At 44.0% G+C, this 576716-nt stretch overlaps 3 protein-coding genes, 2 long non-coding RNA genes and 1 other non-coding gene across 18 annotated transcripts in view; 2 read left to right on the top strand and 4 right to left on the bottom strand.

The window, feature by feature from the left end:
* Positions 1 to 37584: 37584 nt before the first annotated feature.
* Positions 37585 to 106868, bottom strand: Smad2 (SMAD family member 2). Of its 5 annotated transcripts, XM_070029198.1 has the most exons (12): positions 105709 to 105840; positions 83385 to 83670; positions 65286 to 65375; positions 64077 to 64270; positions 63047 to 63181; positions 59218 to 59292; positions 50984 to 51037; positions 49647 to 49859; positions 47343 to 47480; positions 47013 to 47157; positions 45397 to 45558; positions 37585 to 43543 (listed from the first exon to the last, which is right to left on the bottom strand). In XM_070029198.1, the coding sequence occupies exons 2-11, from the start codon at positions 83618 to 83620 to the stop codon at positions 45435 to 45437; spliced, it is 1404 nt and encodes a 467-aa protein (XP_069885299.1). In that variant the 5' UTR covers positions 83621 to 83670; positions 105709 to 105840; the 3' UTR covers positions 37585 to 43543; positions 45397 to 45434. The 5 variants fall into 5 exon arrangements, with proteins under 5 accessions (XP_069885299.1, XP_069885298.1, XP_069885296.1 ...); XM_070029197.1 differs by lacking the exon at positions 105709 to 105840 and adding an exon at positions 106761 to 106868 and having other exon boundaries at positions 37585 to 45558; XM_070029195.1 differs by lacking the exon at positions 105709 to 105840 and adding an exon at positions 106112 to 106321 and having other exon boundaries at positions 37585 to 45558.
* Positions 106869 to 117278: 10410 nt separating this feature from the next.
* Positions 117279 to 138956, bottom strand: LOC138831569 (uncharacterized). The gene is made up of 8 exons (XR_011373376.1): positions 138893 to 138956; positions 136909 to 137020; positions 135811 to 135953; positions 133747 to 133960; positions 128993 to 129143; positions 119345 to 119437; positions 118042 to 118189; positions 117279 to 117479 (listed from the first exon to the last, which is right to left on the bottom strand). It is a non-coding gene; the product is annotated as an uncharacterized lncRNA (long non-coding RNA).
* A 39452-nt stretch (positions 138957 to 178408) lies between these two features.
* Positions 178409 to 461986, bottom strand: Zbtb7c (zinc finger and BTB domain containing 7C). 6 transcript variants are annotated; one of them, XM_070029190.1, is made up of 6 exons: positions 461862 to 461986; positions 402451 to 402666; positions 308138 to 308299; positions 302302 to 302363; positions 186241 to 187458; positions 178409 to 180901 (listed from the first exon to the last, which is right to left on the bottom strand). In XM_070029190.1, the coding sequence occupies exons 5-6, from the start codon at positions 187440 to 187442 to the stop codon at positions 180250 to 180252; spliced, it is 1854 nt and encodes a 617-aa protein (XP_069885291.1). In that variant the 5' UTR covers positions 187443 to 187458; positions 302302 to 302363; positions 308138 to 308299; positions 402451 to 402666; positions 461862 to 461986; the 3' UTR covers positions 178409 to 180249. The 6 variants fall into 6 exon arrangements, with proteins under 6 accessions (XP_069885291.1, XP_069885292.1, XP_069885294.1 ...); XM_070029191.1 differs by lacking the exon at positions 461862 to 461986 and adding an exon at positions 425770 to 425802; XM_070029193.1 differs by lacking the exon at positions 308138 to 308299.
* LOC138832750 (U6 spliceosomal RNA) lies at positions 455286 to 455392 on the top strand. Its single transcript, XR_011373679.1, has one exon. It is a non-coding gene; the product is annotated as a U6 spliceosomal RNA (small nuclear RNA).
* A 70829-nt stretch (positions 461987 to 532815) lies between the features above and the next one.
* LOC138831568 (uncharacterized) lies at positions 532816 to 537043 on the bottom strand. Its single transcript, XR_011373375.1, has 3 exons — positions 536906 to 537043; positions 535067 to 535193; positions 532816 to 534348 (listed from the first exon to the last, which is right to left on the bottom strand). It is a non-coding gene; the product is annotated as an uncharacterized lncRNA (long non-coding RNA).
* A 131-nt stretch (positions 537044 to 537174) lies between these two features.
* The window catches only part of Ctif (cap binding complex dependent translation initiation factor), a 231771-nt gene continuing 192229 nt past the window's right edge, over positions 537175 to 576716 (top strand). The window contains exons 1-2 of one of the 4 annotated variants that reach the window (XM_070029184.1): positions 537175 to 537436; positions 575750 to 575955. In XM_070029184.1, the coding sequence (XP_069885285.1) occupies positions 575776 to 575955 (180 nt within the window). In that variant the 5' untranslated portion in view covers positions 537175 to 537436; positions 575750 to 575775. Of the gene's footprint in view, positions 537437 to 538207; positions 538409 to 575749; positions 575956 to 576716 lie in introns of those variants that run through there. The other 3 variants (XM_070029186.1, XM_070029187.1, XM_070029185.1) reach the window with 3 other exon arrangements.

The following is a 576716-nucleotide window of genomic DNA, read 5'->3' as shown; positions in this document are numbered from 1 at the left end:
TGCCACACAACCTGAGTTCAGTAAATGCTAAATTCAGAAGCCATAAAATCACAAAGCAGTGAATTTCTAATCATGGCATATCAGGTAGTATATGCATTGCCAGTGAACATCACCAGTATCAAGTATATGGTGGATGCTGGTAATCAGACAGGGACCTTCTTCCTGAGTCTCCTTCTTGGTTTCTACAAGCATTGGAGCTATCCCACACTGGGAAACAACACAGAATGCAATCGCTATCCTGTGATTAGATTGGTTGGTTGTCTAAGAATACCTGGTGAGTATAGTATAAGCCCCAATGAGACCACACCATGCACGCCATGGTCCCCAGTGGTTCCCACACATGGTGGTGTCCAGCTCAGTCAAGCGGAGAGTTTTAATTTCTGACGTTACCCCCAAATATGTGCCCCTCTCAAGTTACAGGACTGCCTCACTTGGAACGGGAAGGAGAAAAAAGAAAAGAAAGGGACTCCCGCCCATGTGTGGCCAACATTTGACATTGCTCTGTGCGAGGTAGAGACAAAGGCCCCACCCTATCACTGTCTCCACACAGAGTTCACTGGCAGGCAGACACAAAAGCCCGATAAATTCTTCATGACTCTCTGAAAGGCTGGCTCCTGCAGCGCCCCGCCTATCTTTGGCCACAAATGAATGAAGGAGATGGACATTGTTTTCCCAAGGAACCTGCTGCCTTTCTGGAGTCTGTGAACAGCCCCAGTATCTCCCCAGTCTCCTGCTGTGAGGCTACAGATCTTGCAGGTTGGCTTAAACTGGGAGCCCCATCGCAGGACAAAAGCAAGGTCACCCCAGTATCTCCTCAAGGAAAGGCCTTGGAGCACCCCTGCTTCCTCTCCATCTTCCCAGAAAGCCCTTGGCCCAGACGCGCCGCACCACCGCGCCCTCTGCTGGCGGACCCCAAACTGTGCGGGCTGCAGAGTTCCCACCTGCTCCTGCAACAGCCCAAGTCCAAGTCCAAACCACTGCCCCCTGCCCTCAGCTCCCTTCCTCTTCCCAGAAGTCCTCAGAAGGGAAGGGCAGCATGGGTCTGAGACAAGTCCCCAGAGATGAGTGAAATAGGAGGGAGACAGGCCAAGGCCTGGGGGAGGGGCTGGGGTTTGAGTTAATGAGCTATGTATTTTCTTCTCCCTATAATCCACGGTGTTTGATGCAGCAGCCAATTTAACTTAGCAGTGGGATAATTTGTCATGGGGTTGTTAGGATACTGAGGCAGGGTGGAATGAAGTGTGGGTAGGGCAGGGCCAAACAAAACAAGGGGCTATCCAAAAAGACTTCCTAGAAATCATCCCAGAGTAGGCCTGCTTCCCAGCCAAGGCCTACCAGGAATGATGAGCTAGGGCCAGAAACTCCTCCCCAGCAGAGCCAGCACAGCACCCGGGAAGAAGCAATAGAAGAGATTCCTGCTTTTCCTGGGGGATAGAGATATGGGGCTTTCCAGAGCCCAGGACCTGGTACAACTACAAATTGGGTATTTATGACCTACAAATTCTTGGCTGGATTGGATTGGCTGTATCCATAGACCAGTGAGTGAACTCTCCACAGACCTCCATGCATCCCAGAATGTAGCCAAATTAGGACAGTGCTGCCTGCTCCCCTAAGATTCAGGAATCAGACTACCTCAGAGTCACATGGTCCTGGCCACTCATTGTACCAATAATCTGAGCAGCTGTAGGCTCTGGTGTATTCAGACAGCTATCCCAGGTCCTGCCTGGGATAATGGACAATTGTTTACAATACTGCCTTTCCCACCCTCAAGATTGCTCTAGTGTGGGAAATAAGTATGGTAATTCTACAAAAGAGGACACTAAGACTGAGTTTCAGTCTGTGTCCACAACTAGTCCATAGTCCATGTGTTCAGGGTCCCTCAGTGCCTCTGGGTTTTGCTTTCTGCTAAGTTAAGCTAATGCTAAGCACCCTTGTATCTACTAGAAGCTCCTCCTCAGGGAAGCCCTCCCTGATCACACAGCCTTCAGGGACTGGTACCCATCTGAGTCCTGCACATGTGGTTCACCCCAGGATTGCATGTAGCATTGACCTTGTTTCTCTATCAGACTGTGGCTAGGCCAGGAAGGCGCATGCAATGGGAGGAGGATAGCCAGATGGAAGAGGCCAGGTGGGGCCTGCGGTCAGCAACTGCTTCTGTCCTCCTCTAGACCCAGAAGCAATGGCTGAACCCCAGCAGAATCCTGTTATTCCACAAGGAGATGAGCCGCACAGCTGGATGGGACTACAATCCAGATGTTGCTGACCATTTGCCTCCTTTAGTCCTGGACAGGGAGTAAGGCTTGGCCCTTATACCAAGAGCACAAGAGATGCTTTTGCTATATGCTGTGGCCCTAACCTCTTCTCCACCAAGGGCTGCTGACTCATTCTGTGGCCCATCTGCTGTCAGGCCCCTATGACTTGCCAGGCTTTCTGAAAGCAGCACCAGGCACTAGCTGAGGTGGTAGATTCTCTCTCCAACTTCTCTCCTCAGGAGGTGTTGTATTTCCCCCTTTCCACTTCCCAGTATCCTTTCTAAATGGACAAGATCCTAGGGAGAACCCAGAGCCAGCTAGTGGCTAGTGCAGTCCACTCCCTGTGACATAGCACCACCTAGTGGCGATCTTCAGTATGACATGGTGAAATTATGGGGCAAAGGAAAGTCTTTAGTATCAGCCACACACAAGGTATTAGGCCAGACCATCAGGGTGAGAAGATTACACAAACTAAACCTTAAGACATGACCTCTGTACTCAAAAATACTTGCTTTCCTGCAGCAATAAAGCTGCATCTAACAGTGCAGTGGATGCAGGATGGCAGGAAGTGTATGGACACAAACCTCTAAGTCAAGCCATCCAGGCTGTAGATCCCAACTCGGCTACTTCCATTATTGATCTCCTGTAAGTCCTATTTTGTAACACAGGGATAATTAAAGTATCTCTCTCACAGGGATATTGTGAAGATGAACTGAAGTATTAAGAACACGTGGCACCATGATCTGCAGACACTGTTTAAAACCATGTTGTTGAGCCAGACAAAGGTGGCTCTTGTAAGATCTGCCCAGGGCCATGCAGGTCCTGTGCAGATGCCTCCCTACTTCTTGGCTAAGTTTCTGCCCAGTATCTGTTACCTGGGTAACAGGCACACCTGGAAGCAATCACCTCCCCCTCTAATGTCACAGCCTTGGCCACCCCCCTCCCCCATTCCTCCCATCAGACCAGAGAAGGGTCCCAGACCCTGAGGTCATATCTGGATTCAGAGTGGCCACACCTTTCCCCAACCTGGCCACACCTCTTCCTGTCCCTGACCTAGTTAAGTCCTGACCTGGGGGTGAGTTGCCCCTTTTGGCCTTGTCTCTCCACCCATCGAGAACAACAGTTCAGTAAATAAGCTTCTTTTCCTGCCTGTATAGCGTGTAGTGTTCTCTTCATCGGCTACCTAATGAAACCCACCTATTACCTCACAGCTCCCACCTATAACCCTCACTATTCAGAAGGCTGAGATCTGAGAATCATGGATGGAAGCCAGCCCAATTAACCACCAAAAAGCCAGAAGTAGAAATGTGCCTTTAGGGATTAGAGCACCAATACTGAGCAAAAAAAATAGCTAAAGATTAGCTCCCAGTTCAAGACCTAGTACGGACACACATACACACAAAAAAAGCATATTGTTGTTGATGTTGAAATGACAAAATGATGGACCAAGGCCAAGTGTTCAGGAAACGGTCAGTCCCACATGAACAGAAATGATCACTGAGGACATACAGAAGAGAAAGAATTGATTGGGCCCTGTGGGAAGTGCAAGCTCTGTGACCACCAGCGTGTCATCAGCCCTCTTTAGGCCTCATCTGTAAATGGGAGTGAAACAAAAGCACTTAAAGGCAGGGGCCTCAGCAATAAGGATTCACTGGCGCCTATACTCTGCCAGACTTAAAGAATTCCAAGATGAAAAGACGTGGCTATTTTCAAAATAATCTGACTCGCATCACAGAGAGGAGAGGCTACAGGCATCTTTTGGATCCCCTCCCTACCCTCACACCAAACCTAGAAGGTGGGGGGGAGAAACCACTGACTAGTCTTGTGTCCCAGGAGACAAAATCTCGGAGGGGGGGTGGCTATAACAAAAGTAGAGTGAGGCACTGAGTTCCATCCACAATACTATAAAGAACAAAAATAAACAACAAGCAAACAAAGAGTCCTTCTGAATCCCAACCATCCAAAAGGTCCACGTGTTCTGTTTGAAACAGATCATGATGAAGTCAAGGGCCTAATAAGTCTTCACAGGCTGCTCTTCCACGAGACCCCCTGACCTTGCTCCCTCCCTTCCCCACTGCTGTCCAGAACCCAGAGTTTTGGAATGTAAGGTTCAAGGGAGCAGTCGTCTGGTTTTCAGTGGGGCCAGCACACTGGTCAGTACCTGGGAAAGAGTAAAATTCCAGACTAAGTGCTGATTGAAGGCTGGAGATGGCTCAGTAGGAGTGGTCATAGCAAGACCCTGTGTACCAAAATTTTAAACATTTAATGAGCAAATGAATGAATTAGTTTGTAAGAACTGATCAGTTGTAGGACCCCTCCTCTGAGGTCTGGCAGCATTACCCATAAGATCTTTCAAAACTCTCCTTAGCCCCTACCTAGATTAGGAGATGACTCTCAGAACCTGCTGCTCACCACCAGCCCAAAGCTGTGCATTTTTAACATGCTCAACAGATCATTTCCTCTGTGTTCTTTTTCAGTCTTCCAGTTTAGATGGCACGCCCTCTAGTGACAGGAGCTCTCTCTCATTTGTTGAATTCACACATCAGGGACTAGCAACCATGACAGCACTATTGTTGAATTACCATGCTAAATTTATTGTTCAGGGATTTTCAGGCATGAGAAGCTGTGTCAAATGACAATGAAGTTGGAGAATCACAGAGTCAGGGCAATGTTTCCCTCATGTTTTGAGTTCCTCATAAAATTAGGGACTAAACTGAGATAGTAAATATCTAACAACTTTAGAATATTCGGTAGAAGCTCACAGCATAAAATGAAATACTGGATTTCTATGCATTAGATTGAAACATCAACAGTCCAAGTTCCATGTGGTAGGGAACACACTCACCAGTAATTACATGGGTGGAGGAAACAGGCAGGTCTTTATTACCTAGTAAAATAAGATTTTGAATTTCAGGAAAGAACCAGCAAAAAAAAATTAACTTGTAAAGTGTATATTTTAGAACTGAAAAGGTATAATAGCTCAAATTAGGAATTTAATGGATATATTTAACATGATTAGACAAACATAGAAACTATTAATAAAAAGAAAACAAAAGTCACAAAAATTCAGAATGAGTCAGGTGCCAATGGCTCACACCTGTAATCCCAGCTACTCAGGAAGCTGAGATCTGAGGGTTGTTTCAAAGCTAGCCAGGGCAAAACAGTCCATGAGACTTATCTCTAATAAACTACCCATCCTTCCCCCAAAAAAGCCAGAAGTGAAGCTGTGGCTCAAGTGGCAGAGTGTCAGCCTTGAACAAAAGCAGCTCAGGAACAGTGCTCAGGTCCTGAGTTCAAGCCCCAGGGCTGGCACACACATACAGAGAGGGGGGAGGGGAAAGAGAGAAAGAGAGAGAACGCCTCAATGAATCATGGAAAAGTAGAGACTAGCAAGCACATAAGGATATGAAAGAATACACTAAGTCAAACACATGTGCAGTTAGAATCCCAGAGAAGAGAGAATGGAGTATAAACAATCTTTGAAGAAGAAAAAAGAAATGTTTAAGACATTCCCCAGATTAATGATGCCACACTCCTGGCAGCCTGGCTTGCCCTCAGAAGCATCTTGTGGATCTTGCACCCAATGGACAAAACTTTCTTAGCTCTCTTTGTACATGCAGTGCCAACACTTACTGAACGATGAGCTCATGGCATTATACTCCGCTGTGGGAACTGAGGCCTTCCTTTGGGTTGTCCCAAAGCAGACACCTTTCAGTCTCCCGAAGGACAGGGGCAGCCTGGCTGGGTGGTTGCATCTGATTCTCTCTGTGTTCTGTCTCTAGCCCTTATAGGTAAGTCTGGTCCTAGGGACCCACTATGTAACAAGGAGAATAGAAGGACTAGAACACAGATACCCTGGGACTCCATCCATCAGGCCATGCTGACCCAAGTACAGGCCCTGGAGCCAGATAGTCCAAGCTGGGACTGCTATGGTTAGGAAGCAAGGAGGTAGAGCAAGGTAGAAGAAAGCCTGTCAGTGGGATGTGAGGTTTTAGGCAGGACTTGTCCCCTTTCTGGACTTCATTTGTGACCCCAAATTGACTCTCGAAATGGAGGTAGGGCACAGGAGTTGGCTCCAGGAAAGCCTTCTGAGCTGCACATAGCTCTGCCTTGCTTCTCAAGTCTGTCCAAGTTTTCTCAGTTCTTCTAACTCCACTTCAGCTAGAAACTCCTCCATCCTCACTCAAGGCCTCTCTTAACCTGACTGCATCTGGACCAGCCTGGGTTTTTCCATTCTGAACTCCCAGGAGGCCACTGGAGAGAACGTTTCAGAGGAAGCTGAGAACATGAGTAGAGAGCAGGAATCTAACCAGCACCTGGGAGAGAAGGCAGCTGCACCCAGATTCCATCCCCTTCCCCAGGACTTGTCCATAAAGAAATGGCCCAACGGCTGGGCGCCAGTGGCTCACGTCTGTAATCCTAGCTACTCAGGAGGCTGAGATCTGAGGATCGCGGTTCAAAGACAGCCTGGGCAGAAAGTCCGTGAGACTCTTATCTCCAATAAACCACTAGAAAACTGGAAGTGGCGCTGTGGCTCAAGCGGTAGAGCGCTCCCCTTGAGCTGAAGAATGCAGGGACAGCGCCCAGGCCCAGAGTTCAAGCCACATGACGGACAAAAAGAAACAAAAAGACATGGCCCAACGTTATCCTTCATCCCCCCCACCCCACTTCCCACCCCCAAAGGATGCTATGCAGGTCACTACCACCAGCTGTCCCCAAGGAGTCAGTCACCACCTGCATCTCCACTCCTCTGGTTAGAACAGAATGCCCACAGCAGGGATTGTCCAGGCCAGACCCCTAAACCTTTTGGAGGTTCCAGAGCCCTTCGGGAATCCTATGAAAACTCTTGACCCTCTTCCCAGAAATATGCCCAAGCACGTAACACTTAGCATTGTCCTCGAGCCTCAGAGCTCTTGGGGACGTAAACACATGGGTGAATGGCCTAGAATTTCTTGTCACTTAGCCCAGGAAGCCTGCCCTCCCCTTACCATCTGGATGTTCACTGAGGCCCAGCATGTCTGTGCCCTCTCTGTGGGCAGACCACACCTAACCATCGGGGAGAGATGAGTAAATTGCTTCCCCAGAGAACCAGAAAGGAAGTTTCACATTATTTAAGAAGGAAAAGCTTATAAAATTGGAGAGTGACTTTGTGGTTAGGGGGGAAGATTGTCTGGGAGCTCCAAGTTTGGAATTTTTTTGAAAGAATTAATAGTGCTTGCTCCTTTCCCAATCACAGCCCACCACCACAAGTCAGGGTGCAGAGGAGAGAGGAGGAGGAAAAGAAGGGCTTAGAAGATGCACAGGCTGCTCCTTTCTTGCATTCTAGAGTCACGGGGAACCTATGTATTTAAGAGAAGCAGGGTTGATGCTCAGGAGACACAGTGCTACACCAGTGTGACTGGATTACCCCCCAAAGAGATGATTGAGTCATTAAAGTAATAATAAAATAACACGTGAATGCTGAAGAACTATGAGATAGCATCGATCAGCATGGCCTAAGGGTCAATACATCAGCAAATGCAAGTACTATCACATGCCAGCACAGGGGCACTGGAATTGTGCTACCAATGAAGGCCTGTCCTGTCCTCAGAGACCTCCAGCCATGCAGGGAAGCCAGAAACAGAGCTACCGCTGGGCCAGAATAGTGGGAAAGAGTCCTTCCAGTCTGATGTCAATGACGGCATCACAGGGGGAGTAAGTCCTTAAAGGAGGGTAAAGGATCACATCACAACATGGCATGCAAGCCAGAGTCAACAAGACAGAATGCAGAACATGATGTGGAGACATCATCAGCCACCTTTGGCTAGCTTCCCATCATGGAGCTTTGATTTCATCTTTCTTGCTTCTCCCTTTCCCAATCCCCGCTGTCTTCATGAATCTGTGTCCTCATCTTCCTTCCGGTCATCAGTGCCCTACATCAATGTGTGTTTCAAGGTCCTCGGGCCTAGAACACTGAGGACACTTGTTCCCTTGTCCCATCTACCCTGTAAGGTTCCATGTGCATTTCTTGTGTGCAGGCTCTGGTTCAAGCAAAATGAGAGTTTCTGGAGACAGGGGTAAAAGGAAATCAATGTGCGCCCGCATCTGCACAGGTGAAGAGAATGTCTTAGAATTAGATCTCTGTCCCAAAGTATTCCTTGACTCCCACCCTCCTCGGTTTATGCTCTTTCAGAATAGACACAAGGAGCTCAGACATGGCTCTATCAGCTGAGATCAGACCTGGCTAGTGACAGCCATAGCCAAAGTGATGAGAGCAGGGACACAAGGAAGAATGGCCACTGATCAGTCTACCACAAGGCTACTGCAGGAGTATGTGAGGGATGCTCTTCCCAGCTTACTCATGTGGCTGCTGGCAGGGTTCATTTTCCTGAGATCTAATGAGCTCTGTTTCAGCTTCTTGTCACATGGGTCTCTGTCCAATATGGCAGCCCACTTCATGAAAGCCCAGAGCTCAATAGAGTGAAAACAATAGAAAGACTGAAGACCTAGTCTGTTATAAACTAACTACAGAAAGGAACTTCCATCACTTTTGCCACATCCTGCTCGTTAAAAGCAAATCACCAAGTGCAGCCTATTCATAGGGAGGGGTTTATATATAACAGCAAAAATCTCAGGAACCTACTAGAAGCTGCCTCTACACTGAGCAAAATAAGTGCTCTGTTGTTTTCATCAATTCCATGTGCAGACACTTTGGGGTAGAGCAGTAGAAAACTGGAAAACACCCAAAGACATAGAGCGGGGGGGAGGGGGAAGAGAAGCTAGGTATGAAAGTAACATTTGTTGAAGATTTACTAAGTGTGGGGTCCTTTCACAGATAGCAAAACTGAGGCTTAGAGGAATTGAATACTCACTGTCACCACTATGAGGCAGAATGAGGATGCAAAATAATTCTATCAACTCCAGGGCCCATGACCTCTTCACTTGTCCATTCTACTGCCTGTCCCTTGGAGAGAAACAAAAACCCTAGATCTATTAAATAGTGTTTTACAAATGACTTTTTTCCTCTCAATGTCTAAATTTAACCAGCAGAGACTATTTCCAGGGGCACTCCCCACCCACACCCTTTCCATTCCCAGTTACAAAGGACTTTCCTCTGAATGCAAATTCTGTATTTTATGAGGCTGGCAGGACCAGTTCACCATGCTTAGCTGGATTTTCCTCCATAAAAACTAGCTTTCGGGAATACTATCGCTTGCCCATGGTGAGGACATAGATTCCAGGAAGTTGGTTTCAATTGCGTAAAAAAAAAAAAAAGCTAAAAAAAGCTCATGAGGCAGACTTCTGCTGGCAAATAGGAGATTGTAAAACTCAATTGCCTGCTGCTGTGTCTCTGGCCTACCACCCCTGGAGAGGTAGTTCTGGCTGAATATTAAAAAAACCTTAGTACAATCAGGTGCCTGTTATTCACACCTATAATCCTAGCTACACAGGAAGCTGAGATCTGAGGATCAAGGTTCTAAGCCAGCCCACGGAGGAAAGACCTCAAGACTTTTATCTCCAATTAATTACCATAACACCCCACCCCCAAAAAAAGGCTGGCATAGAACTGTGGCTCAAGTGGTACAGCACATTAGTAAAAAAGCTCAGGGACAGTGCCCAGGCCCTGAGTTCAATCTCCAGAACTGGTACACACACACACACACACACACACACACACACACACACACACACACACACACACACACACACACACACACACACACACACACACACACACACACACACACACACACACACACACACACACACACACACACACACACACACACACACACACACACACACCAGCCTTAGTGCTGGAAGCCCAAGTCTCAGGATTCAGAAAGAAGGGGGGTCCAGGATAGGATGGGATGCTGATTGTTCTTAACCATAAGATATATATAGATATAGATATATGCATATATATATATATACATGCATATATGCATATGTATATGTCACCCATATAATTGAGCTAAAAATCACTCAAAAGCTGATCTCAGATTAGAGGTTTCTTAGTGGAAGGGGAATTAAGGCATGATCTAGCACAGAGCTGGTAATAGCTGTGCCACCTCTGGTACGAATTTCACTCTGCACTAAGCATCCAAGGTAAGCTGGGGCACCCAGTGGGGACAGAAAGAGAGACAGAAAGCACCCTGCTTGCCTGTGGGGTTGCAGACAATTCAAGGCTAAAATCCTACATCCTGAGGGGCAGAATAGTATTCCAAAAGATGGGTTAGATTAAAAGATAAGTATTAAAAGATAAGTGATCAATGCAGTATGATCTACCATTTTATTATTTGTTGTCTATCGGGCCCTCTGATTTCTTGGTGGTGGTGGTGTTCCTATATTCCCATTTTCCTTCTTTCTTTGGACTAGCTAGCATATTTTACAATTCATATATATGCAAAAATATTGTGCTTTATTAGGGAAATTGTTTGCCATGGGGATACTGGTTAGGTTCTGAAACTACATATACACCAGAGTCTAAGTAAATATATTGTAGGTAATGAGTCTGATTTCTTTGTGTTAGAAAAGGAAATCAGAAGAGAGGAAGGGTAGAATGGCCCCAATTGTGCTATGTATGTTAATATTAGAGAGATAAGTGTCTCTCTAACAGGTATCAGTGTAACTCATGTATCATCACTATTATATAGATAATAGATTAGATATATAATGAAGATAAAGATAGATATATAGATGATAGATATAGAAGATAGAGTAGATTATATAGATGCAAAGATAATATACATAGATAAGAGAGATAGTAAAAATTGGTGGATAGATGGTGGATTAAATAGATTTACATGAGTTCATATGCATTCATCCTAGCAATGTCTACTGAGAGTACTTATAACCAATGACATCCCAGTCTTAATGTGTACATTCATAGACCTTTTTTTTCTAATTATTGTCCTCTAATAAAAAAAACAGAACTTCTTGGAGAAATGGCTGAGAGGAGAAAGTACATGATGAATTTAGAGTTCCAGGTGTTACCAAAATGTAAGAAAAAATTTGAGGGAATGTCAAAGGCTATGTACCACTCCAAAATGTTCCCAATGGAATTGCGTGGAATTGCACCTCAAATAAAGTAAATACACACTAGTTCACACTGATGCAAATGAATGATTAGATAAATAAGTGGGGCATATGAGATAATTCTTCCTTTGTTTGAATTCCAACTGATAATGGAAGAAGAATGAGGGACATAGAAGATCAGTTAGGGATCAGAGAATTTCTCTTACTGGACCTTAACAATAAATACTATCATTAATAGGCCACAGGAATAACAAGAAAAACTTCCAGAATACATTACTCAAAATATTTATTACCATGGGGCAGTAATCAATATTTGGGGGGGGGGGGTCCGGTCGTGGGCCTGAACACTGTCCCTCAGCTCTTCAGCTCAAGGCTAGTGCTCTACCACTTGAACCACAGCACCACTTCTGGCTTTTTTTTCTGCTTATGTGGTGCTGAGGAATCAAATCCAGGGCCGCATGCATGCAAGGCATGAGCCAGTTCCCAGCCCAGTAATCAATATTATGGTCACAAAGTTTCTGATATACCTTTCTCTAAGGAGAAAGATTTTACTGTCTCCTTGAATATTGGCTGGATCTGGGACTCCTTTGTAACAAGTAAGAGTAAAAAAAAGTAATTAAAAATAAACAGTAACTTTATACTGAAGAAAACAGACATGTACCATTGAAACCAAGAGATCAAGGTTACCGTCACCCATAATAAGACATATTGATGACACATGCTCACTGATGAGAATGGCACACCATTTCTCTGATCTCCCCCTCTCTCAAAGCCTAGAACTTCAAGTCTAATCATCTGAAAGTGGCACATAAACTCAATTAAGGAACTTTCAACTGAATATCAATTAGATCTCCTGAAGAAGTTACAGAAGTCAAGGGAAAACTAAGACACTGTCCAGGTTTATAAGTGATGAAAGTAAATGTAAAAATCTGTGCAAAGTATTCTTCTGGGTTGTATACTGGAACAGAAAAAAGATGTTAGTACAATAACCTGGGCAATCCAACTGAACCGTTTAGTTTTAACAAACTAGGCACAGTGGCTCACTCCTTCAACCCTTGCTACTAATGAGGCAGAGACCAGGAAGATCATGGTTCAAAGCCAGCCCAGGCAAATAGTTCAACAGATCCCATCTTAATCAATAAAAGGCTGGGTATATGTTATTTGGGAGGCAGAGACTGAGATTTGAAGCCAACCTAAGCATAAAAGTTCACAACTCCATCTCAACCAATGGCTGGACACTGTGGCATGCACCTGTTTCCCAAGCTACATGAAAAGGGCAGTGCTGGGCATAAAGCATATGTCTGTCATTCCAGAAACAAAAAGAAGTACAAATAGAAGGATCATGGTCCAGTCTTTGGTTCAGGCATGAAGTGAAAGCTTATGTCAAAATAACCAATGGCTCAAAACTGGGCACCGTGGCAACTATTGTCCCAGGTACATGGGTAGAGTAAGTGGGAGGATCACATTCCTGGCCAGCCAGAGCATAACATGAGACCCTATTAGAAAATCAATGAAAGCAAAAATGACTTGGAGTGTGGCCCAAATGTTCAAATGTCTTTTGCAAATGCAAGGTCCTCAGTTCAAAGTACTGCCACATATATAACCAATGTTGGATTAAGCTCTTACTTTGAGTCATCACTCCATGGAAATGTAAGTTATTAAAATTAAAAGAAGTTTGATGGTATACAGAAAATCTGTGTCCTTTCTTAGAAATGCTAATGTAAATATTCATCATCTTAAACTAAAAAGTTTTAAAGTTGCTGTTGCTTAAAATCCCATCAAGAGTAGATGAGAAAAAAATCACATAATACATTAAAGACAACAGCAACAAAAAAACCTCTTGTGTCCATATCTTAGGGTTCATTTCACATCTATCATCTTATATGATCATATGTATGTAGCTTTTGAGCTCTTCTGCTCAGCTGATAAGATTATCCTAGAAATATACTAATTATTGCAAATAAGGAAACCATGGGACCTCTGTTGTCACTATATTTGATTCTGGCACCATGTATCTTCTATATATATTTATCTAATTTGGGGAGGGGAAGGGGAATAACAAAATACTGAAACAAGGACACAGGATGACCCATTGCAACAATGATACTCACAAGACACTATGTTGGAAACAAACTTTACAACTTTGGCTGGGTGTGGGAAAGGAGTGAGGGGGGGAGGGAAGGAATAGTAGGAGAAAAACAAAGGAGGGGGTCAAAATGCTTGACAAGAAATGTACTCATTACCTTACTCATATCATTGTAACCCCTCTGTACAGCATCTTTAGAATAAAATAATTTTTAAACAGTAGATGAGAATGTCCTCTCATCTATGTCCTCTTTTATCCTCACCAACACTAAGATTAGATTCGATTTTTTTAACTGTTAGATTTAATTTTTTAACCCAAGGTCTATGGGATGCTGACAAAATGCTCTGCCCCTAACCTTTTCGCTTTTAAGATAGGGCCTCCATAACTTTGCCAAGACTGTCCTTGAACCCATAATCCTCCTCCTTCTGCCTCCAAAGCAGCTGGATTACAGGTGTGTGCCTCCACACTTAGCCATTAGACTTTTCATCTTGGCCAGTTTGACAGATAAAATAATGTCTGGCTATTTGGATTCCTAGTTCATCCATTGTGGGAGAACCTGAGCATCTTTTCATACTCATTTCATCCATTTGCATTTGTTGTGAGCTTCCAATTCAACATTATCCTTTGTTTCTACAGCATCTCTATGTGATAAGTACTATGATTTCCATTTTACAGTTGAGAACATTTGAGGCCCAGTATGGTCAGGAAACGAACAGCTATACCTTTCCATTAGTATGTATACTAGTTAGCTTGAACACAGATTCTCTCAACTATAGTCCATGCCAAGAGTAAGTCAAGACTTTTATTGTGCAATGCCCTCCTCTGCTTCCCACTGCCTCCTGGGATGTAGAGTAATCAATGGCTCCCCAGGTTGGCCCTGTGGTTTAGATGAATAATGAGAAAGCATGAAAGAAGTAATCAGACTTACCAAAGCCATTCCAGGGCCAAGAGAAAACTAGAACTTAGAACTCATGTCTATTGAGTCCCAGCCCAGTGTTCTTTCTACCAATGCATGTGACCTCCTATGGCACAACCAAAGTAGTCCAGGATCTGTCCTCACAGGCTCAATGGTAGAGATTTATTAGCTGTGATATGTTTGCCATCCTATTTTCCTAGTCTGGTAGCCAATAAAATTGAAGCAAATCAATAAGGCTTATTATATTTATTTTGTTTTTCTACAATAAAAGTTTTCTGTATTCACTCAAATGTTGGACACCAAGTTTTAACCAAGACCTTCATTATAGGTATATATGAATATATGTAAAAAAGTAGCTTCTTTTCTTCTAGTCATGTGACATTCTCCCTCTTGAGATTACAATTCAAGATTGCCTGACAAGATCCACCTTTAACTCATCTTTAGCGCTCTGAATTTCCATGATGAGCCTGGCATTTATATTTGCCTTTGTCTTGAATGTGGAAGACATTCCTCCTATCATGTGAAACTTCTTGAGCATCAGGATAGAGTTATTCTACTCAAAGGACTTAGTAAAAAGCTTTCAACACTGATTCGTTGGTGTATTCAGACATAGAAGTTTAATAAGAACCACTACTTAATGCATATTTAATGTGTGCCAGACACTGTTCAGCACCTTATGTACAATTTGTCACTCAGTACTTGCATTAGCATCACCTACTCCATTTTAAAGATGAATTGTTAAGCACAGATAAATGTACAGTAATTTGCCCAAGGTCACACAACTTGTAATTGGAGGAGGCAGGAAGTCTGGCTTCAGAGCCCATGCTCTTTAAAATTTCTGGTTGGCCTCTGGGAACCTATATTGAGTTATTGCTTTGAGGAATTAGGAAGTCTCATTCCAAGAATACTTTGAATTATCCTAAACAAGTACCATAAATATTGGAGGAAGAAATACCTCACTAATTCTTTTTGAAGCAACACAGTCTCCAGTGGTAGTCATCTTCCAGCCTCCTCCTCCATGTGGCTGTTATGTTTCCGACATAACCTGTGCTCTTAGTCATTCAATATCTCTTAAATCGGCTCAATTGTTTTTGCTTAAGCAAATCATTTTAAAAGGAAAGTGACCTCATGCCACTATTGTAAATGGAAAAGCAGTATCATTTACTTTAAGTAAATGGTAACCTAAAAATAAATAACATAGAAACAAAACCATGTCAATAAATTATAGTTAGATTCTGTTGCCTGCCAAAAGGCGTAAGTCCAGATCTTTCTTTGCCAAAAACAAGAGAGATTTAGCCTTAAGAGAGGTGTCCATAATAGACCGTTGAAGATAATCAGAAGAGTTGCAAGAGCAGAGAGAGGGGGGAGGAAGGAAGGAAGGAAGGAAGGAAGGAAGGAAGGAAGGGAGGAAGGGAGGGAGGGAGGGAGAGAGGGAGGGAGGGAGGGAGGGAGGGAGGGGGAATGAAAGAAGAAAAGAAAGCGGATTACTTTGTAATTTCAGATTAAGGGCAGAAAAGGAACAGAGGTGTAAACACAAAAGTTTAGTAGTGGTTAGACCAGGCTGGTCTGACAACTGACAGTATGAAGAAGCGCCTTCTATCTTGGGGTTACCTTTACTTTCATCCTCATCAGCTACAACTTAGGCAAATATTACAAGGAATACAAGAAAATGTATGCTGGGCAGCCACATCCCTAGCTTAAAAAATTACATTAAATTAAAAAGGAATTCCATTACCACTGGAGGGAAATGAGCAAAAGCAATCTCTGAGATTTTATGTTCATATCCCATACCTATGTGCCACCAGGATCTACCTGCTGGGCATAGCTTATGCCTTCCCAAGCCTGAATGTCTAGCAGAACTCCTTCTCTTGCTTCAAAAGCAGTGTTGGCCCCACAGCTGCTCTGGAAACTGCTCCTTCTGACCTGCAAGAAGCATTTACCTTGCTCACCACATCTGTATTTTGTTCTTCAGCCCTCACAAGCTGAGTTGCCATCTGAGTTCCTGACTTCCATGCCTTACAACTAGGTGTGGTAAGGCACAGTATGGTCACAGAGATCAACAATGTTTGAAGAGCCAGTCAGACACAGGTAGAATTGGCCCATAACAGTTCATTCTCTCTCCTTTCTCTCATTTTCATTGTTGACCTGGACACTGTAACACTAGAGACACAGGTCCTGGCCAGGAGCTGAAAACCAAGGCTAGGCTTCCTGCTGTAATAACTGTCCCTGATGCTCTAGAGAAAGTATATCCCATAAACACAGACACACAAAAGTTGGTCTCAACATGGAGGTACAAAAAAAAAATGGCTGGCAAGTTGGAGATGGGAACTTCCCAACCCAGCAATCTTTAATTACCTTTTGCAATGGGAAGGAGTCATGTAACCAGGAAAGGGAGAAAAGTCACGGGCTATCATAGCACCGACAGCCTCAGGGATGAGTCATAGATGTTGATGTTACCATCCATCTGGATCACTGAAACTGAGGGTGGGGACATCTTAGTAGAGAGCAATGGTCACCACTCCTAGAACAAGAGGGAGGCTGGGGTGACTTGGCCCAGCCATTTAATATTTTGGAAACCCCAAATCCTTTTAAAATACACTTCCTCTCTAAGAGCCCTTTGCCAACTAAATTGTACAAGTTAAGAATCGGTATATGTTTCCTGTTTTTTACCTGATACATAGATCTGCAAGTCAGAGGCCCTGGTGAGCCTGTGCTGAGCTGACTGGTACATGACACACCCAAAGTAGATGGCGATCCAACCCTAGGCCTTATCCCACCTCTGAGGTCTCCCTCTGGTCTCTTCAGTTCACAGCTGGGCAAACTGGGCCTGCAAGGGGAAATGGCTTGACCACTTGGATATGGATAGAGAGCTGTCTTCTGGCAGTTGGTCTCTGTCCCACTGTTCACACACTTCCCATTGCCCAACTTTCAAACTCCAACCAACAGTTCTGACACCACAATGAGAGAGCCAATTTGGCACTGTCTCAGAGAGGAGGGGGAAATAACTCCCAGGGAAAGGACTTTAAAAATCATTCACACCCACAATTGTAAGGCAGAAGGGACTCCAGCATCAGATGGCCAAGGCCATGCCAAAATGCCATAGGTACCGTAAATTAAGCAGCCAAACGTGTCTGACTTGTTATAATTGCCCAGTAAGCTGACAGCGTGTCTGGAGGCTGCAGGCCACAGCGTGAGTCTGGCTTGTTACATGATCTCTGATGAGTGATAAGGGAAAGTATTGTTTTCCCCAAACTGGATCTGGATCAAGTTCAGGGGCTGACCACCCAGAAAGCACTTAAGACATGTCACAATTTGTAGAATACTACTTCTAGCAGTATTCTTTGCCGGTAATCTTTGAGGTTTGCTAGTAATCTCAGCATCCTTGGCTGATAAAGACTCATCACTCCATCCTTGCCTCCATCTTCACATGGCCTCACCCCCTGTATGTGTCTGCTTAGTTTAAGCTCCAGTCATATTGGCTGTGGGCCATAAAATGACCTCATCTTAACTAATTATATTTACAGTGGCCCCATTGCTGGATAATACCTTATATTTATGGTACTAGGGATTAGGATTTCAACCAATAAATTTTGGGAGAACACAGTTCATCCTGTAATAGTCCCATCTCTGCCATGTCCGCTTGGCCTGTAGGCCATGAACGGCCTAACACAGACAAGCAGGCTGGGTGGGAGAGAGGGTGTGTAGTCTCTTGGGAATCTGAGGGCCACGGAAAGGTGACTGTGACATCTTCAAGAAGCAAGCCAAGAGGTATGAGGAATCTGTCATTGTCTGTGATATCTCAGCAGAGAGCTGAGTTATCAGTGTGCCCCTGCAATATCTGGCATAAAGGGACATTCCTGGGGTGAAGGGTTTGGCGTAGAGATAGAGTATTTGCCTGTCATTGGTGAGACCCTGGGTATTGTCACCAGCACTGGAAACCAGGCACATTCCCTGGAAGCCTTTGCACAGTGGTTCAGTGATCCACAACTGACTAGAAGAGGCTTCTGTTTCTTTCCTTTCCTGTGGAACAGTCAGTAGCAAATTAGCTTTAGCCCTTAGAGACCTGGGCAGGGAATTTTGTCTGAGTAAACTGCTTTGGACTCAGTCTTTTCTACTTCCACCCCCATGTGGTTTGGGCTGGAGGAGAGAAGTTGCCACTCCCTGCTCTGCTGTGTGCAAACAGGACCTTGTCCCTGCCAAGTGGCCTAGCTCTAGATAGGCTAAGAACGGCAGGTCTTCTGAGCTGTCTCCAAATTCATAGGCCACTCTTTCTCCAGCCTGTCTCTTCCCATCCTGTGGACCAGAACTGGAAGAACATGACCAGGGCAAGCACTTAGGGGGCAGAGTCAGCACTTGGACCATGCCAGCCTGGCTCAAAAGCACCATATTCCTCTGTGTCAGGCTGAAGCTGGTCAAGCTGACCCAGATCAAAGGCTGGGGTGTGTGGTGCCGTGTTGGGAAAGGGCTCTGAGAAAAGGCTAGGCCATGGGAGGATGGAATTTTCCACTGTTGCACTATAGCACTTTCAAAAGAAGTATCAGGAAGAAGGTGATTGGTGTTGAGACTGGCTCCTGGGACAGATGAACCATCGGGATAGGAGAAAACTCCTGGGTAGGGGGCTGTCCATAATCTATGTAACTTTTCTCATTATTTCATTTGGTTAATTAGAAAGCATATCAAACACCCACTAAGTTTCATTTGCTTTAGATTTTTTTTTCCATTTTAAGAGATAAAATGGTGACTTGTGCCTATCATCCTAGTTTCTCAGGAATGAAGGTACAGAGAACTGTGGTTCAAAGCCAGTCTGGGCACAAAAGTCTACTAGATTCCATCTCTCACCAGAAAAGCCTGAACTGGAAGCACAACTCAATAGGTAGTCAAGCAAACAAGCCAAACAAGTGCTGAGCCCTGAGTTCAAACCCTGGTACTAAAAACAAAACATCAGAATTGCAGCCTCTCCGAATATTATTCCTGCCATCATTTCCATTCTCCTCAGAAATGTGGGGTTTTTGATTCCCCTGAAGATCAGGTTTGGCATCACCATGTGTCTCATGTGAGCTCGCTTGCCCTGCTGCCAGGTTCGCTTGCAGCAGGAAGGCCTTCTCCACAGGCAGCCATATGGACCAACAATTTCAGTATATTGTTTGCCTCTATAACAGAATATCCCAGATCAGGTCATTTAAAGGAACAGCAATTGATTTGTAAGCCAGGTGGTTCATACCTGTAATCATAGCTATTCAGGAGGCTAGGATTTGAGGATCATAGCTCAAAGTCGGTTTGGGCAAGAAAGTCCTTGAGACTCTTATCTCTAATTGACCAGGAAAAATGTGGAAATGGAACTGTGGCTCAAGTGGTAAAACACCAGACTTAAGCAAAAAACTAAGGGAGAATACTTTGGTCCTGAGTTTAAGTCCCAATACCAGCATACATACATACATACATACACACACACAAATTATCCTTATAATAAACTAAAAATATGAACTCAAAAACCAGATATCAGTTTTATTGCTTCATTTCCACCTTGACTGTTTATAAAAATTAATCTTAGTTGGGCATTGTAGCTAGCACCTCTAATCCCAACAGCAGTCAAGAAATAAGAAGATTAGGAGTTCAAAGACAGCCTGGGCTACATAGAACTTTTTTTAAAAAATCCAAAGAAAGAAAGAAAGAGGGAGGAAGGGAGGGAGGGACAAAGAAAGAGAAAGAGGAGGAGCAGAAGGAGAAGGGGGAGGAGGAAGAGGAGAAGGAAAGAAGAAGGGCAGGAAGGAGGGAGGAAAGGAGGGAAGAAATGAATGAAAGGAGAGAGCAAGGGAAGGAAATGAAGAGAAAAAGACAATGAAAGAAAAAAGAATAGAAGAATGAAAAAAGGATGCAAGGAAGGAAGAATGGAAGGAAGGAAGGAAGGAAGGAAGGAAGGAAGGAAGGAAGGAAGGAAGGAAGGAAGGAAAGACGAGTGAGTAGGTAAGGTGAGGGGGAAAAGGAAAGGAAATTAATCTTGATTCAGTATGTTTCATTACCTCCCTCTTCAAAGCAGACATGCCTCCTGTTTGGCTGTCCTTCTGCAAACTGACCTTGTCCAGAGAAACACAGGTTACAACATGAAACAGAAACAACTCTATCCTGCATAGAGCCTGCTCTCTTGAAGCCATGTCTACATCTAATCTAAGCTTTGCACCAGGCTGCTGTTCCAAAAGGCTGACACAAAAGAATGGTGTTTTAAATAATACTTTCCTTTTAAATTCCTATTTAATAGATGAACCAGGAAGATGTGGTCTGAAAAGACTAGCCAGCTTGTGACAGGCAGAGTTTCAACTGAATCTTCATCTAGGAGACCAGGGTTGGGGTCCCCAGTCCAGAAGCTGGGCAGAGGGGGTCCAGAAAAAGTGCATGATTCCGTTCATTTGAGGTACACAGTGGTTCCTTGTGTGCCCTCTTCTGGCAGTGGGTATTGTTAGTGGGTACATCTGGGTATGAACAGGAAGAATCTTCCTCCCACAGACAGTGGCCTCTGTCAGGGCAGCAAGCTGTGAAAAGCACCATCAGTGCCAGAGAACACCAGGGGCCTGCCAAGCCAGGTCAACGCTTACACATGTGTCAGGCCAGAACAGAACTTGGCATTGATTGAGTCACAAGCCAAGGGCCAAAACACACACACAAAAAAACAACCAGTGAGACCCTCACCCCCAAACAGCCAGCCTCTCACTCCAGCAGATAGATGGTGGTCAGCCAGGATGATTCGGCTTTCCCTAGGGAGCAGTTATTGGAGGAAATGGCAGAGTGCATGGGAGGAGCTTTGTATGGGTGAACCTCAGGAAGCTCCTAGTCTCCAGGAAGGAAAAACAGAGCTAGGATGGAAATCACAACAGTTGGTCACAGAACCGTCTCTAGGGCATGTGGGCCCCTAGTGAGCAACATACCAGGAAACTCAGTAAAGCATAGGGATGTGTGGTTGCTAGATGGAGAGCCACTGTGGCCTTAACTGAGACCCCATGGAGGGACCAAGATGGAACTGAGCCTGGTAGATCTCCCTGCTTCTAAAAGTACTAACTGGCCTGAGCTGGTGGCTGTCACATTCCTAGCTGGGTAGAGTCTATATGAGTAGAATAATTTGAATATTGCAGCCTCAAGCCACCTTTTTTTTTTTTTTTTCCTTTTTCAGTCCTGGGGATTAAACCTGGGGCATTGAGTTTTCTAGCCAGGCATACCGCCTACTGCAGGAGCCAAGCACTCAGTTCTTTCACTTTTTTAGTTTTTCAAATTCTTCTGCTCACGTTGCCTGAGCTGACCCTTGGGCCTCAATCCTCCTACTTCTGCCTCCTTTGTAGCTGAGATTACAGGCATATATTGCCACACCTTTAACATTTGTAAGGAGTTAAATTGTAGATTTCTTATTAAAAAAAGAGACTGGGGGCTGGGAAGGTGGCTCAGTGGTAGAGCGCATGCCTTGCATGCAAGAGGCCCTAGGTTCGATTCCTCAGCACCACATAAGCAAAAAGAAAAAAGCCGGAAGTGGCACTGTGGCTCAAGTGGTAGAGCACTAGCCTTGAGCTGAAGAGCTGAGGGACAGCGCCCAGGCCCAGAGTTCAGGCCCCATGACTGGACCCAAAACAAACAAACAAACAAAAAAAGAGATTGATGCTGTCTTTGGGGAAATCACACGTGGGGTAAGGATGGAAAGAAGGAAAGCATATAAGCATTCAAGACCATGTGCTTCTTGCCAGATCCCTTCAAAGCTGCCTCCTCACAAATAAGGCTCATCAAACACTTGGACCTCTTAGCAGTGGCATGGGACAGAAACAACAATAAGGCAGAACTCCCAGGTAGTCTGCTTGTGGCTAGAGAAAGGAGTCACAGGATATACTTACAGACTTCCTCCATGAGTCCTTCAGCACTTGGGTACTTAGCATCTCTGCTCCAAGCACCATAATGGAGCTAAGGACTTAGCGGTAGACAGGATGTTGTCCCTCCCTTTCCATAAATGGCTGATGCTGAGACCCCCATCTTCTGCTGGCTTAGAACTGAACTAAACCTGCTCCCTCAACTCCATCTCAAGGCCCAGGCTGTGCCTCTACACAACCAGGACCCCAAACTTAGCCTTTAATCCAAACCAGTCCAGCTTCCGTGGTTGGAGGAGTATTAAGGTTTCTCTCCATGGTTCAACAGGGCTTGGTAGAGAAGGGAGAACAGGGCTGGGTCTCCTCCCTAGCTTTTGTGGGGCCCCAGCTTTTTAACCCTTTCCACCCCCTCCTTAAGAGGAGGGCACCAAAAAAACATAGGTACTATGGTTTCCTTTGTCTGCAATAACTAGTATATGTCTAGGACAAGCAGGAAAGGTCAAAAGCTATGTACATATGACCATATACAATGATGCTAAGCAAAATGAGCCCCAAGATAGGGACATGAGGTTTTATCTTTGTTGCTGTTGGTTTTAATATACTTACAATGTACTATGTGATTTTTTTTTGTTTATTTTGTATGTTCTTCCCCCATGGTATAACCCCTGTATTTGACTCTAGTGCCCTACATCTTGTATATACATTTTTCTAATTTGGGGAGGGGAAGGGAAATAACAAAATGCTGAAATAAGGATACAGGTTGACCCATTGTAACAATAAGGTATACAAGACACTATATTGAAAGTGAACTTTACAACTTTTTGGGGGGGAGGGAGGAGTTGGGGAGATGGGGTGGGAAGAGATGGTAGGGGAAAAACAAAGGAGGGGGTAACAATGCTCAATAGGAAATATACTCATTACCTTACTCATGTAACTGTAACCCCACTGTACAGTATCTTTACAATAAAATTATATTAAAATAATAAAAATAGAGGAGGGCACACTCACCCCAACACAGGGGCCTCCCCCTTCAAAACCTACCAAGAGCCAACATTATGCCCTGTGCAGAGGGGCACAAACTGTTCACAATTCAACGACTGCATAGAAGTCCATGCATCACTCTTTCAGGGGTAAGAAAGCCATATTACATCCCAGAGCCCTGTGCTGGTTGTGCCAGTCACCTTTTGGAGCAAAAGCATAAAATACATTATGTATGACTTCATATTCCATTTTGATATATTTAGATAATTTTTTCAGAAAGGAAAATCAACAAAAATCTCTCTAAGATTTCATGCTCCCCCCAAGATCTTTCATATTATTGTCAGTATCCTGGCCCTTCCTTTGGGGAGAGGAGAAGCAGGAGCTCGCCCGCCAGCTCTGGGAAGGGGCTGTAAGCAGTTCTTGGGGCACCCCTGCCAGCCTCACCGTGGGATGTCAGATTGATTAACTTCATCATGGTCCTGAGCTCCCTAATGTTTTTCTTTGAAATGTCTCAGCTCTAAACGATCGTGACCCAAGGCAATTTACAGTTACTTCCATTTTTTTTAATGAAGTCTGATTTAATAGTCGGAATGGTTAATGGCCTCGTCTGTCACACATAATAAAACAGAGCCTAATTGTGTTTTAAAAAGGCCCTTTTGGTATGAACAGAAGCAACAACTTGATTGAATTGTGAGAGGGCTTCGGAGTGTGCTAAGATGGCTTCCCAAGAGTGTTGTTCCTGTATGTTGCTGTTCCACTCTCTCCTCTCCCTCCGTGGCCCTTTCTTTCTAAGGGAATTTCATAACTCCCTAACGAGTTCAAACTCTGGCTGGCTGCCGGCTTCCCCGGAGTGCCCCATCCCAGGCTCCCAGGCTTCACAACCCTTTCTTATAATTATAGCCCTCCAGGCCCTCCCACAGCAGCAAAAAAGGCTTATACCCATTTCGTATCTGGGAAAGCTGAGGCTGGCTGGACCCCAAGTCCTTGGGGTGGTGAGTCAGGCTCTCAGGAGGTGCTGTTGCCAACTAACAAACACTGAAACCAGATGTCCTGCAAGCCCTCCTCCCATGAAGCAGGAGAGGGCCCATGAACCAGGCCAGGCATCAATGCATCCTGCCCTCTCAGACATCCTGTGGTTACCCACTGAATTAAAGTTAAGGAGAGACTGAGGCAAAGAGAGGTCATTACCCAAGAGCCCAGAGCTCAAAAAATAACTGAGGTTTCATTTGGGCCATTGAGCAATTAGCGTCTGTAGAGTAGGAAATACAATGCTCTTGTAGGAGAGCTGGGAACCCACAGAAACACTGCAGGACTGCCCTCCCTCTGCCATGGCCAGCCTGTACCTGGAGTCCCGGTGCTTTCCACATGAAGCCAGCCTGGAGCCTTGGCAAAGCCACCTGTTAGCAGGAGCATAGGGGGCTCTGGACTGTGCTTCCCCTCTGGCAAGTACTCCGGCTGGAACCAACTGAATAGCCCACTCTCCTTGGGATGATGGATAGAGAATGGGACTCTGGACTTGAGATCATGAGGCACCAATCAATCATCTTCCCAAATGGGTGTTCTCTTCTCTGAGGGCCAGCATCATTAGATCATGTTATCTTGGGGGACTGGTCCACTCCTCCATGCCTCCTGGTTTGGATGTTCCTGACTTGACTTTAGCCAGAGTCAGCCTAAAATTCAGAAGAAAGACAGACCCAGGCCAGGGATGGCCTAGCCAGAAAGGGCTGGGGAATATTTCCAGTGAATTTAACACCCATCATCAGCTTTACAGTCTAGCTTCAAGTAACATTCTACATTTGCTTAGTATTCTCAATACCTTCCACTCCTGCCAGCCAGAGATAGTCCTTCTTACTGTCATTGAGGAGAGAGGCAACAACAAGGATCGTTCTTAATTCTCTTTCATGAACTCTCTTACCTTCGTGGTACCTGAATGCATGTTCTCAGCCCATCCCAAGACCATTGCGCTGTTCATTAAAACCACTGCCTGTGATTGTCATCCATCTCCTTCACATCCTCCACTTCCCCTTCTCTGCTGAATCTTCTTCCTGAGAAACAAACATGCTGCCTCATATCTCATCTCTAAAAGCCCTCACAAGGTACCACTGCCTTCCTGCTACCGTCTCATTTCTCATCTTTTCATAACAAAACTCTTCCAAAAATGTTCTCTTCCTGCTGTCAAAATTTCTCAACTTCCTTTCTTTATTAGTCTAGGCCCTTTAGGAGTTTTGTCTACCAGACACAGAAATCAGTCTAGTCATCAATGGCCTCCCCATTGTTAATCTAATGGTCCTTCAGATTTTGTCTTTCTTATCCACTAGTAGCCTTTGAGAAGCCATCATTCCATCTTCCTGAAAGATAGCCTCAGGGGCCCTCTGTTCTCAAGTGTCATTGGCCATTCTCAATCTTCTTACTAGGTTCAACTTGGCCTTCCAAACCATTTTACTTTAGAGAACCAAAGACTTCATAGTTAGATCTCCTTTGTAGTCATGTTCACTTCCTCTGTTGTATGTCAGTACATAGCACAGCACCACATGTGGACTCTCAACTTACATCTTTCAGTTCTATCACCTTCTCTGCAATTCAGATTTTTTTGTCCAGATGTTGAATCAACAGTTCCACTTGGACAAATGAAACTTGATTTTAGCAAGGTATGGTGACACACAACTGCAATCCTAGTCCTGGAGCCCAAGTTGGTGAGACTATTTCAACAAAACCAAGAGTTGGGGGGGGGTGGAGGACAGGGGGAATGGCTCAGTGGTAGCATACTTGCCTAGCATGAGCAAGGCCCTGTTCAATCTCCAGTACCTCAAAAGTGAATCCATCAACTTTTAATTTTTAACCTCTAAACCTACTCCTCTACTCCTAGTCCCTTAGGTTCTGATTAAGTTATTGGCAACCCCATACTTCAATTCCCACTAAAAACCTTGAATTTCAAATTTATCAGGAAACATCCCTATTTGCCTCATCTTCAAAATCTATCACAAATATGACTGCTGTGTTTCACTTCCCTGGTACAAAACCATGACAGTCTTTCACCGGTACTATGATTGCAAGAGCTCTTCAACTGAGCCCCTGATTCTGCCCTTTGCTTCCTCCAGGACACAGGGAAACTGTAACATTAATTTTAAATCAAGATACTCCTCAAAACCCTCCAAAGGCTGCCAATGAAGACTAAAACCCAACACACTTACCATGGTCTACAAAAGCCTGTGTCATCTGGTTGATTTCAACTATTTCTCTGTCTTCTGCTATGTCTCATTTGCTGCACCTGAGACAATGTAGCATTTCCCAAATTCATCAAGCATCTCCTTCCTTGGTCTAGAATATTCTTCTCCTAGATACATACCCACATGGCTGGATTCTACAGGCCTTTTTTCAGAGAGACCTTCCTTAACTATTTCTACAAAACATTATCTTCACAATATCTGCCATGTTTTTACTCCAGCTTTTACACTTTGCCAAGCTTGGCTTATTTTCATATCATTCATCATTATGTACTCATTTTTTCTTTCCCTCTCCAAAATAGATGGAAATATCAAATGAAGTATTTTTGCATTTTCCATTGATGTAACTCCAGCCCCTAGAGCAGTGCCTAACACAAAGTGGACAACTAATAAATATGTGTTGAATGAATAAATGAATGGATGGGGGTAGTAGATCACAGAGTCAGAAAATAACTCAATCCTTTACAACAGGAGAACTAGGGTACTTTGTTTTGTGACACATTAACCTGTCTGGCTATTTAGGCTGTTTCAAATCAGATTCTTGTTCTTTTCTGCCAAGAACATCCTAACTGAATTTCTACCATTTCATTGATGGGTAGAGACAAAGAACACACATGTGCCCGGTGTCAGTGGCTCATGCCTGTAATCCTAGCTACTCAGGAGGCTGAGATCTGAGGATCACAGTTCAAAGCCAGCCTGGGCAGGAAAGTCCATGAGACTTTTATCTCCAATAAACCACTAGAAAACCGGAAGTGGTGCTGTGGCTCAAGTGGTAGAGCGCTCGCCTTAAGCTGAAGAGCTGAGGGACAGCACCCAAGCCCAGAGTTCAAACCCCATGACCAACAACAACAACAAGAACAAACACGTGCCCAAGAAGCATCTTACCAGGAAGTCCTACCTGGCAGCATGACGCCAGGAAGGTACTACTTCAGGTGCGGCTTGCAAGACTCTCTCAAGTTCACATGTAATATGGTGGGGCAAGATTTTGGGCTTCACCAGAATTTTGGCTATACATTACCACACTCAATGGTCTCCCAGGGCTCTGGGTCCCTAGGGAAGGAATTTGGAAAGGAAAAGGCTACAATGGAATGCTAGTTTTGTCTCCTTGGTCCCCTAGGAGCAGTATCCTCTATCCTGGTTCATTCTATTGCAAACACCAGGTAAATAAGTGTCAGCTTCCCTCCCGAGAAAGATGGGGATGAAACCTGATCATAGCAGCCATTATTGTGAGCCACACATTTCACCACTGATCCCTCACATCAATTGCTCTTTTCTTCCATTGTTGCATTTCTCCAGCATTTCCTTTCATCGGGCTTCTTTCTCCCCTATCACTCTACCAAGTACAGTCCTGTCATGATTACCAGGAACCCCCAACAATGATTTCTTTTAGTCTTATCAGCATCAGATGTATTTGGCAAGTTGGCCATTTGCTTCCTCAGAACACTGCACTCACTGCTTGTCCTCCTACCTCAATGGCAGGTCAGGCTCACAGGCTGATTTCTCTCATCTGCCCAAGCTCATGCTACCAGGCTGCCAGGAAGCTCAGGCCTGACTTGTTCTCTCTACCCATAACCACCTCCTTGGAGAGCTTACTCATCCCAATTCCAGTATGCTTCATCCCTTTCTTCAAGTCATCATTGGGCATATGTATCATTGGCAACAAGGTCTCTAAGCTTTTGTGTATCCGAAAATGTCTTTACTTAGAAAATTTAAAGAAACTATTTATTCAAACAGTGCTTCCTAACCTGGGCTGCAATTCTCCTACTCGTACTTCCCAACATTACTGGCAATGATAGGTGTTCACCATTGAACTTAGCCATTGAATGAGATGTACTATTTTCCTCCTGAGTTCGTCTCTAACAGACTCTCAATCTGCACCTCCTGAATAGGTAGGATGACACACTGAGCTACTGCACTCAGCTGATTTGCCTCTCAACAACTACATTCTTTTACTCTCCTCTTCCTCTTAGATAGAAAGCCTTGACCTAGATCAATAATGCATTGGTTAAAGAGGGCACATGGCAAAGAAGCACTCACATTTAGGAGTAGTACATGCTGACACAAACTTCATGGAAGGCAATTCTTAGTATCTTAATGTTGTAAATGTTATTTGGGCCAGCAATTCCACCACTCACTTGTATATGTGGATAAGTACAACATTACTCATAGTAACATTATTTACAATAGTGAAATACTAGGTCCCACTAGTGGGGAGTGGGGGGAACTGTTGGATAGGCTACAGCATATCCATATGGTGGGATATCATGCAGCTGGAAAAAGAAAGAAAATGGAATAATTTCCAAAAAATAATCATGAAAAAGTTAAGGTCCAAAACAGTGGATCTAATTGTTTGTGTGGTCATGAACTACATCTTGTTAAGATATAAAGTGCCCGAGGTAGACACTGTGAAGAAGCCCACATCACAAACTCTCCTTTCCAGCCCACCGAGTATGTGTGTATGCTACATCCAGGCACACCATCAGGCACACCATCACTGCCCCTCCAGACACCCATACCTTTGGCTGGCCACACACTTCTAACATTCAAGCCAAGGAGTCCATAAGCTGATCTTGTTCTGCTCTACAAATATTTGCATAAGCATCAGAGATTTGGGAAACACTGACAAGAACAACTGATTGTAGGGATTATGCCTGAAAAATAGGCTATAATGTGGTTTAAAAAAAAATTCTGGGACAGGAAAAATACTGACTTCAACATCCCTCTTCTGCTCTGTACCTGGAATATTGCAGAGATACCAGACTCTTGGTGCTCATGTTAAGACTTTCTACCCTAGGAACTTTCCTGTGAACACTCAGATATGTGCCTGTAATAATCACATTTTGACCCAGGTGATACCACAGAGAATTGAGGAAAGCAGAGTGAACAGGCTGAGTGCCAGCAAGAAAGAAGTCCCAGATCTAAAGGCAAAATGACTCCCCATATGCATAGGTCCTATGAACTTTTTTGCTGTGCTGAGCTGGAACATCAATCCTCCTAATCTCTCTGCCTCATGTATGTAGGTGGAATAGGTGCGTGCCACTGTGCCCAGCTATTAGTTGAGTCTTGTAAAATGTTTGCATAGTCTAGCCCTGAATAGGAATCCTCCTGATCTCAGCCTCCCAAGTAGCTAGAATTATAGGCATTAGCCACTTGTGCCCAGCCTTCACCAAGCCTTTCTAAGCTCAAAAATTTCTGGACAACTCTATGGAAATAATCTTTGAACTAAAACACAAAAAAATACAGTCTCATTGCTTCAGCTCTACTTTTATTTCCAACACCAAGAAGTACCTAATTTCTAATCAATTGAGTGATGTGTGACTCTTTCCAACTATCTGTCTGCTGGCCTAATAAAGAACTATAGGTGCCCATAGCAGTGCTCCAATGCTATTCTCAATAACCATCACTGGACAAACACAGTGCTCTGTTGCATCTTTGGGAGGATGGAAGTAAATTGTGCTACCATGGAAACAGGCAGTCTCTAGACTTGGGGGTGAAACCTACAGCAATCTAGTATTGCTAGTTTCTTCCTCTCCCATCCTCTGTGTTTTGTTTCTTCACATCTATGGCAGAGATTGATTGGTGGTCAAAGAATGTCCATTTTCCAGGCCCGAAGCAAGCAGGGGGAAGCCAGAGGTGGGTAACATTCTCCAATCCCTCCAATCTAGAAACTGTGTCAGGGAGAAGAAAATATGCAGGGGGATTGGAAAGTAGTCTAGAAGGGCTGTGTATGTTCAGAACCACCTCTCAGCCCCCATCCTACCCAACTCAGTGCCTGGGAACCCAGAATCAGAAAGACAATTAACCACTCTTGGGCCTGTGCCAGGTCTCCCAGACTCCTCTTCCCTCCAGGTCAGAACTAGAGTACAGGGTAGTGATTCCAATCTTTTAAGAGCTTTGTTGGATGATAGCCAATGTTCAGCCCTGTCTATCTGTAATTCTCTTTAAATCTTCCAGGATTTCCTCATTATTGAGTACCCCCTAACCCCTCTCCTTGATTGATGATTAAGTTTGTAGGGAGATGCCAATTTTTTCCACCGTTTACATACCTATTACTTGGGTGGAGACTTCTTTTTTAAAATTCCCCAAGCGAAAAGAACTAACTAGCTTCTTCCTTTTGACTCATGGTCTGAGACATACTTGGATATGGAGCTGAGTGAACTTGCTGAGTATGATTTAATGCGTAATAGAGCTCTATTCCATTTTGCCAACTTATCCCAAAGAGGGCTAATGTAGTCTGTTAAATGCTGGTAATTAGAACGTTGAAACACATAGCTTTTCAGACATTTAGTCAGAAGACTTCTGCCAGCCTAGCTGCCCAGATCAGCTGACTTGAGGCACAATCACAGAGAAGCCCTGGAAAACCTCACAGCCCAGGTAGACAGGGCCTTGAAATTGCTTCCCATCCTAGAAAGAAATTAGCCGAGGTAAAAATCCTAAGAACCAAGCAAATTCCAACTTATCCACACGTAAGAATAAACTAGGTGTTCAATCAAGTAAATTTCCCTGCTCACAATCTCCTGGGTTTTTCCCTGCCCCTCTTCCCTCCCCTACTCTCACCTTTTGCTCCTTTGACCTTCCCTTTCCAGCTCCCCATTCCTCCTTCACTCTGGCTGAGCTTAATTAAGGTCCTCTCAATAAGGAAGGGATTTCTCTTATAGCTTGTTGGTGCTTAAGAAAAAAAGACTGACTGGCCAACTAACACATTTTAACTTAGAAATGTAAAGAAAATATCAGCAAGCGGTGTTGACTGTGCCCTCATAATCTTGCACTGTCTTCTGAATCCAGCATTATCTTCCTTATACCATGAGATGTAAATCATGGTTTCTTATGCCAGAACAACTTCTATGCTCATCTTTCTCTAAAGATGATACTTACTGGCCTATAGGGTTCTGTTGGAGTGAGCACTATTATACCCCAAGGAGTGGAGGGCCAAACATACTGTGACACCAAGACAAGACTACAGTAAATACAGTTTTAACTGAGACCAATCTGATCTTCAGCCCCCAGTACCAAATATTCAATAAAGGAGACAAGAGCAACTTACTATCCATTTGGCTTCAGGGACAGGGTGAAAACTTCAATATATATGGCCTTATGAACTCAAGGTCAATATTGCTTTTAAAGAAGTTACTGGGTACTGGGTACTGGGCTGGACATGGTGGCGCATGCCTATACTCATAGTGTTTCAAAGGCTGAGGCAGGAGGATCAAGAGTCTAGGGGCATTCTTGTCTACATCTGGACTTATTGCAGGGGTGGAGGGTGGAGGGAGGTTGGTGGCTATTTTTCTTTTAAAAAATCTATCCTAAAATCTACAACAGTATATCATTGATCCCTATACATACATACACTAGACTGGGTAGGATGGTCCCCAACTTCAAGTCTCTCTCAAGCCCCACTTCTGCTTCAAACACAGATTTCAAAGCTTATCAGAACTTTTAGCCACAAAAGAAAAAATGACACCCACTGATAAACATGAAATCTAATGGATGAGGGAAAGGAAGCATAGAAAACATTTCAAGGAAATGAAAAAAAAAATAAATGAACTCAGGGAAAGGAAAGCATCCCAAAGAAGTCATCATCCAGGCCAAGTCTTCTGACCATCTGTCAGTAGACCAAAAATCATTTATTGCAGGCCTACTATATACAAGACACCAATGGAGATGTTGCAGCAAACACAAGATATAACATGTGTGTGTGTATGTATATATATGTGTGTGTGTACGTATATGTATATGTGTATGTATGTATACACACACACACACAAATTGGCTAGCTGGGTAAGGCGGGGTGGTACATGCCTGCAATCTCAGTGCTTGGGAGGTTCGGATCTCAAAAACTCAAGGCCAATCTAGGCTTTGTAGCAAGACTTGGGTTCAGACTTCAGTATTATCAGCAACAGAAAAGTTTGAGGAATTTGATTAGCACCATTTAAACCCCTCCTAAAGACCTCCACATTAAGAAAACCACTTTGTAACACAGCCATTATACTGTTTCTTCCATATGTCCATCACTGTCTCCTCAAGTCCCCCCTGGATTCTTCCTGCATACTTCCCACCAACATCTAGCATTGCTGCCAACTATTGCTATAGGTAGGGGGACATTTTCAGTAGTGGAGGTTTTGGAAGAATTCCACATTGAGACTGAGTTTTAACTAGGTCTTGGGGAGCACTGAAATACAAAGCAAGGCCAGAATGCTTTGCAAAGAAAGCATCAGGACTCAGCAAAGCAGTTAAGAGGTCTTAGTTCAAAAATCCTGAATTATGACAGGATGAAGGCTCTTTCATCGTACACAAGCAGTGAGGAGTGAGGACAGAAGGCAGACAGGATTGGCATGAACTGGTCCTCATATCATTTGGTGATGAAGGCCAGAAGGAAATGAATTTTCTAGCTATCTTCTGAAGGGGGGTAAATTATAAGCAGCTAACTGCAAGGTAAAAAAGACCATAACGTATTTTTGCATGTTCACTGGAATGTGACTGTTAAAAGGAGCCAGGAGCCTGGCAAGATGAATGTGGGGACAGGAGTGTCATTTAAACATAAATCAAAGATGCAAACCCTGTCCTGAGTGACTCGGCACCCTCTGATAAAGGAGTGGTGGACACATTAAGGTCCAAGGCCATCAAGCACCTGGAGGTTCCTAGCAAAGGGAACTCTTACCTCCCTGATAGCAGAAACTTCACATTCTACACAGTTTTTTGATACTGGTAATATAGAAACAGAACATAAATGTGGTCTGAGTGAACATATTCCTTGGTAGGTCAAATTCTTGCTATGAATGCATAAAGCATTTCATACTTCTGAAGTGGCTAGCAAGGTGACAGCATTTTCATGTTTGGGAAATACCAGAAAGGTTTTGGATACAGCATCAATAAATGTCAATGTTTATCATAAAGAGGTTTCTCTGAAGGAATGATGCCTTCTATCTCGGCTACAAGGTGTGAGCTTTTCTAGTCAGGCAAAGGCTAGGCTTAGATCAGGAGCGTGAACTCCCAGTCATGTGACAACAGCCACAAACAACCGCAATGATGGGACTTTTTCAGAAAATACACTGCTTGGGTTTTAACACCCCATCATGGGTTATGTTAAAACAGGCATCTACTTAATGCTCTCTGAATTAAAAACACTTTGAATCAGTCTTAGGTTGGGACGTCATTATTTATTTCTTCCCCTCTTCCTCATTGCTGGCAGTAATAGTAAGGATAGTAAGTAACTCATCAGTGCAAAGCTGACAGGGCCTGGCAGATTGTCACCTCTGGAAACTGTACAGCTTTCTACTGTGGAGCTGGCTGAGTAGCTTCCTTCTGAGAGCACTGCTCAGCATGGAGCTCGCAGAAAGGGACCCGTGAGATTGGGCTTGGATGTGGTTCTGCCACTGCCATGAAAACATTGGGTCTGTCTGGTGGAAAAGCATAGGAAAGAAGTAGAATCCCTCTAGGCAACTCTTCTGGTACACCAGGCAAGACTATGACTGTCCTAGACACTCAGTTTCATCACCAACCCACCTCATAAATGACATGGCTGTTGTTACACAATAAGTACTGGGTCACTGGGAGTTTGTAGCTATTATGCATTACTTCAGTGATGATTACTGTTCCAATAGGTTTTCACTTATTTGACACTTCTGAGTTTTACATCTATTTTCAACTTTCCTGAGAATTTGTTAGTAAAGACCGTGTTACCATCTTCTAGTATTTTGGACAGTGTGGATTCAGCCATATTAACACTGAGCCTCAGTTGTATTATATACGCTCACTGAAGAGATTGCCTTCCATCCTCAACTACATTGAAAATTAACCTCCCCATTTGGGGTAATTTGTGTTAATGAGGAACTTGAAGGGAGACTAATAAAATGATATACCCAAAGTCATATAAATTAATACAGTAAGGGTAGGGATGCTCCCAAACTTCTAATTCTATTTTCCATTATTTCCATATTTAACCAAGGCTTAAAACTAACAGAATGGCCAGGTGCCAGTGGCTTATGACTATAATCCTAATTACTCAAGAGTCTGAGATCTTAGGATCAAGGTTCAAAGCCAGCCAGTCAGGAAAATATGGCCCTTATCTCCAATATACTGAAAGGCCAAAAGTGAAGCTGTGGCTCAAGTGGTTAAGAGCTATCTTTGAGCAAAAGAAGCTCAAGGACAGCACCCAGGCCCAAAGTTCAAGCCCCAGGGATCGGGGGGGAGGGGGGAGAGGAGAGAGGAGAGAGGAGAGGAAAGGGGAGAGAAGAGGGAGGAGAGAGAAGAGAGGGGAGAGGGAGAGGGAGAGGGTGGGGGACAGGGACAGGGAGAGAGAGAGCAAGAGCGAGCTAGCACTATTCTCTCAAAATCACTTAAGGCTAAGTATGTATGTTCAAAGAAGGCAACTGGGTTTTTATCTCTTACAGCACTGTTTCTTCAAGCATTCAATCCTCCAGTCTTAAATTGACTTCGGGACACTGCTATTGGCTATGGAGAAATTGCCTGGCAATCAAAGAGACTAAATCATACCAATAGAACCTCTGCGATTTCCCAGTTTAGTCTCAAAGAACTATGTTCAATATTCCTCTATACTAACTACACACTAGAGATTAGTGTGGGTGGTGACATTCTTAGAATAATGATAGATAAAAATCAGAAAGTAAGTGAATAAACAAATTATGTGCCCATTTTCAGAAGTAACTTTCAAAGAAAAAAGATAAGCTGGAGTTTTAGGTCTCTCTTCCTGTATAATTTTAAGTTCTTTAAAAAATAAAAACAACAAACTAAGAATTGTAAGATATGGTAGTTTTCTAAGGGTTTAATAACAGAGGGTAAGTAGTAGAAAGAAAAAAGTAGAACATAGAGAATGAAGTTGGTATTTTGGCAAATAAATATTGCATCTTATATATATATATAGAAACCCTCTGAGCACTAAAATATAGTACTTGACTTTACCAGCATATATGAGTTTTAAAATATTGGGATACTAGAATGATAAAGAGCAAGCAAACCTGTTAAAATTAAACTTTTAATTTTTATCAGTGGTTTTCATTTTAGAATTGAAAAAAAATTGTTACCTTTTACTTTCCTTATGAATATAGCTTGTAGCAGAAAATTCTCCCTTTAACAACTTCAGAGCTGAGTGAGAAACCACAGGGCTTTGCAGGCCACTAATTCTGTTACAGATGAAAGCATCCAATTATCTCTACAAAATTCAGTTCCTTAGAAAATGTGCTCATGATTGACTAAGTATGCTTTTAAAATGAGGAGATACCACAGTCTATTATTCCAGATCTTGATTTAAAAGTTGGACTGAACTAGCCACAGTTCATGGGTAAAACAAAGACAGTCATCTATTTTTTTTTCAATATAAAAGGGCAACCTAAATATTTTTACAAAATACTTTCATTTCAGATGATTAAACTAGGCTTGTTTTAATCTTCATTTTCCCCACTGCAGCCCAAACATACTTTTAAATTGCAAAAAGCATTTACAAGTAAGTAGGTGAGCTTTGTGCATTGAAGTGTTACTTATTCTACATCGTATGATCAACATCTATCTACCAGTTACAACATAGACAAGATCTCACATGAAAAAATTCTTAAGATTGCAATCAGAGTACATGAATTTCCAGCTGAAATTCCACATGAGTGGCCATGACTGAAAATCACAACTGAGTTTGGGCCTCTGATGATTTACACACACACACACACACACCCTCTGGGAAACACACACACACACACACACACACACACACACACACACACACACACACACACACACACACACACACACACACACACACACACACACACACACACACACACACACACACACACCCTCTGGGAAACTTTCAGCCTTGTAAGCTAATATGGTTTTATTACACACACATATGCGCACACACACACACACACACACACGCACATACACACACACACACACAAAACCAGTGTAAATGCGGCTATACCTTCATACCCACCCCACGCAGCCCATCCTTAGCTGGCATACTTACCACCATGCTGCCAACCGACTGTTCAGTAGTATGTCTCTCATTGTAGACTATGAAATCCAAGCTTTACAACTCCTGGTGGATTTTCCTTCCCAGTTACCTAAGCTGTTTGCCTGCTTTTTGGCACAGGGTCTTGCTATGTAGCTCAGGTTGACCTCAAACTTGGGATCTTCCCACCTCTGCTTCTGCTGGAATTACAAATGTGCACCACCACACTTGACAAGGCTCCATTATTGTATAGGCTTCCCATCTGTTTATGGGCTGTAGATTTTTCTTTCCTCCACAAATGATAGCAGCTTGGTATCATTGTCCAGTTTTCATACACATTGATCTCCCAAGCAAGAGGGGTTTCAAGATCTCATTTTGACCTACTTCAGAAGTCATCTCCAGCTCCGCAAGTTGAATGCAAACTTGAACACTGCACTTACCCTGTATTAAGTCCATGTTCTTCCTGGACCACATGGTTCAGAAGCACCTGTCCCTGTGGGACCACCTATCTTCCCTAATTTCAAAATTTTCAAAGTAATACTATTACTATATAGCAGTAAGGAAATATTAGTGTTCGCCAAAGTAATCTACTGAAAACAGTTCATTAAACTTGGAAAATTATGGGGGCTGGGAAGGTGGCTCAATGTAGAATGCTTGCCTTGCATGAGGCCCTGGGTTTGATTCCTCAGCACCACATAAGCAGAAAAAGACAGAAATGGTGCTGTGGCTCAAGTGGTAGAGTGCTAGCCTTGAGCTGAAGAGCTAAGGGGCAGTGCCAAGGCCCAGAGTTCAGGCCCCATGACCGACCCCCCCCCAAAAAAAACTTAGCAAATTATTTTCACATTCCCATCTACTCAATCACCAATAAGGGCATGTAGCTTTAGACACATTCTCTAGTGTCACTTCCTAGAAAGCATACTTATTCTGTGGCTGAATTGCCCTTGGATCTGTTACTGGCTTAATATTCTTACCTTCTACTAAGAATTCAACAGTTGGGCACAGATGCGCACACCTATAATCCTAGCTACTTACAAGTCTGAGATCTGGGGATAGAGATTTTAAAGCAGCCCGGGAGATGGGGGGGGGGGGGGGGGAGGAACCCAGGAAAAAAGCTGGAACTAAAGGTATAGCTCAAGTGGTAGGTGGCTCAAGTGGTAAGCAAAAAGCCCAGGGAGAACATGAGGCCTTAAGGCCTTTTTGTTTTGTATCCTTGTAATTTAGGCAGTGGACACACACACAAAAATATAATCCCCTCTGAAAAACAAGATCAGTAAACCCAAACCATTACAATAAGAAGCAGTCCCATAATAACGTGGTAAACAACTCAAATGGCTTTTTTTTAATGCTAGGAAAATTGTTCACCTTTCAATGGCGACAATACTGTTAACACAGGTAGAGAGCAAACAAGGTAAAAAATGAAAGCACATACAGATGCACACAAATATATATATAAAATTGACCAGAAATCACAGGACATTTACGCCATGTTTTCTTAAGTAGAACTATTTTTTTAATACTTTAAATAGACTAAAATATTTGGTGTGGGCAGGGGAAGGAAATCAGTATTTCACAAGTTTAACTTGAAAACCAGCTGTAATAAAGCCTCAGCTCATTGTTTAATGACAAAAAAGGAACCACATCATTCTTCTGACTGTTATAGGAAGAAGGCTTACAAAGAACACATCATCACAGTGCAGAGGATGCAGCCCCTGAAGACTACCAGTAGGGAATAAGAACAGTCTGCATCCACCATGTTGCATCACAACATCGATGCCTTCTTAGGAAACCCTTGGCTCCTGAGCTTGGTGTTCTAGCTAGTAAGCACCTTCAGGATGGGAGGACGTAAGACTTGAGAGCAAACAGTGCAGCCTGTGTCAGGACACACAATCTTTCACCTGTGATTGGCTGGTGCATGAGATCATTTCAATACAACAGTCAACAAAAAGAAATATAATACTGTATTCTGTCCTTTTGAGCAGGACAGACCGGGATATTTATAAAGGTCAGGACCTCAAAAGCTATGTTTCTCTTATGAGAGAAATCCACAACCACACTGTTTTTGTTTATTGTGAAGTTTCACACCTGATACACTTACAGATTGTGAAGAGCCTAGCTATCTAGTTGTCTTTTCTCATTAAAAATGCAGTGCCATTTCCTAGGTTGCTAAGTGTGAAGTCTCATTACAATGTAGGTGTTTTGGATCACTGCCTGTTACAATCTCAAGTCCTATCCATAGTAGTAAGAGAAAAGCTATCTCAGCATCTAACATATTGACAGCCATGGAGCAGCAAGCATAGCCAACAACTATGACAACACCAGGGAGAGTAAATCATGAGGACACCAAAGGGGGACAATTATTAATGGGGGGGGGCCTAGGGCTTCCCTGGCTCTGGCCCCAAGGGAAATTCCTTAGTTCCCAGCATGCCAGAATAGTTGGTTATCCTAAGAACACCACTCAACCCTCCCTCATAATCAACAGAAATGTCCAAGAGCATAAGGCCGTTTTTAAGGATATCAGCCCCCAAATTCTTTTAGCCCACTAACTGATGGCTAGTTCCTCCAAACTTGCTAAAAGGCTAGAAGTCCAGAAATACCCTAAAGGTGTTAGCTTTAAAAAAAAAAAAATTGTGAGTAACCAAGCAAATTCAGTGGGTAGTAACAACAAAGTCCACTACTGAAACCTGTTTGCAGATAATCTTCCAAAAGTCCACCTGGCTTTGTCTAGTCACATAGTATTTCACTTATACCTTTGAGATTTTTCAGAGCTAGACAAATAATCAAGTTTTGTATGTCTTTCTATAATCCTTTTTAAGGTTAAAAAAACACACACAACAAAACAACCCACCAGCTACTGCCAACATCTTTGCTTATATAGTTAAAAAGATGGCCAACTGGAGATATTTACAAATAGCCCAAATCATGGTACTTTCCACAGTATTCTACCAGAAGGGCTGACCTTGGGGAAGAATGGCAAAAATACTCTGATATGCACATTTTTATTTTGCCTACAATGTTATGATCTAGTTCAACAACTGAAGAACTACTTTCATCTTAATCTCTACGAATTTTCTTGTTTTATCCCCTTGTATAAAATGTTTAGTGTCACACCATCACTATCACTAATAAGAAGTCACAAATATTTATGCTTCAAAAGTCAGGGTCATAAAAGCAAAACTGAAGCCTGAGGTAAAGCTGGTCTCTAAGAAATACCCAATCTGAGTTGTGCATTTTGCTAAGAAATACTTTTTAATTAAATATTCATGCACACCATCTAATCGCTATAATGTGGTAATTATTTTTTCCTGATTTAACCTGTTTATATCAGTTACACAAACCAACAATGACTATCTTCCTAAGGTAAGGACATATATTCACCAGCAATGTTCCCTCTCCTTTCTCTGCACAATTCTTTTCAGCTTGAACAATCTGAGAATGTGACTAATAACAGTGGCATATCTATTTTCTTATGGACTTACTGAGGAAAGGAAATTTTCAGTGGAAAAAGAGACTTTAGTAAGCTTCTATTTCCACAGACAAATGTTAAGAACCAACTTTATGCTACAGCATTGTAAAGGGCAGAACTTAATATAGAACTAGAAATATGGCAAGTTACCTAGTGACTAACACTGTAAAATAGCCAAAAAAATTTAAGCCACAGGGAAAAGGAAGAAGAGTTGATTCTGATTTAGCTATCTTTATAATTCAAAATGTTCACTTTATCCTTAAGTGAACACATTATGGATTTTATTTTTCAATAAATGTCTTTAATTAGAAAGACCATCCATTTAAAAAGAGCAAACTGGAAATTTTGGGCAAGAGATTTAAAAAAAAAATTAGGAAGGCAGAATTAAATTAAAAAATAAATACCTCAAATTCCTCTAGGTGAAATTACAAACCCTCTCATCTGTATCGTAAGATATTGTATCTCAAAAGATAATGTGTATCAAGCAGTAGTGAAACTTTTATTCTACTCTGGGCCTCCTGTGGCAGCAAACCAATTGATACTGACATCACCTTAGTTTAAAATACTCTAGTTAAGTCCCCTGTGAGTCAGGGAGGACCAAAGGAACCTTGGGAAACTCAATGCTGTTGGGCATAGCTAAAGTCAAGCTGGAAACCACCTTCTTTCAGGCTATCATTAGCTTCTGGTGGTACTTCCCAAGTATCTTAAGCAACCTTAGGAAGAAGAGAGGGGAACTAAAGTGAGGAGTAATCTAACAATAATCAACCCTAAGTTAATACATTCAGAAACCATTAAATGTTTAGTAATTTGGAGAAGGAGTAGACAGAAGAGCTTTATCTGTTGTGGATAAATCAACTTAGGATTCTTGTCAAGCTGCCTGAAAATGGCCAACTAACTGAATAGCCAAATTAAAACTGGCAGAATTAAAAGAAAAAAATTACACTGATGGTTGTGATGAAAGGAAAATATCTGAAAGCAAGTTAGGAAGATCTGAGATTTAAACAACAGAATCATTCATGACTGTTACAATGACCCTTCTGTCCATTTTTCTGCATGTATATGTATTTATAAACTCATATACAGTTTTTGTCCCGCTAAAAAATGTGAATTCTATTACATATAAAGTTAGCTGTAAAATCCAAGTTAAAAACAGTTCCTACATGAACACATGTATGAGCTCAGTTCTTATCATAAAGGCTATCAATGAGACTACCTAATATAGTTCAATTTCCTAGCTGTGAGGTACAAAACACAGGAATTCCACTCCAAGAGAGATTGCCTGAAAGAACAAAATACTCACAAAAACTTGCAAGGGTAGAAAAGGAACTCAATAGTAGGATTCTGACTGGTTGGAGACCATATTCATTACCATGATGTTTGTACTAAATACAAAAATCAAGTAAGCCCCAGGGTGGGATAGGGCTAACACTGGCTTTAAATATCAGCAAAGTCCATTATAAAGGTAACTAAAAGTCTGCTAGTTTGCTACTTGCTGGTCACAAAGACAGTTAACCAGCTATTTTTAAGAGGTAAGTGAAATCTGAGTATTGACCTTCCTGGTAAAGAAATGAGGACTTGGCATACAAAAAAAAAAAAAAATCTTCCTTTAAACAGTCAAGTTCTGAGGGAAAAAAAACAAAACATTTTGATGTACACACATAAAATATGGCTGGCAGGGGAAAATGTAATCAGCAAGTACCACTTGGATACATGTTGTCAGAAGGGAAGGAGCAAAAAATTCTGTTGAGGAATATAAAAAAAGATTCAACTAAGTAAAGCACATGAAAGACAATGGGCATCTAAACATCAATGCCTTAGATCAGAGTTATAAAAAAGATCCCTGGTTGCTCATGTCCAGATAGAGATAGATACTTGTGAAGATGGCATGGTGTAGGGGCAAATGGGGAAATAAGAATGTCCTGTTTTTAAAGCAAAGACCATATATAAAGACAGATTTTCCAGTACAGTGAAGATCGTCTTGTGTTGCTTTAAATCCCACTATCAACATCCCAATCCAAACTAAGAGGGGCCCTAATAAAGAATAATTGCTGCAAGTATTTTGTAAATTTAAAAAGGATAGATTTTAAGGGTAAACATGGGCAGCTTTTAGAAGAGGTAGAGAAACCAACTGGGCATATACTTTCTTTTATTTGTTTCAACTAGCAAGAGACTAGACTGATTTTCTGCATCTTCAAAGTCTTAGTCTTGATGAAACCAACAAAGGCACAAATCAAGTAAATTAAAATAATTTTAACAAAAGGAAAAATCTGACAATGTTTATAAGGCAGATGAATGAAACAAACTGCATATGGTTTAAAGTAAAAAATACAACTAGATATTAAATAAGCTGCAAATATACTCAGAATATAAAGTACTAGGGTGGAATAAGATTTAGCTTTCCAGAAAAACTGGGCAACATGTCCTGAGGGCAGAGTATATGCTCACAGGACTAAGATATGCTTGAGGGCCATAGTAGACAACAGGCATCATTGTGTCCACTGGTTGAGTGAATGTGTACCATAGTGTATAGTCTGTGTAAATCAGATCTTATCAAGAAAACTTTAATATGGTGAAATTAGCACAAAAGACTGGCACTAAATCCTGTTAGATGTTTCTACTCTAATTCTAAAGAATTTACAAAACATATTTTTAAAAGGCAATAAAACTTTTTTCAGAAGAAATGTTATGTGGAACTCCACCAGCTACCAAGTCCTACTAGGCCAGCTCCATAGTGCCTCTGTGGAGCCATTGGGAAGACACCTCCTAAATCACCTTAGAAATGGTACACCAGCATGGCCATTCAGTTCTGGGGTACTACATGAAGGACATCACAGGGCTATGAAGGGTAAATCCCAAATCATGTTGCTAACTTCAATCAAGACAAAAATCAACAGAGAGGAGACACTATCATTGGGAATAAAAACTATTCCTAGAAAATGAAAAGGGGGAAAAAAAAACAACAAAAATTAGGCCACAGTAGAAAAAATATAATACAAAAACCAGTATCTCATTAAAAGAGCAAATATGATCATTAAACATATTCACACAAACATAATCACCACTATGATGAAATCAACTGCTCAATACAACAGGTGTTTTCAATATCAGTACAAGTTCTCAAGTACATCAAAACTTCCAGTGAAGGACAGATCCTCCACTGAGACGGCCAGCAGGCTTGAAGGTGGTAATACCTGGGAAATAACTCACACCCTGTCAGTGGAAGTAACAATCAGTGAGAAACAAGAAGTCTGGAAGTAAGCAGCAGGTCACAAGTTGGTGAAAATTTGCGCAAGAAAGGGTTTTTTAATTAAGTGGTATTGGCCTGGTGCAAATAGGAAATTTTTCTAGCAAAGGTTTCAGGCAGAGAATTTATTAATAAGAATGACATGAAACAGCGTATCACAAAATAAGGCCACCTTCAACATAATAAACTGTAGCACTATTCTGATCTTCAAGTTTGGTTTTGTGTAGAGGTTTCTGTATAAAGCATGACCACTTAATAGTGAATTACTTTTAGCATGAGCCTTTGTGTTTGATGCTGTCCCCTTCACCAGGAGTGCTAATCTCCCTTGGTTCTTCACATGATTTGCTCCTTCTAGACCAGGTGTTAGCTCAAGCATCACTTCCTCAGAGGCCTTCTCAATGTCCTACCTGAAGCATCATGTTAGCTGCTAGTCTCTAGACAGAACCCTGTTTATCTCCTTCATAGACACATAAGACGATTACAGGTTTGATCAATGTTGTCTTGGCAAAGGCAGGAGCTGAGCTGTCTTGTTCACCTTCTTCTAAAGGCTAAGAAAGTTCCTAGCACAAAACAGGTGAACAATAAATATTCATTGAATGAATAAAAAATTACTATACCAAATTCACATGAACACATACATATACACACAAATATATGAAAATGGAAAAGTATACAATAGGAAACAACCAAATGCTGAAAAAAAAGTATCAAAAATGAAACCTGTACATACAGGTAAATATGGTTTCAAAGAACAAGTACCAAAAGTATCTATCTCCAAAAGTATGAAAATTCACGAAAACGAGATCAGGAGTGGTTATTCTACTGAGATGTAAACAAGAAGAAATGTTTACACTGTCATGAGTCAACATTAGACATAATTATTTGCAACACTGGTCTATCAACAGAGCTGCTGGAATCTTCTCACTGCAGTGCATGAAGCCAACCTCATACCTAGGAAGAGTTAGGAACAGGTCAGACTGCAGGGAAGTAAATGCTAAAAAAAAACTTACTTGCTTTTCTCCCAGTTTTTAAAATTCTAAATTCTTAATTATGCAAAACAGCATCCTATTTATAAACTGAATACAACATACTTTAAAAACAGATGGCCCTTATCTGCTGATCATACCTCAGCATAACTTTTCTAGGGATTTTTATGGAATTACATTATAAAAGGTCCATTTCATAATACAATCTGGTAACTGAGTCAAATGAAGCTCCTCAAATCAGAGAGCAGGTCTACTACTGAAGTATTTTTAAATACCTTTTAAAAAAGGGTACTTTATTACTAGATTGGCTTTTTAAAAAGGATAAATATACTGAAGTAATCCTAGCATATCCCTGAAAACAATTACACTGTCACTTGTGTATTTTTTATGAAGTGGAAGGTTAAATCAGTAGACTGATAGGCTATACAAGTCAGTTATTATCTGGTTGCAAGTCAAGGGGACTTAGTCCATACGAACTTTTACTGGTCCCAGAGTTAACTGGTGCCAGGGGCTATTAGCGCAACTATTACTGATGATGATGTCACGCTGCACTGTTTTGGTATCAGAACAAAAGTGGGATGAAGAAAAGAGGCTTGGGAAAAGTTGTCAGCAAGGTATCTCTATAGTAAGATTTACCAGTAAATAAACAAACACAGAAAGAACGAATGTTAAGCCCTACTGAACACATTAAGGTCAAGGATTTCAAAAGTTAATCCACTTTTCTTCCCCCCAAGAGTTTATTTTTTGGTAAAAGGCAGAAAAATTAGTTTTTCTACAAGGAAAATCTGCTTCTAAATGATAATTTGAAAATCTTGATATATATATTATATATTAAAAAAGACACAAAAATAACGGATAAGTGAGAATAACAGAGTAGGTACTGTAACTTTATAAAGGCTTGTCTAAGGTCAAGAAGCAACACACGCATACACACACACACACACGCATGCATACACACACACACACACACACACACACACACACACACACACACACACACACACACACACACACACACACACACACACACACACACACACACACACACACACACACACACACACACACACACACACACACACACCCCTCATTTAAGCAAACTAAAAAAATGTATATAAACAGCACAATACTGCGATACTGGGTCATGATCCATTACCTGTACACATTAACTACTACTGTATTATAAACCTTTGGGACACTCAGTCTTAGGCCCAACAAGATATCCTTAGTCTTTAAATCTTCTTTTTCCCCTTTTTGGGAGGGCATTTCTAGACACTAATTTTCCCATCTAATATTCAAACATAGGAAAGGATTCCACAAGGTGCTTTAATTGATGAGACCTCAAGTGCTGTTTTCTCTCTGGATTTTTTGGATAGCAAAGAGTCCATGGGGACCAAACACAAATACTATGACAGAAGAGTTGTTACATTAAGTCTTTTGATGGAACTTGATTGATGATGAAGCTTTACGACATGCTCGAGCAACGCACTGAAGGGGATCCCATCTGAGTTAATACTTTGTCCAACCACTGTAGAGGTCCATTCAAATGAAGTTCAATCCAGCAAGGAGTACTTGTTACTGTCTGTCTTCTGTTTGAATAAATATAAGAAAAAAAAAGTTAGCAAACGGTATGTAACAAAATGTTATATCATTTGAACAATTCTTAATTTTGTACATCTGGGTTATTATTTTGAAAAATGGCTCATCTTCAAAATCAAAATACTCCAATGAACTGTTTTAAGAAATTTAAAACACATTCTTTTCCTCTTAAATTAAGATTAGTTTATTGACATTGTTACTTAACCATTACTTAAAATGGGACATTTCTGAGGGAAAATGTAAGTTCTATCAGGCTAAGAGGAGAGAAGTACACAGGAAGTACTATCGCAAGTAAAGTGAGAAATAGTCACGCTACTCAACCAGCCACAGATTAATAAGATACTTAGTATCAAACAGAGTTTAAATGGAACAGGGTTCAAATTTAGAGTATATCAAAATCAAATTGAATTTTGACCCAAGCTAAAATTTTACCACAGAAGACTTGAGAGTTGAACTTCCCCTAATAGAGCTAAAGAATAAACATCTTCTTTAGCAATATCACTCAGTCTTTTGATTAAAAACAAACAAACCAACAAAATACCCCTAGTACTTCAACAAACTGACAACTCCTTGGGAATTACCAAGTTTTCTGACATCCTGTCCCTCTCATGAACTTGTTTGAGTTATTTGTTACACAGACAAGTCAATAATGGTGCTTCTGCATCTTCTACATAACAACCTTCCAAACATAAGAAAAGTCTGTTATCAGCTCTTCATTTCCAAATGAATGATATGTGCCTAATATAATTTGAAACGGTATTTCTAAAAATGTGTTCTGTAGGATGATATAAGTACCCCACTATATCTTTCAGATTATGAAAATGCTCAAGTTAACTTCTAAGTGCTGATATTTAAATTTCTATGTCTGAAATTTTTTCTATTATACCTGTACATACAGTACTACAAGAGCCACAGTGTGAAGCTCACTTGACTTTGGGTAATGAATACAAGATGAGACCACAAATAAGGAGGTTATTTGCTCAAATGGCCTTTCATCATGTTTGTCCAATCTTAGTTTTTCAATTTTTATTCTCTAAACAAAGCTGCGGTTTAACTGTCAGGATTACAACTTTCCACCCCATCCATTCCTACCTATAAAATCCTTTACATCTTTTAAAAAGTAGTTGATGTCTCATCACTACAAAGAAGCCTTCTCTGAGTTCTAAGTGAAAAAATTTTCCTTCTGTAAACTAACATAACCCTTTAAATATACTGGTATTATGTTAAAATGTATGCCTACATGCTTGAATCATATCATCTCTAATGCCAGCACTGGAATTTACAACAGTTTTGAATTCAGGTCTCCAACTTTTCCTTTATTATTATACATAGAGATCAGCTAACTCCAGATCTTCAATGAAAAGAGATTATAAATGAACGCTAGAAGAATAGAATACAAATAATTATATTGTAGAAACTAATGAACTGAATATATATTTCATACCTGTATTCTGCTCCCCAACCTTTTACAAAACTCATTCTTATGGTGCACATTCTAGTTAACTGATATACAGCTTCAAAACCCTGATTAACAGACTGAGCCAGAAGAGCAGCAAATTCCTGGTTATTAAAGATCTTCAGGTTACAACCTAGGAAAAAAAATAACAAATGAAACTGTGTGAACAGCATCATTATTAAGAAACAATTTAAAAGGAATATACGTTTTATTTACAATATGAGCATGCAAATCATCTCCTGGTTCCTAAAATTATTAGCAACTAGAACAGCTAAGTAAGTTGATGTGATATGTTTATTTATACTGTTGAGTCCGTACCTGGTGGAATTTTACACACTGTTGCAGGGTGCCAGCCGTATCTCTGATTGCAATTGGGGCTTTGCACAAAGATTGCACTATCACTTAGGCACTCAGCAAAAACTTCCCCACCTATGTAATATAAGCGCACTCCTCTTCCTAAAATGAAATAATACTATGTTAGTCTTAGAACACTTTATTATTTCAGTGTGACTATGGAAATCTTGAGAGATTCTAAAATGATCTGAAGTATTTCTATGACTTTTTACACAGCCAAGCTTTAAAAGTAATATATGCTAACGAATTTTTAACTGTAAAAAAGTACAATGACAATGGGAACATTTCAAACAAATTGTATTTAAAAACTTTAAAAACTGAGCTAATTTTGAGAGAATGACTATGTTTGGACAAGTGTATTTTCACTGAGGCAGAATTCCTTAAAGATTACATGAAGGTTACAAAAAAATATCAAGAGGCTATGTATCACAGAGGCAATCAAATCTCTAGATCTATAAGCAAAATTAAGCAAGAAAAAAAATGGAATGAGGTATCTTAGTATTCCTTTCAGAATCTGACAAATCAAAAGATGCAAAAGAATTACTTTATGACAGAATGTAAGAGTTGTCCTGGTGTCTCAGTACCTTCTCTGTCAAGAGAATTTTTCAGATGGGTTAAGAAGTTTTCAGCTGTAATTATGTTAGCAAATAACCTGACCTTAAGAAAAGGAGCTTATCTTTTTGCAGCGAAAGAAGACAATCAACAAGCCAGATTTACAGATAAATGCAGAGCCTGGTACTCTCTTCTCTTAAGTCTTGAATATTTATACAACAATCAACCAGATATCATGAAAATATCAAAGAAAAAACAGATTCTTCAGGTTCTATTTTCTGATCAAAATCACATGATAAACAAGAAACCAAAAGTATAAAGGCAATCTAAAATTACTGCTACCTGAAACATTGTTAAAATAAGTGAGGACAGAGGATTATCTGCTGATTTTTTTATGCAAAACCCCAGTTAAAATACAAAAGAGAAAATAACTGAGCTGAGGTGTGGCTCAAGTGGTAGAGCATTTGTCTAGCATGAAAGGTCCTCAATCCTCATTACATGGAAAGTAAGGAGAAAAGAAAATACTATGTGGGTAAAGTACTGGGACAGTCAGAGGCCTTCTTTACCTGCAGTGACACCTGGGTACTTTAGTAAGATGATTCAAATTTAGATATCAACCAAGATTTGGGAATTCTACACAAATACAACTAAGTATACTCTTTCATTTTACAGTATCAAAATTACTCTTTTTTAAGCAGCATTATACAAATCATTCCTTGGTAGGTATTATTTCTCACAGAACATAATGGCAAATCCTTAACAGAAGCAAACTTGGTACTCAGAATGATGTTCAATTATTAAGAGAGTCAAATTTTTTACCTCATTGTTTAAAAAATACTACATATCCATCCCAAAGGATTTTGACATATGTGGATTATATTTAGAGAAACTTATCATATAACAAATTCAATAAACCTACCATTTATTAATATAAACAATATTTATGAAAAATAACTCATTCCCAGCATAACAAGAAGCGACAATAGTCCAGTCACTTCCAAATTTCTTTACTTCAAAGTTCTTTTGAGGGGCTGGGAAGGTGGCTCAGTGGTAGAGCATTTGCCTTGCATGCATGAGGCCCTAGGTTCGATTCCTTCGCACCACATAAGCAAAAAGAAAAAAGCCGGAAGTGGTGCTATGGCCCAAGTGGTAGAGCGCTAGCCTTGAGCTGAAGAGCTGAGGGACAGCGCCCAGGTCCAGAGTTCAGGCCCCACTACCGGACCCCACCGCCAAAAAAAAAAATTCTTTTGAATTTATGTATCAGTAGCACATTTAACCTAAATATTCACTGACCACTTGGAAGAAAATCAGGATTTTCTTAAAAATGGCAAGTAGTATCTTGATATCATTAGGTAAACATTCTGACCTCATCAACTTGCTTGACAGGTTCTAGGAATTCCAGCGATCCATAACCCACATTATTCTGAGCCCCTCTGAACGGTATTCTCAGATTAATTGAGAGCAGGTTTGATTTAATATAAATTTACTTGAATATATACTTATTGAAGGAATTCTCACTATGAAGTGTGCCAAATAAATGTTAAGTCAAAGCAAAGTGCTTGAAGACTGAAGAATCTCCAGAATTTATCAAAGGCAGTAAAGCCTATATACTTAACTACAATAGCATTTAAATAATGGAAGGTTCAATATTTTATAAACAAGCCCACATAATAAGTTTACCGTACTGGTTTTTCACACCAGGAAAAGAAAACGTACCTATATGTCTTCTTGTCATTTCTACTGTAGCATTTCGATTAACGTTGGAAAGTAAACCTAAGCAGAACCTCTCTGAATTTGATGGATCTGTAAAGCCATCTACAGTGAGTGAGGGCTGTGATGCATGGAAAGTCTCTCCAACCCTCTGGTTTAATTCATAATAGGCTATTGAACACCAAAATGCAGGTTCTGAATAGGTAACTGGCTGCAAATCTGGAAAAGAAAACAAGTAAAAGAGAGATGTGTGAACAATTTAAGACAAAAATAGAATAGTATCGTCTTCATATGTTCTATTCCAGAAGACATGGGCATCAGTTCAGGAAGTAGATGGAACTCTCTCAGTTTCCACACATAGTATATTTTTAAATTTCCCCCATCTCATGAAGTGTCATTTTATACTGGATTATTTATCAGTAGTTTTAATCAAGTTCTTGCCCAAATATAAAACCATAGGTAGTAAGTCAACTTGCCATACCAAGTACATTTTAAAAATACATAATGGAGGTTAATTTTGGTAGGATAAAATATAAAGCTGGAACAAAGATTAGTAAGCCTAAGATAAAAAGCATATAAAAGATGACCTTTGCCATTTGTCTATTTTGACTTGGTAAGTTATTCTAGTTATTAAAAAAAGTAGAAAATAAATTCCTGCATATATAAAAATTAAAGTAATAAAACAGAAAGGATATACAAGTGAAAACAATATGGAAATAAGCTTATTTCATGGGAAAATAAGAACCACATATATTTTAATTCTGTACCTTTAACTAAAATTATGAAGAATATCAAGAAAAGAAAAAAACTAAAACTTTTCTATTTCATGGAGTTCCAAGCATATAAAAGATGAGGAGAAATTATGGAACACCAAGTAAAATGAGGTTAAAAATAAATGACACAAGTTAATATACATAAACACTAACACACACACATTCACTCATCCAAATTCTCTCTTCTATCATACATTTATGTATTTTTATGCTATATATATATATGTATATACATATGAGCACTCACACACTCATGCACACACACACACACACCTCTTACACTAATGGTTACAGGAAGACATTAAATATACCAATAAAATATTTCCATATTAGGAATATTTTCATAAAGAACATATATTCAATGAATAGAACGATTATGTTTCCTACTTACAGGTGTCAGTAGAAAACTTTTAGTATAATATTTGAACAGTCTTTTTAAAAGCAATGATTTAAACCTTTTGCCTATTTTTGCTTATTCACTGGTATGGTTTTCTCATACATATGAAAAATAATTTTTAGAGTGGACTTTTCCTTAAGTAGGCACTGTGAAAACAGTGGTCTCGAACTTACCAAGGCTATGATTAACAGGAGATAGGGTAGTAGGAGACAGTTCAGCTGGAGAGCCTAAAACAAAGGGAGAAAACTTGAAACTAGACACTGAACAATTTTCTGAATTTCTAATTAAGTAATCATAAAATGTTCATAGCTGGATGCAATTCAACAATAAAACACAAATAATTTAAATTCTAAGAATTCAAATAGGGTTCTATTTTATTTTATGTTTAATTTTGGAAGCTTCCCCATACAAAGGTGTATGAACAGTCTTGGCTTTTCACCATCCAATTCCCCATCCCAAAGAAATCCATCCATTATTGACAGCTCTTTATGTATCATTCCAAAATCATTGTAGGAGCCACATAAGCAAAAATATTGGTACTACTTCTCTTAGAACCTGTTTGTGTTTCCATTATTACCTGCTGGTCTATCATCCAATTGTAGCTTAACAAAACATCAGGGTACATTATAATTCCATTATGATAAATACTCAGGCTTTTAATCTTTTTCTTTAAGAAACAACACTGTAAGGACTAATCTTATATGTTTTGAAAGATACTCTTATAAGAGAATCTGCCAGACTGAAAAGTCTGTATGTGGTTAATTGATAGATTTTGGTAAAATTATCATTCACAGAGACTGCATTACTTTACGTTCCCAGTAACATAAAAAATGGTGAGGAGATGCTTAGGCTTTTACTGCTGACAGATGAAAATATAGTTTCGATAAGTATACTTTCAATTATCATTTCTCATAAATGACACAAACTACTTCCTTCTACTGTATTTCGTTTTGTGAACAACATGTTCTTTACTCATTTTTCTCCTATATTAATCATTCTTTTTACTTATTTGTAGAAGGCTCTTTATGTTTAAGAGATAATCAGTCTCTTTGTGGTAGACTGCAAATATCTGGTTGATCTATGACTCAATTCTGATTCTGACAATGTAACATTTATTGAATTTCATATTACCATTTAATGAAAGAGTACTAATAGTGGATCTTCTTGTCTTCTTTAAGGGAGGCAATATTTTTAGCATTTTACCTCTAAGCATAACTGGCCTTGAAGCTGAGAGATAAAATTACTTATTCATAACTTCTATATTGGCAATCTGAAGCAATACAAATGAGTATTGTTATGCTAGTGTTATGTTTATAAGGCTGTATGATCAATGTTAAAATAACTTAAAAGCCTTGTCTTTGTCTATGCTCTATAAGTTCAAGTTATATTTTAACAGTACACTTCAAAAGTTTAGTAGAATTAACAATTCCCTAGGGTTTTCTCTAAGATATTATTTCTCAGATGAAAGATAGGTTTATTTCTTCTAGTCAGATTTATCAAATCACATTTTCTCAGAAAATCACCTGATTTTTATTTCTATTTTAAGTAATCCAGATCACTCAAATCAAGAAAATAAAAGGGCATAAATACTCAAAATAAGAAAAAGGACCAACGAAAGAGAGACAACAGAACAAAACAATCTTTAAGACTACTTTACTCAATTCCATGCAACTATATTCTACAGCACAGGTTGTAAATGTTAAATAATTTACTAGGATTATAAATATATATTTAGTGTACCTTTATCATTCTTTACATATTTAGGGGAAATCATCTGAAAGAGCATAATTTACATATAGCTCCCAACTTCCCACATACACGCTGGAACACATGTAGAGGAAGGGAGGTCAGACTACTTCATGGACCACATACCTACAACCACTACATAAAATGGCAGGTAGCAAAGATTAAAGGGCAGCTCCAAGATAAACAGACAAATGAGAAACAGAACAGATGACGAATACTTTTGAACACAAAATGATCTTCTTTAATACAATTAAGCTAGTTACTCATTTGAAAAATCTGTTGGCAAGTGGCAACTGGTACAACTAAGAAAAGGTCAAATATATTTAGACCAACTAACTCAAATTCACCACTGTTTGCTGAAGCAGACAAAAAATAAACAAAGCTACTGATAGAAAAGGAAATTGCCCAGTTATACTTATCTATTAACTACTTCCATACATATATGCATGCATACACACACATACATACGTGCATGCATGAGTATCTATACACAGACACCTGATGCTGGTACTAAGGCTTGAACTCTGGGCCTCAAGTTCTTACTTTTCACTCAAGGCTGTCACTCTACCATTTGAGCCATACTTCTACTTCTAGCTTTTTTACTCTATATCAAAGATATTTTTATAAACAAGTGCTGAAGTACCCTCTAAAAGTGTGTTTCATTTCATTAGTTTCTTGATATAACTACATGCTGACACCTGCAACTTAACAAGTTTAAATGTGGTAACTGTTTATCCATTTTGTTTCTCTTGTTTTGGTCCAATTATATTCCTTCTGTCCATTTTTTCTATTAACTATCTTCTTCCTCTTGTTTTTAAGTTTTTAAATTTAGAACTCAGGTCTTAGAATTGTCGCACATTTATAAAATATTTTCTATTAAAAAATGTTTGGTGCATCTTTCAGGTGATGTTAAAACATTATTATTTTATTTTTATTATTATTATTATTATTTTAGGTTCATGGCAAAATTGAGAGGAATATATGTAAAGGTCCCATATACTGCCCCTTCTCTACAATCTCAACTCAGCATCAGCATTCTCAGACTATAATAGTATATTTGTTACCATCAATGAACTCACATTGACACATCATTATCATCTAAAGTTCACAGTCTCATTCTCATTAGGCTTTATACTTTATATTTTCTATCGGTTTTAACAAATGTATAGCATGTACACATCATTTGTAGAATCAAGAATAATTCCAATGACCTAAAAAAGCTACCCTAATCAATCTTCCCTTCTCTTTAGCCTTAACCTTTAATGGTCTCTGGTTTTACTTTTCCTAGAATGTCATACAGTTGGGACTTTGCAGAAGAAAGCATTTGTAGACTGGTCTCTTTCACTTAGCAATTTCACATCTTCCATGTCTTTTAATAGTATAATAGCTCATTTCTTCTCACTAAATATTATATTGTCTTGATGTACCACAATTTATTTATTTACTAATTAAGAATATTTTGCTTATATTCACATATTTTAGAATCATGAATGAAGCTGCTATGATCAGACTATGATCACGTTTTTATGTAAACATTTAAGTTTTCAATTCATCTGGGTAAATATCAAGAAACAAGCCAGGACTGTATGTTGAAAGAATGGCTAGTTCTGTAAGGTACCACTATACTGTCTTCCACAGACAGTATAGTGTACAAAGTTAAAACAAAGACAGGATTGGATTTGCTAAAAAAGACACCAATTCAAAACTTTATGGTTATGAGAATTAAGAAGTCCCAACACAGAGCTAGTCCTCATCAATCCATTCTAATTCATGTGATTAGCTGAGTACATGATAACACAGGAAAGGGGGTGGGTGTCAAGCTAAGATAAGAAACTATGAGCAGAAGGGAGCCTTACTACATTGTTGGTGGGAGTGTAAACTTGTTCAACCACTTTGGAAAGCAGTATGGAGGTTCCTCAAAAGATTCCACATAGAGCTCCCCCCTATGACCCAGCAATCCCACTTTCAGGCATTTACCCAAATGATCACAAACAAGACCATACCAAAGCTACCCACACATCTATGTTTACTGCAGCGTTATTTACCATAGTTAAGATATGGAACCAACTCAGATGCCCCTCAGTAGATGAATGGATCAAGAGAATGTGGTATATATACACAATGGAATTCTATGCCTCCATCAGAAAGAACGACATTGCCCCATTTGTTAGGAAATGGAAAGGCTTGGAAAAAATTATATTAAGTGAAGTAAGCCAGGTCCAAAGAAACATAGGTCCCATGGTTTCCCTTATTTGCAATAACTAGTATATGTCTGAGTTAAGCAGAAAAGGTCAGATAAGTTGATGTTAGGGGAATGAATGCCAAGATAAGTATTTAAGTATTTGTTTTTCTTTCATGCAAGTGTTTCTAACATTTTTTTTTTTTTTTGTTGGTCATGGGACTTGAACTCTGGGCCTGGGCGCTGTCCCTCAGCTCTTCAGTTCAAGGCGAGCGCTCTACCACTTGAGCTACAGCGCCACTTCCATGTTTCTAACATATTTATAAGATGATTTCTATGTTGCTTTGTATGTTCCTCCCCCACGGTATAACCCCTGCTTTCACTGTATTTGATGTTGGTATAATTTGTGGAGGGGAAGGGCAAAAACAAATCATTTAACTAGGGATACAGGTAGACCCATTGCAACAATGAGATGTACAAGTTATTGTACAAGTTGTTGTACAAGTTGTTATGTCGAAAAACTAAGTTCACAACTTTGGCGGTGGGGGGGGGGATCAGGTGGGGGGAGGAGAGGGAAGTATGGGAAGGGGAAACAAAGAGGAGGAAACAATGCTTGATAAGAAATGTACTCATTATCTTGCCCATGTAATTGTAACTCCTCTGTATGGTATTCTCACAATAAAAAATAAATACATAAATAACAACAACAAAAAAGAAATAGCAGAAAAAAAAAGAAACTATGAGATAGCCTATAGTCTTGTCTCAGGCATCTGAAAATTCTGCTGAGAAAGAGGAAGGTACCTGAAACTTTAGATAATCTGGTATTAATTAAAGCCCAAATCATCTAGACTCTTCATTCCAGAGGAGAGATAAGTTCAAGTTAGTACCCAGAAAGAGAAAGAGTGTCTAAATTACTCTGGTATAATTTTATATAAAATACCAAGTATTCAATTACAAAATGAGACACATACAAAGTAGGAAAATGTAATCTATAATTAAAATAATAAAACAGAAGCAGAGCTATGTATTAGCCAGATACTGGGATTATCAGATAACATCTGTAACATGGGAACTGTAAAACTGAAAAATATCTATATGAAGATTCAATTGTCTTAATAGCAAGACAAAAGCCAAATCCACAAATATATTATCACTTCTCTGTCAAATTATCATTAGACAAAGAAGTCAAACTAAAACAATGGAACAGGTAAAGTCTCTTCAACAAATGGTGCTGGAATAAATTAATGTTTCCAGAAAAGGAATGGAAAACAGGAAAAAAAGTAAAACTGGTCAATATAAAGTATTTTTTTAATCCTTTAAAAATGCCTTTAAAAGTATAATGTGTGATAACAGCAAAGACAATGGGTATATATGATTGGAATTAGACAGCTGTAAAGTTTTTAAACTTCTCATGAAATTATAAATATTACAACTTAAGTAACTTTCATATAAAAGGTGCAAAAGATAATGTAAGTTTTACAATATCTAGGAGATATTATAAGAAATATTATCTAAAAAGAAATAATGCCAAAGAGCAAATATAAGAACAAAAATAAATGACTAAGCCGGGTGGGTGCTAGTGGCTCCTGCCTACAGTCCTAGTTACTTAGGAGGTTGAGATCTGAGGATGGCAGTTCAAAGCCAGCTCATGCATAAAAGGCAGTGAAACTCTTATCTTCAATTAACAACCAGAAAACCAGAAGTGGATCTGTGGTACAGCTTAAAGCGGTACAGTGCTAGCCTTGAGCAAAAGAGCTCAGAGAGCCCAGGCCCTGAGTTCAGGCCACACGACCAAAAAATAATTTTTTGACTATGGCAGGAAAATAAAATAGAAGCATCAAAAACAGATAAAGCAATTGAAGACATGTAGCAAAATGGTAACCTAAACCCAGTATCAATAATCTCTTTTTATATATATGGAAATGGAAGTACAAACATTAATTGTACGTTTTATTTCAATAAAAGATAAAGACAGTACAAAATGATGTCCATAATAGACATATCTTGAACATAAAGATATTAAAGATAGAATGAACATAAAAGGATGAAAAGTATACTGTGAAAGCACTGAGATAAGAAAAACATGGGCATGTTAATAAGAGATGGGGATCAATCAGTGAAGGATACACAGTATCCAGTGGGAGTATGGTTCAAGTGCCAGCCTTGAGTGAAAAAGCTAAGGGAGAGTGCCCTTGTCCTGAGTTCAAGCCTCAGGATGAGTACCAAAAAAGAAAAACAACATAAAACTTGATGGGACTAAAAGCAAAAACAAAAAACACAAGAATTAGAGTACTCTTCTCTATAATTGACAAATAGATTTTTTTAATCAGAAAAGATTTAAACAGCAATCATTCTGATCTTAATGACATTTAGAAAATAGTATAATGAAATATAGTATTAATTATATAACAAAATAATTTAATTAATATTAATTAAAAGTAAAATAAGATTCTTTTTCAACTATCTATAAAACTCTTGCTAAAAAATACACATGTTAAGGAATAAAATAATTATTAAGATAATTTCAATGGATTGAAGTTATTTATTGTATATTTAGGACCACAAAATATACAACTAGAAATCAACTAAGTATTTAGAAAATTCTCACAATATTTTATTTTTCTTTAAAAATACCAACTTCTAAATAAATAATAGGCCAAAGATATCACAAGAGGAGTTAGAAAGTAGTTAATAGTGACAAAAAGCCATGTTTAAAAATGTGTAGTATAGGGGGGAGGGAGGAGTTGTGGAGGTAGGAAGGGAAGGGATAATAAGAGAAAAAAACAAAGTAGGGGGTAACAATGCTCAATAGGAAATGTACTCATTACCTTACTCATGTAACTGTAACCCTCTGTACAGTATTCTTTACAACATTTTTTAAAATGTGTAGTCTAGAGCCAAAATAAGGGTTAGAAGAAAACTTGTAACTTTTTTCTTTTTGGTCGGTCATGAGACTTGAACTCTGGGCCTGGGTGCTGTCCCTCAGCATTTCAGCTCAAGGTTAGCACTCTACCACTTGAGCCACAGTGCCACTTCTAGTTTTGTAAGTGGTTTATCGGAGATAAGAGTCTCAGGACTTTCCTGACAGGGCTAGCTTTGAACCACGATCCTGAGATCTCAGTCTCCTGAGTAGCTAGGATTACAGGAATGAGCCATTGATGCCCAAAGAAAACTTGTATCTTTTAAATGCCTATATTAGGAAAGAAATCAATGATCTGAATGTACACAAGAGATAAGAAAGGGGATTAATTGCAAATTAATTGAAAATGTTGTAGAATAGACGCAAATGAAGGAGAGATAAAGTCAACAGAAAAAAGTTAACAAAATAAAAGTTGGTTCTTTGAAATCATTAACGAATAAATCTTTTGCAAGACATTAACAAGACAAGAGTCAAAAGATAATTTTAAAGACTTTAAATATTAACAGAATTTAAAGTTATGTGGATTATAACTACAGAGTGTTAGCATAAGACATATTTACTTACTTTAAAGATGCACTGAATAGCTAGCTGCTCTCCATCTCCTATTCTCAAATACCTCTAAAAACATAGACTACTTATGGCCTTTTATCAAAGAGCCTTTTGTGTATATGTGCTGGCAATGGGGCTTGCCTCAGAACTTCACCTGACTTTTATCACTCAAAATTGGCACTACACCACTTGAGCTATACTGCCATTGCAGCTTTTGTTAATTCAAGGTAATAGTCTTAGGGATTTGTCTGCCCGGGCTGGCATTTAATCTCAATCCTCAGACCACAGCCTCATGACTAGGGTAGGATATAGTCAGAGCCACTGGCACGCAACTCAGAGGGATATTCATGTATCTTTTTGGGTATGGGGTAACTAAAAATTTAAATAGAAGCATAGGATATATAAAAGAAATAAAACCATGTATTTCCACATTTATATTTACTATAAATTGAAAGAAATTTTTTAATTTTTATTATTTTTAAGTAGTTGTAAAAAGGAGTTGCCTTTTAACAGTTTATGAATACAATGTATCTTGATTGGTGTCATAAGAAAAAATTCTATTATTTTCAAAGTAGTTAATACATGCAGATTTTTTCATAGCAACATTATCTCCCTTTAATAGTTACTATCAAAATGGGAGATTCTCTTTTTTGGTATGTTTCTCAACTTCTCTAAATTTGGGAGCGATATCCAAGTTTCAGTTAATATAAGAAATGTAAAGTGGACCCTAGGCATCTTCAAAAGATTGGCCCAAAACTCCTTGTGGACAATAAAAGTTTACAGCTACTTTCCTCATATAAAATGACACAGAAAATACCATGTCAATAGTTGTTATACTGTATTATTTAGGAAATAATGACCAGAAAAAGTCTTGTATGTTTGGTACAGATGCAAAATTTTCCTTAAATATTTTCAATCTGTGGTTGGTTGAATCCACATGTGGGACTTGTAGATACAGAGAGCTGAAGAGTTATTATTCAGAAATTTTGGTCTTTTTTTTTTTTTTTTTTTACCTGTATCCATACTTTGGTTCAACTGCTGATCACTTGTTTCTCCATCTTCACTAATATATCCAGGTGGTGGTGTTTCTATAAAAGTTTAGAACAAATTAAGTAGTTATTTTGATTTGATTTTACCTTTTCTCATAGCTACCAAATATAACCAATAAATAATCCCCAAATAAAAGATAAAAACATTATTATAAAAAAAGATTGAACTAAAGATTTATGACTCAAGTTCTGATCAAAATCTTCCAGGTACATCTTTAAAACCTAATCGCAATACAATTCAACTCCCTTTCTGTGTGTCTGTGTGTCTGTGTGTGAACTGGGTATTGTCCCTTCATTTTTTCACTCAAGGCTGGCACTCTGCCACTTGAACCACAGCTCTATTTCCAGCTTTTTTGGTGGTTAATTGGAGATAAGAATCTCATGGACTTTCCTACAGGGCTGGCTTCAAATAATAATCCTCAGATCTCAGCCTCCTGAGTAGCTAGGATTACAGGAGTGAGCCACTATCACCCAAACTCAATTGGCATATTTTGTTAAATACAAGTTTTATAGTACAACTTATGATAAAATGGTTCAGGACTGACATGTCAATTTTTCATTATTTCTAACTAGTAACTTCTAAAATTTTGAAGTAGAAAATTCATGCATGAATTACTGTCCTATATAGGCAAAATACTCCTTAAAAATAAACATTAAGACTCAAATGTATAATTTTCAATACTTTTTAAACAAAATATTCAAGTGGTATCTGAATAGGCAAGTATACTTCATAGAAAATAAAAATATTTGCACAATTTCATCATTTGTGATTTTAAGAAGAAAACAATAAGTTCAAAAGATTTTTCAACAGCTTTATATTGAAAGTTTTAAGCAATAAAGGTAATATATACACAAAGCTAAGAAAATACTTCCTTGGAGTTTTCAATCATGGAAGAATGCTTGTTCATGGAAGGTAATTTAAAAAGATGTGAGAAAAGGGAGAAGAAATTTTATTTTATTTATTTATCTTTAAGTAGTTGTACAAAGGAGTTGCCATTTAAGTTACAAATTCTTTAATAACTATACATTCTTGCAGTTATTAAAAGGGAGAAAGGAAGGCATGGTTAAAAGTCTCCTTCACTATCCCTACAATGTATCTTAAATTATTTAACCATAAATTTTAAATACCAAACTTTCCATTTAAAAGCCAACACCTCAGATCTTTTTGTCTGTTTCTTTAACAGGGTCTCATTACAAAGCCCAAACTGGCTATAAACTTGTGATCCTTCTGCCTCAGTCTTCCAAGTGTTGGGATTACAGGCGTGTTCCATACTCAGTGTCCTAAACTCATCATACTGAAAAAAATCTTAATTATCTTCATATAGCTAAACCGTAAATGGCAAAAATATAACTAAAAGATATATGTTATTTTAAAAGTTAAAGTTAACAGAGTTAGAGCTAACCTTTGCCAGGTTAATCAGTGTCTTAGAGATATAAGGCATTTCTTCCACCAAGGTAAGGTGAAAGAAATAAGACATTTTAGCTTACTGTATTTCATTTTCCTCCAGTTATGTTTGTACATATCAATAAGCTATTTGTATTTTTGAGAAAATGCTAAAATTTCTTTTGAAGAGAACTAATAAAGTGAACTGTGACTAGGGACCAAACTAGGTATGTGCCAAGTATGCACAAGACCCTGCGTCTGATTCCTACCTAGCACCACACACAAAAAGGTGAACTCTTTGGTTTTGTTTATGCTTGGCAGTGGATAAAGCCTCACTGTCAAAAGAGCCAGTCAGAAGAATTCAATTATGATTTTCTACTTTATGCAATATTAACTTCTATACAAGTTAGGGTAAAAAAAATACTAACCCAAACACCTTCACAAGTTAGGCCACTACACATTTAGATGTGTGTCCTTGTAAAAAGTTATAAAGTATGTGTCTCATGAGACTGTGCTTATACCCTAGTTTATTACTACTGTATGTCATTTCCACGTTAAAGACTTAAACTGGGCTGGGAAGGTATCTCAGTGGTAGAGTGCTTGCCTTGCATGCATGAGGCCCTGGATTCGAGTCCTCAGCACCACATAAGCAAAAAGAAAAAAGCCGGAAGTGGTGCTGTGGCTCAAGTGGTTCAGGCCCCACGACCGGACCCCCCCCCCAAAAAAAAAGACTTAAACTATCTCCTTTCCTCCTAATATGAGCACAAACATACATGCACATAGATACACATATACAAAAAAAAAATCCACCATAACCAGGTTTATGAAAGACAAGATTGAATTTTTCTACTTGGGAAATGTCTCATTCTTTAGTATTGCACCCCATCCCTCTTCTTCCTTGCTAACTTCTTAAAATGTTCCTATGTAACAACACTGTAAAAAGTAACCTTATCACTTCCTATCTGTAAAACTAGATGCAGTATGTTAAATGACAACTCCTTTGTACAACTACTTAAAGATAATTAAATAAATAAATATAAAAATACTTCTCCCTTTTCTTACACCTTTTTAAATTATTTTCAATAGGGGCTGGGAAGGTGGCTCAGTGGTAGAGCGTTTGCCTTGCATGCCTGAGGCCCTGGGTTTGATTCCTCAGCACCACATAAGCAAAAAAAAAAAAAAGCCAGAAGTGGCGCTGTGGCTCAAGTAGTAGAGCTGAAGAGCTGAGGGACAGCGCCCAGGCCCAGAGTTCAGGCCCCATAACTGGACCAAAAAAAAAAAGTGTCTTCAATGAGCAAGCGGTCTTCCATGATAGAAAACTCCAAGGAAGTATTTTCTTAATGTACATGAAACTCTTAGGTTCCTGACAGGTTTTCAGTTGTAAAAAAATTAAAGTCTGGTTGGAATAAAGAAACATAAATGGAGGAAGTGGAGGTATATCTCCAGTGGTAGACAGCCTGCAATCTGGAGACTTGAGTTCAACACATTTCCCATCACCAAAAGAGGAAAAAAAACCTATGACCAAAAATCCAGCATATAGCTGAGTCCTCATTCTAATATCATATCCTTAGTTTCTACATGGGGAGAAAATAAGCAAGGGGAAACATACAGGAAAAATAACATAAGATTACTGTTCCCTTAGAAAAAAAACTAATGACAAAGGAGGAGGCAACAATGTTTGATAAGAAATGTACTCATTATCTTGCTCATGTAATTGTAATCCCTCTGTACGGTATTTTCACAATAAAAAAAAACAAACACAAAAAAACCTAATGACTAAAATGACAAATACTGTATTGTGAAATTTACTGGATCACATAAAACAGGAGAATGGAATTTTTAGAGCCATGCGATAGGACTTATTCATATTTCATCTGGAGTTTAGACTAAAGTCCACAAGAAACCTAACTAAAAATAAGAGGTTTTCTGATTTTTAATATAATTACAGTGTTGTTTCATTTACGGAGTTAAAACACTGTATCTCCTAGAGAAATGTTACACTGAAATATTAGATTATCTAATAATAATTATTTAGGAAGCATTCTTTCAGTTACATTTGTTTCAGAAATACAATTTTCCTGAACCAATTATTTGTTACATTCTGCATTTCTCTGTTTCAAACAACTAAGACAAACTTTCACTACAGTCCTTTCTGCTTCTCACAGCACTTAGATTAAACCCACTAAAAAAGAAAATGAATATAAAGTAAAAGCTTTTTTCTAAACCAAAATTTTTTAAATGTACTAAGCTTAGACACTTCAAAATTAATCATCCAACAAATCAAGATTTTTCTATTCAAAATCTAGAAGCATTTTGAAAAAAGCAAAACCATGATTTACTAACATTCTACTGTTAATGACAAAATTGTTATCTGTTAAGTTTTAGGCAAGTTTCAGAAGGCAAAAATACCTGGGATGTAATTACTCTGTGGCTCAATTCCCGCTGGGAAATTAGTGTTTTCTGGAATGGAGTGGGTGTAATCATCCAGAGGTGGTAGTTCTGTTAGAATCTCAGTATGCCGGGGCACTAACACCGGAGGCAAAACTGCAAGAGTTAAAGAAACCCATTAGAGGCAAAAAGGAAAGAAAGGAGTGGAGGGACCTTAATGAAAGTTTTCATAAGGAAAGAGAAGGCAACAGATTAATTTTTTAAAGTTATTAGAGCTCACCTATTTAGTATTATAGTAGTTCCTAAGAAAGGATAAATTCAATCCTGGCTTTGATTTATGTAGTCTACCACCTGAATGTTCTACTATCAGAGTTCATAGAACCTAGAGGATTTTCTAAAAATATATAGTTGTATTTTTTTAAGGTTCCAACCACACTCTAAATGAAAATCTTGCAATGAGCTTGAATAAACTACATATACACAAATATCATAAAAATACTCTTGAAACTGCATTGAAGAGCAAGTGCTTAGCTGGGAGCTAGTGGCTCACATCTGTAATCCTAGCTATTCAAAAGGCTGTAATCTGAGGATTGTAGTTCAAAGCCAACCCAGGTAGGGAATTCTTTGAGACTCTTTTCTCCAATTAAGCATAAAATGTTTTGAGCAAAAATGCTCAAGGATGGCATGCAGACCTCAAGTTCAAGCTCCAGGACCAAAACAACAACAAAACAAACAAAAAAAAACAGAAAAAGAGCAAGTGCAGCAGAGGTACAGAGCACTGTCAGTTTACTCTAAGAAGACAGTAGCCTATAATTTCCTGACAAAGTATCTTTATGAACAATATAGTATTCTATCCAAGAACCAGACCTCACTTTTTCTCTAAGTTTTTCCATAATTTTTAAAAGAAAGCATTTACAACTACTATCAATTAATACACTCAATTTAAGATAGTTTATTAGAATTTTATGCTAATATTTCCCTGGATTCACAAGAGTACCAAAAAATATTTAAGTTCAAGCATTTAATTTAAAAATCTCTGTAGTCTTCCTACCTGGTGTCTCAACTCTCTGGTAATGATAAGGATTTACACAAACTTCATCCTTTTTCAGATTAAAAGCATATTCGCAGTTTTCAACTGCCTTGAGTTCATGATGACTGTGAAGATCAGGCCAGCGCCATAATCGGCAGTATATAACATGTGGCAACCCTTTTCGATGAGAAACCTGAAGCCGACCATCAAGAGATCTATTGGGAAGCAAGGAGAAAAAGAAAGAAAGAAACTTTAAAAAAGAAAAAAGAAAAAAAAATATGTAGTCAAAAGGGCTAAGTAGACTGAGACATAAAGAAAGGAATGACAGCCACTGAGTTAGTTTTGGTGAAAACCAGAAAGAAAAGTGTACTCTTTAACCAATCTGATCAAGTGAGCAGCAGCACTAGCAGATGTTTCCTATCAATACTCTGAGTAAATGACTCACATGCCAATAAAAGGCTCATCACTTGGGAAAAATTCATCTTTTCAAAAGAATATCACATGACTGTACTTGAAAAACATTTTGTCAATATCTATCCTTAATAAGCCAAACTCTTTAAAAGGGCATTAATTCTGTAGATAGTTGAATAGTCAAAAAAAGAAAGTTGAGTGAGGAATGATAAATATCAACAATGATGGGTAGTAACTTACTCAAACTAATGTAACTCATCATTCAGTTGTGATTTTGGTAACAGAGGTATACTTATATATAGCTCACACATAAATGCAGATGGCGATGAATATGATGAGATGAAATGGACAAATACCAATATGCTTAAATGAGGTGATTTTTTAAAAAGATAACAAAAAAACAAGTTAGCCTATTGTTAATTGTGATATAAGGGTTTCAGTAAATAACTATGTATTAGTACAAAGATGATATTTAAATGACAACAAAAAATTTAGCAATAACCGGTCATGTGTCTACTCAAAATATTAGACCAGCAACAGATTAATCTAATCTTGAACTACAATGAGTATATAGTTATCAAAGTTCTTATTCTTTAGGGGATAGAATAATTTTTTAAAAGATTCAAAATTAAAATTGCATTGATCAAAACATCGGCTGAAACATTTAATACTGGCAAGCAGATATTTTGAATGCTATGCCTTATTTTACATTAAGGAAACATATTAGGCAAAATTATAGTAAGCAACCCAATAGAGGTCTTCCAAAACACCCCCCCTCCCACAAGATCTCTAGGATTCCATAGAGGGCAGAATATTCACCTGGTTTGTTCAGAGAAGCTGTAAAGGCCTGTTGTATCCCACTGATCTATCGTATTTGTTGTACTCAGTCCCCAAATTTCAGAGCAAGTGCTGTGCATAAATTGAAAAACAAAAAATTGATGTGAACATGGAAGCATGGTTATTCAAAATACCATGATGTAAAACATGGAGAATGTACAGAATACTTCCTTCACCCAGAAAATATACGTTGTTTCACTTTTCACAGGCATTTAGTGCTGGTTACTATATTTTCTATATGAAGGAAGCCAATAAAATGAAACATGTGACTCCAGATAAGTTATGATTATGTTTTTAAAATGTGAACACCAATGCTCTCTAGCTTAAGTGAAATCATACCTGTAATGTCCTTTCCCATTTCCTCTACTCAAAACAAGATCTAACACCCATGCCTTCAGCCATTCAAAGAATGTTCCTGTTTTATCACTCAGTTAAAAAAAAATTTAGCTATTAATTTGTATCTGAAACCAGATGTCAATTGGATACTTTTAACATAAGAAAAAATCCAATTGAAACAAATATAAACACTGTTAAGATTTTCACATTATTTGGCTGTGATAGTTATATATTCAGTTTCACTAAAAATTACTATTATTCTATTTAAAGGACACATGATTGTGAAGTTACTCCAATATAGCACACCTTAAAATTTCTCTTCCACATTTCTTCCCAGAACATAGGCATCCCAGAGATAAATTCTATTTTCCCTGCCACTACTTCAATTCAAAGTAACTTCTGGTCTGTGGAAGAAAGGAAGAGTTTAAAAGGAATTTTTGGAATGGGACTTTTGTTTATTTGACAGCCATGGATCCTAGCTGTAAGGTAGTTTATGAAACTCAATTTCCTTTCTCACATACTACAAAGTCATCAAAATTTCAAAAGGGAAGATGGACTATTTCAAAACAACTTTTGAAAATAGACACTTGATTACACTCCAAATTCACACATAGCTGGTAAGCTAACTAGACCAGTTATTACAAGGGGGAATGGTTGAAGTACTGACTTTCTGAGTCTAGGCAGAACAGTCCCCCTGTACACAATCCTTATATAGCTGCCTTTCTGCAGGAAACTGTTGTCATGTCCTGCTTTGGGGGCATAGTTATTACACAATTGAAAAAAAATTTAAAAACCATGTTGAGAAATTTTTCTGCACTGCCTTAAAATGTTTTAGATCCTTTTGCTTTTTAGTGTACAAACTAAAGCTACTAGAATAAGACAAAAAAAGAGAGGATAATTTAGACTTATTCTTTTCCCTCAAAAGCATGCTGATTTTAAAATCACAACCTAAATGGTTTCTTTAATTAAAAGATACTTATCAAATATTCACTAGAATATATGGAATAAATAGTTTAAGTCAGAAAATAATTACCTGGATTTTAGAACATTTTGTGATTCAATTTAAAAAAGGGATAGTACTTAGATAATCATTTTGTTTTTGGAAATAACTCAAGGAAAATGATTAAACACAGTGTTGGTCAGAGGGCATTTTGTGCTTATGACATTTAAAAGAACATTTCACTCAAGTTACTCTAGGACTAACATGAAAACCAGAACTTACAACAGAGCATGACGCACTTAAGTTATACTCTGTTTAAGCCTTGAAATTAATCAATAATCAGTAGTTTTTAATCTAAAAGCAAACAGACCCTCACATCTTAACTCAGTCATTTTCTGACTACTATTAGCACATAGTACTTAACCCTTTACCTGTTTATTTAGACTATCCACTTTACTAACCCTTTACTTCTTTATCAGACTATCCTTACAAAAGTTCTTTTAAAATATTAAATGCTTCTAAAAATATCTGCTTGTGTATTTTATAATATAATTTTAACAAAGTATACAAAACAACGAGAATCGATACAACTGCAAATGTGCAAAATTATACAGGAAACATTTTAAACATAACTCAATGCAAAGGTATAGTAAGTAACATACATGTCTCTAAACAAAAAGACAGTATCATGGATACATTTGTACCAAATTTATGTACTTGATGCAATCTCAATAAAAAGATCCAGACAAAATTACTCTAATGTAGCACACCACAAATGAAAAGCTGCAATTAGTGAAAGAAAATGCAAACTGGATAGCAAGAGTATTATTTAAGGAGCCTCAACTACATTAACTTTCTTCTAGATAATAAAAAATTCTGAACCAAATGTAATAAAAGTCTTTGAACACAGTAGAGACAAGCCAGAAGTAAATAAGAAGTAAAGGGACATAAATCTGTAGAAGGGGAGAACTGCATTAGAGAACTGTTTCCATATTTTCATACTTAAGAAACTCCCTAGAGTGAGCTAGGTAAGGCAACAGTAACTTAAAAAAACTAGTTAACTGTAAATAGTCAATCAGAGGGGAAAAAAAGACCAAAAACAAAAACATCAAACTATGCCTATGACCTGTGCCCAAATCCCTTTTGAGACCTTCATGACAAAGTGGACAGACTGGGGGTTGAATGAAACCAGCAAACTAGCACGTGGAGGACTAAAATAATATATTTCAGCTCCAGCCTATGAATGGATTTTGATGCTACTGAAAACTACCTGCTGGAACACAACTAACACTGCCGAGGCAAGTAACATGAAGAAACAGTTAAATATTATACCTAGTCAGAACTGAACAATCAACAGAAACAGATCCCAAGATGAACTAGCAGACAAGAATATTAAGCTATTTTAAATAAGTTCATGAACTTAATGAACCAGTTGAGTAATGAAAACTATTAAAATGTAGCAAGTAGAAATACTAGAGCTGAAAATCACAAATGCAGAAATAAAATTCATGAGGATGGAGAAGACAAGTCATTACATCTAAAAATTCACAAAAATTACCTTATCAGAAAACCTGAAATAAACACTGATCAACAAAACAAATACTCAGTAATACTCAGTTTCATAAAAACAAGAATAGACAAGGAAAAAATATTCAAGATAATAGGGGGGGAAAAAGAGTATAGGGGAACATTGGGGGCTGATAGCTTATACCTATAATCCTAGCTGCTCAGGAAGCTGAGGTCTGAAGATGATGGTTCAAAGCCAGCCCAGGTAGGAAAATCCATGATACTCTTATCTCCAATTAACCATCAAACAGCAGGAAATGGAGCTGTGGCTCAAGTGGTACAATGCTAGGTAGCCTTGAGCAAAATAACTAAGGGACAGCACTAGAACAGGGACAGGCCTAGAACAATCCAGACCCCTCTCTGGTTCCTGTCAGTAAAAGCTCAAGACTGCCAAGAGAACTTCCACTTGTTCTACAGATGCCTGATTATAGATATTAACACAAGATATCTTAGACCTGCACATTTATTAACCTTGCCAAAGTCTTTATACAACCTAAGTATAATGATAAACTATATGTCTTTCCCACATGATTATGGTCCATTTGTTTACAATCTTTTACCAACATGCTATTATTAAGATAATTTTATAGTAATTGATAAACTAATTTTATTTTATTTGGGGGGGGAGGGTCAGTTGTGGGGCCTGAACTCTGGGCCTAGGTGCTGCCCTCAGCATTTCAGCTCAAGAATAGAGCTCTACCACTTGAGCCACAGTACCACTTCCAGCTTTATCTGCTTATTTGGTGCTGAGGAATCGAACCCAGGGCATCATACATCCAAGGCAAGCACTCTACCACTGAGCCACCTTCCCAGCCCGATAAGCTAATTTTAAAAGCATGGAAATTCAAAGGAGATATATACATACAAAAAAGAAAATTATGGACACTTTGATGAACTTCAGAAGTAGTCCGATAAGTAGTAGAGTGCTTGATTCTTGATCAAAAGAAGCTGAACACTAAATACTGAATGATTCTATGTGAAATCTTACAAGACACAAGATAGACTGAAATGAAAAATATTCAGTGATTGCCTACATAACCACTGAGAAATAAAATGAAGGAACTTTGTGGGTAAATGTAATGTTCTAGATGAAACACTGTTATACATATTTGTAAATATAATTCAATTGAATATATAATTGGAGAATACCATCATATGAAAATGAAATAACAAAAGACAAAAAGAAAAATGGCCATAAACAACTCAAAGAGGTAAAAAACCAGAGGAGAATGGAGAAAACATAAGCAATCTAACATAGGAATAAAGACAGCTCTCCATAAATTGGTATGGAAAGACCTCTAAAATATCTTTAGTGAAAAAAACAAACAAGCACACATCTACAGTAAGTTACACATAACTAGTATGTTTAAAGAAAAAAAAAACTCTGTTTGCTATATATGTATAATCACATAATCACACACATATAAGCCACACACACAATGAACAATAAGCAGTGAATGCCTTTTACCAGAATTACACAAATGAAACCAAGAAAATGTTGCCACAGAAATACAATGTTACCTTGACATTTATGATATGAACAAACATTATGATTATTTTCCAAAATGAGAAAGAAATATGAGCATTTAAATAACTCAAACATCAGAGGACTAATGTGGTACATTTCAAGGTGGATATATATTGCTGGCTTAAAAACCTAAGTTCTTTGTGGCACACTTTTGTAGAATGGTGACTTAAATTAACTGCTTGTATAAGAGCTAAAGTATTTTTGTGAGAAATGCAAACATTACTGAAAAACACAAAACAGATTAATGTTGGCATCTAGTTACCAATATGCTTTTATTTCCTAGCTACAAATAAGCTTATTATCATGTTACTAAAAATACTGTGACTGTTTTTATTAAAACATCCCTAGATAGGCACTACAATTGCAGTAAGTTATGAGGCTAAGATCTGTAGAACTGTGGTTAGACTATAAGCTAGACTTTAATCTCCAAAACAACCAGGGGAAAAGAGACAAACAAAACAAAAACCTAACATTTTGGGGGAATGTTGGTGGTGCATAACTATAATCCCAGCAGTGGGAAGGCTGAGGCAGGAGCCTAGACTACAAAGCAAGTGGCTCAAAAAGCCTAGGAAGAAAACCAACAAAACTAATATTTTTTAATGATAAAAGAATGGGTCTAGCCAGGTGGTAGTGGCTTATGCCTGTAATCCTAGCTAGTCAGGAGGCTGAGATCTGAGGATCACGGTTCAAAGCTAGCCTAGGCAGGAAAATCCATGAGACTTTTATCTCCAATAAACCACCAGAAAACTGGAAGTGGTACTGTGACTCAAATGGTAGTTGTATGCCTTGAGCTGACGAGCTGAGGGACAGCACCCAGGCCCAGAGTTCAAGCCCCACAACTGACCAAAAAAAAAAAAAAAAAAAATAGGTCTTTTCTTTGCTTCAGAATCCAATTCCTCTCCTCCCCCTACCCCCACCATTTTCTTTACAAGATGTAGTCAATCTTAGGGGTTTGGGTTTTTTTAATTTATTTTTTAATTTTATTGTCAAGGTGATATACAGTGGGGTTACGTAAGTAAGGTAATGAGTACATTTCTGGTTGAACTTTTTATCCCCTCCCTCATTTTTCTCCCACTTTCCCTCTCCCCCAAACTCCACGCTACTGTTGTACAGATCATTTCCAACATATTGTCTAAGAAACTTAGTTTAAGCTTTATTTTTTAAATTGCTTTATTTTTATTTAACAGTTTGGGGGAGGGACTTGAACTCAGGAGTTGGGCACTGTCTCTGAGCTATTTTTGCTCAAGGTTAGTTCTATCACTTGAACCACAGTTCCACTTTCAACTTTTTTGATAGTTCTGATAGTTTTGGTAATTTAATGGAGACAGACTTTCCTGCCTGGGCTGATTTTGAACCATGATCCTCAGCCTCCTGAGTAGCTAAGATTGTAAGCATAAGCCACTAGTACTAGGCAGTTTATTTTACTGTATTTTTAAATAAAAAGAATGAAGAAGTGTTAAAGAACAGTAGTAAGAAATTTATTTCAAAAAGCTGAATCATCCTAGCAAGTGTAAAGCCCTAAGTTCAAACCCAAAATAGGATGGGTGTGTGGAAAAGGGGGAAAAAGTTGCATCACCAATAGCCAGTTGTTCTTACATTCTTTCATAATTAAGGTATAATTTGGCAATTATTAAACCTGGAAACAGCTTATTTAAAATACAAAGGCATTAGCAGCCTTAAACCTGTGTAGAACTTTTCCAATTTAAACTGTTAACAATGAAATGTTGAAGTAATTACAATACAAACTCAGCTATAAAATCAACTATAAAATGTACATCCTAACATGTCAGGGTTTCATTCCAAGTTCCAGAACAGAAAAGAACAGGACTATGAGGGTCCTGAGCTCTGGAGGGACCTTTCAGAGGAGAACACTGCACTATACCATGCTTCTCGGTTAATTACATAATAAGAACATCCTCAAAAGAAAATTTTTAAAAATTAGTAATGTTGGATCTTGTTAACCAAGATCATAATAAAAAGAACAAATCAATGTTCTGAGATGTCAGTCATGGCTTAATTCCAATGTTTTCAATTCTCATAATTACTAAGAATTTTAACAACCCATTCTATTATCAAAGTCTACACAATGCCCTGTAAAGGTGATCTGTAATAAGTACTGAGCAAACATCTTTGGATAAGACCTCAGGAAAACATCCCAACTACCTCAAAGTATTTACTCCAACATTTTGGATAGTTCAGCAAATACACATCCCATCCTCATGTGTGTTTTACAAAAACTTCCAAATATTTATTGAAGGAGACCAATAGATAAAATCACCCAGCTACATTCTACAATTAAAATTTAGTTGCTGACCTGTATGTCCACCCATCTATCTACTCTTTTTTCTATCCATCAATGTGCCTATTTTTTTGATACATTAAAAATTATGTAGTAGGGCTGGTGGTATAGCCTAGTGGTAGAACACATGCCTAACTATGGAAGAGCCTGGATTCTGATCTTAAGTACTACAAAGATTGAAAGACAGATAGAAAGATAAATACATAGATACATGCATACAAAGATTGATAAGACACAAAGATAGAACTAAAGACATTATAAATAGTTCAAACCTAGATACTTCAACAATAAATACATATATAACTAAAATTCATTGTTCACTTGAGGTAAAATTCAGTGTGAAATATAAACTTTGATAGTATTTATTATTTTTTAATTTTATCAAATGCATAAAGTTGTCTGCCCTATACAGACATCACTAATGCCCCTTCCTGCCCTTCATTTCCAAACCCCAAAAGTAACCACTAATCTGATATTTTTCATAGCATAAATTTAGTGTCTTATAGAATGTTATCTAAATTGAATTTCCCTACTAGGTGGTCTTAACATTTTGTTGAATAAAAAAACCATACAAGTTTTATTTATTCAGGCCACTTACTATTTGTTTTTAACCCAGTATCACACTGGAAGTCTTGAAATTATGTAATATATGCCCTTTAAATAATATTGCTGAGTTCTTTTTCAACCTACAAACGTAATTTATCTGTCAGTTAAACATCTAATTTAAGTTAAACATCTAAGATAGGTTGTCTTGGTGTTCTCATGAGAAAGAGTTGTATTTTCTTTGTGGTTCATATGCTGAATAACTTAGAATTATCTAACAATGCTAGGTTCTTTTGAAATTTTATAGTAAATTTAAATATTGTTTTAGTAGGCAACTAACTTGGTTGGACTGCAAACTAGTCTTTGAGCAATCCAAGTTACTTTTTTTTACCTTTAGCTGGACTGCCCTAAGCCTGTCCCTCCACCATGTAAGTTTGGGGGCAACCAGAACTTTCAGTACAATTTATAAATAGCATTTGGAGCTTCTCCTTTTGCAGCTCTCTCCTTGTAGGGATTCTCCACCAACTCCACTAGCAGTGGTTGTCCCAAAGTCTGACCGCTGGTCCTTCAGACAAGAAGACAGTAGGGTTTATATTGCAATTTTAACCACGCCTCCACAGTTTGCATGAATCAAAGCAAAATTCATCCACGCCATTCCCTTCTTTCATCACCTCCACTTTTAATTATTCTTACTCTTGGTTTTTCTAGAACCTTATGCTCTTCTGGTAAAAAATATACCTACCTTTACAAACTCCCTTCTCATTTATCTCGCCTAATTTCTCTCAGCAAAGCTTTAAAAATTCATATAAAGATCTTATGACTTTTAAGAAAAGCATGCAGTTTTAGCTTTACTGATACCATGATCATAATATTGTATTGTTAACTGACTTCTATTTTCTTCCTAACATTTATTTTTTTTAAAATGGTATTAAACTTTAGACAATGAACATGAAAGTCCTTGCTGAGTTTAGTCATTTGCTCTAGTGGGTCTATTTATAGATTCCTCAGGATTTCCTACATAAAAAATCATATCACCCCCAAATGGAAGGCATTTTGATCTGTTCAGTTATACCTCCATGTTTCTGTTTTATTTTCTTAATTCACTGTAATAGCTAGGTCCTCTACTAATATAATGAAAGGAACACAGAAGATCTAGTGGCTATTGACCTAATGTATAGCAACTGGTCATAGGGAAAACATGGTGTTCTAAGTTTAGTCTTAGCTATTTGGTATTTTTAGATGTTCTTTTTTCATTAAATATTTACTTTATTGTAAAGATACTGTACAGAGGGGTTTCAGTTACATGAGCAAGGTATTGAGTCCATTTCCTATCAAGCATTGTTACTCTGTTACCCCTGCCTTTGTTTTTCCCCTACCATCCCTCTTACCACCCATCCAACCCCCCGCCCCCACTCCGCACCTCCCCCCCCTCTGCAAAGTTGTAAGTTCATTTTCAACATAATGTTTTATACATCTCATTGTTACAATGGGTCATCCTGTCTCTTCAGCTGAAATAAGGAAATAGCAAAATGCTAGATGTTCTTAATCAGATCAAGAAAGCCTCTACATTTCTCATCTACTAGGAGTGTTTTTCATGAATACATTATAAATTTTGTCAAATGGCTTTTGACTGAGTGATCATATTATTTTCCCTCTGTTAATAGTTAATTACATAGATCAATTTTTGAAAGTTAGAAACTAATTTTACATTGTTGGGATAAACCCTTCTCGATCATGATGTCCTCCTTTTTATACAACACTATGCAGTACATTTCAATACTTTTTCATTCATGTTTGTAACAAATACTACTCTACAAATGCTCTTCCTTTAGTCACTATTGTCAGGGACTTTGGTTTGTATAATCTTAGAAGCAGAAGGATCAGATGGTAACTGAAAAAACTTTCCCAGTATTTCTCATTTCTACCTTCACATGTATGTCAAAAATACCTCCTGAGATCCTGCTAGATGTTTCTCCTGCCTTTGAAAATAACAAAGTATTTCTGTGAACATAAAATATTCTGTGCCAATGCAGATATTTAAATGTCAAGTCTAAAAATGTTTGCTGGAATATTTCAAGTCCTTCTAAAAATAGAAAATTTTATTTAAAAAAACAAAATATTAAAAACAGCTCAGACAATTAGTTTAATATTGCAGCATATCGACTTTCTATATTTATTTATACCTACAGTTTTGAACAATGAAAAACTGGCATCTTACTTGTTGAGCTGAACCCCTTTGAATAGCTACTTTAAAAAAAAACCTCCTGACAAAAAGAAATCCTAATTAAAAAAATAAACACATGACATGTAATCTTTTAAATATAAAGTATAAAATCTGGACTATATATCAAATGTAAAATGAGAATGGCTGTAAATAATAGGCTGCTGGGAGAGTCCAATTTAAGTCATACATTTTCATAATACTTGAATTTGGTTTTAAAGTATTTTTAGAGTTGGAGGTATGCTCAGTTGGTAGAGCACCAGCCAATGAACAAAGCACTAGGTACTAAGTTTGAGTACTGGTCTCACAACCAAAAAAGAAGAAAAAGAAATATGTTTTAAATGTAACTATTTTGTAAAATTAGCATCCCACAAAATAAATATCAATTCAAATTTACATACCACTCTGAAGCTGACAAAGTGCTTTCACGTATTTAATGTGAAATTTTTAGGTAATGTCAGGTTAAATGTAAAATGTTTAGGTATTGTGGACCAACTAACTTAATAGATATACTTGTTGATAAAAATAACATGAACCATCATATAAAATCTATTTAAAAAAACTTATTGGTTATGTCCTTTGCTATACAGAAACTTTTTAGTTGATGCAGTCCCAAGTCTTTCTTTGACTTGCTGTGCTTCTGGACTTTAATCAGAAATTTCTTACCTGTGCCAAGGAGTCCTATTGTTTCTCCTACTCCTGTAATAGTTTCGTTGTTTCAAGTCTTACATTAAGGTCTCTGATGCATTTTGAACTGATGCTGGTGCAAGGTTATAGATAAAAATCCAGTTTGAAGTCAGGCACTTGTGGCTCACACCTGTAATCCTAGCTACTCAGGAGGCTGAGATCTGGGCCAGCCTGGGCAGGAAAGTTCATGAAACTTATCTCCAATTAACCACCAGAAAACCGGAAGTGGCTCTGGACTCTCAAGTGGTAGAGTACCAGTCTTGAGCTGAAGAGCTGAGGGACAGCACCCAGGCCCAGAGTTCAAGCCCCACAACCAAAAAAAAAAAAAAAATTAAAATCCAGTTTCAGTTTTCTGCCTATGGATATCAAGTTTTCCCAGTACCATTTATCAAAGAGGCTTTCTACCAGCCTGTTTTTGGCTCCCTTATCAAATATTAGATGGCTATAGGCCTGTGAGTCTATTTTCTGGATCTTCTATTCTGTTCCATTTGTCATTCAAACTGTTTTTTGTGCCAGTACCAAGCTGTTTTCATTATTACAGCACTGTAGCCAAGTTTAAAGTTGGGTATTGTTATACCTCCAGCACTATCTTTTCTGCTCAGTATTGTTTTTGTGATTCAGGGCCTTTTGTGGTTCCCTATAAATTTCTGAATTACTTATCTTGTTGTTTATATTGTTGAGTTTTTGACAGGTATTGCACTGAATTTGTAAATTGCTTTGGGCAGTACTGCCAGTTTCACAATATTAATTCTGCCAATCGAGGAGCATGGAATGTCTTTCTAGTTCCTTAAAAGACAGCCTACTGAATGGAAGATCTTTTCCAGCTATACATCAGACAATGGCCTAATGTCCAGAATATAGAGAGCTTAAAAAATTAAATCCTCAAAGAACCAACAACCAATTCAATTACTTTTCAGAAGAAGTAAAAATAGCCAATAAACACATGAAGAAATGTTCAACCTTGAAATTCCATCTCAGCCCAATTAGAATGGCCATTATCAAGAAAACAAACAATAACCGATGCTGGTTAGGATGTGGCCATTAGGGTACCCCAAAACACTCATACAAGCATGTACAGAAGTCTCTCAAAAAATGAAACATGGAACCACCCTACAATCCAGCAATTCTACTCTTTGGTATTTATCTAAAAATTACAAATCAGGCTACAGTAAAACCATCAGTACAACCATGTTCACTGCAGTACTGTTCACCATAATCAAGGTATGGAACCTGCCCAGATGTCTCTTAACGGATGAATGGATCAAGAACATGTCATATTTATACATAATGGATTTTACTCATCCATTAGAAAGAACAATATTGTATCATTTGTAAAGAAATGGAAAGATCTGGAAAAAAATTATGTTAAGTGAAGTAAGTTACACCCAGAGAAACAAAAGATGCAAGATTTGGGGGTCTCTTAACTTCCACTTTAATATTCTGTTACCTTCTATTTCTAGGTAAAATCTAAGGAGGTCACAACTGGCCAATGCTGCTTTTCAAACAAATAGAAGGAAAAGATGAAAAAAATGACAAAAAATAATGGACAGCTATCAAAGTAATGAGATCTAGATAAACTAAAATCCAAAGAAACATTTTCCTGATGAACTGATAACTGCCAATTCCTCCTTTGGGATCATCTATACATTCTAGGTACAGGCTAAGGATTAGGACTGGCCTGGGAAAGAAACCATACTGAGAAAAGGAACACAGTAGAACTGATGAAAATCAAAAGTCTATCCCCTTCAGTATTTTAATAATGAGGCTAAAAGACCACTGAAACTATGAAAAGGGGGAAGCATATTTCCTACATTGTTTGATGTACTGGGTGGCAGCCCTCAAAGTTTTCAATCAAAATCCTTGTCTGTAGAAGAGGTATAAGCTCTAAGTATCAGTGTTACATTAATTAATGAATTAAAATATAACTCAGTCCCAAAACAATCTGATCCTTAATAAATTAATTTTCTCAGTATCTCTGACATAGGTAGATCAAATCCTCTTAATGAAATATTACTTTTCAGTGACCATCTTCTTTGCAAATTTTATGTGAAGTATATTTTTAAAAATTCAGGAAAATAGACAAGAGATGGAAATTTTCAACAGAAATATGGAACATACATTTTTTTAAAAAACTTAAAACTGTATAGTTTCTGAAATTAAGAACTTATTATCTAGATTTAATAGTAGATTGGATATAGCACAAAAACAACAATACTCAAAAGACAGATCAATGAGAAAGTATTTGAGAAGGATGGGAGAAGAAAAAACAGCAAAAGAGACATGCTAATTTTGGTATGAGCACAAGAAAAATTGAAAATAACATTGGAGGATATCATAAGTTGATATTTTACTATTAGGTTATATTTGTAAAGTCCACTTGTAGTACTATTTTCAGGCACCTTAAATGCAAGTGCATTTACTTAACATTATCAATGGCGACCATATAGGCCTGGAAATACTACTACAAGATGGGAAGGAAAAAGAGAAAAACAGTTTAGTTAAATGCTGTCCTGAAAACTTATGATCCTCCTAAATGTAGTTATAGTCACATAGGAATGGTGTGGACAAGCTGGAATGAATCTAGGTAAAGCTGAAAACAGATCAAGCAAGTATACTGAACAAAGGAAAACAGCTGTAACTATTATTTTAGCTAGGTTGAGTCTCTTTCCTAAATACATTAATGGTATAAAATAGTAAAATATGACCAGGCTTCAGTGGCTCTCATATGTAATTCTAGCTACTCGGGGACTGAGATCTGAGGATTGAGGTGCAAAGCCAGTGTAGGCAGGAAAGTCTGTGAGACTCTTAACTCCAATTAATCACCAAAAAGCCACAAGTGGCCTATAACTCAAATGGTAGAACATTAGCCTTGAGCAAAAAAGCTCAGGGACAGACCTTGAGTTCAAACCCCAGAAAACAGCATACATGTGCGCGCGCACACACACACACACTCACACACACACACACACACACCACATATTGAGATGGAAAAGTTGCATGAAACTTTGTATTATTTAGCACACCACAGCTTAAGAAATTAAGTTGTGCCCTTTGTGTCTGTGTTTACAATGGTAGGAAGGAAGCAGTACTGATATATATCTCTACAGCTTCCAAACTTTCAGACAGCAAGAATAATTAGGTGAGGGGAGCGGGAAGGACATAAAGCCCAGACTCTTTCTGCCTAACTTCAATGGAGAGCATCCTAGAAGATTAGTGGCATTGAGAGTACAGCGAAGGAAACTACTAAATCAACCAACCAGATAGTGTAGCTATAAACACATGTTATTATTAAAATTCTAGCATGTTTCCTCATCAAGTAAATTTATGTGTATTTCTAGGTTTGTTAAAGAGTATTTTATTAAGATATTACATTGCTTTGCACTCTTAAGTGAAACGAGCTCACATTAATATATATGGCATGAATTTATCCCTAACTCACCTTCTTCATAGCCACTTGCTCTTTTATACTACATAAATAAGAGTTCACTGAAGTCAGACTAAATTTATCACGTTTAATAAGATTTAATAGTTAAGAAATGACTTGACATATAATTTTTCTCTACTATTGAAACGTTAATCAACAAAAGTCATAGTTACTAAATTAGAAAGAATGCCAACAGACTGGGAGATCCTTTACCAGCAATACATCTGACAAAGAATAAATATCCAAAATATACAAGGAGCTCAAGATATTAACTCCTCTTCAAACTAATAAACCAGTCACTAAATAGGCAAAGGAGACAAGAAAAGACTTCCCCGAAGAAGAGGTAAGAATGGCAAAGAAACATAAGGAAATGCTCCACATCCCTGGCCATAAAGGAAATGCAAATCAAAACAACTCTGAGATTCCATCTCATCCCAGTTTGATTGGCCAACATCATGAATTTGAACAACAAAAATGATGGCAGGAATGTGAGAAAAAAAGGAACCTTATTACACTGTTGGTGAGAAAGTATAACCACTCTGAACAGCAGTCTGGAACATAAGATAGATCTTCCCTATGACCCAGCCACATCACACTTGGGCATCTACCCAAAACCTCACAAGCCAGGATATCATAAAGACACTTGCACACCTATGTTCACTGCTACATTATTCACAATACCCAAGTTATGGAAACAGCCCAGATGCCCTACAATAGAAGAATGGAATTTTATACAGCCATTAGAAAGAAAAGTATTATATCATTTGTATGGACCTAGAACAAATCATGTTAAGCAAGGTAGGTCAAGCTCAGACAAATGGTGCATGTTTTTCTCATATGCAGAGGCTAGATATAAAATACACTGGGACATGATAAATTATACAGGACTCTAGACATTCACACACAATGAAACCAAAGGAGGATACTCTTTGGGGAGGAACACAAAAGTGTCTCTGTCTATCTGATCATATTATATAATATATACCTAAACGAGCTCCAGAAAATGGAAACAAGAGATTGTTCATTTATCTGTCTTGGGGAGCGAGAGCAAAATACAGGGAGCACAGAAATGGAGGGACGAAAGGTAAAAAGTGCAGCAGTGGTACAAAGTAGACACTATGCTAAAAATGAACTACACAACTTGTGGGCAAAGACAAAAGGAAAACATTGGGAGTGAGCAAAAGGAAGGGGCAACTTTTTGGGCACTGCCCAAAAAGAAATGTACTCATTTACCTGATTTATGAAACAGTAATCCCTGTGTAAACAACTTTATAATAACAGTTTTTTAAGTTATTTTTTAAATGACATCAAACTATACTGTCAAGACACAACCTACTACTTTTTTTTTCTTTTTTTTTTTGTCAGTCATAGGGCCTGAATTCTGGGCCTGGGTGCTGTCTCTTCAGCTCAAGACTACAGCTCTACCACTGGAGCCATAGCGCCACTTTTGGTTTTGTTTGGTTTTTTTCCTGCTTATGTGGCGCTCAGGATTCAAACCTAGGGCCTCATGCATGTGATGCAAGCACTCTACCACTGAGCTACCTTCCCAGCCTGACCTACTATTTTTGTTTGTTTTATTGTGCTAGTCCTGGGGCTTAGAGCGTGTGCACTGTCCTTGAGCTTTTGTGCTTGAGGCTAATACTTAAGCACAGATCAAGTGATAGAGCCAGCCTACCCAGGCTGGCTTTGAACTATGATCCTCACATCTAGGTCTCATAAATAGGATTAAAGGCATGAGCCATCAGCACCTGACTCAAACCTATATTTTTAAAAAGCATGCTAAATTACATAAATAAGCCCTCCACCAAGCTTCAAAGACCTTTTAGTGAAAACTAAGGTAAGAACTGCTTCATTTTCATTATTCTTATAAAAAAGAAAAAAATAATAATGAAAAAGCTCTAGATTATGAAGACAAATCTCTATAACAGTCTGTAAGAAGAATGAATACAAAGGCAAAGAGATGTAACTGAAGTAACCTCCACATTGTAAAGCTACCCTTGGATCACTTCCAACAATCAGGTCAAAGCCACTATCTGCTGTATTACTAGAAGTGCTCCAACCTGCTTCTCCATGAAACACCTCACTAAATGGCAACAGGTCCTTGACTGATTTGGTACAGACCATGCTCCTTTTTGGCTGTGTTCTCTTTGATGTGTTGACTAACCAATGACTAGAACCCTGACTTCATTCTCGCTAAACATATATATACCCCACACGCCCACACCCACACCCTCATTCACTATTCCCCCAGTATATGCCTCCAACAAATGGGTCATAGTAAAATGCACATTTTAATCCTTAAAAATTGATTTTTTTTAAATCCTCATTTGCAGCCAGGCACCAATGGCTCACACCTTTCATCCTAGCACTCAGGAGGATGAGATCTGAGGATCTGGTTTGAAGCCAGCCAGAGCAGGAAAGCCTGTGAGACTCTTATTTCCAATAAACTACTCAGAAAAAGCTGGATGTAGCACTGTGGATCAAGTGGTAGAGTGCTAGCTTGAGCACAGAGAGGCTCAGGGATAGCACCCAGACCCTAAGTTTTAGCCCCAGGACCAGGAAAAAAAGTCTAATTTGCTTCCTATTTTACTTAGACCAATGTTCAAATTCCAGTAGCTCCTTATCATGCCCTAAATGAGTGTTCTTCTAAGTTTTATAGTCTTCTTCCTCTTATATTCCCCAACAGAAGTGACTTCTACTTCAGACTTTACACTGCCTCTTTCCTCTGCCCAGAAGATAGTCAGTTGACTAGCAACTGCACCTCAGACTCAGCTGAAGCAAAAACTCCAAGCCAAAGTAGCTTCTTTGTCCCTCAGGCATTCTCTATCATATAGCTGCACTGTTGTCTCTGCAGTCATTACTATCACAAATTACATTCATTTGTTCACTTATTTAGTGTGTACCTTATCTACTATTTCCTAGAGGACAGAAACTGTACGTATCACCAAGGATATTCCCCCCAGGAACTCAGTATCCCAAGTGCTTTCCATATAACAGGCATGCAATAAGCATTTGTAAAACAAAAGAATAAACCAAGAAAAGTGATGCATGTAAGATACACATAAAAATCTGGGCACTGGTGGCTCACGCCTGTAATCCTAGCTACTCAGGAGGCTGAGATCTGAGGATCACAGTTCAAAGTCAGCCCAGGCAGGAAAGTCCGTGAGACTCTTATCTCCAGTAAACCACTAGAAAACAGGAAGTGGCGCTGTGGCTCAAGCGGTAGAGCATTCGCCTTGAGCTGAAGAGCACAAGGACAGCACCCAAGCCCAGAGTTCAAGCCCCATGACTGACAATTTTTTTTTTAATTTTTAAAAGATACAAATAAAATAATAAAAAAAAAAAGATACAGTCTACCCAACAAAAGAGGAAATAGTCTGGTGTAACTGGAATCCATTACCTCTAAGCATAAGGAGTGTTTCTCATAACTCACAGGAAATAAGTCAAGTAGAACAGTTTCACATGCTTTATGTTAGCATACATAAGACATTGCAAACAATTGTTTCAGGGAATTCCATATTTGACAATCAAATTTGTAATGTACAAAATACTGAACTTATTTTAAAACCAATTGTCAAAGCACTTCTGACAGTGGTACTAATCTGCAAATGATTAAATTTGCACTCAAAATTTCAAGCTCTTAAGTAAAAAAATCCTTCCAATATAAAAGGTCAGTCTTTAAAGAAGTTCTGATAACTTCATATAACATTTAAGAAGCACATACTGTTCTTAGAAATAATGCTGTTCAAGCAAAAACCATGTAAAATACAGTAAGAAATCAGCAGCCTCCTGTATAAAAATACAACAATGAAATCTACTGAAATTGTCTTAAGAAGGGGGGAAAAGGGAAAAAGGGTGAAGCTGATTAAGATACACTACAAATGTATATAGAAATACCACAATGAAACCTCCCTTGTATCACTAATGTATGCTAATAAAAAAATTAAATTTTAAACTACTTACTAACTGAAGTTTTAACCAAGGAAAAATGGCCAGTCACTACTTGTGGGTAATAAGAATTCTGAATGTTTTATTTAAACACCACTCAACCACAGAAATTAAAACAACACACAATTTGTTGTTGTTGCTGCTGCTGTTGGTCATGGGGTCTAAATGTTGGGCCTGGGCACTGTCCCTCAGCTCTTCAGCTCAAGGCTAGTGTTCTACCACTTGAACCACAGCGCCACTTCCAGCTTTTTTTTCTGCTTATGTAGTGCTGAAGAATCGAACCCAGGGCTTCATGCATGCAAGGCAAGCGCTCTACCATTGAGCCACCTTCCCAGCCCCAACAACACACAAATTTAAGCAACGAAGACAAACCTTACATTTTACTCAAACCTTACTGCTCAAGAAAATGATTTGCAAAATAAACAAGAACTAGTAAAACAGAATTAGTATGGCAGGATAAACATAATCATATTTTAGTTATCACTCACAGTTGCTGTGAAAGTAACAAAAACTCACTAACTTTCCTTCAAGTTCTTATGAGTAATTTTCCAAAGTACAGTCATCAAACTTTAGGTCTAGCCACACTTACCTTGGTATGGTAACACATTTAGTATTACAATTTTGAGTGGTGATGGCTTTCTCAAGCTCATCTAATCGTCCTGTTTTCTTTAGCTTCTTCACCAGACTTTTCACTGCTTTCTCACACCACTTCTCTTCCTGTCCATTCTGCTCTCCTCCACCTGCTCCCCCAGAGCCACCAGCTGATTTCTTCCACCCCAGCAACCTCTTCACCACTGGAGGGGTGAACGGCAAGATGGACGACATGCTCGTAACCAAAGCAGCAATCCACACTGAAACCACCTCGTGAATCTACCCTAGAAAAGACATTGAAAGGTTAAACACTAGCTTTAATATCAAATGTGATTGCAACATATTCCTAAAAGCACACGATAAAACAAGAAGCTCAGACTGTTACTTCCATCATAGACTTCCTAAAATTATCCATGAAAATGACTTTACTATTTAAACAAATTGTGAAAAGGAAACACTTTTTTCATCTATTATTATGAACACTTGGTGGATCCTGAAGTCCTAAGAATTTTATTTTTTCTGTTTCTCTGATAGCTTCTGCCTTCATTTACCTTTCTAGCAGTGCTATGTCAGACAACATATTCTGTCACTAACACTCTGAACTGTGAGCAACCTCTCTGCTACTGCTATTCCCCATCCATTCTTAGTCCCGCCAGAACCGAGGCTTTTCTTTCCTTTGCCTTCATTTTGGTAAGGTATGAGGGGAAAGAAAATACATATATTTAATCTGCTATGTTTAATGAAGGTCCCAGAACGTCCTAAGGATGCCTATAGTCTATTTATTAGAATGGGGGGGAAGGGGAGCCCAAAGGAGATCCCCTAAACTAAGTTAATTACTAATTAAATTATTAATAAAATAGTTTTCCCAAAAAATGCAAGAAAACTACATTTTGTATGGAGAGGTTTTGTGTGTGCATGTCAGTTCTGAGGCCTGAGTACTGAGCTTTGGTGCTCAAAGCTAACACTCTACCACTTGAGACATAGCTCCACTTCTGGCTTTTTAATTGGAGATCATAATCTCACGGACTTTCCTGAACAGGCTTTGAACCATGATCCTCAGACCTCAACCTCATAAGCAGCTAGGATTACAGGTGTGAGCCACCAACACACAGCAAGAATCTGCATTTTGAAGAGAAGAAATGGGGTATAGGCGAGGGAAATCAACCCAAGAGACTAGACATTTCAGTTGAAAAATGCTGAGAGGTTGGATAGTAGAAATAAAAGAAAAATTTCCACTCAGATATCCCTGTATGTTAAACTGTCAAGACTGGGGAAGAACAGAACTGCAGAAACCTTGGGCAAGTATCAGTATCAGAAAGATACCTCATTTATCACAAAAACCTTAGGCAGGATTAGAGAGCAAAATGACTTGGCAATGACCTAGTACTGATAGCTGGGCTACAGAAAAATCTCCCATGGTTCAGAAAGCTGGTGACCAAAAAGAGGGGGGTACAGGAGCAGGAGAAAGGACAAGTTTTGCTCTGATTCTCAAGACACTTTAACTAAATCAAATAAATGTTCCAAGAAAGTCCAGAATTAGGTCAACTACACTGTTACTTAGCCCCACATTCTATCAAATTAATATTAAAAAATGGGCTACTTTCTAAAAGTATTCACTTCAAGCTCTACCGTTTATACAAATGTAAGCATTCAATCAAAAAATCAGAAGATATCACTAGTAGTAAATAGTCAAAGATCAAAGATAATTCCAATCAAAGAGGGTCTAGATGTTGGATTAATCAGACTTTAAAATAACTATACTAAAAATACTAAAGGACAAGATGGCAGAGACAGATAGCATGCATAATGAATTAAGAGAATTTCATAATAAACATTAAAGCCATAAAAATATCACAAGGAAATGTTAGAAACGAAAAATACAGTACCATATAGATGTCATTAGTTTTAGTATCACAGAAATAGGCAGTGAACGTGAACACCAAACTAAAGTACCCAAATGGAAGCACAAATTCTGTGGGAAAAATTCATAATACCCAGGATTAAATGTCAATTGGGCCCATTTAAGTGTATATTCTTCTCTATTTGTGCTTATCAAAATTCTAACAAATGCACTGTATTTGTGAAACTGAGCAAGGTATGGTAATTCTGGTTCAGTGGAAGGGGGGGTCCTGAAAAGGAATAAGTATGAGTTCATAAAGAAACCCTGTCTTAACCAAAAGAAAAAAATCAGTAAGACAATGCTAAAATTCAGACACAAAAAAGTCTAGAATAATTAAGTCAATCTTGAAAAATAGAAGGAAATTAGAAGACCTACATAACCTTATAATACCAAGACTTACTAATAGCAAGGTGTAATGGCATATACCTATAAACTCAGGATTCAGGACAGTGAAGCAGAATTTCAAGTTTCAGAAAACAGCCTGGGTCACAGAGCAAGACTGTCTCTAAAGAAAATTATGAAAGAAATAAGCAGGTTCACAACTAAGAGTACAAAAGAGACATAAGAAAAAAATACTTATAGGAACAGAACCTACTGTCACATCTGAAACACAGTACTTATCCCTTGTGCTAGAGTCTAGGACAGAATGTTGGCCTTGATTCACTGACAGGGGCAATAGTGCCACCATTAGTACCTATGTAGGAAATGTGCCCCACCTGGATCCTTGAGAGATATGATTGTCAGGCTTCTTTCCTCATGACTATTAGGGAGACTGTGTTTTCCTAGGTGGATTGTAAATCCTTGTAGGGCTACTATCAAGTCTGGGGAAAGGAAAGATTCCTAACAAGCCCCTCATACTAAGGACAAATTCTTCAGCAGAGGAGCTAAGAAGATTAAGGTTCTTGGGAGTGTCTTGACTGTATCTATGAAAAGAAAAGTAAGTCTAGAAATAGAACCACATAGACACAGTCATCTCATTTTCCACTAAGGCATCGTCAGTCTACTTTCCAATAATATGGAAAATAAATAATAAACCTCATACCATATTACTATCTCATATGATTCTGAATGGGAAAATCGAAATCTTAAGCTGTTGGAGAGATATACAGAATATTTTCATGAATTTAAAACATAAAGCTCTAGCCATGAAGCAAATCTACATAAATCATCAAAATGAAAAATGTTTATTAAAAGACACAACTGAAAAATGGTAAGGCAAAGAACAGACTGGGGAAAAAATATAATGCATACATCTGACAAAGGACTACTGACTAAAATACACAAAGAACTCCTGCAAATCAACTGATACTAATGATCTCTTAGTGTATTCCTTTGTCCTCTTTTATAAAATTGCTATAACTGGGCCTTTTCTAGTTAACAAAAAACTGAGTTTTGTTTTCAGGACAAAATCTGACAGCACAAATGGTATCTGATACTTATTTGAGGCAATAACAGTATGGTTGCTTTAATAGAGCTATAAACTTACTAAAAATGAAATATTAAGCATAATCTTAATACAAAATTCTTTGGATCCTAAAAAGATCTTTTTTTTTTCTTGGTCAGTCACGGGGCCGGACCTCTTGCTCTTCAGCTCAAGACTAGTGTCCGACCACTTGAGCCACAGCACCACTTCCAGCTTTTTCTGCTTATGTGGTATTGAGGAATCGAACCTACGGCCTCATGCATACAAGGCAAGCACTCTACCACTGAGCTACCTTCCCAGCCCTAAAAAGATCATTCTTAAAATTGGTATTCCAATTGAATATACTAAGGCTTTAGCATAATTATCACGATCTAAATAATAATCACAGTCACTTCTTTAAGAAAGGGGTACAAAAACAGAAACAAAAACAAAAACACTGTGTTCTGAAGCTCAATTCAGGAGACCCCCCCCCCAAAAGTCTCCTAAGAGAAGCAATACCACAGTATACCAAGTTTCAGAATTTGACCACAGACCCCCATTAAGTGACATATGAAGTCCTTCTCAAATATCCCTGTCAACATGAGAGCCCTGCAAGTTTAGACACCAAAAATGTAAAATGAATGGACAGGGTTATGCAACTTTTTTTAGTAATGCAGCACAAATGATGGGAAAGTGACATTTGCTCAGTTAAGAGAATTGTAAGGCAATTAATAGGAACAACTAGAACCTGTCAGGAACCCCATTAAACTGTCTTCAATGGTGGCCTCTGAAATAAAACACCTAAATAAGCATGATAGTATACAAAGCTTCAACTGAGCAAAATAAAGTAAATATACAAAACACCATCAAACACATTATAATCTGCCAACTAGAAGCTAGGGACTAACAGGCAGCAAAATTATACTGGATACCTTTGGCCTCTGCTAAATTTCTACTCTGTACCACCAAGAATGTGCTAAAGAAGCCAGCTATATAATGCCATGTGACAGTCTTATCCTAGTAGAGAACATGATTAATTTAACCTTTGGAAGGGAGAGGTAACACAGAAATAAATCACAGCAGGACTGAAGTCAGAATGGAGAGACAGCATACAGGCAAAATTCAGCCTATTTTCTAAAGACAGGAAAATTTCAAGCAGCTACAAAAATACTTAGCTTACCACCAGAATATGTAGTATGGGAAACATAGTGGTTGTAAAGAAGGGGACATTTAGCCCAGTTCTGATTACAAACCTGAAGACAGAGTTAATGATCATGACAGGGTAATTCAGCTTGTTCAGAGACAGTTCACATGTTATTGACTAATTAGATGTGGGTATCTTAGGAAAAAGGAAACTTCCTAAAGTATCCAATGCAGCTACCTGCTGTATACTGACCACTATGTGAAACATGGAACAGCGGACTTGAAAGATAAAGACTACAGTGTTAGTTTTATACATACTGTTATGTAAGTATGTTGAGTTATACATACTGTTACGTAAGTATCTTGACTATGGAATGGACACAGTCAAGAGGCTGAAATGAAATACAGTAGATTCAGCAGAGTATTTATCAAGCTAGACAAAAACAAACATATCCTGAGAACAAGCAGAGGAGACAACCTCCAAGCTTGCTTCCTGAGAACTGTCCCAGTCTGCTGTGTGTATGTGTGTGTGTGTGTGTATATATATAATAATATATATACACATACATATATACGTATATATATATATATACATATATATCCTTGTGTGAAAATCTTTCTAAGTATCCATTTAAAAGTAACTATTTTTTATTGAATTATTCCATTCACAAAATTTTAGCCTAAACATGGATAAAATTTAAACTTCTGTACAATGAGCAAAAACAAGAGATGGTCAGTACCAGGAAGAATTGTGAGTAGCTTATCTGTTACACTTTTCTTAAAAGATATGTTTCTCAGGAGCCCAGATACATTCTTCGAGATCTAAAAATTCTATAAAATCTTTTTAACAGAAATAAAAACATCACCCATTTTAGGTCCTCTGAATGACCACATGACCTGGTACAGCCATGTGATTTCAGTGTCCCATGTCTTACCACATCAGTAATGATTAATGTGGAACTGGGTTAACAGTTACCTCCCTTAACCTTTCCTATCTGGAGAATCATGGTCACCTAATATCTAATTATCTGGACAATTTTTAAATTTCACAAAATAGTATTTGTCAGTAATGCTGATAATGCATTTCAGATAGTTGAACATTTATTTTAAATAACAAGTATTACATTTAGTCAGAATCTGAAATGAAAACTGAGTATAGATTGACAAAAAAAAAAGAGATGGCAACAGGTTCCTAATTAACACATGGAATTAAAAATCCTAGATTTATAAACAATTTGTTATCAAAATACAAATGAGTCATTTGGGGAACATACATGTTTCCTTCAATAGTCTGAAAGCAAACTCTTTAATAGCTTTTTTTCAACATTTGAAAGTACTGGAAACTAAGTTTAGATGCCAATTAGTTCTAACTCCAGCAATTAAGTGGTATTTATTGGATGCAGGTTTTAAAAGCACAAAGTCTTTAACTTTATAGCTAAGTAAGAAAACTTGCGAAATGGTATCTTACTAAAATTGGGATTCTAAGATTACTCATTGGAAAGTTTCAATTAAGTTGGATTATCCTGGATTTCTAGTAAATGAAGTCTTCAAGTTATTAATAATTCTATAACAATCGGACAAATAGTGTTCTTTGATGCTGTATACAACTAGAGCTTATATTCTGTACAGTCTTCAATTGTGCTGTACGTCCCTCTTATTCTTACTCTGACATAAATGTGTTGACTGTATGTGTATTACAAAAAACCTCTCCAAATGGTTGTTTCATTTTGTAATGTTGTCTTCTAGAATGTACAAACATATTTCAATTTAAAATATTTTGTAACAAAACTGCTTCTTTTTAAAGGCATCTCATTCTGCCTCCTAACCTAGAACATTTAGTGTACGTGATTACAGGACCCTCAAAACGATATGGAGCAGGTATTAGATTGACAAACCAAAGAGAATTCCGTCTATTCTTATTTTTTATATGTAGGTTTCTAATATATCAGAAATTTGCTTTTACAGGATAAGATGGTGGTTTAGCTTATTTTATCAGCAGTTTATTAAAGTTTGTTTTAATAATCCTTAATGCTACTTCTGTCATATACTGAATCCCTATTAAACAAAGATCTTAGTGTGTGAGCTTTCTCTCCTGTTCACATTCATATGTTTGTACTTAACAACAATATCACAGTTTTAATTACGAATGTTCTCTTGATATTTCCCAAGCTGAGCACCTCTCCTAGTATTTTCTTTTGTTAAATTACACACACACAACCCTACAGGAGTTTGACTGGATGTGCAATAAATTTATATTAATTTGTGGAGAACTAACACATTTGTGAGAACCAATGTCCTCATTAGGAACATGTGACGTTTCATTTATTTTGGACTCAAAATAAATAAAACTTGTGCAGCTCACACAATCTTACTGATTAACTTATTCCTCCAGGCATCTTGGTTTTTGTTGAAAATGGAATGCTATTTTCAAAAACTAAAATTGCCAGGCACTGGTGGCTCCTGCCTATGATCCTAGCTACTCAGGAGGATGATATGTGAAGACAACCGTTCAAAGCCAACCAGGGCAGATAAATCCAGTAGACTTTTAACTCCAATTGAACAGGAAAAAGGCTAGACTTGAGGCATGGTTCAAATGGCACTGAATGAAAAAGTTAAGTGAGAGCATGAGGTACTTAGTTCAAGTCCCAATACAGATCAATAAATAGAGAAAAGAAGGAGAAGGGGAGGGAAGGGGAAGAGAAGAGGAGGAAGGGAGAAAAATAGAAGGGGAGAGGGAGGAGGGGAGAGAGAGGTAGAAGATGGGAGGGGCAGGGAGAGGCAGGAGGGGAGGGAGGTTGGCAGTATTTATAGTTTTAAGGGTAGAGTGTGTATTTAGCATGCATCAATAAATCAATAGTGCCAGGTGCCAGTGGCTAACACCTGAAATCCTAGCTATTCAATTCAGGAAACTGAGATCTGAGAATGGAAGTTTAAAGCCAATGCTATCAGGGAATCAGTGAAATTCTTATGAAGAGTACCCAGGCCCTGAGTTCAAGCCCCAGGACCAGCACAAAAAAAAGGAGTATCATCAGAACCAAGAGACAAGCTGTGGAATGGGAGGAAAATCTTCATGCCATTCAAAAGATAAGAGTTCAAAAAAATTAAACAGTAATAATCCAACTAATCAATATTGCAAACTGAACACAGTTCTCAGAATATAAATAGCTAATAGAAACATGAAGAAATGTTCAACACCTTTAGCCATAAAAATCAAAACCACACCAAGATTCTATCTCACCTCAGCTGGAATGGCATCCATCAAAAATTAACAAATGCTGACAGAGATTCTGGGGAGAGTAGGAGAAGAGGGGAGAAGGAGAATGTAAACTAGTCCAACAGCTATGGAAAGCAGTATGGAAGTTCTCTGAAAAAACTAAAAACAGACCTTCCTTATAATCCTGCCATACTTCTACTGAGAACATACTTGAGAGGAAAACTGATATTTCAGAAAGGTACTTCATACCTGTTTATTTTTATTATCAGCCAAAGTAACTAGCAGATGAATAAAAATGATGTAGCATACACTTACTGTGGAATATTATACAGCCAGAAATAAAATGTTATTTGTACAAAGATAGGACATCCAATTTTTAGGCTGACCCAGGTAACAGGCCCACCCTGGGGGCAGTGGGAGGTGCTCCAGACACTGAGTCCGCCCTTGTAGCCATTCCCTTTCCTTCCTTTGCCCCTCCTCTCCCCCTTTCCCTTCCACTGCATCTCTTGCACTCCCTCACCCAACATCTTGTGCAGGCTGGCGGCATACTCTCCCCACAATAAACTCTTTTCTGCCTGAACCACGTAATGGTCTCCTTTCATTGAACCTTACAAAACTGAGCAAGACAAGCTTCACCAGATATCGTATGTTTTCATTCATATATAGAACCTAGAGCTCAAAAAATATTTTTTCATGGACATGTACATATATCTGACTGGGGTGAGATAGATACATAGCGTGGTTTTTTTTATTACATTCATGGCTAAGGATGTTGATGACAGATATATTTATATTTACCTGTTTAATTATATATATATATATATATATATATGGATAAGCACAGAACATGAGTCTAAGGGATTAGGAGAAGGAAAAAAGAAGAGAAAAAGAAAAAAAAGGATGGATTATTTTGAAAAACATCGCCAAATATATAAAAACCACAGAAGAGGTGAGAGTGAGGAAAGAGAAATAGGCTCAGCTGGAGGGTATTAGTAGGAGGGTCTCAGGCTAGTAAGTAAATGGGGACAAGTAGAGTTGAAGTAAATTGAATGTATGAAAACAGAACAACGAAACCTGTTGAAATTGTTTGGGGATGGAGGGTAGGGGAAGGGAGATTGATTAAAATGTGTGATTAAATGTAACTGAAGTCACTAATTAAACAGAACATCTTTGTCCTCCCATCCAGCTGTCAAGTGGTAACATTTAAGTGTTTAGTAAATATAAGAAACACAGCATGGTAAGTGTAATTGTTCTGTGCATACCTTTCTAATCCTATTTCATACCTGCTTGCTTCTGATTTTTACTATGATCACTTAAGTTTTGCTTCCTAGTATACCAAATAATAGTTTTGTATACTTTACAAATATATGAGCATTTAATACCATTCATTTCAATTGCTTTCATCCCTCAGCATTGTAACTACTAATGCCAATACATATATAAATCTGAACTCTTACTTCACTCTTTCAGTTGACATATAGCATACCAGGTATGGCTTTATTACAGCTCACTGTCCATTCTCCTCTTGATAACTACTTAGATTACCAGTTTACCATTCTTACATGAATAGTCATGAATAGTCTGGTATGTTGGGTTTTTTTTTCTTTTTTAACACCATGAAAGCTGTTCTGGTGCAGAAACTTTCAAACTTCTTAACCAAAAGAACCCTATAGTGAGAAAGACATTTTACACTGCAACTGAATGTACACACACAGAGACATTTCTCCATATGTTGCACTCTATTTCTCTAAATGAAAGAACTATTAGTAAGGATGAAGTCAATGTAGTGGATCCTGGGATATATCAATGAAGATAATAAAAAACAGACTTTAATTCTGCTTTTGTCACTATTTTCCACTATGGATCATCAAAAAACATTGTTAAGGAAGCCAAAACTTTACCACATATACTATATTAAAGGACAGAAATAGTACAGACTAAAAGCTCATATACAACTTTACTGACAGTACTAATTGTCTGTCAGTCTCCCTAGAGAACTATAAGCTCCTATTTTATCCACACATCAACACCTCACATGACCTAGTTCCTCTAATTTTGGCAAACAGGATGGGTACAATATAAGATGTTGTGATATTTATAATCCTGTAACAAAGGAAAAAAAGAGTATTTTCACTATTAGCAACTTTTCAGGATTCTATTCCCAAGAACCACTGCTCACATTCGCCATCCTTTTCCTTAACTCATAGCAACGATTTATTCAGTCTGGAATTCCTTTTTTCTTTAGTATTGGGGTCTGAACTCCGAACCTCGTGCTTGCAGTTACTCCACCAGTCCTGGATACTAATCACTGTCAAATATACATGTTGTGTGTATCTTCAGTCAGACAGTGACTTTTTATGGCCTCAAAAAAAAAAAAAAAAAAGAACCTCGGGGAAGGGAGGGAGGGAGGGGATGGTAGGGGGAAAACAATGGAGGGGGTAACAATGTTCAAGAGGAAGTGTACTCATTACCTCACTCATGTAACTGTAACCCTCTGCATAGTATCTTTAGAATAAAAAAATGTTAAAAAAAAAAACAACAAATAAATACCTCAATATTTTTGGGGGGGGAGGTGCCAGTTGTGGGGCTTGAACTCAGGGCCAGGGTGCTATCCCTAAGCTTTTTCACTCAAGGATAGTGTTCTACCATTTTGATCCACAGCTCTACATCTGGTTCTCTGGTGGTTAGTTGGAGATGAATCTAATGGACTTTCCTGCCCAGCCTGGCTTCAAACCATGATCCTCAAATCTAAGCCTCTTAAGTAGCTTGGATTACAGATATAAACCACCAGTGCCCAGCTTAGTATTTCACTTAATGTGATCAGATTTGCCAACTACATTAAGTATTATTTTATATACAAACTTGTATCATCTTAATAATCCACATGCTGTGATTTAAAATTCAAACCTAACATTTTAGTTTTCATTTTCAGTTTTCTAATCTATTGAGAACATTTGTTTTTAATGTGGGGGGCAGTACTGAAGTTTGAACTAAGGGACTCATAGTTAAGGTAGAGGCTCCATCTCAAATATATTCCTCCAGTCCCCTTTTGCATTCATTATTGAGATAAGGTGCTTTTAACCCAGGCCCATGCCTGAGCTGCAATCCACCTACTTTAAAAACTTCCCACTGTAGCCAGGATGACATGTGGGCACGATTACACCCAGCTATGGGAACTTTATTGCCTGAATTGGCCTGGGAACTTCAAGTTTCTGATCTTAGCCTCTTGAGAAGATGAGATTAGTTATGAACCACCATGCCTAGCTTACTTGAAACTTACTTCATGTATAATGTGAGTTATGGATCTCCCTCACCTCAATATAGATATCTAAGTATATCAGCATTGCTCACTGTAACTCCTCCCTGACAATTTATAATGCTACTTGCCTTCCTGTGTTCTTCTGTTTCCTTCCATTAATCTATATCTAAAGCAAATACCGATTGTGTCTTAACCAGTAAAGTAATATACTGTCTTGATATCTGACAAAGTAAATTCCCTTTCACCTGCTGGGATTTTAATTGGAATGAGACTGAATTTATAAATAAATGGAGGAAAACAGGCATCTTTATGATATTCTATATTCCCATAAACACAAGATTTTCTTCTTACAATTTGAATTATATGAGTCTTAAAATCTTCCCCATTAAGTCCCAAACATGTTTTTGTTTTCTCCTAGGTATTTTGTACTTTGTGATTCCATTTTAAATGCCACGTTTTAAATTTAAACTTTGTGTGATGCTGACATACAAATGCATTGACTTTCATACATCAACCCTTAAAGTAACTTTATTGAGGCATAACTTACATACAATAAAATGCACAGATGTTAAGTATGCAGTATGATGAATTCTAACAAGCATTTGTATTATATAACCACCATTCCAAGACAGCCAATTTCATCAAGAGCACCGAGAAGGTGCTTTTGTATACCTTCTCAGTCAATTCACCTCTTCTGTCCCATGCACCTCTTTTAATCTCTAAAACCAAGTTTTAGCTTACCTATTCTAGAAATTTGTATGAACAGGATTACTCTTCTGATTTAATGGTAAAAGACACTACAGAATTCTGTGAACTATATACACAAAATAAAATATTTTCTGATATCACTGAAGCATCCACTTCCAGGAGAAAGACCCCCCTCAAACATCTCTACAAAGGAAATAGAAAAACTTCAGTTTTAAATGGACTTAAACATCACAAGGAGGTAAAGCAGCATAAATTTAGAAATACTTATCCAGGTTAGATGTTAGATATAGAATGGTGGGAATTTTTATACAGGCAATAAGTTACTCTAATTTGTAATTTAGATGATACACAATGAAATATCTTGTCACCCATCCCTTGCCACCCAGTTGCCTTTCCAAAATCAGGTACTGTTAACTAATTTTTGTGTTGTCCAAATATAAGCAACTTTGCATATATTTATTACCTTTTAAGAAAATACATTTTGTAGACTGTTCCAAGTCAATACAAAATGAGTTTTTTCTAGTACTCTTTGTATTTCACCATAACTCGATTGGCAGATGTTTAGGTTATTTTTAGTCTGTGATACTTACTTCTATGCAATTACCGCCATGTCCAGCTACTGGGTACTCTCTGGTATAATCCCCCAAAGCCACTTTTTTACTACTTGGGTGCTTATGTTCTGTGTCTGTCTCTTATACATACATAAAAGAAAACTTGTCAACTATTTCCTCCAACACTTCCATGTGTTTGAAGTAGGATGAATGGGCTTAATTAATCTCTGTCTGTTCTAGCATGCTGTCTGTATCACTTTAAGAAATTTAAGCTAGTTATTGTGGTGCATACCTATAATCTGGCACTTGAGAAGCAGAGGGCAGTTAGTACCTGAGTTGCAGGTCAGCATAGGCTATGCACTAAGACCTTTCTCCCCACCCCCTCAAAAGAAAAGAAAAGAAAGGGGGGAGGGGAGGGAGAAAAAGGGGCAGACAAACGTAAGACATAAAGGAAAAGAAAGTAGTCAATAATGGCAAACACTAATGAAAGTAGGATCATCACTGAGGAAAGACCACTAAATATGGCAGTACATCTGAAGAGCAATAGGAAAAGGAATATGTTAAAAGACTGGCAAGTGCCTGCCTAATAAGTGTGAGTTCAAACAATATCACTGAATGGGGTAGAGGCCAAGACTGGCTAAATATAAATAAATACAAGTTGTAGTCTACAACAGAGGAAGTAACTGAATACAGAAAGCAAAGAGGTTGCTCTTTTAAGGGGTATGGAGGGGAAAGAAATTTCAATTATGTTTAAGTTGCAGACAAAAACAAAGTACTCTTCAATATATGTATGATTTTTATTTCAAAAGAAATTTGGAGTTCAATATTTCAACATCAAATACTTCAAATATGATAGCTACAACTTCAGAGGACACCTATAGTATCAATTCTAAAATAACTGTATTAGGTTATTGGCATCTATGTTCAAATCACACAAAGTACAAAAATGTAGCATCAATGATAATCTGTAATTGTGCCAACCGTATTGGTCAAAGAAATCATAAGTAGGACCTGTTGCAACAATGAGAAGTACAAAATGTCATGTCAAAACCAGCTTTACAATGTCGGTGTGGGGGGGGGAGGGGGGTATAATTGGGTGGGGGGAAGGGGGAGGCTGGGAAGGGAGGTGAAGGGTAAACAAAGGAGGAGGCTGCAATGCTTGGTAAGAAATGTATGCATTATCCTGCCCATGTAATTGTAGCCCCTCTGTACAGTATGTTCTCAAATAAAATTAAATTAAATTAAAAAAAAGAAAAAAAAAGAAATCATAAGTAACTAGAAAAGAGTTTAAAACAAAACACATAAAAATTGTTTTAAAAAGCTAGGCATCACCACATGCTGGTGGCTTATGCCTGTAATCCTAGCTAATCCAGAGATTGAGATCTGAGAATCAAGGTTTGAAGCCAGCAAGGGCAGGAAAGCATGTGAGTCTCCAATTAACCAGCAAAAAGCCAGAAGTAGTAGAACCTTGGCGGGAGAGGGGAAAGGAAGGGAGAAGGATATCAAGGTGTGTGAAGAAAGGGGACAGTGACCAGGGGCATGCATGTAGGCACACATAAAATGTGTAAAAAGCAGAATAGTCAATTTCCACTGTAACTAGATCACCCTAAAAATCTAGGAAGGAAAGGCAGTGGCAACTATAAAACAAGCTGGCCCCCAAAACAAAAAGAAAACACACATATGGGCAATTTTATGTACTGTCAAAGCCTAATGTGAGACTAGATTTAGCCCTAGAAACAAGTTGTTAGTTGATTGAAAGTCTACTTCCTCTAGAAAATTCTGTAGAGACTACCTGTTCTACAACCAAGTTATATATACTACTTTCACCTTTAATGATCTGTGTAGAACCCAATGCTCTATAATCAGCTTGTAAACATACAACTTACACACTGGTTTATCATTCAAAGATGATAATTAAACACCATCACAAGACTATACAGGCCCACACAACTCAGCAGGAGTATCAAGTACTCTACTGGCCCTTTGACTCTCCCAAGTCAGTTTGCCTCTTTCCTGAAGCACTACCTAGCATTCAACTCAATCAGTCCTCAGGCATACACATTCCTTACCTAAGTCTAAAGTAGCCCTGTCCAAAAGAATTTTCTACGATGATAAAAAGGTCCTTTACCTAGTAGTACAATAGTCACATATGGCTATCTAAATTTAGATTAAAATTTAATTAAAATTAAATAAATGTAATATTCTAAGCCAAGTACCAGTAGCAAGTGCCTATAATCCCAAGTAGTTTTGATTGAGGATCATAATTGGAAGCCAGACTGAACAAAAAAGTCCTTGAAAGACAGGCATGCCTGTAATCCTAGCTACTGGGGGGGGGGGGGGGGGGAGGGGGAGGCTGAGATCTGAGGATTGCAGTTCAAAGCCAGCTGGGCAGGAAAGTCCCTGAGACTCTTATCTCCAATTAACCACCAGTAAACCAGAAGTGGTGCTGTGGCTAAAAATCACTAATCTTGAATGAAAAAGCTCAGTGCCCAGGCCCTGAGTTCAAGCTCCACAACCAACAAAGAAAAAAGGAAAAAAAAAAAAAAAAAAGTCCTGGAGATTTCATCTCCAATTAACTACCAAAAACTGGAGTGGAGGCATAACTCATGTAGAGCACTGGTCACCAGCAAGAAAACTGAGCAAGAGGAGCAAGACTGCAAGGCTCTGAGTTCAAGCCCCAGAATCAGAGGGGAAAAAAACAGTTCCTTAGTTACAATAGCTGAATTTCAAGAGCTAAATAGTTGCATGTGGCTGGCAGCTACCTAATAAAGAAATACAAAACAGACTTTTGTAAGACCTAATGCTCCCCCCCCCCCCCCCCAGTGCTGGGAGTTAGAATGAAGAAAACTGGTCAGCCAGGACTTCCTCAACAGCCCATTCCCCCTCCACAAAAACAGCATTGTTTTTTATCTTTTTACATTTTGCAATTCTCCATATTTCTCTCTTTTTAGGAGAGAGAGAGAGAGAGAGTGTGTGTGTGTGTGTGTGTGTGTGTGTGTGTGTGTCTCTCTCTCTCTCTCTCTCTCTCTCTCTCTCTCTCTCTCTCTCTCTCTCTCTCTCTCTCTCTCTCAAGTGGGAAACTACTTACAGCAGGAATGGACAAGGCACAAATCTCAAGCAAAAGCTGGATCCTCCTGGTAACTAAAACATATTCTAAAAAAAAGCTTAACTGACTAGCCAATGTGAATTATACAACCTAACTACCTATCTGCACAGTACTTAAGAAGTTTGTCTAAATGTAGAAAATATGCATATATAGCCACTAATAACATATATGTCATCAACACAAAAATTTCACTAACTCATTCAAGTTAAAGAAGAAGGTTCAGGCCTAGCTCTTCTATACCATAATTTATAAGGAGTGTATGTACATCAGACTTTCCAGTCCATGTCTTAGAATAAAAGATGTGATTAAGATGGAATGCTTTCTTAGTACTTTTTAGAGCTTCTGGAAAGCACTGACACAGCATATGAAATGCAATACACTTTTAAACAGATAAATTATGAAATCACAGACTCACTGTGCTACTCTCTCAGATTAAGTCTTTGTTCTTGGTGCAGTGGTGTACACTGAGAGGTAGAGCAGGAAGACCAGGAGTTTGGCCCAGCCTAGGCTATACAATGAGACTATTTAAAACACAAAGAACACAGGCACTGATGGCTCGTGCTTGTAATCCTAGCTACTCAGGAGGCTGAGATCTGAGGATTGCGGTTCAAAAGCCAGCCAGGGCAAGAAAGTCTGTGAGACTCTTATCTAACAATAAACCACCAGAAAACCTGAAGTGGCGTTGTGACTCAAGCGGTAGAGTGCTCGCCTTGAGCTGAAGAGCGTAGGGACAGAGCCCAAGCCCAGAGTTCAAGCCCCACGACCAACCAAAAAAAAAAAAAAAAAAGAGAGAGAGAGAGAGAGAGAGAGAGAGAGAGAGAACTGGAAACCAGACACTGGTGGCTCCTGCCTGTAATCTACTGAGGAGGCAGAGTTCTGAGGATCACTCTTGGAAGCCAGCTTGAGCAGGAAAGTCAGAGAAGATCTTATCTTGTTAACCAGCAAAAGGCTGAAAGTGGAGCAGTGGCCTTGCAGTCTTGCTCTTCTTGCTCAGTTTTCTTGCTGGTAACCAGTGCTCTACATGAGTTATGCCTCTACTCCAGTGGTAGAGTGCTAGCCTTGAGCACAAAAGCTCAGGGGCAGTACCCTGGCTCAGAGTTCAAGCACTAATACCTGCACCCTCAAAAAAAAAAAAACCCAGAAACAAAAACAACTGAAAACAAAAATAGTCTTTGACTTAAGAGACTCCAATAATCTGCATATAGACTTTCAGTGGTTCAGCTAAGATTATTGTTCCTTACTAAATCAACACATTAAACCTGAAACAACCCCTCAACATAAGATTGGGTACTACAGATTCAGACATGAAAAAATCTTCAAATTTAAACTAGACAAAAATTTATATTCACTATACATTCCTCTATATCCTTAAGGCCAACATATTCTCAGTTTTGAAATATTATTCATCGAGAAGAATTACCAACAATTTCACAACTTCACAACTTTTAATGAGAATGAATAACCTTACAACTAGTTTCTTACAAGTACAAACATAAAGATCATCTAAATTACCAAATACCTGCCTAACAATGTGGCTCAGTTACAACCAAGCAAAATTGAGCTACAAATCACTCACACTCTAGGTCCTAGACTGGAGGACATAAGGCAAGTAGGTAAGTGATGGAATCGGCCTAATATTTTTAGCTATCTGGCCAAACTAGAAGCAGTCTAAACCCACACTGGCAAAGTTATATTCTCTATACATCCGAATTGCTGAAATTAAGCCAAAAGCTTAATTCAGTACTGAATATGTCCTAACTGAATACATCACAATTACATCATTCTGGAGAAATACTCAAAACTGATTAGTGACAAGCGGTAAGTCCCGGGACATTTTTTAAATGAAAAAAGCTGAGTTACTTTTGTACAACTTTTAACAATAAAAAACTTTTTTTAAATAACCAAGGCTTCTTATTACAAGATCAACAACACTTATTTTATGGATTTAGATAGAAAGTACTACACAGTTGAAATAAGGGAATCGTGTATGTATGTCAGTGTGAGTGTATGTATGTATGTATGTGTGCACGTATAAAGTAGTAACACGCAGACCTCACACTTAAAGAGGAACGAAATCCTTACCACAGAGGCTGGCCAACTATACACAACTACTCCATGTGTAAATTTTTAGGATACTATGTGTTAAAGCCTGACTGAAAAGTTTTCTGTGACACTCCTGTAAATTGGGGGTTAGGGCGAGTTTACTCTGGGGGTGGGGGGACGGAAGCAAGGCACAGGGTGGTATACCTCTAAAATAATCTTTCTTGATTACTGAACGTTAGTCTGAAATCAGGGGTCTCGGAGAAGGAAAAAAAAAGTGTTAAGTATCTTGGTCATAGTAGGTGATAGATCATTCATGAAGTCCTTTGGTAAGGCACAATGTTCTACCCCTTTAAGAACATTTGCTAATCATCCTGAATAACCATCTAAAGTATATTATGTAGATTACTTCACTCTTAAAAAGGTTTTCCCAAACATGATTTAAGCTAATTGATGAGCATTCATTACTAGGCTTTCAGGTCTGGTCCTGCACAGAATGGCCCCAGACATGCTACATGAATATTTGTTTTTGTGTCTTGTATATTATTTCTATTATCCTTGCCAGACTGTTATCTATTTTTTCTTACAATAGACAGTAGACTAACAGTTCCCCATTCTCCAAACTAGTCCCTACCACATCCTTGTAAACCTCCCACACGACTCAATCTACAGTTTTCTTATCTACTAGGGTTAGAAGCCAGATAATTTAGCTGGTTAAACACATTTTGAATAAATGCCAACAGGTTCTGAGAATCTCAAAGGCTCTCATGCTTTAAGATATAGGCTGGGAGCTGGGAAGGTGGCTCAGTGGTAGAGCGCTTGCCTTGCATGCTTGAGGCCCTGGGTTTGATTCCTCAGCACCACATAAGCAAAAAGAAAAAAAGCCAGAAGTGGTGCTATGGCTCAAGTGGTAGAGCGCTAGCCTTGAGCTGAGGGACAGCGCCCAGGCCCAGAGTTCAAGCCCCACGACCAGACCCAAAAAGAAAAAAAAATTTTTTTTAAGTTATATGCTGGAACAATTTGGCTTCCCTAGACTTTTGCTGCTTAAGTGTCTTTTTCTCAAATACATTTTGTAACAAGTCAAGGATAGTAGTGCAAGCAAATCATTTAGATTAGGGAAAGCTCAAATAATTAATATCTAAAACTAGAAAACAGCAAGAAAAAAAGATTATTTGGGAAGACCTTAAGTGCCTCAATGAAGTTGTAGGTATTTTAATCAAGACCACTTAATCCTTATAATACCCTCAAAAGTTAAAGATTATGTTTTACATTTTCAGTTAAAATTTAAAAAAAAAAAAAAAGCTTTGGAAGTAATTTACCCAAAAGTATAACTGAGAAGCCAAATATTAGCTTAGGACTCTGTTTCCAAACTCCAAAGCTTTTCTATTTTCTACTACATGGAATTGCTACCCAATCTATATTGGTTTAACATTTTTACATGTCATTCTGATCCTTTCACTGAAACCTAATTCAAGTTTGCGTTCTTCTTCTTACTGCTTTTTGCAACTAAAGGGCAATGGTTAATGAAATTGAAGCCAAAAAAAGCTTAACTCTTCAAGTGTACATCTGTTCAATAACATGTTTCTGGAACACTGTCCATTATCTTCCATTTGTATAGACTGCAAAAACCAGTGACAGATCCACAACCCTTTCTGCTCCACAGAGAAAGCACTGACTGTTCCCAATGACTCTATCATACCTTCTTCAGTGCTGTCCTATATACACTGATACAAAGTAATACAAGTATACTGCAGGAACTGACTCAGTAATGAATTTATTACGTTTATGCTCCCTCATTTCTACATCGTCATAACTAATTTTCTTATTCTAAGTACTAGGGAAATAAAGTTGCCGCATGCCTAATTCCATAAAAAAAATGGCTGTACTTGCTCACTATTACCTTTACTGCCTGGTACTAGGGCTGATACACAGTAAAAGCTGTTGTTTGTTGAATAAATATATACAACTGCTCAAAAAATACAAGTTATGTGATGAAAAAATTTACAACTTCTCCTGAACTACTTTTGAGTTATTTACATTTCACATTTTCTGACATAACTTTGCAGGACTTACTAGAAAACATCTTCCTTGTTACAGAAATTAAGGCCCTAAAATGGCTCTTGTACTCATATCAAAAGACAAAGAATCTAAGTACCAGTGGCTCATGCCTGCATTCCTAGTTGGGAGGCTGCTAACAAGAAGACTGAGGAATGAGGCCAGAAAGAAAAGTTCAAGAAACACCCCCTACACACACACCAATAGTTAGGCGCAGTGGCACATACCTGTCATTCTAGCTATGTGGGGAAGCTGGGACCATAGTTCCACACCAGCCAGGCTGGCTCAAGTCTGTAATTCTAGCTACTTGGGAGGCTGGTAACAGGAAGAATGAAAATTGAAAGCCAACCTGACAGAAAAATTCAAGAGACTCTCTCTCAACCAACAGCTAGTTGCAGTGGTACATGCCTGTCATCCTAGATTTGTAGGAGTCTGAGATAGGGTCCATAGTTCCAGGCCAGCCAGGCAGAAAAGTGGTAAGATGTACGCTAGCTATGCTCAACATAAGAAGCAGGGTGGAAGAAGTTGAGTATGGTACTGCAAACCTGTCATTCCAGCTACAGTGAAAAGTGGAAAAAATAAAAGAATCATGGTCTAGGCACACACCAAGGGAGGAAACAAGACAATCAAAAATAATGAGTGCAGGAAGTGGCTCTGTAGCTCAAGTGGTAGAGCGCTCGCCTTGAGCTGAAGAGCTGAGGGACAGCGCCCAGGCCCAGAGTTCAAGCCCCACGACCGACGGAAAAAAAAAAAATAATGAGTGCAAAAAAGGGATAGAGATGTGGCTCAGCAGAAGCACAAGGCTCCAAGTTCAAACCCCAGTACTAAATAATAAATCTAAAAAGTTATGCCCTTCTTCACCTTCTAAAAGATGCTTGCCTCAAGAACATGAGTAAATCTCCAATCTGACAGTTTACTATATACAGCTTACATATGCTTTAGAAAAGCACCCTACCTATACAAGAAAGTTGTTCCAAACGAGCACTAAACCAGCTGAATCAAAATCAAAATAAGAAAACATTTTAGACCTAAAGTAAAAATTGACAATACTGACAATATGCAAAACCCAAAAGGTACGTGGCAAGCAATTTAGCAGCTATTTATTTTTAACATTCACATATTTTGCCCCCAAAGGTGTAGTGAAATTATGGCAACATTTTCTTAATATTTGTAACATGAAAATGAAAAGTGGACCTCCTATTCTCAGGAAGCAGAAACATTTCAACATTATAAAAGAAAAATATTGTATACCCAAACCATCCCCAGTATTCCTACAAAGAGTTAAAACACATACAAGCCTGATAGGCTGCAAGGCAACAGGAAATTGTCATGCACAGTTTCTTACAAAACTTTATTTCTGGAGCCTTGCAGACTGAGTAGAGATTTAGAAATCAAATTTTGTTGAACACCTACAAAGTGAAATAACTTAAGGTGTAGCTATAAAATCTAAAGAACCTTTTCTAACAAAAGAACAGAAGTGGATGTTTCCAATGGCATCAGAGTAATTAAACTTGGCCAATAAGCTTCCTTAAATTTACCTTCACTAGATTTTAACATTAAACACTTAGGCATTCACTTTAGAAATGCACAAAGACTGTACTATAATTACTGCTAAGACAGTGAAAGCTAAAACTAAGTTATTTTAAAAATTATTGTTATGTTGAATTTAACATTTGCTAAAAGATCTTCTTGCAGAGGAAGAAGTTAAATAAGAAAGTTTTCCTAATTAAAATCAAATTATGACATTTTATGAAGACCATTCTACGTTTTTCCAACTCTGTTACATTTGCTCTACTAACATGCATTAAAACTTCAACTTTCATGTAACTTTGAATTATCATTTCTCTGTAAGAGGGAAACTTTTCAGTAAATGTATTTTCAGCATATCAGTAAATGTAAATGCATTATCAGATAAGGCTCAAGGAAAGCATACTTAAATGATGGCGGTTCAGTTCACCTGAAGTCAGAGAAAATAAAAAAGGAACTTTGGAAATTCATTCACATTTCAGGAGACCAATTTGGAAAGATAAAACTACGCTATGTGCGCCTGTAGTAGTTTTATATGTGTCGTTTTAAGTTTAAAGCAACCTCGAATTAGTATATTCCAAATGTTACAAGACCTGACTTTAATGGAAAATGCTACTTCCAAATTCGTCTTACCTGGAGTTTTTTGTTTTTGTTTAATAGAAGTCTGACAACTAACAGGTACCGTTTACCTTTCAGGACAAATCGAAGAAATAACAATATAATCACTATAATCTACCTACTATTTTCTTTTGTTGAGGATCAGAAAGAAGCCATAATCAAACAAGGGTAAGTCAAAGACAAAAGTACCTGACCCAAAGAGAGTTTCCCTGAAAGAACTCCTCAATCTTGGAACAATTTTGAAACCCAAGTTGGGGATACCTGAAATCAATTAGAATTAGCATGCGCCCTAAAGGGGTATGACCAAAGGTAGCAGGCTGCACCTACAGCAGAACTTTCCCAAGTGTGTGGAGGACGATCCCAGCAGAGCATCAGTCGTGAGCGTGCTCCAATGAAGACGCCCAGACAATTCAGATCCCGCGACCGTGGCAGTTAACAAAGGGTACGGACCAAAATAAACAACAACAACACAACAACAAAAGCAGAAAAGTGGAAGCAAAGTATCTCACGCTCCGAACTCTGCTGCCCCAACAACTCCTCGAACAAGAGAACCTGTCCTTCGGCTTCGGAAATCAGTTCTCCGAACTACACTGAGGGTGCTAGCGAGCGCCGGGGAAGGGAGGCGGGCCGGGCTGGGCCGGGGACTCGGGGACCGCAGCCCCGCTCTCCGACGCCCACCCCGGCCCGCGCGCCCACGGCCCCGCCACACCCCAGCCCCCACCCGCCGTGGCCATGTGACACGCCGGCCCGGCCGCACAAACACACCCCTGCCCGAGGCCCGCGGGCGCCGAGGCTTTACCTGCACCGAGGCGCCAGGTCCGGCCCCGACAGATCCGGGGGACCGGGACCTTTTGTTCCTTCCCCTGCCAAATGGATGGAGGGGGCTGGGAGAAGAGGAGGGGAATGGGCGATCCCAGGCGGAACTGAAAACACTCCGGGCCGCCGAGCCCCCGCCCCGCCCCGCCCCGCCCCCAGCCCCGTGCCTGGCAGCCACCCCGCCGCGCGGAGCCGAGCCCAGCGGAGCTCAGGGAGAAGGGGAGGGGGCCCGGCCGCCGCCCGCCGAGGAGGGGGTGGGGACGCCGCCGCCCCTCCTCCCCTCGGGCGCGCGCCCGCCGCCCGCCCAGCCCCGCGCGCCGCGCCCTCACCACCGGCCCACCTCCACTTCCGCCCTCCGCCCCGGCCGCGGGCCGCAGCGCACCCACCTCCGGGCGGCTCGCTCGGCGCTCGCGAGCTGCAGGCTGGCGAGCTGCTTCTCCGCCGCCGCGGCCGCGCGGTAGACCCGCCTCCCACCCCGGGCCGCGAGCCCCGCCGATTCGCCGGCGCAGCCCCGGGGCTGGCACCCTGCCTCACGCTGATTGGCGCCCCCAGCCGCCCGTTAGGGCGCGAGGCACGCCGGCCGAACGCCGCGCGGGGTGCGCACGGAAGACGGAGCGAGTGGAGGAGGGAAGGAAGGAGGCTGAGCACCGCGGGAAGGGCCAGCCGCGGAGCGGAGCCCTGGGAGGCGCGGGCTACAGCCTCCCCACCTCCCAGTACCTTCAGCCCGCCCCACCTCCGGCCGGACCGGCAGCACTCGCAGCCAATGAGCGCTCGGGGAGCTCGGGGTGCGAGCCGCGCGTCGGGGGCCTGGAATCGGAAGGGAGACGTCGCTCGCTGATTGGTCCCGCCTCCCCCGTCCAGCGTGAGGCGAGGCGCGGCCGGGCGGGGTAGGATGCCGGGGGTTTCGCTAGAGTTTGTCTTCGGCACGTTCCCACGGGGCTCGCGGAGAGGCGAAAGAGGCCTGCGGCCTACCGCGCTAAACATACCACGTCCCATCCACAGACTTTTTCCCCGCTCCCGGTCCCCAGCCAGCACCTCTTAAGGGAGAACTGCCGTCTGGTCCGCCTTTTGTCAGGAGGCCGAGAATGGACACGTGCTTGTGTCCCCTGGGACAGAGCCTCGGGGCGGCCCCGAGGACCTGACACGACTGGAGCCGAAAGGGCTTGGAAGAAGCTCGAGTGGTGGGCCGAAGATGGGCGCGCCCTTATGCAAATGAGTGGGCGGGGCTTTGTGCTGGAGGGCCGGGGGGGTGGGACCAGGTGGTACACACACACACACACACACACACACACACACACACACACACACACACACACACACACCACACACACACACACACACACACACACACAGTATCCTATGTAATCGTTTAGTCGGTGAGGGAGTTGTGAAGTGTTTTTCTTCCACCTGAGTCTTGCTTCATCTAAAGTAAAAAGCATACTGATCTTGCTCCTCGTGCTTTGTAAAAGGTGAGCGCCTGGCAGTGAGCTCCTTAACTGCTGGTTTTATCTTTCCTAACGCTTTTTTTTTTTCTCCACTGTTGAGTTTGTTTCATGATCCTAACTTGGCAAGTTTGCTCTACTGGAAGCAGCGAAGCTATCCAAGGGTGTGTAACTACTGCCTTCCGTGGTAACCTTGTTTTCGTTTTTTACTTAACATGGATGAAATATTGAGCTCAAATAATCACATCCAGTACTAACCACCACTATGTTACGCAGGGAGAACCGTGAAAATACGGTTAAAAAGAAACTTAGGTTCCACAGAGGCTGCGGCAGAAACAAGTCTAGAACACAGTTTTCCAATACTCATACTTGTGTAATTCTCATAGATTTAGTAGGAGATTCAGGGAAATGATCACTAGCAATCAGGAAGTGCCAAATGATTATTTCCAGCACCAAGAGTTTTTTAAATAAATACACTCTGGGAGTGTGGCCATCCCAAAGGAGGGTACCTTTATATAGACCATGAGAGATATTTGGCCATTCCCTAAGTCTTACAGGTTTTCTAGATGTACTTTAAAAATCTTCATTACCACTACCTCTCCTCAAGTGTAGCAGTAATGATCTCATGGGAAAGTTCTGATGATGAGAGTGAACCTTGAACATAGGCATAGGCCAGTTGTAGTTTAGAGAACAGCTTTGTTCCAAATGTATGACCTCTGGCAAAATGGAGCTTACTTGCAATAATACCTTCTTAATTTGTGATGAAGTAAAATAATAAATGTCAGTAAATAGCAAAGGGCTTAGAAATTACGGGAAGTTCATTGGCCATTAACTTTCCTCTTCTGTTTTGTAAAGGCATGCCTTTTTAGAAGAAGTTGTGAGCTAGTAGGGATATACTTTAGTGGCAGAATATTTATGTAGCATGTTTGGTGCTAGATACCTAGCACCAAACCCAGTGTTTTAGCCCCTAGGCCCAAAACTCCAGGAGTTCCACATGTCAAGTTAGGCTTTTGGCCCCCACACACCAAATCAAGCGACTCATAGTTAAGGACAGAGAAAGGTGTAGCACAAGATAGCACTTGGGGCTATCTTGAGCCATCTTCCAGTAACAGATGTTTGCCTTAGGCAGAATTGAGGTAACAGTAAGAGGTTTGCATACTTAAACAGTTCTGGTGAAAATCATATTTGGTGGTCAGAGGTGTTCAAGTGGTCTGACAAGTGTGTTGTCTCACTACTGGTCACGTAAAGTCTTTTTACAATAGGAGTCATTTATACATGGCAGATTTGTCCACCTGACAAATAGCTTTAATATGAAACAGACTATTAAAACTACCTTTAGTCATATAAATTTTCCCTGTATAAACAATGTGTAAATTAGAGTATCCAAGTGTGTAGCAAGAGTGGTAACAAGCAGAAAACAGGATTGGATTCTAGAGAAATCTGCTCCTAGTATGGGAGTTAATAAGTTTGAGACGTATTAACTCAGCGGGTAATAGATCTTAAATTATTTCTCTTAATTATTGGACATTTAGTTCCTAACTTCTGTTTAGAGAGCTTTGTAAGACTAGAGAATTAAAGAAAGAAGAGGGGCATCTGGCCACTAATGCAGTCCCCAAGGAGTATAGAAATGGGAACATGCCTACTGCCCCCTCCACTTAGAAATGCATCTAAACCAAAGTGGGTCAAGACAAACTGAAGGCACATAGAGCAAGGATTGCTCTATGTTGCCATGGAAACAATCAGCTTGGAAATCCACTAGGGTACCTGAAGATCTATCTGTAGGTTCCTATTGGATGAATTATATTGAATGAGTCTGATTTTTATATAGATACAAGTTTAACCCTTTGTAACTAATGCCACTGCAAAATCAATTAAGCCTAAATCAATTCAGAATGCATTTAAAGGTAGTTAAGTACATCCAAAAGACATGAGAAAAATGATAATGGTGGTTGTTTCTATAAGGGGCCTAATTATGGTCATGAATGGAAAAGTTGTTTCCTTCTAACTTCTGTAATTTGATTCTTTAAATATATTTTGGTTTTTCAAAAGATACCTCTCATTCCATCTTCTGTCTGATAAATCTATAAAATACTTCTTGGCTACACCAGCCCAAAGTGATTCATTGATGTATCATGCAAATGAATTTTTTCTTAGAGTTTGAATGATACTTATACCATAGCTTTAGTTAAAGTTTTGTTTCATTTGTGTAGTCTTGATCAGTTTCATAACTTCTCATACATGTATACTTTGTCTCTGCAGCTACAAAATTACTGAAGGCAAAGAACAAATTATTTTTAATTGCTTTTTCATTCCCTTCAAAAGACTAAGTTATGAAAGAAAGGAAAAATATAGCATTTCACCAGGTGTTGGTGGCTCATTCCTGTAATCCTAGCCACTCAGGAAGCAGAGATCTGAAAATTGCCACTCAAAGTCTTTTTTTTTTACCATATATTTTTTAATTTATTTTTTATTGTGAAAATACTGTACAGAGGGATTACAATTACATGGGCAAGATAATGAGTACATTTCTTATCAAGCATTGTAGCCTCCTCCTTTGTTTCCCCTTCCCATCCCTTCCCAGCCTCCCCCCCCACCCAGTCTCCCCTCCCCCCCACCAAAGTGGTAAAGTTCGTTTTCGACATGACAACGTTATCTCCAACAGACTACTCAGATAAAGCCATAGTGGCACTGTGGCACAAGTGGTAGTGCACTAGCCCTGAATTCAAGCCCCACGACTGGCACTAACAATAATAATAATAATAATAATAATAAATGTGTGTGTATATATAGCATTTTCATAACAGGAAAGTGTGTATCAATCATTCTTTCACTTTTTATCTTATCCTTCAAAGGGAATGTTTGTAGTTGCCCTCAATATAACAGTTAGATCTCTTCTCAACATCTGTGGTCTATTTGCTCATCTTAGTGGGACTAAGTTGCAAAGAACATTATTATATCATAAGGAAAGATCTAATTACTGACAAGCGAAAAGACACTGGTTAGTTCAGACAACCTAAGTAAACTTTTATTCAAATTACAGTTAAGAAATCCAACTGGATTTGCATATCATTTGGTAAATGTATACATACATACAAGTACACAAAGCCCTCATTCACTTGTTAGTTTGCTAAAAATAGAAACTATTCATTGTCTGATAGGAAATGCCAAAGACAAGAACAAGAACAGACATAAAATTTAATAAATGTCTGTTAGGCATATTATGTGCCTACCTTAAAAATATTGGCTGATCCTGGTAGAAAAGGTCATTGTATGGCCAAATTTACTCAAGAAAATTTGACGTCCAAGAAGGGTTTTTTGTAGGACTTTTTAATATTTTTTATTATAAAGATACTGTACAGAGGGGTTACAGTTACATGAGCAAGGTAATGAGTCCATTTCCTATCAAGCATTGTTACCCCCTTCTTTGTTTTTCCCCTACCTTCCCTATCTTCCCCCCCTCCTCCCTACTCCCCACCACCAAAATTGTAAAGTTCTTTTTCAACATAGTGTCTTGTACATCTCGTTGTTAAAATGGGTCATCCTATATCCTTATTTCAGCATTTTGTTATTTTCCTTCCCCTCCCCAAATTAGGAAAACTGAATATACAAGATCCAGAACACCAGAATCAGATACAGTGACAACAGGAGTTATACCATGAGAGAACATACAAAGAAACAAAAAAAAATCATATAGTACATTATATGTACATTAAAAAGAACAGCAAGAAAGATAAAATCTCTTATGTCCCTATCTTGGGGTTCATTTCGCTTAGCATCAGCTTATATGGTCATATGTACATAGCTTTTGACCTCTTCTGCTTGTCCTAGACATATAATAGTTATTGCAGATAAGGGAAACCATGGGACCTATGTTTCTTTGTGCCTGGCTTACTTCACTTAATATAATTTTTTCCAAGTCTTTCTATTTCCTAAGAAATGGGATGATGTCATTCTTTCTCATGGAGGCATAGATTTCCACTATATATATATATATATATATATATATATATATATATATATGGTGGTGTATATATATATATATATATATATATATATATATATATATATATATACCACATTTTCTTGATCCATTCATCTACTGAGGGGCATCTGGGTTGGTTCCATGTCTTAGGTATGGTAAATAATGCTGCAATAAACATAGTTGTGCTGGTAGCTTTAGTATGGCCTTGTTTGTGATAATTTTTTGTAAATGCCTAAAAGTGGGATTGCTGGGTCATAGGGGAGCTCTATGTGGAGTCTTGAGGAATCTCCATATCGCTTGCCAAAGTGGTTAAATAAGGTTAACCAACAATGCAGTAGGGTTCCCTTTTTTTAGGATTTTTTTACAAGTTATATTTCTCACTATTCTTTAGGAATCTATTACATTATATTGTCAGTATTTTTAAAGGCATAAGTAACTACTGGATTATCTCATCATTGAATAATCCAAAAGTTGTTCCAAAATCACATGGAAAATTACAATATAATTCTAATGCAATGAGCACCCCATAAAGTTATTTAAATATTATTTGAAATATATATGTGTATGTATGTGTATATATGTATATGACCGGTGTCTAAAGCCCCAAAGAATAAATATATTGTTTAAAATTCTATTGTGAGGGCCAGGAATGTGGCTTAGTAGTAGAGTGCTTGCCTAGCATGCATGAAACCCTGGGTTCAATTCCTCTATACCACATAAGCAGAAAAAGTCAGAGTGGTGCTGTGGCTCAAGTGGTAGAGCTCTAGCCTTGAGCACAGAGAGGCTCAGGGACAGTGCCCAGGCCCTGAGTTCAAGCCCCAGGACCAGCAAAACAAACAAACAAAAAATGCTATTGTGAAGGAGAATAATATGGTAGTCATAGGTCAACAATAAGGCCTTATGCTTTAATTAATTGTCTGTGTGTGACAATATTGATTGAACCAAGCTGCTGCTAGGCAGGACAAGTATATGAAGGTATAATACTCTTCGGAAATTTCAAGTATATTAGCATAATTGTTTTGATGAAGACTGAAGAGCTTATTTAACATAACTGACTGCAGTAGACAATAGATGCATAATCAGTGTCCTAATGATTGAATTAATGAGCTCCAATTGTTTGTCCTTACGTAAACAGTCCTTAGCTATGAAAAAGACAATTGCTGAAGGAGTCTGACAATTGTGTTAGCTGATGAGTGGTCAGAATGTAATTAATGGTAGAGAAGAAGCAATAACTGGGTCCTAAAGAGTTTCTGGTAGGTTTTAAGGCTAAATTACATTACTACACTGAGTTTCATTATCAGCTCATATAATAACCAATGCTTTTATTTTTCAGCTAAGGAAATTGAGGTGGAAGCTTCCTCAAATCCTACCACCTAATGGCAAAGGATCATTAACAATATTTTCATTTTATGCTCTAGTATTATTCATTAACTCTCCTTCCTATTCCTCATCCACACTCCCACACCCTTGCTGCCAAACTATTCTGAACCCTTGTGTCTCTTCAATCCCCCAGTTCGCATTACATTCTATGCGTATGTCCTCAACACCCAGTTCACAATAAAAATAGAGACACATTTCCTATCCATTCCCAAACTCTAATGACAAATGTATCTGTTATCAGATTCTTCCTTCTAGCCACTTTTGTGGAAGTCTTGCTCCTCCTTTTTCTTCTATCTGCTCTCTGCTGCCTTCACAATTCAGGCTAGATTAGCATCACACACACACACACACACACACACACACCTATTCAATCATGTCACATGAGCTTTTTTTTCAAAACTCTTTGCCCCTCACTATCTGAAATCATTTATTTATGTACTGATTTATCCTTGCCCCTCTCTACTGAATACCAGTTCAGTTCTCCAAGGGCAGGAAACATGTCTGCTCAGCTCACCAAAATATTTCTAACTTATATATGTCTTGTTGGTTCTCAGTAATATCCTTCAATTAAGCATACATGGTGAAACTCAAATACTTTAAATGGATCCCTACTTTTTACTCAAGTTCACTTAAACTGAGCATGTCAATATTGAACTGACATTTCCTGGTCTTTCTGCTTACCCCATTGGAGTCAAGCCTGAGGCAAGTATTAAGTCCTGATGCTTTTTTTAGAAGGTATAATACCAGTGCTGCAATAGTGAGGGAAGAGACTAGGAAGAAAAGGAAACAATGGTATATACTACACACTAACCTGGCACCAGGACAAGCTTAAAGAAATACAGCTTGGCTCTCAGCAAGTACCATCACAGAATGTCTCCAGACAGGTAATATGGAAAACATTAGTGCCTCATGCCTATATGCCTAACTACTCAGGAAATTAATATCTGAAGATCCTGTTATAAAGCCAGCAGGGACTACCAAGTCCCAGAGATAAACAAAACATGAGACTCTGAGTTCAGGCACCTGCACCTGCACCTTATGGTCAAAGTTTATCTCACAAAGAGTTAATGTTCCTTCAAATCTAGTTATCTGTGTTTCTTGATAGCCACTCCAAAAGCCAGGCCCTATCCCTTCAGATCCAGAAGTAATTGGAGGAAGCTGTGGTTTAGGGCTAGATGACAATGGCAATGAATCCACAATGGACTTAACTAAGTCTCATGTTGTATTTGAGACAGAGCAACAAGTCAAGTAGAGAAAACTGGACAAGTCACATAAGGTAAGCCAATACAGAATAACTGTTAGCACAGCAAAGGTGATACCAGGTTTGCTTTACTCACTGTGTTAATGCCAGTACCTACTGGAAAAACAGAAGTGATACATCCATATAATGGAATGTCATTTTTATTGAAAAGGGATGAAGTATTGAGACATGTTACCATACTCATGAATCCTGAAACTTAATGCTTAGTGAAAGAAGCCACTTACAAAGGTCCCATACATTATGCTTCAATTTATATGAAACACTTAAAATAGGCAGGAAGTAGACTGGTGGTAAGCAAGGAGAATATGCAGGCATGGGTACAGGATTTCATTCTGGGAAAATAAGTATATTAGAAGCCACTGAATTGAATATTTTAAATGAATGGTGTGATTGATGAATTACATCTCAATAAAGCTGCTTTTTTTAATGAATAAGATTTTTGGGGGGGTGGAGGGGGTTGTCATGGGGCCTGAACTCAGGGCCTGGTGCTGTCCCTTTGCATTTTTTGCTCAGTGCTAGCACTCTACCACATTGAGCCGCAGTGCCACTTCCAGTTCTCTGGTGGTTAATTGGAATCTCACAGACTTTCCTGCCCAGGCTGGCTTTGAACCATGATGCTCAGATCTCAGCCTCCTGAGTGGCTAGGATTACAGGCATGAGCCACCAGCACCCAGCATGAATAATGATTTTTAAAGGGGAGCTCCTCTTCAAGTTACTGACACATGGAACTGCAAAGAGCAAGGAAAAGATACAACTTCATATTGTATAAGCGCTTCCTTCCCTCCTACACTTCTTTCCTCATTCTTTAAGATGGAAGTATTCCTATCCTACCTGCCCTAGCATTAACTTTTCTTTGGACTTTGGATCACTTAGACTAGGTGCCTGGCATACAGTAGACTTCCAATAATTGTTGAATGGTGAACAAGATAAAGCCAGAACTGGAACCTGGGTATCCAAAGCCCCAGATCAAACTCCTAACAAACTCAACTATTCTGATGTTGGAAACAAAGGTTTTCAACATGTGACAGCATGCCAGAGAGAAATCTATACCAAGCACAATTACAATTGGTTTCCAGGTCTACATTTAACATTTCATACTGTAAACGTAATTGTTCTGTTTTCTTCCTAATTGCACTATGTTCTTCAGATCACATCTTCACCAACTTCATTGAAGTTTTCTCCAAGCTCACATGGCATTAGCTTTATTGGCAACCATAGCATCCTGTAGCTGGCTCCTCACCCCTGGGAGAAATACTGACTGGGTAGTCTGATACTCTGCCCACTTGCCTAATGTGTATTTTTAATTCTTAATACAGTTTACTAACTTTAACACCAATTGGAAGATAGCTCTGAAAGCACCCATTTATTATCATTGGCTAGTTAGCATAGTATCTTCAAAGTCCATCCATCTGGTAGAATGTGTCAATACTTAATGGCCTTTTATGGTTGGTATTTGATGATGTGGATCTACTACATTTTTGGTTTTGTTAGGGTTCTCTCTTTTTGCTTTTTATGAAAAATGCTATGTGTTTTTCCCTACTGCTTTTATTTTTTTAGTTTTTTTGCAGTGCTAGGGATCAAGCCCAAAATTTATCACATACTACACAAGTATTTCTGAGGTATCTTCTCAGACCTCTACTATTTTTTAATTATAATTTTTAATAAAATTCCCTCAACCTTCTCTGCTATGTTCTCATGTGTTCTGTCTCTTAAGTTTTCTTCCTAACAGTTCACAAGGCTCTGCTAAAGTTTTTATAAGGGTTATTAGTGGATATTGACATCCTAAGCTTTACTGGCAAATGTATAACCTTACTGCTATTGTAATTGTTATTACTATGTGATATATTTCACTGATTAATGAGTGAAACATTTGTTTTTCAAATAGTATTTTGTGACTTCAGTGAAAAGTTGCCAATAAGGCTGGTTCATATCTGCCGAACCAGCTACTTGATAGGAAAAGGTAGGAAGATCTCCCCATTTTACATTTGTGTCTTTTATTTTTCTTTTTAGGTCTAGAGTCCATATGTGAGAGAGAATATGCAGTATTTGTGTTTCTTGGTCTGGCTTATTTCACTTAAAATGATTTCCAGTTCCATCTATTTTTCTGAAAATGTATACTTTCTTCTGGCTGAATAAGGATCTCACTCCATTGTATACATATAGATCACATTTTCTTTATCCTTTTATTGATTGATGACACCTAACCTGATTCTATATGTTGCCTATTGTAAATACCATTTCTATAAACATGATGGATGTATGTCTCTCTTATACAGAGACATATGTTTAAATATATGCCCAAGAATCGTGGTATTTCTGGTTTTAGTTTCTTCAGAAATTTCAATACTGATTTTCAAAGTGGCTGCCCTATCTATATTTTCACAAACTGTATATAATAAGGCTTCCTCTCTTTCCTTCCCCCATATCCTTGCCAATATTTGTTTGTTTTCTTGGTGATTGCCATTCAGACTGATGTGAGGGGCATCTCAGTATAGTTTTGATTTGCATTTCTTATGGTTAAAGATATTGAGCATTTCTTCATGTATTGATTGACTATTTGTACTTCTTTTGAGAAGTATCTCTTTAGTTCATTTTCCCATTTATTAATTGGATTGTTTTTTCCTAGTGTTTAATGTTTTTGAGCTTCTTATATATTCTGGATATTAATCCTTTAAACAATGAGTTGTTGGCAAAGGTTTTCTCACATTATGTGAGGTGTCTCAATTTTAGTAATTGCTTTCTTTGTTCAGAAGCTTTTTCATTTGATGCAATCTCACTTTTCAATTCTTGCTTTTATTTCTTGAGTAATTTGAGTCCTATTCAGAAGAGCTTTTCCTATTCATACACCTCAAAGATTTTCCCTATATTTTCTTCTAGTAGTGTCAATACAACAAACATCTCTGATGAAAATGGGAAAAAAGACATACACAGCAGGTGTGAACGCATGGACAACTGGTACTGGCAACCACCCCCTACTTCAGCAGAGGGAGGAAGGGTTGGATTCTTTTCACTTCCAGGGTCATTTTTGCATATCTACTCTAGATTTAGGAAAAGTGATGAAAAGCCCTTCTAAGACCTGGAAGTCACTGGCATCATGGGGAAGCATCTTCATTCATATGCTTGCTGAATGATGCTGACTGCCAGACATCATATCTACACACTGTCATTTTTTATGGTTTTTGTTTGTTTTGATGTTTTGTTTTTTTTTTGTTCCTTAAGGAGTACGGAAATAGAGATGCAAAGGGAGATGCAGATCTATGTGAGGATTTTTATAAGCTGGAACATACAACATTTTTGTAGATGAAAGGGAATGCATCGTAGGAAGAAGAAATGATGGTACAGGAGAAAGCAAATGATATGCATTGATGTTCTAGAAATGAGCAAGAGGGGATGGGACCCAATGCAAAGTGGAGGGTCTAATCTGTACTTTTCTCAATAAGTAACAGTTGTACATGCAATCCATGAACAGGTACAGGGTATATATGTGATACTATATTTTCATGGGAGAGAAATTAGAGGCATGAGAACTCAAGAAATTCTTTAAGGAACAATGAAAAAAGGTGAAAAACCACTGATGTAATTGAGAGAAATCAGAGAGTACATGTGTAGGTACTAGTAGGTGTGTAGATGTGTGTTTAGATGTCAAAACACATGGAAACTCTCTTCTCACTTCCTCTTGGAGCCAGCTTCTGAGAAAATCAAATTGAAACAATGATAAACCACAGTTTTTATGACAGATGAGGCCTAAAAGGAGAATGAAGGTTATGTCAAGTTGGTCAGTTAAAAGTGATAGAATCAGTGGATCAGAGGACCCTGAGAGATTTTTTTTAATGTGGAATGAGATATGACACTGCCATTTTGCAGTTATTACTGGAGCCACCATTTAGGGGATGACCATGGAATATGTGACACAATAAGGTGGGAGTAACATGGTTACAGGTGAGGGATCAAGAGACTTAAGAAGCCAAGGCAGCCGGGTGCTGGTGGCTCACGCCTGCAATCCTAGCTACTCAGGAGGCTGAGATCTGAGGACAGTGGTTTGAAGCTAGCCTTGACAGGAAAGTCTGTGAGACTCTTATTTCCAATTAACCACCAGAAAACCAGAAGTGGCACTGTGACTCAAGTGGTAGAGCACCTGCCTTGAGCTTAAGAGCTTAGGGACAGAGTCAAGGCCCAGAGTTCAAGCCCCACGACCAACAAAAAAATAAAATAAAAAAATAAAATAAAAGCCAAGGCCAAGCGGAAAATCACCTCTAGAAGAGTGAGTAATCCCTTCCAAGGATTGTTAAAACTCAACCCAGGAAATGCCCTCCTTTCTCTTTGGCTGCAAGTGTGAAGTTGAAGTTGCTGATGGCCATCTGTGCTCTCCCACAAAGAGAAGGAAGTAGTTGGGAGCAACCTAAAGACAAACACAGAGAAGAGGTTGAGAGAGGATCCTGGCAGTGCTGAAGTCCCTACAAGTCAACTCTATCAACATCTCTATCTTCCCTTTAGCTGCAGTGTTTCTGTTTTGTGTTACAATAACTTAGGAAAGTTTCAATCTTGCTCTGCTTTAGCTGGTTTGAATTGCATTCCTGTCATTTGCAACAACAACAAACACTTTAAATGGCTAATAAAGAAATGTATCTTTTGCCTTATGCTGGTCAAAATGATCTAATACAAGGCTCAGATAGGAGGCTCTTTCGATCCCTAGAAGAGAGGAAGCACCATGAAGTCTAAAGAACATCTAGCTAAACGCATTCCCTAGTTTGTCACAAGTGTGCCCTTTGCAAGCTAAATAGGCATCATTCCTGGAGGTTTCAGTAGGAGATCCTCTACCAGTCCGCCTTGCTAACTTAGGTTATAGTAATGTTGGTGAAGCATCAACTACCTTACCTCTCAACATAACCTATTGAGAAAGAGAATGGAAAGTGAGAACTAAGTAATGGATTATATCTATTCACTTTATGCTACTTAGTAGTTTGTTTATTTACATATTTCTGTTTAATACTTTTGTTTACTATTTTGTCCTCTGTTTTATAAAATCTCTAATCATTTATGGGAGAAAGCAGAGTATAAATAAGTAAGTCTACACACTGGTATTCAATTTGAGAAATATCCCTTCTTGTCTCTGGGTGATCTTCACTGTAAAATTATAAAGTTAACATTTCCAATGGATAGTAATTTCTCAAGCATCCCCTTTATTCCAAAGAATGGCTGTAATAGGTGACAACAACAAAAAAAAAAACTAAAATAACACAAGTGGATTAAGAAACAAGATAAAAACTTTAGGACCCAGGAACAAAATAGAAACATCAAGAAGTATGGAGGGCTTCAGCCATGGCTTGCTGGGCTTCTAGTCTGCAGGCAGCAGCCATAGCTAGATCAGGTCCTGCAGAATAATGCAGAGCAAATAGACCCCATTAGGTGGGGAATTCAAGCCAGGACTATTTACCTGAACATTAAAGGAAGTAAAAAAGAAAACAGAACATCACCCCATCACCAAGAACTGAATGACTTCCTGCTGGCCCAGCATCTGGATCTGAAGTACCCAAAATATCAGTTGATCACTGACCTGATTCATGCTTCCCAGTTAGATATTTGGGGGCCAGGGAGCAGCTGGGGGGAAGGGGGAAGAGGAGAAGGAATGGGAGGAACTTTCACAAACCTAGGAACCAAGAGAAAAAGAAAAGCTCCTAAAAATGGGCTCACAAACTAAAATCATTGGAAAGCATTTGAAGAAAGCAATGCTAATGCTAAAAAAAAGACCGTAGTATCAATAATTAGAAATAATTTGCTGGGCTTGAGTATGTAGCTCAGTTGGACAGTGCTTGCTTAACACATACAAGACCTTGGATTTGTTCCCCAGCACTGCACAATAATAGTAACAATATTATATGCTTTATTACAAATAAGTTTTAGAAATTATTCCAAAAAATACTAAAACATAAATATGCTTAGCATGCTAAAAATCTACTAAAACTAAAAAGTAGATGTAGAAATAACAGCTATATGACAAAAATTGATCAGACCTTTTAAAATAAAAACATAAAATTTGGCTAGGTGATGATGACTCATACCTGTAATCCTAGCTAATTGGGAGGCTTTGGAAAGGAGGATCATAATTTGAGTCCAGCTCTGACAGAGCAGTTTATTAGACTCCTTTCATATGTAGCTGGGAGCACTACTGTGTATCTGTAATCTTAAACTACATAGGAGGCTGAGATGGGGAGGTTTGCTGCTTCCCTGGTAGAAAAGTCCAGGAGACTTCATGGAGGGATCCTAGCCTCTCATTTCAAAAACCAAAGGTAGCCTATAATAGGCAGATGATGATCCAGGCACATGCCTAAAAAGGGTGCAAGAACTTATCTTAAAAATAACCAGCAAAAAAACATGGGCTAGAGACATGGCTTAGCTTAGAGTAACTATCTAGCAAACATAAGGCTGTGAATTCAAATCCAAGAACTTTAAAAAAAAGTTCTAAAAGAAAATCATAGTAAATAATGAAAGAAAAACAAGTTTGCTGGAGTTAAATAATGATAAAAGTCATAGTTTTAAAAGTGTTTTCTTAGTACCATGCATGTATAAGTAGAACTAAATCCACACTTTAAAATAAAACTGCAGAAGAGCAAAATACATGAGAAATCTTTAAGAAATTTTACCTAAGAAAGTTTACCTAAAATGAATGACAATTAGAAAAGCGACAGCCTTATTGTTGACTATATAAGCTAAAAGAAATGTAATAATATCTTCAATATGCAGTCAAATATATTTGCAAGCCAGAAGTTTATTCTCATTTCTACTGTTATTCAAGAGAAACAAGATAGAGGAGACACACAAATAACCTAGCTTTTGCATCCATAAACCCTTAGTCAAAAGAATGTTTAAACCTTTTAATTCAGAAAATAATATGGAAGGAGAGAAAGAAGAGAAGAAAAAGAAAGATAAGCAAAAGCATGGAATTAACAAATGAGTAGGGAACAAGAAAACTTCTAGTTTAATACTAACAAAAATCACAGTAAATGACACATTTTAAAGAAGAGTAAATTAATATTAACAAGAAGAAATCAATTGAGGGTACAGTGTCTTAGAGAAAATATATTCTTACCACTCTTTTAAAAAAATTTTTTATTGTGATTAAGTGGTTACATAATTTCCCAAATGTCACAGTATTATGGGTAATGAAGGTTAAAGTCACAAACACATTCTAACTTTCATAGGACAAATTGTCTATCATGCTCTATAACACTTATGAGTTCTATAAGCTTTGCAATACAGTTATTTCTTCCACAATGGGTGATATGTACATTTCTTTTGTTTTGCATAGCATCAGCTGTTCCCTCTTTCCCACTTGTTCCCTCCCTCCCATCACTGCCATTGAGTTGCTTAGTTCATTTTGTTCTTACCACTTTTGAAAAGTAGAAATATTCAATATTTGTGTATATATGTATGCTTGTATGTGTTTGTGTGTGTGTGTGTGTGTGTGCACGCGCGTGTGTGCCAGTGCTGGGGCCTTAAAAGATTCAGGGCTTCATGCTCACACATAGCTTTTTCATACAAGGCTTGAGACCTACCACTTAAGCCACAACCCCATGAAATAGTGAACAAATAATTTTGGGTGTTTTGGTCATGGGGCTTGAACTCAGGGCCTGGGCACTGTCCCTGAGCTTTTCTGCTCAAGGCTCAGTACTCTACTTTTTGGAGCCACAGCTCCACTCCAGTTTTCTGATTTGAACAATTAAGTTTCATAAGATTTAAAATGAATACTATGTAACTGTAACCCCTCTGCATAGTATCTTTACAATAAAATAAAAAATTTAAATAAAATTTAATAATATAAAAACTTACATTTAGTGTAAATAATAAAAATATTATGTATAGCTTCTCAAAAATGGGATTTAGGGAGGGGGGACCAAGATGGCAACGGGGCAGTAGGGAAACGCCACAGCTCTCTCCAACCAAAAAGAGAGTTCGAGTTCCAACGCTTAATTTCCCCAAGAGACCGACAACAACAAAGAGAAAAACCAGAGGTGGAAAATAACAAAAAAAGAAAGAGAGGAAAAGAAGAATTTCAGAACAGAGAAAAGCGAAGACCCCTCCCCCAACCTTTACTGGCCGCGCGGCAGTGCGCCAAGCCGCCGGCCAGCCGGCCCGGCGGGGGCTGCCGAAGCCCCAGAGACACAGGGGGCTGCTTGCAGATCACCAGGTACCGGTTTGCAGAACAGCGGATCCCCAGGAACAGAGAAACCTACCAGCCAGGAGTCTGCACGAGGATCCCCCCCCCCACCCCTCACTCTCCACTGGAGCAGAGAGGCTCCATCCCGCCAAAGCAGCTCGGCACCAGCAGCGCGACAAAGGGACCTGTCGGCAGACCACCCACCCGATCGCAATCGCAACGATCTGGCGGGGCCGCCTGGGCCCCAGAGGCACCGCGAAGAAGCTGCCTGAGCATGGACACTTTTGACCCGACAGCTTCGACAGAGGCAGAGACAGAAAAGAATCACACAGAGCCACCACCGCCCAACCCAGCCCGCAACCACCCCAACTGAACGCGGATTGCAACAACAACTGACGACCTACACCACACAGAAACAACCAGCTCCAGGGTGAGTACCCCACAGGGGACAGTGTATCCCTCAAGGGAGACCAGAGCTGGAGGGAATCCCCAGACCCTGACCTAGACTCCCTACCCCAACACCCGGACCACAGGACCCACTAAAACTGGGAACTGTTTGAGAGCTCCACCAGCCCGTGGAGCACACTCAGCTGGCCAGGCTAGAGCAAAAGCGCCCCTGGAAGGGAGCTTAAATGCCCAAGCCAGGAACAGCGCTCCTGGGTCAAGACTACCAACAGTAGAAGAAATTTGAACGGTGTCCCCAGGCTGTATAACCTAGGTGGTATACACATCAGCACAGGCCTAACGAGCGCGCTCCAGGCTGGGGCCGGAACCAGGCCCGGGGATCCGGCACCTGAACAACACAACCAACTCCTCCCAACTGAAGTAAAGAGCTGAGCATACACCTCAACAGAGGGGAGAAAACCAGGAAACAACACTCCCCGGGAAGCACGCCTGTGACAACAAAAGACCTGAAGTCCCAGGACAAGAGAAGCCCAAACCCCACCAAAACTCCACCCACATACCCCAGACTGGGAATTGGGCAACACAGGCTGCCAGCACCTGATAGTAAGCAGGAGCTCAGACTGTTAAGGCGGCTCAGCAATAGAGTGATAGTCTTGGATGTATGAGGCCCTGGATCTGATTCCTCAGCACCACAAAAGCAAAAAGGGTCAGAAGTGGTGCTGTGGCTCAAATGGTAGGGTGCCAGCCTTGAGCTGAAGAGCTGAGGGACAGCACCCAAACCTAGAGTTCAAGCCCACAACCAGCCCAAAACAAACAAACAAAAACACATCAGGAGCCCATAGCAGACTCCAATATTTGGGAGAGTGCATCCAGAGCATCTGTTCTTCACAAGAGCACCCGTAGGAGCAAACACAAGCAGTCTAGGCTGCTCAACCCTTCCAAAGGCGGGAACTGCCAGCAATCTACAGCAGAGAGCTGAGAATCCTAAGTAAGTCAGAATAGCAGCTGGAAATAGGCTCCCAACAGAACCCAGATCAGGCACAGACTCTCTCTACCAATACAGAATCAGCAACCAAGCAAAGACAGACACACCAAAACAAAATTGAAGAGCAGTCTCCTGAACCTCCATGTGAAAATCACAGAGAAAAATCACAAGGTTTACCACCACCCAGGACAGCAAGCTCACCTCAAAAGCCAGCAGCCACGCAGGGGAGAGCCCCAGTGGGAGCAAAGCAGGAATGGAAGACAAAAGCTACATCCAAGGGTTGCTGGAGGCAATGACTTAAGAAATAAAGCAAGAAATTGATCAGAAATTGAAAGAGCACAAGGATGAACTATCAAAAGAGATACAGGATATCAAACAAGAGTTGGATGCAAAAATAGAAGCTGCACAAACCTCAGTAAGAAGTGAGATAAACGCCAAATTAGAGGTAATGCATACCTCATTGAGAGGTGAGATCAGTACTCTGAGAACCAACATTGAATCCATAAAGGGATCCATTTCCTCCATGCAAACCACAATAGAAGCCACGATCAACAGAGTGAATGAAATGGAAGGTAGAGTGTCAGATACAGAAGACAGAATACACCAACTGGACCAAAAAGTGACAGATATGGAAAAATCACTCAAATTAAACCAAAGGGAAATTCAAGAGCAAGCAGATAATGCTAAAAAATTTAACCTTCACATAATCGGAGTGGACGAAGGTGAGGAATTCCAGAGCAAGGGAATGCAACACCTATTTAACAAGATAATCAATGAAAATTTTCCCCACCTCAAAAACGACCATCTTAACTACATCACAAAAGCTTATCGAACACCCAACAAGCAAGACCCCAGGAGAAACACTTCTAGACACATTATAGTAAAAATGATAGATCTGAATAATAAGGAAACAATCCTGCATGCAGCAAAAATGAAGAAGGAGCTATACTACAACGGGAAAAAAATTAGAATCACTGCAGATCTCTCCACACAAACAATGAATGCAAGAAAAGCCTGGGAAAGCACCATACGAGCCCTGAGAGCCAATAACTGCCAACCCAGACTAATATACCCGGCAAAGCTAGCATTCACATTCGATGGAGAACTGAAAACTTTTAATAGCAAAGAAAAACTAAATGAATACATAAACATTAAGCCAGCATTACAAAGAATTCTAAGAGGGGGGACACAACCTGAAGAAAGCAACCAGGAACTGGGGCCTGCCCCAAACAGGTGTTACTCAAAGTCTAACTGAGCAAGCACAGGAGGAAAGGAAAGAAGAAAAACCTAAGAAAACAGAATGGCAGGGACAACAATGCATCTCTCTATACTTTCTCTTAATATAAATGGGCTGAATTCGCCAATTAAAAGAAAACGAACTGAGGACTGGATCAGAAAACAAGACCCATCCATCTGTTGCCTTCAGGAGATCCACCTCTCAGCCAAACATACAAACAAACTCAGAGTGAAGGGGTGGAAAAGGATCTACCAATCAAACGCCCCCAGTAAGAAAGCAGGTGTAGCTATCCTGATATCTGACAAAATAAACTTTTCATTAAAATCAGTACAGAAAGACAAGGACGGACACTACATATTAATAAAGGGAACAATCCAAGAGGAGGATATAACCATCATCAACTTATATGCCCCAAATATTGGTGCACCCAGATATGTCAAACAAATGCTCTCAAACTTACAGAATAAAATAGATCCCAATACGATAATACTAGGAGACTTTAACACACCACTCTCACCAAAGCACAGGTCTACCAACCAGAGAATTGGCAAAGAAGCTACCGAATTAAGAGAGGCCATACTCCAAGCGGAATTAACTGACATCTACCAAGTATTTCACCCTAAAACAACACAGTACACATTCTTCTCAGCAGCTCACGGAACTTTCTCCAAAATAGACCATATCATAGTTCATGCAAGGAACTTAAGCAAATACAAAGGGATCGACATAATCCCCTGTATCCTATCTGACCACAGTGGAATCAAACTAGCTCTCAATAACAAAGCATACCGCAGAAATTTCTCTAATACATGGAAATTGAACAGCACACTCCTTAACAATGCCTGGATAACAGAAGAGATCAGAGAAGAAATAAAGCATTTCCTACAACTCAATGAAAATGAAAACACCTCACAAAGAAACTTGTGGGACACAGCAAAAGCAGTCCTGAGGGGCAAATTTATTGCCCTCAGTGCCCACATCAAGAGAATGGAGACAGACCAAGTAAATAATCTCATGTTGCAATTAAAACAGCTAGAAAAACAAGAAAAAATAGGACCTAAAGCTACTAGATGAAGCCAGCTAACCAAATTAAAAGCAGAGATTAACCAATTAGAAAATCAGAAAACCATAACCAAAATAAACCAAACAAAAAGCTGGTTCTTTGAAAAAATAAACAAAATTGATAGCCCATTGGCTAGATTAATTAAAAAAAGAAGAGAGGAAACCCAACCCATATTAATAGGATTAGGGATGCCACGGGAAACATCACAACACGTACCCAAGATATCCAAACAATTCTAACAGACTACTTTCAAAAGCTATACTCTCTAAAGGAAGAAAATCGGGCAGAAATGGATGCATTTTTAGAGAAATACAAGTTGCCCAAACTGAGCAAAGAAGAAGTTAACCAATTAAATAAGCCAATATCCTATAATGAGATACAGGAAGCTATCAAAAGTCTTCCAACAAAAAAAAGCCCAGGACCAGATGGATTCACAGCAGAATTCTATAAGACCTTTAAACAAGAACTAATACCCATACTCCTCAAGCTCTTCAGAGAAACAGAGAAGGAGGGAGCTATCCGAAACTCATTCTATGAAGCCAATATCACACTCATCCCCAAACCAGGCAAAGACCCAACCAAAAAGGAGAATTACAGGCCAATCTCCTTGATGAACACAGATGCAAAGATCCTTAACAAGATTCTAGCTAACAGAATCCAGAAACACATAAAATAATTCACTATGACCAGGTAGGCTTCATCCCAGAGACACAGGGATGGTTTAACATACGTAAGTCAATAAATGTAATCCAACATATCAACAGAGCCAAGGTCAAGAATCACATGATTATCGCCACAGATGCAGAAAAGGCCTTTGACAAAATTCAACATTCATTCATGCTAAAAGCTCTGGAGAAAATAGGAATAGAAGGAACATTTCTAAAAACAATAAAATCCATTTATGACAGACCAATAGCCAATATTATACTTAATGGGGAAAAGCTACAACCAATTCTCCTAAACTCAGGAACAAGGCAAGGATGCCCACTGTCTCCACTCCTCTTCAATATAGTCCTAGAACCCTTAGCCAGGGCAATAAGGCAAGAAAAAGACATTAAAGGGAACCACATAGGGAAAGAAGAAGTTAAACTATCCCTTTTTGCAGACGACATGATACTATACCTCCACGATCCCAAAAACTCCATCCCCAAACTCTTAGAAATCATAAATCACTTCGGCAAAATAGCAGGATACAAAATAAACCCACAAAAATCAGTTGTCTTCCTATACGCTGATAATGTACAGGAAGAGAGGGAAATAAAGGGAGCAACCCCATTCACAATAACCTCCCAAAAAATAAAATATTTAGGAATTAACCTAACCAAAGATGTAAAAGAGCTATTTAATGAGAACTATAAAAAGTTAAAAAAAGAAATTGCAGAAGACACTAGGAAATGGAAAGACCTCCCATGCTCCTGGATAGGCCGACTTAATATAGTAAAGATGGTAATACTTCCAAAACTAATATACAAATTCAACGCAATTCCTATTAAAATCCCAATGACGTACATCACTGAAATACAGAAAACAGTCCAAAAATTCATATGGAACAACAAAAGACCTAGAATAGCCAAAACAATTCTAGGGGATAAAAACAATATGGGAGGGCTATCCATGCCGAACTTCAAACTCTACTACAGAGCTATAATAACAAAGACAGCATGGTACTGGCACAAAAACAGACCCCGAAGACCAATGGAACAGAATAGAAGATCCAGAAATAAATCCACAGGCCTACAGCCAGCTGATATTCGACAAAGGAGCCAAAGACATACAATGGAAGAAACACAGCCTCTTCAGCCTCTGGTGCTGGGAAAACTGGGCAGCCACATGCAGAAAACTAAAAGTGGACCCCAGCCTATCACCATGCACCAACATCAACTCAAAATGGATTAAAGACCTTAACATTAAACCTGAATCTCTGAAACTACTGCAGGACAGAGTAGGAGAGACACTTGAACTAATAGGCACAGGAAGGAACTTCCTGAACAAAGTCCCAGGGTCACAACAAGTTGGAGAGAGACTCGACAAATGGGACTACCTTAAAATCAAAAGCTTCTGCACAGATAAAGCTATCGCAACCAAGCTAGAAAGACAACCAACTAATTGGGAAAAAAATATTTATATATCAGACAAGGGGTTAACATCCTGTATATACAGGGAACTCAAGAAACGAATCCCTCCCAAACCTAACAAACCAATTACTAAATGGGCAAGGGAACTAAAGAGGGACTTCTCAAATGAAGAAATAAAAATGGCAAAGAAACACATGAGGAAATGTTCATCCTCCCTGGTGGTGAAGGAAATGCAAATAAAGACAACCCTGAGATACCACCTTACCCCAGTCAGAATGTCCCACATCCACAAATCAGCCAACGACAAATGCTGGAGGGGATGTGGAGAACGAGGAACCCTATTACACTGCTGGTGGGAATGTACACTTATACAACCACTTTGGAAAGCAGTCTGGAGGGTCCTTAGAAAGCTAAAGATTGACCTCCCTTATGACCCAGTCATACCACTTCTAGGCTACCCTGAACAACAGGAACCAATATACAAGGATACGTGCACCTCCATGTTTATTGCAGCACTGTTCGCAATAGCTAGGATATGGAAACAACCTAGATGCCCCACCACAGATGAATGGATCCAAAAATTGTGGTATCTATACACAATGGAATATTATGCAGCCATTAGAAATGACAAAATAATGGCATTTGCAGGGAAATGGATGGAGCTAGAAGGAATCATGTTGAGCGAGGTAAGCCAAGAATGAAGAGACAAACAGTACATGGTCTCCCTGATAAGTGGATGCTAAATCCAAAATGTTGGGTGATATGACAAAACTAACAGGACTTAAGAAACAAAGAACTCCCACTCATCTGGTTGAACCACTAACAAATATCCCCATGCTGCTGATCACATATATGGTATATAACATGTGAGCACCATTATATATTACAGACTGTGATAGACAATTTGCTCCAGGAAAGTTAGAATGAACTTGTGACTTTAAATGAGCATCATTATTCCACAATACTGTGAATTTCCGGAAATTATGTAATCACTTAATCACAATCAAAAAAAAAAAAAAAAAGAACCTCCAGGAAGGGAGGGAGGGAGGGAGGGGATGGTAGGGGGAAAACAATGGAGGGGGTAACAATGTTCAAGAGGAAGTGTACTCATTACCTCACTCATGTAACTCTAACCCTCTGTATAGTATCTTTACAATAAAAAAATTTTTAAAAAATGGGATTTAGAAGTTGGGAATGATAGAAAACTTTATGTGGAAATCTAGAATAGAGAAAGAATCAAACAGTAAAAAGGAAACACAGTAGCAGGTGAGGTGTCACATACCTATAATCCCAGCACTTAGAAGGATGTGTAGAAGGATTGAGAGTTCAAGGCCAGCCTGAATTATATACCAAGATCATATCTCAAAAACAAGCAAAGGCTGAAGATGTAGCCCAGTGGTAGAGCACTTGCCCTCCATGTTAAAGCACCAGTACTACAGGAAAAACAGAAAGATAAAAAAAGAAAACACAAAGTAAGTTGGGAAAAATTCAAATAGTTCAGTAAATTTAAGATGAGGAAAGGATTAAATTCACACACTAACAGTTAGAGGCTAGCCAGGGATTGATGGCTCATACCTGTAATCCTAGTTACTCATGAAACTGAGATTTGAGGATCTCCATTCAAAGCCAGCTGGAACAGGAACATCTATGAGACTCTTCCTCCAAGTAAACACCAAAAAGCCAGAAGTGGAACTTTGGCTCAAGTGGTAGAGTGATAGCCTTGAGCAAATAAAGCTAAGGGACAGCTCCTAGCCCCTGAGTTTAAATCCCAAGACCAGCATACACACACCCACTCCCACACACACAAACACACACACACACATGACTCCTGTGTAACTGGGATGATATGTATGAGCCATAATACCTGGCTTTTTCTTGTTGTTGTTGTTGTTGAGATATGGGTAACATTGATTTTGTGCCTAGACTGACATTGAATCATGATCTTTTCATATCTCTACCTCCTAAGTGATTGTGATTGGTCACAGTGCCAGACAACAGCAGGTTTTTTGATGCTGAGATTAGAAACAATGGGGTAGGCAGTATCTTGCCATTACAATTTAGGACAGACATCCACTCAGCCTTTTCTGATGTAAAAAAAGACTTTTTGCAGGTAGAAAGAAGCCAAAATGCAGACGAAGATGATTCAGATGGTTCTATCTGTGTTTGTAGCAGTAAGTCACCTTTATCTCTGTCACTCCTATTGTTCCAATGTTCAGTTCTTTTTTTCCTTCCACAAGCCAAAACATTCCTCTTTTTTAAAATTTTGCTTATGTAAGATTAAATAGAAGTTCTTTGTAATTTGCAACTAATGCAGCTGTGAACTTAATTTCACTAATCTCCATATCCTTCCATTTTAAAAGCAAATAAGAGAGAGCACATTAGCTTTAATCTCAACTTGATCAAGTATGATTTTTACACAAAGAGAAACAGCTCTGTTCCTATCTATTCCAACCCAGTACGTCCTTTCTTCTTCTATGTCCATGCCTAAAAAGAAAATTACATGTTGGCTGCCCACTTTAATTGTTTGTAATCACTGAAATTTGCAGGCCTGTCCCGTGGTGTGTTCTGAGACCTCTCCTCATGAGGCACTCTTTCAGTGTGCCTTGTTGGCAGTAGCTGTAGCAATTAGAAAATTGAGAAATGTGTAAAATTCAGAGGGATATCCATTTTGACATTTCTTTCATTTAGTCAATGTTGTTGTTGGAAATGTATAGGGCCTTGGAAAAAAATTAAACAGAACCTTGGACTTTGTTACTAACATGCAGAGCTCATCCTGTTCCAAGAATCACTAGTTGTCCCTGCCGGTAGATCTAACTCTCCTAGCATCAGGATCCAGTGAGCCTCTTCCTAAAGGCAGAGGGGAGGAGTCTTTTGCCCACTGAGTTTGTTTAGAGGCCAGTGTCTTACAAAGACCATCTCCTTCCCAAAGCTTCTATTTGCTGGGTTGGATTTCAGCTTGTAGTTATATCACTATATACAAAGCAGGAAGATTGAACCTCAGGTGTCTGTGCACACACCGTTAATCAAACACAACTACAGAAGGAAAAATACTGGGAGAAAATGGGGGAGAGGGTTCAAAAGAAGTTCAAAAAGAAATGTATTTAATACCTGACTTAGACAACTGTAACCCCTTTGTACATCATTTTTACAATAAAAATTTTTAGAAAGAGGAAAATGTAAACACACACAACTACAGAGTCCTAAGACTGATTCTTAAACATAAGCAGAACTGAGATCCAGCTCAGAACTGAAGTCCCCATCTTCAACAAGTTTCAAAGGAAACAGGAAGGATTCATTTGAGCCATATTACCTGGACAAGTCAAGTGTGGTCAATCTACAGGATGTAATTTGGGATCCAAAAATGCTTTTTAAGTTGTAAGACTGGTTTTCTATGTGAATCAAAAACTTCTTCCAAAAACAATTTCCAAAGGAAATCAGTAATGAAAGTATCCTTAGAATTATTCTGTAGCCTTCTAAAGAGATTATTCCAAAAGGAAACCACTCTCTTTATATCTTCTATATCTTTATATATATGAAAGCACTTGCTACTCAAAAAAAATAAAAAAAAATAAAAATAAATCTTAGGAGGCAAAAAACAAACTAATTCATCTGCACCTGATAACAGTGATATAAATATTTATTTTTTAGACGTTATTAAATGGTTCTGGGTAAACAGGTAAATTTTCCAAGTGTTTTTCAAGTTGGACTTTTACCTTCTACTGTATCCTAAAAGGAATTCCGCATTGTTAGATGCCAGTGGCTCATGCCTGTAATTCCAACTACTTAGGATGCTGAGATCTGAGGATCACAGTTCGAGGCAGAAAAGTGCAGCAGACTTTTATCTCCAATTTACTATCCTCCCTCATGCCTTTCAAAAAAGCCTGGAGTGGAGCCTCAAGTGGTAGAGCACTAGCCTTGAGCAAAAAAGCTCAAGGACAGTTCCCAGGCTCTTGAGTTCAAATCCCAGGATCAGCACACACACACACACACACACACACACACACACACACACACACACACACACATTGTACACACAAACACTTCATATATTAAAGGGGAAATACAATCATAAAATTTTTAGCAATTAACCAAATGTGTTAAAAAATAGAGATGAAGTATTAAATAGTCTTGTCTGGGATGACAGGCATATGTCAATGTTCTCAGCTTTCATGGGTTGGTTTCATGGGTTGGTTGCCTTGTCTGGCCTTGATCCTTCTGATCTCTACTTCCACAGTAAATGGGATGATGGTATGAACCACCTTGCCCAGACTATCTGAAATTCATCTTTAACCCACAACAGGACAATTCAAAGCATACAGGTTTTTCTACTATGGAAGAACTTGCCCTTTTGCCTGTGGTAGCTAAACTGTAAGATTTGCCAACCTGAGGATTAATTGGACCTTGTACAGAGTGAAGTGTACATAGACTTCTGCTTAGGTGGGAGGGACACAGAAGAAAGACTGATGAAGTATAAGGTTAGTTGTCAGGATTCCTGTTTTATAAATCCCACAATATAACCAGACAGAACTTTAAACAAGGTAAGTATGAGGGAGCCTATCTCCTGGAGAAACCTGATCATCAGCTACTTAGCTTGGGAATTTAGCAGGATCTGGGCAATTTGATGGACCACACCTTTGTGGTGGTGCACAGATGCTCCTGGTGAAGATGCTTTCTGCATCCTGACTAGCAAAGACCCACACAAAGACAAATGTCATATGCAAAAGCAACAGTGTTGAGAAGGAAAGGAAGCCAGCAGAGACCAGTGGGACCCAGTATCGAAACCCAAGAGGCCTGATGCCTTCTAGTTGTGACAGGTTGAGACCCAGACTTTGTGTCTGAATTTGTATGTTAGAACATGCTTAAACCAGAAGAAATGGAAATACTAGTCACTGTCTAGTGAGGAGATGCGCATGAGAAATCATCAGAAACATTGATGGGTTATCAGACGTTAATCAGTTCAACATGAAGCCACAGTGACATTACATTTTCCCCATACAGATAAGTATGATTTGCATAATGTGCGCCTTGCTGGCATGAATGCTGCCATTTTTTTCTTTCTTTCATGTAGCTTTGTTGTTGAATTTTTTTGTTTTGTTTGTGAATTTTTCATTTTGTTTTTGAAACAGGGTCTCAATATGTGGCTTAGGGTAGTCTGGAATTAATTATCCTGCTGCCCCAGCCTATTGAGTGCTGGAGTTATAGTTATATATATGTTCAGAATATTGTGAGTTTCCTATATTTTTCCAAATATTTCCTATAAGAAACATGAGATTACTTTTAAAATAAAAATATGCATTACTTTTGACATAAAAATATAATATGCCAATGGCTCATGCCTGTAATCCTAGCTACTCAGGAGGCTGAGATCTGAGGATTGAGATTTGAAGCCAGACCAGGCTTCAACTGTGAGACTCTTTATTTCCAGTTAATTACAGAAGAAAGCCAGAAGTGGTATTATTGTTCAAGTGGTAGACTACTAGCCTTGAGCAAAATTCCCTCAGGGACAGTGCCCAGGCCCAGAGTTCAAGCCCCAGGACTGGATGTGTGTGTGTGTGTGTGTGTGTGTGTGTGTGTGTGTGTGTGTGTGTGTGTGTGTGTGTGTAATTTTAAAGTTTTTATTAGTCTAGATTATTTTACTGAACAAAATCAGAAGATACTGTAAGGCATTTCATTAAAACTACATTCTATAGTGAAGTGTACTATCAGAAATTCAAAGGTTAGTAAAGTTAGGTCTCCTGAATTTCATAACTTACCCCAACATGTATAGTCATTGTTTTTAAAGAAAACTATCCACCTCCTGAACTGATTTCAATTATCTATGTGTATAAGTCCAACTCACCCTTGCCTAATGATGCATATGCTTAGTGGGATTAGTGCCGTACAGATTTACTGTCCAGTGAGCTCTCCGGGCCCCCAGCGCCATCTGTGCAGTAAGCTGCACTGAAGCGATTCTGTGATTCACTGGAACCTGGTGAAGAGCCTGGCATGGCTCCCACTGAAAACAGGATATGGTAATTCTCTCGAGGCTTCACCTACCTCTGCTGTGGTTTCCTTGATGTACTCTCTCTGATTCCCTTAGGCCATTCTTCCTTGGGTTTTTGTTGCTTTGCAGTGGGTTTTCCACACTTGAATGACAATGAACTTGTGAGCTCCTTAATTCTCCAAGAGAACCAGAGGAATGGAGATTTTTGCCCCTGGTCACCACTAACTAACAAGGAGGATGAGGATAACACCAGCACTGCTCACCTTTCTGTTAAAACATTAGAGAAAATACAAGTCAAGAAAAGAACATTTGTGACAACAGTTGTGACCCCCTTTCATCTTCATATTCCACTTGTCAGAGGCTCAAGATCAAACTTATCTAATCTGTAGGATTACTCACAAATGGGAAGAGCTGAAGAGTATTTAAAAACAATTTAAATATAGTCATTTTCCTTCCTGTGACCTCCAAATACTTAACTTCGTTAACAAAGTTTGGTTTTTTGTTGTTTTGATATGTAATACAAGCAGAAGTCAAAAATATTTTGTAGAGAAGTCAAAAAGCATCAACAGCAACCAGGCACTGATAGCTCATACCTGTAATCCTAGCAACTCAGGAGGCTGAGAGCTGAGGATCGTGGTTCACAGCCCAGACAGGAAAGTCCATGAGACTCTTACCTCCAATAAAACTACTCAGAAATAGCCAGAAGTGGTGCTATGGCTCAAAGTGGTAGAATGCTAATCTTGAGCAAAAGAATCTCAGGGACAGCACCTAAGCACGGAATTCAAGCCCCAGTACCGGCACAAAAAACGAAAAGAAAAGAAAATGGAGCAGAAGACATTCCATGGATAAGAGGGCACAGGACTAAACTGGAAGCCTCAAGCCCTATTCTTTTTTTTTTTTTTCAGCAGCAATCTATTCATGAAGAAGGAGCCCTCAAGACGTAAACTTTTCCGATTAGCCCCACCTCTCAGTTTTGTTCATTGGAGATTGTTTCCTTACACATGCTTTGAGGGGGACACATTCAATGGGGAATACAGCAATGGTATTGTCCTCTGAGGGCTATCCATTTCCTCACCCTGTTCTAGTCCTTCCATCAGAGTAAATGGCACTACCAAGATGCTGGGGTCAAAACCTCTGGATCCAAGACAAGAAGACTGAGGAACTAGCACAGATTGGAAATGTAAAAGGCATAACTTGGGTAGTTTGCTGGATCAGAAAAAGGACATTAGTGCAAAAACTGATGAATCTTGAATGTAGTCTACAATTTAATGAAAGATGACACCAATATTAACCCTATGAGCTTGATTGCTGAACTGTCATTATGTGAGGTATTAACAGTACAGCTAGCAGACAATAGGCTAAGCCACTTTGATTTCTCACCCTATTTGTATGCTCCCTAAACACTATCTGGCACAGGCCCTTCTGATCTACTCAGGTAAAAATTGTAGGCAAGTGAGGAGACGCTCACCCAGTGCCAATGTTTGCAGGCAACAGGAGTAGATAACAGTGGGCAGCAGCAGTTGGTCCTGGGCCTTTGGCAGCTAGGGAAGGACATGAGGTTCCTTGGCTCAGGATGGTGCCTGAGGCCTGAAGTGCTTTACTTCAATTGTGCCTCTAGTTGGGACAGTTTTACTTACATACTGCTGCCTGATGTTAAGTTTACTCTCCCTGCCGCAGGCCAAAATTGGCCATTTTCTGTTTTATTTTCACTCTTGTCCTGATCTTCAATCTATGCATTTCATCTCCTGTCACTTCAGTCACTCCACTGTTACTTTCACCTCTGCCACTGCGATGCCAATTAGAAGCAAGCTGTAATTCTGCTAACCATCTACGCCTTGCCACTCCTCTCCCTATGCCACTCCTGCCACAGCTCCCACTAACACAGAAACCCACTGGTGGCCCATTTGCCATACTCTCATTCTCCTCTGCCACCACTGCTCTTATTTCTTTGTAGTTTCAGCTCAGCCACTGCTCTACTAATAGTGAGAATCAAAAGTAGGCAAGGCAGATCACTCTGAAGAACCCTTAATGAACTTGCTGTCAAAACATCAGGGGCAGCATGGGAGGGAATCTCCTAACTGCTCACCAAATGAACCAAGCAATGTCTGTTTACATACCCAGAAAGAGGGTGTTACATGGTTGTCTGCACCAATCATGCCATAGTCTTCATCCTTATGCAAATGAAGGAGTGTTTGCACCAGTCACAGTCCTTCTGCTAGATCATCAGGAAGAACTCCTCCTCTGGCCTGGGTAATAATGGCTGCAAGGTCATTTAGAGTTTCTCAAGGCTCATGGTGGAAAAAAAATCCAGTGTAAATGGTTTGCTGGGGGCAGTACCCTTAGGAACCAAAGCTATGCACTGGGTTCAAAGTAGCCAGCACTAGCATGAGGGCAGGCTGCCTGCCTACCTGGCTGGTAGTCCTTCACTCAAGGTAGTGTGGGCCTGGGAAGGGTCTACTAGATGTCAATAAGAGAGTCTAATCCTAACCGGCACATTAAAGAAAAACTTTCAAAAAGGTGCTTACACTAAAGACTTCATCCATAACAGTATTCAACAGTGCTCCAACAACACTTAACTCCTGCCTCAGTGCAGGAATTATTTTACTACTGTTTCTGAACAGTTCACTATCCACCCTGCACCTGGATTATCTTTTAAAACATTCATTAGACTGTCTCATTACCTAGCCTAAAGCACTGTGGTGGCTTTCCCTACAACATTTCAAATAAAGACCAAATTCCTGTTCAGAACTCTTAGGATTACATGGTCTAAACCTACCTAAATTCTGATCTTATATTGTCCACAAGATGAACTCAGTGTTTCATGCTTGTCTGGCTTGCTTGTTCATGGTTGATGCTCTACCACTTGAGCCATACTCCAGCGTGGCTTTTTGTTGGCTAATTAGAGATGCTGTCTCTTGGGCTTTTTGCCTGGGCTGGCTTGGAACCACAATCCTCTACATCTCAGCCTCTGGAATAGGTAGGATTACAAACTGAGCCACCAATGCATTATAAATTACTGAAAATAATTATGGAAACGTCCATTCTTTCATATGTTTTTAATTTAGGAGGATGGAGGAATGAGACATCATTCTCCAATAATTGCTACTTGTACTATTTTAGTGTGGTCAGATAAAGTAGCCAGTTTGGCTACTTCTTATTAGAACTTATATTCTTCAAACATCTCAGGTAGGATACATAGACATTAAGACACTGACCATATGGGGTTGAAGTGCAGATCCATCACTAGTTAGTGAGCTTAAGAAGGTTGTTTACCATCATCACAGGTAACAAAGATCTGACAGCAGCATGGAGGATATCAAATGGCTCCTACAAATAGTCAGTAGATGTTAGATTTTATTATTATCACTCTATGGTACTCTTTTATGGAGATATTTTATAACACTTCATAGTTGATTTTAATACTACAGAGAATTTTTATCTAAAAGTGTCTTCTGTTTCCAATTACAAGTCTTTTCTTAAAATAGTCTTTAATTAGTACATAATATTGTACTACTTCTTTAATCTGTGCATGATATATACTCCTCACTTTTTTGTCTTTCCTCTTTGTACTATGAATGCACAGAAAGCTTTGGGATAGGAGTTGCAAGATGTAATATTTACCTTTGATAGGACATTCAATTTCAGCTTATCATTTGCCCAGAATTGTGTTTGTGGATGAATCTAAACTGACTTTCCTTCTTTCCAAAGTGATGCTTTAGATGTATTTGGCACTTGAGTCAGAAAGCAGGTCATCACATTCCATGATGCCAAATGCATAGACAGATGAGAATGAATAGCAGTGGAAAGGAACACGAATGCTTTATGTCTGACCATCCTTCCTCATCCTGCCTCTTATCCCATATGAGAAGAGCTTTCAAGTTTGGGGGTGCCCCTTTTTGGCTTGTCCAGCTACAAAACTGAGACAAAAGAAGATGGTTTGGGATTCTCCCTGCAACCAAAGCTTCCTGACCTTTTTTTTTTTTTTAATGTTTTTTATTGTGAAAATACTGTACAGAGGGGTTACAATCACATGAGCAAGGTAATGAGTACATTTCTTATCAAGCATTGTTGCCTCTTCCTTTGTTTCTCCCCCACTACCCCTTCCCTCCTATATCCACAACTACATTCCCCCGACCAAATTGTAAAGTTCGTTTTTCGACATAGTGTGTTGTATATTTCATTGTTGCAATGGGTCCACCTGTATCCCTATTTAAACAATTTGTTTTTCCCCTTTCACTCTCCAAATTATACCAACATCAAATACAGTGAAAACAGGGGAGGGACATACAAAGCAACAAAAAAATCACATGGTACCTTAAAAATACATTAGAAACAATAGCAAGAAAGAAAAAAAACCCACTTGTGTCCTTATCTTGGGGTTCATCTTATCTGAACTTTTCTGCTTGTCTCAGACATATGCTAGCTATTGCAAATAAGGGAAACCATGGGACCTATGTTTCTTTGGGCCTGGCTTACTTCACTTAATATAATTTTTTCCAAACCTTTCCATTTCCTAACAAATGGGGCAATGTCATTCTTTCTGATGGAGGCATAGAATTCCATTGTGTATATATACCACATTTTCTTGATCCATCCATCTACTGAGGGGCATCTGGGTTGGTTCCATATTTTAGGTATGGTAAATAATGCTGCAACAAACATAGTTGTGCTGGTAGCTTTAGTATGGTCTTGGTTGTAATCATTTGGGTAAATGCCCAAAAGTGGGACTGCTGGGTCATAGGGGAGCTCTATGTGGAGTCTTTTGAGGAACCTCCATACTGCTTTCCAAAGTGGTTGATCAAGTTTACACTCCCACCAACAATGCAGTAGTGTTCCCTTCTGTTCTTGACTTTTCTTTGTCATGAAAATGGACCCCAAGCAACGGACCCCTGCTCAGCATCCTTTCACAGCCCCACAAGACTGCCTTACTCTGACAACAATTGCAAGTTGTGTTAGTGTGAGAAGAAAGGTAGACATGACCAGAAACAAGGAAATGCCCCAGATTACAACATTCTATTCTCCTTTAAGGAGATTCATAAAACCAGATTGCTCACACACTGGACCAACAATTAGGAGGACAGCCCTATCTCCTCCCTATAGAGCCCACTCTCCAGATCAGGGTCACACATGTACCTTGAGGGGAAGATCACTGTATACTCTACAACCTTCTAACAGGACATCAGAAGTGCATGCCCTCACCTTCTCAGAAGTGCAGCTGTTTTCCAGGTAGCCATCAGGAGTTCCACACCTCCTCATGCCCCTGTCCTGTGGATGAAAAGACCTCAGGCCTTGCCGGTCCAGGGAAGTCAGTCCTTACCCAGAATGCTTGCCTAACCCCTGAGTGATGCTTTGCAGTTGAGGCGTTGTCTCTCTAAGCTGCCTGCCCCACATCTCTCTCCTGGGGCATCCTGTTACCTCTGCTTAAAAAAGCAAACAAAAAAACTTTCTCTTTTCTCAACAAAAATATCTTCTCTGTTGTACTTGGCAGTTTATTCTTCTTTATCCCTGCTGCTAGGAAAGTACCTTGATTTTAGACACTGTACCCAAAGAACCAAGGAACATCTGGAACACTGTCTAACACCATCCACCCAGCACCTGAGTTATGTTTTAAAACATGCATCAGATGGTGTAATTCCCTGGCCTAAAACATTCCAGTGGCTTTCCTCATTGCATTTCAAATAAAACCCATAGTTCACAGGACTTCAAGACTCCAGGACCCCTCTTCAGTTCAATCATGTACTAGAGATACTTAGAACTTGCTGTTTTCCTCACTGTTGCTGTTTACTGCAGCGAAAAGACAGATAAACAATCAGCCACAAGCAGGTGGCACAGGGGGCTGAGTACAGCAAAGTTCAAAGCACAGAGTTCTGGTTAGCCTTTCCCAGTGAGGTTAGGAGCACTGTTGCTTTTTCTTGAGGACCCACAAAAAGTACTGTCAGCCAGGAAAGCCCATCCAAGCCTCAGTGGGCAAAGCTTGGACTAGGGCTTAGTCGCTAGCATAGTTGACTGCTCCTGCAAATGATCCTAATAATGAAGCTGATGCCCAGAGGACTGAAAGCTCCCTCCTTACTATCTGGTGGCCCAAGGTTTCCAGCCAAACAAAAACATTCCTATCAGGCATGCCATTCCAACAGCTTTGGAGGTTATTCTCAGAAGTGTGGCAAAGACCAGACCTTCCTGAGGCAAAGTTCAATTCTTCACTACTGGCCCCCATGAACATCAATTTACACCTCCAAATCGGCGCCGCATATAAACAAAAGGAAAATGATATTGCACTTTGTGCTATCCTTTTATTAGCTTAGTTTTCTTTCTATCTGCAGCTAGAGCTCCTAGTGACTAGAGCAGTGCTGGAATCTCCAAGGCACACAGTGTGTTTATTGAATGCTTAGATGGTTGTTGAATGAAGTTTTTGTTCTGTAACAAGGTCTTACTATATGACACAGACTATCCTCAAACTAGTAATCTTCCTGCCTCAGCCTCCTGAATGCTTGGATTATGGTAGACAACATGTATATTGTATGAAATTGTGGTTACTGTCTAGGAACCTTTTGTCAGGATCTTTCATTTTATTCTTTTCTTCATTCTGGTGGATCTCAGAAAGCATGGAGCTGCTATCTCTCTAGAAGTCAGCCTTCTCAGTTTACAAATGAGGAAGGAAATATCCAGAAAGGCTGAGTCACCTATCCACTGGGGAAGAGACAGCAATGGGGTGGGAAGATAGGTTTCCCAACCTTTAAAACCTCTCTAAGCCAAACATTTGTGTTCCTCTTTTCTTTGCAACAAACAAACAAAAACAACAACAGCAAAATTGCTGCTTTCTAATGAATTTGTTCCTGACCAGGGACACTCCTCATTCTGCAGCTACCCAGCTTGACTGATGGCTTCAAAGGGTTAATACTTGAGAAAACATCAATCCTAATGAAAGCAGAGTTTTAAGTCTCAAGCCCAAACTCCTGGGCATCCACCTGTCAGGTCCAGCCATACACTCCTAGACACTAAATAAAGAAAAATGGAAAAGGGCAAAAAAGTGATTTATGTCATGGACTTGGCAGCTATGAAAAGAGGAAAGGCAGTATTTTAATTAATCTTTCTACCCTCTTTCCCAAACAGACATTTGCCTTAAGTAGATTAGGCAGCACTGGGGGAGGGGAGGAGAGGTATGCATAGTTAAACAGTCCCCAGTCACCATGGTGGCCTTCTAATGGTCATTATCTCAGTCCTTGTGTTGGGAGGGCTCCCAGTATCCTTATCACTCAAGGGGAGCAGCCTGGTTAGGATAAATAAGTAACCTGGCAGGCTGTCTAGTGCATCCTGGATTCCAAATGGTTGCAATGTGACTGTCCTATTTCAGTGAGTTGGGCCTCCTAAGTGGAGTGAGACAATCTATGTACCGGACTTAAGCTAAACTGCTGGGGTTTAGAACCAAGAACTGCTTGCCTACTGGGTAAGCAAGAACAAGTTAGTGTTCTTGCTTTGATTCCTGCAGGGATATTGACAACAGCACCTGACATGTAGGAAAAAATGCCTTCATTTCTATCTGGCAGCTAGAATGCTGACTAGCACATAGTAACTGTTGGGTCACAAAACATGGCAGAAAAGCCAAGGGTATTGAGGGTTAGAAAGGAATATGGGTATATGAGATATGCTGTTAGGACTGGGAGTATAATGGAACTGGGAGTGTAGCTCACACGATATCAGCCTAGCAACCATGAGGCCCTGAGTTCAAATCCCAGTATTGCCAAAAAAACCCGTCTATTGTGTTATGCTTTACTTTCTGGTTTCTTGAGCTGTCTATGATTGTCTTCTCATTATAATCTAAACCATCAGGTCAGACACTACCTTGAGAACATTCTTTTGAATAATGTACTTCTCACCAAGAGTTTTTCTACTAATTCAGGCCCCATGATTCCCCGCACCGGAACTGTCCCTTTAACCACAATGTTATGAAATACTTGAGTTCAGTAGGATGCGCAATCAACTCTCAGCACCAACACAAACACAGTCAATTCTCAATTGTCCAATGGTGGAAGCAATGTCCAGATCCTGAGTAATTTTGTTCTTTGTATCTGTGTCCTTTGTCCTGAGCCTTCACTTCTACGAACACTTTACAGCTATCTTGGACCCTCCCAACAACCTGGCAGGTGTCAAAGATTCTCATTGTGTTAAGGCTTCCAGTGATCAGTCCTGCTGCTCTAAATCTCTTTGGAGACTCGGATCTCTGACTCTCACACCTTTTTTTGGAAGGTCTCCCCTAATGAGATCAGCCCCACTCAGGAATACTCCCTTTTCTTCACTAGAAGTCAACTTTACATTTATAAGATCCTTTCCCTGTTGCCTTGTACTGGACAACCTACTTAAAGGGAGCAGATGACAAAGGGAACATATACCTGGTAGGAATTTTAAGGTTAGTCTAGATTTCTTTATTACACAATCAGGAATTTTAAGGTTAGTCTAGATTTCTTTATGACACAATCAATTGCCTCAAAAGTCTTGGGACAGAAAGGGGGAGTTATCCCTGCCTGAAGGCACAGGACTCCAGCTCTCCTCTTTGGTAGAAACAATTCCCTCCTCTTCCCATCATCTCACTGTGACCATCAGTCAGTCCCATTTAGCAAGCCCACTGTGCTATGTGCTGGCTTGGCTTAGGGAACCTTCACATCCTCCCCACCCAATTCCTTATACACTGCCTTGGTTCTGCCACCAGTGACTTCATCCCCAGTCCTGGAGCCTCACAGGTTCCCAGGACTGATGCCTGAGAGGAAGGAGTGTCACTGAGAGCTCATTAACAGTGTAATCAAAGGATTAATGGCCATATCAAGCAGAGGAAGCTGGGAAAAAAGGAAAACGGAATTGATCTGGTTTATGTCACCTCCACCCCCTCCAAGTGTGTCTCTAAGAATAACATTCCCAGATGATGGACTTCATATCCTGTAAGCTCCATCAAACAGTGCTTGTGGCGTGATTTTCCTTCCCCGCTGTCCTCACTTCCCTCCCCACACAAGGCCTGGCCTGACATCATTCTAGCAAGCCCGGAAGCAGGAGGAAGTGTGTCTGGGGACAAAGTTGTAAAGTGGTGGATGGTGCCAGGGCTGGGCAAGAGCTATGCATGTGTTTGTTTAAGAGATAGCGGGTCCCCTTTTGTAATTTGATAAGACCACAGAGCCAGGGTAAGATACCTTCCCAGAAGTCAGAACTGTTGGTTGAAAAATACTCCACCAGTGGAGCAGTTTGAACTAAGGTGTGGACAGAGTTTGCAAATGAGTAGGGTCAGGATTAGCCCTTTTATTGACCTGTGCATACAACCCATCTTCTCAGCCCCAGGGGGGGAAAAAAAAAGAGAAGAAAGAAGAAGAAAAGGAGAAAGAGAGGAAAAGGTGGGGAAGGAGGGAAGAAGAAAAGAAGGAAGGAAAGTAAGGAGGGAGGAAAGGAAGAAGAGAGGGAAGGAGGGAAAGGAAAAGAAAGAAATCCAATTCAACAGTCTTCCTATAGTTTCCAAGTTATCCACTCTGAATCCCATCCCTAGCTGCTTTCCAGAGTGTGATCTCAAGCCCACACTCAGGAAGTCTGATTTAGGAGGGCTCTTAAGAGGTCAGAGAGAGAGAGAGAGAGAGAGAGAGAGAGAGAGAGAGAGAGAGAGAGAGAGAGAGAGAGGAGCACATTGGCCCTGAACTCAAACTCAGGTCCTACCCCTGAGTTTTTGTTCTTCTGGTTAGGGTCTACCACTTAAGCCACAGCTCTATTTCCTGCTTTTTTCTTCTTTCTTTTTGTGATTAATTGGATATAGTCTTATGGACTTTCTTGCCCAGGCTAGCTTTGAACCATGATCCTCAGATCTCAGCCTCCTAAGTAGCTAGGATCACAGTTGTGAGCCACCAGTGCAAAACAAGTGCTTATTTATTAAGGTTCTATTGGAAACAGAGGTGACAGTCATTGTTTTAAAGGAGCTAATTGTTTTGTTTTTGTTTTGTTTTGTTCACAATGCTGAGTTTTGAACCCAGGGCCATTACATGCTAGGCAAGTGTTGCACCTATGAGCTACAGCCAAGTCTGAAGGATCTGACATTAATCCACATTATAAAAAAAGGAAGAAAATAGAAATGAAAATTTCTAGAAGGCCTCCAAGAAAGCCAAGCATACCTGCCAGACACCTGGCTACAGGCCTGCACTCTCTAAAACTTGAGAGCCAGTGGCCTATACTAAAATCATCTAGTGTGAGTGTGTGACAACAGAAGTCCAATGTGTACCTATAGCTACTTTATTTACTCAGGAAACTTTTTTTCATAGAGTACTCTCTCCTTTAAACTCATGATTCTTTTTTGTCACACTTAAATATCTCATCTTTTCATAGAAATTCTAAAATAAACATTCAGTAGGTTATAATCCCCATTAAAGAGAGCAATGTGGATCTGGGAATATGGCTTACTGGTAGAATGCTTAGCATGCATGAAGCCCTGGATTCGATTCTTCAGTACCACATAAACAGAAAAAACCAGGACTGTGGCTCAAGTGGTAGAGTGCTAACCTTGATCAATAGAAGCTCAGGGACAGTGCCCAGGTCCTGAGTTCAAGCCCCAGAATTGGGAAGAGAGAAGAGGGAGGGAGGGAAAGAGAGAAATGGGTTTTTTTGAGTGTGAGATTTCATAAATAATGACTTTATTTGACCTTATTTATTGTATATGTGTGGAGATTCAGATCATCTACAATGTTCAATATGCACACCCCATGTAGTCTATGTCCTTCCCCATTCCTCCTGCTCCTTTTCTGAACATTGTGCTTCCCAGCATACCTGCAGGTCTGATTGTCATCTCTCTTCTCTCTCTCTGATATGGTGATTTCTGGGTAGAAGAATAAATAGATGAAAAAAGAAAGGGAGAATCTGAAGAGCAGAGAGTTTTCTGTAAAGATGAAAAGATTTGATATCATTCCTTACTGAAACCCCATTAGAATGCCAGTAAAGGGATTTCTTAAGGTGCAAAGCCACATGTATGGGGAAAATTGGAGATTTGAAAGTAGCAATAAAATTGGAAACCTGCAAAGCAACTAGATAAGGGGTAATTTACTTAGCAGACCCAAGAAAATGGAGAGAAAATTGAATCCTCAGCCAACAGTGCAGAATGTGGGAAACTAACCTGATGTGTAAGCCAGAAAATCCCCAGAAGGCTCATAAATTGGCAGTACTAGAGCTTCTAGAAGTGGAGGTGAGGATGAGGGGAACTAAAATTAACAGAGTTTATGAAGCACTCACATCCCTGTATTTCTTCTCAAGTCTGTGCAGTGGAGTGATTCTCTCTCCACTACTATGGGAAAAGATGGTAAAGGGCAACACCAAGGGCCTCTGGCCTGGCAAAGGCTGGGACTGCAGAGGATAGAGGATACTGGAATCCCCTGGTACTGTCTCCTCCACAGCCAGCAATGTGACACTCAGACCTACACCCTTTAGGCAGGAGCTCAGTACAGTCCCCTTCCACAACCTGAAAGCTCCCAAAGGAAAGACCTAAGGACTCTGATGGGAGAGCTCCACAGGGAAAAGACCCTGACACATTAAGGTAGTTAATGGCAGTTGAAAAATCCCCTACACTTTAGAGCTTGTGATAGGATTTTTTGTTTCCAGGACTTAAACATGAACAGCGCCTCCCCCAAAACAGGAATACCAACATCTCTAAGGGATATACACAGAACTAAATGAAACAGTACTTGTGGAGTGGTTAAAACAACACCTAGCACATAGGAGGACTTATGTAAGTTTTTGCTACAAATATATAGACAAAGGATCATCAGACATCTAAAAAAATAATGGAACAGTAGAAACTAAAACAACCAGAAAATAGAACTGCTTAGAGGCTCTGTTAGTCAGAACAAGAAACAGCACCCCATCAAACATATTTATATAAATATGGCTATATGAAATTTATTTATATGGCTATATGTACAATAGTATATTAAAGCAAACAAGATAACTATTCTAGTGAAAACAAGAAGCAGAGGGAAGTTTAAAGTAATTGCAGTCAAGTACATGGATTTGACTGTAGAGAACTTTGAACATAATGATGGGAAGAGTGACTATGGGCCAGACCTAAATGCAGTGTTGATGGACTGGAAAAGAGGATTGGGACAGTGTGGAGGAAAGATTGCTGAGTTCTGTCTTCTACAGTAGGAACCTCTCAGATACTCATGGAAGCAGCAAGAACACAGTACAGGAGTATTATCTGGAGAGGCAAATGTCAATACACAAGGAATCCACTAAGAGCCTAAAGGGGTGACTTCTGGGGAGGGAGACATTTGGTATGGTGAACAATGAGCTTCTTTTTTGCTATACCAGAATTAGAAACATTTGTGTTTTTTTGAACAGCTAAAATGTGCATGTGTGGCTTGCACAAAAATAGAAACATTTAAATAGTCTTAAAAGTATCACATAAGCATTCTTCTCCTTTCATACCAGGTGGAAGAGAACACTGCAAACACTCAGCCCGCTTGGTTGGCTCTGTTCTTGTTGTCATTGGTTTGTATCACTTGAATGCACTAAAGCCAACATGTGTGTTGACCTTCCAAAACCAACCACTGGCACTTCTTAGGGCTTTCCCCTCTAGGGGATGTGGTAGGCAAGTCTGTTCACTTCACCCCACACCCAATGTGTGGTCCAGAGGGAGTTGCAACAGGGACTCAGCCCTGAGGCTCAGGAGTCCCCATACTGTTGCTTTATAGATTTCTGAGATTGCTCTTCATGCTCATTTTCCTAGTTTGTCTTTCTCTCCTCTTACATTTGGTCCTAGAGGCATTCCTAACCTTTGACAAAGGTGTATATATGTTATTCATTCCCTTTCCTTTTTGCACTTCAGCTTCTGAAGCCAGAAAATGAAGGGTCTGGACTAGAGCATGCCCCTGGGGCTCCTTCATGTATCTGGAAAGTAACCAACAAATATAGCTCCTCTCCGACTCGACCATTTAACACTTGGCACATGCTCTGCCAAGAGATTAGCTCTGTTTCTGTTTTGGTTTGGTGTGGTGGGTGTTTGTGCATGTGCAGTTTAAGCTAGCCTCCTTGGAATGGATGGAAAGTTCCCAAGGGCAGATGCCCATCCTCTTCCTCCTGCTTTCCACAGCCCTTAACTGGACATATGGGTCATGATCAGTGAAAATTCCAAGTAAGAATAATGGTAAATGACTGAGGAGGGAAACAGTGGCTACAGACCCTTGGTTTAACAAATAGTGTGGTGCCTGGTACATAGTTAAGTGCCCCCACCCCATTTTTTGTTGTTGTTCAATGAATGAATAAATGAATGTACTCAAAAGAAAGGCTAGATAGAGTTTGTTGGGTAGAAATATTGAAGCACTTGGGGCCTGTAGAAGAAGCTGTTATCGCCTCCCCAGATAGAGGACTGGAAAGAAAAGCAAAGCCCTGCTCCTTCTCCTCCTTGGTTAGGGCTCCTCGGGACTGAGGGCAAACAGTAAATCTTCTCAGGAAGATGGTTAGTTCATATTTAAAGTCTTATGAATCTGCACTACCAATTACTTTCTGTCCTAGAACATTTTCCCTGATAGCAGAGGTAAGAGAACAAGAATGTTAGTAAAAGCCTTTTTTTGTTTGTTGGATTTATTTTTTGTTTTACTGAGAGCCTTTCTATGTAGCTCAGGCTAGCTTCAAACTCTTGCTCTTCTTGGCTTGGCATCTTGAATGCCATGATCACATATGGGCACCATTTTACTCAGATATTGAAATTATTTGTAGCAGAAATATACATACATCCATACATCCATAAACATACACCTATATACAGAAAAATACTGGAAAGATACTGAAAATATATATGAAATAATTGTAGTAGGAAATAATTTAAGTTTAGTTTCTGTTTTGTACCTCTGTGCTTCTCTCTCTCTCTCTCTCTCTCTCTCTCTCTCTCTCTCTCTCTCTCTCTCTCTCTCTCTCTCTCTCTTTCTCTCTTTCTCTGTGATACTGCGGTGCTTGAACTCAGGACCTTGTACTTGCTAGGCAGATGCTCTACCACTGACCCACATCTCCATCCCTTTTTTGCTCTGGTTGTTTATTTTTAGATAGGGTCTCCCTGGATGGCCCTGGACCATGATCCTCCTACTTATGCATCTACCATAGCTGGAATGACAAGTATGCACCACCATCACCTACCTTTTTCCCACTGAGATGAAGTCTCAGTAACTTTTTTTTTCTTTGCATGAGCCAGCCTGGAACTTTGGTCCTCCCGATATCAGCCTCCTGAATATCTAGGGCTATGGGTATGAGCTACTGCACCTAGAAAAATGATGATTCTTGATGGTGAGGGACTGAACTGGGAGGAAAAGAACTATGTTAGGGGAAGAAGAAGAATAAACATTAAGACCCACATCCTATTTGAAATCAGACCTACCATTAAACCTGTGCCCACTCTATGGTAGGTGCTCTGAGAAGCATTAGAACTGCAAGACAGTTCACTCTAATTAAAAAGACAAACCTAGTATTTATAAAGTTATTAAAGACTAGGGCCAGACTGTTACTTATAATTAGTGCTAAATTGTAGCATTCTGATAAATAGACTGATAATAGTCTAGAGTTTAAATATTTAAGATGCAGATAGGTAGATAGACAGATAGACAGATAGACAGACAGACAGACAGACAGATTTTTACATATGTTATTAGTCAAAAGACCAAGAAGCATGTGGGTTTGTGTTTGTGCAAACCAGTACTGGGCTTGAACTCAGGGCCTTGCATTTTTACTGGGATTTTCCACTCAAGGCTGGTTCTCTGCCATTTGAGCCATACCTCCACTTCCAGCTTTTTGATAGTTAGTTGGAGATAAGAATCTCATGAACTTTTTTTAAAATCTAGGCTGACTTTGAACCATGATCCTCAGATTTCAGCCTCATGAGTAACTAGAATTACAAGAACAAGCCACAAGAGCCCAGTAGCACTTTTTTATCTCATTGTTGTTTTGGTACAGGTCTTTAGGATTGTCACTGAGCCTTTTTGATCAAGGCTAGCTCTCTACCACTTAAACCACAGGTCCACTTCTGGCTTTTTGGTGGTTAGTCTGAGATTACAGTTTTATAGACTGTCCTTCCCAGGATGGCTCTGAACCATGATCCTCACATCTCAGCCCCTGAGTATCGAGGATTACAAGTGTGAGCCATCATGCTCAGCTAGCACCATGTGTGCGTATGCATGTGTGTGTGTGTGTGTGTGTGTGTGTGTGCGTGCGTGTGCATGCTGGTTCTAGGTTGAATAGGTTGAACTCAAGGCCTGGGTACTATCCCTGAGTATTTTTGCTCAAAGCTGGCACTCTATCACTTGAGCCAAAGCTCTACTTCTGGCTTTCTGATGATTAATTGGAAATAAGAGCCTCACACTTTCCTCCCTGACCTGGCTTCAAACTACAATTCTTATATCCCAGTCTCCTGAGTAGCTAGGATTACAAGTGTGAGGCACTGGTGCCTGCCACAGCATATATATATATATATATATATATATATATATATATATATATATATATATATATATATATATATATATATATATACATATATATATATATATATATACATATATATATACATACATATATATATGTATATATACATATATATATGTATATATATATACATATATATATTTTTAATTTTTTGCCAGTCTTGGGGCTTGAACTCAGGGTCTGGGCTGTGTCCCTGAGCCTTTCTGGGCTCAGAGCTATTGCTCTACCACTTGAGTCACAGCACCACTTCTGGTTTGTTTATGTAGTACTAAGGAATCAAACCCAGGGTATCATGCATGCTAGGCAAGCACTCTACAACTAAGCCACATTCCCACTCACAGCTTGTATTTTTTAAAATCAAAATTCATTGAGATCTGAAACAGGCTACAAATGATCAAGGACTTAGCATTGGACTATTATTACTAATTTTGGTGTTTGTGTGATTTTTAAAAATTGACTTTCTGTATCTGCAGGTTCTACATCTGTTGATTTAACCAAACTTAGGTGGAAAATATTGTAAAAAAAAAAAAGACCAATATAAAGGAGCAATAAAATAATAAAAATGAATGTAAATAAAAGTATTGCCCATCAGCTATTTAACATAGTTCTTAGAGTATGTCAAGCATTCTAAGTGATACAGAGATGACTTAAAGTATATGGAAAGGTGTACATTGGCAATTTCCACATGTGACACCATTTTCTATAAGAGACTTGAAGCCTTTCTATAAAAGCCATGTATTCTGGTATCCATTGGAGTTCTAGACCCCATCCCCCTCTCTACCAAGTAGACTGTGTATGTCACCCTTGGTAAAACCGCTCCAAGAATTCCCCATGTGGGACAGGAAAGACACGTGAGTGCTTAATCTGTAAGATCAGCAGACAATGGAGCTGAGGCCCTTTTCTCCCGGACAGCTCTGATGGACAGGAAAGATCTATAAGGCGAGGCCTTGAGATACAGAGGCAGTTAATGGATTTCTGGCGGGGCGGGGACATGCTTTCGTTCTAAGAGAAGATTGAATGTGACAGGAATTGACTTGTAATGGTGAAGGTATAAGGCTGGGCACTGCCTAGTCTGGAGTCTCAGGCCTGGAATGAAGCTGAGCAAAATTCTGCGGCTCACGGGCCCCTCCCTGGGTCCAGATTATCTCAAAACTCAACCCAACAAACACTGATGTTTGCTTAGGAATTAGGGGATATAGGATTAGGATTACTCTTCCTACGATACATAAATAATATCTGTTCATGAGATATGACCACAAATACAGACAACAATCACCTGTAATTTTCCTTCAGCTAAGGTTGCCAGATTTAGAAAAGCAAAGACTCTGTGTGTGTGTGTGTGTATATGTGTGTGTGTACTAAGGCGATAGTTATTATCTGTCGTTCAAACCCAGTAGGTCCGGGGCTGGGAAGGTGGCTCAGTGGTAGAGCACTTGCCTTGCATGCCTGAGGCCCTGGGTTCGATTCCTCAGCACCACATAAGCAAAAAGAAAAAAGCTGGAAGGGGCGCTGTGGCTCAAGTGGTAGAGCGCTAGCCTTGAGCTGAAGAGCTGAGGGACAGCACCCAGGCCCAGAGTTCAGGCCTCACGACTGGACCCAAAAACCAACAACAACAACAACAAAAACCAGTAGGTCCCTGTATCTTCTCTGGCAGCCCTTACCTCTGGGGACCACTGTACCTGGATTCACTTGCCCACTTCTGAATCTCCTTTAGTCCTAGTTTTTTTCTTTACCACCTTGAATTCTGTGTCTCAAACCAAATGTATTGGAGTGTTTGTGGAGATTTTGTGCTTTCTAATGTTATACTTCTAAGCTACACTTCTCTCCTGCATCTCTCATCTTCTAGAAGAGTTTGGCCTAGGCATTGTCCCAGTACAGATGCCTGACCAGTTCTCTCCCATGAAGCCACCACCAGCCTCCAATATGTGGCCAGACTGGTTGGTTTCTTTTCTTTTCTTTTTTGTTTAGTCATGGGGCTTGAACCTGGGCGCTGTCCCTGAGTTCTTTCGCTCAAGGCTAGTGCTCTACCACTTTGAGTCACAGCACCACTTCCAATTTTCTGGTGGTTAATTGGAGATAAGGCTTTCCTGCCCAGGCTGGCTTCAAGCCATGATCCATAGATCTCAGCTTCATGAGTAACTAGGATTACAGGTGTGAACCACCAGTGCCAGGCTGAGACTGGTTGGTTTCTGATTCTCTGCCAATTATCTCACATTACCAAGCCAGGAAAACACTGGAGAAACCAAGTGGAGCTTGCTTTTGGTCCTTCACTCTGTGTCCAACCCCAGCCCTAATCCTACAGTTCTTTTGTGGTTGTTGTTGGTTGTGGGGCTTGAACTCAGTGCCTGGGCGCTGTCCCTGAGCCTCTTTGTGCTCTAGGCTAACGCTCTACCCCTGAGCTATAGCACCACTTCTGGGTTTTGAGTGGTTAATTAGACTTTTCTGCCTGGGTTGGCTTCAAACCGTGTTCCTCAGATCTCAGCCTTCTGAGTAGCTGGATAGGTGCTTGGCCCAATCCTACAGTTTTATCCCTTTGAATCACCCTTCCCTCTTCCCTCCTCCTTTTACTCTTCCCACCTCCTGCCTTCTCTCCCTCTTGCCTCTACAAATCTTTATTACAAGTCATATGGCAACCTTCTACTTCCATCTTCCAAAGCCTGTGCCTTCTGTGGTGCCACTCCCCTTCCCCATGGCCCCCCCTCCCCCCAGCACCCTCACATCACTTTCAGATGCTCTCTAAGTACCACTTTTGAAAGGAACTGGGGAAAGTCAATGTCTATCCTAATGACAGAGTGGGAGTGGGAAGGGGGGGCAGAAATTAGGGAAATACCACCAGAGAGTTAACTTCTTTTCCTAAGACAGGCTCCATTTATTTTTGCTTTCAACAAAGCAGATTCAAAAACTCAAATTCCTTGTCATTCATCTGCCAGGAGCCCCTGTCTGCATCTTGCGCAGGGCTTTGTATCTCTCATGGACTGAGCAAAGTGTAATTTTATTTTGTTTTGTCTTTTGTAAATGAATGACTGTTCTCCAGGGAGGAACTTTTTTCCAAATATGATTTCTTCCTTTCCAACTTTTAGCAACAGCAAGCAAACATTGCTGAAATGTACCAAACTGCTGGCTTTGCACATTTGAGTGGGCCTAATATCTGCATGGAGATTGTTAAAACTCTTGATTTCTGCTAGGCTCGGCGGCTCACTCCTGTAATCCTAGCTACTCAGGAGGCTGAGATCTGAGGATCTCAGTTCAAATTCAGCCTGGGCAGGAATAGTCTGTGAGACTCTTATTTCCAATAAACCACCAGAAAGCCGGAAGTGACGCTGTGGCTCAAGTGGTAGAGGCTCGCCTTGAGCTGAAGAGCTTAGGGACAGTGCCCAGGCCCGGAGTTCCAGCACCATGACCGACAAAAACAAAACAAAACAAAAAGGTGTGACTCAAGTGGTAGAGTTTAAACCCCAGTAGTAGTTTAAATCCCTGAAGCCTCTGTTGCTGCGGGGCTAGGACGCGACTGAGTATTCCTTTCTAACAAACTCTCAAGTCTTGCTACTGGTGGTGACTGGGAATGCGCTTCCAGTCTCAGGCTTCCAGAGACTTGAAGCAGTCTTTTTCAGTCACCCCCTCCCCCGCCACCAACCTTCTGGCAGAGGATCTGCTGGCCCCTCTGGGTGGGGGGAATACCCTTGGCTTGCCTACCTCCTGTCCCTTTCCTCTTCCTCGTCCTCTCCCACGCTCTCTTCTCTACTGCCCATCCCCTTCGCCTGCTCTCCATGTTGTGGCTTTTCATCTGTGTGGCTGGCTTCCTCCACACACGCGCATGCGCACACGCATGCGCATGCGCACGCATCACCAGCCATGAGCTGGCATTGGGTTTGTGCAGTGCGCTCACAGCCATCTGGAGACACCGGGCCACCCTGACTGACATATGCTAAAATACAGGCAGCAGAAAGAGTCTGGGCAGGGAAACCAGTTTGTTAATTTAATTGAGTTGCAAACAAGCAGGAAGCCAACGGGGTCTGTAGGAAGCCAATTAGGGGTTCTCTGCCTGAAGGCCAGGCCACCTCTGCATGCCTGGCTGTGGCAGGAGCTGGGCCGCCCAGCGCAGTGCTACCTCTAGGTTAGGCAGAGGGGCCTGAGATGCTGGGGGTTGGGGGAGAGATCGTCTGAGGCATAAATGTCCCTAGGGATTCCTCTCCTGTTCCTCACACAACCAGACTTCAATAGAGATGCATCCTTGCTGAGTTCTTTTCTGTCCTTGAGCACACTCCTCCGTCCCTCACACATGCTGAATCTTTGCTTCAGGCTTTACTTCTAAAAAGCCCAGGAACCACGCATACTCACGAGCTGATGTGAACAACTCCAAGCGGGCTGGCTGCAGGTTCTTTAGCACCAGGGTTTGAACTCAGGGCCTCTTAACTTGCTGGGATGGTGCTCTACCATTTGAGCCACACCTCCAGCCAGACATTCTGCTAGCTACTTTGGAAATGGAATCTTACAGAGTTTTCTGCCCAGGTTGGCTTTAAAGGATGATCCTCTAGATCTCAGCCTTCTTCATAGCCAGGATTATAGGCAAGAGCATCTAGCCTCACCAGCACCTCTAATAGTTCTGGGGATGAAGCACATTCAAAAGCGATGCTAATCATTCCCATAGTTACCAGTTGGTTTCTAAGTGGCCTTCCCACTGTGATGGTCCCTAGCTCCAGCTGGTGTCAAAGAATTCACATCTTTGTGGCCAAGACTCACCTTTTTCTACTTGAATGTTGAGTATTTTCCATGGAGTCATTGATGGTCTGAGAGGAGAGAGTGAGCTGACACAGGTCCTGGCTTGTGCCGCTGTGTTGATGAGATAGTTTCACATACCACATCTCCTGAGGTGAGCACTGCACTTGCCACAGCACTATGGAAGTTCGGAAGGTCAGAGTACACTGGGGCTGCCATTGGGCTTTCTAGGGGTGGAGCTGCAGCAGAGCTCTGCCAGGCCTGGAGTGGTGGAGGGTGGAACCGGGACTGCAGGATGGCTAAAGTGTCGTGGTCCAGAGAGACACAGTGCGCCACAGGTCAAGGAAGGAGAGATTGGCTCAGTGCTGAGAAGTTGGTGCCACAGTCTGAGGTAGAAGAAAGAAAATAGCTTCCTGTAAACTGACCCTTGGGAGGATAAGCAGATTAGTCCAGATCTCCTCTGAGGACCGAGAGCATAGAGTTGCTCCTAAAGGATGCCATCAGGTTTCTCCTGGCGATGTGGGCTGTGGAGGGGAGTCTGGTCTATCTTCCCAGAAGCAGGGCCTGTCCTTTTCAGGTACTGTTCTCCTCTCCTGGGAAGTAACCATGCAGAAGCCACAGGAAGTGTGCTTCCTTTCCTTGAACATGGTTTCCACACTCTTTGTGGAGCACCATTGCATGTCACTCATTGTAGGACATTGGTGTCTAGGTATTGCCCTTGGCCTGAGGCTGTGATCCTCAGCCAGCTTTGAAGCCCTCCTTACTCTAGCCATGCCTTCTCTCGTCCCCCCAGCACCTCCATTTAGCTAACTCCCACAAGCCCTGGCTCCAGTCAAGACTCTGAAGACACCTCTCAGAAGATGGCTTTGGCACTTGGCTCCAATTTTTCTTTCAGTCACAGCACCTTACTCCTTTCGGGTCTTACTGGATTGCACCTATCCTTGTCAGTACCTCCCAATGTCTCCTTTCATTGGGCTTACCCTCTAGATTTCCATGAAAGAGATAGATATTTGGAAGGGCTGATGTCCCACATAAAGTTCAAAGGACATCTGTAGGGAAAAAAACCTCTCTTGCTGAGAAAGGCTGGCTTTTTGTTCTATTCAGGCCTTCAACTGATTGGATGTGGCCCATTCATATTGAGGAAGGCAATATACTTTATTGAAGTCCACCATTTGGAATGATAACCTCATCCAAAATCACCTTCACAGAAACACCCAGAATGACTATTACCTAGACCTCTGGGTCCAGCCAAGTTAGCACACGTGCGCGCGCGCACACACACACACACACACACACACACACACACACACACACACACACACACATCACAGTGGGTGTCACTGTTCCTATTTCCTTTTCATATGGCCTTCTGAACAAAGTGTTTAAATCCCTTCCTAAGGTTGCATCCTTAGTAACCTGCAGAGGCAAGAGTTAAATTGAAGTCTATGTGACACCAAATACTACTGTGCACACATTTTTTTTTCTTGTTTCTTTTTTTTTTTTCACGAAGGCCAATTCAAGAACAACAAGAATGCTGATGGGCTGCATATTTTCATCCACAATGAAAACAACTTGATTGAATCTCCTGGGGGAAAATGTGTTTTAAAATATAATTACCCAACTCATTGATGGGAAATGGCTTGGACTCTTCAGTCACAGAAGTATGTCTGGGCATATTTGAGAAGAGCAGCTTCCTAATACTTCTTCTTCCTAGTGAGAGACGCAAAGAGTTGCACATTCTTACAGTCTAGGACCTATAGCAGGAAGAGGAGACAGAGGACAAGCAGGCGGAACTTCAAATGGAAGAGGATGCAGCGTGTTGCCTATGTCAAAGGCAGATTCAGGCTCTGTCTGTGGCTTTAGTGACTAATGGCTCTGGGTTTTTATCTTGTCTAATCTCTTTTCAAAACTTTAGGCATGCCTTTCCCCAGAGGAAGAATATTATTAGTTCAGCACTTAACTTTATCAACTTTGACCTAATGCTCTTTGGAGGTTACACATACAATGCACAAAGATAGTGAGAAGGGGAAGGGAAGAAGCAGAGGAGGAAGAGAGGGAGAAAAGAAGGGAGAGCAGAACAATAACGCACAGGCAGATGTGTTCTGAGGAGAATGAAAATAGAAGCAGAGTAAAAGCTGGTTAAGGATGTCTGATGATGATTGGGGAAAAGCTGTGATGGGATTAACAGGACCACTGAAGGGTGAAAATCAGGAGGCGGGAGGAGGCACGGAAGAGGAGATAGACCGATATGCACAGCAGAGATGGGGGCTGGGCAGTCTGGAAGCATATGAAAAATGTGGTTGCTGGTGGTGACTGGGGTAGTCTTGGACATGTTGCTAGGCATGAACAGTCACCCTGATGGGTCTTTCTCTTCCTTTGAAGTTTTATGGTGTATGTGGCAGTATGAATCAAGTGGTAGAGCACCAGCCTTAAGTGTAAAAAAGCAAGCAAGAGTTTGAGACCCTGAGTTCAATTCTCAGCGTCTGCAAACACACACACACACACACACACACACACACACACACACAGTGTGTCAGAAACAATTGCGTGAGTTTTAGTGGGATCCAAAAAAAGATATAAAATTCAATTTGAAATAATGCTACTACAATGCCACATCAATTTTCTTTCTTTTTCCTTTCTTTTTCTTCCTTCCTTGCTTCCTTATTTCCTTCCTTCCTTCCTTCCTTTTTTCTTTCCTTTCTTCCTTCTTTCTTTCCTTCCTTCCTCCCATCTTTCCCTCCTTCCTTCCCTTCTTCCTTCTTTTTTTTCTTGTCAAAATCTCATTTTGTTGCCCAGGCTGGTCTTGAAATTCTGGGCTCAAACACTCCTCATGCCACAGCCTCCTGAGTAGTGGACACCACTGCCCCCTTCCCAGTTGCATATCAGTCTTAATGCCAACTGTATCTGTGTGATGCACAGTCAAAAGCCACATAATAATGATGTTTTGCTCAAGGACAGAATCCATAGCCATCTATGGGGCTGAGCAATGCTTGTCACCGTGAGACAATGTTGGAGAACAAGCATACTCACGTGTAGTAGTCAGTCAATGAAGCCACTGCACTGGAGGTCACATGAGAATACAGCATGCATAATAATGATAATAATGATAATAATGATAATAAATGTGTTAACTGGTTTCTACACCACTGTCATCATTTTAGTGAGCTCCTTATTCTGAGCACTTGTGGTCCACACCTGTAATCCTAGTTACTCAGAAAGCTGAGATCTGAGGATTGCAATTCAAGGCCATCCTGGGCGGATAAATCTGGAGACTCTCATCTCGAATTAACCAACAAGAAGCTGGAAGTAGAAGTGTGGCTCAAGTGGCAGAGTGCCACCTTGAGGGAGCAAAAGCTAAGAGCTTTATTTCTTTCTTACCTATGCAATGATTTTGTTATTTATGCTGTTTGCTTTTGTTTTTGCTTTTTGAGACACCATCTTTCTCTATAGCTCAGGCTGGACTTGACATCACTCTATAGCCTAGGCTGGCTTCAAACTCATGATCTTCCTTCCTGAGCCCCACAATGCTGGGATTACAGGTGTGTGCTATTATGCCTGGCTCACAACATTTTTGTTTGTTTTTGTTTTTTGGTGTGTGTGTGTGTGTGCATGTGCACATACGTGTATATATATGTTTTCCAATCCTGGAGCTTGAACTAAGGGCCAGGGCACCATCCTGAGTTTTTTTGCTCAAGGCTAGTATTCTACTATTTGAGCCACAGCTCCACTCCTGGATTTTTGGTGTTTAGTTGGACATAAGAATCCCAGGCTGGGTGCCAGTGGCTCATGCCTGTAATCCTAGTTTCTCAGGAGGTTGAGATCTGAGGATTGTGGTTCAAAGCCAGCCCAAGCAGGAAAGTCCATGAGACACTTATCTCCAATAAACTACCAGAAAACCAGAAGTGGCGCTGTGGCTCAAGTGGTAGAGCACTAGTCTTGAGCTGAAGAGCTGAGGGACAGCACCCAGGCCCAGAGTTCAACCCTATGACCAACCAAAAAAAAAAAAAATCCCAGAACTTTCCTGCACAGGTTGGCTTCCAACTTTGATTCTCAGATCAAAGCTCCTGAGTAGCTAGGTTTACAGGCATAGCACCTGGCTACAGTGTTTTTTTTTTAACACTAGCCTTTTAGGGATATTCTAAGCATTCAGGAAAAGAAATACTCTACGCTTGTCTTAATGGGCCCTGAACAAAGGCCTGTCTGTCAGCATCCAGCCCAGAGCTTGCTGTATAGTAAGTGCTCAATTATTCATGAAGCCCAGTCATGGGATGAGTTAAAGTTCCAGTGCTTGCTAAAGAAAATCCTTGGCTTTTATAAACCTATGAGCTTGGGTGCAGGACTCAAGTAACCAGCCCTAGGGTCTTTACTTGGCTCGGGAAGTTTGCATGTGTCCCTGAGTGGTCAGTGGAGGGCGACTCCTCCCCGGTGGAGAATAGGCATTGGACCAACTCCCCTTGTCCCTCCTGCCCATGGATCCATTTGTCAAGGCAGACTCCCTTTCTTCTTCCCCTTCTTCCCTGACTTTGAAATGCTGGCATCTGGTGGAAAATTAAAACCCCTTTGTCGCATTCCCCAGGGTTGAAAGGAATTTGGGTGAATGCTTCACAGCAGGTTAACATTCACTAGCCAGGACAGGACCACCATCCAAGGAAAGAGGCCTTTGGAGGGCTCTTGGTGACCTTCACAGGGATGTCTGAGCAGGCATGACTCTAGCATCTGACCTGAGGCAGAACCGTTTCCTCCCCAGCAAAGGGACACTTGGTTGCTTTCAGCTGCACATCCCAAGTCTTGTTCTTCTGTCTATTCAGGTCTTGGCCCCAAGGCACTTAAAGGTATGCAAGTTCCCCTTTTCCCAGCAGCCTTCTCTGGCCACTCCCACCCTGGCTCCTCAGCCTCTCGAAGCTGTGGCTATACTCACTTGTGCTGTTGGTCTTCCCGGGGAAGGACTTCTTTTATTTTTGCTGTGCTAGGGAGGGACCCAAGGCTTCACACATTCTCGGCAAGTGCTCTGCAGCTCAGCTACATCCCTGGTCCCATAGGAAGGACTCATTTCTCCTGAATTAAGGAATGAGCCCATGTATCTTTTCCTTCTTTCCCGTCTCTGTCTTCTATGTGACCACTAGCCTAGCCTCGGTCATCACCCTTGGGCCCGGGCCCCTGGAGGAGTCTTTGAAATGTGTTGTTGGCCTGGAGTGTTAGACTTTCCTTGGCTGTGGCAAATTTATGAATGAACTTATTTTGACGCATGATTTCAAAGTTGTCGGCCCACGGTCAGCTGGCTCCGTTGCTTAAAGGTACATGGTGAGGCAAAATCATCATAGTAGAAGGCTATGGGAGGAAAGCTGTTAGGGAAATGAGCTCCCTTCCCATAGCTTAGTCCCCTCCTTCCCCTCTCCACAGCTCAGCATGCTCCCTTCCTAAGCAACACAAGGCCCATATAGTAAAGGCAGTAAATAATGAACTTCCAACCCCCTTTACCTTGGGATGGCACTTCTTTGGGACGGCTACCACCATATAAGGCAACAAGAGCCGCTAACAGTGACCTTCAGGTCTGGGCAGCTGTAGGATCTTTATCTCCTATTTGGACAGCAGCCATAGTCCACCATGATGAAGCCCCTGGCCCTCACATCCACACTGGGGTCTCTACCTCCTAGCCTCTCCTAGCCCCTCCTAAACCCCTTAGGTTATATAGGTGACCTTAGACAATAGTCAGCGCTTCTCGCTTCTCTCCTGTGAGAAGGAGTCTTGTCGGCCCCTTTCCTGACAGTAAACCTTTCTTTGTTCTCTGGCACCTGCGTGGTTCTCTGGCAAAGTCTAGTTAATCTTTCATTTAATATTTCAAAGGCTATTCTCCATGACAGCCAGGAAGAAAGAAGAGAGGAAGAGGAAGCCATGCTCTTCAGTCACCTACTTCCTCCAACTAGGTACCACTCGTAGTTCCCACCATCTCCAAGTAATACTATCAAGTTATGAATCCATCAATGGGTAAATCCATACATTAGAGCAGCACCCTTATAACCCACTCCCCTCTCAATGATTGCACCCACCAGCCGGGGACCAACCACATAAGCTTTCTGAGAGTACACTTCTAATTCAAACCACATTATCAGCACAATTCACAAAGTAATGCTGGCTGGGTGCTGGTGGCTCACACCTGCAATCCTAGCTACTTGGGAGGCTGAGATCTAAGGATCATGGTTTGAAGCCAGCCCAGGCAGAAAGTCCATAAGATTCTTATCTTCAATTAACTAGCACAAAGCCAGAAGTGAAACTGTTGCTCAAGTGGAAGAGTACCATCCTTGAAAACCTAAAAGATAGCATCCAGGCCCTAAGTTCAAGTCCCAGGACTGGGACATCACACACACACACACACACACACACACACACACACACACACACACACACACACAATATTGAATGTACTGTACTCATAATTTGACTTGTTGAATTAAAACCCCTCTGTTTATTGCTTAAAGATAATAAAATTAGGGGTGGGAAGGTGGCTCAGTGGTAGAGCGCTTGCCTTGCATGCATGAGGCCCTGGGTTCGATTCCTCAGCACCACATAAGCAAAAAGAAAAAATAAAGCCGGAAGTGGTGCTGTGGCTCAAGTGGTAGAGCGCTAGCCTTGAGCTGAAGAGCTGACAGACAGCGCCCAGGCCCAGAGTTCAGGCCCCATGACTGGACTCCCCCCCCCCAAAATAAAAGATAATAAAATTATAGCAACTTATCTTAAAATAATGTATTTTTCCCTAACTTTTGGGTTGATATATTTTCTTGAGCCATGGAGAGTAGCATCAAGGGGCCCCAAATACACAAGCCCCAGCCCCCACCTCCCCATCAGAGGAGGACGCCAGTGCCACTGGGGCTGGCATGTTTCTGCTTTTCCACCTATGGCCTGCCCTCTGCACTCAGGCAAACAGGAAGTGAGGATTGCACTGAGATTTAGCTTGGCTGTAACACCCTGTTTGGTTTGGGAGAGTGGACGGTCATCCCCAGGAGGACATTAATGTCAGCCATTTGCAGTTATAGGGCTCAGTTCCAGTCGCTGACTACTCTCAGTTTTCTGCTTATGACAAATCACTGAAGCCAGGTTCTGTCCCTACTTCCTGCCACCTCCTTTTTAATATTAATTGCAGCCAAAGCAATTAGAAGAACAAATCTGCCGCTCCTGGAACATGCTGTGTGTGATAGAGCCAACTATGATTTTATTTTTATGCAAGTTATTTGTGTGATTGCTCTCTTCTATTGGGGCTGATCGACAGAGGCCTGCCTTGAAACCAGAGGTAAGAGCCAGGGCTGGCGGCTCATGCCTATAATCCTAGCTACTCAGTAAAATGAGATCTAAGGATTGCTGTTCAAAGTCAGCCTGGGTAGGAAATGTCTAAGAGGCTCCTATCTCCAATTAACAACCAAAAGGCCAGACATGGAACTGTGGCTTATGTGGTAGAGTGCTAGCTTTGAGCACAAAACCTCAGGGACAGCCCCAAGGCCCTGAATTCAAACTGCAGATCCACCTCTCCCCCTCCTCCACTCCCCCCTACCCCTCCCCCTGCAAAAAAAGGAAAGAAAAAAAAAAGAAAAAGAAATCAAAGGGTAAGGTTTCTCATAGTCAGCAAAGGTTTCAACTCAGGATCTAGGTACTGCAGAGAGACTAACAGATCCTAAGCCATCCAGCTGTGCCTGAGTTTTGGAGGGAAGGAAGAGGAATCAAATGCCTGTGTTTTCATGGGCAAGAACATGGACTTGCTTGTGGCAGCCTCTCATCGGATCATTGGTCAAACGGAGCTCAAGGTCACATCTATCCTGTGGCACATCAGATCAAGACCAGAATGATCTGTCCCTGTATTGCAGCTGCCCGAGGCCAGTGATTGGTGTCAAAATGCACCCTTTGTCCTTACCACCTCTTTGGCATATAGACAAAGGACGTGTCTAGGGAACCTGAGCTGCCAAGGCTTGCTCAGGAGGCCTTGAATGAAAATATGTGCCACATTTGGCAGCAGGCCATGTTGGGCTGAATATCCAATAGCCAGACAAAGAATTTGCCAAGCATTTTCCAACAGGAGTTAGAGAGAGAGAGAGAGGGAGGGAGGGGGAGAGAGAGAGGGAGGGAGGGGGAGAGAGAGAGAGAGAGAGAGAGAGAGAGAGAGAGAGAGAGAGAGAGAGAGAGAGAGAGAAAGTGTTTGGGATTGAACCTGACCTATCTCTGGACAAGCTATCTACCATTAGGCCACGCCCTCAGCTCCTCAACTCTCTGTATCACTTTAATTTAGATGTCTGGTAGAGTGGTATGCAGAGCATAATTTTCCAGGATATAGGTACTCTCACAGGGTAAGGCGGAGTAGAAATGGATGGGATATTTGCGATTTGTATGAGCTTTTTACTCTCTGGGTGGCAGAGGGAAGTCTGGGAGTTGTTTGGCAAAACCTAGAGCAAAATAGATTCAGGTGGGCCCAGACCATTGCTCACCTCCTTGTGGACTTGAAATTATCCTCCTGGGGCCAGAGTTGTCCTTGGCTGTGCATATTTGAATGTCAGCCTCACCTGCAGAGTTTGCTGAATTACAGGAGTGTGAGCCTAGCATGGCTGGTCTGGGGATGGTAGTTCTGTACATACATACATTTAGAACATGGTAATTCACAGGGTGAGGGAGAGAAGGAGTCATTCTGGAGGTAAGCAGGAAGCATAGGTCTTTCAGGAACTAGGCCAACAATGGCTGGAGAGGTATTAAAGGTCACAAGATAATAGGAAGATAAGGGGGTGTCAAGGGTTACAAAGTAACAGGACTGTCAGGGAGGTGGCAAAGTTATAAGGTGACAAAAAGTGGAGAGGTATCAAAGGTCACAGGTAACAGGAAGCTGGGAAGGGTCAAAGGTCACAAGGTAAAAAACTGGAGAGTTATCAAAGGTTACCAGGTAACGGGAAGATGGGGAGGGGTCAAAAGTCATAAGGTAATAGGAAGTGTCAGAGATTGAAACAACTGAGTACTGTTAATTGGTTAGTAACTGGCCCTTGGGTAGTAGAAGCCCTGATTGTAGCTTTTTGTAGCTTTTGCCAATTTCTACTGTATAAACACTTCCATTACAGCCAATTAAAAGCAACAGCATGCTTCCACTGGACACTGAGAAAAGATGTGCACAGTTAGCTGTTTTAGCACAACAGGGGAGGGAAGGTTGACTGGTGGAGGACAGACTTGCAGCCTGGGGTGATTGCCAGAATGACTAATCTTGCCACCCACCACCATGCAGAATTCTTGAGATCTTCTAGATGAACAAGGAGAAGAAAATACAGGGGTAGGTAACAGAAGGAAACAACTGACTCTGTCCTTTAAAAGAAAGAATACTTACACTCGGCCTGCCTTCTCTTCTATTGACTGTTCACATGGGACATAAAGAACTATAATATGTTCTGTTTGTTTTAAAATTATATATTCATAGGTAAATCTTTTTTCCTGATTAATAAAGTTAAAATGTTAAAATTAAAATTTAAAGGTGTGAAAAAGAAACTTTTCCACTATTAAAATTTTGGTGTATATTCAAGGTTTTTTAAAAACAATAATATACATTCATATAGGTTTTGTGGGTTCTCCTATGTACACATCTTTGCAACCCAGTTCTTGGTGTGGTATTGGGGATTGAACTCAGGGCCCTGCACATACTAAGCAAGTACTTTTTGTTGTTGGTGGTGGTGGTCTTAGGGCTTGAACTCAGGGCCTACATGCTGTCCTTGAGCTTTTCACTCAAGGCTAGCACTCTACCACTTTGATCCATAGCACCACTTCTGGTTTTCTGGAGGTTAATTGGAGATTAGAGTCTTTCGGACTTTCCTGCCTGGGCTGCCTTTGAACTGTGATCCTTAGAACTCAGCCTCCTGAGTAGCTAGGATTACAGGTGTGAGTCACTGGTGCTCAGTGCAAATACTCTTTAATTAATTAAAGGTTTGTTTTGGACACCATTGGGGATTGAACTCATTGCCTCATATTTACTAGGCAAGGGCTATACCCTTTGAGTTCCACCCCCAGCCCAGTCCTTGTAACCTGATTCTTGAACATAACAGTATCATGAGCATTGTGTCATGCCCTTAAAGGTTTTACAACAGGATTTTTAATGACTGAAGCTTATTTCCCTTTTTAAATGCATTATCATTTATTTATGGAATCTCCTGTTCTTAGAAAATAGGTTTTGTGTCCAACATTTTTTTTTTCCAATTACAATACACTGTTGCTGAACTGCCTTCTATCTAAATGTTGCCATTCCATGATTATTTCTTGGAATCCAGTTTTTTTTTTTCTTGGAAATACCAGTTCACCCCAAAGTGCACATGTTTTTGAGTTTGTGATTCGTTAGTGCCAAGTTGCTGCCCAGACCAGAAAGACCATCACAGTTTATTCCAAGAGCATTTACAAGTTCCCATTCTTATCAATGCTGGGTTTTACTTGTTTTCAGAAAACTCCAATGTTTGTTCATTTGTTTTTGCTTTTATTTTTTTGCATGACAATAAAAGAGTCATGTCATGAGAAATGAATTAGCTTCCACACAGAGGACATGATCAATGAAGTTACCAACCCACTTAAACTTCAAAGTTCCACTAAATACTTCAATCCTTGTCTTCTAAGGAAATAAAAACCACAGCTGCTCCATTCGGCTACACTTTCAACGAGCCATGTGTCTTGGTGGAAGCAGGGAGAGTGTGGGGGACTAGGGGACCTAGCCAAGCCTGGGGAGGTAAGGACCAAGAAGACACTATACTGAACCATCTCTCTTAGAAGGACATTGTGTCATCTCAATTCCTCAAAACAGAGCAAAGGATGGGACAATAGCAGGAAGGGAGGGGGACAAAGAGAACAAGCTGTTAACAAGCAAATTAAGACCAGACAAGAAAGATGAATCAGAAGTGATCTAATAACTAGCCCTGGATTAAGTGCATCTGGCTCTCTCAGTATTTCACAGTTGTTTGCTTCAAATTGCTAATCTTTTCTGAGAGGTTCCCTTCAAGCTGTCTGGCAGGAGTGACTAAATGGTGGCTTAGCCACATGGTTGCCCGGTCATGTTTCATGCATGGGTGTGCATATACGTGGCCATGTCTCCTTGGTATTGAAAATGTGATCCTCTGACAAAATGACTGAGCAGGAACCTAGACACTTTGAAGATGGGGAAACTGAGGCTCAGAAAGGTGATGGTATTTCTTCTAGATTTATTCATCAAGATTTTGTCAGGGCTGAGACTAGGCCTAGATCTTCAGCTCTTTATTCAATATCTATATTCCTTTGTTTATTTCAGTATTTCCTTAACCTATTTAATGATGAATGACAGGATGTAGGTAATGAGTGAAACACTAGGATTTCACTCATTATCTTCCCCAGGTGGGAAGGTGTGGGCAGGCACATGGGTGTAGGAGAGTCAGATAAGTAACTCTGTGGTTGTTGCTTGGATGATTTGATTTGGCTGAATTTCCCCATCTGTAGCATGGGATCAACAGCACCTACTGCTCAGGTTGGGATGAGGTAGCCAACAGACGATACACTGGGAAATAGCTATTTTCCCTTTTTCCTTTTCTCTTTTCTTCTAGAATTTTATTCAGTCCAAGATCATTCCACTGTCAAGTGTCCTACCTAGGATTTGAACTCAGAGTAAGAGCTATGTCCCTGGATGCACACACATTTGTGTGTGTGATACGCACACAGGGAAGAAGACACTGAGATCTTTGAGAGATGCAAGCACAGAGCAGTTGGTGGGGGGAAGGGGGAGGGGGCCTAGGGGAGGGATCAGTTTAGGGACCATAAGAAAAAGACTAGTGCAGCCACTATTCCACTGGTCCCACGTGGCTTAACACACACTAAGCTCATCTACAACCTAGGGCTGAGCCCTCTGATTCCCAGTTCCAATTTCTGGCCTCTTGACCTTTGCATTGCCATCAACTTACCTGTTGACTTTGTCTCAGCTTCCAGGCCATTTTACTCCCCTAGCCTTGTTCTGTGCCCCAGCCTGGGTCTTGTGGTGCTGTGGCTTGGCCTGGAGTGTATGAAGGACAGTGGCATTCCAGTGGGGGTGAGATCACTCCCTCCCCCCCACCCCGGGGGAACAGGCTGAGTTCAGCCAGCCTGTGTCCCTTGATGGCGTCACTTGATGGTCTTGGCAGGTCATGAAAGCTGGAAATGCCTGATGAGGTCACTGTGTCCAGGCCCTGGGGGACAGCCCGTGCTGGCTCCCCAGGGTAGCTGACGACTTGAGAGGGTACCCCAGGGTAGCTGACGACTTGAGAGGTAGAGCGAGCAGGTCCAGGCTGGGAAGGCAGCTCTTCCTCACCTAACCTTCTCCAACTCCTGGGAAGAGAGCAGAGAACTCAGCTCTCATGCTGTAGCTGAACTGCTAAGGTTTCTCTGACAGCCCTGAGCCCCCTTTCAGAGGGTCCCAGCAGCTGTTCTGTTGAAACAGACAATGGGACAGGGCAGGGCAGGGAGGGAGGGAGGGGAAATCAACAAAGGCAGTAATCCCTGTTGACAAGGAGCTGGCTGCTATGGCGGTCAGGAGAGACCCAAGCCTGGGACCTGAGCTGTTCCCTGGCAGGGCTGTCACTCCCTCCTCTAGGTCTTCGTTTCCTCAACTGTACAGTGAACATGTTAGCTCAGAAGTGAGCCTGTTAATCTTTTGAGCGTTCAGGGTCCTCTGGATATAGAAGCAGAAACAAGAGTTCCAGGAGAGATGGCTAACACCAGTCTTCAAATGCCACCATTGGGTCCCCAGTTAAGGCTGAGTCTTTGAAAGTCTGCCCCACCTAACAACCTCGGCTCCTTAAAGGTCACCAGGATATGACACAGAAGCCCCTGGAATGATGCCCATATGCCCAAGTAGCCTGAAGCCTGCAGCTTCAAGGGGCCTGCCCCTGGGACAGAGCAGGCGCCAGGCCAAACACTGGTGTCAACAGAGTGTTTTGAACTGGGTTGTGACACCAAGAGGAATGGCAGAGAGGCAGCCCAGCCCGCCTAGCACTCTGGGAGCAGGGTGGGAGGGCAGGGTGGAGCCACAGTGGTATTCAAGATGGGAAGGAGGCAGCTCTGTCTAGAACCTCTGTTTGGTCCCATCAGGAGAATATGGCTGTGCTCACTTCAGGTTCAACTCTGGCAAGAGGCTCTGCCTGCAGCTGCCTTTGGCCCAGCTGGAAGTGAAGGAGTAGACTCTGAAGATACAGAGGCATGAGGAGCTGTAGAAGAGGCAGCTTGCAGGCTGGTGTTTCAAAGAATGCAGGACACCAGGTGATAATGCTCTCAAGCCCCCAGCTCATCCCACTGGGACATTTTGTTCTCTTCCCTCAAACGATCCTCAAATTTACACAGAGCTACTTATTTATTTATTTATTGCTGGTACTAGGGCTTGAACTCTGTGACTGGCACTGACCCTTATGAGCTTTCTGCTCAAAGTGACACCCTACCATTTGAGCCACATATCTACACCTGACTTTTGGGTGGTTAATTGGAGATTTAAAAAAAAATCTATTAGACTTTCCTTCCCAGACTGGCTTTGAACCTCCATCCTCAGATCTCAACCTCCTAAGTAGCTAGGATTACTGGTGCGTGGCTAACACAGAGAAATTTATAACCATGAAACTCTCATGGCTAGTTGCAGCTCACTTCAGAGGTCCGTAGAATACAGTGTGTGCAGTGATCTCTGTCATCGGGTAGATTCATGAGTGCCCCCACTTTAGGTGGTAAGGAAACCAGGACTCAGAGCCAACCACTTATGAGACTTGGATTTGGTCTTGTCATTTAGATGTTTCCTACTTACCTGTTCTATTGTGATGGAAAGATACATATTTTAGGCCTAAACCAGGGCCTAGCCATCTAAATCCTTATTGGAATTGAGTTGGCTGCTTGGCTTTATAAATAAAGTTTTATTGGCACACAGCCATGCCCACTCATTTACATAGTGTCTTTGACAACTTTCCCTACAGAGCAGAGTTGACCAGTTGTACTAGAGACTGCGTGGCTTACAAAGCCTGAAATCTTTCTTATCTGGTCCTTTATAAGAAATATTTGGGCTGGGAAAGTAGCTTAGTGGTAGAGCGCTTGCCTAGTAAGCATGAAGCCCTGGGTTCGATTCCTCAGTAAGACATACACAGAAAAACAGGAAGTGGCGCTGTGGCTCAAGGTAGAGCGCTAGCCTTGAGTAAAAGAAGCTTAGGGACAGTGCCCAGGCCCTGAGTTCGAGCCCAATGACTGGCAGAGAGAAGGAAAGAAGGAAGGAAGGAAGGAGGAAAGGAAAGGAAAGGATCAGCTGTAGCTGTCGTCCCATGCCTCAGAGGGCAGAAATTTTGAAGAAGCAGAACAAGAGGTTATGCTGGAGGCCAGGAGCTGGGGAAGCGCGGGGTGGTGGGACTTGAGGTTCCTAGACTGCTCTTAACACGAGGGGCAAAGACTCTGGCTTCTGGCAGGAGGGAACTACTGGCCAGACTGTTTGGTGTGTGTGTGTGTGTGTGTGAAGTAGTCTCTGAGGGTCTTGTCCAGGTTGGGGTGACCACTGGCATCTTCGGTGGAAACGGTGAGCAGGGCAGGGTGGGTAACGACGAGCCCCTTTATCTAGGACTAAATGGAAAGTTCACCCCCCCTTCCTGGCAGAGTGTATGTGTCCTCTGGGCTCAGTGACTGTCCTGAAGCCTCCAAGGCCACCAGCTGGTGTCAGATTTTTCGGGGGAGGAGGGAGCAAGTGTTCCCCAGGGGCCTCTGGATTTTTCCTTATGGGTACTGGCCTCTGGAGGCGGACGGGGTCCTGCTGTGGGTAAAGCCGAAATGGTCTCGAAGCTGACTCCACGGGCGGTGTGCAGGGCTTAGATGGACCAGGGTGTGCATCCTTGGTTCCCAGTAGGCTCTGGGGAGGGCGCTCCAGCCTGGTCTCAGCCAGGCACAAGGAGGGGTCCTGTGCCCAGACAACAGCGTCAGCCAAGTGGGCCGTCTGAACCAGGGCCTGTTCGCCTCGACGAAGTCGGAGGCTCTGGGTTTGATTTGTTGAGGAGGAGGCACGTCTTCCTCTGACCTAAGGCAGGTGTCGCTGAGCGGCCTCAGAGGACGCGGGACACAGCAGAGCCCGGGAGGCCAGGCGTCTGGAGGCGGGGGGTGGGGGGTGGGGGGTGCGTGAACCCTCGGCCCAGCTCACCGCCGCGTGGTCGGGCCTGCGAGGCGGGGGTCGGGGCGGGGGTCGGGGGTGCCTGTCCCCGCCCAGATCTTCCCCCAGCAGCTCAGCTAGAAGCACAGCAGCCTTGGGGAGGGGAGGGGGGAGCCGCGTCCCGGGGTCGCCGGCCCCACCCCGTGGGCGGCGCTGGCTTTGTTTCCCGCGGGCGCAGTGCGCACGGCGGCCACGCGGGGGCGCTGGGGTCTGCGCTCCTCCCACCTTAGATCTCTTCCTCTTCCTTTCTCCCCCGCTCCGCCTCCCGGCGCTCCGGCGTGGAGTCGGGGGTCTCCTTCCTGACGCCCGGCCGCCGAGCCAGGCCCGCAGGCCCGCTGCTCGCCTCCCGCGCTGCCGCGTCCGCGCGCCCGCATGCACCCCACCCCAGCCCCGCACCGCCGCCCGGCAGGGGCGGCGACTCGCACCGCTCTTCCCCAGGGGGAGATTCCCCACCCCTCCCCAATCTGTGCCCACCTGCCCTCGCCCGACATTGGGACACAGACAGAGCGGCCACCCCAGGGCTGAGGGACTAAATGACGTTCTTTGTCTTGTTTTCTTCGTCTTTAAGACTAATGAACTTTATTTTTGAATCATTTCAAGAGCAAGGAGAACAGATTTCTTGTTCACGCTCCCCCCCCCCCCCCCCCGTCCTTGGCACCCTTAGGTGGCTCCCATTTGTAATCCCAGCTACTCAGGAGGTTGAGACCTGGAGGAACATGAGATTCTGTGTACCAGATAACTAGCAAAATGGTGGACTGCAGGCATGGTTTAAACGGTAGAGTGCCAGCTGAGAAAGCGAGCAAGCAAGCGAGAAAGCTCGAGGCCCTGAGTTCATGCTCTAGTACCACCACCAAAACAAACCAAGAAAACAAAGCAGAACGTTGTAATGGAGTCTTTCTGATTCGGTGGGCGAATCTTATATTTGTGAGTTTATGATATATATATTATGATATATATATATATATATATTTTTTTTTTTTGTACCAGGAGTGGGGCTTGAACTCAGGTGCTGGGTACAGTCCCTGAGCTTCATTGCTCAAGGTTAGTGCTTTACTATTTTCGGCCTTTTGCTAGTCAATTAAAGTATCTCACAGGTGGTTCTACACCAGCTAATTTTGAAACATGATCCTCAGGACTCAGCCTTCCAAGTAGCTGGAATTACAGGCTTGAGTCACCTGTGTGTATGTGTGTGTGTAATTTTTTGTTGTTGTTGTTGGTAGTGGGGTTTGAATTCTGGGCTTGGGCACTGCCCCTAAGCTCTTCAGCTCAAGGCAAGCACTCTACCACTTGAGCCATTTCCGGTTCTAGTGGTTTATTGGAGACAAGAGTCTCACGGACTTTTGTGCCTGGGCTGGCTTTGAACCACTATCCTCAGATCTCAGCCTCCTAAGTAGCTAGGATTACAGGTGTGAGCCACTGGTGCTTGGCTTTTTTTTTTTTTTTTTTTTTGCTGGTCATGGGGCTTGAAGTCTGGGCCTGGGTGCTGTCCCTCAGTTCTTTAGCTCAAGGCCACTTGAGTCACAGTACCACTTCCAGCTTTTTCTGCTTATGTGTTGCTGAGGAATCGAACCCAGAGCCTCATGCATGCAAGGCAAGCACTCTACCAGAGCCCTTCCCAGCTTTGTGTATGTGTGTGTGTGTGTGTGTGTGTGTGTGTTAATTGCTAATAATGCAATACCTTTGGAAGAGTAATCACTGTCCAGACTCACAGGTCCCAAACCCCTCACCCCCTTGCCTGTTGCATATCTCTGTAGCATTGTGCCAATGTAGCTGCAGTGCTTCTGGGAAGCTGGCCTCCCAAATCAGGACAAAACATTGACTCTGATCATGGAAATGTAATTTTTCTTCAGAAAAACTAGAAACCAGACACACAGATCTACTCTGGCTCCTCCAATGTCCACTGCAAAGGCCCTTCCCACAAACCTCCACATATACCCACTCCCCCACCCCTACCCCTTCTCTTCCTTCCCCCTGGGGATAGAGATGGAAGCTGCTCACCCCAGAGAAAGCCAAGAATCTGGTGTCTGGGCATTCCAGTCAGAGCTCATTTTGCTGTCTATGTGTGCCAAAGACCCGTTCACACAGAGAATGTTCTGGATCTTCAATTAAGACTACACTCATGAGCAAGAAGGCTATTTACACAGATTACCACACGGGCGATTACAGTGATAACCCTGGTGTGTGTGTGTGTGTGTGTGTGTGTGTGATGGGAGAAAAGAATAGTAAACATACACACCATATAGGAAAGACAAAAGTGAAAAAAAATCTGTGAATTGTTTGGTAAAATGGCATGAAAGGCGTTCCCAGGGGTTATTTTGGTCCCTGAGTGAAGTCATTCTCAACAATATGTACGTCAAACAGCTATGAACAATGTGCATCCTGCCCCTTGGGCAGCCTCGATCCTGGACAGAACAAGAATGGCCTTTGATTGGGAGGTTGGGTCTCTTTCAAATTATTCCTCTGAACAGCCACGTGTAATCTTGCAGTGTGAGCATGGAAAGAAGTCTTGGGGATCTTCTTGTACGGATGCTACCGTACAGGTCCAGGGAGATAGTGCCATTTTCTCAAGGTGGACACCAAGAACCAATGGTGGAAGAAGGTTCTGGAACCAGACGCCTAGTTGCTAGCAAGCCCATATGCTCTCCTTGTAGTGGTTAAAAAAAAAAAAAAGGATGGACTGTAATACAAAACTCCAGCCACCCATTAGACGTTGTCGTGGAACAGCATTTCTTTCTCAATGCCTCGCTCTCCCTTAGTTTCTTTTGCTCTAAGCTGGTACTCTACCTCTTGAGCCACAGCTCCATTTCTGGCATTTTTTAGTTGGAGCTAAGAGTCTTCTAACTTTCCTGCTGGCTTCAAACCATGATCATCACATCTCAGCCTCCTGAGTAGTTAGGATGACAGGGTGAGTCATGGTGCCTGCTGGATGTCATCAGGGTATTTCTTTCTTATAGGAACACATGTGAGGATTTTCTCAAGCAGGTGTGCTTGACCTTTGCCCCTGTGTGGCTCTCTTCATGCCATCACCCTTCTGTGTGAGTGCATCATTTAGTGTGTGGTAGGTGCTAAGAGGCCGGGGAACAATCTTATGGCAGCTACGGATGGGGGAACTTGCCCTTGCCACTGGCCTCTCGGATGCTCTTCGCTGGGATGCCGAGAGAGGGGCACAGATAAAACCAAAATCACCGAGGGGCAGCTGGGAGTGAGGCCAAGGCGGCTTCTCAGTGAGGCCTCCTTTGGGGCATGACTTTGGCCAGTTTTGCCAAGGGCCCCCTTCCCCATGTTTTTCAATCACAGCCTGGTTTCTGAGGCTGGTTTGGCATCTTGGCTGCCTGCTGAGCTGTTGTTCCTTTAAATAAGTCTCTTTTCTCCACCGAGTTGCTGTCCCTTCCTTGAGCAAAACCGGGAGCGATGGCATGGGAGGAGGGCAGACGGCCTGCACAGGCCCCAGCATGCCACGCGACGCGGCGCGGTCTATGTCTCACTACAAAGATCACAGAGACACTTGGCTTTGATGTCCAAATAAAGTAAACGTGGAGGCTCTAATTAGATTTCCCAAGACTCTTCAGCCTCGCTCTAGGGAAAGGAATTTGAAAGGTCAGAATGTCTGAATGTCCTGCAAACCATCCATGGAGCCTGCGGAAACCTGTCCTGTGAGGTACCGGCCCTCTCTGCCACCCTCCCCTTTCACGGAGTGGCCTAGCACCAGGCTGGCACCTTCAGACAGGGCCCTGTGGCGTGGTGGCAGGATGAGGAGCTCTGGCCATCTCTGCGGGTGTCATTTCTGTCCGATCTTGGATGGTTTGTAGGGACATCACAGTCAGAGGTTCCAGTGAGCACCAGTCAGCATTTGGCACGGTCACTCAGCGGGCATTGCACTTGTAGGTGTAGCCTTGCTCTTCTGCATCCCTCCCTCCTCTCTGCTGCTCCCTCCTCCCTGGCCTTCAGCCACAAACAGTGACTGGTACGCACTGGAAGACTGAGCGCAGAGTGGACACAGCCCAGCTCCTGGCTCTGCTGCTCATGCCTGGGCCTGCTGCAGGCCTGAACTGCAAGAAGGTTGTAGGGAACTAAATGGGAGAGCTTTAAATATTAGACTAGGTTGAATTGTTGAGATGACTCAAAATGAGGTCTCTCCTTATGCCTGAACATGGCCTGGAATAGAATGGAATCTTCTAGAAATGCAGAAAAGTGAAAAAGGGAGACTCAGTAGGGTGGGGATGAGGGGAATAGGTGGTTGATGATTTCTGGCTGGTTCCCATTTCTTCCGTAAAGTGCTGGCAACTTCCTGGTGCATAAGTGCACCCTCACACACAGAACTCATCCAGCAACTACTGGGCCTGGTCCCACTCTCAGTTCTTCTCCAACACTCACAAGGCCTGGGCAAGAACACCAAACTTGCTGTGTAATCCAGGCTGGCATGGGATCCAGCTCTTCCCCTGGATACACCTGTGCTGGGCTTCATGTGTAGGGACTCACAGGAGGAGCTGTGGGGTGTGAGATCTATTTTCTAGGGAGAACAGTGGTTAAAGGTAAATGAGCCGTGTGTGCTGTGGAGTCTGTACCCAGCAGCAGCACCCATTAGTTCCCCACTGGGAAGATCAGACATGGTGGGGGTTGGGATTGTTCCTGGCCCCCTGGTTTCCAGCCTAGGGACTGCCTTTGTCCATTTGTAGACTTGGTACAAATTAGACCGAGGCACCCCTTCAAGACCCTTTACTGCCATCTGCTGGAGGATTGTTAGAATGCATAGCTCTATTGTATACCAAAGATACAAATCTGTAGGTGGTGAATGCTCTCCTTCCCAGATGTGCTGATACTGTGCAGTATGCACCCTGCATAACTGGTCTTGATGGTCCTGCAAACCTGACTTTCCCATTGAGAGATGAACTTTTCTGTTATAAATGACTTTTCTACCTAAGCTGGTGTTTGTTTAGGAACCCCAACTGCTGTGAATAGGGATAATGATACATGAATGCTTCGGTTATAAATCAGATGACAGCTTCTGAGACGGCAGGGGCCACCCATGGTGCCAGATGGCGGGTGCTTCATCTATTTCATTTTAAAGGAACCCAGAGAAAGGGTCTGACTCACTATCTTCCTTCCTCACTGCAGAAACCTACCAGTTTTATTGTTGTTGTTGTTGTTGTTGTAGCCAGGGTCAGAGTTCACACATAAATAGAGGAACCATAAAGATAGAGAGAGAGTGTGTGATATACATATTCCAGCAGGGAGATGCTGGAAATGGAAAATGGCCTTGCAGGATCTCCTGGTGTTACAGGGAGAGATAACATCAGCAAGTGCATTTTGTCTGACCAGTGTATGCCTGTGTGTGTGTGTGTGTGTATGTGTGTGCGTGTGTGTGTGCATGTGTGTGTGTGTATACACGTACAGCTGACTGAAGATGAAGTGCATTTCCAGGACACATTTGAAATGATTTGCTCTTATTTGTCAGATCCCTTCTGGACCCCTTTTTGGGTCTAGCTGCAGGACACCACAGCTCCAGGTCCTCTCACTTCCCGCCCACAGCGTGGCCAGGAAAAGAAAGGCAAGGCGTCTGGTCTCCCTCCTTCCATCAATGTAGGGAAACCCTGTGACTCAATCTCCATCCTTCCAACCCCAAAAGGGGGAAACAAGTTGGTGGCTGCTTCCTGCTCCTCCTGGCACCTCCTGAGGACAGATGTGGGCTGGTGACTGCCCACTGAGGCACTTGCAGGCCGGCTCCCTGCAGGAGCCAGCCCTTCTTGGAGGCTGTCACTCCTTATTGTGCTGCTCTGGTCTCTGACCACCCTGAGCAGGGAGCAGGGGTGGAAATGGTCAGCAGGGGGAGCCAGCGAGCCACTTTTGCATCTGCTACTCGGTCACAGACTCTTCAAGGACCAAGGACCTAAGGGTCAGGGCCTCATTCCACAAGGGGTAGGGAGGATACCAGGAGCATCTTGGAGGAGGACATGGGGGGAGGACTTGGAATTGGAAGGGGAGGGGTCACTGTCACCAACATCTCTGAGTCTGTTTCATAATCTGTCTCAGGACATTGGTGTCTCTGCAGGCCTAAGATGTCCCAAAGTTCCTCGCCTTGCTCCTGGCCCAGGTGCTTGAGGCAGTGACCCCTCCTGCTCTGCCCCTTGTACCCCAGCAGAGCCCAGGCCCACCTGGCACACAAAGGGAGAAGCACCCCTCTGTGCCCTCTTCTGATACTGCCCCTCCTGGAGGCTGGAATCTCTTTATTGGTTTGAGCTGGCAAAATCCTTCCATTGTCTCTCATGCTTGTAGAAGCCCCAGGGCCCATTGTTTTGGGATTTGAACTCAGGGCCTTGGGCACCCTATCACTTAAGTAATGTCCCTTGCCCTTTTTGCTTTAGTTATATTTCCAATAGCATTTCATGCATCCCCAACCATTCCATTACTGGATGACAGGCTTAAACCACCACATCCAGCTTTTTTATTGGTTATTGAAGGGTCTTACAGTTTTGTGTTTGGGGCCAGCCTTGCGCTGAGATTCTCCTACTTGCAACTTCTGTGTAGCTGACACCTAATGCTGTAGACATGGCAGAGCCATTGACTTCCTTCCTCTCTTCCTTCTTCCCTCCCAAAGGTGCTTTGTTGTCAACACCCCAATCCACTTGACACCCATCGGAGCACACCACACTTGATGGGGCTCCACAGAATTCTCACCTAGCTGGGGCTAGGAGATTTAACCTACCTGAAGAGCTCAGATGCAGTTGGAGATTGGGGCACAGCTCCCCACCCCCTTCTCCATGATCACCTAGACCTTCCAGAGGATGCTACTAAGGACCAAAAGATCCCCAAGTGCCTGAGCTTGTGCGATGCTGCAGCCTAGGCTCCTCTCCTCGCCCTGGCTGTGCTTGCCATGAGCTGGGACTTCCCAAAGCTACTGGGTTGCCAAGGACTATTTTGATTGACATCACTAGAAGGTTCTGGGAAGAAGACAAGTCATTCCCCCAGCTATTGGCTCAAGACATGTTGATGTTAAGATACTTCATAAATGTGATGTAAGAGAACGAGGAGCTGTTAATGTCAGAAGAACAGAGACCGTTTCACACAGCCTTCCCCTGCAGGAAGGCTGCCTGACTATTCCCTACCACTCCCGACCCTAGGCTGTCTCCTAGATAGACCCTCAAATGCGCAGATGCCTCACATGCAGACACAGTTGAGTGGAAAATGTGAGAGAAGTTCTTTGAAGAGGTCAGGAAGGTGAGGACCAGAGTGGGCAAGTAACTAGTCTGAGAGCACATAGATCAGGGGAATCTGTATTCAAACCCCAGATCTCTTCTTTTCCTTGTACTAAGAACTGCTGCTGCATATAAAGGTTCTACCACAGCAAGAAAGGGATTAAAAATGAAAATGGGGCTTTTGGTGAACCCCTGCCTATCCAAAAAATAATTGCAGGCCAAGGAGTTAATTTACCCTGAGAACCTGGGTAGTCTGAAAGAGGCTCAGATGATAAAAGGAAAGAAGCCCAGCTCCACATCAGGGAGTGGGAGGAAGCAGGCCAGCACCCAAAATGGTGGCAAGGCCATCTAGAAGCCACTGGAGATCTCCAGGGATAACTGGCAATGGGGCATCAGCCAGCAACTCAGGACTATCCCCTTCTCACACATCACAGGCTCTACACACAGACACACAGACATAGACAGACACAGACAGACACAGACAGACACAGACACAGAGACACAGACACAGAGACACACAGACAGACACAGACACAGACACACACAGAGAGACCCAGACCCAGATCCAGACACACAGACACACAGACACAGACACAGACACAGACACAGACACACACACACACACAGACAGACACACACACAGACAGACACACACACACAGACACAGACACAGACACAGACACACACACACACAGACACACACACACACACACACACACACACACACACACACACACACACACACACACACACACACACACACACGGGCTCCCAGACTTTTGAAAGCTTAGAATTAAACTGAGCCTCACAAAGCTGCAATGTAAGAGATTAGTAAGAGGAGTTCTGAGCCAGGGTCCAGTGGTTCACACATGTAATCCTAGCTGGTAATCCTAGGAGGCTGAGAGCTAAGAATCCTGGTTTGAAGCCAGCCTAGGGAAGGATAGTCCATGAGACTCTTATCTCTAATTAATTTAGCAAAAAGCTAGAAGTGGCGCTGTGGCTCAAGTGGTAGAGCACTAGCCCTGGACAAAAAAGTGGAGACAGTGCTCAGGCCCTGAGTTCAAGCCCCAGTACTGGCATACAAAAAAGAGAGAGAAGAATAAAAAAGGAAAGAAAGAATTGAGCTCTAGTCTCCTCAATCACACAAGACCACCAGACACGTTAAATAACAGGAATATGGAAATCAACCTAAAGCAGGGCATCAGGCAAATGGAACTCATTTTTACTCAAAACACTATCCTTCACTCTAGGTGTTATTGCACATGCTTATAATTCCAGCCTCAGGAGGCTGAGGCAGGAAGACAGAAATTTTTTGTTTGTTTTTGTTTGTTTTTTGGGTCCGGTCGTGGGGCCTGAACTCTGGGCCTGGGCGCTGTCCCTCAGCTCTTCAGCTCAAGGCTAGTACTCTACCACTTGAGCCACAGCACCACTTTGGCTTTTTTCTTTTTGCTTAGGTGGTGCTGAGGAATCGAACCCAGGGCCTCATGCATGCAAGGCAAGTGCTCTACCACTGAGCCACCTTCCCAGCCCCAGGAGGACAGAAATTTTGAGGCTAATCTGGATTACATAGCTGACACTGTCTCAAAAAACAAAAACAAAACCCAAATGAACAAACAAAACAACCCTTCTCTCCTTTAAATGATTAAATCAGGGTCAAATCTTTGTGCTTGGTAAAAGTGTCCTGCCGTTGCCATTATTTTAAAGTATATGACACCCAATATTCTAAATCTTCTACAGTCCTGTGAACTTCCAGTAGTGACATCTCACAGAAGTGCAATGCTCAATATCATTTCATTTTGAGTCAATTAATACTGTTTAATAAATAGGCCAGAAAATTAGCTGAGAGTCTCTCAGTAGGATGCAGCGTGCAACCAAAGTTATGGAAGATTGTCCCTTGAATCACTAAGGCAAACTTTGCTGAGTGTCATATTACATAGAACGATCACATAAAAAGTTATAAATAGAAAAAAAATCCCCAAGTTCTCCTATAGACCGACAGGGAAATCAGAACATCCAGGAAAAAAAAATCGAAACCAAACAAAACACCACCTCCCTTCTCCCTCCCACCAGCCCAATTGCTTCAAGTTCATGATCATACAGTACTTGATATCTTTGGATATTTTACAATGTACAGCTCCAAACTGCAGCCAAGAAGAAACGAAAAGAACTAACCAGTCATCTGAAAAATTGAGTTTATAAGAAGTCATTACCTTTACAAAATAAAAACAAAAGCCCAACACCACAATTCCACGTAGTTCATTTGTTCATTTGATGTTTGGTTTGGCCCCAGTCCCTTGACTGATGGAGAACATGAATGTGTTCGCTGATGGGTCCCAAAAGTTACGTCTGAAATGGGGACAGGGATCTGAGAGGCAGTTGTCCGGGCAGATGACCACTGAGGGCAGGTGTCTCCTGGCTGGCGTGAAGAGGCAGGGAGTCTCTTCTGGAGAGTTACGGGAGGGGCAGAGTCTGTGGTCTTCTCTGGCCTTTTTGTTTTTGTTTTTGTTTTTTTTCCTCAGGAGAAAGCCAAGGCGATAGGAAGAACCGAGTCTCTTGTGCCCACAGCTTGGGAGGTCAGGACTCCCATTTCTGGACCATCCAGGCAGATGTACACACCTCTCTGGGCTACTGAGAAACCAAAGCAAAGTCAGCAGGAAGAAGAAAGGGGGAATGAAAAGGAAGAGCTATCAGGGAGAAGCCAGGCAGAGAATCTCTCTTCTTGCCCAGCATCTGTCACTAACCATAGAACCAGAAAATCATGTGGCATCTCAATTCTCAGAGCCCAACAAACACAGAAGTCCCCCACCCCACCCCTTCCATACCCAGCCCTTTTGTCAAAAGAAAGGGAGCCAAATACCTCAGCCTCAGTGCTGGATTATAAAGGAAGGTGGTGCTTTGCTCAAACACAGCAAAGTAGGTAGTCACCAGCAAAGCTGAGGACTGGAGAACCCTCCCGACTCCAGAGGCCCCTGGGTGACTAGGCCAGGTCTGCATTTCAAGAACTAGGAAAGGACGATGCTGCCAGGTGTTCAGACTGGAAGCCTCAGTCCACGTTGACCACAGAGCTCAGAGAGAGCATGTGAACATGGGGCAGAGACTGACTAGCGCTCTTGGGGGGGGGTGGGACAGGTGGTATTTGGAGCTCTGCCTGTCTCTCTGTCATCCTTGTCTAGTTTGGCACATTTCTCATCTTTGCTAATTTGTGTGGTGGTGATAAAAAAAAAATTAAGTCTAGTAAGATCAGCTGTTTCCCCAGAGATTTTAGAGGTACGTAAGTCACTACTCTCTAAGGCTCCTCTTTGGAGGGATACGTTGTGGTATGTGTGGAGGTGAAGCAGGGGAGAGGGAAATCTAAACCACCACCTCCTTTCACAGAATGGGGAGGGGGGACACAGAGGCACGGAGAGTTGACCTGTCCAAGATCACAGGGTGAGTAAATTAAAAATGGGTTCAGACTCCAAATAGTCTGGCTCCTGGCTCCAAGAGGTGTCCTTGTCAATCGGATTGTGTCTTTCTATGTGGCATTTGAGCACTGTCCAAAGGAACCTCAGGGTTTCTGGAGATCAGCAAAAGACCCCTAAAAAGCTGTGTTGGGAGGGGCTCCCCCCAACACTGTGGGGTCCACCAAGGTATGTGCTCAGGCCCAGCCTTACTCTTGCTCCATCTGAGCAGCCCACTCGCCAACCAAGCCCTGTCCTAGAGCCCCACAAGGCTTCATAGCACACTTGGCACCCAGTGTGAGGCCCTCCACTGTGGCAGCTCCCCCGTGTGCCAGGCAGGGAGAGAATCCGGCCAGCTCCAGGCCCCTTTGGGAAGAGATGCCAGTTCAGACACCGGCAAAAGGGAGGCCTAGGAAACGTCATTTGCTGCTACTATATATATATATATTCATTTCCCTTTGTGTTTGCAAAATACAAAGTTTAAACCCACTGGAGGGAGTGCAGAGTGGGCCTGGGGAGGGGGGGAGGGCAGGGAGCAGGGGACAGGGCCAAGGACTGGGGTCTACCAGGGCCAGCCTAGTTGTTGGCTTCAGACAAGGAGGCCACGTGATTCAGGCCGGCGAGCCCGGGAAGGCCGGCCAGGCCTGCGGCCCAGGGGTCGGGCAGCGGAAAGTAGGGCCGCGCGGCGGCCACGTTCTCGGCCAAGGCCAAGGCCAGGAGGCCACCCGCGTTCCTTTCTGCCTCCATCTGCGCGCGCCCGAACAGCTTCATCTGCGTCTCCTCGAACTGGCGCTCCAGCTCCTGCAGGCTCAGGGCAGCCTTGGGGGCTGCCAGGAAGTGCTTGGCAGGGCTGGGGCCTGGGAGGCACATGGCTGCGCCGCCCAAGTGGCCGCCCACGTCGCCCAGCGCGGGGGGCATCACAAAGGCCGCCTTGTCGGGTGGGGGCTCCGCGGGCCCGAAGAGCAGGCTGGTGGCTCTCCAGGCGGCGGGCTTGCGACCACGCCGGGGCCGGGCCATGCGACAGCTCTGGCGCTTGATGTGGCGGTGCAGGTGGTCGGAGCGCGTGAAGCTCTTGTAGCAGAACTCGCACTGGTAGGGGCGCACGCCCGTGTGGATGCGCATGTGGTTCTTGAGGTCGTAGTTGTGCACGAACTTGGCGTTGCAGTGGATGCACAGGTAGGGCCGCTCCCCCGTGTGCTTCCGCATGTGGATCTTGAGTTTGTCCTGCCTGCAAGGCGAGAGCCGAGAGTCAGCCTCTGCTCGAAAAGCCCGCTTCTCACCTTCCCTTCTCTCTTCCTTAGGAACCAAAGGCTCCCCAGAGCCCCGCTTCCGGACGGGGGAACCCCATCTAAGATCCACCTCGACTTCTGCCCCACCCCAAACAGCAGCTGAATTAGGGAGATGCAGAAGGTACAAGGTCCTGCCCTTCCCTCCCCCAACACACACCAAACTTCCTTCACATACAAACTCTGAGTAATGAACCCCTCTTGTGTAAACCAGGGTCTGTCTGTCTCCCTTCCTAGGAAGTAGGCTTGCTGGAGAATTATATCCCTAGAAGTCACCATTCTGACCCTCCTCATTCTCTGACCCTGCAGACACTTCTGACTGACTGACTGTACTTTCATCTCATACTCTCTCTCCAGGTGACAGGCTTCCCTCTGGGTTCATCCTGGGTGTTTTGTTCACAGCCCCTGATCTCACTCCGGTCCCTGGCTGTTGGGAGCCGTTTGTCCTCTGCACTAATCTGAGTGCTCTAGAAGCAGGGCACACCTTCAAGCCTCCAGCTCTGTGGTTTCTTACCCAGAGCCCTTTTTGTCTGCAGACAATTTCAGGGTTTACAAAAGAGCCAGGTGCAACAGGAATGCAGCTAATCCAGGATGAAGCTCTTAGGGGTTTAAGAGTATTATTTCCAGGTAAGGCACAGTATTGGGTGGGACTCCTGTGAGGGTCCGGGGCCCCCTGCTCCAGCTGCAGATGCATCACCAGCTTGCAGAGGTAATCTTAGGTAGGTTTTGCAAGGGCTCTCCCATGGCTGAACTTTCCAGCACTGATGGGGAGTTTGGGCTTGTATGAGCTGAGTCTGTGTCGCTCCTGGTGGTCTTGAAAGGAAAATGACTTCCTGGGGTTGCTGTTTTAAGGCCTGAAAGCTCACTAATCCAGTCTATGGAGCCTTTCAATCTGCCTTGGGTGGAGGGGGGCAGGTGGCAGAGAATCCTCCCACCATCCTTCTCTAGCTTTCCCCAACTGACCAGAAGTGGGAGGGGGGTGCTCTGAGTCCCATCTCCACAGGCTTGGGTGGAGTCTCTGCCTGTAATTGCAGTCTCCAATTTGAGGCCCAAGTTGGTGTGTCCTTCCTAAAATGACCAGATTCAAACCATGCTCAGCATACCGCTAAAACAGCAGGAGCTGCTGTGGGGCCCGGTGGCCACTAGAGGTCTCACTGGCGCTCATTTCCAGAACAGTCCCCAGGGCCAGGCAGGAGAAAGAAGGGCATTCTTGTGAACACTGTGTTGGTGGCAGGAGACTGGAAAGGAATCAATCCTCCCACGAGAGTTCACTGAGAACTGGAGGGTCCAGGAAGGTGGGGAGGAGGGCAGCAGGATGGGCAGGGAGAGGAGGACCTGAAGCTGGCACACACTTGACCAGCTCTACCACACCCACCAATCTTCTGCTTCCTAGGGCTCCCATATCTGTGAGCAATGTTCTCCCAGCCCGCCTAGTCCCTAAGGGACTCTCCATCTGCATTGTCTGCAGTCCTGCTTGGACCCTCCAGGTTCTCACCTGGCAGGCGATGACACCTACTGCCTGTAGTTAGGCATTTCCCAGGCAAGGGCCATTGTGTGTGCCCTTGTCCCTCATGCAGCAGGCTCAGTGCTTACATGAGCCAGGCACCTTAGGAATCATCCTTCCCTCTCCCCCACTCAAATTCCACCTGCATACTGAGGCTCATGGATGGCAGAAGACATCACCCAGGTCACAGAGCTAGGCAGAGATACAGCAGGGTCTGAACCTGGGTGTCATGACCACTCTGGTGCTCCTCCCAAAATACCCAACCTCTGTGTGTTCATTCATTTGGTGACAGCTATTCAGCACGGTGCATTCTGTTGCCCTCCTCCAGCATGGGGCATGGAGGGGGGTGGTACCTGCCACTATGACCAGTCCTCTTTATTTTTTTTTCTAGTACTGGGAGACTTGAACTCAGGGCTTGAGTGTTATCCCTTTGCTTTTTTCGCTCAAGGCTAGTGCTATTCCACTAGCATTCCATTTCTAGCCTTTCTTCTTTTTTTGGTGGTGGTTAATTGGGGATGAGTCTATGGATTTTTCTTGCCTGTACTGGCTTGGAACTGTGATCCTCAGATTACAGCATCTTGAGTAGCTAGGATTATAGGCACCTGGATCTAGTGTTCTTTTATCTTCTACATGATGCACAGCATCAAATGTATGAAGAGCAGCTGCATATGTCATGTTTTGTTGATTGACCAATGGCCAGCAGGGCCAATTTCAAAACTCCACAATTCTAACACTAATGTGTTTCCTTTGACCCTATCTCCTCCCCATATCTGCCAGCTCATGCCATCTCCTGGTCTCCAGACCCAGCCATGGCCATGTGCACACGAGCCTGCTTTGCAGTCCTTCTCCTAGCTCAGAGATCACACTGCGGGGAATGAGCAGACCCCCAGGCCTGGGCTGTGGTCCCCAGAGAGGCCCGAAGGGAGTCTCCTAGCCCCTTCCACTCAGGTTTCCTGTGACCTGATCACCTGAAATGACTCTTCCTGCTACATGATCTTGGTCAAGGTTCCCAGAGCTGTTGGGAGGGCCAGACTGGGAAGAAAATAAGGAAGAGAAAGCTGAGCTCTTGGCCTTGTAGGTAGAGCGGGCATCTGATGAGGAAGAGGGGGCTATCATCATTTGGCTGGCACTGAGAGTGGGGCCCTAGACTAAAAGTTGTAGCTCTTGGGATGTTTGCAGGTGATTCTGTCCACATTGGTGGTATCATGGCTCATCACCAGGTGGGTTGTGAGGCAATAGAAGCTGTCTGTCCTTTCCCCACGGGTATGTCCTCTGTGGCCAGCCACTTCTCACTGCAGCTTCCACTTCCTGTGTGAGGCAGGCTGTGGGTAGCCTGGAGAAGCGAGCTCCTGGTGAAAGATCTAGTGAGGGATGGGGCAGATCTCCATGGCTCTTGATCAGGGTCCCATAGGGAAAAAAAGGTAGGGAGAGAGAGACAGAGAGGCCTTCACAGGGCCCAGGGTAAGTCAGCAGGGAGAGCTATGGTTGTACTACCCATGGGCATCTGTCCACCAAGGGCAGCAGTGCCCCTTCTTTTCGTCTCTGGTCAAATGCTTCCTGTTCCTCAGGGCCTATCACAGAGCTCTTCAACTGTCATCTCTGGTCCTCAGAAAGACTGTGAAGATGGCCTCAAGAGGATATCTGGGGTCATCTTGGCCAGGATTGTCATCATCCTGTCCCAAGCTGTTTCTTTCCAAAGTTAGACCTCAAAGGGACCATTCTGAGCAGGAGCTATCTCTCTGTGGCTAGCATGGGTGGCAGCGCCAGCATGGGTGGACCAGGCTAAGGAGTGTGAACAGACTCGGGTCCAGGTATCAGCAGAGCCCAGGACTACGGTGACCAAATCTAGAGGACAGCCTGGAGAAAGCCTGTGAGGTCCTTCCTGGGGATATTTCATATACAGAAAAGATTAAAGGTGGACAACTGGTGTGGCTGAGCTGACACCCAGAGCTGATGCAGAAGTGAGGCTCCTGACACCAAGGAACAGAAAGCCCCGAGGTGGAGGCCTCAGGCCCTCCTCTTGGATACCCACAAGATGAAGGCGCATTCAGGGCATTGGGAGAGGCAGGTGTTCTGTTGGAAAGATTCATACTCCTCTACCTCAGCAGTGGTAACTCCACAGGGCACGGACCGTCTGAGAATGGACATACAGGAGGTGTAAGACCCAGAGCCTGGGCCTATGGACCGCTGCAGAGACAGGAGCTTCTCTATGAATCAGGAAGGAGTCAGACTGCAGCTGGAGGAATTGTACCTTAGAGGACATCTGTGGGCAGAGTATCTCAGCTCACTCAGCCACTCCTGCAGAAGAGCCTCTAGGTGGGGAAAAGGGAAAGCATAATGCATCATGGCAGGGGGACTCAGCCAAACAGCAGGCCCCAGTGGAATGGCTGCTGGAACTAACTTGGCTACAGAGAGTGACAGGGAAACCTCAACCCAGGTAGGCCAGGGCTGAGCATCGCTGGATACTCTTGCTGGGTAGCTCGCCTTTCCCTCCCCTGTGGGGGAGAGGAAAGAAAGGGCCAGTGGTTCTGAAGAATGTAACAGGGAGGAGGAACAGAGCACTCATCCTGACAGCCACAGCCCATAGTGAGAAATGAAGTCTATGATGGGAATCAGGCCAGAAAAATCTCCTCCACTCCTCCTGCCCTCTGACCCTAGGCTTTCTCTGCCTCTGGAGAGGAGCCCCCAAAGCTTATCTGATCTTGTTCGGGAGGGTCAGAGCCCAGTGGGAACCGAGTGAAGGGAGGTGGGGATGGGGCTGGATGGCAGATGCTGCAGCTGGAGACAGGCCTGGAACCCAGATGGCTGTCATCCCCACTGAGTGGGAGGAACTCACAGGCGGGCATGGCAGATGTCTGGGTGGCCGGAAGAGGGGTAGGGAGACCACAGATACTGAGGCTTGCTGAAGGGGCCATAAGGAATGTACTGGGAGGGACTTTTCTGGAATGTTGTCCTCCCTACCAAACAGCATTGCTGCTCCAACCAGGAGGCCTCTGGAGAATGTTCCAGAGTCTAGAGGGCAGTGCCTGGTCCAGTTTAAAACTTCCCTAGTGAAGATGGGGCCTGCAAGTTGGCGATCCCAGCATGCACCTCACGGAGGCTGGTGTGGGAAAGGCCCTGGAGGGGCAGGGAAGGCAGGGATAAGGACACTGGGTGGGATCACTGTGTGTTACTCTCAGCTATTTATTCCACTGAAGCCACCAGCTGGGGAGTTCCCACTGTCAACCGTCTACCGAGTGACAGGCACACGAAACCAGGAAGGAGAAGCCAAGCTAGGCAGGCCAGGGCTCTCCAGGTGGATTCAGTGGCCCAGATCTGGATTGGATCTGTGGGGTCATTCTTAGGGGGCCTGGCACTCTCAGGCTGGAGCAAGCTCTCTGCTGAAGATGAATGAATTACACTTGAACTTGATTTTCACATGAGCTCCATATTATCTCCCTATCCTTCTGTGCTTTGGTGAAGCCTTGTCTAGTAGGCATTCTCACCCAGCCTCATGAAGCTAAGTGAACTCAGGGGGAAAAAAGGAGCTAAGAAGTGGGTTAGCACTGCCCAAGAGGACATGGTATGGCAGGGCCATTATTATGGAACGTTCAGGGGGAGGGAGATCTGAGGAACTTGGGATCCAGCTGCTCTGTGGGATAATAATAATGTCCTGAGGGCAGCATTGTAGGGCTGCTGGGGCTGTCAGCTGCTCACTGCTGTATCTCTCTGCTGTCATCACCATGCCTCTGGCCCTGGCCCCGCCCCCCTGCCCCCACCTCAGCTGCGTCTGCGCACCTGGTGAAGCGGACCTCGCAGATGTTACACATATATGGCTTCTCCCCAGTGTGGGTTCTCATGTGCCGTGGCAGCTTCCCAGCCCCCATGATGACCTTGTGGCAGATGGGACACTGCTGAGAGGCCTTGGGCTTCAGCTTGCGCTCCTCCACCAGTGGCCAAGGTGGAAAGAGACTCCCCAGGTGAGTGGCACTCAGGAAGTTGAGATAGGCACCATAGTCGTTCTCTGCCTTGATGGGGCCTAGTGGGCCCCCGGGCAGGTCAGGGAACATGTCCTTGAAGAAATCACTAGGGAAGGGTGGGGGTGGGGGTGGGGGAAGCTCTTCCTTCTCCTCTTCCTTGATCTTCCGGTTTTTGATGACTAGATCCAGTGGCCCATTGTCCATGGACTGCTCAGGCAACTGGGCAAAGGCACCAAAGTCCCCTGGCCAGAGGTGAGGGAAGAAGTCCGGGGTGAATGGAGATAAGCTAGGTCTGTCGGGGATGTTAGCTTTGGGGTACAAGTTTTCCCTCAGCAGAGATTCAATGGAGAAATCCCGGATCACCCCCAGATGGCCAGGGCTGTCGGCCGGGAAGGAATCGGAGAAGTCTCTGGGTGTGTCTGAATAGGCCTTCTCTGTGAGATGGTCTGTTTTGGAGGGGCTTTGGTGGCAATTGATGTCCTGGGGGTCAGGCAAGTTTTCTTGGTCAGCAAAGTCCTCTGTATCATCGTCCTCCTCCTCTTCCTCCTCCTCCTCCTCTTCATCCTCCTCATCGTCATCATCTTCGTCATCATCATCATCTTCCTTGTCATCCTCCTCACCACCATCACCACCAGGTTCTATGATCTCCAGGCATACATTCACAATGCACTGGATCTCCAGCATCCTGGCAGCGTTGAGGATGTGTTTGACATTGGCGGCAGTGATGGTGAGTGTGGAGGTATAGGCAAACTCCAGGATGGCGGCCAGGGCCTCAGGCTGGACGAAGTCGATCTCATAGACGTAGGGCTGGCTGGTTAGGCTGCCAGCTGTGAAGAGCTTCTTAAAGTACTTGCTGCAGGCAGCCAGCACGGAGCGGTGGGTGGGGTACTCCTGTTCCTGGACCACAAGCAGCACATCACACAGTAGGCCAGCATGCCGCTGCTCATTGAGGCTGCATAGGAGTTCACTGCTGTGGTTGGGGAAGGGGATGCCAATGAGCTCATCAATGCCATTGGCCATGTTCTCAGCCAGACCCCTGTGGGAATAAACAGAGAGGAAGACGGGTTGTTAGTGAGCATGGTGGCAGGAGGATTGTCTCTGCCAGGAAGTCAACTCTCCTACTTCTTGGCTTTGCCAAGCTATAAGTCACAGCCTGGATCAAGCGGAAGCTGTGCTCTGCACTCGAGGGCTCTGAGCTTCTTACTAAGGTAGTGGGCATCAGCTATTTAGCAAAAGCCACAGAGGCTTCTCCCAGGCTTGATGCATCGAATTCCACTCCGTTAACGTGGATTTGTGGTATGCCGGGATGAATGGCACATGAAGCCCAGCTGTTCTGTGCATTCCAGGGACTGTATCCTCCTCTTACATAAGTACCACCTGGTGCTTCCACTGAGAATTGTTCTCTCTCATTTGTTTCCCAAATCCTAGAACACTGTAACACATTCACATTTTGCACTGGCTCCCAGGAAGCTTAAAATCAATTTTGTGGTCCATTTTCAGCCAGTGAATGGGGGCCTCATGGCATGTGTTTTGCCTTCTGACTTTATCCTGGCTGACAGAGTTTCCTTTCACTTGCAATCCTGACTAAAAAAAAAGGACGAACAGCTTGTATATGTATATCGGTGAGCTGTTTCACTTATTTAAATTTAATAGATTCAAATATATGGTTAATTAATTTATCATGTCTGTGTTTCATTAGCCACACAGATATATAAGCCCTCAAGAGAAGATGCTTCTGAGATGCTCGGTTATTGTCGATGGTCCCTGACTTGTGATGGTCTGATTTAGGATTTTTTGCCTTTACAGTGGTGTGAAAATGTACTCGTACAATTTTGTCTTTCATGTTTATTAAGTAAGTACTCACTAAATTCCATGAGCTATTGAAAATTTGGTTAACATTTCCAACCAGGACAAAATAATTGGCCCTACTTCTCATGCAAAGCCTCAACATGGCCCATGAATAAGTCCTAGCAAAGGCCTGACCCTTAACTGTGGTCAGCTAAAACAGAGCAGAGAAAAACTGCACACCCCTGTGCCAGTGGGAGGAGCTCTGGGGACACTCACACTGCCATCTTCTGAAGTTTTAGCACTGGGAAGGCAGAGGACAAAGGAGGTGAGAAAAATGCCTGTTGATAGCAGGGAGCCCCAGGGAGTTGGAAAGTACACGGGGTGCTGCGAACACCCATTGCCATACTTCCCTTCCATCACAGAACAGCCTGGATTGTCCCGAGGCAATCCCACCTATCCAGGAAGTTCCCAGTTCTCTTAATCCTAGCTACTCAGCCTTCTGAATAGCTAAGAATTACAGGCGTGAACCACTGGCACCCAGCAGATTTTGGTCTTTTGAACAGTTGAGTTTGGCCATCTGTATGTCTTTATGTGGGCTTGGATATCTCTGTTAGGTTCCCTAAGCTGTTTGAGGGCAGATGCTCCCATCAAATGCTCAGCACAGTGCTAGCACAGAGCCAGTGAACATCTGTGATGATGGCTGTATTCAGCTTGGAAATCACGGTTGTGCAGGTTGTTTACAATGGTACTCCATCTAAGGGGACTGTGGTATCACATTCAAAGATGGCTGTCAGTGATTCCTGTCTCTTGGTAATGGCAAGATTTCATACCTTTGGCTACAGACGTGTAGCCAATAAGATTTGTGGAAATGATGACATATGACATCTGAAGCAGAATCACCTTCACTATTTCAGCTTTGCTCTCTCTTGGATCACCCATTCTAGGAAGCTGGCAGCCATATTGGTAGGATGCTCAAGCGTCCCTATGGAGCAGGTCATACAGCATGAGTCTGAGGCTTCCTATTAACAGCCAACAGCCATTTTCCAATTGGTGGGTGATCTATGTTGAGGGTGGCCCTTAAGGCCCCAGAAGACCTTCTAATAATGACAACCTCAGCTGACATCTTGATGGCCATCTCATGAATAACTTGGAACTAAAGCTATTCAGCTCAGCTTCTCCTGAAGTTCTTCCTCCACAGTAGCTGTGGGACAATGTTTACAATGGCTTTGCGCCAATCAGCTCTAAAGTTGTTTGTTATACTGAAATAGTAACTGGTAGAAGGGTACTGTTCACTTCCCAGACATCACACATCTCTGATTTTTATCATGACAGTTTACTGACAGATGGCAGTTAAATGTCTCAGTCCATGTTATTACAAATACATTTTAGTAGATAGTAAATTCATTGAAGAAGTGACAATCTTTCCTAATTTCCCCAAAGTCAGCCTAGAGGAAGCAGGGTTTTGACCTCAGAGGGGGTTTTCTCTTTTGAAAACATTGTGAGTAAATTGCCCTTCCACTGTTAGGTAGAAAACCAAGATCAATCTGACCTGGGGAAATTAGTTCTTTATGGAGAGCCCCATTTTCTTGTTTGCTGAGTACTTACTCTTTAAAGATAGTAATGTCTAAATAAATAATGTCTCCAAATGTTTCTGAGGGGAAATTCCCACCTTCCTTAAGCATTTCTCTCTGACTTCTTAAACAGAGGAGCCTGTGTGCCTGTGTGTTGGTGCTCAGTGACTCAGTCTATGACGTGTGTTGGCCAAGCGCCTGAGGAACAAAGCATGGGTAGTTAGGATCTAGAATCAGGTGACTGGAGCTGTGATTTTAGAAGACATCTCCAACTCTCTGGGCTCTTCCTCTGTGCCATTGGATGGCCATATCATGACCATGAGTTTGGGAAGTGGGCAACAAACCCTGGTGACCCTGGATTTGAAGGCTGGCCTGCCTAGCAGCGATTCCCACTGAGTCTTGCTTTGTGGTCTTGTTTCCATTCTTGGAGGAAAGGATGTAACCATGGTAGCTCAGAGTTGTTTTTCTAGGCAGGAGATTAACCTGGGAGTGGAGGCCAAGAGGGGTGAGCTGTGGTCAGCCGTGGGGGGGGGAAGGCTGCCACTCACGGGTTTATTGTCTCTTTGGGAAGAAGCACCTCTGTCCTGTGCTTTGGGAGCTTTGCCTGATGACCCTGAGATTCACATGCCCTGTTGGGCAGACAGACAGCAGAGTCCCAAGGGGGATGCCACACCCCTCCCCCCTTCCTGAGCCCAAACCAGGGCAGTTTGTCTCCAAGAATAACATACACAAAGGGGAAAAAAATTAAACACATGCGTGTGCACGCACACACACACACACCCCTCTCAACAGCTAGTAGACATCTAATATCAAACATAAATTTCTGGCAGGAAGGGGTTAGAAATACACATACAAACACACATCCATATATAAAATTAAAAAGTGAGGAGAAAGAAGGGTCCAAAATGTAGCAAAGAAGTGAAGGCAAGAGTGCAGGGGCAGGGGATACCATTTCATCATAGCCTGGGCCTCTGCCTCCATGGAAGGCTCTAGAACCCAGCAACTTTCACAAAGATATTGGGTTACTCAACTGTAAAATTAGAGCAGGTGATCTCTCTAAGAGAGAGCTCTTCTCCCCTCTCTTCAATCCTAGGGGCAGCAAGCCAAGAAGGTAGCTAGCATTGACCATCACACCCAATACTAGCCACTATTTATTTATTTTTTTGGGTCCGGTCGTGGGGCCTGAACTCTGGGCCTGGGCACTGTCCCTCAGCTCTTCAGCTCAAGGCTAGTGCTCTATCACTTGAGCCACAGCACCACTTCCGGCTTTTTTCTTTTTGCTTATGTGGTGCTGAGGAATCGAACCCAGGGCCTCAGGCATGCAAGGCAAACACTCTACCACTGTGCCACCTTCCCACCCCACTAGCCTAGCTACTATTTATCAAGTGCCTGTTAACCAACCTGACTGCTAATCCTTCCTCCAAAGCATGACTGTGGCTGAGCGTTGGTGGCTCATGACTTAATTCTAGTTACTCAGGAGGCTGAGATCTGAGGATCGTGATTTGAAGCCACCCCATACAGAAAAGTCCCCATGAGACTCTTATCTCCAATCAACCACTCAAAATCCAGAAGTGGAGCTGTGGCTCAAAGTGGTAAAATGCCAGCCTTGAGCAAAAAAAAAAAAAAAAAAAAAAGAGCTCAGGGACAGCACCCAGGAGTTGAGCTCAAGCCCAACAACAACAACAACAACAACAACAAATAACAAAAGTGTCAAAAGCGCATTTTTCTACCTGTATCTGCAGTACAGAGACAGAACAGGTCCAGAGAAACCAGAAATGTGCCAAAGGCCACACAGCAAGTGTTAGCATAATTTCTTTAGCTGTTGTTGTTTTCAGGTAGGGTCTCTCTGTCATAGGCCAGACTGGTTTCAAACTCATGACCTCTGCACTAGTCTCCTGAGTGCTGAAATTCCAGGTGTATGCTACTATGCCCTGATAAACTCAGTTGCATTGAATGTCCAAGCTGTTGTTTGTTACCATTCACCATGCTGCTCCTGTCAAGTCCCTTTGAATGAGAGGTAGGAACATTTGAACTCTACCCCTGGAAGGCTGATTGCCACTCTAGGGTGTGAGAGTATGTGCCACGTTGCTGAAGCCCACACCCTCAGGTAACTAAGGGGAGCAAGGCTCAGTGCTAAGTGCAAATGGGGGGTGTGAACAGAAAGACACTGACCCCTGTGGGAGGGGAATCAGGAAGCCTTCCAGGAGCTGTGAAGGAGAAAGAGGATTTTGTTGGACATAGCACGAATATATTCCACATCATTTGGATCTGGAAGGGTTTGGATTTCTCGAGTTCCTCCCAAAAATGTGTTTACCCCCAGATCCCCTGAGTGGGGTCACACCAAAAATGTTTTCAGCCAGCTTGGGCCTGGAGCCATATTGAGCAGGAGGCCAGGTTGAGGCATCTGCCCTGTTCTTGGGCAGATGGGCGGTTTATGGGACTTGGGCTGGTTTTGCTCTTCTGGGCCAGGGGGGAAATGTCTCCTTTCCAGTGTGGCAGCAAGGACCAAATGAGGTAATGAACATCAGATGCTCTGATGGAGAGCTCAGCCACTGTCAGCCCTCTGAAGTCCAGGAAGGATATAGGTCCCTCACAGGTGGGAGTCTAGGCTGGGGTAGAATCATCCCAGAAGCTAACATGATTTCCACGTGTTTGTGATCTCTGCTACATTGACATTGCAGACAGTGCTTCTGAGCTCCAGAGCCACCCCTGGCAGGTACAAGGACAGCACAGTGTACCTCCTGTCTCAGGGAGTCTGAGGCTGGCAAGGCTGGCATGCAACATGAAGCCATTTTATAGATGGGGAGCAAGAGATACAGGAAGAAGCCTATGTCTAGGATCTCATGGTGCATTAGCATCAGAGACAGAACTTAGAACTTAAAGAGTGTTCTAATGGGCAAGCCTGTATCCTCTCCTCCTCCCTGAGCCACCCCCCCCCCCGCCCCAATTAGATCACAAAGCCTCCAAACTAGATGCAGGGCTGCCTGGCTAGCAGAGATCCCCTGTTCTTGGTTTTCCAAGGAGGAAGTCATGCACATGCCATCCTCAGTTTACTAATCTGGGGAATAGGCAAGTGACAATGTCAATCTCCCTGTGTGCTGTGAGTGGAGTAAGTTGGTCTGAAGCACCAGGCTCATTTGGGATATTTATAAGAGCCATCCCCCCGCCCCCCACATGCTGACCTGTTTCAGGACAAGGCTTGTTTCCTCTATGTCTACATTTTCCCCCAGGATACCAGCAAATAGAACCTGGTGGACCTATATGAATGAGATCCACTCAAATAAAGGTGACAGATTTGATGTTAAACATATTGGCAGGATGCCTCAACCTCTCTGCTTTGGGGATCTTGATATTTGAACACAGCCTGGATATTCACAAGATACTTTTAATAACTTCACCTTTACCACTCATTGTCTGGTGGGTTCAGAGAGACTAACTGCCTATGTCACACAGCTAAAAAGTAGCTTTAATAGTATTGCTTGCTTGCCTTGGTGGTGTGATTATGGAGGCAATTCTAGTACTATGATCCACAGTTCCAGTGTCTCCCTGAATTCCTCTTAGTTAAGTGAATCTGGGACTCGGGACAGTGCTTCCATCTGTCAAATCTCCAGGGCAGGCTGGCCATGCCAGCTGACTCCCAGTGCCCAGGAAGCCCAGCCAGCCCCACCCTGTCTACCACCCCCAGCTCTTCCTTGCCCTGGCCTGGAGCTTCTAAGCCACCTGGTGGAATTGGTGGTTGCTGTGAAAGGGTAGAAAAGCCGTGGTTTTCCTTTCCAGACCCAGGACAAGGTGGGGCAGCTACCTGGGCCTTTGGAGTAGGTCTTTATGCCCTGTGGTCTAAAGCAGTGAAACCCACAAGTGTGTGTGTGTGTGTGTGTGTGTGTGTGTGTGTGTGTGTGTGTGTGTGTGTGTGTGGCGGGGGGGGGGTTGGCCGCTCTAGCAGGAGAGAAGGTGGGAAGGCCTAGCCAACGGCCAGCCCCTGTCTCTGCTAGGTATGTGCCACTCTGCCCTTGGCCCCAGGCAATGGAGCTACTCCCCTTGGCCCTGGAATGCCCGTGAGAGCTTGGGCTGCCCCAGGGGATGGGAGGCTGGGCAGGGCTGCTTCAATTATCAGCCTATATGGAAGCTATGAATACCCTGGGCAGAGTGCCCACTGGCTGAAGCCTGTCTCACCTGTCCTGCCACCCTGCCGAGATATGCCTGGATCCCCAGGCCCCAGCAAGGCGTGGCCTCACGAAGCACAGCCGCTCTCCTGGGTCTGTAGAGGGCTCTGAACTTTCTTCCTCTGCTGAAGGTGTCAGCCAACCAGATGTTTCCTTACAGCTGCGAGGCAGGCTCTCCCTAACTCCCATGATCATACACCTCTTTCCTTTTCCACACTCTACCCGGTCCCCTCCATGTTTCCCCCCAAAAGACCTATGGAGCCTTGGTAGAGGCTCCCCGGGTCCTCACCTTAGCCACAGTATGCACTCAGTCCCTGCTCTTGGTTCTCTAGTAAGCCCATAAAGTAACTGACCATGTGCCTGTTGCGCCTGCCTTTCAGAAGAGCTTGTTCCTACCCACCTTTCACGACCTCTGTGGCTAGATGATTATTATGTACACTTTGCTGATGAGAAATACAGGCCCTGAACTGAACCCCTTTCCCCCAAGGTCACAGACTACCTGAATGTCAAAACCCCTCTGCCCCCAGGTTCTGTCTGAGGTATCAAGCTGTGTACACTCCAGATAGCTTGGGGTGCAAACTGTCACCCCACACCTCAGCAACAGCAGCACGTCTTCTGTCTCTAGCTGTGTCCCCCCCCCCCAGACCCACTTTGCTCTGGTGGATTTTCAAGCTGAGTTTCTAAAAATTATTCATTCACCCTTTATTTATTGCCAGGCAGGGGCAATGGAGAGAGGGAGACTTGTTTTTGCTTAAGAAAAATTGTCCACCTTTTTTTCTTTATGTTCAAAATAAAGGATTTACTACTTGTGTTTATTACAGGCGATTTCCTGAGCCAGAAAACTCCTTGGGAGGCTTATTAAACCTTATTAAACCACAAAAATTTAGATAATAAAATAAATCACTCGTTTCCCATAAACAGCACCAGGCACGTGGTAGTGTGCTTCAGGGTCCCAGCTGTCCCTGGCTGCTTTTTCAGGAGGAGTCCCCAAGCTGGACTGCAGTGGCTTTCTGTAGCCTGTATCAGCACAAAGTCACAATTCCCTGAGGCTGGGGGACATACACATTGTTCCCCTAAGCAGCTCTAGTCTGTAAAACTTCTGCCCTCAATGGGCACTCTGCAGAAGAGTCATTGTCCTAAGTAACTTACATGGGTTCTAATTTTATCCTCTTAAGAATCCCACGAGGAGTTGGGCGCCAGTGGCTCATGCTTGTAATCCTAGCCACTCAGGAGGCTGAGATCTGAGGATTGTGGTTTGAAGCCAGCCCAGGCAGAAAAGTTCCCGTGAGACTCTTTATCTCTAATTAACCACTAGCTGTGGCACAGAGTGGTAGAGCTCTAGCCATGAGTAAAAAAGCTTAGGGACAGTGCCCAGATCGTGAGTTCAAGCCCCACATCCAACAACAACAAAAAAAATCCCATGAGGTAATTATTCTCCTCCTCCTCCTCTTCCTATTCTACCTCCTCCTCCTTCTCCTCCTCCACCTCTTCCTCTACCACCTCATCACATCAAGTTTCAAGTTAGGAAACTGAGGTAGAGCTGGGACCTGAGGCCAAGCATCAATGCCCCAGGTTCCCTAGGCAGTCTGCCCTGCCACCTCTTCAAGGCCAGAATGATTACCCATTTCTCTAAGTGTTAGAGAAACTGGAATTCAAGAAATGGGGCTCCTGGCCTTAGACTTCACAGAAGAGTGAGAGAAAGAAACAAGACGAGTGCTCTGTACTAGTTCAGGGGTGTGGACAAGGCACATTGGGTCAGAGGTCAGGGGCTCTGCTGGGCTCGGGGCAGGGACATCATGAAGGAAGGGAGGCCCCCAGGCAGCCTGGGCATGGGGCCAGGGAGCAAAGCATTCCAGCAAGATGGACAGCGTGTGCTAGGTAAGACACGGAGGCTGAGCAAGCATGTCACATGCAGGTAGGAGTATTGAATGTTTGGGGGTGATACTAGGTTCAAAGGTAGAAAGTGGGTGAGCTTGGGGACTAACAGGTCCAAGGTGGGGGAAGAGGTTGGAAGGCCACAGATCACAGTGGGTGGGAAGGTGAGGCAGGGAGATGAGGAGGTTCCCAAGCATCTGGACTCTGTTAAAGAGGCCATGGGAGGTTAAGGGTGGGAGGGGACTCTGCGTGGTGATGCATTTGAGGAGGGTGTCAGCAACCAGTCAGAAGACTGTAGCTTCCCACCCAGGCAGCTGCTTCTCATTATCCACAGCCACTCCCTGCCCTTCTCTTACCCCAGACCTTGTGGTGCAGAATCCGGTCTGGGAGTGGTCCCTGTGGGGTGGCAGCTGTGGGAGGAAGGCGGGCAGAATCACAGCCCGAGGCTGGCACAGGTGTGTGTGATATTCCAGTTAATATCTCATCCTTTGAAAATGTGTCGCCCTCCTCTGTGCACCCCAATTTGGAGACATGGTCCAAATCAGGGATCCAGCCAGATGCCATAAGATCCCAGCCCTGCCTGTGTTTTCCAAAGGAAATGAAACCTCAGATTTGCTTCTGAACTTGCGCTTTTCTTCTATGTGAACGCCATTCACCAGGAGAACCTCCTGGCATTTGGCTAGGAACAAACACATTGGAAGCTTGCAATTTTCAGGCTTAATTGCAGTTATGTATAATATTATAGAGAGCTTTTATGGCCCCAAGAAAGTCCAAGCATTTCCTCTTCCTATTTATACTCATGTCCAGTTTCTCCTTGGCTATAATTTCTTTTATTGCCTACTGCAGACGCTGAAGGCTATTGGGTGCTAGGAAGCCTTTCCATAGAAAGAGCAATTAGGATGCAAGCTGGACACTCACCTGCCACAGATTGTTTCCTCCTGGAGTCCTGCTACTGGTCACTCCCCATGTGCTTGGCCTGGGTTCATGATGTTCCTGGCTTTACAATGCATCTATGTCTGATTTGGAGAGTTTCTGGATTCACTGACCAGAGAAGACTAACCCATAAGGAGCAGGAGGAACTCATTAGGAGTCCAGAGTAGGCGGGGTCCTGCAATCATGGCTACAGGAGCCAGGAAGTCATAGGTGGATATCTGGGCAGGCCCCTAGGACATTGCCTTGAGATCAGAAACGTTCAATGAGAAATATAAGTTTAAAAGTTAGAAAACAGGTCAAAATCTAGTGACTCTTGCCTATAATCCTGGCTACTCAGGAGGCTGAGTTTTGAGGATTGCAGCTTGAAGCCAGCCTGGGCAGCAAAGTCTGCAAGACTCTGATCTCCAATTAACCACCAAAATGCTGGAAGTGGAGCTGTGGCTCAAGTGAAAGAGCATCAGCCTTTAGCACACACATGTGCATGCACACGTGTGCACACAGGTTAACAAAAAGTTTGCAAGAAACCATTCTTTGCAGATGAGAAGATTGGGTACTTTCCACTACAAATAACAGACAAGGTCAAAAATATGTTAGAAGACTTCATTTGCTTGGCAAGAAGAATAGAAACAACACCTAGGAATAAGGTCATAAGTAAAGCTCAAGATCTAGAGCAAGAAAGTTTTCAAAACTGACAGAAGCATTAAAAAATGCTTATTATGACAATAGGAAGATAGGCCCTGTTCTTAGATAAGGGGTCACAATATTGTAAAGATACCAATTCCATCTTAATCATTTCAACAAACGCAATGTGATAGCAATTAAGACATCAGCCAGAATTTCTATTGATATTAGAGAAGCTGGTTCTGAAGTTCATATAGAAAAGCCAAGAAAAGCCAAGATATTTTTGGAACAGATGAATCATGGGAATAGGAAGACTACCACTTAAGCAGCCCTACCAGATAGGAAAACACATTAGAGAACCACTATGTAAACTAATGGGTCCAGGATCACACACAGAAAGACAGATCCACAGAAATAGACGCCTATCCATAGAAATAGATCCACAAATAGATGCTTATCAATTCATACAACTTGTGTAGGCAATATGAAGACAGATTTTCTATTTTAGTTCAAATAGTAGAGCAATCTGAAATAATACTGGTATTCACATCTTGAATGGTCTCTCAGGTATCAGGTCTGTGTACCCATAGACCATAGGGAAGTGATGGAACATGACTTCCAAAGCTAGGTTGGGAGAGATATAGCCATCTCTACTTGGCTTCTCTTGGAACTCATGCTGCAGAGAAAGCTAGTAGCCATGTTGGGAGATCTGTAAGCATCCTATGAAGAAGTCCATATGGAGCAGAATGGAAGGCTCCTATCAACAAGCATAATCAATGTAAAGCTATTTAAGTATGCCATCTTGATAGCAAATCCTTCTATGATGTTATCAGAAGCCAGTACTGCTAGTCAATAGCTAGACCACAACCTCAGGGGAAACCCAGAGCCAGAAACTCCTCAGCAAAGCTGCTCGGAACTCCTGCCTGTATAAATCATGAGGTAAAAACCATATATTTACAGTTTTCTTAATCTGCTAAAGTTTGAGGACATTTTGTTAATATAACACAATAACTAATACCTATTAATTGATTCAATTCCAGAAGGCAAGATGTACTTTTTTGTCCAGTCCATTTTCTGTCTTGCTTAGATTTTTGTGTGTATAATCTTGTCTCTCCAAACAAGATCTGTAATTCCTATATAGCTCCCATCATGCTTGAGTGGGGTGGTAGTGGCTGGGAACAGAAGGTCATTATTTATGAAGAGAAGATAGAGCAGTATTTGAAAGCTCACACAAATATGCAATGTTTCTCATTTGCCAAGTACCTTTCTGAGTGTGCACTATGGCTTGGAATGTCTTGAGTGTATTCCCCAAAGCTTGAAGTGTTAGAAGTTTGGTGCTAATATGGTGCTAATATGGTGGTGTTGAGGTAGTAGAAATCTGTCTTGTCATGTGACTGTGTCACATCTGCCATATTGTGATGATACAGTCAGGAGGCTCTCCCCAGAGCTCAATGGATGCCTGCACCATCTATAGTCTTTTTTTTTTTTTTTTTTTTGGTCATGGGGCTTGAACTCTGGGCCTGGATGCTGTCCCTCAGCTCTTCAGCACTCTACAACTTGAGCCACAGCGCCACTTCTGGTTTTCTGGTGGTTTATTGGAGATAAGAGTCTCACAGACTTTCCTGCCTGGGCTGTCTTTGAACCACGATCCTTATATCTCAGCCTCCTGAGTAGCTAGGATTCCAGGCTTGAGCCATCGGTGCCCAGCACCATCTGTAGTCTTTGGATCTTTACAGTGAGGAGCTAAGTAAACCATCTATTCTTTATAAGGTATCCAGACTTAGATATTTGGTTCCAACAACAGAAAATGCAGTAGTGTAGTGGGCAAACAACATTCAGTGTGTGAATATTCACCTGCAGCTCACCACCTAAGGCCTGAAACTCACCCATCACAACTGCAGCATTTGCAGCTGAGCTTCCCAAATGCTCCCCAACGTGTCTGATTCATAGCTAGTTTCTTGGGGTCTCCTAGAAGGAAGGGAGAAGGGAGGGAGGGGGTACTGGAGAGGGCTTTAACTTGTTACGTGGAGTGCTATGATGATTCATTTAGTTGCTCCACACTCTTTCCTGAAATATTTCTTCTAAATCCAGTTAACAGTACCCCCACCAACTTGTCCGATGCTTAATTCTAAATAGATGGTACATTTAACTCCGCAGAACAATTTGGGAAGTTCAAAGTCACAAAGGAAAACACTGCAGAAGGAGGTGCTGCTACTCCTTGTGAAACGGCCCTCACCCCAGTCTCTCATGAGTCCTACCCCATCCCCCGAGACACATCTCCAAGACCTCCCAAGCCATTTTTCCTAAAAGAAGCTTGTGGGAGGTCAAACCTCCTCCTGCATGGTCTCCCAGTTCTATCCCAGGATGACAAGATTATTTTCTTCAGACTAATGAACACACGTCGAGGGAAAGGTACAATGGCTTCCAAAGAGAGGCAGCTCCACCATGGTTAGGACTCGGTGGGTGGAGGTGACCAAAGAGGCAATTATGATGCAGCCCATCCTCTCCCACAAGACTCATTTTAACCAGGGTGTAATAAAGCCCCAGCTCATCCACCCTCTGATTTGGGTCAGATGAGATGAATTTTTAGCTTTTCTAGGGAGTTTGTGCCAGGAGGGAACTCAGGGAGCAGAAGAAAGGGGAAGTACTAGGCAAACACACTACAGAGCAGGGCTGAGGAAGTCTGTCCTTCACTTCCGCCAACCACAGTCTCCCAGTGTCTCCCAGTAGCCATTCGGGTCCCAGTTCTTGACTGTCACTGTGGGCTCCTTCTCTCTTGCTTTACCCCTCATGCCATTGATTCAGCACTTCTTATGGACTCCCAGAGCAGAGAGCTTGAGTCAGTCTGCCAGCCTTGGTTACTTGTCTTGCTGGTCCTTTCTTAAACCTGGGAGTTGTCACCAGTGTGTCCAGTCCCTACTGCCTTGTTCCTTCTGTCCCCTCATGTGAAACAGTTCCCTCCTACTCTTTTACCTTGTTCTTGCTCATTCTTTTTTTCTTTTTGGTCGGTTGTGGGGCTTGAACTCAGGGCCTGAGTGCTATCTCTGAACTTTTCTGCTCAAGGCTACTACTGTTCTACCACTTTGAACCACAACTCCACTTCCAGTTTTCTGGTAATCAACTGGAGATAAGAGTCACATAGACTTTTCTGCCTGGACTGGCTTTGAACTGTGATCCTCAGGTCTCAGCCTTTTGAGTAGCTAGGATTACGGACATGAGCCACCAGCACCCAGCTTCTTGCACGTTCTTTTAAGTTTTAGTCCAAGTGTCACCTCCTCCAGATAGCCTTCCTGAATTAGCTGGTTGTTCTCTATGTTCCCAGCCTTCCCTCTCCCCTAGACATTCTGTCTAGGAAAAGGAGGAAGAAACGCTGCGAGCTGAGGTGGGTGTACATGTTTCCCAGGAATCTGTCACATCTTCTCATATTCCTTCACCCTGGCACTCACAACATTGGCAGAAGGCCACTGCCAGTGCCAGGCACTTCCTACATGGAGCTTTGGGCCTCACCCTCCCATGGACATTTTCTCTGTCCTTAAGTCCTTTTCTCCCATCTAGTCCTGAGGGAGCATTAAGTCCTCAGAAAATGGAAATAGAGCATGGGGGGTCTTAAGACCCATGAGACTCCCAGCTCCATCTGTGGGGTGAATGAGTAATTTCATATACACGCTCCAAGTCCACTTGCACTTGTGGCTGGTTTTCAGAAGCAGAGGATGGAATGGGGTGGATTGTTCACAAATGAGTGTGAAAGCACACTATGGGCAGTGGCTTAGGAAGCAGCCTTTTTTTTTTTTTTTTTTTGGTCGTGGGGCTTGAACTCTGGGCTTGGGCGCTGTCCCTGGGCTCTTCAGCTCAAGGCAAGTGTTCTACTGCTTGAACCACCGCACCACTTCCAGTTTTCTAGTGGTTTATTAGAGCTAAGAGTCTCATGGACTTTCTTGCCCAGGCTGGTTTTGAACTGTGATCCTCAGATCTCAGCCTCCTGAGTAGCTAGGATTACAGGTGTGAGCCACGAGTGCCAGGCTGGGAAGGCTGAGCTCCAAAACAGATGTTCATCTTTCCAGAGGTGCCCTCTGGAAAGACAGCAAGAGGAGATGCTTTCCTGTACCCACCATCAGATAGAGCAGTAAGTATTTAGGGCTGCGTTTGTGGAGTGATTTATCAAGCACTGTGAGCTATATTTCTTGAAGTTATATCAACTTCTACTTCAGTAAGGAGGAAATGGCTCCAGAACAAGTATAAGAGCTCCACACCCTCAGTAAAGGGTGTGGTGTAAGCTTATACAGCAAGGGCTGGTGTAAGCTTTGCCCTTCTAGTAAGGCTGGGCCCAGGCACCCCACCATATACCTGCTCCTATGTGGCAGGTTGCAAAAGGCTAAACCAGAGCATTTACTAAACATGAGCTTGATCACTCCAGGAAAAAAGAAATGAGAGTCTGATTTCTTCTGATTAAACAATTTATAACTCAGGATAGAAAGGATTTCCTTCTGAAAAACCTTTTTGGCCCACTAGTGCTTCAATACTGCTGTGATTTCAAAACATAACAAAAAGCCATGGTGAAATATCCCAGTTTGTTTCTGAGTACAGTATTCCCCTTATCCACAGGAGGAGCCTTCCCAGCCCCCCAGCAGAAGACTGAACCTGCACACAGCACTGAGTCTTCCCTATACATGCTATGTTTTTCTATATATCCATTACTTTGCATAAGGTTTAATCTATACCTATGTGCAGTCAGGGATTAGCATTAATAATAGAATAATTGTAACAATACATTGTGAAAAAAGTTATTGAAAATGTATGCATTATTTATTTCTAGAAACTCCCATGGAGTATCTGAGGACTGTGTTGACTAGGGTAACAAATAGTGGACAGGGAAGCCTTGAATAGGGGGACTATCATACCCATAGTTCGAGAAATCAAGGGACACCCTTGAAGGGCTACCTACCTCATTTAGTCCTTACACTTTGTCTGGGAGATGGTGCTTTTTATTTTTTTGGTCGGTTGTGGGGCTGGAACTCAGGATCTGGGTGCTATCCCTGAGCATTTTTGCTCAAAGCTAGCCCTCTACCACTTAGAACCATGGTATTGCTTCCAGTTTTTGACTTTTCTGCCCAGGCTGGCTTTGAACAGCGATCTTCAGAGCTCAGCCTCTTGAGTAGCTAGGACTACAGGCATGAACTATTGGCACCCTGCTGAGATGGTGATTTTTAACCTTATTTTCTTACAGGGAGACTGAGGCTGGGAGTAGCAAGTCACAGGCCAGGGCTGCAATAGGTCAGGGGCCTGTTCCATTTGACAACAGCGGTGGTGTCTGGGAAGGCCAGGGAATGCTAATGGCAAATGGCTGAGTCAGGCTCCTAGGAGGTCAGGCTTTGGGGACCTTCTATAGTCAAGGATGCTGAGGTCTACACAGGTATCCATCTGGCTACAATAGGAAGTTCTGCCTAGGCTCTTCCTCCCAGCCTGCTCCAGCTAGCACACAGAACCACATGACACCCTGTCTCCCTTGCTCAGCTCTCCACTGCAGAAACAGGCCCAGACCACAAGCAGGTGGGAGTAGGGGATCTCCCAGTCAGCACCCCAGAAAAGAGTTATAACGATACCACCATCTACCCCTAGGATGACTCTCCTTCCTTTCTATCTGTGAAGCCAAGGTGAATCAACAAGATTCTGTGATCCTAGGACTTTCCTGGCTAAGGCACCAAAGTCACACATTTCATAAATCTTCATCCCTCTCAGGAGGGGATGGGTTGGTTGTCTTAGGCAGTCTCTACCTTCTTGTATATACACCCCTTGCCCTCTTAAGGATCAGGAGACCTCAGTTCCAGGAAACAGCGTGAGACTCATGCTCCCAATCCCACCCTTTAAGCGCATGCTCCCAATCCCACCCTTTAAGTGCCACTCTATCCTCTGCAATGCTGTCTGGTGCACTGCCCAGCCCTGGTACCTCCTGTATTACCTGTAAGGGGGCAACCTCTGCCTCAGGCTCCCAGAGAGACACAGGACAAAGAAGTACAGGAGGTGGGCAGACAGAGTATGATAGAAACAAGAAGGGAGGAAGGGAACAGGGATGACATGAAAGGTGAAGAGGAAGAGGGAAGGCTGGTGACAAGATGGCTCCTATAAATAAATGAATTGCCACATCCAGCTGCAGCCAGGTTCTTCACTCACTGGGCAGAGGTACAGTTCCAGGGAATCACTTGGTTCTGAGACCTCATTTTGAGATTTGGCTGTCTTATACAACAGAAAGGCAAGGACTCCATGGAAGAACATGAAGTATTCCTTAATAAGTACCGTGACAATGTGATACGGATCTCTGGCAATCCAATCCTCTTGAGCAGGTCTTTCCAAGTCAATGTCAGCATGAAGTTGAGTAATTATCTTGGAAATTTGAGTAACCTGGTCATGAAGAATGACAAGGTGGCCCCAATCCACTGGGAAACAGAAGTAGGACTGGCTCTATCTGTAGGTGGTGGTTGGATGGGGTAACTGGAGGGTGCTCTCTATGTTCTGCCCACCCTGGTGCATACCTCTGTCACCTCATGTGATGCCACCTGGTCTGCCATTCCACCCACTGGGAATTCCCACCAGGGGAGATTTTAATAAGAATCTCCACTGACAGACACCAACAAAGCAGCTCTGTGTGTATGTGTGTGTGGGGTGTGTGTGTGTGTGTGTGTGTGTGTGTGTGTGCATGTGCGCACATACCCACATCAGGACTGAGATTTGAACCCAGGGCCTTGGTGCTATCTCTTGGCTTTGTCGCTTAAGGCTGGTACTCTGCCACTTATACCACAGTTCCATTTCTAGCTTTTTGGTGTTTAATTGGAGCTTGCTTTAACCATAGTCCTTAGAACTGAGTCTTCTGAGTAGCTACAATTACAGATATGAACCACCATCACCCACCAAAGTATTTTTTATATTGCATCCAAGTTATTCTAGGATTTGGGACTAGTCCTAGAGTCATACAAGTGAGCTTATCAGATCAATGGCTTTTTTCCTTAGTGGACTCAGGAAACCTGCCCAAGGACCTGGGCCTCTGGGCCATGCTAGCCATTTGTGTTTTGAGGAGAGGGGAATGGGGAAAAGAAGCTGGACCAGAGGCAGGGCAAGTCTCCCTGGGAGGAAGGGAATGGAATGGGACAGAATGGTTGCTGCAGTGACATCAGCATTCTCTGCTCTATATAACATTACAGGACACAGCCAAGTCCACAGGGGGCTTCTCACCGTACTGAGCCCCTGGCTAGTCTACAGTGGTATTCTCATACTGAGCTCTTGGCTAGTCTTCTTCCAGTATCCTTCTCCCCTAATACAAGGGCTCTGCAATCTGATTTTGGCTGTCAAGCACCTGAGGAGTCTTTAGGTGTGGGAGAGGCCCCACTGTGGGAACTTTGATAGTGAAAGGATTATTCCCACCCCACTGAGGAAGAAGGGCTTCCTCATCCTTCCTCTAGATAGTAGGTTCATCAGCACATCAGCAGGTCTAGCTGGACACTGATGCCAGGGCTGTGAGTCTTAAGTGACAGCTAGCAGCTCCACATTGTGTCTTTTGTCTGCGACTATGAACTTTAAATGGCATAAATATTGGGGATACCTGGGCAGCATAGTCTAATTGGAGCTTTCCAATGGACCTCTGAAATGGATGAGTATCACACACTCATCCCCAAGAAAATCCTGTAGAGATAAAGAAACTTGCTTAACTCTGTTTAACTGCAATTCCTGCCTAAGATTTCTTAATATCCTGCAGATGTTAAGGGCATGACGCACACACCTTTAAGGAATACCAGCATTGTGCTGTGCCTTCCAAAATAGAGACCAGGGTTCATAAGGAAATGGTTATGGTGCCTTGGCGCGTGAGTGTTCTCAGGTGTTGCTGATCTGCTCAATTGACAAGTGGGCTGAGTACCTGGGCCTACCTGTGCATGAGGCTGCTGGATGGGAAGCTTTGAAACTGAGGACAGACATTAGGGACAGAAGTCTGAAGGCCTGACCTCATGCCTTGGCTCTGGCTCCCACCAGTCTCCTTGAGGTTGCTGGTAACTGTGGCCCTCTGAGGCATCCTCAACCTTACTACACGGCTCTCCTCCATAGATCTGGAGAAGTGGTCTCACCAGAAGCTTCCTGTTTACTATCAGAGATGGGGGACATGGTGGGATGGTTCATTTCCCAAACCAACCCCTATTCTTGGAGTTAGCTTAGGGTCAGGACTTGGCAGCTCTGTCTTCTATCCATTTCCTGTCCTTGTCCTGCCAGTGATGGATTCAGCCCAGGAGACCATATAGAAGGCAGCTCTGGCCAGAAGTCTCGTGTCTCTGGTATGTGGCATACTCTCTACCTGCTCCCTGTCATCATCTCCTGACAATGCCTAACGTTGGACTCACATACCATATATGTCCTCAGGCTCCACAATTCCTGACTGATATCCTTGGGGCACAAGCTGATGTCTAGCTTGGCTCTAGCCAAGGTTCAAGAACCTGTCTTCAAAGGACCCTATGTACCCACAGACTGCTTCATCCCAACACTTTGGATCACAGTCTCTGGCCAGCATCCCCTGTATATTCAGAGTGTTCCATTGATGGGGTGCTTCTAAGCCCTCAGGGGGTAGACAGTGAGGGTAACATGTTACTAACAAGAGCAATCATCATAACCAGGCTTTGATTTAAAGCACAGTCTATTTCAGAATCCATATTTAACGCCAAGCTGGAGACTAGTGTGCATGCTGGTAGATTCCAGCATTAAGTGTGCAAACCCAAGCATAAATGAAGCAGCCACAAAATTATAGATAGCAGCAGGATGTGGATATAAATCCAGGTACTTGGCTACCACTGGGTGGCCTCCAGCTCTCCCCTCTACTTAGTGGCAGAACTGATTTATAGGCCTCTTCTTTCCTGCTTCCAAGATCTTAAAGAGTCAGTCTGTAGGTTGAATGGAGACTGGGCCTGGTTGCACAATTGCTTGGTTGTAGAAGCATACTTCTTTGAGCCATGCAGAGTATGGGAGGAAGCAGCCATTAAATGTTAAGGGTCCTAGTTTAAGACCTAGCTCTGTTTTCTGCCAAATGTATGGCTTAGAAAGGGTAGTAGTCTGTAAGTGAAGTTGGGCTTGGCTTTGAAGGTATCATCATGGTTTTTCAATCTAAGAGACCAAGGGAACCAGCAATGGCAGGCTTGGCTGTGGGCCCATGGATGAGTTGTCTATTCAACTTATTTGTACAATGAGGCGTGTGATGGTTAATTTTATCTGTCAACCTGGCTTTGACCTTATGTGGGTGAGCCTCGTCCAACCAGTCGAAGGACTTAAAAAAAAAGACAGATCCCTAGAGGAAGAGGAACTATGTCTTCAGAGTCCTTCATCGAGCAGAACTATCAGCTGTTCCCTGGGTCTACACATCTAGCAGAGTTTGGACTTGCCAGACCCACAACTGTATGGTCCTATACACACGCACATACATACACACTATATGGTCTATCTCTGGACAGCTCTGATTTGTACAAATCATTTGTGCTGAAAGTTGGGCCCTGAGGGTCTTAATCCACACTGTGTATTAGACTATGAAATTGTTTAAAAAGTGAATCACTGCCTAGACCCCCACTTCAGACCAACTGCTTTCAGCCCCATGGCATCCCCAAGTGTAGCTGGCGGAGTGCACACAGAGTCACTTTGGAGCTAATAAAAGATGCACATCCCTGGGCTGCATCAGGACCTACTTAGGAATCAGAATCTACAGTTGAACTCCTGGTACCTCACACCTCTAAGTTTAATAAGTTGTGCATGAGTCAACTGCTCCAAAGTTAGAAAGTCCTGGACTTGGGGAATCTTGAAGCCCTTTATGAATTGACAGTTTATAGTTCCCCAGTCCAAGTATTGGAGCTGGAGCATGCTGACTCCTTTCATATTAAAGGAAAAGCTATCACAGTGAGAGAAGCGTGTAGCATCCCAGGAGTTGCAAGGAGGTGTACCTCAGGAGCTCTTTCCAGAGCTCAATGAGCAAAGACTCAGCATCCCCACCAAGGATATGGGTGTCTCTGCTCCTGCAGGGCACCCGTTGTAACCCACCTATCTTATATTCCTAGCTCAGAGCAGGGCACACAGTAGGTAGGAGTTGCCGAGTGAGTGAATCAGTGACCACACTGCCCCTCATCAGCGGACTCTCTCGCCTCTAGGTGTTTCTGTGGATGGCACATATTACACCTTGCCCCAAATACTGGAAAATGCCCTTCCCGCCCTGCTCTCTCATCTCCTAGCATTTTCCAGGGCCAGAGGACACTCCTTCTTCTGAAGAAGCCTCCTCCATTCCTCTCTGCCCTTCACTGTCTCTCATCACTGCACCTGGCCGAACTTGACACATCTCCTTCTCCCTCTCCCACGTCTCCTCCTAGACAGTGAGCCACCAGAGGCCAGCCCAGGCAAACAGCCAGAACTGTGTCAACTCATACCATGTGCCCATGAAGTCCCTGCTTGTGGTCAACAAAGGCTCACAGGAGCAAGTTGTGTCCCTCTTCCCTCCCCTGACCTGTTTTTGTGAAGCCTCTGCTGGCAGGAGCTGTAGATGCTGCTGTAGACGCAGTGTCTTGAACTCTGCTCTGTTGAATGCCAAGGCCATGCTCTTAACCATGAGAGTACAAGAACTCTCATTCTATGGAGAAGCAAGCAAAGGAAGGCTTTGATCTGACCTTGGGACAGGCAGATGAAGGGCAGGCTGAGGCTTAGGGGGTGAATCCTAGGAAGGTCTGATCTATTCTACTGAAAAGCAGGGTGACCATAGTTAACAATATTACATCATACACTTCAAAACAACCAAAGAGATGGTGTTGAACCTCCTCACCACAAAGAAATGGTTAAGTGTTAGGGGAGATGGATATGCTAAGTACCAGACATCCCAGTTCTGAGACATTGTACCATATCCTACAAATAAATACAATCAAGGCCAATTTAAAACGTTAAGCTACAAAAAGTGTTTGTGGGAGATTATGTTTCCTATCACTGGACCAGATTTACAATGAAATTTTAGATTTGATCTCTTATGAGAGATTGTTGTTATTAATTATTATTGCTGGTTCTGGAACTCAAACTTAGGGCCTGGTGTTCTCACTAGGCTTTCTTTTTTTTTGGGGGGGGGGGTCCGGTCGTGGGGCCTGAACTCTGGGCCTGGGTGCTGTCCCTCAACTCTTCAGCTCAAGGCTAGCACTCTACCACTTGAGCCACAGCGCCACTTCCGGCTTTTTTCTTTTTGCTTATGTGGTGCTGAGGAATCGAACCCACGGCCTCAGGCATGCAAGGCAAGCGCTCTACCACTGAGCCACCTTCCCAGCCCTTCTCACTAGACTTTCTTGTTCATGACTAGTATTTTACTGCTTGAGCTATACCTCCAACCTGACTTTTTGCTAATTAACTGAGTAGAGTCTCATGGACTTTTTGGCCTGGGTTTGTCTTCAAACCGTGATCTTCCAGATCTTGTCCTTTTGAGTAGCTAGGGTTACAAGCATGAGCCACTAAGCACCTGGCTCGTATGAGAAATTATTAAAGACTTTACATAAAGCCAAGAAATGTCCCTGGCCTGTTCATCACTTTATTGCTGTTTTGTTCATATGTCTGACTAAATTCCTTCTCTGGAATGAAAAAGGGCTGAGGAGCTCAGTGGTTGGCAACAGCCCTAGGCAGCTCAGGTTTGACTCCCTCAACTGAAGCAGAGGAAAGCAACCTGTCAGGTACCCTACCTGGTCTGGCCCTTTATGAATGGGCTTTTAGTGAGGCTTAGCTGGAGCCCTGGAATGTCCGGCCCATATTATAGGGAGACAACTGACACTAAGAGACCTGAAGCAACTCATCCAAGGCACCAGTGTCCCTGTGCTATGAAGCCAGAAAGGACACCAAGGTAGTGTCACAGAAAAAGACAGAAACTCACTGCATCAATCATTCAGCATATGCTTGGATACCCTGGGGCTCTGTGGCTTGCATTGCTAGATGCAAAATCTCAGCAGTGACGGGCTGGGAAGGTGGCTCAGTGGTAGAGCGCTTGCCTTGCATGCTCAAGGCCCTGGGTTCGATTCCTCAGCACCACATAAGCAAAAAGAAAAAAGCCGGAAGTGGCACTGTGGCTCAAGTGGTAGAGCGCTAGCCTTGAGCTGAAAAGCTGAGGGACAGCGCCCAGGCCCAGAGTTCAGGCCCCACAACCGAACCCAAAAAAAAAAAAAGAAAAATCTCAGCAGTGAATAATATCTCAGCCACATGAATTTATAGCCTGGATGGGGTACCCAAGGCAGTGGAAGGAAGAGGAGGAAGGCTGACCTCTTCCAAAGCTCCCAGCAAAGCTGGAAAAGACCCAGATGCCAGTGGCTCCTAGCTACTGCAATGCTAGCCACACAAGAGGCTGAAATCTAAGGATCACAGTTCAAAGCTAGCCTGGACAGGAAAGTCTGTGAGACTTTTATCTCCAAATAATTACTAAAAAGCCCCACTTGAGGTGTGGCTCAAGTGATAGAATGCCAGCCTTGAGTGAAAAAGCTAAGGGACAGTGCACAGGCTGTGAGTTCAAGCCCCAGTAATGGCATGCATGCACACACAGCTTTGACCCATCTCAGTGTGGGGTTTGACGAGAGTAAAGGAAGATTAAAGAAGGGAAGGGAGAATTTCACTCTCTGGGAAAGGAGAAATATTTTTAGGACAGCAGAGGTGGGAGGTATTTTTAGGATGGACTGCTCTTCCTATTACCCCTTAGCCCCAACTTTGAAGAGAAGGGAGGGAAGGTGGGACTGGATGAATAAAGTTGGGGGGGGCATGATGGAATAGGAGAGCAGCTGGCATGCTCTGAAGAGGAAGAAGTTGCTCTGGGCCTTGTCCTTGAGCTGGAATCTCAGATGTTTGACTCTGGCCAGCCACAGCTGGCCTCCCTTCCACAGCCATTTCCCTTTTGGGACTGGAGCCTGGTGTTCCCTCCCCCGCCCTCCCTCCCCGTCCAGGATGACCTGGAAGGGAAGTTTATAAGAGGAAAAGGAGTGAAAAGGATCCTATTTAACAGTACACACAGGGTGGAGGAACTTCCTGACAGGAACCCATGTGGAAACCAGGCCCCGCTTGGCCACGGAAAACTGGTTTGGCTCAGAATTAGCCAGAGTGGACAGGAGATCTCGGGCAGCTGTACATCCCAATTAAGCTGGCCTTGTCCAAATTCACTTTCTTTCTTGTCCCCTAGAAACAAACAGGCACTATAATAATCTACACCCAACAGTGAGGCAGGGGGAGGGAGAAAGACACCTTTTTTTTTTAATTCAAGGGGGACAAAATCTACCCTCATTTAGGTCACAGAGACAAGGAGGCAAATCAGGGGTGTCAGGTAGCTGAACAGGGCCAGGCAGAGAGCTGCTGCCATCAGGCACCCTGCCTGAGTCACCTGGGTGGGGAGGACAAGCAGCTGTGGGCAGGGGTGGCTGCCTTTATTCTTGGGTTTGGGTGTGGGGTGCAGGAAACAATGGGAACAGAAGAGTCCTCAGGGTTGGGACAGGCACAAGGCTGGGCAGGTAGGGACAGGCTTCCAGCAGGCTGTTCTTTGGGCCTAAGAATTACAACAGGCCCCATTTTTGAACCAGGACAAGGCTGTTGCCTCCTCCCCCTGCCCTCCTCACCCACACCACCAGAGGAGATTTTGCTATTTCTTTATCCAGGGCTAAGCCTGGCTCCCGATGGCTGATTTCTGCTCCTGTTCCCCAACCCCACCCTCTTTTTCTAAGAGCCAGAGGCTGGCATAAGAGAGTTCAGTGCCTGCTCTACTAGGTTTTCTTGCCATGTTTTTGCATAGTCATGGGTCCTTACCCCTCAATTTTCTCCCCCCCCCCTCTGATTTGTGTCCTTTCATCTCCAACAGAAACATCAGTTCCTCAAACCCAGCTCCTCCCTTACTGGGCCAGGCTGGTGTGCTGTGGGCATTTAACACTCACTACAGCCTTTTGAAGATCATCGTGTACCTGGATTCACTTTTCCCATAGGACACGGTTCCCGGGAACCAGAGCTTTCAGAAGCAGGCACTTTCTCTCTCTTGGTGACCCTCAGCCCTCCAGCAGTGGTTTTGGCACATAGCAGGGACTTAGCAAATGAATGAGGACCACTGGGCACCAGGGGGCCCAGAGAGCACTGCAGCTCAGATACCCAGCACCAGTCACCAGTGCACTAGGGCTGCCTTAGGAGCATACTCCAATAAAGAGGAGGGCTGTCATGTTGCCCCTAGCTAGTTAGAGACAGAATTGGATTGCATGCTGCAGAATGGGCTTTCCCAGATCCCCAAATCTTTTCCTGAAGGGAGAATGATGAGAAGACTAAAGGCATTTTATCCAAGATGTTCTATGGTCAAACACAGAAAAGAAGTATGTTCAGAGACCTGCAGCCTGGGAAATACACTTGGCTCCAAGAACCCCAAACCCAGGTCTCCTGACATCTACGTCCCTTCCATCCATCCAGGGATGCTTTGGTGATGGGCCACAGAATTACTAACACACCTTAATTAACCTGTGTTTAATTCTTAAATTTCTCTTGGGCCTTTGACCCCTCTAGTTAATTAAACTCCCATCTTTCCCAACATCAAGACTGGTCATCTATCGAAGTGCTCAGAGTGGAGAGAAATGGCACAAGGTACAAGGAGAGAAAATTAGTGTTTGGCAATGTCCCCAGCGTCTACATCTCTGTTCTCTGATGTCCCCACTCCCACCCCACAGTGCTACAGGCGGGGTCAGGAATGACGCATGTGAGAGCATGCACATGTGTGTGTGTGTGTTGTTATAGACTGAAGCCACACAACCTCCTCTACTTGTTCTCTCTACGTGTTCTCTCCCCATGTTGCTGCATGGAAGACAAAGGGGCTCCCAATATCAGCTGCAGCCCCTAATATTACTTTCCACAAAGGCTGGCAACTTGTAGAAATTCTTCTAGCTCTGTTCCCAACAAGGAAAAGAAAATGAAAGTATCAGCCGCTAGCACACAGAGAAAGAACCTTGTAGGACCCCCACCAGATCTCCTGGTGCCTGGATTTATAGGAAGTGCCCACAGCAGCACTTTTTCTTCTTCCATTGGCTTAGCTGAGCTCATGGGCTCAGGAATCAGTGCAGTTTTAGGTTGATTTACTCCACCTCCCATCTGCCAGCTCCCAGGATGCCTGGCGTGCAGGGCTTCACCTGCAGCTTCTTGGAGAGTAAAGGACCCCCAGGCCTGCTTGGGATTGGAAAGAGCAGGTGGCTTCTTTCTGCTGTGTCTCAGCAATGGTTTTGTTCTTGTGGCATCTGAATGTGGGGCCCCACCTGCCCGGTCACTAATCCTTAAGCACCTGCAGAAATCTGAAACACAGTTGGAGACATCTAGCCTCCCAATACCTGCTCTTACCCACACTGCATACATTTAAGGGGATGCCTGACACATAGGACCAGAATCTGTACTTCCTTTCCTCTCCCTTCTATGATGTGATGCTTCTGTGTCTGATCCAGCACACTTAGCCAAGTCTAGCTAGTCAGGCCTGGGGTGAGATATTACAACAGTAAAAAGCAAGCCAGTGCCTGTGGCTCATACCTGTAATCCTATCTACTCAAGAGGCTGAGATCTGAGGATTGCAGGTTCAAAGCCAGTCTAGGAAGGAAAGCCCATGAGACTCTTATCTCCACTTAATCACCTAAAAGCTGGAAGTGGAGGAGTGGCTCAAGTGGTAGAGCACCAGCCTTGAGTGAAGAAGCTAAGAGACAATGCCCAAGGCCTGAGCTTAAGCCCCAGGATCAGCACTAAACAAACAAACAAACAAAACAAACATCATTAAAAAAAAAGAAAAAAGAAAAGCAAGCAATTTCTTTCCTCTACTAGGATAGGAAATGATAGGACCCCACTTAATGAGCTACTTCTATACCCTGAGTAGTTTGAGGTCCTTTATTCCTATGGCTTGATTTAATTTTTACAACTTAAATGATTAGACTGAGGCTCAGTAAGTGATCGAAGGAATGGACAATTTACTAAGTGAAGCAGGTTCTTTATAAATAACCATAAAATTCAAGGTAGTAAAAGGAATTGAAAAAAAAATATGCTGGGCTGTCCGGAGGCAGGCATTTGGGGTGAGGTTTCCATTGGGGCTACTGAGTTGTCTATGATAAGAACAACTCAAATGCAAAGGGCAACCTGTCAGCGGGCATGCGAAAAGGCCAGTTTTTCCATATTCAGGCAATATCCAGACACTGACCCCAAATGCTCCCTGCTTTCCAAGCACCTTGCCAGGCACTGTGATCATGGTCAACTGGTTGCCTGAGCAACTGATTTCTAAAGCAGAGAAGACACATGAACCTGTGGGCAGGAAGCAGAGACACAGGGCACTGGGCTTGGCTGGAGCATCAGAATAGATCCTCAATGAGTGTGCATCCTCATGGACCCAAGAGACCTTGATGGAGAGCTACTCTGATGGTTCACAGGGAACCTGAATGTCCAAACAGGAGTCCCAGAATGCACTGCTCTGCTGAGAACTCAAGGGATTTGGGGAGCATTCAGTCCCCAGACTTGCATCTAGTGACCATGCTTGATTTTCCATGTAACTTATAAATTACTTGGAAAAAATTGAAAATATTCTCACCACATGTGTGCCCAATGTAGGCTCCAGGACATCCTGCCTGTGGCTACAGGGGTAGTGGGGGAAGGGGCTAGCAAGAAAGCCTGCCCCATGGGCTGGTCCAAGGCAAGCTATCTCCTCAGTCTGTAGCTTCTCTGTGGCAGCACCATGAGGCAATTGCTTCTAATGGCATGATTGACCTTAAGAGACAGGAAGGAGATGCCAAGGTCTTAAGTATCTCAGTATCTGAGCAATAGCCCTACAATCTAGGTTTGAGCCCATTTTACAGAGGGGAAAACTATGGCTCAAGGGGTTAAGTGACTCACCAAAGGCCCAAGAGAAGGTTCCTTTGGTCATGGAGTCACATGTTCATTTCCAGCTTCTCCCACAAAGAACCTAATGCCAGTCAGACTATCTTCCTGTGTTTGATTTTCACAAATTAGGTGACTTGGTCTTCCTGAGTCTCACTGTTTCTACAATGAGAATGCAGGTATTGGTGGACTAGAAACTAGTGTTTCTAAAACTTTTTCCAGCCCTAATGTCTGCAGTGTAACTTCTTTTTCATGATCACAATATAAGACTCTGGGTATATAAACCTGAAAGAATTTTGTCAAACAATCCTTACTCTAAGTGCAGAATTACATATGTTAGATACATTACTATTTTCTATTCTTTTCTATTTTTATTTAAGTTGGAGGCTGTGACCTTCCCATTTGGTCAAATGGCTTGCTATAGAGCACCTCCTGCAGTTATAAAACTGTCCTGATTGGTTTCCAAGTGGCTTTCAACACTAATATCTAGAAAGTTGGTACTGCTGGAGATGGGTGGTCCCTAGCTACAATGCTAGCTCCTCAGAAGCTAAAGATTGTGGTTCAAAGCCAGCAAGGGCAGGAATGTATAGCAGACTCGTATTTCCAATTAAAAAAAGCCAGAAGTAATGCTGAGGCTCAAGTGGTAGAGTGCCAGCTTGGAGCAAAAGAGTTCAAGGACAGCACCCAAGCCTTGAGTTCAAGCCCCACTACTGGCACAAAGAAAATCTTTAAAAATGAAAATAAAGGGCTGATACTCTGTTAATACCCTAGCCCTAACCCAATGATTTCTCTGCTAAGTAACCCCTCATCCTCTCTCTTCAGCCTCTTCCCACTCTCTCTGATCTCCTGTACCTCCACACACTGAGGAAGCAGGCAAAGCAAACACATACATTCTCTCCTCTACAAGTCCCCTGGGAACCAGAGAGAGAGGAGGCAAAGGATCCTGCAGGGTATTGTTTTGCCCTGACCCCATTAATAGAGGAGTCCCATCCCATAGGCTGTTTGCTAGAACATGGAAATCTCCCTATTATGACTGACTGCTTCTCTGTAATAGAATCTGTCCTAACTGGCTTTACTGCCCAATCCAGGAGCAAAAACATTTCAGAGCTCTTGCAAAGACGAAATTAAAGAAGTTTCCTGACTATAAGTGGTGCCTGAAAGAGAAAACCCCTTTGTCCCTTGGGATAATGAGGTTATAAGGCACCTTATTTTAGCAATCCATATTGGAACCATATTGTCCTCTTACTTTGTTCCTGAAAAAAAAGTAAGCTTCCATAGGTTGAGGATAAGAACTCCAAATCACGCACTAGGAGCTATAAATCAGTCTATGAGCACAGACCAAGGCCACATCCCCAGAGTCATCACACATCACCCTTCCCACCAAGTGGGATGGGTGTTTGCACCCAAGCAAACATCTGGAAGAAACGTCTATGAACATAAGACCTCCTCTGCATCTTCCTTCATCCACTGCTCTGGGATAGAAGTCCTACCATGTTGAATCACAGGGCTGGCAAGGTGAGCAGGACTCACATCCCCAGCCCCAGAGAAGACAAGGAAGGAAGTGAGAGGTGTTGGGGGAAGGCAGAGCCTAGCTGCTGGCTGAAGCTCACTTTTGAGACCTTTGCCCTGGGATCGAGAGAGGGAACTGGCAGCCAGGAAACAGAGGTCAGAGCACCAAGGAATGAGGTCCTGCTGCTGGTATACCTGCCATCTCCTGGCCTTGTGAGGTTTTGGGTTGATTCTACCTATTGGCTTAAGTAGGCAAAGGGCTGTTTTCTTTCATGTTCTTTGATCTTGCTTGGCTTGTCAAGCATTATTCCTTCTTTACCATGAGATGCACGAACATGTGGTAGTCTGCCAGTCTGGCTTCTCCGCCCTAATTCTTTGCTATCAAGGGCTCACTGTGCCCTCAGGCTGGGGTCCAATAGCAAGGGCCCAGTCTGAACTCTTATGAACAAAGGTAAAGAGAGGACAGCTCCAAGGTGATCCTCCAAACAAAAGTTGAATACAGAGCTAACCTAAGACATGATTCCTACTGATGATGGCTCGGGAGGTGACAGAGCTTTCATACTCACAGTAAACTGTTCTATTCCCACCATTTCCAACCTTCTCAGATTGACTCAGTCACCAGATCTGACCCTTTAATGACTGCCAGAGACCAAAAGGAGATTTCAATTTTTTTTCTTCTTCCAAAATGGCTTTACTGCTATCTCCCTGTTCTACTTCATTCCCTTCTTTCTATACCTTACAGCTACCATTTACTTTTCAAAAAGATTAAAACAGTAGATTATAACTCTTCAGAGAAGTATGTATGCAAAACAGAAGTATGTGTGACCAACATCATCAACATCCTCATCCACAAGGTTTTTAACTCTGCAAAGGGATCTTTAATCAATATGGATGAAACCCAACTGTGCAGGGGCCACAGGGCTAAACAAGTTAGAATGAGGGAAATGGTTATAATAAAATAGTAATAATAAAGATTTGGTCTGAGACTTCTTTAGTATCACAATATAACAGGGCACAAAGAAAACATGTCCAGAAAAAAGAAGTAAAGACTCCATTCTCTACAATCTCCAGTTACTTTGGCTTTCTTTAAGTCTTATATCTACCCTCTAGGAGGTCTAATGGAGATATACTGCGTGAGTTTGGGTTGTTAGAGAACCTGGCCTTGAATGGTGGACAGCATTTATGAATGAATAAGTTTCAGGCACAGAAGGAGTTGCGCAGACATTTTATAGAGAGAAAAGGAAGGAAGCAAGGAAGGAAAGAGGAGAGGAGGAAGGGAGGAATAAACAAAGAAATGAGAGAAGAAAAGAGGGAAGCAGGAAGGGCAAGAGGGAAGTAGGGAGGAGGGGATGAGAAGAAAAACAATGAAGGTTCACCCCCATTTCCCTGCCAAACGACAACTGTACAAATCACAGGAGCAAAGAAACCAATATAGATGCATTCAGCTTATCAATTGGTTCTATTTTGGTTGGTGATGGATTGACAGAAAGAAATAGTGGGTAAAGATTTGGCAGGGGGAAGAGTGCAAACTGTGGAGCTTCTTCAGAGCCGGTTGAGAGAAATGTGACCTTTCTTTGACAGATAATAGGCAACCCACTGAAGATATTTGGAGATTAGGGTGGCAAACTGAATACAGTTCATCTGGCTTACTAATCACATAGGGAAGAAAAGTGCTTTGAAAAAAAAGTCTTAAAGCAATCATTAGAATCATCTGAATGCTTGTTAAGTAAGGATTCCACAGATTTAAAGAATCAGGTTTAGAGATGAGGGCCTCAGACTTGAAGTCTCCCCAACTCCCCATGTGACTGATGCACATGGAGTCTCAGCCTGCATATACTGATAACCAGGGATCTCACTCCAGTGTGGCTTTTGACTCAGGTCTAGAATGAGCCTCAGGGATGTTTCTAGTCAGCCTCCAGGTCAGGCCAATGATTTCCACTCAGGGGTCATATTTTGTCTAACAGGGTAATAAAAATTTGTTATAATCTAAATACTGATCTCCACGGTTCAAAGCCAGCCCGGGCAGGAAAGTCCGTGAGAGTCCTATCTCCAATAAACCACTAGAAAACCGTAAGTGGCGCTGTAGCTCAAGTGGTAGAGCACTTGCCTTGAGTTGAAGAGCTCAGGGATAGCCCCCAAGTCCAGAGTTCAAGCCCCACGAATAAATAAATAAATAAATTAATTAAAAATTAAAAAATTAAATAGTGTTCTTCGTAGTAGAAAGCTTAAAAGAACGTACTTCCACTTTACACTGTGGCCTAATTAATCAGACTCACTGGAGGTACAGTTAGGCTTGGTATAGTTTACTCATTCATTCATTCATTCATTCATTTTTTGTCAGTCATGGGTTTGAACTCAGCCTGGGTGCTGTCCCTGAGCTTTGTTTGCTCAAGACTAGAACTCTACCACTTTGAACCACAAAACCATTTCTGATTTTCTGGTGGAGACAAGAGTCTCAACAGATTTTCTTGCCCAGGCTGGCTTTAAAGTGCAATCCTCAGATCTCGCCTCCTGAGTAGCTAGGGTTACAGGCGTGAGCCACTGGCACCCGGCAGCTTACTTATTTTTAATTAGAACATATTAATTATTCAATGTGAGGGGTTTCATTCTAGTACTACTATATATGCATATAATATACTTTAATCATATTCTCTCCCTCTATTGCTCTTTCTTATCCTTTCTCCTTTTATGCTCCTTTGAAAATTATTTCTTGCAAATTTTTAAGTGAGTTTCATTATGACCTTTTCACACATGCATATTATAGACTCCTATAGTTTAAAATTCCCTGGGCAAGTCCACTGGTCAGGTAGGGCTGAGGTTGGCCATCCTATAACTAACTACAAGGTAAATACCTCTTCCCAGACTGTCAATGATGTTCCATAATTCAGCACTAGGTACTGACGGCAGAAGTATAACCAGAAAGCAGAGGGGAGAGGTGGGCAACCCTAAGCTCTTCCTTCTTTTGGCCAACAGCTGGAACCCAGGAAGATTCCCATGGGGCAGGACTAAGCCTGGACCATAATAGGAACCCTAACTTCTGCCAGAAAAAGTCTGTGCTTTTTCCTACACACTCTTAGGTTTTCTTGGACCATAAAAGGGGAAGACAAGATGACAGCATGCCCTTGTCATGTCAGTCACATGCTCTGACACTACTGTATAGTCATGTACGAAGCATGGGTGCTGGAGACAGAAGAGGCAGGTATGTTCCCCAGCAGCAACTCCACAAGCTGGCTTTGTTTTTACTACACTGCCTAATCCTGGGGTTCAACTTTCTACCTTTCTAACTTTCTATCTTTGCAAGGGCACTGGAAGGAACCTTGTAGGGTTCCAAGAGCAAGCCTGCCATTTCCTGGAAAGAACTTGACTATCTCTAGTTGAGTCATGCCCAACTAGCTTTACAGACACCAAGGCAGGATGTACGAAGGCTCAAGGCTCCTAGCTGAGCTGTGCATGCTCAGTGAAGGGCACCAAAATAGGAGAAGATGGAAGATGAGCAGTGGAGTTGGAGGAATGGAGAGCGATTATGACTACAAAAACTTGGCAGGACCTAGGTCCATCTTCTAACCTTTGCTCCCATGGCTTCTCTCAAAGCCTCATGTCTAGAAATATTGACACCAACCAGACCATTGGCTATGGATGGGGGCTTCCTGTTCTCTATCCTTTCCTGTCAAGCCCACCCACCTTCTAATCCTATTGCCTCCCACTCTATGGGTGACACCAGACCACAGTACCAAAAGGCATGTGGCTTTATAACTGTCTACACCCTCACAGCACATGTTGCCAGGGGTACCCCTTTTCCCCTCTCCATGACTTCTCTCTGGAGCCGTGCTGCCACACAATAATACTCCAAGCCACAAGTGCAACCTCAAAATGTCCCCTGCCACATTGAAAAGGTACAAAGGTAGAAGTGGGGGTGTGGTTCAAGTATACATCATCAGCCTTGAGTGACTGAGCCCCTGAGTTCAAACCCCAGTACCCACCCCCACACACAGTGAAAAACAAGAAGATGAATTTTAACACAGAATTTAGAATTTAGACCAATACACAGTCTAGCTTGGTTTGAGATGCCTGAATAATTATACATATAATAAATATATCTTTCCTAAGCTTTTGAAATCCAGTGTGTATTTTGCATTGGCAGGTCATCTCAATTTGGAGTGGCTGCGTTTTAGGTAATTGATTACTATAGGCAGCTCATGGCCAGGCTACTGGACAGCTGTAGACTATAAGCTCATTTTAGGCAGGAGTCATTACAAAAGCTCTCATGTACATTGGCTGAAGGAAATCTTGGGACCTCCTGGTCTAACTCCTTCATTCTGTGGGTCAGGATTTTACCTTAGTCATGGAGGAATGTGACTTGTTCTAGATATTACAATGACAGAGAGTCTAGCCAGGCCATCATTCTCAGCTTTCAAACATGACCCTGAGCATTTCTGTGAGCTATGCTGTTTCAGTAGGTACTGAAGGGCTCTGCTATCTCAGCCCTGTGAGTTCTCAAGGAAAGTGTCCATTGACATCCCCTTGTGATACCTTTGCAGGCGCAGGCCACCTCCATTTATCTCTCTTGGCCAAGTCCAGTGTTTTGATTTTTACCAGTGCCTCCCTGAACCTCCAGCTCCATTGCTCCTGGATCAAGCAGTGGAGAGAGGAGGACACAAGAAGAAAGAGAGTCAGCCAAGAGACAGGGTGTAGATTTCAATTGTGCAATTTGTGGCAATTGAAGTCATTTGGAATTATTCATTCACACACTGATTCTGTAACCATGAGGGAGCTGTCGATCGGTCCAGTCAGCTCCAATGCTTCCATCTCCAGGTCGGGTCCGGGTGTCCAGCCACATGAGCCCTGGTTGAGTTATAGGAAGAGGGCTATCTCTACATCATGGACTCACAATATTCGTTAATGCTCACCTTCTCCCCATGGCAAACCTATGGAATACATTCTAAGCAGAAGAAGCTACCAGCCTTGCTCAGATACACCCTAACACGTGCACCCATTATCTGAGCTGCGTACCTAGAAAGGAGCTAGGCTGGGTTCAGTCCTGCTCCTGCTCATGCTGTTGTATTTGCTATTGTTGCTATTTCACAACTGAAGCATAACGTAAGCTGATGAAACAGAAATAAGAAAAGAAAGCAAGCTGAAGTTTTCATGTAAACTAAGTCGACAGAGTCAAAGGTGAGTCACTGAAAAAATGCTGGTGAATTGGGTGTGGACAGGCTAATTTGGAAAGCAAACCAGAAGCCTAGAAGGATTTTACACTCAGAATTGTTTCACACGTGTCTTCAAGTTCTTATACTACTTCTATAAATATGTTCTAGAAACCACAGAAGATTCCAGAACAATAGTAGAGAACTCCAACCACTAGACTCAGATGCAAATGAAAGGCCTCACCTCACCCCAGATGACTTTGAAAGTGATTTAAAAAAATCCTCTGGTGAGATCCCCTCCCATCATATACTTCTCCTAAAAGCAGAATTTTAAGAAATAAATCTTAGTTAATTGAGAGTTCTGGTTACTTGGGATGCACTTCATCAAGGGTTTACTGCATTTCAGTTGCAGTGAGCCACACAGTGGTTTGCATATGCACTTACTTCCTATGACTTCTGTTCCCCTGCCTCCTATATGCTTCATTAAAATTGGATACTGTGAAATGAAGAGCACACGGCAGAATGGTTCCACCGGATACATCAGTGGTCAAGGCGATGAGAAGCAGAGACCAGTGATGACCATGGAGTAGCTGCCCTGCCTGAGAGGCAGCCATTATACTTCCAGTCATAACACACAGTGCTTCAACCTGGCAAGGCTTTTCTAGGTTATTCTTCTCACTCTGGAGCAGGTGAATTTGGTGCAAAAAACCTTCCCTTTGATTTCCTACTGATAGCAACTCATATTTTAACTTCAGCGGGTGAAACAAGGGAAGAGATCATTCCCATGTTCCAAAACTGCTGTGTGTCCAATCTCAGACAATGTCCTGAGGTCAGGAGGAAAATTAGAAGGCCTTGAATTTTCACGGCTACTTTGGCATAGTTCCCTGGAAAGTTTGGTGTGCTGTTTATATAGAGTTGGAGTAGAGGTCCGCAAACACAAAACCATTAATCTACCCTTACCTTCATTCAAACTAGACTTTAAATGGTAGAAGCAAGAGAGAGGGAAGGCTGTTACAGTCTGAGGGGAGACCCCTGGATCAGGAAATCTCAATAAATGATGATGATGGTGTGTGTGTGCCAATACTGGGGCTTGAACTCAGGGCCTGGGTGCCATCCCTTAGCTTTTTTCTCACAAGGCTGTCACTCTACCACTTGCTACATACCTTCACTTCTGGCTTTTTGGTGGTTAATTGGCATAAATAATCTCATGGATTTTTCTGCCTATGCTGGTTTCAAACTGCATCCTTAGATCTCAGTCTCCTAAGTCGCTAGGAGTCCAAGTGTGACCCACTGATGATTGAGTGAAGGAATGAAAGTAGAAAGTCTTACCCAGGTGTCCTGCAGCCTGCAGCCAAGGGGCAGATGGCTGTTCCAGCCCTGTTCCCCTTGAGGAGCTGGACAGGGAAATCCCACAGCCTGGGAGCTGGTAAGCAGATGGTCATCTCATCGCTTATGCTGAACCCAGCAGTGTGTGGGCAGTATACTGCAATCAGGCACACTGGGTTGCAATAAGGCAATTTCAGCCATCATCCAACCTCTCTGAACAGCTGCTCTTTCTTCTGGATACTTCTATCACTGCCCCTTAGCATCTTCACCTTTATTCAGGGTTCAGATCGGGTCCTGAAAATGCTCTCCATCCTTTCCATAGAAGTCTCCTTGAATGAAGTCAGGAAACTTACATTCTTCTCATCAAGGAAAAAAATTCCAATAGTAAGCATCTGATTAGAAAGGGGAAAAAAGGCATTCTGTTTTCTGAAATGCATGTGTGCACAAAAGCATGAGGAACAGGAAACAGAATCATGGGGCCTTTTCTCGGACAAATGGGGTACAAACTGAAAGAACTTTCAATGAGAGCTCTGAATTTCAGGCATGTCCCTGACTATACGTACACTTCTTAGTCATTGAGGGTAGTTAGGGGAAAGGAAACAGGGCTCCTGACACATCAGAATGGCCACTGATGACTTCTGGGCTACAACATGATTTTATCCCTATTTCTTGCTTTCTTTATGATGTGATGGCATCTAGACAGGGAAATGGCCAAGAGAGGACTGGGCTGGCCGGCCACTGGCTGAAGTGCTTGCTCCAAGATGCTCTGGGAGGGCAGAGAACACTGCTCCATTGGCTGAGGTGAGGAGCAGCAGGGAAGGCACTTAGGATTAGATAGTTCCAAAAATCCTTTCCTGAAAATGGTCTCCTCTCTCCTTATGTTGGGTTCCTCTTTTATCTGAGGATCCTCACCTGCCCCTCAGCCCCCAAGGCTGACTGGCTCAGAGGTGGGTAACTGACTTGCTGAGACTTTCTCTATGTATGTTCAATCTGTGGCCATATAAACCAGAATCAGGTATGTCTCCTTTCTATCATGTGCAAAGCAAATCAAAGAAACCTAGTCTGTAGCAAAGAAAGGATAAACAAGCCAAGATGAGAGAGTACATGGCCCCTGACCACCAACAAATACTGAGTAAATACTTGGTCACCATGGCTTTCCTTGTCCCAGGCTCTCAAAAGGATCTTGCTTTAGTGTATTTCCTGATTTTAAGACCCATAACAAACCTCTGTGCCCATCTAACTGGCTTAAGCCAGTTTTGAGTTGGCTCCCTCCACTTGTAAGGAAAAGCTTCTTAAAGAACACAATACATGTGTTATTATCCTGGCTCTCTCAGCAGGCATTACTAATCGATCACAGCAGTCTTCCTGCTAAGCCTCAAAAATCCTTCACCTGACAGTCACTACCAATTGAGCCAAGTTAGTAGACAAGCTTCAGATCCACTGGCAAAAACAAACAAAAGCCCTTGGAAGTTACTGACTAGTAGAGTAGTCTATGATGGGCAAAAGGCCAGAAGAGTGCAATAGCAACAGGTAGGAGTCACACTATAGGCTTTCTTAGCATGCACTTGGATAATGGGTAGATTTTGCTAGGCAGAGAGGAACAGGGGCATGGGCATTAGACAGCTAATCAGGCTTGATTATATATACGACTTGGTCTTAAACATCAGTCAGTTGTATTTGATCACTCCCCTTGTCCCCAATCTCCCGGTTCCGCTCCCTCTCCTCTTTTTCTGATTTGAATGGAAAAGGTTGTGATATTCTCTTTGTCTTTGTATTTTTCACCTCTTCAGACCTAAGAGTGAAGCTTAGCCATGGAGAAAGCAGAAGCAGGAGGCAAAGTATACCGAGTCTGGGGCTTTCCTAGCTGGATGCTATGGTATCTGCATCCTAATCTGATGCTTCCTTTGTATCAGACAACACATATTCTGTATTGGTTAAGCCAGTTCGGTATACCTTTATTCCCTTTGCACCAAAAAATGAGAAAAGTCCTACTGTACACTGATTCAGTTATCTCATCATTAAACTAGGATTTCTAACAGTTTACTTTGCATAAGACTATTGCCAGGAATAACTGAGGGCCAACAAAATGCCTTAATAATTGCCCAGTGGTAAATAATAGTAACAGTCCAATAAGTACTTTAGGAAGGGATGCCAGTGTTCTCCAAAGACAAGGAAATCTGAAGCATTTTGTGTCATCTCTCACTCAATTTGTCCCAACTCTCTGCCTGGCAGAACAGAGAGACTTAATAAATAAATGATAGGCACAGCATGTCAACAGTTATTGTAAACTAGGTGCCAGTGGCTCATACCTGTAATCCTAGCTACTCAGGAGGCTGAGATCTAAGGATTGTGGTTCAAAGCCAACCCAGGCAGGAAAATCCCTAAGTTTCTTATCTGCAGTTAACAAGCAAAATGTTATCAGTGGAGGTGTGGCCCAAGTGGCAGAGCACCAGCCTTGAGCAAAAAAAGCCAAGCAAGAGCTCAAGGCCCTGAGTTCAAGCCCCAGTACCAGTGTAAAAAAAATCTCTGTAAGCATGCTCACTTCCAGTGTTGTATGGTTAAATGCAGGCGTCCCCAAGCTCCCTATGCTGGGTCAAGCCAGCCCATAGAAGTCTCAACCTGTGCATAGGGCACCAGGAAAGGTTGCAGGGGAAGAGGTCAGCATAGAGATTGGGCAAGGTTGGTAACAGTGTGACCTGGCATTGAATCTGTAGTGTACTCCCACCAACTGCTCCTGCTGACTGGAGTGGGAAGTGGGGATCAGGAAGTCCTAGGAGGTTCTGAGTTAGTCTGTTGGATAAGGAAATTGCCATCCATAGGCATTTGGCAACCTTCCCCCACCTGGCAAAGCAGGTACAAAGGCTCAGCTAACAGCCTCGGTCATATAAATATTCATAATCAAGGACAAACCTAATCAAAGGTTAAAAGTGTCCTCCCAAGTATTTCTAAGCATGTTCTACTATTTTTTTATGTTATTTTATTTTGTGCCAGTACTGGGGCTTGACTCAGAGCTTGGGCTCTGTTTCTTACCTTTTTCACTCAAGGCTGGTGTTCTACCACTTGAGCCACACCTCCATTTCTGGCATTTTGGTGGTTAATTGAAGATAAGAGTCTCACAGACTTTCCTGCCTGGGCTGGCTGTGATCCCATTTCATCTCAGCCTCCTGAATAGCTAGGGTTACAGGCTTGAGACACCAGTGCACAGCATGTTTCACTTTAAAGTTATTGGTGTTTTCTTTAACCTGCTGGCTATAGACTTGACAAGTTACCTTTCTAGAAGGCTGAGCCCAGCACCATCTAGGGAGGGGGACCAGCACCCCCATTCCTTTGGTAACATAATAATTCTCTGGCTTCCTTCCTTCTTCTCAGCTAGCATAGGACATTGGTTTAAGGGAGTAGAATTTGTTCTCCCAGGTTTTTCTCATCAAATACTCCCTTTTCCACCTTTTCTCCAGTGTCAGCAGATTAACATTGGCCATAATTTACGTGGAAATTCAGCGTGCATGCTTGACAATTAGCTAAATAAACTGCTTGGGGTCAGTTGGAGTAACGATTCACAGACTATGCCTGACAGGCAAAAGTGAAGGCCCTCGGTGAGTGGGACCTCCCTCCGGGGTGAGGAGGAGACTGGTTCTGCAAGAAGAAAATTTTAGGCATCTTATTATTCACTCCAGTTCTGACCTTAAGAGTACTCTTAACCTTCCTCCTCCAGCTTGCTAATGGGGAAATAAATCTTGGGAGAGTATCTTAAATTCTTTTTTATCACAGACTGTATCGCCGAGATAATAAGACCAGCCTTCAGAGTAACCATTAAGCCACAAAAGGTGTGGTCATCATTTATGATTTTTTTTTAGCCTTAATTGCTAGACAGACACTTTAAGTGGGAAGTCTGTCTAATGAGCCCAGTCATTAAAACATCAAAAACTGTTATCTGGGGTTTCTATTTTAGTTAGACATTACATTATTTTAATAAGGGGGCCGCATTTCTTGTCGCAGGGTTTGGTAATGGAGGCGGAAGCAGCCCCATGGGGAGTGGGGGAGGAGAGGCAGGCTTGCCTGTGGAAAACAAGGTCACAAATCAAGCCAAACCCTGGAAGGAGGATGTAGAAGAGCATGTCTGGGAACCCAGAGGGAGGAGGGCCCTGCCTGTAGGAGAGGGGTGGGAGGGGGAGCTGGATCTGCCATCCTAGCAGGGGATGGGGGAAGGCTGGGGTCATGGGGTGTTCTGGCCTTGTTCATTAATGGTGAAGCTTGCTGATCTGTCGCTTCACCATTGTGTACAGTATCTTTGTCTCCCTTGGACTTCTTGCTGCCTGGAAGGAGCCAGCTAGCAGGTGCAGCCTAGCTCCTGGCTGATATGTGCACTCATCACCTGAACTAATCCAACCATCTTCCCCCTTCCTTGGCTTTCTACTACCACCAGCATCTTTCAATTTTCTGTACCTGTTAATTCTATCTTTGGCATCCTTGGATGGGGTACCTATGATTCTGGCCATTGTTTTTGCTTGTCTTCATTAATTGGGACCAATACTGTCCAAAGGACATATGTGAGCCACATGGACAATTTATGTATGTATGTATGTACGCCAGTAGTAGGGCTTGAACTCAAGGCCAGGTGCTCTCCTTTAGCTTTTTCACTTAAAGCTGGCACTCTATCACTTGATTCACAGCTCCACTTCCAGATTTTTGCTAGTGAACTGGAAATAAGAATCTCACAGCCGGGTGCCAGTGGCTCACGCCTATAATCCTAGCTACTCAGGAGGCTGAGATCTGAGGATTACGGTTCAAAGCCAGCCCGGGCAGGAAACTCCATGAGACTCTTATCTCCAATTAGCCACTAGAAAACCAGAAGTGGCACTGTAGCTCAAATGGTAGAGAGCTCGCCTTGAGCTGAAGAGTGTAGGGACAGCGCCCAAGCCCAGAGTTCAAGCCCTGTGACCGACAAAAACAAAACAAAAAGAATCTCACAGATTTTTCTGTCTGGAGTTAGTGTCAAACCATGATCATCAGATCTCACCTTAAAAAAAAAAAAGTCAGTTCTGGGGCTTGAACACTGGGTCTGGGCGCTGTTCCTCAGCCCTTCAGCTCAAGGCTAGCGCTCTGCCATTTGAGCAACAGTGCCACTTCCAGTGTTCTGGATGGTTTATTGGAGATGAGAGTCTCACAGATTTTCCTGCCCAGGCTGGCTTTGAACCACAGTCCTCATATCTCAGCCTCCTGAGTAGCTAGGATTGTAGGCATGAGCTACCAGTCATATGGTTAATTTAAAAAGTGCTAGTAGCCAGGTTTGAGAAGTAAAAATAAACAGGTAAATAAAAATTTAGCCACATATTTTATTTAAACCAATATATCCCAAATATTATCATTTCAAAAGTAATCAATATTTTTTAAATGGTTCATGAGATATTTTATCTTTCTCTTTCACATTAAGTCTTACACTTAGATGTCAGGCTGGTCACTTTTTTATCCCTCAATTAGGCTCTGACTTTCCAAGCAGCAAACCATTATTGAAAATTTGCTTGGTGCCAGACATTATTCTTTGTAGTTTACTATATTGGTTCTTTTTATCAATCTAAACAATCTCAACAAGCAATGCCCAGTATACAGATGAGGAAACTGAAGCAAAGGTTAAGCAATTTATTTGAACCAAAGAATTAGTGCCTACAATGGGACATGTAGGGATGGGATCAGCAAACAGTTGACGTCTACTTGTCAGGCCTGTCATTCTAATCTCAGCTAAGCCCTAGATGACCTGGTAAATAGTGTGCCAAAAAGCTTACCACCAATCCAGAGCAATTGGTTCTCTCCCTGTGTGACTGACATCCCAGGTCATAGGAGTCCAGGTAACCAGTACCAGGAGACCATCCTCAAAGAGGGACTCATGTAGTCTTACACCAACATGTAGTCTCATTTTTTATTACATTGGTACCAGAGTACTAGGACTTGAACTCAGGGCCTGAATGTTGTCCTTTAGCTTTTTTACTCAAGGCTAGTACTCTACCACTTGAGCCCCAACTCCACTTCTGGCTCTTTGCTGGTTAATTGGAGGTAAGAGTCTCATGTACTTTCCTGCCCGAGCTTGCTTTAAACTCCAATCTTCAGACCTTAGCCTCCCGTGTAGACAGCATTACAGGCATGAACCCCCAGCTCCTGGCTAACATGTAGTCTTTATTTTGTTAAAAAAGAAATAAAGAAAGAAAGAAAATAAATCAAGGTATTATTCTTTAAAAGACAATTTTATGGTCCAATTTCCGGGCTTCTGACACTGATAACATGTAACACTGAAGCTCTGAAGATCATTCTAAAATTGACTGTCCATTCAGGACAGCAAAAGGTGACAACAGGAAATGAATCAGAATATGATTGGTTAGATGTCAAAATGACAAAGAGGAAAGCACCAGACACTGCAGAGTTCAGAGAAGAGGCTGAGGGATAAGTCAGTATTGGCTTGTTGAGACACAGAAGGTTCTAACACAGGGTGGAACCAAAATGGGAGCAGAGAAGAGTCACACAACACAAGGTGGAAATCCAACTTCCTTCTTCCACAGTCTTGGGCAATGACCAAGTCTCAGCATCTGGCTTCTTTTATCTATAAAACAGGGATAATGGTGGCTGCCTTGGCAAGTTGGGCAAATTGGTAAAAACATATTTTTGGTAGAGTTATATGAGTGAGCAATTCTATTCCTTAGTACACCCAAAGGGAAATGAAGACATGCTTACATAAAAACTATATGAGCATAATCATTATAGCTTCATTCAAAAGACCACCCCCACTGGCAAGTTGGCTCAGTGGTAGAGTGCTTGCCTTGCATACATGAGGCCCTGGGTTTGATTCCTCAGCACCATATAAGCAGAAAAAAGCCGGAAGTGGCACTGTGGCTCAAGTGGTAGGACACTAGCCTTGAGCTGAAGAGCTGAGGGACAGCGCCCAGGCCCAGAGTTCAGGCCCCACACCGACAAAAAAAAAAAAAAAAAACAAAAAAAACAGAAAAAACCCCACCCCTATCCTTGACCCAAATAGAAGAAACTTAAATGTCCATCAGTTGATGAATAGATAAAATAGATGTAGAAATCCATAAGTGGAACATTATTTGACAATGAAAAAGGAGTGAAGTACTGGTACATGCTACCACGTGGATTAGCCTAAACTCATTATTGCTGAATAAAAGAAGACAGTCACAAAAGTCCACTTATTTTATGATTCCACTGCTATGAAACAACCAGAATAGACCAATGTATAGAGACAAAAAGTAGATTCGTGGTTGTCAGGGAAGGATCCAGGGACTAGGAAGTGACTGGGTATGGAGTTTGCTTTTAGAATGATAAATACGTTTTTTAATGATTGTGGAGATAGTTACACAATTCTGTGAATATATTAAAATGGAATTGTATACTTTCAGTGAGTCGATTGCATTGGCATGTCAGCTCTCTCATATCTACAAATAGGTATGTGTGCATATCTACACACACACACACACACACACACACACACACACACACACACACACACACACACACACACACACACACACACACACACACACCCCACAGTGCCTGGTACACAGAAGGTGTGGTACAGAAGGCATTTGGTAATTGTCAACTGTAATAGGAGTTACTAGTCTCTTCCTCCTCTACCACCTCCTCTTTTTCCTGCCTCCTCCTCCTCCTCCTCCTCCTCTTCCTCCTCCTCCTCCTCATTTGCTATGAGAACACAAGAAAAGCAAACCACATGGGGCCTGATATGTCCCCACATGTCAGTCTATTCCCTCAGACCTCTTCATGTGCCCCTGATGCCCACTCCCCAAGCAAGACACAAAGGAGCCCTCTGAACAGAAGGAGGCTCTACAGGTCCTGGGCAGGCAAACCTTGAGGTGCCAGGCAGCTGGATATGGGCCAGTTAGAAGAGGATCCTCCAACCTAGCTGTTTCAGGATAATTCAACCCTGATCTCTGCTCCAGGCAATCTCCCCGAGCACTTCCCATGGCTGAAAACCCACTGATGCGTGTTTCTTTGGGTCTGTAGGAGTCTTGCTTCTTCAGGGGGCTCCCACAGAGTCTAGGCCTTGTGGGGAGCCTGCAGAGGCTCGGCATCTCAGCCCCTTCATTCTGTCCTCTCCTTAAAGAACATGGCCTCCTTTTGGCTCCCCAGTTCTGCCCATGGGCCAAGAGTCAGGAATGGGATTTCATCATGAGTGATCTTGTTTCCAATGCCCATCAAGACCTCCAAACAATGAAGCGATTTCAGGTTCCTGGGACAGCAGAGCTGAGTAGCATCCATTTTTGCCATCTCAAATGTGGTGTCTATGTCTGCTATACTTTTTTTGTGTGTGCCAGTACTGGGGTTTGGATGCAGGGCCTGGGCATGGTCCTTTAGTTTTTTCATTCAAGGCTGAGGCTCTGCCATATGAACCATAGCTCTATTTCCAGCTTTTTGATGGCTAATTGGGAAATCAAAGTCTCACAGACTTTCCTGCCCAGGCTGGCTTTGAACTGTGACCCTCAGATCTAAGCCTTCTGAGTAGCTAAGATTATAGGAATGAGCTACTGGTGCTTGGCTCCTGCTGTACTTATGAATCACTCACATCAGATCTTTGAGCTTTATTTGTGAAGGAAGGAGCTTGGTAAGGAATCTCAATGCTTCTCTCAGGTCAAGTAATTCGGGGGATGATATTTTGGGGACATATGCTTTGCCCTGGAGAACATTTAACAGACTTAGTCTTAGCCTGCTCAATACCAGTAGTGCCCCCCAGTGGTGGGACAACTGCAAACAGCTCCCCTTCACACTTTCCCAACAACCCTAGTGGGGAGTGGGGTGAGGGGCTGCTCCAGGGAGAGGCAGGATGATTTGCCATGGCATAAATGCTCTCAGCACAAGGGTCCATTTTGCAAGGATGGTTGTGGGGAACAACAGGTTCACCGAGATTCCTAAAATGTACCAACGGGCTCTCAGCCTCACCAGATGGAAGGAGCTGGCACCAGCAGATCACTGCCTGGCATCTTGTGTCTTACCGTAAGCTCTAAATGCTAATTTAAAAGATGTGATGGAATTAAGAAGTTCTTTGGAATAGTCTTTCTGTGATCTCATATTTTAGGATCAAATGATAGTATTGCAATTAAAGATTTTGAGAACACATCCTGGGACTGAGCCAGGTTCTGGACAGATGAGAAATGTTTCATAGAACAGCAAGGCTGTTGTGTTAAGGACAGGCAGGCACAGGGCAGAGGCCACTTTGCAACTCCACCCTGGCTTGGTCGCTGACCCATACCTCAGCACACCACACTGGAGTGAGCTCACAGCCCTCCTGGCCATGTTTTCTGGCTTGCAGGAGGAACCTCTCAGCCTCAGCTTTCAAGCTCTACGATCCCCAGGTGGTGTGGACTTAACACCTCCTGCAAGCCCCCCCCCAAAAGGTGCAAAAAGGGGAAGAGAACACTGATTAACCCCAAGATCCCCAGACAGATGCTAAGCTGGCACATATCTGTGCGAGATGGTTCCAGCCAAGAGATGCTTGGCTGTCATGGAGACAGGAGGCCTTGAACCCTGTATCAGCAAGAGAGTGGAGCAGAGGATGGTACAGTAAGAAAGGAGAAAAGGATCTAAAGCTTTGCCTGAGCAAAGGCAGAGTTTGGGGTAGAAAGAGGCAGGAGGAGAGCCTTGCGGGCTTTGTTCACATTCTGATGGTGATGGCAGTTTCCAGGATACCTCCAAGTGCCAAAACCCATCAAACTACACTTTAAACATGGGAGGTTTATTGTACATCAATTATACCTCTATAAAGCTGCTTAAAAATATCCCCTGGGGCAAACTGTGTGGAGAGATGGGCGTTCTGTTCAATCCAGAGACCCACCAGCCTGGAACAAAGCCAATGTGGCATTAAGAAGGACGGGTGGTATGGGGTAGAAGAGCTTTGAGGGATGGAACCCCCTTGAAATCCCACCTCCACACTGCAGGAGCCCCCTGAGCCATGAAAGGAGGCCAGGAAGTGGTTATATAATGTGGTCCAGCAAGGCCCAGCAAGCATCAGGCTGCCCAGAACTGTCTGCTAAGGAGGATGAAGGTGATTTTAATTGGAATCAGAGCCTCCGCTGAACCAGGAAAGCGGCAGAGATTTAAATATGTGGATGCAACGTTTACCAATGAAAGGGGAGAGGTGGAGGGGAGTTGGAGAATGCTGGGAGAGGCCTTGGAGAGAAGAGTGGAAGGGTCCGGAGAGGGGGGAGGGGACAGGGGAGGAAAGAGGCTGGGAGAGAAGAGAGGGGAGGGGAGGGAGAGTGTGGGAGGAGACAGAGCTGGAGCTGGACTGGAGGAGGCTGAGGGGGAGGTTAAGGGTGGAGGATGGGAGGAGGGCAGACAACAGTTGGGAAGGCCGTAAGAAAGGGAGGAGGGGAGTGGTGGAGGAAGGGGAGGGAGAAGAGCTGAAAAAAAAATCTCTTAAAGGTGCTGACACAGCAGGGCCAGGAGTTTGCACAGTGGGCTCTGACAGAAGATTCCTGGAGGTCATTGACACCCCCCACCCCCTCCACCAGCAGAGAGGAGGTGTTCCTGGACATGAGCAGAGATAAGTGGGGCTGGTTACAGGGGCTACAGAGCCACTCAGCCGCTCCTGTCCCCTTCCCATGGGAGGTGTTTTCACACAACAGCATGGTGGAGCCACCCCTGGAGCTCAGGCACAGCTTGGCTCAGGTGCCTGATGGAACTTAGGTGAAGTCCCCAGGTGCTGGAAGGAATCTTGATTCCTTCTCACCTGGGGATGGAGCCAGCAGTCATGCAGAGAAAAAGCTAGTGGGAAAGCTATGTCCTCAGTCCTACTCCCTTACTCTCGAAGGCTTTCTAAGGTTTGCTTTTCCCCAGTGAAGCTTCTTTCTCCTCCCCATCAGTCAAAACTGTCCCTCAAATATTTGTCGGAGCATGTAAAATTCCACCATGAGAGAGTCATTCCTTTAAGTGGCATCAGAAGCCAGGGAGTAAAATTTCTTGCTCTTGGCCACAGGAGTGACTCCAGAGGCCAGGCCTTTTCCATCTGTGGTGTGCAGCTGGGTGCCCTTAGGGGTGAAGGGTCCAGCAATAGCAGCAGCAGGCTGATATGGAGAGGTCACAAGATTCCAGGGCCTGGAGTTTTCTCACGCAAGGGAAGCCTAGAGTGGGAAAGTGGGAATGAAGAGTTGGGAGGAAGCCACAGTGCCGTTGAAAGGCAAGGAGGATGGGGGAGTCTGGCAGGAATGCGAAGTCAGGTCTGGGAGCAAGTCATCGACCAGAGGAGTTCTCTGTGGGGAGGAGGGAGAGTCAGTGGCCACAGGCTACAGGTAGGAAACCTCCTGGAGGGAGGCTCAAGAAAAACCCAGACTGGCACCCTGGCAAGCCAAAGCACTTTCTAAGTCTGTTCTTTTGGGCCCTGAGCCAGTGTTAGAGCAGCTTGGGGTGGGGGTGGGGGGCTGCGTAGGAGCTTAGGCCTCTGTCTTCCTCTGTTCTGCTCTGTGTCCTGCTTCATTCCACCTTTTCTCTTTGGTGATTGTGTGCTTGCTCCTTAACTTGGGGCCTATGAATTATTAGAGTTATTTAATGTCCCTGAAAAGATATATAAAAAAATAGAGAGGAAATCCTAGGTGGGACACAGCTAGTGTTTGGTAAGTGCCAGGCAGGAGGCATTTTTTAAAGAGTGAATAGTAAGGAGGTTAGCTGGGAGGGGAGACATAAAGAAGAGAGAAGAGAAACAGCCTGTTCATCCCTGTGTGGGGGAAGGGAGTGATCCCCAGAAAGGCCACCACTAGGGATGCAGGCCATAGTGAAAGAGAAAGCAAGGGGTGAGAGAATGCAATCCCCAAAGCTCCCAAACAGGGGAATCCTGCTCAGGCCAGCTCTGATTTACCCTTGCTTTTCCAATTTTGCATCTCTGGAGTGGGTGCCCTCTGGAGTCTTTCTCCTTCTAGAACTGGAAGATCCAGAGCAACTTCTGTTGCCAAAAAAACAAAAACAAAACAGTGCATGTGAAAATGACTACAAGGATGAGTGAAAAGGTCAGGGTTGGGTGTGTAAGGGATCTAGTGCCTGTCCAGAGAGTGTAAGATCCTGAGTTCAAAGATCCCAGTATTGAAAAAAAAAGTGAGGTTATCACATTTGATAATCATTAATGGACTGCAACAAACAAACACCTCAGACACCGCAGGCATGGGAAGATAAGTGGATAAAAAGATAGCCCAGTGTGGAATGAGGCTGTGCAACAAGGCCTGGGAGGAAGAAAGGAAGGAGGTAAGGGGGACCAAAGTCCGGACTACTGTATTTTAAACAAATAGATGAGGCTCCTTGTAAGATGTGTTAGTAGTGACTCAGCTGCAAGCAGTCCCCTATCCCAGGCACCTTTCTACTTTGCCCTGGTACATGGAGCCTGTGTCTTTCCATCCCTAGGCTTCCAGAGGCCTCAGTAACAACAGGGAAGGTCCTCAGAAAAACTGTGGTACTAACAGGGTACCTACCACTTAGCCTGCATGGGACTCCAGGTTGGAGGGTGGCCCATTCCACAGACATGGAGACTGAGGCACAGCCCCATATAGTGACTTGTCCACATGCCCATGCAATGGTAGATAGTGCCATAGCCCTTGGAAATTTCATTTCAGCTTGGCATTCTTTTCTATGTACTTGCTATGGTTTTGAAGTGTCCCCCAAAGGCCCATGCTCTGAAGGTGCTCTAGCCTATTCTAGCAATTTTAGGAGGTGGGGAGATCTTTAGAAAGTGGGTCCCAGTGGGAGGAAATTAGGTTCCTGGATAGGGATGGGGTTTGCCCTTGAAGTAGTCATGGGGACCATGGTTTTCTTCCTCTCTGTTTCCTGGTCAGCAGTTTTGCTCTGCCACAGGCTCCTACCATGATGTTCTGCCTCCCCACAGACCCAAAGCAATGGGGCCAGCTAACCAAGGGCCTAAACCTCTGAAACAATGAGCCCACATAAACCTTTTCTCCTTAAAAGTTTCTGACCTCAGTATTTTGTCACAGCAATGGAAAGCTAAGACAATGCTGTACTGCATTATTGAATTTATTAATATCATTAGCATCATCATCATTATCATCCACAGACATAGTATTGTTTTCTCTCAGAGATGGGGAGTGATTGTCTTGTGTATTTTACACACTGTTGCACCCTGATCACAGGGTGGCACATTCTCATTAAGGACTCTGATGATGCCCTTGACCACATCTGAGTTTCCTGTCCACTCTCTAGACCTATTTGTCTCCCACCTGGTTCAAAGAACAGTTCTCTAAAGGCCTCCCCTTTGCTGTAACCAAGCCTATGCTGGGCTCCTAAGTAATCTTTAGGGAGCTAATTACCTAATTAGTGCATCTAAAAGAAGGCTTAAGTCAGGAGGCTAATACAGAGGCAAGACCATGAAACAATTGCACAAGGCGGCTCCTTGCTGACAGGCTCATTGTCTGCATCAAATTATTAATTATGATTCTTAATCACTCCTTTCCCATCAGAACTCTTGAGATTAAATTTGCTTCATCCTCTGGGCTTTCTAGAATACACAGCTCTGAATGTCTTTCTTCTCCAGGGCAACAAGGCTGGGGTGCCCTTGTGCTAGCTGGTCCTGGCCTGGGAGAACAAGGGCCCAGAAAGAAGGCTCTAGGATAGGGAGGGGACCTGAGCCCCATCCTGGGGGACAGGGTGGGAGAGGGATTAGAGGGGGAAAGGGCAAAGTTGGCTATCTGAAGGGGCTGCCAGGGAGAAGAGAAAGATTTGTTCTGGGGCTTCAGTAGACAGGACAATCAATATATAGGTTATGGTGGAATTTCAGTTTGGGTTTTACATAATAACTGTCAATTAGAGTCTTATAAAATACCAGCTGAGCTATCTGGGGAGCAAACCAGCCTCTGGCGTTGGACCATGTAGCTTCGAAAAGAGACTTGGCTGCCGTGGCCTGTTTCCATCCTAAACTGTTGTGGGATTTTGGGTCTTGCTCCCCACCCATAACCCCAAGGCCAAGACTGTGGCTGACTCCTGCCCTGCACCCCAGCACCTCCCACAGCCACAGCATGAGTGCCTAAGCAACATTTGTGGACTTGAGTTGGAATCAAAACAACCTCCAATTCAACAAAGTATCCAAGGCCCACATGCATACAAAGTAGAATATTTGGATTAAAGAAAATATCAACCAGGACTTAGTTATTACTTAGGTTCCCCCCTCCCACCAAGGAGTAGAATAAACATATAATATTTGTGAAGTGACCAATTCATTTCAAAATTTAAAAGTCAATATAGGGAACAAAGATTCCATAATTGTTTTTGTTCCCCATTTCTAAATGCTTAGTACTCTGGAGTACTAGGCTGCCCCCTAGGACTGTTTAAAACTGTCACAATGATCCTGAGGAGGGAGGCAGAGCCAAGAAGCCAGGACCCCTAAGCTGGGGAATGGAAGGAGGGGGTACAAGAGTTTAGCTGTCTATATGTGAAATGGTGGCCCCAGAAGCAGCTCAGCCACATCAGGGGACTGATGTGTCGCCCTCACTAATTCATATTTAGAGATTAGCTTTGGGAAAACTGAGCCAACACACACACATGCACACATGCAGCGTGCACACATGTGCACACACGTGCACACACCCACCAGAAGAAATTCAGCCAGAAGGTGGGTGGAGAAAAGAGAGAAAACATAAATACAGTTTCCTTGTTAGGCAATTTAGCAATTTAAGACCCGAAAACAGTTCTGAACACAAACCCACATCTAGTTGTTTATCCAAAGTGTTAAGTATGTGCAATGGTTTTGTTACATAATATTAATCTCTGTTGTTATGTTGTGGAAGAAAATGTTAAATAACAAAAAAGGCATATTGGTTAAGTATAAAGTATGAGATTGTATATTTATATAATAAAATGACTTGTGACCATTAAAATAACATAGCCAGGCACTCATGACTCCCCCTATATTCCTAGATACTCAGGAGGCTGATAGAGGTTTGAAGTCAGCCAAGGCAGACAAATGTGAGAGAGTCTTACCTCCAATTAATTAGCAAAAAAAGCCAGAGGTGGAGGTGTGGCTGAAATGGGAAAGCATTAGCTTTGATCTAAAAAGTTGAGAAAGGGTGAAGGGCTCTGAGTTCAAACATAACACGTTTGTTTGACAAATAACAAAACAACAACAAAATCTCTATTGAAGTACTTTACTGATATGGAGGTTGGCTACATTGTGACACAGACTAGCAATATGTACAAAATTATACCAATTTGCTTACCAAAATCATGTTCATAAGCATGTATGGAGTGATATATATAGTAATAACACTCTTGGAGAATTACAGTAGCTTAATTTCCTTCTCTTGCTTATCCCAACAACTCCACATTTCCCTCTTTCTTTCCTTCTTTTTATAATGGATATGTATTTTTTTTTAGTATTTTTCAAGTGTTTGTTTAAAAATTTTCCAGGAACAGAAGATCATTAGAGATGGTTGAGAAGAAAACAGCTTGCCAGCTTGTAGACACTGAGGGAAGAAATGGAGAAAATTCACCTTTCAACCATCATGCCAAGCTCACCACTTAATAGAGATGCAATACTTTAGGGAAGTGATGTGTTGTCTGTGCTCATAACACCTGGCTGTCTGAACAGAGCTTGAGGGCCCGTAGAACCCTCAAGGTTGACAGGTGATGATTCTTGACGAATCCTTGAGGACATCCTTTCTGTTGTCCTATGAATGGGTGTTGTGTTGTGGACAGAAATGTACAAGGAGAAAAAAATCCTTGGCTCTGCTGGCAGTAGACTTGTCGGTGATGTCCACTAATTGAACCCTTTCCAAGATTATCTTATCTCAGGGTTGAGGATGGACACAAAAAAGCAAAGCCCTACCAGGCACAAGGAGACTCTTACAAGAGTAAGAGCCGGGTGCCAGAGGCTCATACCTGTAATTCTACTTGCACAGGAGGCTGAGATCTGGGGATCAATGTTTGAAGCCAGCCCAAGCAAGAAAGTCCCTGGGATTTTTACCTCCAATTAACTACTGGGAGAGTGCGCAGGCCCTGAGTTCAAGCCCTAGGACAAGCCCAAAGCGAAACAAACAAAAAAGGGACAAAAAAGGGCTAAATGGAGCTAAGTAAGGCTAGAGACTTTTCTGGAACCCTCTGTACCCAACAGGGTGGTAGGAGGGAAAGATATCCAAACAACTTACCTTCATCTGGGGCTAATTCCTGGCCTACAGTAGAGCCATTTTCCTTTGGCTCAAAGTCAAGGGAAAAGTCAAGGAAATTCCCAGGTCTACAATTTCTTTCAGGGTCTTAGGAACAGAATATGTGCAAACAATGAGCTTACCCTCAAACTCAGCCCTTTATAGATTCATCTCTAGAGGCTGTTTTGGCTATTGGTGGTATGAAGCCACCCAGACAGATCAGCAACAACATCCCTACTTGCTGTCTGGGTACTCACCAATGGGCATGCTCCAAGAAGCAGGATGTGCCCTAGCACACACAGTGGCTGGTGAAATGCCTTGGCTCAGGGGCCTAGGCATTTCTGGGAGATCATGGCCAGATTCTCCTTCCCTCTCCATCCACATTTGCTTGTCTCTAAAATGAGGCCTGCACTGTTGCATGAGCAGCCTATCCCACTTTTGATATCCAGAATCACCTGGTGATTCTGGTGGCAATAGTTCTGCCTTTGACAGTAGTCACCTAAAAGGAGAATGTGGACAAAAATTCACAGATGGTGGCAAGCTCAAAGAAAGATCTGAAACTTCTAGTGAGGATGTGGGGTAATGGGAGAGTGGCAATGGGTACTAGCTCGTTGGAAAACGATCTGGTATTATTTTCAAAAACAGAACACATGCACAATCCCTGACACAGCAAGTGGGGGTGGGGGGAAGGTGTGAAGGAGGGAAGCTGGGAGCTTTAGTATTTTCCTCATTGCCTAGTCCTTCTAGATCTATTTCTTACACTGAGAGATGGGTCTTAATGAGTGTTATGATTCTTCACAGCATTTCTCTCTTTCTGTCAAGTTCTTTTTTTATCTCTTTCTCTCTCTACATATATATGTGTGTGTGTATGTATGTATATAGGGAATATATATATATATACATATATATATATTCCCAATAGTGTACAGCCATTACTATTATGTATTTTATTATATATAATATTTCCATGCATTTCCAAGTACATAACAAATATTCTTCTATACATGTCCAATGCTACATTAAAAACAAAATGGACGGGGCTAGGAAGATGGATCAATGGTAGAGTGCTTGCCTTGCATGCATGAGGCCCAGGGTTCGATTCCTCAGCACCATATAAACAGAAAAAAAAAAGCCGGAAGTGGCGCTATGGCTCAAGTGGTAGAGTACTAGCCTTGAGCTGAAGAGCTGAGGGACAGCGCCCAGCCCAGAGTTCAGGCCCATGACGGGACCCCCAAAAAATAAAAATAAAAACAAAATGGAAAAACAGAAATACATTAAAAGGGAAGTCCTTTCCCTCCCCCTCCACAGGGCAGTAGCACATGTCATAGGTCAAGGCAGGAAGGGGGAAAGCCCCTCTGACAAGCAGCCTCATGCTGCCCTGATGGTCTACACGATCGCAGGTGGGGGTAAGGGGCAGCAACACTCTGATTACCTTCGGGCTGATGGGGAGAAGAGTCCTGATAGTGCCTGTTTTTCTTGCACTTGCAATGGATAAATAAATGCTTGTATCAATATTAATCAGTAGCCTCTTCCCAAAACTGATGAGCTATGGTCCTTGCCACATCTGCCCCAGAGGCTTCCATGCAGTCTGGAGGCCACTGTTTTCTCTGACTCATCAGAGGCAGCTCTGGCCCCACCCCTGCTGAGCCTGTTGCTTTCTGTTATTGTCAAGTCAAACACACTGAAACTAGCCAGATGTGGCCTTCCTGTGGCTGCCCTGGACTACTGGTTCCTTCCCTTGATGCCCATGGCTCTCCTATGCTCCTGACCTTAGGTACCTTGCTCAGACCCCTCATCTCTGTGAGCTATCTTGGCTACTGTAGACCTTCACTTGGTTCTTCTCTGGTAGTACATACTACCTCGGTCCTCCCCCATCTTAGAACGAGTCTATGTGCCTGGTCTGTTCCCACTGTATGCTCGGTGGGGGAGAGACATTGGACAAGCCATGGTGCATTAGGCAGTACAGTTTTTGGTGAGGAGCTAACAGTGCTGGGGGGATGGATGGTGGAGTGCCATCTGGATGCTGGGTATCTGGGTTGGCTTTTACCTTCACCTCTGCTGATGATCCCATGGAACAGAGCACTAGCCATGTGGATCCAATTGCTTTAACATAGTCAATTAGCCTTGGGCCGAGGCTCCCACACCTGAAGGCCCTTCTGTCCTTCTCTGTACATGTTTGCTTCAGCCTGTTGGGAGAAGCCTTTACCATAGGAACCCTTCCAATGTTGCCTGGCTGGAACCTGTCTCTCTCCTGCATGAACTCCAGATCCAGCCTGCGTGGACTGCTCACTTCCTTAGGACACCTGAACCTCCTGCCTCATTTGCTTGCTTGTCTCACTCACTCATTGCTACTGTAATCCTTCAGGTCCCTGTCCAGAGGACACTTCCCCCAGCAAGCCACCAGAAGCTGGCATCACTTAGGGTATCTGGTACTGTTTCTATTATTTCATGAGAGCTGGTCTGCATTGCCTCCGAAGGAAATATCATTCCTCAAGTGTAGGGGCTCCATTTGCTGATGCTTGCTCCTGAGTCCCAAGGAAATGCTGTGATCTGAGAAGGGACTTCACTTTTACCTCTCTGAAGGTCCCAACAATACCCCTAGCCTGGGGAATGGGGCCGGGGGTTGTGGGGAGCAGGGAGACTCTCAAATGTGTTTAGCTGCCATGCCCACTCCATGAACCTAAGGGCACTGAAACTGCAGGTATGTTTTCAAGCAAAACTGGACATACTAGTACCTCTGTGGACAAAGCCAGTATTCTACTCTTTATAAACCACTTGTCTTTCTTATCATTATCTCACATCTAGAGGATTCTAAACAATAAGAGTATCTCTGAGGCAGGACAAAGTAGAAGGCAGAGCCAAGGTTAGTAGAGGACAGATAATGATAGAGCTGAATGAATGTCAAGGTAATAGAAAAGAGAAAACCCTTCTAGTCTTGGAGGGAGGGGGCTGGTAAGGGTAACTTAACCTCTTGGTCCACAAGTTCTACCATATTGGAAGGCAGTAATTAGGAACATAGGTTAAGAGCAAGACTTCTTGGGTTCAAATCTTAGTGTGGTCACTTGCCTACTCTGTGATCTTAGGTAAGTTACTAGACTCTCTGGTCTCATTTTGTGATCTATAGGACAGGAATATTGAATGGGTCCTGAATGGATGGTTGCAAAGGTACAATTAATTAATATAAGGAGAGCGTTTAAAATAGCATGTGGACAATCTTAGTAGAGGTGGAGTTGGAGGTAGCCAACTATCCATCCCCCATCCAGACATTGCTCCATGGATGGGCTTTAATGACAGTTAACAAACTGCAGTGGGAGGAATCTTCAGTATACCCAGCCTCTCCCCCAGAAGTAGTATGAAGAGATGGTAAAGAATACCTGTTTCCTTGCCAACTCAATTATTCTAATGTTTACAATGGTTTATGAAATTGGTGATTTAAAAACAGGAAAATATTGGAGATTTCACTTGAGTTTTTTTTTAACTAGTAATCAAATCCAACCTTTTACGTGAGCTGGATATTTATGATGTGAAATCTGTTTGTGAATTTTCACTTAGTTTTGTCCCTTTAGACTTCTGAGATGTAGGGCTTTCTTTTAAATGGAGGTTGCTCTTTCTATAGGGCTACTGAATGAGCTTTCTTTTACTATATGTGCTATAAATATACAAAACACACACTTAAGTTTTTTAATTAGTATATGTAAGTTGTATAATATAGAGACACATATATATGATAGTTAATATATATATATATATATACATACATATGTGTGTGTATGTCTATTTGTCTGTGTTTGTGTGTGCCAGCCAGTACTGGAGCTTCAACTCAGAGATTGGGCTCTGTCCATACCTCTACTTCTAGCTTTTTGGTGACTGATTGGAGATAGAAGTCTCATGGATTTGTCTTCCAGGGCTGACTTCAAACCTTGATCCTCAGATCTCAGCCTCCTAAGTAGCTAGGATTATAGGCATGACCCCTTGGTGCCCAACAACACATATATTCAAAAATTTTCTTTTTTTGGGGGGGAGGGTCCGGTCGTGGAGCCTGAACTCTGGGCCTGGGCGCTGTCCCTCAGCTCTTTACCTCAAGGCTAGCACTCTACCACTTGAGCCACAGAGCTACTTCCGGCTTTTTTTTCTGCTTATGTGGTGCTGAGGAATCGAACCCAGGGCCTCATGCATGCAAGGCAAATGCTCTACCACTGAGCCACCTTCCCAGCCCCTCAAAAACTTTCTTAACAATAAAAAGTTCATGGAGAAACCTAGAATAGTTTTCAACTTGCCCTTCCTGTTCTGGCATTTTGTTCTGAGAAAATAACCAGACTTCCTAAGCCAGAATGTTCACTCTGGTACCATTTATATTAGAGGAAGTAGAAAACTACCTAAGTATATAGTTGCTATGATACATCAACGTGAGTGAAGAGTGCTTAGCCACTAAAATGAGATTTTCAATGAATGATTAGCTCAGAGATATGCTCTGCTAAAAGGAGCCGAATGGCCCAAATAATTTCAATTTTGTAAAGTTAAAAAAATGCCATTATACAATGCCTTTTTAAAAAGTTGCTATAAGATACACTAAAATGCCATAATACTGATAGGAGTTATTTCTGAATGGTAGAATTACTGATGCCTTCATTTTCTTTGACTTTTATGATTTTGTAAATTTTCTATAAGAAATTAATCATAAGTAAAAGAAGGAGATGTCCATGTTATTTTGATCACAACCATCTGTCAGACTCTTGGACCAGCTGCCAAAACACCGTGGCTGCATCTTACTCCCTTGATTCTGAGTATGTATAGAGTGGGTATTAGGTTCTACATTTCAAACAAGTCCCCATCAATGGGACCAACTGTTAATAGACAGGGGAACCCCCTTTGAAAGCCATAGCTTCACTCATGACCTTGTCTCCATCTTGGCTGAAGACAGAAGAAACACTGGAACCTGATCCTCTGAATAGTGTGTGTGTGTGTGTGTGTGTGTGTGTGCGCGCGCGCGCGCGTGTGTGCGTGCGTGTGTGTGTGTGTGTGCGCTCGCGCGTGCACACATGCCATGCACCAGTACTGGGGCTTAAACTCAGGACCTCACACTCTTGCTTAGCTTTTTGCTCAAGGCTAGTGCTCTACCACTTGAGTCACATTTCCAATTCTGGACTTTTGCTGATTAATTGGAAGCAAAAATCTTTTGGATTTGTCTGCCTGATTTGGCTTCAAACCATGATCTTCAGATCCTCAGTAGCTAGGATTACAGGTGTGGCTTGATCTATTGAATCTCTAGACTATTTTGCTCCTGTCAGGTGAGAATGAGACAGGATATCACCCCAAACCCAATGGATGAGGCTTTGTTCCCACTGCCAGCCCCATCTTCCTGGAGACCTACATTCCACACGTTCCTTCCCTGGGTACCTCCCTCTCTTCAGCTCATCAACTGAATAGGAGACATTTCTCCATTTGTATTTAGGTCCCACATTTTGAATTAATTCTCATATGTGACATATAGCTCCTTACTACCTAACCACAAACTCTGAGAGGACACAGGCACCTTGCATCGGCCGGTCATAGGTATCTGGGAAGCATGTGCAGTTTGATTGGGTCCTTCCTCTACAGGGACTTTCTGATTGAAAGTAAAACAGAAATAAAATCATAAGGACTTGAAGTGGAAGTGGGAAAGGGGTTCCTGTGGTTGATAGTTCAGAGAGAGCCTTCTGAATCTACACTGTGTCGAACCTGAGTCAGCTTGTAGGGATACGCTGGGCAGATTTCATTAGGTCCCTTAGATCACCATTTCTCAAACTGTCAAACATAACAGCTAAGGATGTTGCTACAGAAGATCTGGGATGGGACCTGAGATGCAGCATTTGCAATATACCTCCATGTAAGGTCCAAGCTATGGGTCTCCCAGGAACCTTCTCTGAGTCACAAGAAGAAATTGTAAATTCAATCTAATTACTATGGGAACCATTGAGGTATTTGAAGCCAGAAATGACAGAGCCTACTTGTGTTTTAAAAGGTGATTCTCTGGGAGAACCATGTGGGAGGATTCAGAGTAGAAGCAGGGAGACAGGAGTTCAGGTGGCAGCTAAGGGCACTGGTGCCATGAGGCAGGAGAAGTGGCCAGGTTCAGGATGTCGCAGATTGGAGAACTGGGTGCTGGAGAAAGAGACTCCTGGGTCTGCCACACGCAGTAGGCAGGCCTGCACATTCCCAAACAGAGGTGAGGGAAACCATGCTGAGCATCCTTCTCCCACTCAAGTGGCTTTTCCTGTACCATGCACCCAGGCAGGGCACCAGCCTTCCCTGACCTGGCTGCAGAGGATGCAGAGAAGAAGCACTGTAAAGTTGCATATTAATTTATCTGCAGTACCAGCTCTGAAAGGAAGGAGCATACCTGCAGGGGCTGCTCAGAAGCCTCTGCCTGATCCTCCCAAAGCCAGTCTGGGGAAGGCAGGCGCTTCTCATGCCGCCTCTTCTACTTCCTTTCTCTGAGCCAGACTCAGGGGTGTTGTTCTTTCCTGTCTTGCTCTTCTTCTGTGAAAGGATAGCTGTCCCTCAGAGACAGTCCAGCTCATCAGCTGTGCCATGGTCCAGGAATGGCAGATAGGAAAGAGGAAGTGGAATACCCATCTGATGGCAAGATCAACTCTCTCCTGAGGGCCAGAACAACTCTCAGACATCGAAGTAACATCTTCCTAGGTATCTCTAGTCTCTATGCTGACATCAGAGTCCAGGGACAAGAAAGTCTTCCCAGCTGCTTTTTGTAGACTTTGTGACTTCCACAACTCTTCCTTTTAAGTATGTGCTAACCTATGTATGTATGTATGTATGTATGTATGTATGTATGTATGTGTATGTATGTATGTGTGTATATATGTATCTATCTATCTACCTATTATCTATCTATCTATCTATCTATCTATCTATCTATCTATCTGTCTGTCTGTCTGTCTGTCTGTCTGTCTGTCTGTCTGTCTGTCTGTCTGTCTGTCTACCTATCTACCTACCTACCTATATCTAGCTATCATCTGGTCATCCTGGTGATGGAACTCAGGCCTTTGTGCAAGTGGGAAATCACTCAACCACTGAGCAATATTCTCCGCTCTTGGGTTTTTGAGATAGGGTCTTGCTACATAACTCAGGTTGGCCTTGAACTTAAGCTCCTCCTGCCTCAACCTTCCAAGTGCTGAGATTACAGGCATGTACCATCATGCCCAGCATACTGCTCTTAAAAAAAAGGCTCGATAGGAAATGTAATCATTACCTTACTCATGTAACTGTAGCCCCTTTGAACAGTATCTTTACAATAAAAATATATATATTAAAAATAAAAATAAATAAAAACCTTTATGAATCACACTATTGAAGGGCAATTAAAAAGACATTTACACTAGAACCCTGCTCCCCCATCAATATACCTGTTCCTACTTCTTAGCTCCCTGTGAGCTGGGGTCCTAATCTTCCCTCTTACACACATTAGCCATCACAGTAGCACTCAAAGGGACTGTCTGGTGCAAACAGCATTGTGTTCTTAGTTTTGTGTAGAACTGATAAAGGGTCTAGATTGCAAGAGCTTGAGCTGTGGTCCTGGGGACAGACTGGAAAGAGATATGTATGACCCCATGTGTCCCGAGAGACAGGAAATAAAGGCATCCAGGAAATAGGGGTTTGGGAGAAAGATTGAGGATGAGGTGGGGGTGGGGATCAGATCTTGGTCCCTGTGGACAAAGGGGATGCAGAGAAAGGGTGAAGCTATGCAGAGAACAGAGTAGCTCTGATGTCCTGAGAGCTCACAGTGGTCCTCAGGGTGGCAGAGGAGGTGACAGGCTTCTGCAGCCAGGCAAGTTGAACGGGAGCCATCCCAATTAATGTTTCTGTAACCAAACCTATCTCAGAGGCTGTGGAAACTGAGCTCCATTTGGACAGACAGCTATGCCACTACTGTTCAGGGCAGGCAGCATGGTGAGAGCTGTGGGGTTTCTAGTCTATTCTTTCTGTGGTGAATAGTACCACACAGACCCAACCATGGTGCTGTGCCATGTTTGGGTCTTTTAATGGTTGACAGGGATGACTGATTCTACCACCCTATTTTGGGTGGATTGATACTATTTTTCCTTTTTGTTATGAAGATGGAGTGCTGTTTTATCATGAGTTTATGGGTACAGAGCTGTTGAAGCAGAATGTGGGGGGGCATGGAGGGCAGAAATGGGAAGCTCCTGTGTTAGGAGCTTCTCAGTCAGGGGAGCCACTGAAATCACAGTGCCACATGGTGACAGCCGAATGCACTGAGAAGGCTCAGAGCAGCTGGGATGACAGGGATCATGAGGACTTGATATGTTACAACAGCTCTGAAACATCTGCACTAGGCAGCAAAGTACAGGGGGTGGAGTTGGGGCAGGGGTCATGCCAGAGAGACAGGCCTGTGGGAACTGGAGATAGAATGGACAAGCAATGAGGTTACCCTGGTGGGGCTGTGTGTGTTCCAGGATTTCCCTTCTGGTAGCTATGTAGACTATCCACTTCCTGGAGAGGAAGACCTGCCCACTCCAAGCTCCCCTGAACTAGGAACTGTAGGTGCTCAAGGAGGGAGCAAATACACAGACTAATGGTAGCAACTTTGGTGTTCTTGGACTGTAACTCCTCACTCTTAGGATAGCTGAAATATTCCCACATGGATCTGATAAGAGGGTTGTAGATCCAAAGGGTGTGGTGGGGCCTGTCTCTAGGCTCTGTCTAGCAAGAGTGTCAGGGCCCTGAGCTGTGACATCCCTATCCCAGCAGCTGTGAGCGTCTGGATGATCTGTCACTGGGCAAAGAAAGCCAGAGAGTCTGATGCCCATGGCTGTGTCTCCATCCGGGGCACTGATTACTTTGCCATCACCCATCAAATACTTAGTTGCATGCGGGGGACCAAAGCAGGGACATACAGTAATATAGAATATACTTCTTACCCACAGGGAATTTACAATGAATAGGGAATCTGAGCCAAACACAGGCTGCAGATGACCCACTCAGGAGTGGCCCAGCCACTAGAGCAAGGTCGGCCATTAGCCCTCAGCTCAGGACAGCCCCAAGGGTGCCACAGCTGCATGACACTAGCAAAGCCATACCCTCATCCTTCTAGGGATCTCTAGTATTCAATGACCACAGAAGGCTTCAGAGGCTCTAGCATGACCCGGGCATCTTGGATCAATCTGGGATAAACCTAAAGGGTTATTTCTGTTCCAGAGGGTCCCATGGGGCTGACTGAAGCTGTAGCTTCCCTCTTGGCCTCCCAAGCTCTCCTCATCCCAGCTCTATGCAGGTGTTGCTTCCTTAAATTTTCTTCACTCTGAAGTGGTCCCTTCTCTGAGAATATCTGAGCAACAAAAAATATTGAAAAACAATTCACACAGTAATCCTCAGAGCTGATTCTGTGACTCCAAGAACAGCAAATGTGTTGAGAAGATTGCTGTTCAGCCAGCAATGGTAGGGAGACCCCCACTGCAACCAAGTGGGGCATAGTGGTATGCTTTTATAATCCCAGCTACAAAGGAGGCATAGGTAGGACCAACATCCAAGGATGGCCTCAGACAGACACTTGAGACTTTATCTGAAAAATGATTGTGGTGAAAAGGGTCTAAATAGGGCTTCAGTGATAGAGTCTCAAGTGTGAAGCCCTGAGTTCAAATTCAAGAGCTATCAAAAAGAGGAGGAGGAGATAGAGAAGGAAGAAAAGGAAGAGGAGGAAGAAGAAGACATGGAGACATATGTGCTACAAGATATGTCTTTAAAATATATCTCTCCTGAGGAATGATTATGTATTTTTGTTAATGAATTTTGAAGACAAACACATGACATGCATATTGCACATCATTTAGAACATGAAGAATGGTTCTTCTTGTATTTATTTTATGTGTGATGCTCAGCTCTGGGGATGCTGATAGACAGGAGGTGTTGTAGCCTGAGGACAGTGAAATGGTTTCTTTCCTGTAGCATTCAGTCAGCCAGGAAAAATGCCAATTAAAGCAGAGTTGTCTGCAAGGAATCACTGCAGTTGCCATGTTAACCCCATGACCTGGGGATCACAGGCTGGATACTATCACCCCGACTCTGTGGGCAGATTGGCCCCTTTAATTGGCATCAGTTACTTTAGGGGCAAGGTGACCTCTACCTAGAACTGTCACATTCTCTGAGCTGATGAAAGAGCTGAGCAAAGCCTGCAGTCTATGTGTCTGGCTGCAACCTGCCTGGGCTGGGAGAAGTGGGAATGGGTGCCCTGGGTGACATTCTAGGGGACACCGGGCACTTGTAACACATGTTAGAACAGAGTCTGCACAGTTGTTCCAGAGCCAAACAAGATGCAACCAATCACTGGTGAGAGCTGAGGTGTTCTGTTGCTAATTAGCTTCTCCAGATGCTTTTCCTACTGAGTCATAGTTTATCATGTTATTGATTAAATTCATCATTACTACAGAGGAGCCGGCTGGGTGAGGTGGGGATGGACTGCATGCTCACTCCAGTAATTCCCACCTGTGTGAGGATCACCAGTGTCTTCAGGTACAGGGATATAGGAGTTTGTGGATAGTGGTTGGATGGTCTCAGGTCAGGATTTGGTGATGGCAGGAGAAATGCCACAATCATGACCAAAACTTGAGAGAAAGGAAGGGATGGGGGCCCAGAGATGATGGCTACTATATAGTGGATACATTGCATTATTTGTTTAAATTCTCTCGCTCAGTCAGAGAGTGCTAAGATCATCCAATTATCTAGACAAATAGAGACTCAGTTGCAAAGTGTATGAGCTGAGACTGAAACGCAGGTCTCAGTAGATTCACACCCAGCTTGAATGAACCTTAAGAGGACTCTTGTCCTAAACATAATTAGACACATGTCTAGAGAGCACCTTAAGGAAGAAGGCTGCCCCTTCCCTGAAGGCTGTGTCTCCCCTCCCTGCATTATAGCTCTCTGTTTTGCATCCTTGCATTCCTTCTATCTCCAGCTGGCTAGGGAGCCTCTTGTACATGGTGCATGGGAAGTCTTTTGTACCAAGGCAAACAGCACTATCCAAAGACAACTCACTGCAGGATTCTAGCTATCTCCTCTAGATGGGAAAGGATGGCAAAGGCACCAGCTGTCACAATACCATGCCTGGAGAGCTTGGTCTTGGGGTCAAGTAGACCTGCAGTCTGGCTCTGCCATTTACAGAGGAGAATATTCAGACCAGAGTACTCCTGATGCTTTAATGTCATTTGCCTGTCCCTTATTAGATGATCCCAGTAGATCATATGATCCAGGGAAGTAGCTGTGTCCAGGCAGCTTCTAGGGCAGATGCTCCTCTGGTGTGAGGTAGCAGCACAGAGAGAGAGGTAGGTGTCCATGTAAAGAATGTGTGGCACTGTGCAACTCTTTCCCTATAGTGCCTTGGGAAAGTCATCCTGGAAGGATCCTGCCAGAGAAGAGGAGCAGCATGCCAGTGGTAGGGCCATCTCATGAGAACTCACAAGTACCTATGGTGAGACTTCTGGAAGCTCTACACTTTTGACTAGGACTATTCTCTCTCTCTCTCTCTCTCTCTCTCTCTCTCTCTCTCTCTCTCTCTCTCTCTCTCTCTATATATATATATATATATATATATATATATATATATATATATATATATAAAACTTTTGATCTCTTCAAAGGATATCATTTCCAAAGTTTACATACTGGTGTTTCTATTTTATTACCACTCATGCTGATTTCCTCACATAGTATTATTACCTTTTCCGATTTAGTCCCTGGAAATAATTAGTTTGAAAAAATCCATCATGAGGAAATTGTTCACTATCACTTATAAAATGACTTAGCCTAAGAGCAAGCCAAGATTTTGTCATAGACAAATACAAGGAATTTCTGATTAAACAGAGGAAAGATACACTACCTTTAATATACCTCCTGAAACCTTGATACTTGGGAAAGCTGGGCTCTGTTCCCTCTGACCACATTAACAAAGGACTTGTAGTCTAGCCCTGGACAGTGTGACCCAGTGCTTCCTGAACTAAATAACCTGAAAGCCACTGAAAAATTAAGATTCCTTTTGTTTCCCCAAATCAGTTTATTCCTATTCCCCACATTTCAAGTTCTTCCAGTTCCAGGGGACATCCAGCTTTATAATACCTGGAAATACCTTGGAATTGACTATCATGACCAGGATACTTCCATCACTCTATGTCTCATGGACCCCTCTGAAGGATGTGTGATATGATAAAGGGGGAAAGACAGAGATCCCCATTGAGTCTGTGGATTTATGAAGCTGCCCATGAGTGGGCATGTGGGAAGAGGGGACTTCTACCTCCTGAGGGACTCAGGTCTAAACAACACCTTAGCCTTAGAGACAGGGAAGAAGGGAGAGAGCAAGGAAGAAAGAAAGAGATAAGACAGGAAGGAGTAGAGGAAGAGGAGGGGAAAGAGTCCTGAAGCTTCAGGAAGAGTAGTGCAGGAAGTCCACGGTGCAAATTAGGGCCTGTCCCCATGGGGATGGTCTCCTCATGCAGAGCATGCGCCACACCTTACAATGATAAGTTCTCTTAACCGTATGTAGCCTTACTCTCATCTTGCTGCAAATGGGGGAAACCTCAGTGCAGAGAGGTTAAGTAATGGACCAAAATCACATAACTTTGTAAATCAGAGAGCCAAGACAGGAACTACAGTCTGATTACAGAGCCTGTGCCATGTGGCCACGGTTATGACTGGTCCTAACTCAAAGCACCTGTCTGAGACTTCCCATGTCCCTCAGTCCACACCTCATTGGCTATACTGACTGACCAGCACTCCTTCCTGGACCACTCAGCTGAGGGATGCTGACTTTATAGATTATTGCTTCCTTTTCACATTCAGGTCTTACCTGACTAGACAGATGATGGCCTTGAGAAGGAAGAACTGAGACCTGAATACATGTCCCGCTGGGCCAGTAGGGGCCTGGGCACAGTAGAGGTTACTCTCTCCTTGTCAGTCACATCTGTGATGGCTCTCCTGGCTATGGAAAAAGCAATTTGGACCAGCATTTCTCCTCTTACCCTCTGTCCTCCTCTCATCTCCTCCCAAGCGAGGCCTTCCCAAGCCTCCCATCTCAGCATGTACCCTGGGCTGGCCGCTGCTCAGCCCCTCTCCTTTGCCTATGTCTGCAGAGCTTCTCGTGTTGTTGGAAAAGCTTCCAAGAGCTGGAGGCCAAGTTCACTCAGAGGGTGCACCACGGGAGCAGGAGAAAAGAGGAGTGTATGGGGTGGGAAACTGTTCATCTAGGCAGGGAGCAGATGCAGGGGAAGAGCCCAGTGAAGCAGCAGATTGGAGAACTTCACAGCTGCAGGTCCACCAGGGCCTGCCAGATGAGGCCCAGCCCTGCCCAGGGCCCCCTCCCAAGGCCTGAGTCATCCAGAGTAGCTGCCAAGCAACTTTTGTCTTAAACTGCTGAGGGTCACACCCAGTGCTACCTGGAAGCCCACTGCCTTGGGGGGGACAGAATCACTTTGATGGGTGGCTACTTTTCTGTCCTTTCAGCTATACCTGACTTTCCCCACCATGCTCATCAGTGCCTTCCATCTGCCACCAATTTGAAGAGTTGACTTTTTCCTAGAACTAAGTTGGCTCCTCAGAACAAAAGGATGAAGGAGAGTTTGGAAGAGGTGTTAAGAGAGGGGTGACTATGGAATAAAATGCTACTGAGGTAGGCAGGCCCCAGTGGAGTGAAGGAAAAGTGGGAGAAAAGGTTTTCTGTAATGTATGCTTCTATCTTCCACAAAGGTACTAAAGATGAGTAATAAAACTAGGGGCCAAGAGCTGTGTGTGGTGGTACACAAGACCTAGAAAACCCTGCCTCAAAACTCCCCCCAAATGATAAAACCAAAAGCAAGCAAGCAAACAACAAAATCACTCAAGGTGGCTTTATAACTTCCAATAAAATTTCAGACCCATAAAACCCAAAGTAAGAAAGCAAACAAGTAACAACAAAACAAACTAGAAACCAAAGACTCAGGGTAGCTTTGTAACTTCCAAGTATCTCACTCTACTGGTTAGAGACCCAAGGTATAGGCATTCACCAAGGATACACACACATACACATGCACGCACGTGTGCGCGTGCATGTGTACACACACACAGAAAACTACCCCAAACATGTTCCTTTCAAAGCTGCCAACTGGAAGACCTTCTGATCAGTTGGAAGCAGATCAAGCCTGTTTCCTTTTATTGCAACTTCTACTCTTCTCGAATTTCTCCTTCTCTACAGGTCCAGGCCACAGAGACATTAATCCCTATTCAAATGAACCTTCAAGGTTCTTCCCTCATTAAAAAAAACTCTCAGAACACCGCCAAAGCAGGCTCTAATGTCCTTCCCTGTGTGTCATTCCCTAGGAAGGGAGGGAGAGGGCTCTGGGCATGGGGCATGGAAGCTGGCCTCAAGTTTCCTCACCTGGCCTCTCTCTTGTTGGAAGGCAGAAATGCGACCCTTACTTCCCTCCTCCCCCACTGGCCCTCCCTCCAACAGCTTTAATAAACACTGATTATTTCAGTCCTCAGCACACAGCTGTCCTGTGAATTGTCCAGTCAGGGTTATGGGGTGAGAGCCAAGGGCTGGAGCATGGAGCTCAGATCTCTGAATAAACTGGCCCTCCCTGCCCCTCCTCCACAAGCCTTCTCCTAGCAGGTGGGAGTTGAGGAGGAGGGCAAGTCCCTGGCTAAGACCAGAATGACAGAAGCACTATCTAAGTATCCTGAATAGGGCTGAGACCTTGTGGGAAAGGTGGGGAGCAGACCAAGCTTTGCAGACACAGAGTTTGAGACCGATTTTCTTCCATATATCCCATGAATTCAAGTGTCTTCATGACTTTCCTTCAATCAAAGCAAGGAGCCCTGAAGATTGCACCTCTGGGAATTAGCCTTGAGCTGCTACTCTGCTTAAAATGTGCTAAAACATTATTTGAGGACAGGACTAGAGTTTTAGCCCATTTTTTATCTATAGGAGGAACTCAGGAAATGCTGAATGAATACATGAACGAGTACTGGAATGAAACTCTGGACTACTGTAAAACATAGAAGGCTACAGGAAAAGTTATAAAGGCTTCAAAGGAAGTGGACAGGATATCACAGGGGTAGAGAGAAGAGAATGGTCCCAAGTCAAATTCTATCCCATCACAGTTGGCCATACAGCCAGCCAGAGCAGCACTAGTAGATGACCTAGTCTCTGTCCTCAAAAAGCATGACTCTTATCACCTAAGAGCCATTTGTATGACTCCTATAAAATCCTCCTCCAGGCAATTGGGACAATTGTCCTGTGAAGAAGTGATTCTCAGATCTTTCAAGTGGAACCCCAGAAGCCAATTAGCCAAGGGCTCTCTATAGCTGTTTTAACAACAAAACACTTCTTTACAAATTAATTTTCATGCAATGACAGGCCCATTAAAAACTGATCAGCTTGAAACAGTTGTGTAAAACTCTTTGGGAAAATACCAGCTTCTCCTTGTTTGGAGTGAGGAAACTGAGGCACAGATGGGATCAGTGTTCTCATACTTCATCATGACCAGCTCTACAGTTCCTCACTTCTACTTCAGCCCTTCTACTTACTTCCATTCTACATCAGCCCTTCTCAGACAGGGCCTGGGCACCCGTCATCTTTTAAAAGGCTTCACAGGTGCTGACAATGTGTGGTCAGGCTTGGGAACTGCTATACTAAGCACTAAGAGTTCATGGCTAGCAGAACCTGGCCCAGGAGGCTCATGGATTATAATGGCCAAATTCTGTCCCAATGACTCCAAAGAAGTTGCTGGACTTCCCTTCTAGTGCTGAAGTTTGCTTTACTGCCACAGAATGGATAATAATCATGTTCAGAGGAAAGACAAATTTCTGTAATCTTTGAAAGTTTTCAAACAAGGTGAATTCCTCCATGCTAATTAATTCAAAGTTACCTTTTTTTTGAGAGTGTCATCCCAATTGGCCCCAGAACAATGGATTCAAATAATTTCATTGCAGATCTGTGACACAGTGGGGAATTGAGCATCCAACCACTCAAAGCAATGTTTATAGAGGAAAAAGTCAATATGGAGGTAGGAGGAGACATGGACATTGGCGAGCACTGGGGATGCTCCAGGCTTCCACTGACTCACATGACAACTGTGGAATACAGGACTGAGTTAACTCCAGAGTACTTCCTGGACACTGACTTCTTCCTTAGAAATAGATGGCTGCCAGTGTGGTGGCACAGTTTAGGAACTCAACACTTAGAGAGGCAGAGGTTGAAAGATTACAAATTTGGGGCATTTGGTCTACATAGTGAGACTTTGTCTCCACAAACCAAACACCAAAAATATTAGATAGCTATTAATAAAAAATATGGAGAAGCTGGGGCACTCACATATTGCTGATGCAGGCCCTGTGAAAACAGTCTAGTAATTCCCCTACAGGTTAAAAACAGAACCACATGTAACCTGGATATATATCCAAGAGAAATGAACCCAATGCCAATGATGTACAATGTACATGAACGATGAATAACATACACATGGATATTCATAGCAGCATTATTTGCAAGAATGTGGAAATGACCCAGATAATCATCTCCTAGAGATTGGACAAATGAAGTATGGCATATCCATCCAAGGATAAAAAGAAATGGAGTACTGGTACCTGCTACAAAACAGATCTCTCTTGAAAGCACTGTGCTAATTGAAAGTCCATCACAAAAGGCCTATATCATTCCATCTGTATGCCACATCCACACATTCTTTCGTCTAAATGGCCAGAGTATAAATTACTGCTGACCTAGAACTAGAGGATGGGGTACACTGGTCAGTGACTGCTAATGGGTATAGGGCTTCTTTTTAGTGTGATGAAATTATCTAAACTTGACTGCAATGACTGTTTAATAACCCTGGTAATATTCTATAGCTACTATATACTTTAAATGGATACACTGAATTACATCACGATAAAGTAGTTATTGAAAATCAAAAACAAAACAATCATCAGTATGAAACTTTTTGGTTATTTCAGTTCTGCCTCTAGGGGTAACCTCTCATAGCCTTTTGTAGGGCTTAAGAAAGGCAGGTGTTAACAGAGACAGGGTCCCCTCTCCAGTGGCCTTTCTCAGTAGCTCCATGAAGACCAGTGGGCCAGTCTTATCTGCAGAAATAACTCAATAGAATAGTCAGCCAGAATCCATAGATAAAACCAGGCAAGAGCCCTGCATGCATGTGTACATACATGTGTGCAGGCAGCACAGATTTTCCTGAAGGCCACGTCCAATTATATGATATCATTCAGGTCATGTGTATATCTGCATCTGGTTTGTATCTAATCTGAAAAAAACCAATAGAGATTTATACACTGTCTTATTAGGTGATTTTTCAAGTCTGGGGTCTTGAAGTTGGTTCATTCAATTTGTTCAGTAGATAGACTTACTTATTGACTGGTAGATTACAGCCTGCACCAGGGTTCCTGTCCTAGAAGAGGCTGGCTAGGGCCAGGCAACATTCTCTGTTCTGGGCTCCCTGAGCCTGCATGCCTCTTGTAATGGTGGAGGGAGGTGCATGGTGAGAGTGAGCTAGAAAGAGGCCTATTGGAGTAGATTCCTTTCAAGTCAGGCCCAAGTAGAGGGAACTTCCAAACAGAGCAAAAGCAAATGCAACAGAAGAGAGCAAGTATTCCTCTTTGTGTAAACACAGGATCAAGCTATATAGAGGGAAAGTGAAATTATGCTTCAGTTTTCAATGTCATCCAATAAACTTTCCCTTCAAAGGAATTATTCATTGCATCCCATCACAATACCTCAGGGTTGATCAGTATTCAAATTCATTAAGCAATGACATGTAAAATGTATTATATCAGGGGCCCATTTCATCACCCCCATTTCCTAAGCTAATTATTTTTGCTTAGTCATGAGAAGTCTAGCAAGTTAAAATTCAAAACAAAAACTAAAAAGTGTGTGTGAACACTCACACATACACACACCACAAAAAAATAAATAAATAAAAGCCATTTGTAGAAGTTGCTACAAGGCATGCAGCTTCAGAAAGGAAAAACATGATCTCTGACTAATATGAAGGAGACTCCAAATTGCTCTTGGCAACAATCTCTCAACCTGATTCCCCTCCCTCTATTCATTTCTGCAGTTCCCAGCCAAAGGAAAACAAACTGAACAGCCCTCTCCCTGGCCCAACCTGTAGGGCTACACACTGACTGAGCAAACAAACATCCCTGTGCAATTATACACCTGTGTAATTGCTGTAAACACTGTAGACAGCCAGTGCAGCACTCATTTGCTACCTTCATCAAGCTGGTCATCTCAGTATTCGAAGAAAAATGTCTTATTCTGGCATGCTATGTGAAAGATCAAATGCATTGTGACCTAGGAGGGTTTTTCTTCCTTGCCTTCTCTGTTTTTAAGGAAGAAGAAAGAAGAGGAAACATGTTTCTGGACAGTGCTGTCAGCTGTGGTGAAGGAAGCTCTCAGAGTATCACCTGGATGGGCAAGTGCTTTGAGACAGAGGTATCAATTCACCATCCTTAAAGTGACAGTTAATATTAGAGGTAGCTATTTTATACTAACTACACCGTACAAGATGGAAGGAGAGTTAACAGGCCAGATATCCCAGAATATTTATGGCTGCTTTGTCTCAAATATCCATCCAACACCACTCTATTAAGAGAGAGCTAAATGGTTAGCTAAAACAGAGAAGGATCAGAGCCTCAGGGAATGGTACTGTAAATGCAGACACAGTGGAGAAAGGGGGTCTTTGCTCTCTTCTGAGCCCTGAAATGGTCTTGGCTAGCCAGGGAAAGCTGCTATAAGAACCACAGTCAAGAGACTTCTGTTCCAATCCTGGTTTTGCTGGAGCCATTTACTCTCAGCCTCTTGTCATCTCCAGCTAGGATGTGTCCAAGTACAGGCTCATTTGGGAACACATGACTGTGAACCCTAAAGCAGTCATCTGATTGGCAGGGGCTCAGAGAGCTTCCTGGGCACTTGGGGAACAAGCTGATTATGTGTAATCCACATCGTTCCCTTAAGCCTGGAACAAGTCCTAGAGACTGACATGAGAACAACTATCATTCCAACTTCTCTGCCCCTTCCTTTTCTCATTTTCACCTAGGCTTCCTACTGCTGTTTTTATAGCAATGTTTCTATGATACCTTCCCATGCGAAGCCTCACTTCATGCACTCAGTCCCAATGAGGGCTGTGTATTTCTGTTCCTACCCTCATTCATAGAGGCTGGGGGCCAGCTGATTTCACTTACTATCCAATACCCAGTAGTTAACATGGTACCTGGAAACACTAATACCCAATATAATAGTTGTTGAATAACTACTGATAGATTGATTAAAATGAAAGAAATCTGGGCTAATAGTTAATTCTATGTGTAACACTTGGGATCTTAATATCACACAAAATAGTATGTAACAGGGTGACTCCCTTCTCCACTAATATGATGGAAGATCCAAAAGATGTAGAATGTAATAAGTAGCTTTGAATTCTGCCTCCTGGACAGCTCTTTCTTAACCTTTGATCCTCAGTTTCCTCAACTGCAAAGTGGAGCTAATCATCCATAACCAATGGCGAATTTGAAGAAAAGCATAAAGCACGTCAGGTTGTGCCATGCCTTCCCAGCTTTATCTCTTAGCACTCACTTAGCAGAGCAAGCCCCGTGCTTTGCAGTCTCCAGGCTTTGCTCTCTAGATCTTCCTACTTCAAGTCTCTGTTCCCATATCACCTCCCTTTTAGCCTCATATGTGTATATGTACACTCACAGGGTGCTAGAGATTGAACCCAGGGCTCTGGGCACATGTTCTGTCATTGAGCTGCATCCCTGGCTCTCTACATCACTGCCTTTTTGAGGCCTTTCTCAGATACTCTGGCCATCAAGAGCCCCTTTTCAGATCCCAATATGGCCTTCCCAGCACTGTGGAGGCATCTCCTCCTTGGTCTCTTGGTTTTACTGATGGACATGCAAAGCTCATCTATGGATTCTGGATTCTCTAGAGGGTTGGAGTGTGTATCTGCCAGCAGCATACAGAAGGGGCTTCGTAAGATCTAGTTTTATCAGGTCCTGTCATCCAGATGTGAACCACAGGACCTGGACGGCACAGCTGCCTCAATATTTTGTGCAAGGGACCCAGGGATACTGTGCTGCCTACGCTGCTATCTGGGGAAGTTCACCTTGTCCTCAGTTGTAAAATGAGATAGATGAGGATGGTGGTGGCGGCTCTTAAGGGTGGTGATTTGGGATAGCTTAGAAAGCAGTACCAGCCAGGTGCTGATGGCTCATGTCTATAATCCTAGATGCTCAGAAGGTTGAGAAGTGAAGAACACAGTTCAAATCCAGCCCAGGCAGGAAAACCCATGTAAGAGACTCTTATCTCCAATTAACTACCAGAAAGGCCAGAAGTAAATCTATGGCTCAACTGGCAGAGTACTAGCATTGAGAAAAAAAAAATCTCTGGGACAGTGCTTGGACCCTGAGTTCAAGCCCCAGAACCAGCACAAAAAAACAAACAAAAAACCCCAAGGGACAGTGTCCCGGGCCCCCGAGTTCAAGCTTCAGTACACACATGTACACACACACACACACACACACACACACACACACACACACACACACACACACACACACACACACACACACACAGAGCAATATACCAAACACCACATGGAGTACCATACTCACCATCTACCCAGTCAGGCACAATTTTTTTGAGAGAGTGACTTTCTTTTCCCATTCAGCTCACAATAGGCTTTAAAGGGACATGGTGGCAGTACCCAGGCTGTTGTCCCTTTCTAGAGTTCACCCAGAGGGGGTGTCTGAGGTCTTTCTAAGGCTGGAGAGTAGAGGCCTTGTAAAGGCCAGAGGGGGAAGTAGAGCTGAAATTTGAACTTGGCAGGTTCCCCCCCCACACACACACCTCAAATCCCCTTTACCACCCCCTCCCCTAGCATTCCTCTCTCTTCCCAAAGCCTCCTTCCTAGCTGAACTAGAGAAAACTGCCTAATTGTTCCAATCACTTCCTTCACATTTCCAAAATTCTGCATTTTAAGAGATGGGAAATGGTCTTCCACCTATCCACCACAGAACTGCTTCAGAGCCAGGTATGGGGTACTAAACAAAAGATATGCTCCCTGCCCACTTTCCATCAGCCCCGGGTACAGCCTGGACAGCAGAAACTAGCATCAGAACGGAACACCCAGAGAACCCTCACCACGGGGGGCACCAAGATGAACACCCAACACTCACGGTCCACGCGGAGGATGGAAGTGGGGGAGGCAGCTCTTTCCAGAGTCTTTCCCAGGCCAGCCACTGCCACCGGGCCCGCTGGTAGCCGCCCAAGGGCGATGCTCCTGACTGCCCACGGGGGTGCGCGCACATGGGGCCAGTCCCCCTGAGCTCCCCTTGCCAGGTCGCCTCGAACCTGCGGGACCCAGGGTTTGACTAGATCTCGGAGTTCCAGTTTTTCACGTCTACCTATCTGGGGTGGGGAGCTGGGGTGTCTCCTACCTACCTTTCAGCCCGCGATTTGATGTGAGCTTGGGGGATACGAAAGGCACTGAACTCCCTAGCCCGCCTAGTGACTTGGGCCAATTTCTCTTTAATTTCTGCCAAGGCCTCAGAACCAGAGACTTCTGCCAAGTTGCCATGGCATTGGTTTTGCCCCAAGTTTTCCATCTGACACTCAGAAGGACCAAGGATTTTATTTGGGTAGGGGTGGTGAAGGGAGAAATTTAAACTAACCAAGTAACATCCACAACTGCCTTTCAGAGTCCTCTTCTAGTCCTAGCTCAAAAAAAAAGAGCCTGAGGGCGGGCAAGGGTCCACGGTACCCGGAAAGGCACAGGTATCGCCCCCTAGTTCCAGGTCCTCTCTTGGGCTCCGCAGGGGCGCTCGCGCCCCGCTCCCCAACACGCTCTCCAGAGAGGCTGGAGGGTTGGAGCCTTAACCTGAGCCGTCCTGGGGCGCCACCATGGCCACGGGGGGTCCCCGTGGCGAGGATCGGGAGTGCCCGCGGTGCCCAGGGGTGGGGGCCGCTGCTGGGCGCCCGCGGCGCTACCCCGGAGGCCCTGATAGGCTTCCTTCCCACCGTCTCCCCCTACACAGCACGGCTGGGACTCCCCAGAGTGTCTCTGATGGTCACCCCCGCTCTCAGTCCAAGCCGCCGCCGCCGCTGTCGCAAACCCACCTGGCCACCTCGGGACGCCACGCTACTGTCCGGGGCTGTGTCCCCAAGCGCCGCCAGCCACCAGGGTCCGGATCCGGGGATCCACGCGGCAGCGCAGCTCCAGGAGCCTGCGGCAGCCGGCGAGAGGGTGTCATTGATTCGCGCCGGGCGAGTCAAGCCATTCCAGGAGTGGTTTGGAGCGAGCACTCACCCCTCCCTCCAACCAGAAGTATTTGGCAGGCAGCCCCCTTTCCGTCCACCTGTACTGGAAGCGCGCGGGACCAGGACCATCTCACCAAGTGTGGCGATCGGCTTCACTTTATGACACGGAAACCCAGCGCTTTGGAGAAGGTAAAGCAGAAATGAAAGCAAGGGCGGCGGGAGCTTTTCTTCGCCTCTCTTTTCTCCTAGGTCTCTCTGTACCTCCCCCTCCCGTCATATTTCACTTATCTCAAGGCAAGGGAAGCCTTTATTATTATTATTATTATTATTATTATTATTATTATTATTATTATTATTATTATTATTATTATTATCGCTTTATTCAAATCTGGGTGTCTATATGGTATTTTTAAAGGCAATTTTGTTTCCATTTGCCTGAAACCTGAGCCCCATAAAATTACTAGAATTATATGTTTTCTCCTTAAAGGGTCGTGATTGTAACTTAACCAAATCAAACACTGCACAGCAATCATTCAAACAGCAAAAAGAAGGACGCGGAGGTGCTAAGCACACAACAGGAGCTTCTGTGAACAGTGGTGGTCCAGCAAGCACACGAGAACTGAGAAGAGGGCTTCGCTGCCACCTCTCCCACCAGTGAGCAAACGCACACATCACACACAAATGATGACTCAAATGTCAGCCAGAGATGCCAATCGTCACATCTGGGGTGGCTTTCCCAACCTATCCCTCAAAGCACACACCATGCCCTATTTGAAAACCACCAGTGGGGATGCTCCAGCCAGCTGGCTCTGTCAGGCTTCTTTCCCTTGGAATTGTCTGATCACCTGGGGAAAACTGCCATTAATTCCAGAACAGCTGGCTGTTCTCAGAGAGGGGGGAGGAGCCAGGGGAAGGATTCCTTCCTGTTGACCAGCTGCCCTAGTATGTCCACATCACATCAGAGTCTGAGTTGCTTTGCCATGGCCCTGCCACTCTACCACAAACTTAGAGCATCCCGAAGACAAAGTAGATACCAAAGCCACAAGGGCCTAGAAAGAGCCAGGCATGAGGCTGTGATCTTCAGAGCCCCTAGAACATTCCCCCTAAAGAAACCCTTCCAGCAGGTAGCCCTGCCTGATATCCCAGCATTAATGATCCATGTCTTCTTGGGGTCACCCTGTGGATGGGGCACCCCAGGAAAGCACACCCCAAGAAGGCAGGCAAAAATCATTGCAGGAAGGGTCACTCTGTGGTTCCCTAAAACTGTCAAAACCCATGGGTGGGGGGGAGGAGGGGAAAGAAGCTCTTTGTGTCATGGTAGGAGGGGAGAAGGAAAACGTGAGGGGAGAAAGGCTCTGGTTTTGGGAAAACAGAGGGCAGGGAACACTAGATCAGGGGCAGGGTGATAAGGAGAGTGAGGTGAGGGGGGACTTCATCAGAGCAGGTGGGCAGCCTCCAAGATTGAATGACTCCGTTTATTTTTAAAATTTATCGAAACCCACATATTCCTGGAACACCCAAGCCAAAGAATGAAAAATCAAATCCCTTTGTCTACAAAGTCACTAATTAAATATCCAATCCTGAGTGACTCCACGCTCCACTCCCAGAACTGGGAAGGTAATATGTTTGCTGTGCACCCACAAGGGGTTTGCTTCAAGGGCCCACAGGTGAGTAGGAGCAGCAGGAACCTCCCTGGGACGGAACCAATCATCTGCAGGGCAGATAAGGCACAGGGGGTGAAGTGTGGGCAAAGGGCATACAGTGCTGTCCACGAAGGAATAGGGTGTGACTTCTACAGAATGGCCAGGGGGTCCAATTGCATAGGAAGCATGTTATGTGAACAGGGCCCCAGGTGGAAGTGGACCAAGCAGCTGGAAGTTTGTGCTGCTATAAACAAAAGAGATTGTCAGTGGCAGGAGTGAAGACAAGGGGTAGAGGCATAGGACAAGTTAGCAGCATGTCCTCTCACTGGGTAAAACATTAGGCAAGGGTCTATGAGGGTGGGGGTAGAACTAGTTTATGGATGTTTGGTGTGGGGCAGGGCTGCTTTGAAGGGAGGACTGGAACAGCTTTTCAAAGCCAGCTTAAGTTGGGGGAGGGCCACTAGAGGGAGAGGTAGGAGAGGGAAGGCACCAGTCCAGCCTGCCCCAGGGCCCCTCCTGGAAGCGTTGTTCTGGAAGGAGCCTCTGGGTAGGCTAGTGGGCGGTGCCAGGGCCAATGGTATTGCAGCCAGCCAAGAGCCTGGGGGAGAGCTGGCCGCTGTCCAGCCTACCCGCTGGGTCCTGCAGTGGACAGTGAATGTCGCTCCTCCCTCCCCCTTAATCACTGTGTACCCTGCTGAGACACTCCCTTTGGAATAGCTCTGGGCAAAAAATGAGGAGCCCCGCCCAACTGCCTCTCCTGCCGCACTGGGTGCCAATTGCCTCCTGGGAACAGGCAAATAAAGGAGACATCTCAGAGGGGTGAGTTAGGGAGAGGAATATAGGGAGGCTCCCCCAAACCACCCACCACAGGAGCCCTGGACAGGCCAGACTGTAGAACTATGATTGTGCCTTTACTTAAGGGCTGGCTCTTTCCAGAGCCTCCTTTGTCCCCTCCCTCTTACTCACCCTGTTCCTCTGCTCTCCCTCCCATCCTGCCCTAGCTCTGCCCCCACCCCTGGCTTCTGTCCCACCTTCCTGGGTCAGCTAGAGCAGTTGGAAATAGGCTGGATTCAAGGCTTCCTGGCCTCAAACCCACCTCCTCCATGTTCCTAGAGGAGAAAGCACTATTTCAGCCCACAGGCATGGCTCAGGAGGCTATGAGAAGTACCAAGAGCAAAGATGCTACTGAAACTGGGGCAGGGCCTGGTTGTTGCTGTGATGTGGGCACACAGACACCTTTTGTGCACAGGGCAAGCATAGACACCAGGTCTTCTGAGCATTTACAAAGATCTGGGCTCAACCTGAACAGTATTCCTGGAACTAGCAATAGCAATATTGAGTAAGGGCTGAGAATACTCAGGCAATACCACATGAGGCACAGTCTATTACTTCCCCATCTTGCTATGAGGAAATGGGCTTGGAGAGGTCTTATAACTTGTTCAAGGTCTCACTATGCTTCATCTTGGTTTTCATGGCTCTGTTGTCCAAAGGCTGCTTTGGGATTCAAGTCCTGGTTCTTTTTCTTTTTTTTCTTTCTTTCTTTCTTTCTTTTTTTTTTTTTTTTTTTGCCAGTCCTGGGGCTTTGAACTCAGGGCCTGAACACTGTCCCTGACCTTCTTTTGCTCAAGGCTAGCACTCTATCACTTGAGCCACAGCACTTCTTCTGGCTTTTCTGGCTTTTTATGTGGTGCTGAGGAATTGAACCCAGGGCTTCATGCATGCTAGGCAAGCGCTTTACCACTAAGCCACATTCTCAGCCCCCTGACTCTTTATCTAGTTTATATAGTTAGTTCTCTAAGGAGCTTCACTTTAACCCATGTGTGCCTCAGTTTCCCCACCTGATAAACAGGAAAGTATTGGCTCTCGCTGACTCCAAAGGACATTGTCAGCCAGGAGGAGGCTGAGACATGGATACAGTACTGGAATAAGTCTTCCTACAGAGTGCTCTTGGTACTGGGGAGCAAGTGTCACTCAGGCCAGAAGTGAGAACCACTTTTGCTGCTTCCTTCTCCTAGTTGATCTCCACCCTACTCCTAGCCAAGCCCTCACTAGTAAGTGTCTTTACACAATGTGGCATGAATCTGCTCTCTTCTTGCCACTTCTGCCAGCATATCTGAGGCCATCTCCCAATCCTATCTCACCTTAACTCTGCAGGGACCTTTAGCCTATCTTCCTGACCTGCTCCTGTCCTGCTCCTTAGCTCAGTGCCATACCACTGCTGGGCGTATGATTCAGTGGGAGAGTACTTGCCACAATGGATGAGACCTTGTGATTAATCCCTAGTGCTGGGTAGGAGAGGAAGGGTGCATCTGCTCATGTCACAGGACACTTACAATATTCTCTGGACTGTTTACCAGGGCCCATGAGGCACTGCAAAATCCTTGCTTCTCTCCAAACTGTCTTCCTGTCCCATACTTCTGGTACAGGCAGATCCAGGACATGGCATTCCCTTCCCTTTTTGCTATAGACCTCCCTTGGCTTTGATTCCTTGACCTGAAATGCTCTCCCCCTGCTGGGGTCTGGGAAATGTTACCTCCTTGGGGAGGCCTCTCCTTCCCCTTGTTTGTTTCAGGTCCTTGATCGAAGCACTTTTGTGAATACATACTTCACTTTACTGCATGTTTCTGTTTATTTCAGTTTTGGACTACCCTTTCCCTCTAGGTTAGAGGTTGCCTGAGAGTAAGGACCTAGTGTGTCTTTTTCACTGTGTCATGCCTGGTAGGTGACAGGCCCTAGGCCCATAGGTAAGGTCAGATACTGATTGACAAAGGAAGACCAAGAGACCTGAGAAGCACAAGGACTGGACTGGACCTACTCAAGGCTTTGGCACTGGTGGGCTCTGTGCCCTTGGGGATATCCTGTACCTTCCTAGAGCCTTGGCCTCATCAGAGGATGAGATGGGGACCATGGAAACATGAGTAAAAAGCCCTTCCAGCACTGATGCTCCACAATCAGGCTGGCTCTCATCTCTGAGAACATTCAAAACCCAATGATAAACAAGAAGAGAAAGAGAATCCTGGCTAGTATGCTCCAAGAGAGCTTTGCTTCTGTTTGCCTACCAAGTCTTCTTGAGAAGACTGAAGTGTTCTCACAGCCATGATACAGGGCTTGATGATACTCCATAGTCTTAATACTGCCCCTGGCCCACTGTAGACATCACCACCCAATATGGACTTGACTTTGGTATGCTGGGGTTTGAACACTGTGCTTTGTGCATGCTAAGCAACCATCTACCACTGAGCCATACCACCAGTTCTAAATCTGAAGGTACAGGCTCACTTGGCTTTCATAAGAGCCTTTTAGAGGAAATACAGAAAAGATCTATAGATCAGTACATACCAAGAAATTGGGATCCACATTAAAAGGTGAGTGACATAATGGAGCCCTTTGAAATCAATAATGAGAAACTCTAGAGAGATTCATATTCTCTTATAAAAATATATGAAATTTGTTTATATCAGAAAAAAATTCATGGATAGAGTGTCTCCCACAATCTCAACATACCAGATGAAGTGATATTTGACAGAGGCTTTAACTGTCAAAATCCCTCAAGTTTCTCCAGAGGCTTTAACTGTCAAAATCCCTCGTTTCTCCACTTCTTGTGGTGGCCTATGCCTGTGATCCTAGCTACTTAGGAGGTCAGGGTAGGAAGACAGTGGTCTGAACATGAAAGTAAAAAGCCTGGGAGAATATTAAGCCCAGCCTAATACTGTACAAAAGGAAAAAAGAAGAAAAAAAAAAACCACCACCACAAGACGCAAAACAAAACAAAACTTCCATTTCTTCAGAGAAGCAGAGTCCGGGGCCCCGCTGGCCTTTGGCTGCCCTGGCCTGTGGAAACTAGAGGGCAAGGGTGAGGTGCTGTGCCTCAGAAGGGAGGACCGGATATCTGCAGAGCCTGCCTCCCACTTCTCAAGTATACTGGGGACCAGCCGGTGCTTGTCTGAGGCCTCTGAGGGGGAGGTGCTGACTAAGCATCGAGAGTGCTGGGGTGTTCATTCTGGAGGAAGTGGGGGCAAGAGCCCAGGTGGGCTGGGGCATAGGGAATAGCTCTGAGTCTGCTGGCTGCACAGTAAGCAGGAGGGGGAGAAGGGTCCCAGTTTTCTATGCACAGGCTGAAGGTGCTGGCTGCCAGCAACTCACCCTCCTTTTAGACTGTGAGCACCCACAGGAGGAGGAGGGAAGAGTGGTGAGCTTCAGCTTCAGCTAAATCTGGCTGGGTGGAGCTGGACTTGTCACCACGGGAGCAGGCTGGCAACCCAGGGCAAAAGTAAGCTGGGTCAGAACTTGGCCAGGGTAGGACAGTGGCCACCAAAGTGGGATAAGAAAGGGGACACCCAGCAAGGGGAGACCCTCCCGCTCAGGTTTTCCGCCTTTCCTCTCCAATCTTTTTATCTCCTCCCCTTTTTTCTCTCCCCTCCCCACATACCCCAGACTTTGGCTGCAAGGCAGTGAGGAGACAGAGATGGTCTTTGCCTTTATAGAGTTGACCTTCTTGTAGGGGAAACAACCGTAAACAAATGAGCACCTATGGCAAACTCAGGTGGGTGTGAGCGATCATTTGTCTTAGCCCTTCCTTAGGTAAACCACTTGCCCATCTTCAGTACCCTCTCATCTAATTGATCCCCACCCTGAAGGACCTGGAGAACAGGAATTATAGCTCCCATATAAAGGGAGAAAATGCACGGAAGGGCAGAGAGGTGACTTCCCCAAGTTTACCTTGGGAGTGGTGATGGACTTTTTCCTGGATGGAAGTCTCCTTGTGATTTATTTCCTGACTTCAGAGCAGAAAATTCCTGGTTCTTTTGTGAGGACTATACTCTAGAAGGTGGGTTACAGCTCCAGGCAAACAGGTTGATTTGAGTTCTAGGCCTGTATATTTGTGAGGTATCAAAAGATAAGAACATGGAAGTATTTTAGTTGATTGAACTCCCTGCCTACACACACCTTTAGAATCCTGATAAAGACAATTCACTCCACAACTCTTTTTTTTTGGGGGGGGGGGGTGTCCAGTCATGGGGCCTGAACTCTAGGCCTTGGCGCTGTCCCTCAGCTCTTTAACTCAAGCTAGGGCTCTACCACTTGAGCCACAGCGCCACTTTTTTTTTTTTTTCTGCTTATGTGGTGCTGAGGAATCGAAACCAGGGCTTCATGCATGCAAGGCAAGCACTCTACCACTGAGCCACCTTCCCAGCCCAACTCCACAACTCTTATGGTGGTAATTCTGTCCATTTCTTGTTGGTATGATAGGATTAAGGGTAGTCTGGAAGTTCAATGGCTTCCCCAGACCGGCTCTTTATGACCTCTCTCATTATACTTTTGTTCCTCTTCCTTCTTTCACCACTTTCTATCACCCATTCAGCTCCTTCAGTTCTTCAAATCCCTTCCTCCTCCATCTTATTCTCCATCATTTTTCTCTTTCCACTCCAGCTCTTCGGCTTCCTATACTTAACTTTAACAACTACATATTAGGAAAAGAAAGAAAGGAAGTAAGAAAGAAAGAAAGATAGAAAGAAAGAAAGAAAGGTCTTGAAAATCTCCTCCATGAAAATTGATAACAAACTCTAGCCTTCCTATTAAAAGGACACTAGACACTAATCAAATTCACCTAAATATAACTAGTCCCCATGGTTTTATTTTCTGTAATTTAAGTTACCTATAGTCAAACACAGTCCAAAAATATTAAATAGAAAATCCCAGAAATCAACAACTAATAAAGTTATTTTAAATTGCATACGATGCTGAGAGTTACTTAAACAGTTAAACATATGCTATGATCTGCCTCAGTTGATCTGATAAGCAAGATGTAACTAATGGACAGGTAGCTGGGCAATCTTGGATACTCTGGACAAAGCAAAGATGTACATTCCAGGCATGACAGGATGAAAAGGCATGAGATTTCATCACATGCTCAGAATAGTATCCTGGGGATCAATGTAAGTCAACAGTAGCCAAATATTGGGACATTAGACCTATGTTCCACCTCACTCAATCCCAGCACGTAGGCATTGTATCATCTTCTATTATCACAAGATGAGTGTAGTAACTATCAGGTATTTTGAGAATGAGCCATCAGCATATTTATATACATTATTATAGTATAATGTTATAGTTATTCTATTTTATTATTAATTATTGCTAATTTGTTACTGTTCCTGACTTATAAATTAAGGCTTCATCATAAGCATGTATACATAGAAAATCATATATATATATATATATATATATATATATATATATATATATATATATGTTGGCATCCCTGGGAAATCTTAGAACATGACATTGTAAATGCTTTAAAAATATTCTTGCCAGGCACTGGTGGCTCATACCTGTAATCCTAGCTACTCAGGAATCTGAGATCTGAGGATCAGAGTTTGAAGCCAGCCTTGGCAGGAAAATCCATGAGATTCTTATCTCCAATTAAACACAGAAAGCTGGAAGTTAAGTTGTGGCTAAAGCTGTAGAGCACTAGCCTTGAGAAAAACAGCACCCAAGCCTTGAGTTCAAGCCACAGGACTGGGGGAAAAATCCCTAAGGCTGTCAGAAAGGAATCCATTTTCTAAGTTCATGTAATTTAGGTAAACATTGGTAAATGAGACTAGTTTAATATTGTTGGTTTAAGAAAAAAGAGCTACACCTTCTGAGTTACCAACATTAAATGTAATACAAGCACACATTTTGTACTTAAGGTCTTTTTTTTTTAGATTTTTTGTGATTTAAAAAACTGTTAACATGCATGTACTATAATAATAGCTAACAGGAAGATTAGGGGCTGACTAACTTTGTTTAATGTCTTATGGAGTTTCTATGAAAAAATCCAAGCATAATTGTTAAGAGCATCTATATTAAGTTAATGTGAGTGGAATGAAAGATTTGCAACTGGACTTTTCAATAATAACTATGTTTTACAATATCAGGCTAAAATAGTTCTCAATTTATTTTTACTAACTTGCAACTTTAGATCTATGCAAAATTAAATTAAGAATCCCCAACTTTATACCGGAATGCTGTGTCAGATGGATTTCTAGCAGGCTCAGGAACCTTAGAGTAGTTAGAGACTTGAAGAGGATTTCTCCAAATCTATAAGCACTGCAGGCACACTGGTGGCAAGTTCCTGATTTGGTTTCCCAGCCGTGAGAGGCTTGTCGATATTTAGCCTAATACTCTGTAGGGAAAGTTTCAGCCAAACAAATGTAAAAAGGTTGTTTGCTCAGTTACCATTTTTGCTGCACTAATGCACATAATCAAGCTAAATGAGACCAGCTATTTTCTAAACAAGAAATATAGTACATTGATTATCCTTGATCAAAAAGGGGTTGCTGTTGGGTGCCAATGGCTCATACCTGTAATTCTAACTACTCAGGAGGCTGAGATCTGAGTATTACAGTTCAAAGCCAGACCAGGTAGAAAAGTCTGTGAGACTCTTATCTCCAATAAACTACTCAGAAAAAGCCAGAAGAGATGTTTTGGCTTCAGTGGTAGAGTGCTAGCCTTGAGCACAAAGAGACTTAGGGTCAGCACCGAGTCCCAGAGTTCAAGCCCCAGGACTGGGAAAAAAAAAGGGAAGGGGTGGGGGCTGTCCACAGACAAAAATTTTGTGTTTTGATAGAAAACACTAGAACACCTGCCATCTTGCTCACTTTTCCCTTCACTAGTGTTTGACCAGGAAGAAGACAGAGCTAGGGATGGGGAAGAAGAGGGCATGTGTGTGCATGTTTATGTACATGCATGTACATGTGTGCTCATGTTTATGTGGTTATAATGTGTGTGAGAAAGCCTAGTAGGTAGAAAGGCCAGTGGCTGGCTGGGTGCTAGATGACAAAAGTTTACATAACCGAAGTTTCTTTATTATAATACGTACCAAACACCTCTGATACCTTCTAGAAAAGTGTCTGTTCTAGCTAGCTCCTTGCATGCTCAAGTAGATAATGGTCTTACCCCTCTTGTGCTGGTTAGTGGGCACCGAGCATGGTTGAGCAAGCTCATAGCCCTTAACCAGAGCTAAACAAATCAGCCATAATAGAAGTCTGCACAATGACCTTCACTACACCTCAAAGCCAATAAAACAAGGACATTCTAATTGAAGCTGGACATTTTTTATAGTCCAAGGTTAGACTTGTAAGTAGAGACAAGGATGAAGCAGAACTAAATAGTTCCTACAAGATCAAAACAAAAGACTTGGCCTTCTCCAAGAATCACATCAAAGAAAAGACCCACTGTTCACCCTAAGTATAGGAAAATAATCATGACAGTTGCAAGCATTGTGCTCAGAGTTACATGTATTCTTTATTTTAATTTATCTATCTTTTTATTCTTGCAAATTGACAATGCAAGAGCCAGGATCTGAATTCAGGTGATATTTATGACCTTCAGAGTCATTTTTAGCCCTGAAGAACTGGCTAAAGGACTCAGAATACTTTGAGATACTTTGAGATACTTCAGATGCAGTAGTAGAAACCAAAGTGAAATAGAAGGCAGGCTCTGTTAGTCATAACAGAAGGAGGCCACTAGACAGAGGCCCTTGCTTGAGGATAAGATGCTGTTTGGCAGTATTTCCTGGTAGAGAATTAATAGCTCTCTGTCTAGGACAGTTATCTGGCTTACATAGCCACAAGTTCAAGGACAAAGGAAACTGTGAAGTCTTTGATGAGGGCTTTGTGTCTCACTGATGAAGAGCAGAGGTGCAACAGCTGGATTGTGTGTATGCATGGTGTGTTTCTCAGATCTTTTGCCAGTTTCCTGAATAGACAGTTATAATGCAGATTCATGGGCCTCACTCAAGTCCCCTGAACCAGAAACTGAGCCCCAAATCTGCATTCTTACAGATTCCCTAGAGGGTATGGGCTGAAGTAGGTTGATTGCTTTGGCTGAAGTAACACACCTTGTCAGTGCCAGGGCTGGGATAGGAACCCTGGGAGTTCCTATTCATGAGCTAGGGCATTTTGCCACTTCAATCTCCCACCAGGTGGGAGGGGAAAATATCAAGCCTGCATTCTCTGTGTCCCAATCTCCCTGTCAGTTTTGACTTCAACTGCATTAGGAATTCATGTCCCAGTGCTCTGCTTGGATTTTCTGCCCTGAGAGCTGGGGTGTCTCTGCCCAGGGCCCATTATCCTACGTGAACCCTCAGATCAGGGAGAGGTCAGTCATGCACACTTGCATTGTGAGCTGGAAGTAGATAAGAGGCTGGGGGAAGGGTGCTTGAAGCTAGGAAAACAGTGGGACAAAGGTGAGGTTGCATCCAAGGGGAGGGACAAAGGCCAGCCTGCCTCTCAGAGTCATGGGTGCAGAGAAGGGACAATGCACTGGGAAGGTAGAAGAGGGTAGGTAAGTCCAAATACTGGGGGAGCAGGGATCCATGCACACCTAGTTAGCAGTGTGTGGCTACTTATATGAATGGGAGAGCTGTGTCCTTAACTGGGCTCCTTAGCTAGACCTCAGAGGCTCCTGAAAACCCAGCTGCCTGCTACATAAAACTGAGTATGTGAGCATGGTTCTTTTGCTAAGGAAACAGCTCAGGGTAACATAAGATTTTCAAACAGAGTTTATGTCTTCAAAAAACAGAATTCAGGTGAAAGTTGGGAAATGTAAACAGGTGCATGAGCTACATAGGTTTTTTACCCATGGAAGGCAGAGAAGAAATGATTACAGATGGTCCTCCCCAGATAGATGAAAAGATTCAGAGGGTAGATAGATAATAGAAGATGACAGGTTAGATTGATGTTGATGATGATGATGGTAAAGACAGATATAGATAGATACAAAGGTAGATGTTAGAGAGACAGATAGATGGTCCCTGTGTAGATGCAACAAATAAATCTGCAGGAAGTAAATCAACACAGTAAGGAATCATTATTTATGCCACCTGTACATTCCAGTTTTCCATGTCATGAGAGGGCCATGGCAGAGCCCAGAAGAGGCAGGCTCTAGACGCAGAGGTGTTCAGAGTCACTGCCCTCCAAGGATGATGGGAGGTGAAGATAAAACCTGTGTGATGTGATGAAGTCAGTTGTGGGAAAGTGGGATTTGGTTTCACAACTTTTCCAGAGCGCTGTCTTGCGTAAGATGGGACACACTTGAAAATATCACAGTGAGCCCTTATTGAGTATTTGTTGGGTATCAGACACTGTGCTAAGCACTTTACAGGTATTATCTTGTTGACTTCTGCAGCAGGCCTGGAAGTTGGGTCAGTACTGAACTTTCATTTTATAGGGCAGGTAATAATGGCTCAAAGATGTTAAGTCACCTGCCTCAAAGCCAGAAGCCATAAGTGGACCTCTAGAAGAATGACACCAAAAGTCAGGTAGGATGGGTCTGCAGCTGGGGCTTCTGGTGCCTTGGCCCAAGGCAACCTTGGAGAGCAGGGATATCTTGTGGTCAGAATCAACCTCCTCTTTGTCATCCATAACAGGACTGGACCCCAGACCCTGAGTGTCTTTACTTTCAAAACAGTGAAGAATATGCAGTTGAAATTTGCATAAGTAAACAGCTTTGTGTGTCTATGTGTGCTGGTACTAGGGCTTAAATTTGGCCTGGGCACTGTCCTTAAGTTTTTTCGTTCAAAACTGATGTTCTAGTACTTGAACTACAGCTCTACTTCTGGCTCTATATGTGTATGTTGGGGTGGAGGAGGAGGGGAAACGTGTTACTTGGAGATAAGAGTCTCACAGGCTTTCATTCCCCAGATGACTCAGAATCATAATCCTCAGCTCTCAGCCTCCTGAATAGCTAAGATTACAGGCATGAGCCACTGGTGCCTGGCTAGTAAGTAGTTTCATATTAATAGTTGCTATTTGTTGGACAGAATCACACAAAAAAAGAAAAGGCTTGACAGCCATTTTCTTAATTCCATCTTACAACAGATTTTAAAGTACCAGTATGTTTAACCAACTATGGATAATGAGGTATAAGGAGGATAGACAGCCCGCCTGAGGTGAGCTAGTAAGCATAAGAGACTGGAAGGCCCTCACCTCCTTTGTTCTTTTTTGTCTCTTGCTAACCAATGCAGAACCTAGAGATGTGAGGATCTGGCTCTTTTCTAGAAGCTGATAATGGAGGAAAATCTCCCTACCATAGCCAAAGAAGAAAAGGGAAGGAAGGAGAGAAGAAAGCAAGGGACAGAGGGAGAAAAGGAAGAAAACATGGATAAAAATCTTAATATGTGTCAGGCAGCACAAAAATCTCTAGTCCAAAAAATATAGCTATAATTTCAAAAGCCTTGCAAAAAGGGGGCACTGGCCACTGAACTGGGGAGCAGTGTTCCCTGAGCTATTTACTGCAGGATATAATCAGAGGTATGACATGTGTCTTTTTGACTATGGTTTTTGAGGTCAGAACCTATGGCTTCATACAATGTTCTTGTGAAGTCAAGTAAAGGTTGGGAGCATGCTTCTTTGCTAAAAATTAGTAGGCTTTTTTGCTCTTTGCCTTTCTTAGGCTTTTGATCTTGATCCTCGATACCTTGGAATCTGAAAGGACTAAATGAGGGAGGCCTAAGAACAGCTGTGTCAATGACAGGCTAATACAGGTGGGAGTGGACTGGGAAAAATGACATGGGGGTCCATGCACATCACACAATGTAGAGCTGTATGCAGAGTACCATGATAGTAGAGCACATAGCCAGTGTTTCCAGAAGGCAAGGTGTGTGTGTGTGTGTGTGTGTGTGTGTGTGTGTGTGTGTGTGTGTGTGTGTGTGTGTGTGTGTGTGTGGTGGGAGAGGGTCAAGACCACCATGATTCTGGGAGTGGCTGTCACTTGGGGTCCTGACAAGCATGAATGACCATGGGTCAGGGGTTCAGGAGTCCATCAGGAAGAATCAGGGTGGGGGTAGACCTGAGGCCATTGTAGGGATGAGAAAGCCCTTCCCAAAGGGCCCAATGGCTTTTGAGACCCAAAAAGAGAGTCCCTTTCTGTGAGGGAGTCAAGGTCCCTCATTCTGAGCTCTGACACCATGCCCAGAGGCAAGATGAATGGTGGACTATGACCAGGAAGAGTGACTGTGGTCCATGACTGTGACCCAAAAGTGAGACTGACCAAACAACAGTCTTTTCTCCATAAGGGGTCTCCACAAGCCACCTTGTTGATTCTAAGAGGATCCCTCACTCTCCAGACTCTTGGGGAATTTCCTCACATTTTATCAAATAACCTCTTGCTTATTAATCTTGAACATAACATAAATGTCTGGAGGAAAAAGCTTATTATCTTTGGGACTGACTTATTATAAAGATTGTTTAACCCTACTTTCTTCACTAGTCACTTTATGATTGCTGTTTTCTCATGATACATAAGTCCTATTATCCATCCCTATATTTCTCATATCCATGTCAAGTAGTGACTGCAAGTGACAGGCTGCCATCTGTGTCCTCTGATCAAATCAGTTGCTCTCTGAGCTACACTGTCACCACTAAATGTTCAAGTCCTAGTGCCTTTGTGTGAATGGCTTTAATGAAGAATAGAAGAGGTTTGCATACTAAAAAACAAAACAAATAAGCCTTAAACCCCTTGTCCTGCCATGCCGATCCTCACCATCCCTGCCTCTTGGATCTGCCAAAGATGGCAAAAGCGGGTAACTGGCTGACTTTTCATTAGCAGACTTCTAACCTACATTCTCATTTGCCCTGAGGTATGTAGGCTTGGAAAACTAAATACGTTAGGATTGTGCACAGAACAAGAACAAATAGGCTCCAACTAATCTATTGGCCTATGGCCCCCTAAGGAATGTAGGTTAGGGCATGGGTTCAGTGACCTCTTTTGGTGGTTCAAAGCTATTTGATTTTCCTTTCCTTCTTTTTCTATTGTCCTGTTCTTCCTTCCCTCCCTCCCTCCCTCCCTCCCTCCCTCCCTTCCTTCTTTCCTTCCTTTCTTCTTTCCTTCCTTTCTTTTCCTAGATAGGGCTTCCCTGTATTGCCCAAGCTAGCCTCAAACTCTTGACCCTCCTGCCTCCATTTCCCAACTGCTAGGATTACAGATATGTGCCATCACACAACTGGCTTCCTCTTAGGCAAGGTCCCAATCCATACTTAGTGCCAACCAGTACATCTAGAGCTGGAGGGAGGAGGAAAGCAGGCACCTTGTAAATGCCCTCAGTGTCTAATGATGGTGGTCTTTGCTTCCTCCCTTTTCCAAACTCACAGGCTCAATAAGCTGTGCCAAGCAGGAATAAGAAAATATCTGGGCTGGACAAGCTGACAAATTAAAAATACCTATGTTAGCACAAGGGGCCAACTATGGCTCCCAGCTATGTCCTTCTTCCTCCTTCTCTTTGCTTTTGGTGGATTTGTTTCCGTTCCTACCAAGGGTCTTCATCAGAATGATGGGTGGTTTGTTTTTGAATAGGGCTGCAAAAGCATTAGCAAAAAAAGCCCTGGCTAGCTTTCTCATCACTCTGCTTCTAACAGACCACAAGATCAGCATGAGACTGAAGTGTTTCCCAAAGCCACAACCCCAAGAAAGGGCTTGTAGACAGCGACCAGCTGCTGTCCCTGATCCCCTGTTAGGCTACACGGCCTTGGGCAAGTACTTTTTCTTGGTCCTTGCTCTTCTTATCAGTAAAATGTGGGGTCTTAAAGGGATTAGGAGGGAGGGAGAAGATGAAGTTGAAGGCTCTTTTGTGCTTTTCCATCTGTGATTTTTTTTTTTTTTGGATAAAGCATTCTCTGACCAGATTGGAAGAATTGTGAATGGACATGGATGGATCTACCTTCTCCCAGCCATGGGGTCTTTGCTGGACTCAGTTTTAATTATTGACCTGGCAGTTCATTGGGGTTGGTTCCTCCAGCAAATGTATGGTACTGGCCTGATAGGATTAGAAGGCAGCAGATCGCAAAAGTAGATGGCAAGGAGAGGTCCATCTGGGGCTTTGATGGCACTTGATTTTGGCAACTGTTTTGGGTAGATGGACAAGACGCTCCTGTGGAAGGGACAGGCTAGAGCAGAGCATGAAACTGGAAGAAAGTTCCTGGGGCCCTCTCTATAGAGTGTCAAGGGGTTCACTTTGATTTTTCTCAGCCTTGCATATGCTTCTAAGCAGGTAATCAGAGAGCTGGGCAGAGGAGCCCTAGACCAGGGGATATTTCCAGTTCCATTGGCTATTCCAGATCTATCAAGCACAAGCATTATGGGAGGAGGGCAGGGACTACAGAGTGAAGCCCACCCCTGACTTCAAGCTCAACCCCTATCTTCATTCACTGCTTAACCAATTGGTTAACAATGGCCCTGTGTTCACTTCTCCCAACTAGTTCAGAATTTCTGGAAGGGGGTAAGGTTAATGGGGCAATCCTTTTTCTTTCTTTCCAGTCCCTTTGTCCTATTATCTAAAATAATAGCACAGTAGTGGTTTAGGGACCTTGAAGCCACATTGCCCTGGTGTGAATCATAGTGATATTCCAATTACTAGCTTCAGTTTCCTTGTCTAGAAAATGATAAGAATAATCATCCTTATAGGGTTCTTGCAGGGATTTAGTGCAGTGACACTCATAGAAGACTTAACATAGGGCCTGGCACATAGCAGATACCTAATGGGTATTTGTAAACAAAAGGTTTACCAATATGAATGGAACTGAATCTCTTCTAATCAAAATTCATCATCACGACAAGCAAGTCACCCTCATATACCTTCCATCCTTCTCTGAATTGTGCATGCATTGGTAATATATTTATCTAGGGTCTGTATCCACAATACAAAGGTAAATTTCACCACAGCCAAGCTCAATTAAAAGTTAAAAGCAGCAAGTCTGTCTTCATGAGCTTCTGTTATGATGAAAAGCATTATTTTGCTCATTCATTTCAGCCTCTTTCCTCTCTAAATACCTAATTGAAATTGACAAGAGGTTGGAATGTCTTGAACCTCTCCTGCTTTCACTTTACCCTAAATGTTGCCCCAGCCCATGTGAGTACCAGAGCAATGCTCAAAACAGCCAACACCTGGCAGGCAGGATCCCACAGGTGTGGAGGACAAGTTTGAAGAGCCCCAAGCAGCCCAGAACTGGCATCAGAGGCCTTCAGTTAGAGACCACAGATCTGTAATGCCATGGTCGCCTAGCATAATACCTGGCAGGGACACAGGATGACAGGCACCCCAGCACGAGCAGACATGCCTCTGTCTTGAGCAACTTGTTCAGCTATTGGTTGAGGGTAATGAATGGAAAAGAGTCACAATATTAATCACTCTGATCTAGAGTTTCCAATTTGGCTCACGATTAGACCTACCTTCGATCCACAGGCTCCTCAGGCACAATAACTTGGGTTTGAAGTGACCGAAGATAATGCCAGGCTCCTCTGGTACTATTACTGGCTGGCTGGATGCCCACCCTGAAGAAACACTCTCAGCAAAAAGGGCTAGAACTCAAAGGTGCCCTGGCAGCCCTGGCTCTTCTCACTTTTTTCAAAAGACATACTAGGCTGGTGGCTCATGCCTGTAATCCTACTCAGGAGACTGATATCTAAGGAACACAATTTTAAGCCAGCCTGGGCAGAAAAGTCCATAAGATTCTTCTCTCACATTAACCCAAAAAGTTGGAAGTAGAGATAGGCTCAAGCAGTTGAGTACTACCCTTGAACCAAAAAGACAAACAAGAGTGAGTGGCCCTGAGTTCAAGCTCCAGTACCAACACACACACACACACACACACACACACACACACACACACACACACACACACACACACACACACACACACACACACACACACACACACACATCAATCCTGCTCTCTTGTTGAAGTTGGTTTGGCCATCTCATCATCATTTACAGAACATTTACTCAGTGGCAAGTGTCACATTATGTTCTCAACATAGAGCTGTCCTAAAATTAAAGCACAGTGTAACAGGAGTCATATTGAAACAGGAGCTAGGAGGCCAGCAGTATGACCTTGGACAGGTCATTTCTCTCTTAGGAATTAGGGGCCTCATCTATAAAACCTGGGGACTGATCCACCTTTAAAGATGCTGGTTAATCTGATAAGTAAAATCCCTGATATGTTGATAGTGACAAGCTTGATCAAGGAACTCCAGACTTACAGAAAACAAAAGCTCAGGGACCTACACAGCCACATGGAGGGCTCTTGGTTTGCTGCCTTGGGATGAATGCGGTGAACCTGGCCACAGGGAGACACAGAGACAGGACAGTGGGGAGTCTTAGGGGGTGGGTGCACCCAAGAACCTTTTTTTTTTTTTTTTTTTTGTCGGTCCTGTGGTTTAAACTCTGGGTTTGGGCGCTGTCCCTGAGCTCTTCAGCTCAAGGCAAGCGCTATACCATTTGGAGCCACAGCGCCACTTCTGGTTTTCCAGTTGTTTATTGGAGATAAGAGTCTCATGGACTTTTCTGCCCTGGCTGGCTTTGAACCATGATCCTCAGATCTCAGCCTTCTCAGTGACTAGGATTACAGGCGTGAGCCACCGGCACCTGGCACGAGAACCTTTTTGATGTGATATGAGGGATCCTTAAAAGATCTTTACTGCCCCAAATATTTGCTCCCCAACCCCTAATCCAGGGTTCTTATTCTGGGGTTCTATCGTTTGAGATAGATAGGTATGTCCGGCAGACATACTCTACAAAACACAGATGGTGACAAGAAAGATGTGAAGAGTTCAGGTCCCATGCTGTTCCTGTCGCTGTTTTCCTCCAGGCTCTCGGCGGAGGAGGGAAGGGAGCGCAGGCCACCAGTGGGTCCAGGACGCCTGAGGCTGAAGGAAAGGAAGAGCCCCAGAAGGGATCCTGTGGAAGGATTCTGCAAGGAGGGCAGGCCTGGGGGGGGGGGGAGGGACAGAGTTCAAGTTAGGAGACCTGGCATGAAGTCCGTAGGGGCCTGGACTGGGGGCGGGGCTGAGGAAGAGAAAGAGCTGTCGGAGGTCTGCATTCTCCTGGAGGAGTGGGAGAGGAAGAGTTGAGGGCAAAAGCCAGTTGCCTCCCTTGGCTAACTAGTCCACAGAGAAAGGGGAGGAAGGGAGGGAGAAAAGAGAAAGGGCGGCTCAGGAGACAGGGTGGGGCAGGACAGGGGGAAACTGTAAAATCAACCAGGCGAAGCACGAAAAATCCTCCGGCCTGGAGAGGGGAGAGGGTGCTGGCCAGCATCCCAGTTCGCCAGGTCTACGCCCTCGAGTTGCCCGGCCTGTTCAGACTGGTTCGCTCATCTCTCCCTCCCCCTGGCTTGAACCCTGAGAAAGCAGAATGGGGAACGTAAAGTAACCACAGCTGCTCCACCCGGCCGTCACAACCGGAATTTGCAAAACCCCGGAACCCCAAGCCACGCGTTCTTAGCCCCACCCTCTCACCTAACCACGCCCCCAAGAGCTCTGCCCCGCCCTTCCACAGGCCCCGCCCATCGACGGCGCCCCGCCCCCTCGCTCCTCAGCACCTGGTTCTCGGTTCCTTCTGGCTGGAGCGGGAAGGCGGGGAGGGGGGGGGGGAAGGCATCCTCCGGGCTCCCCGGCACCGCGACCCTCCCTCCCGCAGCCCCCTCCTGTTTCCGGGCCTCTCCTGGTTCTCATACCGCGCCCGCCGACCTTTCACCCTCCCCGTTCCCCGGGGGACCGTGACTTGGAAAGGCGCGACGCCTCCCCAACCCGCAGTGACCGCGGGAGAGGCCGGCGCCTGCCCGGGCGGGCGGGACCAGCGCTGACCTGGGAGAGCCGGGAACGCCAGCCCGGACCCCGCTGCCGCCAGCCGTCCGCTCCCAGGCCAGGCTCGGTGCCAGGGCCCCGCGTGTGCCCTCCCGCAGGCCGCCAGCCAGGCTGTCGCTATCACGGGGGAGGGCCGGGCCAGCTGCGAGCGGCCCCGAGGCGCGAATGCCCTCCCGGCCCGGCAGCACCCGCTGCGGGGAAACCCAGACCCGCCCGAGGCAGGGAGCTCGGTGCCCACGGGGAGTCGGGGCGGAGTGGACCCCAGTTCACTTAGTGTTTTCTCCCCGGCTTCTCCGCGCCTCGGGTGTTGCATCTGTAAAGTGGAGCTTATCGTCGTTCGTCGCGGAGTGGGGCGATTACTCGTAGCGCTCACGCTACCGCTTCCCGCGCTCGCAGTCGGGGACGGGCCCTACCCTTGGTGTTTTCAAGGATCCGTTTGGCACTCAGACCGCTTGGTGCGCTGCAAGACTTGGCATGGAATCTCAGCCCTGCCACTTCCTAGCTGGCTGAGGCCCCAAGGAAAGTTTTCTTCCTCTCTGGACAGCCCTCCCCTCATTCGCCCAGCAAAACAGGGGTAACGATGACAATCTTGCAGAGCCAATTTTGTCGTTAAATGAGATCATCTGAGGATGGGCTTCAGGGCTATATTTAGAACACAGTAGGTGCCTCTCAGAAAATAAACATCCGAGAGCTGAGAGGGTGGAGATGGGAAGGACAGACTCCGTTTCTGCTACATCAGACCCTAGAAAAGGTCTGATCTGTGTGAGAAAAATGCCACTCACAGAAACATACATCAAAGCTATCATCCCACCGGGCGCCGGTGGCTCACGCCTGTAATCCTAGCTACTCAGGAGGCTGAGCTCTGATGATCGCGGTTCAAAGCCAGCCTGGGCAGGAGAGACCGTGAGACTCCTATCTCCAAGAAACCACCAGAAAACCGGAAGTGGCGCTGTAGCTCAAGTGGTAGAGCGCTAGCCTTGAGCTTAAGAGCTGAGGGACAGCGCCCAGGCCCAGAGTTCAAACCCCACGACCGACAAAAAAAAAAAAAAAAAGCTATCCTCCCATACTCTGGCTCAGCATAGAATCTGAAGTGTCCCAGAGAGATATTTGGGAATATAGCCACAGTGAGGCAGCAGCCACTATATAGATGCTTAAACTCGTGGGGCTTAAACTCTGGGCCTGGGCACTGCCCATGAGGTCTTCAGCTCAAGGCTACTTCTCTACTGCTTGAGCCACAGCACTACTTCTGGTTTTCTTTTCTTTTTTTTGGTCAGTTGTGGGGCCTGAACTCTGGTCCTGGGCGCTGTCCCTCAGCTATTCAGCTCAAGGCTAGCACCCTACCACTTGAGCCACAGCGCTACTTCTGGCTTTTTCTGCTTATGTGGTGCTGAGGAATCAAACACAGGGCCTCATGCATGCAGGGCAAGCACTCTACCACTGAGCCACCTTCCCAGCCCCACTTCCAGTTTTCTAGTGGTTTATTGGAGCTAAGAGTCTCATGGACTTTCCTGCCTGGGCTGGCTTTGAACCGCGATCCTCAGATCTCAACCTCCTGAGTAGCTAGGATTACAGCCATGAGCCACCAGCACCCGGCTCAGCTTCTGCTTTTTGTCCTCAGACAATTTACCTCTTTCCCATCCTGACAAGCACAGAGACTGAAAAGGACAATTGGAAAACCAAGAGTGCACAAGACCTCTGCCTTTTAATAACTGTGACAAATCTGGTCATTGCCCCTGGGTGGTCATGCTTTTTGAGTGCTTTAAAGCTCATCTTCCTACCTGAAAGCATTTCTACCTATGTTTGTGAGGTGAAGCTACTTTCTCCAGGGGTTGCACTGCCAGGTCTGAGAACTCCTCAGCTCTCTAGCAGAATGGTGGGATCGGCTCCTGAATACCATTCTTAGAGCTGAAAAGAGCCTGATGAGCAGGTCTCCATCCTTCTCACTTACAGAGGACAAAGCAAAAGCCCAGAGAAGTAAAGGGACTTGACCAGTTCATGTATTGTTTTGGGGCAGAGCCATCTTTCAGCCCACTATAAGTCTGACTCCAATTAATTTAGTTATAGCAGCAACTGTCACAACTAATAAACCAATGGCCAAGGCTGATTCAATCCTCTTTGAATCTATTTCACGATATAGAAGAGGTGCTTCAAAGGTGCTTTTTCTTGTCCCTTGGATAAAAAGACTGCAGGAGAAAGGCTTGACATTTCTGCCTCCATTTTGTATGTGTCTCTGTTCTAAGCCATTCTCTCTGTAGTCACTTTGAGATTACCTTGAGTTTGGGAAGGACTGATAACATCTTTATGACAAGGGGACCAAGATTACTTTCAAGAAACCATACAGCCTTCCTCAGGACAGACTATCCCCCAGGCAATGATCTCCTGACCAGTGATGGCAGTGGTAACTTCTCAGAATCCCTGTCAAAGATAAGGACAAAATATGATTAACTGGGCCATACTGTGGCCAGGTCTGTTTTAACTACACATGCCTTTTGCACCCTGTCTATTTAATATAAAGCTCATGTCTGAGCCCCAAAGATGGGTGAAGATGGCCTAAAGTGCTGACTTCGCATAGGTGCCCATGTCATATAATAAACCTCCTTTCTCTGTCCTTCACTATGTCTCTTTATTTGACTTATAGAGGTGACTGGCTAGACCTGATATGTAGAACCCTTGGAGTTTGGGTTTGAGGTCTAAGAACCCTGTTTTCAGCTTTACTGCCAGACAGTAAGTGCTTCAGGAAGTGAGACTGGCATTCCACATTAACACAAGCAACACTAACCTGGGTGGGAGGGGGTTAACAGTGGGCAGTGGGTAACAGCTCTTGCCAGGTCAGGGGGAGGGGATTTGCCTTTGTGATCAAAGCTGCAGGTTGCATGAAGAGAATCCAAGGACGCTGAGCTCAGAGTACTAATATGCATTTTTATTCTGCAATAATTTTCATACTGAGTTCAAGAGGCACCAGTTCCAAGTACATAAAACCAAATCAAATTAAATTAATTGATTTTATTGAAACCTGCTGCAGTTGTATTCAAGCCCACAGCCAGGGGCATGACCCTCATGAAATACTAAAGGGGTTTTTTGAAATAATTATATTAATCACACCCTGGGTTATGTACAAGAGTTTGCTCCTGAACTCATGGAAAGGCATGTTCTGGTCACAGCTACAGGCAGGAAAGGGGCATGTGGCCCCTGCTCAAGGGAGTAAAGACCCAGACTTATTCCCAGGTCAGTCTTGCTTCCTGCTCTTTTGGTAACACACACACACACACACACACACACACACACACACACACACACACACACACACACACACACACACACACACACACACACACACACACACACACACACACACACACACACACATTTACAATCACCAGCTAGAACTCCTCTGTCTTCTTCCCTGCCTAGCCTAGCTCAGTCTAAAGTGCTTTCTAATCCCTTCCTCCATGACCTCCAACCCCCAAACCTCCTACTCACACTCCTGGGCTAGAAGCAGCAGAAGCATTTGCGTGCTGGCTATTGTTTCATGAAGAACAATTTTATAGCACAGGCTAATAAACCCCTAAAACGCACAAGATGGGCCCCTGCCTTTTCTTTGATCTCTTAGGAGGTGCCAAATAACTCAGGTGGGATTAATTTAACCATTTCTAGTGCTTTGCCCTCAGGAGGTTCTCACAGACCTATACTTTCTGAAACAGAGGATTCTACATTCATAGTTCATTAAATCTTCACCAGGCCCTTGGTCCCTTCCCCTCATTGGAACTGTGGTTCTTATTCTACAGATGGAGCCTGCACTCAAGTGCAGTGCTCTGAGTTTAAACCCTAGTACCATCAACAAAAATAAAGGTCAGGTAATGTGGCCTAAGCCATCTGGCTGATTAGAACATAATGCCTTAGTATACCTTAAATAAGCCTTACTGCTGTTCAACAGTGATGACATCACCTCTTGAAAGATCTCGCCACCAATGAGATTCCAGCTTCCAGGGTAGAAGGGACACTCCCCAAGCTCTTACTGTACAAAGGAGGACTTTTGCAACACTGCCAGGAGAAGGTTCTTGTCAAAGGCCACAAAGCAATTTAGAGAGAGGCCCCTGCCTCCTGTAGGCTCCCAGCTCTGAATAGCTTAGCCATGAAAACACAACTTTGGGTTCTGCTTACTCATTTGTGGGCTAAGACAGACTTAAATTAGCCGACCCCATAGAAACAACTAACCACTATGGAGTGGCCAGGGAGCTGCCTGCAGAATGGTAACTCCCAAACTATGGCCTCATGAACACCTGCTTTGGCTCTTGCCTTAACCTGCAGGGACACAGCCTGGGCTGGCTCCATTCTGGTTATGTAGAACTTTCTAAGCTCCCCTTCTCAGTTCTTCCTCTGCAACTTGCACACTTCTCTCACTACCAAATGCTATGCTCTCAAGGTTAACTTTAGATACTAGCCAACATGAATCCTCTCCCCTGTCCCCTACCCCCACCCCGTGCCCTGTGAACTTGAACTGTTTAACACTAATGAGGGACATGATCATCAGAACCATTACAGCTACTTTTCATGGCCAGCCACTCATACTGCTGCCTTCTTTAATCACTGTCACAATCTCATTTTACAGATGAGGAAACAAAAGGAAGGTGAGTAGAGCCCAATGACAAAGCTAGTACCTGGTGGTAAGACCTGGACTCAAAGTTAGCGCTCTATTTAAAATTAGCAATGATTTTTATTAATAGTACAGCATACTTGTCTGGCACATATGCATAATGTACCTCTTTTTTGAGGAAAGGTTTCATTATAAAACCCAGCTGGCCTCAACTTTTCTATCTTCCCACCTCAGTCTCCTAGGTGCTGGGATTACAGATAAGTGACATGTCTCTATGCCTGGCTCTTCCTCATATTTTTATCTCTTGTGGTAAATTTAAAACAGAAATATTGCTACTTGAGCCATTTAAAGTGCAAAATTCAGTGTCATTAAGTACATATACAATACTGTGTGTCATTACCACAACCTAGTTCCCTAACTTCGTCATCAACCCAAACATAGACTGTAACCATTTTTGATCAGTAGTACCTTCTCATTCTGCCTCCCTCCTTGCCCCCTCTACCCAGCCCCTGATCACCTCTGATCTCTTCTCTGTCCCTATGAATTTATTGTTCTGCCTGGTTTACATAAGTGGAGTCATTCGGCATTTGTGCTTTGCTCCGCAAAACTGGTTCTCCTAAGGGTCAGCCAGTGTCCTCAGTGTCTCAGGTCCTCCATTTGTCACCTGCCAAAAGGACACAGAGGTCATGGTAGGGCCAGTCCTGTGGGACCCATGTGTCCCTAGTTACGAGCAGAAGGACCTCTCTTAGTCCCAGGCAGTACCAACAGGCTAATGAAGCAGCATATTAAAGGCAAAGGAAAATGAGTTGCTAGCAGGAAGATGAGGCAAGAGGTGACCCAATATTCCCAGGGCCTAGGTACTACATGGGTACTACACTGTCAGAGGCAGCCAAGAGACCATACTGGATGCCATACTGGATGATGGTTTTCCTGATATGGGTCCAGAAGCAACTGTCTACATGAGAACAAGCCCTTTGGAACTTGACCACTGAAGTTATCCACATTTACTGGCTGCCTTCTATATACTGAGCAAGGAGATTGGCTGGGTCATGCAGGCCTTATAGAATGTGGGTGGTAGGAAGAGAACTCCTGATGCTGTTTCCCACTCCCAGCCCCCACCCAGGAAGTGGCCTCTTCCTCTATCCTGTCAGGAGGGGCCCTCAGCTGAAAGCCCAGAGCTGAGCTGGCCCAAGGCTCTGTTCAGCCCTGCCCTTCTCTGGCTGTCTGAACCCCATCCTGCCACCCACCAGTACTGTCTTTGCCTACTTTCAAGCACAATGGTTTGTTCAGAGGTAATCCTGTGACCCATCTCTCCTTGGCCAGAAGCAATGTCCACAGCCTCCCCCAACCCAGGCCTCCCTCCCACTCCTGAATCTCCACTTTGAAAGCTCTCCTTACAGGCCATGCAGATGCAAGATCTCTTCCAGGCCACAACCCAGCACCCACCCTAGCTTCCCCTCCCGCCCTGCCTCCCCCTCCCACGAGCCAGCCTACCCATTTCCTCTGCCCTTTTCACCCTTTGGCGCCAGGACCAGCTATTCTGAGACTGGCCCAGAGCCTTCCCCCTTCCAGCTGCTCCTTTACTGGGGCCTCCATTTCTTGCCTTCCCTCCCCCCTCCCTCAGAGTTAACTTATCCAGCACACACACACACACACACACACACACACACACACACACACACACACACACACACACACACACACACACACACACACACACACACACACACACACACACACACACACAAACTTAACTACTTGGAAATGGAAAGTATAAGCCTGCAAGCCACTGTATTTCTAGGTTTTGTGTGTGTGTGTGTGTGTGTGTGTGTGTGTGTGTGTGAGAGAGAGAGAGAGAGAGAGAGAGAGAGAGAGAGAGAGAGAGAGAGAGAGAGAGAGAGATAAAGTATGAATATGTGAGAGTGAGAGTAAGAGAGTATACAAATAGAATTATTTTTCAAAGCAATCTTTTCCCCTTTGCTAGAAACAATGACGATCTCAAGGATGAGCCCTGACAAGATAAAGTCCTATTCTGGTCACCTCCATTTCTTGCTTCTTTTCTAGCACAGCAGCTGCTGAGGTTCAAGGTTCCTTTGAGAAGATGCAAGGGCAATGACGGTAGAGCTTATGAAATTATACTGAGTGGTATGTTTGAAAAGACAATTTTTTGTGTTGGGCTGGGTGAAAAGTTTCCCATAAAAGCAGCCACAATCAGATAAAGGCGCTTCCACATCACTAGTTTTAGCAGAGTTTCAGATTCCTGTCTAAGAGGGGTAGGGAGGGAGGGGACCACAGAAAGGAAAAACAAGTCCAAGTGCTCTGATTTGGCCTTGGTAACAAGAAAACACATTGTGAGGGCATCATGTTCAACATTCACTTCACTGAGCTTATCATTAAGAAACCAAGGGCCGGGCTTGGCACAGCGCCTGGGGTGGGTGGGAGAGGGCCAGGGGGAATGTCAGGCTGATAAGCTGACCAGGACCTTCGGGTCCAAGGCTCCTGTAACAAGGTCCTCAGGAAAGCTTTGCCTGCTATGGGACAAATTCCTAGGACCTCCTCATGGAAGCTTCCAGATCCTGAAGTGCCAGCCAATTTGTGTTTGACAAATTCATGGTTCATATGTTGGGTTTTCTAAGCACAACACAAACCTGCAAGTCATCAAGGGGGAAAGGTGAGGAATTTGAGTAAATAAAAGTTAAAGTCTTCTGTATGACACATATGCCACAATCCAAATTAAAAACAAACTAGGAGAAAACATTAGTGTTATGTATAATAGGCACAGTTTTTAAGGATGTAATATACATTCAATACTTAAAAATCAATAAGGAAAAGAACCAAGTGTTCACTAAAATTATTTAAACATAGGGACTGAGTTGTTGCTCAATGGCAAGGCATTTGCCCAGCATGTACAAGGCATGAATTCCATCGGCACTTAAAAAAATAAAAATTAAATTGCTGCTTCACAGTATTTTAATATATAAAAACCAACTATTAAGTGCTCATGAAAAATGGGAGCCAGAGAACAGGTATTTTAGAGGAAGGGGACTAGGATACAGAGCTAGATTTGGAAATCTAGTCACCTATCATAGGAAACCTTCGGCAAATCATGTTCCCATTTAGACAGCGTCCTGGCTAATATTTGAATGGAGGTTGCATCAAGAATGGTCTTGTGTCTGTCACATCCTGCATAAAAATAACTACATATGCTTTCTTCCTTCTCTGAGCAGTTCCAGAAAGCTTATCTACCCTCACCACTAGAAAACTGATGAGACATAGAGTACTTTTGGGACCATTTTCCAGTTGTAGAATTTATGGCTACCCAAGAGCAGCCTTGGTAAGTGGATGGCCAGCCTGCAACTCTTGTTCTGTCCCTGCAAGCGGGTGTGTGTGGGGGGGTGCTCTTCCCCTACTACACAGGAGTTGCCATCCATGTGACTGCATGAGGGTGGCATAGGAAGCAGAGAAGTGCTCTCATAGCACAGCCTTAATGATGAGGTAAGGAGTAACCTGCTACTCAATGCCCCGCCCTGTACTACCAGTCAGTGTACCCTACATTTGGCCTCAGAGTCTTTAGTATACTGCAGGACCTCAAGCACACATTGTTTGCCTATCCAGGCCTAAACAATTTGGCCAATTAGCATCTTACTTTTCTATGTTAAGGAGCCTCTGGGCCCATCAGAACTGGTTAGGAACCCTTCATTGCAGCTCCTGGTGGGTCTTACAACCTCTCCAGAGAGCCAGAAGGCTGAGAGGAGGACTGGGGGTCCTGAGGTTCCCTCTTCCTGAAGAAATGCTAAATTGGGGATGGCAGAGAGGGATCAATAACAGAGGCACATTCTGCCTCTGTAAATTCATTAAGCCTCAGGGAGGAGCCTTTTCAGATCTGTTCTCTCTCAGGTCTTGGCTGATAGGTTGGGAGATGAGGCTGCCTTCCTGCTGGTCCTCAGCTGCTCAGAGGCAGTTGAGAAGGCTAACATCCCAGCAAAGGAAGTACATGGGCACCCTCCCATATCCACACACTAGTGCAAGGCCTGACTTTACAAGTGCCTCTCTTAATGGCCTCATGCAGCCAACTTACCTTGTTGACCTCCTCCCTATACTGACAGGTGACAGAAGTCTTGTTTGCTAGATGGCTGAGGTCCAGGCAAGTCATGGGTGTGGTGTCCCCTGCTGGACAACCAGCAGCAGTCCTTTACTTCCTAGTCCCACATATTGCTGTTCCCTGGGTTGTGAGCATAACCCGCTAGCAAACTAACACCCAACCAGATGCCAAGCTGGGAATGGGGCTTTCGCTGCTTCAACCTGAGAGTGGCAGGTCCCAGTCTGCTGGATCTGGACTGTAAAGTCCATTTGGAACTGAGTCTCCCAGAGCCCATGGGGCTCCGTCATCCAATTCGCTCAGATCCAGTTAAACAGAGGACAAAGATGGTCTTATGGCCAACATCTATTTTCCTTGAAAGAAACTTGCCTGGCTCTGTCAGCTCTTGAGGAGAGCTGTTTGAGATTAGGAGTCCAGCCCTGGGCTGAGACTTCAGCTAGTCCCTTTACTCTGAGAGGACTGTCCCAGGGACACCCCTCCCCCACCAATCCATCTATCACCAAGTTCTGGGAGTTGATCTCAGTCACAGTGTGGCTAGAAAGAAGCTGGAGGAGTCACTTCCCATGATGAGAGAGATTGAAAGCATCTGAGGGCAGAGACCTCATGAAGGACATGTGACCTCATTGCCACAGACTCACTCCAGCTAGTTGGACTCTGCACAAGAAGTGTCAGCTTGCTTCCCTGGACCCCAGACACATAGGTGTTTGTGAATAAATGACAGGACTATTGCAAGGTCGCTACCAAACCCAGCGCCCTCACTGATTTGTCTGGGGCAAGGGCTCTGCAAGGCAGATGAGACTGACCCAGTAAAGGATGAGGAAATGGAGGACCAGGCCAGAGTTAGCGCTCAGTCCTTCCTGTGCCTAAAAATCCCTGGGAGATTCAAAGCTGAATAAGAAGCAGCCCTGGTTCTCAGATTGTTTGTACTGAAAGAGGCAGACAATTGTCCAACTACCTGTGACAAAACCCAGATATTGCAAGCCCGCCTCAAAAGCTGGGGCCCGCATGTGCAAATGGCAGGTAGAAGGAGGGAGAACATCCCGCATTCCGTTGGTGCCGAATGTCTTCCTTCCCAGCACCTCTTAAATATCACCATGCCACCACTAACTGTTACTCAGAAGTTACAGTGGGCCACAGAGGGGGAAGGGCTGCTCCAGGATGTTTAATTCTCAGCAGGAGCTGCAGGATTGAGGGGGTGGGAGCTACAGCCAGCATCTGCCTGTCTTCCCTCCACCAGCAGTCTGGGAGATTTTGCAACCTCCTGGCCTCTATCAGCAGGGGCCCAGGGAGAGTAGATAAGCGACTCAGAAGGATGCAGTGGTCACATAGCTGCAGAATTCTTATTTTTCCCACATACTTGATTGACATGATCCACAAGGCCCTGGGGAAAGGCCTTCATCGGCTCTTTGGTAGGGCTTTTACTGGAGCAGGGGAGGGAGACTGGGGTCCTTGGGTAGCCCCTCTCTTAAGGGGACTGGAAGGAGAGATTTAGACTCACAGCAGCCTTTCAGACTTGCCATACTAGGATGAGAGTGGGGGATGTGAACTGGCTCTTTGCATTTTCTTCTTTCTGGGTCCCTCTCCTCTATCCTAAGAAGAGATACTTCTAAGGCTGTCTGAAGGTCACTGGCAGAGGAAAGGAAGCCCAGAGACTTTTTAAGGGTAGCAGAAGAGAAGCAAAGGGGACAAAATGCTTCTGCCTCTCTTGACTCAGCCCTGGGTGAGCACAGCTCCCTTAACTTACTACAGGCTATGAAGTCACTGTGGGACTCTCCCCTAGGACTCAGCTTCCACTTCTTATGCTCCTTGATCAAGGCCATCTTTCTCTTCCCACCGTGTTTCCCAAGTAGACCTCAAGTTAGTTTTATTGTTAGTTTTCTACAACTACTTTGTGATTTGAACAGTCCCAATGAGTCCCAGACAATGGGCCAGACACCTGATGAAGAGAACCCATAGATCCCATCCAAGTACAGGAAACAAACCATCATTGCATTTCCATTCCATGCTGGCCCCATGCATGTGGAAAATGTTCATGTCAATTCACTTTTTAATGTTGCCATCAGCTCTGGAAAGTGGCTGTTTGTATCTGTACTATCCCTACTTGCACATTTCGGTTTTTTGTTTTTGGTGATTGTGGGACTTGAACTCAGCCTAGGCACTGTCCCCGAGCCTCTTTGTGCTCAAGGTTAGGGCTCTATCAATTGAGTCACAGTGCCACTTCTGATTTTTGAGTGGTTAATTGGAGATAAGAGTCTCATGTGGACCTTTCTGACTGGGCCAGCTTCAAACCATGATCCTCACAGATCTTAGCCTGCTGAATAGCTAGGATTACAGGCCTGAGCCAGCTTTGGGAACCATTTCTTCCATGTCTTCAAATCCTCAGCCATCCCTAGCATCTTCAGGATAAAATCTAGGCTCATTCTACCCACCTTTCCTACACCATGCCACCCTGGTTCCATGGATAGACTGTCCTTATGTGGTAGTGTCAAGGCCCAGAGTGCTTCCCTCCTGCCTCCTCCTACTTCCCAGGCTAGTCTTAAGCAGTGTTTAAGGAGGCATTCACCTCAGGCCTCGCCCTACACTTGCACACTTGCATGGTCCAGTGAGAGGACATACCTCCTTAAATGTTGCCCTAAATGCTTCTACTGCCTCATCCTGGCTCTGTCCCCAAAGTTCTTAGGCCAACTCTATGGACCTCTTCCTCCTCCAAAGTCCAAAGCCCTCCCTGGTGGCTCCTTCCTCTGGATGGCATCAATACTTTGTGTCTTGATTCCTTGCATGTATGTCCAATGACACAGGGCTGAGACTGCTTTTCTCCTGTCCCTGCCTTACACCAACACAGCTTGGATTCTACACCTCCCATCAGTCCCCTCGGTTCTCATCCAATTGCTATCAGCATGGAGATTCTAATTCCTCTTTTAGACAAACATTATATGTCATTAAAGTTATGTTTCCACGTGGGTGATTTCTGCCATAACCTAAGTATAAGAAGAGACTTCCTAACTAAAACTAAAAATCTAGAGATAAGGTAAAATCAAATAATTTGACAATACAAAATATTTTTCATTGTACAACTAGCCTCATAAGTAAGGTCAAAGGTAATTGATGCATTGGGAGAAAATATTTGCCACATACGTTGTAGAAAAAAAAGGGTTAATGCCAGTTGTATAGAAAAGACTCCAGGTGTCTGTGCCTGTAATCCTCGCTACTAGGGAATCTGCGATCTGAGAATCAAGGTTTGAAGCAAGTCAAGGCAGACAAAAGTTAATGTCTTTTATTTCACTTAACCAGCAAAAAGCCAGAAGTGGAGGTAGAGCACCAGCTGCAAGAAAAATACCCAAGCCAGAGCACAAGGATCTGAGTTCAAGCCCTAGTACCAGAACACACAAAACAAACAAACAAACAATCTCTTAAAATTGAGGTATAAGGAACTACAATCCCAATAGGAATAGCAAAAACAAAAACCCCCAGAAATTTCACAAGAAGATACTAAAAATATTTCTTAGCTGTGTGAAAAGCTCAAGTTTTATTCATCCTAAGAGAAATGAAAATTAAAATTACATTGGTATACCTTTTCATGTCCACAAGATTGGCAGAACTTCCACAAGTGGACAGTACCCTCTGTTGGCAAAGTTGTGGGTAAACAGGCAGGAATGCAGACTGCCACAGCCCTGAGTAAGGGACCTGGTAACAACTGACAAAACCACCCGTGTGCTCTTTCACTCCACAATCCCACTCTCAGCAATTTTATCCAAGGTACACTTCTAAGCAGAAGAAGCAATGTACAATCATTACAGCATTATCGGAAATTGAAAATATAGGTTGTCATAGAACAAGAGTTGAATAAACTGGTATACAAATGTGATGGAGTATTATGTGGCTATGCAAAAGAGCAATGAAGCACTTTATAAACTTCTATGATGTAAGATACTACAGAATATATTAAATGTAAAAATCATACCTTTTCTGTAAGGAAGGGAAGATAAGGAAATCTTTTGTTTATTTTTACAAGAAGCACAAGTATAAGCAGAAATGTAATATTAGCTGGTTATTCTTAAGGGGGAAGGAGACATAGGAAAAGGTGTCATGTCTTTAAGTATACCTTTTTGTATACTTTGACCTTTGAAATTAGGTTCTGCATATTTAAAAAATTAAATCAAAGCCGGGTGCTGGTGGCTCACGCCTGTAATCCTAGCTACTCAGGAGGCTGAGATCTGAGGATCGCGGTTCAAAGCCAGCCCAGGCAGGAGAGACCGTGAGACTCCTATCTCCAATAAACCACCAGAAAACCAGAAGTGGTGCTGTAGCTCAAGTGGTAGAGCGCTCGCCTTGAGCTGAAGAGCTGAGGGACAGCGCCCAGGCCCAGAGTTCAAACCCCATGACCGACCAAAAAAAAAAATCAAATAAGAAAGAATAGGAATGAAAATTCCTTAAACTAAAAGCAAACTGAAAAAAAAATGAACTTAATGATATTCTAAATAAATACTACCACTAAGCTAAAGGGCAAAGAGGAGAGGGAACAAGTGGAAGAGAAGGAAGAGGAGGAAAATGAGGAAGACAAGGAGGAGAAGGAGGAGGAAGAGGACTAAACAAAGCAATTCATGATCACAGCAGGATGAGGTAGAGGGAGGGTGAGGTGAAGGAAGGTAGTTGTAGTGGTCTCAGAGAAACAATTCACTATGAATTGATGAAATGAAGGAGCAAGTGAATGAGTGAATGAATGTGTTGATGAGCTGGGGTTCCAAGCTTCACCATGGGCCTATGAAATTGATTGGAGTTGGACAGATGCACACTATTTCTAAACTAGGAATACATAAAGGCATATGGAGGTATATATGTGATTGTATATTCACATTTATGTGTGCATACATGTGCATGTTTATAATATGTATGAACAATACATGAATGTTTAAGTGTATAAACATGCATATGCTTCTTAGAGCTGTTATTTGAAAGGCCCAAGAAGCACAGACACCCAGAAGCACTGAACACACATGACACTCAGATTTTGGTATCTAATCCCATTGGCCAGAAAGAGGAAATAGAGCTCCTGAGAGGAGTGACTGACTCCAGGGCTAGTACAGAGGAGATACAAGATGGCCTGGAACCCCTTCATAGGTGGGAAAGAATAGGTGGGGGGAGGGGGTGTCCTCTTTGATAAGGTTGTTCTTCCATGTTCCTAGCCAAAAAAAGCTGTGATCTTTAATGAACAGGCAGTGTGTGTGTGTGTGTGTGTGTGTGTGTGTGTGTGTGTGTGTGTGTGTGTGTGTGTGTGTGTGTGTGTGTGTGTGTGTGTGTGTCTTTTTCTTTGGGCTGACACATTCTTGAGAAATGAGAAATGGGACCTCAGGTCAGACCTGCCCTGATAAGGACTCTAGGCCTGCCCAATGGGTGTCATGGTTTGGGGACAGAGTGCTGAGCCACTCTCCACTCTGTGAGGCACCACTGTTCAGCCAGCCAGCCAGCTGGGGTGCCCCCTTCAGTGGAAATGAGAGGAAGCGAGAAAGGTTGAGAGATCATAGCTCAGGCAAGGTGGCCCCTCACCTCACCCTCTCTGCCCCTGCTTTCAGCACCCCTTCAATCTAGGGTGGACAAGCTCCCCTTTTTAATCTCTCTGGGTGCTACATTGAGTCTCATAAGTACCCCCACATCACACTGGCTTTTTGGGCTCAGCTCACTTCTGGGACACCTATGGAGGGCGTAGTGCCCTTCTCCTGGGAATGGTTTGGATTGTCTGTGCATGAGACCCTGTTGTCTGGCCTGCTCCGTGAGGGGTGTCTACCTTGAAGCTGAGCTCAGCCAAACAAAAGCTAGGGCTGCCACTGACAGCCTCTCTTTGGGGTGCACTGCTTCCTGTCCCTACTTTATTTCATCTGTTCACAAGTAACTGTTCGCCGAGAAGCAGTACAAGAAGGGAATTAAAAGAGGGAAAAGTTGGTGGGGAAATGCCTTTCTTCTTGGCTAAACCTTTTGTTAGGAACTCTTCAGGAGCCTAATTCAACAAGAACATGTGGTAGAGCCTGTTCTTCAAAATTAGTTCTGAGAGACACTTGGGGCTCTTTATTATTCATTCTTTTAAAAATATTAGCTAATGTTGGTCACATAGTCACAGCAGGCCTGGCAACCTCTCTGATGCATTGTCTACTTGAAAGTGGAGAAGGCCTTTCATGAGTGACCTCTGTCAAGTCCATTTCGTCTACACCGTTGTGTCAGCAACACTGGCAAGCTCAGAACAAAGCAGCAGAGCAAACACAGTGCCAGGACTCACAAGCTAGGCCATCTTTGCCTCTGGCTTCCTGGTACTGGAACCTCTGAATGTGGCCCTGGAACAGCTCAGAAGGCCCATCTGGTATAGGAGATGGGGGGGAGGATATGGGAGTGTGTTTCCCTGAACCTGACTTAGAAGTGGGCAGACAGGATGAGGATTAGAGACCTTGAGGCTTAAAATTCCAAACTGCCTCCCCATCTTGCCCTTTATCTCTAGAAGGAGCAACACAAGGTGACCAAGTTCCTGCTCTCCAGTAGGAAGACATCACTTTCATCACTAGAGCTCTAGCATCACCCAGAGGTGTTATAGTGGCATTTTATTCATGCCAGGGGAAGATTCTAAGGTTCTTAAGATTGACCTGCTCTTTGAGGCCTGTGGGCGGGACCCCAGGTCCTAGATAAGAAGGGTTTCCTAAATGTACTCATTACCTTGCTCATGTAACTGTAACCCCTCTATACAGTATTTTCACAATTAAAAAAACTTATTAAAATAAAAGAGCTGAGAATGGTTAAGCAGGGACTGGGCCTTGAGGCCTGTGTCTCAGAGTGAATGAATGCATGTCTCCAGTTAGCTGCAGGCCTTTGGGAAGACAAAGATTCCCAGGCTGGGATTATAAGGGGGCCTTACAGGAGAGGTGAGGGGTGACAAATGGTTAGGCTTAGAGAAGGAAAGAGAACTGAGAAGGGTGTGGAGGAACATGGATAAAAGGCTCAAGGCCAGGGTGTCGGGACCAAGCATCAAAGGTGAGGTACAAGTGAAGACCCTTCTTCCTTCCTTCCATTTCCTTGAACAACCCTAAATTCAGCATTAATCTCCCAAGACTGATCTTGTTGATACATGTTGATTTCCTGCACACCTGTTCGAGGTTCCGATGAAAATGTATTATCTAACCACTCCATTCCACTGGTGATTACCATGGCAATCAGGCATGCTCACCAGCAAGGCACTCTCCTCTTGAAAAGATTTGGCAGATAGATGCTTTCAGGTCACTTATAAGCTGGGGGGGGGGGATGTGGAGTGAGGGATAGAGTCCTTGCCTGGAGAAGTCCTTGCAGGCAGCACTTCTCCAAGATGGGCTTCCTGCGGGGGGGGGGCTCTTTAGGAAGATGGGGGGGGGGTCAGATGAAGAAATAAGTCCAGGAGGAAGCCTTGGTACTTTATACCACACCTGGGGACAGCTTTGCAGGACCCTACATCACCAATCCCCCAAGTTCTACCCAGGGGTATAACCAGCTGAACAAGCCCTAGGATTACCACAAGGATGCTATCATTATGGCTTGGAGTCATGATGCCATCTACCTTAAATATTAAAGAGCTCCCAGCAGGCTGCTTGGCCTCAGCCCACCTGTACTATCTACTGGCTATGTGACTGTGGCAAGTCATATAACCTCTCTGTTTCTCTTCACTCCTAAAAGACATATAAAGGGTTGGGATAGTGGTGCTTATAAAGGTCAAGCACTGATCCCCTGAGTCACACCTCCATTGTCATAGGGAAGGAGCTGAAGCCAGGGTGGACTTCAACTCAACTGGGCTTGCTCTCTGATGCTGATTCTCAGGAAGCTACCTATTGGTACTGGAGTGCAAAAGACCAAGCAACACATGGAGAAGAGTCCTCAAAGGACACCTGGAAGACCTTCCTGGGATTTGGCAGAGCGTCTCTGCTCTGTGGCTGGAGACAGGAAGGACAGAGATCTCCTGAGTTCTGTGCACATCTCCTTCTCCCTGTGTCCCCAGCTACCCACCCTTAACCAGGAGGAGACGAGGCCTCAAGAGGTCAGAGGTACAAGATAACAATGGTGGACAGATCCTCTTTCAGCTCCCTTGCGAGGATGCCAGAGTGCTTCTGGTGGTCCTGCTCAGTGGCTGGGGATAGGAAGGACCGAGGGGACTGTCCAAACTAAGCCTGGTTCATCTTCTGTCCCATCTGCAGACCTGGAAGCTGAGCTGAGGGTTGAAGCTGCTCAGGACTCCAACCACCCCCTCCTAAAAGACAGAAAGGTCCACTGAGATGGGCAGCCTCTCACGATGGTCATATGTGCTGGATCTTGTCTAAAAAGTGCAGCCACCATAAGGACAGCGATGGATACACCCTTTTCATATAATGATGCTAGTCATTACGGCATTGTTTTACATTGCCACAGACTTGGAATCAGGCAAAGTGGGCCAGGAGCCGCTGCAGGCTCTGTATTACAGACCTTGCCCACCGGAGGCAGTGACAGGCCATTATTCTGTGTCCTGCAAACTCTGCAGCGATAAAGAAACTACGCCAATTTGATCCTTTATCTGGTTGAGGAAAGATATTATTTCAATCAAGATAATAATTCTATTTCTCCTGCGGAAATGAGATTTTTTTTCCAGACTGCATGGGGTGCCGCCAAAATCCTTCTTGGGGCTGGAACAGGTCAAGCAGGAGTGAGAGGATTTCTTCTAACATGGAAGACTGAAAGCAGGAGCTCATTTGCAAGAGGAAACATATGTAGGATACTAAATAAGTTCTCTTTGGAAATTTCTAGGCATTAGACCAAATCTATGAAACCAAAATGTGGAAGCTATGTGTACAATGTGAGCTGGGATCAAGTAAATGCATGACCTATAAAGGCAAGCATGACAGGCAAGGCTCGTGGGCTAGCTCCAACTATAACAGAACCTTAGAAGTGTTCTAAGGTGGGGACAGGGGGACTAAGGTTCAAAGCCAGCCCAGGCAAAAAGTTAGAAAAATCCTGTCTCGTACAACAACAATGTGGTGGTATAATCCCAGATATTTGGGAGGTAGAGATAGGAGACTCATGGTCTTAGGCCAGCTCTGGGCAAAATGCTTGAGATTTTACTGGAAAAATAAAGTGAAAAAGGACTTGAGGGTATGGCTCAATCTGTATGGCACCTCTCTAGGAAGTTTGAGACCCTGAGTTCAAACCTTATTACCTCAAAAAGAAGAAGAAGAAGAAAGAAAGAAGAAGAAAGAAAGAAGAAGAAAGAAAGAAGAAGAAGAAGAAGAAGAAGAAGAAGAAGAAGAAGAAGAAGAAGAAGAAGAAGAAGAAGAAGAAGAAGAAGAAGAAGAGGAAGAAGAAGAGGAAGAAGAGGAAGAAGAAGAGGAAGAAGAAGAGGAAGGAGGAGGAGGAGAAGGAGGAGGAGGAGGAGGAGGAGGAGGAGGAGGAGGAGGAGGAGGAGGAGGTCATTTTGCTGATAAACTTCACTTTAAAAATACAAATCAACAAGCAACAACAACAACAAATTCCACTACCTACAACAGGGCACTTCCCAGGAAGGAATCCCATGTCTCCAAATTGTACTCAAATCATGTAATCTAAGGAAACCACAGGAACAATTCACAACAACAGTAGAACAACACAGTAGAACTCAATGCACTCTTAAACAGAAATAAATAATAAGGAGTTCCAAGGGCCAAAATGTAGTGTTTTCAAACATGTGTGGTGGCTTATTTTAACTTATTTGTGCTGGTATTGGGGCTTGAACTCAGGACCTAGGCTCTGGTCCCTGAGTTTTTTTTTGATCAAGGTTAGCAATCTGCTACATAAGCCATAGCTCTGCCTCTGGCTTTTTGGTGGTTAACTAGAGTTAAGAGTCTCATGGATTTTCTTGCCTGGGTTGTCTTTGAACCTCTGTCCTCAAGATCTCAGCTCCTTAGTAGCTAGGATTACAAGAATGAGTCACTGGCACCTAGTGTGATTGGTTTTAAATAATAATCATTGTATATGATTAGAAATAATTATTTGCAGTCCTATCATTTGTTTGTTCAGTAACTAAGGAATTTGGAAATGTTTGAGAAGTTTTTATGCATTCTGAACATTCCACTGAGAGCTCACTCAGGCTCTGAATTGTTCTCCCTCCAAAGAAGAGGCCTATTTCAGCCCAGCTCCTTCCAGAGCCCCAACAGCAGACTCTGCGGGCTGAGAAAGGAGCATCTTTCTCAGTATGTCATCAGACGGTGCCTAAACCACAAAGATGTTTTTGTACTTAAACTTTTGGTAGCTAGTACAAAACTTTGGTAACACTGGGCATCTCTAATGATGGGAAGGAGATGATGATGATGATGATGATGATGATGATGGTGATGTAGTTGTACAATTTCACAAGTCAGGTTATAAGTGTAATGCTTCTTGATCAATGTCACCCCTTCTGTTTTTTAATTGTTTGTTTAAATGAGTAGACTTTTTGTTTTGTTGTTGCTGGTCATGGGGCCTAGATTCAGGGCATGGGCGCTGTCCCTGAACTCTTTTGTTTGATGCTAGCACTCTACCACGTTGAGCCAGAGTGCCACTTCTGATTTTTGAGTGGTTAACTGGATATTAGAGTCTCATGGGGACTTTTCTGCCCAGGCTGGCTTTGAACCATGATTTTCAGATCTCAGCCTCCTGAGTAGCTAGGATTATAGGTGTGTGAGCCACCAGAGCCTGGCTGCTGAGTAGACTCTTTATAGGAGACCTTTCGATATTTTCAAATAAAAAGGCCATGAGACAGTATTACCTTTTTTGTTGGTGGTGGTTGTGGTGGAGCTTGAACTCAGGGCCTAGGCACTGTCCTGAACTTTATTGTTCAAAGTTAGCATTCTACCACCTGGAGCCACAGCGCCACTTCCAGTTTTCTGGGGGTTAATTGAAGATGAGTCTCATGGACTTTCCTGTGCCAGCTGGCTTCAAATCAAGATCCTCAGATCTCAGCCTCCTGAGTAGCTAGGATTGTAGGTATGAGCCTCAGGTGCTCATCAGAGTAACTGTATTACCTTTTAAAATCAAAATTTCAGTCAAAAAAGCACACAGTAAAAACAGAGCTTGGCATTATAGATTTCTATTTTAATACTTACATCCTTAACTAGCAAATTTCACTGTAATGAATATTACTGCCACCAGGTCAGGTGAACCTGACATGTGCCATTAGCATGACAGCAAACAAAGGCCCTGCCCAGGTCTCCTGTACCTGACAGAGCGCCTCTTTCCAGGCTGCTAGGAGTGTGGTATATGGTTTTCACCTGAACCCCTTGCTCTTGATTGAAGTGATGTTGTGAAAGTGGCACCACTAGTAAGAGTCTGGGGTGGCTGACCTTTGTTTCTGAACCAGACATCATAGCCATGCACTTTGTGGAGCCAAAACTCTCTCTGAGCATACATCCTTACTCAGTATCTCCCTCCCTCTCCTCCTTCCTGTCTCCCTGACCAGAGCTCTCTTTGAATACCGATGGAAAATAACTGAAACTAGACATACTCATTTCCTCCTTGACAGCCACATCCTAGAAAATGATCAGAACTGCCCTTGCTGCCGGTCTCCCTGAATCATCCCCACTCCCCAAACATACCCTGTGGTTTTAAAAGAAATGGCCGGTGATGGAGGGCCATACCAGGTATAGACACATTGCTGACACAGATACTGTTAAAACTCCCTATCTTGTGACTACTTTCCACCTCCATCTTTGCAAAAAGAGCTCCTTTCCCTGTTCCTATTCTGTCCCCCACCATGCAAAACAAATCAGCCCTGACGTCTACCCATCTCCCTTTTCTGCCTGATAAAAAGGGACCCTAGTTGTAAAGAGGGTCACTTTCTCTTCATCTGGGTTGAAGGAGACTTGGTTGCCCTTCCCAGTTTTTCTTCCTAAATAAAGCCTGTTGGTTTGTTGAGTTTGCCTTTCTGCTCATTTTCTTTCCTTGCCAGCACCTCCCATGTTTCATGGCAGAGAGTGGTCTCTGGTGTCAGAAACACACAAAGCCTTCTGCTTTGGGGAAACAATCACAACCACCTTCCTATCCTGTGGAAGATCATCAGACTGACATATAACCCAGGAAAGCATTGAGAATTCCAACAGTGGGAACCTGAGGGACCCCTGGATAATCAGTCTGCTTCCCTTCCCAAGTGAGTAGGGGTAGCGCCAGCCCTAGAAGGGCTTGCTCCATAATCTAAGAGTAAGATCCAGTCAGGAGCAGTGCAAAGTCAGTGTGAATGTTTGAGCTCAGTTACTCAAAGAACTTAAGTGATTAGAGTCCAACCTCAGTTTACTACAAAATGGAAATCTCCAGATTCTATGAGGCAAGACTGTCAAGTATGCTGTAAGGTGATAATGCTACATATACACCAGTTAATACAATTGGGTCTAGAACTTGTCAGCCTTTTCTCACTGGGGCTGGACACTGTCCCTGAGCTTTTATACCAAAGGCTAGTAGTACTCTACCACTTGAGCCACAGCCCTACTTCCGGTCAGCTTTTTGTTGGTTAGAGATAAGAATCTCACAGATTTTTTCCCACACAGGCTGACCTAGATTTTCAGAGCTCAGCCTCCTTGGTAACTAATACCCAATTAATCCTTATTAAATAAATAAATTCCAGCTTCCCCTCAACCTGGCACCACAGCTCTAGAGAAGAGTAAGTGGGCAGTTGGTATGGCAGTCCAATTGGACTCAGGGTATATCCCCACTGGTTTCATAGGAGCTGGTGGCTCTCCAGTGCTGCTGTCTACAGTACACAAGTACTGATGTCAAAGTCAATCTCATGTTTGGTGAAGAATCCATGCGACCTTTTTCACTGATGGAACAAGAAACTGGCAGAAACTTATTTTTCTTCATACAGATGCATGCTGTTTCTTTCTAGCTGGGCCATTCATGTTGTTATTATAAGCTCTTCCGCAACTTGCCCAATCCCACCAATACCTTTCCTCACCTGTAGACCCTGGCCTTTCTAAACTCCCCTTCAGGGCCTTTGCCTTACTCCTGCCTCTTAGGAAAGGCCTCCCTTTTCCTTTCAAGTCTTTCCTTTTCTGAAATGTTCCCTAATAATTCCCCAACACCAGTTTTTCTGGCCTGTGCCACTGGAGTCATAGCTAACCCTATGCATCTTTCCAGAAAGCTCTTTAATCGTCTCTTGTGCAGATTATCTTCTCTTTGCACACAGGGCTGAGAGCCCTTCCAAAGTGAAGCCCGGGCCTTCTGTATCTCAGGGTTTGCTCAAGACCTGTGGGTCATGCCTGACCCTGGTGATTAATGAGCTTCTCAGACAGATGACAGCATCGGTATGTATAATTGTTCTGAGTTTAACACATGGTTAACTGGCCTCAATGAGAATTTACTGATCTAAATCAAGCCAATCTAGTGGCAAACAGAACTGCACAAATGCACATCTCTCTGTTCCCAGAAAAATCCCTGCTCTGTCCCTCACCAATTCACAGGCCAAGAGGGTAGCTCTCTTTTTGCCAAGCCAGTGAGAATGTTCTCCACTTCGAAGCAGGACTGGAACATGGTCACATGTTCCTTCAGCATGATGTTTTATATGCCTGGGTTAGCCCCACCCACCTCCTAGAAGAACCCAGAGTCAGTCCACCCAAGACCTATCAGGGAATCTGCCCACTTTCCAGGAACATTGTTAAGCCACAGAATTTGACAACTAAAACTCATACTCACAAGCACCCACGCCTTACTCTTCAATTTTAAGCCACTGGTTTTCCTGTAAACCTGTTCATTTCCTGCAAAAAGAAGAAAGGGATGGAGAAGCATATTAGCATCTGCTCTGGGTATCTCTCCTTCAGCGCTTTCCTGGCCGACCTTGGGCTTCTGCAACTTGTCTCCATTCTCCCTTGTAGCAGCACCTCCCCCACCCTTCCCTGGGAACATAGTGTTGAGTGGGTGCCCCCACCCTGCAGGCCTGTGGTCTCAGCCCACGCTGCTGCCTCCCACTCCCGGCGCCCTGCCAGTCTCAGATTGACCACTGCCTCCAATTCCCTGAAGGCGCTGGGCTTCTTCCCACTCCCAAGCCAGCCAGGCCTCCACTTCTGTAGCATGGGGTTGCCTAGCAACCATGCGCGCTCAGCTCTGAAGGCCCTCCTAAATTGGACCTCACAGCACAGGGCATCTCCTTGTACAGCTGCCTGCATCTTAACAATCTGCCTGTGAATAATAACACAATGGTAATTGCATTCATGGACCCCCAAACTACGTTTAAATAATGTTCAAGAGCTGACACAAACCAACAAAGGCCAGAAAATGCATTGCGGAGGTTGACTGTGAGGCCAGGCGGGAACGCTTGGCGCGGGAGGGAGTTGACACCGAAGACTTGAGTTAATGACAATGCCAACCTGAACTGCGAATTCTCCTGCCTGCCGCCTGAACATGTCACTGCTTTAATGTGTTGTAATGTGAGTTTCGGCAATTAACACCTAGAGGTAGTGATGCTTCAAGACAGGATACCCTTTGGTTCTGCCCCTGTGTATGGACATTTTCTGGAAGGGGTGGGGAGGTGAAGAAACTCGGACAGGAGACTGTGCCTGTGCTTTCCCCGGCTTTTACAATCATGGCTAAATCTATTTTAGAAGGTGAGGGAAAGAACTTAGTAAGCAAGAGCACAAAGCACTTGCTTCTTCAGTGAGGGACAAATGTGACATGACTGATGGGTTTGGGGATGAGAAATGAAGGCACAGCCATGACAGTAGCTCGTGGTGGTATGGGACAAGCGTCTGCACCCTGTGGCCCTGGGAGGGTTGGGAGAATGGGAGCTTACAGCTCCATTCTGGTTGAAAGCACCTTAGGCAGGCACAACATAAGCCAAGTCAAGTCTGTTCCTAATGGGGTGACTACAGGGGAGCCACCAGGTCAGTCCTGAAATACCTTTTATTTTTCCACTTATAAACCTTAAAAAAATTCTTGAATAGATATTTTCACACCAAGGTTCCTAACAGCTGTATTCACAATAGCCAAAAGGCTGAGGTAACCCAAGTGCCATCAGCAATTAAGTAGATAAATAAAACAATGTCCATGTACAAAGGAGTAGCATTTGGTCTTAAAACAAAGAAAATTCTCATATGTCCAACAACATGGACAAATGTCAAGGACACCATGCTAAGTCACAGAAAAGATAAGTGCTGCATGATTCCACTTTGATGAGGTCCAAAGTGTAGTTAATTTCATAGAGACAGGAAGTAGAAGGTGGTTAGCAAGGGTGGGGGGGGGGTTTGGAAAGCAGAGTTAGTATCTGAGTAGGGAAGGTGGAAAGGTTCTGGAAATGGGTGGTCGTGATGTTTTGCATGGCAATGTGAATATACTTCATGCCATAGAATCACACATTCAAAAATGATTGAATAAACTAGTATATGTCTAGAATAATCTTACCAGACAAGCAGAAAAGGTCAAAAGCTATGTATATATGAACATATAAGATGATGCTAAGGGAAATGAACCTCAAGATATGGACAGAAGAGGTTTTTTTTGTTGCTGTTGTTTTTAATGTGCTATGTGATTTTTTTGTTTCTTTTGTATGTTCTTCCTCCTATGATATAAACCTCTGTAGTCACTGTATTTGATTCGGTGTCCTGCATCTTGCATATACATTTTTCTAATTTAAGGAGGGGAAGGGAAATCACAAAATACTGAAACAAGGATACAGGTTGACCTATTGTAACAATGAGATGTACAAGACACTATGTTGAAAATGAACTCTACAACTTCAGGGGGTGGGGAGAGAGAGGAGTTGGAGAGGTGGGGAGGGAATGGATAGTAGGCAAAAACAAAGGAGGGGTAACAATAGGAAATGTACTCATTACTTACTCATGTAATTGTAAACCCTCTGTACAATATCTTTCAATAAAAATATAAAAAATCAAAAAGATGGAATATATGTGTGTATATATATCATTTCAATTTTTATTACTTTTTAATAGCTATTGTATAGCTGATGTAAAGAGGGGTTACAGTTACATAAGTCACGTAATATTTCTTTTTGAACTGTGTCACGGCTTCCCTCACTTTCTCCCAGTTTTTCCCTCCCGATCCAACCTCACAAGTTGTATTCATTTCAACATAGTGTCTAGTGAGTACCACTGCTGCATTTGTTCACCCTTTGATCTACCATTTCTGTGAACTATTTCTATTTTTTAAAATTTAAATTTAAAAATTTAAAAGTCATCACTAAACAGTAAGGCAATGTGCATAGCATTTTGCTGCATGAGTTCTGTCCATTTTCATTTTGAAAGTCTTAGAAGTTACAGTGGTTAGAAAGAGATACTGTCACCAGCACTAAAGGACATGGGGCTCAGTGTGGCTCACAAACACAGTGTCTGTCCAATGGCAGGCAGGGTAAGGGGAAGATGGATGCTATAAGAACACTATTGTACCCACATCTTGAAGTGCAGACACTATTGCCCTTCTGTGTCAGCTCTTCTTAGGAATGGCCTCAACTTGACTCTTGCCTCTAGTAACATTTCCCTTTGCTCCCTGGGTAGAAAGCTCTTTTCCTGGTGACCTGGCCTGGTTCTACTTTTTTGGGTTGCTATCAAATCCCACTTCCCTTGAAATCTCCTTTTGTCAATACTAAAAATTAAACTCAGCACCTCATAATTCCTAGGCACTTTCTACCTCTTGACCCTCACCACCAGTCTTTTTTGAGTGAACTTCTAGATACCTCGTAATGCTGTATTCTCTGACTGCCATAGCCTGCAGTCAAGTACTTGCTCAGGCACTACTAATATTCATATCTGTGTTTTGCCTCTGAATAAATCCCTGGACAAGGATTACTGCTATCACTTTGCCAGCGGGCTGGGCACAAGGTGGGCTACTCAAGTGCCTCCTCCTCCTTTCTCCTTTTCTCAGGGAATATGAACCACAGCTCCCCTAACTGGGTACAAAGCCTGCTGGCTGCAGAGCCCTGGAGCTAAATATTCCAGGCCTATAGTTCCCTCCAGTCATTTAGAGGTGCAACTCAATGTGTGCAATAAACAATTGAGCATTTACAGATTTTATTAATTTGGAAAGGTCATTAGAACTAACAGCTTCTCTGAGTGAGTGAATAAATAGCATGGGTAATTTTTTTTCAGTGCCCTGATTTTTTTTCTTGGAATGTGTCTCTTTAAAAAGAAATTAGTCTTACAAGTAAAAATAAAAGAAAGGGCAGGGGTGGGGGGAAGAAATTCAATTTTTGTATAAAGGAGAAGCCCATCCGCAGTGCTGGATAAGCCTTACCCCCATCTTTCTATCTGTTAAAGAGGAAGCAGGATACCAAAGGCCATACCAACTCTAACAGATAATAAAATCACAGTTGGAGGTGAGAAGATGGAGGCAGCTGGCAACATTGCAAGGTATCGCACTTCCCCCACTCATCTTTCCTTCAAGTGCTGGGTGGACTCATCTATCAGCTATGCCTTCACATCAGGATAAGGTTCTCACTCAGTCATGGCAGGTTTTCCAGACACTGATCTGGGCTTTCTGGCTCTCATTAGGTCCTTAAGGAATACTAGAAATGGGCCAAAGGACATCATCTTGACTCTATCTCCCCAGCCCTTGGCTCCATGACCAGAGGCTGTCAAGGCTGCCTGTGTTGGGATGAATGATCATGGTTCTCCCAGACAGGAGAGATTAAACCAAAGCAGCATTCCTCCAAGGAGCAGAGGGCTCTGACTCCTGCTCACCAAGATGGGAGACCCAGTGGGCCTTTGACTAGACAGTGTTGTCAGCAGCCACAGTTCTTTCTGACATTGCTCTGTTTCCCAGGTCCCATTCTTCTTCTCTCTTCCTTGGGTGCAGACCGACAGGGGAAATTGGAGGCCAGCATTCACATACAGTGACCCCACCTATAGAAAGTTTGTGACTATCAGTAGCACTAAGAAAATGAATTATAACCAGGCATTGTGGCTCATACCTACAATCCTAGCTACTCAGGAGGTTGAGATATGAGCCAGCCTGGACTGAAAACTCCACATGAGATATCTCCAATTAACCACCAGAAAAACTGGAAGTGGGGCTGTGGCTCAAAGTGGTAAGCAAAAGAGCTCAGGGAGAACACCCCAGCCCTAAGTTCAAGCCCCATGACTGACAAAAAAGAATTGTAAGTTAAAACTATATGAACGACAACATTTACATTAATATTAACTAACCTTTGAGAGATGCTTTATGAAAAAGTATTTTCCCAAACACCTCTCAGGCAGGTAGGGTAGCTTCATCCCATTGAGTGTCAATTATGGCCCAAGGTCTCTGCTACCTGATGGTGTTACAGACATGAGAAGGCCTGCTTCCCACCTGTGTTTTTCTCCTACCAGGGCTTCCAGACAACAACAACAAAGAGTCACAGATTCCCAACCCATTCATCTAGCTAGTGACACAATAGCATTAAAGCATGACCCCCCCATACACACTTCCCCTGCCTAACTCACTGGCCTTTCCCAACTTTTTCTGCATAGTCTTAGAGATTGGTGTGAAATTTAGCCTGTATGTCATCCAAAGGGGAGAAGTCACCGGACATGGTTTGTGAATAGAGGCACTTTATGGTTAGGCTGAAACAGGTATTAGGTCTTGTTTGGCCAGGGCTGAGCACAGTATGCAGCCTGCTACAGATATAGTCTAAGCTCCTGGCCCTATTGCCTATTGCTACGACTTCTTCTGAGAAGCCTGTGTTGAGAGGCTGACTTAGGATCTGATGCAAATCCATGACATTTCACTTACTCTCTGTTTTTCTTTTAATCTGCACTAACCTTTCTCTTCCAGAAACTGGCAGACCATTTAAAATTCAGCATGTGCCACCAATTTGGTATTGTGCTTTTCACAGTCAATGTTGGATTTTTTTGTGAGAAAAAAGTAAGTTCTGTGCTTGGAGCCCTCCAAATCCCACTCTTAACAGCTCAGTTAGGCAAGTGGTGTAAGCCAAACTAAAGACAAATGCAGAGCTCCATTCCTAGGCTCCCAGAGGGCTTCTGCTCTACCCAGGTCCTAAGTAGGAGGGTGAGTTTATACTGGGTCCTGGTGATTTTTCCCATGGCACTTGGGAGAAGATAAGCCGTAGCAGATACTTGGTGCTGCGTAGGGTAAAACTCCTTGGTACAGGAGGATGGCTGTCACAAGCAGATAACTCCCTGGGAACAGGGCTGGGGGTGCATAGGTAGTGGTCCCTGTGGGCAGGATCTGCAGCTCTATGAGGCCATGTCTGAGTGATTTAGAGCCAGACTGGCCCTGCCACTGACCAGCTATGTAAGTTAAGCAAGTGACTCCGCTTCTCTCTACATGAGATTTTCACCAGCTAAGTGGGTATACTAATGGTAACTACTTCCTACCTCCCAGACAGAAGTGAAGATTAAATGAGGACATGGAAGGAAACATCAGGTACAGAGCCTCAGGTGAGGACATGAGCCTGGCTTTTCCCTGGGTTGTTAACTCCAGAAGGAAGCCATGGTGCTTGCTGTCAAGTCTCCAGTGCCCAGCACATAATGATAGCTGACCATATCCCATGGACAGTTCTTACAGACTAGTAGGAGCCCAATACCTTGATGTTGAGAAGAGGCCTTGTGTGACAAGCCATCCCTGTGGGCCAGCCAGCCTTGGGCTTTAGGTGACAGGAAGGCAGGGGTAGTCTTCAGAGAATCCTCTGGCAGCTATGCAGGGTGGGTTGCAGTTTGCTTTGTCTCTGATATGAAAATCAGCCACCCTGGGGATGCAAAATGAGACAGCCACTTTGGAAGGCAGTTTGGCAGTTTCTTCAAAGGCACAATCAGGGCAGTATACTATCTGTCTGTCAAACTCTCAGATATTCAACCACACTAGCTGAAAAAAAAAACTAAAACAAGAAACAAAAACACACACAAAAAATAACAAAAAAAATTATACACAACGCTGGGTGCCAGTGGCTCACACCTATAATCCTAGCGACTCAGGAGTCTGAGATCTGAGGACTGTAGTTTGAAGCCAGCCCACGCAGACAAATCTCTGAGACTCTTATCTCCAACTAACAAGTGAAAAAAAATCCAGAAGTAGAGCTATGGCTCCAGTGGTAGAGTGTCAGTCTTGAACAAAAAGGCTAAGCAGAAGTGCGAGGGCCCAGTACTGGCACTAAATAAATTAAGAAATTAATTAAACATCTATACACAAATGTTTACAGCAGTCCTATTTATAATTACCCCAAACTAGAAGCAACTAACAAGTCCTTCAGTAGGCCAATGAGTAAGTAAATGACAGTACATCCAAACAACACTACAGTGTTCAGTCATTGGAAATGAGCTGTCAGTAAGAAGACATTGCCTAGTGAAAGAAGCCAGTCTGAACAGGCTACATAACTCTATAATAAATTTTAAAAAAGGGAAAACTATGGAGCCCATACCAAGATCAGTGATTTTCAGGGATCGGGGAGTAGGAGATGAGTCAATGGGTAAAAGAAATTTGAGGAACAATAAAACTGTCCTATATGATTGTCTAATTCTCACACATTTGTCCCCCCAAAAAAAACAACATAGAAAGCACACAAAGTACCTCTAATGAGAGCTATAGACTCCAATAAAGAAAAATACATCAACCCCAACACATCAATTCTAACGAAGGTGCCATGACAGCCCAACACCTAGTGTTAACAATCCAGGAAGGTGAGTCAGGATGAGGAGAATGGATGGGTCCCCTCTCTTCTATTTGCTCAGTGTAAGCCTGAAACTGCCCAGTGTGGGGGTGCTTTGGGGAAGCCCAGCAAATATTTATAGAGAGTCGACTAGGGTCTAACCGATCCCACCTAGCTAACTAGGGCATGGAGCCAGTTTAGTCTGCTTCAGAGGAAAAGGAAGGTAGGGTGTGTGTGTGTGTGTGTGTGTGTGTGAGTGTGTGTGTGTGTGTGTGTGTGTGTGTGTGTGTGTGTGTGTGTGTGTGTGTGTGTGTGTGTGTGTGTGTGTGTGTGTGTGTGTGTGTGTGTGTGTGTGTGTGTGTGTGTGTGTGTCTTGGAAATGGTCTTCTCAGGCAGTCAGATTCTCTTTGAGGTGATATCTCCTTGGAAGGCAGAATTTCTGTTGACCATGGCTTAGAATCTTAAAATAGACCTGAGAAAGAAAGAAGGCTGAGCCCAGAGCCAAGGCCAACAGTGGAGCCTGAGCCTGGGAGGGGATCCTGTCCAAGGAACAAAGGCTTAATCTCTGTGGTCAGGCAGCCCCATTGCAGCTCTCTGCTCAGTCATGCACATTTAATTTTTTTCTGGCCTCAGGAAGGTATGGCTGGTAAGGGCAGATCTGAGGAAGGGCCCCAACCACGGGTGGCCTGGGGCAGTGGAGAGAGGGCAAAGTAGCAGAGACCAGCCTTCCCACAGCAAGCAATTCTCAGTGTTACAAGACTGAATAATAGTTTAGATTTGGAAAAAGGAGTTTTCTAAGACACAAGGAAAAGGATATAATTGAAATAAAGAGCAAGAGTCTTCCTGTCTGCTGGGTACATGGGGAGGTGTTTGGGAGGCAGTAAGGCTTCCCTATGGGGGTGACATATTTGGAATGATGATACTTTGAGCTCGGATAGCACAGAGAAGGCAGACTGCTCTGTCCTCAGTGACCACGGTCTAATCTTGGTGCCTGTTTCTACTGTGGGTTTTTTGCCTCTGTACTATTTTTCTGTACAAATTCCTCCATCTCAACATGCTTTCTTTCTAGAAAGTTCTCCCTCTACCTACCCTGCAACATGGGGATGTTCAATGTCTGTATTTCTCTCAGATGGAAGAGAAAGTTACATCCTCTGCTTTAGGAACTATCACAGCAATGACAAACATGGAACAAGTGATAGACTGGTATGGGGTAACTTTGGGCAGGCTCAGAGGGAAGGCTGACTATACTGGTGTCCCTTCAGCTTTGCCATCTGTCTTCCTAGAGCTAAACGCCTCCACTGCCACCTCTAACATGGAGTATCTAGAGGGATCATACATACCTCAACCCAAAGCAGGCCACTTCTCAGAGTGTAAGGGGATACTATTAATAGCCACTTGGGACAGCAGCCACGGTGACTCGGCCATTCTAACCACATGTGGCACTACCAACAGTGCCATTCAATTTTGAGGCCTGGGCAAGCTGTCATTGCTTCTCTGGAGTTGCTATGGTATGGTGGGAAGAGATGGCCCCCATGAATCAGCTCCCCTTAAGAGAGTGTGGGGGTGGTGTCCACAAACAATCCTGAGGGAAAATATCACACATTGCAGGCCAAGGCAATACTACCTGCTTTGTAGGAAATATAAGCACTCTGCCTGGCTGGTTTTCTGCACCCCAGAGGCTCCTGCTTAGATCCCAGCTCTGCCAGAAGTTTACCTGGACATCCATTTCCCAATCACCCTAGTAGCATTTCCATCTAAGTGTCTCAGTTCCACATGTACAGGGCCATCTCCCAGCAGGCCTGGAGGGCAGAGACACCATGTGTCACTGATCTGTAGGGCTTCCTGTTCCTTGCTCCCCCATCATAGTACATTAAAGTCTCTACTTTAATCAGGGTGGACTCCTGGGATGCAGCAGACAGTCACTGAGTCTGCAGGGGTAGGGTACTTCCAAGTGGAGCTACAGAGGTAGGAATGTTGGTACCACAGAACCTGGGCTGTAAGTCACCAACTCTGAAGGCAGATAGATAACTGAGTTTGAGGATCTGGGTAGCTGTGCAATCACCACACCTGGGGGAGGGGAGAAAGGAGGCAGGCTGGATTGTAGCATTTGCTTCAAGGTTCTAGGAGAGCCACTAGGAAGCTATCCCCAGCTTTTCTCCTGTTTCTCCTTGGATACTTTTGATTTTGTGTATGCATCTATGGCCTAGAAATGTAATCCTATTTCTGTATTCCAGTCTCCAGTCCAAAGGAGTAGGAGTAAGGTTCTCAGAGCCAAAGCCCATGGCTGCCATGTGTGGCAGATGGCCTCTTAACTGGTGTGATTGGTCGGCTAATTGAAACATCTTAACATCTAACATACACTTGACATTTATTTACTAAACTTTCCATGTAGATGCCTTTTCTTTGACTTTGCATCTCTTGGATGGAATAGTTCACTTTATCTTTGTGCATAAATCTTATTCAAATGGCTTTGACTACAACTTCAGTTGTCCCTCCTCCACCCCAGTGGAATGAGAGATCAGATATACTTGCAAAATAATCTGAGTATATATTTTTTAAACTCCCTAGGTTTTTTGGGATGTCTTAATGGCTTATAGTTGTTTTACCTACGTTTAACTTAATAGCATTTAAAAAAAATCCCTAGTTTTTTCCTCCCAATCTTTCCAACATTTCCTCTCAGATCTCCTAGAAATGGTCCCTTCTTATACAACAGTATTGAGTTGGTTGGTATACTATTTAATTAAATCACATAATTACAATAGTAAGTCTCACTGGCATAAACAGGGTTGGGAACTAAGCCAGCTGTCCCCAGGGAAGCAGTGCTCAGCTGGTGGGAGCAGACATAGGGATAGTTTGGACCACAGCCCACGTGTCCCATGTGTTCCTCCAGCTACGGGTGTCAGTCAGAGGCAATGGAGGAGGCTTACAAATTTGGCAAGAGAGTTACATGTTGCTCAGAGCATCTGGGGTTCCCCTTACCAAGGGACAGGCCAGAAGTTTATTCTCCAGTGTCTAAGGATTCTCTTTACCCACCTTACTTGATCCTCACCAGGTACTGCCTCCTCCCAGCACTGCCCTGTGCTGAGTGGGTCACCCCACTACAGATGCCCTCCACCCAGCACTCCCACACCCAGGACTTCCTCCCATGCAGCTGTCTAAAGGATCTGGCCAACCAACTCTCCAGCATCAGTGATAGACAATACCAAATGTAGCCCTCTCTTGGAGGTTAGGAGCACTTCTTATAGTACATGTCAACCTCGTTTTGACAGGAAATGACATCATTTCTGGCATCTGTGGTAGATGTCTGGAGGGCTTGGGAGTCAGAAGAACATCCAGGAGTTCTCTTCCTCACACAGTCTTCCAGAGCCTGAAATTCTTGGTCATGTCCAAGAGTGACATAATAAGCTATGGTTTAACCAATTTTTCTTTACATTCCCAAGTTCATTACAGAGTATGGGGGTACTTTCCTGCTTAATCTCCCTTATCAGAGTCATATTCCTTATATAAATAGCATTCTTTACCTCCTGAACCAAACTAAGAAATTTACATTTAATCCAATCAGCCAACAACCAAGAATGTTCAAGGATTATCAGGTACCTGTTACTATTAGGAAGAGAGGAAATTCTCTCCATAGTGGGCATTAGTTACGTTGAGCCATTCATCATTCATCTCTGCTTCTCAAGAGAACCCTAATTTCCTCCCAGAATATTATTGGCCCCCTCCCCAAGCCAAGATGTTTCAAGGGTGGGTCAAGTTTGACATAAACCAATCAATTCATCTCAGCTCTCTGACCATAATGATTGAACCAATTTTACCCTATAAGATACAAAGGCATTTTGGGGGGGGGGGGGTGAGGCGGGTGGGGGTGGGGAGAATCCCTATCACTGTTCATGTGGAAAGTCCATTAAAAGCCTAGAACTATGACTGCTATTGTGTTACCAAAAGAAGTCTAGATGGCAGCACTGAGCTACCACTACCAAATGGAACTGGAGACCTGATTCAACTCTCTGAATATCATTGTCTCTGAACTGTTCATCTACTTAAGCCAATAGATTCCTTTCAGTTTTGAATTAATCTTGAAAAAAAACAAATACATATACCTGCATTGAAAATCAAAAGCAATAAAAGCCCCACAATGAATCATAGCAGACCTTCCCACATGAAGCCTCAGTTCCCAAAGATTAAACTCTCTCAATTGTTATAGCTATTTCTCCTGTGCTTTCCTATCATATTTCTGAATAGCAGATTATAATAGAGTCTAGAGCCACTGTAACAAAATGCCATAGGCTGAGTAGTTCAAACAACCAAAATTTCTTTGCTATGGTTTTGGGGGCTGGAAGTCCAATGTCAAGTTGCTGGCTGAGTAGTTTCTAGAAAGAGCTCTCTTCTTGGCCTGTAGATGGTCTTCTTACTGTACCCTCATGTGGTTAGAAGAGCAAACTGTCTGCTGGCTCTTCTTTATAAGCACACTAATCTTAGTTCTCAGAGTTCCATTTTATGCTCTCATTTAACCTTCATCTTAGCTACTTCCTTACTCCAAATACAGCCATACTTGGGACTGGGGCTTCAGCATGGGAATTATGGAGGGACACAAAGCAGTTCCCAGCACATGGTATATACTGTTTCTAGGCTTTCAATGTCTCAACATTATCTATCAGTATCCCCTAATAAAAAAGTTATTTTTCTCTCCTGTTTGCCCCACCTCCCATCTCTATGAAACAGTTCTAGCCGCTGTACCCTCCCACCATTTTGAGTTAAGTCAATTGTCAGTATTCACAGAATTGTGATGATGAGCCACGTGACATTTCTTTTCCTGCATAACCTTTCCATCTCCTCTAGTGTTAAAAATGGATTTATATACACCTAATATTTATTTATTCACAATTTGACTGCCAAGTTATTAAAGTCCTTCTGGAAGCAGTTCAGTGCATTAGAAATCCATCCATTCGTTTTGTGTTGTTCCTGGTGTCATCTAGACTGTCATCCCTACCTGTTATTCCAGTCATTACCAATTGCTCCTGAGCCTGTTATCTGGGATTTTTTTTACAACATATCTCCAGACACACTGCATAGGCTTCTAGGCTGTTCAAACTATGGCAAGATACCCGTCTTTATTATCTTACAATTTTGAAGCTCAGGAGTCTGAAATGGGCCTGATTGAGCTAAAACCAAGGTGTTGTCAGATTCTGTGTTCTTTCCAGAGACTCTAGGAGAGAATAGGTTCCCATCACCTGATATCCATCTTGTTTTTCCTCACAAAGGCCCTTGTGAGTATATTGAGTATATCTGGATAACACAGGAGTTTCTTCCCCCTTGGAGCTGGTTGGTTAGCAGTCTACATGCTATCTGCAATGGAAAGTCTTTCACCATAAAACATAACACATTCATGATTAGGACATTGCCATCTTTGGGGCCATTGCTTTGCCTACTACACACACTAGTCTTGTTTTTGGATGTATTGTCGTGTCCAGGTGCAAATCTTCCTCTAGCAGCTTCTTGAGAAGGACTGCCTGAGAGACAGTACTTTGGAGACCATGTCTACCTGAAATAACTGGATTTTCCCTTGCTCTCCATTTTCCATGAGTACATGAACAGAAAGGGAAGTGAGAAGTTATATATCCACGGAAGGTTGAAGTACTGTTCCCAAGTCTTCTAGGTGCCTGGAATGCTTGTGCAATCTACGACAGTTCTGTGTCCCAACTTCTGTTTTTTGTTTTGTTTTGTTTTGTTTTTGGGTCCAGTCATGGGCCTGAATTCTAGGCCTGGGTGCTGTCCCTCAGCTCTTCAGCTCAAGGCTAGCGCTCTACCACTTGAGCCACAGTGCCACTTCTGGCTTTTTTCTTTTTGCTTATGTGGTGCTGAGGAATTGAACCCAGGGCCTCTGGCATGCAAGGCATGCGCTCTACCACTGAGCCACCTTCCCAGCCCCTGTCCCAACTTCTGAATGCAATGCAGACCTACCTCCCCACCCCAAAGTTTATGTTTGTTTTGGTAGTAATAGTGCTTGAAGTCATGCCTTGCACTCGCTATTCAGATAGGCTACTTGAGCCACACTTCCTACCCCCTCAAAAATATTATTTTGGCAGTACTGAGGTTTAAATTCAAGGACTTGAGCTTGCTAGACAAGATCTCTACCATTTGAGTCACACCATCAGACTTCCCTCATTGAAAGTTTTGTAAGTCTTCTGGTATTCTAAAATTCAGCAATAATGTGCTTTGGGGTGAGTCTGCCCCGTTCATGATAATGAAATCTGAAATCTGGTCCTGAGAGCTTCTAATACAATTTCTCTGACCATTTCTTCTCTCAATGGTTTTGTTCTCCAGACTTAGGGTTCCTCCTAAACTGACCTTCTAATCCCTTAGTTTTTCGATCCCAGTTTCTACATTGCTATCCCTTCTGGCTTTCTGATGAAGTCCTTCAACTCTTTCTCTCAAACCTTCTACTGTATTTTTAATTTCTGCTATTATGTGTATAATTTCCTAGCATTCTTCCTTATTCTTTGGATGTTCCCTTTTTATAACCTCCCATTCTCATTTTATGGGTGTATTATCTCCTTTTATCTCTCTGAAGACATCAATTATAGTTTTATGGAAGTTTTCTCCCACTCCTGGATTTGGCTCTAATTCTTTCAGCTCTTTTTTTTTGTTTACTGCACACACACACACACACACACACACACACACACACACACACAGAGCAGAAAGTAGGTAGGACCCTTGTGGGAACAAGTTTCTTCTTACTCTCTTAAAAAGCAACAGAACTGGTCCCATGTGCTGGAGGAGTAGCAGTAGTGTGGCTCACCGCTGGGACTAGGCAGCATGCAGATGACCACATCCTCTTTCAGTTCAGTGCAGATCCCAAACAGACAACAGAAACTGGGGCATCACACTTGTATGGATGCTCCTTTCCACATAAGAATGGAGACAAGTATCTCAACACCCTGAGTCTCACTGGAGCCTATGAAAGGCATTGCTATTTAACTATGTCATTTCTATAAAGCAAATCATTCTGCTGTGAGGTATCCTTTTCCTCTTCCCCATGACACATACAATTCTCCAATTCAGCATGTTGAAAAGGAAAGTTGCCTTCCTTTGACTTATTTCTTCACACATGAGAAACACAATAACAATAAAGGAAATGCCCCCCCTAAAAGCCATACAGAAGTATCTAGAAGAAAAGGTATATCCCAGGATCTAAACCAGACGAATGCTGGGCCACAGAGAGGTATCTTTTGTATCCTTAGAAACTCCATCAAGGCTCCTCTATTTCCTAATCCCATGATGACATCACTCTAGCTCTGTTCTGGCCCTGGTAGAGTACTTGTCCCACGCTCTGGCAAGTTTCTCCAGGAAGCTCAGTAACTCATGACATCAGGTTTCCAAGCTTCTCTTTCCATTTACTTTTTGGACCCCATCTCCTTCCACCCACACTCCAGGTGGCCTACCTCTGCTCAGCCCCCCCCCTCTCTTTCTCTCTCTCTTTCTTCCAGAACCATCTCCCTCACCATGGCCCCAGGCACCTCTTTCTTTAAAAACTTTGTTGGTATAAAATAGTCCATGTAAACTGGGTACTGGTAGCTCATGCTTGTAATTCTAGCTACTCAGGAGGCTGAGATACGAGGATCTGCCAGCCTGGGCAGAAATGTCTGCACAACTCCTATCTCTAGTTAACCAACAAAAAGCTTGAAGTAAAGATGTGGCTCAAGTGGCAGAGCAGCAGTCTTGAGTGCAAGAGGCCCTGAGTTTAAATCCCAGTACCAGCACACACACACACACACACACACACACACACACACACACACACACACACACACACACACACACACACTATAGAAAAAAAAGCGGCAAAGAAAACAAATGGCAAATCCCTGTACACCCTCCCCACGCAGCGTAAATGAGAGGTACCCTGTAACCCCAGGCTCTGTGACAAACATTCCCAGTAGCCTTTGAAACAACCCAGGTCACTGCATCAGCCCACAACACAGCCAGCTTTCACATGGACTCATCAACACTCCTGTCCCCTCTCCTCTTATGGTTGTATGGAGCTGCCAACTAATCTGCCCTTTTCATTGTGATCCTACTACTTCCCTGTTGTGGAACCCACCACCCCTCCCCCTAGCCCACCAGCCTTCCTGCCTGCCCCTGCATCTCGTTAAAAGACACACAGTGGAGAACTCAGAGGTGGACCAAAGTCTTTTACTTAGATGCTATTACTAGGCAGGGCTACCATCTATATTAGGCATGAAGAGAGCCTGTGGGAAGGTAAGGACAGAGATGCTCTCCAGCTTAAATCCAAGAGAGTAGAGTTGGTGTCTGATGATCTGTGCAGCAGAAAAGGGAGGTGGCTACTATGCCCTAGAAAAGCTGTGACCATTTTCCAGCATTGATGGCGGTAAAGAGGGGGCAAGTTAGGACCTTCCAGATGAATCAGGAGACATCAGACTGGGACAGACAGAGAAAGGAGCTCAGACAAAGAAGAGAGGAGGAGGAGCAAGCCACCAGCTGAGACTGTACGGCAGAGGCTCATAAGAACCTGCACTCTGCCGGGCGCTGGTGGCTCACGCCTGTAATCCTAGCTACTCAGGAGACTGAGATCTGAGGATCGCGGTTCAAAGCCAGCCTGGGCAGGAGAGACCGTGAGACTCCTATCTCCAATAAATCACCAGAAAACCGGAAGTGGCGCTGTAGCTCAAGTGGTAGAGCGCTCGCCTTGAGCTGAAGAGCTGAGGGACAGCACCCAGGCCCAGAGTTCAAGCCCCACAACCGACAAAAAAAAAAAAAAAAAAAAAGAACCTGCACTCAGATCTGTGGGTGTGTATGCACCCAAGTCCCTTGAAATTCTTCCTCTAACATCCATTCTACCACACAGGCAATGGGAGGGCACAAGGGGCAGTGCTGTCAACTGCAGCCTCTGCCCCAGGAAACAAGAGGTACCCACATAGCCAGGAGTCCCAGGGCATCTGCCACCCATAGCCCAGGGCAAAGGCCTGCGTTTGGGAGTAGGATTATTCCCACTTCTCCTCCCAGCTGCCTCCAGAGTAGAGTTGCCTGCCTGCTGCCCCACTTCACCCTGGCCTTGGCCCATTGCTGTGCCATCTTTAATGTTGCCAGGCCCCAGCTCTGGCAGGAGTAGGAGACAAGACACCAATACCTAGTACACTGGGCTTCCCTGCTAGCAAAGGCTGGAAGGTGGCAGGTTCCCCCAGGGCGGGGGAGGAGGGGTTGCTTAACTACTTTATTTTGAGGAAACTGAAAGCTGCAAACAGGGACATAAATGGGGAGTATCTTAGAAATGCTCCGAGTTTCAGAAGAATGGACTTTCTCTTCTGACTCCACACAAAATTCTGAAAAGCAAGCAAGAACAGGGACTGTAGCTCCTGGAGTATCTCCAGGGTGCCACTCTCTGCAGTGTCCCCCTCTCTTTGTGTCCATCTCTGGGCATCAACCCATCCCCGCCCCCAGGCTGAGCTGGGTGTTCCCATGGTCTCATGCTCAGCTTGGCCCTAGGCTTCATACCAAAGTGCTGTAAACGAATCCTGCAGGTGAAAGCTGTGTCTTACTCATCTTCATAGCCCCAGTATCCAGCCCAGGGTCTGACAAACACCAAATGAAGGCAGGACCATTCGCAGTGGTCTTCGCATGACACAGTGTCCTTATTTTGTAACTAAATAGTATCCTATCATGTATAAATCCCACATTTTCACTACTCATTAATGGATACAGATCAAGTCTACTTCTTGTCCATTTTGAATAGCACTTCTATAACCGAGACTGTAAAGCTATCTCTTAGACTTAATGATTTTACTTCCTTTGGAAATCACTGGTGAGACTGCTGAATCATATGGTAATTCTACTTTTAATATTTTGAGGACTACTTCTGTGGGAAGATTTTTCAGGACAGCCAGTGAGTTTTTATTGAGGGCCAGCATTTGCAGAAGGGGTTAGTGGGTGTCTTCCTCCTTGTGGTATATAGTTGCTGAGGATAAGACTAATTCTCTGAGGAGGGGTGTCTCTTGTATGTGCAGTTTCTCTGGGGACTTTGTGGGTTAGCCATAAGCTCTCTTCCCTCTCTGATGGGTCCTTAAACCTGAGCCATGTGCCCCAACCCATCAACCATAGTATGAAGCTGTCTGTGAACACTTGGGAAATGGCTGGGGCCTCATCTCATGGCCCTCACTCACTCACTCTCCCTAACGCCCACTCCTCTTTTGCATTCCCTTTGATTTATATGGAAGTCACTCTACTGAAACTCACTCCCTGGGGTGGTAGGAGACAGAGAGAAGATCCTTGCAAAGAAAAAAAAGATCCTTGCCTCCCAAGCTCAAACTCCTGCTAAAGATTCATCTCCCCATGAACCTTCACAACCCCATTCTACACCTATTTTTATAGCTAAAAACTCACTGTTCTTACTACTTCTACCTCTTTTTTTTTTTTAAATTTGGGCAGTATTAGGATTTGACCTCAGGACCATTTATTTGCCATACAAGTACTCTACTACTCAAGCCATGTCCCCAAGTCCTTTTGCTTTAAGTTTGTTTCTCAGATAGGGTTTTAAGCTGTTGCCTAGAACCACAATCCTCCTACCTCCTCTTCCTGAGTAGCTAGGATTACAAGTATGCACCACCACACCTGGCTTGTCTTCACCTCTTGCATGCCTTCTGGATTGCTTCTAATTTAGAAACTTCAACTGGATGCATACAGAGGACTACTAACTCCCCTTTATTATTTTTCTGGGAGGCCAGGCCCATGCAGAGTAGAAAGGAATGTGTTGGGAGCTTATGTTGACCTTAGAGCCAAAACTTAACTCCTGACCACACCTTAGGGATCCTTCTTCTTCCTGTAACTTGAGCTTTGATTCCTAGTCTATGGCCCCTCTAACAAACAAGCAAATGGTTGACCCAGACTAGAAATCTGATGAATATTTAGCAAGTGGTCATGTAATTGGTTCCAAAGCCTAAGATCATCTCTCTCTTCACACATCCCATCATACACTTGCAGCCAGAGCTGTGCCAGAGACTCCTGCAGAAACCAGCCACTTTCCCTTGGAGGGGAAAGAGGAAGTATATTCATTTAGACATCTAATTGCCACCTGACTTCTCACTCACCAAGCCAAAGTAAGACCTAATTATAATGGTGACAAAGGACTACAGACAACAGAAAAACAGCACAACTTAGAGATGAGGTAGGAAGTACCTTTTGGGAGATCATACTTGTCAAGGGCCCAATGGTCAAAGCTCACAGAGACTTCTTTCTGTTCCCTCCCTCTGCTGTAAGAATGTTTTCAGAATAGATAGAGAGTATATACTGAGGTCCAGAATCCTCCCCTATGTGATTTAGAATTGGTTAAGGCAAGACTAGTAATAACAAATAAATCTAATGGTAGATCAGGTCAAGAATCAGAAACCCATTGTATTTTCTACAGTAATAGGCAGAGTGGTATAGGTTCAAGGACAAAGTGTTCAGTGGAACAGAATAGAGTCCAGAAATAGCTTCATGTAGCGTAACTTGTAACTGCACTTCACTTTGGTAGAGTTTATAGTAAATGTTGTTTACAGTAAATTGTACTTACAGTAAATGGTGCCAAGTCTACTGGACATTAGTATATATATTTTTTTAAATTGACCTTTGCCTCACACTAAAGAAAAATTAATTTGAGATGGGTCATATACCTAAGCAGAAAAGACAATGAAGCTGCTAAAATAAAACCTCATAAAAATATATCTTCATCATGATCTTTAGTAGGCAAAAAAGTTCTTTTAGCAATAGGACAGAAAAAACACCGTCGGGCCAGGCACCAGTGGCTCATGCCTGTAATCCTAGCTATTCAGGAGGCTGAGATCCAAAGCCAACCTGGGCAGGAAAGTCCATGAGACTCTTATCTCCAATTAACCACCAGAAAACTGGAAGTAGCTCTGTGGCTCAAAGTGGTAGAGCACTAGCCTTGAGCTGAAGAGTTCAGGGACAGCACCCAGGTCCAGAGTTCAAGCCCCACAATGAAGAAAGAAGGAAGGAAGGAAGGAAGGAAGAAAGGAAGGAAGGAAGGAAGGAGAGAGAGAGAGAGAGAGAGAGAGAGAGAAAGAAAGAAAGAAAGAAAGAAAGAAAGAAAGAAAGAAAGAAAGAAAGAAAGAAAGAAAGAAAGAAAGAAAGAAAGAAGAGAGAGGGGGAGGGAGGGAGGGAGGGAGGACACCATCAGTAAAAATGTTTTCAAAATGAACTTTATTGAACTTAAGAACTGTTAAACAAAAGTGCCATGAAGTGAAGAAAAAAGGAAGCCACAGGATGAAAACAGACAGATCACAGATAATTCATATCCAGAATATACTTTTTTTTATAAAAAGCCTACACCCAATAATAACAAGAACAACAACAACAACAAAGATCAGATATCAATTTTAAAATGGAGAAATATTTGACAAGGCTTTTCACAAAAGAGGATATCAAAATGGCAATAGTGTGCAAATGTAAAATAATTAAACCACAGTGACACATCACTATACCAACCAGAATAACCAAGGAAAACATCAAGCACTAGGGAATATGTGTTGCTCTGAAGCTCTGTAACTTCCTGAGAAGATCATCGACGGACTCAGGTACTTTGAAAGAGCACTTGGCTCTTTAGCTGTGAAAGCTAAATAAACATATACCACAAAACCCAGCAACTCCACACTCTGGTGTATACCCAACAGAAAAGATACTTATGTATACACACACACACACACACACACACACACACACACACACACACACACACACACTCAATCAATCAATCAATTAATCAATATCTTCATTGAAGCTTTGTTTCAAAATTGTCTCAAGCTAGAAGTTACCCAACAGAAAAAACAGTGGTATAATCACACCATGGTTTGTGTACAGCAAAGGAAGGAAGGCAAATCACAGGGGACAGTACAAAAGAAATGAATGTGGCATAATTTCACTATATATAGTGAAATATATATATATATATATATATATATATATATGTTCAAAACCATACAAGTGTTGACCTATGACTGAAGCAGGAAATTGTTTACTGCTTTTGGCAGTACTGGGGTTTTGAACACATTCGCAAGGCAATCACTCTATCACTGGAACCCAGCCCTTTCTGCCTTAGTTATTTTTCATAAGGTCAGGTACTTTTTGCAGAAGCTGTCTTGGTCTGCAATGCTCCTACTTCTGCTTCCTATGTAGCTTGGATTACAGGCATGAACCACCATATTTGGTCTAGGATGGTGTTACTCCTGAGGAGGTCTTGGCTAGCAGGAGGCAAGACTGATTATGGTATGATTTAAGAGTGTTTACCTATTTACACATTCATTAAGCTGTGCATTTAAGATATAGATCCATTACTAAAAATGGTTACAGGATGGAGGGAGACAAGACCCCAACAAGAGATAAGGAGAGACTAAAGCAGTACAGGCAGGTTATAAGAAGGGATGAGAGCTGGCATTGGTGACCTTCATTGTGCTTGGGGAATTAGAAGACTCTACTGTATTCAGGGTAAGTTCCTAGGAGAAGGTATATTTTACATCACCTAGTCCATGCTGAAAGGAAAAAAGAAATGAAAGTGGCTGCCATGCTTTTGGAGTGTGAACCATTTGGTTAAGCTGCCACCGCCAGACTACACACCGTACACAGTCACTGTAGGACAGCAACTCCCTTATCAGTCCTTTGCTTGCACAGAGTATTAGCTACTGTAAAGGAAATTAATATAAGGAATAACGAATTTTCTTTTCTTCCGTTTGAAAACCTGGGATGTACAAACTCACTTCTCTGTCATTTTTCTTAGTCCCCAGAAGAGAATGGGAGTTGGGCACCTCAGCTGGCATAAAGCCTGGAGTCTTACTAGATAAGAGAAGTCTGGCCTTATGTTTCACTTAACTCTGGAAGGCTCCTTACTGTTTCTACCCACTAAGTGTGGGATGTGCTGCCTGCTCTGGAAAGGCTTTCTCAGCCCGTCTTTTCATCTCTGCCACAGGTCTGACTCCTTATCCTGGCCTAGTTCACCCACCATTTCCCCAATGTTTCATTCTCTAAGTGGCAGAAAAATGGCTGTAGCATGCACTTCCTTATTTGCTTGTCCTTTCCCCCATTTTGATTTGTGATTTGCTGATATTTGTTTGCTTTGAGCAATCCAGCAATCTGGTTTTACTCCCCCAGCCCAGTCACTTCTATTAGGGTGTCTCTGGAAGTCTGTTTGGTGTTTCTCTCCATCTGTCCCATATGCAGTGTTGCTGTACTCCATGTTATACTGTTTAAAAATAAAGTCGGAAAAGTAACAACCAAATAGATGACAGCCTGGCAAAAACAGCAGCTGTTGCTCGTAAGGCAAAATAGAAAATATTCCCCTGGATGTATTTATAGAGAGATGGCTATCACAGTATGAGAGAGAAGAAAGAGGCCTCAGTAGAGTGGAGTATGGTGGAGTACTACTTAACCTCTGATGTTGATCAGGTGGTAGCACCTGTCTGTTAAGGAATGCACAAGTCTCAAGAGTCTGAAGAAGCAGCTGGTGTCTGGGAGCTGACCCAGGTACCAGCAAACCCAAAGAAAGCCAACAAGTCTAGATATTACAGCACATAAGTCATCGGATTTCACACAAATTTTGCCTTTAATAAGCTTAAATTTTAGTTGAGCTAGCAAAACACGAAGTTCCCCAAAGTCTCAAAAATTTGTTTAAATGTCCAAATTATATGATACCCAAACCACAAGAGATGAAAGGAAAATTAAACTGATTTTTACCAAAATTCAAAATGTTTATGCTTCAATAGGCATTAAGAGAGCAACAGGTGATTCACAGAATGGGAAGAAGTGTTTACAAATCATTTATCTAATAAGGAAGCAAGCTGCATATAGATTATATAAAGATGTTTTAGAACTAAAAAATAAAAAGGTAATCCAATTTCTAAACATAGTCAAGAATCTGGACAGGTATTTTTCCAAAGAAGACATGCTAATAGACAATAATGGCTAAGCATGGTGATCCATCCTTGTAATTATAGCACTGGAGAAGTAGAGGCAGGACAATCATGAGTTTGAGAATAGGTGAGGTACAAAATGAGTTAAGGCGACCCTGAGCTATGAAGTGAGACTATCTCAACCCAAACCAAAGCAAAACAATAAGAATAAAAAAGTCCTAGTGCCCCCAAAACATATAGGAAGATACTCAACATCAGTATCCACCAAGGAAATGGATTTCAAACCCAGGATGAGGCATCAGTATGCATATACTAGGATGGCCAGAATCAACCAGCCAGCCAAAAGCAAATGTGAGCAAGGATGTAAACATTTTGGGTCCTTCATACACTGATGGTGGGAAGGTAAAAACTACCTTGGAAAACAACCTGGCAGTTACTCAAAACAGAGAGAGTTACCATATGAGACAGCAACTACACTTCCAGTTATATACTCAGAAGAAATGAAGGCATATCTCCACACATAAACTTCTACATGAGTGCTCACAGCAGCAATATTCAATATGCCCCAAACTGGAAACAAATGTCCAACAACTGGTAAATGAATATATAAAATGTAATATATTCCCAAAAAAAGTATTGTTTTGCCAGAAAAAGAAATGCAATTTGAACTTGCCACAACATAGTAAACCTTGAAAACATGAAAAGCGAAACAGGTCAATCACAGAAAACCAAATACTCAGAACCTGGCTATTAAATTTGTTCTTTAAGTGGAAGGTACTAAGCTGCTTTCAAATATCTCCTTTCTCCTCCCCACAGATTGTTTCTGACAATTTTTATGTATAAATATATAATAACAATAATAAATATAAGACTTTTATATATAAAAAAGAAAACCAAATACTATATGATTTTATTCATAATAAATGTTTAAAATAGGCAAATTCATGGAAACAAGAATAGATTAAATGATGGTTACAAAGGGTGGTCACCTATCATATGATTCCACTTACATGAAAAAGCCTAGAATAGGCAAATATGTAGAAACGAAAACTAGATTAAGTAGCCTAGGGCTAGATGGAGAAGAGAGTAACTGCAAATGAACATGGGCTATGTTTATGGGGTGACTTAAATGCTCTGGAATTAGTGGGGAATAGGCTGACAAGTCCATGAATATCATAAAAACACTAAATTATATGCTTTAAGTGGATGAATTGCAAACTATCTGATTTATATCTCAATTAAGCTATTTAAGAAAAAATTAATGAAGTTCAAGTGGAAAAGAAAAGATCAAGTACAACCAACTCAGTATTAGAGAAGAAAACATTGTTAGTCTGAAACTAACCAACTTTAAGATTTACTATAAATGTGTAGTAATTGAGACAGTGGGTTATTGGTGAAAAAAAATTTTGAGTATCCCACTGAAAAGAATTATAAGAAAAAGATTCCCATAAAAATAGTTGTACTCTGTTTTCACTGTATTTGATGTTGGTATAATTTGTGGAGGGGAAGGGAAAAAACAAATTGTTTAAATAGGGATACAGGTGGACCCATTGCAACAATGAGATGTATAAGATGTTATGTTGAAAAACGGACTTTACAACTTTGGCAGGAGGGGGAGAGGAGATGGGAAGGGTTGGGAAGGGGAAACAAAGGAGGAGGCAACAATGCTTGAGAAGAAATGTACTCATTACCTTGCCCATGTAATTGTAACCCCTCTGTATGGTATTTTCGCAATAAAAAGAAATAGTTGATCTGTGACCAAAAAAGCAAAGGCAATACAATGAAGTAAAGACAATAAATGACACTGGAACAAGTGGACATCCACATGCAATGAATTTAGACCCCGACCTTACACAAAAAATTAAAACCAATCATAGACCCAAATACAAAATGCAAAACTATAAAGCTCCTAGAGATAACCTTGGTGACCTTAGACGCAATAATGACATCTTGCAATAATGACACAAAGGCTTGGTCCATGAAAACAACTGGACTCTACTAAAGTAAAAACTCATTCTGTGAAAGATACTGTCTAGAGAGTGAGCAGATAAGTAAAAGACTGGAAAAAAGTTGCAAGAGATATTTCTGATAAACAATTGTTATCCAAAGGACTTTTAAAACTCCATAATAAACAGTTCAATTAAAAATAGGCAAAAAACCTGAACAGATACTTCATCAAGGAAGATACATAGTTGTCAAATAAGCATGCCATTATAGAATTACAAATCACAACAACAAACTATCACTATAGACCAACATTCAGAAAACAAACACCACCAAATGCTGATGAGAATGTAGATCAAAAGACACTGTTGCTCACTGGGCATTGGTGGCTCACACCAATAATCTTAGTTACTCAGGAAGCTGAGATCTGAGGATCACAATTTGAAACCAGCCCAAGCAGGAAAATTCTGTGAGGCTCTTACCTCCAATTGACAACAAAGAAAGCTGCAAGTGGTGCTGTGGCTCAGGTGGTACAGTGCTATTCTTGAGCAAGAGTTCAGGGACAGGACCAAGGCCCAGAGTTCAAACCTCATTACAAACACACACACACACACACACACACACACACACACACACACACACACACACACACACACACACACACACACACACACATAGAGACTCTTATTTGTTGCTGGTGGGCATGCTAAATGGTACAACCACTGTGGAAGATAATTTAACAGTTCCTTGCTAGACTAAACACATACCTACTTTTGATCCAGATCTTTGTTTTCCCAGTTGACTTTAGATCTACATGCACATAGATGTTTTAGCAACTTTTCAAAATTTGGAAGCAACTAACATGTCCTTCAGTAGGTTAAAGGTAATAAAACTATAGGATACTCAGATGGTAGAATATTATTGAGAGCTAAAAAGAACTGAGCTATCAGTTCATGAAAAGACCTGGAGGAAATTTAAATGCATATTTACTAAGTGGGAAAAAAGTCATTCTGAAAAGTTATATACTGTATGATTCTAACTAAATGTAAAACTGAAGAATCAGTGGAAAGATTCATGGTTGCCATGGATTAGGGTAAGGGGAGAGTAGGTGGTCGAAACATAAGACTTTAAATGCAGTGAAACTATGCTGTAGGATAATCTAATGGTAGATACATGGCATTACACATTGTACAAACCCATAGAATGGCCAATACCAAGAGCAAGGCCTAAGGTATGGATACTGGGATAATGACATGTTAATGTAGGTTCATATATTGAACAGCACATAATGAGGAATGATGATAATGAAGTCATGGAGACAGGGAGTATATGGAAAAGTCCATTCCTTTGGATAGAGAGCAAAAAATGGTCTACAAAAGGAGGATTCATTAATTAAAAAATACCCATCTTGATAGAGCAAGTTAGTGAATGATTCATTGTTGAGTGGCTGGTGCAATATGATAGGCAGATAGTCACAGCAAACAGCACTGCCCTAAACAACAGGCCAGAGTTGGGTCTTGAAGAAAGGATAGAATTTGGAAAGAAGAATTTATGTGAGTGTGGAACATAGACCAAGTTCAAGGATGTCCCAGATGTTCCTGTCATGCTGGACCGCCAGTTTACATGGGGACCACAGAATCCCTGCATGGAACTGCACCCCTGCTTGAGACCTGACTCAGACTCACAAGGGAAAGGCCTTTTTCCACAGAGGAATCAAGAATATGTCTTTATTCTGAGACCCCTGGCTTGCACAGTCCCTGACTCCTTGTTCTGAGGACCCAGTATTTCTCACCAAGAATACATGTTCCATTCTTAGGTGAAATAACTTGGTTCGAGTGATGAGGAGTGGGACACTATGACTCACTCAATATTCAGGCCCTTTTCAAATTTAAGATGCCAGAGCACAGGCAGGAACAGCAGCAAGGGAAACTAACAGAAGTGTTACACAGAGGACCAGGATGGAGAGACGTGCAATGTGTGGCCACTGCTCATTGGTCAGGAAAGTCTGGTGACACTGAAGTAGAGACTTGGTGTTTTCTCATGACATGTCCAAACGCCATTGTCCCTTAACCTTCTCAATCAGCAGGACTTTCTTCTTGACTACACAGCTGTTTGACTTTGCTTTCTCTATCCCCAAGCTGCCAAGAACAGGAAATTAACTCGACCAGCACAGCTCACTGCAGGAGAATCTTTAGTGATAGCTCTCATCAGTCCTGAGTTGGCATTCTCACAAGTAAACTAGAATATCCTGTGACCGTTTTGAGCGAGATCTATTCCACCCTGGGCTTTAACCTCTTAGATGGCATCTCCTGTGTGTGCCAGCAGATCACATGACACCTATTATATGCCCCCAAGAACATCTCTGTGTTATTAGAACATTCTGTGCTCATTAGCATCCCATTACTCTTGACATAGATAAAACAAAACAAAAACACCTTGTCTAACATCAAGTTCAAAAAGAAAGAAACTACATTTTAGAGTAGCTCACAGTAAGGAGACTAGGTCACAAAACACATTCTTTATCCACATTTAGTAGCTTCTTTGTATGTGCTCTTGTTCTAACTATTCTGACCTGGGTATAGTGAATCTCTTGGACTAATGAAAACATTGGAGGTTTAAAGCACAAGTGAAGCAGACACTGCTGGCTCATGGGCAATATCAGTATGTAATAGGCCCTTTCTGGGGTAAGCGTTTATTTGTACCTGGTTCCTCCATGGGACTGTCAAAATGTAAAGCTGGTGTGACAAATGGCCTCCAAACACATGATTGTGACAATGTGTGTGGCAAATAAAGGAATGGGCTCCTGGAGGCCTGTGAACTGGTACAACTGTGTAGTTGCTCCCTTTGAACAAGTATTTTATTTGGGAGTGGAGGACCACAGAATCTCACTATGTTGCTCTGGCTAACCTTGAACTCATTATATATCTAGACTGGTCTCAAACTTGCAATTCCTCTGCCTCAACTTCTGAAGAGTTAGGATTCCACCTATTTATTTAAATGTGGTAAAATTATACATAACATACAAATGTGCTATTATAACAATTTAAAAATATACAGTAAGTGCACTGTAAGTCCAGCAACATTAAGTTCATACATATTGTTATGCATCTATCCCCACCATCTTACTCTAGAACTTTTCTCATCGTCACAAACATAAATTCTGTTCACTAATACCTGTCCATTCTCCTCTTCCTCAGCCTTGAGCCACCACCATTCTCCATTCTGTCTCTATGTATTTGACTTGCTCTAGGTCTGGCTTATACCACATGACATTTGTCCCTTCATGATAGCTTATTCTACCATTTGATATCCTCAAGCTTCATCCATGTTGTAATGTCTATCTGAATTTTCTTCTTAAGACCAAATAACATCCAAATGCAAGTACACACCAGTTCAGATGATCCACTCATCCACCAATGGACAGACAGATTGCTTTTAGTACCTTTAGTCTACTGTGAATTGTGCTGCTATGAATATTAGCATGCAAATATCTCTGCTTTAACTCTTTTCCATCTACAAGTAGAAGTGCAATTGCTGGATGAGATGGTTTCCAAGTTGTATATGTATGTGTGTGGGGGGTGTTGTTTTGTTATGTTTTGTTTTTTGTGCCAGTACTGGGGCTTGAACTCAAAACCGGGGCACTGTCCCTTAGCTTTATTGCCCAAGACTGGCACTCTACCATTTGAGCCATAGCTCTACTTTTAGCTTTATGATTGTTAACTGGAGATAAATGTCTCATAGACTTTCCTGCCAAGGCTGGCTTTGAACTCATTGTTCAATTCTGACACCAGTAGTCCCTCGGGAGACATCCAGGCTGTCTCTGCTGAGTGCAGGCTCCCCTCCATCAGACCTGGCACACACAGGGTCATCCACCCTTGGGAGGATTCCTCTTAACAGCAGGGAACTCACTACTGCAGTATGGCACTCACTACCAATATGGCACACTGCCAATTTCACTATGAGCAGCTAATATTGTTTTTAAGTTTCTTTTCATGCTGAAGAGAGATTTGGTTTCTCAGCTCAGACAGTAAGGAGGAAGATCTATTCTGGGATATGCAGGGCACTGGGTATGCCCGAGGGGGAAGGGTAGAGCTGCTTTCCTTGGTCTCCAAGGCTCTGGTGTTGTGGTGAAAATATCAACTCACACATTGAAGCAGTCATATAGCCAAACAGGCTACATTGAGAGGCAAATCAGCTTGGAGTGGAGAGAGCGAGGGAGGCAGCCTGGATAGTCCCTGTTGGGGTAACTAGGGTCATAGCAGAGGGCAGGACGGGTGTGGATGGAGGCAGGCTGGTTATCAGATGACTGCAACCGAGCCAGACAGAAGCTAAGGCAGTGGTATGACGAGCAGACCTCCAAATATCCACTATGGCTGCTCCCAGTAGATGTCTTGGTCCTGGGCTACTAGCCAACATTTGCCACACTTGCTACAGTCATCCACAGATATGGTGCAGAGCCCATCTGCTGCTGCTGCTGAGGGGTTTGGTGGACCTGATGCCATCTGCTCCTGGACCAGAGCATGGACTCTGCTCCCCCCAAGTTCACATGCTTGAAGATGGAGAGGCGCCAGTGCTAGCCACCTCTGAAGTCAGAGCACAGTGAGGTCCGCTCAGTGGGTTTGGCCTGGAGAATCTTTTGGATCCAACTCAGATCAGGGGAAGAGGAGAGGAAGTCACCTCAGTCAGGTGACACTTTGGAGAGGCTGATTGCCAGCACCAGAAGCAATATCAAGCCCTGCTCAGACAGTGGGCGGGCCCTACTGCCCCTAATGATGGAGGCAGCAGGGCTACCTTGAGGGGACAAGAGATAAACTCAGACACAAGCCACCAAGGCTCCAAGCTGTAGACATCAAATTTTGCCTACATACTGACTCTAAGTTCAGGTACATGGGATCCCAACCTGGGACTTCTATGTAGTATCCAGTCTATATCCAGGTTCCAGGAGTACCTGCCCAATGACATGGGCCAACCAGTACATCAACCAGCAACTGGCAATAAGGGTAGCTCAAACTCATCAAGTGCAAAAAATATCTTTTCTAAGGATTCACATATGTTGATTCACTCAGCCCTGGGAATAGGCCAATGAAGCAAACACCATCAGCTGCACAGCCTGGCTGAGAACGTGGAGGCACAGAAAGGTAGAGAAGACTGCCACCCTCACACATTAGGCAAGGACCAGACCCAGGCAACGTGTGCAGAGCCTCCTCCTCTTGCCTCCTGCTACTGCTGGTGTCTCAGAACACTGCCTCAGCCTCGCCCACACTCTCTCCAGCCTCCTACTCTTGCCTGAAGATAGCTTGTGGCCCCAGAAGGCTGTACAGTGACATTGAAACAGATGGCTGAGGTCTGTTCCTGCAACTGCCAGCCTCTGTCCTAGATGATCTAGGAGTTTAACTGACCCTCAGATCCAGCAAGAGAATGATGCAGAGGGAGGCACCAGACTGGGGACGGGTGGGAGGGACACCTGCTCAGAGCAGGACCACGTTTGCACAAGCACTCACCAGGACTACATGGCACTTCATGTGTAATCTCTTGCAGGGAACACGGGTAGTAGCATTCCTGCTTAGCAGCAGGGATGTGAAAAGGAAGACTCATGGAAGCATGACTTGTCTGTGGCCTTCCAAGGCTGGTTCTGGGCTCTGCCCACCAGGTATATGGAGCAAAGAAGAGAATCTTCTATCAAGACATGGGGGACAAGGAGGACATTCCTGTTTGGACATGTGTATGTGTGCCAAGCTAGTGCCAAGATCACATTTCTGAGCAGTTGCCTCCTCCCAACGGACACAAGGTGATCTGAGATCCTGACTACCATCCCCAGGCTCTATGGCCGCCACATTTTAAAACAATCAATAAATCCCCAAGACAAAATTACAGGTCAGATCCCACCAGGTTTCTGCCTGTGATTACACATCGAAACACATGTATAGGGTTTCCAGCCTCCTAGGAAGGAAGAGCTGGTAGAAGATCTTAGGCTATGGTGGACAGAAGCAGGGAGGGATGGGAAGGCCAAGGCCCAGGTCACACTTGAGACCCAGGAGTATGCAATCCCGCTTCCCAGAAGTGGAATATGTGTGTGTAGCGGACAGAACTTTAATATTTCTTCTACTTGAGCACATTGTAATGGACCTTTTTGCAACCAACACTGGCTAGATCGTTTCATGAGGGGAAGGGAGGAGAGATGGAGATTTGTCAGACCTTACTTCCTGCCTAGGTTGGCCATATGCAGAGATGGATAGGAATGAGCTCTTTAGGCCCAGTTCTGCTACTACTATGACTTTGAGCAAGTCACTAAACCTTGAACTGCAAATTCTACATCACAACAGGAGAGAATGATCTTTCTTCTCTCCAATCCATCCCAACTGATAACAGGTTTTAAAATTTGTTTTCGTACCGAATAGTCACTATCCCTTATTATTCATAAACTTGGGTGATTTACCTACTTGGAAAATTACATTTAATACACAACCTTGAAGATAAAAGTAGCTAATAGAAAATATGCAGCTGCTTCTGAACAGGAAAAAAAGGCCCTTTAAAAGTTGTGATAGCTGAGCTCCAGCAGCCATTTTTGACCAATGAAGATGCAATAAAATACACAGTAAAATAGAGTAATTCAAGTCCCTAGTAACTGTGGCAATTTCATACTAGTGTTGAAATGAAAGCATCAGGCTTCCCTTACATGAAGGGAAAAAAACCATGGTAATTTTTAGTCACTATTGCCTGTGATCTGTGTTCCCAGCTATGGAAAAACCTAGTCTAGCTGATACAATGTAACCTCCCATGGCTCATAGATCAGTACTCTCAACTATCTACTCAGGAACAGTCCATGAGTAGCCATAGCTGTAGAGTCTATGAAGAAATCTTAAAACATAAGAGCTGATAAATAAAATTAAAGGGAATCAGAAGCATGGGGAGAAAGAGCTGCCACCAGCATAGTCCATGTGGTAGAAGGAGGCCAAGAACAGAGGCTGAAGAGGCCAGGGAGGGCCTCTCATGGAGAGAGAAGGCAGATGGAACCCACAGATAAGCAATGGCTCCATATTCCGGCTCAGAGACCCAGGTATACCAGGCCCTTCATTAAAGGCAAACTGTGTCAAGAACAGAATCTTCTGGAACATTCATGGTGGGATGCTGACATGAGAGTCTGCCTGACAGATGTAGGTTCTAAAACAACTCTACTGCTTACCAACCATCTTGAGACCCACCCCCTCTGCCCTGGTCTGTGAATTGGGAAGAAACACATTTATTACCCAGAGATGTGAATTACAAATTATATTTTTTCCCAGGAAACACCCAATAAATAACATCTAACTCATTAGAACAAAGTCTACTCAGTTAAATAAGTTATAGGGAAGTCATAAAACTGGGTTCCATATTCTCTGCTAACTCATAGCTACTTTTCCATCCAAATTGCTTAAATAGTTAAGTGACTTATAGTCTATTAATCAATTAAAGTTTAGGCAGTGATGGAAACCTCCTCCCCACCCGTTTGTCACATTTCTGATTTCTCTCTTGCCAGTCCAGAATCCATGACAGCTTCGTTCTATGTCCATACAGCTCTGCCTTTGCTCTATTATACACATATGAGCACCTGTACACCTGAACATAAGAAGACCCCACCCACAGCCCACTTCTTTGTCTGGCTCCACCACAGTTACCATCTGCTTCATCAGATGGGTTAGATGAAACTTATTATTAGACTTCTGGAGTGGAAAGAAGAAGGGGTTGGGAAGAGAAAGGGAGAGGGTGACAGAGAGAATGAACAATGTAGGAATCCAGACCGCTGGGAAATTCTGCCTCATGCATGACAGACAATAAGAAAATCAGTTCTGTTCTCTGGTGTGGCTGATTGCTTGTTCAGTGGTGGTTCCAGTAATTCCTTCCATCACACACACACACAAGTCTCCTTGTAATGTGACTCTGTCACCCCTCCGACCAGATGGTGGGCTGTAATTTTCCAGCACTTGTGTGTAGACCGGCTTTGTGACTTCCTTCCAATAACAGAGTATAGTGTATGCAAGTCGGCTTTGTGGTACTGTAACGAACACCTGACTTCATCCACTTACCAAGAGAAAAGGTTTGTTGTGGTTCACAGTTTTAGAAGTTTCAGCCCATGATGAATTGGTCCCATTGCTTTTGGGCCTGGAAAACAGTAACATGATGGAGGAAATGTACAATATAGCAAAATTGCTCACCTCTTGGCCACAGAGCAAAAAAGAGGACAAAGACTGGGATCCTACAACCTCCTTCAAGGGCACACTCCCAAGATGGAATGCTTCCTACTAGGCCTCCCCTGGTAAATGTCCCACCACATCCCAATAGTGCCTTCGATTGACATAAGCCTCTAACACATGAACTTTGATGGGCATTCCAGGTCCAAACTATAGCACAGGGAAGTGGCTTTTCAACTCCAAATCAAAATCTAAAGAACTCTTGTAGCTTCAATTTTCTCCATCTTCAACTTCTTCAGCACCATGTGAACACACCACTCCCTGCTAGCTTCCTTAAGGATGAGGGATATGAGAAAAGCCACATTATCGAAGGTTGTCCCAGACAAATCCAGTTAGGTAGGGGAGTGCAACAACACTGTGTGGAACCCACCCAGCCTGCTGACTATGGAATAGCAATGTATCATTCATTGTTTTAAGCCACTAAGGTTTGAGGCTATTAGTTACAGAGCCATAGCTAGCTGATATAGACAGATCCACCATTCAAGAGCTCTTCTGTCTCAAGATATCTGACAATGGCACCTCCAAATGTCTCTCTTCCTATTTTCCACCCAGACTTTCAGCCCTTAACATGTACACCAATCAAGATGCTATATTATCAAGGAATTGAGGATCTAATCCCAATGAAAGGCCTACACACTTTGGGAAGGCTGGAGATGCTGGCCTTTAGAGGCACCTAAAACTGGCCCTTCCTTTCCAAATAAGGAGCTTTACATGGTATGCACGCGATGCTTCCCTCTTTACCGGGACTACAGGCACCTGTGGCAAAACATCAGCAAACAGAATGTCCACCTTGTCCTATATACCATTAGAGAGGAGAGATACTGTTGTATTGACCAGGAAATTTCATATAGAGAACATGCTCACAAACCTTCTGCTAGGCAGGTGTGCCCCTGAGGATTGACGCTGAGTGAGGTAGACACAGCCTCTTCCCAGGCCACTTCTCTAGTCCCAAAGCAGGGTGTGTGCCACTGTCTCCCTTGGGGAAGCTTCTACCCACACGAATGGCCCTCTGTCCTCTAGCCAGCTATGGGCCTCACTGTCATCACCATCATCACAACAGCCCAGAACTGACAATGACTGGAAAATTAAAAAAGGAAAGTCAGGGTCTGTCGCAGAAGTATGAGAGGGGAAGGCTCTTTCCCTCTTTTCCCCCTCCTCTCAAAGAGGCCAGGGGTCTTGAGGAAACATCCTGACGAGGGGACACTAGTGGAACAGTCCATTGCAATGTTTTTGACATTGGGAGTGGGCTCCAAGAAGACAGGGGCTTGTGTGGGAGGGTGGTGGGAGGCTATAGGGAGCTGGAGATGCTGGATCTGAAGGCTCCCTGGTATAAAGAGGTTGCCCTGGGGAATGAATAGCTGGGAGGGGAACATCCTCAGGACCATCAGCAGGTAGGATCTCCAGAAAGGATGACTGGTGTCAGGCAATAAGTAGAAGCCACAATCTTCACTGCAGGCCTTTTTCTCACCTTACACTTTGCCTGGGTAGGCCTCACTTTCCCCATCTATACCACAGAGTGGAGACTACAGATTCGGTGGCTGATTTGAGATAGGTTAGCCCTGAGTGAGCAGTTTTCCCAGACTGGTTCTGGCAGGAGAAGCTGGCCTCTGCTTAGTACAGCCAAGCTAGTGCTCATGGGTGGGGCAGGTCCACAGGAACCCACTCTCCCCCTCCCTCCTCTCACTCCTTCCCCTCCCCTCCTGGCAGGACCCCCTCCTCACTGCCCCACCCCACCCGCTGGTCTGAAAGCAGCTGCCAAGGGTGGAGGCTGTGGCAGGAAGAGAAGAGGCCCTGGCACATTGTGGCTGCCACCCCACCCCCTGCCCACCCGCCCACAGCCCTTCCTAGGATGCCAGCAGTCAGGAGGCTCCAGGCAGAAGTAAAACCCTTTCAGCTTAGAGGGCATCTCCCTCTCTCTCTCTCCCACTCCCTCCCCCCTCTGTCTCTCTCTCTCTCTCTCTCCTCCTTCCACACTTACACACACACACACACACACACACACACACACACACACACACACTGATTGCACATTCTCACACCCTAGGCTTTAGTGTTTCCTCCCCCTCCCCTGTCCTCTGACCCCTACAGAAGGAATCCATCTGCTCACCAGTGGCAACCACAGAGCTTTAAACCATCTGGAAAGACAAGCAAGGAAGAGCTGTGCCAGGCTGAGGCGAAGGCAGCCAGGGTCACACAAAGGGAGGAGAGAAACCAAAGCAGCTGCCAGATTCCAGGCAGAGAAGCATGTTCCTCCCTTCAAATCGGACTGCCCCAAATATCCCCCACAGCCCCAGATGTCCACCTGGGCAGCTTCCCCCAAACTCCAGTGTCCTGTCTGGGGTCCACTCCACCCAGCTTCCAGTCCCACTCTGCCGCCAGTCCGGTAACATCAAAACATAGCCACACAAAGTCTAATTTTAGTGTTAATATTTTCTGGCCATGGTTGTATGGTTTCTAATTATTTTATCCCCAAGATTTACCTTCATGAGTAGTTATACATTTTCCACTGTACTGTACAATATCTTGTAAAGTGCCCTGCATATGGGGTGGGGGGTGGAAATGTGTGGATTATTTCACATTGTTAATTTTCCCAGCTCTAAGGAGAAATGTACAGATAATCACAAGCCCAGGATGCTCTGGCTCAACCTCCATTTCCTTTAGGACTAATAAAATGGACAGTTCATTTATAAGAAGTTCCCTTAAAAGAGGGTATTGAAAAACATTATATTTCTTTTAAAGTTGTTAAAGGGCATAAATCTATTACTCAGATAGAGATCACTTAATAATTTAATGCCTTTGGCTTGGCATTCCTCCCAGAATATTTTCACTTTATCTGTCTTTATTTTCAGGTTGGAACAAATTGTGGAATAATCAGGTCTGTTGGTGGGAATTACCCACGCATCAACAAGAAGGAACAGGGGACTTAGGGGAGCTAGCAGCCTAGGGGATTCCTGGCACCCTCACAGACCTCAGTCTCCTCACTGGTGCAAATGTGGGATGCTGGTAGGCCTCAGGGAGCCAAGCCTTCTTCCTGGCCTCCATATGGTAGGGAATGCATACTGTGTACCAGGCCAAGTGAGGCAGCCATTCCTAACTCCTAGGCCCTGCCCAGCCAGACAAGCAGGTGAGAGGGCCCTGAGACAGAGCCTTACTGCAAGGAAGATTAGTTTGCATTTTCTAAATAAAATCATTTACATGATGTATTAACCCAACCCCATAATTAAAATCGTTAAGGTTTCTTTGTGCAGATTAGCAATAAAGAGAATCTAAGTGCGGAATCAACATTCCTTCTCACAGGCTCATCACAATCTCGGTGAAGAGGGCTTGGAGTCATCCATCTCCCTCTGTCCTCCTGGTATCTGAGCTGAGTAGGCCTGGCAGTGCTGCCTGAAGCAACCCCTGCCTATAGGGCAGGGCTGGAGCATAGGAAGGACCATGGGATTTGGGAGGAGATCCTGGATTGAACAGTAGGATATTTGGGCTTCCACAGGACTCTGGGCTGAATTCTGGTGTTTTCTTTCTCTTCTCGGTTCCTCGGTTTCCCTTGTCAGTTAAACCCACAGAACTAAAATGATGTTTAGTCATTTCGCCAGTTCCTTGTCACATGGCAGGTTTGTCACCCCCAGGCCTGGGATTGGTTTCTGGCCCTAATTGGTACTCAGCTTGTGTTTGTTGCAGGAGATTAAGTAAAACATTATAGAGCACAGGGAGGATGGGATGAGGGGAGCAGGTAGAGGTGCTATAGCCATGTGTGTGTTTGCACACGCACACACACATGCACATTCACACACATACACACACATACACATGAATGCATATGCATGTGCCAGGAATAGGGCTTGATCTCAGAGCCTGGGCACTGCACCTTAGCTTTTTTTGCTGAAGGATGGCATTCTACCGCTTGACCCATAGTTCCACTTTCAGCTTTTTGGTAGTTAATTGGGGATAAGATTCTTGTGGACTTTCCTGGGCTGGCTTCAAATTATATGCTCTGATCTCAGCTTCTTGAGTAGCTAGGATTACAGACATGAGCCATGGCCGGGGTGCTGGTCAGTTTCAACCCTAGCCTCATAGAGACAGCCACGGGTTCTCCTGCAGAGGGCACTCTGTGTCAAGGCCCTCTTACCTGCTTGCCTGGGATTGTCAACAGCTACACTAATGATTGCATCTGAGAAACCCTTCCCCTCTTGACTTCTGGATGGAGAAGACAGAGCTTAATAACTCAGTGATGCTCTTGATTAGAAGTTGGGCAGGAGCTATGCTATCATGGTAGCTTTGGTCTACCATCACAGAGTACCAATGGGCACATTTTGATATTCCAAGATTCCAAGAGCAGTTCTACATCTCTCCTACAAAGAAGACACTGTCTTCTTTTTGTTTGTAGGGTGATGTTTTAGAACATGCTTGAGAATGAGCAAGCCACATGTTCAAATCTCAGCTCCACCGTTTACAAGATATATGGATCTGTACAAGTTCCTTATTAATCCTTAATATTAGTGTTGCAATAACATTAAGATTGCTTACATTTACCCATCTGTTTCTCAAGGATTTTGATCCTTGTTCCTCATTGCATTTAGTTTTTCCTTCAGCAATAAACTCCTCCTGTTCTCTCCTATCCTCCTATGCTCCTGGGTTTAAACTCAGAGTGCTACCTCTTAGCTTTTTCACTCAAGGCTGGCACTCTACCACTTGAGCCAGAGCTCTATGTCTGGCTGTTTTGGGTGGTTAATTGGAGATAAGATTATCATATACTTTCTTAACTAGACTGCTTTGTCCACAGTTCTACAGACATCAAGTTCCTGAATAGCTAGGATTATAGGTATGAGCCACAAATGTCTGGCTTCCTTCTTCCTTAAGGACATATCTTAAAGGTCATTTGGTGATTATTTTCTAACGTAAGCTCTCTGACTATTTGTTTGTATTTTTGATCATTTATATTTGCATAAAATTCTAGTTTGGCACTGTACCCACTAGCACCATGAAGATGTCTACAGTCTGCTTCCATTGCTATGGTGAAGACAATATTGTTTCCAATCGGCTGTCCTTATAGATTATCCATCTTTTCTCCCTGGCTGGTTTAGATCTTTCTATCATTCATATTATACAAGTTTGAATTCAACAATTTTTAAGGAAAGAAATAGGACTTTATACTGACTTTATATCCTCTCTAAAATGTTTGTTTTTAAACTTAAAGCATTTAAAAAACTGGATTTAATGATAGTTGGCTTTTATGTTTTTTCAATGAATATTTCTTTCAATTGATCTCCCTGGAATTCATTTTAGTTCTCTAATCTGAAAATTTATGTTTTTTATCAATTCTGCAAAATCATTCCCCATTTTCTCTTTAAAGATTTCTTTCTTTTATTCTCACTATTCTTTTTGACTATATTTAAGAATAAAACGTGTGTTAGCCTTTGGTGTCTGTAAGCCTCTTTTGTATTTTCTCAATTTTTGTTTCTCTATGTCACATTCAGAAGAATTCCTTTGTTTCTGTTGTCAGGTCTACATTTTCTCTTTCACAGCCAACTCTCATGTCTAAATTTATCAAGATTCTAACAGGAATTATTCTGATTAAGTTCATCCACAAGTTGGTATCAAGCCAATGTCAACTCCTTTAGGAAACTTTTACACACACAAGTGAATACCTACTATAACAAATTTGAAACAGAGTTTTACCCATGAGAAGGGCTTCATAAATCTTTATTGAGTAGGTATATGAACCTCAGGGAAACAGATAAACTTATAAGCTCAGGAAGATGGGAAAGACATCATAGAAACCCCTCTCTAGAACTTCAAGATTTTGAGTTGAAGAAGAATTCAAAGAAGGAAAAATACTTGGACTAAGCCTTGAAATATGAATAGAACCTTATTGGATGGGGGAAGTTATGGCACAGCTACCTAGAACAAGAGACAGAGGCAAGAATGAAGCATGTAGTTGAATAAGGACAGTAGACAAGATGTGTAAATACTGAAACCAATGGTGGAAACTTAAGTTGAATCAGATTTTGAAAATTAATAGGATTTTAATTCTATACTATTGGTGACAAGAATCTGACAATTCCTTAGTAGGACAGTTTAGCCCAGAGACCCTGTTTCCAGATTTCAGTAGAAAGATAAAACCCATGCAAGATAGCTTCACAGAGGGAATTTAATATGGAGAATTAGTTGTAAAAGTATTAGAATGGCTGAAAACCCAAGCAGGCAATTGATGAAGCCATTTAGAGATTAGTGACAGGAAGCCACACCCTTCCCAAGGGAGGGACAGGAGAAAGGGATGTCATTAGAGCTCAGAGGCTGGAACTTCTGCAGCAGCTATAACTGAAAAGGCAGGAAAGTGATCATCACTGAAGATTATGTCCAGAACAACAGACGGAAGGAGAGAAGTAGTCTGGTTTCTCTTTCTTAAAATTTCTCCACTCTCCTGTTAGTATCTTCCAAACTTAGCCAAAATCCAATTGTCCAAGAAAACTGGCAAATAAAATTTGAAGGGGGTCATCCCTCTGCAACATAAAACAGAACAGATGTCAGCAGGAAATGGCATAGAAAGTAAATAGGCAAGTGATGAATGCAGGTTCCACCCACAGTGACCTGTTAGGAGAAGCAAAACAAAGGCTAGGGCAAGAGGACCAACTTGGGAACTCACAAAGCAGTTTGGACACGAAGAGCTAAGACTATAGACGTAATCAGAAGGAAAAAACAAGGGAAGGATACTGCAATCTAAAATAGCCATTAAAGTATAAGAAAAGATGCTCCATCTTAACAGTCAGGAAAATAAGAATTAAATAGACTAAATATACATTAGCCACCATGGTGTGAACAAAACTAGAAGGCCTGACAATTCCAAGTATTGAAGGGAAGGTGGAGTGATGGGAATGGATTTGATATACAGTCTGCCTTCTGGGAGTGATTTAATACAACTACCTTGGGGAAAAAAGTATTACCTAGTAAAAGGAAAATGGGCATATTCTATGTTATGGTTTAGACACGAAATGTCCTAAAAGGCTCATAGTTGAAAGCTTAGTCCCTACATAGTGATGCTATTGAGAGGTGACTGGATCATGAGAGCACTAACTTCATGATGGATTAGTCTATTGATAAGTTCTTAGATGACTGGGCTATTAGGAGGTAGGGACCTAGCTAGAGGAAATATGTCACTGGAAGGCATGGCTTTAAAGGGAATATCTTATCCTCTTCCTGCCTCTCTCTCTCTCTCTCCTTCCCTCCCTCCTTTCTTCTCTCTTTTTCCACTTCCTTCCTGGCCATCATGAGATGAGTAGCTTTGCTCAACCATGATCTAGAGTGAAGCATCTGAAACCATGAGCCAAAATAAACTTTTCCTCCTTTAACCTTCTCCAACAGTCAGTAATAGCTAACACATACTATAGAAAACAATTTTACCCTGAGTCCTATAATCCATTGATACTCTATACATGACTATTGTGAAACAGGCTAAGAAGATTTATAGCAGAATTGTTTCTAGCTGAGTTATTTGTAGTGGCCTCAAACTAGAAGTAGCCAACTTTCCAGTCAAGAGTAAGGATTTTTTTTTAAATAGTGTATGGCCCAACAACATATTCATGCAATGGAAGATAATAATACAAATTACAACTTGTCACAGTGCTGAGTGAAAACAAGACCTAGAAGATGTTTATATAATGTAAGGCTTCCATTTTATTAGACTCAAAACCAGGCAACTGTTCTTTTTCTTCAATTCAACAATGATTACTTGAATGCTTGTATTTAAACTATTTGTAAAACTGAATATATAAACTATAGATTCTTTTTGTGAAACATCTGTTTAAGAGAAAAAGATTTTTTAAGAGAACGAAGGAGAAAAGAATGTGTCATGGTCCTTTTCTCATGAAGTTATTGGAATATGTGCTTAATTAAAATAAGGGAGCAGTTAAAGGAAAAGCTACTAGGCATAGGCAATGGGAAATCCAAAGAGTAAGGGCAAGGAAATCCTTGGGATGAGGGTGAAGGATGATCCCAGGCTGACAACTATGCCCTAGACAGACAAGAATGGAATGAGTCAAAAGTCTCCAATAAGATCTCAACAAAGAAATGAAATTGAGAGATTGACTGACGTACCTGAAAGAAGTAGGAAAACATTTATCTAACTACGGGGATGCTGGAGACTAAAATAATTGAGAAAATTCAGGAAGTGAATCAAAAACCCTACCAAGAGACACAAATACAATTATTAATTACAGAAAATGAAAAGACAAGTATGAAAAGGAATCAAATAGCATACTACTAGTTATGGTGTGATAAGCACATGTCATCACAGTCATGTAAGCACTAAATATTGGTATAATCACAATTGTGATATAAAGACAGGATAAAGAAATCTGTATTTCTCATGTGGATAAAGGATAAAGGGAGTTAAATCATTGTCTTCAATAATAGCAAGTCAATAAATAACAATACTGGCAATGGAAAACTGAAAATATAGCTGCATACTCAAGTTATGTTACAGATAGGGAAAATGAAACTTAAAAAAGAAAGATGGCTAGAAAGGGAAAAAAAGCAGTTTTGGATAAGATAGAGAAATAACTCCTACTTTTTGTTTTAAGCTTTATTGGCTTTAATTTGATTAATTTAATGTGATTGCTGGAACTATGGACATATACATCTTGATTAAAACTAAAATGTAGATGAAAGACAGTCAGAGCAATACTAAGTCAACAATGGCAGGACCTGTCCTGAACTGACATGAGTACAGATAGAAATCATAAGAGAAGACATTGAAAAATGCAAGAAATTACACCATGACAAATAGGTTTACCCTAGGGTAACAAGTAAGTATAAGATGTTCTACTGTTCAGGTGCCAGAAACTGAGATCTGAGAATTGGGATTTGAAGCCAGACCACAAAGGAAAGTCTGAGACTTTTATATCCAAATAACCACCAAAAAGCAGGAAGTAGAGCAAAAAAGCCTTGAGCTAAAAAGCCCTGAGTTCAAACCCTAGGGCTGTTTAAGGATGCTGCTCAGTGGTAGAATGTAAAGCCCTGGGTTCAATCCCAGTTCTGGAAAACAACAAGAAATCTCTATATTTCACTAGGCATGGTGATACATATCTCTAATCCCCGCACTTAAGAGGCTGAAGCAAAAGGATTGTGATTTGCTGGATGATCTATCAAAACGCTGTCTCAAAAATACCAAATGAAAACTATTATAAAACTGTAACTCCACATTGAGAAACTAAAGAGCAAAACCATCTGGGAATCTTAATGTACACTTAAAGATATTTTATAAGATTTAACTACTATTCCTAATAAAAATTTAAAAATGAGAATTAAAAAGAATTCTCACTACTATCACAGGGCATCCATATTTAAACAAAATTAGTAATAATCCTTCTAAATCCAGAACATATAAATATTCCTACAATTATCACTGTTATTGAAATCATTAATAAAAATGTAATTACTTAACATTGTCTTAAAAGTTCTTGTCAAGAAATTCAAGCTAAAGATAGTGAAAGGGGAATAAATATTGAAAAGAAAAAGACAAAGGAAAGTCTCTTGTGTCTGACATGATTATTGAGCTAGAAAATTAAGTCAGTCCAAATGATTTGAACATCAAACTACCAAAACTACCAAGTGATCTAGTTAAACTGGGAGGAGCATCGCCTTCCTGGTACTCTGTGAGCTCCTCAGGTGCCTCAGGGTTTGGACTAGTCCTTGGCTCCAGTCATCTGGTGGCAGATCTCTGAGCTCATGAGCTCTGCTCAACCACAGGGCTTCCTTACTTCCCAATACACTCACATGCTTCCCACCTCAGGGCTGCATGTTTGCTGTTCCTGTCACTTCATATGTGTCTCTGTTCAAGGGACACATTTTGGTAGTGGCCCTCCCTGGCCTCCTTTGTGAATACCACTTTGTGAACAGTGTTTCCTGGGCTCAAGAGTTTCTCCCATAATCATCTATTCTCTGATCCTGCTTTTAATTTTCCTCTTAACATTTCTTGCTACCTTGATCTATTAGTTATGTCCTTGCTTATTGTTTCTCTTCTCCCTAGTATATAATATCCATGAAAATAGGAGTTTTGACAGTACTGGGATTTAATTCAGGGCCTTGAGGTTGCTAGACTACAACTAAGAATATGAGAAATTTGTATGCTGGATCCTGGAAGGATTTCTGGCCACCAAAGGCACCAGGTGACTGAATTAAAGAGATGATTAAGTGAAAGGTGTATAAAATACTCAAAAGATCTGAGAATTAGGGCTGGGAAGGTGGCTCAGTGGTAGAGTGCTTGCCCTGCATGCATGAAGCCCTGGGTTTGATTCCTCAGCACCACATAAGCAAAAAGAAAAAAAGCCAGAAGTGGCACTGTCGCTCAAGTGGTAGAGAGCTAGCCTTGAGCTGAAGAGCTGAGGGACAGTGCCCAGGCCCAGAGTTCAGGTCCCACGACTGGACCCACCCTCAAAAAAAATCTGAGAATTATATTCTCTTCTTTAGAAAAAAGTTTAGGCATAGTGCTGGTAGCTCATGTCCATAAATCCTAGCTAAATAGGAGGTTGAGATCTAAGGATTGGGATTTGAAGGCAGCCCACAAAGGAGAGTCAGTGAGACTCTTATCTCCAACTAACCAGCAAAAAGCCAGGAATGAAAGCATGGTTCTAGGGATAAAGAGCCAGTCTTGAGCAACAAAGCCAAGGTAGAGACTGAGGCCTTGAAAGTGGAGGTCAGCTCAAATGGAAGAGAACTAACTTGAGGAAAAAGCCAAGTGACAACAGAAGGTTCTGAGTTTGGGCCCCAGTACCAGCACTAAAAAACTCCAAAAAATTTAAGAGAGTAAAGCCTTTAGTTTAAGCCTCAATACTGGCACAAAAATATTTAACAAATGAATAGAACAAACTACCACTTACAGATTAAGAGATAGAAATTCCCACATACAGCAACTTGATAATGAAAATTAAGACAACAAACTAAAGCAAGTGCTTGAAACAACAGGATAAAGCTGATTAATAATTACAATTTCTAAAGAGCCTATTTAGATTTATTTTTAAAAAGTCACCAAAGATCATAGCAGATACAGAACAGATAATTTGTAAAAAAAAATTATGACCAAAGCAAAGACATGGTAAAACAGTAATGTAATCTTTACTTGTAAACAAAGGAATAAAAATTTAAACAAATTTCACACTGCTTTGTCTGTCAAATTAGTGGGAAGATACTTTTGCAAACTGCTCCTGAAGCTAAGACTAGTGGATTTGTTCTGGACAGATGACACTGGATTAAAACACATTTTTGAAAAGTAATTCAGTCATTCAGAGAGTCATGTACTGTCCTTGGCCAGTAATTCCTCTATTAGGAATTATTCCTATGGAAAATGAGCAATGGCCAAACGCTATTTGCATTTGCTCACTGCAGTGTTATCTATCAAAGCCCCAAACCAAAAACATATAAATGGCCCACATTAAGGGGAATGGCTTAATAAATTATACTACCTCTGCACAATGGAATATTATGTGGCCATTAAAATGATAATTATGCAGAGACATGAAAAATGTTTATGATCCATTGGTCATTGAAAACAAGCAGAATGCAAAATAGCATGTCAGGTATACACCTTGAATGAAACTCCCAGTATGCATATACATTTAGAAGAGATAATATGTGTCATAGAAAAAAAATTTTTTAAGTGCGCTCTTTAAATTTTCACCAGAAGCGTCTGTAGTTGCTAGTAGGTTGGATTCTGAAGGGCTCTTCTAGGGCAGAAGAAACTACACAAACTACCTCCCCACCCTACCCCTGTAGACCTGTGCCTATAAAGTTGCATTATCTTTATTATTATTTATGCCATTAAAAGGGACTTTTCTTATTACCACTTGAATGCTCCTTGTGTGGTGTTTAGCAGTAAAGATGCAGAAACATATCAAGCAAACAAACAATGAAACACTCAGGCTAGAGCTCAAATAGCCTACACCCATTTCCACTGCTTACTAAATGCCACTGTGCTAATGTGTCTGTCAGGCTTGGAACTTGGCTTTAATCTCTAAATGCTTCCAAGTGGAGGCGGCTCTCTTCTGCCCAAACCAAACACACTATTTGGCAACGATGAGGCGACTTGAGCCAGCCACCATTCAGAGCAAGTAGATTTCCTGAAACTCCCATCCATCCAGAACCAGTGCACTCCTGGTGTATAGTTGGACAGTGGGTCTAGTCTGCCAAAAATGCCTTACTCTGTAGGCAGATTCCTGGGGACAGATTCTCTACCTGTACTTATGATATTCTCCTGACCTCTCAGGGGCCCAACAAACCAAACTAAAAATCAACACAGAGGTAGTTGTGGTGGCTCATGCCTGCAATTCCAGCTTCTCAAGAAGCTAAGATCTAAACGATCGAGATTCCAGATAGCCTGAGCAAAAGGGTCAAGAGACTCTTACCACATCAACAGCTAGATATGATTTTCCCATAATCTGACCTATATCAAAGAAATGTACAGTTCTTCTTCCATATACTGAGTACCATTGTTAAATTTTTTACCCTTGTTCCACCTTTTCTGTGCCCCCTTATCCTCCCAAATATAAACACACAAACAAGACAAAAGGAAAAGAAAACAAAAATGGCAACTAAAAATGTCTCTTGTTTCCTTTTTTGGAGTTCATTTTATAAAATATTATTTTATATGAACATATATGGGTGGGATGGGAGACAAAACCTGCGAGAGCGTGGGGGAAGAGGAGACATGATTCAAAAAGAATTGTGCTCATTACCTGATTCATGTAACTGTAACTCCTCTGTTTATCAACTCTATAATAACAATAAATAAAATGTAAAAGGCCAATTAAATTAAAATTGAAATAATTTTTCAAAAAAGAAGTATAAATAAGATTGCAAAACCCACCTCTGCTGGGTGCTATGGCTCATGCCTATAATCCTAGCCATTCAAGAGGCTTATATCTGAGGATCACAGCTTGAAATCAGGGACAGGAAAGTCCATGAGACTCCTTATGTTCAATTAACCATAAAAAGCCAGAAGTAGACGTGTGGCTCAAGTGGTAAAGCACCAACCATGAGTGGAAAATGTTAAGCAAGAGAAAATGGCCTTCAGTGAAAGCCCCATTACTAACACACACACACACACACACACACACACACACAAATTAAGATATTTAAACTGTCATTTTTTTTTCATTTGGCACTGCTATATCCTAGCTATGAGGTCTTGAGCAAACTATTGAATCGCTTTCACTATCTGTAAAATAGTAATAATAGAAGTCCTATCTCATAGCCTATATGAGAACCAAGGGAGTTGATAATTATCAGCCAAGGGCACAATGCTTGCCCTGTAACAAAAACACACAATGCCAGTTACCTCTTTTGCTAAGGTCTCCATGGCTTGACTCTATCTTCTGCACATGCCTAATACAGAAATAGAAATATCCCTAAACCTGGTGTGGAATGGAGCCTTTCTGCATGATGTAATTGCTAGCTTCCTTCTGGGAAGAAATTAGTGTTGATAAATGTGTAAGCAATTTTCTGATAAACTTTAATGAGATTAAGACCTTCTGGGAAGCCAGTTACCCACCCACTCAGCGGACTGTCAGAGAGGAGCTAATGATCTTGAAACAATTCTTTCCTCTTTGTTATTTTTTTTCATCCAGTCTAACAGTGATTATCTAATCACCCTGTTTCTGTATACATTTTTTCTATGGGAGATGATCTCTGAATTGGCCTGCTTAAGCCTCTTTTCTTGTGACCTATTTGAACTAAAACCTTGATGTACATTTAAAAGTAAAATGGTGGCTCATGCCTGTAGTCCAAGCTACTCAGCTGAGATCTGAGGATGGTGCTTTGAAGCCAGCTCAGACAAGAAAGCATCTGAGACTCATCTCCAAAACCACAAAAAAGCCACAAGTGGAGCTGTAGCTCAAGGGGTACAATGCTAGCCTTGAGAATAAAAAGTTCAGAAGCAATGCTTATGCTCTGAGTTTAAGCCCCAGGACTGGGCACACACAAATTTTTAACCAACACTTGATACTGTGACTGATCTATAAAGGTAATCAGTAAATATTTGTAAAGAGAATAAATTAAAGAACAAGTAAAATTATTTTCAAACACCTGAAAAGAACTCTACTATAGCGGGAAGAACAAGAATACTATATTGGGTTCAGCTGTGGAATTGATGCTTTTAGTTGTGGGCTTTGGCAAAGTTTCTCCTCCTTCCTGATCTGCCATTTCCCTATGCTGTGGCATAATAGTTCACTGAGCTTGGTACAAGTTGTTCAGAAACTATGATATAACATCAGGTGCATTAGGGCTTCAAATATCTTACTTCCACCTCTTGCCATTGATGTTTTCTTTAATATTGGAAAAGATGTGCCTTCTTTTCAGGTCTCAGTTTCTCCATCCATTAAATAGGAATTTAAAAAAATTTAAATTCCCCTGACATGTCAGGCACATATCCAGACAAAATAATTAAGAGTGCTTTAAAAATATAAAGGGAGATTTTTGTTTCCACTCAAGATAGAGAGGATTTGATTTACCTCCAAACGAAAATTTTGGACAATTTTATGAACAACAGCTTTCAAAACACTGGAATGAGACCCCAAAGGAACGAGATACCTGAGATAAGAGAGACAAATAGTGTGAACCCTACATTTGCCCTAATTCTAGCCCTGAGAGAGTTTATGGGCCACAGAACAGGAAGGTGAAACTGAGGCTAAGCATGTTATTCTCCTTATGTTGAAGAGACAGAGATGAAACTCCAGAGGCCATTGAAGATCATAAGAAGGAGCACCAGAAAGAAGAGAGAGAGAGAGAGAGAGAGAGAGAGAGAGAGAGAGAGAGAGAGAGAGAGGACAGAGACAGAGACAGAGAGACAGAGAGACAGAGAGAGACAGAGAGAGACAGAGAGAGACAGAGAGAGCTCTAGACCCCAGAGCTCTCACGTATCCATCAGTATGCTCAAAGGTAATGCCCAAGGTCAAAGAAGGAATGGTAGCAGACACACAGAGCAGGAAAAATAAAGTTCCCACAGGCCACAACAGACAACCTCATAATTCTCAGAACAATGGCTGAATAGTCTTAACATTGAAGTGTGGATAATTAGTCCCAGACCATGGTACAGATCTATCTCATCTAACAAACCTAAAAAGCAAGACTTACGAGGATTTAACTGTTTCCAATAACTTGAGTCCTAAAAGAAAGTTCAAAAATATTTAAGAGAAACACAAAAATGTATAGCACACAGCCTGGGAATGTGGTTTAGTATTAGAGTGCTTGCCTAGCATGCAAGAAACCCTGGGTTTGATTCCTCAGTACCACATAAACAGAAAAAGCTGGAAGTAACATTGTGGCTCAAGTAGTAGAGCACTAGCCTTGAGCAAAAGAAGCTCAGGGAAAGTGCCTAGGCCCTGAGTTCAAGTCCCAGGACTGGCAAAAAAATATCCAGCACACAATATAAAATACACAATTACTGACAGCCAAAAAAAAAAAAAGAAAGAAAAGAAATCACCAGTTGTACAGTGATGCCAGGTAATAACCTGAGGGAAAATTAATTAACTCAAAAGTGACCCAGATGAATTCAGAAATTCAGAAGTTAGAATTATAGAATAGGACAGGGAAAAGTTCTAAGTACATTTGCATGTTCAAAAGGTTAACTTACAGGAAATAAGATACAAAAGAACCAAAGTCAAACTTCTGGGAAAAAACCACAATGTTTAGGATGAGAAACACACAAGATAACACACTATCTCTTCTTCCTAAAAAAGGAAAAAATAGAGAACTTGAATACACAGAGACACAGAAGTGGAAGTTATGCAGAAAGAAATACTTGGAGGAAAAAGAATGAGAAATAAATAGCTCAACAATGGCCAAGGTGCAAGTTCTTTTGTGTAATAAATGTGTAGTCACAGTCTCCAGAGGAGAGGAGAGGATTGAAGTGGAGGGGAAAAATATCTGAAAAAAAAAAACAAACAAACCAGTTATCTATTAAACTTTATTTTTAAAAATCTGTAAATTCACAATTCTATAAAACTCAATACAACACATCTGAAATACAAGGAATATGAAGAAAAGGACTCCAAGATACACCATGATCTAATTGCTAAAAATCAATACATGAAAAGTCTTTAAAGCAGCCAAAAAACAAAACAAAACAAAACATTACATTCATAACAACAAATAGAAGGACTCTAGCAGATTCTTTGGAGTGGAGAGATGTAGGCAGAAAAATATTTTTAAAATGATCAAAATAGGATTATCTACATAGTGAAAATGTTTTTCAAAAGTGAAGATGAAATGAATATTCTTTAGTACATACAAAAATGAGGAATAAAATCCTAACAGTCCCAAACTGTATAAAATACTAGCCACACTACAAGAAATGTTATAGAACATTCTTGAAGCAGTGAAAACCATACCAGGAGGAATATGGATCTAAGCAAATTAATTCTAGCATGGAAATGGTAATTACATGTATATCTATGCTTTAAAAGGTACTTGAACAGCCATACAAAGATGATATTATTATATCATGTCATTCAGTAACTTAAAATATATAATAACTTAGTCTAAAGTTCATAAAGGGAGAAATAGAAATGTATTGTCATAAAGTTCCAAAATTTATATAGTATATATATATAGCATATAAATAGTATATAAATATATATAGATATGTGAAGTGGCATCATATCATTTGAAAGTACACTATAATACTAATACTGAAAATGAAATCAATATTTTTAAAAAGCAAAGATTTATAGGGAATAATTAACAAGAAGATAAAAGGGGAATCATAAAAGACATACAAGGCAGAAAAATAGAAGAAAACTGAATCAAGACTAGATGGAATGGATAATTAACAGCATATATATGTATACATATACATATATATTTAAACCCAATATAATCACATTAAGTGTAAGTGGCCTAATATTAAAAGGCAGAGACTGTTAGATCAGATAAAAAAAACTCAACTGCTGTATATTCTTCCAACACAAGACTACCTTAAATATAAAGAATATATAGCTAATAAAAATATATACTAAAATTAATCAAAAGAAAGGTAGCACAGTTGTATTAATTTCATACAAAGAGACTTCAGAGGGAAAAAAGGACATAATAATCTCCAACATTATGGTTGTAGAGGAGGAACAATGCCTAGAAGTCTTATTCATTATTGAAGAGAATGAACAATGGTAGATACAATGGTCCTAGAAAATAGTCTGTTAGTTTTTTAATAAGTTAAAAACCTTCAGACCACACAATCCTATCATTTCATAATTTAGTGTATATCTAAGAGAAATGAATATATATGTCCACACACAAAGATACACATGATTGTTAATGTAATAGCCAAGAACTGGAGTCAATAAAAATTTCCATCAACTCGCAGTTAAACAACTATAATATACCCATACCATGGAATATTAATCAGCAATAAGACAGATTGACTTAATATATGTAACATCATGGAATAATTTCAATGGTGTTAAATGAGAGAAAGTACATCAAGAAGTGTACATACTGTGTGATTCTATATGTATAAAATTTTAAAAATGCAAATAATCTCTAGAGACAGAAAGTAGACATGTCACAGAGAATTCCCTGACATACCTCTGCGGGATGTGGGATGGGAAGGTGGGAAGGGAGGAATCCAAAAGTAATCAAATAAGTTTGTAGTAAAAGATACCTTCATTTTTTAAGATTATGGTGATGGCACAGGTATATACATAAGTCAAACTTACCAAATTGTCCACTTTTACCATGTGTACTATACTGCAAATATCCCCCTAAATTAAAAAAAAAAGATGCAAACTTACATGTAGTGCATTGAGGCATGGCTATTAGCAGCTATTCCTGGGTATCCTGCAGAAGAAAAGTCAAGCTAGAGAACAACAACTACCATGTAGGAGCCAGGCTGGGCCTGGGAGATGTTCCAGTTAGCAAGATGTTGTGTACCTCCCACCTACCATCTCTGGGACTTGTGTCTGGGCAGGAGAACTACAATGAAGTCTGCAATTTGGTAGAACCAAAGCGTGACCACCAAGGAAGGCAGTATGAGCCAGGAGACTCAATCTGAAAGGCTGTGGGCGATATGAAGTGCATGACTCACCCTTCCAGATCCCCCACTTCCTGACAGCAGGTAGAAACAAGGCCCCTTCTGGCTTGACTGTCTGGCCTCTCTGCCCACTCTGAAAATCCTGTCTTCTCCTAACTGAAGACTGTTTGCTAAAGCAAAACCATGATAGAAAGCACAAGCATGGTGCTTTGTATGAGCAAGGGTAAAGTGAAGGACAGCAAGTAAAACACTGAATTAAAAGCCACTTAAATTAACAATTCAATAGCATCCACTTAACTAATAAATAGTATTCCTCTTTACCATTGATCCACTCAGGATCATAATGAAGAGTTCCAAGAGCTGTGGCAGAATGTCTTAATTCATGGCATGAACGTCACCAACCCTTAAGTTCCTAAGATTGAATGTGTCTTAAGAAAAGAGGAATGAAAAGCCCACAGGAATTAATTCTTGGAACATCCCCATGGGGTCAGCATTATTATATCCTGTTTCTAGGTGGATTTAGTATCTCGAGTGTTGGTCCAGGGCACTGTTTGCCCAAGGGGTTCTCCATAATCATTATTAAGTGATGATGAGCTAGATAGACCAGAGCTGATGTTCAAACAGATCAGTCATCTTCTTTATTTCCAAGTTAAGAGACTAACAAGTGTAGTGTTGTGATTATCATAGTGATGATAATTGCCACAGTGTATAATAATGGCCCAGTGCTGCCAATACTATGGGACAGATGCCACTAAGTCACTGGCTGCAGAGAGAGCTGCTTCCTCTTAGGACAATGTATTGCACAAATATGAGCTGGTTGAAAGGATGCTTTATACCCCCACCAAGACCCTCACTGCTGGAATCCTTTCCTCTGAGTTACTCCTATATCCCAGAGCATCTTCCACAGTAAACTCAAGCTCTGTTTGTCCCTGCTCCTTAGGAAGCAAATTCCAGTGGCTTTGGTTTAGGGGTCCTCAGACTCCCCACTTACTCCTATAGAAAGGCATTTTGGGGTGTGGTCCCTCTGCTTTTTCTAAATCCTCATCCAGCAATTTTTTTGTATGTCAAATGGGAGAGGATGATATGATCTTGGCCCTCCTTGGACAAATACCTTGAACAGGTGCCACCTGAGCTCTGCAGAGTATGGATGTAGAGTAGAAAGGCTACAGGAAGGTAGAAAGGAGACAATGGTGACTTTTCTACCCTTTGCTACATTCTGGTCATAGGGTTGGGTTTCTTTTCCCTGGACAGTCACACAGCATTGAATAAATTGAGATACCTTTATCCTCAGTGGGCAACAGCTCTCTCTCTCTCTCTCTCTCTCTCTCTCTCTCTCTCTCTCTCTCTCTCTCTCTCTCTCTCTCTCTCTCTCTCTCTCTCTCTCTCTCTCTCTCTCTCTCTCTCTTAGTCAATGAAGCTAAGGCCCAGGAGAAGAAAATGATCAGGCTCTGAGCTGTGCTATGAAAACATAGCAGAGCTAGATGTAATTTCAGAGCTCTGGGCTAATGGTCCATTCTAGAATATCACAGTTCTAGACTCTCAGAAGTCTAGTACAATGAAGAATAAGACAGCTGAAACCACCTCATAATCAAGCCACAGATGTGTCTTGAACACTCACGGTGTCCCTACCCTATGGTCAGGGCCTGCTAAACATAGTAAAGCCTTTTAGTGCCCTGTCCTCAGAGAGATTACTTTCTCGGTGAAGTATTCCTCTTGGAGGAATACTAGGCAATATATAAAATCCGAGTTCATAATATTGTATGAAATGCTTGGAAAATGGCAGCATTAGAGTGGTTTTATCACAGATAAGCCCTACAAGTCTAGTTCATAAGTAAGTACACTCAAGTTACCAGTTTACCTTGCCTTTCTTTTGTATTGGGCACATCCAACAGATAAGGGCCCATAAACACAGCACTAACTCGCTATATGTAGACAGAGACTATGTATAACCTCTCACCCATGCTAAAATATTTGATTCTAAGGATATGTGACAGGGTTGGAGGGAGGCCAAGCCACCATCCTGGACTTCTCACAGAGCCCAACAGTGCCCCAACACAGAACCTTCAGGCCAACAGCCCCAACTGTTCCTGCTGCTCCCTGCTGCAGAATCCATCCATCTACCTCTTACACTGCATTAGCTTATGCTCTTACTAACAGAAAGCCACTGGTGAATAGCCTTCCTCTGGCCTAGCTCAGCGTCTTGCCAGCCTGAGCCTTCTCAGCCTCCTCCTTCTCAGCTTCCATGGGAATCATGTTCAGATTCATCCCTCACCAACAAATAAAATACCATTCAAGTTCTTCTAGCCAGGGCTTGAAGGACATTTCTCTCACCTAGCTGCCCTTCTCATTTGTCCTTCTGTCTGGAGTTTACCCATTTTTAAGGATGTATACCTCCATGCCCTGGCCTATGACAACCCACATGGAATCCTCTGTCCTCTAGATCCCCCAGAGTTCTACTTTCCCAGCACAGACAGCCTTTGTCAGGATGCCAGGCATGCTCCCGGCGATCACAGCAAACTGAAAGCTACATCACACAGAGTTCAATGCCATCCTTTCCCTCTGCCCACTCAAACTGCGGAGTTGAGGACTGGGGGAGGTGGAACAGTCAGAGGTCATCCAGTGGTCTCTTCCTTTTATCAGAGGAAGGACTAGATGATCTTCAAAAATAGGCTTAGTTAATGCATGCAGCTCAGCTCTCTGGCATTTTTAAAATGACCTCCCTGTCCCCTTTTGGTCCCTACTTTCCACTGCAGTCCTGAGGGGGCAGACTATCACAGCTCCAGCCACTGGGAAACTGTGATTTATGTCCCTGTGGCTCTTTGGTGACAATAAAGATGCTAAAAACTCAGCTGAGAGTAGCCAAGGACATAAACAGGCAAACACAGAGGAAAATCCAAATAATAAACTAACATATAGAATAGATTTATAATCAAAGATATGCAAATTAAACCACCTAAGCCCTCTAAATGCATACTAAGGCAATAATGCACCATTTTTATACCTATAAATTAGCACCAAAAATCATAAATCAAATGCTGTTAGGATGAGGGAGAGTTGGAAACATTCATTAATGGCTAATGCCATTAGCATTAATGGTACAATATGGAGAAAATGTTTAGAAACACATCAAGACCTATATAGATATCTGTGCCCTATAACCTGGTAATCCCACCCTAACGGAACAAACGGAAGCCTGCAGCCTTGCCGTGCTGAATCAGCACTGTTTAAGGTTGATGACTATTAATACCTCCCGTGTGTGGGTGATATCTCTACAGTCAATTAATGAGCCAATCTTTGTAAGATAAAACATTAGCCAGCCTGACTAACATCAGTCATAGTCAGAAACACAGCAGTAATCACCGGACAAAGACTGAGCTGCTCATTGTTTAAAATGACCACAGAATCAAATCACCTTTATGAGCAAACCTGGGATAAATCAGAAAGACAAAGAAAGGAGCACTCGCCACAACACATGTCCCTTCACACAGCTGGCTCTGTGTCACAGACAGCACAATGTCACCGATCCAGCCAGGCTCACCCCATCCAGCACTGGGAAGCCACTCTCTGGGATCAGCTTGATGTGGGACCTTCTGGGGCCTACTGAGTAGTGGGGATCCAGCTTCAGACATAATCCTGAGGTCACAGAGGTGAAGACAGCTTTTGCATGTGCTAGAAGGCAGAGCTTGAAAAAGCTGGCTTACAGGGGTTGGGATTTAAGGATGCTAAGGAGGGCTACTACTATGTCACCATGGCAACAATATCTCTGGCATCACCTTCCCCCTAACCCAGCTAGCCCCCACCAACTGGCCTGCTGGGGGGGGGAGGCGGGGGAGTGCTGTAACTAACTGTATCTTCATGTTCATGTGGCAGACACTCTCCATGTGTGTGTTCCTATCTAAAAGGGCAGCTGGTCATCCTTCACCTTCACAGGGGACTTTGCCAGACTCTTCCATCCATTATCTCAGCCACTGTTGCTGATGAGAAAGTGGAGGACAGAAGGGTTAAGCCACTTGAGGAGCTTGCAGGGAAAGTGATAGCTCCCTTTCCGGGAGAAGAATGAGCCAGGGGACCTGTACGCTAGTCCTGGTGATACCACATTGAGTTGGGTGACCTGAGTATCCCACTTCACCTCTCCTGTGAGTATTGGGAAGAGCCAGAGCTCAAAGGCTCACAGATTAATAGACTAAAGTAAAAGTTGAAATAGAGCTCTGATATAAGGTGGCACGGTGTGCCAGTGAACTTCAAAAGTGAGTATTCTTGGTCACTCACTAAAAACCGTCTAATATCACTATGATTTCCTCAAATGGGACATTTTAGCTTCCCCAGAGTAGGAAAGGTACAATTCCAAATAAAGAGTGAATGAACTCTAAAGCAAATACCGTCAGCATGATAGTCATTTTTTCTTACTTTCAGACTGCTAAGGGTTGGTGCTTGGGGACCTGTGCACTTCACTGACTGACTGAGAAAGTGACACGGCCCTTGTGACAGTCCAATAGTGGACTTGAATTCAGGGCCACCACAACTCAGGGCTGTGGATCTTCCTGCTGGGCCCAGCAATGTAGATGATACTTGTTTCTTTGTTTAGTTTGTTTGTTTCTTTTAATTATTTTTTCAAAGCAAGGCAGCTTTGTTCTGAACAGCCCGAAGACCTCAATGCCTCCTTTTCCTAGTTAGCTTTCTTATGCAGTTCACCTTGAGCTTCTTTACTGGGTATGTATGAAAATGACTGGCGGACCTATGAGGACACATTCTCAGGCCTCATTCCAGAATTCTTGATTAGTAGGATTTAAGAATTGCATTTCCAATAAGCTCTAGGTTGGGGATGGTGGTGGTAGTGGTGGTGATGGTGGTGGTGGTGCTGCTGCTGCTGCTGGCCTAGGACCACACTTGAGAAGCACTGCTTTAAATGCACTCCCAATCTGTGACAAGGCATCTGGGATCCTGAGATGGCTTAATGGATGGGGCAGTGAGCTGGGACAAAAAGAAAAGGGTTAGTAGCTGGGAGGTACCAGAACAAATGTGTAAGTCTGGAGAAAGCCCAACAATTCCTACGGATATAAAACATCTCTGTAGGCTGTCTGTAATCCTCTTTCAGGCTATAGAGGTCTAATTTACCAGTATCCCAAAGGCAATAAGATCCTGAAAGGCTTCCTGGGGTGAGCCCCACATCAAGACTTACTGGGCTAGCCTGGGCTCTGAGGTCCAGGGAGAGGTATTTCCTCTCTCTCATTTATCTACTCAGTACCTCAGCTCATATACAACCCTGAAGACCATGGGTTTCAAAAAAATTATTCATAACACTTGTTAAATAAAACAGTAAGGCACAGGAGGATACTACCATGAGATTTTGCAGTAGAAGAGAGAGATTGGACTCAACTGTGAAAGCAAGAAGAAAAAGGGGGAAATCTGAGCAGAATGGGTTGGTAGATGAAAAATTACTAAGAGGAAACCTTGGAGAAAAGGGGAAATTAAGGGTAAGTCAACCAACAGGATTCTTGCTTATAGAGGTAGCCTCATTTAAGGAGACATGGTGGACAGAGAAATACCAAGGATCAAGTGGAATATTAAGGTGAGCCAAGCATATGAAATGGGCCAGATGGAATGCGGATGTGAAATACTGGCCCTCAAGATGTTCTATGTACAAAATTCACATTATGGTCTGAAAAACAACCAGCCAGTCACTAGGGTCCACAAGAAGGGAGATAGTCAATCAGAAAAATTGCTACTAATACCATAAAGCCTGTCCTCAGTCTCAAATTGGTACTCAGCAAAAGTCACACTATGCCCCTCTGCCTAGCTGCCTACTGGCATCCAAATAAGCCTTTTTTTCTTATACTCTCCTATCTTAGTAAATTGTTTTACCAACCAACAGCCAAAACCATCCACATTGCTGAGGATGTAACAGGTGCTTAAAAGCTGCCTTTGCTGAAAAGCACTGACCCCTTACTTGGGCTCATGAATTAGCTAAAAGCAGGAGAGAAGCTCATCATCTCAACCTCCATTTCATATCTATGCCCTTTGCTCTAGGTCATTCTGTTTGTAGTCACCTCAGAATCCAGAAACGTACAAATTGAAAATAACTTGATGACAAGGGTGAAATGTGCCCTAAGGAACAGCAGCATGGTAGAACAACCGCCACCACTGTGCCCAATGAAGACAATTGCCTATAATGATGGGGCAGGAATAATCATCTCACATAGGAGCCTGATTGCTCCCCTCAAGTGACAACAGTGATAACTTCTCTGGAACCTCAGAATCTCAAAGAACAAAGAATGAGACCATGGTAAAACAAGCCCCTTCCAACCAATTCTTTACTTTGTTTTGTTTCCTTTCCTTCCTTCCTTCCTTTTCTTTTTTTCATTCTTTATTTCTTCCTTTCTTTTTCTTTTGATGATGATACTAGGGTTTGAACTCAAGGCCTCACACTTGCCACGCTGGACCACTTGGCTAGCCTTGTTGTTTTATTTGTTATTTTTGAGATGGAGTCTTGATAACTTTTCTGCTCAGGCTAATCATGAACCATAATCTCTCCATTCTTAGCCTCTCAAATAGAGTAGATAGCAACAATCCTATTAAGTTCATTTAGCAATAATCCTTTTAACCTTTGCTATCTCCTCTTAGTAATTTTCTACCCACTATCCCTTCATACCCAACTCTGCTCCTTGGCTATACATTTTTATTTCTTGAGGTACTTGGGCCTGAACTCAGTTCTACACTGAAGTCAATTTTCCTCTACTATAACATTTGCTGATTCAAATCTGTCTCCCACTTTCATTGAAGTTTGGTTGGCTCTGCTTCCATTTGACAATGGTTGATATGTCCCAGCAACTGAGTCTGGAAATGTCCCCATGTTTCCATCCATCTCTGATTGTTGTAGAATTACCATCACTACCCAGTCAGGGTAGTGGAAGGAACCCCACAGGCATGCTAACAGATCATCAAGGTAAAGAAGTGAGCCAGTTGCTGGCCAAACAGTGAGAGAGTACAATAAATGAGCACATTTTTCCTTAAGGTCTCATTTAAAATAAAACTGATAATGGATAAAAACTAGGCAGTGTTTCTGTGGCCGACCTGTCAAAGAGACACCTCTTGACTCTAATTAGGCCAACATCAGACACACCCTCAGTGAGGGGTGCTTACAAAGTAACTTCCTGAATCATCAAAAGCAGCTAGGCTAAAGGAGTCAGAAAGACCAAAAGAAAGTTGCAGACTGTAGCAGACTAAAGAGACACAGCAACTCCATGTGGCATGAAATATTGAACTGGGTTCTTGGGGGGGGGAGGGGAGGGAGGGGAGGACACTGTGACACTTGATTATGCTCAGTGAGGGTCTGAAGATTATCACTGAAGATTGTCCAGTAGTAGAACACTAATGTAATATTCCCTGTCCTGTAAGAGAATGGCCATGTTTCTAGGAACTGCACTCTAAACTATTCTGGGATGATGGGACATCAGGTTGTAAAATTCTTCACAAAGGTCTCAGGGATAGGGGAGATTGCTTGATTGCACAGTATTTGTTCCTTTTCTGTAAGACTGAGATGGTTTCAAAATTTTTTAACCCTAAGATACTAAAAACAGAAATAGGTCTGCTGCCGAGAGATTAAAATGGTCTGATAGAGCAAGAAGTTAGCACCACCCAAACCTCAGATCTCACAGCCATGTTCTTCCCAATAACACCTGGGAATGTAGAGGGCATCATGAGGGTAATTTGTAAGTAGCACTTAGATGGTTCCAGATTGTCACCCCCTTTCTGCCTTTACTCCCCTCTCTGTACAATCACCTCTTTCTCAGTCACATGAACAGGTGGCAGCAACCTGAGGTTCCTAACAAGGCCACTATCACCTTATGTGTGTGATAGTGAGTAGCAAACGCCCTGAAGCACATCATAGTCTTATACAGCCAAAACTTGCTCTGCATGCCAGCCTTGTAGAGAGATCATGCAGAAACTGCTTAGAAACTTAGAAACTGCTTTTACTAAAAAGCTCTGCCTGCTGACTTGGGCCTAAGAATTAACTCTAGGCAAGAGAAAAGCTTGGCATCCCTGTCTCCATTTTTTATCTAGGTTGTTCTCAGGAATGCAGGAAAGACAGAACTGATCAATCACATCTTTACCATCAGGCCTCAGATTACCTCAAGGAAAGATTCAGTAGACCCTCTCAGGACAGAACATGCCCCAAATGAGGACAATTATATACAATGCTGAGGCTGCACCCTGGAACAGGAATAATCTCTAGATTTGTTCTCCTCAAGTGATGGCAGCCATAGCAACAATTTCTCTGAACCCTTTGCAGAACAGACATGAGATAATGATCAACTAGGGCTTACTTTGCTCAGGACTATTTATGTATACATCTCACCCTCTACCCCTGTTCTTTCTCTATTCAAGCCTAAAGCTCAAATCTGTACCCTGAAGATGGGCTTAGTTTGCCTCCTCCCCTGGTGTGGCTGTCACAAAATAAATCTTGTTTTCCATGCCCTTCACCTCAGCTCATCTCTTAACACATTGGGTAAGTGGCTGGACCTGACATATAGAAACCTGGAGCTGGACGTGTAGCCTAAAACACCAATTTCCATACTTCATTTTGTTCATAATTTTAGCAGGAATTATTTACCTTGCTAAAAGAAAGCTCACCATAATGGCAAAGCTTCTCTTGGTAATCCATCTTAATCCATCTTAATCTATCTGTCTCAAGAACGGAGTAAGTTCACAAGATTAGAGTAACTTTAATAAGCTGTACACGGTGCAATAAAAATTACAGCACTGGCTCATTTAGGAAAAATAAGTCCAAAATCTTATTTAAGATAGTCTTAACTCAAAGTTATCAATATATGAAAACTATATTGCAATTAACGAAACTTTATCCTAGAAATGCAAAATGTTTGTCATCATAAAATTAATATGAAATACCACATTATCAGATTAAAAACAAAAAGTATAATCTGTTAGAAAATACTGAAGAAAAATAGACAAAATTAGACAAAATTCTATGTTATTTCTGATAACAAATTAGGAAAAAAGAACTTTAATTTGACAAAGGTTTTTTATTAAAAATATTTTCTAGTATCATATGCTATATTAAACTTTTAAACATATGTTGTGAAAAGTCAGTTTCCTAACTAGAACCAGCTATTTACCCATATTACCCAACACTAAATTCAAAGTCCTTTCTAGAGAAATAAGTCAAGAAAAACAGTGCAATAATTGAAAGGAAAATTTCATCATGATATCATTGTTCTTGATGCATCTTGTGATGATTAATTTTAGGTGTCTGGTGGACTAAGTGAGACCCAGATGGCTGGTAAAATAAAATTTCTGTGAATGTCTGTGAGGAACTCACTAGAGATCAGCAATGGATCAATAGACTTGGAAAAGAAATCCCCCAATGTGAGTTAGCATCATCTGATCCTTTGACAGTGCAAATAGAACATAGAGGCAGAGGAAAGGTAAATTTGGTCTCTGCTTGTGCTGAGACAGCTGTTTTTCCTCTCCTAAATACTGATACTCCTGGTTGTTGGGACTTCCAACTTGAAGTGGAACTTAAACCATTGGCTTCCTTGGATTTCCAGCCATTATGTTTGGATTGGGATTAAACCACTAATTTTCTTGGGCCTCTAGTTTGGGATGGCAGATCATAGGAGTCATCCTTCATAAATTTCTTTATTTATTGGAAAACCCTGTCTAAAACAGAGTTAAAACAAGTAAATTCAGCAGGATAACCAGAGAGTGTAAAAGAAAATCCAAACAGACGGACATATGTATACCCAGTTAATAGATGAGAAGACTCAGTATGAAGGTGCTAATCTCCCTAAGTGAATCTGAAAAAGAATTGCAATTTAATAATAGGGCCATGAGATCTACCACCTCACATATACTAGGTTGTAAAATGGTGCAGTCACTTGGAGAAATAATCTGGTAATTTTTCAAGAGGTTAAAGAAGTTTCCAAAGGACCTCAGCATTTTCGACCTAGGTATAAATACAAGATACATGAAAACATATGTCCACACAGAATCTTTCCTGAATATTCATAGAAGCATTATTCATAATAACCACAAAGTAGAAATAATGCAAATGTCCATTGGCTAATGGTAGATAAAGAAAATATGGCCTCTTCAGGCAATGGAACATTACTCAGTTATAAAAATGGAATGAAGTATTGACTTACGTTACAACACGAATGAATCTTGAAAGCATTATGCTAAGTGAAATAAGCTAGATGTAAAAGGCTCATATCGGATGAAATGCACATACTGCATGATATCTTTCATATGAAATATGGAGAATATGCAAATCTATGAAAACAGAAGTAGATCAGTGGTTTTCTTGAGCAAGAGCTGAGGGAATGGGCATGGACTGCTAATGAATGTGGGGTTTCTTTGGGGAATGATGAAAATATTCTGGAATTAGTACTGATGGCATGACTTGGTGGATATATTTTTTTAATCACTGGATTTTACGCTTATAAAAATGAAATATGATATGTAAATAGCACCTCAAATTTTAAAAAAATTCTCATTAAGTTTTTTGTGGCATATGACACAAATAATAAAGTTCATATAGGAATATAATGGGCCACGAATTGCTAAGACCAATTAGACAAAATACTAGAGAGACCTGCTCTATTTTGTCTCAAGGCTCCTTAGAAAACTAAATAACACTTATATTGTTACTATTAAAGTACACTACATATGTGTGTGTATATACATGTGTGTATACATATATATATATATATATATAAAATGTTTAAACCAGTGTCATTCTCTGCGATGGTCCAGTCCACCATTGTTTTCTCTGCCAAACTTTACAAGGTCCAGAGGTGAGGGCCTGGCTAAGAAGCTGTTTACAAACCTTTCCTCAATCCCCCTCCCCCACCACACCCAATTCTTATCACAGGCTGTTGATTTTGACCCTTTCCTTTCGCAAGGTCTTATTCTAATGGCTTTATCTCCAATTTGGAGACAAAGTTACTTGTCCTAATATTCAAAGGACTTAACTACAGAAAAGAGTCGATCAAAATAACAACTTTATAAAAAGAATGACTTAATATCTAGCAATAAGAAATTAATTCATTAACCAATTGCCATCCAACCAGGTCCAGCTGCATTGGCATGTTCTTGTCTGCACAACCTTGAGAAGACACACATAGATCAAATGACCAGAATCAGGTTATCCCAAGATCTTCAGCTCACTGAAGGACAACAGACTGTTTTTCCCTCTGTCCGTCAGTTAGGAATTTTGATGATCACCCTGGAAATGATCTGCAACACTGGCTGAGCTCCTTGTGAGCAGAACACAACCCAGGTTAGTTAATGCTCAGTGCAACACCTGGTCCAGAGTTTGATAAAAATAAATCACATCTAAATCCCTGACTTACAGATACAAAAGTTAAATCTTAGTACTTTCCCAAGATGGTGGATGGAGTTCACTTTGATAGAGCTGGGATTTACCATATCAGTGTCTCCTGATGATTGATTCACGCTGCTTAACCTATTAAAAATTAAACAACATACCATTTACCCAGTCTTCCCTCTGCTTTCTTTTCAGGCATTAAGTGACCCAAAATAACTGCTCAGCACATCATGTTCAGAAGCAGATTATAGCATGAAGCAGTTCAGAAGTGCACCTTGGAAAGCCTGGGGCTTCATTCTTCTTCCCCAGCACCTCGTGATATCATGTTTAAATTAATGAGAACCAGAAGTGTTTTATAATCTGGTCATCTGCTAAGCAGCCCAATGGTGAGAAGGCAGCAAGACCCAACCAACCAATCTGTTTTCTTTCGTCAAAGGCAAATTTGATTTTGGAAACGTCTTTGGTATAGAATCCTGGAAGTGGACTCAGCATAAGGAAGAAGCTAGGAGGAAGATGGGATTTGAGATGCTGGAGGAGGTCTGGGCAGAGGACAGAAAAAACAGAATTTCATGACCTCAGAATTCTCTTCCTGTACCTCATACAGAAGAGCCAGCCCTTCTATGGCTATTTTCCTTTTCTTGTTTTCTTGCTATGTAAATGAACATCAGTAGGGACATTCCTAAGTTTACATTAAGATCTTCTACCCCAAAGAAACGTGTGAATAAATAGCTATTTTCTCCTTACATTTGGAGAATTTAAAAATTCACAGCTATTCTAAGGAAGGCTAGAACCACTAACAAGCTGTTTAACAATGTGTGAGGTGCAAGTTTCATAGCTGCATAATTAAGTACAATCCTGGCTGCCAAGGTTACACCCAAAAGTGGGCAAGGAGCCCTTGGATGGGCCTTGCTCTCCAGCAACTTGCAGTCAGAAAAGGCCAAATGTGTGGACAGACATTATAGGTTTATAATAAACAATGGAGTTCTAGAACTCATAACTTGTAACCACAAAAATAGCACACAGGTCAGGCACCAGTGGCTCATGCTTATAATCCTACCTTCTTGAGAGTTGGAGATCAGAAGGATTGTGGTTTGAGGCTAATCTAGGCAAAAACATTTGTCAGATCCCAATAATTGGGCTTCCAACCAAGAGCCAGCTCCAAAGCCTACGTGGGAGTGGAACCACCTTAGATCTTCCAATTCTCTTCGAATGGCTCAAGTAGAAGAGAAGAAAGCTGTCTCCACAGACTCCTGCTCAAATTCCTGACCCATAGGTAGGAGGCACTAAGTAGGCACTAAGCCACTATATTTAGGATGGTTTGCTTTGTAGTAATACACAGCTGAGATACCACCTAACTGTTCTCTGCTGGTAACTAGTATCTCACAGTTTCTTCCAGGCACTTCAAGGAGTCAGGGTTTTTTTGTTTTTATTGTTTCAATTCATCAACTGGAGAATTTGCTAGGAACACTGAAAATTGATTTTGGACTTACAGAACCCTTAAACTTGTTTGGCAGGAGAACCAGTATTCTGGGCATACCACATATGCTAAGAGGAAAAAAGGCCACAGAACCAAACACCCCAAGCCCAGAGGGCAGCACCTTGTCTAAGAGCACAGATGGTCAACTGTTCTGCCAGCAAGCTGTTCCTACTCCACCGTTGTAAGAGAATACCCTACAAGGAAAGCAGTACATCCAGTACACACAGGCCTTGATTAGTCTCCAGCTGCCCTTGATGCTCCAGGCTCCCTGCAGTTATTCATGGACCACATGGGAGAAAAAAGGAAAAGAAAACAAGACCACAAGCTTTAGCTAGGACATTGTCCTTCACATTGGCTATAGGTAAATACAAGACACAATGGGGTTTATCACTATGAGTCATTATAAGCTTTACAAGGAAGAAATCATCTGCCAAAAATGAAGACAAGAGCCACATGGAGCCTGGTGTGACACTTCTATCTTCTACTAGGAGTAGAGCCTGGCTTTGGGGGGGAGGGGCACAAAAGGTGGCTTCTCCCTAGAATGACTGCTCTTAGCCTCTACTGTGGTGAGCCACTTAGGTCCTAGGCCTCAGGCAGTTTCCTGGTCCAGGGTCCCAAGGTCAGGGGTCATGCTAATGGAGCAGGGCAGGAGGTTAGACACAAGACCTGCTTCTGCACCGAGCTAGCTCAACACTCTAACCGATGGAAAAAGGGGATGAGGTTAGACAAAAGGCAGAGATTAGGCGCAAAGATAAGCAGATGGAAATCAGCAGAAACGTGGCAGTGGTAAGTTGGGAAGATCACTCATCTGGCCAATATTAATTGAGCAGCTATGATACTCAGGCACTATGCTAGATGCTAAAGAAGGTTGGTAGACAGGATACAAGTGATCCTTGTTCCAGGAAGCATACCTACAAGTTGAATACTATGTGGCAAGTGCTGTGGCAGAAGCAGAGACAGGGTGCACTTGTTAGGAGATACTGAGCTCCAGTGCCAGGGCACAGGTAGATAGAAAGACACATGGGAATTGGAGAAAACAGCAGCATACTTCAGGATGGCTCAAGGGTCCACAGGCTCCGGACACATCCCCCATGGCTGAGGGCTCCCTTAACTGCCTCATTCTAGATTCTCAAGTTCCCATGTGGGTGCCATTCACCCAGCATTCATGGCTTCCAGCCATGTTCCCATAGATGTTCTAAAACCTTCTTTCCACCAAGGTACAAACCTACTAAAGCACCCACCATCTATAGAATACACCCCAAAAGTTTTGCCCCAGCTTCTCAAGCATGAGACACACATGGAACAAATGGTTGCCACAAAGGGAAGCAGCCAATCCCTGATCACAACAGCACTATATCACCAGCTCCACTCCCAACTCTGACCATAAAGGTCTCCATTTCTCTACATAAACCTAAACACAAAAACTTTATATTCACACTTTTTTATCACACTTAGGGGCATGGCACACCAGTAGTCCCCATAATATATGAAATCTACAGGAAGGGTCTGAAATGTTCTATTAGCTAGTGTTCTTTAGTCAAGCATCAGCTCAACTAATAACATTTTGGCTAAATTAAAAATACTTAGTATTATGATTTAACAAATCTAGTTCTGAGTACTAATGGGAATAGAAATGAATATAATCACTAACTAGATATGTATACTAGAATGTTCAGGGCAGTGTTGTGTGTAATGATCCCAACCTACAAATGATCTTAATGCCATCTACAGTGAGGTGGATAAATTATATGCAGTCAAGCCAATGAGATGTAATATATAGAAATAAGAACAATGCACAGAAATAAGAACAATGCACAAACAACCCTACACAGACGTATAGGTGGATTCCCCAACCCACTATTGAGTAAAATAAGGCAGACACTGAGGAATAATATTATATATGATTTTTACACAGTTTATATGAAGCACAAGTCCAGGCAAGTCTGAGCTGCAGGGCTAGAAGCCATGGTAGCCATTCCCTTGGGAGTGAGACAATGACTAGAATGGGTGGAGAGTGAGTGTGGCTTCTGAGGAGCTGAGAATCTCAAATCTCCTCTGCCAAGATCAGGCTGAGCTCATGGCTTCATTCTCAGTGTGAAAAACTCACCGAGCTACACATCTATGATCTCTGTGCTCTTCTTTGTATATAATGCTTCAATAAAATGTCCATCTTCAAAAAGGGAATGAGCCAAGTGGCTCATTCCTATCATCCTAACTACTCAGGAGGCTGAAATCTAAGAATCATGGGTTGAAGGTAGCCAGGGCAGACAAATTCAAGAGACTCTTATCTCCAAAAATATGAGCAAACAAACAACAAAAACAGAAGTGGAGGCATGGCTCAAATCAACTTTGAATGGCAAAGAAAAGAAAAGGGGGGAAAAGCAACATTGTTAAGGAAATACTGAAATCAATGCTTTCTGAAATTAGGGGAGATACTCTTTGGAAGGGGATCTGACAATATTTATCAAAACCTTTAAAATTCTCATATCCTTTGACCTAGTGATTTCCAGCTTGTACAATTTACCTACAAAAAAGTAGTGAGGATGTAGTATTACTTGTCACAAATCTGGAAATAGCCTAAACACTGAAAACAGGTATACTTATTGTACAGCCACTAAAATATGTTTTATAAAATATTTAATAAGGAATTTTTATTTCATCAAATGTCTTCCCCCCCCCCCAAATTCCTTGCAGTAAACATAAGCCACCAGCACTGGCCTACATGGGTACTTTATGAGCTTGATTATCTATTCTTGACAAGGCCCAGCTTCTACACTTGTTAAAACAGTATTATAATTACTAGGCTAGTACCTTTCTTATAGATTTGCTGTTCTTTCAAAGCATCTTAGCAATCAGGAGGCTGAGGTTGGAGGATCTGAAGTTGAAGGCCAGGCTGGGTTACCTAGCAAGACCCTGTCTCAAAAGAAAACAAAACAACAAACCCATAAAACTTCTCTATAAAGGACCATTAATTTAGCATTTAACATTTAGTGTGCTCCATAAATAATAGCTATTAATATTTATTATTTATTTATTCATTGTCAGTCATGGGCCTGAACTCTGGGCCTGGGCGCTGTTCCTGAGCTCTTCAGCTCAAGGCTAGCTCTCTACCACTTTGAGTCACAGCACCACTTCTGGCTTTTTCTGCTTATGTGGTGCTGAGAAATGAAACCCAGGGCCTCATGCATGCAAAGCAAGCACTGTACCACTGAGCCACCTCCCCAGCTCTAACTATTAATATTTTTTAAAAGGAACAGAGGGACCTAAACCAGGATCATGGATGGTACCATGTCACTCCAATCATGCTAGCTAGAGTTCTAGCTCATGGTGCTGGTTTTGAGGGTAAAAAGCTGCAATTTATAGATTTTCAGAGTTGGGCAGTACCTGGGCCTGGTTATTATATAAGTCATCCAACTGTTTATGTGACCTTGCAAATTTGGAAAGTGCCTTAAAATAATTTGTAGTCACAGACCTATAACTAATGCAAGTACTGCACTGTCCATAAGCATAGCCATTATAATCACTACACTCTTGACTAAGGAAAGTGACACTGTGCTATGTGTAATTGAGGAGAGGAAGGGGAAAACGTAAATTAAGAGAAACTATGAAGGCCTCTGGAGCTGGAGGCAGAACTAACTCCTCCATTTAGAGTGACAGATCTCTGTTATTAAAAACACTAATATAGAACTCAGACTTCCAAAAATTGCTACTATCACTTAGCACTTAGAGTATCTTGATCACTGTACATGAGCAGTACTACCCATTCTATAGTGAGAAAAGCTACCATTTCTACCCATTCTATACTATCCATTCTATGGTGAGGAAAGCTGAAGATTCATGAGGTGAAGTCACTTGCCCAAGGTCATAGTGATAGGACAGCACGATGTTGAGACCAGCCCTGCCAGCATTTTGCTTTGGCCCACTGTCTCTCTGATCTCAAGGTATCCATCCCCCAGAGCACCCAGGAGAGCTTGGATTCTGGCACCTGCCTCCCAGAAGGCCCTAGTTTTATACTATAATTGACCACATGACACTCTGCTTTTTTCCCACTCACCTCCCACTTCTGCACCTGACCCCAAAGAGACCAGAGCAACAAGAGAAGAATGTCAAGTAGTAAAGAGCCACCATGTGCCCCATGCTCTGCTGCAGGTATGACACCTGGACAGGGACTGGAGGTAGAAAGGGAGGTCGCAGCTGAAAAGCAGATGAGTGACTGAGATGAGTTTTAAACTGCCAAGTTCAATAACTAACTGTAAACCACTCACTAATACATGGGTGAGACCAGAAAAGGTGTAGGATGTACCCAAGATTCAAATCAGAGGCTGGAAAGAAGAGCCATGGAGCAGTGTGTAAGGGGGAAAAGAAAGCTTTTCCTGTTTTGCCCCTCCCCCTCCAAGATTGGATTCTGGTGTGACGCATGGAAATTCACTGCTATTATGACCTCAGCCTCCATTTCTAGAAATCCAGTGGTCTTTAGCCAGTCAGATCTGAGTGTGGCAGCTTCTACATTAGCAAAATGGCTGGGTCACTAGAGACCCTCAAAAAGTACCTTATAGCTGTGCACAGGTGGCTCATGCCTGTAACCTTAACTACTTAAGAGGCTGAGATCTGAGGATCATGGTCTGAAGCAAGTCCAGGCAGGAAAGTCTGAAACTTTAATCTCCAATTAACCACCAGAAAAGCAGGGAGTAGAGCTGTGACTCAAGTGGTAGAACACTAGCCTTGAGTTTGAAAAAGCTAAGGAACCATGTTCTGGTCATAAGCATCAACACACACACACACACACACACACACACACACACACACACACACACACACACACACACACACACACACACACACACACACACACACACACACACACACACACACACACACACACACACACACACACACACACACACACACACACCCTTATAAGTAAACATGTGAATGCTCTAAACTCCAGATGACAAAAAATACCATTCACTGGTGGCTTAACAAACAGAAATTGATTCTACACAGTTCTGGGATCTGGAAAGTTGAGACTCAGCTTCTAGTTGTTATCCTATGACCTGTGATGTGTGCACCAAATTCTCAGGTCTTTCCCTCATGAGCCTTGGTGGCTCACCTCTGTAGTCATAGCTACTCAGAAAACTGTAATCTGTGGATCCCAGTTCAAAGCTAGCTCAAGGCAGACAAATCCAAGGGATTCTTATCTCCAGTTAACCAGCAAAAAGATAGAAGTGGAGGTGTAGCTCAAAGGATAGAGCCCTAGCCTGGAGTGAAAAAGCCAAGTAAGACTGGGTTCAAGCCCCAGCACTGGCACTCACAAAAAGAAGGGGTGGGCAGAGTGTAGAACTGAACAGGATTTGTGGCAAGGGATCCCTCTCTTCCTCTTTCTCTCCCCAAGAGGCACCAGCAGAACAGCTGGACGCAGAGCAGTCACTGTGGTCCCAAACAGCACCTGCTCTCTAGCCCTCCTTAACATTCCACCAGGAACAATAGAATGAAGCCATCTCAAGATCTGGGACAGTTGTTGGCCCTGCTTCCTTGGTGAGGTGCTGGGCCCTGGGGATGGGGCTGCTGTGGCCACCTCGGGAGTCATTAGGCAGTATTTACCTCCCTGGAGAAGGCAGCAGGTTGCTGGCTTGGTGTTTCAGAACGCGCTGTCCCCTGGGACCCAGGAGAGAACAGTAGCACAGGCTTGGAGAGGGGACTGGGCATCTGCAGGAGCCTGCGCTCCTGCCAGCCCAGAATACAGAATTAATCACCTGCAGAACACAATAGGCAGAGGGAGGGAGGGAGATGCAGGGATGGGTCCTAACAGCAGCGAGCAGTGGCTAAATTTAGCCTAGTCCCCAAAGCAAGGTTTAATTAAATTAATCCTGTGCTCACCCCCCACTCTCAGGCCCACGTTCCCAGGTGTTTTGTGTTGTGTTTTTTCTCTCTCATTGACTTCCAGCAGTTATCCCTTGACAGGTGCCCCAGGCCAGCCCCTCTGCTGTGGGTGCTGGGAAGGAAACACAATTCCCAGCTGTCCCTCGAGCTCCTGCCACACTGGGTGTAGCCCCAAGCAAGGCCATTTGCAAGCAATTGTCAGATTTTCCCTCTTCGGAAGGTCTTCCCACCGCTATATGAGGTAGCAACCTGACATCACAGCAAATATTTGCTTATCTGCCCCTCTTTCTGCAGCCATGCAGTCAAGCCTGGGCTTCCAGGGTCCCCGTTTCTCCCCCTGGCTCCCTGCCCTCCCATAGGCCATTGCTGCCTCCAGCCTCTGTAAGACAGTGGTTCAAGCTAATGTCAGCACAGCCTCCAGGGAAGGAGGGGGAAGACCACCTGGGTTGCATGTGCCAATAGAGTGATTAGCTCCCAAAATTCCAACCTTGATCCCATCCCTTCCCAATCCTTACCCTCCTGGGCACTTACTGTCCCCTTGCTTTTTGCCTCCTTCTTTCCTACAACTTTAGTAGCTGAGTAGGAATCCGAAATCCTGAGTCTCCATCCACTGCAAGCTGGCTACAGGACATGGACAGAAGGTATCCATGCCCTGGGAGGTTTCGAGCTCCTGATCTTCTTGTCTCTATCTCTGACCCCACCCAACTCCATCTAGCTGAGATTACAGGCTGTCCCTACCAGGCTTAGCTGCACACATCCTGTCCCACATTAAAACATGAGAAATGGGAGAGCACATGCTAGGTCTGGGCATGAAGTCAGCCCTTCTCATGTCTGTCTATAGAAGACAACTCCACACTGCCCTGTACCTTATATTTTCTCTGATATTTTTGTTTAAACAGCTGCACTGACAAATAGAATAACCACACACACACACACACACACACACACACACACACACACACACACACACCATTTTAAGTTAATGTTCTGCTGTGTTTGCCCTGGAGTGTTGTTTTTAGAAATAAAAGGACATGGGTCAGATTGGGGGCCTCAGAGACCCTCCCTGGTCCCATTCTCCTCACCTTCCTATAGCTATCCCAATTCCTAGCTATCCTGAAACTCTATCCTGATTGGCGTCTATTGTCTCTGACTTTCTACTAGCCTCTCCATCTCTCTCCATGCCCCCAAGGAAATCCCTCTCTGGCCTACAGCAGGTGACTGAGTTATCTTCCTGTCAACCTCACGATGAGATACAATCTGTATAGCTTGGCATTGCTGCCACACAAGGCAATCTCAGGATGTTTTAAACTTCCTGGACTTCCAAACAACACCATTCTCTCCAGTCAGAAGTCATTGCAACTGGCATACATCACAGCTAAAAATCAATGCCTGCTAATGTCCTCAAAGGAAAGCAGAAACATGAACTTCATGAATCCCTCATTTACATGTTCATAAGGAGGATGACGTGTAACTGGTTTGGGTCAGGCTCTATGTCGCCTTACAGGTGACCCTGTAGGAAGATGCAGGTCTGCTTTGGGTATGACCTGTGTCATACATCCCCAAAATGCAAACTCATCTTTTGTGTTCTTAGTCACCAAGTGTCCTCGCATTAGGATAGGGACTAGCCTAATATGTCCTGGTGTAACTGGAGCTGGGCACAGAGCTGCCCATGGTTCTTCCGCTCTGGTGGGTGGAGGTAGCCATAGGTAGCAATGTGGTCATTAGGCCCCCTTGGAGAGCCCTGTATATTTCTTAATTGTGCAAGGCCTACCCATCCTGACCTGTACTTCAGCGTACCTGAGGTGTGCTTCACAGTGCTCTTCCGCAGCATCAGTCCTCACAGTGCTCCCTTGATGGTGATGGCCTAGGCCAAAGCCACACCACACCACTCAGCTGAGGGCACTTTGGAAATAAATCCAGCCTTACATTTAACATCATCAGATAGACCAGCTGGGATCCAAAGCCAGGGAGCCCAGGGCCCAGAGTGCCAGCAGCAGGCTGCCACCCTCAACCTATAGGCTGAGAGAGGCCTCCTTCCCAGTTGTTGGCCATGGCCTGGCCTCTTTCCCTACTTCACCCAGGTCTCCAGGTCCCTTCTCAGCTCTTCAGACCTATCCTTTAGCCCTTGACCTATCCTTTAGCCCTTGGGCTGTTCTCAGAAGTCAACAAGGGTGTGTGTGTGTGTGTGTGTGTGTGTGTGTGTGTGTGTGTGTGTGTGTGTGTGTGTGTGTGTGTGTGTGTGTGTGTGTGTGTGTGTGTGTGTGTGTGTGTGTGTGTGTGTGTGTGTGTGTGTGTGTGTGTGTGTGTGTGTGTGTGTGTGTGTGTGTGTGTGTGTGTGTGTGTGTGTGTGTGTGTGTGTGTGCACGCCCATGCATCTTGCATGGCATTTGGCATTGTCTCATGCCTGAGGAGTCCGGATTAGGTATAATTTCCAATGACAGAGAAACCCTCGCCCCACTGCACCCGGCCTCATCCCATTCTCCTCTCAGGCACAGATGTGTCTGGTGCTGCCTGGATGCACCTTGATGGGCAGGCGGGACACAGGGTGGAAGCTGGGGTCCAGAGCAGCTTGGGAAGGATCAGGAAAGGGGAGACGCAAAGGTATAGTTTAGCAACAGGATGAAGGAGTGAAACATCAAAGGAGAGGGAAAGGGAAGCCCTGTCTCTCCTGTCCTCTAGGGAAGCTGTGACTCTTTCCTAATGTTCAGTGCTCAGCACTGGTGAGGGGAAGAAATGTGAAGGAGAGTCGCAGGTAAAGTTCACATTGTCTTCACCCACCTCATTCTGCCCACATCTCTCCCCTGCACAGCACCAAGATGAAACACTAGGATTTACCTGTTGGTCTATTATCCTTTAGAGAGCACTCATCACTCCATTTGAACCTCCCACATCCAGTGAGGAAGACAGAAAATGATGTTTTTGGTTTCTCCATGCATGAACATAAGAAAAAGGGAAGTAACAGAAGGGGTGATAGAGTAGATTTTGAAGCCTGTCTCCTAACTGCTATACTTGGTTGGACCCCCTCTTCCCACTACTACCCCAGGCTAAGGAAACATGAGGAGCTGAGGATGTACCTCAACCTCACTAAGAATATTCCTAACAATTGAACTACCAAGAGTGAACCCATCCACGTCACAGTGAACCCTGGCACTGGGAATATTTGAATGAAGGCTGCTTGGCCAGCTGTCATGGGTAGGATAGAAAAATGAGTAGGAATAAGGTAGGGTGAGAAGTGGTGTTTTCTGTCAGATCTCAGATTATGCCACGTTTTCATTGTGAGGCTCTACCCTGGATTGCTCTCTATGTTTGAGAGCTTGAAGGACTGGGGAAGCATTTTCTGTGGTTCACCAGGGAGAGGAACCAGCCTGAAGGCCAGCCAATGGCTCAGCCAACCAACAAGAGCACCCTGATGGATACAGCTCAAGGGATTCTTCCGACTGCTTTTTTCCCATCCATTGAAGATGGGTCCAACCTGCCTTGGCCTGTGTGGAAGCCAATGCCCAGACCTAAGATTTCTGGGAATCCTCATTACCTTCCTGTCTCATTCCTACTTTCCACAGAGTTCTCCTTCCCTCCATGAGTTGAGGCTGCTCCTTGACCTGTGTCCTCCCCTCCCTCACCCCAGCAGCTTCTCTTCATTCTTCCTTATGCTCCCTCTTTGGGAACTCAGGCTGTGTGGAGAAAGAGGCCACTGAGATTCAGGCATGGGGGAGAGAATCCTCGGGGCTTTTAAAGTGGATGGCAGATTCTTTGACCCTCTGGCCACTACCACAAACTCAGAATCTACCCTACTATTCCCTTTCCCACAGTCCCTGATGGATTTAAAGCCTCTCTCTTACCTAGATTACCTATCAAAGTAGTGAAAAACAGTAAGGCCAGTAAGTAAAATAATAATTTTTCATACCCTATAGCATGTTTGATGACAGAAATGGCTCAGTCAATGACTGTCTTCTTTCCTCTTTCTTCTCTTTCTTTAACTTACATGGATTAGTGAATTTGAACCTTCCAAGTAGGTTCTCAGTTCTCCTTCCACAAAAGCTTTCCCCACAAAAAAAAAAAAAAAAAAAAAAAGCTCCATAGTTTCTTGAGGCCGAGAAAGTTCCAGTAAAGCTATGGACCAGCTGATATCTCTGGACCATTATTCACACATACAATTCTGTTCTTCCAATTGATCTGCCACTGCAAAAAAGGGGGCTGAAGGCTGGCTGGATCAGCAGTTTCAGCATGTGGAGGTGAAGCCACCAAAGCATCTGCCTCCGTTCTACCTTTTCTAACACAGTGCTTAGCACACACCCATGCAAAAGAGCAATTTGTAACCACAGTGTAAAACAAGTCTTGCCTCTGGGCTCTCATTAGAGGGGAGAAATCCAGCCCATACTAACAGTCTGTGTGTAAAGTTCCCAAAACACAAGGCAAAGGCCCAGTGAAGGCAGTAAATTCATAACTGCCAAGACTCCCCAACCTCCCTTTGAGACCTTGGATCTCAGTGGAAATGAAGACTGAATAAGCAAAATACCATGTGGGTGACAAGGCTCAGGATGGTCTCTGTCTCCCTTATGCCAGGAACCAAGTGCTGTTTGCTAGAAAATACAGCTACTACCTTTGATAAGAGCTGTTAAGCCTTGGAGCCTATTGATACCCTGTTTGACAACATTGGAGGATTACCCCTATTCTTCTGCATCTTGTGAGCAGGTCTCTGAGACTCTGCAGGTTCCTTCCTGCAGCATAAGACATTGACCTTGTTAAAATACCAACTACATAGCCAGGGTTGATCTTGGCCTGGAGAATAGAGGATAGAGTGAAAGTACTCAGAGTCAGGCCTAGCTTTACCAGAAGTTTGGAGATCAGAAGCCAGGGGACCTGAGAAGATGGGAGCCCAGAGTACTGGCAGATAGACAAGGATAAGCTCCTGTACACAGGCAGTACCTGGTTCCAACTCCAGGTGATAAGGCCTCTAATCTAGACTCTCTACTCTGTGAATTTAGATAACTTTTGTCCCTCTTGGGCATCAGCATCCCTTTCGTAAAATAGAAGCAAAAATAGACAATCCAAGGCTAGATAACCAATTACCTTGTTAGGAAAATTGTTCTATATCCAGAAGATTTTGCTTTAGTCCAGGTACTGTTCTAAGCCTTTGATATATGCATGTAACCTTCACAAGCATCCATCCAGAAGTCAGGGCAATGGGCACTGCCATCATGCCCAGTCGGTGAGTGGTAAAGCCAGGGAGCCTGGTTCACACTTTGATGGCCATCCTCTGTGCTTAGGTATCAACCAACAAATAAGTGGGAGACAGGCTGCCGGAATCAAACATTCAAGCCCAGTGCAATAGGGGTACCATGTGCCAGATGTACCCTTAGTCACAAACAAGAGCAGCCTCAAGTCCTTTACCTGCCTAAATCCTATGTTAGTGGTACTTACTAGGGATTGAGCACATCACTTCATGCTTGCTCCACCACTTTATTTGAGCTATGCCTTTCTTGGTTTTGATTTCTCTCATAGGATCTCACTAACTTTGCCCAAACTGGTGTCTAACTTGTGAGCCTTCTACCTCTGTCTCCCAAGAAACTAGGATTACAGGTATATGCCACCATACCTGGCTTAAGCTCATTTTAAGGCTTCTAGGAAGGATTCTGTGCTTTAGAGAATGGTGAGCACCTATTAAGCAAGAGGGTCTTGCTGATACCCAATAAGGTCAACACCTTATGCTGCAAGAAGGAAACTGCAGTGTCAGAAACCTGTTCACAAGGTGCAGAGGTGCTGGTGAGACAGAGACAATCCTGAGCCACACTGCTATACTGTGTGGCATTTTGTCTATTTAGTTTCTGATATCCAGGCTACATCTGAAGCCCGTCTGAAGGAAGACTTGTCTCCAACTTATGCTGTATGGACCTGACACTGCAGGGAGGGAAGAGGTTTCAGAACCTTTCTTACCTTTAATTAAGTGTGTGCTCATTGACTGACTGATTGATTTTCTACCCCGAGTTTCAGAGAGGACAGTAGCCCTGCTCCCCAGGTGCACGGGGCCTGCCACTGGAATTATAACAAGCTCTAAGCAGGCCCAGCATGCCATTCTAGGCTTGCTAGGCTGCCACCAGCTCCCTATCAAACCTCAAATTGATTCTGAAATTGCTTTGAGGACATAAAGTGGTGAACAATTTAAAGCCCATGTAATTATCTGAACAGCTTGTCACTGGGTGCGGCCATCAGGACCCGAGACCGTCAGAAAAGTCCAGGGCAACTATTTGCAAACAGAAAGGTTAAAGAGCTGTTGAGGGCCTCACACAGGACAGACTTGAGCCTGGAATAGTTTCCCTCCCAGACCTGGAGCAGGGCTGTAGTGTGTATAAATGGAAGATCCTGGCCTTGTGAATTCTACCCTGTCCATGGCTCAGCAAACAAACTCTTCACAATCAACTGAATCTCTGTTGAGCATCTGACACATACAGGGGGTATGATGGGATGCCACCTTTATACATACTAAGTAATATTTGAGAATATCAACATGGACTTAGGTTAAATAATAATGCATGGATCATGCTAAGACAGGACATACTAATGCCCAAGTGAGAGGGATACCAAAGGCTGACAATCACAGAATGTTGCCTGCAGGCCTGTGGCTGTATACCCTCCATCCCAAGTGCTCTGTCCACAGAGAGGAAGGGAGGCTTTCTTCTGCCCCAGGGTGTCATGGGCATTAATGACCAATTCTCAGGAAACACTAGGTAAGTCAAGCATGGTGCTAGGTAGCCTTAGCTCACTCAAGGCTGGAAAGGAAGGCTGGAAAGAAGAAAAGCAGGGCTCAAACTTGGGGTGTCTCTGTGATGGCAACCCCAATAAATCCCACTGGAAATTTATTCAAACAAATAATACCAAACAAATTCAAATCAGCACAGACCCTATCTATGCCAACCATGTCTCCAAATCACAGTTTAGCCAGAAACATGGCTAAGGACAGGTGCATTTCTGGTGTATGGGTGTGGGTAGTCCCAGCTCAGCCTGTCATAGGCTCTCCCAGATCCCTACATCCTCCAAAGGTTTTTCCTGACCTCCTCATGGCCAGCAGTCCATGGTACAGACTCTGAGCCACAGATGCAACAGTTAGCAAAACACCAGCTACTTCCTGGAAACAGAGACATTACTCTGTAACAAATACACACAACATAAAAGTCCCTATTCTAGCCCCATTTAAGAACAGTTTAGAGATACTGAGCACCTTGCACTGTCATGTGATCATCACCACTACCCATTTCTAGAACACTGTGTGTATGTGTGTGTGCGTGTATGTGCGTGCCTGTGTGTGTATGTGTGATGCGTGTGTGTATGTGTGGCCCTGGCACTATTCCTTCACTTTTTCACTCAAGGCTGGCTCTCTACCACTTGAACCACATCTCCACTTCCAGCTTTTTGCTGGCTAATTTGTATCTGCAACACATGCACACAGTGGCTTGGAAATAACAAGTATTCAAAAATTACTGTTGACCTCATGAGTGACCCAGGATCCAGGTGTCTGGCTGTCCCTTGGCTCCATCACAGCATTTCATACAGCTGGAAAATATGCTGATCAGAAAGATCTCTGCTTACCCCTAGAGAGTGGCCACTCAGCACCTCTACCCCGAGCATGTACACCATTTTATGTGGTGCTGATTGCAAAAAACAACAGAAAAGCCAGCTCTTCAGAGCTCAGCACTAAAAGGAACAGGAAAGAACTGTTTAAAACAAAACAAAAACCAAAACAGGGTCCTGGGAACAAAACAGATTGGCCCTTTGTGTAGCTCCTCCAAGGCACTGTCTAAAACTGTGAGCCAGCATTCGGCAGAGCAGGCCCTGCAAGGGGTGATTTGCCAACTATCTGCCAACTCCTTCCCACCTTCCCTCCACTCTCCACTCCACCCTCTTCAGGAATCCCAGGCCTGGCACCAGAAACAAACGAGGGGCTTTACTGTCCCTGTAATTGCTCCAAATCCCATTAATTACACGGTAAGCCTCCAACAATAGGCCAGGCTGCCTGCCTCAATGCAGGCTGATTGAGGGGCAGATTCTGGGTCTGCAGGGCCCTCAAGTTTCCACCATGCTAAGATGAATGCCTGCTGAATGCTCAGCCCCTTCTAAACGCTGTCTGCTAAGACCCTGGAACTGCAAGAGCCAGGGACCTCCTGCTATACCACAAGGCACAGGACATCCAATCACTCCTCCCACCATCACCGCAGAATGTCAAAACAGTGTTTGCAAAGCCACAGGTCCGGATCTCTGTATTTGAAAAAGGACTTGCCCAGGCCAGGGTCTGATGAGGACCTGTGCCTAAATTGGCTGCCAAGTCTCCAGCTCTCAAGCCAGAGCCCTACCCATAAGAGCCACCTACTATGGCTTTTATTGCTGCCGAAACTTCCAAAACCATTTTAATGTCATCGAAAGTCATGCCACCTTTAAATTCTTCCACCTTTCTTGGCAAATAGGTATAGACTACATTATGTAAACAGCAAACTTTGGTTTTTCAGAAACACGGTGAGCTATGTAACCCAGGCTGAACTCCAACTTGTGATTCTCCTGCCTCAGCCTCCCAGTGCTGGGATTATAGGTATGTGCCACCACATCCAGCTAGACTACATTTTAATTTTTGGTACATGTTCTATTAGTACAGATAGTCTTCAATTGATCCTTTTAAAAAGGAACTGGTCTCATGATGCTTGTCAATCTAGTTTTCTTCTTTGTAGCTTTTGTATACAAGTTTTGCATGAATTAGGATGCCCATAAGATGCCAGCAACGATATGGCCACCCAGAAGCACACGCCACTCATGAAGGCCATGCACACACATAAGGTTACCGTGTACAAATAAGGCTACTCTGGTTGAGCCAGACTGACCTGCACCTCTGTCTCTGTCCTTTCCCCCTCTTTTCCCCTCCAGATTTCCATCCTGGAGGAAAACCAGGGGTCTAGAGTCAAGGCAGCTCCTTAGCCCTGACTTTCTCAGCTATTTATTGTTTCTCAAGGGGGTTCCATTGGCATCAGAGCAAGATAATTATCTGCTGTGTGTCCAGCCTTCAGTCATTAAATACCCAGCTTTCTACCTCACCACACTAGTCATCATAACAACCAACCCCTTGCCCCTCCCCAATGTTTCTGAACACATTCCAGGGACAGAACCTCCTATCTTGGCTTCTTGACGGGCATTCCAACTCTCCAGTCAGCCTCATGTGCCCTGACCTTGACCATTAGGCTAGGTCATCAAGGTCAGACTTCCTAAGTTCATATCTGTGGCAAAAGACTTGCTTTAACTACCAAACCATCACAAGCCAATACGTTTTTATAAAATTCAAAGCAAATAAGCTAACAGAAAAATCACCATGTGTTGTAATGTCAGGATAAGTTCAAGCTTCGTACCAATGTGCACACTTGAAGTAGTACCATTTGCTCCAAACCTGTGGTCATCAAATGTGGTCTCAGCATCAGCATCACTTAGGAATTCTATGCTCATTTGACTGTCCAGCTCCACCCAGACCTCCTGATCAGTTACTCTGGGGTGGATGTAGCCATCTTTGTCTTAGTCCCTCCACATGATCTTGATCATTCAGAAGTTGGAGAAACAGTACTTTAAGTAGTCCGTGCCCTCAGGCTTAGTCTATGCTGGAATACAGAATTCCCCACAGAAGATGTCTACCTAATGATTCTAGAACCTTCTAAACCAAGTCTCCAGCCATGTTCCTTCCTTCACCTGCTCTGTAATTAAAAGATCCTCCCAACCCCCACCACCCCTCACCACCACCACCACCCAGATACACAAAGCTTGGCTACAGGCCTGAGGGTAGAGGAAAAGGGGGTATAAAAATAAAGACCACTGAAGTTCCACACTACTGGGGGGAAAAAACACATTTTAATTAGGGTCAGACTCCTAGAGATGGAGAAGGGAAGATTGCCAGAGACCACTAGTCTCCATTAGCATTTTCCCAAGGGCTACATCCAGGTTATGAAGTAGGAGGGTGGTGTGTGATTTGCATATAATTTGCATGTGCCTACTTGGACTGTACAATCCTCTTCAGCAATTTTCAACAGAATTACAGTCTTTTCTTAAAAAAAAAAAAAAAAAAAAAAAAAACTACTGCTGCCCTAAGGGTTGTCACTTATCATTCTTCCTGCTCTCTCACTTTTCCTCTGACAAATCCACAACCCTAAGCATAAAGTAGAAGGGAGCTAGGAAAGAACAAAAAACATGAGGCCACTGGCTACTTCCCACTAAACACAGAAGTAAGGGCTATTCTTAGTGGGACTGTAGCCTGGACTTCCTATATTGCTAGGGTATGGGATTTCATAAGACAATAGAATATATGTCTGAAGATAGCAAAGTTTTATGTCCCTAAGATCTATTGCCTTCTCAGCATTAAAGCAAATGCATCTCATTACCAAAAGTATTAGAAGAATGAAAGTCTCAGAATAAAGGACAATTCTTGTAAGAGAGAAAATTTTGACTTTATGAAAACTCACTGCATTATTTTTTTTCCACATTTCTTCTCATACTTAAGTCCTAAATCCTGGCCCTACAGTACAGGAGTATGCTATGGTTCAGCATTGGGCTTCAGCTTCCCACCTAAGCAAAGGGACAGGGAGACCTCTTTGCGGGGATCTGGTGAGGGTTGCAAAGGTTCAGCACACAGCAGGCACTCCAAAATTAGCTGCTATTTTTCAGGATCAATGTCACTTAAAAATTGCTGTTGTCATTATGATAACATAGGAATTTTAGGAGTTTTTATTTCTTGCAATTCTTGAGCAAGTGAAAACCATTCCTTCTGCTTGCCAAATTGTTCATGCAGGAATGTTAATAAAGTGAGCTCAAATTGAAGGGAAAAAACTCTATCCAAAGATTTCCAAAGAATAGCTATTGTTGGATCACACAATCTTCCTCTCCTTCTTTCCTAGTCCTAAGGAAGGTGAGAGAAAGTATTGGCTATATTTTTCCCCTGAAGAATATAGCAAACATCTTTAGTTGCAAATTTTCTTTAAAAACTCTAGAATCTTCCAAGACAAATCCAAAGTTCTAGGAAATGCACTGGTACTCAAGCCCTGGGCTGGGGCAGGCACACTACATGCTCAGATTTTCCCTTAAGGCACTTCTGCTTCCAAGCATGTGGGTTTCTTTATCCCCTGCCCTCCCAAAGCCTAGCCTCTCAGTCTTTGGGGGTCTGAGGAAGGAGTACCTTCCACTTGGCAACTTGAGCTAATGGCAGTCCACTATTTCTCTGTGATATGATCTAACAAACACACTTGTTCTCTACACTTGTTCTCATCCTGGTCTCTTCAGGAGATGGCACATTAGCAGGTTCCTGACTATCTAGCTCCAAATGTCAAGACAAAGTAATTGTCCCTCCATGTGGCAGGATAGAATATTTATCATATGCAGCCTTGGCTAACCTAATTTCAGAATTCCATTATCAGCAGAAATGATGAACTCCTGTCACCTGTAGGCTGGTACCCTGGAATCTGTGCTCATCCTCCACACTTCCCTGTATTCCAATGAAAAGCCCAAGATTAAACATCTCTCCAAGAAGGTTCTGCATCCCCAGTGTAGATTCATCCGGGTACTGCAGATGCCTGCTCTCAGCTACCTCACCCCTGCCTTCACTATGTGGGAGATACTGAGGTAGCCTGTTTTGCTCATCACCAAATATCCCATTGCCAATACACCAGAGCTATGTGAAAATCAGTATATATCTGTCTCATGACTCAATGAAAAGATGAATGATGAATGAGTGAAGTGTGAACTTTTCTATCTGTAGGCAAAATCCATTAGAGTAGCACTCTGTTGTGATAGTTTTGCCTCCTGGGAAATGTTTGGCCATGTCTGGATCTGTTATTGGTTGTCACCAACTTGAGAGGAAAAAATTTCCATTGGCACCTAAGAAATAGAATCCAGGAATGGGTACTACCCAACACCCACAATTCACTGGTTTCTATAAAACAGATGAGAAAAATGGGGTATGAGAGTCAAGAATCCTGTGGCTGGGATGAAAATGAAACAAAGCTGTGTTGGCTCTCAGTCTACAGCCTTACCTTGTACCTCATAGAGAAGCTAAGAACATCTAAAGGTCTGAATGGAGGATCTGTATTATTCCAGTAAAATTTTGCCTTTATTCAGATTTTTCTTCATCAACAAGATAAATACAAGCAGAAAGGGTAGATACTTCTCCTCAATAAGTAAGCACTGATTCCTGAAGTTCTTGCTAGGTACAATTTCAGATGAAAGCAAGAATCTCTATACTTCCACTGAGGTTCTCCTGCCTCCTTAGAACATTTATGTGAGGCCTGCCATCTGTGTCTTCCTTGTTGCTACCCAGCTCTCAAGAAGCCAGGTCAGATTACCTTAGCAGGAAGCTGGCCTTTATCAGCACCTCTGCCCAAGGGGCATGGAAGTAGCTCTCAGGCAGGCAGGACTGGTAATATAACTGGTTTCCCAACCCAGGGGTGGTCTCCTTGGACAATCCACGCTGCCAGCACATGTATTCATTTCAGCACCGGCCTTGTCCAAGCTGCCTGGCCAAGTTCCTTTCCTGCCTCTCCTGTCCCCATGATACCTCAGTGAGTCCTGTCATCCCCTACACCATGTCACTTTCTACTCCTTCTGCATGTATTAAAGTGTCAGCCCTCTTATAATGTGGCTTAAAACCCATGTAGCTCTTCACATTAAAATAGAGGACAAAGTGAGCAGCATGGTGTTTGAAGTCAGTCATTTGAATCCCAACCCCAGCTTGGCTGGGCAACTGCTTAGATTCTCTATGCTTGGGTGAAGAACAGGTAACAACAGGCTATACCTCCCAGAAATGCTGTCATGGTCCAATACATCAAGAGATGGCAGAGTGCCTGGCATATAGTATCTCAAGCAAGTCAGCACCCATCATGGCACATGCTCCATCCCTAGGGGCTCAGCTCCCCAACTTCTGAGACTGTGTCTTTGTCACAAGTTGGTTCATTGGCATTTTGAATGCCTGACATTTCCAGGCAGATCACTGGTGTTGGATTAGATCTTGAGGTTGTGGTGAGAAAGTTCTTCAATGATAATGGGGGTGGGATTTCCTCAGTGAATGGCAACTGATTCCAACTGAGAACCCACCACAGAAAGGATGCTGGTGTACTTTCTTCCTTGTCCCTATCTCATCTGACATTTTCATGGATCCAGGAAGCTCTAGCACCATGGTTTATCCAGGCCTCTTTTTGTTACAGTTATCACTCCTCCATCCCTCTTTAGCCTCTGAGGCTCAGAGATGTTAAGTGACTTGACCAAGGCATGGACTCAGCTTCCCAGGCTAGGTGTACCTGGCATACCCAGCTCCAGGTAAATGACCATCCACACATTTAGCATCTCCCCAAGATGTAGAGTAGTTCACTCTGTACCTAGTAAATCCCTGAGGCTTCAGGCCAGCAAGAACAGACAAAAAGGTGCCAAGAAAGAGCCTAGACTAGGTGGAGTTAAGTCTGTGTGGGAATCAGATCACCTAGAAGAACTGAGCTTGAGGCCTCCAGACAAATTAATCAACCTATATCCTACTCAAAGTATGATCCTAGTTATCAGCACAGGCCAGGGAGCTTGTTAGGAAGAAAGAACCTCAGCCCTGTCCAGATCTACTGAATTGGAACCTGTAAAAAGAACATTAAAAAAAAATAGTAGTCTCCAGGACATCCATGAGTAGAGTTGGTCTAAAAGAAGCTTAAAAAAAACCTATAGAACAGATTGTCACCCCATTTAGGCCCAGCCCTGGTATAGAGAGATCCTTGGTGTGCCAAGTTGCTAGATTTAGTGATCCAAAAATATACAACACTCAACTTCACTTGAATTTCAGAGAAAGAATAAGTTGTGGTTAAGAATGTCCTAGATGGTGGGATGTCCTGTTCTGGTCTGGTCTATTTGGGGTTCTAAAGGCTTCTTCTATCTGAAGGGCCTAACTTTTTGTATGTTTGTGAAGTTCTCTTCTAGGATTCTGTTAAATACATTTCCTAGACCTCTAACTTTTGTCTGTAGGTGTTCCTCTACACCTATTAGTCTTAAAATTAGGCCTTCTGATGGTGTCTTCTATCTGTTGAATGAATCTATCATATTTCTTGGATTTGTCTTGAATAATTGTATGTTCTTTCTCTATAATGTTTAGGCTATTTTTAATCCCAGAGATTTACCCAAATGATCACAAACAAGACCATACTAAAGCTACCAGCACAACTATGTTTATTACAGCATTATTCACCATAGCTAAGATATGGAACTAACCCAGATGCCCCTCAGTAAATGAATGGATCAAGAAAATGTGCTATATACATACAATGGAATTATATGTCTCCATCAGAAAGAATGACACTGTCCCATTTGTTAGGAAATGGAAGAACTTGGAAAAAATCATATAAAGTGAAGTAAGTCTGACTCAAAGAAATACTGGTCCAGTGGTTTCCCTTATTTGCAATAATTAGTATACATCTAGGATAATCTTATCAGATGAGCAGAAAAGCTCAAAAGCTATGTACCTATGACTATTTAAGATGATGCTAAGTGAAATGACCACCAAGATATGAACACAAGAGGTTTTTCGTTTTTGTTATTTTTAGTGTACTACGTGATTTTTCTGTTTCTTTTATATGTTCTTCCTCCTGTGGTATATCCCCTGGTGTCACTATATTTGATTTTGGTACCCTGTATCTTGTATATACATTTATTTAATTTGAGGAGGGGAAGGGGAATAACAAAATGCTGAAACAAGGACACAGGATGACCCATTGCAACAATGATACTCACAAGACTTAATGTTGGAAATGAACTTTACAACTTCTGGCAGGGAGGAGTGACAGAGGTAGGGGAGGGAAGGGATAGTATGAGAAGAACAACAGAGGTGGTAACAATGCTAGACATTAAATATACCATTGCCTTGTGTAACTGTAACCCCTCTGTATAGCATCTTTACAATAAAATTTAAAAAACAAAAACAAAATGCACCAAGTTCCAAATTTGGTACCAGCAAAAAAGTTTTTAAATAAATAATTTTCTAAAATTCGAGAGAGAGAGAGAGAGGGAGAGAGAGAAAGAGAGAGAGAGAGAGAGAGAGAGAGAGAGAGAGAGAGAGAGAGAGAGAGAGAGAGAGAGAGAGAGAGAGAGAGAGAGAGAGAGAGAGAGAGAGAGAGAGAGTATGTATGTCCTGGACAATATATGCAGATATTCTAATACTAAACTCTTTTTCTTTGCTTACCTGAAGTTCAAATGTACTAGGTCATACTGAGTGAGCCAGGACATTCAAATTTTGGAAGTTCCCAGAGCAATTCTAATGCACAGGCTATTGTTGAGACTCAGCAGTCTTCAAGGCCTACTACCTCCTTCCTAGACACCTACCCTCCTCAAGGCATTCATGAGGGCCCCAGTGGACTTCTGCCCAGTGGAGGTCTTCTACTCTCTATCTCCCCCTATTGATACCAATGAACATATCACTTGTTTTCCTTTTCTCCTCCAGACTTGGTCTGGAACCTTTTATGACTCAGCCCCTGTTCCCAGGTGGAAATTCCCTGCCAGACAGCTGTCTACCTTCTACAAGCCCGTCAGTGAAGTCCCAGTGCCTGCTGGGACTTTATTCGCTCTGCTCCAGGCTTTGCACAAACACCAGTACACCAGACCAGCCATTCCTCACACCAGACAGTAAACTCTGGGGCCTTCAACCTCTCTCCAGTCCAGACTGGCCCATGTGAGTCCAACAGTGGGCTTGGACCAAAGCCCTACAGTGTTCATTTATTCAGCCAAACTGGCCCTGCTGCATAGATATCCTAGAGCAGGATAGTTGTTCTTAGGACAGCATCAAGTGTCTGTCCAATTTTGTTACCAGACTACCAGTTCCCCATTCCTTCTATTTCTTCCTAATATAGTGAAAGAAATCACACCTTGGAGTTAGGGGGGTACTCTAGGCTCCAGGCACCAGAAGAGGGCAGCTGATGACTGGGGCCCAAGAAAGTCTCAACCCTTGCTCAGGCTGGTCAACACATGCCCAGCTCTGCAAAGTGTGGCCTCTACAGTCACCCAGACTGTGCTGTGAAGGGACACAAAAATCTCCTGAGCACATTCTTTTCTCCTTAGGGAGAGGGTACAAGTCTCAGCCTTGTCCCCTGTCTTGGCAACCAAATCTAAGTGCAGAACCTGCTGGGTAGGTTCCAGTCCCTGTTAGTAGAAGGCCCAGCTAGCATGCTCTTTTATTAGTGAAGAAATTGATAGAGGGAGACATTTATTTGTTCCTTCCTTAGTTCCTTCAGGGAGACAATACAATATAGGGGTAGAAGCAAGGCCTCCACAGCTATATTATGCAAGTCCAAATCCTGCCTTTGGCCTTGTGAGTGCAATCTGAGCCAGTTGCCTACCTTGTGTCTCAGTTTTCCAATCAGTCAACTGGGTTGATAAAATAATTAGTGTGCCTTGCACAGAGGAGTACTTAGAAGTCTTTAGCTATTGCTGTGAAATTGTCTCTATAGAAAGACACAGCACTAAATATCCATAACACAAACACTTTTCAGAGTCAAAGAAGCTACTGCATATATACAGCAATAAACTACACATAACAGTATAGGGTGATCTTAGTATAATTATTAGGTGAAAAGTACTCCACAGATTATATACAGTGCAGTAAGCTTTGAATAAGGTTGAAAATAACTACAATAAAATATCCTTTAAAAGAGTTCCAACAGCTGCAATAAAAGTATACACAAAGAACAACAGGGAATGAGAGCCTGGGGACTAAGGAAGATGGTTAAGATGCAGGGGGTTGGGCTGAAGCAGACTCATACATTTGAATGTAGAATTTTGTTACATCCCGGCTTTATTTGGGGGCGATGAGCTCTTGGGTACTTATGACATTAATAAAAATAACTAATTACATGTATAATTAAATAAAAGTAGATCATACATAGACCAGGAGAGAGAATGTCAGAGGCCACATGCTATGATTAAACCACTTCTAAATACCAACAACACAAGAAGGCAAAACCAGAAGTACACATCCTGAGCTCCTAAAATCGAATGCCCTGGCTTTACAACAACAAACAAAATAGAAAAAAAAAACACCTTGGTGCTCACAGGCTACCATGGTTCATAGAGACAGAAATAAACAAAAGATATACCATTGGTATATGAGTATTATTCAGGAGATCATGAAGGAGTTGGCTAGCGAAGGCTTCCCTATGAACATCACATTAAGGAGGGGGAAGGAAGGGCTGTGCCAAGGCTCTCTGGTAGAGGGAATATCCATCCAAAGGTCCTGAGTGAAGAGTCCTCCAAAGATCTGGAGGCAGCCAGTGCTGGTGTGGAGCAAGCCAACAAAGTGGGTGGATGGGTCAGGAAGGAAAATGCAGCCAGGGGATCTGCAATTCATTCTGAGTGACCTGGGGAAGCCAATGAAAGGTTCTAAGCAAAGAAAGTAGTGCTGAACCACATATTGAAGGATCCTGTTGACTACCTTGAGAGCAGAAGGCTTGAGGGCAGAGGCTGAATGCCAACCCTGAGCCGGCTGTAATCATCCAGGTGAGAGACTACAGTGGCAGAGGTGGGAAGTAGCCAGTCCCTAACATTATTATAAAGTGGCTGAGACTCTCTCCAGGCTGGTAGCAAAGACCAGAAACATGTCCAAATAATTGCAATACAAAAATCTATCAAACCAGGCCAAGGCTAGCAGCACTCCTGCCTCCTTCCCTCACGACCCTAGAGGATCCCCTGAAGTGTGCTGGCAGCATAGCCTGTGCCTCTGCCCCCAACTCAGGCCAACAACTCTGTGTCAGGGTCTTTCCCAGCATTCATGCAGCCACCATCTTGAAGGCAGACTCTGGTCTTTTGTGCAGCCTGAATGGTGACAGTCCCTCCCCACACAGAGTCTATGTGCCCCATGATTTCTTCCCGATCATTCCCTGGTGCCCTCACCATAGCCTACACATGGCCACGCTGCCTGAGTCCAGGGAGACTTTAAATCAACAATTCTCTGCCTTGGCTTCCCATTGAAGTCATGTGGAGAAATTGAAAAATGACTGCTGCCTAAGTTCCACCCCTACCCAGAGACTGCTTTAATAGACCTGGGATACAGCCTGGTGTGGAATTTTCTCCAAGATACCAGGAGATTTTAATATGCAGTCAGGGCTGAGAACCACTGCTCAAAAGGTGTGATCTAGCTCCCTTGTCCTTGCCCCTGGCAGGTGCTGCACACCCAAATTCTCTGTCCAGCACCTGCTCTCTCAGGCAAAGCCCTGGCTTGAGGCTTTTCCACTTAGATGGAAGTTGATTGTACCACGCAGGCAGGACTGCCAGGCAAAGTGTGTGCCCATATAAGTCACTAGTGCACTGGGACCCAGGGACTTTCTGCCATGAACAGGCCTGGAAAGTGGAGTAACCTAGGACCCCACTGCTTCCAGGGACCCTGGGGCTGCTTCCAAGGCCAGAAAAAGCCCCACGGCTCAGCTCCATTTAATCAAGGCTGTGCTGGGCCAAAGCCCTGGCCCAGCTCCTCCCCATGCTCGCTCCTTTAGGACTAGGACTTGAAATGCATTTTTATTAGACTTTTCCTAGGTGAAAATGGTGTGGGGGTGGGGAAACTGGATGGAGTGTGATTTACACCTACCCTTCGTCCTCACACCTCCCAAGGGCAGCAGGAATCAGCAGCAGGAATCTGCTCTCAGAGCCCCTGCAGCGGGTCAACACCACTTCACTGCAAGTAGAGTACACTTGAATCTGCCCCTGCCAGGAGCAGTATCCCTGCTCTCTGCCCCCATCTCAGGCCCCTAAGCACTGAAGGCCTCTGACCAAAGAGGAGACAGCAGATGCTAGTGGTTATGAGCAAAGATGCTGCTCAAAGGAATGGCCCTCATGCCCAGACCTCACACCCATCAGATCAGGCTGCCTCCATCTGGATTCTCTTTGCTCTCAACAGCTACTTATACTCACCCCACCCATGCCCCAACCTCTCAGTTCCATTCTTCACACAGCAAAGAGGGGAAGCCATTTCCCCCGATATGGGCTTAGTTGCAAGTTCCTGTCCTTTTTAGATATACTACCCTCCATCTGGGTAGTTCCCAGTGGACTTAGCATGACCAGGGCTCCTATAAATGCTCAGCAAGGATTTCTGAATATTAGCTCTCCTGACAGTGACCTTTGCTGGAGGGGTGAAAGAGGAGGCTATCTTTAACATTGAAGACAGCTTGGCTGCACCCCTGGCCTCTATCTCCTCGCCAGAAGCACCCCTCTCCGTGTGTGTGTGTGTGTGTGTGTGTGTGTGTGTGTGTGTTCCACATTGTTGAAATGTCTCTGGATTTGGGGGTGTAAGAACAACCCAGCTCGTAAAGAACTCAGCAAGGTAAGTTTACTTTTGCAGGAGGACATGTTACTAACAAGAGAATAAGAATACTGGTTGGGTAGTCCACCAGGTTTTATACCTAATAAATTACTACTGCCTTTTTTTTTTTTTTGTCGGTTGTGGGGCTTGAACTCTGGGCTTGGGTGCTATCCTTGCGCTCTTCAGCTCAAGGCGAGCGCTCTACCACTTAAGCTACAGCACCACTTCCGGTTTTCTAGTGGTTTATTGAAGATAAGAGTCTCATGGACTTTTCCTGCCCGAGGTTGGCTTTGAACCTCGATTCTCAGATCTTAGCCTTCTGAGTAGCTAGGATTACAGGCGTGAGCCACCGGTGCCCTGCTCTACTACTGCCCTTTATTCTGATTGGTTAGAAATTAGGTTCACAATTGTGATTGTCTAATTTTAAAGGGGTTAAAGTTTGTCTGCACAATCATCCAAATCTGGACACCTGGCTAAAGCAGGAACTTGTCAGAAAAACAATTCTTACTCAGCTGGTGCTCTATAGCACTTGAACCACAACTCCAGCCCCTAGAAAAACAATTCTTATAACAGGATGTGGCTTGACTAATATACCTTCTTATAAGATAGTGCTGACCCTTAAAATGGTAGTGCTTATGTCAAGCAAGCACTTCAACAAAAAAAGATTCTCTTATAATGCCTTCTCAGGAGGCCCCAGTAGCTTGAGCCAGCTATCCTCCAGGTGAGAACACAGCAAGAAGGAACCCCCTGTGAAGAAACCGGTCCATACCAGACACTCAAGCTGCTAGCAGCTTCTTGGTCTTCTCAGCCTGCAGCCTATAAGCCATGATTTTATGTTGTTTGTAAGCCAGGACAATGCATACGCATAGAGAGATTGCAGGATATGCAAATAAAGAAATAAAGAAGGTCCAGTGTAGAGTATACAATAGGCTACATTTTAGTAAAATTGAACCTAGGATACTCTATATAATATATATTATATACATTTATGTATGCATATAAATGTATATTCCACTTTAGCCCAAAGAAATACAGGAAGAATAAACCAACAAACAATATTCTATTATGGCAGGCTAACGGACTAAGGCACGTGATAAAGCTAAGACACAGACACCAGGCCCTAACCCAGTCCCAAGGGCCAGGGAAGGGATAGCCTGGCTGCTCTCTGACTGGTGAGAATGAGTTACCATTGACAAGATGGGGGAAGCCACCTGGACAAAGAGAAGAGTGCACATAGCTCTGAGGCAGGAAAGAGCTTTGCTTGCTCTCAAAGCCAAAAGGAAGAGGGTATGAGAGGAGGAGGCTGATGTGGTGAAAAGGATCTTAAGTACCCTGGTAAGACTCTCTTCCTCTATTCTAGAAGTAACACAAAAACCACGAAAGCCTAGAGAAAGCAGTGGTATGAGGGGGACAAGCCCATTTACTGATGTGCTAGATGAAGATGGGGTGGAGCTGGGTGGCAACAGACATTCTCTGCTATGAGGGGGAGGTGGTGTTGAGCTGTGTGAAGACACAGGGAATAGGGGAAAGTGCAAATTCTAGCCACATTTAACACATAGAGCAGGTGAAACTGCCCAGGAGGGTGAGAGAGAGGGCCCTGCTTAAGCAGGGGCTGGTGGATGAGGTGGTTTACAAGAAGCACTGGTTCTCAGGCATGCAGGATTACATCAAGGGACCCACTGAGCAGAGTGAGTTAAAGGGTTCTGTGCTAGACAAAACTGGATTGAATGATTGATCAATCTACTAACTGATGAATTGCTAAGTGATGCACCTTTCTCTTGGGTGAAACTCACTTTGAGGGTCCTAACAGACCCCAATGCAACCTGGACAGAAACAGATCGACAAGAGCGAAGGCACAGGCACCAACAGCTAAGCCTCAGGGAAGGAGTCACAAAATAAAAATGTAAGTTATTATTACTATTAATCCTTATCGGATTCGACAAGATGGCAGTCAAAAGTGGAGCCATGGCATCTGGTCACACTATATAAATGGGCTCTCGGGTGGTAGTTGGCTGTTGCATTGATTCTTATTCAGTGAGAAGCTAAATCACAGGCTAATGTGAAACATGTGTGAAATACCTTTTTCATGCACTGGCAAGGAAAGGGCTCCACAAATCTGTAACCAAATGATGTGCTTCTAAGTAATGAGAAAGGGCATGTGGGCATCATTTTAGTATCACCACAGGCCAGCTTCATCAAGCTCTGATTCCACATTGAAGAAGTCATTCCTGACACCCAGAATTGGCCCAGGGCTGAGACAGTAACTTCAGACACCACCCCCTTCAGGACCTGTGGATTAAACACAATGCTTCACATCATCTGGATGCTCCAAGGCCTGTAGAATACCCCACGGGAAAGGCCTCCACATCATACAGCACACCTGTGTGACAGGTGAAGGATACGGTCACCTCATTCATTGGCGGCAGAGGCAAGAGAGGAAATCATGTCCTCAGACAAGCCCAGGTCACAGCCACTTCTATCACCTGTTGGTACCCCTCAGTCTCCATCCAAACCACAGAAGAAATGACAGTAAACACTTCCTCAGCAGCCCAGGTAGGAAAGCAAGGGAAACTGCACCTTGCAAGCATTGTGATAATTGTAGAAAGCTAAGGGACTAGGGACAGGATCACTTGGAGAGTACAAGACAGAGCATAGGAGCCTGGGAAGAGTCTTCCTCACTTATCTGCTTCTATGTCATAATACACTGCTTACTTCTAGCAAAGAATTAGTTGCTTTTTATTTAGCACATATGTATACAACAAATTCCAAATTATATCAAACTGAAGGGATAGCAGGAGGAGCAAACAGCAAATCAGAGCTTATGGCACCACACAGATGCCCATCCACCAGTTAAAGTAAAGAATTGTTTGTAATAGAAAAAAACTGAAAATAGTCCAGGAGTCCCTTAATCAAGCACTGGTGACTAAATTGGTCCATGCACACAGTAGAATACTACACAGCTATATATAAAAAAAAGGAAGGGCTCTGTATACTTACATGAACAGATATCCAGGACATATTTTTTTCAAAAACCAACAAAGTACAAGGTAGAGTATACAGCAGGTTATGTTTTGTATGGTAAAATGGAAATTAAACAGGGATATTCAATGTTCTGTGTTTTAATAGCACAAAGAAATAGTGGAAGAACAAACCAAGAAATAAGGCAAACGGTTTCCATAGGGACAAGAGGAGCAGAGTTTGAGTGGAAGGGGACAAAGGTGAGAGAAATATCATCTTTGTATAGTACTTTGATGTTGAACTATACAAATACTGTACCTATTCAAAATCTCTAATTCAATTGAACCCAAGAGCAAATGGGAAATCATTGCCAGAAAAAAAAAAAACCAAAAATATCTCCTTTCAGAACAATGGATGCTAATGTGCCATCTTGTTTGGGACACCCCCACTCCCAGCCCAGAGAGTGGGTAAGTCATCAGTGTCTGGCCATAAAGAGGCAGGAGCAGGATGTCAGGTAGTCGCTATAACTGGCCATGATGGCCGGGCTTCCCTAGCCTTCTCAGAGAATCAGGCAGGCTTCCTCAGAGCCTGTGCTTCTTTGGAATGCTACAGCTACAGCTACAACACACCTATCTCATTCAGCTCCTGGATCCAAGAGCAATCCAACTGTTCTAAGCACACATTCAAGTTCTCAAGCCCCCTCCCCCAGCACGCTGCCCACTCCTCCATCCCCCTCTCCCAGAGCCTTCTCACTATGGTCCCCATCTCTACTTTAGCTCCGGTCCTGGTATCAAAATTGTGAGGCCCCCATGCAGTACCCCATGCAGTGGTCAGCCAGAGAACCTACCACAGAAGAATTCCTGGTGAAGTGAGATAGTGGTGCCTTCCCTGAGGAGGGAGATTTTGACTGTGAGTGAGCTCTTCCCCTCCTCAGCCTCTTTTTTCCTTGAGCAGAGTGGCAGTCAAACAGCAAATCAATTCGAGCATTCAGCACCACTCTGATGCTCATGAACAAGTTAAATTAATTCTACTATAAATTATACCTATATTATAGAAAGCCACATAATAAAGAATTACAGTAGCTGGGTGTGGTGGTTTACACCTGTATGCCCAACTATTTGGGAAGCAGAAGCAGGAAGATTGAGATCTCAAGCCTCTCAGACCCCTTTTAAGAACAAAATGAGGCTGATAGTACTCAGGAAAAGCCAGGTGCAGTAGCTCATGTCTCTAATCCTTTTAATTTAGAAGGTGGAGAAAGGGAGAATTGTGATTCCAGGCCAGCCCAGGCATAAGAGCTTGTGAGACACTACCCCCCATGATAGTTGAATGCAGTGGCTCATGCCTAGCATCCCAAGATACGTGGGAGGCTAAGATTGGGAAGATCATGGTTCCAAGACAATCTGGGCAGAAAAGTACACAAGATTCTATCTCAACAGTAGAAGCCAGATACAGTGGAATATGCCTATGACCCCAGAAATGAGGGGATGCCTAAAGTAGGAAGATTACAGTTCAGGCACATACCCAGGCTGAAAAGTAGACCTTATCCTAAAAATAACCAACAAAAAAACTGAGCTATAGGCATGGCTTAGCAGTACCGCATCAGCCTCACAAGTACACGGACATGAATTAAAACCCCAGAACTGACAAAAAGAAAAAACAGCAGATCTTTAAAGTTCAACGAAGGGACACCAAAGCCGTGGGACATAACATATAGCTTGTTCCTTTTTTTGTTTAATATGGAATATTTTTCCAGACCCACAATGAAAACAGATATCTGTATAAAAAGCAATAGGAATATATTTATGAGCATAATTCCCTGAATTGTTGATTGGGATGATCTTTCATGAGGAACCCAAATCCCTTCACTCTCTCAGTTTAATGTCTTGATATTGTTTTTAATTGTTTTTTTCCTGGTATGAGAAGTTATTTTTGTAACCTGTACAAAGACATTCCTAATTTATGACATACTTTCCACACACCATTGCACTGGTCCATGTGCTGTCTTAAATCAGAGGCTCAGAGAGAAATTCCCTTGTCAACTGTGTCCCAATGAAGGGTCCTGAGGCCCAGAGGGGTCCCATGACTTTCCTGCTTGGCATAGTGAGTTGATAGCAGAGCTGGGCTGAGAACTTACCTGTGCAGTCAAGGCCTGGTGCAATTTCCCTGCTACCTTGTGGCCTTCACATCAGTGTACATTTGTAAGCATTCTTTAGTGGCTGGTAATGGGAGAAGTAAGGAATACTGGCACAAAAAAAATAGATTTGGCACCCCAGGACTCATTTCACGGCATCTAGGTCAATACCACCACTTCCTAAAAGTCAGCCATTGACTGATGGAAGATTCCAGACAAGTGTTCATTTAGAGATGAACCATTAACTGTAAATCAAAGCCCAGAGTGAGTGCTGAGTTACTAAACTAATTGGAGTAAGTGGGTAAATGGATGGCTGGTCTCAGCCCCAGCGGCCACCTGACTGTTGTCAGCCAAGCTGGGGGAAAGCTCCATCCTGAGTTTTACGTGCAGCAGGGTGAGAAAGAGGCTGCTCCAATAGTCTCTCTCACATAAAAATAATCGCCACTGTCTCCCTGGAAAGCAGCTGAGATGGCAGGATGCACATTAATCAATTAACAAGTGTTATTGAATCTGGGGTTCTACCAGCATGGAAGCTACAGGCATGGTGGCCTCTTCTATGGATAGATCACCACTTTATCCCTCTATGTCTTCATAGATCACCACTTTATCCCTCTATATCTTCTTACATCTCTGTGTGCTGGCCCATTGCTCCCTTTTTTCCCCCTTGTCAGTTGTAAGGCTTGAATTCAGGGCCTGGCACTGTCCCTGAGCTTTTTTGCTCAAGACTAGCACTTCATCATTTTGAGCCACAGCTCCACTTTCAACGCTGGCATTTTTTTACCTTCAATTTTGCTGAGAAGGCCGTTGGTTATATGACTTGCTCAGGGGCACACAGGCAGTTAGCCCAACAGAGGGAGGGTACTGACTCTCTGTGAGATCCTTGTCTCATATACATTCCCCAAAGGGTTGCAGAGGACCAAAAAGTATAGTGCTCCTGTCTCCTCCAGACAGCCACATTTTGTCTTCTAGGTACGGTTTATATATGTGTGTTGTACATATGAATATGCATGAACTATTTTTAATGTATGACTAATTTTTCATACTCCTTGAAGTGTTTGCCACACTAGGCCCATTAAACACTTTCTTCACAGTGAAAGAATGTCAGTAGGGCATGAAGACTAGTTATTTCCAATACACAGATAAGGAAACTGAGGACCAGGACAATCATTCTTCTCAGGCAAAGATGAAAAGGGCTGGAACTAAAAGTTGTTGAGGTCTCTGAGACCAAAACCTCTCTCTAGTTCATGTCTTTTTGTTCACACCACAAACCCAGGAGGGAGACATTGTCCCTGATGGAAAATAACTTAAACTGAAAGCACTCACCTTCCCCCTGACAGCCATATCTTAGAACTGTCCTTGCTGCCCACCCTGCTGACTCATCTAGATTCCCTTTCCCCTGAATAAATGTACCCTATGGTCTTGGAAGAGAGCCTGAGACCAAGGCCATGTCTGGCACTGACACTCCTCGTGGACACAGGCACTGCTGAAATCCTGAGACCTCCTACTCAAGGTAAGATTGCTCTCCCACCCCGCCTCCATGGCACCCTGCTCCCATCTGCCCCACCTGACTTCACCTTTTCTGCCTAATAAAAGGAGACCTTAGGGGCTGGGAAGGTGGCTCAGTGGTAGAGCGCTTGCCTTGTATGCATGAGGCCCTGGGTTTGATTCCTCAGCAAAAAGAAAAATGCCAGAAGTGGCACTGTAGCTCAAGTGGTAGAGTGCTAGCCTTGAGCTGAAGAGCTGAGGGACAGTGCCCAGGCCCAGAGTTCAGGCCCCACGACCACACCCCACCCCCCAAAAAAGGAGATCTTAGTTGTGTAATGCCAAGGTCGCAGGACCCCTCGCAAGAAAACCAGTGAGAGTCAGACTCTACAGCTGTTTTATTTAAACGGGCTGCAGCTCGGGCCTCGTCCTACACTCAGACACAGCAGAGCCCAGGAGGAGAGCCCTGAGCTCAGGATTTGCAGGTCTTATATAGGCACACAATCAACCAGGTATTTTGATTACCACCACGTGTTGCTTTGCTAGACAGAAACAAGCAACACGTGGTGGCCACTGCCTCAAACTTTAACCTTTCCTTTGTAAGGGAGGTGTGCCATTTTTTCCTTCAGCTGGGCTGAAGGAGACAGGTTTTCATCCTGAATAAAGCCTGTTGGTCTGTTGTGGTTCGCCTTTCTGCTCTTTTTCTTTTCTTACAGTCACCTACCTCATCACTCATGTAGGACATAGAGGTACTATTTGGGGCTGGGGGAGGGGGACCATGGAACTTCCCCAGATGGCAGAGACAGAGCCCAGAGCTGAGGCTTGGTGATGGCTGGGTAAGTCCATAGTGAGGCTGAGTTTGGGCTGGACATTGTAAATGTCACGTTTCCTCCCCCCCCCATACCCTCCCCAATCAACAATAACAACAGCTTCCACTTCACAAGCTAAGTTCTATTCATCCAGAACTCCAGGACAGGACAGGTGTCTGGCTCATCTATGAATGGGGGTGTGGCTAAGGCAGGACCCCTGGGCCCTAAGCAGACCTCAATAAATATCCACCATGACACTGCCCTTAGGCCTTTTCTTTCATTTCTTCAGTGCAGATTAAAGAACAGTGTGGGTGGCAAGTGCCATGACTACCATTTACATCCCAAATAACGTCGTTCTATGCAGCCAGGAGAGTTGATGCCCTGACTAGCTCTCAGCAACCAAGAAGCAAAACCAGCTTCTGCAGGAACCTTACCTCCCTCACTTCTGGAAGCCATGTAGAGGCCTGGATGCTTTATCTTAATGGCTTAAAGACAGAGCAGAGATGAGAGTGGTAAGAGGTAAGTGGGTAGAGACTGAATAGAGGGAAAACGGGAGAGGCTGAGAGGGCCAGGCAAGGGAAGCATCAAGTCCTGCTCCATACAAGGAGGACTTGAGTCTTAAGTCGTATGACACAATAATCCAAACAAGGTTTATGTGCTCAGCTGCAGAGCGTGGGTGTGGGAGGCGGTACTCCAGCGGAGGCCTCCAACAGAGGCCTGGCCACCGAAATCTTCACAGGCTCCAGGTCAGGTGTCACCTCCTCTCACAAACCATTTCAGCCCCAAGGAATTGCCTCCCCACCACACCCCCCGCTGTAGTTGAATTGCTCATTGACCCAGGGGTGAGTGGCTTTGCTGGCCCTATCATGGTCATTCTTATTTCCTCTCCAATTCCATCACAAGCTCCCTAAGGGCAAAGACTTCACCACCTGTATGTCCTTAAACAGTGTGGCACCTATGGATAGCCATCCTTTGCTGTACTACACTCTGTCCACAGAGCCATGCAACACAAGTCTGTGAGCAAATATGTGGAGTGAATTTTAGAAAATGACACCTGATAACAGTCACCAACTGGTGACCAACAGTCACCTCTGATCTTGGGCTTTCTACTGTGAAGTCTCCATATATCCTTGTAAAGTAGGTGGCTCATTTTACAGAGAGGAAAACAGAGTGGGGAAGACTGAGTGATTGCTCAGTGACTGCTGATAAACAAGGACCACTCTTACTCTTAACCCAGGCTTTGACCTGACTTTCGTGTTCTTTGGAGGAGCTGGAGGCTCCTCTCTCCTTCAAAGTTCATGGGATTGCTACTTAACAGCAAAGCTGATAACATGACATTGAAGGATGAGATACAAATTTTTTTGACCAACTCAATTGTCTCAGTGTCTCCAAAGCCATAGCACATTTTAGAATTTTGTTCTGGTTACATCTCTAACAGAAGAATGGCTGATTCTGGTGGTTTTTATGGGGAAAAAAGAAACTCCCCTACTACCCAACTGCAAAGGTGTATCGGCCTACCTTTTCCAAGCCTGCTTCTGGGTCAGCAGACAAGTTGGAGACCTCTTGTTTCCTTGAGGCCAAACCCTGCCAGTAAAGCCATGGGCTTACCTCAGCCGTCCCTGGGTTCCTTCCTCCCTCTTCTCTGGAGACAAGTAAGGAGCTCAAGGAGAACACAACAGCATAGAGTTGAACATGATAAATATGCATCCTAAATTTTTAAAAACCAAATTGCTCAAATCAAGCTTATTCTGAGAGGTTCCTATTGCCGGGGGTCTCTAGTGCACCAATCAGCATAATTAAATAGGATGATCTCTCTGGAATTGATTGTGCTTTTCATATTTTTTTCTTTTTTTATCATTGGAGGACCATTTCAGTGAGATGATTTTAAGGTTGTAAGAACCCCCAAATTAGAAACTAATTAAGGAGACTGAAAATACAAATGTATTTGTTTTTAGTCAGGCACTATTTTTATCAGAAGAATCATGAAAAATTAAAATTGTTAAACACACATGGGAAGGTTGTCAGTCAAGGGCAATGTGGCTTTCTGCCTCTTCTCTATGCAAACCTTAAGGTGGTACATGGGTTGCTGCTCCCCGTGGGCCCCCAGGAAGCAAGCAAGAAGAACGGAGAAGAGAGAAGAATTTGCAGAGAAGAATGACATTCTGTAGACTTGGCAAGGAAAGGGTGTTGCCATACTTCCCACCAGTCTTGCACCATGAGCCCCATTGAGCCTCTTACTTTCAGGATGTTCATCTACCTGACCCCAAGGTTGAGTCATAACAAAACACTTTCTCCCATCCATTTAACTAAGGAGGACATTAAGGCCAAGGAAAGGTAATACTTTATATTGATTATATGATGACATGATAATATTCTAAACATAGTGAGTTAAAAGAAATACATTATTAAAATCAATTCCACTTGCTTGTTTTTCATTTTTGTCCATGTGACTAACTAGCAAATTGCAAGAGAAGTGGTATGGCTTATATCTGTGACCAGCTTCCTATCTCTGCTGGGTCATGCCTCTCTCTCCCTGCCCCATCCTTCCCCTGCCCAAGAAACTTCATTGGAAGCAGTTTTCAAGATTTCCAAGCATTGTGAGAATGTCCTTCTTTTCTCAGAACTTCACAATCCTAGGCTGCCTGCCCCGGTCTCCTGTGCTTCTCAAGCCACAACACTCAAACATAATCACCAATTCTAAATGCAAGGTCCCACCTTAAGCCCCATTTCCTGTGTCCAGAGGTGTTCTGAACACCAAATTGACCAGACTGTCAGCCATTGTAAGTCCCAGGTCAGAATGCCCTCCTTCCAGCCTGTCCCTCTCCCATCTGCCAGACCTGAGTACTTCCGAGAGCCAAAAAGTGACGTAAACTAAATGTATTGATTATGTATTATGATGCCAGTGGCTGGGATTTGTTTCGTATGTTGTACTTTATTCTTGAGAGAGCTTTCACAAAATGTGTAGAGAAGGATCTGTCTCTGTTTTCTCCTCTTCTACATCCTCTGTCTGGGAGCAGACTATCTTATTTTTAGCATTTCTTCATTAGAGCAGTGTACATAGTAAGTGCTTGGTAACTATTGGTCAGATAGGTTAAGAACTTTCCTTTCTTTCTTTCTTTGTTTTACTAGCACTAGGGCTTGAACTCAGGACCTAGTTGCTGTGCTCTGCCACTTGTAGAGCCACAGCCCCACTACCAGTGTTTTGCTGGTTAATTGGAGATAAAAGTCTCACAGACTTTTATACCAGAGCTGGCTTTAAACCTCAATTCTCAGATCTCAGCCTCCTGAGTAGCTAAGATTACAGGTATGACCCACCAGTACCTGGCTGACTAAAGAACTTCTGACAGCACACTGCCCTATCTTCCCCTGCCTACCCCCTTCAGGGTGGCATTTGCTCCCCACCTCCTACAGAAAGACCTCTCAGGGTCAGCCCTGCCCCAGGCCCCAATCAAGCCTAAGCTGTACAGACCAGGTGCCCCACTGAGAGCTACAATGTGAAGAGAGCTCAGGCCCAATACTTCATATTTAGCTCAGGCACCTGAGGAATGAACTTGTTCTCAGCTTAGCCCCTCCAGGCCCCAGAGCTCTGTTCCTTCCATTTCCTTGCAGAGGCAGGAGCCAAATCCTGGGGCTGCCTAGTGAGTGTGGCTGATCCACCTCCTAGAGCTGGGCTCAGCTTTCCGGATTCCTTCAATTTATTCTTTCTGCCTGATTTAGAACAAGGCCACCCAGAAGCCCTACTGCTCTGCCCCTCCCCAGCCTTGGCTCTGACCCGGGGACCCTGACATTGGCCTGAACTGGAATGGAATCTGCCACACCCTCTTGGGCCTCCTGCTTCTGGACATAGGCCCTTCCTTCCTTGACCTGGTCATTTTCCCAAGGCTCCAAGCTATTTTTGCTTTTGTCTCAGCCTGCCGTGTTCCCTATGGTAGAAGTTTCTAGAGCAGCACCCAGCATAAGTGACAGGGCAGACCAGACAACCTGTGGGACCAGCTTTGGAGTTTCTAGTCCTAGTGACTCCCTCTCCTTTCATTCCCAAGGCCTTGCCTTCTAGACCCTAACAGCCTGCTTGATGCTTCTTCCTACTTTAGCCAAGTTCCAGGATCAACTGCTAAACTCAAGATGTCTGCCAAATTTTGGGCATTCCCTTCAGATCCCTACTCTGGACCTCCTGGGCTACCTCCTATCATCTGTCACTTGCACTGGCACCCTTGAGGAAATAGGGGAGCCATGAACTCTCTTTCCCTTTTCTCATGAAAATCACCAATCTGTTTCCAACCTATTATTCAATTATCTGAAGCAAACCTGAAGTATTACAAAACAGCAGGGTCCCCGGGTCCACCCGTCACACATCAAGCACACACACAAGAGCTCCCTTGCCCTTTGCTGCCTCAGTTTCCCCACTGGCACAGATTCCCTGCCTCCCACCAGAGCTGATGGGAATAATGACTTCTTGATTTGTTACTCTGTTTCTCAAATAAGATGCACTCCATTCATAAAGACATTGAGCCTTGCCATAAGCCTAGGAAGTGAACCCAGCTGATGCTAAATCTTCTGGTGCTTGGCTCCTGCAAACACGGGCAAAAACTAATAACCATAAAGCGTCCATCTATCGTCTTATCAGGCCGTCCTGTGCTTTGTTTGCATAGTTATCATCCTGAGGTTGACATTTTATGTCTATAGCAGCCTGATAAATTCTCCCACCCGTCATATCAGTCATAAAGGACAGACAAGCTTCGGGTTCATTACCTGTCATTACACCGTGTACATGTCAGTGGGGGCCAAAGCATCGATTCTTCTTGAGTCACCCCAGCGTGCTGACCCCCACTGGAAGGCTTCAGGTTCAACAGGCTGTGGCTCACTCCTCAGGCCCTGAGTGGGCTCCACACCATCCCTTCTTCCTCTTCTGCTAACCCACTCCTCAGGGACGGAGCCACCTCAGATTCCAGCTATTTCACAGGGAATCTGCAGGAAGAACAGAGGCCTGTGTCACCTACTGTGGCAGAGACGCACATCCATCTTTGTGAAATGTTCTGGAATCTTCTAGACATCCTCTCATTGCTTTTTCTTATTATGTCCTGCAGTACCTGGTGACTATACCAGCTTTATGCACCTCAGGAAGTTCACTGATAAGTCCTTACTTATAGACTGTGAGACACACCCATATACATACAAACTTCATTTCTGTTTGGGGTTGTTTTTTTTTCCATTTTGGGATTTGTTACTGTTCCTTTGATTACTTCTGGCAGCACTAAGGGTTAAACTTAGGGCTCTACTACAATACTTAAAGAAGAGAAATAGTATACATGCAACTACTTTCAAAATGGGAAGAGTATGTCTATTGGGTTATTTTTTTGTGTGAACATACTGTACAGAGGGGTTACAATTACATGGGCAAGATAATGAGTACATTTCTTATCAAGCATTGTAGCCTCCTCCTTTGTTTTCCCTTCCCATCCCTTCCCATCCCCCCCTCCCCTACCTAATCCTCCCTGCCCCCTGCTTTTCAGGTAAATTCTTATGCTTATATCCCAGGCCAATCTTGGCCTAAAATCTTCCCATCTGTACTTTCTAAGTAGCTGGGATTACAGAAACTCATCACTATGCCCAATTTGTTCTTTGATATAAAATCCTAGGTTTTTCCCCAAACTGTCCTCAAACCTGGATCCTCCTATATTTACCTCCTAAGTAGCTGGTGTTACAGATGTGCCATCATGCCTTTCCTTCCTAAGTTCTTACCTCTGCACATTACATACTATCTTCCTAAAAGATGTGTGTCAAAATGCTAGCCATCATTCAGAGTTTAGACTTAGACTCTTTCCCTTGGCCAGAGGCAAGAGGAAGCAAATGAATGCCCTTGCTCTAGCAATGTAATGAGTAAAGATCAAGATCTGTCTGCTGTGGAACACTCCTCCACCCTGCTGGCCAGGTCCCTGAGGCCAGGCTTCCATGAGCTGTCCTCTAGGGGTTTCTTTCAAGGCCATCCACCCAAGGCTGCTGATGAACATCTCTCCAGAGATCTGCATCCCAAAGTGAGAGACCAAAGTAGAGATGATGCAAATGTCTCTGGGATGAGGGACAGGGACACTGGCTTCATGAATCACTACATTCCACAACCATAACTGAGGCTCACAATCTGCTGGGAGGAGCCAGAAGGCATCCATCTGAAGCTGCCATCCCACCCCTGTTCTTGGACACTGGGTCTGCACTGACCATAGCCCCAACCTCTCACCAGGCCTGGCTAGTGGTGGGACAAGCTCCTGCTGTCCACATGGCTGTGATACTGAGATGCATTCCAGCCTTACACTACTCCTTCTCAACTAAGTTAGGAGAAGCAGCACAGAGGACAAGGAAATCAGCCATGATAAAGAGCCACAGAGTCCAGGGGAAGCTATGCTGACCCTTAGCTTCTCCACGCAGCCTTTGAGGCAGGCCCTTCTGTGAAAGATAACATGCAGCCCAAGAGTTGCTTTGAAAGCAAACTGTTATCACCTTCTAAAGGCACACATGCATTCCATATGCTTTTCTACATGTGTGATTCAGAAAAAAAAACTAAAAGGAAAAGGAAAAACAAAATTCTACTCCTATTTAAAAAAGGTCTGGGGGGTGGGGGGAGGGTGGGCAGGGTTGGGAAGGGATGGGAAGGGGAAACAAAGGAGGAGGCTACAATGCTTGATAAGAAATGTACTCATTATCTTGCCCATGTAATTGTAACCCCTCTGTACAGTATTTTCACAATAAAAAAAAAGATTTTTTTAAAGGTCTCAGCTGCTTCTGGACATAAGCAGCTGTTTTTCTACTGAAATAGAGAAATTACACCTAAGATGTCCCTGACTGGCTGTGGGAGCCAAAGCCAACCTCCCTCTGGAATAAGCAGCACAGGTCAAAAGGCCAGAAAGCCCATGGCAGGTGACAGATCCATAGAGTTGGGCAGGAAAAGGAGCCAAACCATCAATGGCAGCCATATAGCTCATTTTTAGCCAACGGAAGACCAGACTACTATCCATCAGGCCCTGGAGAGGTACAGAAAACTGTCCCCCTTGTATTAGTGCTGGGTCCTCATTAAACCTTGGAGCCCTTATTGGTTGTCATGGGAGAGAAAGACGATGCACCCATAAGAAGCCAATCCCCTGGCTAGCTGACCGACTACATCCTCTAGCATCAGGCCAGAAGCAAACAGCTGAGCACCCACATCTCTGTGAGGTAGAAGGGTGCATCATCATGTATTCACAGCCAGCATGTCCAGACTTTCTAGCAAGGTGGGGCTGAAACATATTCATAGCAGATGGTGCTGTCAGCCTCACTCCAGGATTCTCATTCCTAATTATCTGTGCTGTCAGCCAAACAATTAACCCTCTAAGAAAAATTGCACTGTCCACTCCCAACCATATGAAAAGGCACATTTCCCAAGGACAGGGGACACTCAGGCCACCTTGCACTCCATTCCAGATCTTGCCACCCTGTGCCATCTTGCCATCACCTGACCTCTGTGGTCTGTTGCTTGTTTTGAGGTGGCCCTCCTCCTCTGAGCATGAGGGTTTTTCTCATTAAAAACTTGGTACTGGATTCCATCTCAAGGACCCCCTCAGTCCCACACAGCCACCACCCTGCAGTCTGTTACACCTGCATTTTAAATTCCTTTGGAGCAGAAGCTCAGTTTCCACTTAGCCTTTCAAGCATTGGCTTATTTGTCCATTTGTCCATCCATCTACTTATTCAGTTATTGTATGTTAGCTATGTTGCCCAGGACAGACCAGAAAACACCTGCCTTCATTGCCACTTCTTGGAGTTTTTGATCCCCTGATATGTGGGGAGCTAAGGACAGAATGGGGTAGGGGAGGGTAGAATCAGGCTATAGGTGGAAGACCTTTCACTTTCTCTGAGTAGAGAGACACAGGAAGGCAGCCTCCACTCCAGAGGCTGAAGTTGGACAGCAAGTCATTTAGGTCTCCAGGGCAGAGCTGCAAAGGGAACCTTGTGATGAAGCTTGGGCAGGATGCCTCCTGTCCCATCTCCTGCAGTTGGCTGCATAGTCACATTGGCCACCACAGGACTGATGGGCATAGGGCCTGCCTTTATAGGTGCTCATGAAATAGCTTAGATAGGAGGGAGGGATCCAGAATTCCTCCATGAAAAGGAATTATTTGAAAATAAAGGAGAGTTTCCAAAGGGCTAAGATATGGTGTTAATAACCCAGGGAGGTGATAATTTAAAGTCCAGATCAGAAAGCCTAATTCATCCTCCATCATGTGCTGTCATGGATAAGCAAGAGATTGTGGAGCAGTTTGCTGTTGTTCACTCGCAGGGTGCTCAAAGAGCCTTCAGAGATGAGTCATCCTGGGCCACCTTTCATGAACATGGTCTGGACAAATTGAGAGGCTGGTAGCTCCCAGAAGGGAGAGATGGAGAAGGCTCTGATATAGGTGGCCTTGAGCTAGTCTCACAGACTGGGAACAAAAAGTGGAAAGGAAGAGGGAAGGGGGAAGGATGAGAGGAAAAGGGTAGTGGAAGGGAAAGGGAAACAGAACAGAAAAAGGGAAAAGAAAAGAAGAGGAGAGGAGGTAGAAAAAAAGGGAAAGAAGGGGAAGGAACCACAGGACACTACCACAGGACACTAGGCAGTCTCTGCAGGCAAAGGTTGCAGAAAATGGATTGAGTGGTGAGCCATGGAGCTGGGTATCTTTCTTCCCTCCTCCCATGGCCTATCAGTCCACCATCACCAGCCTCCACTATGCTCAGGAGCCCAAGATTCCTCTCCAGCTCTTGGGAACAAAGACATGGTGTTTATATTCACAGTGGGCTAGTGCCCACTCTGAATCTTCCCACTTGAAGGTGGCACACATGACCACACCCAGAGCCTGAGTGGACGGATGCCAATGTCTGCCTGGACATTTCTAAATATGAGCTTGGCATACAGAGTCAAGTTCCCAGACTTTCTCCGCTCTTGGAGACCTGGCCAGGATTCTTGAGCCTGCTTGAGGGGAGGAGGCCAGCAAGATCAGGAGGCAGCCAGCCATGGCCACAAGCATGCTGCAACCCTTCCTGACCCCTCAAAGCCCTACAACCTCCTTAGAGAAAGAGAAAGGACTGTCCAGTGCACAGAGCCTAATCAATTGCCCGCAACTCTGACAGCAGAGACCAGAAAGTCACTGCCTGCTCAGATGTGCATGGATTAAAAATATACAAATGGAATATTTTTTTTCTTCCCCTCTCCTCAACCCCCTGAAGCCTGGGGTGCTTGTTAAAAATAACCTTGCTGTGGCATGGATCCTGCAAGCCCAGTGTCTGGCAGGGAAATTAAGGAGCCTTTGGAGACAGGGCTGCTAAGTGACTACCCCTGGGGAGTGGGCCAGGAAGGGCTCAGAGGGGGGAGGGGGTGCTTTCAGTCACATCCTGTACTGCTTGGGTTATTTGCATCAAACAAGTATTTTTTTATACATTGGGTTTTTTTTCTCATATAGAGGGTCATGGGCAGTACCTGCAGTCTAAGGTCAGGGTTGATTTGACACTAACTTTGCAACACAACAGCACAGTACTGGCTGGCTGGCAGAGCCCTGAGAGGGTCCAAGATACTCAGGCCACCAGAAACACAGATAGCCCAGAAGCATCCAAAAAGCTAGAGTCTCAGATCTTTAACCAGCAGGCTATGTGACCTCAGCCAAGGTACCTGAGCTCTCTGAGCCTGGATCTAATGCCAAACCAGGCACTATCTAATCTTAACAATTCATTGTTTTAGAGACTGGGGGAAAGCTATTTTCCCCACTCTGACCAGTTGAGAGGCATTTTGTCTTGAGTGAAGGTTGGGTGGGGAGTAAAATCAGGAAGCCAGTAGAAAGAAGTTGTTCTGAGGGAATGGGAGAGACCAATACCTTGTCTTACTGGCAAAGTATACAAAATGGGAAGAGTCTCAGTGATATCTAAAATGTTTTGGGCTTGAATCCTGGCTTAGGCTGTTCGTACCTGAAGCCAGCCTATCTTATTTGTGGATTTATTACATGTGATGTTGACCAAGCATAGTGAAAAAAAGGCATTTAGAAAACAAAACTTTTAGTCAGGTGCCTATGACTCATGCCTGTAATCCTAGCTACTCAGGAGACTCAGATCTGAGGATCTTGGTTCAAAGCCAGCCCAGGCAGAAAAGTTCCTGAGACTTATCTCCAAAGCAGAATGGAGCTGTGGCTCAAGTGGTAGAGTGCCAGCTTTGAACACAAAAGCTCAGGGAATGACCAAAGGATGGCTACAGGGGGAGAAAAGTAGGAGGATACTGTATGCAAGAATATAACCTTATGCCACAATACAAACAGTGCTTGCTGAGACAATTTCAGCAACACAGAAATACATATGACATATTATGTATATGACAACCTAGGCTAGTTCAAGCCCCAGGATTGGCACCAAAAAGACATTAGTTCTCACACGTGTATTACACAGCTCAGTGGGTGTAGAAAAGCTCTCTGTCTGGTGTTATAAGTCATATTAAAATAGTTCTGTGATCTGTTAAGGGTTTCCTAGCCCTTAATTTTGTGAAAAAAAAATCTGCCTCTTGAAAAGGAAATAGAGCCTCTCCCTCCCCAAAAAACAGGGTTATGAAGGGGGGGGCGGATCCTCAGAAGTCAAAAGGGCATGTAATGTGTTTAATTAAAGTAATAAAGTAAAGATTCTAGATTTGCTGGAAGGCAAATGTCTCTAGTGGATGCTGGGCTGCATTGTGGGAAAAATGAATCAACCATCTTTACACAGTACATACTCCATATATCCTGAGCACTTGTAGTTTCCCCTCCACAGTCTCACACAGGGTTTCTGTATGCTAATTCCAATAATTCACTATTAGGGGAAAATTGGCTTCCCCATCCTTCCATTTACCCTATACCCTGAAGCCACATCTCAGGGTGGCTATGAAATGTTGTCTCTGGAATCCGGTTTGGTCTAACACCACTGCCTATTAGATGAGTGACCTTAGGCAAGCAACTTGACTTCCCTGTGCCTCAGTTTCTTCTTCTGTAAAATAGGTATGGACATGAGGGATGGTGAGCTTCCCAAATCTACACTCCTACCCCTAACAGCCATCTGGACAACCAGAAAGCATTTTCTGTGAGTTTGGTTCTCACCACCTCCAATCTCTGCAAAGTTCCAGACCTGCAGCTGCCTACAGCTGCTGTGGTTCCTTCCCTCTTCTCTTGCTCCCCTTTCCTCCTCTGGTCTCTCGGTATTCAGCAAGGCATGATGTGGGCTATGACATGTGTCCTGGAGTTGGGCAGAGTATGTATTTTGAGATCAGTGCTGATCAGACTTAGTATGTCACAAGTCACTTGGGAATCATGTCCAAATGCAACACAATTCCCAACTCAGGAGGTCTTAGATGGAGAACAAGTCTCAATTTCTAACAAGTTCTCATCCCATAGTGTGTCCATGCCACCCCAATGGTCTGAAACCATCCTTTGTTTAGCAAGGCTGGCGCCAGGTGAAAGGGAAGGGGACTAGATAGGTCAATATCCATATCTGTAGAGGAATAGGTCTAGCTAGAGATTGCATGGAGGAGACCAAAGGATGGCTACAGAGGGAGAAAAGTAGGAGGATGCTGTATGCAAGAATATGACCTTATGCCACAATGCAAATAGTGCGCGCTGAAACAATACAGCAACATAGAAATGCTTATGACATATTAACTAAGAAAAGCAGACTGCCAATTATATGCCTGTGATGTCTTCAATATTGCCAAATGAACACTTAGGAAAACTGACAGAAGGACAGAAACCACAGAAGGACCACAAAGGCCGTGTCGGGCAATGCATCTATGTCTGGGTTTTTTCTTATCATTTTATTTTATTTTCCCAATGAAGTCTTATCATTTTCATTTATCTTCCATGTAATCTCAAATGTTCCACTCCCCAGAATCACCAGTTTTCTTGGTTATTGAGCTTTTTTGGTGAATTTAAAGTGCAAACCACCATTGTTTGCCATGGCTTGGAAAATGGTGTATTAAATCTTCTCAGGCAAACCCGAAAACACAGCAACTCAGATTGTGTTTTTCCTCTGAGTCAAGGGTCCAGCGCTTTGGAAAGCTGGCACCATCACCTCTCACTATAGCAACAGGAAGACCTTGGTAACCCTGAGCGAACAGTTATTAAGAGTAAAAATAGGACATGTGTGGCTAGATGCTCAGTGAGAAACTGCTGTGGGTTTGCACTGGACAAGCTGGATTTGGAGCCCTGTCGGCCTCTCTTGAAGGAAACCAAAAGAAAAAAGATGCTGGGAGTGAGTTTCTGCAAGAAATGTTCGGCATTTTCTTTGTTTCCTGGTCCAGGGCTATACACTGCCTTTCAAACCCCAGTTCTAGAATGCCTATAAGCGGTCTCTCCTAGAATAGCAGTCACTGAACACGGCGGGGGAGGGGGAAATTTCCATGATTCCCTTAGCTTTGGGCATATTTATGTCATTCCCTGTTCAAGATTCGGCTCCCCTGGCTCACATGGCCCTCTCCCCTCCCCATCAACATCCCATTTGTGCAGCATCTCTACCATCCCCCCCCCCGGGCAGATCTTTCAATCCCCCTCAGGGCCCACTGAGACCTCAGAGCTGACCTGGGAAGGCTAGAAGGGGGTCCTAGACCAAGTTTGACTGATCCTGCTGAGGTACAGAGTCCAGGCTACTACCCAGTTCCTGAATCTATCTTATACTATGGTGATACAAGTTTAAGTGATAGTTCTTCAGTCACCTAGCTGACAAATTATGTCCCATATCTGCATCTCTACTACATCATCAGTAAAAATTAAATGACTGTATGGGGCTCTTTTAGACCTATCTGCTTCTCACATTCCATGATACTAATGGAAATACTAATTTTTCTAATGATACAGAGGAGCTACACATCATTTCTTCAAACAACAAAATGTGTTTTGTCTTAACCTTACTAAAAGATGTATGATTTAAAATGTCTGCTTGCTTCTTCTTCTATTGTGGGAAAGGATATAAAATGTAAACTTTATGAACATCTTTCCCCAGACTCCAAGACATGGAAGGGCTGCCATGTCTATCTGAAGGGTGAAGTCACTCCAATGAGTTCTGGACTGTATTGTCAGGCCATGTCCTCTCCAACTGGCTCTGTGCCCAAAGACAGGCTCCCACAGGCCACACCCCCACTTGGGCAGCCTGCTAGATCAGCTCACTGTCTTACCTCTAATGAACAACCTCTAATGGCCCAGCCTGGGCCACCTTGGCCCTGGACAGGGATGAAAAAATGTTCTTGGGAGTAAGGAGCCAGGATGAGGCTCTTTGTAAGGAGCAGGACTTTCTTCCACATAGAACTTCCCCCACCTGTGGCTGTATTGGGCATGAAGCCCCTCTCCCAGCAAATAAGGTACCCGTTTCTTGGCCTCTCACCTGTACTAATGTATCCTTCAGTTTCACTGGCAGGTTTTCCAAAGCAGGTTCACAGATTGTCAGGAACAGACATTACCTCCAGAGCTTTTAAGAAGGACGGACTCACATTTGAAACTCCACTCCAATGCTACCTGTCCCTAGTGTGGCCCCTTTCTGCAAACCAGTCCCAGAATTTCTTTTTGCCTATGCCTGTTGCTTCTCAAAGGCAAGAGATGCTGTGATTCCTACAGAAGGATTGTCTGTCTTGGCCTCCCCAGAAAGCCATCAGAGGCCAAGACCAGGGGCAGGCTCGTTCCTGGGTCCAGCAACACCTGCCTTGCAGAGCAATGGGTAGGAACCTACAAGTGGCTACAACTCAGCCCCACCTCTGCTGCCTCCATCCAGGGATGATCCAGCTTCTACCTCATGCCTGAAATGAGCCACAATAGTAAAATGGTCCAGACCTTGCCAACAAATGAGCCAAGCATGTCAGTGAATAAGTCAATGCAGTTGTTAGAACTGGAACTGGACCTTGCTCACTGTCATGAGCTCATCTCAACCACAGAAGCTAGACTAGAAGGCAAGCTTGGACTTACAATTCAATTCCAGCTTGTCTATCCCACGGGCATTCTGGGTCTAGCTCCCATTTTTCACACATAGGTAAACTGAGTTTTTGAAAGGGTAAGTAAGCATGGTCACCCAGCCTGTGTGGCAGTCTGGATTCAAACTCTCATCTGCTGAGTCTATAACATGCTTCCTTGGTTGCCATGCTTCTTGGAAGACCACAGTTCCTGACTTGGATGAAGAAGTAGCTGCCTGGCTGCTCCACTCTGGACCTGCCATCTCTGGAGGACACCACAGTTTCATGTCACGTACAAGCTAAGACAGGACTCTTAGGATTCATCCCTCAGGTAGGCTGGTTGCCAGGAGTTACGTGCGGACCCGTGTTATCTGGCTGTGTAGCTGCCACCTCTGCTCAAGCACATAAGAAGCCTTGGGGGACAGAGCAGAGGCACAGGAAGCTGGGACTGGGGGCGAGTCAGGGAAGCAGCTGAGGGTATCAGAGTTACGGGCTTCTAAATGTAGCCCTGGTGACAGGTGGCAGGCCTTAAGAAGCACCAGTTCTGCCCTGCATCTTGTATATACATTGTTCTAACTTGGAGGGAAGGGAAATAAAATGCTGAAACAAGGATACAGGTTGACTCATTGTAACAATGAGATGTACAAGACACTAAGTTGAAAATGAACTTTCCAACTTGGTGGGGAAGAGGAGGGGGTTGGGGAGCTGAGGAGGGAAGGGATAGTAGGGGGAAAACAAAGGAGGGGGTAACAATGCTTAATAGGAAATGTACTCATTACCTTGCTCATGTAACTGTAACCCCTCCGTACAGTATCTTTACAATTTAAAAAAAAATAAAAAAAAGAAGCAGCACCAGCTCTGAGATTACCTCAAATCAGAGTCACAGTACCTAGCCATGCCTGCTGCCCCGGGGAGGGAGGATTTAGGACAAAACACTTTTCTCCTGTTGTCTATTTTCCAGTATACAGTAGGGCTGGCCAAAGGAAATGTCTGAGAAGAACCATGACAAATATTCTCCCAACAACCACAGGACAAAGTCTCATCTAACACCAGGCCAGCTCTGCCAGTGCAACCTAGGATATGCGTGTGATTGTTCAGCAGATTTCAGTGAGTCCCTGTTGAGATAATAGCAGGAGCCAAATGAAGCAGACCCCTTACAAGAGGGAGCAGTGGTCTCAGAAGAGGAAGCAGGGCACACAGCTTCCAGGGAAGAATCCCTGAGTCACCCAGCCCCCCGAGTGGCATAGAAAAGAGGCCAGGACAAGTGCTAGAGGCAAACCTCAACCTAAGCTACGCTTCTCAAAAATCCTGCAATGTGCAGGCTTTCAGGCTGATGAGCCAGCCCAAACTGGAGCATGAGGTCCCGTCCACTCCATTGGTCTCAAGATAGCTAAGGGCCTTGAATCTCCAGGCCTAGCAGAGGCCATGTTGGGGACACACAGCCCTGGAATCCTGGCCATTTAAGGAAGCAAATTATTCTCCTTATTACATTTGAAGACATATCCACACTGTTCCAAGTCCAAATGATACATAAAATTATAAAGCAAAAATTTCCCTCTGGTCTGTGTCATTCATTGCTTCGTTTACATGTCCTGTTAACATTTCTCAGTATTTCTATTCCAGGAGGCGTTGTGCCTCAACAATAGCAATATGTAGCAATATATTGTTACATATGTTATATATATTTAATTTTGCCCTTTTTTACACAAATGATGCCATACCATAATGGTGACCAACACTTTGCTTCCATCATGATACATTTGAGATTGTCCCAAATCCATATATTGAAGCCCCCTTGTTTTCCTTATGACTGCATACTATAGTCTAGGGTATTACTGCACTGTTGATTAATCCAGTCTCCCAGTGATGGGGATTTAGGTTGTTTCTAACCTTTTGCTCTTACAAACAACACTGCAATGAACCAACAGCCTTTATATATTGTTGTTCTGTGTCAGCACCTGAATACTTGTAGGATAAATTCATAGAATGAGAATTCCTGGGTCAAATAATATGAACTTTACATTTTCCTGACTCCTGATGAATTGCCTTCTGTTGGGTAAATCATTTCATGCATTCTCTCTCTACTCCAGCCACATGTGAATGACATGTCAACTCTTTTCGGTCAAAAACAGAAAATCCTTGGTTCCCATGCTTTCCAAAACCCCCACTGGCCTATTCCACCCCAGCCCAGGAGCCCTGCAGATCTCCACTGCTCAAAATCCTTGGACTCTTGGTGGTATGGGCAGGGACTGGAAAGAAGATACGCCAGCATCCAGACAAGGGAGTCTACACAGGACCTTCAAAGAGTGATGGCTTTGGGCATTTTTCCCCATTTCCTCCCTCACAGGCCTTCTCTAGACTGATAAACCCACTGGTACTCAGTGGGGCCACATCACCACTGAGTAGGTGGAGGAGAGCCTCTCACTTCTGAAGGATGATAAGAGAAAGTCACAGGTATACTAAGGCTTCCAAAGTCCAAGCAGTACCTATATTATAGACCTTGTTTCCTGCTCTTCATCCATTCCTAGTGGAGATGCTTCAAACTGCATAGGCCTTTGATAAGCTGAGTCACAGCAATCTCAAGGGTGAGTTAAATCACTTATTCAAGAGAACATGAAACCTTTGATCTCAGAATTAATTTCACAGGGAACTCTCAAGGCTCTCATATGCCCCATTAGTCTGGCCAGGCCCTACCTTGCTAGGTATCCAGGAAAGCTCAGGCTAGGGATGGAATACAGACCAATCTGCTTGACTTCCTCTTGGACTTCCAGGCTCAGCTCAAGGACTCCTCTCCCAGGAAGTCTTCTCTAACTCTACAAGGCCAGGACTCAGCATGTACCTAAAGCATGTGCACTAATTCAATTCTATCACCTTTAACTCTAAAATATAACCTGCTGCCGCCACCTGACTTGACCTCCTCTGATCAGTGAGCACCTGAGGCTGGTACCCAGCACAGAACTGATAAGCAGAGCACTCAGGAAATGCATCAAGAGTAAATGAAACTGAGTCCTAGAAGCACACAGAAGACTAACACTCTCACAGTGCCATCTACAAGCCTGTTTAGAATATTTTCTCCTCCCTGTGCTTTTTGGAATGCAGCTAGTTGACTAGTTGACTCAGGATGAGGACCTGGGAACCACATGGTTGCTTTCAGCCTAAAAACCTGGGGCAGGTCTATTCCTTCCAATTTTTTCCAGAAGTGAAGTTTGAGATACAGTGGTTCTCCCATCCTCATTGTTCACAGAAAGGAAGGGTAACTCCACTATCTGTGCTCTCTGAGCCTGCTAGGCCTATGATGCCTCTCTGTGCCCCCTTGGTATCCAGGCCCCAGGGCCTCATTGCACCTTATCATTCCTGATGCCAGTCCTCAGAATTGGGCACTCCCCACACCAATTCTGTCTTCCTATTGACTCTCTGCCCCAAAACAATGCTGTTCATCTCTGCCACACCTAGCCTTTCTTTCTCTCTGCCTCCAGATTGGTCCACATTAACCTGTTCTACTTCTCCTGTCCAATGGCCCTGGCAGAAGACTGCCTTGTAAATACCTGCCAAGGTGACACAGCATAGTATCAAGATTAGTTATTTCCTTCCTGGGTATCTCTGGTTTAGCAAATGAACCTCTTGGAGGAAATGTAACAGAAATCATCTCTAATTGTGAAATTTCAAGGCCAGTGGCCAAGAAAATGGAGTGGGGCTGAAAGGATATTGGAGGACAGAGAAAGCTCGGAGACACTGCCTTGAAACCATGTCACACGGACTGGCCATGAGCTACTAGTGAAAATCTGTTTTTCAAAATGCAAAAGTCTATTTCCAGATGTGTGCTTGGGAATGCCAAGCTGGTGTTGATTTGTCCCCAACTCACTGTGGAAAGGAGTGAACTCCTCACCCAAGCATTTCAGACCTTCCACCATCCCTCTCCTTTAAAGTCTTCTTTCCTTCCTACCCCTCCCTGGAACTCTACTCAGCTGTTGGCCTTTGCTCTGGGCTTCCTGACCTGGCTCCCACCTCCTGGCTCAGACTCAGGAACCCTCTTTTCCTGCCCCAACTGCCGCCCACTGCTCAACTCTGTGGGGCGCCATGCCGATGCTGGGCAGTGCATGCCATGGTAGTTCAGCAGTCCACATGGTACCAATCATCCATTGCCTCCTATTTCTGGAAATCTCACTTCACCCCACTTGGTTTCTTTAACTCTCCGGAGGACATCTCTCATCTCCTATTTTCTCCTTGGAGGTGGATAGGGTAAGTCCCCAGTCTACCAGTGCCCTACATGTAGTGACAGTCTTGAGTCCTTTGATGTGTGGCCTGGGGACCAGCAACATCAGGGATACCACTCTTGGAGTGGGTACCCTGGTAGGAAGACCAGTACACCAGTTTCAGCAAAACTACCAGATGCATATGAAGCTTGAGACCAGCCATCCAGTTTCAAGGTCCTTAAGGTACCCTTTCTAGCTTTGTTAAAAGAATTACCACCAAACACCACTATATCTGCCTGATCTGTTAATTCTTGGGGCCTCCACTCTCACACTCATCCTAGGGAACCTCAAAGTGAACCAGCACAGAAAGTCCTCATGGCAACCTATGTAGGGGCTGCCGGTGGGCAATATAGAGGAGCCAGCCTACCTCCAGGCTACAGCAAGCCTCCTCCAAGGAGCAGCCCTGATCCATGGTCCTTCCTCCCCAACCTGTTCCTGATAACTGACTGATTAAATTATTCAGCAACCAATGAGAGCACACAAATACCACTGTCTCCCAATCAAGCAATATGCTACCACAAGTACTTTAACCACACAAAGCAGGGCACTGGCCAGGAATTTAGCATCCAAAAATCCTTCACCATGACCTCTACATTCTGTCACAGCCTGCTGGGCTAAAATGGCCACACTCCATCTTCTGGGCCAGACCTCAGTGAAAGAGAGGTCATACAAGATGAAAATGAAGAGCTAGACCCCAACACTACCCCCAAACCAGCAAAAGCTGATTTGTAACAACTTGAGAATTCCAAAATCTAACAAGTCTCCCTGGTCATTCATACCACTGAGCAACCTTAAAAAAAAAAAAACATCAACAGCCCACCACTTTATCCAACAGATGGGAAACTGAGGCCTATGTGGTGATGTGGCAATATTAATCAAACCAGGCCACAGAGCATTCTCTCTACCCTCTGAGCCTTTGAAACACTTGTGGCCTGGGTCCTGCCCTGCTGAACATGGAAGGCTTAGAGATGGAACCGGGCTTAGGTAATGAGCCCCTGCCTATGGCACCAAGCTCTGTGCTGGGCACAGGAGAGCCCTGGGGACCACCTAAGGAAGGAATAGTTCCAGGCAGTCTGCCTACTCATCAGTACAGGTGCTGAGATGAATCTATCAATACCACATTATCATCTCCCAAAATCCTGGTTGCACAGGCTCCGAAGGTTGAGCAAATGCATTCTGGCAGGTTTGTCACAAAGGCCAGTTTTACCTTCTTCTCCCCACCTCTGCCTCTCAGTAGCCCTCACACTGATACACAGAAAAGGTAAGAGTGGGACAGAGAATCGCCAAAGAGAACACAGTGTGCTGAGGTAAAAAACCCAAAGAATTCCTCATCAATTGCTCAGGGGGTGGGGGCCAGGTTAGCCTTTCCCAAGGTCACAGGGGACTGCCAAGCGCCCTTCAGATTCCAGATATTACTGGCATTCCAACTCCAGTGCCACCCAACCTGATCAGCCTTCCCTGCCTTCTCAGAATCAGTCGGTCAGGCTAGTGGCAAGAAAGAAAGTCAAAGTTTCAGCAGCTGGAGACAGTAAAGTATACCTCATGCTGTCTGTATATGTCTACCTAGGAGAAGAGCTTCTCCTCTTCACTCCAGACTTTCCATTTCCAGATTTCCCATAAACGGATAGCATAGCATGTAATAGCATCACACAGCATGCCTCCTCTAGGCATAGAACAGTTTCAGTGTCAGTCAGCATGGGCTGGCTTGTGCTACTATAACAGCAAACACCTCCCAAGTCAGGTATATGCTAATGGACACGGGTTTCTTTTTTGAAGTCATGAAAATGTTTTAGAATCAGACAGTATAGCTAGAAGTACGCCCCCTTGAATGCACTAAAAAACAAGACATTTTTTTAAAAAACCCACTGAATTGTATGCTTTAAAAAGTATAGGCTCTATTTTAATAAGTCTATTAAAACTGCATCGTGTGTGTATGGGGGGAGAGAGAGAGAGAGAGAGAGAGAGAGAGAGAGAGAGAGAGAGAGAGAGAGAGAGAGAGAGTGAACTGGATCTTGAACTTGGGGCCTAGGCCCTGTTCTTTAGCTTTTTTATTCAAGGCTAGCACTCTACCACTCCACTTTCAATTTATTTTTTTTTTAATTGTGAGAATACCGTATAGAGGAGTTACAATTACATGAGCAAGATAACGAATACATTTCTTATCAAGCATTGTTGCTTCCTCTTTGTTTCCCCATTTTTTTGTTAAATAATTAGATATAGTCTCACAGCCAGGCACCAGTAGCTCAAGCCTATAATCCTACCTACTCAGGAGGCTGAGAACTGAGGATTAAGGTTTGAGGCCAGCCCCACAAGAAAAGTCCTTGAGACTCTTATCTCCAATGAATCACAGAAAAAGCCAGAAGTGGTACTGTGCTCAAATTGCAGAGTGCTAGCCTGAGCAAAAGGAGTTCAGAGACAGCACCCAGGCCCAGCATTCAAGCCCCAGAATAGGCACAAAACAAATAAAAGGGCTGGGGTCATGGCCTGAGTGGTAAAGCACTTGCCTATCACTTTGCATGAGGCCCGGGGCTCACTCTCCAGTATTATAAAAAAGAGTTAAGCCGGGCGCTGGTGGCTCACGCCTGTAATCCTAGCTACTCAGGAGGCTGAGATCTGAGGATCGAGGTTCAAAGCCAGCCCAGGCAGGAGAGACCGTGAGACTCCTATCTCCAATAAACCACCAGAAAACCGGAAGTGGCACTGTAGCTCAAGTGGTAGAGCGCTCGCCTTGAGCTGAAGAGCTAAGGGACAACGCCCAGGCCCAGAGTTCAAGCCCCACGACCGACAAAAAAAAAAAAAAAAAAAAAAAAAAGAGTTAAATGATAACAAAAAATGCAATGATTTTTAAATAAGATTTTTTTAAGTTAATCTGGTTAAGTTAACCATTGGTGCACAGCTACTCCTAGGTCTTCAGAAAAGTTGAGCTCAGAAAGGTTGGTCCATGCTGTTATGGTGGTTTTGCATGTACTTGGTCTCCAAGGGACTTTTGGATGCTGCATCCTGGAACAGTTAGTTGTAAGGCATTGCTGCAGGAGAGGGGAGTGTACCACCCATAAGAAGACAAAAGATGAGAATCCCCAGAGTCAGAATTTGGACATTCATTTACAGTCAGGAAGCCACAAAAATGCAAGACCATCCTCAACCCCACCCCCCTTGAATTCCTACTGCTGCCGTAAGATAGGCCATGTTATTAAAGAAAATACCCCACAGGAACCTAAACCAAACAACTCCAGGCAACATGAGTTCAGGGAACCTTTGGCTCTATCTCCAAGGCAATTGAAAAGAGCTCAAAACAGATTAAAATATGAGATGAATTCTGAAGCCTGGGAATGAGATAAAATGAACCCTGTGACTGAGGAGCCAGTATGATTATTTCATTATTTGGTTAGAAAGTTAAAATGTGCAGGAAATGTCAGCTGCTTTGCTGGGATGGAGGGTGGCAAGGGACAGCATGGCCGATGGGGGCATGTTCTTTTCTTATTAAAATCCAGCTTCACCCCTGACTTGGTTTTAATCAGACAAGCCTTGTTGGTAGGGCAACCTGCTCTCCTGCCCGCCTACGCAGGAGCTTTTTGTCACACATTGCACCCTCCATCACACCCCATACAAAGCACAGCTGTCCTTTAAAAGGCCCCAAGGGGAAAGATGTGCCTCCCAATGGCCCCTCAGGATACTGAGAATGGCTTAGTCCCAACCAATCAGGAGAAAGCCAAGCCATTAGCAGCAACTCCTGTATTCCTGCATCCCTCCCTTCTTTCCTACCTGGTCATTCTTCTCCTTGCAGGGCAATTCCACTCTGACCTTCTGTGCTTTGCTCCCCAACCCCATCTATCTTTTTATTCAGATTTTTGTTTGTTTGTTTGTTTGGTTGGTTGGTTGGTTTAGGGTTTTGTTTTTGTTTTGGTGCTGGTACTGGAGTTTGAACTCAGGGCCTGGATGCTGTCCCTTAACTTTTTCATTCAAGGCTGATGCTCTTCCACTTGAGCTATATTTCTACTTTTGGCCTTTGCTGTTTAACTGGAGAGTCTCACAGACTTTCCTTCTGGGATGGCTTTGAACCTGGGATCTCAGCCTCCTCAGTGGTTAGGATTGTGGATCTGAGCCATCAACACCCAGCTCAATTATTTATTAAGAGATTCTATAGAACTCAGGGGATGCCCAAGACCCAAAGACTGCAAGGTCAAGTTGCACCCACCAAAAGCAGATAGGCTAAAAAGACACTGGCCTGCCTGCAGGAAATGAGCAAGTAGGGGAAAGGAACTTGCAGTGGAGGCACAAGCTGGGAAACTGAGGCAAGTCTTCCCAAATGTGGCAGCAGGTATCTGGTTATCTGGCAAGGAGCTCTGGTTATCCAGAGAAGAGTACCTGAGAGTCCAGATGAGAGCACAGAATTAGGAAGTGGCACTCTGACTCAAAGTGGTACAACACTAGCCTTGAGCTGAAGAGCTCAGGGGCAGAGCCCAGGCCCTGAGTTCAAGCCCTACAACAACAACAAAAAGAAAGTTTTCTTTCTGGAAGTGGCACTGTGGCTCAAGTGATAGAGCATGTGCCTTGAGCTGAAGAGCTCAAGGACAATGCCAGGTATAGAGTTCAAGCCCCACAACTGATGAGAGAGAGAGAGAGAGAGAGAGAGAGAGAGAGAGAGAGAGAGAGAGAGAGAGAGAGAGAGAGAGAGAGAGAGAGAGAGAGAGAGAGAGAGAGAGAGAGAGAGAGAGAGAGAGAGAGAGAGAGAACAGAATTAATCCAAGACTCATGTCAGAAAATGCCACCTACATCCAAGGGAAACTGAAGAGACATATTGACTGGCATGAAGAAGCCAAAAGTGAGGGAGAAAGCTAATGAGGAAGGCAGAGATTGCATAGAAAGGAGTGTTTGTATTTTAATTTTCTAAACAAGTATGACATTAAGTGGTTCAAACTCAAAAAATTAAAAGAATATATAGTGAAAAGTCAAAATAGAGGTGCAACTCAGTGGTCAGAGTACTTGTCTAGCATGCTCAAAGTGCTGGCTTCAATCCTCAGCAACATACACAAACACAAAATAAAAAATTCACTGTCCCATCCTTATCTCCTAGATATCCTACATCCTATCCCCAAAGATAATGACTGTGGCTGTGGCTGGTTTCTTCTGTATCCTTCTGTATATTTTACACACACACACACACACACACACACACACACACACACACACACACACAGGCAACTTGATATATATGGCTTCTACCTTTCCTGCACAAACAGAAGCACAACAAATACCAATAGCACAAACAGCATGTCCCGACATTTGCCATGGCTGGGCAGAGGCTTATCCAGGAGGTCTGGGGTGAGGCCTGAGGATATAAATTACCAAGAAGTTCCCAAGTGATGCAGATGCTACTTTGCTGTTGTTGCTGCTGTTGTGGGCTGGAGCGGCGGGGGGGGGGGGGGGGGGGCGGGGGGGGGGGAGGAAGAACCAAAGAGAAATACAAAATTCAGTGAGGAGACTCAACTGCAGAAGAAAAGGGGCCAGAGGAAAACTCAATAAACTGGAAGATAATAAAAATGACTGGATCTGAAAAACAGAGAGCAATAGACTAGGGGGAGGGGGGAATCTGTGGAAATCTACAGTTCTATAAGGATAGTTCTAACAACGTTGTCATTGGAGTTCTAGAAAGAGGGGAGCCAAGCTGAAAGGTGGCTCAACAGCTGAAAACTTCCAAATTTTGGATAAAGGACATAAATCTACAGATTGAAGAAGCTGAGTAAACCAAAGAAAAGTCTATGCCAAGACAAATCATAGTCATACTTCTGAAAATTAAAGGCAAAGTAATCCTGAACATGAGCAAAAAGAAGTAATGACTACCTACAGTGGGAGAATGGCTAGAAATACAAAAGTTATCTCATTAGTAACTATGGGGGAGAAAAGGAAATGACATATTTTTCAACTGCAAAATAGGCTGGCACATGGCTCAAATAGAAGATTGCCTAAGTAGCAAATGTGAAGCCTTGAGTTCAAATCCCAGTGCTACATTATTTTAGGAGACAGGGAATAATTATCATTCCAGAATCCCATATCTATAGAAAACAATTTAGAAACAAAGGGGAAACTGAACTATTCTGAGATAAAGGAAATGTAGTCAAATCTGTCACCAATAAACCAAAGGACTAACGAAGTTCTTTGTTAAACCAAAAGAAATGATAAATTTTTTGGAATGAAAAGGGTAAGTATAATACACTTGTTTCTCCTCTTGAGTTGGGCAGTTGAAGCAAAAATTATAATGCTTTCTGTTATGGTTTAAATGCATGTAGGAGAAATATTTAAAACAAGTACATTATAAGCAGGAAAGGATAAAAAGAGACATAAAGAAAGGTAAGGTTCCTACATTTCACTCAAGTTGGTAAAATAAGGACATGAGTAAAGTGGAAAAAACTATGTCTATGTAATGTGGTAGTGTGGAGGCCAGTAAAAATGCAAAAAAACTAAATAAATTACACATAAATTAAAGTAGAAAACTGCCAAGTAATAAATAATATGCCAGGAAAAAAGTAAAAGTGAAAGGCATACTAAAAAAGAAAAAATGAAATTGCATACCTAAGCCTTAATGTATCAATATTACATTAAATGTAAATTACATAGAGACAAATTAAAAAGCATGACTCTCTTATGCTGACTATAAGGAATTCACCTTAAATATAATGATATGGGCAGATTGAAAGTTAGAAGAGAAAATAAAACAACATGTCATGTAAACTGTGATGAAAGAATGTAGGGTTAATTACATGAATATGAGATAAAGTCATTCTCAAAATAAAGAGAATTACCAGAGACAGAGTGGGACATTAGTAATAATAAAATGTTCAACTCACCAAGAAGATATAGCAATCCTAAAGGTGCATGCACCAAACAACAAAGCAACAAATCATGTGAAGCAAAACAGGTGGAAGGAAAGGAGAAATAGACAAACCCATAATTATACTTTCAGACACCAACACACCTGTTTCAACAACTAATAAAACCACCAGAAAAACAGCAAGAACCCAAGATAATGGAATATCAATCAACAGAATCTAATCAACATTGATAAACATTCACCCCAAGAGCAGAAGATAAACTATCCTTAAGTGCACAAAGAACACATACTAAGATAACTCTGTCCTGGCCATAAAACAAAAATCAATACATGAGAAGACATGAAATCATTCAGAGAGTGTTTTCTGGCCTCTGTAGAATGAAACCAACTAGCAATCAGTAACAGTAAGTTAACAGAAAAAGCTCCAAACACATGGAAATGAATCAACAAACCAAATGACCCCAAGGCCAAAGAAGAAACTAGATGTCCTTCAACAGCTGAATGGCTAAACTAACTCTGGTACATCTACACCATGAAATAATAACTCAGGAATAAACTTAAACAAACTGTTAATACATGTTTTAACCTGTATGCATCTTTAGGAAATTACATATTATTTTATTTATGTGACTTCCTTGAAATGACAAGAGTATAGACCTAAAGAACAAAATAATGACTTCTGAGGTATAAGCAGAGATGAAGGCAGGTAAAAGAAGATACGGTTATAAATAGGTAGCCAGAGGAAACCTTGCAGTAACAGGAATATTCTGTACGCTTTACTATATCAGTGTCTACGCAGAGGTTCCTCATTTATGATGTCTCAGCCTAGCAACTTTTCAATTGCACGATGATGCCAAAGTGATGTGCATTTGGTAGCAATGAACCTCTAAATTTTGAGTTTTGATCCTGAGGTGGCCATATGCAATACAATACTTTGACATCTTGGACAACCAAGGAGCAAGCCATAGCTCTCAGAAGGCCATAGCATTGCAAAGGTAAACATGGATTATTCACTGTATGATGGATTATCATACAAGATGTTCTGTACATTAAACATTAAACACATCTTCACTTTGCAGTATCTTTAACTTATAATGGGTTTACCAACTCCAGTGTCAGTTTATGTCCTGACTAAGATCTTATACTGCAATTTTACAAGATAAGAAGAAATTATTTTTATTTATTTATTTTTTTGGGGGGTCCAGTCGTGGGGCCTGAACTGTGGACCTGGGTGCTGTCCCTCAGCTCTTCAGCTCAAGGCTAGCACTCTACCACTTGAGCCACAGTGCCACTTCCGGCTTTTTTTTTCCTGCTTATGTGGTGCTGAGGAATCAAACCCAGGGCCTCATGCATGCAAGGCAAGCGCTCTACCATTGAGCTACCTTCCCAGCCCAAGATAAGAAGAAATTATGTTAAGGACACATAAGATCCCTTTGCATTAATATGTTTCACAACTGCCTGCAAATTTCTGGTTTTCTCAAATGAAAAGCTTAATTTTTAAAAAATACAGACATATACTCTTTACCTGACTTATGTAACTGTAACCCCTCTGTACATCTCCTTTATAATAACATTTATAAAAAGCATAGAATCAAAGGATCAGTGAACACACACATACACACATACACACACACATACACACACATACACACACACACACACACACACACACACACACACACACACACACACACACACACTATTCTGCGAATATCTTCAGTTTGAGGGCTGATTTTTTTTTTGCCTGATGTGATTTTTCTGCCTCTCTCAAGAGAGGCCTCAGCCAGTCCTGTGAAGCCAGAGAAAACACCTCTGGGACTTCCCTTTGGCCCTTTGAGGCTTTTCCTCAGCTTGCTTCAGGAACAAGAACTGAATTTGTAATAGAACAGAACCTGCTAGGAAGAAAAAAGCAGGCATGTGGCAGGAAGTGATTCACACTGCATTTGAGGGAGCCAGTGAAACCCCTACAATTAACTGTAAAGGGGTAAATGTGTGGTATGTGGTTCATTCTGTGCAGGCTTTCCTGGGGAAGTGGTCTATGGCTTTCTCTCATCACTCCAAAAGACCATTTCCTGAAGAGGCAAGAGGAGAAAGCCCACACTTGACACCCACAAGCTATGATTTCTGCAACCCCCAGAAATGACTGTCCACTTTGCAGAAATCCCTCTAGGTGTTTCATTCCTAGCTGGGAAAATACAGTCCTAAAATCTGCCAGATGTTTAAGATACTCAGTTTCCATACCATAGAACTAGAAATGTCAGGGCTGGAGTGAGTTGGAAGGTTATCTCATTTAAAACTCCCATGCACACCCAACTCCTAACTTTCAGAAAAGGAAACTAAGACCGAGGTACCAAAGATTACTTTCCCAAGATCACTCAGTAAGTTAGCAGCAAAGCTGAATCCAGATTTTCATCTCCTGTCCATCAGCTTTGTGACAGATTATCCCTTAACTTGGCTTCAGCCTGTCATTGGGGAGAGCAAGTAGGGGACAGAGGCTGAATGGGAGGACTCCACCCCCATTGCACTACCAGTGGAAGGCCACAGTGGGAGCCCAGTCAGGCCCCAGATTCAAATGAGCTTAGACATGCAGAAACTAATGAGCAAAAGCCTCCTCTGAAAATGCCTGAAGTACTTCTGATGTGGCAGCTTTCATTACTCCTAAGAGATACAAATAGGTGGCAATGAGTGTTAGGAACATGAGAGAGATTTTATCACCTTGGAAAAGAAGACTGTTTCCTGGGATGTTTCCATTCCCAACTCCTTCTTTCTCTGGGTTCTTCATTTTCACCCATGGCTTCATCTACCAACTCACTCACTCCAAAATGTTAGCTGAGTGCCAAGAAGTCATGGCACCCACTTTGGTGGGCCTAAACTCTGAAAACTCCAATACTATCCACCATCTCAGCTCAGGCAGTCCTATGAGCTTGCATCCAGTTGCGTAGTGAACACATCAGCAGGCCCCCTCATTACCTTCCATTTCTCCCCCAGCTGCCTCCTTCACTACTATTGTTGTCCATCTTCCCTCCAAAATCCATGTGCTCACCTACCTGCAATCTGAAGAGGAACAGGAATTTGGGGACAGAAGGACTGTTCCCTTTGGGCAATTAGAAAGGCCTCTGCCTGACCTCTCTGCAGTCACACTTGAAGCCTTTAATTTATCCATTCATCACTCCAGTATGAACATCAAGATTGCATGACAGACAATAACATTGGCAGTGAGTCAGTACTGTCTAAATATGTATGCGCCTTTGGACACTTCCCTGCTTCCTTTGCATTTAAACTAGGGCCACGAGACTGGCCATGGCCAGTAAATGTAAGTGGAACTGTGTCACTTCCAGGCTGAGGTAGTTAAGAGTTGATGTGCCATTTCCATCTTTCTCTTCCCTCCCACTGTGATTTTGGAGGTCTCATCAGACTTCGTAGGAGTAAAATTACACCTTTATTGGAGTTAAGCCATTAAGATGCTAGGAGTTGCTTACTGGATAGTTAGCATTGATTGACTAATAAAAGTGTTCAAAGGTTCACTGTTGCCTTCAGGATATGACAAACCCAAACTCCTCAACATGAGCCTGTTCAAGGCTTTATAATCTGGCTCAACCCACATATCTGGCCTTGCTAAGCACTCCCTGTCAATAAACATAGTGCAGCCATGTCTGTAGGTTCCAGCCAGACTGGATACAATCCTACCTGAAAGACCCTCTCTTCCTGGGATGCCCTTGCCTCTTCCCATTCCTACCTTCTCCACATGCTCAGCAAAAGCTGTTCACTGTTTAATCCCCAGCACCAGCCTAGCTGATGACCTTCCTCCTGACCAGAGATGTCCCATCTACAACCACAGGCCCAGAGACTGACCTTGCTCAACTGCCTTTTTTTTTTTTCACTTTTCAGTGTTGGGTGATGAACTCAGTGCCTTGCACTTGCTAGGCAGGGGCTCTACCACTTGAACCACATTCCCAACTCTTTTCCCTGTCATTATGTCTTAAATAGGGTCTCCCTTTTACTTCTGGGCTGGCCTGGCCAAGATCATGATCCTCCTATTTACACTTCTTATGTAACTGGGATGACAAGTGCATTGTTATTGTAAAGGTGATGTACAGAGGGGTTATGGTTATATAAGTCAGGTAAAGAGCACATTTGTTTTTGAACAATGTCAGCTCTTCCCTCACTCCTAGGTTTTCCCTCCCATCCCCACCTCCAAGTTGTAAAGTTCACTTTCAACATAGTGTCTAGTGAATATCACTGCTATATTTGTTCATCCTTTAACCCCATTTCTGTGCCCAATTTGCCTTCCCAAAGACAGATAAACAAACAAGACAAAAGGAAAAGAAAACAAAAACAGCAACAAGGAAACAAAACTTCTTGTTTACATATCCTGGAGTTCATTTCAAAGATATTATTTTATATGATCAGATTCACAGAGGTATTGTGAATGGCCAGTTCTTATTGGGTGACATGGTGTCTTTTTGCCTGGGCTGGCTTAGAACAACAATTCTTTAGATCTCAGACTCCCAAGTAGCTAGGATTATAGGCATGAGCCACCAATCTCAGCAAGTCTTCTATTTTTACTCAGGACCAGCCTCAGACTATTACTCTCTCAAGTAGCTAGAATTATAGGTGTACTCAACTATGCCCAGACCTGAGGTTTGCAGTTTGACTTCTCTGTGCTACCTCTGACCTAGGAACACCATAGGAGCTGGGATAGTGGTTTCCTCTGTCTCCCCAGGACCTACCTTAACATATTTTTCCTGGGAGACTATCACAGGATGTTTAATGACCACACAAATGGGATCTACCCCAAAACCTTTCTGGAGAAGGTCACATCTCCTTGGAGAAGAGATGCAGTCAAGTTGCAGGGACTCTTTACAGAAGAAAGAGCCTGAGGTGAGGAATGAAACAATCTATCATCATAAGGGGCTTAGAGAGGCACAGACCAGGTGTGACCTGGCTCTGTCCTCATCAGCTTCATGTCCCTGGGCAAGGTAGACCTTCTCCATCATCTCTGGGGTCACTCCTAGAACCAAGAGCTGTGGCTCTGACAACTGGTAAGACTCTTGTCATTTTCCTTGCTCTTTGTTTGGTTCCTCTTTCCCAGTAGCCTCTGCTCTGAATTATTGGCTCCTTTCCACAGAGTGACTATCTGTTTAACCAAAAAATCTGATGACCACCAACCAAACATTACCCTTCTTGGCCATTCTACTTACAAAAGGAACCCTAAGAACTCCAGTGAAAGGGGTGCTGCTAGGCAGATTGCAGGCACAAGATAGATAGTGGGTGGACATCTGGTCTGTGGTGTGAGGCTCCTGGGAGACACACCCTCTGCACCCCCTCACCACCACAGATCACACAGTGCAGGCAAGGGCTGTTAGGACAGCTGGTTCTAACGGCAGACATAAAAGCGAGTTGGTATTGGTAGAACAGCCTGGGGGTGGGACTCAAGCTCCTCATTCCTCATTCCATGGTTTCTTTTATCTGGTATTTCTGGGCAAGACAATGAGCAGGCAGACTGGAAAGTTACAGGCCAGCTTTGCCAAGCCCTGCCAAAAATGCAACAGAACAGGCTAGAAGGAAGCGAGAAGGAGACTGGAGCCTCTTTAATTTCCTCTTCTCTTTCACTCTGTGTATACTCCCAGGCCCTCCCCACTTGTCATGTTTCTGCCCAGGGGCTCTAACTCCAAAGGCATATGGGAGCCCATGGTCAGCTCTCCTGCCTGGTATGCAGGCCCCATTTCGTGTGGCTCCAGCCCTTCCCAGAGTAACAAGGGCAGCAAATCACCCAGGAAAGCCCATTCCTAGGCCAAGATAGAAATTCAGGGGCAGAAAAGGACAGATAGATCTCTCCTTTCTCCCTCTGTACTTTTCAAAAGGAAGCAAAACTGAAAAGGTGGTGGGTGGCAAGGAACCTCCGAGTTCCCTGCTCCCCCAGTTGAAGGAATACTCCATGATTGCTCAGAATAACTTGCCTTTGTCCAGAAGTTTCTGGACATCAGTTGTCCATAGTCTGTACACATGATGCAATCAGAGGCAAGTAAGTACAAAAGAGGAAAAAAATCAGGATTGAAATCCTGTCTACCTTACCCCAGAGGAATTACTTAACCATGTTAAGCCTTTGCAAACCTGGTCTGTGCAGAACTGTGTGGTTAGAACTACATAAGGTAATGCTCCTGCTCCCAGAGGCCATGGATGGGAACTCCTTCCTAGATCTTGGCAAGCAAATGTCTTTTCAAATGGACAGACTAAGAATGAGAACATTAGTTTTTTGGTCCCAGTTCTGCTATGGCTAGTTTGATGTCTTAAAGCATATCTTGTGCCCTTTGCCCTTTTCTTTCTGTTTCCTTGTCTTCTGATGTGATGTTTCACAGCTACAGTGGGCATCAGGATCACTTGAGGGCTTGCAAACACAGATGCTTGGGCACACCCCATTCTCTCAGTCAGTGGGGCCTAGGTGGGCCTGGGAAAGTGCAGCCCAAATGAGTTCCAGGTGTTGCTGCTGCTGGCCACAGGAGCTTGGAGAAGTCCAGGCAGTCTGAGATTCTTTCCAGCTCTAATTGCTTAATGAATATTTTAAACCAATCCACATGAAGTTGTTACTGATACTTGTTTAATGTGTTCTTCTTGTGACTATTTGCATTTTAAATAGAATAATGTCCTAACCCAAAGACATCATCTACTTCTACGTTGGGCACAAAAAAGCCCCAGAGACTCGTCAGAGAAGACAATTGGAAGAGAAGGGTTTTCCATGCCTCTGCAGCCACCCAGCTCCAGTTGGGGTTACCTTCAGAAAACTCTGGCTTCCCATGTGAATCAGAAGCACTTGGCTAATTACTGTTTGGGGACATGGTATGTGAGACTCAAGAAAGGCCCTGGGTTGCTTAAAATCAGCCCAAGGCCAGGCCCCATTGCTGGAAGCAGGGCTGTCAGTCACCCTGTGACATGTCCCCCCAACCCCTATCACAGCCCATCACAGCTCTGTATAGCAGCTTCCTGCCAGGGTAGGTGGCAGAACCCAGGGCCTATACCCCCTGAGGCGGTCACCTTGCAGTGTCTCTGCAGTTGGGGTGCATAGCCCCTCTTTGCTTTGCTCTCTGCTTTTATGTCATGCTAAGACCTGTCTAGCCAGGTGACCAGGCTTTCTAAATGCTGCTGTCATTCTGCTAATGCTTTAGGCTTTGCCTCAGGGAAGAAAGCTGACCTGCTCATCAATTATAGCATAATGACACCCTTCTCTGCAGCCTCTCACCAGACACCCACCCAACAGGGCACTTCTGCCTTTAGTACACAGAAACATGAAGGGGACAGACATCATTATGTAGAGACACCTTCCATCCTCTACCTGGTCTCTCCTCCCTGGTTTCCATATTCCTAAATGCAAACTCAAACACATGAATAAAGTCTTTGGGGGCTGCAATAGGTCTGAGATCAAGCCCTCAGGGACCCATACTGTGTCCCCACCTAGCCTGCATGTAGGTCTTAGATCAAGGGGGGGGGACTGCTTTCAGCAAGCCTATTCCACCAGACCATCCCACAGCTAATGGTTTTGTTGTTCATTTGTGCTGCAAATATTTACTAAGAGTATACATGAGTCTGGGCACTGGGTCAGGTGCTAGAGAGCTGAGGATTAACAAAAGAACTTTTTATCATTATCTTCAAATAGTTGTACAAAAGAGTTTCAGTTCAACATATCAATTTATAAGTACAATGTGTCTTGATCAATATCACCCCTTACATCATTCTCTCCATCTCTCCCATCCAGAGCAGTATAAAACTTAATGACTGAAAATACTTTCTGTCAGCCACCAGTGACTCATGCCTATCATCCTGGCTACACAGGAGACTAAGATGGGAGGATCCTGATTCCAGGCCAGCCAGTCAAAAAGCAAGACCCTATCTCAAAAATAACTAGAACAAAAAGGACTGTAGTATCATTTTAAATTCATAGTTAGTTTAATATGGCTGTAGATGGTTATGTACAGAAATAGTTGCAAGATTGTGTATATACAAGGCTTAGCACACACATGTACATACCTCTGCTTTAAAAACTGAAAGTATCTAGAAGCAATGACATCCTAGTAGAAATAAGTACAACTAGTACCTAGATCTTTGCTTTTGACATCAGTTTAAGAACTTCTTGGAGAAATGGCTGATTCTACGACTGAGAAAATATATGAAGCTCGAATATCTGATAGTATCAGGGAAAAAAATCCTTTCATATCCCCCATACTAACAATGATAGTATGTCAAGGGAATACAGGAGCCAAGTAAAAGATTACCTGTGGCCAAAGCTGGGATGACTTAAGCATCCAGGTAAATAAAACAACACTGAATTATAATCCAAAGAATAAAATGAATATTCACAAGTATATAATAAATACTAACTGAATGAATGAAACAAATGAGGAGCACAGGCAAAACTTCCTATGCAAAAGCATTCTAAATAATTTATGCAAATACTCCATCCTTCTGTGTGAGCTATACATTGTGACTCTCCTTCAAAAGAAAGCGGTGAAAAGGAAAGAAAAATAAGAGTCACTTTAAAGTGGAGAAACATGACAAACACGATCTCCAGCCAAGTGATCAAGGAAAAGTGTACAATGACAAGTCACAATGACAGAAGGTAACCTTGACATGAACTGATGATCATGGCTCTTTACCTCTGTGATCTTCTTCCTCAAACACATTATCCCAGTCTAGTCATGAGAAAAACATCAGCTATATCCCCATTGAAGGACATCCTACAAAATACATAACTAGTGCCCAATGCTCCTCAAAACTGCCATCATCAGCAAAAACAAGGGAAGGCTGAGAAACAGTCTCAACCAAAGGGAGTCTGGGGAAACATGACTTCTAAGTGTAGTGTGGTATTATGGATGGAATTCTGAAATGGGAAAGAACATTAGGGAAAACAAGGAAATCTGAATAGTGAGTAAAACCTAATTGATGATTATATGCCAGTGTTGGCTCATTTGTTGTGGAAGTGTACCTTGCTAATATCCTATGGTAAGATTAGGGGCAACTGGATGTAGAGTATATACAAACTCCCTGAGCAGTTGAACAAGTTTACATTCCGACCAAGAGTGTAGTAGGGTTCCCTTTTGACCACATCCCTACCAGCATTTGTTTTTGTTAGCTTTCTTGATAATGGCCATTCTAACTGGGGTAAGGTGGAATCTCAATGTTGTTTTGATTTGCATTTCTTTTATGGGTAGAGATGCTGAACATTTCATCATGTGTCAGTTGGCCACTCTTAGTTCTTCTGAGAAGTTTCTCTTTAAGTCTTTAGCCCACTTATTAATTGGGTTGTTATCTCTTTGAGAGTTTATTTTTGGGGGTTTAATTTTTTGAGCTCTAAGTATATTTTAAATATGAGGCCTTATCTGGCTCATAGTGGGTAAAAATCATCTCCCATTAAAAATCATCTCCCATTCTGTGGGCTTTCTATTTATCTTGTTAGCTATGTCCTTTGCCATGCAGAAACTCTTCAGTTTGATAAAAATCCCATTTGTAAACTTGTTCAACTGCTCTGGAAAGCAGTATGAAAGGCCCTCAAAAGGCTAAATATAGAGTTTCCCTATGACCCAGCAATTCCACTCCCAGGCATTTATCCAGTAGTACACAAACAAGGCTATACTAAAGCTACCAGCACAACTATAATCATTGCAGCATTGTTTACCATAGCTAAGATATAGAATCAACCCAAATCCCCCTCAGTGGATGGATGGATCAAGAAAATGTAATATATATAGATATATATAGATATATAGATATAGATATATATATGCTCATCCATCAGAAATAATGATATTGTACCATTCATAAGGAAATGAAAAGACTTGGAAAAATTATATTAAGCAAAGTAAGCCAGACCCAAAGAAACATAGGTTGCATGGTTTCCCTCATTTGTGATAACTAGAATGAGCCTATAAATTTACAAGTAAACACACTAGATGGTAAAAGAAAAAAATTATACTGGGATGTAATCAATTATACAAGTCTCTAGGCATTCACATAGAGTGAGACCAAAGGAAAGGATTCTTAGGAGAGGATCACATAGGCACAACAGCTATGTGCATCTGACCATGTAAAATAATGTTCATTGAAATGAAGTCCAGGAAGTGGAAACAACAGGGTTTTTTCCTTTGTTGCTGTTTCCATGTTCTCTTATTTTTATTTTATTTTCTGTTATTTTATTTTATTTTATTTGTCTTTGGGAGGGTAAGGGTGGAGGACACAGAAATGGAGGGAAAAAGGGTGAACAAATGCAGCAGTATTACTCACTAGATAATATGTTGAGAATGAACTATACAACTTGTGGGTGGAGATAGAAGGAAAACTGGGAGAGATCAAGAGAAAAAGTGACAGTTCAAAAAGTTCAAAAAGAAATGTACTCTTTATCTGACTAATATAATGGTACAGAGGGGTCTCTGTACATCACCTTTATAATAACAATAAATAAATGAAGAAAGAACTCCCTAAACAATCTTTACATTAGCTCTGCAAATGTATAGCTGTTCTAAAATAATTGTTCATTTAAAGAACATCCAGAAAGAAAAACAAAAGATCATGTGCACATATAGATGATCTATATGGGTATTTTAGGCTTCTCTACAAAAAAAGAGAAATCTGAACAAAAAGGGAGAAAGCCTTTAAAATTATGAAGGAAAATGATCTCCAAACAAGTGTTCTCTATCCATCCAAAGTATCAATTAAAGGTGACAGTAAAATAAAGATATGTGCAGACATTCAAAGTTCTAAATGTGTTATATCCATGCTCCCTTTTTAGGATATGTTTCAACAATATAGAGGTCTAATGAAACAAGAGAAAGCCAAGGGATATAGGAAATAGAAGATTCCCCACAGGAAGAGAGTCAAATAATCCCAAGGATGATGTACAAGATGACTCCAAGATGATAGCTATGGACTATGGTAGAGATCTATTGGTCCAGACTGGAACATATCAGAGACACAGAAAGATTTGTCTAAGAAATTTGAACATTTTGAGGAGAGATTCAGAGAGTTGATAGAGATTTGGGGACTGGATTAATAATAAACATATAGAACTATAAACATAAAAATAATGCAATAATAAACTCTGGGTAAAACAAAGAGTGATTCATGAAAGAAACAGCATCATAGAGCTAATTGGCTGTTCACCTGAGGAGTGTGAACATACCATAACACTCAATATTTATCCCACCAAAATTATAGCTTAAAGTGTTAGGACACGGAGAGTAATATGTTGGTCAGCTTTTGCTATGAAATACTACTGTAACAAAAGAAATCTCAATGGCTTACAAAAATTAGAGCTACTTCCCAATCATGTAATTATCACAGCTGTGGGCCAGCTGTGGCTGCACTGCATGTCTTGTTCATTCTAAGATCTAGGTGAAAGGATCAGCCTCACTGCAAGGCATCTCCAATTTCTGGCAGAGGAAAAGAGCAATCCAACTAGACTATACAATAGCTCTTAAGCTTCTGATCAGAAGTGGCAGGCATCATTCCCACTCACATTCCATTAACCAAACTAATCCCATAAACACATGTACTATCAATTATATTATCCTTCCCACAGGAATGTAGGCCACATGACAATGGAAACAGGTGTATTATGCATTCACAGGAAGCCAGTGAACCAATGGGAACAATAACATAGTTGATGAATGTGAGTAGATGCAATGAAAGAGTTAAATTGTCACCTTCCGTGAGTGGGGAAAACAACAGATAATGCCTAAAACTGAACACTTTAAAAGTAGCTCCTTAACATTATTTAGGGATAAAAGTAAAATTTAAAAAATTAATCCAGGAACAAGAATTGAAAAATCTCATCTCAGTGGAAGAGGAGAAGGAGCAGGGAAGGAGAGGATTATTTTTATGTGGTAAGTTTTGTAAAACTATTTGCTAAATGTTACTAAATGATGACAAATAGCAATAGGACCAAGCAGCTCTTAGTCACCTAACTCTCCTGTGCCATGGATATTCTCCACTCTGATTTTGAGAGTAAGCAAGTATATAAATCTCCTCAACACAAAGCAAATGACAGCTCTAGTATAATCACACCCCTTCAAAATCCACAGCCTAGTGTCACACATTCACTAATGACACCCCTTCCTACATAAGAGAAACCTGAGTGTTCTTTACTTTACTTTCCATATAATCCAAACCACAAGACATGAAGAATGCAGAAACCTTAAACTATATTAATGCACACAAGCAACTTCAGAAGCACCGATGCTGATGCTATACAGGAGATTGTTTTCACAAAACAGCAAATACTCCAGCCAACATTGATCTTCACCTGTGCACAAACTAGGTTAGAAGGGCTTCTAGACTACAATCCCTTGGAAGAGCAGAGTTGGGAAGTAAAAGTTTACCTAAATGATAGAGCAGGCGTAGCAGATCAAGGCCATCCTTCTTTCCTCCCTCTGTACTAACAAGGTGCATTCTGCACCTCAGACAATATGAATGTGGAGCTTCCTCATTCGATGGTACAACAGGAGCTGCACTTCAGCCCTCTACTTCCTTCATGCCTTACCCAGGCCGAGAGCTTTCATCCTCAGGCATTGCACCACAAATAGTTTCCATCACCTAAGCAATCATAATCTCCAAAGAGCCAGAGTCCAACGGTCAGTTAGCCAACCCTCCCTTCACCAGGCAACTGGCTCAGCTCAGCATAGAATCCCTTTCCTTCAAAACCCTTATAGAATCCCCCCAAACCAATACTTTTGTAGAAAATTAATTCAATTACCCTCTTTTTCAAACTGATGGGACTTAAGTGAATACATTTCATTGCAGTTCCTGTGATACGTTTAAATGTTTGGATTGTCTAAAATTAAATATCCAATTAACTCTATCTCATATCCTAGCTGACCTGCCACAAAACACCACATCCTTCACTGAACGGGGTTACAATGATGAACTTGGAGTTGAAGTAAGTAGCAGGGGGATGGATAGTGTGTTTGTAGACACTTGATTCAGTGTTTTCCCTTTCTGGTTTACTGGTCTCTTTCCAATTCAGAGTCAATATTTTTCTTAAGCATGGGGGTCTAAGTGTTTTTAGAACAGTGAAGGCCTCAGCAGTACCTACTCTGTCCTGCAGTATAGAGTGACTGAGAAGCTATTGGTGACCTCTGCTGAGGCTGATGTGGGGTGGGAGGAGGGGAGTCACTAGATTAGAACTATGAGAAGTTAAGGTTGGAATTTCCATGCCTCTCCTGATCCACTGGTTTCCCACAGCCCAGCAATTATAGATCTCAGCTTGGAGTATGGTCATGAAGCAGGGAAGAACTGCACCAGACAAAGTCACCCCCAACACAAGTCCACATGCACATGTTAGCAAGAAGTGAGCAACACATGCCCTACACAGGGCAGACCTGCTCAAAAGGTTCCAACCATTGGGACAGAGGCAATGGGGAAGGGATGGCTGTGCAGAGAAGTGAATGGAACATACAAAAAGTCCCTTTAGCCTCTTCCAGCTAGCAGTGCAGGAACACACAGGAAACCCTCGATATTTGCAGAGTCTTGATTTGTGGTTTCCACCATGCACAACACTGCCTATTCCTCACTCCTTGCCAGCCCACACGGATAGCTGCAGGCAGCCAGGGTGGCAGATACACAACCCAAGTGTATACACAGAGATCCCCTCAGAGCAGCCTTTTCAGCTGCCCTGATTCTACTAGGGAAGGAAGGTTCTCTCCTCAGCCCCTCAGCATAGGTGTAGTCATGGAATTGTAGAATGCTGAAGCAGGAACAGGGATGTGAGAAACCCAGTTCCCACACATCCCACCCCTCTCCCTGGCCTCTCACCCACTGGAGTCTGTAATCAGGAAGCCCTGTCCACCAAGGAGTGGTTGCTCTCACAGGTGAAAGGAAGTCTGATCAGGGAGGCTTCCTCCCTCTCCCACATAGACCAGTGGTGCTGCTGTGCCAGATGTGGTCAAGGGGACTCAACCTCTCTCATTACTTCCACCAATGGCAAGAATCTTCCAGGCTAGATGTAGAAAGAGCAGATGAAGCAGGGTAAATGCTGAAGACCTCAAAGGATACAATAATCCAATGCGCAGGTAAACTTGGACTTGAAGCCTATCCTTTCTAAGCACTCAATAAGTACTTACCCTGTCCAGCAAGGTAGATGCAAAGAGGCACTGATATCTTGCCCAGAGAAGAAGTAAGCTCAGCTGCAGAGCCTAAGTCTGCCTATGGTGATCAAACTTTGTTTCTTTCTTTTCCTTTCTATCTTATTTCATCTCATCTTACTGTCTTTAAGTCATTGTACAAGGGGTTTCAATTCAACATGTCAGTTTATGAATACAGTATATATTGAATAATGTCACCCCATGATCATCATTTGCAAATCAGAACTGTTCTGGAAAATCCAAGTCATCAACTAACAGGAAATACATACAAACAATCTTGAGTGTAGATAATGGGTGACAACCTGGATACAGATGTGCTGCGAGACTGTAATTGATAACCTGGAGAAATTCAAGGACTCCAGATGACACAGTTTGTAAAAATTTAGAATCTGGGAAACCTAAAAAATCAAAAGGAAACTCAATCATTTTGCTTTATCTCAAAGAATGTTAGCAGATGTCACTCAACAGCCAACAGAATTATCACTCCTGCTGCCCTTTCTCCCCTCCCCAGATCTCCCACATCTCACTAGAGTCTCAAATCTTTGTCAAATCTTCCAAACTTCCCAGGCTTCACAGCAAGTACATCCCATTCCCTCCCCTTTCTCAGCCCACAGAGTACTAGGAGTGAAAGGCTCCAGGAGGATGATCCAGGAAGTCTTCTTGGAGAAAGAGGCACTTTGATGTTAAAGAATACTTTGGATCTTAATAGAAGTGAAGTAAAACATTGCAGATTGAAGGAGCCATAATGAGCAAAAATCAAGAGAAGGTGCAAAATGTCATGTCTAGAAATTGCAAAATAGGTAGTGTCAGGGCAAAGATACAGAGAGGCAGTCAAATCTGATCAAGAGTAGACATGGAAATCAAGAGGGATGTGGAGGTCAGAAGTCTAAATACACTGGAGGAGTTTTGGTAGCAAGGGAAAGTATGCCAAACAACATTCCAGAAAGTAATGCCAGGAAGGAATGCCCTCTGCCCACCAAGCAAGCCAGCTTCCATCTTAATAGATGCTCAAAAGGCATGGGCTGTCCTAATGGGCAGTTGAAATGGAAACAATGATCATTTGAAAGCCATAGCCAACTCCTCACTTGATTTCTGCATCATTTCTGCCAGCCATCCTTCCCAGTGAATCTCTTCCTGAGCATGAGCTTGACCTTCACATCTTTTTGCCTCTATCTTTCTTCAAGACAGAGAAAAGAGCATTGCCATGGGCCAGAAAGATAGGACAGTAAGAAGAGAAAGTAGGGCAGGTCCCTTGTCCCCTGCATACATACAAGTAAGGATTAAATTTATCTGAAGTGACATCAACTAATAGAGGAATATACTAAGTAATATTGCTGAATCAAAAGCAGGACTTCCCTCTGCACACTGGTCTAACTGGCTTGTATTAGAAGCCTGCTTTCCTCCTTCCAACTGAAATCCCAACCACCCTTCCAAAGAGCCACAAAGCCTGCCCTCCCTGCTGTCCCTCTCCTAAACACTTCAGTACCAAACAGTTCTCTACCCAATCCAGATGTTGCCTTGCTTTGTCTCAACAGATATTCAAATAAACCCCATGAAAGCACTTACACTTTCATATGGACTTCCTCACAGCACCTAGCAGTGTGGTAGGCATACGGAAATGATATTAAGCCATGTGCTGGCTCATACCTTTAATCCCAGCTATTCAGAAGGCTGAGATCTGAGGATTGTGGTTCAAAACGAGCTGGGACAGGTAAGCTCTTGAGACTGTTATCTCTAAACCCAGAAGTGAAAGTGTAGCTCAAGTGGTAGAGGACCAGCCTTGAGCCAAAAAGTCAAGCAAGAGCTTTAGGCTGAGTTCAAGCCCCAGACTGACTCAAGGAAGGAAGGAAGGAAAGAAGGAAGGAAGGAAGGAAGGAAGGAAGGAAGAAAGGAAGGAAGGAAGGAAGGAAGGAAGGGAGGAAGGGAGGGAGGGAGGGAGGGAGGGAGGGAGGGAGGGAGGGAGGGAGGGAGGGAAGAAGGGAAAGAGGGAGGGAAAGAGGGAGGGAAAGAGGGAGGAAGGGTAGATTAACCTGTCATTAAATAAATAATTCTATAAAAACTATGAAGCATGGTATATGAAGCATGGTAGTGCTCATGTTTTCCTTCTTCATACTGGGAAATCTGTAAGACAGAATAGCATTAGCAATGTGATTTTTAAAAATCTGATTTCATTTAAAGTTACAAAAGCTAGTATCATAGAAGTTGAAGCTGGAACTGGGTCCATCCGACACAGAAGTCACTTGTATATAATTGAGCTAGAACAAGAAGGATAAAGAATTTTTTAGAAGTGTAAATGCAGACTTAAAAACTATTCTCTTAAAGAGTTCCAATAAGGCCTCTCTCATCTTGTTTACAGGATCAACTTGGCTCCCCTCTCACCACACACACAGTCTTTATTTGGACTAAGTTATACTTCAGCCCAGCCCTGTCTGAGTCATCACACTTCCTAAATAATTGCCCTGAAGTCTGAACTAACATGAAGACTTCAGGCCAGGAGTATCAGGTTAACTCTGAAGGTTGCAAAGCTGTGTTTTGTCATTTATTCATAGAGTGACACTTTAACTCTGTGTGTGCCTATTATGTGTGCCTTTGTGTATGTATCTGTGTGTGTGTGTGTGTGTCTATTGTGTGTCTGTGTCACAGTCTCTTGAGCCTATCTGTGGGCTTTGTAAACTCTTGATAGCCTGTAACAGCCTGGAAATAGAGTTGTCAAAGAACAAGGGTGGAGACAGAGGGCCTCAAAGACCCAGAAAGAGTACTAGGGGTTTGACTCAGGTGATAGAGCCTAGCATGCAGGCGTTGGGTGCAAACCTCAGTATTGGGGAAGAAAAAATAGAACTCTGTTCCTTCCTAGATGTGTGTCTCACAGCCAACCTCGTTTACCTCTCTGCTCTTGGTTTTCCTGCCTTTAAAGGATTGTAGCAGAGATTAAGAATCAACATAAGCACTTAGCCCAGTGCCTGGCAGGAAAACATCAATAAGCAGTCATGACAGGCAGAATTTTCCTCAGGTGATCCCTCGTATGGACTCTATCTTACTCTCCATCCAGGCTCAAATCCTAGCCTGCCTGTTCCTAAAGGGCCCTCAGATGCCATAATCCCATGCTGTGTTGTTCTCCTCTAATAAAAGATGAAGAATTGGATCAATCCTAAAGGTGAACTTGCTCAGAAGAGAAGCAATCAACAACACTCTATAATACTGGATGGGATCTGCAGAGCCCAGCACAGCGCCTGCCACAAAGCATTTAATACATCTTTTGTTGTTGTTTGCATTTTCTTTTTTGCAGATAGTTTCTGTCATGTCATTCAGACTGGGCTCTGGAACTATGTAGTCCAAGCTGGCCTCTAATTCATCATCTTCTGCCTCAGACTCGAGTGCAGAGATTTACAGGTATATGTCACCATGCCCAACACTTGATACACTAGATTTGAATGAATGAATGAACTTTCTACATGTAAGTTTCTCTAGAACTCCTCCACATTTTACCACTGGGCTGGGTACAGAGGAAATGCCACAGGAAACATGAGTGAACTTAAAGATGCCATCACTGCTGTTAGATGAACTGTGTTCAACCACATGCAGGAACAAGGCTGGACCAAAGATCTAGAGTGAAGAGGTCAAGTCAGCTAAATGATCTGAAGACACCTGTGTTTTATTGTTTTAATCAAATTCAGTAACTATTCTTGTCGAACTATAAAAGTAATACACTAGAAAGAAACTACAAACACTACATGAAACTATATAAGCTAAAAGAGAAATTTTAAGTTTCACTAATATTTTAGCATTCATTGTGCTTCTACACATAGAAGTTTGAACTCAGAACTCAGGACCTTGTACTTTCTGGGCAAATATTCTACCACTTGAGTACCCCAGTACTTTTTGGTTCTGCGTTAGTTTTCAGATAAGGTTGCACAATTTTGCCTAGGATGGCCTCAGATTATAGTCCTTCTTCCTCCACCTACCAAATAACTTAGATTACAAGTATGCTCTACCATGCACAGCATGTTTTTTGAAGTAGGGTCTTGCTAACTTTTGTCTGGGTGTCCTCAAACTGTGACCTTCCTATCTCTACCTTTCAAACAGCTCAGATTACCAAGACCAGCCCCTGCACACAGATATATTTTAATAGTTTATTTTTTTAATTTATTGTAAAGGTGTTATAAAGAGGGGTTAGTTACATAAGTAAGGCAATGAGTGCATTTCTTATCAAATATTTTTACCCCTTCTCTCATTTTTCTCCCACTTTCCCTTCCCTCTGACTCCTTCCCCCAGCCCAAGTTGCAAAGTTCATTTAACATAGTGTCTTGTGAGTTTTGATGTTGCATTGGTTCACCCTTTGTCCTTTGTCTCACCATTTTGTTATTCCCTTTCCCTTCCCTAAATCATATAAATGTATATACAAAATGCAGAGTACCAAAATCAAAAACAGTGACATCAGGGGATAAACCAAAGGAAAAGAACAAAGAAAAAAATGAAAGAAACTTCACACAGTACATTTTAAAAAATCCTCTTGTTTCTATAACTTAGAGTTCATTTCTATTAGCATCATTTTATATGGCCATATGTTCATAGCTATTGTGATCCTCTGCTAGGACTACCCTAGACATAAACTAATTATTATAAATGAGGGAAACCATGGAGCCTATGTTTTTTTGGGTCTTGCTCACTTTATTTAATATGATTTTTTCAAGGTCATTCCATTTCCATACAAATGGGGTAATGTCATTCTTTCTGATGGAAGCATAGAATTCCATTGTGTATATGTACCACATTGTCTTGACCCATTCATCTACTGAGGGGCATGTGGGTTAGTTAATATCTTATCTATGGTAAATAATGCTGCAATGAACATAGTTGTGCTGGTATAGTGTGGCCTCATTTGTTTTCATTTGGATAAGTGTCCAAGAGTGGGATTGCTGGATCATAGTAGTTCTATGTTTAGTCTTTTGAGGAACCTCCATACTGCTTTCCAGAGTGGTTGAACCAATTTACATTCCCACCAACAGTGTTGTAACATTCCCTTTTGACCACATCCCAACCAACATCTACTATTATTTGTTTTCTTGATAATGGCCTTCTAACTGGGGTTAGGTGGAAGCTCATATGATTTGATTGCATTTCTTTCATGGCCAGAGATGTTGAGCATTTCTTCATGTGTCTATTAGCTATTCTTATTTTCTCTTCAGATAGGTCTCTTCTTAATTCTTTAGACCACTTATTAGTGGGATGGCTGTTTATTTGAGGATTTGGGAGGGGGGGTAATTCTTGAGCCACAGATACATTTCTGTAAGAATGAAACCATATCTCAAAGTATCTTTTTGCTTAGTAATTGCTTTTGACCATTTTTCCAAAGTATTTCATGTCTCTACAGGATTGATTTTCTTGCTAAAGGGCTTCAGTTTTTAAATCAGTTTTCTTTGAACATACATGCACATAACAAAAGCCAAGACAGGAAAAATTCCAAAACTCCCAGAATATAAATAAAATGCAAAGTATTTGTATTTTATTACAAATACTCTCTTCTTGCAGCATTATCTCTGGGACCACTTGGTCCCAGAGATAGTACTTAAGAGTCCAATTCTTTACTGCTTCTGAGGATTGCTTAAAAATTGTAATCAATCCCAATTCACCTACTTGGACCCTTCTGACAGCTAGCTGGGAGAGCAAACCCCATCCTCAGTCAGACCCACCTTCTCCCAGCCTCCTTGATGCTGGAAAAATGAGAGAATGCCTTCCACCATAGCCAGGGTTGAGCTCTAGCTCCAGCTGCACCTGTTCTACCATCTCCATGCTTGTCTCCAAAAGAGACTTCACCTTTCTCCTTCCAGACACTACCTCTTTGCATAGAGAAACTAAGGTACTTAGAGGGAAGTGAAAATGGCAATCAAATGAGAGCTGAGAAATGTCAGGTCTATCCCCTGCCCCAGGCCTACACTGACAACCCTCTCTCTAGCTCTGACTAGGAGAGTTCTTATTTGCAACAGGGCCAACACATGTGAGGATAAATGGCCTGAGTAAGAAAACCATAAGGCTGAACTGCAGCTCCGACCCACCTCAGTAGTTTTGCAAAACTAAGGTATATGGATGGGTGCCCACAGCCATCTGTGCAATAGCAGTGCCCATGGGAAAGATATCCTCTCAGTATGGGCCCATGGGGCACAGGCCCAGGGTTCACACTGCCTATGGGATGTGCCTTAGCCTTCTTTGTGTTCAAGAACTCCATGCAGTGCAACCATCACTATGATTTTTCTCAGCAAGAAAAACAAGGCCCCCCACCAATGTGAATAACCGTGCTCATCCTTCCACACTAGGAAGGGCTGAGCTTGACAGAATGTCCATCCCTGGACACTCACAATCTCCCCTCTGCTCTTTCTCAGAGTAGTTCCTTGTGTTTTGTTATGCAAGCCAGTCAATTATACTCTCTATGGAATAATAAAACTCTTCATTACATTAACCAGACAGAACTTAAAGTGTTATCATTTTATTTAAAAAACAACAACACAAAAGTAATACTCTGGTCCTCAGCCATTCTATTATCAGTCACTGCTTAACAAACCTTTCTTAATCAAACTGGGTAGTTCATAGGAACCCCTTTACCAAAGTTTTGTAAACTAGAGACTGCTGGTGTCCCCTCTAGAGTTTCAGGTGTGTGTGTGTGTGTGTGTGTGTGTGTGTGTGTGTGTGTGTGTGTGTGTGTGTGTGTGTGTGTGTGTATGTACTGAGGCTTGAACTCAGGACCTTGGCTCTGTCTTTAAGCATTTTTGCTCAAGCTAACCCTCTACCACTAGAGCTGTAACTCCACTTCTGGCTTTTAGTAATTAATGGGAGATTAGAGACTCATAGACTTTTCTGCCCAGGCTGGCTTCTAACCATGATCCTCAGATCTCAGCCTCCCAGTCCCTAAGATAACAGGTATAAGCCACTGACACCTGGCTCTTCTCTAGGGTTCCTGATTCAGGTGGTCCAGATGAATGGAGCCAGATCACTGGCATTTCTCATAAGTTCCCGGGGAACGCTGGCATTGCTGGTCTAGGGTGACCTTGCTTAGAAAACCACCACTTGGAAACTCCCTGTGTGCCTGGCTCTCCAGCCTGGAGAGGCTCCAGCAAGCCTCCAGAAGTGCCAGGTTTCTCTTTGTGCTGACCCTTACAGCCCTCCTGTGAGCAGAAACTGCCTGGTGGCTACTCCATCAGGGCTTGCTGCCACCCTCCTTCTTCCCACTGTGGCTCTCCGTTCCAGAGAAAGCTTGGCTTCCTGCCCTAATGGCTGGCTTGCTGCTCCACAGCTGGCAAAGGCTGAAAGGAAAAAGGCCTTCGAAGCAAGTGTCCCAGCAGGCTGAATCCCCTGGGACAATTCCTTGAATCAGAGGGACCACTGTCCCCCTTTCAAAGCATAAGCTCTTCACTTCCCACCACACACAGAATGTCTAGTTATTACTCACAATTACATTCAACCTGTTTCTTTATTAACTGATTTTTAAAAGCTTTGAATGCTTAAAGATGAAATGTCCTTTTTAAAATCCTCAAATACAGTTTTTACACACACACACACACACACACACACACACACACACACACACACACACACACACACACACACACACACACACACACACACACACACACACACACACACACACACACACCAGTAAGATGCAACTTGGATTTAAAATAGGGAGTTATCGACAGAACTCCAAAGCAAGTGGTGGCTGTGGTTCTCTGAGTGGCCTGGTTTCAAGCTCAGAGTTATTGGGTGCAATCAAAGTCTTGCTGCTTTTGGACTAAAGACCTAAGTTAGGAACGGCCCTTCCCTCAACTCCTCTTGGGACTCTGGATGAGAAACTTGGGTAAAATCAAGCCAGGCCCTTCCTCGCAGTACAGAAACATGGTCTGCAGCTGAGATAGTGAACTGGCGCACTAGCAACCTATATAGGGACAAACAGGTCCTTGGTGACCTCTTTATTGCCTTTCTGCCCCTTCCTGATGCCCACATGGGGTCATTGCAACAGGACCAAGTCAAAAAAGATCAGTCTGTCTCCACTTACTTGCTGACCAAAGAGTGCTCCTGACCCACTCCCTCAGCTCAGCTCCAGGGACAGTACTTGGCTAAGTACACCTGGGGGAACTGGCCTGGATAACCCCAGCAATTGTTCCCCACAATCTGTCTGTGAAGATAGGAAATGGTAAGGGCCAAATGTGTTCATGAATATGCTTTTGATGAGATAATACCTTGGCATATGTGTTAGTGACCTGGGGAAGAACTGTTTTGCAAGCATTGAAGAGCCTCATCTGCCAAGATGGGACTATGTAGACCAAGAGGAGCCCCACCCAAGATATATGTGTCCCTTTGCTGCCATAGTTCCTGTGGCGTGGCTCCCTCCACAGGGAAGGTGAGATGAAAGCACACCTGCATGGCTACAACAGAACATTCCTTACAATCATCCTCTATCTACAACCTCGGCTCCCCTCTTTCCCTCCCTCCCCCCTTCTCTTTCTTTCTCTCTCTCTCTTTCTGTAAAGAGTTACATTGGACTATATCCCTAAAACAAAGTGAGTTGTATGGTATGTAAATTATACTACAATGAAGCTATTTAAAATGTTTTTTTAAAAGTTTTAAATGTTTTTAAAACATGCAAACATTAAAAGTTTTTAAATGTTTTAAAAAATTTGCCAGACATATTGGTGCACACCTATAATCCTAGCACTTGGGAGGCTGAGACTCAGCAGGGGAATTATGAGTTTGAGACCAGCTTAGACTACATAGTGAGATTCCTCTGTCAGGAAGGACAGAGGAGGGGGGGTGGATCTTTAGGAGCTGAATATAGCTCAATCATTACCAGTTACCTACCATGCCAAGGGCCCTGGGTTCAATCCCCAGAGCCCTGGTTTCACACACACACACACACACACACACACACACACACACACACACACATTTTTTTATTTACAAAAAAGTTATTTTTTAATTGTACAGATTTCATTCAGCTCTTCTGTGATTAAGCTTTTAATAAGAACTAAACATTTAGTGCATTTAGTTTTGGTAAGGAGAAACACAGAGAGAGAGAGAGAGAGAGAGAGAGAGAGAGAGAGAGAGAGAGAGAGAGAGAGAGAGAGGACAAAAAGCACGAAAGAAAAGGCCTCTAATTAAAAATTATCCACAAAGGACAGAATCTGAGAGGTACTGAGCCAGCGCCCCTCAGTCTCCTAAAAAGCTCAGGCTGCCTCTCCCCAGCAGCAGTTTTGTTCCTAGCTCTCTGGAAACCCTACTCCAGACACCTGAAAAGGCACAGAGTACCCAGACATTGGGATGCTCCTTGAAGCACTTTTGGATTGAGCATCACTGAGCAAAGCCCACCACACAAGTGCTCACCATCTCCAGCACACTGACCCACCAACTCCAGTGCCCACGACTCCACACAGTGATCCCAAGGTTAGCATGACCAAGATGTGTTTCTATGGCATTCCATCACAGCCATCAGGATTGAAACTCCTGTGGTTTAGCCATTTACTTCTCTACACTCTAAAACAAGCAAGCATAGAATTCAATTTGGCCTCTTTTTCCTGAACTTCAAAAAGAAAACCTTCATGCAATCACTTTTAAAATTTGAGTTTGTCATAGCTGCAAGATGTTAAAAGAATGTCACAAAAGTTTCTTTTCTTCTCACTGCTCTAGTATGTGTGGGTTTGTGGGTATGCACATGTATGCTCCAATACTGGGGGCTTGAACTCAGAGCCTGAGTGTTGTCCCTTTGTTTTTTTTTTTTCCAAGGGTGGTACTCTACCACTTAAATCATACCTTCAATTCCAGCTTTTTAATGATTAATTGGAGATAAGAGTCTCACAGACTTTTTCTTACCCCAGCTGGCTTCAAACCGTGATTCTTAGATCCAAGCCTCCTTAGTAGCTAGGACAACAGGCTTGAGCCACTGTGCCTGGCTGCATTTTGTTTGTCAAACTCATGGCTGTCCATGGCAGAAGGCCTAAGGATTGAATAGAGGGTGGGGCGGGGATGGCTGGACTTTTGGGTGCTATTACCTTGCAAAAGCAATTCCTGAGGAGCTCCTTGCCTCATCACAGAGCTCAGTGAAGCCAAAACTGGGCAGATAACTCAAGCTGAAGGTAGAAGTGAGGGTAGGAGGCCAGGGAAAGATAAGATACCGTTGATTCATTTATTTTGAAAAATCTTTTCTTTTTAATCATATATAATGAGACCATAGTATATTGTTCTGTGTGTATAATATATTTTGGAAAGTTAATGAAGTCTGGGGAATAAGCAGCATAATTCAACTCCCAGCTATTAAATCTTGCTTAGAAGCAGGATAAAGTCAGAGATGTGAATGTGTGTGTGTGTGTGTGTGTGTGTGTATGTATAAAAATTACAGGGCTGGCACATTAGCAGGGGCAAAAATTATCCAGGTTCTACCAGTAGATTGAAATTTAGAACCATCAGAGTACAGTGACTCTATTTTTCCATGGAGATCTTTACAGCTAGTTGGAATTATGAACCCATAATATGCAAATGCACGGGCTAAGAAATATCCATTCTTGGCAGAGACTGAAGATGTTATAATGTGTGCTGTAAACTCAATGCGTATGTGTATAAAATCAGTACGCACATACTAACTGGTCGATTATCCCCTCTAAAGCCACACATAAATTCTCCTGACAGGAATTGGAATTTTGCACACATCTCAAGAATGAACAGACTCTTAATGTGCTCTGTGTGTGTGTGTGTGTGTGTGTGATGGTGGAGGAAAACTATACAAATAAGAGAGCTTTCTGACTCTGGAACATGACAACAAAAAATTCTGGAACTGTATTTTCCTTTGAGGATGATCAATGTATTATTAGTAATAGTAATAGCCAATAATATTTTTTTTAGTTCGGGGTTCTGTGACAGCCACTGTGTAGGGAGCTTTCTACCATAGATGGCATTTAAGGAGAATGAATGCGGCAGAGTGGGAGTTGTGTGGATGTGGATGGATGGATGGATGGATGGAAATATGTGTAACCTGTGTTCATTTGGGTTTTGTTTAGAATTTGGGGGGGAAGGGACTGGTACTAGGGCTTGAACTTTGAGCATGGGCACTATCCCTTAGCTTTTCCACTCAAGACTGGCATTCTACCACTTGAGCTACAGCTGTGCTTCCTTTCTTTTCGTGTGGTTAATTAAAGATAAGAGCCTCACAGACTTTCTTGCCCAGGTAGGCTTCAAACTATAATCCTCAGATCTCAGCCTCCTAGTAGCTAGAGTTACAGGTGTGAGGGAATGGCATCTAGTTGTATACCTGTGTTCTAGTCAAATGCTTCACTGCTTCTTTCCTAGAGAATGGAACTCCATAATGGTCAAAATGTTAGTATGTCCAGGAGTCAGGAAGAAAGGAAAATTTAGTCCACAGCCTATCCAGTGATAGGGGGCAGATGTGAGGGACTACTTTATATCAGAAGTCAAAATCGATTGCCATTTCTGAGTAAAGAGTCAAAAATGAGAGAAATGCAGCCCAGAATCTGAGAAGAGGTAACAAATTCCCAAAATAGAACATTGCTGAGTCAGGTCTGCATAAATGCCAGGGTTGAGAACTGTAAGGAAGGAAAAGAAAAGCCTTTAGTTAAACAATGGCTTTTAATGACTTCTGCAAATAGGTAGCTCTCTGCAAGGTGGCTGGAAATGGTACATCAGAATGTAAAAGATTAAGGAATTGCTGAAAAAGGCATGGGGGAAGAACATGACTTCATTTTATTCTATATTGTTATCGTAAGCAGAAATGCCATTTTATGAAATAACTCACTTTTTTGTGTGTGTATGTGCCAGTACTGGGACTTGAACTCAGTGCCTCATGCTCCCCCTTAGTTTTGTTGCTCAAGGCTGGTGGTTTATCACATCCCACTTTTGGGTTTTGCTGGTTAACTGGAAATAAGAGTCTCAGGGATTTTTCTGGTCTGGCTTCAAACCTTGATTCTCAGATCTCAGTCTCCAGAACAGTTAGGGTCGCAGGTGTGATCCATAGGCACCTGACCCAACAATTCACTTTTACAGCCCCTCTCCATTCCGACCCTTCTGACAGAGCAGTTGCGGAAAGATACGAGTACCTCACATAGACAAAAGCAAGCAAGTGCTTATCAATGACTGACAAAGAAAGGACCTGGGATTCCACCCTCTGCTTTGTCATCTGTGCTGTCCAGCTTGTGAGCCAGAATTCTAAGTTCCTAGAGACTAGCTGAAATCTGAATTAGGAGGCGATTTGCTAAATGAGCATGTATACAGGTAGCAACAAAGCTAACCCAGAATCAGGCAGCATGTTTTCCTACCCTCAGCAAATAATCTACAAGACTCAGGGCCACGAGAATGAAATGAACACATCCCCACCAGGTAAGAATCAGATCTGCCACCTACTTGTTATCCTTCTTTAAGGCACAAATTCCCATGGGCTACAGATTGTCAGAAAAATAACACAAAAGCCTTTTGTTATTGTTGTTCAGTGATTTTTGTGTATTTGTATATTAGTCTGAGAACAGAGAAACCTTGAGATTACAAAGATGGATATAAGTCCACTAGAGGAAGCTTATGAAAACTGGGGCCTTCGGATGAGAGTCCTTGAATCTTCCCTATATCTCAACCTAATCATTGCACAATATTTACTAGCGTTCAAATCATTTCCTCTGCCCCTGTCCAGTCATTGCACCACATGCACATACCATGTGGCCCACAGCACATAGAACAAATATTATGAGAGAATTCTTATCCTCCACTGTCGACCACAATAGTGGTGGTCAGCAAGTCACATGGCCCTCGGAGAGTAGAAATAGAGGACTCTCCATCTGCAAGATTATACAGTGCACACCTGTGGGATGTCGTCCCACTTGAATTTCGTGACCTGGGATTTCTTGGTGCTGGTAGTTGCATTTTTACAACAGTGCTTTAGTTAGTTCCAAAAGCAAATTTCTTAAATTGCCATTAGAAAGAGATATGAGCCAATGAATAAAGTCATCCCAACTTGGTGCTGGACTAAAATCCACAGTTTTACTACTTGATATCAAGTGGATTATTGCTTCCTAAATTCTCATTGTTTATGGCTAAAATTGAATCTGTGTCACCAGCAACTCTAAAGCGTTCAGCTAACCACAGTAGAAAGGCCAGAAGTGAGGTAGACAGATGGGGGACCAACCTGCAGTGACAATCACATCCCCACCCCTGACTCCCTTAACCAGTTCATTTCTCTTTGATTCCCACAGGAATCAGGAGTCAGGAATCAGTTCTCTGTCACCTCCTGGATGGCACAGCACCTCATGTAAGTTAACCTAAACATTCTAAGCCTCAGCTCTTCATCTGCTAAGTGAAAGTCCCTGTGAGAATTAATGGATATGTCACACCCAGGAAGGGCTTGCCGTGTAGCAGTTACTGAATAACGTCAGTCCTTGTCATCTTACCGGCAACCCTTTGGAAGTTTATTGCAAGTCTCGAATCTATTGACTCTAAGCACTGGACTGGCAAGTACACATTGCTCTTTAACTCCTTGCAGCCTGTACCCACTGCAGTGTGTCACCCTTTCTCATAAGGCTGGGCATGTAGTGGGTGTTAACATCTTCCAAGCAGATTTTCAGACCCTTGAAAGCAAGACCTTGTCTTAGGCTTTTCCTGGTCTCCTGTAGAGCTTAGCCCATGACCAGAAACACCTGAGGGAGCCCACGGCACCTTCGCTTCCTTGTGGAATCCCAGCTTCTACACACAAAAGCAGAAAGAGCCTTTGTGACCAGGTGGTTTCCAATCAAATCTTTGGTGACTTTAACTAGTTGCCTTCAAGTCTACCACAGCCTGGAGCTGCTTTTGTAAACATTCTGAGCCCCCCAAGAGGACAGGTGCCAGGATTGGAGCCAATGTTGATGGGAAGCAGATCACCCTCAGCCTAAGAGGGGACTCGTGATCTGCTCACCTTCAAGGATGAGCCTAGACTCTCTGTGTCAGAAGAAAGCCCCCTCCTGTGCAGAGGTGATGGTCTCCCCTAAAGACTACAGCCCCCTCTGATTGCAGGGCTTCTCCACCATTCATTTGCCAACAAGGGATCAAGCTGAGAGACGCCTTGTTCCCCAAGACAATGAAGCCTGTCCTGATTTCCTGGATCATGGAGGGATTTCAAAGCTCCTTGATGCTAGAAGGAACATACCAAGGATTGAGTCCTCGTGGCTGAGCTGAGGTAAGGCTCTGTGCTGCGGAAGGCTTTGCAGAGGGGCAATGATAGTGAGAGGCAGATGTGGGGATCTAGGACATGGTGGGAGAAGCTATGGTCAAGAAATGGTTCTCACAAACAGCCAATCATCCAGGAAGCCCTCCTGGCACCATGCACCCCACCTCTTATTCAAGAGACCTAACATGACCCCTGGGTCTTCCATTTTCCTTCATCAGGGCTATGCCCAGTGTGCTGTCATCCCCCTTACCCTGGCATGAAGCCACATCTGTTCTCCCCCAGTCAGAGTCGCCATCTAATACCAGACCTCAGGTAGAGTAAGTGCTACTTTTTCTCCTTTGCACTTCACCCCATTCAGCACATAGTAGGAGCTCAAGAAACACTGGCTTACTAAGTCAAGATTGATCCTATGATTTGTTTCCCTGTAAATTCAACCAAAAATGATTTATTCTACTCATGATCCTTGAACAATGAAGCCAGTTTAATGTTTGAAATAGCTTGTGAAAAATAACTCAGCAAAGTTTTTCTTGGAATATTAAGATTTTCACCTGTATTCAGAAAAATCAAAGATTGCTTTCATTTAAAAAAAAAATCACTAGGTCAAAGGCTAGTGGCTCATGCCTATCCTAGCTACTCAGGAGGCTGAGATCAGGGGATCAGGGTCCAAAGCCAATCCCCAGCTGAAAAGTCCCAGGGAGACTCTTATCTTCAATGAATCACCAGAAAACCGGAAGTGATGCTATGGCTCAAGGTGATAGAACACTAGCTGAGCAAAAGAGCTCAGGGACAGTGCCCAGGCCCTGAAGTCAAGCCCCACAATTCCCCCTCCCCCCCGCCACACACATACACACACACACACACACACACACACACACACACACACACACACACACACATCCAAAGCAGCCTGTTGAGTTCTATGAACAAAACTCCAGGACAGGACCTATGGGGAGGTGGAAAGCAGGCATGGGTTCTAGTGCCGAGTTCTGGGTTGCCTGGTTTGGAGGGGTGGGGAGTGACCTTCAAGAGTAGTGTGAATCATTTGGGACACAGTTTCCTCTCTGAGAGCAGTAGAATTGGACCAGCAACTAGAGAGTCCAGGCTCTTTTCCTGATAGGAAGATAGGGATCCCTCAAATAGACACAAGCTAATTAATGGATGGTAGTATCTTAAAAAGAAAAGACACTCCTTAAAAGATGGAAGAGCAATGTTCCTAAGCAGTATATTAGTAGCTCATGCTTGTAATCCTACTGGGGGGTGGGGGGGCTGAGCTATGAGTACTATAGTTCCAAGCCAACCCAAGCAGGAAAGTCCTTCAGACTCCTATCTTCAATGAAACCCACTAAAAAGCAGAAAGCAAAAGTGCAACTCAAGTGGTAGAACATCAGCCTGGGGGAAAAAAAAAAGCTAAGGGACAATGCCCAGGCCCTGAGTGCAAGCCCTAAAAAAGGAGGAGGAAGAGGAGGAGGAAGAAGAAGAGGAGGAGGAGGAAGAGGAGGAGGAGAAGGAGGAAGAGGAGGAAGAGGAAGAAAAGAAAGGAAAGAGAGAGAGGGAGAGAGAGAAGAGGAAGAACTCTCACTCCCCACCCCAACGGCTGTGGTGGGCAGACAAATCCCAGCTTCTCTGCAGTGCAAGAAAACCAATGCCTCTGATTTAAGGAGCTGAAAGGGTCTGCCTGAAAAGGGTTCCACCCTTCCCTCCAGACACACCTGCCTCTGTGTCCCTCCCTCTTCCCACATCCTCTCTGACCCGGCTGGGTGCCCATTTATGACACAGCTGAAAAAGTTCCCTTTTTGTGCTAATATTTCCTGTTAGGCCCCTCCTGTCTTTCATGGCTGCTACTGACAGCCCTCTAGGATGACCAGGAACAAGAGGAAGCTTCAGAATTTCAACACAATGAAAACATGGCCCTGTTTTAAAATAACGTCAATCCTGCCTCATATCCAAAACAGACTTTGTAGAAGGCAGCTTCATGTAATGACTGGACACTGTCCATTCGTGGACAGTCTTACTATACAAGTTATCCAGACAGCTATCCACTGATGGATCCACAATCCTCTACACTACCCAAATCTTCTCTTGCCCACTACACCCTCTTAATCTTGGGAAGTGACCAAATTAGCTCTCCACACCTCATTCTCTATGTCCTATTGTCAGGAGAATACCAGGCCAGGAGGGGTATCTTAGAGATAACCCAACCTCGCACTACATATGGGGATACTGAGGTCCATGAAAGTGGGATACCCACCACCAGACCAGGAAAAAAAACTGTTGGGGCTCAAAGCTTCTTCCTAATTTGCTTGCTTTTGATGTGTTCCCTCCCCAGGGCTCTGTTGCTTTCCCTTGAAATGCAGAGTTCTCCCAAGTAGTTCCAGTCTCCCTAGACTGTGCCTCTTCACCTGTGCCCCATTTCTGTGGGCCTGAGTATGCCCCAGGCTCCAATATTGCAGCCACCAGCTTGGGGAGCTGCTGAGAACTTGAGATACCAATAGGGTTCCAATGGCTGAGTATAAGAGTATTTTGGATATACAAGGTTAAATAAAATATATTATTAAATGATTTTACCCATTTTTGCTTTATAAAAATGCCTACTACATCATGTATATTATATAGATGGCTCAATCAAGTTCCTACTCAGCTGAGCTACTCCAGGTCATCTATAGCTTCACCATTCAGCTCCCATCAGCAGAGCTAACCTGGCACACTCCTGTCTAGATATTCTGGCCAGATATTCTCTATTGAAAAGACCCATAGGTGATCAGGTGCATGAGGAAGCAAGGTATCCTTTGGCAGTAACAACTAGATTAAGTTCCTGCTTTAGAAAGTGTATTCCTCTCTCCATACACTCCCTCAAGTAATATTAATGTTAATTCTACATGTGAGCAGTTGCCACCAATGGTCACCACCCATCTGTGTTTTAGCCCCTGCCTATTGCAGCCACTTAGGAAAAAGGAGGAGGAAGACAACAATGTCTTGAATATATTTGCAGTACCAATCTCCAGAGTCTTTTCTCCCCTTTCCTGCAGGTTAGGAACAGAAATCTGCTAAATGTATGAGTAGTGATACCTTCCATCCATGGGGTCCCTAGTTCTTTCTCATGCTATTCTATAAGCTCAGCTCCCTAATTTTCACAACTGCCCTATCAAGCAAGGAAGCCAGAACTAAGAAGGGTCAAGTAATGTGCTGTAGGAAAGAAACCAAGCCATGGGTTTCAGGTCTGATTGGCAAAGTTAGGCGCCTCCTCATGCTTTAACTGCTCAGCCTGTTTCTTGACCTGGGAATGGAGGGAGGGGCTGTGATATCCAAAGGCTCCACCTTCTACTAGGACTAGATTTTAGGTCCTAATCCATTTCAAGAATCTCTTGCTACTCCCTGGGGCAGGCTGTGCCTCTCCTTGCCAGTCTCTACTCTGTAAAGCTCTACCTCTGCCATCCCTCTCACTGGGTTCTACAATGTGCTGGGGAGCTGAGGGAGGAGATGGGTTTTCCATGAAGCCCATAAGGTAGAGTCATCTGAAAAGTTCTTAGTTCTTCTAATATCAGTGATTGATTCACAATGAGAATGTGTCAAGGGAAAAGAACCCTTTTTTTTTGCAGGGGTGAGGAGTGGCGGTGGGACTAGGGCTTGAATTCAGGGCCTGGGCACTGTCACTTAGCATTTTCACCCAAGGCTGGTACTCTACCACTTAAAATACAGCTTCACTTGTAGTTCTTTTTGTGGTTAACTGGAGATAAGAGCCTTACAGACTTTCCTGCCTGGGCAGGCTTCAAACTGTAATCCTCAGATCTTAGCCTCCTTAGTAGCTAGGATTACAGGCACAAGCCACCAAGCCACCAGCATCCAGTTTAGTAACCTTCTTTTTAGTGGAAGATGACACAGATTTTAAAAGCCTGGAGATCAACTGTAGTTGGATGTGTGTGCTCCTCTGTGTGTGTGTGTGTGTGTGTGTGTGTGTGTGTGTGTGTGTGTGTGTGTGTGTGTGTATTATGGGTACAAAAAAATACTAGAAGGATATAGATCAAAGTCAGCATTGTAGAAGTTTTACATTTTTATGCTTTTTCACATTTTCCAAAGTTTTTATTATGACTCACTGCATTTTTAATCAGAAAATAAGCAGCAGTGGTGGTATGACCCTGTAATCCCAGCATGTGGGAAGCTGAGGCAGAAGAAGAATCATGAGTTGGAGTTCAGTTTAGGTTAGTGAGTTCAAGGCTAGCCAGGACTCATAAGAAGAACTTGTCTCAAAAAAAATCAGGTGTTCACTTCGGCAGCACATATACTAAAATTAGAACGATACAGAGAAGATTAGCATGTCCCCCGAGCAAGGATGACACGCAAATTCATGAAGAGTTCCATATTTTTTCCTCAAAAGACTCCACATAGAGCTTCCCTATGACCCAGCAATCTCACTTCTGGGCATTTACCCAAATGATCACAACAAGACCATATTAAAGCTACCAGCACAACTATGTTTATTGCAGCATTATTTACCATAGCTAAGATATGGAACCAACCCAGATGCCTCTCAGTAGATAAATGGATTAAGAAAATGTGGTAGATATATACAATGGAATTATATGCCTCTATCAGAAAGAATGACATTGCCCCATTTGTTAGGAAATGGAAAGACTTGGAAAAAGTTATGATAAGTGAAGTAAGCCAGGCCCAAAGAAACATAGGTCCCATGGTTTCCCTTATTTGCAATATCTAGTATATGTCTGAGTCAAGCAGAAAAGGTCAGATAAGTTGAAGTTAGGTGAAATGAACCCCAAGATAAGTATTCAAATGTTTTTTTCTTTCTTGTGATAGTTTCTAACATATTTATAAGATGATTTCTTTGTTGCTTTGTATGTCCCTCCCCCACGGTATAACCCCTGTTTCCACTATATTTGATGTTGGTATAATTTGTGGAGGGGAAGGGAAAAAAACAAATCGTTTAAATAGGGATACAGGTGGACCCATTGCAACAATGAGATGTACAAGTCGTTGTATTGAAAAATGAACTTTATAACTTTGGCCAGGGCAGAGGGGAGTGTGGGGGAGCATGGCGGGGGGGTGGGGAGATGGGAAGGGATGGGAAGGGGAAACAAAGGAGGAGGCAATAATGCTTGATGAGAAATGTACTCGTTACCTTGCTCATGTAATTGTAACCCCTCTGTACAGTATTTTCACAATTTAAAAAAATTCTAATAAAAAAAAGAAATGCAAAAAAAAATCAGTAAGGGGCTGGGTAGGAATGTAGCTTACTGGTAGAGTGCTTCCCCTAGCATGCATGAAGCCCTGGGTTCAATTCCTCAGTACCACACAAACAGAAAAAGCCAGAAGTATCGCTGTGGCTCAAGTGGTAGAGTGCTAGCCTTGAGCAAATGAAGATCAGGGACAGTGCCCAGGCCCTGAGTTCAAGCCCCAGGACTGGCCAAAAAAAAATCAGTAATAGTTTTTTAATGGTAATAGTTTTTTTAATTTCCTTATGAATCTGTTTTTACAGGCATCATTTCAGTGGGATTTGGACATCAGCAGAGTATGGAACAAGAATGAAATTTCCCACACCTGTGGGGATGAGTGTCCCCCCCACTTGGCCCTGAAGAGAAACTTACCCTGTGTCCACGCTGGCAGCCAGCTGCCCACAGCTGTTCTAAAGAGGCTGCCAATGAATGGTGCTGGTGGAAAAACACAACATTCCTGACTCTCCAAGGATGCCATTATGCTTAGAACTCTTGCCCACCAAAGAAGTAAATAAACAGGGGGTGGCAAGAGGAACTTGAGTCCTGGGAGTGTGTTGGCTGCCAGAGCTCCATAACTCATAACAGAGTACATGAAAGAACCCCCTCCACCTAAGCCAGACTTGACAATTGTCTTCCTGGGCTGTGCTTCTTGCATGCCACCTTCCCTTCCTGCCTCACATCAGAATGTACATGAATAAACTTTATTTCTGTCTCTAGGCCAAAGAGATCCAGAGTGCAGGCCCCTGGCTGATTCATCTTCACACATCCAACAGCACTAATCAGCATAGCCATTCACCAACTGTTTGCTTTGGCACTGCCATGTGTCAGGCATTACTCCAGAAATGAGGACATGACAAAGAACGACATGAACATGGTCCCTGCCCTCTTGAAGCTTACACCCTGGTGGGAAAGACAGACATTATATAAGAGAACCTACCACCCAGGCACAATGGAATAAGTGCCAATCTGTATAGAATGATCCCACAGGATGTCTTAACATGTTCCTATTCCAGGGATTTAGGATCCAAGGATTTCCCGGAGCCAGGATATGCCCCTATGCTTGTGTACTACACCCCCAGAAACACCCCAGGGCAGGACTTACAAACCTATAAAGGACACATAGTTGGCTTTTTTTTTTATGCAGGAGATGCTGCAACTGGCAAATTCCAAGGGTTTCCTCCAACTCCAGCATTGGATGCTGTAAAAAAAAAAATACAGTGCAGAATGATGTTCTAGTTGAGACCTAAAGGTGAAGACAAAGATAGATGAAGAAGGTTGGAGGGAAGGGCATTCCTGACAAAGAGAATGGCCAAGCGAAAACCATTAGACACTCTGGGTGTTTGAGAAACAAGAGGGAATGGAAGGGTGGGATGTGGGGAGTGGGAAGATCAGAGGGCATGGAGGTTTGTGTAAGGGAATGATCTGACCTCCCTTCCTGAAGGAACCCTACTCTGTTGGGTGGCTGTGCAGCTTGTCCTGGGCAATGACAGCAGCACAAAAGGGCCTCATCCCCAGTGGCTGCATCCATGCTGGCATTCCTAGTGGTATGTAGTAGCCAATCAGCTTAGTCCCAGGACTGTGCCTCACAATACCTGGGGACACTCTCATGCTTCTCTCCTCCCTCTGCTACCACGTCCTTGCCCTCCTGATACCCCCTTCATAGTGCCATGGAACACTGCTATTCACCTGCCCAGACCACCCTTGCCTGAGGTGCCCAACCCCAATTCTCTCCTCTTCAGCCAAAAACTCCTACCTTAGTACTCTCCTCTTAGTGAAACCTGCCTTGAGCTCCTGAAATGGTTCTTATGGAAAAATCAAGTCACCAAGGGGTAAAGCCGAAAGATGAGCTCAATGGTACCACCTCCTCCAGCCAGCCACACCCTCCTTGTCCATTCCACCAACCAGTAGAAAATGAGTACAGCCTCAGCAATGAGGTTTGTAACCAGTAGCATGAGAGACGTATTTATTTCAAGACAAAGGAAGCTTTTAGTATTTGTTTCAAGAGTGGGTGGGCAAGGGGCCATCAGGAGCTGGGGGAGGAGTGTACACCTCAAACCTCCTCCACTTCCTCCTCCATTCTGCACAGAAATGGCCCAGCGAGGAGTCCCAGGGAAGCACAGCCAATTTATCACTTGCAGGATCTCCTGTATAAAAATCATGGCTGTTATTATTCCGAAAGCCAACCTTGTGTCCTTTAGTAGGCTCATGAATGCTTCCCTAGGATGTTTCTGGGGTGTGGTGCACCTCCCTGTGCAATGAGAGCAGTGCCTAAGCAAAGGTACGTTGGAGCCCAAATCCCTAGAGCAGGGATATTCCAAGACATCCTGCAGGATTCGCCCACACAGGGTGGTATCCACCCTAATGTGGTTCTTTTTCTTGTTTGTTTTTATTCCCAGGGGATACAGTCATCCTAGGGAGCAGTCAATGCTGCAGATGGTTCCAGACCCTTGAGTCTCTTCTTCTCAGGAGGGAAGGAGGGGTTATAAATAGCCCACACTCCTTCAGCCCTAAACAGGCATAGATCCCACACCCCCGCCCCAACCACAGCCAGCTGGTCTTTCTGCACCCAAGTTCCCACAGCCTGTTACTAAGAGGGAGGACAACTGCCCATCCTGGATGGGGTCAAGAAGCAAGATGTCCTTATGACACACTGCCAATGAACTGAAACTATTAACTGTAACCCCCTATGTCCCATACTCCTCTGTAACTCAGTGCTGGGAAGGCTGGAGCTCCAGAAACATTCTGGGATCTCTTTTACACCCTGATCCACCCAACAGGCACAAGGTGCATGTTGCTAATGTCCTGGAAGAAGTCATAGGAGGACCACACTTCCCATCATTCTGCCTCAGTTTCTCCATCTGTAAGAGAAACAAGTAACTGAACTATCTAGTCTATGGGATGCTGGTGAGAATAGGTTGTCAGGAAAATGAAAGACATTATGACAGTACAACACGATTATCAGTAGGACACCAACTCTCGATTTCTTCGACAGGACCCTCCAAGCAAAAGAACTATACTTGCTAGCTCTACATTAGCCTTGAATTCTTCATACTGAATGCCCATGAAAGCAATGAAATTTACAAAATGTTCCCTCTTACAAGTCATTTCTGACTAATACAAACTGACCCACACCACACCCAGTCTCATTTTGACTTAATAAGGTTCTGCCAGGCTGAACATAACATCTCAGCCAAAGGTTAAACCATACCCTAGAGTATTTATTTATGCTGGGGAGTATAATGTTTTGGTTTAAAAATTACCTTATTCTATCCCCCTCTCCCCTGGAATACACACTGATAAGAAACAAGTGGCTAAAATCTAAGTGGCCAACTTGCATCTCTTTTTAATTAAGACACTTTGTTTGCTCAATAAAATAGAGTTTTAAAAAAAACATTTACTGAAAACCCACTCATTGGTGCTTAATAGCTGTGTCAAATACTCATAACAACATTTATTCCAGCACCCCCAGATAATTGCTCATCTCTCTCATTTGGTATCCACAACAGCACAGCATTTGTGTCCAAGTGTAATTGATCCAAAATTGGGCTTCCTTTCAAAAATATCTGTAAAACCTAATTACCAGGAAAACAGTTCTGGCATCCTATGGGAAGTGGGTGCTTCAGTGAGACGAGCAGCAAACTCATCCTGGCTAATCAAGCCACATTATCTTACCAAGAGTGTCTGAGGAATTTGGGGGTGATGAGAGAGCAGAAAAAGTTAGGGTAGTGTCAGACTGGCCTCTGCACTGACATTCCTGATTTTGCTAAGCCAAGAGCAAAAGACAGGAACTATGTCATGTTTGCTAGCAAGTGTGGATTTAGAAAGTACCAGATAATGAGCCCATAATAGGTGTGGGGTCTGGACTGGCATTTCTGATAAGGCCTTGCCCATAGAACTCTATCCACCCTGGCCTGGGAGAGTGATGTCATTTCTAGTCTCACTGGACTCTGAACACTGTACCAGGTCACTTCCTTGGGCCTGGCTTTGCTCATCTGTAACATGAGCGCGTTTAATATCTAGAGTTTCTTCCACCCTCACCTCAAATTCTGTGTCCTTCCTTAAAGCAAAGAGCATCCTTTATGCTCCTGTACTTGTGGAGACCGGAGAACAGAGTGTGGGAGCAGGACCAAAGAGACTGAAGGACTGAGTGTGTTCCCAACTCTCACGCAGTTTTGTACCTACTTGCAACACAGGGTATCAGACCAGCTCTGGGAATAATGATTTCTTTCAGCCCAGGACAGACCTACCAGGGTGATTCTACCTCGCTGCCCTGGATTCCTCAACCCCGTGAGTGAGGAATGGGGCCAAGCGAACAGACCTCAGAACCTCTCTACCAAAGCTGGAGATAACATTTCTCCCTCTTTTATGAGGTCTTCTCACCCCCACCCTTTTTCTACCTCAGCTGCCCCAGCTCTGGTTGCGATGGTACCACAGGGCTCCATGGAGAGACAGTGCACGACTCTGCCCCCAGCTTCCTCCATCCTGAGCGATCACCACTACCACTTGGGTACCAGCCACCACAGCTGCGCAGATTTCAAAGGTAACAGGGCCTGGCATTTCCCCGTAAGAAACCAAGAGCAGCCAGAATAACAAAGCAGCCACCGCGGCCCAGAGACAATTCGCTTTCAAGCCAGCAAGGGATGAGCAAAGACGCGCGCGGTTCGTGCGGTTCCCATGCACGTCTCCAGAAAGAATCCCAGGCAGCCCGATGCGGGCGGCAGGTATCGGACCAGGTTCCGCTTAACTTTCCCAAGGAAGGAGGCATTGTGTGCGTGCGCCCATTTCTCCCAACTTCCCACTTCGGCCGCAGCGATGATCTGAGATCCCATTTGAGCGCCATCTCGCCCCGGGACCGCCACGCAGCCCTCGGGTTTCATTGTGAGGCGCGGAATCTCAGCCGTTCCAGTTCCTTTTTTTTTTTTAACCAGTCTTCAAGGTAAAGACGATGTGATCATGTACGAGGTGCAGGTGCCCAAGTCCCAGAAAACATCTCTCTCACACACACGCGCGCGCGTATACACACACACACACACACACACACACACACACACACACACACACCTCCAAGATGCTCCCGCGGCTAGCCGACAAAAGTGCGGCAAAACTTTTGGCAGTCACCACCTGTGGCTTCAAGAGGCCCGCCCCGCCCCGGCCGGGATGCGCCGCCGAGCCCGGGACCGCACGCGCCCGCAGAAGTTCCCTTCCAGTCCGGCGCGCCCCTTCGCTCCGGGCCGCGGTGCCAGCCAGGAGGCGCGGCGCCCGCTCGCTGGCTAGCCCTGGGCTGGCTCTTCCTCCCTCCCTCCCTTCCTCCTTCTCTCCTCTCCCGCCTCCTCCAGTGGCATGGCTGCCGCACGGAGCCCCTGAATAGCCACCGCAGCCCCCCGCCTTCTGCCCAGCAAGCGGAGCGCCCTCCTGCCCCTACCCGCGCCCCGGAGCGCGCGGACCGCCCGCCTCCCTAGCAACGGTCCCTCGCGATCGCTTTGGGGCGCTGCTGATACGAAGACACCCTTTCGGCGCCCCGCGACCTCCCGGTCGGCTCAGCAGCCGAGGTGCGGAAGAGACCCCCTGACCGCCGGCCCCCAAGCCTGGAGCGCGGGGCTGCTCACCTCTGCGCGTCTCCGGCCGCGCGCGCCTCCCGCACTTGACGCCTGGCCGCGCTGCTCGCGTCCTCCCCGGCTGCGGCCGTCCGTCGGTCCGGGCGCTCCGGAGCAGCGCCGGCAGCGCGGCTGTCAGAGTCTCGTGGCGGGGCTGCGCCGGCAGCGGGTGTGGAGTCGAGCGGCGGCGCCGGGCGCGCGGGCAGCTCCTCCCTCGCGGGGCTGCGCCTCCGCCCTCCTCGCGCCCCGCCTCCCGCGCCGCGGCTGTCAGCCCCGCGCCCCGCGCCCGGCACCCGCGCCGCTGGCTCCGGGGGCGCACGGGGCTAAAGGGCCCGGATGTGTGCGGTCGCCGCTCGGTGGCTCGGGCCCGCCCGCTCCGCTGCGCCCCCTCCCCGCCCAGCCACACGTGCACTTGCTGCGTCCCAGCCTCCGCCCGGCTCCGCTCATTTCTATTTTGACCGTAACTGTGGCGGGTGGGTGGCGCTGCGGGGAACCCGCGGAGGCCGCGGGCGGGAGTCAGGTCCCGGCGCGGGGGCGGGGGGGGGGGGGGCGGGCAGAGCCACCAGCCGCTCGGGGCTCCGCGTCTTTTTTCTTTCCTTTTTTTCTCTTTGCCTCCTCCAGGATTTAAAGGGACAGCCCCGGCCGAGGCGAGGGGCCCGGCGGCCACGATTTCTCCGGTCTCCAGACGCCCTCTGCGGCCGGCCAGACCCGCACGCACTTCGGAGTGCAAGCTCCGAATGGCAGGGTATATTTTAGGAGCCTACGCGGCCCGGTGGGCCCAAGCAGCAGAGCTTGGCTTACTCTGTCCCGTGCACGGGTATTTTTGAAGAGTTGGATTGGGGGCGGGGCAGGGGGGAGAAGTCAAACTACTAAGTACAGCTTCCCATCCAAAAGTGGGTAGCAACTGGGTGGGGAGCAAGGAATTGGGGACGAGAAGTTTCCCAGATGCCTTCCGAATTCCTGCGAGCGCAACAACGCGCCCAGCCTACTAAAAATCTTATGCCCATACCCCTCCTAGAAAGCCCACCCTGGAGATCTCTTAGGTGCAGGGTCCTGCACCCTGGCCGCTGGGGGGCCCCATTACTTTGCAACCCTCGTGCCAGCAACTCGTCCTAGACCACACCTGGGACTGTCAGGTCCCATCCCTAAACTTCGCCGCTAAGGAGTGGGTCTAGAGAGAGTGTGGCTCCGCCCCATCACTTTGCCACGCCCCCGAGCGTAATGTAGGGTCTGGGAGTCTGCCAAATAGTGCCAAGTAGTGATGGACATGTGGGAAGGCCCATCGCAGAGGAGAGGAGGGCATCTGGACCTAGGAGGGTCGTGTGAAAAGTCACAGGCTAGTCCTCGCTGGGTCTGACATTTGGCCACCCTTAGACTAGGGAGCCATTGACCTGGCTTTAACTCATCCCTCCCTCCTTCATCCCTTGGTTGCTTCCAAACTCCTTCAGGGCTGGTTGAGGAGAGGTGAGATAGTGAATGGATGCCTCATTGCCCAGCCTTACGCTGACCAAAAAAAGGGCATCAGTGCCGCAACTGTGTAGTAACGTCCTTTAATGCTGAAATACTCTATGACATCCTTTACCGAATTCACACAAATACATCTGTGTGCCTTTTGCTTGGTACTTTAGGAGTTTTGTGTCAGTATTGAGACTTGAACTCAAGGCCTCACACTTTTTTTAAGTTATTTTCTTATAAAGATGCTGTACAGAGGGGTTACAGTTACGTGAGTAAGGTGATGATTACATGGCCTCACACTCTGCTTCGCTTTTTTCTCCCAAGGTTAAAGCCACACCTCCACTTTGTTTTTTGTTGGTTAATTTCAGATAAGAGTCTCAAATACCTTTTTGCCTGGGGTGGCTTCAAACTGTGATCCTCACATCTCAGCCTTCTAAGTAGCTAGTATTACAGGCATGAGCCACCAGCACCTGGCTTTTGGGGGGTGTTTTAAATTCTTTCATTCAATGGCACAGTAAATGTGCATTGCAATGCTCCAGGTTAGGAGTAGAAAAGACTAGGGAAGATGGGCTTCGAAGAGGCAGGAAGGCACATGCAAGAAGGGCCTGGACACACAGGGTTTGTGTACAGCTACGTGGAGATTAATGTGCCAGAGAGGAGCTGGCTCTTCTGGCTAACTAAATGTCACTCATTCAAGTTTGGTCTGTTGTGGAAACTAAGATATTTTCAGAGTCAAAAAGTCAGTTTTCCAAATTGCTAGAGTTTCCACAGTGACAAAATTATATTCCTTGCTTTAAGTAGCCCTGAAAGCCATTACTCTCCAACATGGTAGTTTGGTTGTGTGCTTGGCTTTTTCACTAAAGGCTTCAGCAATGTGGAATATTGCTGAGCCAACTGAATGGCGGAGCTTCAGAGCTGTAAATCTGGCTGTGTCCATGCCAGACACTGGGGTACATTTAGGGAGTACCTGGAGGATCTGCCTTGGAATGCCAAGAATGTAGTTCTGGGTGGGAGAGCAGCTACAACCCAGGAAAAGTGTCTTGTTTGAGAAAAGTGGACATGGGCACAAAGTTAGCTATAACTCTGAATTGAAAAGTTTTCCCTCCCTTCTCTGGCTCAGACTGGATGCCTTGTAGTGGTAGGTCACTGAACCTTACAATCGTGGGAGGGAAAACCCTTCCATAAAGGTAAGAGCATTCAAGAGAAAAATAATATGTGATGTTGGACATTAGAGAGTATTTTCAAGAAAGCAGTTGTACACCCTGTTTATGGGTTTTGCTCAATTATATATTTCCCCACACCACCTTAGGCTCTTTATGCATCTTGTTAAATTGAATGCCAAACTCATGCTCAACGCCTAATAGGTCTACTTTAAAAGTTGAATAAGCCAAAACTTGTCGAATTTACTTTATTATAAATGCATTGCTTTGTTACAACCATGTATAAAAGAGAGTGTACAAACAGTGAGATATCACAAGCAGTGGCGAGGGCCAAGGTCCAGCAGCTGGGGGCTGGCACAGGCAGCATTTGGTCCTGAATTAGTAAGTTCTGAAGTCCAAGAGCATCTTACCCTGCAATGATGCCCCTAGAGGCAGCTTTTAGAAAACAGCAAAAAAATAACCAAGGAAACTAATGTCTACATTACTTACTGAGTGAGGCACAAACTATATTGAGAGGTATTTTCTAGAAAAGATGGACTTTAACTCAGTCTTTTGAGGTTGCAACCAACCCTCCTCACCCCCATCTTTCTCCCTTCTTCCCCCTCCCTCTGCTCTTTTTTCTCCTCTTATTTCTTGAGTGGAAGGGCACTAATGGGGCTTGAACCCAGGGCTTTTTTCATTCAAGGTTGGCACTCTACCACTTGAGCCACAGCTTCATTTATGGCTTTTTGGTGGTTAATTGGAGAAAAAAGTTTCATAGACTTTCCTGAGCTGGCTTCAAATCATGATTCTCAGGTCTCAACCTCCAGAGTAGGTAGGATTACAAGTGGGAACCACTGGCATCTGGCTTCTTGTTTATTTTTAAATTTTCATTTTGAAACAATTTCAGATTTACAAGAGTGATATAAAGAATTCCCATATACCTTCACTCACATTTTTCAAATGCTAGCATTTTCCCACATTTTCTTTATCCCACTCCTCCTTATACGTACATATTATTTCTTGCTATATCTTTGAGAGTAAGTCGCAGATGTGATGTTCCTTTACTGTTTCAAAGAGCAAAGACAGGGCTGGGAAGGTGGCTCAGTGGTAGAGTGCATGCCTTGCATGCCAGAGGCACTGGGTTCAATTCCTCAGCACCACATAAGCAAAAAGAAAAAATCCGGAAGTGGTGCTGTGGCTCAAGTGGTAGAGTGCTAGCCTTGAGCTGAAGAGCTGAGGGACAGTGCGCAGGCCCAGAGTTCAGGCCCCATGACCGGACCCAAAAAAAAAAAAAAAAAAAGAGCAAAGACATCTGTAACTAATCAAAATCAGAACATAACCATCGTACAAAAACACTATTATCTAACCTAAGCAGATTTCACCTATTGCCTCACTAATGGGGGAAAAAATAAATAAATAAATTCTGGTTGAGATCTAACTCTAGATTTCATCTTGCACTCAGCTGTCCTAATTCATGAAGATTTTCCTTTAGTAAACAAACATTATCAAAAATCCAAGTCTATTTAGTGAGAATCCCCCCTACCCTTGATATCTATCACCTCAATATCTTATCAAATTCCTCATTCTCACCCTCCATACCTGATTACTCTGGTCTCTCTTTAGCAAGAATCCAGTTAGGTCAGTTTAGCAAGAAGCCACCTACCCCTGAGCGTCTCTTAGTAATTTTCCATCCTCTTAACCAACTCCCCCCTCATTTGGCTCCTTGGCTGTAATTCCCCCACTTGTTCAGGCCACAATCTATCCTTCTCCCCATTGTAATAGCCACCAGGGTCTTGAAAAAAATTTTACTTAGCACTTTAGTAAGTATCAGAAGAATTTTTCTTTGAAAGAGCCAAAGAAAATATTTTAAAAAATGAAGACCACATGTGAACATCCACTGGTTATAATCAGTATTAACTGTTAAGTTTTCAATGGACATGTGTGATTCAAGTATAAGTTTTCTGTCTCCCAGGGGATAATTTCCCCTAGAAAAGCCTGTGGATCCAGACATTCCATTTTCCCATCACTATAACTCAGGCTACTCCCATGATCCACCACTCCCCTCAAACCCTCACCCCAGATGCTGGTTACAGACTCTCTAGAGAAGATGCTGCATCCTCTGAAGCCCCATGAAGAAGCTGGTATGGGCAGACCACTGTACATTCTTGTTCTTCTGCCATACCAAGACCTATATAAACCAGACATGTTATAAAAGGCTGGAATAGCTCAGGTAATTAGAATGTAAGACTGGACAACGTGAAGCCATGCATGAGATTTGATGTCCTTCGTAGTCTAAGGAAGACTGATTAGGGTTTGGGTCTTTCATAGTGGGTCTCTTGATGATGCACCTCTGCTTCTTTCCTTTCAGGAATTAGTCTTGACTCATGTTGTTTGTCTATCCTTTTATATAACTTTTCACAGGAGAACCAACACCTAATGTCAAGGAAGGACTTTCCCAAGAATCTCTTCCCCTGCCTTCATACATTTCCCACAGCTTCAGTCCATCCAACCACCTAAAATAACATCCTGAAGTAGCTAATTGGTCTCAAAGAGGTTGTTCAATGATGACCATCAGCATCCCTAGAGCTGAACACTAAGCTAGGCGGGCAGGTAAGGTCTGCTGGTAAGCTCAGCCCTTCAAGAGCTCCCACCATTCTGAATTGCAGGTGAGACTATGTATTTGTCTTACTACTTAGTAGGGTATTGGTGATATACTTGTGCACACATGTACCCTACACCACACTCCTTTCTAAGAACAGTTCTCACAAAGGATTCAATCTAAATCTATGAGGAGCAGATACAACTTGCAAATTGCTTCCAAATTTTAGAAATGATCATACAATTAACTCTGTTCCTTCACTTTCCTCAATTTACCATCTTGTTGTCCCACCCTCCCCAATAAGCCTGTGGCAGGAGAATCACCCATGTGACAAGTCAGAGCTATACAATCAGGAAGATATGATATACCTGCAATGAAAAGCTGTCACCTTGCTCAGAAGCTGCAGAAGACACTGGCTTTTATTCAGAAGTTCTGGGAGCCAGACTAATACTCATTGCAGAGTGCCTGTCTATATAAGCAATATGATTTTAAAACATACCACAAGTATAGCACATTTTAATGTGAAGTATAGAATTTAGTGATGAAGATTTAGAATCAGGGGCAGAGGTATTTCCATATTTATTTACGTCAACACCATCCGTTGGTGATAAAGATTCTTCAGAGTACCCAGACATAATCTCTTTTTGTTCAAGTCCAGAAATTATTTTTTTCATTTTCTTTCTCTCTCACTAATGTCAAATCTATCATCTTTGTTAACTTAATATGTTCTCCTTGAGAAACAGTAAAAAAAAATCATTGTTGTCAATGCCAGGGCATTGAATCTACAAGTATTGAAATATTAGATCCCTTCTTGCCTCTACAATACCCAAATACCACTTGATACTATATCATCCAACCCTGAGTCCTGGCTGCCAAGGACTCTCAAAAGTGGTTGCTGTGATTGTTGAAGAGGACCTCAAATGCAAGTTTTTTCCAGCATATTTAGGAAACTGTGAGCAATCATCCTGTTTCCAGTCACATTAAATTTAACGTTTGTAATTACATTTTGTAAACGTAAACCAGCACATATTCCAACCAAGTCTTTTTTCATAATCATGATTACTGTATTCTGTACTATAATTTTGCTTAGTGTTGATCCATCCTTGTGTTCTATATTACTAATTATCCCTCCCCAATTCATATATTCCTGGAATTTGTGTTACCTTATTTACAAATAATTTGTCTTCACAGGTGTCAGGATAAATTCATTTTGGATTAGGGTGAGCCCTAAATCCTAAATTCTCACACCTGTAAACCCTAGCTTACTTGGGAGTTGGAGACTGAGAGGATTGTAATTTGAGACTAACTCAGGCAAAACTTCATAAGACTGCATCACAAAACTTGGGCATGGTAGCTCTCACCTGGAATTCCTACTACATGGGAGGCCATAGGTAGGAGGATTACTGTCTGGGCCCATCAGGACAAAACTTCAAGACTATACCTGAAAAACAAGAAGAACACAGAGGACTGGGGTGTAGCTCAGTTAATAGTACTGCCTAGCAAATGTGAGGCCTTGAATTCAAACCTCAGTACCAAAGAAGGAAGGGAGGGAGGAAGGGAAAGCAATGGAAATTTGGAAAACTACAGGAGAAGGCCATATGAAGATGGAGGCAGAGATAGAAGTGATGAGACACTAGGGATGACGAGCAACACCAGAAACCAGGAGAGAATTGCCGAACCGATGGAGCTGCCCAAAGGCAGCAGCACTGTTGATAACCTTCCTTTAAAACTTCTGTTCAGCCAGGCACCAGTGGCTCACACCTGTCATTCTAGCTACTCTGGAGGCTGAGATCTGAGGATCATGGTTCAAAGCCAGTCTGGGCAGGAAAGTCCATGAGATTCTTATCTCCAATAAACCACCAGAAAACAGAAAGTGGTGCTGTGGCTCAAGTGGTAGAGTACTAGCCTTGAGCTGAAGAGCCCAGAGACAGCGCACAGACTGAAAGTTCAAGCCTCACGACTGACCAAAAACCTGTGGTTATTGTTAGTAAAGCCCAGGAAACCAATGACTTCTCACAGACTTTAGTCTGAACAAACTCCTATGGGCAAAGAACAGGGATGGAGTGAGGAGAAATGAACATTTTTTTGGTCTAGCATAGTACAAGACAATCCTTAAAAAGCATTGTATCAACATGCCAATGGGTAACATTAATGAGAAAGACCTACAGACATTATGGACCTGGGATCTCAAAAAACATCAGAGGAAATAGCCACTGCCATTCATAAAAGACGGCCTAGCCAGTGACCTAGAATCTATGGAAGGGAATGAAGTGACAACCAAGCATTGGATACATTATTTCTGAACTTCTTGTTTTAGTCCATGTTTAAAAATTATTAATGAGGCTGACATTTTTCATAAGCTCCTTAGTCGTTGATATTTCTTTCTTTTTTTTGTAACTGCTTGTGATCTTTGCCCATTTTTGAATTCGTTGTTCCTCTCCCTTCTTATTTTATGACTTCCTCATATGGTGAAGATATGAGCCCTTTGTCACATGTGTTGCAAATATTTACCACTTTGCCATCATTACCATTATTTTGGTGTTTTTAATATTGAACAAAATATACAAAATATACAAAAAATATACAAAAATAGCTATTCTGTAAACTTATAATAATAAGTAGTAAATCAGGGTTTAAAAAAAAATTAAATTCTCACCTGGGAACAGTGGCTTGCACCTGTAATCCTCACTACCCAAAACTTGCATACAGAATGGAAAGAGAGGAACTCGGGTGACCTCAGCTGAGTAGCTGTTAGGAAGACACAAATCATTCATAGTCTGGATGCAATTGCTCTGGTCTGTTCTTCACAGCTCTTCTTCATCTGTTTTCTCAGGATGATGCTTGAAACCAATGTTCCAAGCAGTCTACAATTGCTCAAGAGTAGCAGGAGAGCTGGATCCTTCCTGCAGCACTGGAAGACATGTAAATGACTGGGCTCTATACACAGTGAGCTCACCGACTTATGGTACTGGGGTGTAGAGGTGGTGGGACGGAGGGCACATGCACTTGCTGCTTTCTCTCTGGAGGTGATGATGAGTACCAGTATTTCCTGGGTGGTTTTCTCCTCCCAAATAAACAATCATATGACACAATGTCTGAAAGCTCAGAATATTTCCTGTCTCCTTTGGCCCAATGCCCTGCCTGATGCAAACCTGAAGCCATTAGAGTTTCCCCAACCCCTCACTCTCCCCACTTCTGTCTCCAGCACCAGGATCCAGGGAGTACCATGAGCTCATGGGGCCTAGCCTGCTTGGCATTAGCTACATGAAGAGCTGGGCCTTCTCCTGCCAAAGAAAACCCAACAGAAGGCCAATTCCTTGGACTTCCTCTATTATGCTGGGCTCAGCTATGTTGTCCACCTAGAGGCCCTGCCCTCCCAGGAGTTTATTACTCCCATTGGGACCCAGAGCTGAAGGACTCTAAATAGATTCTGCCATTATTAAGAAGGAAGCTATATTTCCCAGGGACCATGACCTTCTTTCCAAGCTTCTAATTAACCAACAATGGTTTAGGTAGTGAAAGCGACCAGAAAGCTTCTGATCTTCCAAAATCTACTCATCCTTTGGGGGTCCCTTGGTTGGTCAGCTGTGCTATGACTCTTTACTTGGGTTTAAAACAAAAAAGCAAAAGAACAAACATCAACAAAACTTACTAACTATCTGCTTCTCTATGCCATTTCCTAGAAAGTATGTAAGTTCTGTCTTTTGAGCCAGACCTGTTTGATAGCAATTTCCTGGTAGCCACCTTGAGACAATGCAGAGGCCACAGTGAGCACAGCAGGCAGGCTTCCATCCCCAGTGAAGAAAGACCAACGAAGAGTGTCCTAGCCACTACCACACAGCTAGATCTATCACCCAAGACTCCACTGACTGACTCCCAGTCATCTTTGAGTAATTCAGGGTCAGAACCCCATGTGTTCCTCATTGTAAGAGGAACAGAACTTGGCACTTAGTAGTGTGTAAGAAATACTTTGTTGAATGACTTATTGGTTAAAAGACACCATAAATCCTTTCCATAGATCAAGAATCGGATGCAGTCTGGCCTTAAGTGACAAGTATGCAATGGTAATCCTTACTCCAGCAGATTCTGCCTGAGCCCTTTGAATACAGAGTCTCCTCCCCCTCTGGTTACTCATGGTCTTTTCTGTAACCTTACCTTGATGGCCTCTTTGACAATGTTTATTTTTTGTTTTTTGGTTGTTGTTTTTTTTAAGATAGTGTTTCACTATGTAACTCAATCTGGCCTTGAACTCTCAAACTTCCTTCCTGCCTCACCCTCATAGGTGCTGGGATTACAGGCATATGCCACCATATTTGGCAGGCAAGGTCTTCCTATAGCTTTATCTGTGTGTCTTCAAATTAATAACTTGTAGTTAGAGATGTAGAGTCTACCTTATCTCACACTATGCCTAGCACATTGGCCTTTTTTTTTTTTTTTTTTTTTGGTCGGTGGTGGGGCCTGAATTCCGAGCCAGGGCACTGTCCCTCAGCAATTCAGCTCAAGGCTAGAGCTGTACCATTTGAATTATAGCTCCCACTTCCGGCTTTTTCTGCTTATGTGGTGCTGAGGAATCGAACCCAAGGCTTCATGCATGCAAAGTAAGCACTCTACCACTGAGCCACCTTCCCAACCCACATTGGCCTTTGTTGGTATCATTGGCATTAATTTCTGGTTACATGAATGGACATTGTCATCTGATGACTTCCAGTTGTCATTTGTTCTTCTATTTTTAAAATTACCATTTGTTTGGATTTAATATCTGTTTGGTATAATATAGAACTGCGTCTGATTTCCTCTTATCAAGTAGTGATCATGTTAATTGAATTTATAAATTTTAATTGAATTATGGACTGTTAAGTTGTTAAGTTGGGATATGCCACACCACTTAAAGAACTTCAACACAAGGACGCTGAGGCCCTAATCACTGAAAAATTGCTGTCACCTCTCTCCATTAACATATTTATTCACTTGTTCAGTGCTGATTTTTAGAGTGAAATACTTAATAAATCCAATTATGAAGATCATTTTAGAGGAAAACACAGCGCAAACCCTATTCCTTGATGTTCTGGTATCTAGTTTATGTGAGCTTTTGGACAAAACCAGCCACACATGTAGGCAGAATGAGTACAGCCACCCACTGAGCCTCATGGGACTTCAAATCTTTCCCTATGCACAAACAACCCTTCTATTACCTACCAACAATCACCAGCCACCATGATGGCGCAGCCCAGTGGCTGGTGCCCACTTAGCATTACTTAGATTACTTAGTTAAAAATTACCAACAATCTAATATATATCTTAGTCAAGCATCACCAGTGATACAGAAACAAAGGAACAGACACTGCCCAGACCCTCTAAGCTCTTACCTCTGCACTTAATCAAATGCTGGAAACAGTTTCATGGGCTGTTAAGGCTACAGTAACCTCTTATTTGCATGGAATCCATAAAAGTAGATTTTTTAGAAATTTAAAAACTTAGCACTCTGGACATCCAACCTTAAAGTAGATACATATGTATAGGTTAGAAGGAAAACATTCTATGCTGTATGATTGACTCGCTTTTTTTTGTTTTGGGGGTTTTTTTGTTTGTTTGTTTTTTGGTCGCTTGAGGGGTTTGAACTCTGGGCTTGGGCACTGTCCCTAAGCTCTTCAGCTCAAGGTGAGCACTCTACTGCTTGAGCCACAGCACCACTTCTGGTTTTCTAGTGGTTCATTGGAGATAACAGTCTCATGGACTTTCCTGCCTAAGCTGGTTTTGAACCACGATCCTCAGATCTCAGCCTTCTGATCCTCAGATCTCAGCCTTCTGAGTAGCTAGGATTACAGATGTGAGCCTCCAGCGCCTGGCTGTTTTTTTGTTTTTTGTTTTTTTGCTTTTTGTTTTTTTGTTTTTTTTGTTTCTTTTAGCAGAAGGGAATAGCAACTTGCCCACGGCTCATCACAGTGATTGGGAGAACAGTACTGGAGACTCCAAAGGGCTAAGTCCCATCCAGGCTCTTGCTTCTCTACTGATGTCCCTGGAGTAGTTGCATTGAGGGAGAAATGGGTCATGAAACATTGATGTCAATGCAACAAAGAAAGATAGATACAAAGGAGTAATAAGCTTGCTTCCAGGGTGAGACCAGAGCTCACTCTGGGCTGAATATCTCAATTGGTGGCCATTACCAATTTCAGAAAAAAAAGAAACAGAAATGTTTCAGGGGTGCGAGTAATGGTGATGATGATTAAGGATCAAAGTGCAGCTGTAGACTGGACCTAGAAGCCAGCCAGAAGCCTGCCTGCTCCACTCTACCTTAATAGTGACAGCAGTTCCAACAGTGTTCAATATTTCACATACACAAAGTGTCTTAGGCTTTGAGACATGCTTATTAACAATAATGGAATGTTCCATAAGATTGATTATCAGCCGTAACTGAGCTGAATCTGCAGTCTGAATTTCCATGTTTGTTTCAAGTAAATCACCTGTGGTTTCACAAGAAGTGATCCAGCCCCTGGAAAAGCCTTCTTGCTGTCACATACTCTGGACATCAGCTCTCCTGAATAAATCAGGGTCCTGCCTCCTTAAGTCATTCACTGCCACTCAAAATGCTGGATTGTGACATATTTTTAACTCAGCATCTGTGTGTCTCAGGACATCTGCAAAATGGAGGCAGGCATTCAGAAGGTAGTGGTTGGACAGATTAATCTGAATTTCTGTAGATCCCAGTGGCCCCATGATTTTCTGTGTGACCTTGGGCTAGACACAGAAACTCTTTGTGCTCCCATTCTACACCTGGAAAATGGAGAACTTTGTTCATCCTGTTCACAGTGTTGGAGGTAAATGTGCCAGTCCTGTCTGGGTCTGAGGTCCATGCAAAGACAGAAAGCAACAGAGGTGCAGGAGAAATAGAAAGTAAGCAACTGGTCTTTACTTCCTTTCCTCTTGTCCTCCTAGCCTCCACCTGAACCTCCACTATTTCCATACCTTCTCCTTTAAAATCTTTTCCATCACCATCCACTCATCCTGCAGAACAGTCCACATTCCTGTTTCCCACCCATCCTCATGATGGCGTTTTCTATGGGAACATGTAGCACAGAGAGTTTCTGTGCCTCATCTCACATGATTAACTTTGATAGAAAAGATGCCTTTCTCACATCTGTCAAGCCAAACCCCTCACATATAACATACATAATGTTGGGATCCTTAACCCAACTCCTTCCTCCCCATCAGTTCCTTCCAGCACCTGGATGGTAACTTGAGCACACAATGGATAAAGTACTTGCAGAGATGACTTGAGGTTGGAAGGGAAAGAAAAGGAAATCCATAACCCTTATGGGTTTCTATCCCAAGACTCTTGCCTTCCATCTCTCAGCACTATATAGGATGCAAAGAGCATGCAAAAAGGTAGCCTGTGGCGGGGCTGGGGGAATGTACTTGTTTTGTAAATTGCAACATGACATCATGTACACACCCATGGGCGGATGGAAGGCAGAGGAGGGAAGGGAAGGGCCAGGAGACAAGTCCATGTGAGTGGAATCACTAGCATTCCAGATGGCTGTCAGGCTGTGGCTGGCCCTGGGCGAAGCCATGCAATAGGAGAGCGTTTCATTGCTGTCACTTTCTCCATGTCATCATGCTCTCCATCCACATAGCACCCCATCCCACCTCCACCCTCCTCTGGCACTGTGTCATCTGGCATGTCCACTCCTCCCTCTGGGACCCTACCTGCCTGCTCTTAGTGGACCACGACCTTGATCTGTTTCAGCTCCTATGCCCCAGGGCCTTCTTTACCTCCCACCAACATGGGTGATCCAGTCTGGCTTTGCAGCAGTTGAATGCTGCTGATCTGCTCATCCCTGGCCCAGTAGCACTGATTAGCTCTCTCTAGATCATAGGATTCCAACTCTACTTTGAATCATTACTGAGCCCAGGCCTTCCTTCCAAGAAGAGGACAGATTCCTGGAAGTTGGAATTGTTATCTGTTCCCAAGTGGAGCCTATAGAGAGTCCAGTAGCATCTGAACTAATGAAGATACATCTGTGAATACTCAATACTGTGTCTTACTGTGTAAGTCCTTGAGTTCAAAAGTCAAGATTTCCCCTTCAAAACAACAACAAACTCATCACATTAAACAAAAAAGACTTTCAAAATAAAAGAGAAAGAAAAGAGGGAAAAGCTCATAAAATGCTATAATAAATATCCTCAGGTATGTAAGGGATGAGATAGAGAAAAGAGAAGTTATAATGAAAAGGAATATTCAGAGCAAGTACCTTAAGAATGAAAAACATTTTAGCAGAAATGAAAAACAGTAGAGGTGTAGAAAAGAAAGCTGAGGAAAGAGGTACAAGAAAGGGATAGAAAGTGGGAAAATAGAGGATGAGCGTAAGACACAATATATTAACAATAGGAGCAGCAGAAAATTATAAGGAGAAAATGATGGAAAGGAGAAAGGGAAAAAGAAGGAAAATGGAGGAGGAGGAGGAGGAGGAGGAGGAGGAGGAGGAGGAGGAGGAGGAGGAGGAGGAGGAGCAGAGGAAGAAGAGAAAGAAGGAAGGAAGGAAGGTGAGGAGGGAGAACCTCTCACCTTTCATAATCGAAGATTTGAATTTACAGATATAAAGGACCTTCCAACTCCCCAATACAATAATGAAATATTAATATTTTAAAGGCTACAATAGGAAAATAATCCTTATAATCTTACAAAGATCAAAAAGTCTTGGACTTCATTGTATATACCACATAATTGAGAAATATAAGGGAAGGATGGGTCAAAGAGGCGTGAAGATGTTGAAATGATGAGCCAGATTCAGATGCATTGTACATATAAACCACTTCATTAAATGGCAATACATAATCTAAACTCGAGGTAAGTAAGAGAAGGAGTGTGTTAGGAGGGGTGAGTAAAAATGTTGAAAGGGGTAACATTGATCAATGTGTTCATAAACTGCTTTGGTGAATGGCAACTCTTCTAAACAACTACTTAAAAATAATAAAAAATAATTCAAAAAATAGAAAAGTCTTAGGCTTTTCAAACACTATTAGAGGCTTTGATCATTTTTAGGCCATAAACTTTTAACACAAAAAAATTAAAATAATTAAATGATGGCAATAACATTGCCTCTTATTCTGTCAGGTGTAAAAAAATCATTAAGTACCAAATAAGTAGGAAGTATTTGGTGGCTAATGAGGCCCAGGGACAATTGTGCAAGTCAGTGTTTATAACCTGGTTGATATTTTAAAATGTCACAGTCCTGTCACATATGTTCAGTCTTCCAATTTTTTGTGCTTATTTAGCATAACGCTCCAAAATTTTTATGCTACAGAGCGAGAGAAGAAAAAGAGTAGAATATTCAAGGCAATTAAAAAACAAAATGTCAAATAATAGCAGGGGGCTTGCTTTATCAGATGCTAATTTTTCATAAAACAAAACAAAAACCTGAAAACCATATTGATTGAAGCATGACATTGGCACAGAAGAAAGCAACATAGCAAAGGAACCAATAGAGAGCGCAGAGTCACACTGATAAACTAACAGAACCCTGAGAGGTGGCAGACACTGGAAAATAGATTTTCAGAAAATGAGGTCAAAATGACTGTGTATCTACATGGAAACTTTAACATGGTAGTATTTTGCTTTTTATGGGAGAAAGCTCAAATAGACAGCAACATGCTAAGATGTGAGGTTTTTAAAACTTGAACGGGAGTAGGTTGCAACAACCTAAAAGCTTATTTACCCCTCCATGCTGACACACAACTTTTCTTATGTTGAAACCCTAACCTGCAAGGTGAAGGTGGTAAAGGTAGAGGCTTTGGGAGTGAGAGATCATGAGGGCTTATGAGTAGGTTTAGTTTCCTGACATGGAGAGTCTCTAGTTCCTGGCACACAAACTCTAAGCCTCTTGTACAACACAGGAATGCTGTTGCATATTGTTTATTCTGATGTTCATTCTTTGACACAGAGTTCCTAAGAACTTTGTAATCTCTTAAGTAGTAATAGTATGTGACACAAAGCTCTGAAATTGCTTGATTGGTGGTAGGAATGTCTTTGTTCAAATGAAGCAACTCTCGGTGGGTTCCTGCAAAGCCCTAGGATGGGGGCTATTACCTAGGAAACCAACCACATGATCAGAGCTTAGAAATTGCAGTCCCTTCTCCCAGCCTCCAGTGTAGAGATTTGGGCTAAAGGTGGAATTGATGACCAATAGCCAGTGCTTTTATTGATGAAACCTCTGTAAATCCCCAAAGAGACAAGGTTGAAAGGGGCAGCAGATTGCTGAAATTCTAGGAGGGTGACTTGCCTGGGAGGACATAGAAGCCTATGCCCTGCCCAGAGCTCTTGATCTATGCATCTCTTCCATCAGGTGTTCCTCTGCATCCTTTGCAATTGCCAGTGAGCTGTTTACCTGAGTCCTAGCAAATTAAGGGAACTCAAGATGTGGGGCTTCTAGCCAGCCAATCAGAAGCACAGAGTACAACCTGGACTCTGCACTGGATGCCTGAATGGAGGTGGGGATGGACTTGTGGGACCGAGACCTTAATCTGCAGGATCTGATACCATCTCCAGATAGACATTGCCAGATAGGGATTGAGCTATGGGACACCCAGCCAGTGTCCACTGGAGAGTGGATTGGTTGTTGGTGGAAGAATTCTATATACACTGGTAACACCAGGTAAAGCAGAGAGAATAATAACTTTTTTAAGTTTTCTTTTTCTGGCCCAACAAGTAAAACTTCAACATGGGTGCCCTATGGCTGATAAACTGATGAGGGCGAGGGGAGAAGGGAATCCAGTCAAGAAGGTAACTGAGACCATCACAACAGCAAGAAGAGACAACAAACAAAATGTGATGGTAGTGGAAAGAGATGGTAGGCCTAGGTGCAGCAGACCTACAACTTGTTTATCTGATCAGAGAAAGAATAGTCAATAGATTCCCAAATGTCTAGTGTTGGAGACTGAAAAGATGGGCCAATGTCAGTAGCTGTACCTACCTACTGTTTGTAAGCAGTAGGCTGTGATTAGAATTACTTCTGTTGTACAAATGCTTAAACCTGAGGGCACGATAGAAGGCAGTGGTGGAGGTATTCAATAAGCAGTGACGAATTCAGGTCAAAAAGAATTGGATCTAGGAATGAATTTAGAGAGTCTTCAGGACATGGCATTAAAATGGTGTGCCATCCTTTCCCCCTCCTTCCCAGTTTGTGTGTGCCAGTACTGGGGTTTGAACTCACAACTTACTTGCACTCTCAGCTTATTCACTCACAGTTAGTGCTCTTCCACATGAGTGGATCTACTACCAGATTTTTACTAATTAAGTTGAGATAAGAGTCTCTTGTATCTGTCTGCCTGGGCTGGCTTTGAGCTGTGTTTCTCAGATCACAGTCTCTTGAGTAGCCAAGATTATAGGCATGAGCCACTGGAATTGGCTTCTACTATAGCTTCTGATGGAAAATTATAGCCATTTGTTTTCTTCTGTGGTGGGAGAGGCTGTGTTTTGTCTCTTTCCTTTGTATATGTGGGCTGGTATTGGGGCTTGAACTCAGTGCCTTGGGCTCTCCTTTGGCTTTTTCAATCCAAGCTAGTGCTCCACCATTTGAGTCACACCTACGCTTCCCACATTTTGCTGGTTAATTGCCTGGTATGGAGCCACAATCCTCAGATTTCGGCCTCCTGAGTAGCTAGGATTACAGGTGTGAGCCACCAGTGCCAGGCTGTCTGTTAAATTCTTGATGTCTAGAAGATACTATGTCCTTAACAGATGTCCTACAAAAGCAAAGAAGACCAAGGGTGGAATGTTAAGTTGTATCAAAACTTGGACAGAAACGTTGAGGGAGGAAGAAATTAGCACTATTGCAAACTAAAGCCATATGACATTTCTGAGTGATCAATAGCTCCAGTAAGCTGGAGCTCGTAGGAGAGAGAATGCCCAGGAATGAGCAGGGAGGCACTTCCATTCCTCATGGCTCTTGGTTCCAAGATCCAGTCCCCACCAGACCCTCCCTGACCTCAGGTTTTATGGAATTCAATAAATTTCCTTTTCTTGCACTTGTTTGAGTGGGTTTCTGTCTTTCCTACCTACCTAGCTCCAACTAAAGCTGTCTCTGAACTGCATCTATTATTTAGATCACAACTTTAAGGAGAATCAAATATCCGTGGACTCATGAAATTCTTTTCCTTAGCTGGAGATTATCAGTAACCCTCTGCTCATTAAAAAATATAATCTTCACTTGCACTTGAAACACCCTCATTTAGAATTTTGGGACTAAAAGGCACCTTAGAATCTGCTAGGCAGGGGAGCCATGGATTGCCTACAGCCATGTGCTATTTAGTGGCCTGGAGAGGACTCTGGATAGCTCCCAATCTCGCTGCAACCGTCCCCTGTTCCTCCACCCTGAGGCTCAGAGAAACAAGTGCCAATTACTGTACTTGTTCTCTGTCACATCCAACTATAAGAAGAAGTACTCCAAAACTTTCACTGGCGTCCCTGTAGTCAGCTCCCCCACCCCACCCCTTTCTAAGGAAGGTCATTTAAACCAACTAAAACTTGTCAAGATTGGCTTGTGCTGACCACTTTCACAAAGCTAAAGACGATGCAGGATTCCCTCTGTTGAAATCCTGCTTCTTTGGTGCATTTTTTTGGGGGGGTCCAGTCGTGGAGCCTGAACTCTGGGCCTGGGCGCTGTCCCTCAGCTCTTCAGCTCAAGGCTAGCTCTCTACCACTTGAGCCACAGCGCCACTTCCGGCTTTTTTCTTTTTGCTTATGTGGTGCTGAGGAATCAAACCCAGGGCCTCAGGCATGCAAGGCAAGTGCTCTACCACTGAGCCACCTTCCCAGCCCTCTTCTGTGCATTTTTAAAGTCACATCCAGGGCCAACACCTTCTCGCTGAATGACGGGCATGACTACGTGGGTGCTGGGCTTTCGGACTTCTCTGTAGGGCACACTCCCAGCCCTCCTAGACCATCACAGGATGTCCAGCCTGGTCAGCTTCCTCCACCACAGCAGAGAACGCCAATTGAAACACAGCCTCCTGCCAACATTCTGGGGCCATGCTCAGATCCAGGCCCTGGGACAGAAGGGCCAAAGCCTGGCTCCTCTGGGGCTTTCATCCTGGAAGGGTTCTAGCTGCTTCTTTGGAAAGGGGGCATCAGTCTTCTGAGGGGCCCCGACAGCAGCACATCCTTGGAAGCTGCAGTGCGGCTCTGGCTGTGGGCTCCCCTGGCACTCTCCAGAAGGCAGGGCAGGGCTGTTTGCAGCATCTGGAAAAAGCATTCACTGGTTTGGTTGTGGTCTTTTGCAGCTGAGCCAGCTCCAAGTGCCACGTCTCCAAATGTCACATCTTCTGCTGGGTGTTGCAGTCCAGAGACATTCAGGAGAAGTGACAAGGTGCTCCATGGGATACTTGCCTGATGCTGACCTCTCTACATTTCCTCCTCCTCTTCTTCTTCATCTCTCCTCCTCTTCCTTCTCTTCTTTCTTGGGTGGGTGTGGGTGTGGGTGTGGGTATGTGTGCGCGTGCACACATGCTTGTCCGGGGCTTGAACTCAGGGTCTGGGTGTTGTCCTTTAGCTTTTTCACTCAAGCTCTATCACAGCTCCACTGGTTGAATGTAGACAAGAATCTTACAGTCTTTCCTGCCTGCGTTGGCTTGGAACTATGATCCTCAGATCTCAGCCTTCTGAGTAGCTAGGAGTACAGGCATGAGGCCAGCTCCGTTTTTTAGAACCCAAAAATGTTTTTAATGCTGTCCTTCTCTTCCCACAGTCTGTGTTGTTCCTCTTATTACAGTCTTTGGTTTGTTGCTGCTGTTGTTGTTTTGTTTGGGCCTCAAAATCAAGACTTTTCTGCCTCAACCTCCTGAGTACTGGGATCACGGCTATGTGTGTGACCATGCCTGGCTCTTATAATGCTCAACAGGCAGGTAAGAACACTGTATCTGGAAGAAACCTTTCCTGAAAAAGTATTTCCTTTGTCTTACACCAAATGATCTGACTGGCTATGCTGTGCCTCCACAGGCCTCTTGGGAAGAGCAAGGGGGGAAAAATCTCCTCTCTGTTTTGCATGTGGGAAAAATGAGGCTAAGAGAAGCCACAAAGATAAGTGTAGGGAAAGTGATGGGAAACAACTTAAATTGAAAGCAGTTACCTTCCCACCTTCCCATATCTTAGAACTGGCTTTGCTGCTGAATCATCTCCCCTCCCTTGCCCCCTAAACAAAGCACCCAGCAGTCTTGGAAGAGAGCTGAGAACAAGGCCGTGTCTGGCACTGATGCCCCTGGTGGACACCGGTGCTGTTAAAACCTTGAACCCCCCACCCAAGATAAGATTGCTCTCCCACCCTCCTCCATCTTATCCCACTTCTATCTGCCCTACCTGACTTCACTTTTTCTGCCTAATAAAAAGAGACCCTACTTGTTAGGGAGATGTGCCATTTCTTCTCCAGCCCAGGTTTTCAGCCCAAATAAACCCTGTTGGATTGCTGAGTTCACCTTTCTGCTCTTTTGTTTTTCTTACTGTCTTGTTTTCCATAGTGCCAAACAATCAACGAGACAAAAAACAATCGTCTGAAATGACAGTTGGCAAAGAAGTATGGCTTTCTCTTCAAGTCATACGAGGCCTCTCAGGTTTGCCTCTGGTACGTGAAGGAATACCAGAGATTCAGGGTAACAGGACCCAATAAAAGGTGCACTTGGAGGTGTGGTTCTTAGATCTCACATCCAGAATGAATTCCCTGGGAGAGCCCCTGGTCAACTGACCCCAGGCTGACTCACCCACAGGGAGTTGCCCAAGGAAATTCCCAGAAGCTCCCCCACCTGGAAGCTTCCATCTGTGCCCAAATCTACTGCTCCACAATCACTAGAACAGCAACCTGAGAAATCTCTTCCACCCTCATGTGGGACCCATCATAAATGCCACAAGGGAGACTCGGAATCGGGGTCATGCCAGTGTGCCCCATCTGTGACCTTAGCAAGTGATTTTACATGCTCTGAATCTCTGTGCTGGTGTCTGTAAAACAAAGGAACAGGTCTAGTGGACCCATGAGGTTTCTAGTATGGTCTACAATGGATTTGATTTTATTTGCCTGATTTTCTTGCCTATGTATTTTGACCCCTGCATGGCATTTTACCTAGGGAAACAAGCATCGCTATTTATATCAACACCCCTCAAATGGACAGTGGCTGGCTATGTGTGCCCCTCCAGGAGCTAGTCTGAGAGAGCCTAAGGTTTTCCAAAAGACATGAAATAATGTCTTTAAACTAATTTGCCTTGGCAAGTCATGCCGCTTTTGTACTTTTTCCCATATTATTATTGATTGCTTTCGTGTGTGTGTGTGTGTGTGTGTGTGTGTGTGTGTGTGTGTGTGTGTGTGTGTGTGTGTGTGTGTGTGTGTGTGTACTGAGGCTTGAACTTAAGGCCAGGGTGTTGTCTCTTAGCTTTTTATGCTCAAGACTGGTACTCTACCACTTAAGCCACAGCACCATGTCTGGCTTTTTGCTGGTTAATTAGAGATAAGAGCCTCTCAGATCTGTCTGCCTGGTGGGCTTCCATTTATAATCCTCATATCTCAGCCTTCTGTGTAGCTAGGATTACAAGTGTGAGCCACTAGTACCCAGCTTGAAATTAAAATGTTTAGGTTGCAAATTTTAGAACACAGTGGCCCTTCAAGGGTGTGCTTTGTGTTCCCATTGTTTGAGGCCTCTCTGTGGACCTACTGGCCCCTCCCTCCCCACCCCGCTAGTATAGGAAACATCAATCTCTAGATGTGTAAAGGAATACAAGAGATTCAGGGTAAGCGGAACTGTAAAGGTGTACTTGGAGGTAGGCTCTTAGCTCTCCCTTCCAGGAAGGACTTGCAGTTCCATGTTCTGTGGATGATCATGTTCCAGGGAGCCTGGTCCAGGGAGTCACAGCTTCCTGAGATACTTGCTACTGGTGACAGGGAAAGGCCTATGCCTCAGGGCCTATAGTATAGTACACTAATAGACACAACCCCCATCAAAGCTAGGTTGCCAGGGTTTGACTGACATCTTCTTCGGCATCTCAAACTCAATGGCATGTTTGCTTCTGAAAAAAAAATCCCACTGGAAACCAAAAGATGCTACCTGGAATGGGCCACTCTAAGACTCCAGATCTTACTCTTACTCTTCTCTTAGACCTCCACTGAAGTCTTTACAGATAGTAGGTTAATGCATTGGTGGTTTAAGGAAGCAGAGAGGAACAAAGTGTCAAGGAAGTTAAAAGAAAATAGAATAAATTGTGCAATCCATTGGGCAAATGTGTGATCTGTGGCTTATATATGCCAATAAAACTGTCCTTAAAATGGTGAGGGAGAATGGACTGAATCTGAAAACTTCAGTGGTGTAGCCCAATAGCAGGAATTGGGTAGACCTACAAAGACCATTGGTTCCTCAACAAGGCTATCTCTCCCTGTCTGTATTCCTAGTGGATGGTTGAGCAGCTCTGAGGGCTCTGTTAGCCTTACCATCACTTCCATTCCCAGAATGCAGTGGGGAGGAGCCTGCCAGCCTGCTCACCAGCTCCTGTGGCTGCCATTTTGTTTTCTAGAATAGTTGCCAGCTGGCTTTCCTAGACATGGCTGGGGAGCCCTTCATAGTAGTACCCCAGCAGTGGGGTACAACTTAACCTTACCACTATATGCAAAAATCAGATATAGACATCACATAAGCGAATAAGCATGACTACATTTCAATAAAGTTTCAATACTTACAAAACACAAGATATGGACCAGATAGAGGTCTTGCTAGCCTCTGCATTAGAATCATGGGCCAATCTACTTGGAAAATTTTCTGTATCTAACCCCCAACCAGGAATCATGTTAATTGTCTTCCAGGCCTACCTAGATAAGTGGGAACATTTGGTCTTCAAGATAGATATAGATATAGATATAGATATAGATTTATATTAGTTTAGCTTGGAGCAGAGATTAATAAACTTCATTTGAAGGAGACCTATAAGTAAGCAAATAATTCTCACTGTGCATGAGAGATGTAGGTATAAGGAAGTATACTTGTTCTAAAAGCATCACTGGCCAATGTCACCAAGAAGGGGGGGAGGGGCAGTGTCCTGGATCCGTGACAATAATGGTTGGCTGAGGAAGTGGCACCTGTTGTTCTTTTCTGATAAGTTTGTCACATCTACAGAGGGCTTTCTTTTTCAAATCATTCCTAGAAGCAATGGCCAGAAAACCCAGTTTATCACTGTGACAAATCAATAAGGTATTATTTGGTGCAGGAGCCATAGGAGCAATCACCATGAAGGGACAATGGCTATGCATTGCCATTGCTTGGAAAAGGTCAGGGCTGGGTGTGGCTTCAGATACCGCATTCCTGTGTTTGGGACCTGCTCTATACCTCTTAGCTCCTCCCTCTGCTGTGCAGTGATATCCAACCAGGACTTTGTTTATTCCAGAGAAGTTTGTATTTGGGCCTTAAGCTTTTGAAAATAAAGTAGTTTACAGACACATCATATGAATACCATTGTAATACACGTGAAATATTCTATCAGACCCTAAAACAGCCAGGACTTTCTCAACTGGGGACAACGTGCCTCCCACAAGTGTCAGTGACCTGTTGGCTGTCTTGGGCGCCCTCTGGTGGCCAGTCTGCTGGAAAGTTACCTGTTAAACCAGGAGAGTTAACATAGAGAACTTCTGAGACTCAGCAGCAGACATTTCTATCAGGCTCCTCCTCCCAGGTATACATGCAAATCCCCTGTAGGAGTTGGGAATGCATTCAGCCACAGAAGGATTGGTCCTAATCTGATAGCCTACCTTCTCAGCTGGTATAGTGCATCCCATCACACTGCTGAGTGGCCTGGTGCTCTGAGCTCCGATGATGGAGAGGGTATGGAGATGTCCCAGGGTACTTAAGACCTTCCAGAAGCACCAGGGACCCAACAGGTTTAGAGGCAGATGTGAATTTTCCATTGGGGAAGACACCTTTTGCAACTGCCCCTCCTCACCACTGCTCCTCTAGTGGCCCCCAAAGCTGAGATCTCCAGGGAAGGAACTCTCAGAGAAGGCATCAAGAAATGAATGTCTTTAAGTTATACAGCTGATTCCTGAGGCATGCTATGCCTTCCTTCATCCAATCTGTATATCTGGTAAAAAAAATAATAATAAAAATAAAAAAGATAATAAAAAGCCCCTCCCATTTCCCAAGGCCCTTTCTATGCCCTCCCTTCTTCTGGGTCTTCCTCTTCTTCAAAGTCTTCTCCCTGGGGCTTCAGGGAAGTACAACTCAAGACTCACTTCTGCAGTGACAGCCTTCCTTTCCTCTGTGCATCGGGTCAGCAAATAGATGCAGGGTGCTGACTGTGACAGGCACACTACAGGGACAAAGATAAGACATTCCAGTAGAGAAGGCGCCTTCATTTTGTGCACAATCTGCAGCTTACACTAGCTCCAGGCATAGTCTCTGGCACCTGACAAGATGTTGAACTAGAGTTCAGACCTCCTCCTCCAGAAAGATGAGGTTGCTCTTTTTCCCCAACCTGTTTCTTTTGCAAATAGACATTGGTCTAGGTGTCAAAAAACTGAGTTTTCATTTCAGCCCTGGCCCTGAAAGTCATGTGACATTGGACATGCTGCTTTCTCTCTTTGGTGACAAGGAATTTGTGGTAGCTATTGGTTTTCCCTTTGCCTGTCCCCCTAATATGACCCAGGAAACTTTTAAAAATACGATTTGATGCTGGGGGCTGGCTTCAGAGAAGCTGATTTATTAGGAGTGGCTGTCATGGTTTGCTATCATCTCTCTGGATCATTCCTATGAATAGTCAAGTTGAGCTCCCGCTCAGGACACTACCATCCAATAAAGGTCTGGGTAGGATGGAGAAGGGGAGGAATGAGCCCTGCACTACCCATTACTGTTTGACAGAGGTTCTGGAAATATACATGGAAGGCCCTCTGGAGGCCAGAGAACAACACAGGACCACAGAGGTTGAAGTGATTAAGGAAATCAGTGTATCGCAGAGACTCTAACGGAAGCCTCTATTGAAGCCTCAATGTGGCCTCTATTGATTTGGGATGAACGAGCAGCAGTCAATGCTGTGGCCAGTAGTTAGCAGTTAGTCTTTCCTGTGACTAATGATGGTGTTTACAGGAAAATGACCTAGCCTGAGTCCAGAGATGGCTGGGCCCTGGAAACACCATGAAGATTGGTCCTGGGTTTTCCACCCCCTTTTCATTTGTCCCATAGCCCCATAGTTTATTTCAGGAACCCTGGATCCAGGCTCTACCAGGCATAGCTCAAGTGGTAAAATATCTACTCAACAAACATGAGGCACTGGGTTAAAAACCTTAGTACTTTTAACACGAAATAAATAAATCTAACATCTTCAATAAGGCAAAGAACTCTCCAGGCTCCATAACCACCATGAATACTGCCAACCCAAGGCTCTCTAGGTCTTCTGTACCCCCACTACCTGAACCTTTAGTGGCTTCCCAAATGAAGTCACGTGGTTTGGTGGCAGCTCCCTGGAGGAAAATGCCATCCTTTCATTGCTCTTCTGACTCTTCTGAAAATAGAATCATTTTTATTCAAAGCCTAACTCAATTAATGTTCCCAACATAAATGAATAATACAAAATGTAAGTGTGTTCTCCCCCACTGGCTGCGATGACAGGGTTCTTCTGCTCTATTTAAAGACAAATCCCAGGCACAGCCTGACCCTTTGCAAGGCCACATCCCCAGAAACCATGTTGACTTTCCCCAGGGAAGGATGAGAAGGGGCACTGAGGACCCCCATGTATCCAGTCTTGCAGACTGAGCACCTTGTCCTGTCCCCAGCACCACTCTGAGGTGGGACACTCAAAAAGACAGAGTCCCCACAAGCTTCAAAGGGCTCATAGTCATGGTCATGAAGGGCAGACAAAGGCACATGAAGGAGACAAAGCAGGACAGCATAATTAGCCCCACCATGAGCAATTGAGCTCACAACCAAGGCAGGCCGGGAATAAGGGTTTTGTCAATACTAGATGAGAAAAATCAGGGTCCACCAGAATTATGGCACTATCCTAGTGAACCAGCTGAAAGCCCACTTCTTCCAGGAAGTCCTTCCTTTCTCTCAGTGGCTGTGTACCTCTCAGGACTACTAAGTCATCATGTCTGTTACTTCAACATAGCACGGGGCACCATGTCTAGGATACTTGCTTTGGCCATGGCATGAAAGCCCACTGTGTGCTCCTCTTCGAGCCTCCTTCCACAGTTCCACAATGGGTGGGGTCAGCTGGCTCCATGTTTAGGTTCCTCATGTACTGGAAGGGAGAACCTGGGCTTGTGATTCATCTGTATGTGATTAGTACCCAGCCTGGAACCAGTGTAGGCCCTCAATCACGTGTGAAATAAACGAGCCTCCGCTACTGGAATGCCATAGCCTAGATGTGTGAGGCCATATCCTGTCATCCTTGTCCCTCTAGTGTCTCTGTCACAGTCTGAATCTATTTGCTGACCCAATGCTCAGAAGAAGGGAAGCTGTCACTGCAGAGGTGAGCCTTGAGTTGGGCTTTCCACAGCCCCAGGAGGGTGACAATGGTTAAGGACCTCACTGTGACCCACTGCCCCCATGGAGTGTCACTTCTGAGATTGCCTACTGACAGGAGGGCCGCCGAGGACAGGATAGAGAAGGTACACAGGCTGCCTCCATGTCAGATCTGCACCTCCCTCTTCCAAACCCAGCAACATCTTTACATCCTCACAGTTCAGCACAAAGCCTGGCATATGGCTATCTCCTTACAAGTACTCACTCATTGTGTGGAACTGAGTCTCTTATACCCATCACTGCGCAGCTCACAGCCCACAAACCTGGGGTATGGAAGACCCTGGACTTTGGAAAAATATATGCAGAAGCATTACGCTTCCCCCACCCATCCCCACTCCCGTCCTCACCCCCCACTTCCCTTTCCCACCAATGCCTTAGCTCCACTCCACAGCCTAAGGTTCTGGAGAAGTGAAAGGATGCTAAGGCAGACACTGCTGTTGTGCTTTGTTGAGTACAAGCTACAGGATGTGTTCTGAAAGCCTGTCACACACAAGACCCAGTGATGAATGGCATCCCCACACAACCTGTTCCAGTGAGGATGGAGAGCAGACTGCACCCTGGGTGGAAACAGCCGCCTAAGAAAAGGAACAGGGTAGCCGGAGCCCCACCGTCCTGTCCTTCTTGGCAAGCAGGATCCCAGGTATGGAAAAGCTGTGTCTCCAGGGGAAACACTTCTGTGGGGAGATTGTTTGGGGACAAGTCCAAAGGCATTCCTCAGTTATAAAGCGTCTGGATTGTTTCCATGACTTGGCTGTTGTGAACAGTGCTGCAGTGAAAATGGGTATACAGATGCCTTTGCTGTATCCTGACCTACAATCTTTCAGATAAATCTATTGCATTTGGGGAATCCCTCTGATGTTTTTCTTTAGTGGTTTGCACTGGGATTCCACAGCAGGGGCTGTAAGTGGTCAGAAAAGATGCTGTAGCTGGTCAGAAAATAGGGCTAAAAGAATGATTTGGCGGGGGCGGGGGTGTCAGTCATAGGGCTTGAACTCTAGGCCTGGGTGAAGTCCATGCATTCTTCAGTTCAAGATGAGTGCTCTACCACTTGAGCCACAGTGCCACTTATAGTTTTCTGGTGCCTAAGAGTCTCATAAACTTTCCTGCCTGGGCTGACTTTGAACCATGATCCTCAGATCTCAGCCTCCTGAATAGCTAGGATTACAGGTATGAGCCACCAGAGCCCAACAAGACTGATTTTTTAAAATAAAATTAAGTATATTAACATTTAAACCTTTTGCTTGATAAACCTTGCTGTACTGAATATCTGATCTTTTCCTACTTGGTTACCTGCCCAGCCATAGAAAGAATTTGAACCCATGACCCAGGTGGAAAAAGACTATCTCCCTGCCATGTGTTGAAGAGACTTGCTTTCCCTTAGGAAATATTTTAGGCCACATTACCTGCATACAGACCAAAGGCCCAGAAAAACCAATGCAACTCTTACCCCTCCCCTACTGTGCCAACTTTGCCTTGTCCTGTCCTCCCTAAATAGGACACCATAGCCTATGTTTCCAAAGCCAGAAGTTCAACTCAAAGATGAGCCAGGCAGCCAGCATCACCTCATGGTCTTTTCCAGACTCAGTAATCCACAAGGCTTGGCACTGACCAAGCCCTCTGAGTTCAGGGCTGAGCTACTAACATTGGACCCAAAGTCCAAAAACCCAAGGTAGATCCCATCCTAGCTCTGCCATGCTTAAAACAGAGCCCAAAGCAGCTGAGGTAAAGGCCTTGGGTCCAAGAGAAGATATTGGCTGGTCCCCTGTGTGCCCTAAGTGCTGTGGGAAGGCTTCTGTTTGCATGTTCCTGGATGGAATCTCCAAATCTCAGCAGCCTTGTCTCATGAAACCAGGAAGCCACTTCCCGATAGGCAAACTGCTATGAAGAAAGGAGAGAGACAGACAGACACAGAGTTAGGGTGAAGAAGCAAGGGAAGGAGGGAACAAAAAAAGGAAGAGAAAAATTAAGAGAGAGCAAACCAGTTCAGAAGATGTGGCTTTCCTCTTGTGGCTGACTCCCAGGCCTTCACGGCTTGAGCAAAGCTAGAACAGATTGTACAGCAGTTAAAGACTGGGTGGGGTTGGAGAGTGGAGGACATAGAGCCCCTGGAAGGAGCCCTGCCCCAGGGGAAGCCACAGCCAAGGACTGCAGACTACTGGTCTACCAGAAAAATAACCTCACCAGCAAGACTCTCAGTGGGAGCCACCAGAGCCACACGTGTGGACCCAGTAGTCCACAACGCCTGACATCGACTGAGTCCTGGATACTCAAGGTTGAATGACTCCCATCAGGCCCAAAGAGTCCAAGAAAGCAAGGCAGCTCCTTTGCCAGCCCTACCATGTTTTAGGACAGAGCCTGGAGTAGCTCTACTAGGCCTCAGAGCTTGAGCCAGGTCACACACAGCTCCAATGTTCTGAGTTACTAGACCCCCTTTTAGGAGTGGTCTTTCTTCTTGTTCTTGGACTCAGCATTAAAGAGCCTAAGAAAGGTATAACAGCAACCACTAAAAATTTATGTTACTGGCCATTTTCCAGACACAAGTCTCAATGTTCTCTGTGAACTCATTTAATCCTTGCATGTCTCTGAAGGGGATCCTTTAACTACTACTGTTTTCTAGTTGTACAAAGAGCATGGCATGAAAAGGTTGACTTGTTGGATTGGTAGGAGGTGGGCCTGAACTCTGGGCCTAGGTGCTATCTCTGAGCATTTTTTGCTCAAAGCTAGTGCTCTACCACTTGATCCATAGCTCTACTTCTGGCTTTTTGCTAGTTAATTGAGATAAGAGTCTCTGCACAGGCTGGCTTCAAACCTTAATCCTCAGATTTCAGCCCCAAGAGTAGATAAGATTATAGGTATGAGCCACAAGCACCATGCCAATTTGTTAAGTTTTGGGACCAGACATAAATTCTGCATCTTTATTATTAATGATATTTTGGCTCATTATGGGAATGGACAAATGCCAAGCCAGGACATTATGAAATCCTTAAGGCACAGACCTCTGCCACCAGGACCCTTCCTTCAGTCCCCAACACACACACACACACACACACACACACACACACACACACACACACACACACACACACACACACACACACACACACACACACAGGCAGGAGAGGTGCACTCTCCCAACAAGGCCTGGCTTCCAACATCAGAGTGAGATCACGTGGCTCCTCTGCTCTACAGAGTGAGTGACACGTCCAACCCTTAAGAGATGAAGCAGCCATTGACTAGAACATTCACAATGATTACATTGCCTCGGGCTGGGATTTTCTGGTAAATTGCAATTTCTAGGTATCATGAACCCTATCAGCTTTCATTGTTGTTCCTGGAAACGGCTCCAAATGTGTCAGAATAATCACCAGGTTCCTGCTAGTTCATCCAAGGCAGCTTCACTGGGTCCAGGAGGAGGCCACAGGGCTAAACACCAACACATGTGTATTGGGTTTCTTTTCAGCCAGAGCAGATGCCGTGAGAACTACACCTCAGTCTCAGTCCTTGGCCTCTCAAATCAGCCTCCATTCCAGGGGCCTCACAGTATCTGTTGGGGCTAACAGACAATGAGACATGCTGCAAAGCTCATAGTTGCTGCAAAGAGAATTCGGAAGTTACAAAGATCAGTTACTTGGAGTCCTTCATGTTAGCTTTCCAAAATACTAATAAAAATGTCCTCCTGAGTCGTTAGTGTGAGGATAAAAGACTGTTCCTACAGCTGTGAGCACAGTGGCTGGTCTATAGTAGGTGCTCCATAGATGCTGGCTATTACTTCCTAGATCAGCACCTGAATTTTCTGATGGAGAAACAGAGTCTGGAGAAGTGGTACTGAGTATGTAATATATGTATACATATATAATATATAATATATGTCTGGTATTCTCAATTGGCACTTTACATGTATATCCCCATTTGTGCTATAAAATCCAATAAACATGTTCAAAACCCACAGAGTTTAAGGGTAAGCCAGACTTATTCAAGGTCATCCAAGCTAGTCTAGATTTATTCAAGATGATCCTGGCTAGTGAGTAGCCAAGATTAGATTCACTACCACCCAAGCAATGGGACAGTATTTTCTGGAAGAAACATTAGACAAAGGAGCTTTACCAACAAATGGGATGTTTCTGGAGAGAGCATGAATGGTTTTATAACAGAGACAACTTTCATAATATAACATGTACTCAAAGCTGGAGTTTTGTGACCAAACACTAAGTACCCCCCAGTATTCTGGTCACTTGGGGTACACAAGAAAAGAGCATCCTGTCCTGTTCTAATCATCCAGTCAGGAACTAAAGCAGTAGAAGAAGATTTCGGCAAGGCTGAGCTCTGAATTTGTGGGAGGGAAAGGCTGTGCCTGGCAAATATCTGAAGCATCTATACTAAGTAAGAAAATGAGCAAATGAGGGCTGGGAAGGTGGCTCAGTGGTAGAGTGCTTGCCTTGCATGCCTGAGGCCCTGGGTTCGATTCCTCAGCACCACATTAAGCAAAAAGAAAAAAGCCGGAAGTGGCGCTGTGGCTCAAGTGGTAGAGCGCTAGCCTTGAGCTGAAGAGCTGAGGGACAGCGCCCAGGCCCAGAGTTCAGGCCCCACGACCGGACCCAAAAAAAAAAAAAAAAAAAAAAAAAGAAAATGAGCAAGTGAGACTTTGGCTGTGAAGACAGTAGTGAGGTGGGAATAGTAGTGATGGCTAAACCACCTCTCCTATGCACTGCTTTCTCCCTTTTCAGTCTCTAGACTATAAGAACATTGCTTGTGGAGTTCTCCAGCCCCAAGTATCTCTCTCTCCAACTTGTCTAAAATCTAGACCACCAATACAGAGATATTTTAGCCTTTTGGCAAGGGTGTTCCTGAAGCCTAAAAGGTAGTTCCAACAGCACTAGCCCAGCCCTCCACTGTGAGACAGCAAAGGCTGCTCAGGAAGTGAAGCCAACAAAACAAGGAGGACACTACAAGGTTAAGGTTGCAAAGACAACAAAATGAATAGGGTACTGGGAAGCAGACATGAGAACAATCTGTCAAGCTTGACAAGACCCTGAATTAAGAAGAGAGAGAGGGAGGGGAAGGAAGGAAGGAAGGAAGGAAGGAAGGAAGGAAGGAAGGAAGGAAGGAAGGAAGGAAGGAAGGAAGGAAGGAAGGAAGGGAGGGAGGGAAGGAGGGAGGGAGGGAGGGAGGGAGGGAGGGAGAGAAGGAAGGAAGGAAAGAGAGAAAGAAAGAGGCAAGTGAGGCTTCAAAGAACATATAAAGATTTGGTAGAAACATTATGCTTTCTTAAATGGTAGAATTCACCAGTGAACTTATATGATCCAGGTCCTCTTTATTTGGGAAGGTTACTAGCTATTGATTTGATTTCTTTAATAGATATGGGCCTACTCAAATTGTCTATTTCTTGTATGAGTTTTGGTAGATTGTATCGTTGAGGAAACTGGCCCATTTCATTTAGGTTATAAAATTTTATGAGATAGAGTTATTCATACTCTTATCATCTATTTAATGTCTATAGGGCCTTTAGTGGTATCTTCTCTTTCATACTGATACTAGTACATGTGCCTTCTCTTCTTTCTTCATTATCCTAAGTAGTGGTTTTATACATCTTAGAGCCATCTTTTGGTTTGTTGACATTATGTATTGACTTCTAGTTTTCAATTTTATTGAGTCTGCTCTAATTCTTGTTCTCTAATTCTGATTCACCTTTCCTGTTCATTTTACATTTAATTTGACTTTCTAGTTTCCTAAAGTGAAAGCTTAGGTTGCTGGTTTTAATCTTTCTTCTTTTCTAATATATGCAGTGCTAATAATGCAATCTGTCCACCACTATTAATTTTTCTGTAAGCTCTGCCCTCACTGAATGCCACAGAGGTAGACACACTGAGCTACTCAGAGGCTCATTAGACCAGAAGGGAAAACCCTACAAAGCAAAGCTAAGCAACCATATACCCATCCACAGCAATACAGCAAGCCATGATTCTCTCTGACCTCTACAAGCCAACACAGTCTGCCAAACATTAATGAAAACTGATTAAAAGGAATGGATGGCATGGTAACTGTGAACATAGCAACTTCCTAATCTAGCCCCACCCCAGCCTTCTACGTCCTTGTCATCTGAAGTTTCCAGGAAAGCCTAAGAGATAGAAGTCTAAATGATGCTAGGTACTTATTGACCAAGATGATCTAGTTTATCTTTTTCACTTATTGGCAAATACAGCTTCTCACAGACCTTCCATAGTTATATAAGAGGTAGGTCTGTTTGGCCAAATAGCGACCTTTTCCTTCCAAGAAATTTTCAAACTCCATAGGCTTCAGGACCATATAGTAGCTTAGTTCTTTGATCGTCTCCCATTTCTGCAGGATCCTCTTCTACACCTTCCAAGTCAAGCTTTCTTCTCCCCTCCACCCTCAAGCAGAAGACCAGAGAAGTCCAAATTATGATGATAGAGGGCTGACAATTCAGCCACTGTTGTTTGCTTTCTGCAGCATGGAGAACACACCTGCTATAAAAAGAGGATGCTCCTTCCTTCTAGAATGAAATGCATTCCAACCTACTTCAATGACAGTTTTTCACTGCAATCATTCCTTCTGTCCACATCTGCCATTCTAGTACCTCCCAAGAGCCCCGTGTGACCTATCCTGACTTTCAGACTTCAAGTAAATAGATTAAAGTCTATTGAAGGCCCACACTCATTAGCAATGGACCTCTGGAAGACCTGCAGGCGCCTCTGTCTCAAACACATGCTGAAGCAGATAGAGAACAGGATTTTGTAAGCATTTTCATTCCTGTTCAATAACAAAGGTGGCAAAGCATTTTTCACACTTCTGACATTAAATGGTCACTTATGACAACACAACCATATAACGAGACACACTCTCTATGCCCTTAGGATATCACAGACCACCAGAAACTGAGTGACAGTACAGCTCATGCAGTCCTATTGTAGTCACCCCTTGTAGTCAGCATTAAAAATAAACATTTGAGCAGGGCACCGGTGGTTTACATCTGTAACCCTACTACTCAGGAGGCTGAGATCTAAAGATCGCAGTTCAAAGGCAGCCCTGGCAGGAAAGATCCATGAGACTCTTATCTCCAATAAACCACCAGAAAACCAGAAGTGGCGCTGTGGTTCAAGTGGTAGAGTGCTAGCCTTGAGCTGAAGAACTGAGGGACAGTGTCAAGGCCCAGAGGTCAAGCCCTACAACCGACAAAAAATAAAATAAAATAAAAAACATTTGGACAGGCACCAGTGACTTATACCTGTAATCCTAGCCACTCGGGAGGCTGAGATCTGAGGACTGCAGTTCAAAGCCAGCCTGAGCAGGAAAGTCCAATAAACCACAGAAAACCAGAAGTGGCACTGTGGTTCATGTGGTAGAGTGCTAGCCTTGAGCTGAAGAGCTGAGGGACAGCACTCAGGCCCAGAGTTCAAGCCCCATGATGGACCAAATATAAATAAATAAGCAAATAAACATTTGGCCAGGCACTGGTGGCTCATGCCTATAATCTTAACTACTCAGGAGGCTGAGATCTGAGGACTGGGATTCAAAGCCAGCCCAGCCCAAGCAGGAAAGCCCCCATCAGACTCTTATCTTCAATTAACCACTCAAAAGCCAGAAGGGGTGCTGTGGCTAAAAATAGTAGAGCACTAACCTTGAGCAAAAGAGCTCAAGGACAGTGCCCAGGCCCTGAGTTCAAGCCCCACTACTAACATAAAAAAATAAGAAATAAACATTTGTTCATTAGAGGAAAGGAATGATGGTTATATAGCTACCTACATTTGTATATCATATAGATAAAATGTCTCATTCTCTGTTAATCTCATCCTTACCAAGTAAACATCAAAATGAGTCACCAAAGTTTAAATCCAGAAAGTATTTTGACAGATCAGAAGAGATGAAGATAGGCTATTGTTCATAATTGCTTCATAAGAAGACTATAATGCTAGAATTGCATAGAGATTCTGATTCAGTGAGGGTAGAATAAGTCCTGAATACCTGGGGTTTTTTCCCCAGCTTCCTGCATTATTCTGGTATATTATTGAATTTGAGAGTTGTATTAGTCAGGGTTCTCTAGAGAAACAGAGCCAATAAAATAGATATATAATTATAAAAAGGGCATTATTCTATTGGCTTACACGATTAGAGGCTGAGTAGCCCCACCATGGCTATCTGCATGCTGGAGAGTCAGAGATTCAGTGGGTACTCAGTTTAAGAAGCAGGAAGCCTCAGAATAAGAGGGACCATGGATGCAGCCCCAGTCCAAGGTTGAGGGCTTAGAAGCTCCTTGAAGCATTGTTGGTAGTATTAGTCCAGGTTGATAACCTAAAGAAGCTAGAGTTTGATGTCTGTGGACAATGGCAACAATAAGCACACCCACTCAAGAAGAATCAAGTTTGGGGTTTGCTTCCTTTTACTTGTATTTCATCTGAGCCCCAAGCCTATTGGATGGTACTGTCCACATTCAAGTCAGGTCTTCTTCCCTGTTTACTGTCTTACATGCCAATCATCTCTGAAAATGCTCTCACTGACACACCCAGAAATGTGCTTTACAAATTTTACAAATTTCCTAAGTGTCACTTGATCCAATCCATTTGACAATCAAGATTAACCATCATGAGAGCCTTTTGGACAGAATCTCAGATGCACGGGGTCATTCAGATAGATGATAGTTGGGAAGCCATATTAGGTCTAGGCAACAAAAAAAGCACCAAGAAGATGGTGAACTTTTTTTTTTTTTACTAGATTCCATCAGGGCATTCCTTCAGTATGGGCAGAGATAGGCCTCAGGTTTGAGACAGATCTAAATCTGCTATGGGTGTTAAGAGAGTTATGTATGATTCTTAATAAAATAACATGGCTGGGAGCTAGAAGCTCACACCTGTAATCCTAGCTACTTAGGAGGCTGAGATCTGAGGATTGCAGTTCAAAGACAGCCTGGGGAGAAAAGTCCATGAGACTCTTATCTCCAATTAGCCACCAGAAATCTGGAAGCGGTGCTGTGGCTCAAGTGGTAGAGCATTAACCTTGAGCTGAAGAGCTGAGGGACAGTGCCCAGGCCCAGAGTTCAAGCCCCACAATTGACAAAAAATAAAAATAAGGGGGGGGGAAGGGGGGAGAAGGAGAAGGATTGGGATTGGGGGGGAGGGGGGAGGCTGGGAAGGGATGTGAAGGGTAAACAAAGGAGGAGGCTGCAATGCTTGGTAAGAAATGTACGCATTATCTTGCCCATGTAATTGTAACCCCTCTGTACAGTATGTTCACAAATAAAATTAAATTAAATTTAAAAAAATAAAAATAAAAATGACACAGCTCTTATCTAATACAAACATCCCAACATTCACCTAAGGTCCCCAATCAAACTTCATGGTATATATAATTCTCTCTACAAAGAATCCATGGGCAAAAAGAGAAAGCATCTCAATATTTTGCAGTGTAAGTCTTTATTTTCTTTACTGTGGAAATATGTACAATGATTATCTCCTCCTGGAAAGTCAACATTGATGAGTTCAATCAGCTTAATTTATCCTTGGCTTGTCATTGGCAGGTGCTGAGAACATTGAAAGGTAGTTGGTAAAGGTGTCACTGGTTCTCCTCCACCAGAATCTGTCACTTTCCCAGCCAGAGAGGTTCCACAAAACACAGTCCAGAACTGCTCACCAGAGACTATCTCATGAGACAAGTTTATGTCCTGTAACTTCACTGGAGTATACACACTACACCTAGAAGCCACTGGATTTATCCCTAGTGAGTAGAAATTAATTCTGGCCTAAACAACAACTTAGACTCTAAGGATCAAATTACATTAGGTTGTATGGACCTTTAAGAAAATCTTTTATGTAGAAACTAAATTTTCCTTAACTAAATTATTATAAATAGATTACAACATCATTGTTCAAAGAAATCTATATCTTACCAAAGCATTTCTACCAGACTCCTTTTGACAGGACCAGAGATAGTATATGAAATTAGGCACACCCGAATGCTTTCGTGGACATCCTTATGTTCTAATTCATAATATATAAAGCTCTTAAGTAACAACACTACATCTGGATAAATAGTTTCCTAGGGAAGAATTATTGAGTAACATCAACCTCATTTGTCCTTGTTAGTATAAAACACAGCCACCTGACACAGACTGAGCACCCCTTTCCAGTGCCTTCTCTGGCTTTCTTCCTAAATCCTTACTTCCTTCTGAATATGCTGCTACCACTGCTTATAATAACTCCTCCAGTCTGGTAAGAATCCAGGTTAGACCAGGCCTATATGGCTAACACACATTATATACCAAAACTGAGACCTCCTCCATTTCTAGACATCTTCCATTGACTGAAATGCTCCCCTCAGAGCATGGCAAGAAGCTTTTTGAACCAGATACACCAAGCCCTATCATCCCCTAGGAAAGAGAAGATGGAAGAGGAATGTGTAACAAATGTCTCTTTCTGTGGACTACTGTGAAGAATGGTTTGTGGTTCCAGATATATTTTGTTTCTCTGACCCTGTGACCAACAGATCTAATGGTGCTAGAATTATCTGTGATGCATAAGGAGGTGGCAGTCCTCAAGAGACAAATAGCAGAGAGCCCTGAGACTCTGGAACAAGGCCATGAATTACAGTAAAGACCTATATGGTTTGAAAAGTAGTTCCTGGCATCTACTGGACCTTGATAGAGACTGGGCAGCTGGCCCTGGGACATTCTGTTACTGCATAATCTGATTCTCTATTGTGAGTTGGATATTATCTAACCTATCGAAGCATCTTTGGAAATAATCTGTACAACTTGGGGGCGGGTTGGGGAGAGGAAAAGTAGGAGAAAAATAAGGGAAGGGGTAACAAGTTTGACAAAAAATGTACTTATTACCTTACTTGTGTAACTGTAGCTCCTCTGTACATCACCTTGACAATAAAAAAAAAAATTAAAAAAAGAATCATGTTTGAGTACATAGACAGCAATCTGTCATGAAATGGAGTGGCCTGGCCTTTAGAAGAGCCAGAAACATTAAATAAATTATAGAAAAGATGGCCAGACTCCTATTTCATTCATTTCTCATGAAACTACACTCAATAAATAGCATTATTTATGCATTTTCACCACAACCAAGAGTGGCCTTTTTTTTTTTTTTTTTTTGCTAGTCCCAGGGCTTGAACTCAGGGCCTGGGCACTGTCCCTGAGTTTCTTTTGCTTAAGGCTAGCACTCTCCCACTTGAGCCACAGTGCCAGAAGTGTGTTTATGCGGTATTGAGGAATTGAATCCAGGGCATCATGCATAATAAGCAAGCATTCTACCAGTAAGCCACATTCCCAGCCCCAAGAGTGGCCTTAAAGATGGTGGCAGAAAGTAATGCTACCAGTGGACTAACTGGTACCAAACTCACTTGATTGTACTCTTCATATGAAGGGAGTGGGCTAAGGCTACCTTTGTGGCAGTACTGAGTAGCTTGGTCAGCTGTCCAGGGACCTGAAAGGAACAGAATAGAAAATCAGATGTAAGGAAGCAGTATGTAGATGGGCCTATTGAAAGGGTTCCAATTTCATGAATGTATCATAAGCTCTCATAGAGAGTATCCACATCTATAAGTGACCTAGAGAGAATGATCCACCCTGTGTTTGTCATCAAATCTCTCCTAAATATCTCAGTAATTGTTAAGGTATCTGTGAATAGAGCTGCTAAGATGACAAGAATGCAGCTTAGACAAAAGTCCAAAAGCAGAGACTACAATTCATTTACTGAGTATTCAACCCAAAGCAAAATGAGATCAATGATGTAAAATAATTTTAAAAGAAATTCAAAAGTTTGTTAAGACTTTATGTTAATGAAATAGTTAATGAAGTAATGAAATGGTATCATTGCTCATGAAGAGCTGAGCAGCCAGCCACCTGTCAGCAGGTAGACACCAAACACTTTTAAAATCCCTCACTTCAGAGCAAAGGGAAACTCATCCTTTCTACAATTGATACCAATTCCAGACAAGAAATTACACACACATACACACACACCATCACAGCACAATACTCAAAGCATTACAACAATTTGTTGGAGGATGCATAAATGAATAATGAACACTAAAGTAAGTGTGTGAGCCAATGAATGAAAGGCTGCCTTTGGTTCAGGAAGAGCGGCAAAGCCTCTGCAGTTTCTTTTTCTTATTCCTTAATGCAGGCCTGAGGGCCAGACCATCACAATTCCCATTCAGACATACTCACATCTGCAACTTCTCCATGACAGCCCTTTCCTTCCAGAGTAAATCCCCAGGGTCATATTAGCAGATAATCATTTTATTTTATCCTTGCCTTAATCTCTCAAGATAGGAATGTATGTGAGAGAACATATCATCAATATTCATTTTCTCCCCTCCTTTCCAGACCCAGGGCTAACAGTTCCTGGAGCTACATTAGGACAAACAAATGGAAAAGGATGTGTGCCACTTCTGGGCCTGGCACATTGAATCGCTCATATATTACTCTCTATTTTTATCTGATCTGGGGGGCCACATCCTAAAAATGACAACACTATGACATGGAAGGAGACTAGAGCCCTGAGTGTCTGGATGGAGCAGAGGCCTCTGTCTGACTTGTATCAGACTTGTACACAAACAAGAAATATTTTGCATATAAATACCAGGAAGTTGAAACTTGTTTTGTTTTCAGTCATTAATTGAAGTGTCTGCTGCGGGGAGGGGGTTCTTCTGTCTTACAGCTCACAGTCTAGGAAATAGAAAACATTCTAACTTGAAAAGTGCAATGTGGAATCATGGGATGGAGTTGTGAGAGATGGGAGAGAATGATGGCAGAGACACACTAATCAAGATGAATTGGATACATATTCTGACTTGTTGAACTTGTTAAAAAAGGGATTCTTATTTTCTTAAACCACTGAAGACTTGACATTATTTGTAACAACAGTTAGTGTTGCCTGAACAAAACAAGAAGATAGGTGTGCATTTTATTTAAAAAAAATAAGAATGTACAAAAAAGCAAGACATCAAAAGGAAGGAAAATATAGAGAGAGTGAATAAAGTCACCTGCTTTGAAGCAAATACATGGTTCAATGACTTGTTAGCTATGAAACTTGGTGCATGTCATTCAACATCTCTGACCATCCCTTTTTTTTTTTTTTTTTTTTTTTTTTGTCAGTCGTGGGCTTGAACTCAGGGCTTGGGCGCTGTCCCTGTGCTCTTCAGCTCAAGGCGAGTTACTCTACCATTTAAGCCACAGTGCCACTTCTGGTTTTCTAGTGGTTTATTGGAGATAAGAGTCTCACAGACTTTCCTGCCTGGGCTGGCTTTGAACTCAAATCTCATCCTCCTGAGTAGCTAGGATTACAGGCGTGAGCCACCAGTGCCTGGCTGACCATCCTTTTTGTATGTGTTAAAGGAAGGGAAAAAGAACCACTGTGCAAGTTAATGACAGCCATGAGAAATAATGGTTACAAGAAGCCAGACTCAGGCCACTGGCAGATAGTAATTGTTCAATGGACATCCACTGTCAGTAAGTCATGGATTCACCTGGTATATAATATTAAAGCCAGGGTCAAAGCCCCAGTTTCTGAAGGGGAACCCATGACAGCCTCTACCATACCCTGTGCTCCCTCCCCAGCCCTCCTGTTCATTCCAAGACAGCCACTGTTAAAATTCACATTGCTGAAGCATGGCTGAAAACCTCTTCTACACACTCCTTACTTGTACATTTTAAAAAGCTGGGAGCCCCAGACACGTGAAATGGTGTGGCATAAGTTGTGTTACTACTTAAAGGTAATGAAGAGGTCACAAGTAGTGACCAAAGTCACAATATTCCACGTTTCACTTTTCTGATTTGAATGTTTCCTATTTCCCAGACTGTGAGCTGCACAAGGAAAAAAGCATTTCAGCTAATGGCTTTTTGTGGTCTCTATTCACAGGCCTAATTGCTACCTGGGGCTCACTGTGCCCTCTGGTGGCGATGAGTTGAATTGGAACTGTGTGTTCCTAAATGCTGGATGGGGGACGGAAAAAGTCTCACACTGGAGCATGGGAACCTCCCTTAATGAAAGATGCCAGGAACAACTTTCCACCCACCAGCTCTGCAAGGAAGATCAAGACAGTGCCCACCCAGAGTGCACCCTCTGCCTGGAGGCCAGCAGCGGTGACTAAGGACCCAAAAACAGGTGTGCCTAGATGGGAGATGGTACCCTTCAAGAGGGAAGTGAAAAAAAGGAGGGAAAACACTGAGAGAAGAGCTAGGAGATCTCCTAGTCGCAGACCCCTGGCTACATCCAGAGCACTCAAGACCACTCCTCTCCCTGAATTTACAATTTAGAGCCATGTTGGAGACAGCTTCTCCACTTTTACTGTAAGGCTATTGAATTCTTCTGTGTTTACCCTGCATCTTGCAGAGGACAGACAACCAGCTCCCAGGTAGAAGAAAACATGCAGATAAGGACCCCAGAAAACCTGCACCCGGTGGCTTAGTGTTTGTATCTCCCATAAGGATTTACTCCTTGGAGAGTAAGAGGCTCTAAAGAAGGCCTATACACAGGTGACACCTTTAAATACACACACACACACACACACACACATACACAACACACACACACACACACACACACACACACACACACACACATACACACTTAAACTGGATTAAGCAAAGATAATGACTTTTCTATGTTTCCGGACTTCTTAGTCTTACAGACACTAATATGCCATGAGAATCAGTATAGGGGATTATGAGATGGCATTTCCAAAATTTACTTACACACTACAACTTACTCTTAAAAGAGCACCTTGTATGAGGTGCTCTCTGGAATGCATTGGAGGAACACTTTGAAACTCAAGTGTGAGCTTTCCATCACTATAACAAAATACTTGACATAATGAACTTATAGAAGGTTTTAACATACAGTTTTGGAGGTTTCAGTCCATAATTGAATTGGTCCTGATGCTTTGAGCCTGAAACATTATGATGGGAGTTTGTGACAAAACCAGGAAGCAAAAGTGATTGAGTAGAAGGGCCTAGATCCCACTATTTCTTTCAAGGGCACACCCCAATACTCCAAGGGCCTCCCTCTAGGTCCCATTGTTGTAGTTTGAACATGAAATGACCCTTAAAAGGCTCATGTGGGGCTGGGAAGGTGGCTCAGTGGTAGAGCGCTTGCCTTGCATGCCTGAGGCCCTGGGTTCGATTCCTCAGCACCCACATAAGTAAAAAGAAAAAAGTTGGAAATGGCGCTGTGGCTCAAGTGATAGAGCGCTAGCCTTAAGCTGAAGAGCTGAGGGACAGCGCCCAGGCCCAGAGTTCAGGCCCCACGACCAGACCCAAAAAAAAATTAAAAAAAAAAAAAGGCTCATGTGTTGAAGGCTTAGTCCCCAGATAATGAAACCCAGTCTTTGAGAGGTGATTCAGTCCTGAGGGCTCTAACCTAACCAACAAATGAATCCCCGATGGATTCACAATCAGGTGCCTATTGGCAGGTGGTGGAAAATAGGAGATGGGGCCTGGTTGGAGGACATAGGTCACTGTGCCTTGGAAGGTTTATCTTGCCTCTGGCCCTTTCTTGTCTAACTCCTTCTACTTTCCCTCTGCGATGAGATGAGCAACTGTTCTCTACCATATCCTCTCTACCATGATGTTCTGCTGGATGGTGACTCGCCATAAACCTCTGAACCTGTGAGCCCTGATAAATCCTTCCTCTTTTTAAATTGTTTCTCTGAGGCAGTTGTTACAACCACAAAAAGGGACTGAGAACCTGGGGTCTTTGGGAGACATTTAAGATTAGACTAGCACTACTTAGGAACTTATTCCTTCTCAGTCCTGGCTACTATAGGGCAGACCTGGAGGCAGGAAGAGCTACTTTAGTGGAGACCCAGTTCCTCTGTGCTTGGCCTGGTGCCCTTCTTTGCTTTAGGTTCCATTTCCTTCTCTGCAGAGTGAGGACACTGGAGAGATCTCGGGGAAACAGGTTCCATGAAGGCACACTGTATTTTCAACCAACATATGGTTGGAAAAAAATTAACTTCTGATCCATTCACCTCTTTTTCTTTTAATCTATTTAATATCAAAGATTGATTAGAGGTTGTACCTGTGTAGAAGAGTTTATTTGCTAAAACTGGCCCAAAAACCTCTGGAGTATTTGATCTCCAGGGTCCATGCTAGGCACAAACAGTCGACAAGTGTATGAACTAGAATCCAGCTAGGATGCTCTGGGATTACAAGACTCTGACATCTTCACTCAAAGGAGATGACAGGGAATCTGTCAAACCCTAGGGTGTGGGTGAATGTACCATACCAACCACAGCAAGACTTGGCTACAGAAGAGTGAAACATTCTCACCCCTAAAAGCTGAAGACAACACCCTGAGCAGAAGCCTGGACCAGAAGACCTGAGAACAGACTGTGGGAGAAAGAAAAGCTTTTCCCCCTTCACCCCTACCCCCACCCCTAGAGACAGTGAAAGTAAGCGCTCAGTCTCAGGGGCAAGGGAAAGAGGGTACGGCAGGTTCAGTCTCAGAGAGGCTCTGAAATCCCCAGGCAAGGATTTCTTTCTTTCTTTTTTTGCAGGAGGAAAACACCTCCTGGCTGGGAAAATTACTGGAAACAGAGGCCATCTCTAGAGCAGGGCAATGGCGTGATGTGCATGAATGAGAACGCGCACGCTGGGGCAGAGGGGAGGGAGTCAAGAAGAGGGGGCAAAGGGCAGAGGACAAAGGTCAGTGAAAATGCCTCAGCATCCAAACGTCGCAGGAAGCAGCGTGGCCTGAAGGTTAAGACCCAAGGATGGACCAACACAAGCTCAGGAAAGAGGCAGACAGACAGTCTCCCTGAACCTGACTCCCAATTGGAGACAAACGGTGGCTGCAGACACCGGCCTGAATCTGAGTGGCGTGACATTGCAGTAACTCAGAGATGACCTTGAACTTTGCAGCTGGGAAATCTGCCCAGCCCAGCCCCTCCAGAACCACACTACCACCATTAGACCCTCCCAGCCCAGAAGGAACCTTCTCTAAGGCCTCAGAAATCCACAAGCTTTTAGCATGAAGATTTTAGCTCTGTATTGACTTATCTTTCCAGAGATTAAAACCAAATAGATTGTAGCAGATTCCTGTAGGGACCCTCTCACCCCAGCCTCACAGCACAAAACCATTCTCAGAAGCTCAGCCTAACCCACAGACGATAGCCCTCAATAGGCACTGGGTCCATTTGCTTCCTGCCTCCAAGCTTTCTAGAGTGCACAAGATCCTTCTCTACTCCTAGATCAGAGCAACCCAGAACTGCAGGAATACTCGTGTCCTTAAAGTGATCCTCAGCCCGTCTCCTGTCCCCCAGCCCTCTGCTCCTAGAGATCTGATGGAATCAAGTGCCCACAGCCACCCTGAAGACACATCTTCCTTTGCTTCCTGAGCTGACCACGCAAGAACGCTTCTGTACAAGTCCATCATGGGCTCTGCTTTCAGGGGAGCCTCGCTGAAGGGGAGTTGGTGTTAAGATTGGCCTTAGAAGACAACCTGAGAGTTGCATGTTGTCACTGGGGCCTCTGGGGGCCAAACGGCACCAGGACAACATGGCTGAAGGCTGGTGGCATGGACAGACACCTTGTGTTCCATACTGTAGCACCAGAGCCCTAGCAAAACTGCATACTATCTACACAGAGGTTCCAGAACCTGAAGATAAAGACAGGGACATCAAGAATGATGGTGGTTATGGAGGAAACGAGCATTGGTTGGCTGTTTTGGACATCTTCTAAGAGTACAGTAGCACAATCAGGTTGGCCATGCTTCAACTCAGAGCACATTGTGAAAACCAAAAGGTTTAAGGTGACCTTACATCCCACAGCTAGAGGGAGGGCTGCCTGAAAACCCAGGACTTACTGGTAAGGGTGATGGGGCTGCAATGGGATATTAACATCCTGACAGGAAAGGAATACAATGCGGAGCCTAGAATGGTGACGTTGGGAGTTACCCCCGAGAAGTTGGACCTTTGGGTTCCCCTGAGCCTTCCTGTCAGTCGTAAGTGCCTCTCCTCATAGAGGATGGAGCCTTCCATTGCTTAGACACTATTTAGAGAGACAGCAACAAATGGGAAGCCCACCCTAGATCCACACCCCCTTTCTCCCTGATTGGCTCCATACCCATAATGAGGTACGCTTGCATTCTAGCTTGAATGGGCAAGCCCAGATATCTGGAGTGTCCCCGTGCAGTATTCCTAGATGAGACGATCCCTTGAACACATAAACTGAGACCAGCAGATTACCCTGTCTGATGTGGGTGGGCCTACACCATCAAAGAGCTAGCTAGAAGAGAACTCTGTCCGATGGGCTCTTGGAGCTGGAACATTCATCCTTTCCTGCCTTAAGACTCTTCCTGGTTCTCAAACCAGCCTGCTTTAGGACTGGAACTTCACACAGGCTCTCCTGGGTCTCAGATTGCTGACTTGAGGTCTTAGACTTCTTAGTCTCCATAATTCCATGAACTTGTTCCTTATCACATCTCTTTTCTCTATACCTGTATCCAGCCTGCTGCTTCTGCTTTGCTTCTCTGCAGACCCCTGACTAACATGGAGAGATACAGGGATACATTAAGGAAGTGCTCCCATGTGACTTGGGATTTAGAAGTCTAGCAAGGACATAGAGCTCTTTCTCCTGCATGGCTGTGGAGCTTCCTTGATGCCTAGACATAACAATGCCAAAAGATTTTGGAGCTGCCTATCAGGTTGGAGTGTAGAATGGATTTGTCAAGTGAGACAGAAGGCAGAGGGCAAGGCTGGCAGAGGGCACCCCAGGCAAGCAAGCGAGCCCACTTCAGAGAGGACAGATCTCCATCCCCATCCAGGATAGAAGGGGTCCCATGTGGCCACCTTGCCACTGGGAGGGAATGGTAGCATATTGGGAGTTGGCATTTGTCTCTGCTTTTGGAAAATTTGGCATTTAGTAGTAACCAAGCCAGGCGGGACTTGTCGAGGGAAATTACGTTCTTGGGCCCATGCACAGCCTCCATCTCCACTTTTATGACCACTTTATTCAGGAGTCCACTGAGAAGCACAGGTGACTGGGGAAAGATGGCTATTGTCCTTCACAGAGCATAGAACTTGGCCCAGCTCAGTTCCTCTTTACCAGCTCTGTAAAGATTTTTTTGGGGGGAGGGGTCAGTTGTGGGGCCTGAACTCTGGGTCTGGGCGCTGTCCATCAGCTCTTCAGCTCAAGGCTAGCGCTCTACCACTTCAGCCACAGCACCACTTTTGGCTTTTTTCTGCTTATGGGGTGCTGAGGAATCAAACCAAGGGCCTGATGCATGCAAGTCTAGCACTCTGCCACTGAGCCACCTTCACAGCCCCTGTAAAGATTTATTTCTGATGAGCAGCCATGTGAGACATAGAAGCTTGAGTCTTAGCCTTCTGAAGGTCCACAGAACTTCCCCTAGACTTCCTTCTGCATCCCAGCCTTTCCACTTGCTTGGCATCTGACTAAACCACTGGTGACCACTCCTGCATCAGTGTAGATCCATATCATGGACCAAGTGTCTGTGCCCCTCCTTACCAACCTCACATGCTGAGAACCTTCCTTCCTGTGTGGCTGTATTTGGCGTTGGGGCCTCTAAGGAAGTAATTAAGGTTAAATGAAGCCATTGGATTATTATCCTTTTGTAAAAAGGATATTGAAGAGCCATTCTTCTCTCCCTCTCTTTCTCCTTTCCTCCCCACCCCATCTATACACACACACACCACATGCACAGACTGGAAAGATCATGCAAGGCACAGTGGGAAGGAGCCATCTTCAAGGCTGAAAGAGAGTCTGAGTCCTCAACAAAACTGAGTCAGCTGGAACCTTGACCTTAGACTTGCAGCCTCCATGGCTGCGGTATGATACAGCAGCGCTGGCAGACCGACACAGATCCGTACTCCATGATATATTTACACAAAGGTTTTCCATATGCAACTCCGCCATATGTTGTTTAGAACACATACATATGTAGTAAGAATGAAAATGCATTCATGGCAAGGATAAATACCAAATTTAGGCTGGTGGTTCCTTTTGCAGGGGAGTGGCTGAGGGGAAGCACAACTGGAGAAGCGCCAGAAAGCTTCAGCTATAATTGTTATTTCCTAAAGTGAATGTCACGTTGCTTTCAAAAATCCCTTTGTATGTTTTACATGTCACAATGAGTTTCTAAAAGAAGAGACGGGAGCCAAGTGTTGATGGCTCACGCCTATAATCTACCTATTTGGGAGGCTGAGATCTGAGGATTGTGGTTCAAAGCCAGACTAGGCAGGAAAGTCTGTTAGATTCTTATCTCCAATTGACCAGAAAAGTTGGAAGTGGCACTGTGGCTCAAGTGGGAGAGCCAAAAATCTCAGGGACAGTGCCCAGGTCCTGAGTTCAAACCTCAGGACCAGCATGCACACAGACACAGACACACAGACCACACACACACACACACACACACACACACACACACACACACACACACACACACAAGAGGTGGGGTCCCTGTGAGATCACCAAGCTGCTGGATCAAGTCTGAGCAAGTATACAACCAACGCCTTCCCCATGGTGCAGTGGCCAGTGGGAGCCAATGGAGACTGAGGGATTTGGTTTCCTATGTGAGGCCTCACTAACCCCTTGGATAAACCTGTCGCTTCTACCTGGGCCTGGATGGACTTGTACACTTATCTGCTATAGAGGACAAGAATAGCAGTGCCTGAGTGATCTCTGTGCACCAACTCAGATGACTCCTTTTTATGTTCACCCTCCCTATTACTGACCCACTGAGTTCAGACATGTCAATCCACTTGTCCAAGCCCAGACAGCAAAAAGATAAATAAAAGTGCTAAGCTTGTCCATGTGAAACAAAGAACTTAGCCTGTTTGTGTGCTGCAAACTCCTCAAAGGTAGGACCCTGCCTATGTCCTGGGTCCCCCCCGACTGTAGCCTAAAGCAGGTCCACCAGAGTGAACTGAAGACATGACAGACCCTTGTCCTGAGACAGTGATTTGGAACAGGGCCTTCTGTGGCGAAGTCCAGCTGAGGACTGGTGATCAGGCATTCTGCTGGTGAAGGCTGCATTGATGAGGCCCACAGCATTACTGTCCTGAGTCTCCGCAGGGAGGCACTTCCAGAACATTCCCTGGCATGTCCACTAGGCGTCTCTGTTACTTTAGTTTTCTGGATCTGAAGGTGAACTGAGGCCATTTGCTGTTCAAAGGCAGCTAAATGGGCTGCCTGGAACTCGGTGGTTGCTTCAGAGAAATCAGGATATGGCTGCCAAAGCCTGTGGAGCTGAGGGAGGAGAGATGAGGACTCACTTTTAGCAGAGGCTGCTAAGCACCAGCTGCTCTGCTTGTCTTGATATTAATCATAACCAATAGCAAGCAAGACTGCGTGTGCAAGGCACTAGTATACTTGTTCTTTATAATAACAACTCACACTTTGGAACAGCTGAGTTACAAAAAAAAAGGGACAGAGAGGTTAAGTAACTTGCCTGAGGTTACATGGCTAGAAAGCATTGTGGTCTATTGGCTCAATCTGTAAGGTAGATGCTAAGATCCCTATTCTGAGGAAAAGTGGAACAGACACAAAATTACACAACTAGACAGTGACAGCATTCAAACCTAAAAGGTTTTTTGGTTTTTTGTTGTTGTTGTTGTTGTTTTGTTGTTGTTTTTGGTTGGTCCTGGGGCCTGAACGCTGGGCCTGGGTGCTGTCCCTCAGCTCTTCAGCTCAAGGCTAGCACTCTACCACTTGAGCCACAGTGCCACTTCCAGCTTTTTCTGCTTATGGGTTGCTGAGGAATCGAACCCAGGGCCTCATGCATGCAAGGCAAGCGCTCTACCACTGAGCCACCTTCCCAGCCTCTAAAAGTTTTTTTGACTCAGAACAAAATAGAAGACTTGGCTATTCCCTGAGAGGCAACAATGTTTGTAAGTAGATTCCTAGGTGGACTGCACAATGCAGCCTTATGACTATCATAAAAGATTGTAGACAAGACTAGCCTGAGCTCTTTTCAAGGGGAAAGAGAGGAACAACAGAACCTGTTGCCCTTGCATGCAAAGCGCCCCCTAGAGGTGTGCAAACGGAAGCATCTGTTCCACAACTTGGGAGGATGAGGAATGTAGACTGACAGCAGACAAGTTCTGTCAAGAACCAGGGTCTTGTTTGGTGGGGGAAAGCTATAGATAACCTCACAATTGTTCTCTTTATCCACTCAACACTGCTCCCTGAAATTCCACCTTCAGAGAGCATTTGGGTGACTTTCAGCCATTTTCAGTCACTGGCCTCTGGCAAAACAACAAATATCACTGGAGGAAATCACGAAGGACGTTACCAAGTCTGTCCAGCTGCCCATCAAGACCGTGGTAGGCTAGTACATCCTGTCCTGTGGAGTTCTTTGTGGCCACATGACCTTCCATGGACCAATGTAAGTGGCTGTGATGCAGGTCATGGCCAGTTGGAAATGCTGCGGGCCACTGTACAGATCTTCACATGCTGTCTCCCTCTTCCTATCCTGGAGACCAGCAGTGGTTGGTTCAGGTTTTGTAAGCTTCACCAGCCTGGGTCCCAGGGTAGATGTTACTTCATGGCCATGCAGTGTAAGGAAGAAACAAACCCAAAGTATTAAGTCCTCAAGGTTTTGTTGTTATTTGTAATAATAGTATAATCTAGGCCATTCTGTTGACTACACTAAATAGAAGGTAGTCATTAACATCTTGGTGTGACTTTGCACAGATCCAAGATGGTGGAGAAAATAAACCTTTGTGTGGAAGGTAGAAATAATTGACTTTGTGTGGAAAGTAGAAATGGTAGAAAATGTAGTCCTAAATAATTCTTCTCATCCTATATATAAACACTGCTCCATTCATTCAATCGTTCATCGAATCCATTCATTCATTCATCCATCCATTCATTCAAAAGATGAGTTCTAATTTTCTTGTGGCTTTATTTTGTGCTTTTTAAAAACTGTGTGTGAAATCTAACTTTCCCTATAGAAATCTGAGCTAGTAATCACTTCACAGATCTATTTCCTGAGTTGTGAGCATCTCACAAGATCATGGTTGACTGTGTACTTTGAAAACTTAAAAGTTCTTTTAAAAGCATATGATTTTTTTTCAACAGATTTGAATTTGTTTTGCTTGCCAGGCAAGTGCTCTACCACCTGAGCCATGGTCCCTGCCCCTTTTGTTCTGGTTATTTTTCAATAGGGTTTTACTCCCCCACTTCATCCCCAGCTGACCTGGGCTTTAATCCTACTATTTACTGAGCTGGGATGACAGGTATACATCACCATGCCCAGATAAAGGCACATGATTTTTGATCCTCTATTCATCACTCTTCCTCCCAAATGCCATGTATTGATTCCTCACTTCTACCCTGGCACCAACACATATAATCCACTCACTTGTTATGCATTCAACAGACATCTTATGCCAGTATAGGCAGGCACCATTGTAGTAGATACACATCAGGAACACAAAGTCCCTCTTGAAGCTTTAGATTGTAATGGGAGAAGGAGACTAAGTAGGAGCTATGTCACAAAGTAAGCAATACAAATAAAAATGAAGCCTATAATGAAAACTAGGTGTTGCAGAACTATTGTGGTAAGAGCACACAGTGACCTGAGTGCAGGTGTGCCAGTGCTGGCTGTTTGAATGCTTGTGTGTGCACACATGTAGAGATAAAACATGCAGAGGGAAAAAGAGTAGGGGAGAGGGAAGGAGAATCAGGCAAACTCTCAAACAAGTATCTGTGTATGGGCATCGTTTTGGTGGTAAGAATTGGACCGGAACTGTTCTGAGTCTTGGAAGAACATAGAGTCCAAGACCTATTTCTCCTATGACTCATTGCTCTGGCCTTGTCTGGATCGGGCAGAGAGAACCCAGACACTCTGGCTGATGACCCAGTGCCAGAAGTTGAATGAGATGGTGGCTGTGGGGGAGGGGGTTGCACCTCTCTTGGAGGGTAAAAGCTGAACTGACTATGAAGGGGGACCTCCATGTTCCTTGCTCTCCTGTTCACAGGCTTGGGTTCCTGACAGAGTGCAGGCCTAGAGTCTCTCCAAGAGGAGGAAAAGACTCTTCTCCCCACCCTGGCCCCAGCCAGGCCTCAACTCACCTGAGCTCACCTGGGATGGGCTGTACCCACATATCCTATGCTTCTTTCTGATTCTGGAAGGTTCAGCATCTGGAACCCTCAGGACATGTTGGAATTTCTGAGTTTCAGTCTTCCCTGTTGTCAAGTGGGTCTAACAGCCGCAATTTTGAGCTCATGGACATTGTCTGTGGTAATAACAATATACGCCACATGATCAAGCTTCTGTTGTGCCAGGCACTGTGCATTATAGTGACTACACATTTGTCTTACCAGAACTCCATAAATGCTATTGTTATGCCCATTTGCCTTAGTCCATACAGAAGTTATGTAGCTCATGGTTCTGGAGGCAAGAAATCCAAAATGGGGTGGTTGCCCCTCGCAAGGATCTCATATTACAAGATGAGTGGGCACTGTAGAAGGTAGACACCAAAAGGGTGATCTTGCTTTATGTTACTCAGACAGTAACTAATCCAGTCCTGCGAGAAAGGTACTAAGTCCTCCCCAGGCCCTAATCACCTCTTATTGGTCACCTTCCAATACAATCACAATGTCCATCAACTTTCAGCATGAATTTCCAAGGTGGCACACTGTATTCAAACAAGAGTTGCACTGTACAGGTGAGAAATCTGTACCAACAGTTTGAAAGCATTGTCCAAGGTCCTATAGGTAGACTTGTAGAACCAGAACAGGTAGTCATTGTAGAACCAGAACTCCCAGTCAGAAACGTCTCCAATGTGGGCTTCCATTAGCATTTACAGTGTGCATCCTATAAAAGGAATATTTGTTCATAACTGCTGGGAAACAGATCACCTTCAAACCTAGCAAGCTGAAGACACCCGCCCCCAATTCTACAGGCCAATGACAGGGTAGGCGCAGCCAAATGGTCCTCTGCCATTCACACGTTGGAGGCCAGGGAAGGAAGGTCCAGTGTCTCTGCTAGTGCCTCCCAGGTGTAGTCTGGATGCCCAGCTTTTCTCCACATAATGGCTTTCCCCCACTTCAGTGACCATGGCTTGGAACCTGCACTGTGTCACTTTTGCTGCCTTCTCTTGTCCATACTAAGTCATCAGCCAGCCAGAGCCCAGAGTGGAAAACAGGCCTCACTTCTTGTGTGGATGTGCTACCTAAGACACAAGAAGGACATGGGAAGGACATGTGCAGTTCTTGGTGGCACAGCCTTGCAGTCATTCCAGCTCTGTCAGCATCCAGAGGTAGTGTTATACTATTTGCCATTTGGGGGCAGGATCCATTGAACAAGTCCGGGTGATGACTTCACTATCACTAAGCTTCCTGAGAATGGCTTATGGTAATCAAGACTCTTTCAGTGACAGGAGAGAGAAACCTAAGTCATGAGGACTCTTTGTTGCTCTGGCTCTGCTTTCTCTTGGATGACATTTATCTCCCATGTCTCCACCAAGAGCAACAGCTCCAGGCTTCCTCTCTTCCCATTCAGCAACTCTGGCTGAGACAATGTGTCCATATCACACCTCAAAGAGAGCCCTGGAATGTCCCGCAGGTTCAGATTGTGTTCCTTAGTCATGGATTGGCCAGGTCTGAACAAGGAGGACCGACTCTCCCCAGAGGTAGGAAGGGGAAGTTGCAGAGGGAATGGAGACTTACTTACTAGATGCCAGCTTCCTGCCTCCTCTTATCCCCCAGGAGCTGCTCCTCATGTCCCTGGAGCCAGTGCATCCCTCTGAAATTTCTAGGCCAATATGTACTGATGGATCATGGGTATTTTTTATGTGAAAAAGGTCCAAGATAACCTCTTTGAATTCAGGCAATATTGTCTTCAAATGTTGATTGTGAGACTCTAAATGAGGATATTGTCAAAGGTTCAGAATGAGAACCAGGGAGATTAGAAAGTGCAAAGAATAAAAAACAAAACAGGACGGACAGGAAGTCGATAAGAAGAAAAGGCTTTCTGCATACAGAGAAGACTGAATGCTTAAGTCTGGGACTAGGGAACATCCAGGAATGCAGCCTGTGCAGAGGTCTCAAGAGAAAAGGGAATTCCTGGCTCTGCCATAAAGGATGTTCTGACTTTCAACCTTGTGATTCCAGTAGTTCTGATTCAGAGTCACCTGCCTTCAAATCCTGTCACCCCAACTTGCAAGATCAATGGATGGGGGATCCTGGCAGGATGACATATAACTCACAGCCACCCAAACACTTCTGAAGGTGAAAGAAATCATAATTTCAATGCAGGAGCAGCTTCTGAGTTTCTAAAGAACTGAACTATAACATATCCAAAAGAAAACATGGGGGAAGCTTTATGGTTTCAGTTTGAATCTTTTTTGGGGGGGGTTCGGTTGTGGGGCCTGAACTCTGGGCCTGGGCGCTGTCCCTCAGCTCTTCAGCTCAAGGCTAGCACTCTACCACTTGAGCCACAGAGCCACTTCCGGCTTTTTTTCTTTTTGCTTATGTGGTGCTGAGAAATTGAACCCAGGGCTTCAGGCATGCAAGGCAACCGCTCTACCACTGAGCCACCTTCCCAGCCCCTCAGTTTGAATCTTATATGTGGTGTGAGGTAGCAGCTTTGGGGGGCTTGTTTCATTTGGGGGGTGTGTTTGTTTGTTTCCCAGTAGTGGAGATTGAACTCAAGATCTCATGCTTGTTGGGTAGTTTTCTATCACTTGAGCCATATCACTTTTTTGTTTGTCTTTGGGTCTTTGGCTAACTTTGCTCAAGAAAGTCTTGGACTCTAATCCTCCTGCCTCTGACTCTGATTTCAGGTGTGTGTAACCATGCTCAAACTGAATTTTTAAGCCATATGAATATCCTGCTGTTTTACTACCATTTGCTAAAAATATTTTCTTCTCCCTCACTGAACTGCCTTGGTAACAGCACTGAAAATCAATGGACAATACAAGTATAGATATGTTTCTGTAATCCACATTTTGTTCCTTTGATCTTTTTATTTGCCTTTATGTCAACATCTCATTGTCTTTCAGTATTGCAGCTTTATAAGTGTCTCTTGAAACAGATGGTTTATAAATATCTCTTAAGTCAAGTGATTTAAGCCTCCTAACATAACTATCTTTTTATCACCAAATGATTTAGTACATACATTATGTTTCCATATAACCTTACAATAAGATTGCCAATGCTCTGTTAGGCTTTTGATTGATAGTGTGCAATCTCAGATCAGTTTGGAGAAAAATAATCCCCTGTGTCATAATTCTTAGAACAGTGGTCATATCTGTGCCTCCCTATTGGGAGTTTTAAAAAATGACAATTTGATCATTAAATATGTCTTTTATTTTTATTTATTTTTACCAGGGTAGATTTTAAGTCAAATAAAGAACTCATTTTATCACAAAATATTCAAATAATCACTAAAGGTAAGGTAATGCTAATTGATACTTACCCAGTAGATCAGATTATTGGCTCTTTCAAGGTAAGAGAACTCTCTGGCTGGATTTGAAGGACCTTTAACAGATTTTCATATCAGGTAGAACTCTCATAAGAGTTTTAAAAAAAGACATCTTATTTTTCAGTCAAATTGTATTTGTTTGCCAAGACTCACCCCAGGTAGCACCTTGTGGGAAAAAAAAATGGTCTTTGATATCATCTTGCTCTTATGCTGAGCTGTGTCTTTCCAGACTTCCCCTGGAACCCTGTGATTAACTTGGTCTTAACTTGTGATTAGCTGGGCAGGAAGCAGCCCAGTACTAAGTAAACCACACTGAGTTCAGTGTATAAGAGTATACTCTCCTGTAAACAACTGCCTGTGGTAGACAGCCCAAGGTCAGCCAGGCAGCCCCACAAGGTCATCAGGATCATTCTCTTCACTTACCTCTCCAACATCAGTGCTGAAGGATTCTCCCTCTCAAGATCACCTCTTAACCCCAAATGGCTGCAGTTGACTGGTCCACAATGCTTCCCATACTCTTGCCCAGAGCTGATCTGGTGACCACACCTAGGAACAGAAGGCCAGAGGGTATCATCTACATCCTGGGCAGCCAAGCTCCAGCTAGGTCCTGGGTCTGTTATCACTGAAGGAGTGCACACACACACACACACAGACAACCAGCACCTCCTGCTAAGCTGCTCTTAAGCACTGTTCTCTGATCTTCCGATTGTCTGTGTTTCAGGATGTATACTGGGCAGATCTGGCACAGTGCCTGGCACAGAGTAGGACACCCTGATGGTTTACCTTTTGTACTGAGGTTTATCACAGTGTATGTAAGCAATAATCAGATGTACACCATCATTCATTTTCCCATGTAAGTGCACTTTTGTAATCACTAGCCACATCAAAATGGAGATCATTTCTAGAAGCCTCTTTCCCAGACAACTCCTCTTCACTCTTCTGATTCCCCTCCCCTCAGTTAGCTTGGTCTATTGTTGAACTTCACTTAAAGGGAATTATATGGCAATCTATGTTTAGCTAACCCTATCAGTAACATTGAGGATCAGTGACCACTTGCTTGAGACTTCTGGGTTAGTTTTCACTTTGAAAAAACTGCTGTACAAATATACTTCATTTACTTTGTGTGTGTGTGTGTGTGTGTGTGTGTGTGTGTGTGTGCACACGTGCGTGCGCCCACACACGCACGCAAATGTGGGCCTTTCCATGAGCACACACCAGTTCTGGGACTTGAACCTATTGCCTAATGCTCTTGCTTGGTTTGTTTTTGTTTTTGTTTTTTGTTTTCTGCTCAAGGAGAGTGCTATACCACTTACCACATCTCCATTTCTGTTTTTGTTTTTGTTTTTGGTGTTTAACTGGAGATCAGAGTCTTAGAAACTTCTGCCCAAGCTAGTTTTTCACTAGGATCCTTGGATCTCAGTCTCCTGAGTAGCTAGGATTACAGGTGTGAGCCACCAATTCTTTTAAGGCAGAGTCTCACTATCTATCCCTGAGTGGTCTCAAACTTGCTACCCTGCCTCATTCTCCCAAAGGCTGAGTGTGTACCACCACACTTGGCCAAAGTTCCTTTTATAATATAGTCACTTGTCCATTCAATGTATCTTTCAGCCAGTGAGGGCCACTTACACAGAAGGGGTCCCATAAGACTGTGTCACGTAATGATGTCCTAGCTGCTTTTATTTGTGAAAGCACACCCTAAGATAGTCACGTAAGAGTGATGTTACTTCTCAGAGCATGCTCCACGTTTAAGAAATACAGGATTCTTGTGGGCTCCTAACAATGCTGGCAACAGACCCTCTAGAGTCCCATTCCTTTTCTCTGGACTCAGTTTCCACATCGAAATTGTCTTACCTTTTTAAATAAATAATCCTTAAAACCCCACCTCTATCTGCGGCTGCACTCAGGTGTGCCTGGGCATCACGGTGGGTTTTGTGGGGACAGGGATGGTGGTGCGGAACATAAACAAAGACTGGCAAAGGAGATGAGCTGACTCAGGACAGGCCATCTGGCACACCTGCAGCTGGCCCAGTGGGATGCTGCATGCCAGTCCAAACTGCCCAGCTGGAGGATTCCGCCTCTGCCACCCCCCCGACAGGAAGCCCCGCCCCTCCTCCTGCACTCAGCTCTTTCTCTATTGGCCAGGACCAGAAAGTGGGCCCCAGCTTTGTTAATCAGCCCCAGCAGGATGTGGCAAAAGCTTGGCACAAGTGTCAGCCACAGACAAAAGGCTGTCAGAGCCGGAATGATGGAAGGCAGTGAAGTTTTTTTTTTAATTTGTTTTTTGTAGCAGAAGCAAGCATCTCCCTTCTAAGTGGAAGTAACCTCATTCTTCCTGTCAGCCACCCCAGAAAGAGGGTCCTGCCATGTGTCAGGCTTTGACCACAATCAGGAAGTTGATAGGGAAGAGGAAGAGGGTAGGCAAGGGGAGCAGTAGAGGGGCTGTGGCTCCAGACAATGGGATAGTAGCAATGGCAAGGCACTGTCTGCTCTTTCCTTTTTAGCTCTGGGGTACTGAAGTATGCTGCCACCAAATTCCCAGAGGTAGAGGTCAAGGACAACATCCAATGCCAGAGGTCCCCAGTGACCCCAGTTCAACCCATACCTCCTGTGGGTGGTGGTGGGAACTCTGGTCTTTTGTTCCCAGTGCTTCTTTGTCTCAGACTGAACTTTATTTCTTTCTCTTTATTTGAAGATCTAGCACCAGGACCCCTTCTCAATTCAGCCTTGTAGAGTCAAGATGGATGGTGGCATCTTCTGGAGCGAGTGTCTCCTGGAGTGAATTCACTGGAGGGTCTCAAAGGGCCTGTATCACCCAATTGGAAGCTTCTTCCAATTCATGATCACAAAAGTCACTGGACACAAGTGGCTCACACCTGTGATCTTAGCTACTCAGGACACTGAGATCTGAGGATTGAGGCTCAAAGCCAGACTGGACAGAAAGTCCAGGACACTCTCATCTCAGTTAACCAGCAAAAAGCCAGAAGTGGAGGTGTGACTCAATTGGCAGACTACTAGCCTTGAATAAACGATAACATGGGGCTCTGAGTTCAAGTCCTGTACACACAGAGAGACATGCACACACACAAATAATCTGGTGAATCCACACTCAAGTAATCACACAGGATGTTCTAGAGAGATCCCAGCCATCACAAGATGATAGAATTAGGGTCAGGCCACCTTCCCTGTCTCAGCTTCCTCCTCCTAAGGCAGCCAGGTGCTTCTCTACATTTTTCTCACCAGAGGCAAAAGGAAAAGGTTTAATGTCCATGAGACCGTCTGAATACAACAGTGTGTAAGTACAGGAGGTAGAAACTCTGTCCTTTTCCCTACACAAATGAGTCTTGCCTTTCAAGGCCTCCTCAACATGGAATGCAACACCAAGAACCACGTGTTGAAGCCCTGATCTCCAGAGACTCAGATTATTACATCTGGAGACATAGCTTTGAAAGAGCTAGCTAAGGTAAAATGAAGTCCTATGGTTGTCCTCAATCCAGTATGAATGTTGTCCCTATAAGAAAAGAGGACACTAGAAACACACCTGCCCAGAAAAACAAACAAACAAACAAAAAAAGAGTCATCTGAAAGCTAAGGGGCAAGAAGAAAATGACTCTTGGATTTGCCCCTTCCCAGAGCTGTGAGAAATAGATGGCTGTTGTATAAACCACTTTGTTGTGGCAGCCCTAGCACACCGTAATAAATTCTAACTCTTCTAGAAATAAAACTTTACTTGTATATCATGAATTTAGTTGCTACTAGGACAATTAGCATGGTGGTGCATGCCTGTAATTCCCGCACTCAGGAGGTAGAAGTAGCGAGATCATGAGTTCAAGAGCAGCCCATTAATAGATAAATAGTTAAATAAATAAAATCAAGTCAACACTTTCATAACAGTAATCTGTAAACTTCCTGTTATGTTTCCCTTAAGTGTGAAAAGGTCTCCAATCACCATGGAAACTTACCCAGAAAGTTTTCCCTATACACTCTTATCCAAATAGCAGCACGTATAAATGATCTCTCCTCATGAGTGAGGCCTCTCTCAGATCTGAGAGGGAGGATGAGTGTCTTTGACAAAACTCCCTGTGTGAGTTGGACTTAACAGCTGAGCTGAAAGTCTACACAATTAAAAACAAATAATGAAGCGCTTGGCATACATTTCTTGGTTATCTGGCCTGTTTGTTTAAGTCTGCCTGCTCTCTTGGTCCCCATGGTAAGGCCCAGGTTCTCAGACAGCAGTACCTGTGACAAAGGCTCACATGCAAGTATCCTGCTGGAGAATATGAGTCTAGGACTAGAAGCAAGGGATGAGGAGGGTTGTTAATCCATGTCCCTTGGTGGATTTGGTCATATTTATGAGTGATTACTTGTCTGGCCCTATGGATCCACTTGGAAACCCTTGTGAAACATGTCCACAATCATCCTTCTGTAGCTAACAGGGGCCAACACCTAATTATAGCCTCCAGGCACTATTGCTTGGTTTTGTTCTTTTGAATGTCCCCACTGTGAACATAGGGAACCAAGTCCCACCCTCTCTCCACCAGGATTCTCATGGGAGAGCCTGGAGGCAACCCCAATATAGCAAGCGAAGTCCAGGCAGGGCTGTCCTGGAGGTAAGGCTCCACACAAGCAACAGTTTTACTTAAAAATATATCACAAAGATGGCCACGTTGATGCATACTAGAACTCAGGAGGTGGAGGCAGGAAGATCGTGAGTTCAAGGCCAGCCTAGGCTATATGGCAACATTCTTATCTAAAACAAAACAAAGTGAAACAAAGCCAAAAAACATAGACAGACAGACAGACAGATAGATAGATAGATTTCACAAGGCTACAGGAGACAGTGATCTGTCAATGCCATTTTAGTGTTTTTCTGTCAATGAATGTGAAGATCTTTTGTAGTGTCACCAGTTCTTCCTGACAATTCCTGTCAGTTACCATTCCTCACTAATCATCTCTTTCCCTGAGAAAGCATCAGTAATGTTGTTCTTCTCTGCTCCTCAGGACATGCCCCCCGAATAGACACGGCACAGCTCTGCCAGCCTCGGCAGCTCTCAGGCCAGTATTCAGCGCCAGCTCCCTCCTCACCCAGGACGCTGGCTGCCTCATTTTCTGAGCCACCTGGGAACCTCGGCTTCCCATAATTGACCCTAAGGCTGTTACTGGGCCTCACAAATGTAGGAAATACCCAGTGTGTGCAGGAGACTATGAAGCTAACTCATTTCTGGTCATCCATGTTGAACTTGCCCTTCTGAACTTATAGTAGGAACTCAGATCAGCATCTCTTCCAACCATGTCTTCCCTTGCATTTCTTGGCAGTTCTCTTGGTGTTGGTTTTACCCCTTCCTGCTTGCAGGAAAGCTAGAGGACAGAACAGTTTCCACAAGGAATGTCCAGCATTCAGCAAGGCTTAGACCGAGCCAGGAGAGGTTTCCATATAAATCAGATGTTGGATGTGGTGCTATACCTGTAATCCTAGCTCTCAGGAGGCTGAAGTAGGAGGATTATAGGCCGGCTTTAGGTTACACAGTGAGACCCTATCTCAAGAAGAAGGAGGAGGAAGAAGAGAAAGAGAAAGAAGAGGAGGAGGAAGAGGAGAGAAGGGGAGGAATGAGGCAGAGAGGAAAGAATAAAGGGGGGGGGAGACAGACAGGAAGGTAGGAAGGGAGGGAGGGACAAAAGGAATAAGAATAATGACCAAAGCTTCATGCAGGTAGCTCATGCCTAATCCTAGCTACTCAGGATGCTGAGATCTGAGGATCACAGTTCAAAGCCAGCCGGAGTAGGAAGGTCCTTGAGACTCTTATCTCCAATAAACTACTCAGAAAAAGGTGAAAGTGATGCTGTGACTCAAGTGGTACAGCGCTAGCTTTGAGCACAAAGAGGCTCAAGGACAGCCTCCAGGCCCTGAGTTCAAGCCCAGCAATAATAATAATAATAATAATAGACAGAGCCTGGGGTTCAGGCATAGTGGCAGAGTACTTGCCTAGCTTGTCCCAAGAACCTCTGGTCCCCCAGAACCTCCCACACTTCAACAAACACAACAACAACAACAAAACCATTATCTTCGTGTACAAGAGTACAAAAGTCATTTGGGGAGATAGAAATGGCCCCAGAGGGTTTCCTTCTTGGAATCAACTAGACCTGGGGCAACTCCATGGACTTAAGTGCTGAACTCCTTGGTCTGGTCAGCAGGACACCCAGGGTCAACACCAGGGTCATTAGCTCCTCAGCCTCTACATTCCTTCTCAGTCACTTTCTTCTTCTTCACAGCTGAGAATGAGTGAGGAACAAGAAGTCTCTTCCTAGCTAAAGAGTGAGGAAGAAGATGTGGCTGTCTGGAGAAAAGTGGAGGGAAAGAAACAAACATAGCTGGATGCACAAGTTTGTCCCACTTTACAAGCGTGGAAAGCAACCACATTACCATTTTGCTCAGCCTCCACCAAGGGAAGAAGAAAGGGGGTTAGTGGTAAGGTTACACGGTGTGGTCATTGTTGCAGCCTCCACTGTTAAGGCTTTGTGTGGCTCTGAATGTTACCGCAGTCCCCAAACCCAGGTAGGATTCCCAGCTCTGTAAAGGCAGCACCGGGCCTGACCTGCTCCTTTCCCCTGCCCAGAGAAAATTGCTGGGCGAGACAAAAACGCCCGTTCCCCCAGGGATGGTCAGGCTGAAAGGCCCTGTGTCTTCCAGGCTGCACATAATACCCAATTATCCCCACGCTCCCCCAGGGAGAGAATGGAGAGGTGAGGGTTTTCAAAAGCCAGCATCCCTCCAGACTCTATTATGGGGTGCTCACACAGCCGCCTTTCTCCCGGCTGCCCAGAAGGTCGCTGGGACACAGGCCACAGAGGCAGCCTTTGGGAAGGGGAGAACAGCTTTCCTCTCTGTCCCAGCCCAACCAGGGAACCCCAGCTTCCTTTCTTAGTGACAGAAATGAAGAGAGAGAGCATTGCAATATAAGCAAAGCATCAGGTAGATATGCCTTCTAGACCATTCCACTGGGGTTTGGGTAAGCCCAAGGTAGAAGTCCTGCTCTAATCCAAAAGTGCTCTGTATTCTGTAAACTTGTGTGTGTGTGTGTGTGTGTGTGTGTGTGTGTGTGTGTGTGTGTGTGTGTGTGTGTGTGTGTGTGTACGTGTACGTGTGCACTGTTACTGGAACTTGAACTCAGGGCCTCAATCCCAGCATTTTCCCCACTCATGGTTCATATAGGGAACACAGCCACATCTGTAAACCAGGACTGACTGCCATTACCATATAAGGACATGCCTAGCATCTTAGGTTGCTTAATTCTGGTTCCTGTCACAGCCATCAGGAGTGAAGACAACAAAGAAGCAATAAAGGAAAAGCGATTAATTCACCCTCTGCAGTCACAATCCTACAGTGCTATCCCAGGCTTTGCACTTAGAAATCCCACAAAATAATCTCTCTAAGTCTTAGTTTCCTCCCTTGTTAAATAGAAACAATAAGAAAGCATTCACATAGGAGTCTTATGAGAATTCAACGAAATAATGCATGTAATAAATCTGACACATATTAAATAGCCAAGAAAGGTTATTTGTTGTTATTGCTAATATTGTTGCTAGGACAACACTTAGCAATCTGCAAGCTGATTCATGAGTCTTATTCTGTACTCTGTAGCAGGTTCTTTGGTAGGTATTAGAAGCAGGAGAGATGTGGGAACCCAGAAGGAAATTTAAACTGATTAAGAGGGGTGGGAAGGGAGAGAGTTAATGCCTTGTTGGGGGATGTAGCCAGTGAGTTAGCCCTAAAAATGGGGAGCATGAAGCCAGGGAAGGAGGGAGGGAACATGAACAATGGCCCAGGGAGAACATTTCAGGCTCAGTGAGACCAAGAGTATGATTAAGTGTGCTGGCTGGTCCATCCCACAGGATATCCAAAATATGCTTTGGTGACCACAGTGCCTCTGGCTTTGAAGGAAATGCCAGAGTAGCAATTTTCATAGGCCATTATTAATGAACGTGGCAGAGCACGCTGGCTGCCTACTAAATACACCTGTCCCCTTCTTCCTCACCAACAGGACTCTAAATTGTTGTATGTGACAGATGCCTAAATAAAAATCTATTTCTTACCCTCTTTTGCAAATGAGGATGGAAAATGAAATGTGGGCAAGAATTACTTTTTCTACCTACACCAGGATTTAAACTCAGGGTCTTGTGCTCCCTTGGCTTGCTTGTTTGGCTGGAGCTCTACTTGAGTCACATCTCCAGCTTGACTTTTTGCTGCTTAGTTTGGAGATAGAGTCTTATGGACTTCATTGCCTGTGCTGGTTTTAAACATGATCTTCTAAGTCTTAGCTTCCAGTGGCTGATGCCACTGGATCCCCTATGAATTCTTTTTTTAACATACAATTCAAACACATACAAAAGTACAGACAAGAGTAGGAGGACATCCGTGCATCTTTCATGCAGATGTGCAGCTAATATTTTGCCATTCTTGTCTCATTCGTCCCTCCACTGTGCTTTCCCCCCTAGATCACATTAGCGCAAAGGCCATGTGTTATATTCTTTCCATTCATAGATAATCCAGTATGTCTCTTCAAGGGAAAAAGACATTTTTTTTTCCTTTTTGTGACAGTATTGGAGCTTAAACTCAGGGCCTTATGCTTTGGCCCGGCCAGTGCTCTACCACTCCAGCCACATCTCCAGTTCAAGATGGTGAAAATATTGTGCTGATAAACTAGCCAAGGTTTCTAGGATACACCTTTGTCATCTTAAAGAAAAACTCAGAAGACAGTGCTCCTCACGAACCCTATATGAACTGGTCATGAGAAAGTGTCAAATGTAAGACAAATCATCCAGCTCTCCATTAGCACCAGCAACACAGGAAAAGTTTGAATCCTTGTGTTATTTTTGTCTTCTTATGGAGTCTTCAATGGCAATTTCTTCCTGGTGTTCCCAAAACATTTGTATCATAAACGGTTCACGTGATTTTAGCATTCCTGTGGTCTTTATAATTTTACTAAGATGAAGGGCAGTGGTTTGAGAATTACGTCTACAAATCCTCCCCTGGCTGGACCCCACCAATGCTGAAGCAAGCAAACATCCCTGCTCTCATTATCCAGTCACCAAAATCATCTTAGTGACTTCATTTGGCATCATATTGAGCAATAGATGCAATCTCAGGGGGTTATTTACACGTCATAAATTAATTCCTACTTTAAATGAATGGGGGAAAGCTCATCACAGAAGATGATAACTCAGTGACTCCTTCATTAAAGAAAATACTTCTATTAGATGAATAATACCCCCATAATTTTATTCTCTATGAATACAAAATGTTCATATTGAGGATTTCTATTTTTCTTACATAGGGACATTCTATTCATGATTTTCCCTTTTTTTTTCTTCTTTACCATTGTTAACATCATCATCTTCATTGTTATTTGTTGTTATCTGGTAAGGCATGACATTTTTTTTTCATGCTGGTACTAGGGGTTGAAGTCAAGGCAGGGGCTCTCTCTCGGCTTTTTTTGCTCAAGGTTGGTGCTCTACTTCCAGCTTTTTGCTGATTAATTGGAAACAAGCGTCTCACAGACTCTTCTGCCCTGGCTAGCTTCAAACTGAAATCTTCAGATCTTAGCCTCCGGAGTAACTAGGATTACAGGCATGAACCACCAAATGCTTGGCAAGGCATGATGAAATTTAACAATATAGAATTGAATTATTATAGGTTGTCCATCAGTTAGAAGAGAACTCCAAAGAAGACAACTAAGAACTCCTCAGTATCTACCTTCAGGAATACATGAATGATTACTGGGTTACACATGGGATCTTAGGCATAAAAGTTGAGTCTCAGAGTGTTAGCAGTACACTGCTCATAGGATTGTTTCAATGATCAGATGAGAACAAGTAGAGCGCCAACCACAAATCCTCCACTCAATGTATGCCAGCTACTATGATAGCTAATATTACCTGGCAGGGTACACAGGGCATCCTCCTAAGAAGGTAGTGACTGCCTTCCAGCCATTCGGATGACTGCTATCCAAAACAGGCAAACTAGTGGGAAGTCACAAGTATTAGCAAAAATATGGAGAAACTGGAACTTTTGGCACTGTGGGGGGATATGAAATGGTATAGCCACATGGAACATAGGACAGTTTCTTCAACAAACTAAAAGTAGCTTGCCAGATAAACTGGCAATTCCATTTTTGATGATATACCCGCAAAGAACTGAAACCAGGAATCGAAAGATATATCCGTACACCTGGGTTCATAGTACCCTTGTTCCCAATAGCCCAAGGTTGGAAGCAACCCAATTGTCCATGTAATCATTCAGTGTCTCGACCAAATATGCTACCCACATACCAGCAATGGAATATTCCATTGTGCTCACTAGGCTACAAAGTGGGTAAAGCTTGGGAAAGGGGTCAGGCATTAAAGGACACATGATGCAGTTTCACTTCTCTGAGGCAGCTGACATGGCCAACCTCACAGAGACACAAAGCAAGATTGAAGAGGGAGGGAGGATAGGGAATTAGCAGTGAATGGATTCTATCAGTTATACTGGATGAAATATTCTGAAGATGCTAGGGGAGGAAGGTGCCACTGAACTGGTGAGCCAGATACTGTTGGCTCATGCTTGTAACTGTAGCTACTCAGGAGGCTAAGATCTGAGGATTGAGGTTTTGAAGCCTGCCCAGGTAGACAAATCCATGAGACTCTTACTTCCAAATAACCAGCAAAAAGCTAGAAGCAGAAGCATAGCTTAAGTAGCAGAATACCAGCAGTGAGTGAAAAAGCTGAATGAACAAGGAGAGAGTGAGGGAAATGGTGACACTGTCCAAAAAGAAATGTACATGGGCTGGAATGGTGGCTCAGTGGTAGAGTGTTTGCCTTGCACGCATGAGGTCCTGGGCTCGATTCCTCAGCACCACATAAGCAGGAAAAAAAAAGCCGGAAGTGGTGCTATGGCTCAAGCAGTAGAGTGCTAGCCTTGAGCTGAAGAGCTGAGGAACAGTGCCCAGGCCCAGAGTTCAGGCCCCATGACCAACAAAGAAAAGAAAAGAAATGTACTCTTGCCCAGTGCTGGTGGCTCATGCCTGTAATCCTAGCTATGCAGGAGGCTGAGATCTGAGCATAGCAGTTCAAAGCCAGCCTGAGCAGGAAAGTCCATGAGACTCTTATCTCCAATAAACCACCAAAAAAAAAAAAAAAAACATAAGTAGAACTGTGGCTCAAGTGGTAGAGCTCTAGCCTTGAACTGAAAAGCTGAGGGACAGCACCCAGACCTAGAGTTCAAGCCGCATGATGGACAAAAATAAACAAATAAAATGTTGAAGCAAGGAAACAGGATTACCCATTGTAACAACAAGATATACAAGACATTATGTTGAAAATGAACTTTACAACTTCAGGGGATGGGGGAGTTGGGGAGGGAGGAGGTGGGAAGGTGGGAAGGAAAGGGATGGTAGGGGAAAAACAAAGGTAGGGGTAACAATGCTCAATAGGAAATGAACTCATTACCTTGCTCATGTTACTATAACTTCTTTGTACAGTATCTTTACAATAAAAAATATATGTAAAGAAATGTACTCTGCACATGAGTAATGTAACTGTAACCCACCATGCATCATCTTTTTTTTGTTTTTGTTTTTTTGTCGGTCGTGGGGCTTGAACTCTGGGCCTGGGCGCTGTCCCTCAGCTCTTCAGCCCAAGGCGAGTGCTCTACCACTTGAGCTACAGTGCCACTTCCGGTTTTCTGGTGGTTTATTGGAGATAGGAGTCTCACGGTCTCTCCTGCCCTGGCTGGCTTTGAACCGCGATCCTCAGATCTCAGCCTCCTGAGTAGCTAGGATTACAGGCGTGAGCCACCAGCGCCCGGCCATGCATCATCTTTATAATAACAATTTAAAAGAAAAATAAAATAAAAGCTGAATGAGAGCATGAGGCTCTGAGTTCAAGTCCCATTACTGGCACCAACAAAAGAAAGAAAAGAAAAGAAAATGGTGAAAGTGGTCAGTTCCATGGTATATACATCTTATTAACAATATGCTCTTGAGTGGAAATGAATTCTTTCAATTCTTTCCTCCTCGTACCTGCCTGATGGCCATTCAGCACACGCTGCATTTCACAAGAGGGGCCCAGTTAGTTCCTGACACACAACAGAGGTTAAGAGCATCTGGCTAACCACAGCTTCCAGAGACAGGCCCTGCCCAAGAAGCTGGCATCCCAAAATTACAACCCTGCTTACAGTAGAAGACTTCCCTGTTGCCAGCTTAGTAATTAAATTACAAGGCGATTATTAGTCTGCTCAGGCAGGAAGATCACATCTGAGTACTATAAGTGACCTAAGACTAAAACTCCTCCCAGGGAAAAAAAAAATTACCGGTAACTAAATTAATACCATTTTCTACTCATTATAGATGCCCTCTAGTGACTATAAGGTTTCCATGGCAACGTGTCCACTAAAAGGGTATGTTCAACAAGCCTGATGTCAAGTATAGCAAAATGGGAATGTTTTACATCTTATCTTTGTATCAGACCAAAATTGTTTTCTAGGGGTGAGGAGGGGACAAGAGACCTGTCACCAGCTACTCCCCTCTCTTCTGAGGTTGTCAAAGGATCAAGGCTGGCTGCTTTTGTGTTACCTTTCAAGGAGAACAACAGTTCAGGTATTTCCTCTATAATGTTCTCTTCCCTCTGAAATGGCCTCCCAATCTAGGGGTTTGCTTTTCTGCAAACCTCCTTTGCTTCTCCCTCCACGTTGACTCTGTTGATATACTGGCAGCTCGGTGATCTCTAGGCCAGATTCCAGCACCTCCACCCCTACTTCCCTCAGCACAATGTACAGAATACTGTACATTCAAGAGCTTTATGCAGCCGGGTGCTGAGGGCTCACACCTGTAATCCTAGCTACTCAGAAGGCTGAGATCTGAGGATCATGGTTCAAAGCCAAGCTAGGCAGAGAAGTCCCCATGAGATTTTTTTCTCTCCAATTAACCACTCAAAAAAGGGAAGTGATACTGTGGCTCAAAGTGGTAGAGTGCTAGCCGTGAGCAAAATTGCTCAGGGACAGCGCCCAGGCCCTGAGTTTAAACCCCATGACTGACAAAAAGAAAGAAAGAAAAAGAGTTTCATGTACCTTCATTCAGATCTTGAACTCTGCTTACACCTATATTGCTAGGTATTCAAGAGGCTGAGAGCTGAGAATCTTGGTTCAAAACCAACCCCAGGCAGACAAATCCAAGACTCTTATTACCAATTAACTATCAAAAAGCTAGAAGTAGAGGTGTGGCTCAACTGATAGATTGCCAACCTTGAGTAAGGCTAAGCAAGAGCATAGGGCATTGAGTTCCAGCACACAAAAAAATAATAATGATGATAACAACGATGATAGTAATAATAAAATTCAGCCAGCTGAAGGCGTTGATGGAGAGCAAAGCTGGGAGCCAGGCTGATACCACAGACATGTTCTAGAAAGTCAGGTCTGGAATGTTCACACCAGATGAACTGCTATGTAAAGACCCCATGTTTACACCATAATCCTAACTACTCAGGAGGCTCAGATCTAAGGATCATGGTTCAAATCCAGCCCAGGCTGAGACTTATCTCCGCTGAAACTACCAAAAAAGCTGGAAGTGGAGCAGTAGCACAAGTGGTAGAGCACTAGCCTTGAGCACAAAAGCTCAGGGACAGCACCTAGGCCAAGAGTTCAAGCTGTAGGACTGACAAAAACAAAAAACAAACAAACAAACAAACAAAAACAGGCTTACTCTATCTGTGAGAGGAGTCACCTTCCAAGAGATTCTTTGAGTGTTTTCAGTGTCAACACTTAAGTTCCCATAGTGGATACATCATAGAACTTGAAAAGCTGTCTTCAGACCTTTCTGGAAAGAGTCAAGTATGAACAAATCTGATGATCCTTATGGTCCAAATAGAAACCAAACTTCTGTTTTGTGCCTATGAGCAGGGAAGGGAAGAGGTTGGCTCCTCATTTCACTGAACTGCAGGGGTAAGATGAGGATGAGGGGTGCTGGGTGGAGGGGTCATATAACAAAGGCTGGTCACATTTTTGCTTATTTGACCCATAGAACAGCCAAAATAACAAAAGCTAGGCACCAGTGGCTCACCCTCCTTTATCCCCCTCCAAAAAAATAACCTGAAGCTAAAGGCTGGGCTTGCTCCACGCTGATGCTTGATAGGCATTAGCACCACCAGTGCTAACTTACCATTGAGATATGTTCTAGGATTTCCCTATTTTTATAGAGGGGATTAAGTAGCCTGAGGTGAAGAAGTTGTAAAGAGAAAGGTAAGATCCCTCTTGGCTTGCTTGTTTCCTAGCTCAGTGCCCAAACACACCAGAATGTTCTGGATTTACTGCTGCCTCTTTTCCTATGCTCAGCTCCCTTCCTCTGGCCTAGCCACCATGGGGAAAGCCCCTGCCCACCCCCCCTCCCAGCCCCAGCACAGTCAGCCCCAAAGCCTGGCCATTCCAGCTTGATCCTTCAAGGATCTGTCCCCTCATGCACTTCAGCTTTTGTACATGACCTTTTCCTAATAGCCACTGACTGGCTTGTTGGAAATTTCAACTTAGTGGAGCTTTTTTGTTGTTGTTATTTTCTGTTTTTGGAAGTTCTGGGGATAGAATCCAGGGCTTCATGCATACTAGGCAAGTGCTCTACCACTGAGCTACATCCCAACCATGAATTTAAATCTTTGCCATTTCTATTTCAGATGTATCTGTCATTTTCTGAACTACACTGGGAATTTCTGTCAGCTGAGATTAACATCAACTTTTATGTGTATATTTCTGTCAGTCATGATATTACAAATAAATGGCATGTACTTAATAAATAGTATAGCTAAAAATGTCCTTAAAGTGATTTTCAATTGTCTTAAAGCCTTTTTTAATAACACAGAAAATATGTGCTCTTAATTTTATGAAGTGAATATGGAAAATGCAAAATATATAAGCACTTGGACAATTATGATTATACATAATAAATCACTGGTCTAAAATATGCTTAAAATTAAAAATATTATGATAATATATGTCAGTAAAGGCATGAAAACATACCCACATTTATATGGCCCCACTTTCATTGTTTCCTGCAACCATTTTTACTATACAAATGAGAGAATGTGGCAAGCATTCAAATTCCACAGTGTAAGATGTAGGCTCCAGGTGTGTGTATTGCAAGATGAGTCATGAGGTACAGAAGAGAATATTGTGATGTTTACTCCTATGTGAAAAATAGATGAAAAGAAGCTAGGCCCTGGTGCTCATGCCTATAATCCTTATGAATCAGGAGCTGAGATCCAGAGGATCAAGGTTTCAGGACAGACTGAGCAGAAAAGTCTGTGAGATTTTGTCTACTAAATAACCAGCAAAAATCAGGGCTAGTGGCATGCCTAAGGGGTAAAATGCCAGCCCAGCCAGCAAAGCAGGTAAAATATGCTAGTGTGATACCCTCAGTTATAACACTAGTCCTGAAAAAAATTTGTGTGTGTGTGTGTGTGTGTGTGTGTGTGTGTGTGTGTGTGTGTGTGTGTGTGTGTATAACAAAAGAGGTTGGGGGAGTGGTATGCCTGTAATCTCAACATTCAACGAAAAAGTAAATTTCTCTAATAGTAAAAAGATTTTAAACCATTATTTGTATTTTGTCAGTTGTGCACTTAAGCTCAGGGCTTGGACACTGTTGCTGAGCTCTTTTGCTCAAGGCTAGTGTTCTACCACTTTGAGCCACAGCTCCATTTCCAGTTTTCTGATGGTTAATCGGAGAGAAGACTCTCATGGGGACTTTTCTGCCCAGCTTGGCTTTGAACCATGATCCTCAGATCTAGGCCTTCTGAGTAACTAGGATTACAGGTATAAGCCACTAGCGCCCAGCTTTAATTTTTGTGTATGTGTGCTGGTCTTGTACTTGAACTCAGGGCCTGGGCACTGTCCCTGAGCTTTTTTGCATAAAGCTAGAGCTTAAGCCACAGCTCCACTTCTGGCTTGTTTTGGGGTAGAGGAGTAGTTAAACAGAGACAAGAGTCTCATGAATTTTTCTGTTGGGCTGGCTTCAAATCACAATCCTCAGATCTCAGCCTCCTGAGTAGCTAGGTGTGAGTTACCACCACCAAGCTGAACCATTACTTTTAAAATAATTTAAATTGGACTGGGAATGTGGCTTAGTGGTAGAATGCTTGCCCTGGATGCATGAAGTCCTGGGTTTGATTCCTCAGTACCACATAAACAGAAAAAGCTAGAAGTGGCACTGTGGCTCAAGTGGTAGAATGCTAGCCTTGAGCAAAAGAAGCTCAGGGACAGTGCCCAGGCCTCGAGTTTAAGCCCCAGCATTGGCAAAAAAAAGAAAAAAGAAAAAATTTACAACAAACATTTCATCTTTACATGATTTGAAATGTCATATTTTCTAAGTGCCTATTCTAGGAAATAAACAATAGATAAGCAAACAGATGGAATGGGTGTGGGATTCAGAACTGTTCTCTTTCTTTGAGTGGTGGGTAGATAGATGATCAAGAAGCAGTGTTCTTCAGCACTGAATACCTTGAAGCCCCATACTTAAAGGAGAAAAAAAAAAGTATCAGCAAGGAAGAACCATGTCTCAGGTTTGCTGGGGACCCAGAGATGGTGCATCCTGATGTCTCTGGTCGAAGGTCTCTAGCATTGAGGTCCCCTGAATCTGAGTAGACACCTCTTAGTGCTTTGCGACCCTGAGCACAGTCCTTCACTCCCTCTAGCTTCAGCTTATTCTACATGTCAGCTAATAAGGAAAAAAAATCAAAAACATTGATTGCCTAGCAACAGTAATTGCTCAATTAATTAAGTATTGTTCTTTGAAAAAGAATTTAGATGGCCAAGTGCTGTGGTTCATGTATGTAATTCCAACTCCTCACAAGGCAGATGTCAAAGGACTGAGGTTCAAGGCCAGCCCAGTTAAATAGTTAGTGAGATCCCATCTCAATCTATAAACTAGACATAGTGGTCAGTATTTGTAGTTCCAACTATGAAAGAGGCCACATATAGGAGGAATACAAGACCTGCTAGGGCAAAAGTACAAGACCCTATCCAAAACAATAACTAAAGTAAAAAAAGGACTGGTGGTGTGGTTTAAGTGGTAGAGCGCTTGTTTAGTGAGTGAAAAGTAAAGAGTTCAAACTCTAGTATGGCCAAAAGGGAAGGGTGGGAAGGAAGGAGAGAAGGGAATAGAATTTAGAAATGGTGGAAGATGGGCTGGGAAGGTGGCTCAGTGGTAGAGCGCTTGCCTCGCATGCATGAGGCCCTGGGTTTGATTCCTCAGCACCACATAATCAGAAAAAAAAAGGCCGGAAGTGGCATTGTGGCTCAAGTGGTAGAGTGCTCGCCTTGAGCTGAAGAGCTGAGGGACAGCGCCCAGGCCCAGAGTTCAGGCCCCACGACCAGACCCCCCCCCAAAAAAAAAAAAAAAAGAAAAGAAAAGAAAAAAAAAAGAGAAATGGTAGAAGGTTCAAGGCCCAATTATTTTCAGACATTCCACAATAAGACTTTACTAGACAGGAATGATAAGCCGTCTGAAGAGGGAGCCAGCTGAGATGAGAAGGGAAGGAAAGCATCTGGGCTAGAGCCTCTCTCTCTCTCTGCACTTTGGGTCTTTGAATTATAAAGATGAGACACTCACACAACCAAGTACAAAGTAAAATGCATTATTTTAAGGACTCCGAGAGACCAGGGGTCTGAGAGAGGCACAGGAGAGCCCAGGAGAGTTAGGAACCAAGCTACTCTAGATAGCTCTTTTCCTTCTCTCTCCCTCCTCCTTCCTCTTCTTGCCCTTAGCTCACCTTGTCAGCCTTTCCTGCTGTGCTGAAATCAAACAGCTTCGAATTCATCATTTAAGGTATTTATTTCCACAGCTTCATTTGCCAGGGAGATTGTGAACTTCTTGAAGGGAGAGCTTCAGATCAAAGATGATCTTAAGAGATCTTCAAGAATCTGTCTTATCTTACAAATGTGGAAACTGAGGCCCAGGGGGAGGAAATGTCAATGTATCATGGGGTCAGCGAGAACCTCAACATGCCTTCCATGTAGCTTGTTTCCAGAAATTGCCCTTGGTTTACTTAGTTTACTTAGTTTTTGTGCTCTTTTCCTTGGCTTGTCTCTTAGTCTGTTTCTGGCCCTCCCTCGCCCTCCCCGCCCCCACCTCTGACAGTAGGCTTGGGATCGCTTTGCACCCAGCTTTCAGCTGCTGATGGTCTTCACAGCTGTGCCGTGGAAGCTGATCTGAGGCATGGTGAAACTGAAGCTGTTTCTATCAAGCCACTATCTCTAGGCCAACATCAGTACAGCACAGACACCAGAGCCACAACTTCTTTCTGTTTGCAGAGTCTGCAGCCACCAAACAAACTGCCATCAAACAACATCTAACTTCCACCAGACACCACTGCTTCTGCTCCCAGACCAATGCACCACAACAGAGGCTTGGGCCATTGCTGACCTACTCCCAGCGGGAAGGCACAAGTGGCTCTGGTCTCCTCTTCTTCCCAGAAGTCTTCTCTGCCCATTGAAGCTTCTTGGACACCCTTAGTTCATCTAAGTCCTCCTTCAACAGCTGTTTCCTGGGTGTCAGCTGGGTCTTACAGCTTCTGGAGGCAGCTAACTTCTCTCCCCAGCACCCTGCCATAAGTCTATGGGACTGGATGGGGGCTAGCTCAGCAACATGATAAGGGTTCAAACCCCAGCACTGCACAATGAATGAATGAATGAATGGATGAATGAATGAATGAATGAATGGAAATATGTGGGGCCTGATGGAGGTAACTTTTTCCATGGAGGCCATGGAGTAGCAGAGAGAAAAAAATGGTTAGAAGGAGAAATATTTTCTTTGCCACTGTTCTAAGCAAACAGTTGCCTAAAGCAGAAAGAAATGTGCTGGTTTTCACTTCTTGGTGATATGACAAGTCAGACAAAGGCCATTCCTGGCAACTCTAGTTAACCCAATGCCAGTATCATTTCCCCTAAAATGTTCTCTCCTTCTTCAGTTGATTAACTCTGCACCCTGAAGCTTTTCTGCCTCTAGCTTGCAGAGTGGGTGTACAACTGAGGATACTACAGGGAAGAGGGACTTCAATCTGAAGCCTCAAAACTTTCCTCCCAAGCTCTCCATTCCATCTTGCAAGACTCTGAAGAGTATTGATAAAACAAGCAAAAATGTTAGCTGGGTGCCATATACCTATAATCCTAGCTACTCAGGAAGCTGAGACCTGAGGATAGAGGGTCAAAGCCAGCCTGGGAAAATAAATCGTATTTCCAAGTATCCAGGAAAAAGCTGCAACTGGAGGCATGGCTCAAGGGATGAAGTGCCAGCCTTGAGCATAAAGGCTAAACAAGAGTTCAAAGCCTTGAGTTCAAGTCCCAGGACCTGCAACAAACAAACAAACAAAAATAAAAACCAGTCAGGGATGTGAGAATATGTCTAAAGGGAGTAGGAGGTTAATGAAAGTGTCTTAGATGGGGAGAAAACAGAGAGCCAAGCTCTAATAACACAGTAAGCACGAAGCAAGTTTAATGAGCACCAATGCACAGCCAGAGAAGGTAGCCTTGGTGGGTGAGTTAGTATGGGAGTCTCTGACAGCAAAGTGGGGAAGGGGAGACCATAAATTCTCGTTAGCCGGCAGGGGAGGACATAGGGGATAAAGGCTAGAACTGGGTCAAGGTTCCTTGAAGACAAACAAAACTTCTATATGTGAAGGTGAGACACCTTGGGATTCCCTCTGTAAAACCTGAGCCTACCCCCCCCAAAAAAAAAGCCATCCTCCGATCCTCACAGACCAGGAAGCCCTAGGAAAAGGAAGGAGACTTGAAGTACTTCCATATGACAGATCTAGTGTAATAAATACTTGGGCACCACAGGTTCTCCTAAAGCCAAGAAGTGTTGTTCATTGCCCAAGGTCACAGAATAAGGAAGGATTTGAACCCAGGGGGTCAGACTGGCTGCTGACTCCAGGGCCTGCTGTCCTTACTGCCTGCCCCTTCCCCAACACCTCCCTTCCCAGGGGCCCTCTCCCCAGCAGAGAGCCAGGTGTTCTGTGTTCTCCATGGATGCTTTACATTCTGTAAGTAGCTCAGCCTCTCCTCACCTCTGCAATTTCAAGCCAAAGGAAAGCCAAGACCAGACAATTGCATTCTCATTTCTTTTGCAGGTGGCATCCCTGTCACCTCATGCGCAAAGCCAGCACTGACAGCAAGCAAGACAATGGGAATTTGCTGAAATGATAGAACCCAGCATTATTAGTTAATATTTTGTAAGCCCAAGAAATCATCCAGATGTTAAAGTACAAAAATAACTCACTGTTGAGTCAATGAGGCATAACTGCCAGGAGGGACAAACCAGCAGGAAGAGTCAGGTGTGGGGAAATGTGTTCCTTTGGTCTGTGTGCATGTGGGGGTGGGGGACAGGACTGGGGCACCCACACAGCTGGCTTCAGCGCACTTTGCTTCTTACCAATTCTTGCCTGTCACTGGGCCTGTCCTCTTCCTCTAGAGGATCAGGCTGTGACATGGTGGGTTGTGACACCCACCATGCCCTTTGGCATAAGAAACTCTTTACAGGATATGGCCTTGGATGCTGCTGTGCTCACCAAATTCATTTCATGTTTCAAGCCTAGAGGACAAGCTTTCCACACAAACCAAAATCCCACCATCCCTCCAGGTCCATCCCAAGCCCCACCCCCATCCTGGAGGCCATCCCAGGTTCCTTCACAACCTCTAGATATATTCTCTACTCAGCCTGCTTTCTAGACTGCCTTCCCCCCATCCCCACCCCCAGTGGCAACCTGGCCTTTTCTGTTCAACCAAAATATCTGGGAGCTTCGGGATCAACTCTTGTCTTATCCTTGTAGCTGGCGCCTGGAGCCTTAGTCAAATACATGTCCCTTCCAGTACCTTCATTAAAAAGCCTTCCTAGATATATCCCACCCCTGTCCACTCTCTATCTTAGTTGACTACTTCCCAGGTGTTCTACAGTAAGTACTTCATACTTGTCCCTATGTTAAGTGTTCATCCTCCACCCTTTTATGGAATGTGGCCTTTAAGTGTTGACTTATCCCCTCTCTTTTTAGAGCCTATGACCCTCTCACTGAACTGAGCTCCTGCAGGGCACAAACCAAGGATCTTACCCTTCTCTGCTTGACCAGATGTGCCTGGTCTGAGGAGAGGGCCCACCAAACCATAAAAGAATTCATCACTACGGGGACTGGGAAGGTGGCTCAGTGGTAGAGTACTTGCCTCTCATGCATGAGGCCCTGGGTTCGATTCCAGCATCACATAAGCAAAAAAAGAAAAGAAAAGAAAAAAAAAAGCTGCAAGTACAGCCCTAGTCTTGAGCTGAAGAGCTGAGGGACAGCGCCCAGGCCCAGAGTTCAGGCCCCACGACCCGAGCCAAAAAAAAAAAGAATTCATCACTGGTAGATTTCTGCCATGTTGTGTGTGTGTGTGTCAAAGCCTTCCCCTGGCCTCTGGCTGTAGGGCATACAGCGTCCCTTATTTCTCCTAAAGACCTCTGTGCCTGCTTTTGCCAAAACAGTGGGGGTTTGGTAAAGCGATGACTGAATTAGCCGGAGCATCGAATTCTCTCAGCTACGATATCGCAGTCTTTAGCATGGCCAATGGAGAATTAATTGGTTGCAAAGTGCATATCTAATTACAACATCCCGCCCCAGCCACAGCGATGCTCAAATGTTAATTATAACATATGCATCTCAGCCAACTGACGGTGGCACTTAATACAGCATTAACAACGCCACGTAGCGCCCCCCCCCCACGCTCATACACAAAGCTACCTCTGATCTGCGACGAAGACAGACGGTGCAATTTAAAGGGCCCAAGTCAGTGTCCTTAAAGGCCTTCCAGACTCTAAAAACCAAACGATTCCCCGCCCCACAAACCCGAATCACACCCCTGTCCCCCCAGACCCCCACCGTAGAGGTCCCCACCCAGGACCAAGCCAGCGCCGAGGGTGGTTGCGGGGCTGACTCCAGCGTCACTCGATGGGGCTGTCCGGGCAGCTCAGGCGGCATCCCCGGCGTCCCGGCGACACCCGGCTCCCCAGGGCCCGCCATCCCGGGAAAGAAAGGCGAACTACATTACCCAGCAGGCCTGCCGCCGCCCTCTTCCCTTTCAAGTCCTTGCACGTGGCCGGAGGGGGAGGCGGGGCCTGGACGTCACTCTCCAACATTCTCTTTCCCTGTGTCAGAACAGGGATCGTTTTTTTTCCCCTTCCTCTACTCCCTCCCCCCCCTGCCCGCCCCTCCCTCCCTCTTTCCCTCCCCTCCCCTTCCCCCCCTCCGCTGGGTCCGTGCGCCCGGGCGCCGGATCCCCCTCCGCAGCTGGGACGCGCCGAACTCGAGGCCGGAGTCGGCTCTCCGGAGCCTGGTCACTCCCTTCCCTTTCCCGGTCCCCTTCCCCCACCCCCGACGAGGGTTTGGCGCGGCAGTCAGAGGAACCCCGAGGTGAGCATCCCTTGTCCACCCTTCTCGTTTCGTCGCCGCAGCTAGTGGATGGATTCGGGGACCCGGGAGGAGGGCTGCGCGACCGACGTGCGCGTGCTTACGGATAAATCCGGGAAAACCGCCCCAAACAATTAGCCGCCTTCCACCGCCCCCCCCTCCCCGCGCCTGCCTGGGCAGGCGGCTGGTCCGCACCCATCCACTGTCCCCTTCTCCTCCCTCCCCTTGGTAGGGGACGCCCCCCCCCGAGCCCCCACGATCTCGCCCCCTCCATTCCCTGACCGGTTCCCCGCGCGGTGGGGAGCCGGGGTCCTGGAGCCCCCCCCCCTTTGCGGGACGCGCGGCTGGAGCCCGACCGGCGTTGGCGCGGCGCGGTGGAGCCGCTGTCACGGGTCGGGTTCCGACCCCGGCGGAGGAAGCAGGAGGGCGCGATCCCTCTGCTTTGTGTTCTGCAGCCCGCATTGGCTGCAGCGAGCAGTGGCTCCCGTACCCGGCAAACTTGCAGCTGTTCTGAGCGCGCTCCGCCGAGGTAGGGGAGCGCGGCTCGTGTGGCGGGCGGCCTGGGGGACTGCGGGGCCGCCGCACTCGGGGAGCCGGGGGGACCCCGGGAGCGTGTCTCCACGCCGCCCCTCCCCGTCGCGGTGACGGATGGTGTCTGTGTGTGTGTGTGTGTGCGCGCCCGTCCCCGCGGGCTCGGGGACGTCTGTGGATGGCTGGCGTCTAGACAGGCAGCAGACCCCTCCCTCTGTCCCCGGGGGGAGGAGAGGAAACGGAATTGGTGGTCATCCCCGGTGGTGACACATTTGATCTTTCCCCACGGTTGTGATTCTGTAGGATTTAAAAAAAAAAAATTCTTCCTGTGGCCGTGGTGTAATCGGGCCCCGAGAACGGATACGCCGGGAGGAACCGGGTTTGACAGGCTGTGCAAAGCCGGTCCTCGGAGGCGAGTGACTCGAGCGGTGGGACAACGAGCAGGTGACTGTCTCGGGCGCGGGTCGTGGAGGAGGGCGGGAGGGGGACGGTAGTTGGATCTGCGGCGGAGTTCCGTGCCCCCACCCCCAGGGCCGCGTGCCGGTGCCTGGAGGAGACCGGAGGAGGCGTCCCCGGGACGGCTGAGCTCATTTCTCTCGGTGGATTTCAAGTTAGATAATCCCGGGTCTCTCCAAGCCCCTGGTCTGGGTGGCGTGGCTCGGGTTTCGCGCAGTTCGCAGGGTTGGGGATGGGGGTGTGTGAACAGAGAAAGGGGGCGCGGCGTGTAGAGGGGAGGGCGCGGCGCCGCGCGTGCGTCTCCGCTGGGAGGAGGGAGGCGTCGCCTCCCCGCCCCGCTGTTTGTGTGTGAGCACACTCCGCCCGGGGAGGGGGCGGGCCGTCGCAGAGTGGGGACCCTCCCCACTCCGTGGGCCGGGATCCGGAGTGGGATCGCCGGGTCGTCGGAGCTGGGCTTGCTGTCACGGGTGTCCGTGCGCGCTGGTGTTACTTGGAGACGGCATGGTGCGGCCGTGGCTGTGGGAGACCCGGGGGTCGTGTTGTGTTCCTCAGTTGTGCGAGTCCCCGACCATCGGTGCCGCCCCTCTCTCCGTGTTCCTGACATCCCGCAAAACCTGGAGGGCTGTCCGCCCGTCCCCGCGCTGGGCCGGCCCCGGGGAGCGGGGAGGAGCCGCGGGCGGGAGCACGCGTGTCACCGCCCCCTCCCTCGGTGACCCTTGCACCGAGGCGCCGGTGGGTGCACCGGCCTGCGCGCGCCCGCCGCTGTCTGGGCAGGCGCTGGAAGAATCCGCGCTGTGCGTCCCCAACCCTTCCTCCAAGCTCCCCAATTCTTCAGTCTGGGGTGAGTGCGGGACCCAGATCTGCTTCTGCTCCTGCCCAGGCCCTGTCCACGGCTGCCCGTGGCCCGGCGCCGCCGTGCATCACACGGGTCCAGCTTTCATTTCTTCGACCCGGGGATTATCCCCCTCACCCTCCCCGGCGAGAGGCCCTGGAGCTGCAAGCTAGGCGGCGTCTGAAGCCTTGCGAGGGGAAAGTGGCGGAGCTCTAGCGCTGCCGCTGCCGCGCCGGGCTGGAGTAGAGGAAGGAGCCGCCCAGGGCGCCGGGGAGGGCGCTCAGCCGGCCAGGGTTCCTCCTGCCCAGCGCCAGGGCTGGGCCAAAACCTCTGGAATCTCGGCTCGCCGCAGGCCTGGGCCCCACGCGGAAATTGTCTGGATTTCGACAATCCAATTCCTCAGGAACAGAAAGCCCTGAACAGAAGCTAGTAGGTGGCCAGGACACTGTGGGCTGGTCCGAGGAAACCTTGAGTGTTTGAAACAGGATTTGATTTACACATGGTTCATGTCATCATCGTGTGTCAAGTGTCTGTTCTGCATGAGGAACACTCGGAGGCAGTAATTTGTAATGCGTTCTGGTGTTCAGTGTCAGCTATGATGAGCAGATTGCTAGCATAATAACATGTTGGTACGACTTTACAGGGCGGCTCCCCTGAGCAGTCATTTATGAAGAGGATCTTGGGAGTCAGGGTCAATCAACCCCATTTTACAGATAAGCACACTGAGCCTCTGGAAGTGACAGTGGGAAGCCTGGGGCTTCCCAGTAGGCCAAGGGCAACTTTCTTCCCTCTGATTTCTCCAGGCAACCCATAGCTTTATATTTCAATATTGACCACTTACTTGGGTAAATGGTAAATTTTGCTACTACTTGCTCTTACTCCAGATACTTTTGATTGAAGACAGGAATTGATGTCACTCAGCTAATGACTTGCTGTTAGCGAATTCGTCACTCATTTACATATCTTGAAGGCTGAGATCTGAGAATAGCAGTTCAAATCCAGCCCAAGTAGGAAAATTAGTGAGACTCTTACCACCAGTTAACTACCATAAAGCCAGAAGTAGAACTAGCTCAAGTGGTAGAGTTCCAGCCTTGAGCACTAAGGGATAGTGCCTGGGCCCTGAATTCAAGCCCCAGTATTGACATACACAAAATACATATGGTATGTGTGTTTACACAACATATGTCTGCTCATGTGCCTGTGTACTGGAGTCCTAATTGAATACAGGGGCTTTTTCTTTAGTTACTGGTTTCATAGCATCAGATTAAAATAATAGACCCTTGAGGAACCATCCCAGACTGTCCCTCTGCCCTCCTTCCTGCCCAGGAATTGGGAGGCCCTGAAAGCGGTGAACAGCTCCCACAGGCCTGTGTGAATTCAGTTCATGTGACTGAAGATTCTCAGCACAGCTTGAAGGGTTTTTTAATTTGGTTAATCAACTAATCACTCCTTATATCCAAGTGTGTATTGGGGCACCTGTAACTTTGTATATGTCGAAATATGTACAAGAAACACATTCCTTCTCTGTTAGAGTCTAGTATTAGAGACCAATGTAAGAATCTTAAGTCCAGCAAGTGTTCATGTAACACCTATCTAGGCTGCATAATTTGCTGGTACAGCCACACAAAAGTAGGAGAACAGGAACAGTGAAGTCACTACGCAATCATAGAGCCTGCAGGAGAGAACAAACCATAAATATTTTAGAGCACTTACCTAGGTACTTAATCAATTTTCCATATGTTGGCTTCAGGGTTCCATAATGCTGTTGCTTCTCTTAGAACAAACACAGAAAGAAGCAATGGAGTGAAGGCCCCTATGGCCCTATTTGAACCCTCCCAGATAGGCCCAACACCATGGCCTTCTGCAGGAGGAAGGCAGTTCACAGGTCTGACCTTGAAGCCAAGGGAAAGATTGCTTTGGACAGGTAAGGAGCTATTCTGCTACTCTTCTGGTTCTTCCCACTCCCTCCTCTGCTGATTCAATAAGAAGTGTGGGCTTTGGTCAAAATCTCTCCTACAGGTCTATATAGATATTTTAGTACATGGCTCTGTTTTTGTTTTTTTTATTTTATTTATTTTTTATTTTTGGGTCCAGTCGTGGGGCCTAAACTCTGGGCCTGGGCACTGTCCCTCAGCTCTTCAGCTCAAGGCTAGCGCTCTACCACTTGAGCCACAGCGCCACTTCCGGCTTTTTTCTTTTTGCTTATGTGGTGCTGAGGAATCGAACCCAGGGCCTCATGCATGCAACGCAAGTGCTCTACCACTGAGCCACCTCCCCAGCCCATGTTTCTGTTTTTTTAATCTATTCTCAGACTCAGCTCTGATGTTCCTGACATTGTCCTCTAATTTCTTTCAACTTGGGAGTCCACTGTCCTTGTAAGGTTATTATGTTCACAGCTTCCATTGTAAAGAAGGTAGCAGGAGATGGGTGGTCCCGCACCCAGAGAGAGAGAGAGAAGGAGGAGGAACACATAGACAAATTGTAGTTTTTCTTTTTTCTTCTTCTTTCTCTCTCTCCTTCTTTCCCTCTCTCCTTCATTCCTTCTCTCCTTCCTTCCCTCTCTCTTCCTTCCTTCCTTCCTTCCTTCCTTCTCTCCTTCCTTCCCTCCCTCCCTTCCTTCATTGCTCCCCCCATCTCTCCCCACCCTTCTCTTTTTCTCTTGTGCTGCTACTGGGCCTTGCACTCAGGGCCTTGCATGCTTACTTGGCTTTTTTGCTTAGGGCTGATGCTCTACCACTTAAGCCTTTTTTTTTTTTTGGTCAGTTGTGGAGCTTGAACTTAGGGCCTGGGCACTGTCCCTGAGCCTTTTTGCTCAAGGCTAATACTTTGAGCCACAGCACCACTTTGGTTTTCTGGGAAAACCTAAATAAAAGTCTCAAGGACTTTCCTGCCCTGGGCTGGATTTGAACCAGTTCCCTTAGATCTCAGCCTCTTCAGTAGCTAGGATTACAGGTGGGAGCCACTGGCACTGGGCATTGAGCCATGTTTGCAGTTCAGCATTTCGATAGTTAATTGGAGATGGAGCCTCATCATGTTTTCTGCTCAGTCTGTCAGTCCTGGGGCTTGAACCCTGGGCCTGGGCGCTGTCACTGAGCTCTTTAGCTCAAGGCGAGTATTCTACCACTTGAGCCACAGCTCCACTTCCAGTTTTTCTGGTGGTTAATTGGAGATGAGTCTCATGGACTTTCCTGCCTGGGCTGGCTTTGAACCACTATCCTCAGATCTTAGCTTCCTGAGTTAACTAGGATTACAGGTTTGAGCTACCAGCACCCAGCAAATTGTAATTTTGAAAGTTCTACAAACTTGATGGTGTTGCTGTGGAACTTGCTTGGTCATATGGGTGCCCTTTTTGCTATTTTTTGAAGAGGATTTCTCTCCCACTCGTGCTCCTACTCACTCCTGCACCCCTAAAGAATAGCTGCAGCTTGAGTTTCTCTTGCACGAAGCCCAGGCTGAGCTGTGGTTCAGAATAGGGTATGAATATACCCACCCCCTACAGCTTAGTTGCCTAGAGCATCACAGAGCTGCAGGTGAGCAAATCTCCAGAAACCAGAGAGCTCCAGAAATGAAATGACTTGCCTAAGGGCATGGCAAGTCCTTGGGCGAATAAGACCAGGAAGTCTTGGTTTTTCATAGCTCATCTAATCATATTTCTCTACACCAGATGCTTACTGGAAAAAAAAAATTGGGTCCATATTTTCCCAAGAGAACTTTATGTCTTTATCCCTTTGCTAGGGTTCTAGAGGGCAAAAAGTTCCACTAGTCATTTGAGATTGCTTCCTTCCAAAATAGGCCTTGGCTGCCTTGTATGTTGTCCTTCTCCATCCAGGAATGAATGACACTTGGGAGAGGTGGTGGCCTGGGGACCTCTTTTGGATCCCTTGTTTCATTGTGGCTTCTGAGCCCAGTAGCAGTGTCCTTAGGAATTTCTCTAAGTGTCTGCAAAGCTGTTAGGTCCTCACATTTGCCCAGCAAGAGGAACCACACGTATCATTGGGCCTTCTGCTGACTCTAGGAAGTATAAAACTGCTGTGGGAGAAGAGGACAGCAGGGCCAGATAGAGGCTTGGTTGGCATTGGGTACCCTGCACTTGATTTGACTTTATAGTTAGTACTATATTAGTGTCCACATAGACTCCCCACCAGCCCCCATGTTATGCATTATTATTTCAGCAAGTGGGGCAGCATCAAACATCAGCATTGTTATTCCCATCTCCATCTTGCAGATGAGGAAGCTAAGTCTCCAGAGTTAGTAACATGCCCAAGTCACAAGTAAACAGCAAAGCAGGGATCTGAACTCTATTCTCCATACTCTAAACTCAGTGCTCAGAGCTGACACAGCAGCTTCACCATCTGACATGGTCATCATGGCCTTGAACCTTCCAGAACTCCTTTATGTCTACTGTTAATGCTTATTCAGCTAGGGAGCTGGACCCAACTGCTAATTAATGGGTGGTGGTGAGAGAGAAAGGATGGAGGCCGTTTCCATAGCAACAACACAGCAAGTGCAGCATTTGGCATGATTTTATGGAAGAGTAACTTTGTGAGTGTGTGGTCCATGGGGTTTTAGACTGGGGCAGAGGCCTGAAAGTAGATAAGGAAAAACTTGAAAGTATTAGTGAAAAAGACCAAAGAGGTTTTGTTGATCATCCTGGGGTCAGTAGGTTTCTCAGTAGTTATTGATTTCTATGCCAGTCTCTACGCTAGCCTCTGTGTTAGGACCTTGAGGCCCTCCCTCAAGCAGCCTGCTCTCTAGTGGGAGAGACATACAAGCTTTGGTTTGTTGCATTCTAGGGAGTATAGTGCTAGGGAAACTCCAGGACCTGGGGTACCTGCAACCAAGGAGGACTTCCTGAAGGAGACAAATCAGGAATGAGTCTTAGGGGAGGAAATGAGCTAGCCAGGAAAAGAGACAGGAGAAGGGCATTGAGGTTGAAGGAAAGGCTTGCGGGTGGCGATTGGTGGTATGCACTAATGCCAGATGCTGTCTGGCTGTGGGAAGAGAATATAAGCAGGAGGTCAAATGCAAGGGCGATGAGGGAGACAGGCTTCAGCCAGGACCTGCATCTTGAGTCTGTGGTCTAGCATGGGGGATAGGGCTTTTAGCAGAGTAGAACTGGGCAGCCCTGGGTCAGAAGGAGATGTGACCCAGAGCAAGCGGCCACTGGGGTTGATGAGGCTCCAGGCCTGGAACCCAGGGATGTTAGCAAGGTCCGGTGTTAAATATAATTGAGAAGTACAGTCTGTGGGATTATTTCAATTCAGGGGATAAGAGAGGAGCCCCAGAGTCTCCCAGGCTTAGTGCTGGGCAGATGGCAACCTAAACACGAGCTTCTGGCTGCTAGGGAAGCCAGAGGAAGATTGTGGTGAGTTCCAGGTCCCAGGGCCTGGGCTGAAATCACTGACAATCCTCAACACCAGGCAGAAGCCAACAATCCTAAGAGTAGGGAGATAGATATCTGCCCTAGTGTGGCCATGATGGTCCGTGGTGGTGGCGGCTGCCCTAGACAATGAGAGCAGACCTCTTCCTCCCATTGTCAGCGAATCCTTTGTCACACAGGGCTGCGGGCTCCTGAGGGAAGCCAGGCTGGGATGCTGTGTCATGCTGGAGGCCCAGCTGGCAGAATTCAATGACCAAGAGCCAGAGAGGAGAGCAGGCTTCAGCTGTAAGCAGAAGAGCAAGTTAGTGGGAGAGGCGTGTTCATTTTTTTAACCCCTGCAGTGCCCTGTCTGAGACCCTTGAAGCAAGAGCACTGGACGGGGAAAATGGGGCTTCCTGCAGCAGGCACTGTAGCTGAAGCCACTAAAAAGCTGTAACAAGCTGAGCCAAGACTAGAATGCTAATTAAATGGGAAAACCCTGAGCCCTGTCTGTGTCATTGGACCCGGCAGCTGAGCTGGGCTGGGCTGGGCTGGAGATCCAAATCCTCAGGACCCACAGCTGTGCCTGGCACACAGTAGGTGTCCTGTGTCTTTGTGGGGTTCTCCAAAGACAGGGCCCTGGGAGGTCAGCTAGGGAAAGCCTCCATGGGAACACCCCAACATGGGCTTAGAAGCGTGTAGTCCCACAAAACGATGTATCTGGAAGCCTTCCAACACAAAGCGCCAAAAAAAAAAACGCTGTAGAAAATCCAGTGGTGCTCTGTCACAGGACTCCGGGAATGCATGAGAGGTGGGAAAGGGGGAGGGGCTGAATCCTGACTTTACCAGGACTGCAGATAAGACAAGCAATAGAAATGGGGACCCCTGCCTCCAATAGGCAACAGGGGACATTTGAAGAAAGCCAAATAGCATTGAACCCATGGACCTAGGCGGGGCTAGATTTATGGTTTGAACCTGGATTTGAAGTGAGGAAAACAAAAATATCTTCCAGGAAACTGGAAACCCTCAGGCCTCGGATGGCTTTGGACATCTACCAGACTTGTCATCCTGGGGGACCCAGAGGAGAAATTAGCTCATATAGACCCCAGGCTAGTTCTTCCAGTGACTCCCAGACTGTGGACAGGAGGTCTAGGGGGATGGGGAGATGCTGGGGCTTCTGACCCTGTGTTGACTTAAATCTGTACTCTGGAGCCAAGCTTCAGGCCTGGGGCTCAGTGGATGGGGCTGAGGTATGGAGAGGAGAGAGGAGCAGCAGCATCTTGAAGACTGCCACACATCGGGAAAGTGTGAGCAGAGCATGGCGCAGGACTGAACCTGCCTCTAGCTCATTCCATAGGAAAGGTCTAATGATGAACTCCATCCATTAGGGAAATCCAGAACCTTCTCTCCTGCCTGATCAGGCCAGGTCCTTACTGATGAGCTATCTTTCTAGGTTCCCTGTAAGGATGGGTGTGCCCTGTGGGGATTCTGTTTTTGGGTTCTCCACACCAGATGGCACCATATCTCTCTGTATGGCATTTTCACCTCCTATGATGCTAAATTTGTACAATGGTAGATCACCTGGCCACTCACCCTGCCCCTCCTTCCCCCGCAATGTGGGAATCCAGCCCTGAGTAGCAGGCTGGCCATGGGAAGCCACTCCCTCTGAAGTGGCCTCATGGCTTTAGCCACCTCTTGGCCATTTCTGCCTGACACCTTGGTTTTTCCATCCTTTTGCCAACCTTCTGTTTTCTGCCAGTAGAGCCTTAATTTGTCAAGCTGAAGTGTCCTAACCATCTTAGTCCAGCAGGTGCTTGTAAGGATGGACCTAGGTGACAGAGCTGGCTGCACAGGCAGTCTGTGATCTGTCTGTCTGTCTCTCGCTCTTGTCTGTCTGTCTGTTGTTGAGAACCTGGTCTCCCTGGCAGCCTAGACTCATTGCAAGCTCCTCATCCTCTTTTCTTAGCCTTCTGACTGCTAGGATTATAGGTGTGTACTACCACGCCTTGCTTAGTATGCAAGTTCTGAGCAGCAGTTGACTCTGCTTTTCTGGCCATCACAAGGAAGACAGTGTGCCCATGATAGACTTCCACCCACACCCAGAACACATGTCAGCTTGGGAGTCAGTAGTTCGGGAATCCCAGGCAAAGAGTTGGTGTTTAGTGAGTGTCTATTATATACAGAGGCAGTGCTATCACTCTGTATACCACTGATTGAATGACATTGACTTTCAGACAGCTACTGGGGCGTAGACATAGAATTGCTTGGCAGCTGTGGTGACAGCTGACCCGGAAGTGATTCAGAAAGAATGTGTGAGTCCATCAAGAGTGGGTGGAGCCACACTACCCACACTGTTCCCTTATAGGGCTTCCCTTAGGATAGGCAAGCTCCTGACGTCATCACCAACTGGGACCCTCAGCCTTTGCCATACTCAAGGAATTTGCTGAGACTTTAGTTTGAGCCTGAGATCAAGGAAGTGGCTGCAGAATTCAAGGCTTGGCTTGTCCCCAAACAGAAGGACACAAGAGGTCAAAATGATCATTAGAGCATGAAGTTGATCTGTCTCTTGTGTCTGCTTACAGCACCCTGAGCTGTGTCAGAAAGCAAAAAGAAAGGCATCCTGCTTTGTATCTCTGCAGTCACAGGCTGGCTGGCATCTGTGTGCCCTGCCCGGCCACCAGATGTGTTTAGTTGTAGTAGTTGCCTATGCAGTGAGGTCTGACATCCGGATCTGCTCTGTCGCTTCTGGCAGGGACCCGTGCTGATGGGGATTGCTTTGTCACGTCCCGCAGGTCTGGCTGATGGGGCCAGTGCTGAGGGTCAGGAATTTTTGAAATACTCATTTTTCCTTCTTCTCCCTCCAGAAATGGATCCCCTGCCTACATCAGCCAGCCTGCCTTAATCCTGTTAGCTTAATGTGTTTACTCACTAGCATCTGGTTCAGGTTCCTGGGCATCTGCATGGTCAGGTTCTGGGAACAGATTGAAACTACTGTTGAGACCCAGGCCGGGGCTCTGCCTCCCCTCATCTCATCCTGGTGGTACAGCCTCCTGCTGGTGCAGGATGGTACATCTTGGTAAGAGGAATTTTGAACAGTCAGAAGGAAGGCTCGGTTGGTACCTTTTTTTTGTGGTGGTGGTGGTGGTGGTACCAGGGCTTGAACTCACAGCCTCGCACCCTCACTGAGCTTGCTTACTCTTGTGGCTTTCTTAATTATAGCTAGCATTCCACTACTTGAGCTGCGCCTCCAGCCCAGCATTTTGCTGGTTAACTGGCAATTGAGTCTCATGGAGTTTTCTTCTTGGGCTGGCTTTGAACTTCAGTCCTGTGAACGTAGCCTTCTGAATAGCCAACATTACAGATAGGAGCCACTAGAAATGGACAAATTTGTGTGCGCTTACAGATTTGGACAGTGGTTGCTGGGTAAATGGGAGTTTAAGCTGTGCAGGCCTAGGAGGCATGCGCACTCAACATTTATCACCACTTCCACCTCTGGGTACATACTGGGGAAGTGTCGGACAGCAGGGGCTCCTGCAAGAGTCCAGCATCTGCTTCCCTCATCTTGCTTAAGGGGCCCGCGAGGAATGTGCTGTCTTGGGTACGGTGGCCTTAAAATTCAGACTTGGTTCATAGCCATACAAGGTGCTATTTTGTATCTCACCATGATCTCCCTTATGAGGGATAGTGTGGAAATATTGTGGGATATCATTGGCTATAGGTAGAAAAAAAAATCTACTGCACCAAGAATGACTTTATTATTTTTTGCAAGGTATTTTATTATTTTTAAGCAATTGTATAAAGGAGTTGCCATTCAACAAAGGAATTTATGAATATAATGCATCTTAATCAATGCTACACCTCTTTCATCATTCTCCCCATCTCTTCCAACTCTACCCCTTCCCTCAGATTTCTTAAGTTTGTAAGCTATGTATTGAATCTTATGACTGCATTCATCCTCCTCCTCTTCTTCTTCTCCCCTGCCCCCACCTCTGCTGGTCTTGGGGCTTGAACTCTGGGTCTTGGCTCTGTCCCTGGGTTAAGAATGACTGTACTAAGAAAAACGGTCTCTCGCAGTAGCTCATGCCTGTAATCCCAGCTACTTGGGAGATAGAAATCAAGAGAATTATGGTTCAAGGCTAGCTTCAGCAAAATATTAGCTCCCATAGGGGCTGGTGTGGACCGCACTTGAGGACCATTGGAGGTTCTGTATCAGGGCAGAAGCCTAGTAATGGTGGTTCTGAACATTTAAGGGTCAGCAAAGATAGGTGCACGCTGAGAGCAAGGGGCGGAGACAGGGCTGCTGGTGTGACCCCCAGAAAGGCAAAGTCCTGCTCATTCCACAGGACCCATTATTCCTCACACCCTCTTCTTCCTCTAGATGCAGTCTAGAAGGTTCTGGTACTTTTCTGAGGTCCGTTACATGTATTTATGTCTCTTCTGTGCCTCCAAGGCCCTGGGAGCTCTCTCAGTCCTGGGTTCCTAATATTCTAATATTTAGGGGCGGGGGTTACTATCTTCCTCTGAAAACAGGCAAGTAGCTTTCCCAGGCTGAGAGCTACAATGTAAAGTGGTCTTCTGCAGCCTTCTTTCCCCAGTATAGTGTTTACAGAGCTTTTTCTTTGGGCAGTACTGGGATTTGAAGGTGGGATGAGTTGGCCACTGGCTGCCTTGCCCCCAGCCATCACCCTCACTCCCCAGGTCCCACTGTGACTGCTGGGCCCTGTTTCCAGACCAGCCGGGCCAGAATGGCTCATTCACCTGTGATTTGCCTAAACAAATTTTCCAATAGTTCTTTAGCTTAAAGCAGTTAGAGAGTGTGGGAGCCACACCCCCAGAGAGGAGCAATTAGAATTTATTACCCACTTTGCTTTCACAGTTGTGAATGCTTCTCCCTAAGTTTTGCCAGGTTCCTTCACTGTTTAGTGACTCTGCTCCTGTCCACACCCTACTTTCTCTGTGGCCCATATTTACCAATTAGCAACGTTGATTTGACGAGGGCCTCATGCTTAGAAAGTTCAAAAGTAAAGTCAGAATGAAGCAGATGTGCTCTGGAGATGACCTAATGTCCATCAGCCCATGAGTGGATACACAAAGCACAGCCCATCTGTCCACTAGGGTGTTAGTCAGCTGTGAAAAAGGATGGTTTGGCCCAGCTATGGAATGGAGCATCCTCAGAAATATCCAGGTAAGTAAAAAAAGCTGGCCACAGAAGTCACAGGGTGTACCAGACCCTCCATGTGAGCCATGCTGGGCTGGTAGAACGGTAGCCAGATCCTTGGATTGGTGCTGACGGGATGGGGAGGAGTAGGGGAGGGGCAGTAATGAATAGAGGATTTTATGAATAGAGGATTGTTTTATGAGGTAAGGAAATAATTTGGAACTAGATATTGATGGTGATTGCTCAACAGTGGAAATACAACTGCCACTGAACTGTACATGCATCACTTTCAAATGTCTAAGGTCAGGCATGGTAGCTTGCACAATTAATCTCAGCTTTATGGGAGGCAGAGATCGAGGAGCAAGGTTGGAGGCTAGCCCAGGCAAGAAGTTAGTGAGATCCAGTCTGAAAGAACAAGCCAGGCATGGTAGTACATGCTTGTAATCCCAGTTATGTGGGAGGCTGAGGTAGGAGGGTTAAAATCCAAGGCAGCGCCAAGCAAAAGCATGACATTATCTGAAAAACAACTAAAGCCCAAAGGGCCTAGAGACGGGGCTCCTTAGTTTCCATATTGTGTTCAAACTTGATTCTGTTCCCTATCTTCTTCCCTAACTATGGGACATTTGAAGAAAACTCCTGTCGTCATATCATTTTAATCAAAAATAATTCAGTAGACATTGGCAAAAGACAAGAACTCTTTAAAAAACATAGCCCCAAGAGAAGGCACTTTCAATAATATTTTGTTTTTCTTTCCAATATTTCTTCATGTAGACTGGATGCTCAAAGGCAATTCACACTTGGTTCCTGGCCTCAAGGAAGCTAAATTAGTTGATGTCTTCAGATTTTCAAGAGCTAGCTCGTGTGATTGCAGCTCCTTGTGTGATTGCACGGCTGGCAAGTCAGATTTGCAGGGCAGGCAGGAATGTGGGTAAAAGTTGACACTTTACTCTCGAATCTGCAGGCCTGAGGGCTGGAAACACAGGCAGGATTTCTGTTTTAATCTGGACACATAATTCCTTCTTTGACAGATCTATCTTTGCTCTTAACGATTGCCCGAAGACAATATTTTCATTGTTTTTCCCTCACACTTGTACATTTGGGGCTGGGCTCATAATGGAGGAGATGATGGGCTGGGAAGGTGGCTCAGTGGTAGAGCACTTGCCTTGCATGCATGAAGCCCTGGGTTCGATTCTTCAGCACCACATAAGCAAAAAAGAAAAAGTCGGAAGTGGCGCTGTGGCTCAAGTGGTAGAGCGCTAGCCTTGAGCTGAAGAGCTGAGGGACAGCGCTCGGGCCCAGAGTTCAGGCCCCACGACCGGACCAAAAAAAAAATAATAATAATGGAGGAGATGAGGGCCTCTCTGCCTCACTCCATGTCTGCCCAGGGCATCCTGAGACCTCTCTTCTCCTCTGTGAAGCATGGTGCGTGATTGGCTTGAGCTCTCTTCCAACATGGTGGTCTTGGTATGGATGGCTTGATAACCATGTGCCATGGGACATGGAAGTGGCAGCTGCCAGGCTTTCTTCCAGCTCAGGCTTGAAGCAGGCTCACTGCTACCTATGCTGTATTACCGCCCATCCAGTCACACACAGGAAGTATGGACTCTGTCCCATCCAGAGGGAGGTGGTATAATACCCAGATGCTCAACTTGTATTGCCTGTGTCATTAGACATGACCTGGGACTGTCAGACTGGGAGCTCTGGCGTGACTGTCTTCCTGTGTGACCTTTCTCAGTGTGTGCTCCCTCTCTGATGCTCTAAAATGGAGATAAAGGGAAAACTAGCTCATCACCTGCCTGCCTCACGGGGCTACTACTTCGAGGCCCAGCTGAGATGAGCATCTCAGTCACTGTGGCAGGTATTGGGGGCGTGGCTTTGGGGAGTTCCCCCTGGGGGGAGGGGCCCTGCCTTTCTATCAGGAGTCCTGGAGCATGCCCTGCATGGGACCACTGTCCCTGCTCTTCCTCCTGAGGAAGAGCGCCACCAACAGGCTAGGTCTAGTCAGACATGCCCATTTTAAAATGCTATCAGGAACTGAATCCTGTATTCGTTCATAAGTTTGATGTGTTGGGGGCTCATGGATTGCCTTTTGTATGCTTTTGTTCTATTTTCTGGCCTTCTGCATGGTGGCGGGGCGGGGGGGGGGGGGAAGAATGAGGGGACGAGAGGAGAATATTCTCGAAGGTTATAAGTATTGCTAATTATTCTTTTTTTTTAATTTAATTTTATTTTATTTGTGAACATACTGTACAGAGGAGTTACAATTACATGGGCAGGATAATGCGTACATTTCTTACCAAGCATTGCAGCCTCCTCCTTTGTTTACCCTTCACCTCCCTTCCCAGCCTCCCCCCTCCCCCCAATCCCAATCCTTCTCCTTTCCCCCCCTTCCCCCTCCCCCCGCACCGACGTCTAATTATTCTTAAAAACCTTTGAGAACCTGTGTGGAATGTGTGATAGCGGAGCACTTGAGGGTTGAAAGCCGTACACGTTTCCCGACTTTCCTCCGTGTCCTCACCGCCCTTCCGTAAAGCACGCGACACTCTGCCCCTTTGACATTTGTCCCCTGGCGATCCACTGAGTGACAGAGTTAGAGCTCCAGCTCTGGCCCACCAGCTCCAAAGCCCGTATCCTTTTTCCCAGAAAGCTTGGCAGGAAAGTGACTCTCGGCAAAGTACCAGAATTTTCCTTCCTGTGAACACTGTTGAGTTTAATTAGATTAATTTCCACTTTTCTGTTGCCTGGGGGAGGGAGGTTGAAGCACGACATAGTTGGATCACATGGCTGCACTGAGCGGAAGTGAGGTGTGTCACCAGCCTCCGTCCACCCCCATGGGGGTGAGAGAATGACCCATGGAGCCCCAGTGGGGATTCAGCCCTGCTCCCCTGGGATGGTGCCCCGTGCTCAGACCAGGAAGGTCAGCAATGCTCCCCACAGAGTGGGTATTCTATTAGCGCCGTGGGCATGTGTTGCAGGACTAGCAGGTTCCACATCGTGAGGTTCCTTCCAAGGCGAGCTGTCAAGGCAAGGACTTTGCCAGACGGCCCTCTGTAAACAAGGTGGTCAAGTTCAGATCTTGCTTTTAGCTCCCAAGAGCCAACCACAAACATTTGTGGAGGGCCCATGGTATGCCAGACAGGCAGGGGGGTTGGGGGGAATATGCCCTGTGGAACAATCAGCCTCAGAGAGAGCTCGCTGAAGAACAGTAAGGTTCTGTGGTTGTCTGACCCTGACCTTGGGCGTCAGCCTCTGTCCACAGGCTGCCCAGGTGTGCCACCCACCCCACCCTGGCTGGCATGTGCTGAGGAGTGACCAGTATTCACCGCTGATCACTCACCCTGAGGCTCACCAGGGAAGGTCACATGTCTGACCTTTTGGGGCTGTGCCCTGGTTGGCGGTCAGCCCGTGCAGGGCTTCATGCAGGATTGTGTTTGCATGCCTTTTTGTTTTGTTTTGTTTTTTGTTTGTTATTTGTGGCATGGTCATAGAAAACAAAGTCAAAACCATAGAAACACTAACAGTAATCGTGTGTTGGGAACCCAGGACTGGTGACCTTTCCTGAGATGGGCCCTTCTGTGTCCTGTCCCCCAATCTGGCTTCACCATCATCCTGGTGTCCTGCTACTTGTTGATTCCTCTTGCTCTGCAATTCCATGGCCAAGAGAAACACCAGGAATAAATAGGCAAAAAGCCACTGCAGAAGGTAGAATCCTTTGTGTTACCAGCTGAGGTGTGACTGCACTACCTGCCAGCACTCTGTCCCTGGGAAAACCAAATTTTATTTGAAGATGTCTGTTGGGTCTGCTCAAACACACTCAAAGAAATTGTTCTATTGAGTATGACTTCCTGTTCTACTTCATGACCATTGTGGATTTGGTTGTTCCTTGAGGAGAGAATATTCTAGAAAGTCATCCTTGCTAGGAGCCAAATGACCAGAAAAGCAGAGTCTTGAGTTGATGTTGGCCATTTTCACTGGCAGGCGTTTAATCGTTGGCGCTGGGGTCTTTTTGCTGGGTGGGTGTTCTCAGAAAGCCAATGATACATCTTCCGTCTGGAAAACAAGAGTTAAAGAAGAGGATAGGGTGATTTGGGGGGGATTCTCCCTTCCTCTACTCCAAGGATAATTTTGTATGGGTTGTGGTCTCTGGCCCTCAGAATTTAGTACCTAAGAATGGCAGTGGGGGCTGGTGAGAAATGGCCACTCAGAGCACTGTATCAAGCACCCTGCTTCATCAATAACATCCTTGGAACCTCCAAGTCTATCACATCCAATATCCACTGTATTCCATGCATCCTGAAATTGGGCCCAACCTGAACAATGTCGGACCCCATGTCCCTTTAGAGAATCTCACTACTACTCAGCAACTTGGCATTTGGGCCTTGATCAGCCTTTGGGGACCCTCTCAGCTGGGGGTTATATTCTCAGGTTTCCCTAGGTGGTCAGGTCTTGTCTGTCCTCATGTGCCCAATGTGGGGAGTTCTTTCTTAGGGTTTCTTCTGCCCTGCACTCTGGTGTCTGGGTCTGCTCCCCACCTGGTCTGAACAAGTCCCCTGGCTGACTCTTGGTGGGGGGTAGATTGATGGGAATTTGGTAGCAACAACCCCACTTGGAGGCATGGAGGCCTGGCTCACTCAGATGCCATGCAGCCAGTGAGCCAATGTCTTCCTGTGGAACAGTATGCTGCCTGGCTTTGCCAGATCTCTGCTCTCCATTTGTGTAGATATTCCCTTTCACAAGGAGAAGCCAGGCAACAGTCCTCTGCTTTCTGAATACCAGGACTGACAACAAAATTGGATTTTTTTGGCGGGGGGTGAGGAGAGGTAAAAATTTCTGAGATCTACCATGTCCCAGCCTGAGTTGCATAACTTCGCCTCCTTATGACTTGGCTTCTTGTCTTTTCAAAAATAATCCTGCTCATTCCCAGCTTTTCAGGCTGGCTTGGCCCTGGTTCATCTCATCTCCTCCTTCTGAGTGCCTTCTGCCTGTTCTTTTTCTATCTCTGCTGTCCATACCTGCATGGTTCATTAGAGAGAAGTGTCTGCTGGACTTGTCTCCCTAGGCTGACTTCGAACCATGATCCTCAATGTCAGCCTCCTGAGTAGCTAGGATGATAGGCATGAGCCACCCATGCCCAGCTCGCAGAGGAGTTTTAATGAGCACCACCCCACCAGCTCCATGTCTCAGAGTGTAAAGTGTTGACGTATCAGGATGCGAGTAACACCAGATCCAGAGAGTTCACTTGTGTTAGTTATTCTTAGACCCCTGGATGGGCGGGGAAGGGAGTCACCCTATTTTTAGAGGGTGTCGTAGTAGTTTGTAATTAACAGTGTGCCCTCTGCTGCCTACACCTTACTTACACCATATTGTAATTAGTGTTTTAATCATCTTCAAACAAGATCAGCAGGTCTGTAAAGGCCCGGAGCCTGCCTGGCTCACTTTGGACCCCATCCTCCATGTTGTCCTGGTGTGTGTGTGTGTGTGTGTGTGTGTGAGGGGCAATCCTAGCAGGAGGTCACAGGGGCTTGGGGAAAGCAGGGGATAGCTAAGCTGTGAGCAGTTGGGAAGGTGGCAGGTACAGCCTAACCAAAGGGGCAGAAGGCATGTGATGGTTGGAGAAGGCAAGAGACAAGGAGCCTGGAAGGAAGCTGGGGAGTAATGGGAAAAGGCGGGACAAGAAGTGCTTTGAATATGTTTCTCTTGTGTTTTAGGGAGCCTGGGCTGAAACCCTATGAGATCCTAGTACTCAGGAGGCTGAGACCTGAGAATCACAGTTCAAAGCCAGCCTAAGCAGGACATCCTTAAGATACTTATCTTCAAATAACCAGCACAAAGTTAGAAATGGAGGTCTGTCTCAAGCGTGATAGAATACCAGCCTTGAGCACAAAGGACAGGCAAGAGTTCGAGGCCCTGAGGTCAAGTCCCAGTACCAGCACACACATACACACAAAAAACATGTAGATTGCTGTATCTTAGTCTCAGACTATGTGTGGTTCAAGAGACTCCACAGAGCTCCCAGAAGTCTGCATTTTTTACAAGCTCCCCAGCTGGAGAGCACAAAGAGGAAGCCCAGAGGTAACCTGCCGAGGCTCCTCCAGAATGACCCACTCTGTTGCTTTTCAGTGTGCGCCTCCTGCACACACCCCTGCAGACCTCAGTCCTCTGATCATCTCCAAGGCCAGCAACCTGATTCTGTGCCATTTTGTTTGCAGAACCTCCTACTTTCTGGAGTCATTGGTCTTTTTATTCAGTTTCAGTATGAACAGGGCTTTACTGATATCTAATCTACATGAATCTTAAGTGTGCAATCTAGAAGCGGACAGGTGCTTTTTACTTGCATTGCCGCAATCAAAATAAAGAGGAATGATGCTGGGCACGGATGTTTCATACCTATAATCCTAGCCTTGCAGGAGGCTGAGATCTGAGGATCCCCGTTTGAAGCCAGGGTGGACATGAAAGTCTGTGAGAGACTCTTATCTCCAACAAAAAATCTAAAGTGGAGCTGTGTCTTAAGTGATAGAGCACCAGTCCTGAGCAAAAAAAGCTAAGGGATAATGCCCAGGCCCTGAGTTCAAGTCCTAGTACTGGCACATAAACAAACATGATGGATCCTAATAAGGTCTTGGTTTAGGGGCAGAGCTTACTTCTGCTTGTTCTGTGCTATTCTCTGTGGTACTTATTTGGTTGGTTATTTCCCTCAAGGCTGGCACTCTACACTTGAGCCACACCTCCACTTCCAGCTTTATGCTGGTTAATTGGAGATGTGTCTCAGCGTGGCATTCTTTGCAGTTTCCATTGGAGGAGTAAAGCTTGCTTATGGGGCAGGAAGGGGAGTGGCAGGAAGGACATCCAGTTTAAGGAACATGCTGGCTGGGCATGGGGTCCCCTTCACCCTGGCACTAGCACCCCTGAATCCATGAGGGCAACACAGTCAGTCCCCAGGTCCATCCCGCCTCAGGGAGTACCACACGAGGAAGCCATGCAAGGGATCCCTGGCTTTTTGTGCATCTTCCCCACAGGTGACCTGCTGGGCATCATATCAGTCTGTGTTGTCCCCTGCTTGTTTGGCAGGTGGCCCATTCTCCAAGCTCTCTTGGAGAGTGTGTGCATCTGGGATGGGAAGCTGTGGCAGAGAGCAGGTGGCATGATCAACTCCCTCCCTGCTTGGGGCTTAGCATCTAAGCGATGTGGCTCCAGGCTGGAGAGGCCTCTGGGACTCTGCTAAGGGGCATTTGGGCTAGTCCTGTCTCCCGGGTGTGGAACCTGCACAGAACAGTCCAGCCTTGGACCTGCTGAGGTTCTCCAAGGTTGCATTGATGGCTACCTATGTCCTTTCCTGGCTTGCATACTCTGTGTGTGTGTGAGAGAGAGAGAGAGACAGAGACAGAGACAGAGACAGAGACAGAGAGAGACTCTTAAAAATTGTCATTCTAAAGGTGAGTTAATGTACAGGAAGGTTACACTTACATACGTCAGGTAATGAGTACATTTCTTTCTGGATAGTGTCACCCATTCCCTTGCCCCATACTCCAGTGATTATTTTTTCTTGCTTCAATGTCATAACTTCTTAGAGCTGACTCTGGAACTAAATAATATGACAGAAGTCTTCCTTTTTGTGTGTGCTGTTACTGGGGCTTGAACTCAGAACCTTGTGATCTTGCTTGGCTTTTTGTTCAAAGCTGGCACTCTTATCACTTGAGCCCTACTTCCACATATGGCTTTTTGTCAATTAATTGGAGATGAACGAGTCTCTCATTCATCTCTCATTCTCTCATTCTGTCCCTGCTGGCTGTTGAACATCAATCCTCACCTCTGAGTCTCTTGAGTAGGTAGGAGTATAGTTATGCACCTCCAGTACCTGGCTAGATTATAACATTTTTTAAAAGAGAGTTTAGCTTCATTTTTTAAAAGCATCTGGGTCCTATAAAAACAAACATTTTTAAACCCTGTGCATATGGTTTTGCATATGTTTTTCCCCCACTAAATTTCTGCCAGACTTAGTTATGCTCTATTTTGTTGGAGATTGCTGTTTGTGGTTTCTGGGGTTTGAACTCAGGGTCTCCCACCGGCTTGGCAAGTACTGTACATCTGAGGCACGCCTCCAGCTCTGTTGTGCTCTGTTTTAAGGTGTGTCTGAAAAGAGGAATGCATCAACATAGCCAATATATCTCTTCTGTGTTTTACTATAGGAAGTCTCAGTCTATGAAGCAGAGGGAATGGATGCCCTTGACAGTGTCATCCCCTCTTTATCCAACTCTTCCTCCTTTCTTCTCTTGGTGACTACAGTATATCCCCTCTGGAAGCTCAAATGCCACACGAGTGACACCTGTCGTCTGGCTGTAGGCCAGGTCCCATTTCACTGCTGCAGAACCCTTGTGCCTTGGGCATTTCAGACCATAGGCTCCTAAATCCAGCCGGTGATTCTTGTCTACATTCTCTATCATGATTGCTTTTCTTATCACCTAATTTATTCCTCAAGCCCATGGCCTGGGCCACACATTCCTTTAGCTCCAGCCTCTGCAGCAATCGCCCGAAGGAATGGTTGGCATTCCTTAGGTGGGGCTGCACCACTTGGTCTGGCCTCCACCTCGCCACAGGTGTGTCTGCCAACCCTAATCCGGTGTGAGCTCATCCTAATTTGCTTACATTGGCAGAGACCCTCATTCCACTAAGGTCACGTTCCCTGGGACCTGGGTTCTAGTCCCTCTTTTGTGGGGCACACTTGAGTCCCTGGCAGCCTGGGAGATGTCTATGGGAGGCGTGGTTCATGCTGGGTCACCTGGAGTTTCTTCAGCCTGGTATTTCAGGTGGGAGATGCTCTGGGCTGCCCTAGGAGGGCCTGGATCTTCAATACACACTTTGCCCTTCTGGGAACACTAATCGTTACACACTGGAGGATGGAGCAGGACATCCCCAGGAGCTTTCTTGATTCTTATTTCTATTTATATTATTTAAAAAATTACCTTTAAGTAGTTGTATAAAAGAGGTTCGATTCAACATGTTAGTTTTTGACTATAATAATGCATCTTGATCAGTGTCACCTTTTCCATCATTTTTCCCACCCCCCCTCTCGAGTTACCTGGTTCATTTTTCACATATGCGTACTGAATATTAGGCCGTATTCACCCAGTTATTCTCTCCACATTCGTTTGTCCCCCATCCTTCCCCATCTCTAGACAACACATGTGTCAGCTTCCTGGTATTCCTTTTGTTAAATTGTCAGCTAGCCTAAACCTTGCATATATCATTCTTTAGTCAATATGTGCACATATATGCATGTAACCCTGTGTCTGTTTTCATATATATTTCTAACGTAGATCCAACTATGACAGAAAACAGGTGTCCTTTGTCTCTCTGAACTGTACTTATTTCACTTAACATTATTTTTTCTGATGGATGAGTAAAATTCCAGTGTATGTGTATATATTCCAGTATGTGTATATGCTATATATTTTCTTGATCCAGTTGTCCATGGAAGGGCATCTGGGCTCTTTGCCTAACTGTGGTGAGCTGTGTAGCCGTGAGCATGGATGCACAAGTGTTCACAGATTTTCTTGAAAGACCTGGCTGTATATCCTAGCTTAGAAGAGGGCGAGTCTCCTTGCAGAGGCATGGTTTTTAGTTTCTGATGTTTTGGGTTATTGTTTCCCTTTGGCACACAACCCCGCACGTGCCCCGGGGCTCCACTGTTTCTGTCCCCTCTGTTGTTGAGCTGGCAGTCTGCTCCTGTTTTTCCCGTTAGAGGCAAGGGCCGTATGCTGCTGTTTTTCTGATGGCTCTGGAAGTTCATTGTTGCCCTGGGCCCCCTGACCCCTGTCTAGCCTTTGCCTGTATGCAGTTTCTGAATCAGCATTCCAGGTGGCAGAGGGGGATAGCATGACAGGCTGTAGTGCAGAGATCTGGGCCCTGTGGCCTGCAGGTGGGAGTAGCTTGGGTCTGGGGCTCCATATTTAGTCTGGAATCCACTGCCAGCTGCTGCTCTGAGCCACAACGATGCCAGAACGGGTGGGGCTCTGGCCCCTAGCCAGGGCAGCCAGGGCTGTTTGCAGCCCAGCTAGGAAGCGAGGCCTGTCCAGAGCTAGCCAAGCAGCAGAGAGAGAGAAGTGAGCAGAAGTCTTAGAGTTAGAAGCCTTAGAACGAGAATGACCATGGAGGTGAAGTCATGCAATGCTTCTTCCTACAGAGACCACGGTGGCCAGAGCAGTCCCTTGTCCAAGATCACACAGGTAGTGGTGTTGTTTGAGTCTTTAGATTTGAGTTTCTGGGCTCAAATTATCTGCCGTTATCAAAGCCATGACATTATCTTATCAGGCTCCCCATTCACATCCTGGCATTCCTGTGTTCCTCACATTGAAACCTGTGTTAGTTATTTACATCATTACATGAATGTCAGCCCCTCCCAGGGGAACCTGGGCAGTGACCAAAAAGTGAGAGTTGAACACAGATTTATAGGGTATGTTGTAAGATGTAGATGAATGGAAACAGGTGGAACTCAGAAAGAGAGGAGGCCCTGGGCCCTGCTCTCTGTCCCCAGTGCATCTCAGATGGCCACAGATGATGAACCTAGGCCCCTTTGTGGGTCCTCAGGTGCTATGCTTTCTGCTCTAGTCAGTGACTGCCTCCTAGCACTGGACCTGGCTGAGCAGGCTCAGCCTTTAGAAGAGGTGGGTACATGGCAGCCAGCCCTGTGGCCGGATACACAGGCCCTTTTGCCTGTGTGCTCTGTGTACCTCCGGTTGCTCATCTCTATGATGGACCCATCTTTTCTGACGAATGGAATACAATTAAAGGCTTGTCACCCAGTGTCGATTATCTGATGCTTATAGCTTTATCTGATCCACACAGCAAAGCTTGGGATGTGGGTGGGGCCAGTCCCCTTTGACAGATGTGGAAGCCGACAGTGTCTAGGAACGAGACGCAGCAGCCCTTGGATTCCCAGGCTGGGTTCTTGCCACTGCAGCCCTGCGATCATCTGTGGATTTCAGGAGCAGTTCTTCCTGGTCCCATTAGCCTAGATACCAGCGAGTAAGTTGCTGCAAAGCCCTCAGCTGCCAGGCGCCGTACTTCCCAGGGGTGGTTTAGAAGTCACCCTCCCCACATCCTGGCATCCAGCGTCTTGGCGCAGCCAGGAGCAGATGCAGTAGCTGGGCAGCAGCACAGTGTGGGTAAAAAGCTCACTTGTCGTGACTGAGTTAATGACTGACTCCAGCCTGCTGCATAGCCGGGCACTGTGGTTTCTGTGCCATGCATCTATTGCTTACCGTTATGAGCTCAGCAGTGGCCAGGCCTGCTGTATTTGTCTCCTAGGCCCCTGGGGAAAGAGAACAAAAGAGAGGCCGCCAAGCTTCAGGGCTTCCTCTCCTTCTGGAGAGCCTGCTGCTGCAGACGGGGAGTGGTAGCACTGATGTTCTCCAGGACCAGACACAGACAGGGCCGCAGCCAGGCTGGCTGACGGTAGCTCATGACCACAGCTCATGGCTTGTCATGGAGGAGCCAGCACCATTTGCAAGTGAGCACACAATTTCAAGTTCTCACTGTCCCTCCCACCTTGACCTCTTGGTGGCCAGAAAGCCTGGCAGTCTGGGCTTGCTGCTGGAGGGGCTCTACAGGGGGTCCTATAGCTCAGTGTGCCAGGGGCAGACATGCACAGAAAACACGGAGTAGTCAGTGGGGATTTCAGTACTGCTCTGGGCATGCTCTAAAAAACTCTAAGCCAGGGTGAGTATGTCGTGCATTTGAAAAAACTTGGCTATCTGAGTATGGAGGTGCCTGGATAGAATCCAGCTAGTCAGGTGGCAGAAGTTGAGAGGATCACAGATTGAGGCCAGTCCAGGCAAAAGAGAGCACCTCAAGCATGTGACAAGTGCCTGGAGTCTCAGCTATGCAGGAGGCCTTAAGGCAGGAGGATCAGGGCCTGAGGCCAGCCCTGCACAGAAATTCAAGACCATACGTGAAAAAGAAATAAAAGAAAAATAGGGCAAAGGCCGTGGCTGAAGTGGTGGAATGCCAGCCCACCAAGCATGAGGCCCAAGTTCAAACTTTAACACAATCAAAAAGAATTAAAAAAAAAAAAAAGGGTTGGAGGTCTAGCTCCAGTGATGAAGTGCCATTATTAGTAATATCAAGATATCAGTTATAACATATAATAATTATAGTTACACATTTTCAGCCCCAGGAAGTTTAAAAGGAATCGCTTTAAGTCCAGGTGGAATGTGAGACCCGGCACAGGAGAGGAGATCTTCGCTACAGTCTGGCTGGAACTTAGCTGCTTTGCACATGTGCGTTTATCGCCCCACAGTGAGAGTGTGGGCTTGGACCCTGCGCGAGGGGAGCGTAAGGCTGCAGCCCAGGTGGCGCCAGGCTGTGGTCAGCTGCAGCACTGCTGTGTCCTTGTGCTTCTGTGTGGCTGCTGATGGCATTTAGCTCCTGCCAGCTCCTCGCGGGCCGTCGCCGGCAGCCCCCGGACATGTGGCCGCCACGTACGTCATCAACGTACGCAAGCCAAGCTGGGCCCCAGTGATTCATTCAGGCTTTAATCTTAGCTACTCTAGAGGCTGAGAACTGAGGATTGTGGTTTGAAGCCAGCCTGGGCAGGAAAAGTCCATGAGATTCTTACCTCCAATAAAAACTACTACAAACATTAATGTAGAGCTGTGGCTCAGGTGGTAGAGTGCTAGCCTTGAGTAAAAGAAACTTAAGGACGGCATCCAGGCTCTGAGTTCAAGCTCTAGCACTGGTACCAAAAAACAAACAAAGCACCATGAAGTGTGCAAGCTGAGGACGCAGCAGAGCCAGAGAGATGGAAGAAGGCACAGCTTCTGAGGCCCTGATCACTTTGCTTGGTCAGATTCCATTTGCTAGAAGTAAGTCACTAGGAGATTACACAGCAAGGATAGTTAAAGACATCATAGAAAGCTGCTTGCCACAGCAGCATAGGACACAGGCTCCAAATGACTGTGATTTAAACAGCACACTCATTCCTTTCTTTCTCATGCCCCCACACACAGACAGCTTGGGATGACAGAAGCAAAGACTCGGTGGTCATAAGGGACCCAGACTCTTTCTGTCTTTCTGCTTTCCCACGCTTAATGCTTGATTTCTAGCCTCCACATTGTCTTGTAGCTCAAGAGAGCTGCAGGAGCTCTACCCATTACATCTGTATTGCAGGCAAGAGCGAGAAAGTGGTAAGCACAAGAAGCATGTGCCAACCGCATCTATGCTGTTTAAAGAGTTTCCTACACCCTCACTTCCCTTTATATCACATGGGCCGATCTTGTCTATGAAAGTGACTGGGAATGTAGTTTTTACCTGGACATGTTGTCTCCCCCAATGTGATAAAGATTCTGTTTGGAAGGAAGAAGTGAATGGGTATCATTGATTCAGCCAGAAGTGTCCCCTACTGCTATGGTTTCATAGACCAAAGGCATGAAGCCAAATCCAGCCTTCACTGCGCTGTGGGCTCTGCTCCTAGTCCCCACTCTCCAGGAGGAGCCGTATGGGTGGGATGAAGACCACGTGCTGAAGGGAGATGCTCAAGTTCAGTGTAGGAGGAAGCATTGGATGATGTGTGCCATAAACTGGCCTGTTAAATTTTCTCTCCCTTGCTCTAACCTCGCTGATCACCTACTCTGCATGGGGCACTAGGAATAGGAAAGAAAAAGACATCAGTGACAAGGAATCTAAGAGAAGTCAGAAATGTGAGGAGCTTAATGACCCCTTCACAGGTCACTCAGTAGAAAATGAGTCTAGGGAAGGAGGAATCTATAGGCTGGGACTTGAGGGATGAATAGGAGTTGGCTGGGCTGGGCCAGGCAGTAACCTGCAGATCCACAATGCTTTTGTAGTTCTGTTCTGAAGAAAGGCCTTGTAAGCTTAGCTGTTGTCTCTTCCCCAGCTTGATAGCATGGCTGATTCAGGTAAGAAGCCTCAGCAGTCAATACACAGGGCAGACCTCTACCTGCAGCAGGCCCTGGAGCTTTTTAGCACCTTCTGTTCCATTGCTCCTTTGCTTTTCCATCCCAGCCTTGGCTCCCATATCCTGCAGCCATGTCCTTCTTCCTCCAGTGAGTATATGCTAAGCTTGAGGCCCTGAAATGGTGGGCATGTGGTTTGGGAAGAAAAGGTGCCAGAGAATTGGGAGGTTCAAGGGTTTTAGGTGGACTCTAGAATTTGCTTGCTTGGTAACCTAAGGAACATCTCAAGGAACCTTTGGGTCAGGATGTCCTCCAAATCTAGGCCTCACTCACCCTGAGAGCCCAGGGTCTAGCACAGGATGCAGCAGGCCCTGAGCCGGTGGCACGTGTTTGCTGGGCTTTGTGGCAAAGACAGAGCTGGACTGGGATGAGCTCCGGAGAGCTTTTCTGAGCTCCAGCAGTGGCTCAGCAGCCCCAGCCCTGCCCTTGGCTTATCATTGCACGCCAGACTGCAGTGCTGGATTTTTGTTTTCCCCCGGAAGTCCACCCTCTCCCTCGGATGGCACAAGATGAGATGAGCCAATTCATCAGCTCTTACAGAACAACTAATTCTCCCCTTTCCGCTGGGTATTCCAGCCCTAGAGTAGCATCTCCCCCATCAGTGCCATTACCTGATGGCAGGGTATGGTATCATCCGGCTGAAATCAGAGAGGTCTTTTTGTGCCTCTTGGTGGCACAGATGCACTGCATCCATGGGCCACTGGTCCCCTTCGAGTTGGGCAGACACACTTCCATCTAGAGTACTGTCTTTTCAGGTTTCAGCCCTGCCTGCAGGGGCGAGCGTCTCAGGAGTACAGAACTACGGTCAGCCCTCCTAGCTAAGCCATAGGCCCATTCTTTATCCAGCTCTAGGAGAAGAAAAGGGGCTTTTGTGGGAGCAACAAGGCTCTGATCGTGTTAATCTGTGATCATGTCAAGGGGCCAGTGTTCCAATTCCAGGCTCACAAAAGAACTACGCGTTATCCCCCATCTTGAGTCAGTGCCCTGTAAGGCCGAGGTGCGGGCAGGATGCGCGGAGCCCATGGGGACACTCAGTATCTATTCACCAGTCTTTCGACCCCGTGGGCTCTGGAGGTGTGCATCCACCAAGATGACTGTCAAGGTCACGCTCTCGCTGCTGCGGAGCTCCTGAGGGCTCTCCCCGAGGGAGGACCGTGTGGGTTCTAGGAAATACCTGGCAGTCTCATCTGTTATCACGGCACAGTATTGTGAGAAGGCAGCCAGGGTAGCGGCCTGCAGGCATGGGAATGCGGTCTCAGGGCAGCTGGGGCCTCCCAGCTGTGTTCCACTCCCACGTGCGGGAGCTGGCCCCTGAGATGGTACTGAGATGAGGCCTCCCATCCCCCATCCTTGCAGCCTATTGAATCAAGATTGCATGCATGACTGGGCTAATCTCACTGTCTTAGAGACTTGGAAAGCCTGCTGGGTTATTTTTTTTTTATTGTCAGTTTTGTCTTTGTTTGTTTGTTTTTAATGGCAAAAAGATTTAAGACCAAGACCAAGCAGGCACTGGTGGTTCATGCCTGTAATCCTAGCTACCCAGGAAGCTGATCTGAAGATCTTGGTTCAAAACCAGCCCAGGCAGGAAAGCCCATGAGACTCTTAATTTCTAGTTAACCATGAAAAAGCCAGAAGTAAAGCCGTGACTTAAGTGGTAGAGCTCTAGCTTTGAGTGAAAAAGCTAAGACACAGTGCCCAGGACTTGAGTTCAAGCCCAGTATCAGTATGCATGCACACACATGCACGTGCAAACACACACACACACACACACACACACACACACACACACACACAAAGATGTAAGAACAGCTTAGAATGTTAATGTGTTGTGGCAGCCTGAGAGTTGAGGAAACAATTGGCAGGAATCTCCAGAAATCTGATTTGGGTCCACGCTCTTAGTTGGAGTGTGTCCTATCATTTCTGTGCTGGCATTTCCCACCTGTCGCATGAAGGAGTGGCTTGCTTATTTTAGGGGGGCTACAGGCATGTTCTTTTCACCACCTAACATGTCTTAAATCAAGACTTGTCTTCTATTGCAGGCTTAGAGGCACATGGCTGGCATGGCAGTGCCATCACTGCCTGAGCCTATGTCATTGGGGTCCTGTTTTTTATACTGCTGTGAACTCGGTGAATCTAAGTGTATTGTGGTTACCCACATCTTGAATATCATTGTCATTCAGTGTGTCTTCAGAGAGGTCACACCATGACACTGAAAGTTCTTACTGTGCAGAGAGCAAGGAAACCAACTTGATAGGAGGAGAACAAACATAAGTTGTTAGAGACAAGACTGCAATCTCACACTTTCTTGTAAAACAGTGAGCATCATCATGTACGCGAAGCCATGCTACTCCAGGTGAGAGAAATGGCAAATCCCTCAGAAGAGACAAGATGGCCTCTGAATCACCTGGGCCTAGTGACTGGTTGGTCTGTGTGCAGGGCCATTATGAAGGTATTATGGTATAGTTCTGTTGACAACATTTTCTTTTCTTTGTGGCTGATAAGTTAATAGTGGGTCTTACAATTGAGTACTTTCTATTGTCTCTTCTGATTCCAATATCTAGTATTACATTTGTATTTTTCTGACAATTAGAGCAAGCTAAGCTTGCTAAGCTACAAGTAACCTTGTTGGTGCCTCTTTTATGTGTGAGTGCGGCTCTACTGTGTCCCTGCAGGACTTGGATCATGAGCAGCCTCTCTTCCTCTCCTATTGTGAACACAGGCTTACAGAAGTGCTTATTAAGTAGATAAATGGATAGTGGATGGATAGTTAGATAGATGAATAAATGGATGGATCGTTGAGTAGGTATGTATATAGCTGGATAGATAGATGAGTGAGTGGTTGGATGGATGGATGGATGGTGGGTAGATAGATGGATAAATGGGTGAATGGATAGGTAGGTGGCTAGATGAGTAGGTGGATATGTAGATGAATTCATGAGTTGATAAGTATAGATGAGTGAGTGGGTTAGTGGGTGGGTGGATGGAAAGATAGATGGATGGTTAGGTAGGTAAGTGGGTGAATTGATGAGTAGGTGTGTATATAGATGGATGGATAGATGGATAGTAGATGAATAGGTAGTTGAGTCGATTAGTGGGTGGATGGATAGATGCATTGATGAATGGGTTGGTGTTGAATGGATAGACAGTAGATAGATAATGAATAGATGGTGTATGGGAGAGTGGGTAGGTGTAGAGAAGGGTGGATAGATGGGTAAATGGATGAATAAGTGGATGTATGGATGGATGGGTGATGGATGGTTGTGGTAGATAGAGCTATACCATAAGATGCATCCTCGTCTTTGATGAGACAACAAACTCCCTTAAAGGAAGGCACAAACAGTTCTCTCAGGTACAATGAAAGACCAGATCTCACACATTTTTTTTCAGCCTCATCTCTGATGTCCTTTACTCATTTGATCTTCCTTGATCCTCACAACTGCAGTTTTCTCCGGAGAGTTTGCCAAGCTGACCAGGTAGAAAGGTTCCAAGCCAAAGCAATGATCTTGGGCCTACCTATATACTATATTAATTGTTTAACTGAATTATTAAGATGTAAGTCATACATCATGCAACTGACATATTTAAAGTGCACAATTAACTGGTTTTCAATATAATGCAGATATATGCAAATATCACACCTTTGTCATCTCAAACGCATCCTGTACCCTTTGCCTTCTCTCCATCACAGTTCTAAGCCAGTCCTAGTAACTAGATTATTTTCTCTATTTATACAGAGTTGGGTTTTTAAAAAATCTTTCATAACTGGGGCTCTGAGCTCTACAAGGTTTAAGACATAGCTTGTGAATGCTTGTGGTCTGCACAGCTCAACTGTGCCATCGTTTCCTCCACAGGCCCTCCTATCCTCCACTGTCACTCTCCTGCTCATCCTGAGCTCTTGCGCCGGGAAGGCCAGTGATTCATTGGCTCGTGTCACAGGCAGTGAGACTGCAGTGTTGCAAGCATCCCAGGCTGGAGTTGGGATGCCTGGGGTTATCATCCTGCCCTGTCCAGCAGGACATCCTGTTCTAGGGTTTGCATCTGTGAGAGGAGGCCACAGTATGGCCTCGGCTGCCTGCAGCCCTTGATTATTAAGAGCTGGAAGAATGGTTCTAGGCCTCGCGCATTGTGCAGGACACAGACAGGCTACCTAGCAGGAGAGGGGCCTGCTACATACCTGCTGACTGAGCTGTCTGTCTAATGTGCCATCTTACCAGTCTGTTGATACCACAGGGGACAGAGCAGTGGTTCTCTGCTGGCCACTTTCTACATTCTGGGAATCTGTCATCATGCTCCCAAAGATTAATTGAATGTCCTTCCTTCCTTCATCCTCCTCCAACTTCCTCTTCCTCTTCCTCCTCTCTGCCTCTGTCTTTCTTTTTCTGGTACTGGTACTTGAACTCAGGGTCTTGTGCTTTTACTTGGCTTTTTTTTTTTTTTTTTTTTTTTTTTTTTGCCTGTAGCTGGTGCTCTTGAGCCATGTCTCCAATCTAGCGTTTTGATGGTTAGTTGAAGATGGAGTCTTATAAACTTTTCTGCCCATTCTGGCTTCAAACCATGATCCCCAGACTGAGTAGCTAGGATTGTAGACAGGAGCCACCAATAGCTGGCTTAATTAACAGAATTACCTGTGGTGAGCCCAGCCCTGGCTCCCACAGGACCAAAGGAAGGAGCAGATGGGTCTCTGTCTGTTAAGGGCTGTGGTTTAGCTAGCTCTTTACTTGACTCACACAGAGCTGAACTGGGGTATGATAAGGTATAATGGGAGCAGAGGACATCTCTGGCTTTACTCTTCCTGAGACACCAGGAGGGGTACCCCATGTTTGGACAGAACTTGGATGGGCACTGCATTCTGTGGTCCTTATCTTCTTGGTCAGAGCAGCCCAACCCCATCAGAGCGATGCCATCTTTCCACAGTAGCTTTGTGGCTATCATCTGCCGGGCTCAGTTGAGTCTTGCTCCGGAAGCCTTTCTTCCTTTGTGTAATGATCTTGCACGTTTCTGGTTTGGATTATCATATACTGTCACTGTTCTTCATTTATTTCCAAGTTCTTAGGGGGCACTTATCATTTGTATACCAATAGACTACTCCTTGCAGAGGATTCTCAAGCTCAGATGCTTATAAGAGGACTAGAGAAGGCAAATGTATAGGCAAGGGATGCAATGGGTGTGCTGACTGTGAGCAGTGGGGAGGCATTAGGGAAAGCCAGATTTGTGGAAAACTGCAGATTGAGTGCCTCTTTAAATGGGTCAGTGCTCTTTAGTTCTAACTGATAGTAACAGTATGGCAAGGTGGGCTAATGTTGCTAGTTCTTCATTTCTTTCTTTTTTTTTAAAGGAAAAGCCAAGCATGTGAATTTTTTATGTGCAATATTTTGATTTATAATGTTGCTTCAAATATTTAAAAAACCCGGTCAAGCAAAACGCATTATGATCCAAACTTGCCCCTTCCTCCCCCAAATAAGCCACAGCAATCTCTACCTGTGGCCATGCTTCTGTGGGTGATGAGGTATCATCCCAGGTGAGGGGCAGTGTACATGCCTGTGTGTACACAGGGGCCAAGGGCCCAGTGAGCAGCTATATCAGCTGTTCTGAGAGGCTTCTGTCAGCTGGGGTCAGGGTGACAGCCAGTAGATGAGTGGTATTGTCCTAGAAGAAGAGGAGGGGAGGACAAGCATTGCCATTCTCAAAAGTGAGCTGGGTGGGCTCCCATGGCTCACACCAGTAGTCTTAACTACTTTAGAAGCTGAAATCTGAGGATCGAGGTTCAAAGCTAGCCCAGACAGGAAGGCCCATGAAACTCTTTATTTCCAATTAACCACCACAAAGCTGGAAGTGCAGTTATGGCTCAAGTGGTGGAGTTAGGCTAGCCTTGAACAAAAGAGCTAAAGGACAGCACCCAGGCCCCGAGTTCAAGCCCTAGTACTGGCACACACACACACACACACACACACACACACACACACACACACAAAAGAATAAGCATGTAAAAAGTGAGTCAGCTCTACCTCCAGCACAGGGTTTTGATGACGAAGACCAGGATGAACAGATCTGCAAGGCTCTAACTCAGCTTCTCACAAGTGGCTCTGTGCTGTAGGGGCTCCAGCTGGGCTCTGGTTCAGGAAGCTGTTGCCAAGAGGGAGAGCGCTGATTGGGGATTTTGGTTACCCTGACAGAGATGCTGGAAATACAGTGTCACCTGAGAAAGTGTGCCCAGGATACTGGGGCCACCAACTTGAAGGAGCTTTCTGGCTTTAACCCAATCTCCTCTTCTGGGTGTATTACTGGGTTCAGGGCAGGACATGAATGGTCTCCCTGCCCAGCATGCTTTCAGTTTGTTTTCACTTAACCAACTGTCCAGATACATTTTTGAGAGCTGGTGATGGAGCCAGCTCATCTACCCCAGGGTCCAGAGAGGAGAGAGAATGGTCCCCATGAGTCCATGTGTCCTAAAAGGGATGAGGAGAGAGCCAGACTGGTGTCCACACAGGTCATGGAATGAGGGAAGGCTGAGATCTGCAGACAAGTGGCATTCAGAGATCACGATAACCAGTGGTAGCCAGAGTGGCCAAGGAGACCTTCCTAGAGGAATTGTTCCTGCAGGGGAGCTCCAAGGATAAGAGTGTGGGGTTTGGAGAAGTGGGGAGATAGGAGAGGGACACAGGGATGGTTGTGAAGCTAATGATGACTACAACCAATATATCCATGCTTTTGCTGCATACCTGGCTGAGCCAAGCATTTTTATCACACATCATCTCTCCCCAAGATACTCTGAGATGCATACATGGTCAGCCTGCCCCACACCACACAGCTGCAAGAAGCTAAGCCAGCAGGGGACCCAGAATCCCATCCCGGAATGGTCATAGTCCCTTGACTTCAGCCAGGGATGTGTCTGGCCAGTGATTCTCGAGCCTATGGCTCTGTCTGTTTCATCCATGGCCTCCATATCCCCTCGCATCTGTGGGGCACAGTGCGTAGCAGGTACTTAATACATCTTAGCCGGGATGAATTGTCTTGAGAAGGCTTCAGAAGACTGAGGGAAGAGTTGAGCCCCAGTTCCAGAGTGGGATGCTGGACCGCAGCGTCCTTTAGCTTTGATAAGTCGGCTTAGCAGCTCTAGGTGAGAGAGCTGAGGAAGCAGGCTCAAGAAGGAGTGATCCTCGGATCTCAGCCTCCTGAGTCTCTGGAGTAGGAGAGTGAGGGCTGAAAGATTAGAGGCCAGTCTGCTCCTGCTGAGCTGGGATGGAGACAGGTGTAGGAGGATCAAATCCTCAAGGACCTTACCATCTTGTCAAGACAAGAGGAAACCCCATAAAAATTTCAAGAGCAGAGAGAGGTTGGGTAACTGTGAAAGGGAGGGTGAGAAGATGCCAAGAGAGTGGACGGGTGATCAGTGCCAGCGGCCAGTGAGGTCCCTGTGGTGCCTGAGGCCCGAAGTGCAGACATCCAGGAATAACACAGGAAGTTCAACCTCAGAGCTCACCATGATGCCCTCCCTCCTGGTGTCCCTAGTGCAGCCACTGCAGCGGAGGTCTTCCTCCTCCTCCAGGAGAAACACTTGCTAATAGAGGCCTGGACTCTGAGGCAGTAGTTGTTGAGAGTAGGAGCCACACACCTTCATTCTCTTCCCTTTACCAATGCTCCCCCATCCCCCTCCCTCAGGGGGATCCTGCCCGGCTTGCAATCACCCCAGGGCCACTCCCAGGACCAAGCAGCAAGGTCCACATCCAGGCTCCATTAGCTTTCTCCATGATGCTCTGAAGGGACCATGGGCTTGGTCTAGGCCCCGCCTGGGATGGGGCTCACGGAGTGAGGTATAAGGGCTATGGGATGGCAAGGGTGTCTGCTGTCATCATTCCTGCCTGATATTAGTGGACTGTAGTTGCAGTCGCAGAGCTTAGTTTGTCACAGGAGGGGAAGCTGATTCTCAGTGGGGTTATCTACCATGGCAGGTTGTTGAGAGGCCTATATCTAAGCTGTGTCTCTAGCCAGAGGCATCTGACTAGCCTCAGCCTGACTCACCTCCGCCTGGTTATCCTCATCTGCACAGAATAGAGGCTGGGCTGTTCATGTGAGCTTGTGGTTACGTGGCATGGATCTCAGGAGTCCCTCCTGTGCTGATCCGGCCACATGGATGTATCTAAGTCTGAAGTTCAGTCTTGCAGGATTCTAGGCAGATGCTGAGATGTGCCTGACTTTGCAAGTCCAAGGTGGAAGTAGTGCCTGGCATCCACCAGAAGATGAAAGCCCAGCCTGGCCAAGTCCCAACTGTGCAAGCTCTGCCCTTGTCCTGAGTGAGCCAAGGAGGGGTGGTCCCCTCCTCCTCCTTCTGGGATAACGCACCATTATCCCTAGGTGGGGTATATGAACAATGGATGAAAGGGGTGGGGGAAAATAGCAAAGGGAAAAAGGTAGTTACAAGAAAGAAAGGATTGACAATATTATCCAGATCTGGGCTATAGCTCTCTAACCTACAAATGAACCTGGGAACTTGTTAGGAATGCAGAATTCACCGGGTTTACTGGCCATGCCTGTAATCTCAGCAATTAGGAGGCTGAGGCAGGATTTCATGTGCCAGGACACCAGCAAGACTTTGTCTCAAAACAAAAAGACAGAGAGACAGACAGGGAGAGACAGACACAGAGAAAAATGGGGGGAAAGGAAGGGAAGGAGGGGGTCTCAGGCCCTCCAACTCTGATCTATGGAATCTGACTCTGCATTTTGTTGGGGGGGTCGCATTTGGGGGGGGGTCGGTCATGGTGCTTGAACTCTGGAACTGGGTGCTGTCCCTGAGCTCTTTAGCTAAAGGCCAGTGCTCTACCACTTAAGCCATAGCACCACTTCCAGTTTTCTGGTGGTTAATTGGAGATCAGACTCTCACAGACTTCCCTGCCCAGACTGGCTTTGAACCATGATCCTCAGATCTCAGCCTCCTGAGTAGTTAGGATTATAGGTGTAGCTATCGGTGCTGGCTGACTCTGCATTTTAACAAGATGCCCTGTGACCCTTGTGTCATTGAAATATGGGAAGCCTCACCCTGGACCAGTGGATTTCAGCTGTTTTATCTTGCCTCACGAAAAAAACACAGACTGGGCAGGTGAAGCAAAAGTCTCAGAAACAGTAATTACACCTTCATTGTATGTTTCTATGTAGTGATACATTGTTTAATACCTAGATCATGACACACAACATCTGGTGTGCAGCCCACAAAGTCCCCCAACACCTGTAATTGGAAAAATACCCCATTAAATGTGTAACAAAGAATTAAACTGGAGGTGAAGTGGTGGCTAGTCAGGCATTTAGAGGATGACAGATGACCTTAACTTCTGGGACCATAAATGTTGTTCATTTCCAAGGTCACCCACCACCAGCACTGTACTGTTTCTGAACTTTCTCACTTCCCGGGGGTTGGGAACTAGAGGCTGTGGTCACAGATGTCTCCTTTCCTCTTTCCAAAGATGTCTGCTTGTCTCTGACAAACACTGCTGGGGCTGAGTCATCAGGCCAGCACTGAGCTGAGTGGAAGTAGATTGCAGGGGAGGGGAGGGGGGGGATGGTGTTCTGTCTGTGCAGGGTCTGGGGTGTGGGCTGGACAGGGGGAGGGAGTTGGCAGGCAGTGGGTTCCCATGGCTTTCTCAGTGTGGCCATGAGCATCTTCTCTCCTGGCAGCCTGACCTTTCTCCTCTCATAGGCTTTGCAGGTAGCATGGTAGTCCCTTGTCTGGGGGCTGCCTGGGAGCTGCCTGGCATCTGGCGAAGGAGAATTCTAGCCCTAGTTGTGTGCTCTGGATGCAGGTGATGCTAGAGGTCTGGGGAGGTAGTAAGGGGAGAGGAGGCAGAGGGAATGGGGTATAACAGACAACAGCTAGGGTTATGTGTGACAGGGCCAGCTGGAGCAAAGTGCTGGTGGGCTGGGGGAGGTGAGGAGAAGCCGGTGGGTGTGATGAGTGGAATTAAAGAAGAGTAAGGAGGACCTGCCAGGGAGGGGAGGGAATAGTTCAGGTGTTACCTAGATGCAGGGTTGCTACTCAGCTGGGATAGGGGGGAGCAGGTGAGGGGTCCCTAAGGCTGCTGATCTCAGGAACACCAAGCAAGCCTTCTATGTCACCCCCAGATCACTTGCAGTTGGCCTGGGATCCAAGGAAACTAAGTCCCTAGCTGCAACCCAAAGCCAAAAACCAAGCCAGGAACAAGTAGACCTTGAATCATCCCAGCTTCTGTGGGAGGTTCAGCAGGGTGCCGGGCTGGGTGGCTCACTCAATGCAGAGGGATGGAAGGGAAAACGCAGGAGGTCAGGATGCTTCCAGCAGGGCAGAGGCTGGCAGGCAGCCAAGAAGACACTGCTTCTGGTTTGCAGGTCATCCCAAGTCACCCCTGGGGATTGGAGGGGGAGGTGCTGCCCCTAATACCTGGCTGTTCTTAAAAGGATTGGCTAAATTTGTAGCTCCTAATGCCATTTGTCACTCGCTGGTGGGAAAAGATCCTGACGTGCCTGAGAGGCTCTGGCTATTGTCTCTGGGCCAGCGGGGCACCCCTTAGTGTAAGCCTTACCTTTTCCTCCAGATCTGCAGCCCCAAGGGCACTGTGAGCCTCTGGGCTCAGAGCCAGGCAGCACCAGCCGGTAGGGAAGAGACAGACACTGGGACCTAACGCCCTGTGCCCTGTGCTTTGTGCTGGCTTTCTAAGGAGGCTGGCCTGCAGGAAGCGGGTGGATGTTGGGGCTGGTGGAAGGAGGGGGCCAGCAGTGAGAGGGATGATGCCTTTCCATCAGGGAACAAGTGTGATTTTCATTTCTGGCTATAAAAATAGGCACCCAGGCACCCAGCGCTATAGTGGCAGCTGCTCCAGGGGGGAATGGCTGACATGGCTCCTGGCAGCACAGGCCTTTAACACACAGGTGCAGCCGCAGGAGGACAGTGTGGCTTTCCCTTTCCCCAAGCCCTGTGCTCTATTCATAGGCAAAGGGCCCCATGGTCCTCCTGCACCCTGGGCCTTCCCATCATGTGCTCATTTGTCTCTCCCCACCCCACCCCACCCCCGCCCAGCCTCACTCCTCACAGAGAAGTGCAGCCTCAGCACTTTTCCTGCTCCTGCTGTGGTTTTTGTTGTTGTTGTTCCTCCCCATCCATCACCTCGCAGGAAATAGGGGCAGGGCCGGAAATCAGGGATGTCTGTGGAGGCAAACACAAGTTCCTGGGTTGTACCTGAGAAAGCCCAGCAGAGTGGGCCAGATGCTCTGGGAGCCTGTATTACAGGCAGAATCTGGAATCCTTCAATCCCTCTGAAAACAACTTCCTTCCAGTTCCTGTCCATTCTGGGATGTACCTGTCAGGTGTGCCAGGGAGCCCTGGATAAGACCTGAAGTCTTTGAGGATTAATGGGCGTGGCCCTAGATTCTGACTGTCTTCGCAGGTGGCTCCTTTTCAGTCCTCTCTGGACATCAGCCTTATGGTTCCCATTCAGCTCAGGCTATCTGTCCAGCGTCAGGCATTGAACCTGCTCAAGACTGCCTTCCTGAACCTGCACTTAGTAGGGGAGTAACAAGAATCCACACGTGCACTCATACACACACACACACACATACACACACACACACACACACAGCACTCAGTGTATTAACTGCTTGTTAGGGTGGCACTGAGGAAGAACTGGGAGGTATCCTTTAGGTTCTAGTAGGCTATGGGAAGGTAGGAGTAAAAGACTGGTGGGCTGTGACTACTCACTTGGAGCCTTGCTCTGTGACCTTGAACATGTTGCTTGGTTTCTAAGACACTGGGCATGCACTCACCTAAACACTACACAGTCACCAGACTAGCTAGTTAGGCAGATCATCTGCATTCTCTGGCCTTAGTCTCTCTCTGTGCATGGTGAGAACCCAGCATATTCTTAGGCTAAAGATCAGCCTGTAGACCACTGACCTGTCTGACAATTGGTTGACCATGCTGGAGGTGAGAATATTTCATCTTGGCCTCCGGCAGTGTCTTATGGAGCCTGTCTGTCCTCTCTCCCCCCAGCCCACCCAGGCCCCTGAGCCAGAGGAATGGAGAACTCCTCAGCAGCGTCGGCCTCCTCAGAGGCAGGGAGCAGCCGCTCCCAGGAGATCGAGGAGCTAGAGCGCTTCATCGACAGCTACGTGCTGGAGTACCAGGTGCAGGGGCTGCTGACCGACAAGACAGAGGGCGATGGTGAGAGCCAAAGGACACAGTCTCACGTCTCCCAGGTGAGCCCTGACCCAGGGCCTTGGCGAGATCAAAGATGTGATACCAGGGATCCCAACTCCAGCAGAGTGTGGTCACCTGGCCCTAGCTGCCAAGATGTGGATGGCCCACTCTGCCTAGTACCCAGGATCCTAGAGGAGAGGCTTTGACATCCAGATAAGAAGCTACCCCCTGCCAATACCCACACATCAGCAGTGTGCTCTTTGACCCCTAAAGACCACCCATAGACCATCCTTACATGAGCAGCTGAGGCCTAGACAGACTCTTATGAGTCTTTGAAAAACACATTCATTGAGCACTTATCCTGTGCCCAGCCACTGTCCCTTCCCCTCCACAAGCTTACATTCTAGATGAACAGAGCTTATCATAATGCATCAATCATGTATGCGTTTTCTTTGACTTCCAATGCAGCCAGCAGTTACTGGTAGCTGAAGAATCGCATCTCTCAAGCCCCTCCCCACAGCTCCATATTCTGATCCATTCAGACACATGAAGCATTCTGACCAGAGCCTGAGGCAGGTCCCACCCCTTCTGGGTCAATCTGGCAGCACTGGCCTTTGATAGGAGGTAGCCTCAGTTGCAGGATTGTGTCCTGGGATGCAGAGTCACCCTGAGTAACGTATGAACATGTCTTGCATAGATCTTTATGAGTTTTCTCTGTGTGTGTGTGTGTGTGTGTGTGTGTGTGTGTGTTGTGTAGTATACATGTGCACATCCATCCTAGGCCTTGAATTCAGGGCCTGGGCACTATCCCTGAGTTTAA

Source organism: Dipodomys merriami, unplaced genomic scaffold (genome assembly GCF_024711535.1).
Source record: "Dipodomys merriami isolate MVZ:Mamm:240054 unplaced genomic scaffold, mDipMer1.0.p SCAF_2, whole genome shotgun sequence".
Lineage (NCBI taxonomy): Eukaryota > Metazoa > Chordata > Mammalia > Rodentia > Heteromyidae > Dipodomys > Dipodomys merriami.
The sequence above is the reverse complement of the archived record's forward strand: the minus strand, read 5'-3'. Positions and strand labels throughout refer to the sequence as shown.

Bases quoted from the DNA above. Each gene is read 5' to 3' on its own strand.
- Smad2 (XM_070029197.1), bottom strand. From the start codon at position 83,620: ATGTCGTCCATCTTGCCGTTCACCCCTCCAGTGGTGAAGAGGTTGCTG. The intron at 65,376-83,384 runs GTAAGTGTGGCT...ATTTATGCACAG, and splicing joins AAATGTGTTACCATACCAAG to CACTTGCTCTGAAATTTGGG. The intron at 47,481-49,646 runs GTACGTTTTCTT...ATTTCATTTTAG, and splicing joins AATGACAAGAAGACATATAG to GAAGAGGAGTGCGCTTATAT.
- Zbtb7c (XM_070029188.1), bottom strand. From the start codon at position 260,668: ATGACACCCTCTCGCCGGCTGCCGCAGGCTCCTGGAGCTGCGCTGCCG. The intron at 187,459-260,534 runs GTGGGTTTGCGA...TTATTCCCACAG, and splicing joins TGGCGTCCCGAGGTGGCCAG to GGGTCTGGCTGAGAACATGG. The intron at 180,902-186,240 runs GTGCGCAGACGC...CTCGCCTTGCAG, and splicing joins TGCGAGGTCCGCTTCACCAG to GCAGGACAAACTCAAGATCC.